The sequence below is a fragment of the Euprymna scolopes genome, chromosome 11 (assembly GCF_053919585.1).
Source record: "Euprymna scolopes isolate OS-2025 chromosome 11, ASM5391958v1, whole genome shotgun sequence".
Classification (NCBI taxonomy): domain Eukaryota; kingdom Metazoa; phylum Mollusca; class Cephalopoda; order Sepiida; family Sepiolidae; genus Euprymna; species Euprymna scolopes.
In genome coordinates, this window is record NC_136492.1 from 37,856,427 (window position 1) to 38,375,415 (window position 518,989).

The following is a 518,989-nucleotide window of genomic DNA, read 5'->3' on the forward strand; positions in this document are numbered from 1 at the left end:
TGTATGAGAATTTATTCATATTTATGTATTATAATCCATGTATTTTTTAAATGGAAGGATTTTTCCAACACACATCGTGACCACGCGTGACTTTCAAGCAACTTGTAACGACACCGGAAGTGAAAAATTATCTCTTACTTATGTACGGAAGCCTATAAGTGTAAAAAAAAAAACACTAATTCAGAAACCTTAATAATCTCGATATTGGATTATATTCCTTCAAATTTTCCACTTTTAAAGGTTTTCGGGGGCGCTGAAAACGGAAATAACCATTTATATATACGGCAAACGAAACTAGTAGTTTCCAAGATAAAAAATTTTACAAATGGTCACAAAGTGGGGGGGTCACTTTTCTATAATGATGTGACGTCAAATGGGCACCCACTTTATGGCCACATTGCAATGAACAGAATTCTTTAAAGACTAGTAAATATGTCTGCTCAAAAGAATGCTTAGTGTGGGAGTAGCGGACTTCTAAAGGGAGATAACTTGTCCTTTTTTTATTTTTGCGCCTTTACGCTATCGTACATGAAAACTGGGATTTTTCATTTATGTATTTACACGGATTACGAAATGACGAAGATATGCAATGTTATTTTTTTTCTTTTAATATCTTAAAGAAATACCTGAATTTTTTATTTATTATACTATAAATCTGCATTATCGGGTTTCGTCTTTTCTTTTTTTATATCGAAAAAAAGGAAACCAGGAATTAAATATAAAAATATACACTGACCGACCATTAATAACTGGAAAATTCTAAACAAAAATTAAGCTTCCACGTAAAAAAAAAAAAAAAAAAAAAAAAAAAAAAACACGTGGTTATCGAAAAAAGAAGGATTTACATTTTGGACCTTACCGGTAAATTTACAGATAAGTGATATTTTTTTGTTGTTTTAAATTTGAGTATTTTATTTATTCATGTTTTATCTTCAATTTGTGATATATAAAAGGTGCCGACCAAAATTAATTATTAAAATTCTCATAGACATTTCAAAATGGGGGTGGTGAATTTATAAAACAACGTTTGTCTAAAATATTATATTTAGTTTATCGGAAAGAGCATAAAATTTTACATTCACCCTGAAAAAAACATAACAATTGAACGAATAGGAACATTTTGATAGATTTTTAAAGTTTAAAAATTGAAAAATATTCATCTCATAAAAATCAATTGATTTCACTACGTAACAAAATGGCTCCCCAGAGCGCACGCACGCACTTTGTAAACAATGTTTTTTAAACAATGAAAAATAATATTTCTATTATTTTTTAAACAACTTAAATAGTTTATTTTGGAAGCATATTCTATAAAGAAAATATATAACCCACTTTAGAAAGAGAAATTACGAGTTTTCTATATTTTATTCGCAGTTTTCTGTTAGGGGTGTCAAAAATTCCCCCAAAATTCTGATACTGCTAGGGCAGCACACTTATTGTATCTGTTTATAAAATAAATGCGGTTCATTTATTTACCTTTGTATAATTACCTTATTGTATTTGTTTATAAAATAAATGCGGTTCATTTATTTACCTTTGTATAATTACCTTATTGTATTTGTTTATAAAATAAATGCGGTTCATTTATTTACCTTTGTATAATTACCTTATTGTATTTGTTTATAAAATAAATGCGGTTCATTTATTTACCTTTGTATCATTACCTTATTGTATTTGTTTATAAAATAAATGCGGTTCATTTATTTACCTTTGTATCATTACCTTATTGTATTTGTTTATAAAATAAATGCGGTTCATTTATTTATCTTTGTATTTATTTACCTTATTGTATTTGTTTATAAAATAAATGCGGTTCATTTATTTACCTTTGTATAATTACCTTATTGTATTTGTTTATAAAATAAATGCGGTTCATTTATTTACCTTTGTATAATTACCTTATTGTATTTGTTTATAAAATAAATGCGGTTCATTTATTTACCTTTGTATCATTACCTGATTGTATTTGTTTATAAAATAAATGCGGTTCATTTATTTATCTTTGTATTTATTTACCTTATTGTATTTGTTTATAAAATAAATGCGGTTCATTTATTTACCTTTGTATCATTACCTTATTGTATTTGTTTATAAAATAAATGCGGTTCATTTATTTATCTTTGTATTCATTTACCTTATTGTATTTGTTTATAAAATAAATGCGGTTCATTTATTTACCTTTGTATAATTACCTTATTGTATTTGTTTATAAAATAAATGCGGTTCATTTATTTACCTTTGTATCATTACCTTATTGTATTTGTTTATAAAATAAATGCGGTTCATTTATTTATCTTTGTATTTATTTACCTTATTGTATTTGTTTATAAAATAAATGCGGTTCATTTATTTATCTTTGTGTAATTACCTTATTGTATTTGTTTATAAAATAAATGCGGTTCATTTATTTATCTTTGTATTTATTTACCTTATTGTATTTGTTTATAAAATAAATGCGGTTCATTTATTTACCTTTGTATCATTACCTTATTATATTTGTTTATAAAATAAATGCGGTTCATTTATTTATCTTTGTATTTATTTAACTTATTGTATTTGTTTATAAAATAAATGCGGTTCATTTATTTATCTTTGTATTTATTTACCTTATTGTATTTGTTTATAAAATAAATGCGGTTCATTTATTTATCTTTGTGTAATTACCTTATTGTATTTGTTTATAGAATAAATGCGGTTCATTTATTTACCTTTTTATCATTACCTTATTGTATTTGTTTATAAAATAAATGCGGTTCATTTATTTACCTTTGTATCATTACCTTATTGTATTTGTTTATAAAATAAATGCGGTTCATTTATTTACCTTTGTATCATTACCTTATTGTATTTGTTTATAAAATAAATGCGGTTCATTTATTTACCTTTGTATAATTACCTTATTGTATTTGTTTATAAAATAAATGCGGTTCATTTATTTACCTTTGTATCATTACCTTATTGTATTTGTTTATAAAATAAATGCGGTTCATTTATTTATCTTTGTATAATTACCTTATTGTATTTGTTTATAAAATAAATGCGGTTCATTTATTTACCTTTGTATAATCACCTTATTGTATTTGTTTATAAAATAAATGCGGTTCATTTATTTACCTTTGTATAATTACCTTATTGTATTTGTTTATAAAATAAATGCGGTTAATTTATTTATCTTTGTATAATTACCTTATTGTATTTGTTTATAAAATAAATGCGGTTCATTTATTTACCTTTGTATAATGACCTTATTGTATTTGTTTATAAAATAAATGCTGTTCATTTATTTACCTTTGTATAATTACCTTATTGTATTTGTTTATAAAATAAATGCGGTTCATTTATTTACCTTTGTATCATTACCTTATTGTATTTGTTTATAAAATAAATGCGGTTCATTTATTTACCTTTGTATAATTACCTTATTGTATTTGTGTATAAAATAAATGCGGTTCATTTATTTACCTTTGTATCATTACCTTATTGTATTTGTTTATAAAATAAATGCGGTTCATTTATTTACCTTTGTATAATTACCTTATTGTATTTGTTTATAAAATAAATGCGGTTCATTTATTTACCTTTGTATCATTACCTTATTGTATTTGTTTATAAAATAAATGCGGTTCATTTATTTACCTTTTTGTAATTACCTTATTGTATTTGTTTATAAAATAAATGCAGTTCATTTATTTACCTTTGTATCATTACCTTATTGTATTTGTTTATAAAATAAATGCGGTTCATTTATTTACCTTTGTATCATTACCTTATTGTACTTGTTTATAAAATAAATGCGGTTCATTTATTTACCTTTGTATAATCACCTTATTGTATTTGTTTATAAAATAAATGCGGTTCATTTATTTACCTTTGTATAATCACCTTATTGTATTTGTTTATAAAATAAATGCGGTTCATTTATTTACCTTTGTATAATCACCTTATTGTATTTGTTTATAAAATAAATGCGGTTCATTTATTTACCTTTGTATAATCACCTTATTGTATTTGTTTATAAAATAAATGCGGTTCATTTATTTACCTTTGTATAATCACCTTATTATATTTGTTTATAAAATAAATGCGGTTCATTTATTTACCTTCGTGTACTCACCTCATTGTTGTTGATTAAAAAATAAATGCGGTTCATTTATTTACCTTTGTATCATTACCTTATTGTATTTGTTTATAAAATAAATGCGGTTCATTTATTTACCTTTGTATAATCACCTTATTGTATTTGTTTATAAAATAAATGCGGTTCATTTATTTACCTTTGTATAATCACCTTATTGTATTTGTTTATAAAATAAATGCGGTTCATTTATTTACCTTTGTATCATTACCTTATTGTATTTGTTTATAAAATAAATGCGGTTCATTTATTTACCTTTGTATCATTACCTTATTGTATTTGTTTATAAAATAAATGCGGTTCATTTATTTACCTTTGTATAATCACCTTATTGTATTTGTTTATAAAATAAATGCGGTTCATTTATTTACCTTTGTATAATCACCTTATTGTATTTGTTTATAAAATAAATGCGGTTAATTTATTTACCTTTGTATAATCACCTTATTTTATTTGTTTATAAAATAAATGCGGTTCATTTATTTACCTTTGTATCATTACCTTATTGTATTTGTTTATAAAATAAATGCGGTTCATTTATTTACCTTTGTATAATCACCTTATTGTATTTGTTTATAAAATAAATGCGGTTCATTTATTTACCTTTGTATAATCACCTTATTGTATTTGTTTATAAAATAAATGCGGTTCATTTATTTACCTTTGTATCATTACCTTATTGTATTTGTTTATAAAATAAATGCGGTTCATTTATTTACCTTTGTGTCATGACCTTATTGTATTTGTTTATAAAATAAATGCGGTTCATTTATTTACCTTTGTATAATCACCTTATTGTATTTGTTTATAAAATAAATGCGGTTCATTTATTTACCTTTGTATAATCACCTTATTGTATTTGTTTATAAAATAAATGCGGTTCATTTATTTACCTTTGTATAATCACCTTATTGTATTTGTTTATAAAATAAATGCGGTTCATTTATTTACCTTTGTATAATCACCTTATTGTATTTGTTTATAAAATAAATGCGGTTCATTTATTTACCTTCGTGTACTCACCTCATTGTTGTTGATTAAAAAATAAATGCGGTTCATTTATTTATCTATGTGTAATTACGTTATTGTTGTTGATTAAAAAATAAATGCCGTTAACTTATTTACTTTTGTGTAATTTTTTTAGCACGGCCATCACCACATTATCAAGGCCAATAGGCCACTCAAGGATAAGTGTTGAAACCATATTAAACAAAGGTAAATAAACGCACCGCATTCATTTTGAAAACAGCTACTATAAGGTTATTACACAAAGGTAAATAAATGAACCGCATTTATTTTATAAACAACTACAATAAGGTAAGTACACAAAGGTCAATCAATGAACCGCATTTATTTTTTAAATCAACAATAAGGTGATTACACAAACTAAATAAATGAACAGCATTTATTGTTTAATTAACAACAATAAGGTGATTACACAGAGGTAAATAAATGAACCGCATTTATTTTATAAACAACCACAATAAGGTGATTACACAAAGGTAAATAAATGAACCGCATTTATTTTATAATCAACAACAATAAGGTAATTAGACAAAGGTAAATAAATGAACCGTATTTATTGTTTAATCAACAACAATAAGGTAATTAGACAAGGGTAAATAAATGAACCGCATCTATTTTATAAACAACAACAATAAGGTGATTACACAAAGGTAAATAAATGAATCGCATTTATTTTATAAACAACTACAAAAAGGTTATATGTTAGAACATGAGAATTAGCAGCGAACCGGATGTTAACGCATCTAACATGAGAGACAAAATGAAAAATCGTCTTTTGCACATGGCTCCATGCATCGCTTCCGCTTGGAAAGAAAAAAATAAGAAAACCACAAAATAATTATCGACCAATGGCAGAGCTCCGCGCCTAAAATAAACACCTCAAATATCACAGTCGCTGGGAGCCAGTCTGCCACTATAAAAATTCATACATACCTACAAACATTTTACGAATATTCATTCCTTGTCAATACATACATACCTACAAACATTTTACGAACATTTATCTCTTTTGTTAAATCCTTACTCAGGCCAGAAATTACACAAAGGTAAATAAATGAACCACAGTTATTTTATAATCAACAACAAGAAGGTAATTACACAAAGATAAATAAATGAACCGCATTTATTTTTTAAACACATTCAATAAGGTAATTTCAGAAAGGTAAATAAATGACCCACATTTATTTTATAAACAACAACAACAAGGTAATTATACAAAGGTAAATAAATGAACCGCATTTATCTTATAAATAAGCAACAATAAGGGAATTACACAAAGGTAAATTAATGAACGGCATTTATATTTAAATAAACAATGAGGTGATTAGACAAAGGTAAATAAATGAACCGTATTTCTTTTTAAATCAACAACAATAAGGTACTTACACAAATATAAACAACTACAATAAGGTAATTACACAAATGTAAATAAATGAACCGCATTTATTTTATAAACAACTACAATAAGGTGATTATGCAAAGGTAAATCTATGAACAGCATTTATTTATAAACGACTAAAATAAGGTGATTATACAAAGGTAAATTAATTTTGGAAATAATTATGTCCCTTTGAGACATCCATATTTGATAAATTGAAAATCCGAAGCCACACAGCTTTAACCTAATGGCAAAAACAAGTTGCGAAAATGCGATTTTCTGGGACCCTTGCTTTAAAAAATCCTTTTATTTAAAAAATACATGGAATATAAAATATAAATATTGACAATTCTTATAAATGAAGTTGCTTAGGTTTTTTATAGGTAAGTGATTTTTTGGCATTTACATATATTTTTTAGATTTGGTTTCAGTTAAAATTCGTTGATTTCGTGAAATCTTTTTGAAAGAAAACCAATGAAAAAAATAAATATTGTATTTTTTTCGATTAAACCTTTCATTATTTTAAAATTTGGTCTTTCCTCATTTTATTGAAAAAAAAAAATTAGGGTTTGAAATTACATTTTCATATTGATTATAAGCTTCGAAACAGAGAGAATCTATATAATCAAATATTTATTCACTGGTTTCCAATGGAGGCTTCTGACACTCCTAGTGTACCTATTCTGTATTTTCACCTTACAATTTAATAAAAACAGATATTGCAAAACTTTAATTAAACTTGAAAATACTATTTTAAAAAAATAGCGCTGATCAATAACAAGTGCACTAGCACCAAATAAAATTTCACTGTTTTTCGATATGAGAAAAAAAAAAAAAAAAAACTGACGACATTCCGTGACAGGTTTTTGTTTGTTTTTGTTTATCGCTACAAGTGCTATGTGAGAAATTCCATTTGCATCACCATGTTTCTTGTTTAAGCCGCCTACACAGTTATAGTAGACGGCCCGTGATTGGTTAGTTTGTATTAGTCAAGTTAATTACTTGGCACCCTTTTTTGTATCATGCTTTTTCATTTTCAGTCCACGTTAAACCACTCGGCAGGAAGGACTTACCAAAGGGCCGCTACAAGAAAGCTGTACAAAGAATGGAGCTGCCACAATTTCTCCATATCATCAAACTGTTGGTGAACAAAGGACTTACATCTCTACAAGCAGAGACACCTTTACATTGTGCCGAAAATATCCTAATTGCAGGATGGCATCCTTTAAACATTTTCTTCATGTTTATATCTACTAAATATTGGAACTTTTCTTAATTCAATCAGAGTCCCAAGGGACTCACTTTATGCCTAATTATAGGCACCAGCATTCTTGCCGAGAACACCATGAATTATCATAGATCCTTTCGAGGAAAAACGAACTAACACTTCTAATAGGAGTTTAACTACCGGCTCCCTGTTTAGGGAGGTAAAACTTGCCCACCGTTTTGCAATGGACTGTACCAGGACCAATAACTTTTCTTTGCTGTTATTGAATAAATTTTGAGTTTAAAGCTATGGCTTTTGTAATTTGTGGATTTATTTTGCCTCTACCAGGGAGTATTGAGTTTGTGAGAAATTTCTCACAGCTAATCTGGACTTGCACCAATTTTCCTGTTAATAATTACCTATAACTATAATCTCCGTCAAAAAAAAAAAAAAATAATAATCTAAAAAGCACAAAGTTCAAGCCAATAATAATAATAATAATAATAACTAGCAGGACCTGTGGAAATTCCACAGTGTACTCTTTCTTTTTAACTCTTTGTCAAGACAGTTTTTTTTTTCGAATCTGTAAAACAACCCCGTTATTATTTTTAACTGAGGATATCTAAATAATAATAACTATCGGGACCTGTGGAAATTCCACAGTGGACTCATTCATATGTAATATATTGATGTTGGCATTTTTGTGGATGTTCAGCGTAAATGGAGAGACCTTGATATTATTGTAGTTCTTTTGTTAAAACTGCTAAAGTATATATCTAAGCTAGCAGGGATGCCCGGCATAGCCTGGTCATAAATAAATTTAATTTATGCAAATTTCGCATATAATACTATAAGAGTCAATTTTCGATCCATTCTTATATATTATAAACTGGTGATTTCAAAAATAAAAATATATCTATATGGCTTGCGTGCATCAGCTTGAATCAAAACGGAAACCAAAACTTATGAAGAAAAAAAGAATGTATGTATATATAATTTGACTTCTTTCAGCTATAATCGAAACCGAAATCAAAACTGATGAAGAATTCTTGGTAAAATTATTTATTACAAGAAATGGAAAGGCATAACAATTAAACAACAGACACTCGGAAGAAAAAAATAAATGCGATATCATATTAATATATAGATTAAAATATTTTATGTACCAAAAACAGTTGTAATAAAAATAATTTATTTACAGAAAGGAGCTGTCATTCAATATATATATATATATATATATATATATATATATATATATATATGTATTTTTAGATTTAATGTTTTTATAAAATATTTTATGTACAGAACCAGTTTCATTTCGCTAATAATGTGTCGCTAAGTTCGAGGTTTCATATTTTGGCTTTTGATTACATGCAAATGTTGTTGTAGTAGCAATAATATTTTAATTAACAAAGGCATCAGCGTCACCCTCTCTCTCTCTCTCTCTCAAGAATCAAATGTAAAAAAATAAACAATGAAAAAAAATAAATAACGTCTCAATTTTTGGCCCCACTGGCCGAGAAATTTGTGTTATAGTTTTTTATTACGAATAACTTAAAATCAATTATTTCTTAACAACTTTTGAAAGATAAAACCCTAAATTTTATGGAATTAAAAACAAATATAGCTGTGAGAACATGCTAATTGAATAGAACCTAGAGCATTCGTAAATGTGTATTCCGAAATTAAATGTTTATTACAGAATTAAATCTCAACCAATTAAATTTGCCAGAAAGCGTGACACACAAAAGAACACACACGCTATCGTATCAATATATAGATAATAAAAACACGCCAAAATTCTTTCTTTTTTCAGATTATTAATCCGAGATAATAATAGTTCCCTCGAATATGTTGTGTACAACATCAGAGCCGATGCGTATTTTGCTTTAGGGACCTCACTAGCAGTGGCAGAAACCGACATTAAAAATTTCCAAGCTACTTGAAAAATGTAATTCAAACCCTAATTTTTTTTTCAATTAAAAGGAGCAAAGACCACATTTAAAAAAAAATAACAGGTTTAATAGCAAATCATGCAATATTTATTTTTTAAATCGGTTTCCTTTAAAAAAGATTTAAAGAAAATCAATGAATTTTAATTTTCTTCGATAAAATATATGTATATATAAAAATTCTAAAACAATCACTTATCTATAAAAAATACTATTCAATGGGTACTTCCATTCTTCATTGTTAAGAATTTATCCGTATTTATATTTTAAATTTCATGTATCTTTTAAATAAAAGAATTTTTTTAAACAACTATTTGAAAAGGCCGCCATTACGTAAGTATTTTTACAGTGTTAGCAAAATGCCGAAACAGTGTTTGTTCTTGTTTTGAACTACAGATGGACAGAAGGACTTAAAAACCACACGTTCGCGTTAGCCATTTAGCCTTGTGCGTGAAGAAATATGTGTCACCATAGTTAGAAAATAGTCACATTTTCTTATAAGTTTTTTTTTCTTTTTTTTCTCAAAGAAATACATGAGATTTAATATATTTTATTTCTTTATGGAGTGAATTTTTTTTTTAATATCTAAAAAGAAAAAATTGAATGAAATAGAAATAATTGTCGCAATTAAATAAAACTTTCTGTGCAATATAAGAAGATTATAAGGTTTCACTTTAAAAAAAAAATCAACGGAGTTTTTACAAAAGGTTTTAAACTTTGGACTTTACAGGTAAATTTGCAAATAACTGTATTTTTTGGTTGTTTTAAATTAGCTTATTTTATTTATTAATCATTTATCTTCAATTTGTGATATATAAATTTGAGGTGAGAAAATTAATTATTTTCATTTTAATAGAAAAATGGGGGGGGGGTGAATTTAAAAAAAAAATCCTTGTCTAGAATGTTATATTCGGTTTATTGGAAAGAGCATAAAAAGTTCACATTGAACCTGAAAATATCGTAAAAATTGAATCAATAGAAAAATTTTGATAGATATTTAAAGTGAAAAAACTGAAAAAAAATTACCTCGTAAAATTCAATTGATTTCATTATGTAAACAAAATGGCTGCATGAAGGCGCACAGGCACTTTATAAATACTGTTTTTTTTTTAAATAAAAAATAATATTTCTATTATTTTTTAAACGACTTTAATAGTTTATTTTGAAAGTATATTCCATAAAGAAAATAAACAACCCACTTTAAAAAGAGAAATTATGAGTTTTTTATTTGCAGTTTTTTGTTAGGGGTGTCAAAAATTCCACAATAATTCTGACAGTCCTAGGGCCTCATTCGTGTACATCAGCCCTAGTTTTGATATTTATCTTAAGTATTTATCTTAAGTAAAGGTCATTTATCACCCGACAAGGGTATTGAGACCATATGTCAAGGTCTGACCATCTTCCTTCGAAGAGTGTCAAATGGTATTAGTTATATGTTCATAAAAATACATACACACACACACACATATATATATATATATATATGTATATATATATATATATATATATATATATATATATATATATATATATATATATACTAGCATTTCCGCAAGGCGTTGCCGAGGTGTTTGGAGGTGTATGTTGAGCAAAAAAACAAAAAAACGGTCAATTCTTTTAACTTTGACCCCTAATATGACCCCTTAACATTTATTGTTTTGGGCTCAAATCAAGTTATTAAGTTAGATCGTGTCCAAGGAACCTATATCCAAAATTTCAAGTGTTTAGACACAAAATTGTCGGAGGAGTTTGGTAGAGTTCTCAAAGGTCAAATCGTTCAACAGTTAAATTCTGACCGAAAACCGATCACAAAGATTTCCCCAAATCTCAGTACTCTGTATATCCAATTTCCAGTCTGTAGACTTAAAATTGATAGAATTATTGCGTAGGGAAATGTATAGACACACACACAGACACGTTCACTTTTATAGATATATAGACAGATAGATTAAACATAATATATAAGTATGCATAAATATATATGGAAACAATTTTGGGTTTACTGTAAACTTTTAACGCAAATATTATGCAAGTACAAATTATGTAAAATATCTGCATGAATATAATTACACATAGTTAACTGAAGATGATCATTCCATAAGAAAACCAAAAAAACTAATAGGGAATTAATTAAAATGAATGTTTAAAAGAATATGCAAATTAGCTAGATCTTTTGCTAGTGAATTCAATTCCACAACCCATATATGAGAAAATTGTATTTTCTTTTTAAATAAATAGAAAAGCCCGGTCTCCTGTCTTTTCTGTTTATTGCTTTGGCTGTCCCCGACATCCAAAGACCAGCTACCGGCCCCTCTTGGGCTGGTTGAAGCTTTTGTTTTGTTGTTTTTTCGCCTCCTGTTGAGGCCATTAACTGCCTTCATTTTTCTATTTTTTCCAGGTTTGTCTCTCTCCCCGGGCTCGACTTGGGTGGCTGGCCGGTCTGCGTCTGAGGTGGTTCGGGGTCGCATCCAACATAGTCCTCGGCCGGGCCGGGTCGGCGGGTCTGGGCCAGGGGGGGGACGCAGAGGGGGAGGGTGGCTGGTCCGGGCTCCAGGGCACAAATGCCTAGCCCGGGGTCCAGTTCCCAGAGGGGGCTTCGGCCCAATCTGGGGGCCGGATCAGGCCCAGAAAAGGTTACACCACGCGGTCCGGGCTCCGCTTCTTTGCCTAGCCCGGGTTCTGGTGGGTGTGTCCCTGACACGCCCGCCGGTTCGGGCCCAGTCGATGGACGGAGATGTGCAGTTGGTGCTGTCCCCCGCACCGTCGCTGTGGAGGGGTCCGTCGCACTGGGCGGCGGCTCCTGGAGTAGTACCGACACTGCTGTCCCCAGCAGTGGTGGGCATGGGCCGGCTGCGAGAGGTGGTCCATCTCGGTGGGATCGGCAGAGGAGGGGGGCTTTGACTGTCGGCCCTCCCGCCCATGGGAGGGCGGAGCTCCTGGGGTCGGGATTAAGACCTTCCACCTCTGCTGATTTCTCCACATTGGGAGCCGCCGGGCTGGGTCGGGCGTTTGGAAGCGACGTGCCGGGCGACCGGGAGGAGGCCATGAACGTGCTCTCGCTTTTCGACTCCCAGCTGAGCGGGGCATTGGCCCGGGATCTTACCTGTAGCAGCGACGAGAGTGGCCAGGAGGAGAGTGCGGAGGGAGGACCGGGAGAGGCGGGGGCGTCCCGTCCCGGGAGGAGGAGGGGGGCTGTTCGAACGGAACAGGGAGGTGGGGCAGTTGGTGCCATACCGGTGCCAGTGCCGTCGTCCCCGGCGGAGGGCCCAGCAGATTGGCCCTCACTGCCGGGAGCCGGCGCGCGGGCAGCAATCTCTACGTGTTCAACAGTCCCGCCGGGGCGGAGAGCGCCGCCCCCTCCAGTTTCTCCGGCGATAGTGGCACCAGCGCCCTCGGCGGCGGGGAGGGTGTGGGGACCCCGGTCCCAGCTTGCTCCTGAGGAGTACCGTCAGCTGTTCGTCCCCAAATGTAAGGAGTGTACTGGCGGTAGTATCATCGAGCCCCTGCCGGGTGTCGTGGAGGGACTGGCAGCAGGAATCGTTTCGTTGGTCACCACTGACTGGAAGAGGAGGACTCTGGCGGGGGTCTCTAGAGACATCATGGCGGAGATGCTGGGGGATCTCCAAGTGCCTGCGACGTGCATTTGTCGTCGCAGTTGTGCCATGTGGGATCTGCTGCTGCCGACCGTCGATGACGCAATAAAGCTCTCCAAATGTGACTGGAAGTGGAGAGAGATCCGTTTTAAGCCAGTGTATCTGAGCAGGAGTCAAACAACGGTGAATATTTTAGGCGTCCCCTGGTTTCTGGACTCTGTGCAGATAGGCGCAATTATGAGCCAGTATGGGGACGTCGAAGCGGTCCTCCCGGCCCGTGGCCCCCGTAGCCTTATGGTAGGGGACTACACAGTAAAAATGCGCTGTGACCGGGAGGGCTTTCAGAGTATACCAGCCCTGCTCAGAAGTGATGTCTGGACCATGAGCGTCATCGTCGAGGGGCGGAGACCGCACTGTTGGCATTGCCAACAAGTAGGCCATATGGCAAGAGATTGCCCTAAGAGAGTCCCCCCAAAACCAGCTGCGGAACAACAGAAGGGTGTGGCACCAGCAGCCCCTGAGAAGCCAGCCGGAGGGGGCACAGAAACAACATCAGAAGGCTGGAGCACCGTGGTCAAGAAGAGAAATGGGAAGATCACGAAGACCCCCTCCACAAGAGAGCAGCCCCCTGAAGTACAAGGTCGGTCAGCTCCCACAGGGTCGTCCACGAGTTCTTCCACCAACGTTACCACCACCAAAGTCACCACCAAGGAAGTCGCCAGCGGCCAAAAGAGAAACCATCCGGTCTCCTCGTCCGACTCAGAAGGGGAGCAAGGAGAAACACCGGCTACTGTGGCAGAGGGCCAAGTGCCGAAAAAAGAAATAAAGAAAAAGGCTCGAAAGAATAAGGAGGCTGGGTCCCGTTCCCCGTCCCCTATGAACGTAGAGAATACTGTCTCTACGGTTCAGCCACCCAAAACCCCCACCCAAACCCCTTCGGCTGAACCAAAATCCCCATCCCTATTTGATACCCCTCCAACCGGTGCTCGGTCACTATCACGAGAAAGGCCAGAGATGCAAAACAACAACAACAGAAGAGCCAAATCTGCATCTCCGGTAAGGAGAGAAAAAACGAGAAAGCTCCCCTACCTTCCTGGAGACCGGATCTGCGATGTAGACCCCTTGCACGCTGACACATACATAACTCAGCGTCATAGGGGCCTAATAAAGCCGCTGAAGGAGATGAAGAACATTGATGGGAAAAAGGTTTCCAATCCCAAAAACTTTCCAGACGCCCCCTTAGTCATGACCTTTGTGCGTCAAACAAGAACTGGACGCACGAAGGCCATGTGGAACATGATCGAGGAAGCGAAGGGGGCGATTCCGAATTTAAAGTTGGTGGAAGAGGAGCACGACTCCCTCAAACAGCTGGCATCTAGGTGCGAAGGGAGGGTCCCTATTTACGTCCACCCTTGTTTTTATAGGGCCCTTAAATTAACCTTCCCGTTGGATGTCGGAGGTATTGCGCGGGACGGACGAGTAACGTCCAAGTTGCTTTCGGGCAACCTCGCCCAATCCTGTGGCACCCTTCTAGTCAAAGACTTTAGGCCGGTGGTTGTCGATGCTTAGGTATAATGGCCACGTCCTTAAGCCTGTGTAGTTTGAACGTAAGGGGCATGAGGTGCCGAAGCAAAGCCGCTAGGGTACTGAGGGACCTCATGTCCATGAATATAGATGTGGCTACGTTACAAGAGACTCACTTCAATTCCGTTGACGATCATCGGGTGCTGGAGGGGCATTATGATGTCTTTTCAACATACGGTGATAGTCAAAGTAGGGGGGTTTCTTTGTTAGTTAGGCGCACCCTTTCTGCAACGGTTAGCGTTGTTCACGCGGATACTGATGGTAGACTGATCGTGGCCGATGTTGCCGTGGCAAATAGAGCGTTTCGAGTCGTCGTGGTTTATGCGCCCAATTGCGTACGGGAGCGGGTTTCCTTTTTCCGGCGGTTGGAGGTGTTTCTCGGGGGTTCGGAACGGTTAGTCTTAGTGGGTGATTGGAATGCCATCCTTGATCCCAGGGTAGATAAGGTGGGCGGGACTAGAGGGACGGATGGGTGTGAAACCAGTCTGTCAGACCTGATGGCTAAATGCGATCTGGTAGACAGGTATCGGGTGGATCATCCGGCGCGGGAGATGTGGACGTGGCTCTCTAGCAGGCCTTCCGTTTCAAGTACTTACTTGGATCGGTTGTTAGTTAGAAGAGGCAACATAGAATACATATCTTGTCCCACGTTCCACTGGTTAGGCCACTCTGACCACAAACTACTTGTGGCCAGATTAGATCTAGATAGTAACCCCAAGTTAGCTGGGTACTGGAAGTTAAATACCTCCCTACTGGAGATAGATGACTTCCGGGAAAGGCTAACTAAACACATTCAGAAGGGATTAGTGGGGGCGGTTACCGGGAATAAGTGGTGGGTAAACGCCAAATCTAGCATTAGAGACTTCTCTGTCAAATATGGCCAACCCCTCGCGCTAGATAGGGCCAAGGCAGAGAAGCGTCTAGAGGATAGACTATCCCGGGCGGTGGCAGGGGGGGATTCCCTAGAAATAGGCCTAGCTAAGGCGGACCTGAGTCGTTTGGCTAGCGAACGATATCAGGGCCAGGTAGTTAGGGCTAGAATTAAAAAGATGCCCAACGAAGCTGTGAATGTGGATAGATCTGAACGTGTCCGTTCGCTCGGGCGCAAATCGGATAATTACATTTGTAAGATTCAGAGCCCGGAAGGGCACTCCTTAGTGTCGGCTCGGGGGATTTGCGAGCGGTTTCGGGTGCACTTTGAAGATCGTTTTGCACAGCTGTCCAGGCTCCGCGTCCAGGAGTTTGGTAACTATTTGGCTGGCTCGCCCCGCCTGGAGGCGGCCCGAGCGGCTAGTTGCGATGGTCGGGTTGCAGAGTGTGAGGTCGTAGCTGCTATGAAGCAGGTCGCCTATAATAGATCACCAGGACTCGATGGACTGCCCTACGAGCTATACTTGAGGATGTCGCACATGTTTGTCCCGATTCTGACGGGTGTGTTTAACCACTGGTTTGACACGGGATCTATCCCGAGTCAGGTTACCAAAGGCGTGGTCACACTTCTGAAGAAGAAGGACACACATGTTGGGGGGTTGGATGATTTTAGGCCCATCACGTTGTTGAACACGGATATTAAAATCCTGGCCCGAGTGCTGGCGAATCGTTTGCAGGTTGTTATCACTGACTTGATCGAACCGGATCAGACTTATGCTGTGAAGGGGAGATCAATTCAAAACAATTTGCATTTGATTCGTACAGTCCTAGAAAACCTAGAAGACGACACTGAAGCCGCGCTGATCAATTTAGATCAGTCCAAGGCGTTCGATAGGGTGGATCATCGTTTCCTGATGGCTGTTTTAGAGACCGCCGGCTTTGGGTCCGGCTTCTGAAGATGGATTTCCATTTTGTATGCTCGTCCGACAGCAGTTGTGCAGGTCAACGGGGTGCGGTCGGCGCCGTTCGCGGTTTCTCGGTCGGTGCGACAGGGATGTCCGTTGTCGCCCTTGCTGTATGTCCTCGCGCTGGAACCATTCCTTAGGAACGTGAGGACTAGGGTGGCTGGACCAGCCCTGCGCGCAATTGCTCTTCCTGGTGGTGCACGAGCCAGGGTTTCCGCGTTTGCCGATGATGTCACCGTATTTGTTTCGAGCGTGGTAGATATTATTACGGTGATTAAGGCTCTCAAGCGTTATGAAAAAGTTACAGGGGCTGTAGTCAATCTCAGCAAATCCGTTGGCCTGAGGTTGGCCGCTTGGCGGGGCTCGAATGCTTTGCCTGGCGCATTTGTCTGGACGGATGGCCCGGTCCGAATTCTGGGTGTTTGGTTTGGACCCGGTCTGTGTCTAGATAAGAACTGGTCGGAAGTACAGAGCAAGGTCGAAGCGTCTGTGAGGGTTTGGCTTCGAAGGGGATTGTCCCTTAAAGGCAGGGCGGAAGCATGCGCCACTTACGTGTTTCCGCTGATCCTTTACCGATTGGCTGTACTTCCTCTGCCTGCGGTCCGCATGGCGGCCTTAACGCGTGCGCTCTTCTCACTGTTGTGGAATGAGCGACGGCCGCTTGTCCGTAGACAGGTCTGTACTCAACGTCTTGAAGATGGGGGCCTGGGGATGCCTGACCTGGCAAGTCATAAAAACGCCGAAAGGTTGGCATTCCTGGGTAGAACTCTGATCGAGGAGTGTGATTGGGGTCCCGCGGTTGGTGAGGCTTTTCCCAACCTTATCCCCAATCACTTAATTGAATGCCAAAGAAGGCCGAGAGGGCAGTCAAGATTCCTCAACGAATGCCGAAATGCGCTTAGAGCGATGCCAGGGTCCTTAGACCTTGCACAGCCTAGAAGGGCATTATATCGGGGATTAGTGGTGGGGACCGCTTCGGACCCGCTTGGGGAGCGGCTGCAGCTGTCGGAGGGGGAGGTTCGCTCTCTGTGGAATTGGGCGCCAGGCCGGGGATATCTTAATAATTCCGAATTTTCCCTGACCTGGCGATTGGTTAGAAACGCTTTACCCCTCAATGACATATTGTTCAGAATTGGTAGTACGTTTAGTCCTTTTTGTCCACGGTGCGAGGAAGATAGCTTAGAAACTGTAGAACATGCTTTTTATATTTGTTCCAAGCTCCGTGAATTCTGGGAGTATGTCAGTGAGGTCACGGCTCGCATCGTCCCCGATCAGGTGACGATCCTGGATTTAGCATCCGTAGTCTATAACGTAGATCCCTTGTGGCCCAGGGAGGAACGAATGGTGTTCCTAGCGACCTTGGCCGTAGCTAGACTGGTAGTGTGGGTTTCACGCATAGAGATAGGGCGTGGGGGGGAGCCGCCTTCTCATCGGGATCTGATTTTGTATTTTAAACACCAACTTAAAATCAAAATCAGATGCGATAGAAGGAGGTTATCTCGCTCACAGTTTAGTAGGAGGTGGATTCACACCGCTAGTTTATGTGCGTTCGTACGAAACAGGCTTGAGTACGTGTTCCCTGCTTAGGCATGGCACACGCCGACCGGATAAGCAACCCCCAGACAAAACTAAGACAATCCCGTAGTGGATCAGTCCCTTAGCTAGTTGGTATAAATGAGCTCCATGTCCCCAGTCTTTATTTTAGGTGTTAGAATACCTCCAAAGAAGCCCAGTCCTGATTTATTTATTTTAGTCCAAACCTGTCCCAATGGTATTTTTCTTGGAGGTCACCGAATATCCCCTCCCCCCCCTTTATTTTGTCCGTAGTTGTGCCCATTCCCTCTTAGGAAGTGCTCCCTTGTTTTCGGCTGATACCGGAAAACAGGAAGCATTTCAAAATTAAATAGGTAAGGGTGTGTCCTTATTAACACATTCATCGCTTAACGTTTTATTTGGTTCATTTATTTTTCATTACTATTATTTTTCTTTATTTTGGGGTGTCTTAAGGCTCTCATTACCCCCACCCATCACCCGCATATATCATACGCATCACAATTTCACCCCTCATATATCATACGCATCACCCTCATTCTTTCATGGTAAAATAAATCATTGTTCAAAAAAAAAAAAAAAAAAAAAAAAAAAAAAAAAGGTCATTGTAAATATTGTTCATATCATCTGGGGTTTTAAGTAGATCCAACCCCTAGAGTGTATGTGGTATTGTGGTGACTGCAACTAGTTATAGGGAATAGACCAAGTGGACGACCCCCGACCCCCATTCTCCCCCCACACCCTTTTTGGCCTCATCCACATTTAAAAAGACTTGTTGCACATTTTATGTAATTTTAATTTTAAAATTCCGTGAAGTTTGTAATTTTTACTTTCTAAATAAATATTTAAATAAATAGAAAAGAGGGTTTTCCGTCTTTTCTATTTACCTTTGGCTGTCCCCGACATCCAAAGACCAGCTACCAGCCCCTCTTGGGCTGGTTAAAGCTTTTGTTTTATTGTTTTTTCGCCTCCTGTTGAGGCCATTAACTGTTGTTTCTATTTTTTCCAGGTTTGTCTCTCTCCCCGGGCTCGACTTAAATAGCTGGCCGGTCTGCGTCTGAGGTGGTTCGGAGTCACATCCAACATAATCCTCAGCCAGGCCAAATCGGCGGGTCTGAGCCAGGGAGAAGACGCAGAGGGGGAGGGTAGCTGGTCCGGGCTCCAGTGCAGAAATGCCTAGCCCGGGGTCCAGTTCCCAGAGGGGGCTTCGGCCCAATCTGGGGGCCGGATCAGGCCCAGAAAAGGTTCCACCACGCGGTCCGGGCTCCGCTTCTTTGCCTAGCCCGGGTTCTGGTGGGCGTGTCCCTGACACGCCCGCCGGTTCAGGCCCGGTAGATAGACGGAGAGGTGCAGTTGGTGCTGTCCCCCGCACCATCACTGTAGAGTAGTCCATCGCACTAGGCGGCGGCCCCTGGACCATTACTGACACTGCTGTCCCCGGCAGTGATAGGTTTAGGCCAGCTGGGAGAGGTGATCTAGCTCGGTGGGATCGGCAGAGGAAGAGGGCTTTAACTGTTAGCCCTCCCGCCCATAGGAGGACAGAACTCCTAGGGTCGGGATTAAGACCTTCCACCTCTGCCGATTTCTCCACATTGAGAACCACCGAACTGGATCAGGCGTCACAGGACGCGGTGCCAAGCGACCGGGAACAGGCCATGGATCTGTTAGTCATGATGGATTCGGACTTGAGCCGGAAACTCAAAGAAGACCTGTGCTGCAGTGACGGCGACAGTAGCAGCGAGGACGAGAACCAGTCCCAAAGAATCCACGTCGGAATTGGTAGTATGTCTCGCCCCAGGAAGATGGGGGCCGCTCAACCTGAACGAAAAAGTGGGGCCGTTGGTACCGCACCAAGTAGGAAGACAGCCCCTAAGCCCTCGACCCCAAAGGAAAACCCGGCAGATTGGCCATCACTGCCGGGGAGTTCACAGGCGCTGGACTCCTCATGTTCTACAATCCCACCAGGGCAGAGGACGCCGCCATCACCACCGGAGACGCCTGCAGAAACACAGATGCCCTCGGCAGCAGTAAAAATATGGGGTCCCCAAACTCAGTTAGCTCCAGAAGATTACCGTCGGTTATTTGATTCTACTTATAAGGAGTTGACCGACGGTAATGTGATAAAAGCCCTGCCGGGAGCCGTGGAGAGACTAGCGAAACGTATAATATCGCTAGTCACAATAGACTCCACTAAGAAGTCACTGACCGGAATTAATAAGGATCACATGGCGGAGATTCTCGGTCATCTTAAAATCCCGGCGACATATAATTGCCGCCGCAGTTACGCCATGTGGGACCTGCTGCTGCCAACCGACGATGACGCTTTGAAACTCTTCCATTCCGACTTGAAGTGGAAACATCTGCGCTTCAAGCCGGAGTACCTGAGCAAGACGCGTACAAATGTTTCGATATTAGGAGTGCCATGTTACATAGACTCAAAACAGTTGGGGGCTGTTATGAGTCAGTACGGTGACGTGGAATCTGTTCTCCCGGTCCGTGGTCCCCGTAACCTTATGGTAGGGGACTACTCTATTAAAATGCGCCTCGACCGGGAGGGCATTCAGAAGATTCCCCCCTTGCTCAGGTGCGACACCTGGTCCATGACCGTCATCGTCGAGGGGCGAAGGCCACATTGTTGGCATTGCCAACAGCAAGGCCATATGGTTAGGGATTGTCCCAAGCGGAACCCTCAACCAGTAGCAACCAAGCCAAAAAGTGTGGTACCAGCAGCCCCTGAGAAGCCAGCGGGAGGGGGCGCTCCAGCATCTACAACAACTGATGGCTGGAGTACAGTGGTGAAGAAGTCATCAAAAACAGCAAAGACCCCCTCCACAAGAGAGCAGCCCCCTGACGAACAAGGTCGGTCCGTTCCCACAAGGTCGCTATGTGAGAAACCTTCCACCAGTAAACCGGAAAAAGAAGGACTCAGCGGCCAGAAAAGGAAAAACCCGGTCTCATCATCAGACTCTGAAGGGGAGCAGGAGAATGCAGAGAAAGACGACAGCAGCAGTCAGGCTTATGTGGCAGAGTGCCAAAGCCAAAAGAAATCTAAAAGAAAACAAAAAGCGAAAAAGACCAAGGAGGCTGGGTCCTGTTCCCCATCCCCCATGAACGTAGAGAATACTGTCTCTACGGTTCAGCAACCCAAATCCCCAACCCCTTTGGCTGAACCAAAATCCCCACCCCTTTTTGATTCCCCCCCAGCAGTTGCGAGATCCTTGTCCCGGGAGAGGCCGGAGACACCCTGCAACAGAAGAGCTGCCTCTGCTTCTCCAATACGGAGAGAAAAATCAAGGAAGCTCCCCTTTCTTCCAGGAGACCGGATATGCGATGTAGACCCCCTTCACGCTGATACTTACATCACGCAGCGTCATAGGGGTCTACTTAAGCCGCTGAGAAACTTGGAAAAGATTGAGGGGAAAAAGACCAGCAACCCGAAGAACTTCCCAAACGCCCCCTTATTCATGACCTTTGTGCGCCACACAAAAGTTGGTCGCACGAAGGCCATGTGGAATATGATTGAGGAGGCGAAGGGGGCGTTCGAAAACATTAAACTGGTGGAAGAGGGGCACGACTCCCTCAATCAGCTGGCATCTAGATGCGAAGGACGGGTCCCTATATACGTCCACCCTTGTTTTTATAGGGCCCTGAAATTAACCTTCCCGTTGGATGTCGGAGGTATTGCGCGGGACGGACGAGTAACGTCCGAGTTGCTTTCGGGCAACCTCGCCCAATCTTGCGGCACCCTGGGAACTAAAGACTTTAGGCCGGTGGTTGACGATGAATAGGTACAATGGCCACGTCCTTAAGCCTAGCTAGCTTGAACGTAAGGGGCATGAGGTGCCGAAGCAAAGCCGCTAGGGTACTGAGGGAGCTCATGTCCATGAATATAGATGTGGCTACGTTACAAGAGACTCACTTCAATTCCGTTGACGATCATCGGGTGCTGGAGGGGCATTATGATGTCTTTTCAACATACGGTGATAGTCAAAGTAGGGGGGTTTCTTTGTTAGTTAGGCGCACCCTTTCTGCAACGGTTAGCGTTGTTCACGCGGATACTGATGGTAGACTGATCGTGGCCGATGTTGCCGTGGCAAATAGAGCGTTTCGAATCGTCGTGGTTTATGCGCCCAATTGCGTACGGGAGCGGGTTTCCTTTTTCCGGCGGTTGGAGGTGTTTCTCGGGGGTTCGGAACGGTTAGTTCTAGTGGGTGATTGGAATGCCATCCTTGATCCCAGGGTAGATAAGGTGGGCGGGACTAGAGGGACGGATGGGTGTGAAACCAGTCTGTTGGACCTGATGGCTAGATGCGATCTGGTAGACAGGTATCGGGTGGATCATCCAGGGCGGGAGATGTGGACGTGGCTCTCTAGCAGGCCTTCCGTTTCAAGTACTTACTTGGATCGGTTGTTAGTTAGAAGAGGCAACATAGAATACATATCTTGTCCCACGTTCCACTGGTTAGGCCACTCTGACCACAAACTACTTGTGGCCAGGCTAGACTTAGATAGGAACCCCAAGTTAGCTGGGTACTGGAAGTTAAATACCTCCTTACTGGAGATAGATGACTTCCGGGAAAGGCTAACTAAACACATTCAGAAGGGATTAGTGGGGGCGGTTACCGGGAATAAGTGGTGGGTAAACGCCAAATCTAGCATTAGAGACTTCTCTGTCAAATATGGCCAACGCCTCGCGCTAGATAGGGCCCAGGCAGAGAAGCGTCTAGAGGATAGACTATCCCGGGCGGTGGCAGGGGGGGATTCCCTAGAAATAGGCCTAGCTAAGGCGGACCTGAGTCGTTTGGCTAGCGAACGATATCAGGGCCAGGTAGTTAGGGCTAGAATTAAAAAGATGCCCAACGAAGCTGTGAATGTGGATAGATCGGAACGTGTCCGTTCGCTCGGGCGCAAATCGGATAATTACATTCGTAAGATTCAGAGCCCGGAAGGGCACTCCTTAGTGTCGGCTCGGGGGATTTGCGAGCGGTTTCGAGTGCACTTTGAAGATCGTTTTGCACAGCTGTCCAGGCTCCGCGTCCAGGAGTTTGGTAACTATTTAGCTGGCTCGCCCCGCCTGGAGGCGGCCCGAGCGGCTAGTTGCGATGGTCGGGTTGCAGAGTGTGAGGTCGTAGCTGCTATGAAGCAGGTCGCCTATAATAGATCACCAGGACTCGATGGACTGCCCTACGAGCTATACTTGAGGATGTCGCACATGTTTGTCCCGATTCTGACGGGTGTGTTTAACCACTGGTTTGACACGGGATCTATCCCGAGTCAGGTTACCAAAGGCGTGGTCACACTTCTGAAGAAGAAGGACACACATGTTGGGGGGTTGGATGATTTTAGGCCCATTACATTGTTGAACACGGATATTAAAATCCTGGCCCGAGTGCTGGCGAATCGCTTGCAGGTTGTTATCACTGACTTGATCGAACCGGATCAGACTTATGCTGTTAAGGGGAGATCAATTGAAAACAATTTGCATTTGATTCGTACAGTCCTAGAAAACCTAGAAGACGACACTGAAGCCGCGCTGATCAATTTAGATCAGTCCAAGGCGTTCGATAGGGTGGATCATCGTTTCCTGATGGCTGTTTTAGAGACCGCCGGCTTTGGGTCCGGCTTCTGCAGATGGATTTCCATTTTGTATGCTCGTCCGACGGCAGTTGTGCAGGTTAACGGGGTGCGGTCGGCGCCGTTCGCGGTTTCTCGGTCGGTGCGACAGGGGTGTCCGTTGTCGCCCTTGCTGTATGTCCTCGCGCTGGAACCATTCCTTAGGAACGTGAGGACTAGGGTGGCTGGACCGGCCCTGCGCGGAATTGCTCTTCCTGGTGGTGCGCGAGCCAGGGTTTCCGCATTTGCCGATGATGTCACCGTATTTGTTTCGAGCGTGGTAGATATTATTACGGTGATTAAGGCTCTCAAGCGTTATGAAAAAGTTACAGGGGCTGTAGTCAATCTCAGCAAATCCGTTGGCCTGAGGTTGGCCGCTTGGCGGGGCTCGAATGCTTTGCCTGGCGCATTTGTCTGGACGGATGGCCCGGTCCGAATTCTGGGTGTTTGGTTTGGACCCGGTCTGTGTCTAGATAAGAACTGGTCGGAAGTACAGAGCAAGGTCGAAGCGTCTGTGAGGGTTTGGCTTCGAAGGGGATTGTCCCTTAAAGGCAGGGCGGAAGCATGCGCCACTTACGTGTTTCCGCTGATCCTTTACCGATTGGCTGTACTTCCTCTGCCTGCGGTCCGAATGGCGGCCTTAACGCGTGCGCTCTTCTCACTGTTGTGGAATGAGCGACGGCCGCTTGTCCGTAGACAGGTCTGTACTCAACGTCTTGAAGATGGGGGCCTGGGGATGCCTGACCTGGCAAGTCATAAAAACGCCGAAAGGTTGGCATTCCTGGGTAGAACTCTGATCAAGGAGTGTGATTGGGGTCCCGCGGTTGGTGAGGCTTTTCCCAACCTTATCCCCAATCACTTAATTGAATGCCAAAGAAGGCCGAGAGGGCAGTCAAGATTCCTCAACGAATGCCGAAATGCGCTTAGAGCGATGCCAGGGTCCTTAGACCTTGCACAGCCTAGAAGGGCATTATATCGGGGATTAGTGGTGGGGACCGCTTCGGACCCGCTTGGGGAGCGGCTGCAGCTGTCGGAGGGGGAGGTTCGCTCTCTATGGAATTGGGCGCCAGGCCGGGGATACCTTAATAATTCCGAATTTTCCCTGACCTGGCGATTGGTTAGAAACGCTTTACCCCTCAATGACATACTGTTCAGAATTGGTAGTACGTTTAGTCCTTTTTGTCCACGGTGCGAGGAAGATAGCTTAGAAACTGTAGAACATGCTTTTTATACTTGTTCCAAGCTCCGTGAATTCTGGGAGTATGTCAGTGAGGTCACGGCTCGCATCGTCCCCGATCAGGTGACGCTCCTGGATTTAGCATCCGTAGTCTATAACGTAGATCCCTTGTGGCCTAGGGAGGAACGAATGGTGTTCCTAGCGACCTTGGCCGTAGCTAGACTAGTAGTGTGGGTTTCACGCATAGAGATAGGGCGTGCGGGGGAGCCACCTTCTCATCGGGATCTGATTTTGTATTTTAAACACCAACTTAAAATCAAAATCAGATGCGATAGAAGGAGGTTATCTCGCTCACAGTTTAGAAGGAGGTGGATTCACACCGCTAGTTTATGTGCGTTCGTGTGAAACAGGCTTGAGTACGTGTTCCCTGCTTAGGCATGGAACACGCCGACCGGATAAGCAACCCCCAGACAAAAATAAGACAATCCCGTAGTGGATCAGTCCCTTAGCTAGTTGGTATAAATGAGCTCCATGTCCCCAACCTTTATTTTAGGTGTTAGAATACCTCCAAAGAAGCCCAGTCCTGATTTATTTATTTTAGTCCAAACCTGTCCCAATGGTATTTTTCTTGGAGGTCACCGATTATCCCCATCCCCCCTCCTTTATTTTGTCCGTATTTGTGCCCATTCCCTCTTAGGAAGTGCTCCCTTGTTTTCGGCTGATACCGGAAAACAGGAAGCATTTCAAAATTAAATAGGTAAGGGTGTGTCCTGATTAATACATTCATCACTTAACGTTTTATTTGGTTCTTTTATTTTTCATTACTGTTATTTTTCTTTATTTTGGGGTGTTTTAAGGCTCTCATTACCCCCGCCCATCACCCGCATATATCATACGCATCACAATTTCACCCCTCATATATCATACGCATCACCCTCATTGTTTCATTATAAAATAAATCATTGTTAAAAAAAAAAAAAAAAAAAAAAAAGGTCATTGTAAATATTGTTCATATCATCTGGGGTTTTAAGTAGATCCAACCCCTAGAGTGTATGTGGTATTGTGGTGACTGCAACTAGTTATAGGGAATAGACCAAGTGGACGACCCCCGACCCCCATTCTCCCCCCACACCCTTTTGGCCTCATGCCACATTCGGAAAGAGTATCTTTTCATATTTTATATAATTTTAATCTTTAAATTTTGTAAAGTCTGAAATATTTCTTTTTTGAATAAATATTTAAATAAGTAGAAAAGAGAGTTCTCCTGTCTTTTCTATTTACCTTTGGCTGTCCCCGACATCCAAAGACCAGCTACCAGCCCCTCTTGGGCTGGTTAAAGCTTTGTTTTATTCTTTTGCTCGCCTCCTGTTGAGGCCATTAACTGTTGTTTCTATTTTTTCCAGGTTTGTCTCTCTCCCCGGGCTCGACTTAAATAGCTGGCCGGTCTGCGTCTGAGGTGGTTCGGAGTCACATCCAACATAATCCTCAGCCAGGCCAAATCGGCGGGTCTGAGCCAGGGAGAAGACGCAGAGGGGGAGGGTAGCTGGTCCGGGCTCCAGGGCACAAATGCCTAGCCCGGGGTCCAGTTCCCAGAGGGGGCTTCGGCCCAATCTGGGGGCCGGATCAGGCCCAGAAAAGGTTACACCACGCGGTCCGGGCTCCGCTTCTTTGCCTAGCCCGGGTTCTGGTGGGCGTGTCCCTGACACGCCCGCCGGTTCAGGCCCAGTCGATAGACGGAGAGGTGCAGTTGGTGCTGTCCCCCGCACCATCACTGTAGAGGGGTCCGTCGCACTAGGCGGCGGCTCCTGGAGTAGTACCGACACTGCTGTCCCCGGCAGTGGTAGGCATAGGCCAGCTACGAGAGGTGATCCATCTCGGTGGGATCAGCAGAGGAAGAGGGCTTTAACTGTCAGCCCTCCCGCCCATAGGAGGACAGAACTCCTAGGGTCGGGATTAAGACCTTCCACCTCTGCTGATTTCTCCACATTGAGAACCACCGGGCTGGATCAGGCGTTTAGAAGCGACGTGCCGGACGACCGGGAGGAGGCCATTAATATGCTCTCGCTTTTCGACTCCCAGCTGAACGGGACATTGGCCCAGGATCTTACCTGTAGCAGTGACGAGAGTGGCCAAGAAGGGAGTGCAGAAGGAAGACCAGGAGAAGCGAGAGCATCCCGTCCCAAGAAGAAGAAGGGGGCTGTTCGAACGGACCAAAAAAGTGGGGCAGTTGGTGCCATACCAGTACCAATACCATCGTCCCCGGCGGAAAGCCCGGCAGATTGGCCCTCACTGCCAGGAACCAGCACGCAGGCAACAATCTCTACGTGTTCAAAAATCCCGCCGGGGCAGAGAACGCCGCCCCCTCCAATTTCTCCAGCGATAGTAACACCAACGCCCTCGGCAGCAGAGAAGGTGTGGGGACCCCAGTCCCAGCTTACTCCTGAGGAATACCGTCAGCTGTTCATCTCCAAATATAAGGAGTATACTGACGGTAATATCATCAAACCCCTGCCAGGTGTCGTGGAAAGACTATCCACGAGAATAATTTCATTAGTCACCACTGACTGGAAGAAGAAAACTCTGGCAGGAGTCTCTAAAGACATCATGGCGGAGATGCTGGGGGATCTCCAAATACCTGCGACGTACATTTGTCGTCGCAGTTATGCCATGTGGGATCTGCTGCTGCCGACCGTCGATGACGCAATAAAACTCTCAAAATGTGACTGGAAGTGGAGAGAGATACGGTTCAAGCCAGTGTATCTGAGCAGGAGTCAAACAACAGTAAATATTTTAGGCGTCCCCTGGTTTCTGGACTCTGTGCAGATAGGCGCAATTATGAGCCAGTATGGGGACGTCGAAGCTGTCCTCCCGGCCCGTGGCCCCCGTAGCCTTATGGTAGGGGACTACACAGTAAAAATGCGCTGTGACCGGGAGGGCTTTCAGAGTATACCAGCCCTGCTCAGAAGTGACGTCTGGACCATGAGCGTCATCGTCGAGGGGCGAAGACCGCACTGTTGGCATTGCCAACAAGTAGGCCATATGGCAAGGGATTGCCCTAAGAGAGTCCCCCCCAAACCAGCTGCGGAACAACAGAAGGGTGTGGCACCAGCAGCCCCTGAGAAGCCAGCCGGAGGGGGCACAAAAACAACATCGGAAGGCTGGAGCACCGTGGTCAAGAAGAGAAATGGGAAGATCACGAAGACCCCCTCCACAAGAGAGCAGCCCCCTGAAGTACAAGGTCGGTCAGCTCCCACAGGGTCGTCCACGAGTTCTTCCACCAACGTCACCACCACCAAAGTCACCACCAAGGAAGTCGCCAGCGGCCAAAAGAGAAACCATCCGGTCTCCTCGTCCGACTCAGAAGGGGAGCAAGGAGAAACACCGGCTACTGTGGCAGAGGGCCAAGAGCCGAAAAAGGAAAGCAAGAAAAAGGCTCGAAAGAATAAGGAGGCTGGGTCCCGTTCCCCGTCCCCTATGAACGTAGAGAATACTGTCTCTACGGTTCAGCCACCCAAAACCCCCACCCAAACCCCTTCGGCTGAACCAAAATCCCCATCCCTATTTGATACCCCTCCAACCGGTGCTCGGTCACTATCGCGAGAAAGGCCAGAGATGCAAAATAACAACAGCAGAAGAGCCAAATCTGCATCTCCGGTAAGGAGAGAAAAAACGAAAAAGCTCCCCTACCTTCCTGGAGACCGGATCTGCGATGTAGACCCCTTGCACGCTGACACATACATAACTCAGCGTCATAGGGGCCTAATAAAGCCGCTGAGGGAGATGAAGAACATTGATGGGAAAAAGGTTTCCAATCCCAAAAACTTTCCAGACGCCCCCTTAGTCATGACCTTTGTGCGTCAAACAAGAACTGGACGCACGAAGGCCATGTGGAACATGATTGAGGAAGCGAAGGGGGCTATTCCGAACTTAAAGTTGGTGGAAGAGGAGCACGACTCCCTCAAACAGCTGGCATCTAGGTGCGAAGGGAGGGTCCCTATTTACGTCCACCCTTGTTTTTATAGGGCCCTTAAATTAACCTTCCCGTTGGATGTCGGAGGTATTGCGCGGGACGGACGAGTAACGTCCGAGTTGCTTTCGGGCAACCTCGCCCAATCCTGTGGCACCCTTCTAGTCAAAGACTTTAGGCCGGTGGTTGTCGATGCTTAGGTATAATGGCCACGTCATTAAGCCTGTGTAGTTTGAATGTAAGGGGCATGAGGTGCCGAAGCAAAGCCGCTAGGGTACTGAGGGACCTCATGTCCATGAATATAGATGTGGCTACGTTACAGGAGACTCACTACAATTCCGTTGACGATCATCGGGTGCTGGAGGGGCATTATGATGTCTTTTCAACATACGGTGATAGTCAAAGTAGGGGGGTTTCTTTGTTAGTTAGGCGCACCCTTTCTGCAACGGTTAGCGTTGTTCACGCGGATACTGATGGTAGACTGATCATGGCCGATGTTGCCGTGGCAAATAGAGCGTTTCGAATCGTCGTGGTTTATGCGCCCAATTGCGTACGGGAGCGGGTTTCCTTTTTCCGGCGGTTGGAGGTGTTTCTCGGGGGTTCGGAACGGTTAGTTCTAGTGGGTGATTGGAATGCCATCCTTGATCCCAGGGTAGATAAGGTGGGCGGGACTAGAGGGACGGATGGGTGTAAAACCAGTCTGTTGGACCTGATGGCTAGATGCGATCTGGTAGACAGGTATCGGGTGGATCATCCGGGGCGGGAGATGTGGACGTGGCTCTCTAGCAGGCCTTCCGTTTCAAGTACTTACTTGGATCGGTTGTTAGTTAGAAGAGGCAACATAGAATACATATCTTGTCCCACGTTCCACTGGTTAGGCCACTCTGACCACAAACTACTTGTCGCCAGATTAGATCTAGATAGTAACCCCAAGTTAGCTGGGTACTGGAAGTTAAATACCTCCCTACTGGAGATAGATGACTTCCGGGAAAGGCTAACTAAACACATTCAGAAGGGATTAGTGGGGGCGGTTACCGGGAATAAGTGGTGGGTAAACGCCAAATCTAGCATTAGAGACTTCTCTGTCAAATATGGCCAACGCCTCGCGCTAGATAGGGCCAAGGCAGAGAAGCGTCTAGAGGATAGACTATCCCGGGCGGTGGCAGGGGGGGATTCCCTAGAAATAGGCCTAGCTAAGGCGGACCTGAGTCGTTTGGCTAGCGAACGATATCAGGGCCAGGTAGTTAGGGCTAGAATTAAAAAGATGCCCAACGAAGCTGTGAATGTGGATAGATCGGAACGTGTCCGTTCGCTCGGGCGCAAATCGGATAATTACATTCGTAAGATTCAGAGCCCGGAAGGGCACTCCTTAGTGTCGGCTCGGGGGATTTGCGAGCGGTTTCGGGTGCACTTTGAAGATCGTTTTGCACAGCTGTCCAGGCTCCGCGTCCAGGAGTTTGGTAACTATTTGGCTGGCTCGCCCCGCCTGGAGGCGGCCCGAGCGGCTAGTTGCGATGGTCGGGTTGCAGAGTGTGAGGTCGTAGCTGCTATGAAGCAGGTCGCCTATAATAGATCACCAGGACTCGATGGACTGCCCTACGAGCTATACTTGAGGATGTCGCACATGTTTGTCCCGATTCTGACGGGTGTGTTTAACCACTGGTTTGACACGGGATCTATCCCGAGTCAGGTTACCAAAGGCGTGGTCACACTTCTGAAGAAGAAGGACACACATGTTGGGGGGTTGGATGACTTTAGGCCCATCACGTTGTTGAACACGGATATTAAAATCCTGGCCCGAGTGGTGGCGAATCGCTTGCAGGTTGTTATCACTGACTTGATCGAACCGGATCAGACTTACGCTGTGAAGGGGAGATCAATTCAAAACAATTTGCATTTGATTCGTACAGTCCTAGAAAACCTAGAAGACGACACTGAAGCCGCGCTGATCAATTTAGATCAGTCCAAGGCGTTCGATAGGGTGGATCATCGTTTCCTGATGGCTGTTTTAGAGACCGCCGGCTTTGGGTCCGGCTTCTGCAGATGGATTTCCATTTTGTATGCTCGTCCGACAGCAGTTGTGCAGGTCAACGGGGTGCGGTCGGCGCCGTTCGCGGTTTCTCGGTCGGTGCGACAGGGGTGTCCGTTGTCGCCCTTGCTGTATGTCCTCGCGCTGGAACCATTCCTTAGGAACGTGAGGACTAGGGTGGCTGGACCGGCCCTGCGCGCAATTGCTCTTCCTGGTGGTGCGCGAGCCAGGGTTTCCGCATTTGCCGATGATGTCACCGTATTTGTTTCGAGCGTGGTAGATATTATTACGGTGATTAAGGCTCTCAAGCGTTATGAAAAAGTTACAGGGGCTGTAGTCAATCTCAGCAAATCCGTTGGCCTGAGGTTGGCCGCTTGGCGGGGCTCGAATGCTTTGCCTGGCGCATTTGTCTGGACGGATGGCCCGGTCCGAATTCTGGGTGTTTGGTTTGGACCCGGTCTGTGTCTAGATAAGAACTGGTCGGAAGTACAGAGCAAGGTCGAAGCGTCTGTGAGGGTTTGGCTTCGAAGGGGATTGTCCCTTAAAGGCAGGGCGGAAGCATGCGCCACTTACGTGTTTCCGCTGATCCTTTACCGATTGGCTGTACTTCCTCTGCCTGCGGTCCGAATGGCGGCCTTAACGCGTGCGCTCTTCTCACTGTTGTGGAATGAGCGACGGCCGCTTGTCCGTAGACAGGTCTGTACTCAATGTCTTGAAGATGGGGGCCTGGGGATGCCTGACCTGGCAAGTCATAAAAACGCCGAAAGGTTGGCATTCCTGGGTAGAACTCTGATCGAGGAGTGTGATTGGGGTCCCGCGGTTGGTGAGGCTTTTCCCAACCTTATCCCCAATCACTTAATTGAATGCCAAAGAAGGCCGAGAGGGCAGTCAAGATTCCTCAACGAATGCCGAAATGCGCTTAGAGCGATGCCAGGGTCCTTAGACCTTGCACAGCCTAGAAGGGCATTATATCGGGGATTAGTGGTGGGGACCGCTTCGGACCCGCTTGGGGAGCGGCTGCAGCTGTCGGAGGGGGAGGTTCGCTCTCTATGGAATTGGGCGCCAGGCCGGGGATATCTTAATAATTCCGAATTTTCCCTGACCTGGCGATTGGTTAGAAACGCTTTACCTCTCAATGACATATTGTTCAGAATTGGTAGTACGTTTAGTCCTTTTTGTCCACGGTGCGAGGAAGATAGCTTAGAAACTGTAGAACATGCTTTTTATACTTGTTCCAAGCTCCGTGAATTCTGGGAGTATGTCAGTGAGGTCACGGCCCGCATCGTCCCCGATCAGGTGACGATCCTGGATTTAGCATCCGTAGTCTATAACGTAGATCCCTTGTGGCCTAGGGAGGAACGAATGGTGTTCCTTGCGACCTTGGCCGTAGCTAGACTGGTAGTGTGGGTTTCACGCATAGAGATAGGGCGTGGGGGGGAGCCGCCTTCTCATCGGGATCTGATTTTGTATTTTAAACACCAACTTAAAATCAAAATCAGATGCGATAGAAGGAGGTTATCTCGCTCACAGTTTAGTAGGAGGTGGATTCATACCGCTAGTTTATGTGCGTTCGTACGAAACAGGCTTGAGTACGTGTTCCCTGCTTAGGCATGGCACACGCCGACCGGATAAGCAACCCCCAGACAAAAATAAGACAATCCCGTAGTGGATCAGTCCCTTAGCTAGTTGGTATAAATGAGCTCCATGTCCCCAACCTTTATTTTAGGTGTTAGAATACCTCCAAAGAAGCCCAGTCCTGATTTATTTATTTTAGTCCAAACCTGTCCCAATGGTATTTTTCTTGGAGGTCACCGAATATCCCCTTCCCTCCCCCCTTTATTTTGTCCGTAGTTGTGCCCATTCCCTCTTAGGAAGTGCTCCCTTGTTTTCGGCTGATACCGGAAAACAGGAAGCATTTCAAAATTAAATAGGTAAGGGTGTGTCCTGATTAACACATTCATCGCTTAACGTTTTATTTGGTTCTTTTATTTTTCATTACTGTTATTTTTCTTTATTTTGGGGTGTTTTAAGGCTCTCATTACCCCCGCCCATCACCCGCATATATCATACGCATCACAATTTCACCCCTCATATATCATACGCATCACCCTCATTGTTTCATTATAAAATAAATCATTGTTAAAAAAAAAAAAAAAAAAAAAAAAAAAAAGGTCATTGTAAATATTGTTCATATCATCTGGGGTTTTAAGTAGATCCAACCCCTAGAGTGTATGTGGTATTGTGGTGACTGCAACTAGTTATAGGGAATAGACCAAGTGGACGACCCCCGACCCCCATTCTCCCCCCACACCCTTTTGGCCTCATGCCACATTCGGAAAGAGTATCTTTTCATATTTTATATAATTTTAATCTTTAAATTTTGTAAAGTCTGAAATATTTCTTTTTTGAATAAATATTTAAATAAGTAGAAAAGAGAGTTCTCCTGTCTTTTCTATTTACCTTTGGCTGTCCCCGACATCCAAAGACCAGCTACCAGCCCCTCTTGGGCTGGTTAAAGCTTTGTTTTATTCTTTTGCTCGCCTCCTGTTGAGGCCATTAACTGTTGTTTCTATTTTTTCCAGGTTTGTCTCTCTCCCCGGGCTCGACTTAAATAGCTGGCCGGTCTGCGTCTGAGGTGGTTCGGAGTCACATCCAACATAATCCTCAGCCAGGCCAAATCGGCGGGTCTGAGCCAGGGAGAAGACGCAGAGGGGGAGGGTAGCTGGTCCGGGCTCCAGGGCACAAATGCCTAGCCCGGGGTCCAGTTCCCAGAGGGGGCTTCGGCCCAATCTGGGGGCCGGATCAGGCCCAGAAAAGGTTACACCACGCGGTCCGGGCTCCGCTTCTTTGCCTAGCCCGGGTTCTGGTGGGCGTGTCCCTGACACGCCCGCCGGTTCAGGCCCAGTCGATAGACGGAGAGGTGCAGTTGGTGCTGTCCCCCGCACCATCACTGTAGAGGGGTACGTCGCACTAGGCGGCGGCTCCTGGAGTAGTACCGACACTGCTGTCCCCGGCAGTGGTAGGCATAGGCCAGCTACGAGAGGTGATCCATCTCGGTGGGATCAGCAGAGGAAGAGGGCTTTAACTGTCAGCCCTCCCGCCCATAGGAGGACAGAACTCCTAGGGTCGGGATTAAGACCTTCCACCTCTGCTGATTTCTCCACATTGAGAACCACCGGGCTGGATCAGGCGTTTAGAAGCGACGTGCCGGACGACCGGGAGGAGGCCATTAATATGCTCTCGCTTTTCGACTCCCAGCTGAACGGGACATTGGCCCAGGATCTTACCTGTAGCAGTGACGAAAGTGGCCAAGAAGGGAGTGCAGAAGGAAGACCAGGGGAAGCGAGAGCATCCCGTCCCAAGAAGAAGAAGGGGGCTGTTCGAACGGACCAAAAAAGTGGGGCAGTTGGTGCCATACCAGTACCAATACCATCGTCCCCGGCGGAAAGCCCGGCAGATTGGCCCTCACTGCCAGGAACCAGCACGCAGGCAACAATCTCTACGTGTTCAACAATCCCGCCGGGGCAGAGAACGCCGCCCCCTCCAATTTCTCCAGCGATAGTAACACCAACGCCCTCGGCAGCAGAGAAGGTGTGGGGACCCCAGTCCCAGCTTACTCCTGAGGAATACCGTCAGCTGTTCATCTCCAAATATAAGGAGTATACTGACGGTAATATCATCAAACCCCTGCCAGGTGTCGTGGAAAGACTATCCACGAGAATAATTTCATTAGTCACCACTGACTGGAAGAAGAAAACTCTGGCAGGAGTCTCTAAAGACATCATGGCGGAGATGCTGGGGGATCTCCAAATACCTGCGACGTACATTTGTCGTCGCAGTTATGCCATGTGGGATCTGCTGCTGCCGACCGTCGATGACGCAATAAAACTCTCAAAATGTGACTGGAAGTGGAGAGAGATACGGTTCAAGCCAGTGTATCTGAGCAGGAGTCAAACAACAGTAAATATTTTAGGCGTCCCCTGGTTTCTGGACTCTGTGCAGATAGGCGCAATTATGAGCCAGTATGGGGACGTCGAAGCTGTCCTCCCGGCCCGTGGCCCCCGTAGCCTTATGGTAGGGGACTACACAGTAAAAATGCGCTGTGACCGGGAGGGCTTTCAGAGTATACCAGCCCTGCTCAGAAGTGACGTCTGGACCATGAGCGTCATCGTCGAGGGGCGAAGACCGCACTGTTGGCATTGCCAACAAGTAGGCCATATGGCAAGGGATTGCCCTAAGAGAGTCCCCCCCAAACCAGCTGCGGAACAACAGAAGGGTGTGGCACCAGCAGCCCCTGAGAAGCCAGCCGGAGGGGGCACAGAAACAACATCGGAAGGCTGGAGCACCGTGGTCAAGAAGAGAAATGGGAAGATCACGAAGACCCCCTCCACAAGAGAGCAGCCCCCTGAAGTACAAGGTCGGTCAGCTCCCACAGGGTCGTCCACGAGTTCTTCCACCAACGTCACCACCACCAAAGTCACCACCAAGGAAGTCGCCAGCGGCCAAAAGAGAAACCATCCGGTCTCCTCGTCCGACTCAGAAGGGGAGCAAGGAGAAACACCGGCTACTGTGGCAGAGGGCCAAGAGCCGAAAAAGGAAAGCAAGAAAAAGGCTCGAAAGAATAAGGAGGCTGGGTCCCGTTCCCCGTCCCCTATGAACGTAGAGAATACTGTTTCTACGGTTCAGCCACCCAAAACCCCCACCCAAACCCCTTCGGCTGAACCAAAATCCCCATCCCTATTTGATACCCCTCCAACCGGTGCTCGGTCACTATCGCGAGAAAGGCCAGAGATGCAAAATAACAACAGCAGAAGAGCCAAATCTGCATCTCCGGTAAGGAGAGAAAAAACGAAAAAGCTCCCCTACCTTCCTGGAGACCGGATCTGCGATGTAGACCCCTTGCACGCTGACACATACATAACTCAGCGTCATAGGGGCCTAATAAAGCCGCTGAGGGAGATGAAGAACATTGATGGGAAAAAGGTTTCCAATCCCAAAAACTTTCCAGACGCCCCCTTAGTCATGACCTTTGTGCGTCAAACAAGAACTGGACGCACGAAGGCCATGTGGAACATGATTGAGGAAGCGAAGGGGGCTATTCCGAACTTAAAGTTGGTGGAAGAGGAGCACGACTCCCTCAAACAGCTGGCATCTAGGTGCGAAGGGAGGGTCCCTATTTACGTCCACCCTTGTTTTTATAGGGCCCTTAAATTAACCTTCCCGTTGGATGTCGGAGGTATTGCGCGGGACGGACGAGTAACGTCCGAGTTGCTTTCGGGCAACCTCGCCCAATCCTGTGGCACCCTTCTAGTCAAAGACTTTAGGCCGGTGGTTGTCGATGCTTAGGTATAATGGCCACGTCATTAAGCCTGTGTAGTTTGAACGTAAGGGGCATGAGGTGCCGAAGCAAAGCCGCTAGGGTACTGAGGGACCTCATGTCCATGAATATAGATGTGGCTACGTTACAGGAGACTCACTACAATTCCGTTGACGATCATCGGGTGCTGGAGGGGCATTATGATGTCTTTTCAACATACGGTGATAGTCAAAGTAGGGGGGTTTCTTTGTTAGTTAGGCGCACCCTTTCTGCAACGGTTAGCGTTGTTCACGCGGATACTGATGGTAGACTGATCATGGCCGATGTTGCCGTGGCAAATAGAGCGTTTCGAATCGTCGTGGTTTATGCGCCCAATTGCGTACGGGAGCGGGTTTCCTTTTTCCGGCGGTTGGAGGTGTTTCTCGGGGGTTCGGAACGGTTAGTTCTAGTGGGTGATTGGAATGCCATCCTTGATCCCAGGGTAGATAAGGTGGGCGGGACTAGAGGGACGGATGGGTGTGAAACCAGTCTGTTGGACCTGATGGCTAGATGCGATCTGGTAGACAGGTATCGGGTGGATCATCCGGGGCGGGAGATGTGGACGTGGCTCTCTAGCAGGCCTTCCGTTTCAAGTACTTACTTGGATCGGTTGTTAGTTAGAAGAGGCAACATAGAATACATATCTTGTCCCACGTTCCACTGGTTAGGCCACTCTGACCACAAACTACTTGTCGCCAGATTAGATCTAGATAGTAACCCCAAGTTAGCTGGGTACTGGAAGTTAAATACCTCCTTACTGGAGATAGATGACTTCCGGGAAAGGCTAACTAAACACATTCAGAAGGGATTAGTGGGGGCGGTTACCGGGAATAAGTGGTGGGTAAACGCCAAATCTAGCATTAGAGACTTCTCTGTCAAATATGGCCAACGCCTCGCGCTAGATAGGGCCAAGGCAGAGAAGCGTCTAGAGGATAGACTATCCCGGGCGGTGGCAGGGGGGAATTCCCTAGAAATAGGCCTAGCTAAGGCGGACCTGAGTCGTTTGGCTAGCGAACGATATCAGGGCCAGGTAGTTAGGGCTAGAATTAAAAAGATGCCCAACGAAGCTGTGAATGTGGATAGATCTGAACGTGTCCGTTCGCTCGGGCGCAAATCGGATAATTACATTCGTAAGATTCAGAGCCCGGAAGGGCACTCCTTAGTGTCGGCTCGGGGGATTTGCGAGCGGTTTCGGGTGCACTTTGAAGATCGTTTTGCACAGCTGTCCAGGCTCCGCGTCCAGGAGTTTGGTAACTATTTGGCTGGCTCGCCCCGCCTGGAGGCGGCCCGAGCGGCTAGTTGCGATGGTCGGGTTGCAGAGTGTGAGGTCGTAGCTGCTATGAAGCAGGTCGCCTATAATAGATCACCAGGACTCGATGGACTGCCCTACGAGCTATACTTGAGGATGTCGCACATGTTTGTCCCGATTCTGACGGGTGTGTTTAACCACTGGTTTGACACGGGATCTATCCCGAGTCAGGTTACCAAAGGCGTGGTCACACTTCTGAAGAAGAAGGACACACATGTTGGGGGGTTGGATGATTTTAGGCCCATCACGTTGTTGAACACGGATATTAAAATCCTGGCCCGAGTGCTGGCGAATCGTTTGCAGGTTGTTATCACTGACTTGATCAGACCGGATCAGACTTACGCTGTGAAGAGGAGATCAATTCAAAACAATTTGCATTTGATTCGTACAGTCCTAGAAAACCTAGAAGACGACACTGAAGCCGCGCTGATCAATTTAGATCAGTCCAAGGCGTTTGATAGGGTGGATCATCGTTTCCTGATGGCTGTTTTAGAGACCGCCGGCTTTGGGTCCGGCTTCTGCAGATGGATTTCCATTTTGTATGCTCGTCCGACGGCAGTTGTGCAGGTCAACGGGGTGCGGTCGGCGCCGTTCGCGGTTTCTCGGTCGGTGCGACAGGGGTGTCCGTTGTCGCCCTTGCTGTATGTCCTCGCGCTGGAACCATTCCTTAGGAACGTGAGGACTAGGGTGGCTGGACCGGCCCTGCGCGGAATTGCTCTTCCTGGTGGTGCGCGAGCCAGGGTTTCCGCGTTTGCCGATGATGTCACCGTATTTGTTTCGAGCGTGGTAGATATTATTACGGTGATTAAGGCTCTCAAGCGTTATGAAAAAGTTACAGGGGCTGTAGTCAATCTCAGCAAATCCGTTGGCCTGAGGTTGGCCGCTTGGAGGGGGTCGAATGCTTTGCCTGGCGCATTTGTCTGGACGGATGGCCCGGTCCAAATTCTGGGTGTTTGGTTTGGACCCGGTCTGTGTCTAGATAAGAACTGGTCGGAAGTACAGAGCAAGGTCGAAGCATCTGTGAGGGTTTGGCTTCGAAGGGGATTTTCCCTTAAAGGCAGGGCGGAAGCATGCGCCACTTACGTGTTTCCGCTGATCCTTTACCGATTGGCTGTACTTCCTCTGCCTGCGGTCTGAATGGCGGCCTTAACGCGTGCGCTCTTCTCACTGTTGTGGAATGAGCGACGGCCGCTTGTCCGTAGACAGGTCTGTACTCAACGTCTTGAAGATGGGGGCCTGGGGATGCCTGACCTGGCAAGTCATAAAAACGCCGAAAGGTTGGCATTCCTGGGTAGAACTCTGATCGAGGAGTGTGATTGGGGTCCCGCGGTTGGTGAGGCTTTTCCCAACCTTATCCCCAATCACTTAATTGAATGCCAAAGAAGGCCGAGAGGGCAGTCAAGATTCCTCAACGAATGCCGAAATGCGCTTAGAGCGATGCCAGGGTCCTTAGACCTTGCACAGCCTAGAAGGGCATTATATCGGGGATTAGTGGTGGGGAACGCTTCGGACCCGCTTGGGGAGCGGCTGCAGCTGTTGGAGGGGGAGGTTCGCTCTCTATGGAATTGGGCGCCAGGCCGGGGATATCTTAATAATTCCGAATTTTCCCTGACCTGGCGATTGGTTAGAAACGCTTTACCCCTCAATGACATATTGTTCAGAATTGGTAGTACGTTTAGCCATTTTTGTCCACGGTGCGAGGAAGATAGCTTAGAAACTGTAGAACATGCTTTTTATACTTGTTCCAAGCTCCGTGAATTCTGGGAGTATGTCAGTGAGGTCACGGCCCGCATCGTCCTCGATCAGGTGACGATCCTGGATTTAGCATCCGTAGTCTATAACGTAGATCCCTTGTGGCCTAGGGAGGAACGAATGGTGTTCCTAGCGACCTTGGCCGTAGCTAGACTGGTAGTGTGGGTTTCACGCATAGAGATAGGGCGTGGGGGGGAGCCGCCTTCTCATCGGGATCTGATTTTGTATTTTAAACACCAACTTAAAATCAAAATCAGATGCGATAGAAGGAGGTTATCTCGCTCACAGTTTAGTAGGAGGTGGATTCACACCGCTAGTTTATGTGCGTTCGTGCGAAACAGGCTTGAGTACGTGTTCCCTGCTTAGGCATGGCACACGCCGACCGGATAAGCAACCCCCAGACAAAAATAAGACAATCCCGTAGTGGATCAGTCCCTTAGCTAGTTGGTATAAATGAGCTCCATGTCCCCAACCTTTATTTTAGGTGTTAGAATACCTCCAAAGAAGCCCAGTCCTGATTTATTTATTTTAGTCCAAACCTGTCCCAATGGTATTTTTCTTGGAGGTCACCGAATATCCCCTCCCCCCCCCCTTTATTTTGTCCGTAGTTGTGCCCATTCCCTCTTAGGAAGTGCTCCCTTGTTTTCGGCTGATACCGGAAAACAGGAAGCATTTCAAAATTAAATAGGTAAGGGTGTGTCCTGATTAACACATTCATCGCTTAACGTTTTATTTGGTTCATTTATTTTCTATTACTGTTATTTTTCTTTATTTTGGGGTGTTTTAAGGCTCTCATTACCCCCGCCCATCACCCGCATATATCATACGCATCACAATTTCACCCCTCATATATCATACGCATCACCCTCATTGTTTCATTATAAAATAAATCATTGTTATAAAAAAAAAAAAAAAAAAAAAAAAGGTCATTGTAAATATTGTTCATATCATCTGGGGTTTTAAGTAGATCCAACCCCTAGAGTGTATGTGGTATTGTGGTGACTGCAACTAGTTATAGGAAATAGACCAAGTGGACGACCCCCGACCCCCATTCTCCCCCCACACCCTTTTGGCCTCATGCCACATTCGGAAAGAGTATCTTTTCATATTTTATATAATTTTAATCTTAAAATTTTGTAAAGTCTGAAATATTTCTTTTTTGAATAAATATTTAAATAAGTAGAAAAGAGAGTCTCCTGTCTTTTCTATTTACCTTTGGCTGTCCCCGACATCCAAAGACCAGCTACCAGCCCCTCTTGGGCTGGTTAAAGCTTTGTTTTTGCATTGTTTTTTCGCCTCCTATTGAGGCCATTAACTGTTGTTTCTATTTTTTCCAGGTTTGTCTCTCTCCCCGGGCTCGACTTAAATAGCTGGCCGGTCTGCGTCTGAGGTGGTTCGGAGTCACATCCAACATAATCCTCAGCCAGGCCAAATCGGCGGGTCTGAGCCAGGGAGAAGACGCAGAGGGGGAGGGTAGCTGGTCCGGGCTCCAGGGCACAAATGCCTAGCCCGGGGTCCAGTTCCCAGAGGGGGCTTCGGCCCAATCTGGGGGCCGGATCAGGCCCAGAAAAGGTTACACCACGCGGTCCAGGCTCCGCTTCTTTGCCTAGCCCGGGTTCTGGTGGGCGTGTCCCTGACACGCCCGCCGGTTCAGGCCCAGTCGATAGACGGAGAGGTGCGGTCGGTGCTGTCCCCCGCACCATCACTGTAGAGGGGTCCGTCGCACTAGGCGGCGGCTCCTGGACCATTACTGACACTGCTGTCCCCAGGCAGTGATAGGTTTAGGCCATCTGGGAGAGGTGATCCAGCTCGGTGGGATCGGCAGAGGAAGAGGGCTTTAACTATTAGCCCTCCCGCCCATAGGAGGACAGAACTCCTAGGGTCGGGATTAAGACCTTCCACCTCTGCCGATTTCTCCACATTGAGAACCACCGAACTGGATCAGGCGTCACAGGACGCGTGCCAAGCGACCGGGAACAGGCCATGGATCTGTTAGTCATGATGGATTCGGACTTGAGCCGGACACTCAAAGAAGACCTGTGCTGCAGTGACGGCGACAGTAGCAGCGAGGACGAGAACCAGTCCCAAAGAATCCACGACGGAATTGGTAGGATGTCTCGCCCCAGGAAGATGGGGGCCGCTCAACCTGAACGAAAAAGTGGGGCCGTTGGTACCGCACCAAGTAGGAAGATAGCCCCTAAGCCCTCGACCCCAAAGGAAAACCCGGCAGATTGGCCATCACTGCCGGGGAGTTCACAGGCGCTGGACTCCTCATGTTCTACAATTCCACCAGGGCAGAGGACGCCGCCATCACCACCGGAGACGCCTGCAGAAACACAGATGCCCTCGGCAGCAGCAAAAGTATGGGGTCCCCAAACTCAGTTAGCTCCAGAAGATTACCGTCGGTTATTTGATTCTACTTATAAGGAGTTGACCGACGGTAATGTGATAAAAGCCCTGCCGGGAGCCGTGGAGAGACTAGCGAAACGTATAATATCGCTAGTCACAATAGACTCCACTAAGAAGTCACTGACCGGAATTAATAAGGATCACATGGCGGAGATTCTCGGTCATCTTAAAATCCCGGCGACATATAATTGCCACCGCAGTTACGCCATGTGGGACCTGCTGCTGCCAACCGACGATGACGCTTTGAAACTCTTCCATTCCGACTTGAAGTGGAAACATCTGCGCTTCAAGCCGGAGTACCTGAGCAAGACGCGTACAAATGTTTCGATATTAGGAGTGCCATGTTACATAGACTCAAAACAGTTGGGGGCTGTTATGAGTCAGTACGGTGACGTGGAATCTGTTCTCCCGGTCCGTGGTCCCCGTAACCTTATGGTAGGGGACTACTCTATTAAAATGCGCCTCGACCGGGAGGGCATTCAGAAGATTCCCCCCTTGCTCAGGTGCGACACCTGGTCCATGACCGTCATCGTCGAGGGGCGAAGGCCACATTGTTGGCATTGCCAACAGCAAGGCCATATGGTTAGGGATTGTCCCAAGCGGAACCCTCAACCAGTAGCAACCAAGCCAAAAAGTGTGGTACCAGCAGCCCCTGAGAAGCCAGCGGGAGGGGGCGCTCCAGCATCTACAACAACTGATGGCTGGAGTACAGTGGTGAAGAAGTCATCAAAAACAGCAAAGACCCCCTCCACAAGAGAGCAGCCCCCTGACGAACAAGGTCGGTCCGTTCCCACAAGGTCGCTATGTGAGAAACCTTCCACCAGTAAACCGGAAAAAGAAGGACTCAGCGGCCAGAAAAGGAAAAACCCGGTCTCATCATCAGACTCTGAAGGGGAGCAGGAGAATGCAGAGAAAGACGACAGCAGCAGTCAGGCTTATGTGGCAGAGTGCCAAAGCCAAAAGAAATCTAAAAGAAAACAAAAAGCGAAAAAGACCAAGGAGGCTGGGTCCTGTTCCCCATCCCCCATGAACGTAGAGAATACTGTCTCTACGGTTCAGCAACCCAAATCCCCAACCCCTTTGGCTGAACCAAAATCCCCACCCCTTTTTGATTCCCCCCCAGCAGTTGCGAGATCCTTGTCCCGGGAGAGGCCGGAGACACCCTGCAACAGAAGAGCTGCCTCTGCTTCTCCAATACGGAGAGAAAAATCAAGGAAGCTCCCCTTTCTTCCAGGAGACCGGATATGCGATGTAGACCCCCTTCACGCTGATACTTACATCACGCAGCGTCATAGGGGTCTACTTAAGCCGCTGAGAAACTTGGAAAAGATTGAGGGGAAAAAGACCAGCCCCCCGAAGAACTTCCCAAACGCCCCCTTAGTCATGACCTTTGTGCGCCACACAAAAGTTGGTCGCACGAAGGCCATGTGGAATATGATTGAGGAGGCGAAGGGGGCGTTCGAAAACATTAAACTGGTGGAAGAGGGGCACGACTCCCTCAATCAGCTGGCATCTAGATGCGAAGGACGGGTCCCTATATACGTCCACCCTTGTTTTTATAGGGCCCTGAAATTAACCTTCCCGTTGGATGTCGGAGGTATTGCGCGGGACGGACGAGTAACGTCCGAGTTGCTTTCGGGCAACCTCGCCCAATCCTGTGGCACCCTTCTAGTCAAAGACTTTAGGCCGGTGGTTGTCGATGCTTAGGTATAATGGCCACGTCATTAAGCCTGTGTAGTTTGAACGTAAGGGGCATGAGGTGCCGAAGCAAAGCCGCTAGGGTACTGAGGGAGCTCATGTCCATGAATATAGATGTGGCTACGTTACAGGAGACTCACTACAATTCCGTTGACGATCATCGGGTGCTGGAGGGGCATTATGATGTCTTTTCAACATACGGTGATAGTCAAAGTAGGGGGGTTTCTTTGTTAGTTAGGCGCACCCTTTCTGCAACGGTTAGCGTTGTTCACGCGGATACTGATGGTAGACTGATCGTGGCCGATGTTGCCGTGGCAAATAGAGCGTTTCGAGTCGTCGTGGTTTATGCGCCCAATTGCGTACGGGCGCGGGTTTCCTTTTTCCGGCGGTTGGAGGTGTTTCTCGGGGGTTCGGACCGGTTAGTTCTAGTGGGTGATTGGAATGCCATCCTTGATCCCAGGGTAGATAAGGTGGGCGGGACTAGAGGGACGGATGGGTGTGAAACCAGTCTGTTGGACCTGATGGCTAGATGCGATCTGGTAGACAGGTATCGGGTGGATCATCCAGGGCGGGAGATGTGGACGTGGCTCTCTAGCAGGCCTTCCGTTTCAAGTACTTACTTGGATCGGTTGTTAGTTAGAAGAGGCAACATAGAGTACATATCTTGTCCCACGTTCCACTGGTTAGGCCACTCTGACCACAAACTACTTGTCGCCAGGCTAGACTTAGATAGGAACCCCAAGTTAGCTGGGTACTGGAAGTTAAATACCTCCTTACTGGAGATAGATGACTTCCGGGAAAGGCTAACTAAACACATTCAGAAGGGATTAGTGGGGGCGGTTACCAGGAATAAGTGGTGGGTAAACGCCAAATCTAGCATTAGAGACTTCTCTGTCAAATATGGCCAACGCCTCGCGCTAGATAGGGCCAAGGCAGAGAAGCGTCTAGAGGATAGACTATCCCGGGCGGTGGAAGGGGAGGATTCCCTATAAACAGGCCTAGCTAAGGCGGACCTGAGTCGTTTGGCTAGCGAACGATATCAGGGCCAGGTAGTTAGGGCTAGAATTAAAAAGATGCCCAACGAAGCTGTGAATGTGGATAGATCGGAACGTGTCCGTTCGCTCGGGCGCAAATTGGATAATTACATTCGTAAGATTCAGAGCCCGGAAGGGCACTCCTTAGTGTCGGCTCGGGGGATTTGCGAGCGGTTTCGAGTGCACTTTGAAGATCGTTTTGCACAGCTGTCCAGGCTCCGCGTCCAGGAGTTTGGTAACTATTTAGCTGGCTCGCCCCGCCTGGAGGCGGCCCGAGCGGCTAGTTGCGATGGTCGGGTTGCAGGGTGTGAAGTCGTAGCTGCTATGAAGCAGGTCGCCTATAATAGATCACCAGGACTCGATGGACTGCCCTACGAGCTATACTTGAGGATGTCGCACATGTTTGTCCCGATTCTGACGGGTGTGTTTAACCACTGGTTTGACACGGGATCTATCCCGAGTCAGGTTACCAAAGGCGTGGTCACACTTCTGAAGAAGAAGGACACACATGTTGGGGGGTTGGATGATTTTAGGCCCATTATATTGTTGAACACGGATATTAAAATCCTGGCCCGAGTGCTGGCGAATCGCTTGCAGGTTGTTATCACTGACTTGATCGAACCGGATCAGACTTACGCTGTGAAGGGGAGATAAATTCAAAACAATTTGCATTTGATTCGTACAGTCCTAGAAAACCTAGAAGACGACACTGAAGCCGCGCTGATCAATTTAGATCAGTCCAAGGCGTTCGATAGGGTGGATCATCGTTTCCTGATGGCTGTTTTAGAGACCGCCGGCTTTGGGTCCGGCTTCTGCAGATGGATTTCCATTTTGTATGCTCGTCCGACGGCAGTTGTGCAGGTTAACGGGGTGCGGTCGGCGCCGTTCGCGGTTTCTCGGTCGGTGCGACAGGGGTGTCCGTTGTCGCCCTTGCTGTATGTCCTCGCGCTGGAACCATTCCTTAGGAACGTGAGGACTAGGGTGGCTGGACCGGCCCTGCGCGGAATTGCTCTTCCTGGTGGTGCGCGAGCCAGGGTTTCCGCGTTTGCCGATGATGTCACCGTATTTGTTTCGAGCGTGGTAGATATTATTACGGTGATTAAGGCTCTCAAGCATTATGAAAAAGTTACAGGGGCTGTAGTCAATCTCAGCAAATCCGTTGGCCTGAGGTTGGCCGCTTGGCGGGGCTCGAATGCTTTGCCTGGCGCATTTGTCTGGACGGATGGCCCGGTCCGAATTCTGGGTGTTTGGTTTGGACCCGGTCTGTGTCTAGATAAGAACTGGTCGGAAGTACAGAGCAAGGTCGAAGCGTCTGTGAGGGTCTGGCTTCGAAGGGGATTGTCCCTTAAAGGCAGGGCGGAAGCATGCGCCACTTACGTGTTTCCGCTGATCCTTTACCGATTGGCTGTACTTCCTCTGCCTGCGGTTCGAATGGCGGCCTTAACGCGTGCACTCTTCTCACTGTTGTGGAATGAGCGACGGCCGCTTGTCCGTAGACAGGTCTGTACTCAACGTCTTGAAGATGGGGGCCTGGGGATGCCTGACCTGGCAAGTCATAAAAACGCCGAAAGGTTGGCATTCCTGTGTAGAACTCTGATCGAGGAGTGTGATTGGGGTCCCGCGGTTGGTGAGGCTTTTCCCAACCTTATCCCCAATCACTTAATTGAATGCCAAAGAAGGCCGAGAGGGCAGTCAAGATTCCTCAACGAATGCCGAAATGCGCTTAGAGCGATGCCAGGGTCCTTAGACCTTGCACAGCCTAGAAGGGCATTATATCGGGGATTAGTGGTGGGGACCGCTTCGGACCCGCTTGGGGAGCGGCTGCAGCTGTCGGAGGGGGAGGTTCGCTCTCTATGGAATTGGGCGCCAGGCCGGGGATACCTTAATAATTCCGAATTTTCCCTGACCTTGATTGGTTAGAAACGCTTTACCCCTCAATGACATACTGTGCAGAATTGGTAGTACGTTTAGTCCTTTTTGTCCACGGTGCGAGGAAGATAGCTTAGAAACTGTAGAACATGCTTTTTATACTTGTTCCAAGCTCCGTGAATTCTGGGAGTATGTCAGTGAGGTCACGGCTCGCATCGTCCCCGATCAGGTGACGATCCTGGATTTAGCATCCGTAGTCTATAACGTAGATCCCTTGTGGCCTAGGGAGGAACGAATGGTGTTCCTAGCGACCTTGGCCGTAGCTAGACTAGTAGTGTGGGTTTCACGCATAGAGATAGGGCGTGGGGGGGGAGCCAGCTTCTCATCGGGATCTGATTTTGTATTTTAAACACCAACTTAAAATCAAAATCAGATGCGATAGAAGGAGGTTATCTCGCTCACAGTTTAGTAGGAGGTGGATTCACACCGCTAGTTTATGTGCGTTCGTGCGAAACAGGCTTGAGTACGTGTTCCCTGCTTAGGCATGGCACACGCCGACCGGATAAGCAATTCCAAGACAAAACTAAGACCATCCCGTAGTGGATCAGTCCCTTAGCTTGTTGATATAAATGAGGTCCATGTCCCCAATCTTTATTTTAGGTGTTAGAATACTTCCAAAGAAGCCCAGTCCTGATTTATTTATTTTAGTCCAAACCTGTCCCAATGGTATTTTTCTTGGAGGTCACCGATTATCCCCATCCCCCCCCCCTTTATTTTGTCCGTATCTGTGCCCATTCCCTCTTAGGAAGTGCTCCCTTGTTTTCGGCTGATACCGGAAAACAGGAAGCATTTCAAAATTAAATAGGTAAGGGTGTGTCCTGATTAATACATTCATCACTTAACGTTTTATTTGGTTCTTTTATTTTTCATTACTGTTATTTTTCTTTATTTTGGGGTGTTTTAAGGCTCTCATTACCCCCGCCCATCACCCGCATATATCATACGCATCACAATTTCACCCCTCATATATCATACGCATCACCCTCATTGTTTCATTGTAAAATAAATCATTGTTTTAAAAAAAAAAAAAAAAAAAAAAAAGTCATTGTATATATTGTTCATATCATCTGGGGTTTTAAGTAGATCCAACCCCTTGAGTGTCTGTGGTATTGTGGTGACTGCAACTAGTTATAGGGAATAGACCAAGTGGACGACCCTCGACCCCCATTCTTCCCCCCCCCACACCCTTTTGGCCTCATGCCACATTTGGAAAGTTTTATTTCCACATTTTATTCTATTTTTCTTGTAAAAATTTTGTAAAGTTTGGAATATTCTTTTTGAATAAATACTTAAATAAATAGAAAAGCCCGGTCTCCTGTCTTTTCTGTTTATTGCTTTGGCTGTCCCCGACATCCAAAGACCAGCTACCAGCCCCTCTTGGGCTGGTTAAAGCTTTGTTTTATTGTTTTTTCGCCTCCTGTTGAGGCCATTAACTGTTCCTTTTTCGATCTTTTTTCAGGTTTGTCTCTCTCCCCGGGCTCGACTTAAATAGCTGGCCGGTCTGCGTCTGAGGTGGTTCGGAGTCACATCCAACATAATCCTCAGCCAGGCCAAATCGGCGGGTCTGAGCCAGGGAGAAGACGCAGAGGGGGAGGGTAGCTGGTCCGGGCTCCAGGGCACAAATGCCTAGCCCGGGGTCCAGTTCCCAGAGGGGGCTTCGGCCCAATCTGGGGGCCGGATCAGGCCCAGAAAAGGTTACACCACGCGGTCCGGGCTCCGCTTCTTTGCTTAGCCCGGGTTCTGGTGGGCGTGTCCCTGACACGCCCGCCGGTTCAGGCCCAGTCGATAGACGGAGAGGTGCAGTTGGTGCTGTCCCCCGCACCATCACTGTAGAGGGGTACGTCGCACTAGGCGGTGGCTCCTGGAGTAGTACCGACACTGCTGTCCCCGGCAGTGGTAGGCATAGGCCAGCTGCGAGAGGTGATCCATCTCGGTGGGATCAGCAGAGGAAGAGGGCTTTAACTGTCAGCCCTCCCGCCCATAGGAGGACAGAACTCCTAGGGTCGGGATTAAGACCTTCCACCTCTGCTGATTTCTCCACATTGAGAACCACCGGGCTGGGTCAGGCGTTTGGAAGTGACGTGCCGGACGACCGGGAGGAGGCCATTAATATGCTCTCGCTTTTCGACTCCCAGTTGAACGGGACAGTGGGCCAGGATCTCCAGTGTAGCAGCGACGAGAGCGGCCAAGAAGGGAGTGCAGAAGGAAGACCAGGACAAGCGAGAGCATCCTGTCCCAAGAAGAAGAAGGGGGCTGTTCGAACGGACCAAAAAAGTGAGGCAGTTGGTGCCATACCAGTACCAATACCATCGTCCCCGGCAGAAAGCCCAGCAGATTGGCCCTCACTGCCAGGAACCAGCACGCAGGCAACAATCTCTACGTGTTCAACAATCCCGCCGGGACAGAGAACGCCGCCCCCTCCAATTTCTCCAGCGATAGTAACACCAACGCCCTCGGCAGCAGAGAAGGTGTGGGGACCCCAGTCCCAGCTTACTCCTGAAGAATACCGTCAGCTGTTCATCTCCAAATATAAGGAGTATACTGACGGTAATATCATTAAACCCCTGCCAGGTGTCGTGGAAAGACTATCCACGAGAATAATTTCATTAGTCACCACTGACTGGAAGAAGAAAACTCTGGCAGGGGTCTCTAAAGACATCATGGCGGAGATGCTGGGGGATCTCCAAATACCTGCGACGTACATTTGTCGTCGCAGTTATGCCATGTGGGATCTGCTGCTGCCGACCGTCGATGACGCAATAAAACTCTCAAAATGTGACTGGAAGTGGAGAGAGATACGGTTCAAGCCAGTGTATCTGAGCAGGAGTCAAACTACAGTAAACATTTTAGGCGTCCCCTGGTTTCTGGACTCTGTGCAGATAGGCGCAATTATGAGCCAGTATGGGGACGTCGAAGCTGTCCTCCCGGCCCGTGGCCCCCGTAGCCTTATGGTAGGGGACTACACAGTAAAAATGCGCTGTGACCGGGAGGGCTTTCAGAGTATACCAGCCCTGCTCAGAAGTGACGTCTGGACCATGAGCGTCATCGTCGAGGGGCGAAGACCGCACTGTTGGCATTGCCAACAAGTAGGCAATATGGCAAGGGATTGCCCTAAGAGAGTTCCCCCCAAACCAGCTGCGGGACAACAGAAGGGTGTGGCACCAGCAGCCCCTGAGAAGCCAGCCGGAGGGGGCACAGAAACAACATCGGAAGGCTGGAGCACCGTGGTCAAGAAGAGAAATGGGAAGATCACGAAGACCCCCTCCACAAGAGAGCAGCCCCCTGAAGTACAAGGTCGGTCAGCTCCCACAGGGTTGTCCACGAGTTCTTCCACAAACGTCACCACCACCAAAGTCACCACCAAGGAAGTCGCCAGCGGCCAAAAGAGAAACCATCCGGTCTCCTCGTCCGACTCAGAAGGGGAGCAAGGAGAAACACCGGCTACTGTGGCAGAGGGCCAAGAGCCGAAAAAGGAAAGCAAGAAAAAGGCTCGAAAGAATAAGGAGGCTGGGTCCCGTTCCCCATCCCCTATGAACGTAGAGAATACTGTCTCTACGGTTCAGCCACCCAAAACCCCCACCCAAACCCCTTCGGCTGAACCAAAATCCCCATCCCTATTTGATACCCCTCCAACCGGTGCTCGGTCACTATCGCGAGAAAGGCCAGAGATGCAAAATAACAACGGCAGAAGAGCCAAATCTGCATCTCCGGTAAGGAGAGAAAAAACGAAAAAGCTCCCCTACCTTCCTGGAGACCGGATCTGCGATGTAGACCCCTTGCACGCTGACACATATATAACTCAGCGACATAGGGGCCTAATAAAGCCGCTGAGGGAGATGAAGAACATTGATGGGAAAAAGGTTTCCAATCCCAAAAACTTTCCAGACGCCCCCTTAGTCATGACCTTTGTGCGTCAAACAAGAACTGGACGCACGAAAGCCATGTGGAACATGATTGAGGAAGCGAAGGGGGCTATTCCGAACTTAAAGTTGGTGGAAGAGGAGCACGACTCCCTCAAACAGCTGGCATCTAGGTGCGAAGGGAGGGTCCCTATTTACGTCCACCCTTGTTTTTATAGGGCCCTTAAATTAACCTTCCCGTTGGATGTCGGAGGTATTGCGCGGGACGGACGAGTAACGTCCGAGTTGCTTTCGGGCAACCTCGCCCAATCCTGTGGCACCCTTCTAGTCAAAGACTTTAGGCCGGTGGTTGTCGATGCTTAGGTATAATGGCCACGTCCTTAAGCCTGTGTAGTTTGAACGTAAGGGGCATGAGGTGCCGAAGCAAAGCAGCTAGGGTACTGAGGGACCTCATGTCCATGAATATAGATGTGGCTACGTTACAAGAGACTCACTTCAATTCCGTTGACGATCATCGGGTGCTGGAGGGGCATTATGATGTCTTTTCAACATACGGTGATAGTCAAAGTAGGGGGGTTTCTTTGTTAGTTAGGCGTACCCTTTCTGCAACGGTTAGCGTTGTTCACGCGGATACTGATGGTAGACTGATCGTGGCCGATGTTGCCGTGGCAAATAAAGCGTTTCGAGTCGTCGTGGTTTATGCGCCCAATTGCGTACGGGAGCGGGTTTCCTTTTTCCGGCGGTTGGAGGTGTTTCTCGGGGGTTCGGAACGGTTAGTTCTAGTGGGTGATTGGAATGCCATCCTTGATCCCAGGGTAGATAAGGTGGGCGGGACTAGAGGGACGGATGGGTGTGAAACCAGTCTGTTGGACCTGATGGCTAATTGCGATCTGGTAGACAGGTATCGGGTGGATCATCCGGGGCGGGAGATGTGGACGTGGCTCTCTAGCAGGCCTTCCGTTTCAAGTACTTACTTGGATCGGTTGTTAGTTAGAAGAGGCAACATAGAATACATATCTTGTCCCACGTTCCACTGGTTAGGCCAGTCTGACCACAAACTACTTGTGGCCAGATTAGATCTAGATAGTAACCCCAAGTTAGCTGGGTACTGGAAGTTAAATACCTCCCTACTGGAGATAGATGACTTCCGGGAAAGGCTAACTAAACACATTCAGAAGGGATTAGTTGGGGCGATTACCGGGAATAAGTGGTGGGTAAACGCCAAATCTAGCATTAGAGACTTCTCTGTCAAATATGGCCAACGCCTCGCGCTAGATGGGGCCAAGGCAGAGAAGCGTCTAGAGGATAGACTATCCCGGGCGGTGGCAGGGGGGGATTCCCTATAAATAGGCCTAGCTAAGGCGGACCTGAGTCGTTTGGCTAGCGAACGATATCAGGGCCAGGTAGTTAGGGCTAGAATTAAAAAGATGCCCAACGAAGCTGTGAATGTGGATAGATCTGAACGTGTCCGTTTGCTCGGGCGCAAATCGGATAATTACATTCGTAAGATTCAGAGCCCGGAAGGGCACTCCTTAGTGTCGGCTCGGGGGATTTGCGAGCGGTTTCGGGTGCACTTTGAAGATCGTTTTGCACAGCTGTCCAGGCTCCGCGTCCAGGAGTTTGGTAACTATTTGGCTGGCTCGCCCCGCCTGGAGGCGGCCCGAGCGGCTAGTTGCGATGGTCGGGTTGCAGAGTGTGAGGTCGTAGCTGCTATGAAGCAGGTCGCCTATAATAGATCACCAGGACTCGATGGACTGCCCTACGAGCTATACTTGAGGATGTCGCACATGTTTGTCCCGATTCTGACGGGTGTGTTTAACCACTGGTTTGACACGGGATCTATCCCGAGTCAGGTTACCAAAGGCATGGTCACACTTCTGAAGAAGAAGGACACACATGTTGGGGGGTTGGATGACTTTAGGCCCATCACGTTGTTGAACACGGATATTAAAATCCTGGCCCGAGTGCTGGCGAATCGTTTGCAGGTTGTTATCACTGACTTGATCGAACCGGATCAGACTTATGCTGTGAAGGGGAGATCAATTCAAAACAATTTGCATTTGATTCGTACAGTCCTAGAAAACCTAGAAGACGACACTGAAGCCGCGCTGATCAATTTAGATCAGTCCAAGGCGTTCGATAGGGTGGATCATCGTTTCCTGATGGCTGTTTTAGAGACCGCCGGCTTTGTGTCCGGCTTCTGCAGATGGATTTCCATTTTGTATGCTCGTCCGACGGCAGTTGTGCAGGTCAACGGGGTGCGGTCGGCGCCGTTCGCGGTTTCTCGGTCGGTGCGACAGGGGTGTCCGTTGTCGCCCTTGCTGTATGTCCTCGCGCTGGAACCATTCCTTAGGAACGTGAGGACTAGGGTTGCTGGACCGGCCCTGCGCGCAATTGCTCTTCCTGGTGGTGCGCGAGCCAGGGTTTCCGCGTTTGCCGATGATGTCACCGTATTTGTTTCGAGCGTGGTAGATATTATTACGGTGATTAAGGCTCTCAAGCGTTATGAAAAAGTTACAGGGGCTGTAGTCAATCTCAGCAAATCCGTTGGCCTGAGGTTGGCCGCTTGGCGGGGCTCGAATGCTTTGCCTGGCACATTTGTCTGGACGGATGGCCCGGTCCGAATTCTGGGTGTTTGGTTTGGACCCGGTCTGTGTCTAGATAAGAACTGGTCGGAAGTACAGAGCAAGGTCGAAGCGTCTGTGAGGGTTTGGCTTCGAAGGGGATTGTCCCTTAAAGGCAGGGCGGAAGCATGCGCCACATACGTGTTTCCGCTGATCCTTTACCGATTGGCTGTACTTCCTCTGCCTGCGGTCCGAATGGCGGCCTTAACGTGTGCGCTCTTCTCACTGTTGTGGAATGAGCGACGGCCGCTTGTCCGTAGACAGGTCTGTACTCAACGTCTTGAAGATGGGGGCCTGGGGATGCCTGACCTGGCAAGTCATAAAAACGCCGAAAGGTTGGCATTCCTGGGTAGAACTCTGATCGAAGAGTGTGATTGGGGTCCCGCGGTTGGTGAGGCTTTTCCCAACCTTATCCCCAATCACTTAATTGAATGCCAAAGAAGGCCGAGAGGGCAGTCAAGATTCCTCAACGAATGCCGAAATGCGCTTAGAGCGATGCCAGGGTCCTTAGACCTTGCACAGCCTAGAAGGGCATTATATCGGGATTAGTGCTGGGGACCGCTTCGGACCCGCTTGGGGAGCGGCTGCAGCTGTCGGAGGGGGAGGTTCGCTCTCTATGGAATTGGGCGCCAGGCCGGGGATATCTTAATAATTCCGAATTTTCCCTGACCTGGCGATTGGTTAGAAACGCTTTACCCCTCAATGACATATTGTTCAGAATTGGTAGTACGTTTAGTCCTTTTTGTCCACGGTGCGAGGAAGATAGCTTAGAAACTGTAGAACATGCTTTTTATACTTGTTCCAAGCTCCGTGAATTCTGGGAGTATGTCAGTGAGGTCACGGCCCGCATCGTCCCCGATCAGGTGACGATCCTGGATTTAGCATCCGTAGTCTATAACGTAGATCCCTTGTGGCCTAGGGAGGAACGAATGGTGTTCCTAGCGACCTTGGCCGTAGCTAGACTGGTAGTGTGGGTTTCACGCATAGAGATAGGGCGTGGGGGGGAGCCGCCTTCTCATCGGGATCTGATTTTGTATTTTAAACACCAACTTAAAATCAAAATCAGATGCGATAGAAGGAGGTTATCTCGCTCACAGTTTAGTAGGAGGTGGATTCACACCGCTAGTTTATGTGCGTTCGTACGAAACAGGCTTGAGTACGTGTTCCCTGCTTAGGCATGGCACACGCCGACCGGATAAGCAACCCCCAGACAAAAATAAGACAATCCCGTAGTGGATCAGTCCCTTAGCTAGTTGGTATAAATGAGCTCCATGTCCCCAACCTTTATTTTAGGTGTTAGAATACCTCCAAAGAAGCCCAGTCCTGATTTATTTATTTTAGTCCAAACCTGTCCCAATGGTATTTTTCTTGGAGGTCACCGAATATCCCCTTCCCCCCCCTTTATTTTGTCCGTAGTTGTGCCCATTCCCTCTTAGGAAGTGCTCCCTTGTTTTCGGCTGATACCGGAAAACAGGAAGCATTTCAAAATTAAATAGGTAAGGGTGTGTCCTGATTAACACATTCATCGCTTAACGTTTTATTTGGTTCATTTATTTTCTATTACTGTTATTTTTCTTTATTTTGGGGTGTTTTAAGGCTCTCATTACCCCCGCCCATCACCCGCATATATCATACGCATCACAATTTCACCCCTCATATATCATACGCATCACCCTCATTGTTTCATTATAAAATAAATCATTGTTATAAAAAAAAAAAAATAAATAAAAAAAAAAAAAAAGGTCATTGTAAATATTGTTCATATCATCTGGGGTTTTAAGTAGATCCAACCCCTAGAGTGTATGTGGTATTGTGGTGACTGCAACTAGTTATAGGGAATAGACCAAGTGGACGACCCCCGACCCCCATTCTCCCCCCCACACCCTTTTGGCCTCATGCCACATTTAAAAAGACTCATTACATATTTTATATTATTTTAATTCTAAAATTCTGTAAAGTTTGTGATTTTTCTTTCTAAATAAATATTTAAATAAACAGAAAAGCCCGGTCTCCTGTCTTTTCTGTTTATTGCTTTGGCTGTCCCCGACATCCAAAGACCAGCTACCAGCCCCTCTTGGGCTGGTTAAAGCTTTGTTTTATTGTTTTTTCGCCTCCTGTTGAGGCCATTAACTGTTTTTTGCCTTTCTATTTCTTTCAGGTTTGTCTCTCTCCCCGGGCTCGACTTAAATAGCTGGCCGGTCTGCGTCTGAGGTGGTTCGGAGTCACATCCAACATAATCCTCAGTCAGGCCAAATCGGCGGGTCTGAGCCAGGGAGAAGACGCAGAGGGGGAGGGTAGCTGGTCCGGGCTCCAGTGCAGAAATGCCTAGCCCGGGGTCCAGTTCCCAGAGGGGGCTTCGGCCCAATCTGGGGGCCGGATCAGGCCCAGAAAAGGTTACACCACGCGGTCCGGGCTCCGCTTCTTTGCCTAGCCCGAGTTCTGGTGGGCGTGTCCCTGACACGCCCGCCGGTTCAGGCCCAGTCGATAGACGGAGAGGTGCAGTTGGTGCTGTCCCCCGCACCATCACTGTAGAGGGGTCCGTCGCACTAGGCGGCGGCTCCTGGAGTAGTCTAGTTGCGATGGTCGGGTTGCAGAGTGTGAGGTCGTAGCTGCTATGAAGCAGGTCGCCTATAATAGATCACCAGGACTCGATGGACTGCCCTACGAGCTATACTTGAGGATGTCGCACATGTTTGTCCCGATTCTGACGGGTGTGTTTAACCACTGGTTTGACGCGGGATCTATCCCGAGGCAGGTTACCAAAGGCGTGGTCACACTTATGAAGAAGAAGGACACACATGTTGGGGGGTTTGATGATTTTAGGCCCATCACGTTGTTGAACACGGATATTAAAATCCTGGCCCGAGTGCTGGCGAATCGTTTGCAGGTTGTTATCACTGACTTGATCGAACCGGATCAGACTTACGCTGTGAAGGGGAGATCAATTCAAAACAATTTGCATTTGATTCGTACAGTCCTAGAAAACCTAGAAGACGACACTGAAGCCGCGCTGATCAATTTAGATCAGTCCAAGGCGTTCGATAGGGTGGATCATCGTTTCCTGATGGCTGTTTTATTTCCTGACCAATCAGAGAGTTTTCCGGGCTGTCGGAAATTCGGTGTCTGGGAGCCGATGAGAATCTTTAAAAGACCTCTGTATTTTTCAAAAAAGAGCAGTTAACAAAAATTCATAGATAGTGTTGGAGGATATATATCGCTGCTGTCTGCAACTCTAACGCGACAACACTTTGAACGTAGCAGTCAGTCAGCTGATCAAACAATGTGGGCGAACACACAGACACAGTAACTAACTTTTGCATTCCCCCTTTTATTATCGTATGCTCACTTGAAATTAAGTTTATGAAAATAATTATTTTAAAACTTCTAACATTTTTCAATGAACCTTCCAGAGTGATTAATTAACTCTACTCAAAAACTTTCAGTGAAAATTATTTTATATAGTTGAGTGAGGAAGTTTTCTTTACGATTTACAGACCCGTCACGGCTCTTGAATTATCAACTCAAACTTCCTCGAAATCTCAAACTAATCTCCCCCTTTTGTTCACTCATAAATGAACTATTATTTTCGATGAAAATATTTCCTAAAAAGTAACAAATCTTTTTTCTTTTATAAATTGAGAGTTAACCGTGTTTGTTTTGTTGATATATTTTCTACGAAAGAACCTCGTAAATTCGACTCTCTGTCTTGCTCTCTTTACTTCTTTTCCCCACAATAATAATAAATAATAAACAAATATAAAAAATCTGGAAAAGGCCAAAAGGGCTGGAGCGAACAAGCTATTGCCACATATGGTGCAAGGTCTATTATAGACGTTTTCGAAACCCCTTATTATCTTGTAGTAATTGTTTTTGCTTAAAAGGAAATATTTTTTAAAAAACCGATCTGTCGCCTGACTTTGAACAAGCACCATCGAAGTTATGCATAGGCAAGAAACATACATTAATCCTAACCTTATATTGTTTGAGAGGTTTAATTTTTGTAAAAAAATTAAAATGAAGGAAATTTAAATTATTAAAAGAAAGAAAACGAATAGACTGATATGCCTGCCTTGTTTCGTTTGTGTAGTACCTATTTACTATGCCTCCCCACGGGACAGAGTTAGACACCAGGGTCGTTTGTGTAGTAGCAATATTCAATATAATGCAATACATCTCTCTAAGCTTTGTTTTATTATTATTGTTATTTTACTTTTTAATCATAAAAACAACAAATAAGGTTACGGTAAAGTTGCTGTATCATTACGCAGAAGGAACTATATCAGTGTCGTCATTGGCGTGTCCTATCTGTCCCGCAGAAACCGGAAGTAAAAAAAAATTATAAAAAAAAAACGCCAAGCTCGCTCGTTGTTTAAGTGTGTTTGCATTTAAAAAAAAAAAAAAAAAAAAAAAACAGCACGATTCGTTCATTGTTTTTGTTTACGTTTCCATGTCAGTTATTTATTCCTGTTTTTTTTTTTTGAGCCAGTCATTATGAATATTATTAGTTGGGAAATAAAATGAAACATTTTTTGTTGAATAGGTACTCATTCAGAGAGTGATCCGACGGATCCGTGCTGAAATAACGTTATTATTTAAAAAGCCATTCTTAACATGGGGAGGGGAGTGTGTTTTGTACCTATTCTATACTTTAACTTTACAATTGAATAAAAAAAAATAAAACTTTAATTAAACGTGGAAATACGATTTAAAAAATAGTGCGGATCCCAGCAGTGAGTGATCCGCCGGATCACTCTCTGCATTAGCACCTAAATAAGATGCGTGTGTGTGTGTTTTGTTGTTTGTTGTGTTGTTTCTCTGAATCTCAAATCTATTCAAATCTATTCTCATTCAGTGGAAAAGAAATACTCCTTTAAGGGAACAATTTAAATCTTAGACGAGATGGATATCTCCAGATTAAAAACCAACATTGTGTCAAAATTAGCTCGCATGTGAAATCGAGTAAATAGAAAATACAATTTCATTATTGATAATGTAATTTATCAAATTTCCTATCTTCGTATTGCGACCTGAAATAAACTTCCTCATGCTTCGATTAAATAAATTAAAACGATTAACGTTTAGATTCATGTTTTTTTGTTGCTTGTTTTGGCTTTTTTTTACGTTATCTTCTATTATGAAGTTATAGTTTTAAATAAGTATAGATACAAATACGCGAAAGTATGTAAATATTTTGGTAGAATTCCTTTTTTTAGCCAAAGGATAAAAAATACGAAAATCGATACGATGACTAAAAAAAAATGGTGCTCGTGATAGAGTACTACTTTTACCGAAACCGATTCGATTAAAGTAAAATGAACATTTTTACCAGAAAACATAATTTATTTTTAAAAAAAAAAAAAAAGATAGAGAGGAAAACTGATCTTACTTTGGTCGGCATTTTAATAATTTCAATCTTTTAAATCCACTTCATGAAATGAAGTTCAGTTAATATGATCACAGCTTTGTTTCGTTTCTTTGTGTTGTTGCGTTTTTTTTTGGGGGGGGGGTAGTTTCTATTTCCTTTAATTAAAATTGGTTGAAGATTTTTTTTACCAGTTTTTCATTTATTCAAATAATTTATTTGAAATTTCACTCTTTGTCGTATTCAAGTGAAATTGCATTTATCTGCAACTGTAACAAGTTGATTTTATAGCTGTGAATTCGCTCCTGCAAGAGGAGGGGAGGGAGACAGACACTCAATGGGTGCATAATTTTCCGTTATTGGTCCCACCGACATTTCTCCTTAGAAGTCGTCTACGGTGACCGGTAATCGAATCAAATTTAGGAAAACTCGCCCCTTATTGAATAATTATCGATTGAAAACACATTTTATGACCGTTCTTGAAGAAGATATTGTCTTTAAGAGAGAATACACATCCCATAATATTTTTAAAACAATATTTTTACTTGTTTACTGTTGTTTTAAAAAAAGAAGTTAATTTTTCTAAGTTTTCGTTTTCTATCTAGTGAGAAAACTTAAAAATTTTAGCATTTTTAAGCTGTAGTGGAATAATATGAATATATAAATCGCTTAAATAATTAAATAATTCGTGCAAAAGAGGAACAAGAAATTTATTTTAAAGACAAAAAAAAAACAAATTTACACAAAATAAATTTAATAATGCATACTTGTCCATATGCGATTTTCAAAAAAACTTCTTTTTAACACACAAAAGGAAAAAAATATATTACTCACAGTTTGAGTTTTCACGCTTTTTTTATAATAAGCAGACGACATTTTCTTTTTTTAACAGCATAAGACTTTCTGTGCTTTTAAAGCAAATAAGCTCTACAATAATGCAAGAAACAATTTCTTTCATGGAGAGTTCTTTTTTCATTTTTTTTTTTTTAAATTTGTAGAAAAGTCTATAGAAAAAAGTTCATTGGTTTCTTTTTCTTTTATTCTTCTTCTTTTGAAATCTTGCCAGACAGCGGCAATTTTATGAAAAAACAAATTCAGAAGCGTCTTTTTCTCGGGAAAAATTTGGTTATGAATCTGAAAAGGAAATAGCTGAAAAAAAGAGCCTAAATAGGAGAATGTAGCTTAATATTCTTTTTTATTATATTTAAAAATTAAAATTCTTTCGAACTCAAGAAAACCTCCGTAACTTTCTTTTTTAGAGAATATTCTGAAACAATTGTTATAAAACAGGAATACAAATCTCAGGCGATTTACGCGCAATTCCGCAGGCATTGGCAAAATAACATTTATATTTTTCGGCCAATGACAATGCCTCCTGCCTAAATTAAACACAGGCTTTCTCGAGCCACTTTTTCATCGCGCCTCGATATAAAAAAGGGGCAGCATGTTCAAATCGGCAGTTAGACAGACCGACCAGTCAAACACATTACACTTCGCGTTCGTTGCTGCCTCCACCGTCTTAGTCACCGACGCTGTCATCTTCGCCTCGAACGCTGTCAACATCAGCACCTTCCTCTTTTCCGACGTCGTCTTCACCGTCGCCACGACTGCTACTTCACGAATCAAACATCAACCACCTCTCTTCTCATCAACGTCGCCACGGCCGATACCTTATCGTCGTCCCAGTCAACTTCGAGTAAATACTAACGATCCTTTCTTTTTTTTTTTTTTTTTCTTCTAACATCTCGTTTGTCGAGAATAAATATATGCATATATATGTATATACACAATCTCCGTGTTCACGTTTTTCTTGCTACCATACGCTTGTCTTAATTATAACATTGGTGTCAGAGCGTGCAGCAAGGAAAATATGAACAAATATTTAGACTTCACACGAGCTGAACTTTTTACCCTTATCCGGGAACAGAAAGCACTGATGTTCAACATAAAAACCAGAGACACACAATCATCGGAACATACCCTCCGCGAGTTACAGGAGGACATCGACGAAATGTTGTCGGCTATGAGGCTATCAACCTCAATAACACCCCACACAAACCGATCGGAAGGCGACTACAGTCTGGTTATACGGCAGCAGATGATACGGGACATTATGAGGCAGCAAAAGTCCTTCCGACCGGGTAACGATGTCAACCAGTTTATCACAGCGCTGTCCAAGGCTTACGCCATCCACGTCGCACCGGAATTAGACAACTACCCCAGTCTAGAGGGCGAGTTTGTCAAATCTGCGAAGGATCTCCTCGACCAGGGAATCTTTCAACAAATGGCCGATTCGAAGGTTGACACATCCACGTTCAACGCGTTGAAAGACTACCTACAGGCAGCACACGGCAGCCAGATGACGAATTTTCAACACCTTAGCCGTGCCTGGGACTTGGAGCGACTGGATGGCGAGAGACTACCGGACTTCGCATCTCGCCTAGAAAGCACCCTCAGAGATGCGGCCGTCCACATTAAAAACAAGTTTTAAAAAAATAAAAACACCGAACTAACAGTGGACGGCCTTGTTTCCATCATAGGCGCGATGCTGATGCGCGAGAAGGTGAAGGCTTGGAACCCAAGTCTTTACCCCCACTTGGTCAAAACTATGGACTCCCACTACAACGCGATCGGTATAGCTTGCGAGGCCCAAAGGTACCTCAATCGCGGTATAAAATCTGATCTCACACACGCGACTGCCCAGGAATCATTTTACACTCAAAGACCATGGCAGTCAAATCGGGAGAATGCGCCACCCAAGTCGAACCTATCACCCCGATCTAGTAGGCAGCCACACCCTCAACAAACCGGCCCAACCAACCAACAACAAAGACAGGACCGCCCTCAATACCACAAGAAGTGCCAGTATAGACCGCCACTGTGTCAGAATTACCTCGGAGGTCGACCCTGCTTCCGTGGGCGTAACTGCCCATTTCGTCACCCACCTCATACCTAAGCTCAAGCCCACGTCGCCACGACAGATGACGACCCATCAGCCGATAGACCCACATCGCCGCAACAATCCACAAACCTCCAGGATTTTCACTTCGGGCAGGACGAGATGTGATGGCTCGTTCACCCTACCCCCACATCAACCATCACATGTTCAATCATCAAGGACCTGACCACCAGTCACCACTCGTCCAGTCTGTTTTCAGAATCGAAGATATTTATTTCTCTGCCATCACGATGCTAGACTCGGGATGCTCTACATGCATCATCCCTTTATGTCAGCTTCCGAAAGAAGCTAAGAAACACATTGCCCACACTGACGTTCGAGTGAAAGGCATCAACGGCAGCATCACCACCTTTGGCGAATTAACCAGTGACGTCACTATTGGCCGTTTTGACTCCCCCACTTTTAGAGGGGTGAACGTACTCGTAACAACCCAAAACACTCCAATTCTGATCGGCCAAAATATCCTGCGCCATAACACGCTCAACTCATACGTAATTGACAACCAGAAGTCTACCGTAGAATTCAGACGTATACTTCCCTCGGGACACCTAACACACTCAGCGCCCATCACACCGCCGGCTTCGTTAACCCACATTTCGGCATTTGAACCCCAAACCGCTGTCTTCCGAAGTCACTTAACTACGAAACTCCAGCCCAACAACCGGACACTAGAGGAAAAACTTACCTGGCTGAAGCAAAACACTGGACTGTCATTACCAAGCCACCCTCGTCATGACGAATTGGGGGCTACAGCTGACCTACTCATTAGATATGCAAACATCATTGGTACAAATAACAGCGAAAAGAGGACATTCATCCGACCCGTCCGCATACCAACCAACGGTCAGTCCCGCAGTCAAAAGCAACACCCGATCGCCCAGGCCTTAGAAGCGGATGTCGACGCGGAAATCAATCGCATGGCAAATGAAGGCGTCATTGAAAAATGCACCGACCCCAAAGGCTTCAATAGCCCAGTGTTCGCCGTGCGCAAGAAAAACGGTTCGGTCCGCGTAGTAGCCAATTTCAAAAGGACACTGAACAAAGTCTTGGTCGATCTAGACCCGAATACATTCAAGCTATCCGAGAAATGAAGCCCCCAACATCAAAGAAGGAGTTACAAAGCCTCATCGGCCGACTGGTATGGATTAGACAGTTCCTTGAGACGCGCCTGCAGGAACAAATCAGGTCGGGCACATTCTCAAAACTCATATCTCCCATACATGATCTCAACAAGATCAATAAACCCTTCATATGGACAGAGAGCGCCGACAAAGCCTTCAAAAAAATTAAAGAACGACTCTCTTCACCACCCATCATTTCATTTCCGGATTTTTCCAAGCTGTTTACACTCACCACCGACGCTAGCGACGTGGCATGTGGTGCGATACTAATGCAAGAGACTGACAACGGGAAGAAAAATATCGTTGCTGTTGCCTCCCATACTTTTTACTCCACAGAACAGAACTGGTCCACGACGGAACGGGAGGCCTACGCTGTCAAGTGGGCGATAACCAAATTCGATTATTTCCTCCGAAGCCGCCCTTTTGTTCTCTTCACCGACCATCGATCATTAACATATTTGGATCAACGAGAATTCAATAACGCCAAAATACGAACATTTGGGCCGACATGCTCAGCAGAGGTAATGGACAATGAAAAATCAAAACTCCACACGACCCGACCCCAGCAGGCCAGACTTTCGAGCTAAGTGGATCAACCTTACGCATATACATCCCATCTTGGTGCCTCAACGACTCACACAGTCTACAACTCATTCCCAATAAAACCAACACAAAGTCAAGTATCTGCAGAATGTCTTCTTGATTCCTCCTCTTCTCTTTTCTCTCTCCCAACAATCGAGCACAGCATATAATAACAAAACTCTAAAGCACGTCTGACAGCACTGACTTCTGCCAACAGTCTGCCCCTCCTCTTAACAACACAGGCTTTTTATATCGCAAAATCGTTCACCTCTATTTGCATATTCTTCTAACTCACATGATCACTACTCTATAAATAAGAGTCTTGACCGTTTCTTTTCTTTCTTTTTATTTATTTTCGGTGACCGACCCGCACGTGGTCTATCCAGGTAAGTCACGCATTTCTCCACACCCAAGACACACACAACACGGGACGCCCACACCCAAGAACATATCAGCAATGCATTCTTCGCATACCACTCATCTCCCATCCCTACGGAGAAAATCTGCAACCACCTAGGCGTTGCAAACGAACAACAGAAGGATGAAACCTTAGCAAAGATCATCAGTGCCCTCCAGTCAACCAACCCCAGAGAACCACCTTTTGATCCTAGCGATCACCGAGCTACGCACTTCAAACATCACTTCCAACAATTTTTTCTGGAACTGGGTACCGCCGTGCTGATGATGAAGGACAGCAATAACTCCCCCAAACTGGTTGTGCCATATAAACTTCGTCCCAGATACTTCTTCCAGGCCCACGAGGGCAGCAACCACTCAGGTATCACTCGCATGCGAGAACTCTTGTCCGGCTACTGGTGGGAGTTCAAGAACCGTGACATTAAGGCCTATGTCGACTCTTGCGAAACTTGCGCAAAATGCAAAGGGAACTATGGTAAATGCACCCACTGGCCGATGGGTCACTGCAAACGTGGAAAAAGGCCTTTCGAGCTGGTCTTTATCGACTTTGTAACAATGCCAAATTCGAAAGGAAAACGGTACATACTGACGATTTTGGACAGCTTTAGTCGGTATTTCACGGCGATACCATGTGCAAGGGACCGTGCCATTGACGCGGCCCGCGGGCTGTTTCAGTTTTTTCTTCGGCACAGGGAAATTCCAAGAATAGTTTCCTCTGATTGGGGCACACACTTCACGGGAGAAGTCTATAGACAATTCTGTGACCAGCTGTCCATCACACAGGAGCTCCACTGCCCCTGGCGTCCACAAAGCTCGGAGAACATTGAGCGGCAACATCGGACAATGAAAAATGCCCTATACATGCTATGCGAGGAGAGGAATTGTGAATGGACTGATGTCCTCGAATCGGTAGTCTCATCCATGAACGCCACGACTAATAGCGCTACCGGTGTCTCCCCTCATTATGCAATCACCGGTCGTCACCCCAACATTGGTTTGCCTACGCTTCATAATAAACAAATTAAAAGCGACGACCCGGGAGCATATGGCATGCAAATCAACACTTTGCTAAAACAGGTCCACCACCATGTCACCCTGGCCAACGACGAGGCCGATCACAAACTTGAGAAAGGCACCCATCACCTTACCTGTCGAGACCCGATACAAGTAGGTGATAAAGTTTTACTCAATCGGCCACAATCAGCAACTGCACAGTCATCTCACCTACCATGGGTAGGTGACTTCACAATCATAAAAACAAATGACATGATGTCTCAGGTGCAAAATGAAAAGGGCGATACAGCCTGGATCCACCGCGCACATATCAGACGCTTGGCCCCTCGCCCACCGCATTTGTGCAAAACAAACCCCCTGCCCCCAACTTGCAACACCAACCAGCTTTGCGCCACACAACATTTTCCAAATAACCCCCTACAAAATCAAAACATGAATCCCTCAACATCATCACAACACGACAATAACACTATCCCGACCCTACCCCTGGTGAGAACAACAAGAGGGAACCTCCCCACCCGCTTCAGGGACTTTGTCATGATATAAACACTACACTACTAAACACACCCACAAATTGTAAATCTGTCTGAGATCTGGGGGAGCTTTGTTAGAAAACAGAAATACAAATCTCAGGCGATTTACGCGCAATTCCGCAGGCATTGGCAAACTAACATTTATATTTTTCGGCCAATGACAATGCCTCCCGCCTAAATTAAACACAGGCTTTCTCAAGCCACTTTTTCATCGCGCCTCGATATAAAAAAAGGGCAGCATGTTCAAATCGGCAGTTAGACAGACCGACCAGTCACAAACATCACGCTTCGCGTTCGTTGTTGCCTCCGCCGTCTTCGTCACCGACGCCGTCATCTTCACCTCGAACGCTGTCAACATCAGCACCTTCCTCTTCTCCGACGCCGTCTTAATCGTCGTCTTCACCGTTGCCACGACTGCTACTTCACCGACGCACCAGTCAACATCAGCACCTTCCTCTTCTCCGACGCCGTCTTAATCGTCGTCTTCACCGTCGCCACAACTGCTACTTCACCGACGCAACCGCCAAAACATCAACCACCTCTCTTCTCACCAACGTCGCCACGGCCGATACCTTATCGTCGTCCCAGTCAACTTCGAGTAAATACTAACGATCATTTCTTCTTTTTTTCTAACATCTCGTTTGTCGAGAATAAATATATGCATATATATGTATATACAGAATCTCCGTGTTCACGCTTTACTTGCTACCATATGCTTGTCTAAATTACAACATATTTCTATTCCAATTATCTTTAATATTTCTATTCCAATTATCTTTAATATTTCTATTTCAATTATCTTTAATATTTCATTCTAATCATCTTTAATATTTCTATTCCAATTATCTTTAATATTTCATTCCAATTATCTTTTATATTTCTATTCCAATTATCTTTAATATTTCTATTCCAATTAACTTCTCACCAACGTCGTCACGGCCGATACCTTATCGTCGTCCCAGTCAACTTCGAGTAAATACTAACGATCATTTCTTCTTTTTTTCTAACATCTCGTTTGTCGAGAATAAATATATGCATATATATGTATATACACAATCTCCGTGTTCACGTTTTACTTGCTACCATATGCTTGTCTAAATTACAACATATTTCTATTCCAATTATCTTTAATATTTCTATTCCAATTATCTTTAATATTTCTATTTCAATTATCTTTAATATTTCATTCTAATCATCTTTAATATTTCTATTCCAATTATCTTTAATATTTCATTCCAATTATCTTTTATATTTCTATTCCAATTATCTTTAATATTTCTATTCCAATTATCTTTAATATTTCTGTTCCAATTATCTTTAATATTTCTATTTCAATTATCTTTAATATTTCTATTCCAATTATCTTTAATATTTCATTCCAATTATCTTTAATATTTCTATTCCAATTATCTTTAATATTTCTATTTCAATTACCTTTAATATTTCTAGTCCAATTATCTTTTATATTTCATTCCAATTATCTTTAATATTTTTATTCCAATTATCTTTAATATTTCTATTTCAATTATCTTTAATATTTCTATTTCAATTATCTTTAATATTTCTATTCCAATTTTCTTTAACATTTCTATTCCAATTATCTTTAATATTTCTATTCCAATTATCTTTTATATTTCATTCCAATTATCTTTAATATTTCTATTTCAATTATCTTTAATATTTCTATTCCAATTATCTTTAATATTTCATTCCAATTATCTTTAATATTTCTATTCCAATTATCTTTAATATTTCTATTTCAATTACCTTTAATATTTCTATTCCAATTATCTTTTATATTTCATTCCAATTATCTTTTATATTCCTATTTCAATTTTCTTTTATATTTCTATTCCAATTATCATTTATATTTCATTCCAATTATCTTTGATATTACTATTCAAATTATCTTTAATATTTCTATTCCAATTATCTTTAATATTTCATTCCAATTATCTTAAATATTTCATTCCAATTATCTTTTATATTTCTATTCCAATTATCTGTAATATTTCTATTCCAATTATCTTTAATATTTCATTCTAATTATTTTTAATATTTCTATTCCAATTATCTTTAATATTTCTATTCCAATTATCATTAATATTTCTTTCCAATTATCTTTAATATTTCATTCCAATTATCTTTTATATTTCTATTCACATTATCTTCAATATTTCTATTAAAATTATCTTTAATATTTCTATTCCAATTATTTTTAATATTTCTATTTCAATTATCTTTAATATTTCTATTCCAATTATCTTTTATATTTCTATTCCAATTATCTTTAATATTTCATTCAAATTGTCTTTAATATTTCTATTCCAATTATCTTTTATATTTCTATTTCAATTATTTTTAATATTTCTATTTCAATTATCTTTAATATTTCTCATCCAATTTTCTTTTATATTTCTATTCCAATTATCTTTAATATTTTTATTCAAATTATCTTTAATATTTCTATTCCAATTATCTTTTATATCTCTATTCCAATTATCTTTAATATTTCATTCAAATTGTCTTTAATATTTCTATTCCAATTATCTTTTATATTTCTATTTCAATTATTGTTTATATTTCTATTCCAATTATCTTTAATATTTCTGTTCCAATTATCTTTAATATTTCTATTCCAATTATCTTTAATATTTCTATTCCAATTATCTTTAATATTTCATTCCAATTATCTTTACTATTTAATTCCAATTATTTTTAATATTTCTATTTCAATTACCTTTAATATTTCTCATCCAATTGTCTTTTATATTTCTATTCCAATTATCGGTAATATTTCTATTCAAATTATCTTTAATATTAATATTCAAATTATCTTTTATATTTCTATTCCAATTATCTTTAATATTTCATTCAAATTATCTTTAATATTTCATTCCAATTATCTTTAATATTTCTATTCCAATTATCTTTAATATTTCTATTTCAATTATTTTTGATATTTCTATTCCGATTATCTTTAATATTTCTATTCCAATTATCTTTAATATTTCTATTCCAATTATCTTTAATATTTCTATTCCAATTATCTTTGATATTTCTATTCCAATTATCTTTAATATTTCTATTCCAATTATCTTTAATATTTCTATTCCAATTATCTTTTATATTTCTATTCCAATTATCTTTAATATTTCTATTCAAATTATCTTTAATATTTCTATTAAAATTATCTTTAATATATCTCATCCAATTTTCTTTTATATTCTATTCAAATTATCTTTAATATTTCTATTCAAATTATCTTTTATATTTCTATTCCAATTATCTTTTATATTTCTATTCCAATTATCTTTAATATTTCATTCAAATTGTCTTTAATATTTCTATTCCAATTATCTTTTATATTTCTATTTCTATTATTTTTTATATTTCTATTCCAATTAACTTTAATATTTCTATTCCAATTATCTTTACTATTTCTATTCCAATTATCTTTAATATTTCTATTCCAATTATCTTTAATATTTCATTCCAATTATCTTTAATATTTCTATTCCAATTATCTTTAATATTTCTATTCCAGTTATCTTTAATATTTCATTCCAATTATCTTTACTATTTCATTCCAATTATTTTTAATATTTCTATTTCAATTATCTTTAATATTTCTATTGCAATTATCTTTAATATTTCTATTCCAATTATCTTTACTATTTCTATTCCAATTATCTTTAATATTTCTATTCCAATTATCTTTAATATTTCTATTCCAATTATCTTTTATATTTCTATTCCAATTATCTTTAATATTTCATTCAAATTATCTTTAATATCTCTATTCCAATTATCTTTTATATTTTTATTTCAATTATTTTTTATATTTCTATTCCAATTATCTTTAATATTTCTAATCCAATTATCTTTAATATTTCTATTCCAATTTTATTTAATATTTCTATTCCAATTATCTGTAATATTTCATTCCAATTATCTATAATATTTCTATTTAAATTATCTTTAATATTTCTATTCCAATTATCTTTAATATTTCTATTCCAATTATCTTTAATATTTCTATTCCAATTATCTTCAATATTTCTATTCCAATTATCTTTAATATTTCTATTCAAATTATCTTAAATATTTCATTCCAATTATCTTTTATATTTCTATTCCAATTATCTTTAATATTTCTGTTTCAATTATCTTTAATATTTCATTCCAGTTATCTTTAATATTTCTATTCCAATTATCTTTAATATTTCATTCCAATTATCTTTAATATTTCTATTCAAATTATCTTTAATATTTCATTCCAATTATCTTTAATAGTTCTATTCCAATTATTTTTAATATTTCTATTCCAATTATCTTTAATATTTCTATTCCAATTATCTTTAATATTTCTATTCCAATTATCTTTTATATTTCTATTCCAATTACCTTTAATATTTCTATTCAAATTATCTGTAATATTTCTATTAAAATTATCTTTAATATTTCTATTCCAATTATTTTTAATATTTCTATTTAAATTATCTTTAATATTTCTATTCCAGGTATCTTTTATATTTCTATTCCAATGATCTTTAATATTTCTATTCCAATTATCTTTAATATTTCTATTCCAATTATCTTTAATATTTCTATTCCAATTATCTTTAATATTTCATTCAAATTGTCTTTAATATTTCTATTCCAATTATCTTTTATATTTCTATTTCAATTATTTTTTATATTTCTATTCCAATTATCTTTAATATTTCTATTCCAATTTTCTTTAATATTTCTATTCCAATTATCTTTAATATTTCTATTCCAATTATCTTTAATATTTCATTCCAATTATCATTAATATTTCTATTCCAATTATCTTTAATATTTCTATTCCAATTATCTTTAATATTTCTATTCCAATTATCTTTAATAGTTTATTCCAATTATCTTTACGAGTTCATTCCAATTATTTTTAATATTTCTATTTCAATTATCTTTAATATTTCTCATCCAATTTTCTTTTATATTTCTATTCCAATTATCTGTAATATTTCTATTCACATTATCTTTAATATTTCTATTCAAATTAACTTGTATATTTCTATTCCAATTATCTTTAATATTTCTATTGCAATTATCTTAAATATTTCTATTCCAATTATCTTTTATATTTCTATTTCAATTATTTTTTATATTTCTATTCCAATTATCTTTAATATTTCTATTCCAATTATCTTTAATATTTCTATTCCAATTATCTTTAATATTTCATTCCAATTATCTGTAATATTTCTATTCGAATTATCTTTGATATTTCTATTCCAATTATCTTTAATATTTCATTTCAATTATCTTTACCATTTCATTCCAATTATCTTAAATATTTCTATTCCAATTATCTTTAATATTTCTATTCCAATTATATTTAATATTTCAGTCCAATTATCTTTAATATTTCTATTCCAATTATCTTTAATATTTCTATTCCAATTATCTTTAATATTCTATTCCAATTATCTTTAATATTTCTATTCCAATTATCTTTAATATTTAATTCCAATTATCTTAAATATTTCATTCCAATTATCTTTTATATTTCTATTCCAATTATCTGTAATATTTCTATTCCAATTATCTTTAATATTTCATTCCAATTATTTTTAATATTTCTATTCCAATTATCTTTAATATTTCTATTCCAATTATCATTAATATTTCTTTCCAAGTATCTTTAATATTTCATTCCAATTATCTTTTATATTTCTATTCACATTATCTTCAATATTTCTATTAAAATTATCTTTAATATTTCTATTCCAATTATCTTTAATATTTCTATTCCAATTATCTTTAATATTTCTATTCCAATTATCTTTAATATTTCATTCCAATTATCTTTAATATTTCTATTCGAATTATCTTTAATATTTCTATTCCAATTATCTTTAATATTTCATTCCAATTATCTTTACTATTTCATTCCAATTATTTTTAATATTTCTATTTCAATTATCTTTAATATTTCTCATCCAATTGTCTCTTATATTTCTATTCCAATTATCTTTAATATTTCTATTCCAATTATCTTTAATAATTATATTCAAATTATCTTTTATATTTCTATTCCAATTTTCTTTAATATTTCATTCAAATTATCTTTAATATTTCTATTCCAATTATCTTTTATATTTCTATTTCAATTATTTTTTATATTTCTATTCCAATTATCTTTAATATTTCTATTCCAATTATCTTTAATATTTCTATTCCAATTATCTTTAATATTTCATTCCAATTATCTTTACTATTTCATTCAAATTATCTTAAATATTTCTATTCCAATTATCTTTAATATTTCTATTCCAATTATCTTTAATATTTCATTCCAATTATCTTTAATATTTCTATTCCAATTATCTTTTATATTTCTATTCCAATTATCTTTAATATTTCTATTCCAATTATCTTTAATATTTCTATTCCAATTATCTTTAATATTTCATTCCAATTATCTTTAATATTTCTATTCCAATTATCTTTAATATTTCTATTCCAATTATCTTTAATATTTCTATTCCAATTATCTTTAATATTCTATTCCAATTATCTTTAATATTTCTATTCCAATTATCTTTTATATTTCTATTCCAATTATCTGTAATATTTCTATTTCAATTATCTTTAATATTTCATTCCAATTATTTTAATATTTCATTACAAATTATCTTAAATATTTCAAATCCAATTATCTTTTATATTTCTATTCCAATTATCTTTAATATTTCTCATCCAATTGTCTTTTATATTTCTATTCCAACTATCTGTAATATTTCTATTCAAATTAACTTTAATATTAATATTCAAATTATCTTTTATATTTCTATTCCAATTATCTTTAATATTTCATTCAAATTATCTTTAATATTTCTATTCCAATTATCTTTTATATTTCTGTTTCAATTATTTTTTATATTTCTATTCCAATTATCATTAATATTTCTATTCCAATTATCTTTAATATTTCTATTCCAATTATCTTTAATATTTCTATTCCAATTATCTTTAATATTTCATTCCAATTATCTTTAATATTTCTATTCGAATTATCTTTAATATTTCTATTCCAATTATCTTTAATATTTCATTCCAATAATCTTTACTATTTCATTCCAATTATCTTAAATATTTCTATTCCAATTATCTTTAATATTTCTATTCCAATTATCTTTAATATTTCATTCCAATTATCTTTAATATTTCTATTCCAATTATCTTTAATATTTCTATTCCAATTATCTTTAATATTTCTATTCCAATTATCTTTAATATTTCATTCCAATTATCTTTAAAATTTCTATTCCAATTATCTTTAATATTTCTATTCCAATTATCTTTAATATTTCATTCCAATTATCTTTACTATTTCATTCCAATTTTTTTTAATATTTCTATGTCAATTATCTTTAATATTTCTCATCCAATTGTCTTTTATATTTCTATTCCAATTATCTGTAATATTTCTATTCAAATTATCTTTAATATTAATATTCAAATTATCTTTTATATGTCTATTCCAATTATCTTTAATATTTCATTCAAATTATCTTTAATATTTCTATTCCAATTATCTTTTATATTTCTATTTCAATTATTTTTTATATTTCTATTCCAATTATCTTTAATATTTCTATTCCAATTATCTTTAATATTTCTATTCCAATTATCTTTAATATTTCTATTCCAATTATCTTTAATATTTCATTCCAATTATCTTTAATATTTCTATCCGAATTATCTTTAATATTTCTATTCCAATTATCCTTAATATTTCATTCCAATTATCTTTACTATTTCATTCCAATTATCTTAAATATTTCTATTCCAATTATCTTTAATATTTCTATTCCAATTATCTTTAATATTTCATTCCAATTATCTTTAATATTTCTATTCCAATTATCTTTAATATTTCTATTCCAATTATCTTTAATATTTCTATTCCAATTATCTTTAATATTCTATTCCAATTATCTTTAATATTTCTATTCCAATTATCTTTTATATTTCTATTCCAATTATCTGTAATATTTCTATTTCAATTATCTTTAATATTTCATTCCAATTATTTTAATATTTCATTACAAATTATCTTAAATATTTCAAATCCAATTATCTTTTATATTTCTATTCCAATTATCTTAAATATTTCTATTCCAATTATCTTTAATATTTCTATTCCAATTATCTTTTATATTTCTATTCCAATTACCTTTAATATTTCTATTCCAATTATCTTTACTATTTCTATTCCAATTATCTGTAATATTTCTATTCCAATTTTCTTTAATATTTCATTCCAATTATTTTTAATATTTCTATTCCAATTATCTTTAATATTTCTATTCCAATTATCATTAATATTTCTTTCCAATTATCTTTAATATTTCATTCCAATTATCTTTTATATTTCTATTCTCATTATCTTCAATATTTCTATTAAAATTATCTTTAATATTTCTATTCCAATTATTTTTAATATTTCTCTTTCCATTATCTTTAATATTTCTATTCCAATTATCTTTCATATCTCTATTCCAATTATCTTTAATATTTCATTCAAATTGTCTTTAATATTTCTATTCCAATTATCTTTTATATTTCTATTTCAATTATTGTTTATATTTCTATTCCAGTTATCTTCAATATTTCTATTCCAATTATCTTTAATATTTCTATTCCAATTATCTTTAATATTTCTATTCCAATTATCTTTAATATTTCATTCCAATTATCTTTAAAATTTCTATTCCAATTATCTTTGATATTTCTATTCCAATTATCTTTAATATTTCATTCCAATTATCTTTACTATTTCATTCCAATTATTTTTAATATTTCTATTTCAATTATCTTTAATATTTCTCATCCAATTGTCTTTTATATTTCTATTCCAACTATCTGTAATATTTCTATTCAAATTAACTTTAATATTAATATTCAAATTATCTTTTATATTTCTATTCCAATTATCTTTAATATTTCATTCAAATTATCTTTAATATTTCTATTCCAATTATCTTTTATATTTCTATTTACAATTTTTTTTATATTTCTATTCCAATTATCATTAATATTTCTATTCCAATTATCTTTAATATTTCTATTCCAATTATCTTTAATATTTCTATTCCAATTATCTTTAATATTTCATTCCAATTATCTTTAATATTTCTATTCGAATTATCTGTAATATTTCTATTCCAATTATCTTTAATATTTCATTCCAATTATCTTTACTATTTCATTCCAATTATTTTTAATATTTCTATTTCAATTATCTTTAATATTTCTCATCCAATTGTCTCTTATATTTCTATTCCAATTATCTGTAATATTTCTATTCCAATTATCTTTAATAATTATATTCAAATTATCTTTTATATTTCTATTCCAATTTTCTTTACCATTTCATTCAAATTATCTTTAATATTTCTATTCCAATTATCTTTTATATTTCTATTTCAATTATTTTTTATATTTTTATTCCAATTATCTTTAATATTTCTATTCCAATTATCTTTAATATTTCTATTCCAATTATCTTTAATATTTCTATTCCAATTATCTTTAATATTTCATTCCAATTAACTTTAATATTTCTATTCGAATTATCTTTAATATTTCTATTCCAATTATCTTTAATATTTCATTCCAATTATCTTTACTATTTCATTCCAATTATCTTAAATATTTCTATTCCAATTATCTTTAATATTTCTATTCCAATTATCTTTAATATTTCATTCCAATTATCTTTAATATTTCTATTCCAATTATCTTTAATATTTCTATTCCAATTATCTTTAATATTTCTATTCCAATTATCTTTAATATTTCTATTCAAATTATCTTTAATATTTCTATTCCAATTATCTGTAATAGTTCTATTCCAATTATCTTTCATATTTCTATTCCAATTATCTTTTATATTTCTATTCCAATTATCTTTAATATTTCTATTCCAATTATCTTTTATATTTCTTTTCCAATTATCTTTAATATTTCTATTCCAATTATCTTTTATATTTCTTTTCCAATTATCTTTAATATTTCTTTTCCAATTATCTTTAATATTTCTTTTCCAATTATCTTTTATATTTCTTTTCCAATTATCTTTAATATTTCTATTCCAATTACCTTTTATATTTCTTTTCCAATTATCTTTAATATTTCTATTCCAATTATCTTTAATATTTCTATTCCAATTATCTTTTATATTTCTTTTCCAATTATCTTTTATATTTCTATTCCAATTATCTTTTATATTTCTTTTCCAATTATCTTTTATATTTCTTTTCCAATTATCTTTAATATTTCTATTCCAATTATCTTTAATATTTCTATTCCAATTATCTTTAATATTTCTTTTCCAATTATCTTTAATATTTCTTTTCCAATTATCTTTAATATTTCTTTTCCAATTACCTTTAATATTTCATTCCAATTATCTTTAATATTTCTTTTCCAATTATCTTTAATATTTCTTTTCCAATTATCTTTAATATTTCTATTCCAATTATCTTTTATATTTCTTTTCCAATTATCTTTGATATTTCTATTCCAATTATCTTTAATATTTCATTCCAATTATCTTTAATATTTCTATTCAAATTATCTTTAATATTTCTATTCCAATTATCTTTCATATTTCTATTCCAATTATCTTTACTATTTCTATTCCAATTATCTTTAATATGTCTTTTCAAATTATCTGTTATATTTCTATTCCAATTATCTTTAGTATTTCTATTCCAATTATCTTTAATATTTCTATTCCAATTATCTTTAATATTTCTATTCCAATTATCTTTAATATTTCTATTCCAATTATCTGTAATATTTCATTCCAATTATCTTTTATATTTCTATTCCAATTATCTTTTATATTTCTTTTCCAATTATCTTTTATATTTCTTTTCCAATTATCTTTTATATTTCTTTTCCAATTATCTTTTATATTTCTATTCCAATTATCTTTTATATTTCTATTCCAGTTCTCTTTAATATTTCTATTCCAATTATCGTTTATATTTCTTTTCCAATTATCTTTTATATTTCTATTCCAATTATCTTTTATATTTCTATTCCAATTATCTTTTATATTTCTTTTCCAATTATCTTTTATATTTCTTTTCCAATTATCTTTAATATTTCTATACCAATTATCTTTAATATTTCATTCCAATTATCTTTAATATTTCTATTCCAATTATCTTTAATATTTCTATTCCAATTATCTTTTATATTTCTTTTCCAATTATCTTTTATATTTCTTTTCCAATTATCTTTAATATTTCTTTTCCAATTATCTTTAATATTTCTATTCCAATTATCTTTAATATTTCTATTCCTATTATCTTTAATATTTCTTTTCCAATTATCTTTAATATTTCTATTCCAATTATCTTTTATATTTCTTTTCCAATTATCTTTTATATTTCTTTTCCAATTATCTTTAATATTTCTATTCCAATTATCTTTAATATTTCTTTTCCAATTATCTTTAATATTTCTATTCCAATTATCTTTAATATTTCTATTCCAATTATCTTTAATATTTCTTTGCCAATTATCTTTAATATTTCTATTCCAATTATCTTTAATATTTCATTCCAATTATCTTTAATATTTCTATTCCAATTATCTTTAATATTTCTTTTCCAATTATCTTTAATATTTCTATTCCAATTATCTTTTATATTTCTTTTCCAATTATCTTTTATATTTCTTTTCCAATTATCTTTAATATTTCTATTCCAATTATCTTTAATATTTCATTCCAATTATCTTTAATATTTCTATTCCAATTATCTTTAATATTTCTATTCCAATTATCTTTTATATTTCTTTTCCAATTATCTTTTATATTTCTTTTCCAATTATCTTTAATATTTCTTTTCCAATTATCTTTAATATTTCTATTCCAATTATCTTTAATATTTCTATTCCAATTATCTTTAATATTTCTTTTCCAATTATCTTTAATATTTCTATTCCAATTATCTTTTATATTTCTTTTCCAATTATCTTTTATATTTCTTTTCCAATTATCTTTAATATTTCTATTCCAATTATCTTTAATATTTCATTCCAATTATCTTTAATATTTCTATTCAAATTATCTTTAATATTTCTATTCCAATTATCTGTAATAGTTCTATTACAATTATCTTTTATATTTCTATTCCAATTATCTTTTATATTTCTATTCCAATTATCTTTAATATTTCTATTCCAATTATCTTTAATATTTCTATTCCAATTATCTTTTATATTTCTTTTCCAATTATCTTTAATATTTCTATTCCAATTATCTTTTATATTTCTTTTCCAATTATTTTTAATATTTCTTTTCCAATTATCTTTAATATTTCTTTTCCAATTATCTTTTATATTTCTTTTCCAATTATCTTTAATATTTCTATTCCAATTACCTTTTATATTTCTTTTCCAATTATCTTTAATATTTCTATTCCAATTATCTTTAATATTTCTATTCCAATTATCTTTAATATTTCTTTTCCAATTATCTTTAATATTTCTATTCCAATTATCTTTTATATTTCTTTTCCAATTATCTTTAATATTTCTTTTCCAATTATCTTTAATATTTCTATTCCAATTATCTTTAATATTTCATTCCAATTATCTTTAATATTTCTATTCCAATTATCTTTAATATTTCATTCCAATTATCTTTAATATTTCTATTCCAATTATCTTTAATATTTCTATTCCAATTATCTTTTATATTTCTTTTCCAATTATCTTTTATATTTCTTTTCCAATTATCTTTAATATTTCTATTCCAATTATCTTTAATATTTCATTCAAATTATCTTTAATATTTCCATTCAAATAATCTTTAATATTTCTATTCCAATTATCTGTAATATTTCTATTCCAATTATCTTTAATATTTCTATTCCAATCATCTTTTATATTTCTTTTCCAATTATCTTTAATATTTAATTCCAATTATCTTTAATATTTCTATTCCAATTATCTTTAATATTTCATTCCAATTATCTTTAATATTTCTATTCAAATTATCTTTAATATTTCTATTCCAATTATCTTTCATATTTCTATTCCAATTATCTTTACTATTTCTATTCCAATTATCTTTAATATGTCTTTTCAAATTATCTGTTATATTTCTATTCCAATTATCTTTAATATTTCTATTCCAATTATCTTTAATATTTCTATTCCAATTATCTTTAATATTTCTATTCCAATTATCTTTTATATGTCTTTTCCAATTATCTTTAATATTTCTATTCCAATTATCTTTAATATTTCTATTCCAATTATCTTTAATATTTCTATTCCAATTATCTTTAATATTTCTTTTCCAATTATCTTTAATATTTCTATTCCAATTATCTTTAATATTTCATTCCAATTATCTTTAATATTTCATTCCAATTATCTTTAATATTTAATTCCAATTATCTTTAATATATCATTCCAATTATCTTTAATATATCATTCCAATTATCTTTAATATTTCATTCCAATTATCTTTAATATTTCTATTCCAATTACCTTTAATATTTCTATTCCATTTATCTTTAATATTTCTATTCCAATTATCTTTACTATTTCTATTCCAATTATCTCTTATATTTCTATTCCAATTATCTTTAATATATCATTCCAATTATCTTTAATATTTAATTCCAATTATCTTTAATATATCATTCCAATTATCTTTAATATTTCATTCCAATTATCTTTAATATTTCTATTCCAATTATCTTTAATATTTAATTCCAATTATCTTTACTATTTCTATTCCAATTATGTTTAATATTTCTATTCCAATTTTCTTTAATATTTCTTTCCAATTATCTTTAATATTTTATTCCAATTATCTTTAATATTTCATTCCAATTATCTTTAATATTTCATTCCAATTATCTTTAATAAGTCATTCCAATTATCTTTAATATTTCATTCCAATTATCTTTAATATTTCTATTCCAATTATCTTTAATATTGCATTCTAATTATCTTTAATATTTCTATTCCAATTATCTTTAATATTTCTATTCCAATTATCTTTACTATTTCTATTCCAATTATCTCTAATATTTCATTCCAATTTACTTTAATATTTAATTCCAATTATCTTTACTATTTCTGTGCCGATTATCTTTAATATTTCTATTCCAATTATCTTTTATATTTCTTTTCCAATTATCTTTAATATTTCTATTCCAATTATCTTTAATATTTCTATTCCAATTATCTTTAATATTTCTATTCCAATTATCTTTAATATTTCTATTCCAATTATCTTTGATATTTCATTCCAATTATATTTTATATTTCTTTTCCAATTATCTTTAATATTTCTATGCCAATTGTCTTTAATATTTCTATTCAAATTATCTTTTATATTTCTATTCCAATTATCCTTAATATTTCATTCCAATTATCTTTTATATTTCTTTTCCAATTATCATTAATATTTCTATTCCAATTATCTTTAATATTTCTATTCCAATTATCTTTTATATTTTTTCCAATTATCTTGAATAGTTCTATTCCAATTATCTTTAATATTTCATTCCAATTATCTTTAACATTTCTATTCCAATTATCTTTTATATTTCTTTTCCAATTATCTTTAATATTTCTATTCCAATTATCTTTAATATTTCATTCCAATTATCTTTAATAGTTCTATTCCAATTATCTTTTATATTTCATTCCAATTATCTTTAATATTTCATTCCAATTATCTTTAATATTTCTATTCCAATTATCTTTAATATTTCTATTCCAATTATCTTTAATATTTCTATTCCCATTATCTTTTATATTTCTTTTCCAATTATCTTTAATATTTAATTCCAATTATCTTTAATATTTCTATTCCAATTATCTTTAATATTTCATTCCAATTATCTTTAATATTTCTATTCCAATTATCTTTAATATTTCATTCCAATTATCTTTAATATTTCTATTCAAATTATCTTTAATATTTCTATTCCAATTATCTTTAATATTTCATTCCAATTATCTTTTATATGTCTATTCCAATTATCTTTTATATTTCTATTCCAATTATCTTTATTATTTCTATTCCAATTATCTTTAATATTTCTATTCCAATTATCTTTAATATTTCTATTCCAATTATCTTTAATATTTCTTTTCAAATTATCTGTTATATTTCTATTCCAATTATCTTTAATATTTCTATTCCAATTATCTTTAATATTTCTATTCCAATTATCTTTAATATTTCTATTCCAATTATCTTTTATATTTCTTTTCCAATTATCTTTAATATTTCTATTCCAATTATCTTTAATATTTCTATTCCAATTATCTTTAATATTTCTTTTCCAATTATCTTTAATATTTCTATTCCAATTATCTTTAATATTTCTATTCCAATTATCTTTAATATTTCTATTCCAATTATCTTTAATATTTTTATTCCAATTATCTTTTATATTTCTTTTCCAATTGTCTTTAATATTTCTATTTCAATTATCTTTGATATTTCTTTTCCAATTATCTTTAATATTTCTATTCCAATTATGTTTAATATTTCATTTCAATTATAGTTTTGAAAAAGCGTCAACCAGAACTTTCCCCCATATCAACAAAGCTGTTTAAGTGTTGCCATAAGGGGAAGTGCTGTCTAACATCCTGGAAAACCTCATCAGTATGCCCTGTATTTAAGAATTCAGGTGATAAGTCATCTCCCTCTCAGTACAGACCAATAAGTCTCCTGTGTGTCATGAGTAAGTTGCTGGAATCCATGTTAAATAGAGAAGTAGTCAACCACCTCAGCAAAAATAATCTTCTTAGTGACATGCAATACGGTTTTTTTCTGCCAGATCTAAAGCAGATGTGCTAACGGTTATATCTCAAAGGATTAGTGAATCTCTCGACAAAGGCTTCCTTTCTAGGGCAATTGCTCTTTACATATCAAAGGCCTTTGATAAGAATAGCATAAGGGCCTTCTTCACAAGATTTCCAGCTATGGTATAACTGGAAATGTGTTCTCAATTATTAAATCATTTCTCTCTGATAGGCTCATAAGAGTAGTGGTTGATGGGCAGAAATCCGAGGCCCACTATGTTAATGCTGGACTCCCTCAGGGGTCCATCTTGAGCCCAACTCTTTTGCTGATCTACATCAATGATCTCCCAAAACACATACTTAAATCATTCGTTGGCATCTATGCTGATGACACGACCATTTATGGCAACACACCAAAGGGCGTAAATGACAAAGTTCTCTCTGATTCTCTCTCCTCTGATCTTGAGCGTATGGTACAGTGGGAGAAGAGGTGGCTGGTTACTTTTAATGCATCCAAAACCAAGCTCCTATCTTTACATCATCAATACTTTGATCCCATCTGGTATCAATCGAAATGAATGGCTCTCGTGTAGGGGCGGCTCCATGTTTTGACAAGCTTCTGGGTTTGACCTTTACTCCTGATCTGAAATGGAACACATAAATCAAGTCTGTTGCCAAGGCCGCTGGGAAAACTGTGGGATCCTTCTACCGTTCAGAAGATATCTCACTACTGATGCAATTTTCTATCTGTACGAAAGCCAAGTACGTCCAAGGATGAAATACTGCTGCCACATCTGGGCTAAAAACAGCCTATCCTTCCTTGAGAGAGTACAAAATTGATTTGTCACAGTGGGGGATGCTCTTTTCTCTTCCCTGCACAGAAGAGACATTACGAGCCTGCCTCTGCTTTATCATTATTTTCATGGTAAGTGCTCGTCTGAGCTACAATCTCTGCCCCCCCCTCGCCAATCTTTCACGATAAACACCCGTCTAGATGAAACTACTGTCAGTAATTTTCCCCACTCTTTATCTGTGCCTAAATCAAAACGTAGATTCCATGAACAAAGCTTCTTTCTTAGAAAAGCACGCCTGTGGAACTCTCTTCCATTATCCTGTTTCCCACCTGACTACAACTTGGATGTCTTCAAGTCCAACATAAACAAATTACTAATGACCTTCCCCCTTAAGTAAGACACTTTATCAAATCTCCAATACTAATGATTACTATGATACTATCTCATTGATTACTGTACACGCAATAACCCTTATCCCCGAGTGGCTTCCGGGCCTTGATAAGTGGTCACTACCTTGTAAAAAAAAAAAAATAATAATAATAGATATAACGTTTCCAACGATTTTAAACTGGTAATATTATTTTAGTAGCGTTTTCTTTGAAGTTTGTATATATCAACATTTTCAACCATTCATTTAACATCCCAATGACGATGATACTTACATTTAACATCCCAACGACGATGATACTTACAAGCTTTAAAGGCGGACGATTAAAAGGTAGATATATTTTTATTAGAAATATTAAAGATATCGCCTCTTAACCTTACTTTTCCACCAGATTTTATTTTATTTTATCTAACTTTGTTTATCAACATCAAAATAAGTAACTATTTTTACTTTATCCTGCCTTGACAGAGTTCAAAATAGATATCGTAGCCTAGTAAGGGGTGTCCTTTTCTCTGCCCTGCAACCTATTTCTCACAGAAGAGACATTGCGAGCTTGTCTCTGCTTTATTGTTATTTTCATGGTAAGTGCTCGTCTGAGCTCCAATCTATGGTCCTCCCTCACCAAACATTCACGAGAAACACTCGTCTAGCTGAAAGCACTAGCAATAATTTACCCTGCTCTTTATCTATGCCTAAATCTAAATGTAGATTCCAAGAACAAAGCTTCTTTCTTAGAACTGCACGCTTGTGGAATTTTCTTCCGTTTTCCTGCTTGCCAGCTAACTACAATATGGTCGTCTTTAAGTCTAGCTTAAACAAGTTCTTGATGAGCAGTTCATCTTAAGTAATCCAATTTACTAAATTTACACTACTAACGATTACTATGATATTGTCCCATTGACTATTGTACACTCTTTAACATTTATCCTCGAGTGGCCTTTGGGCCTTGATAAGTAGTGACTCCTTTGAAAAATAATAAAGAAGAAATTATTTCAATCTCAATTTCAAGATAAAAGGTAAAAATCACACTTTTGGTGATAACTTTGATTCTGTTCATCATAAAAACTCTGGATCATGCATCTTATATAACTTTGACCTTTGCCCTCAACATTGAAAAGTTCGGTTGGTCAATCGAAATTTTGACAGAATTTTAACTTCAGCTTTTTCCAAATTTGTCGTAACCATTGTGAAAACTGTCAGCTTCATCAGATCAATAGTTTTAATTATCAAAGTTTCTCTGAAAATATTTCATACAACATGGAGAAGTATGCCCCCCCCCCAAAAAAAAAAACGTTGACACGTTGAGATATGCAGCCTTACAGCTAACGCATATTCTTGTTTACTTACATATTGGATGTTCTTTGTGCAATATTGTACCGACCCAAGTAGCAGATGTTTCAGAGGAAACGAAAATCGATCTCTGAAATTGAGCATGACGTGAAAAAAGAGAAAACACGGAATTGTTTGCCAACTGAAAAGAAACTGTGGGCGTATATTGTTTATGTCTTTAACATGACTATGCTAATACACACGGTCTCCTGGCAAGATAAAACAAGTTTCACTGCTCTCGTTTCTACTATGTATTCTATTTCTATCATGTCAGCAAATCAAACATCACAAAACTACAAAAAAAATTATTAACTGATAGAAGAAAAATAAAAAAAGATGCATTTATTCCTTCATGCACAAAAGGGGCACACCCCACTTTTCTTCTATTTTTCATTTGATGTAATTCACTAAAGATGGCTTTTCCACCATTACAGTTAACATAGATTCTAGTCAACAGTTCCATGTGACATATTCTAATATTCATCAACTCATTAATTGTTTTTAATTGATGGAGCATCACTATCTCAGAATCCCTATTACATAAACTTATGTACGGTAATTGGCCTCACAACTATTTAGGCACAAAGACAATATAACGATGGGAAAGATGACAAGGCCAGCAATTTAGTTGAAGATGTCGCGGATCATTTTTGCACTGTTTGTTTACATTAGAACATAGATTCAAATAAACTTTTTTTTCCAAAAAGCGTGGTGTTACGCTACATCCCAAAAACCTTGATTCTTAAAACATACACGGTTCAACTTCCTCACACCCAGAAAACATCAACATCTAAATGTTGCCCAAAAAATTATTTCAATACAAGCCACAAAGTCTTTAAATATTTCTGATTGAGCCAAATTCAATCATTAATTCATTATAGTCGTTTGTTTGGTGACATCGTCACTGTAATGTGCTTCCTGCTAAATAGATACAGCAAACTTCAATCAGAAAAATCGCCTCAGCCAGGGGAGTAAGAGGACTTTCACCCCTGACTGTACAGTCAGTCGTCAAGCTTTGGGAGAAGAGGAGGACATCAGCAGCAGCCAATCAAATTGCCTTTTTCAGAGCAGCTCTAAAACTATTAAAATGCGATTTAATCTTTCACAGCTTGCCACTTCATTCACCTTACTCCAGCTAACCCGTCTCTAGTTCTTGCTCCAACTCCTGCAGTTCCTGCTCCAACTCCAACTCGCTCCACTCCTACAGCTTCCAGCACCTCACGCTCCAAGAACTTTCAGTTGCTCCGTCCAGCAGTACCCCTACCTGCACCACCCTCACAGCGGTTCCTGCCCTAGCTCTTTCCAGCAGTTCCTGACTGAAGCCTCTGGCTCCCTGGTCTAGTGCCTGTTGATACCTGTCGCTCTGTTTCAGTGCGCATCAATGTCTAGAGAGATATATTAAACATTTTTTAATATAGGTTTTTTATTTATTTATATAACTTTCTAATAAACAAACGAAACATTGTAAAGATCGTGTCCTTCTTTGGCAAACACAAAATTCCTTTTCTTTTTTAGTTGTAAGCCATTTTAGTTTTAGAAGAGAATAGAAATGTTGTTCCAAACAAACTTTTAATTAAAAAAGCTTGCAGACGAAGATGAAGAATAGAGTTTCTGGTGGGTAGCCAATCTAGAAAATTCCTGAGACAAATAGCAATTCCTTCCCGTATGAAAAATGTGCAATAATAATTCTTAAGAAATTTTGTATATTTTATGGAGTGATTCCGGTATTTGGTTGAAAGATGTTCCATCCGATTGGTCAGTTCTTATCACCCCTGCTTATGAATAGAACCTTCCAATTTTTTGTAATCATACTCTCATTATATAAAAGATATTGCACTTCGCTCCTTTTTGATATGATGGGAAAGTCCTTTCTAATTTAATTTTGAGAGTTATTTTTTAAGATTTCCAACGAGAATAATTAGAGGTATTCTTTTGGGGAATTGAATTGATTTTAAGGAAAATTATTTTTTCCCTCGGTCTGGAAAGATTTCTATCATGAAATTGAACAGATGTTGGTTGAATTTAGTTGAGAATAATTAGGAATGTTTATTTCAGCGATTAATTGACTCTTGAGAAGAAAATAGAATTTTACCTCAGTCGGGAAGGATTTCTTATTCGGGAAATAAGAGTTAACAGGCTGCTATTGAGTGGGACTTCAGTTGAGAATAATTGAAGGCATTAATTTCAGCGATTAATTGACTTTTGAGAGGAAAATAGAATTTTACCTCAGTCAGAAAGGATTTCTTATTCGAGAAATAAGAGTCAAGAGGTCGCTAATTGAGTGGGATTAATTGAAAATAATTATCAGTATCACTGAGCGAGGTAATAAATTAATTGTACTGCACCCAAATTTAACTTGAAAGCGATTTATATTTTTTTTAGATGGACTTTTCATTGCAAGTAAATTGTGCGTGTGGTGTTCGCACCTGGAGATATTAGTCAAGAACAGAATTTCTTGCAAGATATTGGGGCGTTAACTGAGTGGACGTAACTGCTTGGCTTGCAAGGCCATTCAACATTATGCATGTTAGCATTAATTAATTTGGGGGTGACGTGTTAAGAAAAGTAAACAGGGTTGACATGTTAAGAAAAGTAAACAGGGTGCCGTTGTAATGATTGTTGGGTGGCTCTCAGTTTTGGATCCAGCTGGGAGTGACCTGACCTCAATGGTGATACCTCTGTCCCTCAAAGGCCCTGTGGTCATTCATGGGTGTGGTGTACAAGAATGGGGGGGGTAAGCGCACTATGAATGATATGTATGCTGCTGGTGATGATAGTATGTGTTATTGCCTGCAATCATATGGTGTGTAAAAAGAATGAACATGATGAGGAAATGAGGCGACAAGCATCTTGAGACTGGTTGCATGGATAGCAAGAGAAACTCTGGTCCAACCTGCCTATAATTCCGGAGGAGAATGCAGATTCCTGGCGCCAACATAAGAGAGATCAATGTGCATGGCGAACCATTCCCAACACCAAGATCCAGAAGCACTAAAAGATAACTTGAATATATCTATCTATATTTTTCTTCTCTTTCTTTTCTTTCTGTTTTATTGGAGTTCTTGCAGGACGCTGAGCTGTGAATTGCCAAAGGAAATCCCAATGATAACTTACAAAGTTCTGAACTGTGATTGCCAAGTGAAATCTCAACTGCGGCTGGTTAAGGTGAGAGAAATCCTCCCTGGCTCAATAAAAAGCAGGTGCTTAAGTACCCTGATTAGGGTTGTATACCTTCTATTGAGAGACTGTGCTGTTAATAACAAAAAAAAAAAAAATCTTATAAATTGTGACTGAAACTCTGAAAAAGAAATGATGAGAGAAGTGAAATAATTCTTGTAAACCCTTGATGAAAAAAAATCCGAGTAACTATTTTGAAAAAAAAAATTTTTTTTTAAATAGGAGAGATAACTCTTCTGAGTTTTGAAAAAAAGACAACAAACAAATACTTTCATAATGCATGATGAAAAGAAAAAGAGACTTAATAACTCTGAACGAGACCGTGGACTTCTAAATTTTATCACTTTTAATGAATTTTTGATTTTCTTTAATGCTTTGTAATGACTTTCTTATGAACTTTTGTAGGGAAAAAAAGGGGGAGAACCCTCGTTGGAGGGTGGCTATCAGACTATGTATATGCTATCTTTTCTTGACAGGTAAACCAACGATGAAGAGTGGGCATAAGAAACCTGGTGGCGAGTTGTAAGAAGGGCGGAGCGGTGTGTTGGGCTTAGACCTATTGGTTCCATAGGAGGCAATATGTCGGGGGGGGGGCGGATGTGACGTGATTGTATGAGGGAGCAATGTTGCACCCCATTGGAGAGGTTGAGACCCCCACCCCCAAACCCTGAGGGAGGTCGGGTAAATATGCTAAGATTGTCTGTTGAACGTTAATTGAATCCTGAACAGCAGCAGGTGACCTATCAAAAGTGATGAGCATTGTACTTGAAAAACAACAGATATAAATTTTATTATTTAAAAAGGCCAATGACAAGAACCTCAGAATATTGTAGAAATGAGATTTGTAATTGTTGGCCTGGAGAACACCTGTTCAGACTATGGCTTTCTGAATGACAGGGTTTGACCCCTGAGGTCGTGTGAAAAGAGTTCATTTTTTTGTCCCAGGTTTTGAAAATTGTGGACGAATTGTGGAAATGCACACATGCAAAATGGCTAGGGATTCTCCTCTTGACATGTTGAATTTTGGTTGGTCAGTTGCTGACCGGAGCATGGGAGGCTGTCATAAAGAAAGACAGACTCAGATATATCTATTCTACTTGGTTAATTCAAGTTAAATATACAAAATATGATATAAACTTAAATACAATTGTTCAGTTGTTGATTTTTAACAAACACTATTGAGCCCCAATTATATTTAATTACTCTCAGTTTTTTGCAGTGGTGATGGACAGGAAGAGAGGGGTGGCGACGACTCTCTGATTAGGATTAGAATCGCTCAGAACTCAGCTCCAACTCTTCCCAACTGACGATTTTGGTGTGTGGACCCGTTTATGTATGGAAGATTCAGGGTAGGGTAGGTTGCTCCCTAGACCAATCGCCAATAAGTACGTCATTCCAGAGGAATTCCCGATGCCCTGCATGCACCTGCAAATTTGCAAACGCTCTCAGTTGTTGTTCTCACATTCCGAAGAGGTCAACTCCATGACCCCTCGTCTGCCATTATGCTCAGAGGCCAGACGTTCCTGAGTTCATCGGAAATGAAATTATATTTTGTTATGTTTCTCAAAATGACATCCAATTTCACTTTTACCAAACAATCAGATTTATATGTCGGTTTCATAAATAATAAAACTCATAACTTAAATCTTCCTTTCAGCAGGGTCGACTGCTGCTGCCTGGGCATACAATACTTAATAAATAGCACAAGCATAGTTGACCAGCATTCTCCAGAGTTTCGTGAGTCTCAACCTCCCCCAAATGGGGAGCCCTATCACTTCTTGGGATAGTTATGTCATAGGACAATGCTCCCCAAAAGGTCGACTCTCCAAAAAGGGAAGCTATTCTTGAAAAAAACATCACCAAGGAGAGTCCCCCCCCCCCTTCAAAAAAAAAAAGAGGAAAACTCCCATGATAGGACACAATATGAACTCTGGGGAGGCAGGAAACGTCACCAAAAAACAGACTGGGGCGACCTCCATTAAAGAACCCAAAAAACGATCTAACCCCCACAAAGACCCAACACCAGCACCAACAAGAAGGGAAGACCGTAGAAAAGCAACTATCCCCTCAAGAGTACAGAGACTTGTACTTGACCAAGTACAGGCAATACGTAAATAGAGGAGGCAGAAATAAAGTCAGTACCAGGCGCCCGGGAGGCGATCGAGGGCAGAGTTCTGTTCCTCGTCACCTCCGACATACCAGAAAACCACCTTCTGGGGATGAAAAAGGAAGATATGGCGGGGCTTCTCCACAAATTGAACATTCCAGCACTATACGTGTACCAGAGGAGCTTTGCCATGTGGGACATCCTCCTACCCACCAAGGAGGATGTGGAGAGACACTCCCTCAAAGAAATGAAGCATGAGAGAGTAATATTAATGCCGGAATACCAGGGCAAAAGAAGGACTCGGATGCAGATATTTAATGTACCAACCCATATACCTGCAGAACTCTTGAGATCCCTCTTCAGCCAGTTCAGAGAGGTAGAACAGGTGGCCTTGGTATGGTCAAAAACTGGCATAAACCTGGGCTGCTACACAGTGACAATGAGGTTGAAGAGAGAGGGATTCCTGGTGATACTAGTGGAGGGCTGTCGTCCGCGCTGTTGGTTCTGCCAAAAGCAGGGTCACATGGCCAAGAGCTACCCAAAAAGGACAACCCCTACTCAGGTGACACCAAAGGCGGTCCCAACCTCTGAGACAACACCAGTGTCAAAACAGGCTGTCATAACTCCTGCAACCACAGCACCAATCCCAGAACCGAAAAAACCCAGAACCACGCCAGAGGCCAAGGGAGAGGAATGGAGTATGGTAACGGGACGGAAATGGAAGCCCACAATCCTATCTGCCACCATCCCACCACCAACCCAACAATCGAGGCAGCAACAACAACAGAAACCTCCACAAAAGCAGCCTCCAAAACAGCTGCAGCAACAGCCTCAGCAACAGGTGCAGCAGCAGCAAAACCAGCCGCCAAACCAGCCGCAGCAACAACATCAGTTGTCCACAGCCAAGGCCACGAAAACAACTGCCACAACAAAAACAGCTGCAGTCAAAGCAGCAGGAGCAGCAGCAACAGCAACAGCCAGAACAGCAGCAGCAACAAAAACGGCTGCAGCAGCCAGAGCAGCAACAGTATCAACAACAGAAACAGCAACTAGAGGAGCAGCAACAACGAACGGTCCCCACACTAATTGAGACAGGGACCAAGTGGAGAAAAAACTGCTCCTCTGAGGTTGAATCCACTAGTGAGAACGAGAGGAATTCAACCTCACCACTCCCCGGTTCATTCGAAAGAATGAAAAAAGAAAAAGAAAAGGGGAAGAAAAGGTGGCTCCCACTCCCTTTGAGCATACACCATCCCTAACAACAAAACAACTCACTACCTCCTCCCCCCTCCAAACCAGACACTGCACCAACACCAGAGACCACACCAACATCAACTCCAGACACCATATAAACATCTGTCCCCACACAAATGAAAACTGAGCCACCACCCCAGAAAGAAAAGAATGAACCCAGGAGGAGGAGAGACCCTTCAGCTTCTCCCGCTCATGCACTTACCCTAATAGGGACCCTCCTCCTGGAAACGAAGGAGGAACTGTGTTTTGTAGACCTCCTGTCTGTGGCAAAGGATTTACCACACCAGCAAGAGAAAAAATTTAAAACCTCTGCTGGATCACAAACAGGTAGGGGCAAAAGACGTTCTCTAATTTCCCGGACTGCCAACAACTTTCGTCAGAAGCCTGCATAACCAACTTGTGGACAATGCTGGAGACCGCTGAAGGGGCTGTTGCGGGAATTAAACTTATTAGAAAAAATGGCCCTTCCTTGGACGAACTGTTAAAACAATGCAAGGGAAGGTGTCCCAGTGTTGGTTCATCCGTCACTCCATAGGGCCCTTAAATTGACTTTTCCTTTGGACGTCGGCAGCATTGTGAGAGAAGGTCAGGACATGAAAAACCTGACCACCTTGAGCATTGCATACAACATCAGCACCCTTTCCCCAGCTGACTTCGGAGCTGAGTGTGACACACCTTAAGGTAGGTACCCTGGCTTTGAATTTGGCTAGTCTGAATGCGAGGGGTTTGAGATCATCAGGCCGGGCAGCTCACCTCTAGCATGACTTCTTGTCCATGGGAGTGGATGTGGCTGCGATTCAGGAAACGCATTTCGTTTCTTCTGTGGACTGTCAGGTGCTGGCCCGAGATTTTGAGGTTTTCTCAGTATATGGCAGAACTGGGTATGGACCCGAATAATTTAGACAAAATGGCTTTTTCACTGAGTCGTTCCCGACAAATATGTGTTTGGTGGTGTGAAGATCTTTTGGGGCATAGCATTGTCTGTCTGTCCTCCTGGTGGGTGTGAAATTTAGACACATTTTGTTTTTCAACTTTGTTACGAACGTGGTTGTAGGTGAGATCTCCATGTGTTGATCAAAATATTGACCCGGTAGAGTCAAAGTGAAACCGAAAACTACCTCCGCCGGTGTGCTTTGTAAGTTTTCTTTTACAGAGTTCCGATTAATAGAATCAAAGATATATTGTCTGCCCAGTCTGTGCTGGGAGGTTTTTAATGGTCTGTGAAAGCGTTCAACCAAGACATTCGAGGATTGGTGATATGCCATAGTCTTGATGTGGTTCGCTCCCAGTGATTGATTGAATTCCGCAGTGTCCATTGGAACTGCGAACCTCTGTCTGTCATAATAACTGTGGGTACTCTGAAAATGGCTATCCAGTCTTGAAGTATGGCTCTGGCTATTGTTGAAACTGAAGTATCCTTAACAGCTATCTGCTGAATCTATATATATATATATATTAAGTAATGTGATTTATAATTTAAAAATTAAAAAAAAAAAAAAAAATTTTAATTTAAAAATCAAATTTTAATTAAATTAAAAATCAGTTTCATAAGAAGGAACAACAACATAGTCAATTATCTGTACGATCGTTTCGGAAATCCGTGCTTTTTATTTGTGGTATACATGAAGTCACGTAGAACAATTATACATAGTTTTTTTGGTAAGCACGGTCTCCTCATCAGCAAATTTAGGAGGATTTCTATTGAATTGAAAAGACACCAAAAATAAACCTAGCATTAAAAGTAAGGCAGATGAATCTGAAAAATTGAAGTAAAAGGTTTGGATTTAAAATTTATAAGAAAATTAGTATAGGTTAGAGATAGAAATGAGTAGAAAAAATATATATTTTTTTTGAATTTACATAATAAATTTGATTTAAAAATATATAGATATAGTTACCTTTTAGTTTTTCTTTTTTTGAAATCAGGAACTGTATTTAAAGTAGTCATTTAGATGTTTGCTATAGCTTTTTATTTTATTGAATGATGAATTTTAAAAGGGCGACGCTCGTGCAGTAAATTGTTTCCGTTAGCGTATTTTGATTTAAAGACGCTACAGTTAATATCTATAGAGAGAGAATATTTATTTTGCAAGTTTTTAAGGGGAGATAATTGTCATGTGTTATTGGCTTTATTTATTATTTGATTTACGAGTCTAAGGGCGGTAATTGGTCTAACTTAATTTATTAAAAAAAAAAAAAAAAAAAAAAAAAGTAATCTATTTTTACTAATGAGTAATTTTTAATGATTTAAGGTGGTTTATATTTATTAAATTTAAACCAACGTTTATGATTACATGATAGAAGCTCGTGTCTTGAATTTACTAGTTTGGTTGTGCTTTTTATATCTTCATATTTTAAAATTTTTAGGGTTTCTTTTGTACATAATGTACAAAATTTATCTCCTGGTTTATATGATTTGCAAGTCTCAATTATTTGCCATTTTAAGTTGAAAGAAATATTGCTATTTTTTAGTTGCCAAATATAGTTGGATAGAGTAGTTTGGTTTGATAGAGAGTTATTTTTAAAAGAATGTTTGTGCGTTGAAATTCTATGTTTTATTGGGCCAGATGTGGAACCAATATATATTACCTCTTGATTATTATGATTATTTTCCGTTAGGTCTATTGTTGGATTATAATGTGGTGGGTTGGTTAGTAATTGATCGGTAGATTGATTTAAGTTGGTGTTATTATTTAATCTGGTAGTTGAGTTATGGCTGTTGATAGGTTCTTGTATATTTGGAGTTTTTGATACTGTGCAGCTATAGATAACATTTTTAATTTTACATGAGCCTTGTAGGGGACATTTATTTTTTCTTCTACAGTTACAGTCCGATGTATTTTGTATAGTTGTATTTTGTAGTTTATTAATTTTATTATTATTAGAGCTAATTATTTTCTGATGAAGGTTAGGCATAGTAGAGTAAGAGACTTTAATTGTGTTCTTATTGAAAATCTTATTATATCTATGGGGGGCTTTAAAGTTCTTATCTAATATTTTAAAAAATTCTCTAGCTATGTTTGTTTCTAGGTTTTTGGAATACGGGGGGTTGAACCATAGGATCTGATTGTGTCTATTCTTACGTTTGCGGGTTTTAGTTTGTTGTTTATTTATATTATTATCTAATATTTGTAGTTTGGTTTTATCTTTTTTTGTCTCCTGGTTATTTTTCTTAACTCGTATACGGGAAGACATTGCCATATTATATGTTATTACGCTCTTAATAGGTTTATTTTTAATGCAGTTTATGTTTCTATCATTTTCATTTATGAATTTAATTTGTGAATTATATCCAGAGTTTTTAAGGGCTTCATTATAGTATTTTTCATTTTTGGTAAATATTGATTTAGTAGAAGACAGTCTAGAAATTCTTAGAGCGATATTGGGAACTATTGATTTTAATATTGATTTAGGGTGGTTTGATTGATTGTGGACATATAGAAGTGATTGGTTAGGTTTATGGTATGGTTCAAAGGTAGAATTTTCAAGATTTAAGGTTATGTCTAAGAAATTAACAATTTTTTTATTAGGGTCGATTTTTATACTAAGTCCATAATTTTTAAATAATTTATGTAGAGCTTTAATTGCTTTTTCATAATTTTTATTAGTAGAATTCGTTATGAAAAGTGCATCATCTCTATATAGCCCTCCTTCAAGTTTGAATTGTTTATTTTAAACCAAACTACAAATATTAGATAATAATATAAATAAACAACAAACTAAAACCCGCAAACGTAAGAATAGACACAATCAGATCCTATGGTTCAACCCCCCGTATTCCAAAAACCTAGAAACAAACATAGCTAGAGAATTTTTTAAAATATTAGATAAGAACTTTAAAGCCCCCCATAGATATAATAAGATTTTCAATAAGAACACAATTAAAGTCTCTTACTCTACTATGCCTAACCTTCATCAGAAAATAATTAGCTCTAATAATAATAAAATTAATAAACTACAAAATACAACTATACAAAATACATCGGACTGTAACTGTAGAAGAAAAAATAAATGTCCCCTACAAGGCTCATGTAAAATTAAAAATGTTATCTATAGCTGCACAGTATCAAAAACTCCAAATATACAAGAACCTATCAACAGCCATAACTCAACTACCAGATTAAATAATAACACCAACTTAAATCAATCTACCGATCAATTACTAACCAACCCACCACATTATAATCCAACAATAGACCTAACGGAAAATAATCATAATAATCAAGAGGTAATATATATTGGTTCCACATCTGGCCCAATAAAACATAGAATTTCAACGCACAAACATTCTTTTAAAAATAACTCTCTATCAAACCAAACTACTCTATCCAACTATATTTGGCAACTAAAAAATAGCAATATTTCTTTCAACTTAAAATGGCAAATAATTGAGACTTGCAAATCATATAAACCAGGAGATAAATTTTGTACATTATGTACAAAAGAAACCCTAAAAATTTTAAAATATGAAGATATAAAAAGCACAACCAAACTAGTAAATTCAAGACACGAGCTTCTATCATGTAATCATAAACGTTGGTTTAAATTTAATAAATATAAACCACCTTAAATCATTAAAAATTACTCATTAGTAAAAATAGATTACTTTTTTTTTTTTTTTTTAATAAATTAAGTTAGACCAATTACCGCCCTTAGACTCGTAAATCAAATAATAAATAAAGCCAATAACACATGACAATTATCTCCCCTTAAAAACTTGCAAAATAAATATTCTCTCTCTATAGATATTAACTGTAGCGTCTTTAAATCAAAATACGCTAACGGAAACAATTTACTGCACGAGCGTCGCCCTTTTAAAATTCATCATTCAATAAAATAAAAAGCTATAGCAAACATCTAAATGACTACTTTAAATACAGTTCCTGATTTCAAAAAAAGAAAAACTAAAAGGTAACTATATCTATATATTTTTAAATCAAATTTATTATGTAAATTCAAAAAAAATATATATTTTTTCTACTCATTTCTATCTCTAACCTATACTAATTTTCTTATAAATTTTAAATCCAAACCTTTTACTTCAATTTTTCAGATTCATCTGCCTTACTTTTAATGCTAGGTTTATTTTTGGTGTCTTTTCAATTCAATAGAAATCCTCCTAAATTTGCTGATGAGGAGACCGTGCTTACCAAAAAAACTATGTATAATTGTTCTACATGACTTCATGTATACCACAAATAAAAAGCACGGATTTCCGAAACGATCGTACAGATAATTGACTTTGTTGTTGTTCCTTCTTATGAAACTGATTTTTAATTTAATTAAAATTTGATTTTTTAATTTAAAAAAATTTTTTTTTTTTTTTAATTTTTAAATTATAAATCACATTACTTAATATTGAATTAGCTCTAGGACATTTAACTATCGAGCTTATTATATATCTAAATTACAACGAGCATTTCCTGTATTTTAATTAAACTAGTAATTTCACTATTACATTAAAATACACTTAGCTCTTTAGACTATTATTCTAATCTCCTTTATATATATATATAGTCAAGATGTGGGTTGGTAAAGGTCCTACCAAATTGATGTGGATGTTAGTGAATCTAGCTTCTGGTGTGCTAAAGGAACTCAGTGGTGATTTTGTGTGTCTGTGAATTTTGTGCTTTTGACAAGGTATACATGTCTTAATCCAATTTCGAATATCTGTGTTCATATTTGGCCACACAAGATGTTGCGTAAGTAGCTTTAGAGTAGCTCTTTTTCCTGGGCGAGATAAATTGTGAAGATATTGGAAAACTTGTTGTCTGAGGCTAGGTGGTATGTATGGTCATGGTTGTTTGTTTGCTGTGTCGCAATAAACAATCGCTGTACTGAAGGGTACGGGCATTTTTTCGAGTTGTAATGATGTGTTTTCCTGAACATCTTTAAACGTTGTGTCTGATTCCTCTTCACGTGCTATCAATTCCATGCTTAGTGAGCTGGAATTTAGAGAAATGATCATGGCTCTGGATAAGACGTCTGCTACAATGTTCTCCTGGCTCTTCATGTATCCTATATCCGTGGAGTACTGTGCAATGTAATCGAGGTCTGATCTCTCATGGACCATATTTGTCTACATGTGTGTGTAGCACATAAGTTAACGGTTTGTGATCTTTGTAGATCATGAAATTCCTGCCTTCCAAAATGTGTTTGAAATGTTTAATCGCCAGCTAAATTGCCAATAATTCCCCCGAAAATGTGCTTTATTTTCTTTGCGTTTTGTTTAGATTAGCTGAAAAAAATAATATAGGGGTCATCCCCTCATCGGTCAGCTGGTGTATGACTGCCCCTACGGCTATGTCTGATGCATCCATTGTAAGTGTGAGTCTGGTATCTTCCTTGTCATTTATGTAAGTCAGCATTATGAAATTTGCTAGGGCTTTTTTAATTAATTCTCTTAACTCAGGGCTTTCTTCACTTGAGTAAAAGCTGCTAAGGCTGGTTCATCTAATGTTAACTGTCCGCAACAGCAATGTTAGTGGCGTGAGAATTTCAGAGCAGTTGGGTAAGAATCACCTGTAGTAGTTGATTATCCCTATAAATTGACAAATTTCTCGAACAAATGTGGGAGGTGGAAAATTAGCAATGCCACTCACTTTTTCAGGTAATGGTGATATTTCGCCCTTGTCGACTGTGTGTCCGAGGAAGTTGACTTTTGATTGGCTGAAGATGCATTTTTCAACGTTTACTTTTAGGCCGTAGTGAGATAATCTCTGGAAAGCTTGATCCAGGTGCTGTTTATGTTCGTCAAGGTTTTTATTAGGACGTCATCCACATATGCAAATATGAATGGTAATCCTCTGAAAACCTCGTCTATTAAACGTTGGAAAGTTTGACTAGCGTTTCAATGTCCGAAGGGTATGTGAGTGAATTTGTAAGGTCCAAATGGTGTGGTCAAGGCTGTTTTATGAATATCCTCCTCTGCTATAGGGACTTGGTGTATGCCCTCACTAGAGCCAATTACAAAAACATTGTCGCGTTCTGTAATCCAATTGCAAAATTGTGGATGTGAGGGTATCTCTCCGGTGCAATTTATGCATTCAGTCTTCTGAAATCGCTGCATGGGCGCCAAGATGTACTGTCCAATTTTTGCACCATGTATAAGGGAGAGGACCATACGCTTTTTGAGGGTTGGATAATTCCCTGTTGTAGCATGTGCTGAAATTCTTCTTTCACTATTCTGTATTTATCCGGTTTTAAATGTCTGGGGGTGGCATGGACTGGTTGTCCGGTCATTTTAATGTAGTGTTTAGCACTATGCTTGATCGTGTCCATGTCCCTGAATGGTTGAGACTGCTGCGGATATTTTTGGAGTAATCGACGGATAGATGGGTCCTCAGGTAGGACTGAGCTGATACCTGTTAACTGGTATCGAGTGGAGACTCCTCTGACCACCAATTTCATTTGGTTATCTGTTAATGTATGGTTGGTCATGTCCACAGACAAGTTGAATTTCGCCAGGAAATCCGCTCCTATTATGGGCGTCGTTACGTCGGCTATGGTAAAAATCCACATGAAAGTTCGCCTCAAGCTGATGTTGATGGTTAGTGATTTATTCCCGAATGTGGATATCTTGGTACTATTAGCTGCTTGCAAATGATACGATTGGCTGCTTGCAAATGATACGATTGGGTCGTAATCTTCTGACTAGTCAGCGGTGGGATTACGCTTATTTCGACGCCAGTATCTATTAGAAAATTATATCCATGGGTGATGTCACAGATATAGAAGAGATGACCTTTTACAGCGGGTCCGGCTGGCATCCTCATTTACCTGTTTCATTCTGTTACTGAAGGAACAAGGGTGGGTACAGCGTCGCGCATTACTGCGGAATTTACTACGGTAGAAACAGTGTCCACCTGCTCTGTTGTGTTCCACGCTTCGACTTTAGCTGGTACTTCTTCGTCTATAGGGCGACCTGTTGTGATGTGAGCGCTGGCGATCTGCCTTCAGTAAATCCTATAATTGTTTGACAGCTTCTTGACCGTGGATTTTAGCTCGGCTAGCTCTTCGTGTCTTCGTTGCATAGGCTGTTGCTGTAGCGAGTTTACTCAGCGTGTCCGGAGGTTCTTGTGAATCCGGTCTGCTATTTCTACCAGTTTGTCAGGCTCTGTTCCTTCTGCTATTGATGCGAGGATTTGGACTGATGATGCTGGTAGTTTATCCAACTACAAACTCCTTATGATGTTCTCAGACATCTTGTTATCTCCCAAAAGGGTGCGCATGTGACATAACAACTGCGATGGAGTGCGGTCTCCAAGTTCGACCTGCGAAAATAGGTTGCGTAGCATCGACTCGTTCAATAAGCAAGTTCGTTTTAGACTTGCTTCCTTCAACTGATTGTTAGAGTTTTCTTCTGGTATAGTTTCGAGTAAATCTATTACCTCCTCCACAATGTCGGTAGGTAATTTCTCGACCAGGTAAGTGTATTGTGTTCTTTGTAACATTATCCGCTTCACATCGAATAACGCTTGGATTTGGATGAACCAGGATTTGATGTTGACTCGATTGAATACCGAGATGTTTAACGATAGGGTGGCTGGAGATATTTCTGAATGTGACAAATCCATGCTCTTGTTTCATTTTGATTTAGTCCCGAAAATGATTTGGAAGCATTTAAATTGCCGGTCTCTGGTATAGGCAATGAGGCGGTGTATACAGATGTCTGCGAACCCGATTTAAATGGGAAAATAGCGTTGTAGAGAAAGTGGCTACTAAGAATCAAGATGGCACCCGCATGCATTTATGTGGAAAAAAGTCACGTGGAATCTCGGGGAATCTCGGAGAATCTCGTACCTTGATTCCAGAAATAACGAGAAGAGGAAAGCGGGAAGCGAGACGAGTTTGAGTCACGAAAACGAATGGACGTGTGTAAAAGAAGAGGTAGAAGAAAAGAGTGTGGTGAACAAAACAAACGACTCAGTTGAAAGTAGAGTCGTAACGAACACAAGCGTGATGTGGAACTGTGGGGTTGTAGAAGGAAGTGCATATTTTATTTCACGGTCGGGTGTCACTAATTTGTAGGGGTGCAGAGGTTTAAGCGAAATTAAATCTCTTTGCCCCAAACAAAATTATAAAAAAGAGAATAAAATAAAACAACACCTCCTTCTGATTTAAAATGCACCGCATTTATTTTGTAACAAAAAACAACAAGATGAATAAACAAAGGTCTGATCGGTGAAAGTTCTTTCGAAGTCATTATGATTAAAATGTTAGATGAAAGTCCTTTGTGGAATCAAGGAGTTTACAAGTCCTGTGTGAAAATAATGAAAGAAAGTGTGCAGTCACTCAAACACACACACACACACACACACACACACTCGCAAATAAACAAACCTTTATTCATTTCAATTTCCCCGTGCATTTTGCACAAAAATAAGTTCTTCCAGCAACGGCACAATTTCAAATGCGCCCACACACTTTTCTCACAGCAACAAAAGTAAAATGAACATATTTCTGGCGGACGTAGTTGATGACAACATCACGTGACACAAGCAACCAATGAGAAAATTCAGAAGATTGTCTTTTTAACACTTTTCCCAAAACCAAAATATCAATCTTGTTTTTGGAGCCGGCCCAAACACGCATCAAGCAGTTTTCTAAAGTTCAGTTTCAGTTCATTCGTTCATTCAGTCATTTCAGTCTTCTTCCTTTCTTCTCGCTTCGACGACACATGAGAACATGCCTCTCATTTTCATAATATCATCGCTGCCAAAGCCGTCAACACCATGATTACACATGCCACGCGAACATTCAAAAATCACTTATGCACACAAGCCTCTATTCCGATCATTTTCTAATTAATAACAACGAATTACTTTCCTCATGGGACTTGCGCAAGCCTTTTCTAGTCTCACACAAAAACACGTGTTCACATCTCAAGCTAAATTACTTGTCATATACATACGCGCACACAAACGTCCACACATGTACATATATTCACATTCGCGTACATGCATGCACACGTTAACGTGCACACGTATGCACACATGGGCAACATCACTTCCCCTTTCAAAGGAAATCCACACATGCGCAAAAGATCACCGGAAACAACTATAAAAGCAAGAGCAATAAGCAGCTTCTTTCTTTTCGGACCAACTTCCGAGCTGAACGGTTCGACGAACCAGCCGCCTCCCGAAAGGGAGGCGCGCGTCCATGCATCTCACGCCACTTGCTACTATGTGGGGCAAAAAGCTAACAGACCGTACGTACACTTTATACGCTTTCTCTCTCCATGAACTGGATTGACATTCTCACTCTTTCTCTCTCTATATGTATACAACTTGTCCCTGAAAATACCTTCACATAGCTGACTTGCTAACATGGCGCGCAGTTTAACTGATGTCAACCCTCTATCCTTTTCTTTGTCTTCACGCTGGACTATCATTCCCTTTTTACACTACATTACTCACTTCTCTTCCCACGCGCGAACAAACGATAGTGACCCGAACGTGAGATGAACACACATTTCCTTTTTCCTTCTATACTACCAGTCCCGCAAAAACGATGGTTACACCCGTGCGGACATGAACGCATGTTATATCTAAAACATTCATTCTTTCAACAGTAAATAAACGACACGTTTATCTTATCCAGCAATTGAGTTTTTTTTTCCTTCATTCCATTCGTTTCATTATTTTCTTTTGTAGCGAGTTAGGGTATTTATATCCTGGCCCGCGACAGACTTTAAAAAAAGAACCCCAAAACTTCAGTTTCCATTTGGTCAAATAACACGACAAATAAATAACAAATAAGAATTTTTGGTAAATGTTACCTTACACTACAACAGAGCGTTTGCATGAACCCCTGGATCTTGGGAATATTTTGCGCCATTTAACCGCCTTCGGTAGTGTTTTTCTTACATTCACGTGCAAATGGGCATAGTTAAGTGTCTTATCACATCATGGAAGAATCTTTAAGCAGCCATTTGAAATAACAAAAATTTGCAAAAAAAAAAAATATATATATATATATATATATATATAAATAAAAATTACAATAAGTTTACCAAGGTAATCAAAATGGTAAACTTAAAATATATTATAAATATTAAAGAGTTAATATTTACAAGTAAAATAAACTCAGCCAGATGTAAAAGCTCAATAAAACCGAAAAGGAAATAGAGCTTATAATATGAATATTATATGAATATAAAGAGCTTAATAAATCTTATAAAATAGTCCCCCGCAACCTTTTGGATTCTATTAATTCTGAAGCTAAATCTTTACTGACTTCTATGAACATTCATAACTCCACTGAAATACTTTCTCCTGGTACCCCTAGATTCACCCTCAAAGACCATAAACCTAATTTTTATGATAACCCCTCCATTAGATTGATCTGCCCATCTAGCTTTGACTTGGGTGCGGTAAGCAAAAACATCTTAGATAGAATTATCCCCTCTATTAAAGAAAAAGTTAGCTTCCCCCTTTGGCAAAATTCGAATTCTGTAATTAATTGGTTTGTTTCCCTTAAAAATAAACACCTCCTTAACTTCATAACCTTTGACATCAACAATTATTATCAATCAATTTCACCGATCCTCTTAAATAAGGCCCTAATCTTTGCTAAAAGAAATTCTGACTTAACTCATTTGGAAATTAAATTAATTCTCCTAGCCAGAAATCCCTTATACAATTTAACAATAAGTTTGGGACTAGAAAAGATACCCCTAATAATTAATAAAACATATACATATATAGGTGCTACTTCAACTTTAATAAAGAAAAGAATTTCAAACCACACTTCTTCTTTCAATAACCAAAATTCAAATAATAACCAGGGAACTTCTCTAACTACACTGGTTAAAAAGCTTAACTCTGCCAATACCCACTTTTCAATTAAATGGACCATCCTAAAAAAAGTTAAGTCTTACACTCCAGGATCTAAGTCTTGTCACCTCTGTACATCTGAAGCTATAACTATTATAACCTCCCCTCAAAGTAGTAATATAATAAACTCTAAACACGAACTGATCTCCTATTGCAAACATATGTCCAAGTTTAAATATGGTAAATTTGAAATCACATAGCTATTAATTTAACCCTTCAAATATATATCTTTTCCCATAATTTTTTTTTTTTTATAATCTTACCTTCTAAGCTTTTTATATTTTTAATTTTATTTGTTTTTCTTTATTTCTTTGACCGGTTTTCCATCTGCTGTCTCCGTTTTATGGTATAAGTATACCTATTAATTAAATATATACATCAACCTACTCATTTTTATTCTATGTATTTGTTTACTTATATTTCACTATATGCATTTACATACACATTTATTTGCCTTATTCCGGAGTTTGTAGATACCGGCCTTTCCCTCCCCTTATTTTGTATGTAAGTATGTATGTTTTTGTTTAACTTGTATATGTTTTTGGATATGTGTATATATTTATGCATGCGTGTGTGTTTGTATATATATGTATATGTGTGTTATTGTATATGTATACATATTTATATGCGTGTGTGTATGTATATACATGTATGTGTGCATTTGTGTGTCTGTATGTATATATATATATATATGTGTGTGTATATATATAATTTTCTATTTTTTATTTTTTTTTATTTTTTATTTACTTTCACTTTTTTTTATTTTATATATATATATATATATAACAGACGCCCCATTTCTTAAACTTGGCCATTTATTTGTTTTTCTGATTAGTTTTCTTAATTTAATTCTGGGACTTTCACGTGCATATCTAAGCTGACCTAATTATTAACGCTAACTTTTGCGCTTTTTGTCTGGGTCAGTTTGACCTTGCTTTTCAAATTTAAGCTTTCACCGCTTTTTGTTTGTTTTTTTTTTGTTTTTTTTTAAACCTTAATTTTTTTGATTCATCCAGCCTTGACAGACGTATTTTAAATTTTTATCTCCAGTGCTTTTCTTTTAATTATTTGGAATTCATTCCATTTGCGCTTTTTTTCCAAGGAACTCTGCCTTTTGGATTATTTTGGACCATTTGGAATTTACCCATTGGATTGAAATTTTAAATTCGACCGTTTTGGATTTACCATTTTTGGATTTTTACCCTTCACCGGACTATCCATTCATGTGAAATCTTTTTATCATTTTTTTTTTGCCTCCTGTTCCCCTTACCTCACCCTTTTTTTAACCAAGTAAGATCTGTGACTTACTTGTAGTTTCATTAAATACTTTTATATGCAAAATCCGATCCTGCATTTTGCTAATTCCTGCCCTCTGATGAGAAGGAGAGTATTTCTTCGAAACTCTGCGGATTAAGGACTATCCACTTGTGCTTCCTTTTTTAAAATTAAATATGTTTTTAACTCTTTTTCAAGATGTCTTTTAACATGTTTTATTAATCATTTGTTCATATATATATATATATATATATATATGTGTGTGTATTTTTTTTGTTTTTTTTTGTCTTACATAGTTTTTAATGCTTTTTAATTGATCTAAAAAATAAAGCTTTCACAAAAACATTTTATGTCTTTTTTTCTTTTTTTGTGGGGGTAGAACTTGTGTAGTTTAACAGGTGCTTCTGCAGTTTAATTAATCGTTTTTCCGTAAGTAACGCGCCGACATTTTCCGAGTAGAATACCGTTTAACATATCTCAAAAATTCTGTTTACATTGGGGAGGGTGCGTGGGGGTAGCAGAGGTGGTGCTGGGGCGACCGGCTGAACTCTCCTCACCCACCCCAATTTACTGAATTTTTTTCTGAACACAAAATATTTAAAAACGAAAACATTTATTGTATCAAAATGTATCAATATATAATTGTAAAAACATTTAAAAGTCTGCGTAAGAAAATATAATTTTAATAAAACAATTTCGTAATGAAAGCTACATTGGATTTTTATAAAATAAAAAAAATATTTAGTTACGCATGGAAAAAATAAAAGAATTAACAATTTTATTTTAGTGAGAAGGATAACGAAAGATTTTTTTAAGAAATAGTAATTCGTTCTTACTAAAATAGGGGCAATACATCTTTTATGGTAATGATAAATATAAAGTTCGTTTCATTTTGTTTTCGAGTTTTCGATTCGATCTTTAAGTTTGATGGGCGGGGACAATTTTTTTAAGAGTGATTTAGTCAGGGTATTTTGACATCGACATATGCAGACTAAAGTATCATATTAACAAAAAATTTTGAGAGAAAAAAAAAAATTTAATGACTTTTAAGAAGAGGGTCTCCGGGTCTACTTTCTTGTTATAACGCTCTTAGAGAAATAGACCATAAGTCAGGTAGCAATGAAGTAGAGCGTCGCTATGCTTCATTGCTACCTGACTTACGGTCTATTTTTTTACCGACGTGTTACATCTTTAGAACCCCCTTTCTTAAAAGTTATTAAATTTTTTTTCTTATTTTTGGTACTTTTACAGTTTAATAAAGACATTAAAAAAATGAAAATATCGAAAAAAGGCTATATTGCACGTATTCATTATGGAACAAAGTTCTTCGAAAAAAATTTCACTTAATTTCATCAAGTAGTTTTTTGGTTTTTTTTACAGCGAAAGCACAATTTGTTATGATACCGAGCAAAAAGGTTCGATTTTTAGGAAGAAAACCTAGAATTAAAGATGGGGAGGGAGTATCGGTAGGAGTATTAGAAGCTGCCATTGAAAACTTGAATAAATACCTGATTATATAGACTCTGTTTCGAAGCTTATAATCAATATAAAAAGTGTAATTTCAAACCGTAATTTTTTTTCAATAAAATGAGGAAAGACCAAATTTTAAAATAATGAAAGGTTTAATCGAAAAAATACAATATATTTTTTTCATCGGTTTTATTAAAAAAAAGATTTCACGAAATTCAACAAATTTTAACTGATACCAAAATCTATTAAATATATATAAATGCCAAAAAATCACTTACCTGTAAAAAAAACTAAGCAATGGCTACGTCAATTCTTCATTTATAAGAATTGTCCATATTTATATTTTATATTCCCTGTATTTTTTTAAATAAAAGGATTTTTTAAAGTGAGGGTCGCAGAAAATCGCATTTTCGTAACTTATTTTGCGTCATTAGCTTAAAACGCTACTGCTGCTAATTTGCAACTTATCGAATACGGATACTGGAAGTTGTTTAAACTGAAATGGCATAACTACGCCATTATTACGTGTTTGACGAGACAGTCATTACAATATCAAACAGCACTTTTGCTTCACACGTTGGGAGATGACGCATTGAAAATTTACTACGGATTTCAATTTCTAACACCTGAGGATGAAAGAACACCTACCGAAATTATTCAGGCATTCGATAAATACGCTATAGGGGAAACGAATGAAACCTACGAGCGTTACGTATTTCATTCTAGAAAGCAAGGAGGATCAGAAACTGTGGAATCCTTTATTACGGCACTTCGGACGTTAGTAAAAATGTGCAATTTTTGTGACAATTGCGTTTCATCAGTACTCAGAGATCAGGTAGTGCTGGAATTACACAACCTCCAGACACAAACTGAATTATTGAAAATAAGACAGACTTACAAAAATGTATTGACATTTGTAAGCTGTCTGAAAATGCCACGGTCCAGTCCAGAATCCTAAGGCCTGAAGGAGTGAATAAGGTTGATTTTAAACTGAGGAGAAAGACATCGGCACAAACTGACAGAGATTGCTGGGCGTGTGCACTGCGGCATGGACCGAGAAAAGAGGTATGTCCTGCATTTGGCAAGACCTGTTATCAATGTAATGGGAAAAACCACTTTGCCACGAAATGCAAAATGTCAAGGAAAAAGAAGGTGCAGGCTGTCAAAACCCAATATGAGGACCAGGAAAACGACAGTAGTAGTTCAGACTATGAACAGGTAGACAACATAACGATTAAGGAAAAGGTGAATGCTGTGAGTCAAGAGGTGATAAAGGCGGAAATTTGCTTTTCAGCTCGATAGTGGAGCGTCCGTGAACATATTGAATGTGAAACACGTGATTGGAAAAACACTGGAACATTCAAATAAGAATCTTGTCATGTGGAATGGAGCAGAAGTGAAGCCGTTAGGAGAGTGTCGAGTTAAAATGATAAACCCCAAAACTGGACAGAAATATGCAGTCAAGTTTGTCATTGTGAAAGAGGATTTCCATCCTTTACTGGGAGCAAATGCAATCCAGAAAATGGAACTCGTCACAATCAATAACGACAAATTTAAAATGGTTGCCAAAGTTTCCCAAATGAATGAATCCAGCACCCAGTACTCGGACAGCATTATCAATGACTTAAGAGATGTATTCAAGGAAGAATTGGGTCAATTACCAGGAGAGGTACATTTGCAGGTGGATCCAGAAGTAACACCAAATGTTGCAGTAACACAGAGAATACCAGTGGCAAGCTAAAAGTCGAGTTGGAAAAACTGGTTAAGAAGAATGTTATTGAACCAGTGAGCGACCCAACACCATGGGTAAGTGCGTTAGCACTGGTAACTAAGAAAAATGGAAGCCTGCGGATATGTATAGTCCCAAGACCACTGAATAAGGCTCTGAAGAGGGAACATTTTCAGTTACCTACACTGGACGATTTACTACCAGAACTGGCTGACAGCAAGGTATTTTCTACCCTGGATCTACGAGATGGATTCTGGCATGTAAAATTAGACAAAGTCAGCAGTCACTTAACAACATTTGCTACACCATACGGTAGGTTCCAGTGGAAGGTTTTACCTTTTGGTATTTCTCCAGCTCCAGAGATATTTCAAAAGACCCTTTTTAACAATGTGTCCGATTTGGAGGGGGTGGTTAACAAAGCAGATGATCTTCTGGTGATTGGGAAGGGTAAAACGGTGGAAGAAGCAACAATTGATCATGACCTAAAACTCAGGAAACTGTTGCAGAGATGTCGTGATCGCGGGATGCGATTGAATGCTGGAAAATTGAACTTACGACAAACGTCTATATCTTTCCTGGGACACATAATAACCAGTGATGGTTTACTTCCTGATCCTGGGAAGGTAAGAGCCATAAAAGAGATGCCGTGTCCAATAGATGTGAAAGGAGTGCAACGATTGGTTGGATTCGTGAATTACCTGGCAAAATTTCTACCACACATATCTGATGTGATAGCCCCAATTCGAAATTTAGTGAAGGCAGATGTGCCATGGACATGGTCCCAAATCCATGAAGAGGCTTTTGGGAAAATTAAAGAGTTAGTGAGTGAGGCACCAGTGTTGAGGTACTATGACCCCAACAAATCTTTGGTCATCCAATGCGATGCAAGTGAGAAGGGCATGGGGGCTACACTACTACAAGAAAGTCAACCCCTAGCCTATACCAGCCGTGCACTGACCGACACAGAAACTCGGTATGCACAGATTGAAAAGGAACTACTAGCAGTAGTCTACGCATGTGAACGGTTTCATCAATATACGTTTGGTTGACAGATGACAGTGCTAACCGATCATAAACCACTGGAGGCGATTATGAAAAAAGAATTGGTGAAATGCCCAAAACGACTTCAAAACATGCTGATGGAGGGAGGATTTACTCAAGCCAGAATTGCCCAAAAGTCTGAGAAAATCAGTGAAGCAAGACCGCAGGAGGCAAGAACATTCTTTCAACCACAAAGTAAAACCACTTAAACCATTGTATCCTGGAGATGTAGTACGGATGAAACCACACATAAATGGTCAAAAAGAGTGGAGGAAAGCTGTTGTATGGAGGAGACTGAATGAGCGATCATACCATGTAAAAGTGGGTGGGGACTTATATCGACGGAATAGAGTAGATTTGAAGAAAACTGCAGAGACACCAGCCATATGAAGTGCAGAGCGAGTTACCCAAGAATACAGGGCAGAGTACAGAAGAGATATGTAACCCAGAACCACCTCAATATGAAGGTGAAATAAGAGAAAACCTCAACCTGACCCCATCCCCAACAAAACCAAGTCCGGAAACGTTGCGGACAACACGGTCAGGAAGAATAATAAGAGATCCTGTGAGATTCAAGGATTTCACAACATAAGTGAAAGGGCAGAATAATCCCTGTTAGATAGGAGGGTAGTCAGCCCAAGGAATGCCTAGATCACTGTGTTTTGTAGACTGTTTTAATTCTTACCAGACTTTTTGTTGTGTTTTTTTTTTTTTTTTTTTTTTTGTCTTTATCTTCTGTTTTTATTATTGAGAAAAGGGAAGATGTTGCATGAGGGACTGAACAAGAGTTTTCACCGGCTGGAGTTACGCCCCCTTACCGGTGTACTCATGTTTGGGAGATGTAAATAAAGACGCCATTTTTATAGAAGCTGATCTGTCGTTATGTCGGCAATCTCCAAAAATACCGTTAAGGCTTACAACATCGCCGCCAGAAGAGTCACGTGATCCGGTTGATCCAAAACATGAATCGCCGTATTACGAAACCGGAAAGCGCAAATTTAAAGCAAACTTTGACAAACAAGCATAATAATTAAGTACAAAAACAGTTTTTCAATATCATAATAATAAATAATTTATTTAGAACGGTCATTTAATTTTTTGTTGAGAAACAATCACAGTTTGTTTGTTTTTTAAAACAGTGTTTATAAAAAATATTTTATTCAGAGTTTTTCATAAAAATGGTATTTAAAACAAGGTGTTCATTTTTTTTTAAGATGTAATGTTATAAAAATATGATGTAAAAAAAAACAGTTTATATTTTTAATTTTCATTTTATAAATTTAGACAGAATAGATGGAGGCGGTGCAACAAATTAGCTCACAAAATTTATTTGGGCCGACTCTTTCACGCCACATAAATTCATTTAAATATGAAGTGAAGAGAGCCCTTGATGTACCGAATTGACGACGAACTTTTTTCTTCGCTCGCATCCACGTATTTTCAATAAGTTGAGTATTTATAGTCGCGTCATTAGGCTCCACAAAATTTCTTTCGTGGACAACAACATCGTGGCTGTAAATACCAAAGTCAATGTCTGCTACGGTTGCATAAGCGCTCCACCCATCGCTTATTATACGAGTCCCGGGTAAGATCCATTGGTGAATTATAGGGACCAGAGTTTCACGTTTTCTGTCTGGAACCTCGATCAAAAGGCAATTCTTAGAGCCTCGTTCGATGGCGCCGAACACCCAATGGCTACGTCGGACAGTTCCTCTGTGATATTTCCGAGGGTAAAAATGGCTTGCATCAATTTCAACCTCTTTTGGGGTCCAGGTCTCATCTACACCCCCCAATTGAATTGGGTTTTGTTCAATGTACTGAGTGCACACTTCTCTCAAAAAGTTGCACCAGTCGCTCACTGTGTTGGCACTCACCTCACTGTCTGTTGCCATAGTTTTTTGTGGAAAATCCATGCTCCACATATACATAATTATTACAATGGTTCTTAGATTGAGGTTGCTTCTGTGAAAAAAAGAGTTCGTTCTAATTGTATTACGATATCCATCGTTTCGGCAACGCCATCTCCAACCATCCTTGGATTCGGAATATCGAGCCAACACGCATGGTGACCCACAAATTTGACAATTGCATGAATTGGCTATCAGACGTCTCTGTGCAAGCCATGTCAATATGTGCACGTCATCTGGCATTGCTAACATTAGCCGAGACAATGTCATAGTTTCGCCAAGTATAGCATTATTGTCATGAACACGAGGAACGAGGAACAAGGGTGATACGTTAAGGGCCATTGATATTTTTGTAATTCTCTGAGGTAGGTAGCAGTTCCAATTTCAGGAATCGTCGTGGTTCAATTCCAGGAATTGTCATGGTTCAATTGCGTTCCGTCGACCATGACCACTTGTTTGTTCTGAATAAAATACTTTTTATAAACACTGTTTTAACTATGTTTTTAGTTAATATTGTTTCTCAAAGTTTGCCTATTTTTATAACAACATTATATCAACAAAAAATTAAATACAAACAAATTGTGATTGTTTGTCAAAGTTTGCCTTCAAGGCTGCATTTTCCATTTGCACGATTCATGTTTTGGATCAACCGGATCACGTGACTCTTCTGGCGGCTATGTTGTAAGCCCTAACGGTATTTTTGGAGATTACCGTTATGTCTTATTCAATCTATTGACATCCTCGATAATGACACAAAGCGTATTGTGGTTATATGAGAAAATAAAGCTGTGTACGCATTATAAATGTTTCTTTTCAGGGGTCATTTCAAGTTAAAAGTTTATTTACTGCACCTATCTGAACTAGAGGAAATCATGATTAAAATGTGTATGTCTCGTGTAAATAACTAACGATGAATATGTACCATGGCCGACGTTCAGAACACATTCTGGAGAACAGACGGGTGATAAAAAGTCAGATCGTGCCTGCCGGAAAACGAAATGAGACCAAATTGACAACTCGGAAATTCTAAAAAAAACAATTTAAACAAATTTTATTTTCTACTTATGTATAATAAATGCAACAACAACAGCAGCAACAACAACAAAAGACAACATGGAAAATAATTATAATTGTTAATTAATTTTTTTGCAAATGTTTTTCTTAATTTTTTTTTTTTCACAAGTTTTTAAAATTATTTTGGTAAATGTTACCTTACGCTACAACAGAACACTAGGGTCTGCCAAACGATTGTGAAAAATGGACCGCATGTTTCCGTGACGTCAGATTTGTGTTAACTATACGAACTATGGAAAAGCAGAAGAAACGTAATGATTTTTTAAAACCTTTGTTTATGTCCTTCAAACTGCAATTAATAATCAATCTTTTTTATAATTTTGTTAGGTTTTAAGATTTACACAGTTTAACGATTAATAATATTATAAATATTTGTATATTAAATATGAAATACGACGGTTTTACTGAATGTTCATTTGATTGCCTATGGGGTTCCATATTTTGTTCAGTAAAAAGAGACATACAAAATATGAGGGGAGGCCTACAAAATGCTTAATATTTGTGCAATAATATTTTCAAATTGGTTTTAATCTGACGATAAAATAGCTGACAAGAGTCAACTTACTATTTAAAAAAAAAATTTAAACACAATTAATTAAAAATCTATGTTGTAACGGAACATTTTGAAATAATGGAATTTTAATCGTTGTAATCTTTTAAAAATGAATTAATTTTTAGGAAATTTCTTTTTCTTGGCAATTCAACTGATTATAGTATATATTAATTCGAAAAAACGCTATTTAAAAAACAATATAAAATTTATATCATTTTTTAATTGCAACTTCAAGGTAATTTTTGTTCAATATGTGTATTTAAATTTTTTAAAAATAAATATGTTTTGCTTATTTGAACTCTTATGTTTCATAATAAATAGAAATGTCGATAGATTTAAATATATTTTTTTGAAATTTCAAAAAAATAAATAGGGAGGGGGGACACGCACTAAAAAAAAAAATGCTAAGATGCTGTCGATTTCGACGAAGAGTTTTTTTCCGGAGGGGGTTTGTACTATGTACGACCTTGGTTCTCGGTCCAATTGTGTGACAACTGCAGGAGACCACTCACCTGCTTCTTTATTTAACACACGTACAGGTTGTCCGATGGGCAGTCTGGGCAGCTCTTTTGTATGTTGATCATGGTACATCTTCTGTTTTTCTTGCTTCTGATACAGTCATTCCATTATTTTCTTCTTGTTAGCGTTTTGGTTGGTGCATTTAACTGGGATGTTCCCTGTTAACTTCACCTGGTGAGGGAAGGGTATGATCTAAAGGAGTCAAACGCAAGCATAATAGTACCATATCCAAGTCATGACCGCTTGAGGCAGCTTTTTTGAATGCAGATTTCACTCCCTGGATACAGCGTTCAGCAAAGCCATTTGACTGCGGAAACTTAGGTGAGGATGTGTGGTGTTCAAAACCCCATTCTTTTGCGAATTGCTTGAAATGTATCGAGCTGAAGTGTGGGCCATTGTCACTTATCACTCTCTCTGGAATTCCTTGTTCTCCAAATATTTGCTTTGTCAGTTTAATAACTTCCTGACTGGAGAACTCCTTCAACACTCGCACAAATGGCAACTTGGAATAATAGTCCGCAATGAGCATAAAGTTGAGACCTTCAGTGTGAAATAAGTCAGTAGCCACTATCTGCCATGGCCTCACCGGGATCTCATGGGGCATCAGGGGTTCAGCACTCTGCATTTTTTGGTGCTGCTGGCAAATGGTACATTGTTGTACTATGTTGTCGATATTTTTGTTAATGTTGTGCCAAAAAACGCAACTTTTGGCTCGGAGTTTACATTTCTCCGTCCCTTGGTGCCCATAATGTATTTTCTGTAATACCTCTTGTTGCATCGATTTAGGTATTATTATTCTTTTCAATGGACAGTTCATCTCGATAGGGCCAATAAGGTTTCATATTCTTGCCCATTTCTTCACACTCGTCGGGCCAACCTCTCAGAATATGTCGCACATAAACCAAGCTGCTGACCTATGGTGTAGGCTCGGTTACTTTCCGTATGATGCCTTGTTTTGTCATATTTTCCAATTCGGTCTGGATTTCCTCCCTCATATGTATAGGACATTTTCTTTGTGCATGTATGACAGGGGTGTTGTCTGGTTTCAGGACAATGTGATATTCACCCTCAAAAATGCCGATATTGTCACAACGGTGTGAGTACATATTTACCAGATCCTGTGTTAAACGTACTGAGACTGGTGTTTCCTGGATTGCACAGTGTAACGTTACCAGTCTCAGGTCTCTGATTGAAGGTAGTCCTATGATGGTAGGCCCTTCTGTTGTCACTACAAAGAATTTGGTGGTCTTCCATATTCCTTTGTGTGAAAAAGCTATTTTAACGGATCCATGTTGGGTAATATGAGAACCATTATAGGCTGTTAGAACAGTTGGTTCATCCTTTGTTGCACCAGGGAGTAGCTGTCCTGTTGCATTTATTAGGTGTGGGAACATCTTCCGGAAGGTACGTAATGGAAGTATGTTGCCTTCGGATCCTGTGTCAACCTTAGCTTTCAGAAAATGGGTGACTGGGAGGTTGGGAAGCTTGATTACAAGGTCTGTGAAAACCTCTGTCCGACTGTCGCCTTGTTCTTGAATAGAGTCGAAAGACATTTGTTCAAACTTGTTATAAATCCCTTCATCGTCCCTCTGAGAGGTATTTACCAAGTGCATACGGTTGCCGTGTTTCCAGTGTTTGTACTGGTCCCTTTGTGCTTCTCCGTGTCCTGGTTTATTACCTCCATCTTTCCATGCTGTGCATGTCGGAAAACGTCCTGCTGTGTTTTTATTTTTGCTTGCGCAGACCTTAGCCCAATAATTTTGTTGTCCACATGCGGAACATGTGGTACCCCATGCTGGACATTTTTGCCTCGGATGGGAGCCTTCGCATCTGTTACACTGTTTGTACTTGATTGCATCATGCTTATTCTGCCAACTGTTTCATGTGGGTCATGGAAACTTTATGTGTCCTACCGCAGTTTATAGCTTCCGGCAGTATAAATTGTTCGCCTTTCACTAGAAGCTGCTTTTGGAGTTCTGGGTGCTTTGTTCCTGATATAACCTGCTCAATGAGGCGTTCCTCCATTTCCTGGATATCCCGGAACTTGCATTTCAATGCCTGCGATTTACACCGGGCCAGAAAATCATCGAAATTCTCTGATTCCTTTTGATTATACTGGCGCAGGTAAAAACGAGCGATTCGGAAGTTTATTTGCGGCTGCAGTCTTTCCTCGAATTTTTCCCAAATTATTTTTGGATTATTCCTGTCGGACTTGTTTTTGAATGACCAAGTGTTGTATCTTTTAAGGCCTTCTTCTCCAGACAGTAGCAGGATGTAGTCGACCTGTTTTTCCAACGAAATATTTTTAACTGAGAAGTAAAGATTATAACGTTGCTTAAATAATCGAAATGCTTCAGTTAGGTCTGTGGACGACGGTTCGTTTGTAGCCATTGTATTTATTTATTTCGTTTAGTTCCAGACGATATAAATTCAGTCTTCCGTTTATTTATTTTCTTTTTTTTTCAATAAACTGACAGAACAAATGCCCATGTACATGTGTTTTCCGTGGAAAACTTAAACGTCTGAGAACTTATACATATACTTTCTAATATATGCATATTTTTTTTAATGACAGTAATGTATATGTATATATATATATATATATATATATATATATATATATATATATATATATATTTATTTTCGTTGCATTTGAAACATGAAACACGAAAAACAATGCTTACTCACAGTTTGAAGCTTGGCGCCAAGTATTAATTTTTCCCATGCGGTCTGAACGTGGCCAATTTTATTCATTTATTTATTTTTTTTATATTTCTTTTACTGTCGTGTATATAATAGGGACGACCTGTTCGTAAGGTTTCCCAAATCGGAAACACCACCGCTTGCCACCATGAAACATTATGTAAAAGAATACCAAAACATGAGATTCATTTATGAGAAGCAGAATACGGTCTCCATTTTTTATTGAACTCCAGTTCCGTGTCAAATGGAAGTGAAGGTATATCCGAGACTTTTTTACTGAAGAGTTCTTTAAGGGGAGGTAATGGTTCATACTATCACAATTTCCTCCGTGCAGACAGCAAATGAAATTCCACAAACAAAGCCATACCTTTAAAACTCAAACCTTATTCACAATGGATCAGAAATGAAAAATCTTTGGTCACAGTAAGTCCTTTGATAAAACAGTGGCTGAATTTGCTATCCATATGCATCGAGCCTTTAGTTTGATTCCTCTGTGGGAATGTTAGTTCGGGTTTCCTTTTAGAAGGATCCTTGTTGTACATGGTGAACATGGTGTGAATGTTGGTGCCCATTACAGCATATTTTGGGACCTCGTGATCTCTGGAAGAAATAGGAATAAATTCCTATAATCAAATATATCATGCTGAACACTGTAGAATATCCTTATTGCGTAGAATAACTACAACTGGTGGTGACAAGATTATCCACATAAAAATTGTTGGAAATAGCATGCGATGCTGCATCCTTTGCATATTTTTCCGCATGGAATTTCAAAATGAAGTTCAGAATGAAGGGGCCAGCATTGAACCCAAATATATTTGTTTTGTACCTTTAAGTACATAATTTTTCACCTTTTTTAAGGAAAAAAACAAAATCTGTCTTTATCCTCTTCTGACTTAAGGTGAATTTGTAAAAAGGCCTTTTTTATATCACTAAGGACATATTTATTTTTCCTGAATCCCAGCAATAAATCCAATAAATTAGCAGATATTTTCACGCCCATGTAGGCAGCGTTATTAATTGACATCCCCTCTCAACGTTTTAGGGAGCAGTTGAATATGGGACGAATTTTAGTTGTCACTTCAATACCCTCCTTAATAACGGATCTATGCAGAACCCAAATATAATCTTCATAATTCCCAGGTGGGACAAAAAACTGCTCCACTATTCCACATTCCTTATAATCCTCAAACACTTGGCGGTACTCATTATACATTCCCTTCCTTCTTAAGGACTCTGCCACTCTGTCCATTACCTTTAAGGAAGTCACAAAGTTACTGTTTACTAGTGGGATCCTGTCATGATACCACAGTAAGTCTATGTGATATTTTCCCTTCTCCTATATGATAGAGTTTTTGAACTTTTCTATTTTTTTCTTGTCCACAGCCAACAACTTAGCATCTTCTTTAATACCTAATGAATCGAGACTGAGCAACGTCTCAACCCCACGCTCGACCATGGACTCGGAAAAGAAAGGCTTCAAACCGTCCTTATAAGAGAGTGTCGGATTTAGGACAGACTCAATCAAATAACTGTTGGATTGAGGAAGTGATTTTACTATATAATTGAAGGGAAGCGATTCTACCTCATTCAAATCTTTTTTTTAAAAAATGTTGGCACAGATACAAGATAAAGTGCCCCCCCCCCTTCGCGTGAGGAAGAAGACACCATCTTAGCTTTCATCTTGGGTGAAGAAGGCACCATTTTTGTTGCGCAAATTTCCTGCCGAACATCGAGTAGAGCGGCTAATAGGTTTTCCATTACTTCAAATACATGCAACATAATATTATTTAGTGAAGGGTATCTTTCCCCACTTCTATTCATCAACTTTCTTCTAAGGTGCCAAAAAAATCAGTCCCATAGGACTTGTCAAGCTCAGTCAAATTTTTCTTAATTTTTTCGAGAAACGACTTCAAATTTTTAAAATCTGTTATAACCGACGGAGGAGGAATAATTTCCTCGAAAACCTGATTTTTAATCAAATCAGGGTTCAAATATTTTTCCCTTAACAATTTTAGAGCTATATCATAATTATCTGCGGTTATATCTAGACTGGAGATTATGTCAAACGCATCACCATCTAGTTTCGATTTCAACACTAATAATCTGTCAGCTTTATTTAAACTGTCAGTGCAAAATTCGAATTTGTTCAGAATGTTTCGTCGGGTCCCTGTAATCTTTATGCTACCACGTGGTGACCGCTGCTACTACATTTAAGAGAACCGGAAACGCGTCCGTTCACATCAAATACTTTATTTAGACACCCCCTGATATTAACCAAGGGCAAGTAACTCTTTATTATCACACATCTCCGTTTGTCGAGATCCTTTTTTTTTTTTCTTCTTTATTTACAAACAGTTTTAACCTTTATTTACAAACGGTAACATTTATTATCTTTGCAAACAAAGTCTTTCAAGTAGTTCGGTTTTTTTGATAATCGTCCTCTGCTTGATACAGTTGTCTCCTGTTTTTGCTTAACTTCGCTTCTTCTGGAGGAGTTGTCTACGTTTTCCAAAATAGGTAGTAAATGTTCTCTGTTCCTTTTTAGACTTACTCCAGAGTTCAACTTTACTGTATATGTCCTATTTTTCTTATTTGTTGCTGTGACTATACCAGTATTCCTCCACATTTTCTCTTCATCCGTTTTCTCTCGGATTCTGTCTCCCACTCTTAGTGGTTTCAAGTCTTTACTTCCATGTCTTTTATCGTAATTTATTTTACTTTTTGTTTTGTAAACCCCATCTCTCTCTTTTACTTTTCGTAAATTTGGCCATTTGGGTTTTAATTTATTTGGATGACTGGGTAAAGTTGTTTTAATTTTTCTACCCATCAAGAGTTCTGCTGGGCTAACTCCCGTAGCAGTTATTGGTGTACTACGGTAAGCCATTAATGCAAGAAATATGTCTGGCTGTCGTAATATTCTTTTCGCAATTTTCACTGCGCTTTCGGCAGCTCCATTCGCCTGAGGGAAATGCGGACTCACTGTGGTGTGTGTGAATCCATATTGTTTTGCAAATTCTTTGAAATATGTGCTTGTGAACTGTCCTCCATTATCACTTACGATCTCCTCAGGTATTCCTCATCGAGCAAATATTTCTCGTAATTTCCCAATTATCGTTTTGCTGGTTAGTGGATTTAATCTCGCAATTTCCAAGTAACGGGAGAAATAGTCTGTTACGACTAAGTAATATTCTCCCTCCAATTTTAGGATGTCTGTCCCCAATTTCTGCCACGGCCTATCTGGCAAAGTAGTTGGTTTCAATGTTTCATTGGGATTTGCAGCACGATGACTATTGCAAAAATCACATCGTCTAATGAGATCTTCTATTTCTTGTGATATTCTCGGCCACCATACTGACATTTTGGCTCGTTCTCGGCATTTGTTTAACCCCAGATGTCCTGTATGTATTGCTTGTAATATTTCTGCTCTGAGATTTTGTGGAACCACTATTCGATCTTGATAAAATAAAATTTCCTGATGAACTGATAGATCATTCCTAAAGTTAAAGTAAGGTTTAACTCCCTTGTTTAATCTATCCTCCTTGCTCGGCCAACCATTTGATGTTAAATGGATGATCTCCTGTAGTTTTGAATCCTTAGATGTAGCATTCCTAATTTCTTTTAATTTTCTATCAGTAGCTGATCTGGTCTTTATGATAGTGTCTATATACATTTCTACATCTTTCTCCGTGGTGCTTTCTGCTTTTTTGGTTGGACTTCTAGACAGTGCATCTGATACCAGCAAAAGTTTCCCAGGAACATACTCTGCTATAGGATTGTATCTCCTAAGTCTCATCAACAATCTTTGACATCTCAAAGGAGTGTTATTCAGATCCTGAGTATTTATCAATGGTACCAAAGGTTTATGATCTGTTAGAAGACAAAACTGATCTAGTCCCGCGATGTATCTGTCAAATTTCTCACAGGCCCATACGCTCGCTAAACATTCTTTTTCAATTTGAGCATAGTTTTGTTCTGTTTGTGTCAGCGTACGAGAGGCATAAGCTATGACTCTCAATATTTTATTTTCTTCTTGGAAAATGGCAGTGCCAAGTCCATAGCTGCTCGCATCCGCACTAATTGTGATGGGCTTTTTTGGATCATAATAAGTCAATATCGGTGCCTGTGTCAATAGTTCTTTAACGCTTTGGAATGACTTTTCTTGAGGTTCATTCCAAGCCCAAACCGTATCTTTTTTCAATAATTCCAGCATTGGTTGTAATGCCGCTGCTAAGTTAGGCACGAATTTCCCTAGATACTGACTCATTCCCAAAAATCTTCTGAGCTCTGTGACTGATGTAGGGGCAGACAACTTTTTTATCGCTTCTAACCGTTCTTCAGTGGGTTGTATCCCCTTACCTGATATGCTGTGTCCGAAGTATTTTATAATACTTTTCCTGAATTCGCACTTCTCTTTGTTTAATTTTATTCCTGCTTGCTCTGTCGTATGTTTTTCCATTTGTAGGTTGTAAGCCTTCTATCATGTTCCTCCATCGTTTTCCCATGAATTAATTTGTCATCTATTATGACGTGAACACGACCTTCCACATTTTCTAGAAGCTTGGACATTTTCCGTTGAAAAATTTCCAGTGCTGATGATATTCCAAAGGGCAATCTTTTAAAACAATATCTCTCGAATGGGGTTATGAAAGTCGTAAGCAACTGACTCTCTTTTGCCAATGGAATTTGGTGAAACCCACTGGCTGTGTCCAGTTTCGAAAATATCACTGAGCCATTCAATTTGGGTGATATATCCTCCAGATTCGGCAGCATATAATATTCGCGTTTTACTGCTGAATTTAATTTTTTTAGATCGACACACAACCGTACTTCTCCGTTTTGTTTTCTCACCGGAAGGATTGGACTGCACCAATCCGTTGGTTGTGTGACTTTCTCGATCACACCATCGTCCTCTAAACGTCGAAGTTCCTTCTTTACTTTTGGCATAATGGGAAATGCTATCCGTCAGGGTACAATACGGTTTCACACCGTCTTTTAACGCTATTTTCACTGGGTCTGTTTTCATGACTCCAGTTACCTCCCCTTTGTTTACATTAGACACGAATTTAACCAAATTCATTCGATACGCTGTTTCTCTCGATAGCAAGTTGTCTGTACTGCTATCAATAACATGTATTTCGAATGAGTATCTGCTATCCTTATGTCTCGTATCAACCATAAACTTCCCTATACAGTTCAATATACCTCCGGGGCTTTTGTATATGCCATATGCTGGTTTCAAAACAGGGTTTTTTCTCAAGCTACGAAACGTTTCGTAACTGATAACATTTATGTCCGCTCCGCTCCGGTGTCGATTTTAAAAATTAAATTATTTTCGCATTCCTTTAACTGCACATGCCATGGGTCTATTGCATTTTCTCTGAATTCTTTTCTTTTATAAATAGCCCCAAGAAAGTATTCCTCTGTCGTATGTTTTTCCACTTGTCTGACATTATGGGCTTTGAATCTGCAACATATCGCGAAGTGATTTATTTTGTCCCAGTTTCGACATCGTTTTCCGTTCGCTGGACAATAATCTTGCCGTTTGTGTTTTTTGTTACATTTTCCACATCTCTGTTGCTGCGTTTCTTTTTGTGGATAATTTTGTTTCCATTCGTTTTGTTTTACTGCGTCAACCGATTTTTCCTTCATTTCAGCCATTTGCTGTCTCACTTGTTCGTAGCTGCGTGCGTGCTATTTCTATAGCCTTTTCCAAGCTTAGGTCGTCTCTAAGTTGTAGTTTTTCGGATAGCTCTCCACTTCTTAATCCGATGACCAGCCTGTCTCTTATTTGGTCATTTTTGTGTGGAAAATCACAGTTTTCCAATAGTTCATGAAGTTCCCGAATAAATTGTTCTATCGATTCGCCTTCCCTTTGTGTTCTGAGGTGAAATTTTGCGCGCTTGTGCATAATATTTTTTTTCGGCATGAAGTGGCCTTCAAATTTGTTCAGTATCATGTCGAAACTCTTTTCATCTTCCTTTTTCTTGAAAGAGAACGACTTATATATCTGTTTGGCGTCCGGTCCCATACAATACACAAGCGTGCTAATTTATGTATCGGGCGACTCTTCATATAATTTTGTCGCACTCCGAAAACGTTGAAATCGCTCTCGCCATGTCCTCCACTGGTTCGGTTGTGTAAAGTTAAAACGCTCTGGGGGCTGAAGTCTAAACATATTTATTTTTGAAATAGTTGACGTTAATCCTTATTTTTTTTTTTTTCTCGTTATAAGGTTTCCTTACCCAAAGAAAAAAAATTTATCCCAATCCGACACCATGTTTCGTCAGGTCCCTGTAATCTCTATGCTACCACGTAGTGACCGATGCTACTACATTTAAGAGGAGGAAGGAAAGAACCAGAAACGCGTCCGTTCACATCAAATACTTTATTTAGACTCCCCCTGATATTAACCAAGGGCAGGTAACTCTTTATTATTACACACAGAAATGTTCTGAATGAAAATTTATCATCTGTGGGCATGCCAGAAAATTTCGGGCCATCCAATTGCATTTTGACAGGCATAACCGTCGAAGCTTGCATAACTTGAGGCGTATTTAATTTCAATTTTAATGAAAGCAATTTTTCTTCTATTTCTGAAAAAAATCTCACTGAAACCTCGCAAGCTGAAATTTCTCCTCTTCTGGAGTTTTGAGTAGAATCTGGTCTATCAATTCATCTAGGTCACTTAACCATTCTCTAATTACCGTTTCTCGGGAGTTGAAAAATTCTGGCGAAGGGTCATTAATTTCCCACCATTTCACCTTACTAATGATGCGAAACCTTTTAGACATTAGCTCTTTTAGGGCCATCTTTCATGCCTCAAACACAGTTAATAAAATAACAGATGTAATTATCTGCAATATTAATGTAGCGAAACTGCCAATATTATGGCAAACGTACTTATGTATAAAACAGGAGGGGGGGTTAAACCCTTTTCTTCCCACTAATTTTATTATTAAAATAATAGATATAGTTATCTGCAATACTAAGATGGCGAAATCGCCAATATTCAAAATGGAATCATTTAATCATAAATAAACACGCTGATGAACATGGCTGCCAGTGATTAAAAAGCCCAATTTAGGTTAAGCTCTATGAATAGTCGAGTTATATAATTATAACCAAATTCGAAATTCCCGAGCTACTAATGATGCCTAACACTTAGGGGCGGGGGGATTAACCATTCTCAATTTTCCTACAACATTTATTTCTCTTCCCATGCGCGAACAAATAATAGTGACCAGAACTTAAGATGAAAACACATTTCCTTTTCTTGCTACAACACCAGTCCTGCAACGAACATTGGTTACATGCGCGCGGACATGTTATAACTAAAACGTTCATTTCTTTCAACAGCAAATAAACGACGTTTATCTTATCCATTAATTGAGTCTTTGTTTCCTTCAATTCCCATTCATTTCATTATTCTTTTGTAACGGGATTGGGGTATTTATATATCCTAGTCCCCTACAATATGGGGTTTATTTGCTGTTGAAAGAAATGAACGTTTTAGTTATAACATGTCCGCGCGCATGTAACCAATGTTCGTTGCAGGACTGGTGTTGTAGCAAGAAAAGGAAATGTGTTTTAATCTCAAGTTCTGGTCACTATTATTTGTTCGCGCGTGGGAAGAGAAATAAATGTTGTAGGAAAATTGAGAATGGTAGTCCAGCGTGTGTATGCATTGATAAGGAATGAACTTTTGTAGGGTAGTATAATTAAACAAAGTGTACTTATCTTTTCAGATGACGGGGTGGTAAGTGGGTGGCCGGTCGTGCTACTTCGGTGATATGTGTCCAGGCTTTTAACTTGAGAGCGGCGACTACATTTATCAACAACTAGCAGCGTGGCGTCTTCGCCTCCTGTGTTTTTCTTCTTCTTTTTCTTCTTTGGTTTGTGTGAAATAGGCATTGTTAGAATTGAAGGCGTCTTGGCTCATAATGTGAGAGCGGAGTTGGCTTCAGTTCACTGGTGCCTTATTTCTTCTTCTTCTTCTTCATCTCTTTAGGTCGGGTGGGAGAATCTCCACGTGCGTTCACTGACGCAGCTGGGAGAATCTCTTTTTTCTTTTCTTTTTCTTCTTCATTTCTTTAGGGCGGGTGGAAGAATGTCCGTGCGTTCACTGACGCAGCTGGGCGAATCTCTTTTTCCTTTTCCTTTTCTTCTTCATTTCTTTAGGTCGGGTGGAAGAATGTCCGTACGTTGACTGACACAGCTGGGCGAATCTCTTTTTTCTCTTCTTTTTCTTTCTGGTCCCCTCCTTTTATAGTCGTAAACCGGCTCCCAGCGGCTGTGATATTTTAGGCCTTTATTTTCGGCGGGGAGCTCTACCATTGGTTGATAATTCTTTTATGGTTTCTTATTTTTCTTTTTCCAAACGGAAGCGATGCGTGGAGCCATGTGCAAACGACGATTTTTTATTTTGTCTCTTATGCTGGAGACGTTAGCATCCAGTTGGCATGTTCCCACAGATCCTAAATTCGAAAAAATGCAATAACGCTAGCAACCTACGACCTAATATCAAGGGGGAATTAAATTATTATCTAACTTTACTTTAAACATGAGAAGAAATTCAAACTTCTTAACTTATTTATTATTTTTAGGAGTGCAACATATCGCCAACCGAAACTTATTACTGTCTTATAGGTTTTGAGACATAAATTACTTTAACAAAACAATTACATTTCAGATTTACCGAAACAGAAAAAATATTTATCATTAATCTGTTCAAATTAAGAAAAAAAATAAAATTCTGCTCGTCTTAAATCAAGAATTTACAAATATATTTATCTTACATTAAATAATGATTCTAGATGTCTTGCATTAAATAATTATTCTAGATGTTTTGCATTAAAAATAAGAAATTTTTGCAAAAAAAACCCGGAAATCTTAACCTATTGTTTGCAACATAACGAGAATAGTTTTTTTTTTTGCGATAAAACTAAGAATTCTGCTTGTTTTTGCAATAAAAATGAGAGTAAGAAATTTCTTTCCCACACACCCAATTTCCTCCCTGCAGATAGCAAATGAAATTCCACAAACAAAGCCATACCTTTAAAACGCGGGCAACACAACTCATAGCTTCACTATATCTCACTCCCTATCACAAATTGTTACGTTTCCAACCCGTTTCCCTGACCAGGAAGAACAACACGCATCACTTCTAGATCTGTTTTTGACCACAGTTCCCGATGACTGCATAACGAAGGCCCACAGCCCACTCGGGAACGCTGATCATGCAGTGATAATGGTTGAAATCGCCCTAAACTCTAGAGGCAAAACTGAAGAGCCAGTGCTCAAAACGAGATATTATAAAAAGGCTGACTGGGAAGCCATCAGGAAACTAATTAGAGATGCCCCATGGAAAAATATTTTCTCTCTCCCTGCTGAACAATGTGCAAACGAGACCACTGACTGGTTCAAAACTGCAATCGAAGCGCATGTTCCCATGCGGAAATTTTATAGTAAGCCCCACTCTCCCCAATGGTTTACGTCGACTTATGCAACTGCCATTGCTCAAAAGCAGCATGCATACCGTAGGTTTAACCGACATAAGTCCAGTTCAAACAGACTGAAGGATATAGCAGCTAGAAATAACGTTAAGAAAGAAATAGCGACAGCTAAGAGAGAATTTACGGAAACTACTAAAAAGCGCATCGAAGCACAAAAACTAGGAACTCGAGACTTCTGGAAAATCTACAACAGTGTAGTAAATAATGGGCAATCAACAATTCCCCCACTAACCAACAATCACGAGGTTGTCTCCTCAGCAACCGACAAGGCTAACATGCTTGCCAGTCGGTTTGCCTCCAACTCCACACTGGACCCTTCCAACCACCCCCTACCTGACTTTCCTATGTGGACAGACGCCATGCTAGACGATCTGAAAACCACCCCTGCTCAGGTGCATGCTATCATAAAAAACCTTGACACTTCAAAAGCATGTGGACCCGATCTTATCCCAGCTGTGCTATTAAAAAAGTGCTCAGCCAAAGTAGCTCCAGTTCTCTCCAAACTCTACAACAAATGCCTTAATGAAGCTTGCTTTCCGGGCTGTTGGAAAACTGCTTCTGTTGTACCAGTATTCAAGAATTCTGGCGAAAGGATAGACCCATCAAATTATCGCCCCATTAGCCTCCTCCCACTTTTTGCCAAAATATTTGAGACCATAATTAACCATGCTTTAGTCCATCATTTTACAGATGCTAAACTACTCACTGACAAACAATATGGATTTAGACAAGCCCGTTCCACAACAGACATCCTAACTGTGATCTCTGAACGTATATACCATTCACTGGACAAAGCGGGGGAGGGCAGAGCGGTAGCTCTAGATATATCTAAGGCTTTTGACAGGGTATGGCATGAGGGTCTCCTCAGGAAAATCAGATTATACGGTATCACTGGTAGAATACTTAACATAATTAAATCCTTCTTAGATAAGAGAAAAATCCAGGTTGTCCTCGACGGTCGTACATCTAAACAATATGATATAAATGCGGGGGTGCCCCAGGGTTCTATCTTTGGACCTCTATTGTTCCTGATATTCATAAATGACCTCCCCGACAAAATTGCCTCTGAGATGGGTATATATGCTGATGACACTACACTCTATGGCAGGCACGACAGGAAGACGAATGAACACATTTCTAAAGAAATGGCAGAAACACTAGAGGAAGACCTCCAATCTGTAGTGGAATGGGGACAAAAGTGGTTGGTCGCGTTCAATGCTGCCAAGACTAAACTAGTTTCATTCAATAATTACAAGAAACCATCTCTACCACCCATAGCAATGGCCAACGACTCTTTATCTGAGAGTCCATCTTTCAAACTCCTTGGCCTAACGTTCACAGGAAACATGAGTTACATTGAAGGCATTGCCAGGGCCGCTGCAAGAAAGGTGGGCTCTCTCTACCATGCTAGAAAACTACTAACACCCGAAAGTATCCTGTACCTCTATAAGGCCACCATTCGCCCATGTATGGAGTATTGCTGCCACATCTGGGCTGGTGCATCTGCTACTAGTCTCTCGCTCCTTGACAAGGTTCAAAAGAGAGTCGCAAACCTGATAGGCCCTGAACTGGCATCTAAGCTTCAGCCTCTGTCCCATCGATGAAATGTTGCATCCCTCTGTCTTTTCTATAAGTATTTTAGTGGTGAATGCTCTGACGAACTGCAATCACTTGTGCCCCCACGACGTGAGCACCCTCGACAAACCCGACAGGCTGCAAAATCCCACCCCCACACTGTAGAGATCCCTAGATGTAAAAGATCTTTTTACTCCAATAGTTTCTTCCCCAGAACCGCTAGACTCTGGAATTCCATTCCAGGTCCCTGCTTCCCCAACAGCACTGGCGTGCAGAAGTTCAAGTGTAACGTGAACCGACATCTTGCTGCCCAAATCCCTACATAGTACCCCAGTAGTTGTTGCCCCTGATAGTAGCCCCCTACACCAAAGTGGCAATTTGCCTTGTTTGGGGTGAAAATGTAATAAAAAAAAAAAAAAAAAAAAAAAACCTCAAATTTTGTTCACAACGTATCAGAAATGAAAGTTCTTTTGTCACGGTAAGTCCTTTACAAAAACAGTGGCTGAATTTGCTATCCATATGCATGGAGCCTTTAGTTTGATTCCTCTGTGGGAATGTTAGTTCGGGTTTCCTTTTAGAAGGATCCATGTTGTACATGATGAATATGGTGTGAATGTTGGCACCCAATACGGCAGATTTTGGGACCTCGTGGTCTCTGGAAGAAATAGGAATAAATTCCTATAATCAAATATATCATGCCAAACACTGTGGAATATCCTCATTGGGTAGAATAAGTTCAGCAATTATCTTGTCTCCGTATTTAGAGAAATGTCCTTCGTTCATCCACTGTTTGGTGTCCAAGAAGGTATTCTTGGACACCAAACAGTGGATGAACGAAGGACATTTCTAGCACTCTAGACAGAGGGCCGCTGTTGTGAGTTTGCTGTTTCCCGTGTTTATTCTCAGACTGAAAAAATAATGCATGAATACAAATTGGCGCCAAGACAAGATTTGGCGCATTCAAATCAAACCAATGACAGACTGGCTTACAAAGCATGTAGGCGGCCAAAAACAATATGGAAAATTTCTCACAATCAACCAAAATAACAACTTGCTTAAATTATTTATTTTAAAAACATTAACCATTAAAGTTTTTCATTTTAGAATTTCCAAGTTGTCAATTTGGTTTCATTTCATTTTCCAGTACGCTTGATCTGACTTTTTGATCACCCGTCTGGTCTCCAGAACGTCTTCTGAACGTCAGCCATGTTACATATTCATTGTTAGTCATTTACACATACAATACATTACACATTTTTATCATGATTTTCTGTAGTTCATATGGGTGCAGTAATAGGTGTATCAGAATTTTTGTGGAATTTTTGACACCACTAACACAAAACTGCGACTCTTTTAAAAGTAGGTTGTTTATTTTCTTTATGGAATATACTTCCAAAATAAACTATTAAAGTTGTTTAAAAAATAATAGAAATATTTTTTTTTTTAAACAGTGTTTTCAAAGTGCCTGCACGCGCATGCGTTCATGCAGCCATTTTTTCTACGTCATGAAATGAATTGAATTTTATGAGTTAATTTTTTTTCAATTTTTAAACTTTAAAAATCTGTCAAAATTTTTCTATTGGTTAAATTTTTACGATATTTTCAGGTTCAATGTGAAATTTTATGTTCTTTCCAATAAACTGATTATAATATTTCAGACAAACTTTTTTTTTTAAATTTACCCCACCCCCATTTTGAAATGTCTATTAAAAATTAAATAATTTACGCACCAAAGTTCTTATATATCAAAAATTGAAGATAAAAGATCAATAAATAAAATATTCTAATTTAAAACAAAAAAAAGAAGTGTTTTTTAAATTTACCTGTAAAGTCCAAAGTGTAAAACCTTTTTTTTTTTAAAACCACATTGATTCTTTTTTAAGTGAAAGCTCATGTGATGCTTACATAGTCAAGTAAATATCGAATACTGACGACAATTTTTTTCTATTTCATTCAATGTTTTCTGTTTTTAGATATTTAAAAAAAAAATTCACTTGATGAAGTAGAAATAAAATATATTATTTAAAAACTCATGTATTTCATTAAGAGAATAAAAAATAAATCGGCAAAATGGGTTTGTTTTTAAACGGCAAAAACTATTAAGTGAATGTGTTCAGTTTTCATGTACGGTGGCCACAAAATACTAATTTTGGTTTACAGTATGCATTAGAAAGAGAGATTAATTGTGCCGCTTAGCACCACCAAAGATTCAACGCGAAAAAAAGCAGATATTTGTCTCCCTTTATTTTAACTGTGAAACACATATGATCATGCGTTCTTTTGAATACTTACTTAAAAAAGTATTTTATTTAAAAAGGACATGGAATAGAAAATATAAATATGGATAAATTTTTAACAATGAAGAATTGAAGTACTCATTGAATAGTATTTTTTATAGGTAAGTGATTTTTTGGAATTTATATATATTTTTGGTGCTAATGTATATTGGTTTAGATTGGAGGAGATGATATATCAAAATGTGTCATGTGTTATCTAGTGGATGTAAGATATTGTTCTTTTAACAGACAGATAATATAAACGTATAAATCGTATGCATGTTATTTAGCCAGGAGGACATGATATTGACGTGTAAACTGAGTCATGTTGTATCAGACTTATCACACGGGATATTTTTACAGTTCATATGCAAGAAGAATAATATATGCTTTATACCTTTTTTCTTGAAGAGTTCTTCTGTATCTTTCAGCTGCTCTGTGACGAACCAAGAAATGATCAGCACCATCCAATTGAGACATCTGTTCTTATTTGTGAAACCATTAAAAAAACTCTTTATATTTTTATAATATAAATTTATTACAGTTGTCTCAAATCGTTTTCACAGGATCTGCAGTTCGTCTACATTTTCTGTTCTTACAGCTCGCTCCCTAGCTATCTGTCCACCCCAATCTAGACGTCTGTCTGCTCTGGTGGTCAATCCTCAATTCTCTCAATTTCTCCAAAACTAACTACATCACATGTTCTCTTACGTCACCTAATTACGTGTCTCAGACCAACCTAATGTCCACAAATAGTTATTTGTTTATTTAAAACCCTAAAATAATGTTTACATATATTTTCTATTTTCACATTCTTTTTGCGATTCACACGTCAATCATTTCTTCCCCAATTTAATTGTTTATTCTTCTAATCAATACTGATCCAGCGACCATCTGTTGCTCAAATCAATTAATAAGAATACAATAACAATAATAATAATGTTTTGACCATTGACCCCGCTTACTACAGTTAACAGATACTACGCTATGATCACAGCCTAAAGGGTCATAACATTACACTAATGCACTTACTGATCCATGCTATTTTTTAAATCGTATTTCCAAGTTTGATTAAAGTTTTATGATATGTTTTTTATTCAATTGTAAAGTACAGAATAGGTACAAAACACCCTCCCCTCCCCATGTTAAGGATGGCTTTTTAAATAATAACGTTATTATTTCAGCACGGATCAGTAAGTGCATGAGTACCATATTTTTTATAATCGAAGTAAGTAAAATTTCGTTGATTTTATTTAAATCTTTTTAAAGAAAACCGATTTAAAAAAAACAAATATTGCATAATTTGCTATTAAACCTGTTATTTTTGAAAATTTGGTCTTTGCTCCTTTAATTGAAAAAAAATTACAGTTTGAATTACATTTTTCAAGTAGTTATAAACTTCAAAAGATAGTGAGTTGAATTATTAAAGTTCTTATCACGTCATTTTCAATGGCCGCTTCTGATACACCTAGTGCAGTAAATAAACTTTTAACTTGAAATGACCCCTAATGTACTAATATATAACATAAGACTCAGAAAAGAAACATTTATAATGCGTACACACAACTTTATTTTCTCATATAACCACAATACGCTTTGAAGGGATATTACCAAAATATGTAATTAATATAAAAAAATATTTTAATATCGGAAGTTGTTTTAGAAAAACTAAAAGTTTTTGGTACTCTTACATAATTAGACCCAAATTCCCGTCAAGCATAGATCGGGCGAGACCGGCAATCATCGGTGTCAGCAGCCGCGAGTGTTGTTCAAATGTTGAAATGCTAACTCGACTTTTTATTTTATTTATTTTAATTTTTTTTTCTATTATGTTTTTAGTAATTTTTAATGTGATATTAAGGGGTCGGGAGTGAATTTTTATTTTCTGATTAGTTACTTATTTATTATTTATTTACTATTATTTTTAATTGAATTTTTGGGAGTTTGATTAGCCAAAGAAAAAGCAATATCTAAATGGGAGCAGATGACATTCAAATTGGAAGAAAGCAACTAAACCAACAACAAAAAAAGAAAAGCTGATAAAAAAATATATTTTCCAACTCACCAAACAGAAAAATGACAGGCAAGAAAATAAATCTATACATGTTAGAAAAAGAAATGAAAACATCGATGCACATATTGTCAGGAGAAGAAATTGCTGTCCTCAAAAATGAGGTGCAAAAACATAAATGTTTACTTTAAAAAAGATTGTGTGTAAAGGATGGTTTCTCCTGAAGATGTACAAATGGACAGTGCCACCATCAGAACTTGACTGAACAACATATCTTGAAAAGAAAAAAAAAAAAGTCAGTTTCATTTAAGAAAAAACACAAAAAAACAACTTCATACCCGATGTATAATTTGGATTTTTTTAAAATAATAAACGCGGTTTTTCCTATATATTTTATCATAACAGACGCAGACTAATGAAAATGAAAATGAAAAAAAAAAAAAAAAAAACGGAAAAAAGGCAAATAATCAAAAATAACAACAAAAAAAAAACTACCTTGAAAAATAAAAATTAATTTATTTCATTTTAGTATTTAATTTTGGTGCAAGTCCACAAATGGTCCACAAGTAATCTTTTTTTACAATAAAAATCTGGAAAAAATCTTTATAATGTACGTACTTGTCACTGCATGAAGATGTCATATTCCAAAAATCATGTAAATCGATCAAGTAGTTTTTTTTATTTAAGAAAATCAAATATTATCGGACGTTTTATCAAAGCTTTAGCCAGATGCCGTCTTGTTTGAGAGATAACGCCACTGACGACCCCTGGCGGAAATATGGGTCAACAAGGGCAGTACATGCAGACCATCGAATATTTTATCAATAAAGTACTTTTTATTTTTATTAAATTTTTTTTGGAAGAAAATCAAATGTTACGCGTCTTACTCGTTACGCTGTTTCGCTTCCTTCCACATCCTATCGACGTCGTTCGTTGTTGCCTTCGTCGTAGGGTCTACAAAGTGAATACTATGATTCACAGTGAGGTGTTGGAACCCTTCTCCTCCAACTTTGTTATAGGCCTTCCAACAGTCGTTTCCGACTGTTGTACCCGGCAGAATATATATTTTTATTATTGGGAGGGTTTCGGCGTTTCAATTTGGGACGGTGAACAAAAACCCTCCTTATCGGTGATATCATAGCCACCGAAGTCCCAGAGCGGTTCGAGGATTCTCCCAACGTTATGTTTCTTCTGGTTGAATAAGGATTCGTCGGTACTTCGTTAAATGCACAGGTACCTTTGTCTATTTCTACAGTGTGCCCTGGGCCTCCTATCTGCTGGGGATTCCTCAAGAAATACTCCTGACAAATTTCCCTCAGAAAGTTCTTCCAATCCGTGTACGTGTGTTTGGATATAACACCGCATTCTCTCTTAATATTTTTTAGTGTCGCCATTTCGAAAGCCCATAAATAGATGATTTTCACTATAGTTGCAATATCCAAATTGGAACGTGCAAAAACAATCCTGTGCGAAATGACACCCACTGTTTACACTGACGACTGGTACACCGGCAGGAGATGCCATCCTTTACGCGGTACTTGTGCATTTAACGAACCAGATGAAACTCAGCATTTGCTCGGCTTTGTCTGGCGCATAACGTCAACAGCCGGATATAACCGAGCGTTGGCGATAAAATAAAAACAACGCTACAACAAAATAACTGTACAATGAAATTGTAAAATGTAGAAACATAAAAAAATTAAATAAGTAAAAAGCAAAAACCTACCGTTCATTTATGTTTTTTTTTATTGTTTGAAACTGTTTTCTGTTTTCAAAATAAATACATATAAAACAAGTTTTTTTTTTTGTTAAATAATAGGAAACTTTTTTGTCTGAACTGTTTTTTGTTTTTTAAATTTTTAACGTAAAAAAACATTGTCTATGTCTTAAACACGTAAAAGTTAATATTTTTTTTTTTTTTTGCAACTCTTTATGTCAAATAAATGTAAAAAGCCTAAAAAAGGACAATAAAAAGCATGGGGGGGGGCAGGAACAAGGATTATTTGTACATTTTTTTTCGCCAGAAACAAGGACTTTTTTTTATTCATTAGTGGAAGGAGGGTTTCGGCATTCCTATTTGGTAGAGTGACCAAGAAACCCTCCTTTTCGGCGGGGGTCGTATCCACCGAAGACCCAGACCACCGGTGTCAGAAGTTAAAAACGGACTCGTCGATTTCTACCATATGGCCTGGGCCTCCAATCTGCCGGGGATTCCTAAGAAAATAGTCCCTGTATATATCACGCGGGAAAATTTTCCAATCCACAATTGTGTGACGAGAACGTAACCCACATTCGCGATGGAGATTTTTTGTAGATGCCATCTCGAATGCCCATAAGTATATTATTTTTATTATACATGCGATGGTTAGTCGGGATTTTGAGAATAAGGTCCCAATACTAATGGAGGTCCATCGACGACATGTTACACTTCTACACCTCCAACCATAACCGTCGGAAAGGCTTGTTCTCTTTGCAAGTACACAATCCTGGTCAAAATGTAAATACCTTTTCTCTTCTGCCAACAATTTTCGTTGCTGGCAAAAGTTTAGTGCAGCCTCTGGGGTCTGGAGCTGGTCTGCAAGGTTTGTAATATTCATTATTATTTCGTCAGTTATCTTTTTAAAACAAAATTTTTTTTAACTCTCTTCAAATAAGCGTTTCTTAAGTTGTGACACTCTTCCAATTGATAGCGAAATTCTCGTCTGCTTAATCGACAATGCTCGGTTATATCCGGCTGTTGACGTCATGCGTCGGACAAAGCCGAGCAAATGCTAAGTTACGTCTGGTTCATTAAATGCACAAGTACCCTTTACGCAATTTCTTTTTTTAGTAAACATTTATGATTACATTCGTTGCATTTTATTCTTTGAGAAAGCAATTTCTTTTCCTGACAAAAGGAAATTGTCTGCATCGGCGTTTCCATTTGTTTTTCAATCATGCACAGATTTATTTCCATGGCTATCATTTTTTTTTTTTTCAGTAGTTACTGAAACAAAATGTAGTAGGCAAAACAAACAAAAAAAATACAACTAAAAACTGATGGGACAAAAAACTCACTTCTCGCAGACACGTGGGTCGTAACAAGCACAATCTACTCGCCAGAATCACCTGCACACAATCTGCAGAACGCCCCCTCTCCTTTCCAGTGTCCTGCCTTTATAGCGTCCGGGAACGACATATTTGCACAATCGCGCGAGAGCAGACGTGATTCAACGATAATTACATTGGGTAAATGCTAATAAAAGCCCATGGACGCCATCTTGAAACTCTCTCTTTCGCTCAGCCCAAAACAGACGTATCCAAGGTAAGCTCTCTATTTCTCATTTTGGTTACTGCTAATTCTGCTACAGTTACTTTCTTCCAATTCGATTGTCGTCTGCTTACAGTTACAAACTAAAGTTGGTTTAGCGTTTCAACATTTGAACAAGCTTGGTGGATGCCGATGATTACCGGTCTCGCCCAATCTGGGCTTGTCGGGAAATCAGGAGGATCCGGGTCAAATTATGCAAGAGTACCAAATAAAAGGCCAAAATGCTTAAACAAACAAACAAAAAAAATAAATAAATAAAAAAATAATTTAAAAACAGCTAAATTCACGAAATTTAGCCTAAAAACGCCGAGTGGTTCCAAAATGGGGTTAACTTTTACGGACAGGGTCCCGACGTCCTGCCTTATTTTGAGTTCGAGGAAAACCCGTCTGGCGTAAGCGGTGTCGAAGCAGAAAATTACCCTAACCCTCAAGTGCAGTGGATGGTGTGTAAGCAGAGATTGAAAACAATGTATGGTGCACCATCCTCAACTTTACCATCGCATTTGGACGAGTTTATGTAGCGACAACAATATGGTCGCACGGAGAGCAATGCTTTGACAAATATTGTGAAACAAATCACAGAATTTTACAGGGTTAACTAACCTGTGTACTTCTTATAAAGACTTTAATCATGTGAACTGTTTTCTTTTTTTTTTTTTAATTCTAATTAATTTGAACTGTTTATTTTTTATAAATTCTAATTCAACATTTGAAAATGTTGAATTATCAAAAATTCTAATTATTTGAACTGTTTTTTGAAATTCTAATTATGTGAATTGTTTATTTTTTTTTTAATTCTAAGTATTTGAACTGTTGAATTATCAAAAATTCTAATTATTTGTGGAATTTATGAGGGAGTAAAACATAATTAAGAAAACAGCTAAATTTGAACTGTTTATTTATTTATTTATTTTTTTAATTCTAATTTCAAATAATTACTGTTAAAATAAAAAATTCTAATTATTTGAACTGTTTTCTTTTTTAAGTTAACAACTCGGCACTTTATTGAAGGGGGTAATTTTTCGCCTTCACACCGCTACGTCAGATGGCTTCTTCCCGAACGAGACGGGACGTCGGGACCCTATCCGTAAAAGTTAACCCAAAATGGGTTTGTATTAGAAACATACATAGTTTTTTTTTCTGCCTTAATTCGTACTAATTGAAGAAATGCATTGATGCAGTTATCAAAACTTCTTAAATAATAATAATATGGCAAAATCCATTAAAAAAAAGAAAAACACCTGGATGGAGGGATGGCTGAATTTAGGAAAACTCGTCCCGGGAAAACTCGTCTCGGGAAAACTCGTCTCCGGAAAACTCGTCTCCGGAAAACTCGTCTCGGGAAAACTCGTCCCATTTCGCTAGATAGGAAAACTGGTCCCTTATTGAATAAATATCGATTGAAAACACAGATATTGTTTTTTAAAATAGACTATAGCCCCCCCCCCAATATTTTTAAAAAAATATTTTTATTTGTTTAATGTTTTTTGGGTTTTTTTTTTTTTAAATAAAATCGATTGTCCGTTTTCTACCTAACTGGCTAAGTTCTTTGTGGTTTCACTTATTTTAAAGCGTTTATTATGTTCATACAAAGTTAATTACAATTTTTTGGGTTCTTATTTTAACGATTTAACTTTTACAGGGTTAACTAACCTGTGTAAAAGTTAACCCCATTTGGTATTAACTTTGTATGAACATAATAAACGCTTTAAAATAAGTGAAACCACTAAGAACTTAGCCAGTAAGGTAGAAAATGGACACTTAGAAAATCAATTTTATTTAAAAAAAAAAAAAAAATTAAACAAGTAAAAATATTTTTTTTAAATATTATGGGGGGACTATAGTCTATTCTAAAAAACAATATCTCCTTCAAGAACGATCATAAAATGTGTTTTCAATCGATATTTATTCAATACGGGACGAGTTTTCCTACCTAGCGAAAGGGGACGAGTTTTCCCGAGACGGGTTTTCCCGGGACGAGTTTTCCCGGGACGAGTTTTCCGAGCACCGGGATGGCTAGAAAGATGAAGAAATAACAGAGCATGTCGCGTTCAACCTTATAGCCGGGTCGGTGCCTATTTAGCAATGGGGGTGGGGACTCGTAACGTGTACGTTGGCCACGAGGATGTATATTATACAGACTTTTCTGTATTTTCCTCACTTTTAATTGCCATCATAAGTGCCAATCTGGATAAGCGACGTATTTTTAATTTCGTGGACACATTCGTGATCACTTAAGGCAAATTACTTCGTCTGAAGTAAAATGGAATACAAAAAGCGAGTCCTAATTTTCTTTTTATATCCGGTCTCGTCAAGAAGATCGTAAAATGTCACCGGACACTTCCGGAATCGTCTTCCACGTTTTTGTTTTATTTTCGATTAGTCTTCTATAAGTAGCTTACTTTCATTTTAGAACATTTTACTGTTGTCAAGTTTTTCAAAAGAAATATATATATATTTCCGCATATTTTCTCATCTCCGGTAAGAATGTTTTATTTATTTGTACGAGTTATTTTGTTTTTAATTTATTTGACCCATTATTATTATCATTATTTTTTGCGAACTTGAAGATTTTATGTGTTTAAAAACTTTTTTATTATTATTATATCTAAAAAGACTGAGCGGGCACAAAACAATAATGAATGCATTATTATTATTATTATTATTATTGTTGTGCCTACTCCGTCTTCAATTAGACATTGTAAAGTAAATATTTAGATTTTTGCAATTCATGGTGGGCTATGTTTTTAAAAAGAATATATATATATATATATATATATATATATATATTTACAATAAAATTGTCTGAAATTTAAACCCCGTTCAGCTTAACTTTCTTACTAAATTATTGAATACGGTGTCATCTGGTCATTGAATTATTGAGTATATGTTTCTGAACCGAACCAAACTTTTGTTGCTGTTAACCTAAAACTTAGATTATCGATAAAATAAATAAAAACGGTTCAGTTCAAATTCTGGTAACCGTCCATGTCGGAATACCCTGACCAAAATCATGGCTAAAAAAAAAAAAAAATCGTCCGCGTCCATCAAACTTAAAAATCGAATCGGAAACTCGAAAACAAAATGAAACGAACTTTATTTTTATTATTCCCAGAGGCGCTTATACAGTTTAGTCAAGACATTAAAAAATGAAAATATCGAAAAAAAAAAAAGCTTAAATTGTATGTATGCATTATAGAACGAAGTTCTCCGAAAAAAAATTTCACTTAATTTTATCAAGTAGTTTTTTTTTTTTTTACAGCGTTTTTATGAGAGCTCGTTGAAGGCGGCCATCTTGGATTTAAAAAAAAAATTGTTTGAATTTTAGAAATGACAAAGGGAGATAACCATCTCTAATACTAGCTTTTCTTCCTAAAAATCGAACATTTTGCTCGGTATTATAACAAATTGTTTTTTCGCTGTAAAAAAAAAAAAAAATACTTGATGAAATTAAGTGAATTTTTTTTCAGAGAACTTCGTCTCATAACGGATACATACAATTTAAAATTTCTTCGATATTTTCATTTTTTAATGTCTTGACTAAACTGTACAAGTACCTTAATTTTCTTTAAAATTACTTTTATAGGTTTTCGACTATGCTGAATACGAAAATTACTTTAACATTTTGCAGAGATAAGTAGTTATCGAGATATGAAGACCTTATTATGCACTGTAATTCTTTGGCGGCCATGTTTATACGCGCGGTAAGCAAATCTATAGCAGTGTCAGAAATCGCCACTAAAAATACGTAATAAAAACTTGAATAATTCGAAGTTTATAACTACTTGAAAAATGTAATTCAAACCTTTTTTTTTTTTTTTCAATTAAAGGAGCAAAGACCAAATTTAAAAAAAGAATAACTGGTTTAATAGCAAATTATGCAATATTTGTTTTTTAAATTCTGTTTTCTTTAAAAAAGATTTCAATAAAATCAACAAATTTTAACTTACTTCGAATATAATATATATATATAAATTCCAAAAAATCACTTACCTATAAAAAATACTAATCAATGATACTAATTCTTCATTGTTAAGAATTTATCCATATTTATATTTTATATTCCATGTCCTTTTTAAATACAATACTTTTTTAAGCAAGGATTCTAAAACCGCGACATCAGATGTTTTTCAAATAAAGTTGAAAAAAAGAGGGACAAGTGTCTGCTTTTCTTCGAGTTGACATCTTCAGTGGCTTTAAGCGCCGGAATTAATGTCTCTTTCTATTGCGTGCTGCAAACGAAAGTTAGTAAATATGGGCCACCGTAGGTGAAAAATGATCCCATTTCACTTAAAAAAAACCCACTCTACTGTCAGAAATTTATCTTGTTTCCAGATAAATTCGACGCAAAAGTAACTAGCCTGAAAAAAAATAAAAGCATGAAATAAAAAGGGGGGGGTAAAGAATAAAATATAAAGGTCTTGTTTCAAAACGAAGAAGAGATCTTATTTACAATAAAATTATATGAAATTATATAAAAATGCAAATTTTTCCCTTTGCAGGCATTAAATTCAAAGAACGCCAAGATAACATATAATGAAAAAGATAACACTGGTTCTTATATTAAAATGTCGTATCCATGAACAAACACAATAATAAGATTCAAAATAGTAGTCCCTAATCACACTCTCATATGTAATAAATTTTAAGAGCGTACTTACAAATTGAAAGCCAGTCAGGCACATGCTTTTTTCTTTTTTTCTCGGTTTAAAGTCCTTTTAAATCATTATACTCCTTCCAATTATGTGCAAACTGTAGCCATGTAATATAAGGTCTTTTAAAATATTACACTCCTTCCAAATACGTGCAAACCATAGCCACATATTATAATGTCTTCATAAGTTCACCTCGTCGCGTGTCTGGGGTATTCTTGCCGGGTCTTTTTCTTTGAAGGAGGCTTGTCAAAATTCCATTTTCAGCGCCGGACAATGAAACGAAGTCCAATATCCTCGTCGCCGGACTTTCAAAAGAGGGCGAATCTCGCGCTGGGCTTGTGACGTCATTGAGGAGCTAGCATTTCCCTTTTCTTCAAATTAAAGGGAGTTTCGTACAAACCCAAAATGTACAAAACTAAGAATAAAAAAAGATACGAAATACAAAAAATGAAATATGAGAACCAGATAAAAATAATAAATGTAAATAGGGGGGATGTACTATTATTGGTACAAAAATATTCCAACACTACCGATTTTTGATTTTTTTTTTTTTTTATATTCTCTGAATAATAAATCTAATAAAATAATAAATTTGATAAAAACATGAAACAGATTGTAGAATTATCTTTTGTTTTTTACGGTAAGGTTGTATAAAAATGTAGCAAAATATGATTTTAAAAAAAAACCTGGAACATTTATAGAGGTTTAAGAATAATTTTTTTCTTATTTTTGTATAGAAAGATTGTATAAAAATGTAGCAAAATATAATTTTGGTTTGCACGCACAGGGGTTTCTACAAGAAAAAGGAAGAGTTATGGACCCCCTGTTCTTTGGCTGACAAGTGACACCTGTCGGCGGTTCTTGAAACTAAAATACACACATTAGCCTCATGTCACTGGCATGCAGAAGTGCCCAAGATTTTTTTTCCGAACACAAAATATTTGAAAACCAAAACATTTATTGTATCAAAATGTCTCAATGGCTGACATACACGAGTGCTACCCCATTAGCAAAATACGCATCGGCTCTGATGTTGAACGTTGTTCGATTGAGGGAGAAATCATTATAGAAATGAAATCGTCTCGTTGATGAGGCCATGTATTAGTAATACACACGGACGAAAAAACGCTTTGGATAATCACAGATTTCAAGGTAGTTCTACTAAAATAGCCATATTTTTTAAACCAAAGCACTTCAAGTCTTCAAATTACTACTGTTTTGTTCGGAAATGAATATACTTTCAAATGAATTAATAAATATGAATGTACATTATATATTTTAAGAGTTTTAAGCAAATAAAGTGATAAAAATCTGAACGTCATAAAATGGCGTTTTCGGTAAGGTTTTGTAATGACCCCCCCCTGTTTTCTAAAGGTCCGTACCGTGATTGTATGAAGAATTTCGTCATGAAATTTGGGAACCAATTAGAAGAGGTGTTAATCTTAATACTGTCAAGTGTCCGAAATATTTTTGACCATTTCTTTTTTTGTCATGTTAAAAATAAGACTTTAATATGACGAGTATCGAACATTTTGAAAAAAAAATTCTTCGGACACCCAGTAGTAAGTAAATCAATCTTTTTACTATCTTTATCAATTAAAAGTATTATTTTATGTTGAGTAGGACCGCGGTAATTGATAATTTAAAAGGACCTACCCGAAAAAAAAATTGTTTCTATTTCTCGAATTTGGTCAAATGAAGTTAGTATTACTAGAAGCAGCAGCAGCTCCAGCCTGTAGAATCAGCGATAGTACAGTGTAAACAACACGCGTGCTTTAATTTTTATTCAAGAACGAATTAAGAAAAACATGAAAATATGAATATAAATGTTCTTATATGTTTTAATTAGAGCTATTTTGTTATCAGAATAACATTAGTTTAGAACTATTCGGTTTTCAGAATGTATAATAACAACAATCCCAACCAATTCGGCATTATGAATCTGTTGCAATTTCTCACATTTCTCGTCAAATTTAAAAACATGGTTAAAAAAACAAAATAAACTTTTGTAGATATATAGCTTGCATGCACTTTTATTCTTTAAATTAGTTTTGAACAGCGAATTAAAACAATGTTCTACTGCGAACAGCCACAAATGTTTTTTCTTCAAAATCAAAATAAGTATCAAAATCTCGTTTATAGATTCGAAAAAGTTGTCAAAAAACAAATATATAACAAATAAATGTTATCAAAGGCAAGATAAGTTACTTTTCTACCTAACTGGATAATTTTCTAGTGTTTTTATTTAATGTAACATGTTTATTCAGCTCGAAAAACGTACAGTGTTTACCGATGTATTGGAAAATTAAAAATGGCGCCCGGCCCGACTCTCTTTGACACGGTAAGTTTGAGAAAAGGAGTTAAAAATAAAAAAAAACTATACAAAATACTGTTAAAAACTCACCGAATATATGTCAGCCTATGTCACGGTAACATATATTGAGCGAGTTTCTAGCAGTATTTTGTCTACTTTTTTATTTTTAACTCTTTTCCCCAAGCTTACCGTTTCAAGAGAGTCGGGCGCCATTTTAAATTTTCCAAAACATCGGTAAACACCGTTTTCAAGCTGAATAAACATGTTACATTAAATAAAAACACTAAAAAATTATCCAGTTAGGTAGAAAAGTAACTTGCTTTTGATAACATTTATTTGTTATATATTTGTTTTTTTGACAACTTTTTCGAATCTATATGTATAGTAATACAAACCCTCAAAATCTATATCAATATTCTTGAAATTTTAAAAGCAGTTAGAAATTATTTTTGTCTGTTTGTCCTAATTCTTGTAAAGTTTCACATCCTTATTTACATAAGTTTACATATTTAATAGTAATGTGATATTCCAAATTTAATCCATAACATTTTCAAAAGCCAATAATTATGAACCGCTAACAGTAAATATGAGTGATGAACGCTCTCTTTGAAAAAAAGCTCTCTTAACTTCACCTTTAATCCAAATTATGTGTGGCAAGTCTCCTCCTAAAACACTCTTTAACCCTAACAATAACACTAAGTTCGAGTGGCAAGCCCCCCCAACAAAATACCTCTGTAAGCCACATACAAGCATCTAAAACAAACAAACAATAGATCCTTCCTTAAAGAAAAATACACATAAAAATTAATTGGTTAACTGTCCTAAAATGCTAGAATGGCCAGGAAATGGTGAATTATTTTACATTAAATTTTTGTGAAACTAACTGCTCCCCCCTCTAATATTGTTTTTGTTAGCTTTGTCTCTGTCAAGTTTTCAGTATGTTCACACATAATTTTCCTTAGCCCTACAATTAATTCAAAGTCCGAATGGCAACCCTCCCCATATTCTCATTGCATAGAAACCCTCTTAAAACTACACATAATCATCTTAAAAAAAAAAAAAAAAAAAAAAGCATGCATATTTTCCCATAGAAAAAAAACAGTTAACTGCCCTAAAATGCTAGAATGACCTGTAATAGGAAATTATTTTACATTCAATTCTAAAATAATTTGTTTATCTTTCATTAAAGTTTTTCATGGCATTTTATACATAATTTCCTAAAAAGGTAGAATCACATTTTGGAGGGGTGGTCAGAAGGAGTTGAGTGGGGTTAAACAGAAGGTGTTAATCTACAATAATACCAAAGAAATATTGCAATATATTCATTTTTAAATGGTCTTATGTTGAGATTTAAGTTTTTTGTACATAAAGCACATTACAATTCAACTTTGAGTTCTCCAACTTCTTTTCTGTTTATGGATACATGGCATTTTTAAGGAATTGCTGCATATTTATGCACATTTACTGCAAATTATTTGGAAACCATAAACTTTGGGAGATTTTCAGTTGCATATTCTGATTCCTTGTACAAAAATACACTTATATGGTAAATTTCATTTCTTAGTCTTGTGTTTTAACAAAGATATGACATTTTTACTGAAAAAGTAGTGTAAAAAATGTGACGAAACGCATATGGTCTTAGAGGGAAAAATATCCAAACGTGTGAGGCACAAAAATAGCCATAACTTCCTTAATTTTAATCAGACTTTAAAAATTTAAAAAGATTCTTTCTTAGCTCATCAAGCTCTTTCTATGCATACCAATATTGAAATATTTCAAGCTATTTCAATTTTTTCATGTGTATTGCTACATGTAGGCTTACAATAGGTATAACAGACGAAAATTTTAAATTAATGCTAGTTGTATTTTGATTACATATTCTGAATTTACATGAATTATGGAATCTAACACTTTATTTTATCAAAATATCTCAAACCATTGAATTTTAACAGATTTTTGTTTAATTTTTTTTGTAATTTATTTGGTCATTTTGAATCGTAACAGAATGCCATATTTGGAGTCCTATATTTGGTAAAATAATGAAATATAGCAGCTAAAAATCAACAGCCTTATTCAATGTGCAATCAGAATAATGTATGATGCAAATGCTGATGGTACAACTTCATATTTCTTCAATAATCCCTACCTGAAACATGCAAATCATCTTGAACAAATCTGACCAGATAATATGAAAATGGCCCAAAGCTCATATGTTGAACTCCCATAAAACCAAGAACAATAGTCATATCAGCCCGATATTTCAAATACCACATTAAGATTATACCATGAGGAAGCCTATTTTTTTATTTGGAAGTAATAGAATGAATACTTTGTCAACTATGTGTAGCAGAATTAGCAATAACCGAAATGACGGGAAATAGAGAGCTTACCTCGGATACGTCTGTTGTGTTTCAGGCTGAGCGGAAGAGAGAGTTCTAAGATGGCATCCACGGGTATTTATTAGCGTTGACCCCCATACAATTCTCGTAGAATCATGTCTACTCTCGCGCGATTATGCAAATGGATAATTCCCGGCCGCTATAAAGGCAAGACGCTGGAAAGCAGTAAGGTGTGTCCGGCAGATTGTGTGTAGGTGGTTCTGGCGATTGGATTGTTCTTTGTGCCGAACCACGTCTCTGCGAGAAGCAAGTTTTTTTTTTGTTTGTTTTTTTCTGCTTCTTTTTTCTCTACAGCTATTACAGCCAAGAAATCTCTCTCTTCTAGAGGTGGGCGATACTATTTCCTATCCTGTGTTCCTGATTTCTTTTTTTCCTACTACATTTTTCTTCACTATGACACTTTGAGTTTTGAAAAAAGTGCATTTTCATGCATTTCGCCAAGTTTAATCAGCATCTTCAGAAAGACTATCTGTGAAATGTGAAGAAACATCCAGTCAGTTCCAAGTCTTCATAGTGAGTCAGTGTGTGGATTTATTTGTAATTTAGTTGAAAATTAGGGTTAGAAAAGAGAGGGACAAAATCATTATTAGGAAAGCAAAGTCCATAGAGTCCTTATGGGTGTTATAAAAATAATTTTAATTTATTCATTTTGAGATAGGATTCTTTTCTTTTCATGGCTCTGATCTTTCTGGGGGAAATTTCATTTTTCAATTTCTGATATTTCTCATTGATATTTTTGAGATTTTCTTTCGTCTGCTTGATAATACAGTCTTTTTTTACTATTGTCTTCTTTGCACTGTTTATTGCATGCCAAATCCCCTCCATTTGTACATTTTTCCCCCCTGCATATTTCCTCCATTATTTTCAGTTTTTCTTGCAAAGTCAGACACATGTTCTTTGCATCCGTAAGTTGTTTTATGATTGTCCTGTTCTCAGTTTCTTGCTGTTTTAAATATATTTCTATTTCATTTGAATGTTCTTGATTTGCATCATGGCAGTGATTTTATTTTTAGGTTTCTCAAAAAAAGGATTCTGTAGGAAAGTTTCTAACTTTAGTTTTCTTTTTTTTTCCTTCCTCAACCTATTATCCACATGATCCTTTTTATTAGAATGACCATTGAACAAACTGAACAATTGAGTTTGACTGAACAATTGAGTTTGACTGAACAACTTGTAAAGTTCAAGTGACATGCCATTTTCACTTCAGCAGCATGGGTTCCAAAACAACACTGCATGTTAATCCTATTTTCTGACAACTTCCACCTGAAAAGATAAATGCAATTTTTACTGCATATTCAATCATACATTTTTGGAGGAACTTCAAATATCCTTGTCAAATCTATAGTACTTACCTATGAAATCTATATTGACATTGGTGTAGAATGCGGGACGATCTGCTGTTGAGCAAGCCTGAACTGGCACTAAAGTTCTCTAGACTAAGGTTTTTCACTTATCAGTAAGATAAACTGGTAACAATTTTTGAAGCCAGGTGATAGAGGTAACCCATGATTCCTCATATTTTTTCTTCAGGAAATAAACTTGAAGAATAACTTTATTGGAACATTCCACTTTAGGTAATGACATCCTTCTCCCACGTCCTTTTGCCATGAAACATTGTTGTAAATGGGTTTGTACATCAACTTCTCGAAAAACAAAATTAAAAGAAATCCATTATTTTTCACATTCTGTGAAGGTAATACTTGGATAACTGCTCCATCAATTATGCCCTATATTTTCTTATCAGTTTCAATATTTTTATAGTAGGGAGAAATGATCATATGTATACATGCGCCTAATTTACAGAAAAATATCATTCATTTAGTACTGCCTTCTGATGTCAGAATGAGCATGTTATGTTATTTAATAGAAAAACAAACAAACAAAGCAATGTTGGTTCAGAGTTTTATACCCACTGTGCCCCGGAAAATAGCATGGAGGGGGGAGGTCTTCGGTTAAACTTCATATCGTAAATCCTGATACCCTACATCACTACAGAACATTATGCTGCTTATGTTATAAATTGCGACTGTATTCAGGTGCTAGCCTAAATAATATTAAAAAATAGTGTATTTTTCAAGATATTTTACTTCAACTTGAATAAAAATGCCCCATTATTGTGTAAATATTTTCATTACAAAATAATTTTTGAAAAATAATAAAAATAAAAAGGTTGGAAAAGCGGAATATCCGTAGTAGGTGAAGAAAATGTTAGTATAGTTATTCATAACAGAAATACCGTTTTCGAAAAGAGACAAAATTGAGTTAATCAACGACTGTAAATAAACAGTACAGTAACATGTGAATTCGCCATAACTGACTTGCGAAAAAAATTTTAATTTAACAAGATATACGTGGCAAATATGACATATAATCTTATATAAAATTAATATTAATGTCTTATCGTTATATTAAATTAATTTTAGATGAATACTGCTCCGAGAGAGTACTTTTTTAGGCAACATTTCAACGTAAACAATGACGGCATGCGATGAATAAAACTATTCACGAACGATCACATATCTTTTTCGAATGACCAATTTAAAATATTCAAAACATTTAAAATATATATCTTATATAGAATATGTTAAAATATTCAAACATTTAAAATATATATCTTATATAGAATATGTTAAAATATTCAAAACATTTAAAATATATATCTTATATAGAATATGTTAAAATATTCAAAACATTTAAAATATATATCTTATATAGAATATGTTAAAATATTCAAAACATTTAAAATATATATCTTATATAGAATATGTTAAAATATTCAAAACATTTAAAATATATATCTTATATAGAATATGTTAAAATAAATCCTGATTTCTTGATATATTTTGTCATGCTGACGGAATATTAGTTGGGTGTGCTGGGATAAAAAAAATTCAGTTATCAATGGTTGAAGCGTCGATTTTAAATGCACGTGGTAGCTATAATTAAAGTCATTCTCATCGTAAACGCATTGTAGTTTCAAATTATATTTTATTTTAGTTTTATAGATTATTGAATGATCTTATATATATATATATATATATATATATTTATTATTTTTAAAAACAGTAATCTACGTACACGCGTGTTTCAAGGTCGTTACCTCTCGTCAGCGTAGTTCAACTGTTTCTAGGGATCGAACCACAGTCCAGTGCCTTAACCGTTAGGCCATAATCCCTAGATTAATTATACTGTTTATTTTTATCGCTTATAAATTTAGATTTTGTTATTGTTGTTTTTTTTTTTTTTCAAGCGATACATACGGTTAATATTGGCTCCGCCTCGGAGCTCATTTTTTTATTTACTTAGAAAGTCGCCCTTTTTAATTTGGACATATATAACATTTTTATTTATTTATTATTTTTAAAAACAGTAATCTACGTACACGCGTGTTTCAAGGTCGTTACCTCTCGTCAGCGTAGTTCAACTGTTTCTAGGGATCGAACCTCAGACCATGTTTACCACAGTCCGGTGCCTTAACCGTTAGGCCATAATCCCTAGATTAATTATACTGTTTATTTTTATCGCTTATAAATTTAGATTAAAAAAAAAAATTTTTTTAAATAAAAAAAACAATAACAAAATCTACAGATCATGGCAGGCGGTTTTTGATGGGACTACGCTATTTAAATAATATAATCTATTTTCTTTAATGTCGAATACAGTTCCATTCGGGTATACCAGTTTTGATTTATTGGGGCTAAACTTTATATTTGCACCTTGTTTTGTGGCAGCTTGTACAGAAAATATATTTTGTTTAAATTTTGGGATTAGAAGAGCGTTTTCTAGAATACAGAAACACAGTTCACCTTTATTGTTCTTTAGCGAGATTTTCGCATTGCCTCTTTTCAAAACGATATCATTGACTCGACTCCCGTCAGCTAGTTCTACAAAATAATTTTGTGGCTTAGTTGGGATCAAAATTGATAAAATCAGATTCCTTTGTAATCACATGTGCCGTGGCCCCACAATCGACAAGAAAATTATTATTGCTTGTTGACGCATCAAATGTACACAAAAATAAAAATGTATGTTCGCTAACAGAGCTCTCTACATTTTTAATGTAGTCGCCATTTTGAGTCCTGTATCTACATTGGAAACTCTTGTGATTAGGTCGTCCACAATTATAACAAATAATTTTTGTACTTTTCTTAGGAAAAAACCTGCTTTTGGCAAAGTTGCGTTTTTTATTTCTGGCATGGGTATAATTCGTTTTTGGTGTTTTTATGTGTGTATTTTTAAATTTCATGATATTTGTGGATTCTTTTTTTTCTGTGATCATTTTTTCAGTTTCTTTGTAACTTCTGAGTGCTACGTTGAACTGGCTAAAAGTCATGGGTTTTTCTTTCTGGGTTATCACGGTGGTAAATGGCTTGAAATCACTCAGTAATCCCTTAAGGACCATGGAAATTAACAAACTGTCACTTATAACTTCACCAGACATTTTTAAAGAATTTGCAGTTGTCTCGGCTCTTCTATATTTTTATAAAGTAATAGGGTTCGTGTGTTTCTGTCTGTGTGTACAGCTCTCCATCATCAACGAAATATAAAGGAAGTAAGAGGGTAGATCTCTCCTGGTAGAGAAACATTAGAACCCATTTTAGGATGTTTCTGTTATAGGAGACATAAGAATCAATGCCTAATTTCTTTATATACTAGTCTACAAACCACCCCCATATCGAATGACTTATGCTCATTTGCATATCACATTATATTAAATCTCTTTAACTAATTACCTCGACCTTATTACATATTGGAAATATTCTAATCATTTCAACTGTACTATTTACAAAATCTATTTAACATTTAATTATTTAATATATTTTCATTTAATTTTATATTCGATTTATTTCACTTTACGTATATTATCAAAACAATTCATTGGCGAGCAAAGCTTTATGTTTTGGGATTGTATTGAAAATGTAATGGAAATTTCAATTTCGTTTCGTTTTAATCTTTTATATTTTACTTGCCAATATAATTGAAAGAATACAATTCAACTATCGTAATTTTATATAAATAAACAAAAACAAATATTTTAAAATAAAACTTTATTAAAAAAGAAATAATTTTATTTTTAAATGAAAAAAATCAATTTAGTAAAATAATTGTATTAAACACCCCCAGCCTTGTCAGCAAACCTGTAAACCTATAAAAGTTAACATTTCGAATGTAAACAGTGATTTTTCGATTTTGTTAGCGCTTGCCGCAATTAAACACAATTAAAACGGAACTAACTTTATTTCCATTCTATTTTTTAAACAACCCCCAAAACATAACGCTCTCTTCCAGTTATAGCCAATTTTTTTTTAATTAAATAAAACAGGTCAAAATAAACAGATAAGCGCATTTTCTTTTACATTTTTCTTACAACCAACGTTGTCATTTTAACCAACTGCAGGATACCGTTACTTTTGTGGGGTTGTTTTGAAAATGGCACGGAGATTATAATTTCGTTCCAATTTAATCTTTCTGGTCGAGCCTATTTCGAAAGCCTGTCTTATCATAGATTTGAACTACAAATAATTTATTACATTTTGATTATTACTATCTTAAGACTTAAAGCTTATATTTATTTCATTTTTCTATTTATATATTGAATTAGTTATTTCCAGTCTTATTTAAACTTAGTGCTTTCTTTAAACCGGATGAACCTTTTATAAAAATATGAGTTTAACGTAAAGAACACGAACAAGGTTTTATTCAACTGAATTTCTTCCAGTTTACTAACAAAATATATAAATTTAAAAGAGATATAAATAATAAAATAAAAAGGTTATGTAATTTAAAAGAAATACACGTACTCACAAAAGCAGAACTTTTTTTTACACATTTTTTTCTTTAAAACCATAACAATGAGACTAACAATTACCTAGATCTTAGTAATTATTTGTTTTAATAGAACTGTTTTAATTGTACTGTTTACTTAGTTAACCTAAGTTGGTATTACATTTATTTTACATTTACTTTTTTTTTTAATTATTACTTTTAGACTGTGACGTTTACACCCGGAAGTAATGAGTCACACGTAGGTCGCTTTTATTCATTCCTTTTGGTCAAGATCAAAGTGTAGTATCTGTTCTTCAGATGCTGCACTTCATTTTCTTGTTCTCTTTCGGTGGAGGAGAAATCCTTCACGACTGAGACAATTTTTATTTTTGTACCTTTTCTCCACGTTAAAAAACGACCCTGGTGTCTAACTCTGTCCCGTGGGGAGGCATAGTAAATAGGTACAATATAATTGTTTATAATTGTACTATTCAGAAATATTATTTATAGTTCGTCCATTTCAGTTAGTATACATTTCCTTTACGCTTAATTAATTTACAATCATTAATATCGTTAAACAATTCCGTTTAAAACCGAAATTATGCCACCCAAACGAAGTAGAAACGAAAGTGAGGAAGAAAGAATGGAAAGATTGGAAGCTAATAGACTAAGAGTTGCTGCAATTCGCTCCAATGAAAACAATTCAGATAGAGAAAGACGTCTAGAACTTAACAGGATACGTCAAAGAGAAAGGAGAGCAAGACTGTCAGATTTGGAAAGAGAAACCCAACGTGAAGCTGACAGAACTAGACATGCTGTAAGGCGGTTAAATTCATCACAAGATGAAATTCAAGAAAGGCAAAGATATGCACTGGAAAGAGAAGCAATATTACGATCGAATGAATTATATGAGGTAAGTAGACGTACACAAGGTCAGTTGAGAGTGGCTCAACGACATCAGAATGAATCGGAAACCCAACGAAGCTTTCGCCTATACCAAGGGCAACAACGAGAGACTGCATGGAGAGAGAGTATGACTTTGCCCCAGCAATTGACAGAAAACGAGGCAGCTAGACAACGAATGACTGCTTTGAGACACCATGAAATAGAACACTGCAATAGAAAAGGATTGCTCTACAACAAAAATGACTCTCTCACTACAGCTGATATAGGAAAAATGGACAAAGTATGTCAACATTGCTCAGCTGTAAAATTTAAAGGAGAAACCCCTGGTTGTTGTTGTTCTTCTGGCAAAGTTGTGCTTGATAGCTTTCCACCACTGCCTCAGTTGCTTCAAGATTTGCTCTCCGGCAATGGTCCCATCTCTAAAGATTTTCTGCAAAATCTACGCAGTTATAACAATTGTTTTGCAATGACATCATTTGGTCACAAAATTGCGGCAGTACATGGGTGGAATCCTTCTTTTAGAATTCGAGGCCAGGTTTGCCACCAGATTGGGAGTCTTTTACCACCTGAAGATGAAACAGCAAAGTTTATTCAAGTCTACTTCTTGGATAGTCTGGAAGAGGAACTACATAATCGGGGACATGACAGTAGACTCAATAGAGACATTCTCCAAAGTCTGACTGAATTTTTACATGAGAACAACAGCTTTATTTGTCAGCTGAAAACAACAAAGGAGAGGATTGAAGAAGAACACTTGGTAGAACATAAAGTTGTCATAAGGGAAGACCGAAGGCCGCAAGAAGAGCATCCACGGCGATTCAATGCTCCAACAACAACGTATGAGATTGGAATATTAATGGAGAATGAACCAACAGCTAACCGGGATATTGTCTTGCGTTTTAGAAATGATACATTAAAATGGATCTCCGAACTACATCCCCTCTACGATACTTTAATGTACCCGTTAATGTACCCCTATGGTTCTCCATCTTACAACATCTACATGAAGGCATCCAATGGGCGAAAAGTTACCCAACAGCAATTTTATTCGTACCATTTAATGACTCGGCCTGGAAACTATTTTCTCTGGTACCGAAGGCTATTTCAACAATGGCTGGTGGATGTGTACTGCAAGATTGAAACAGAACGTTTACAGTTCCTGAGGCGTGAGCAACAGACCCTGAGAGCTGACAATTATAGCAACTTGAGAGATTCAATTCTTAGGGAGGATGGGAATCCAGAACAGTTTGGTCAACGAGTTGTACTTCCGGCAACTTATACAGGAGGCCCTCGATACATGTTTGAGCGTCAAAGTGATGCCATGGCATATGTTCGGCGAATGGGCCGAGCCGACCTCTTCATCATGTTCACAACAAATCCAAAGTGGACAGAAATTACAGAAAATTGTCTTCAAGGGCAAGACCCTCAGGATCGTCCAGATATTATTGCCAGGGTTTTCAGGCAGAAGCTAAAAAAGTTACTTGAATTTATTAAAAAGGGAGGATTTGGCAGGTTGAGGGCTTTCCTGTACAGTATTGAATATCAAAAAAGAGGACTGCCGCATGCACACATCCTCACCTGGCAGGCCCCAGAGGACAAACTTCTACCAGAAAAAATGGATCTCTGCATATCTGCAGAGATCCCTGACAAAGAGGAAGATCCTGATCTTCATGCTAAAGTGATGGCACATATGGTGCATGGACCTTGTGGACCATTTAATCCAAATTGTCCATGTATGATTGACAACAAATGTTCCAAAAAATACCCAAAAGAATTTCTTCAGTGTACCAAGCAAGGCCAAGACTCTTACCCCAAGTACAGGCGAAGAAAACCGGAAGATGGAGGCCAGACTGGTACAATAAGGATGAAGAGAAATGGTCGGTATGTTAATCAAGAAATAACAAACCAGTGGATTGTTCCGTACAACAAGGTCCTCCTTCAGCAGTTCAACGCTCACATTAACGTAGAAATTTGCAGCTCGATCCAAAGCATCAAATATGTCCTCAAATACGTGAATAAAGGATGTGATCAAGCAGTGTTTGAACTACAAAGAACTGATGGAGCAGCTAACCAACAAGGCCAAGTACAAAGTCACATTGTGGATGAGATCCAGCAGTTCCAGAATGCAAGGTATGTCGGCAGTTCAGAGGCAGCCTGGAGGATATTGGAACATCCCATCCATGAACATTTCCCCCCAATTGTACAACTTTCTGTTCATCTTGAAAATGGGCAGCGTGTCATGTTCTCAGCTGATACTGCTCTGGAACGAGCCCAAGGTCCACCGCCTGCCACAACTTTAACAGCATTTTTTCAACTCTGCCATGAGGATGACTTTGCAAGGGGTCTCAAATACGTAGAAGTCCCTGAGTTTTACACTTGGAACAAATCGACAAAGAAATGGATGAGAAGAATGCGTGGGGTACAAGTTGAAGGTACTGAAAATGATGATGTATGGAAGGCACCATGCATTGGGAGAATCTACACGATTAGTCCAAAAGCAGGGGAGTGTTATTTCTTACGCCTGTTGCTCAATGAGGTTGCTGGTCCAACTTCATTTCAAAATTTGCGAGCATACAATGGTCAGGTGTTTGAAACATACAGAGCAGCGTGCCTTGCTCGAGGCCTTCTAGAAAATGACCATCACTTGCATCAAGCAGTAGGAGAGGCAAGTGCCACTCAATCACCTTCAAATTTGCGAAGCCTATTTGTGATAATTTTAACAGCCTGTGAGCCAAGAAATCCTCTTGAGATCTGGATGGCTTTTCGTGATGTAATATCTGAAGACACTCTTCACAGATACAGGCAAGAAGTTAACAATCCAGAAGCAGATTTTAATGAGGACATCTACAATAAAACTCTTTGTCTAATTGAAGAAAAAGTTCTCCTTATGTGCGGTCAACCATTGGCAAGCTATGGATTACCTGCACCAATGCAAGGGAGAGATGAAAGACTCGCGAGAGAGTATCAACGTGAAGTTACTTATAATCTTGAAGAACTTCCCTACAAGCAGAAAATATACAAGAAAAACTGACCGATTCTCAAAGAGAAGTTTACAATTCATTCATGGCAATGTTGGAAGCACAAGGTGAAATGAACAAAAACATGATGTTTCTTGATGCTCCAGGTGGTACGGGCAAGACTTTTGTAATCAATTTGATCCTTGCAAAGATTAGATCCATGAGAAAGATTGTGCTTGCAACAGCATTCAGTGGCATTGCTGCTACTCTACTACAAGGTGGCCGCACTCTTCACAGCACTTTTAAAGTACCCTTGGATACTCATCGAATGGATCAGCCAGTTTGCAAAATTACTGGTAACTCAGCCTTGGCAAATGTAATTAGAGACACCTCTGCAATCATTGTAGACGAAGCCCCAATGACGCACAAGAGTGCTTATGAAGCAATTGACCGAACACTGCAAGACATCACAGGAAACAAGAATCCCATGGGTGGCATTCCAACCTTATTTTGCGGTGATTTCCGTCAAATCCTCCCAGTGGTTAAAAATGGCACAAGGGCTAACATTGTCAATGCAAGTTTGAAACAATCCTATCTCTGGAGGCACGTTATAGTGAAGAGACTGACTACTAATATGAGAGCCTATATCTCTGATAACACAGCTGCAGCAGACTTCTCAAAATTGCTTCTCCAAATCGGTAATGGTCAGTTTCCTATCACTTCTTCACCTGACACAATTAAGATTCCAACTGCGCTTGGTAAATGTGTCGGTAATCAGAAGCAACTGAAAGACAAAGTGTACCCAGACCTGCAAAACAATGGAAAATCACCGGATTGGCTTGCTGAGAGGGCTATTATTTCGCCATTAAACAGCAATGTGAATCATTTGAACAATTCAATAATGGATGAATTTCCAGGAGACACAAAGCAATACAAGTCAGTTGATTCAGCTACTAATGAATATGAAGCTGTTCACTACCCTGTGGAGTTTTTAAACTCTTTGGAGATATCTGGAATGCCTCCACACATTTTAAATCTCAAAATTGGATCGCCAATCATGATTCTTCGATCCTTGGAACCGCCAAAAATAACAAACGGAACCAGATGTGTTATCACCAGATTGCACACCAATGTACTTGAGGCCACCATTTCCTGTGGTCCCTACAAAGGCGAAACCGTTCTACTGCCAAGGATCCCCTTAGTTCCATCGGACTCAGTACTTCCATTTAAATTCCGGAGACTCCAATTTCCTGTGAAGGTGTGTTTTGCAATGAGCATAAACAAAAGTCAAGGTCAGACATTTAACACCATTGGCGTAGACTTGACATCAGACTGCTTCAGTCACGGTATGTTCTACGTCTCCATCAGCCGGACAGGAAGTTCAGAAAAACTCTACATTCTGGCTCCAAATCAAAGCAGCAGAAATGTAGTTTACCCTGAGGCTCTTTAGTGAAAAGTTCGAGAAATGGATATGAGGAAAAACTGACATGATCTGATTGTGGTAAGTTTTTAGTATTGAATGTGCAAGATAAAATTTAAGCAAGAGTTGAAAATGACTTCAATGAAAAATTTACTATGTAACATCAAGTAACCTTCCTTTTTGGATGAAAATGTTTTGTGAAGTTCCTGATTGAATTTCAGTCACTACAAGAGGTAGTTAAAATGTTAATCACCTTATGCAATCACCTTATGCAATCGTTGCTCTTACAACATCAACTTACTGGAAAGGTGCCCACAGATTTTGGTACCCGAGTGCGCAACAAAGCTCCGTGCGAAGCACGGGTATCTTTGCTAGTATAATATAATCAGTAATAGTTTTGGCTTCCATTCGTTTTAGAGAGGTCAGTTCAGTGTACAAAGAAATAATTTTGGGTTTTCCTTTCGATAAATAATGCTCTCTCAATATGTTTAATGCTTTGCAGCCGTCGTCCAGGGTTTCTCTCATTACCAGTGATAGACTTTGGTCATCTAAACACTGTATTAATTCCGCAAAGACAGTTGCGTTCTTTTCAATGAAGTCGGGGTTATTTCTGTTTTCAGGTTGTGTTTGTAGTACTTTGTGTAGCTTTTGGATTCGTAGATATCCCAGAAATTTAACTTGCCACAATTCGAATTTTGATTTGGATCCATCGAAATAAAGACGCACGCTGGGCGCATAACCTCTAGAAGTGTAAGCCATTTTAAGTTTCAGAACAGTTTCAGATGGTTCGCTGTTACACACAAGTCCTGGGAGGTGACTTGTTTGTAGTAGACAGTTTCACAGAACAAAATATTCTTACGGTGTCAAAACCCGGGAAAAGAACATATGAAATTGCTCCAGAAAAGGTTTAATATTTATGAAGCAATTCTGGTTTCTGATTGGTTGGTAGCAGAACGTGAATTAATTTGATTTGTCAGTTCTTAGCAGCATCGTTTATAAATAGAATCGTCCGACTGTGTGGGATCATACCCCATTAGAATCCAGAATATTGCAAAAATATGCTGTAGATCTGGCAGAACAGAAGCCATATTGCATGTCACTAAGAAGGTTATTTTTGCTGAGGTGGTTGACTACTTCTCTATTTAATATGGATTCCAGCAACTTACTCAGTACACATAGGAGATTTATTGTTTTACACTGAGAGGGAGACTACTTATCACCTGAATTCTTAAATACAGGGTATACTGATGAGGTTTTCCAGGATGTTGGAAAACACTTCTCCTTAAGGCAACGCTTAAACAGTTTTGTAAGTATGGGAGCAAGTTCTGGTTGAAGCTTTTTCAGCACTATAATTGGAATGCCGTCAGGGCCAGTTGCTTTACTGGAATCAAGGTTCTTGATTAGCTTGGCGACCTCACGCACAGATATTTTGCATGTTGCATAGTCTGTTGTCTAAATGTTAAAAATAAATTAAAATATTTAATTTTTCTTTTCATCACAAGTTAAAATATTCAAATGTTGAGAAAATAAATTTCTTTATCAACCATATGGAAAACTAAGCTGGCCTTTTCGTTTTTTTTTGTTTTTTTTAACGCTAAGTCATCAACGTGGATTACTGCTGCTGGAAAAATGAATGCTGTCCGAAAGATTTCTACTCCAAAATTTGTATATATATGTGTGTCCATTAAAACAGTTTTCAAAAAAACTACTTGATATATTTTTATGATACATACATGAAAAAAATAAAGGTTTTTTACACTAACCTGTGCATGTTTGAAATCTTTTCAATGAAAATTGTTTATGCTATAATGCCTGAACGGTACGGTCCAAACCAAATGATTAATTTGCTTAGGACAAAAACTAAGATTAAGAAAATACTTTATTCTGGTTGGTTGCCAAATTTGAGTATTTTCTCACTTCACAGAACTTTGGAGATCAATGAGATTTTGCAAAAGTAATGCACGTGACACTAAGGTGTAACACACATGACAAAAAGATACCTTAATTCTCAGGGGTTCAAGGAATAAAAACTTACTAAAAGACTATTGTAATAATTAGAAGACACCATAAAAATTTAGAAAAACACATTTTTATAAAAAAATAAAGGCACAATTCACAGAGTTTATACATTGTTTAACAATGTTTAAAATATCCTTCCCGTCTGAATGTAATGCACATGACGCTAGAAACAAGACTATTATAAACAAGGCCGATAGTCATTAGTTACATGCTCTCGTGCAATGAATGAATGCGTGAATGTAGGATTGACATGAAATTCTTAAAGATAAAATAAATGACCGAAAAATGGGCTGAAATGACTTAAATAAATAAAAAGTAAATGACTTAGAATGACTTTAATGAACTTAAGAATGACTTGAATGCTTAAAAAATAACTAGAATCCTTCAAAAACAACTTGAATGATCTGGGGAATGACTTGAATGGCTTTGAGACTGACTGGTTGTAAAATGGGTGATCATTTTACATTAAATTAATACAGAAAAGTGATCCCCCACTTTCTATCACAAAGTTACAAACATAAGTACAGCATGTAGTAAGAACAGTATTACACTTTGAGATATTAAATCCTTTATTCATGTTAAAAATACAGTGAAAATCAACAATGAACAAAAAACTTAGGCACATGGCCAACTCAAAAGGAGGATTGTGGGGATCGTTGGTCATCCTTGTCACTCCAGAACTAAACAAAATCAAAAGTTTCTCCCAGCTAGTATCTTCTTTCACTATAATACCGCATTCACCCTTTCGTACTGGGGGATGTCCTACTTAACTCCCAATTTTTAAAACATTTTTTATTGACGTGTAAAAAACAAAAAAGATAATAATTCAACAAAAGGTGATTAGTAGGACCCTCCCAACCCCGTCTAGTTGATTGCCCGTTCCACTAGGTTTGTAAAAGGAACCTCGCTTCTGTGGGTCAGTCTCTAAGTGGGGATGCCCTCTAGATGGGGGTGAATGGAGAAAAGAAAATTTTGTGGGTAAGGGATGGGGGTTAGTTTGTATTTCTTTCTCTCCAGGATGGGTGAAATTTAGAGGAAGGGGTGAAAACAAAAATTGCAAGTAGGAGGGGTTGGGTATCTTGGAGGCTTCCTAATCGGAGAGGGATGGAACACACACTCAGCTAGCTGAGAGGCTACTTGTTTAATTTTACTTTACAGAACTGCGCATTCCACACCTAGGCGGGGAACACGTATTCAAATTTGGCTCCTCTTCGTACACACAGACTTGCTACATGTATCCATCTTCTGTCAAATGCAGCGCGGTGCAGCCTTCTTCTATCACATCTGATCTTCGCTTGTAGTTGGTGTTTAAAGAAAGCGATCAGATCCTGATCAGAAAGAGACAACACTCCTCGGCAACCTTGCAGACGCGACGTCCAAATCACCATTCTCACCATGGCCAGGATCGTAACGTAGACCATTTGTCTTTCCCGGTCCTACGGCAGCCTCACATTGTCCACGACATTGGATACGGTAATTGGGCAAGGATGCTCAGGATCGATGCGAGCCGTCACCTCGCTGACATAGGACCAGTACTGGTGGAGTTCGCGGCAATCAAAGAAAGCGTGATTAGTCGCTTCTACGGCCGTTGTCCCACAACTGGGACAATCAGGCGACTCCAAAAACCCGGAACTGCATTGTACGTTGTTGAGTGGAAGTGCATTTCGGGCCAATTGCCAGGTTAGAGAGAACTCCGAATTGTTCAGATGACTCGAACCTGGTGGCCAGCTCCACGCGCAGCGGATCTCACTCTGCTGCCAACCCAAACGCGTGCATAGCAGGTCGGCAGCGGCCCCCTTCACTAGATCCCTGTGGAGTTCCCTACAGGTAGCAGTCACAGGGTCGTTTTAGTACAGCTTGGCACTCTTTCATGTAGGCAGATTCTCCCCGCGGCCTGTGACGGCTCTCGATAGAAGGGTCGAGAACGAGGTCGGGGAAGGCGGCAGTAACCACAGGGTGCCACGGTTGGTCATCTTGCTCAGGAAGGCCAGCGTCTCGATGACACTTCAAGTGCGGCATTCCTAAACTTCCCTCACACGGACGTTGAATACAGACTTGTCTGCTCTCCCAGTGTCTTCCTCTGTCCCAAAGAAGCAAGGACAAGAGTTTGACGAGAGCTGTTAGGTGTTGTGCAGGCAGGGCAAGTACGGCCAGTCGGTAAAGGATGAGAGGAAAGACGTAAGTGGCGCACGCCTAAGCTCTACCCTTTAAGGAAAGTTTCCTAGGAAGCCACGAATTGACTGCAGCCTCCACCTTTGACCGTACCTCCAACCAATTTTTGTCAAGCTGGAGACTCGGTCGAACCACACTCCGAGGATCCGAACCGGGTCATCTGTTCAGCTGAAGGGCGCCGGGAGGTTGGCGTTGCCACTCCAGGCGCCCAACCGCAGTCCTACCGACTTGCTGCGGTTTATCTTGGTCCCTGTAATCCTTTCATACAGAGCAAGCCCCTCCAGCACGATCCCGATGTCTCTGAAGCTCGACACAAAGACCATGACATCATCGGCGGATACCTTGGTGGCTGAGCCACCGGGTATTGTAATTCTGCGCAGGGCCGAATTTGCCTCCCCACATCTCAGTTTGCGGATCAGTGGCTCCAAAGCCAGCACATAGAGCTGCTTCAGCACAGTAAAAACCTCCCGCTCCGTCACCCGGCCTTCGCAACTAGCCATCTTGAGGCGGGGAGAGTCAGCCAAATAGTCGCTAAACTCAAGGACCGGAAGATCAGGTTGCTGTGTAAAACGCTCCTCGAAATGTTCTCGAAACCCCTCGCAGATCTCCAGAGTCGATTCCAGGGTGCGTCCATCCGGATGTCTTACCTTTGCAATGTACTTGTCCGAGCCACATCTAGAAATTTCAAGACACATGTCAGTGTTGGAGTTGACTGCTTCATTGCCTATCTTTCTAAGCCTAACTCTGACTACTTTACCTTCATAACACTCGCTATTCTCACGCAGAAGGTCCTGCTTAGCTAGTTCCTGACTGACCCTATCACCCTCCCCCGTAGCTCGGGCTAGTTTCTGCTCCAGCTTCTTCTTCTTCCTTGGTCTTATCTAGTGCAAGGCGCTGGGCATACTTAACGGAGAAGGTTCTGATTTTGGCTTTTAGACCTACCCACCACTTACTCCCGGTAACCGCCCCCACTAGTGCTTTTTGAATTAATTCTATTAACTTCTCTTGGAAGTCTTGTATCTCCAGAAGGGAGGTGTTTAACTTCCAGTGAGCCACATACTTAGGCCTATTTTCTAGCTTCAGCCAGGCCATAACTAGTTTATGGTCCGTCTGGCCTAGCCAAGTGAACGTGGGGCAAGATTAGAAGTCTACTTCGCCTTTCCTAACTAACATCCTGTCCAAGTAAGTGTTTGGATAGGAGGAAACGCTATTGGTCCACACCCACATCTCCCGCCCCGGATGCTCGATCGAAACCTGTCGACCAGACCGCATCTAGCCATCAGATCAGCCAGGCTGGACTCACACCTTTCCGATCCTCTAGCATTGCCTCCTACCTTATCTATCTCAGGGTCTAAGATGGCATTCCAATCCCCCATTAGCACTACCCGCTTCCGACAATCTACAAACACGTCAAGCTGACTGAAGAATGAGATGCTCTCATGAGCGGTGCTTGGCGCATGAACTGCAATCACCCGAAAAACCGAATCTTTTACGACAACATCGGCCACAACCAGCCTGCCCACCGCATCCCTATGAACAACGTCTATCGTCGCCAACAGAGTACGTTTAACCAGCACGGAAACTTCCTTCCTCCACGGGCTGCCATATGCTGAGAAAACCTCAAAATCTCGGGTCAGCACCTGACAGTCCACAGAGGAAACGAAATGCGTCTCCTGAATCGCAGCCACATCCACTCCCAGGGGCAAGAGGTTGTGCTGGAGGCAAGCCGCCCGGCCCGATGATCTTAAACGCCTCGCATTCAAACTAGCCAAATTCAAAGCCATGGTATCTACCTTAGGGTGTGTCACACTCAGCTCCGAAGTCAGCTGGAGAGAGGACGCCGACGTTGCCATGCTCAAGATGGTCAGGTTTTTCATATCCTGACCTTCTCTTGCAATGCCGCCGACATCCAAAGGATAAATTAATTTCATGGCCCTGTAGAGTGATGGATGGACCAACACTGGGACCCTTCCCTTGCATTGTTTTGATAGTTCGTCAAGAGAAGGGTCATTTTTTTTTAACCAGTCGATAATTTCTTCAATAAGGGACCAGTTTTCTTACCTAGCAAAAAGGGACGAGTTTTCCGAGTATGAGTATTCCAGGGACGAGTTTTCCTAAATTCATTTTTTATAAATGATTTTATAAAGAATTCTTGGTAAATTCTTAATAAGTTTTTGTTTCGATTTCCATTATAGTTGATGGAACTCCAGTGATCCATTTCTTTTTTATTTTTTTTTTTTAAATAAATAATTTTATCAAGAATTCTTCATAAATTTTGGTTTTGGTTTCGATTACAGCTGAAGGAACTCAAGCTGATGCACCAAAGTCATATGGATATATATTTTTTTTATTTTTGGAATCGCAACTGATATATAAAAATCGATAGAACATTAACTCTGTAATAAAATCTGTAGGAATTAAAATATCATATTTAAGCGTACTTAACAACCTGGCTATGCCGGGTGTTGTTGCTAGCTTAGATAAATACTCTTGCAGTTACAATAATATCAGAGCATCTCTATTTGCACCAACATCAAATACCAACATCAAAATATTACATATGAATGAATCCCTTGTGGAATTTCCACAGATCTCGCTAGTTATTATTTGCATCTCGTTTTTATTTTTGGTTTGTTTTTTTTTACAGCAAAGCAAATCAATTTAATAACCCACCAAATTCATATAATTAAAATGAAATTTAAATATTCATAGAAGGAAGACATAATAGTTAACAAAGACCAACGCCCTCTCTGTGTTAAAAATGGTTTTCTAAATAGATTTTTATTTAGAAATTCATTCGTAACAATGGGGGGGGGTTAATATTTTGTTCTTACATCATTTTCTCATTTTACCTACCAATAGTCGACTATTTTCAACTGCTTATGAAACTTTCAAGTAGCATGTTGTACTCTAACGACAAACTGATATATATTTGCTTTGTTTAAAATCAAAATAAACTTTTTGTTGTCTTTCAATTTGCAATACATTACAAGGAAAGCATTTGAGAAAAAATATACCCGGAAATTACTCAGAGATTTATGTAATAACACTGGTTTACAAAGAAATTTAGGCAAGCAAAAAAATACCCACTTTTACCTAATTTGGGGTGCCGAATTCAAATTTGAAATCCGTTTTTTCTCATCACCTCTAGTTTTTTAGATATTCATAGTTAATTTTAATATTGTGAGACTTCTGGCTTATTTTTTAGTTATTATGCACTAAATGTAAGTGATAGTATTACATTATATATATGTATATATATACATATATATATATATATATATATATATAATGTGTGTGTGTGTAATCAAGATGTATTTTGACAGTTGAGGCTGCAGATCTCAATCCACACTCAGTAGTGCTTTGGAAGTCATTGGAAGATTTTGCAGTGCTGGAAGTTTGGTGTCCCTAAACTATTGTGTTACACATATTTTGGGTTGGTCAAATGCACATTTTATTGCCTTGCATATGATTTAGTTTTACTTTGTTATATTTTCAGATTCTCCAACAGTTTCAAGCACGTTAAAACGTTGAGGATGCCTTAACAAGACCAATTCTTTCTGTTATGTGTATGGGGACTTCACAACAGTTGCACAGTGTCGAACCATTACTTCTCTCCTCAGAATCGCCTACTTTTACTATTTTGACTATAAAATTGGCTCCCAGGTCTTAGTGCTGCTAAGCTCAAAGAGGGCATCTTTGTCAGACTTCGGATCCAAGAAGTGCTGATTTTGAGGAGCTTCTTAACTTAAAGGAACTGAGAACATGGAAGCATTCAAGTTGGTCTGTAGTGGACTCCTTGGTAACACACGTGTACTAGATTACCAAGCCTGTGTTGAGAAGTTGCTAAAGTCTTGTGAGGATATGAAGTGCCTAATGTTACTCAAAATTCATTTTCGCCATTCCTACTTCAATTTTTTCCTGCCAAACCTTGGAGCAGTGAGTGATGAGCATGGAGAAAGATTCCATCAAGACATTACGAATATGGAGAGCAACTATCAAGGCAAATGGAACCCCGGCATGATGGGAGACTTCTGTTGGATACTCTTGCGTGACATTCCAAAGGCAAAATACACCAGATCTTCTAAGAAAACACACATTTGACTGTCTGTGGTTCTTTGAATTGTGTAATTGTGCCATCCAAGTATATGGCTTCAGTGTTCTTTATCCTGATTTATCTGTTATAAGCTGCTGCAACTCTTGAAATAGTCACATATATTCTATGTTTATACTAAAATCAAACTATTTAAAAGCCAGAAGACTAGAATTGATAGAGAAAAACATATTTACAAATTTGAATTCAGCCCAAATTAACAAAAGACAACTATCCCCATTCTTGCCTAAGACCAAAAATTTATTTTTGTAAACCAGTGTAATTTGAAAATTTACGCAAAAAAAAAAACAAAAAACAAAAAAATCTCTAGTTAAATATTTATAAATATTAAAAGAATCAAAATCAGAATCCAATCCGAATCGGAAATTTAGAACGAAATCGGTAATTGGATCGGAATCGGGGGGAAAAATTTTGAAATCGTCCCACCACTAGACATTAGTAACATATCCAATATTATTAAAAATGATGAAGTGTTAGTTAATTGATTGATGTGTTTATAATGAAATAATCAGTCAAGACAATATATCATAGTTATTATTTTAGTAAGGGGTTTGGGGCGAGTATGTGGGTTAAAAATATGAAAAATGATTGTCCAAATTAGTAACATATCACAGAATTATGAAAAATGATGAAATGTAAGTTACCTGATTGATGAGTTTGTAATGAAAAAATCAGGCCAGACAATATATATTATTATTTTAATAAGGGGGGGGTGATAATTAGCATTACAAGCATATGCTGTATTTTCATGGACATCGGCAATATTACATACAAGTCATATCTTTTTTATTTGTTTTTAAAAGAATTACATCGATGGAAAGAGAATAAAATAAGCATTCCAATGATGTTAATTTATTTTTCTTTTATGTGTTCAATATTTTTATGCTCCAAGTTAAAAATGAAAAATTGGTAAAAAAATGACAACACAAAGGGAAACACTTTTTTCAATGTTTTCAGTGTATACGTTACGTTTGGAGACACATGCGCGGGGTTAAATTTGATTGGATATGGCTGAAATTTTACAGGCTATATAAACAAAGTCCATCTCTACTGGTGTTTGATTTTGATTTTTACGACGATAGGAAGCAAAGTTATGTGACTGAGCAAAGTTGACAAAGAATATTTCAAAATCGATGCGATAAATCTGCATATATCATCCATTTTCATTCAGATTATATTTTCAGAATTATTTTCATGTATAATGTGTAAATATTTGATAATTATTAATTGCATGGAATTTTATTTCAAATGTCATCTTTTCTAGAAATCAAATCCGCTTACGGAAAAACGGTCGCTAAGCGTGTCATGCACTGAGCTGACTAAAGTATTCTCTTAAAAATAGAAAACTGTGTTTCTGCTTTCGTCTTACTAGACTAGTCATTTTTTATTCTGAGTTTGTCAATTTAAAAAAATTATTTTCAAGTTTTTCAAATTTGATTTCCAAACAATAATATTTTGTTGTTTTTAACGCTTTTAGTACACATGTATGAGGAAGGAAGGGTGTTTTTTGTTAACTATTCTGTACTTTTATCTAACAATTAAATAAAAAAAGATATTGTGAAACTTTATTTATTTTTAATTCATTGTCAAGACTATTTTTCTTAACTGAGGATATCTAAATAATAATAATAATATGAACAATTAGGCCGTTCGATAAAGAATTTCATTGTGATGCATTTTGTAAATTTTTACCTTGTTTCCACCTTAATATTTTTCTTTAAAATGACTACCTTTAAAGGTTTTTGAGTATACTGAAAACGAATATCACATTGAAATTTTCCGCAAAATAAGTAGCTTTCCGGATATTAAGCAATGTCATTTCTTACGTTGTTGCTGGTGGCCATCTTGGTATGCGTGTTTGTGCATAGTATTTTGAGGTTGCACGTATCAAGATGGCCACCAGCGATAACATAGGAAATGACATTGCTTAATATCCTTATTTACTTGCAGAAATTTAAATGCGATATTCGTTTTCAGCATACCTTAAAACCTATAGAAGTAATTTTAAATGTTAAGGTGGAAACAAGGTAAAAAATTACCATTTTTGTTTCTTTGTTTACATAGTTGAATTTTCAGTGAAACAACAGAATAGAAATGACAAAAAATACCATCAACTGGTGAATATATAGTTGTTGCTTATCAGGATTCCTGGTATCCTGGTACTGTGAAAGTTACATCGAGGATTCATGTAGAGTACGATTTAGGGTTGCATCTCAGAAAATAGGGGTATATTTTGGGCCAGATAGAGAGGATTAACAAAATTAACAATTGGACTGGTCCCAAAATGCATAAATTCTGGTCGACTATGGGAATTTTCATCTTTTTACAGAAATCCAAAATCTATATGAAAATTTTTCTTTTATTTATTTCTGAGATTAATTCATATCTACTCAATTTCTTTTTCTTTGAAGGGAGTAGTAAACACCGGCCATGAATGTTCTTTAGGCATTCAATGGCTACACCCAAAATTAAGCTCTCCTTTGGTGAGGAGGTAGGAAAATGCCTATTCTCAATAAAGCTATATTTAAATACTACTAATACTTTGTTTTGTTCATGAATAGACACCCACTGTATGATACCATGTGCCAGTTAAAAAAAAATTGAAATTTGTACATCTGAATTTATAATTCATGGCTTATGGTAAAGAGATACATCAGATTTGACTGCATAATCAGAAAGAGCACACAATTTTACATAAGAGTGCCAAGTTTCATGAGAATAGCTTGAAAAATAAATAAATGGTGGTGAAATTACCGAATTTCTTGAATGTCTACGGAAAAATGTCCATGGAAAAGCCTAAATTTTTGCACTTAAAATTCTCATAACTTTTGAACTACTAATGGTATTTGCATAATTCAAACGGTTTTAAGCATCTTTTACATAGCTCTTTTCATGCAAGTTGATAAAATAACAATTATCTAAAAAGAAAAAAATCAACTTGTAATGCTATTATAATGTGGGTCTAAATTATGAAAAATGATTGTCGAAACTAATAACATATCCAAGAATTATGAAAACTGATGAAATGTGAGTTAATTGATTGATATGTTTGTAATGAAATAATCAGCCCAGACAATATACTAAAGTTTTAATTTTTGTAAGGAGGGGACGCGGTAATGATTATTAAAAATGAATGTCGAAATTAGTAACATCCAAATGAAAAATGATGAAATGCTAGTATGAAATAATCAGCCCAGGCAATATATCAAAAATATTATTTTAGTAAGGGGGAGGGGTGACACCGTTTTAACAAAAGGCCTAGAATAATATGATGGTGTTTCATTCATGCTGTATGCCCACAGAATGCGCAGCAGCAATATCTTATATATGAAAAATGCTGCAGTGGAATTTCAACAAGTCCCACTAGTATATATTATTTATATATATGTATATATTATATATATATATATAATCTATCTATATATTATTTATCCATATATTATATATACATATTATTTTTTTTATATATATATTATATGTAAATATTATGAATATATTATATACTAGCTGGGCTACCCGACGTTGCTCGGGACTATATAAACAATGAGACAATTGAAGTTGATTTTGAATATACTTGTTATTCTTTGGAGAGAGGATTTTTTAATGTGTATGTATCATTTACTATTTCGAGCAAAAGAATTTTACCTACCCTAGGACGGCTATTACACATATGAAATAATTGTACCTTCCCTAGGACAGATAATTTCAGAATGTATTTGAAATAATTTTACCTTTTTGGGGCGGGTAATTTACAACACATATTCAAAATATGTTTACCTACCTTCAGACGGGTAATTTATATACATATATGAAACAATTTTACATACTGTAGTGGACTGGTGGATATATTATATATCTCCCCCAGTCGTACAAAATAGGAAAAATGAATTGTTTTGAGGAAGAAACGAACAACGTGTTAAATTGAATTAAATGAACTAGAATTTATTTCATGAAGAAACAAATGAAAGAAAAGGGTACAGCACATGTTTAGTTTGGTGTGCGTCTCTCGCTGTTAACTGGTGAGAAAGAAAGTCTATTGTTGTAGAGAGAGAAAGAAAGAGAGAGAAAGTCAAACCAGGAGATAGAAAGTGTGTAAGGTGTACGTACTGTCTGTTGGCTCTTGCCCCACACATAGTAGCAGGTGACGTGAGGCGCATGTGCCCCGAAAGGGAGCGGTTGTTCCGTCGACCGCTCAGCTCGGGAGCCAAATCGAAAAGAAGGAAACAGCTCAGGTCTCTTGCTTTTGTAGTTTTTTCCGGTTGTCTTTTGCGCATGTGTGGATTTCCTTTAAAGGGAAGTGACATTGCCCATGAGTGCGCATGTGTGCGCGCATGTGTGCGCGTATGTGTGCGTGTATGCACATGAATGTGAGTGTATGTACATGAACGTGAATATATGTACGTGTGTGTACGTGCACACATGTTTGTGTGCGCGTATGTGTATGACAAGGAAAGTGGCTTCAGATGTGAACACGTGTTTTGTATGAGATTAGAACAGGCACGCACAATACTCTCAACTGGCATTGTACCACATATATGAAATAATTTCTCTTTCCACCAAGGCTTCCATGATTTTAAGAAAATTGAAATCATTTTTAGAAGATGGATCATTAGGATTTCCAAATAAATACATATATGTTGGTTAATGAATTCACAAGCCTTGCTTCATCATAAATTTCAACATTACTGCGTTTCTTTCCTTCCTCACTAACGGCACTATTATTTTAAGAAAAATTGTCATTTTTGGAAGATGGGTTAGCACGATTTTAAAATTAATGCATAAAAACATTAACAAAGACATTAGACAACCCTTGGTTTCATTATCAAATTCTACATTACTCTGTTTCAGTTTCCCCACAACCGACAATCAAAATGTTTTGGAAAAAAGATGTAATTTTCAGATGATGAAAGTAAAAATAAAATAGATAAACCCCATAATTTATTATACCATACCTGTCCACACTGAAACACTTATCACAATATTCTGTGGATCTATATTAAAAAACCTTGTTAAACTTTGTGACATATTTACATTCTGTGGAGGTCAGGCGCGAACAAACACCCCATAATTTTATATACCATATTTCTTCAAACTGAAACATAATTATCAAAGTATACTTACGCAGATAGATATGAAAAGTCTTTATTAAAGTTTGTGTCTATTTTCATTCTATGGAGGCCAGCGACACCACTCCTGGTGAAGGACGGGAAAACCTTGCTGAAAATCTCAGATGAAATTATGCATCGGTAGCATGAACACTTTCATGATCTTTTTCATAACCCATCCAATGTTGATGTTGCTTCAATAGAAAGTATCCCTCAATGTTCCTTTTGTCCGAAACTTGACGTTGAACCGACTTTTGTGGAAACAGTTGACTGCATAAAAAAGATAAACTAGAACAAAGCCCCTGGGCTGGATGGCATCCTTGTTGAGCTGCTGATACATGGTGGTGTCAATGTACATTGTGTGGTCCACTCTTTGATACTGTCAGTATGGCAGGATGACCCAGTTGCCCAAGATTGGGTAGATGCCATCTTGGTTATGTTGTACAAAGGAAAGGGTACAAGGTCTGATTGTGGAAATTATCGAGGTATCTCGCTGCTGAGTGCGGTTGGAAAGGTATTTGCACGACTCTTGTTAAACCAATTGGAAAAGTATGTATGTCCTAATATCCTTCCGGAATCCTAGTCTGGTTTTAGAGGTGGGCGAGGAACTGTGGATATGGTGTTTTCTGCTAGACAGCTCTTGGAAAAATGTATTGAACAGCGTATGCCTCTTTGCCAGGTGTTTGTGGACTTAACCAAGGCGTTTGACACAGTCAACCGTGAGACTCTCTGGAAAGTGCTGGAAAAATTTGGCTGTGCACCTGCTTTTACAGACAAGTTCAAGCAACTTCAATAGTCAGCTTTCGGAAGAATTCCCCATTGATAATGGTGTGAAGCAGAGTAATATACTGCACCAACATTGTTTTCGCTCTATCTGACTGCTGTGCTCTGGTATGGTTTCCACGATTGTTATATGGGTGTTTATATTAGATTCCGAACGACTGGAAAGGTGTTCAATCTCAGAAGATTCCAAGCCAAAACACTTGTTAGTGATGGACTTGTTAGGGAACTGTTGTATGCTGATGATGCTGACCTGGTAACACACTCCCCAGTAGATATGCAACTAGTGATGGATCTCTTTACAAATGCTTGTACTGCTTCGGACTGACAGTTAGCATTAAGAAAACTAAAGTCATGTACACTCCCACTCCCGATGATCTGTATGTGGAACCTGATATCTTCGCCTGTGGAAAGCGCCTTGAAGTCATAAAAAATGTTGTTTACCTTGGGAGTGCCTTATCAAATGATGGCACTCTTAATGCGGAAATAAGACAGAGAATCAGCAAGGCATCTGATGCTTTTGGAAGGTTACAAGATAGTCTAGTCTCATGGTGATCTAACTCTGACAACTAAAATTTCAGTATATCAAGCATGTGTAGTACCATCCCTACTCTACGCATCTGAAACTTGGACCTTGCTCGAGAGGTTCCATCAGCACTGCCTGAGACACATTCTTGGTTTAATGTGGTATAGCTTTGTCCCTGATACATATGTCTTAAAAAAGGCCAAAACAACCAGTATTGCTACCATTGTTATTAAGAACCAGTTGCGTTGTGCGGGTCATCTCATCCAGCTTGAAGACTATCGTCTCCCAAAACAATTGTTCTATGGTGAGCTCTTTCTTGGAAAAAGACCCCAGCACAAGCCAAAAAAACGTTTTCGTGATAACATCAAGGAGAGTCTGGTGAGCTTTCATATTCTGGTGACAGTTGGGAGTCCCTAGCATATGATCGCAAGAAGTGGAGGACATTGATATATAGGGGCGCAGAACACTTTGAAGCAGCCAAAATAGACCGAGCGAAGCTTAAGAGAGCATGTAGGAAATGCCAAACCTTGCCGCCCAACCATGGAGATCTCTGGATCTGTAAGATGTGTGATCGTATGACGAGATCCCTGGCGACACCAGATGATCATGCTTTTCAAATAAAGGATGGGAGAGGATGAGGCATGGGGGGGGGGACATACTGACACTTGTTCAAGGAAAAACAGATGTTTATGAGAGAAGAAATAGGAATATTTTGATGGGAAATAAATAAATAAATATGATAATGAGATTCTCGAGTTGGCAGAAAAAGCAATACAGGGTCGCCAGCCGAAAATGTTTGACCATTCACTCATGGAGATAAATAGTTGTCGCTTATCACATCAGGGCCGGGGTGGGGTCTTTAAGAGAAAGACAAACGAGAATTTGTTCCGATATAATAGCTTTTAGAAATCTGTTAACAACGAAGAGGTTGTTTTTAAAACCCCGTTGAGTGACATGGTCGACCTGGAGGTGACTAATTACATGATAAGTAACACCTCAGTGCAATAAGGGTTAAAAATTGGTATAGATAAAAGCCGAGAGAAGGAGTAGAAATTAGGGAAACAGAGAGAGAGAGGGAGAGGAAAAAGGAAAAGGGAGTACAAATTAATACGATAAAAGAAGAGAGGGAAAGGAAAGAAAGAAAGAATAACTCCAAAAAGATGGAAGGAGGAACAACTGATTTGATAAAACCAAGACACTTGGCTAATTGGTGTCTGTTTTTCGCTGATCCCTTCCCGTGGACTGACGGTAGATGAAGAACGGAGAACTTGGTAAAAGAAACAAAACTGCCAGCCCCCTAAGTTGCATGACTAGGCCAGTGTGTAACTATTGTATTGTAAAGTCAAAGACAATAATCAATTAAGAAAAACCAATTAAGTTTTGACTTTCTTTTCTTTGATTGGAACGCCGTTGTGAATGCAATATATTTCTCCAATAGCCCAGGTGACGGTTGGAAGCTGATTTGAAAGCAGAACCGGAAGGAGACCGACGACGACCCGAAGACGAATTCGACCACTAGACAAAACCGCGGGTAACGCCACAGGTATCGGCTACAGGTGCATTTCAATCACGAGCCTATGCACCTGAGCTGAGCTGCACTGGAGGGGTTACAATCGGGCTCTGTTGTCTAAGGCTGGTTTTGTTAATCACATGAAAGCTCATGATAATACAGGTTCCGCTGCTGTTAGTTTCATACAAATCAGTGAACGTTTTCAGTGTCATGTCTGCTTGAGGGTGTGCAAGTCTCTGGCAGGGCTAAAAAGTCATCCTCGGGCACATGGACTTTTAGTGACTGAGAGAGTGGCTCTCGTCTGACAAAATGTTGCAATCATCATCATATATCATAAATATATATATATATATATATATATATATATATATATATATATATAAGTATTATTTATATTATATCTATTATAGCTTTATATGTATATTATACATATGTATCATATATTACATAAATATATATATATATATATATTACATATATTAATATTTTAGATATATTGGATATATATATTATATATCTATATGAGATATATGTATATATTATATAATGACATGTATATTATATAATTATATTATTTGTGTGTCTGTGCGTGTACATTTCCCTATGCAATAACTCTGTCAATTTTAACTCTACGGACTCAAAATTTGATATACAGGGTACTGAGATTTGGAAAAACCGATGTGATTGGTTTTCGGCCAGAAATTTGGCGATTAAGGGAGCAAAGTTCAACGATTTGACCTTTTAGAACTCTACCAAACTCCTCCGACAATTTTGGGTCTAAACACTTGAAATTTTAGATATAGGTTCCTTGGACATGGATCTAACTTAATAGCTTGATTTGAGCCCCAAACAATAAATGTTAAGGGGTCATAATAGGGGTCAAAGTTAAAAAAATTTTGACCTGCGGCCTCTACCAAATTACTCGGACACTTTCTGGTCTAAACGTTTGAAATCTTACATAAAGGGTATTCAGAGATAGGGCAAGCTTTTTCATCGTTTTTAGTTACCAATATATAAATGTATGTGTGTATGTATGTTTGCATGTCTGCCCAATGCTTTTGACAGAGTCGATGATTTTCTCAAGATCAGTATCGTTTTGAAGTTCGACCTTTCAGACAACAAATATCGAAAAATTGGCTAAAAACATTAATATTTTCACCTTAAACTGGGCACTTTTTGACAGGGGGGGGGTCGCTTTTTCCGCCGATATTTTTGAAAGTCATCGTCTCCTTTCGATTGTCTAGCCTTAATTTTAAAAAATGTCATTTCCGGTTTGACGGTGGTCATAACAGCATAGACGTCAGGTTTTTTCCCGTTCTTTGCCTCCTTTGCGGTACAGGTTTTAGCCTGCCTTCCTACTACCACTTTTTAAAATTTTCCATCACAGTCACATGCAGCTAAAAATGGTTTTTGGTTTAAAATGTACCCAGTTTAATTTTTAAAAGATAATTTAACAATGCTGAAGTTTATCCAACCGAAAGAAGATAAAGCAAAGAACATATGAAAGTTTGAAAGAAGATATAGAAAATAAACAACTGACATTATTTTTTAAATTGTAAATTTTCATTTCTTTTATTGACGCACTAAAAATATTATTTTAAACAATAACTTTTAAATAAACAAAAACAAACTCATCTTAGAATTTTGATATATCCATAGTGAAACAAGTTGTTTGTTTATGTTTCGCTCATGCGTGCTGACAGTTGATTTTAGTGATGATACTTCTTACTTTGGATTAAGTTGTAAATCTCGATGTGTAGGTACAGTCACGTTTATTAGTGGCGCTCCTTGATTTATGAGTAGTAACATGACACCAACAGATTATTAAAGAGGAGACGTTTCTGTACAAAGCGGTGCCAGTTTCGGAATTTTTTCAACTGAATTTCTTTCATATTTCTTTCACTGAAGGTTTCAAGTTGAATTTTTTTTTTTTTTTTTGTGAAAAACAACTTAAAACCCTTTTTTAAGCTCACCATATTGATAAGTGACCTTTTTTTCTTTAAAATGTTATTATTTTTGAATACATAGACTCACAATATCGCACGCACCAAATTTGAAAACCACCAACAATTTTTGTGTAAAAAATAAAGCAACGTTCACTTATTTATCTTCAAAGTGCACTTTTATAAATTTTACAAAGTAAGGTATAAAAATTTAATTTAAATTGAATCAAAAAAATTACCTTGGATTTATTTTATGTACTGTACATTTTGCTGCAATTAAAAACCTTATCTTTCATCTAGCAATGAATGATATAGATATAAAATTTTCAATGATTTTTTTTTAAAAAAGTGCAACAGAATGTACATTACATAAAATAAATCCAAGGTAATTTTTTGATTCAATTTGAATTAAATTTTTATACCTTACTTTGTAAAATTTATAAAAGTGCACTTTGAAGATAAATAAATTTCAAATTGAATCTTGTACCTTTATTTTTAAAGCCTATAGTGAAAACATTTAGTTTAACAGTTTTCATGTCTTGGATGAAATGCTTTTCTAACTTGTAATATTATTATTTCATCATGGAACAAAAAATACATAAGTACCCGACAGTTAAAAACTTACTCTTGCATTATTTTTTTTATAATTATTTGTTAAACAACGTGTATAGTTTAAATGAAAATATAATAACATAGTTACATTTTCAATAACGGGATTAAATTTAACCCATTTAAAGTTTATTAGGCAGAGTAAATTAAACCAAACTTTAGTGCTTAATAGTTTTTTCAGGTTAAAATTGAGTTTCACAATATTTTTAAATTATTTTTTTAGAATTCTGTTTTTTTGTTCTTGTAATTCAAATTATATTTCTCTTTTCTCTTCCACCTTATTCCCAAAGAAGAGACGTTGTGAGCCTGTCTCTGCTTTATTGTTAATTCCATGCAAGTGCCTGTCTAAGCTCCAATCTATGGTCCCCATCGCCAATCTTTCACGAAAAACGCCCATCTAGCTAAAACCACTGTTAATAATTTTCCCCACTCTTTATCTGTGCCTAAACTGAAACGTAGATTCCATGAACAAAGTTTCTTTCTCAGAACTGCACGCCTGTCGAACTTTCTTGCGTAAGTTTGTTTTCCAGCTGACTACAATTTGGTCGTCTTCAACGTAAACAAATTCTCGATGAACCGTCCCATTAACGATTACTAAGAAATTATCTCATTGACTACTATACACTCATCCTTATCCTCGAGTGGCCTCTGGGCCTTGATAAGTGATGACCCCTTAGGTGTATCAGAATTTTTGGGGAATTTTTGACACCGCTGACACAAAACTGCGAATAAAATATATAAAAACTCATAATTTCTCTTTTTAAAGTTGCTTTTCTTTATGGAATATACTTTCAAAATAAACTATTAAAGTTGTTTAAAAAATAATAAAGGTAACTTTGCTTGGGGGTTTCGTCAAAATGTCCGCTAACATGTCATTTGTAGGACAATAGATAATTTTTATGTCGCCGTTGTTTAGGGCGTTCCTGATGAAGTGGTATTTTATGTCTATATGCTTGCACCTCTGTCGGTGCACAGGATCCCTGGAAAGTGCTATTGCACTCTGGTTATCTTTGAATATCTTCATCGGTCTATAATTTTTGCATAGGTCCACTTCTGTGAGTAGTTGTAGGAAGTATATACTTTCTTGAGTAGTCTTCGCTAATGCCACATACTCGGCTTCGCATGTGGATAATGCTAACGTAGGTTGTCTTTTTGATTTCTATGAAATGGATGGGCCGTTTTTTGACAAACTGAAGCAGTACCCAGACCTACTGCATCTGTCACATTGATCTGGCGCCCAGTCGGCATCACTGCACACAATTAGCTGGAGTCCGTCGTTTGTTTTTGTATAGCTTAATTGATATCGCACAGTACTCCTTATGTATCTCAGTACATGCTTGGCTGCATGCATGTTCGCACGGTTTGGATAAATACTGGGATAATTTTCCGACAATATAACTTATATCTGGTCGTGTACAGATCATCAAATAAATTAAGCTACCGATGACTTCACAGTATTTTCTATGGTAGATCGTGTCGTTGGAGCTATTGTCGGTTAAATCCAACTTCTGCTCACGTGTTGTCCTGGGCTTACAGTCGGGCATGTTGAACCCTTCCAATATTTTTGTCGCATACCGTTCCTGGCTCATTAATATATATTTTTCGGTTATGTTGAAATCTATTCCTAGGAAATGCCAGAGTTTTCTGAGGTCTTTCATCTCAAATTTGGACATCAGCATCTGCTTGGTAGTGAATCATTATTATTAGTTGCAATAATTAAATCATCAACCCATGAGATGACAATGACTCGTTCTTTACTGCTGTGTCGTATGTAGATGCAATGATCTACTTTATTCTGAGTGAAGCCATTTTTGGTGAGCCGATTATGTAGGGTTTGGTTCCAGTTTCTGCCCGATTGTTTTAGGCCGTATAGGGATTTGTTTAATATACAGACTGGTTTCTCGCCTGTTTTCCATTTTACTTCAAATCTTTCTGGTTGCTCCATGTAAATTTCATGGTCGATAGAGACATGGAGATATGCTGTTTTTGCATCCATTTGATGTATAATGAGATCGTATTGGTTAGCCATTTGCATTAATATGCGGATTGATGTGATGTTGGCTGTTGATGAGAAAGTCTCTGTATAGTCTACTCCTTCGGTTTGATTATACCCCTTTGGGACAAATCTTGCTTTGTATTTTTGAGTTCTGTCAGGGTTTTCTTTAATTTTGTATACCCATCTGCCACTAATTGTTGTTTTACATTTAGGTAAAGATATTAGTTCATACACGTCATTTTCTTTTAGGGAATTGATTTCCTCCTGCATTGCTTTGATCCAGTGTTGTGCCGCTGGGGAGGTTGTAGCTTAGGTGCGTGGTACATCATGTGCAGCTTTGTAGCAGTAATCGACGTTGATTAGTATGTGACTGCTCTCGTCTTGAACTGTTGTTACATAGTCTTCTAAGTAGCTGGGTATCTTGTGTTTCCACTCAGGGTATCTCCGTGTATGGATATCCTCTTCCATGGCGTTGAGTGGTTCATCAACACTAGATTGTTTTGGGTTTTCTGTCAAATGTCTCTCGGGGAAAGTCTCCATCGTTATCATTTGGTGGGGAGGTTTGAGTTTGTTGTTCACTAGTGCTGTTGATAAATTTTACTTGTCTGTGTTTATACACTTTTCTGTTTTCTGGGTAGTAGATTAGGTATGCTGGGCTGTTTCTGTCATATCCGATAAATATTCCTTTCTCGCATTTGGGTCAAGTTTTCCTCCTTTTGTGTTAGAGTAGGCATAGCACACCGAGCTGAAAACGTGCATTTTTGAGAGGTCGGGTTTTCTGCCAGTTATCTCATAATGAGTTTGTTTTAAGCGGTTGTTGAAGCATCTGTTTCATATAACTGCAAATATCATAACAGCGTAAGTCTATAAAGTTTGGGACAAGGCGCTTTCTACGATCATGCATCTTGCCATTTCAAACAATGTTTGCCAATTTCTTTCAGCCGTTCTGTTCTGATGAGGTGAGTACGGCGCCAAAATTTCATGTTTTATTTTATTTTTGCGGAGTAGCTTCTGGAAGTCATTTGATTTGAACTCCGAGCCATTGTCCGATCTTAATATTTTTATTTTGCCGTGGGGGAAATGTCCGTGATGAATTCTTAATAGAATATACGAATACAGCGCCGGAAAAATCATCGGTGAACGAGACAGCATAGCGGTTTCCGCTTAAATCTGCTGGGTCTATTGGGCCAGCTAAGTTTGAATGTACTAAGTGTAATATACTGGTTGCCCGTTCATCAGTTTTTTTATTTCTGCTTTGGGGGAATTTCCCTTGAACGCAGATGTCATAGGTTCTGTTGCTGGAGTTTTTAGTTTTTATTTTCATTCCGTTGACGTTGACGGGTAGTTTTGCTACGTCTTCGTAGTTACAGTGGTCGAGTATTCTGTGCCACGTGTGGACGTCGTAGCATTGATGGCAGCTGTTTTCATCACTTTCATCCTCTACAGTCATTAGATAATATAATCTTTTGTGTACGTATATTTTAAATTTGGTTCCATTTTTGTGCATTAGTTCGTCTTCATTTTCTTTGAAGATGACTATTGCTCCATTTTAAGTGGCGATTTTCACAGAGGAAATATCTTGCGGATAGGTGGGTATCAGTAATGCAATTTTCTGGGTTACTGTGACACTGTCTCCATTTTGGTCTAGTAAACGTATTTCGGCATCTCCTCTTTTTAATGCTATACCGCTGGTTTTCGTTCCGTCCACTAATTCCATGTAATGGTTCTCTGGTTGGAATGTAGCATCGAAGTTTTTGAATTTCTTTCCTCTCTAATAATGCAGGAAGTTGCTCCCGCCTCAACTAGTAAGCCCATGGGTGATATCGCCTCTTGTCTGTAGTAGTCTTCCATTTTGAACGCGAATGTGTTTTCTTCGGTGTCCGCTACCTTTTCCATAGTATCCCTGCGTTTATAGCGGCAGGACTTTCTCTTATGAGTAGTGCTTTTACAGTAGTTACACCACTGTTTTCGCCTGTTGTTGTTGGAACACTCTTTGTATATATGTCCCTTCTCACTGCATGTAAAATACAAAGTGTCTCACTCGTTGTTTCGCTTGTCACAACTATCGTTTCTCAGAGTGTTTCTTAAAAAAGATGTCAGTTTCATGACGTTGTCACTGCTAGACTGATCTCTGTGCCTTAGCGTTTCTTCAAAGCTGTGAAGCTCGGTTTTAAATATAGAGAACATCAGTTCTTTGTTGCTGTGGGTTACATAGATAGAAAAAGGGTCGAACTGGCTCGGTAATCCCTTTAATATCATTGCGATGATTAAGGCATCATCTACTGTTTGTCCAGCATTTCTGAGAGCTGTTAAAACGGTTCCTGTTCTTATAATGTAGTCCGTAACGCTTTCATCAGTTTGCTTTTTAAGGGATGTCAGTTGGGTATATAAAGAAATAACTCTCGGTTTTCCTTTTCCTGCGTAGTGTTCGTGTTATATTCCTAGGGCTTGTCTTCCATTATCGGCGGCTTCTCTCATTATCAGAGATAGGCTTTTATCATCCAGGAACTGTACAAGCTCCACATAGGCTTCTTCGTTTCTCTCATTATCGTGTCCGTCTCTAACAGGATTTATGCCTAAAATGGTGTCTTTCAGGCCGAGCATGCATAGATGGCCTAAGAACTTAATTTCCCAAATTTCATATTTGGTTGTGTCCCCGTCAAATAGTAACCTGCTCTATCGGTTTCCATTATCACTCCTGAGCCCATAACCTGTTGAGTGGTGCATTTTAGGTGGAATTGAGATAGAAAATGGGTTAAGATTCAAAGAAGGAAGTATAGACACGTGTGGATGGATAGAGAGAAGAATATTATATATTTTATTGGGGCAAAAAAGGGATTGTGGGATTTTTACAATAAAGGGAAGACAATCACAGGAAGAGTTCCAGCGTAAAGAAATCATTTCGGGGCCATGTTACCACCGAGCAATGCCAATTAACGGGTCCTGCTAGTGTGTGTGTGTGTGTGTGTGTGTGTATATATATATATGTGTGTGTGTTTGTGTGTGTGTGTTTTTGCTATAGGAGATAAATTCTGTGCAATTTCTTCTACAATTTTTTATACAATTATACAAGGTTTTATAAGTTTGGAGTGGATTACTCAGACTTAGGGTTAGTGATAGGATAGGTAATTTTTTTTAACCTTTCAACATGAAAAATCTTCCATTCACCTAAAAACAAAGACACACACACTATATATATATAATGTAAAATTGTTTATGGAAAATATTTTACATTAAATTTGACATATGGGACAGGAAATTCATCTTTTGTTTCAGTTTTTTTTTAATGTTTTTTGTGCCATTAATCATTCACATTCCAAATTTTGTCAAGAAAATCTTCATAGAGAATGATTCCAAGCAAATCTCCCATTCTTGGGTTTAATAACTGAAGAGTCATTAACAGGCAGGAACAGACAAGCATAAATCTTGCATATTAGTATCTTTTATATTTTGTTAACTAGTTAAAATGTTCATGACGTTGATTGTTAACTATTTTTTCTTTTTTCTTTTCTTTTGGCACCAAGAAGGATTCACAGAGGCAAGAAAGTCAACCTGACACAGAATGAATGATTGGAGACCTTTTGTTTATGGAGGTCTTGCATCTATCACAGCTGAATGTGGTTAGTTTCTTTATCTTTTTCAATATAAATTCATGTTTCTTTCTTATGATCCGATTACTTCAAATCAAGATTTTATTTTCATTATGACAAAATCCTTTTAAGGTAGGAATATAAATCTTTGCAAAATATGATGTATCACTCAATGTAATCAAGGCATGTGTAGAGGAATTTGGGTAAGGAGCACCGGTTTGTGTAGACACCGAGTGAGTTGTTTCTCTTTGGAAGAAAAAAAGGATAGAGATGCTTTTGGCCTAAACAGAAATGTAAGGGTTTACCCATTGTCCCACTACAATACAAGGCACTGTTAATCACTTCTGAGTGAGTACCTGTATTGTAATGTTATATGACTTTTCATGTTTGTCAACGAGCAATAAAAATGCGTATTGATGTACTCGTGAATTATCTGAGTTTATTAAACATTTATGTCTGTAAACTTTTCTAGTTTCGGTGATTTGACTGACCATCACTTCCCTAACGTTTACCACATTGGTGACTCCAACTTGCAATTTAGAACACACGTAGCAGTAATTTGCATATTTTATAGGGAAAACGTGTAAATTTAAAATTTATCCCTTCGTTTAAAAATATTCCGAATTTTGCAGTCAAAGTAATTAGAACTAATTGTAAAATAAAGTAGAAACAAGTAAATTTATAAAAAAATAAAAAATCATAATATATTTCCGTAGATATAATTTGATAAAAATAAATAAAAGCTGGTTATGTTTTTGTGGCAGATTTTATTTTAGGAATGTAACATTTTCTATATTTTTTTCTCAACGAAATGTCTTTTCAATATGGCTGCTCGCTTCTTTCCAAAATCACGTTTAGCGCCTGCCTCGTGATTGGTTGGAGAACAGCTACGTCACTCGCTGTCTGCTTTTTTTCTCATGTATCAATAACGACTACTACTATAGTGTGCTATATCGTCCGACCACTGCTCGTTATAAAAAAAATAAAATAATAATAATAAAAAATAATCATAAAGAATTGTGAAATGGCGTCGTTTACATTGTCTAAATCCGATGGATGTACGAAATGACCCGGCCTTGTTTTTCGCACAGTTAGATCTATATTTTAGACAGAAAGTGATATCCGGGCAAATAGATAAGTTTTGTCAGGTAGCAGCTATCTTACCTCAAGATGTTATCGCTGAGGTGAGAGAATTAATAATATCCCCTCCCAAGGATAAACCATATGACATCTTCGAGAAAGAGTTACAACAGCTGTGACAGTTTCCATGCACAGGCGGATTTCACAGTTGTTGGAGCAGGAGAGTCTGGGGGATAGCACGCCATCACAGTTTTTCAAATGCCTGCAGAAGTTGGCACAGGAGGCAATAGATAAAAACATTGTCAAGCATATCTTCCTTCAGCGCATACCACCAGAATATAAGGTGGCAATTGCTGCATAGGATGAGTCCATGCCAGTCGAACGGTTGGCTGAAATAGCCAACCACATAGCTGACATAATGTCTACACAGTCGTCAACGGTGGCTGGTGTTGAGTGTCAGAGAAGGACGAGCTGCTATCAAAATTAATGGAGGGGCAGAAGAGATTGGAAGCTCACATGAATAAAATGATGGAAGACATTGCAAGGTTTACCTTAATAGACGTGGTGGGGCTCACAGCGACTCCAGAGAACGGGGGCAGGATAGGACAATATGTTGGAAGCACCAAAAGTTTGAGAGCAAAGCAAATTCATGTATCCCACCTTGTAGCTATAAGAGTCTGGGAAATGCCTAAACCAACAGAAGACTGTGGCATCAACTGTTGGTGCATCTCGCTCTGGCCGCCTATTGTATGTGGTAGGTAAAAACTCTGGAACATCCTTTTTAGTGGACAACGGGGCACAGGTGTCTCTCATTTCCGCAACTGCAGCTAACAAGAAATCTCCTCCCTGTAAGTTTGCACTACGAGCTGTAAATAGTTCATTAATACACTCATATGAGGAGAGGTGTATGGACCTCAATTTGGGCTTGCATAGAGCATTTACTCACATTTTTATAGTGGTTGATATAGACAGTGCTATCTTAGGTACTGAATTCTTGCAAGCATTGTGTTTAAGAGATCCAGAAACACATCTTACAACATGTGGTGTAGTCAGGGCTGGTACTCCATTATGTCCAGCAGTGATGCATGCGAACCAGGACAATGATTTTCTGAGTCTCTTGAAGGAATACCCTTCAATTTCTGCACCCTCCTTTCATAAGGAAGTTTTGTCACACTCCATCACACATTATATCGGAACAAAAGGTCCGCCAGTTTATCACAAAGCTAGTTGTTTAGCACTGGAAAAGATAGCACCTGCTGGGAATGAATTTCAGCAAATGATGAAGTTAGGCATAGTTCGCCCTTCAAAGAGCGAATGGGCTTCTCTGCTTCATCTAGTCAGCAAAGGCTCTAATACATGGTATGCATATGGGGACTACAGAGCACTGAATGCTGTTACCAAACCGGATATTACACATACCCAGTACCACACATCCAGGACATAACAGCAGTGGCCCAAAATAATTGTTTTTTTACAAAATTAGACTTAATCTGAGCATATCACCAAATACTGGTGGAGCCCGAACACATTCCCAAAACTGCTATCATTACACCATTCGGAATGTTCGAGTTTTTGTTGCTTTTTGGCTGCGAACTGCAACGCGCGGTTCATAGACCAGGTATTGTCGGATTTGCCATTCATCTGTGCATATATAGACGATGTACTCATAGCTAGCAAAAATAGACAGGTGCACATCGATCACATGCGCCAAGTATTTGAACAGCTGAAGCAAAACTGTGTTTTTGGTCAATCTGAAGTCACATTTTTGGGACACCATATCTCAGAGGAGGGAATTTCCCCATCGCCAGAAACAGTCAAGTCCATTCAGGATTTTCCTATTCCTGTTACTGTGAAACACCTGTGCCAATTCATTGGCTTAGTAAACTTTTACCGTAGGTTCCTTCCCGACTGTGCACAAGTACTTTTGCCATTGACAAACTTGTTTACAAATGTGAAAAACTGTGATATTGCACTTTCAGAGCATACAATAGGAGTGTTCAACAAGATAAAGTCTATGTTGCAGGAGACCATCAAATTGTCTCACATTCAACCCAATCATGAACTGTGCCTTGCAATAGATGCGTCTGCAATTGGTATTGGAGCAGTTCTACAAGAAAAATGTGATATGAATTGGAAATCCATTTCCTTCTTCTCCAGGAAATTAACAGAAACAGAAAAAAGCTACAGTATATTTTCCAAAGCTGCATTCTCCGCAATACGCCATTTCCGGCAACTCCTGGAAGGTCAGCAGTTCCATATCCTCACAGACCACAAACCTCTGTTAGACGATTCGCACTCTTCCTCAGACAAATATTCTCCCAGAGATTTGCCAGATGGATTATATCCTCCAATTTACATCGGCTATTTGGCATGTCAATGGAGCAGACAACATCCCAGCTGACACTTTATCGCGAGGAATCAATTCTTTTCTGTTGGAACCTTCCATTGATATCGACACCTTGTCTAACGAACAACAGAAGGATGAACACTTACAAAACCTCATGCAAAACAATACATGCATCTGGTGACGATTACCACCCTGCCAGCAACAAAAAGGTTGTGTGTGACACAAGCACGAACAAATTGCGTCCATACATCCCAGCTTCTTTATGCAAAAACATATTCAGTGCAGTGCATGGCCTATCGCATCCGGGAGCTAATCCATCCGTAAGGCTACTAACGGACTGATATGTCTGGCCACAGATCAAAGCAGATGTAAGAGCATGGGCGAAAACGTGTGTGCAGTGCCAAAAAGCCAAGGTTGGTTGACATACTCAAACTCCTCTAGGTACTTTTCCAGTTCCAGATGAGAGATTCAAGCGCACATTGACATCACCGGACCATTTCCTACATGTGAAGGTCAGTGCTATCTGCTGACATGTATCGACAGATTCTCGCGATGGTTCTAAGCTCTACCTATCCAGACATAATGGTGTACATTCCTTGCCGGCTGGGTGGAAAGATTCGGTGTCCCTGAAAACATAACAGCAGACAGAGGCCGACAGTTTGAGGTCGACTATTGAAACTTTTGGGTACCAGACACATCCACACTACGGTTTATCACCAAACGGCATGGTCGAGCGATTACATTGCAGCTTAAAAGCCTCTTTATGGGTGCAACTTACTAACAATGCAAAGTGGTTAGAACACCTTTCACTAATACTATTATGGCTGCACACCACAGTAAAGAGAGATATGGAGTGCTTAGCAGCAGAAGCCTTGTATGGAACCACATTGCGGTTACCATTACAATATTTTTTTTTGAAGCTTCAAAGAAGGTTTGGGATGTGACTGTTTGTCGACCAACAGCAAACCTGGCCAAGATGGTGTATTCTTCATCAGGAGTAAACAAAAACACAGACACATATGTACCTAAGAGGTTAGAAACTTGCACTCATGTCTTTATCTGTGATATGGCCAGGGTACATTCTCTGCAACCACCATATTGTGGTCCTTATAAAGTCATCGAGAGACACGGGGAAATTCTTCAATGTTCTTAATAAGAACAAAGAGCAGAGGGTTTCGGTCGACAGATTAACACCTGCAGCATTAGAAAAATATTTAGAAATGACACCCCCAAATGCTGTGCCTACAGATATGACACTTGAGAAGGTTGCCTCCCAGCAAAAGACACATTTAGGTAGACATGTCAGATGGCCTGCCCATTTCAAGGACTTTGTTTTGCGTGAATAGAATAATAATAAATGCTCATTTTTTTTTTCAGGTACTCTGTATTTTGCGGGGGAGTATTGTAGGGGAATTTGGGTAAGGAACACCAGTTTGTGAGCACCGGGTGAGTTGTTTCCCTTTGGAAGAAAAAGGGACAGAGATGCTTTTAGCCTAAACAAATGTAAGGGTTTACCCAGGTGTGAACATTGTCCCACTACGATACAAGTCACCGTCAACCCTTCTGAGTGAGTACCTGTATTATAATGTTATGACTTTTCATGTTTGTCAACGAGCAATAAAAATGCGTATTGATGTACTCGTGAATTATCTGAGTTTATTAAGCATTTATGTCTGTAAACTTTTCTAGTTTCAGTGATTTGACTCCCCATCAATTCCCTAACGTTTACAACACATGTATCAAAATTTGAACTCAATCAAATTATTACAAATTATAGTTATTTTAATGAAACTATTGTTGCAATTTTTCAAAATAATGGAAAAATCTGAATTTTGTGTGTTGATAAAATATTTTTTCTGATGAGGAAAAAATGGCTTGATAAATGTTATTAGAAATATTAGTTAGAAGGTGGTATGCTAACTTTCAACATAATTGTATAGACACTGCTTAATGCCCAAATTGAGCATTTTTTACCAGAAAATATTTAACAAAATGTGTACAAACTTATTTTAGCTGATTATAAATATAAGTTGTGTTATATAGCAAACGCAGTATATTCACCACTTTGCATGAACATGTAGCAGAGGAGAGATCGAGTGAGAGCAAATTTACATATAAATCGACTCCCGCAAAGAGCATAAACCGGTTGATGTCTAAAAGGCAAACAACACATGCTGAGTATCTATGAACAGACTTCGATAAAGTGGTGACCCCTTCTTCAACAAACACATTATCCATGTACAAAAAAAACACAATTCGGCCTAACATCAGTTGTAACATCCTACTGGAATTACAAAAGAGCAACTGGCTTTAAAAAAAAAAAAAAAAAAAGATTCTTTTATCTCTACCGCTATTTGCAGAAGATGCGAAATTATGGTTTGCACAAGTGGATGTTTTTTTTTTTTTTTTAATTCACAATGTCCCCCCACATAATCAGCTATGCATTTTGTGTTGTGGTATTCCAGCACCATCAGCTAAAACAGTTCAGGAAAACACCTCCAGGAAAAACAAAAGAAAATTCTTGCTTCCGTAAAAGTATACAAACGAAATTTCTTGCTTTTGTAAAAGTATACAAACAAAATTTCTCGCTTATATAAAAGTATACAAACGAAATTTTATGTTTTTATAAAAGTATACAAAGGAATTTTCTAGTTTTATAAACGAAATTTCTCATCAAATACAAAACTTATTTAACGAAGAGCAAAAATTCATCCAACACAGACATCTCGTTGTATGTCTCACAGCTTCAGACATATTTTTCAAGACTAGCTCCCCTGTGTCCTCATCCATAAATGATTTCAGTACGTCCCGAGAGATATAGATAAATGGACTCGTGTATTCATTCGAAATGACGCGGTCCGTGAACCTTTGAGCCCTCCCTATCTAGGGCCATTCAAAGTTTTTGGAAAAAAAAAAAGATTTCAAACTGAATATAAATGGTCGCACCGAGATGGTGTCTTTGGACAGATTAAAGAAAGCCCATATTGAGTGCGAAACCACTGTGTTGGATGTGCCTGACACAGACATTTTTAACTCTTTACAGTCACCGATAAAAACAACTGAACAAACAACTAACAACCATGGCAGAAATAATATTGGAATTCTCACCAAAACCCAAGCAACAAACCTGGACGCTTATGGATATTTGTCAAGCACATAAAATCCACGGTCATCAATAAAAATCACAATGGAAGAAGTCACAGTTTAAAAAGAGTTAGCTGCGACACGCACATTGAAAAACTCGACGACTGGACATTCATTGATTCAACCAATGCATAGGGAACCCAATCAATATGAACGACACACATCGACATCGGTACAGACTCGCTTGTACTTGGCACTGCAGACTCACTTGCAAGCCTTTGTGTAACTGACTTCAACCACAGCATACCGTCAATCTTGACAAATATCTTCACAACACATATGATACAATTAACAAGTGCAGACTCACTCACACTCATCATTCTATGATCACCTTCTGCTACAGACACATTAGTGTCAAACGATGGTGATACTCCCACCACCGTTCTTAGTGAGGGAACCCTGTAGCAGAGCAGAGATTTTGCGAGATTGAGCGAGAGATAGGCTAATTTACATATAAATCAACTCGCACAAAGAGCAAAGAGCATAAACCGATTGATGTCTAAAAGGCAAACAACACATGCTATCTGAGTATCCACCACGATGAACGGACCTGGCTAAAAACATTTGTTAATGAGAAAGCTATGTTCAGAGTAGGTGCTACATTTATCCACAGTTGATGAAAAACAACATTGCATGCAAGGTGTTCTGTTCATTGATTCTTTTGAAAAAGTAACAACCATTGATAGCAAATATTATATGGCATTATTGGTGCCTTTTGAAGAAAGAAATTGTCAAGAAACATCCACAAATAAAGAAAAAGAGAAAAGTTGATGACAGTAGTAACAAAACTACATTGAATTGCTTTTCTACCTACCTTTTAATTCAGATATTGTCCCCAGCAAATACTGGTTGTTTTCAAACCTGAAAAGAATACTCCAATTTGGTTCCAATAAATTGGAAATTGAGATGTATTTTGATAAGTGTTCTACAAGAAAGTATTCAATCGTCAAAGAAGCTTTGCAATCAATGTATTTTATCCTAGGAAATTCTATGTTGATGAATAAAGTTGACTTTTCCTTAAAATTTGTTGATTTATTTGTTAGGCCCAGCCCTTATTAAATGATGTGTTTGATTTGCAAAACATAATTGAAACACCAAATTTATCTGCTAGTTCAATTATGACTGTTCAAAGTTTGTTGTAAATGCGTTGGCTTGTGTACAAAAGCCAATTTTCAGTTTACAATTAAAACTTGCCAACTTCAATCAAGTGTAAAATCTTTACAAATGTATTGTCATCTTGTGGTAAATAAAAACAGATAATGGAAGCAATAATGATTAGATCACACCAGTCTAAAAATGGAATCTCTAGCACATTAGTTAGACTTTTCTTTTAAAAGTAAATTGGTAAAAACTGACAATTTAATAAGGCAAAAATTAATAAAACTAGTCAAAATTATGTTACTAAAATTGCTGTAAAAAAGTGGGAAAAGTTAAAAGCTTTGCCTTTGTAATATCTAAACTTTTGTCATTATATTTTAACATGAGTGAATTTATTGAGCTTTTAATTTGAAAAACAAGGAGTCAACAACCGTTATAAATTTGTTCTCTATATAATTAAAATGAACTCATTTTTTCCGTGTGAGTTTAACCTTAATAGGATTAAAAATCATGACATTACATTCAAATGTAATGTCCTCACACTTCAGCACAGGATTTGAGGTGTGCTATAGGCCTACTACCCTTACAGTTCTTTGATATTCGTACATTTCTATACATTTCCAGTGAGAGTTCACTGCCACAATCGGTTAGAATCAATGGATTCGATTCATACTCTGCACGCGACCACTTAACACCGCTGCGGATACGTCCACAGGGGAATATATGCGGAACACCGGTTTGAGTTCTTAGTTGCTTTAAAAATATGGATTGACATTTTTCCATCGGGTGAAACGCGACTTTACATTCCAGTTATACTGGGGGTTACTTGTGCCATTTTATAAATTTCTTCTTTTTCACTTTTTTTTCCTCCCTTTATATTTTTTCTCTTTTTGTAGGTAGATGGGGGGTTGCGATTCGAAGGATTAATTAAACGAAACGAACTAACATTGGATTCCAGTTTTTACGAGAAACTTTAGCAGTCAGCCGCCAGCGTTCTTCAAATCTTGCACCGATTTGTCGCTTTAATATTTTATTTACTGCTGACTTCCTATTTTCGGATTAGTTACTTATTCATTATTTATTTCTATACATTGCATTTCTGAGAGTTTCATTAGCACAATTACTACTACGCTATCGATACTGGAATCAGACGACATTCAAATTGGTTAACAGCGACCAACATTAAAAAAAAAATAAAAAACACGGTCAGTTTTCTGGTTTTATTTATTCATGTTTTTTTTCTTTTTCATTGAAACAAAGAAAAATATATAGATAAAATCTAATAAACATATTTTCATTATACACGGTAAGTTTTATTTTTTTGAATTTGGTTTTTCCATTTAAAAAAAAACAAAAAAATTAGATTTAAATAAACATATTTGCATTTTACGCGGTAACTTTTGGGGTTTTTTCCTTTGGTATTCTTTCACGTTCGTTTTGTTTTTATTCCTTTCAATTTTACGCGTCATATATTATCTAAACCAGGGAGGGGGGCATCTATAAATAGAAAAGCTAAAATGTGTGTGTGTGTGTGTGTGTGTGGGTGTTCCTTCATCCTAAACTCGGCCTCCTCCTGCTACTACGACAATGACATGTTTGACCTAGAAAACGTTGACGTTAATTTCAACCACCTGCAAGTGTTTTTAAAGGGTTAATTTTATCCGTTCTCAATTGTGTCTCTTTGCCGTAGAGGTAATGTGTCAGGCATTTTTTTCCGCTTTAGCCTCGATGCTTCGGGTTCGAACTTGTCTTCCTACCTAAACCTTTTTTCCTCTTTTACACCTTTTTTTTCCTTTTTTTTTTGTTTTTAACATTTGTTCGCAGTTTTGCTTTGTTTTGGTTTTTCTAATTTTTTACAACATCGTGTTTTTTTTATAATATTAAAACAGGGTCCCCTCCCCCCTCGTACATACACATCTCCAAACACCCAAGCAACGCCGGGTACCCCCCGCTAGTTCAAAATAAATCGTAAATTATATCTTATTTTGTTTCAAGCAAATACTTATTAAAAAAAATTTGAAATGAGTAAAAATATTTTATTTCAACTTGTCCTCCTGCAGTTCTTCTCCTAAGTGATTTGCAATCAGAACTATTATTTTTTTTTATGCTTCGATTATAATAAATACATCTTGGGAATTCTAAATTCTACCATTATTTAAAATGGATGTTAGATTAAAATCCTTATATATATATGTATATATATACTAGCTATACCTGGCCACGTGTTGCTGTGGCTCAGTTTGTTAAAATGGAACACATTCCTCATAAAAAATTGCATTTTGTATTGTTATTTTATTATTTTTGCAATTTTTTTTTATCAATAAAAGTTGGGGTTTTTTCCCCAAGCAAAGGTGAATTTTTTACCATAAATTGTTAGGTGAAAGTTTTTTTTTTTTTTTTAAAGAAAGTTGGCAGTAAACATTTCTTTTTGAAAACAGAATTTTTATTATAAAAAGAAAAGATGAATGTTTTATATGAACACTGTAAATAGTTAGGTGAAAGTAGAAATAAGTTAGATTTTTTTTTTTTCAAGAGAATGTACAAATTTTTTTTTGTCAATAGATGTTAAGAAAATAAACGGAAAAAATACTCCCATCATTAATTAATTTTGCAAAAAAATAAATAAAATGTTGGTTTAGTGTTTCAACATTTGAACAACGCTCAGCTGAATCCGGTGATTGCCGGTCGAACCCTAAACTAATTGGAATCTGGTGTGGGGAGGGGGGTTTAAATTCTGCATGAGTACCATTCTTTTTAATTTTGTCCTTTGTTCAATTTTTTGTGTGGGCTTTTAGCGCTAGCAAACTAACAAATTTAACCAAAATGCAAAAAATTCAACAATTAAATAATTTTAATAAGTGCCCAGCTCCTAATACAAATCCTAGTAAATCAATCGCCCTTATTGGAAACACTGAAAGAAAGGACGAAACCAAATTATTGCCAGTATGTTTGGGAGAGGTTCTATAGGTGTATCAGAAAGTGGCCATTAAAAATGATGATCAGAACCTTAATAATTCAACTTACTATTTTTTTAAGCTTATAACTACTTGGAAATACAATTCAAACCTTAATTTTTTTTTCAATTAAAGGAGCAAAGACCAAATTTTTAAAAAATAACAGGTTTACTAGCAAATTATGCAATATTTGTTTCTTTAAAGTGGTTTTCTTTTTAAAAAAATATAAAGAAAATCAATATATTTTGACTTCCTTATAAATATATGTATATATATATGCCAAAAAAATCACTTACCTAAAAAAAATATTTAATGGGTAGTTCCATTCGTCATTGTTAAGAATTTATCCATATTTATATTTTAAATTCCATGAATTTTTTGAATATAAGGATTTTTTAAAGCGAGGGTCCTAGAAAATCGTATTTTTGTAACATGTTTTGCGCGAAGTGTTAAATAGCTGCTGCTGCTAAAATGAAATTTATGAAGTATGGTTTCGTCCAAGGGCATAAATAATATCTCTTTTTTATTGTGTGTGTTAACCAAAATTAGTATTTTTACGGAGGCGTAGTTAAAAAAGAAATGCACATTCACTCATAAGTTTTTCCCCTAGAACAAAAAATCCGCTTCATCGATTTTTTAAAAAATTCTTTTAATGAAATACACAAATTTTTGATTGATATATTTTAATACTTCTTCATCAACTAATTTTATTTTTTTTAATATCTAAAAAAAGAAAACATTCAATGAGATAGAAAAATTTGCCGTCAGCGTCTGGTATTTACTTGACAATGTAAGCATAACATGAGCTTTCATTTAAAAAAAAAATCAAAGTGTTTTTTTTTAAAAAAAAAAAGGTTTTACACTTTGGGCTTTACAGGTAAATTTCCCAAAAACTATTCTTTTTTTTGTTTTAAATTGGAATATTTTCTTTTATCTTCAATTGGTGATATATAAAACTTTGACACATAAATTATTAAAATTTTAATAAACATTTCAAAATGGGGGTGTGAATTTGAAAAAAAAAAAAACGTTTGTGTAAAATATTATATTTGGTTTATTCGAAAGAGCATAAAATTTCACATTGACCCTGAAAATATCGGAAAAATTGAACCAATAGAAAAATTTGGATAGATTTTTAAAGTTTAAAAATTGAAAAATATTTAACTCATAAAATTCTATTGATTTTATTATGTAAATAAATGGCTACATGAAGGCACGCCGGATTTTGTAAACATTTTGTAAACATTGTTTTTTAAAAAATAAAAAATAATATTTATTATTTTTTAAACAACTTTAATAGTTTATTTTAAAAGTATATTCCATATAGAAAATAAACAACTCACTTTAAAAAGAGAAATTACAGTTTTTTTTATATTTTATTCGCAGTTTTCTGTTAGGGGTGTCAAAAATTCCTCCAAATTTCTGATACATCTAGAGTTTCTATTCTTTTTTTTTTTCTTTTTAATTTTGGTAAATTTATTCTTTCCCTTTCTGGAAGCAATCGTTCGCCCATATAATGATGTCTCACCAAGATTTGGATAGCAAGTGCGTGGCGTCTCCAATTTCGGCAATAAAGTGTAGAAACACCCCAGATTTTTATGGGTCGCTATTTTTGCCATAAATTGTTAGGTGAAAGGTTTTTTTGTTTTTTTTTCAGGAAAACTTGCACTTTTTTTTTTTTTTTTTTTAAAGAAAGTTGGTAGTAAACGTTTCTTTTGGAAAACAGAATTTTGTACTCCTTGGGCGTTGAGTTCCATGGCGACCAGCATAAAAAAACACGCATCGCTCCCTTTCTGACTCAAGCGCACATAACACTTTTTTTTATTTTCTGACGTTGTCGTAGTAACTAAACGATTATTTGTCACATTTATTTTGAAAAAAGTTTTATTCTTTATGAATATTAAAAGAAAAATTACTAAACATTTATTAATAATGCCTCACTTTTGCATACATTTGTTTTTAAATTTCTTTTTAAATGACGACTTTTATCGACTTTTTTTTAATAGCATTTGCGGATGGGTATGCTGACATTTGTTTTTTTTATTTCTTTTTAAATGACTTTTATTTTAATAGCGTTTGCGGAAAACGAAAAAAAATAACTAAGCCATACTGACAATTTCTCGGTATCTTGACTTTGATAAAATTTATTTGTTAAAATATTTGTAAAAGTGAGAATTATCAGTAAATGGTTTAGTTATTTTTTTTGTTTTCGTTTTTTACCCATCCGCAAATGCTATTAAAAAAAAGAAAGTCGATAAAAAGTCATTTAAAAAGAAATTAAAACAAATGTCAGCATACCCATCCGCAAATGCTATTAAAAAAAAGTCGTCATTTAAGAAATTTAAAAACAAATGTCTTTAAAAGTGAGGCATTATTAATAAATGTTTAGTAATTTTTCTTTTAATATTCATAAAGAGTAAAAATGGAATGGAAATTTAAATTTCGCTCCGTTTTAATCTTTTTTTTTAATTGTGCTTCTCCCAAACAAATATAATCAAGAAAATAACATTCAACAATTGTACTTTATATATATAAAACATGAAATATTAAAGAATATATATATATTAACGAAAGAGAAATAATTCCATTTTTAAATGAAAAAACTCAATGTCAATATAAAAGTTCCGTTTAGTGATGAGAAAAAACTCAATGTCAATATAAAAGTTCCGTTTAGTGATGTCACGTGATGACACGCGGTGTGAAATAATTGTCCCCAAATAAAAAAAATGGCCCATCCGTACAAAGAAAACCAAATATTTATTATAGAAAAATTATGTATAATGTTATAATTACAAAGAGATATATAGAAACACGCATGCGTACCGTAAACATATTATACCAAAATGTGGAAGCCATCCGTCCAGTGGTTATTTAGACTATTAATTACGAACAAACCAAGAGTTACATTTTTATATATATATTTTTTATATATATATATATATATATATATATATATATATATATATATATATATATATATATAAAAATAATCTATAAGTTAAAGGTCTAGAATTTATAGCCAACTTAATATTTGACACTGTTGTTAAAAGTTCAAAATAGCTAAGTCTAGATCTTCCTATGACCTTGAATAGACAACCCTTAAGAACTCTTATCAATCTCTTCCAAGCCGAACCAACCCACGCAGAATATAAAGGGATTTTGATATGTCGGATATCTAATTTCTCTAGTTCTTCCTGAAACGTCTTTGACTGTAGAGAACTTTCAAGAATACAACCTGCCTTTTTAAAGGTTTTAGCGTTATCACTGTATAAAAATTGAGGTATAGAATACATGTTGCAAAATCTCTGAAAGGCCAGCATAAAATTTTGGGTGGACATATTGGGTAACAGTTCGAAATGGACTGCCCTTATGTTAAGACAAGTAAATATTAAAACAAACATTTTTACTGTACTTCCACCCACTTTATTCTTTACCCACAAATGACCTGTGTAGTCGATTCCCACATGATTGAAAGGTTTCACTAAATTGACATGATGCCTAGGCATATCCACAACTTTAGGATATTTATAAGCCAAAGCATTATACTTTTTGCAGGTTGAACAATTATTTATTTCTGCCTTTACAACAGACAAACCTTGGGGAATCAACACACCTTGCTCTTGCAAATAATTTAATGTGGTACCTATTCCCATGTGTTGCACCTTAGCATGTCAATAGTTAATGAATAAGGACGTAAATTTATTCCTTTTAGGCAATAATACAGGGTTATATACTTCATAGTTGAAATATAGGCATTTGCTTATCCTCCCTTGAGATCTCAAAATTCCATCAGAGTCTATGAATAAATTTAAATTTGAAACCAAAGTGGGGACATTTTTATTACTTTTGTCCTGTGATTTCAAAAAGTCAATCTCCTTGAAGAACTGCTCATTCTGTATTAACCTTATCCAGTACATTTTTGCTTTCTTCAATGGATTAACACCATTTTTTTTCTTACAAAACGGTTTGAACAATAAACTTGTTATTCTCAATAATTTATTATAATCAGAATATTTTTCAATGTCAAAAATGGCAGTTTTTGTTTTAATTATTTGATTACAATTAACATTTACTGTTCCTTTATGGTCAGGTGAAATACTCATTAAAGGGTATTTAGGTCAATTTTTAAATTTGTTGGTAAGCCAACTTGGTCCTTCCAACCATAATTTTCTATTTCTTAAATATTTATCGTAAGATATTCCCCTAGTTAACATATCAGCCGGATTTTGATCTGTACGAACATAGTGAAACATTATTGGTAGTTTAAATTCATCCTCAAGAGCTTTTATTAATCCATTTACTTTGAATATTCTATTTTTAACAAATTTAGATTTTACTTTACTTTCTTTTGTGATTAGCCAATTTAAAACCACTTGAGCATCCACGCATATATTAATAAATTGAAACTGAATATCTTCATAAGTTTCAATTAATGTTGGAAGACATTTTAATGCCAGTATTACTCCCATTAGTTCCAAAGTAGGGACACTAAGTTCATTACCTTTCCTTAACGGGGACAATTTAGATTTAGCAAATAAAAACAAACTTGTTTTTTCGTTTGAGCAGCCATATATTACGAACCCATAAGCTTCTGTTGAACTATCACAGAATAAGGTTCATTATCATTAATTGCAGCTCTTGGAAAAGACAACTCTGGCAACATTTCGAAATCTCTAGTTATTATTTTCATTTCATCACTTATTTCTTTAGGCACCTTTTCATCCTAATTTATATTTAATTTCCAAATTTTTCTCATTAATACCCTGCCTCTTATGCTTACAGGCAAGGTAAAATTTAGGGGGTCATACACTTTGGAAATCTGTGAAAGTACTAGACGCTTTGTGTAAGCTTCCTTTAACGTAAAAGGTGCTAAGCTTAAACTATCCTTCTCAGTGTTGTATCTATATCCCAACACTTTTTCATCCTGACAGCCATGTTCTACCAATCTACCTTCAGCCTTCATTAGGTTTCTTAATTCATCAGAATTGGAATTCCAAGATCGTAAGGTGAAGCCTCCTTCCTGCATTCTAACAAAACATTTTTTTTTATACAAATCTTGCATTTCATTTATATTGTTGCCAGTTACCAAGTTGTCCCCATAAAAGTTATTGCCCAATATTTTGCTGCATTTATCCTGAGGGTAAGACTTAACATGATGGTTCATTACATAATGGAGTATAAAAGGCGATGATGTATAGCCAAATACTATCGTTTTATATCTATAACAAATAAGTTTGTTTTCTCTTCTCCAAAAAAAAACAAAACCTATTTTTGTCGTATTCACTACTTAGTTTTATCATTAAGAAGGCCTGTTTAATATCTCCTAACATCACATATTTGTTGCTTCTGAAGTAAAGCAACAACTTCAATAAAGAACCCATTAAATCTATACCTGTATAGGCTGCTTCATTAATTGAAGGTAATTCCTTGTTTGTCTTTAATGAACAATTAAAGACGGGCCTTATTTTCGTTGTCACTTGTTCCGCAGTTTTTAAAACGGGTCTGTGGGGAATCCACGTATATTTATAGTAATTTGAAGGATTAACTTCTATTTGTTCGATGATTCCATCTTCTAGTTGTTTGCTGAAGATTGCATCGTATTTTTTAGTTAATCCTCTTTTATTTAAAAAGTTCATTGTTCGGTCTAACACCTTGAGAGCTATGAAATGGTTTGATGGAACTTTTTCGATCCTATCAGGATACCAGAGCAATTCTATATAATAATGCCCATCGATCTGTTTTATTCCTTCCCTAAATTTACTTATTTGCTTGTTGTCAAAGGAAATAGATTCTTGATCATTGGGCCTTATTCCCATAGATTCAAGACTAAAGAGATTTTCTAAGCCGTTGTCTACTTCACTGTCGGATAAAATATTCTCTAAGGGATTGAAATACGATTTAAGGGGATCCATTATTAGGTTAATTACTGTTTTATTATTTTTTTTTATTGGTTTTAATTGAGTGTTAAGCAAGTCATTTCTCTCGACTGAACTGATAAAATTGAAAATGTTTCCAATAGGAGCTACCCTATCATCTATGATAAAGTTATAACCACCCCCTATCTTTTTTATGGAAAAGGAAAGATATGTCTATCCCCATGAGCATATCTATTTCAATAGTGTCGTGTTCTTTATTTAAGTAAAAGGACTCATCAAGCAGATTTACACCCTGTAATTTTAATTTATTAATTACATCTTTCATTCCGTACATCGTGTAATTTATATTCATGCTTTCGTCTACCAATAGCGGAACAAAAAACATTCTATTCTTTAATTTTACCCCAGTAGACATTTGTTTAAATTTCTTAACTTGCCGTCCTAAATAACTATGTATCTCATGCTCTGATGAGAACAACTCATTATAATTTGGGGATAATGCTAGAGCAGCTTCTTTTGTTATAAAAGATCTTTAAGCACCTAACTTGTCTTTGTTTATGACCACATTTTAAATTTAGGGTCATAGTAGGTAACATATTACAAGTGTCCGTATTTTTCAAGGCATAACACAAGTTTGTTTGAACAGCCTTTTGAGTAGGACACAAAGAAGTTACATGTTCTTTTTTTTTACATGTGAGACACGGAAACTTTAAGAACCCCTTTTTTCCATAGCATTCTGATTCATTGTGACCTGAACCAGCACATCTGGTGCACAAGGACAGTTCTAAGATTCTTGCTAGTTTAGCCTCATAATTAGGATAAGTTTCACACTTTCCGAAGTAGTGTCCTTCCGAGGAACATAGCTTACACACGGATTTTTTTATAGCTTGTACTTTGAAATTTTGTACCGTTGGTACTTTATCTTTTGGGTTTATTTTAAAACTACGTTTAAAGTCATAACTACTGAATTTTTTTTTATCCTTAGCAATATTTTTTGCAGTTAAAGTCCGAGTTAGAGTTTTTAAAATATCCCTATAGTTATCAAATATTTGCTTTAAGTTGGGATAATTATTATTAACTTTATTAATTAATTCTTTAACAACTACTTTGGGAAGTTTAGTCATAATAATGTGACTAATTAGAATATTTCCAGAAAAACCCTCTTCCAAAAAATCAATTTCATATTGTTTTAGCTCATATAAGTAGGCCCTTATTTCTGATATATATAATATTTAACATTCAAATATTCTGGACTATATTCCTCATCAGGTTTAGCTTTTAATATGTTTTTTAATGTTTCGTCGATAATATATACTTTATCTAAAATCTCTTCTTTCAATAAATCTAAAGCAATTTTATAATTCGTATCGGTTATTGACAAATGTCTTATTTGTTTTAAGGCATAATCCTTCAAGTAACCGACCAAATAAGACAGTTTAGCTGAGTCTGACAATTTCCTTCTAGAATCAATCACATTGTTAAATTGAATTAAAAAATTGTGAAAGGCAAACTTATCCTTTTCATTTCCCGAAAAAGTGCTGCAATTCAAAGAAGGAGGTTTTCCCTCACTTAAAGTTTCTTCAATAGACAACGTTGAAGGAGTCTTGTCATCTTTACTGGTTATATAGTCCTCGTATTTGTCTGTACTCACTAAGATAAAAACATTATATTCGGCTTGACTATCTAATTCATTATTCAAGGCTTCTTCGTCTTTAATACTATAATCAACCCTTTGTGAAAAGGTATTAATTACCTCATTCCAATAATTGATTTTGGACACTTCATCATCAATGGCTTTTAACTGTTTTTTACACAGGGAAGTATTCAGGGTAGAATTGTCATACATGGTCTCCAGGCTATTAAAGTACATTGTTACTTTTCTTTTATGTGTAGCCCGGTTTCGTTTAAAAGACAGTAATTTTTCTCATATCATTTCAATATTCATATCCTCGGGTTTTTCTTCTTCCAGAAGGTTTTTAAGAGTTCCCTCCATGGTGACGTCTTCCTTAATAGCCATTTATTTTAGTAGGTATGAATAAGTACCGAAATTTGAATACAAGTGCAATAAAATAATTTTGTTTTTAATCCACGCGGGTAGAGTTTTGTCAAAACACTTTTTTTTTCTTTTTTTTTTTTTACAAGTGCAATGAAATAACTTTGTTTTTAATCCACGCGGGTAGAGTTTTTGTACGTTTTGAGCGTCCCAAATTCACGTTTTATAAAACTCGAGTAAGTATGTTCCATAAAAGTTTTTTGAATATGTCATAGTATACCGTTAGTTTGGATCCAGAATAATAATTTCTCTCTTGTGGAGTATCCATCCTTGAGGTAACTTGAGGTAACATCACTTGGAGAAGGTTCATTCCTCGTTGGTTATCCATATTAAATGTTATGGACGCGAATACCACAATGTTAACTGTTTTGGAAATATGTTAGAAATTTTTTTTTATTTCTAACGCGCCTCTCTTTTCTTGGTTCCTTGTTATCCGAACAACTTGGTTAATTTTGAGAAAGAATAACACAATAAAATTCTTGTATTTAAAATAACGTATATTTACAAGTAAAGGTTAAAGTTTCCAAAACAGTTGTTCTGGAGGAGTTTCTGTTTGTTGCAGAAAAAGAGAGTTATTTCTGAGAAGTGCTCGCTGTTAATCTTTTTTTTTCTTTTTTATTGTTGCAAGCAACTCCAAGTAATAGTGGGTAATTTGCATAAGTGGCTTTATGCAAATTACCTTACAAAGTTTGAGTACAAATAATTCTAACAATACTTCATAATTTTTCTTGGACTTTTAATATAGAAGAAAATTATGATGGAAATTAATTTGGGAAGTTTTGATATTAGATCAATTGATTTGTTTTGAAAATGTTGAAGTGATAAAGGTAGGATACTCCAACAATTTACACATTGGGAAATGTATTTAAGTCTGGGTAGATTATACCTACGTGTTCACTGTAGGCATGAGACGTGACCACATGCACCTACTTCCGATGCGCAGATTGCATTGTCTCGGTGTTCGATTTGGATGGAGAGGGCAGAGCAGTGCTCCATTTCATTACTTTGTAAGAATGTAAGCCGAACACGGAAATTGCAAAAAGTTCCACCTTTTCGTCTTTCATACAACATAACACTTGCACAATTTTTCATCTTTCATACAATTCAACACTTGCTCATTTTATCCCCTCTCATATATATATATATATATATATATATGTATATATATATATATATATATATATATATATATATATAATCAAAAAGAAACCTATATGTATGTATTGCAATTGTTTTCTTCATATGATTGGTTAGATTGTCCAGACTAAAATTATTCTGTTAAAAAAAATAAGGACAAAGACAATCAGAATGAAAAAGAAAAAGGATTATGTGTTACTAGCATTACCTGGTGGAAGCATGCCCTCCCCCTTGTAAAAAATGAAACTACAGTTGTTGTTGGTGGTCAAGCCCCAACATCCTAATATTAAGAACAACTTTCAGAATAGACACCCCATGTCAATGTATTTATGTATTAATTTGAAAACCCTGCTGAGACATCTTCAAAAAATGACATAATTTTTCTTAAAAGCACACAATATTCTAGTGAAAAATACAATAAATTTATACCTTAAAATATTGCAGCATTAAGAATTGATCATATAATGTTATAAATTGAATTTAAAAAAAAAACTTAATGCTGCAATATTTTAAGTTATAAATTTATTATATTTTTTACCAGAATATCTTGTCCTTTTCTTTTCTAGTTTTAACAAGTCCTTTACTTTTCCATGTTTAAGCTTAACCATATTACTTTTCATGCTCGCATTTTTTTATCATAATCTATGATTTTTCCAGGCTTCCAATAAATTCACTTGTTTTTTGTTTAATTTCAGTCTTATTTTTTTTTTTTTTGCACCCATAAACACATATATAATAACAATGTATGCCACTTATCTGCTTTAAATAAAATACCCCAATTATCTTCCTTTCATGTTTTCCTTATCTCTGTTTCACTTGGTGCTTCTCTTTTCGAAACAGCAGTGAATTAGTAGCAACAGTAGTCGCTGGAGCGACGTGGTTGCTGTGGAAACCTGTCATAAAAAGCGTCACTCACCTACTTACATAGTTTTCCAATTTTGAACACCAGAAAATTCATAACTTTTGTTTTACTGAACGAAAATTAAAAAAATTTTTTTACAATATAGCTAAGAAGGTGATCTATAAAATGTAATAATTGTTTGAAATTTTGTTGAAAAATGAGTGAGGGTGAAGCTTTAAAGCAGTTCTAAGTAACTAAAACTGCCACTTAACCTCATGATTGAATCATAAGGGCAAAATAAATGTACTTTAAAATATCTATTTACTTATTTATTTATTCAGTTATCAGCATTGTTAGGTTTGACAGCTGGAGACTATGGATAACTGAAAAGAATCAGGAGGATATTGAAAGTAACTTATTTTGGCAGTTATGCATTTGTTGCCACAAGAATCACGTTTTTTTTTTTTATTTTTGTTTCAGCAATTGTTTTTTTTGTTTTGTTTTTTTGACAATATGAGACCACTCCTTTCGGCGTCATCAAATATTTTTCTAAATTGGAGGTATTCATTTTTTTGTTTACACAGTTTTCAGAAAAGGACTGCTTCAATGTGTGCTGCTTAGTGATTTTGTGCTGTTCAGTGAATTTAATGATTTTCCTATTTTTGCTTCAAAAAGTTTGTCTGCTACTTTGCAGTGTATTGAGTGACTGATCGACGTCTTCTTACGTCAGATCGTAATCAAACCTGAGTGCATGATATCATGTTCCAAGCAAAGCCAATTGGATGCTGAGTTACATCTAGTTTAAATTATGCACAAATAGCACATTTAAATTACTTACAATTTACATGGCATTAAAATAACTTATGAATAAAAACCACATATGAGGGTCACAAAAAAAAAGTTGTTTTTTCGAAGTACATTCTTGATTTTAAAAAGGTATATCATTTTAAAAATAGAAGTACCAACGATTTTATTAATATAATATCGTATCATAGGAACAGAGGTGGCCCATGTATAGAACTGTGGAACTGCAGCACTACCAAGTTATTTCTGCTCAATCGATATTTATGAAATATGTTCCTCTTTTTATTTTATTTTCTTTCCTTTTATGTGTACATTTTAAAATCCATCAGTTTAATGATGGTAGCCATCCTCAAATTTATGCAAACATATTTTTTTAAAAACTTGCATGGAACTGTTACATCTATTTAGTGTGTTCTTGTGTGCATGTGAGAATTAGACAGCGCCACAAAGGATGGTGGACAGCTGTCACTCTTCACAGCGATTGGTCTCCCTCTGATCCTGATCGAATGTAGTCTTTGCTTTGGACTCTGTGTATGCTATTATTTTGTTTACTATGTTCTTGAAATGACGGTGATATAAAGTATAGAATTCAGGGTCATATTCTGCTAAAAATGTCCACTGAGAAAATCAAGATGAAAACTGAGAACCTTGTGATTTAGTTTTTGCTACCATTTAAATAGTATTACTAATTGACGAAAGACTACTAAGATGTATACTGAATAAATACTATGTAAAGGCCTTGCAAAAAGAAAATTTTTTTTTGAAAACTTTTTACTTAATGACAACATGGATCCAAACAAAGACAAATTTGAACTACTACAGTACGGTAATAAAGACCTTCTACGGGGAAAAATCTGGGTACTGGTGTGGCCAACAAGAAATAACATCAAAGGAAGTAGTGAAGGATCTAGGGATTTCTACGAGCAACATATTGACGACACTACAGCGATGTAACAGTTCCATGCAAGACAACTAACAGGATGGATACTGAGAACTTTCAGGAGTATTATGAACAGAAAGTGCATGGACTAGTGGACTGGACCTCTGTGTGGGTACAGTGGACAGCCTGGGTACAGTGGAGCTCCAGCTCAGCTGTCAATAAACGACAGAATAACACAAACTACAAACTACTTTACAAAAAAAAAAAAAGGGTCTTTATTTACAAATAGTTTTATTTACAATTATGTTTGTATAACAAAATATCCTTGTAAATAAAACTGTTTTTTGTAATACATATTTTAACTTTATCATTTAATTTTTTTGTTTTTTTACATAGGGGTCACCACTTATCAAGACCGGAGGCCACTCAAGGATAAGTGTTATTAAGTGTATAGTAGTCAATGGGATAATATCATAGTAATCGTTAATAGTGGAAATTTGGTGAATTGAATTACTTAAGGGGATGGCTCATCAAGAATTTGTTACCGTTGGACTTGAAGACAACCAAATCAGTCAGATGGAAAACAGGCAAACGGAAGAGAGTTCCACAGGCGTGCAGTTCTGAAAAAAGTAGCTTTGTTCATGGAATCTACGTTTTGGTTTAGGCACAGATAGAGTGGGGAAAATTATTTAGTGGTTTCAGCTAGACAGGTGTTTTTCGTAAAAGTTTGGCAAGGGGGGACCATAGATTGGAGCTCAGATGAGCACTTGCCATAGAAATAATTAAGCAGAGACAGGCTCGCAACGTCTCTTTTGTGAGAAAGAGGTTGCAGGGAAGAGAAAAGGGCATCCCCCACTAAGACTTGGACGTACTTGGCTTTTATACAGATAGAGAATTGCATTAGTAGTAAGGTATCTTCTGGAGTGGTAGAAGGATCCCACCATTTTCCCAGCGTCCTTGGCAACAGACCTGATGTACGTGTTCCATTTCAGATCAGGAGTAAAGGTCAAACCCAAAAGCTTATCAAAACATGGAGGCTCTCCAAGACGAGAGCCATCCATTTAAATTGATGCCAGATGGGGATCAGAGCGTTTATGATGTAAAGATAGAAGCTTGGTTTTGGATGCATTAAAAGTAACCAACCACCTCTTCCCCCACCATACCACGTACTCAAGATCAGAAGAGAGAGAATTAGAGAGAACCTTGTCATTTACGGCCTTTGATGTGTTGCCATAGATGGTCATGTCATCAGCATAGATGTCAACGAATGATTATAGTATGTATTTTGGGAGATCATTGATGAGTTGGGCCCAGGATGGAACCCTGAGGGACTCCAGCATTAATACTGTGGGCCTCTGATTTGTGCCCATCAACCACTACTCTTATGAACCTATCAGAGAGAAATGATTTAATGATTGAGAAAACATTACCAGTGATACCATAGTTGGAAATCTTGTGAAGTAGGCCCTTATGCCATACTCTATCAAAGGCCTTCGATATGTCAAGAGCAATTGCCCTAGAAAGGTAGCCTTTGTCAAGAGATTCACTAATCCTATGGGATATAACCCCCATTATATATAATAACATCTGCTGTAGATCTTGCGGAGCGGAAACCATATTGCATGTCACTAAGAAGGTTGTTTCTGCTGAGGTGGTTGACTACTTCTTTATTTAATATGAATTCCAACAACTTACTCATGATACACAGGAGACTTATTAGTCTGTACTGAGAGGGAGATGACTTTTCACCTAAATTCTTAAATACAGGGCATACTGATGAGGTATTCCAGGGTGTTGGAAAGCACTTCTCCTTGAGGCAACGTTTAAACAGTTTTTTAAGTATGGGGGCAAGTTCTGGTTGGAGCTTCTTCAGCACTATAACTGGAATGCCGTTCTGGTTGGAGCTTCTTCAGCACTATAACTGGAATCAAGGTTCTTGATTAGCTTGGCAACCTCATCCACAGATATTTCTATGTTGCATAGTGTGTTGTCTGTTATAGAAGTTGATGCCTTCGTCGCATAGGGTAGAATTAGCTGCAAAGTTCTTGGCAAATAGTTTGGCCTTGTCTGATGCTGACGAGATGACCTCAGGTCCATTGATGATGGTTGGGATAGAACGCACACTTCTGGTGAAAACCAAGCCGCTGCTCAGCTACTTTGGATCTAACGGACTGAGTATATAGCTCTCTTGCATTTTTTATTACTCTTTTACAGTGGTTGCTGGCAATCCTGAAAGCAGCTTTAGTCTCAGTACATCTATTATGTTGGTAACTATGGAAAAAGTGATTTCTGTGTGCGATGGCAGCAGCACATTCTGAGGAGAACCATGGCTGGCTGTTAGGTTTTTGTTGGAATTTTTTAGATGGTATGAATCGATCTATGCCTACAATTAACCATTCTGTCAGGTCTGATACTATAGAGGACACATCCTTTTTAAACATGGAATGGAGAGGTAGATTGGATATGAATGTACGGAAGCTATCCCAGTCAGCCATACAGTATCAATATACAGTATGGTGGAGAGGTACCTCTGAAGACTTATTACATTTCATTTTTATCTTAACTGATACAACGGAGTAGTTGGAGGATCCAAGAGGAAATAGAACGGAACATAAACATAGTTCAGGGGAAGTTGTAGGAAAAGGTCTAGAAGGCTTGCATACTGACTGGTAATATCGGGCACACGGGTGGGTTTGTGAACAATCTGAGTGAGGTCATAGGCAGTGGCAAAATCATGACAGAACCTCCCCTCGTCATCAGTCTTATTTGAGTGGGTCAGCCATTCCACATTATGGACATTGAAGTCACCGCAAATGTGAATGTTAGCCGAAGGATGGCAGACAGTATGTGGTCAATTTTCGCACATATACTCTTAAAGATAGTAACCCCACTGTTGTGGGGGGCGATAGAGGGTAAATATAAATGCAGTGCTGTAAGCTAGTGCAACCCGGAAGTACATATAAGGTAAATTAGGGTCTTCTCTGGAGATATCCCTACCACATGGAAAGTCATCTTTAATGTAGGCACATATTCCATGCCCATGGCGATCTTGATTTAGATGTTAAGTTAGAGTATCCTTTAATTATGAATTCATCTAGGGAAGTGATTGGCCCTATGCCAGTTTCACTTAGAAAGAATATGTCCAGTTTCATATCCTGTAATTGGGTTTCAACCTCTCGAAGGTTGAAACCTAGACCCTTGATGTTGGAGAAGGAGACCTGGTAGTAGGGGTTTACGTTGGAGGATGGGGTTCTAGGTTTATTCGTGTTTTGTTTTTGGAGATTTGTCATGTTGAGATTTTGGGATTTGTGGAACAGGTCGATAGACTTGATTAGAGCAGGACCAGAGAGGGAAAGTAAGAGAAAAAAGACAAGATTTTTTTTTTTTTTTTTTTTTGTAGCACATGATAAGGTAAAGTCGTAACAATTACTCACTAGTATGGCATCGAGAGGCCCTACTAGAAACTACTGTATAGTCCAGAATCCATTCACCAAATGGCAATACAGCAGCCCCGGTACTTTGCACCTGCTGATAGGACAGCCTCCTTAGTGGTTAATCCAAGGTTCGGGTCCCTGACTATCAGGCGGATAATGTCAGCCCAGATGAAACGTTTATCTCCAGCACCCTTACTAGTGATATGACCACAAGGATAGACATAGAAACAGAAATTTTCCGACATCTCAGACTACTGTTCACAAAGTACTACTGACCTGGAAAGCAGCTTTTTCTTCACCCTTTGTCAGAAAAATCACTCATTGGAAATGAGAACTGAAGAACAAAAAAGGAGAAGCAAGAGTTACTGGAGCTGCCGATAACACATCCACATATATTATCTACTCTCCATTTAAAAAAAAAAAAAGGTGAGAAGGACTTATTAATATCTACTTTTATAAGTCCGTTGACCCATTCCCAGTTTAGGACAGTACTTGAAGATAGTCTCCCCCTCCCATGTTAATGCATGGATACTTTTTGCCTTTATCTACCTCGAGCTAGAATGGTCGATCATTCCAGCTACACCCCATAATAAATATGCTATAATGGAACTTTTATCAAATTGGAAAGTCTGATTAAGAAGTAATACCTTTAGGGTTACGTATTAAGTTTAGATTAGCTCGAAGTAATGCATACTTTAGAGAGAGAAAAAAAAAAGCCGCATGTTTTTGAGTTCAGATAATATGCAGTTATAATTTGGGAAATGTTCAATTTCACAGGAGACTTTCTTTTTTTATATATTTGGATTGAACTTGTTAGCAGACAGAGACAAAATTTTTGTTAAATTAAAACTAAAATAGAATTCCTCCTAGATTGAAGAAACTCAACTTTTTGCGAGCTACATTAAAATCTAACTATATTATGTCCGGAAATAAATATCTGATATTATCCCCTCCTCTTCACTTTTTAAAAATAAAGTATTCTCGATAATAAAAACCGACCTGGTGTCTTACTTTACTGTTATTTTTTTGTTTGTTTGCTTACAGGAAAAACGTAAACCTTTTTTCTTATTTTGTAAAGTTTACAAAATTAAAATAATAATTTTAATTAAAAAGAGTATTGCATATTATCCATTTCTGTATGCTAACAAGTTTAAAAGCAAAGTTAAAAAAAATATGTCTTGTAATTTTTCATTTGGACAAATACTTTTTGCATGCTTATTTTAAGGCGCGCAGAAATTACAATCGACTTTTATTTATATTTTTTGTGCACATTAGTTTTCTTTCTTATTTTTCAAAAATGTCCTATTTTTTTGCATTGTTTTCATTAACAAAAAAACAAAAAAAAAACTCTTTAAACGGGTACATATTGCATGTATGTTTGTTTTTAAGTATATTTATTTATATGTATGCGTTTTTCTTTCTTTCTTTTTTTTACAAAACTGCATAATCAAATTTAAGAAATGGCTTCTTTTTCACATACCCACCCCTTTTTAAGGTTAAAATACCTTCCATTTCTTTTATTTCTCTTCCCTGTACACATATATCTGTTTTGACATTTGAACACAATTAAAAATGGCGTCTTTTTACATGCTAAAATTTTAAGATCCAAATGATTTCTAATTTTTGTTATGTATAATTGAATATAAAAATATATATATATATATTTATTTTTGAGCAGAACAAACACAAGGGACTTCCCCATTATAAAAAATAGGGTGAATGTTGCAATATTTTTGATTCATAATGGGGTATGATCCCACACAGTCGGCCGATTCTATTTATAAACGATGCTGCTAGAAACTGACAAATCGAATTAATTCACGTTTTGCTACCAACTAATCAGAAACCAGAATTACTCCATAAATATTAAACCTGTTCTGTAGCAATTTTGCATGTTTTTTCCGTCTTGACACGGTAAGAATCTTTTGCTCTGTGGAACTGTCTACTGCAAACAAGTCACCTCTCAGGACTTGTGTGTAACAATGAACCATTGGAAACTGTTCTGTCGACTGCAAACCAGTCACCTCTCAAGACTTGTTTAGAACAGCAAACCATCGGAAACTGTTCTGAAACTAAACATGGCTTACACTTCTAGAATATGCATTTAAAAAAAACATAGTTTTATGAAGCAGCATCCCCACTAATCTTAGCCACAAGCTGCCACTGATTAGAAATTTTGCACATTAAAAATTTTAAAATATCAATTGTTGTTTGGTTGGCTTTTCATATCCATATTTCAAAAAAAAAAAAAGAAAAAAGTCCATCTGTTTATTTTACTGTAAAATGTTCATTCAAATATTTTTCAAAATTAAAGTTAGATATTAATATAAAAAATGTTTTAAAAGGCAAGCAAAGGGAAGGGAGAGGGCTCTACAATTTTTTCATCCTTTTCTTCCACTTGCATGCTGAAATTTGTTTACATTGAACTTGAAACATAAGTTATTTAAAATAAGTTTGATTTTAGCAAAAGTGAAAGTTTCAGAAACTTTGATGTTAAAACACTAAAATTCTGAGACTATTAATAAGTAGTTGAGGTATTTTTGCATGCCTTATAATTTTTTTAAGGAAATTTTTCAATTGTTTGAAAAAGCAGTATACAACTGGTAGTTTAAAGTGTTCTTATTGTACAATTTTAAGAATATTAAGATTGGTTGCTTTAATTTGGAAAAATAAGGTAATGTGTAAAATTGACTTTTTGAAAAAAAATAAATAGCATGTTCGAAGTAAATACAGGGTAAATACACAATAAATATGTCGCCCAAAAGAAAATAACACTACAGTTTAAAACTTTTATTGAAAAAAATCAATTCAGATAACTTACTGACATGTATTCAATGTAGCTGCCTTCAGCCTCAATCACTGCTTCAATACAGGTTCAGTGAGAGAATGGTACAAAGTCATAGCACTCCTTCTGAAGCCAAGCCTGGATCTCTTTGGACTTGTGGGCCGGCGCTAAGTCCTGCTGCCACTTGATTGCCACTGTCTGCCAGTGCCCACCTGATTGCACGATCGTCCCCCTCTTCAGCACATTCAGCTACACTTTGGTAGTGACTTTCAATCCGACTTTGAAGATCTGAGGTGACATGATGTGACCCTCACTTGAAACCACCCCAATGACCATAACCATAGTAGGAAACTTCATTGAACTGTACCCTCATGTGTTGAAGCATCTGAATTTGCATTTTTAGGGTGCTGGCAATGGTCCTGTTGTCATAACTTGGATCGATAGAGCATGAGTTGTAAAGCGGCGCATCTCCAATCTCACTTGAACATTGTGTCACTTTCAGACATGATAGAAGGTTCCTATCACTTTTGGGATTCGTACACAATTGGCCAACTAGTACATGGTCTGCAACAAAAAAGGAAACCTGTTTTCATCAAGCAGAAATCGAATCATGTGGTCTTTTCTAAGGCGGCAATTTTATCGTTCCACCTTTTTATCATGTGACAGAAACAGTTTTTCTTGGAGAAAAGCTACTGGAATAAGAATGACGTAGCATTAGTCAAATTAGCTGGAACAAATGAAGCAGGAAATAATCGGACAATTTTGAAGAGCACGTTCCCAACAGTATTTGAAGAAGAGATTGAGACTAGCAACATTATCTGAACCTTATCAAGAAATGGAAAAGAAGATGCTTGATTCAATAGTACTCCATATAAGGTTTCATTTGTAGACTAATGTGTGAAAAATTGTTTGGAATGATAAACCAACTTTATGAGAAGCAGAAAGAGCAATGGATCTAATATATAAACTCAAAGATTTAATGAGAAAACAAAAGAACAAGAAGTTTCAGAGTTATCCATGAAAATCTCAGAAACAAAAAAGTCCTGTCTACAATTGAAAGCCACAAACTAAGTCTTAACAGGATTAAACAAGCCATTTCTTTTCTTATATTGATGTTGCATAACTTTGCCCTTTCTGCTTTTTCTTTTTCTCTATCTTTACATTTGCAAGTTTTAATTCTATCATAGGTACATTTCCAATTGACACAACCAAAACCCGACTACAGATCCAGGGGCAAGTCATTGATGCTAGACTTAGAGAATGCAAATACAGAGGAATGTTTCATGCATTTGTTAGGATCTTCCGCGAGGAAGGATTCTGTGCTCTATACTCGGGGTAAGTTTCTGTTATTTTGTTTCCACTGCTGAATAAAAGTGGAGAGAAAGAGGAGAATGACCTTCATGTTCACACCATCTGCTCTACAATAATGTACTCAATCACTGACAGATGACTAAAAAATAAAATTATTTAAACGAATCATTTCATTTTTTTTTTCATGCCTGTGAACAAGAATTAATGTTTTGTTTGTTTTTGTCTAACCATTAGTGTTACTAGAGATTACTCCTATCAGTATCTTGACACTAGTTTGTACATCTCAAAAGAAAAAGATTAACAAGATGTTTGAATGGCATGGCCTGCCAACTACAGTAGCAGTTCCTATTTAACAGCATTGTGGAGGCGTTTGAAGTTATGAGGACTAGAGAATGGCTGCAGTACACAAAACCTCACAAACCTGAAAGTGGAAGCTGCATAAATCCTGTTTAATCCATAGGGCTAGAATGTTCTCATTCCATCAATAGAAGTATTGAAACTTATTGTGTGAGACTTGAACATCCGTTGGACCATGGGTGCATGTAAGAATAAAAATTCTAAGATGAGAACACATAATCCGAACAATCTAAATAATATAAATTATTAATTCTTGTTTCAAAAATTCTAGAGCGTAAAATATTTCTTTAAAAACATTCTGATATAAAGTATGTGTTATGTAATTAATGATTTTCTACACAAACTTATACAAAAGATGCAATCATATTTATGTCTGCATGTTCTGTATTTCTACTGCCAGGTTCAATGAGTGCACTCTAATGTCCTACAGGTATCCAAAACCAAAATTTTATTTTCATTATATCTAAAAAAAATTAATGTGGTCATATAGATTTTTGTAAACCATAAACAAAAGTACCAAATTTATTTTGGTAGCTCAATTAGCAATCGAGTTATGATTGTTCAAAGTTTGTCGGAAAGTTGAAAATTTGCTATCATGGTTTAGAAGCCAAATTTCATAGCATAATGTAGAATCCTTATAAATGTAATGTCATCTTGTGGTAAATGAAAATCAATACTAATGAAAGCAATAATTATTAGTTGAGGCAACGGGAGAAAAAAGTGCAAATATGACACGGAAATGCAACTTAAACTGTTCATATCAATTTCATTTCAATAATTATAAATTAATAAAACCACTCAATTGTGGACCATGTAAAAGCAATCGAACACACAATTTGGTAACAAGGGCAAAAAAGGGTTTAAAAAAATGAATCAAAAGTATATGTTACTGAAATTGCTGTAAAAATGTAACCATTGAAGGTAGAAGCTTAAAAATTGACTAATTTTTCGGTGAGGAATTTCAAAAATATTTGTCTTGTTTCTAATAACAAAACTTTTTGCCACAGAAATATTTTTACTTTGGGGAATTTAAACTTGCACAAAAAAGGGCTGACAACAATAAGATTTAGAAATTTGTTATACAAAAAGTCACAAGTCAGTTTTTTCAAACATTGAAAAACTTTCAACTTAAAAAGACAAGTAAGATATTTTAAAGGCAGAGGTCTTTCCTTACTCTCACAGAATTCTTTCATAGGCTTCTGCTATGCTAGATATTTCAAGAACACTCCAAATCCTACCATCACTTGAAACTGGCATTATCTCAAAACCTCATCTATAAACAAATGCTGACTCTACCTGTGCAATGAGAAAAATCCAGGTTGTCCTCGACAGTCGTACATCTAAACAATATGATATAAATGTGGGAGGGCCTCAAGGGTCTATCCTTGGACCGCTATTGTTCCTAATATTCATAAATTACCTCCCCGAGAAAATTGTTTCTGAGATGGGTATGTATGCTGATGACACCACACTCTATAACTGGCAGGACAGGAAAACAAATGAACATATATCTAAAGAAATGGCAAAAACACTAGAGGATGACCTCCAATCTGTAGTGAAATGGAGACAAAAATGGATGGTTAATGCTGCCAAGACTAAACTGGGTTCCTTCAATAATTACAAGAAGCCTTCTCTGCCACCACTAGCAATGGCCAGTGACTCTTTATCTGAGAGTACATCTTTTAAACTCCTTGGCCTAATGTTCACAGGAAACATGAGTTGGAACAATTACATTGAAAGCATTGCCAGGGCCGTTGTGAAGAAGGTAGGCTCTCTCTACCATGCTAAAAAGCTACTAACACCCGAAAGTATCCTATACCTCTATAAGGCCACATTCACCCATGTATGGAGTATTGCTGTCACATTTGGGCTGGTGAATCTGCTACTAGTCTCTCGCTCTTAGACAAGGTTCAAAAGAGAGTCACCAATCTGATAGGCCATGAACTGGCATCTAAGCTTCAACCTCTGTCCCATCGATGAAATGTAGCATCCCTCTGCCTGTTCTACTGAACATTCAGATAACTCTTGCAGTTGTGATGAAGAACCATCTCAGGATATCTTCAGTTATGAGCATCAAGGACAATGATTGCTGTCTACTATGACACTACCTTTTACATTGGCCAAGTCATTGAAGTTATATCTGCATCCAGCACTGTAATAAAATTTTTATTGCAAACCAAAGGTAGAAAAGATTTTTTTTTATAGTCATTTTTTTTTTTTTTATTTCTTTTTATTACATTTTCACCCCAAACAAGGCACTTTGGTGTAGGGGGGCTACTATCAGGGGCAACAACTACTGGGGTACTATGTAGGGATTTGGGCAGCAAGATGTCAGTTCACGTTACACTTGAACTTCTGCATGTCAGTACAGTTGGTACAGTTGGGGAAGCAGGGACCTGGAATGGAATTCCAGAGTCTAGCGGTTCTGGGGAAGAAACTACTGGAGTAGAAAGATCTTTTACATCTAGGTATCTCTACTGTGTGGGGGTTGGATTTAGCTGCCTGTCGGGTTTGTCGAAGGTGTCTACGTCATGGGGGCACAAGTGTCTGCAGTTAACCAGAGCATTCACCATTAAAATACTTGTAGAACAGGCAGAGGGATGCTACATTTCATCGATGGGACAGAGGTTGAAGCTTAGATGCCAGTTCATGGCCTATCAGATTGGTGACTCTCTTTTGAACCTTTTCTAGGAGCGAGAGACTAGTAGCAGATTCACCAGCCCAAATGTGACAGCAATACTCCATACATGGGCGAATGTGGCCTTATAGAGGTATAGGATACTTTCGGGTGTTAGTAGCTTTTTAGCATGGTAGAGAGAGCCTACCTTCTTCACAACGGCCCTGGCAATGCTTTCGATGTAATTGTTCCAACTCATGTTTCCTGTGAACATTAGGCCAAGGAGTTTGAAAGATGTACTCTTAGATAAAGATTAATCGGCTAATTAATAGGTTTTCTAATACCGATTTATCAGCAAATTTTGTTGTCATAAATGATACTAATATTAATTATACTGTAAACAAAGACAAGTTGATAAGTATTAGAAAACCTATTAATTAGCCGATTAATCGGTAATCAGCTGATTATTAAAAAATCAGTAATCAGCCAATTTGATAATCTGTACATCCCTACTTTCAAGTTGACTTCAAAGATCTGAAGTGGCGTGATGTGGCCCTCACTTGAAACCACACCAAAGACCATAACCATGGAAATTTTATTTTCATCACCATGGGCCTCAAGTGTTGAACAGTCCAGATTTGCATTTTGAGGGTGCTAGCAATATTTCTGTTATCATAACTTGGATTGGTAGAGAGCATGAGTTGTATAGTGGCACATCTCCAATCTCGTTGGGTGAACATTGTGTCACTTTCAGGCATAGCCAGTGAAAATTTATTGAAGACATGCATCATCTACAGCATATTATCAAATAACCAGCATGACGCGTTGTTAACATGTAGATTTTTACAAGTACAATTTGAGGCAAATAAATGTAAACATATGGAAAATTTCCCTCCTTTCTCATCCTATTGAATTAACATCATTATTTTTTTACTTTAAATTATTGTCAAAGAAAATTATTACTTCATCTTTCAGTTTTCATGGTGAGGAATTGTACATCAAATTCTGATGTGTGAAGCGAAAATAAGACATTCTTCATCAGTCATACTCTTGTTCCTCATTTTTGGGCTCTTGCTACCATTATGTATATATTTTTATTTTTCTGATTTAGATAATGTATATTTTATTGAGATAAAATACTAATTAGACAGCAGACATAATTTAAATATGTAAAAAATTAACTAAATACTGACAACAACCTTCAATCATTATGGCAACCATTCAGCTGCTTGCAAGTTATTTTGAATCATCACACCAAAGTGGCAAATCAACAAAATCTTTTTCAATCACTTATATGTTAAACCATCTTAGAAAGGTTCATTCAAAAGAAGCAAAAGTTGCAGATGAGAAAAGGAAGCACAATGAATATTCAGGGATAGACATTCCAAGAACAAAACACCAAACTACTATGGAATTAATATTGGTCCAAAAGAAAGTTTGGGCTATTAATGATCACAGGTCACAAGAGATCCATTATCTGATAAGAGAAATGCTGTTGATCATTAACTATATTCTGTAACATTTGACATCGGATTTAAATAGGCTTATTGCAAAACTTTGATCAAATTTCAGCATTCCATTAAAAAAAGTACTTCACTACAAAATAATTTTCGATATATTTAAAAAAGTAAAACAAAAATTCAATTGTCTCTTGCTGAAATTAACAGCATTTCATAAACTACAGAAATTTGGACAGCTACAACAGATAGAGCAAATATGGTTGCTGGTGTCAGGGTATGTGATTTAGAATAACTTTCCTACATTGTAATTCAGTCTGTGAAAACAACCATTACATCTAACAGAAATACAGTCTCTCACTCGAATCGCTTTCTATTAGCGATTAGCACATTAACTGAAATACAGGATCAGCTTAATTATGAAAAACGAATTCATTCAAGATGTAACCACAAGGTAGAATTCAACATATTATATGCTAAAAATAAATTAAGAACAATGAAAAGTTCTTGTAATGTGTGCTGTTGATAAGATTACTACCTTAACAACTTACCAATGGTAACTTGTTCGAAAATATATCCAGTTTCAGAGTCCATTAGAAGAAATCACCAAAGAAATAAGTCACAGAACATCAACCATATCAATAACACATACAAATTTAGTTCTGGGGTTATTTCTGTCAAAAACTGTCCAATCTCCTAATATTTCTGACTTTAGTGGAATCCTTCTTGCCATTGTTGAACAACTCAGGTTATCAATGGAGACAAGATTTTCATCCGATCTAAAAACTTGTCTACTTTCCTAGATCCATGATTCAAATATTAATTTTAAAAGATTGGCATAAAAAACATGTAGAATTGGATTCTACATGTACTTTCCACTGATCATAATGAAACAGAATCAACAAGATACCCTGCTAAGAGTGAAGAAGAACAGGTGTAAATGACAATATGGCAACTTTGAAAGCAACTGACAAAAAACGAGTAAAAATGTCATAAAAGATGTTTTCATCACTCTGAATATAAGATAATAAGAAGTAAAAGTACAATTATTTTTAATTCAATTTCGGTCTTCATTTTTGAGGTGTGAAAAGTGAACATTGCATCATTCTGTGGTGTAAATGAAGAAAAAAGAAACAAGAACGACCGACCGCGTTTTTGTGTGGCTTACCTCGTGTTCATAATGAAGAAGAAAGAAACAAAAATGGCTGCCCTGTTTCTTTATATGCCTACAGGGTGACCATGAGGTATGCAAATGAGATGCTCCTGATTGGAGATAAAAGAGGAGTGATTTGGGGAAGGAAGGCATTCTGAAGTTAGATTGCGAGCAGAGAAGTTGTATTTGTAGAAGAGAAAAGTCGGATTCGGGGAGAGAAAAGCTAAAGTTGCAGAAGTTCGTTTTGGAGTGGAGAGAAGACGCGTCAAGTGGTAACCAGAAAGTGAAAGTTCGGACAGCAGTGTCACGCAAACGACAAGCTATTTCGGCTCATCAAGCAAATTAACATGGTTGAGTGGAGACTGAGCACTCAGATGTTGAGACCCTTTACTGGGGAGGGTGACCTGATTAAGTGGCTGGAGAAATTAAAAATGGTGGCGAAGCTGCAAAAGATAGAAGATGTGGTCACCCTACTGCCGCTATACTTAGAGGGGGAAGCCCTCACGATTTACCAGCAGATGCGAGATGAAGACAAGGAAGACCTTGCCTTAGTGGAGCAAAGGCTGAAATTGGCCTTCGCTGAGGGCCCATTTGAAGCACTTGGCAAGCTGTCAAGTTTGAGGTGGACCGGCGAGTCCGTTGACGTCTTTGCGGCAGAGATCAGGAGACTGGCAGGGTTGGCTGGTTACGTGGGGAGGAGCCTGGAGATGACGGTAAAGCTGTACCTAGTGAACGGCTTCCCAGAGGACATCTCTGCGAACATGCAGAGAATCACGGGGATCCATTCTATGGAAGTGGACGATCTCTTGGTCCACGCCAGAGTCCTAGTGAAAAATGTTAAAAGCCCAATCGTGGCTGCAGCTGTGAGTGGAAATATGTGCATGAGGCCTCACTTTAATGAGAGGCAGCCGGCGAGGCGACAGGAGGGGAGACCTGCCATCAAGTGTTTCCGGTGCCAGGGTCCTCATCTGATCAAGGACTGCAAAGGGCCGAGACCAGGGATCACGTGCTACCGATGTGGACAAGTGGGGCATATTAGCCGCTATTGTGTTGCTGCACGGGACCAGGGAAACGAGTGAAGGGGAGCTATTGCACCAGTGGTTACCCCTTCTGTGTGGAAATGGCGCATGATGGAACATTGCCTCGGTTACCGGTGGTAGTCAATGGGAAGAGAGCCATAGCCCTTGTCGACACAGGCTGCACTACAACGTTGTTAGCGAGGAATGTCGCGAGGTCATGGAGCGGAACCAGGATTATTAGGACCGTGGATGGCAGGGATGTGAAATGCTTAGGAGAGACGACAGCGGAAGTAATGGTGCAAGGGGTGCCCATTGGACTGCAAGCCCTAGTGTTGAATCATCTGGTCGGTGGTGTCAACGTGATTATAGGTATGAGTGCAATTAACCGACTGGGGGGCGCTACGTTAAGAGGGGGCCAAGTGACGTTTGGACGTCTCGGCGCAGTGGGGATGGCAGGAGTGGAAGGTGATAGAACCGTCAGAACCCCAAAACCGGAGGTTTGCTGCATTGAGGACAAAGATTTCCTGGCGAAGTTTGATGGCGTGAGGTGGACGGTGGAATGGAAATGGATCTCCGGGCCCCCAGAACTACAGAATAAGGTGGGCTGCTATGAAAACACCCTGCGAGGAGAAATAAGAAAAGGATTCGAGGAAGAAGTGGAGAGGTGGATAAAAGAAGGAATTCTGAAACCGTGGACAGGGGAAGAAAAAGGAGTGTTGCCACTACTGGCGGTTGTTCAGCCTACCAAAAACAAGATTAGGCCCGTGCTGGATTTTAGGGAATTGAACAGACACGTAGCCTGCCACACTGGAACGGGGATCGATGTATGTGAGGAGGTCATGAGGAAATGGAGAAGAATGGGGCGGGCCACTAAGATTGTCGATCTGAAATCGGCATATCTGCAGATCCATGTAGATGAAAAACTCTGGCAGTACCAACTGGTCCGGTACAAGGGGCGGGTGTATTGTCTGACGAGGTTAGGCTTTGGGCTAAGTTCAGCCCCCAAAATTATGACTGCCGTGCTGAAAACAGTGCTGAGTAAAGACTGTACAGTGGAGGAGGCCACTAGTTCGTACATTGACGACATCCTGGTGGAGGAGGCGGAGGTGACAGCAGAGAAAGTAAGAAGCCATGTCAAGAAGTATGGGTTAACTGCAAAACCGGCGGAGGCCCTAGATGGAGGAGCGGTGCTGGGGTTGAAACTAAGGCGAGATGGAAAAGAAAGCCTTGTCTTCGAACGAGGGAATGCAATACCCGAAGTCGGATCTGAGCTGACGAGGCGAGAACTCTTCTCAGTCTGCGGGAGGCTGGTCGGGCACTATCCTATCGCTGGCTGGCTCAGGATAGCATGCAGCTTCATTAAACAACAAACAGGCACTGATGGCTGGGAGGGCCGTGTGACGAAGGAGGTCATGAACATGCTGCAAGAAGTCATTGCGAGAGTGAGGAATGAGGACCCAGTGAAAGGGAAATGGTATGTCAGTGGCGAAGACGCGGGTGTGGTTTGGTGCGATGCCAATAACCTGGCGTTGGGCATCGTACTAGAGATAGGAGGTGTAACTGTGGAGGATGTGGCGTGGCTAAGAAAAAACAACGACTTCTCCCATATCAACGTAGCAGAACTAGATGCCGCTATAAAAGGAATCAATCTGGCCCTGAAATGGGGATTGAAAATAATTGAAGTCAAAACCGATTCGACAACGGTAGCGTCGTGGATTCGATCGGCAGTAACTGGCGATAAGAGAGTTAAGACCAGGGGTGCTGCGGAAATGCTGATCAAGCGCAGACTCGGAGCGCTCACCGACCTGATAGCGGAATTCCAGTTGAGAGTATCTGTTGTGTTGGTCCCGTCAGAAAAAAACAAGGCGGATTCGATGACACGCGTGAAGAAGGCCTGGCTGCAGGAGGGAAAGGAGGTCTCCTCGGTATGCTGTGCAGGGGAAGAAGTCAAAGAGTCACACGAAATGCACCACTTTGGTCGAGAACGAACGTTATTCCTAGCCAGAGAGGTTTACCCGGAGACCACCGAGGAGGAGGTTAGGGAGGTGGTGGAAAACTGTCGAGAGTGCCAATCAATTGACCCTGGACCGTCCAGACATGAAGCAGGAGAGCTACACGTTGCAGAGGACTGGAAGCGATTGGCCATTGATGTGACACACTATCGCCACAAATTGTATCTGTCGATGGTCGACTGTGGACCGGGAAGGTTTGCCATCTGGAGAGAGATCAGAGCAGAAGCTGCATGGGCGATCGGAGGGGTCATCGAGGAGATATTTTTGGAGAGAGGGCCGGTTGAGGAACTCTTAATGGACAATGGCCCCGCTTTCCGATCAGAAGCCTTTAAAGGGGTGTGCGATAAGTAGGGAGTAAGGCAATTTTTCAGAGCAGCGTATCGGCTGAGTGGCAACGGAATAGTGGAGAGGAATCATCGCACCATTAAAGCCGCTGCGGAAAAAAGCAACGTATCACCCATAGAGGCGGTGTTTTGGTATAACATCTCGCCGAAGACCAAACAAGATGAGACAACTGTGCCTCATAGGGCCGTTTTCACATATAAGTGGCGGCATCCGTGCAACAAAACAGCAGGAATTGAGAGTGAAGAAGCCACTATCAAAGTAGGTGAAGAGGTGTGGGTGAAACCCCCCAATGCACAGTGTACCACTCGTTGGAAAAGAGGGGTTGTAACAGGATTGCAGTCGAAGAACAATGTGATGGTGAATGGCGTTCCCCGGCATATCTTAGACCTGCGTCGCGTGACATTGCCGGTATGCAGTGAGGGCAGTGAAGAAGAGGAAATCGAGGGCCACCGAGAAGCAAATGATGCTGCTCGACCTGACTTAGGCCCGCGTTGTAGTGAACCTGAAAACGTTAACCCCCAAGAAGTTGTCCCCCAGAGGCCTCGACGTGAGAGGAGGCGGCCTGCTTGGATGGAGGATTACGAAGTATCCTATTGATCTCGAAGATCAGGGGGGCGTGTGGTGTAAATGAAGAAAAAAGAAACAAGAACAACCGACCGCGTTTTTGTGTGGCTTACCTTGTGTTCATAATGAAGAAGAAAGAAACAAAAATGGCTGCCCTGTTTCTTTATATGCCTACAGGGTGACCACGAGGTATGCAAATGAGATGCTCCTGATTGGAAATAAAAGAGGAGTGATTTGGGGAAGGAAGGCATTCTGAAGTTAGATTGCGAGCAGAGAAGTTGTATTTGTAGAAGAGAAAAGTCGGATTCGGGGAGAGAAAAGCTAAAGTTGCAGAAGTTCATTTTGGAGTGGAGAGAAGACGCGTCAAGTGGTGACCAGAAAGTGAAAGTTCGGACAGCAGTGTCACGCAAACGACACATTCATAAGAACAAAATTGAACTGATGGACCATTTTTAAAGTATCATCGCATAAAACTGAATTAAAAGACAGTAAATATGGGCATTTAATATACATAATGGTTATTATGCCTATTTTTTTAAAAACAATTCCAACTGCAACTTACTTCATTATGTCAATATACATATACTAATTAAAATCACACATCACAAAAACTGTTAAAATATAGATCTGGAATATTGGATGCCTAATCAATACATATTGTAGAATGCTATACCATGTACTTCTTAAATAGTATCCTCAAAAAAATGTAAATTTTATGTAGTGTTTTCACTTTTTTATCATGCCGATGTAATTAAGTAAACTATTTAACATCAATTTAATTTTAATAAAAGAGAGTTGCTTGTTATCAAGTTCTTTATAGAATTAGTATTTCTTTGCGATTCTGTTGAATTCTTTGCTTGGTACTGATCACATTCCCTCATTTGAGGTGGTTCCCTCAACCCCTTCCCCAGTCAAACACATATAGAGAAAAAACTTCAGTTGTCCTTCAATGCTTGTGGCACAAATCACTTGTTTTCCATTGTTTATTAAATTGTTAAATGAAAGTACAAACTACTTAGAAAAACACCCTCTCCTCCACATGTTAAGAAATGGGTTTCGAAAAAGTTCTCTGCATAAGTACTGTTGATTTTTTTTATTTATTTTTTTTTATTTTATTTTTGTATTTAGCTTTGTTCAAGTAAATGCTGTGATTGTTTAAAATGATTTATTTCTGGTTAGTGTGGACCATTCTGCTTTACGTTGAATGCCCAGAAAAAGCCTCATGATTAATGCTTATCAGTTTTAAAATAAGCAAATGAACTTAGCTGTTTTTCAGAATAACAGAATATTTTTAACTGGTAAACATTAATCAGAAATGACTTTTTCATGGAATATATGTGAAGCAGAATGATTTGCACAAACCAAAATTTTTTAATAAGAGATTTGTTTGTTTTTTTCATATAAGAATTTAAGATGCTATAAGATTTCTACCTTAACAACTTACCAATGGGGACTTGTTCGAAAATATATTAAGTTTCTTAATTTGAAGAAATCACCAAAGAAGCAAGTCACAGAACTTTCATCATATTGATGATAATACCTACAATTTTAGCTTTGAGGTTATTTCTTTTCAAAAGCTGTCCAATCTAATTCTGATATTTCTGATTTTGGTGAAATCCTTACCATTGTTAAACAATTCAGTGAATCAGTGGAAACAAGATTTTCATCCCATCTAAATGATAAAAACTTGTATGTCTACTTTCCTAGATCAAAGATTCAAATTTTAAAAAAAAAAAATGACATGGAAAACAGTATTAAGAATCAGATTCTACATCTTCTACTTTCTACTGATCATAATGAAGCAGAATCAGCAAGATACACTTTGTGAAGCTCTGTCAAGAAGATCACAGTGAAAGTAAAACTATTTCTTTCAAGCCTGTTTGATGAATAATCAAATAAGCCTACAGTAACAAATGAATGATCAAATCCTACAGTAACAAATGAAAACTTAGAGCAGGTAGAAGCTGAGGTAAACCTGGAGACTGCAACAGAAATGCAAGAATTACCATCTAAACTCAAAAGGAGTAAATCCCTTATGGTTAAATGCACAAAAAAAAAAAGAAAATGTAAATATATATATATATATATATATATATATATATATATATATATATATATATATATATATATAGATGTATTTTATTTATTTATCTTTGTTCTCTTATTGCAGTCTTGCTAAAAATTGAAACACCTTAAGATTACTTATTATGTCTTATTACTCGTGTTTAAAACTTTTTTGTTAAATACGCCTGGTATTACCCTAAACCAGCCTTTAAATAAGACGCCCCCAATCTAAAAACATAAGCTGTTCACAAGTTGCATTATTGAAACCTAATAAGGTGAATCTCGAAGGTTCTATTGTGAGGTACCTAAAGCAAAAAAAAAAAACTTCCCGGATTAATATGGGAGGGGAGACTATCTTCAAATTCTATTCTACACTGGGAATGGGCAAAGGACTTATACAAAGTAGATATAAATAAGTCCCTCTTACCATTTTTTTTTTTTAATGGAGAGTAGATGATGCAGTGGATGTGTTATTGGCAGCTCCAGTAACTATCGCTTCTCCTTTTTTGTCTGTCAGTCCTCATTTCTAATGGGTAATGTTTCTGACAAAGGGTGAATAAAAAGCTGCTTCCCAGGTTGGTAGTACTTCGTGAATAGTAAGTAGTCTGAGATGTCGGAAATTTTCTGTCTCTATGTCTATCCTTGTGGCCATGTCACTAGTAAGGGTGCTGGAGGTAAACGTTTTCATCTGGGCTGACATTAACCGCCTAATAGTCAGGGACCCGAACCTTGGAATAACCACTAAGGAGGCTGTCCTAGCAGCAGGTTCAAAGTACTGGGGCTGCTGTATTGCCATTAGGTGAATGGATTCTGGACCATGCAATAGTCTCTGGTGGGACCTCTCGATGCCATACTAGTGGGTAATTGTTATGGCTTTACCTTATGTGCTACAAAAAAAAAAAAAAAAAGATTTTCCCGTCTTTCCCCTCTTACTTTCCCTCTCTATTCTGGCTGATCTGTTCCACAAATCCCAAAATCCTCAATATGAAATATCTCAAAAAAGAAAACACGAATAAACCTAGAACCCCATCCTCCAACGTAGAGGTTGAAACCCAATTACAGGAGACAAAACCTGACATATTCTTTCTAAGCAAAACTGGAATAGATGAGTTCATAATTAAAGGATACTCTAACTTAACATCTAAATCTGACCCCCAAGATCGCCACGGGCATGGAATATGTGCCTACATTAAAGATGGCTTTCCATGTGGCAGGGATATCTCCAGTGAAGACCCTAATCTACTATATATGTGCTTCCGGGTTGCACTTGCTTACACCACCGCATTTATATTTACCCTCTATCGCCCCCACAACAGCGGAGTTACTGTCTTTAAGAGTATATCAGAGGAAATTGATCACATCCTGTCTCCTCATCCCTCTGCTAACATTCACATTTGCGGTGACTTCAATGTCCATAATGTGGAATGGCTGACCCACTCAAATAAGAGTGATGATGAGGGGAGGTTTTGTCATGATTTTACCATTGCCTATGATCTCACTTAGATTGTTTGTGAGCCCACCCATGTGCCCGATACTACCGGTCAGTACGCAAGCCTTCTAGACCTTTTTCTATCCACTTCCCCTGAGCTATGCTCATGTTCCGTTCTATCTCCTCTGGGATCCTCCGACCACTGCGTCGTATCAGTTAAGATAAAAATGATATATAATAAATCTACAGACGTACCTCTCCACCATACTGTATACCAATACTCTATGGCGGACTGGGATAGCTTCCGTACATTCATATCTGATCTACCTCTCCATTCCATGTTTAAAAAGGATGTGTCCTCTATAGTATCAGACCTGACCGAATGGGTACTTGTAGGCATAGACCAATTCATACCATCCAAAAAATTCCAACAAAAACCTAACAGCCAGCCATGGTTATCCCCTGAATGTGCTGCTGCCATCGCACACAGAAATCACTTTTTCCGTAGCTACCAATGTAATAGATGCACTGAAACTAAAGCTGCTTTCAGGACCGCCAGCAACCACTGTAAAAGAGTAATAAAAAATGCAAGAGAACTATATACTCAATCCATTAAATCCAAAGTAGCTGAGCAGCGGCTTGGTTCCCACCAGTTCTGGCAAATAGCAAACAGGATCCTGAACAGAAATGTGCGTTCTATCCCAACCATTATCAATGAACCAGAGGTCATCTCGACAGCATCAGACAAGGCCAAACTATTTGCAAAGAACTTTGCAGCTAATTCTACCCTGTGCGACGAAGGCCATCAACTCCCCGTATTCCCTTCTATAAAAGGCGCTATGCAATATAGAAATATCTGTGCGTGAGGTCGCCAAGCTAATCAAGAACCTTGACTCCAGTAAAGCAACTGGTTCTGACGGTATTCCAATTATAGTGTTAAAAAAAATTACAACCAGAACTTGCCCCCATACTTACAAAACTGTTTAAGCGTTGCCTCAAGGAGAAGTGCTTTCCAACACCCTGAAAAACCTCATCAGTATGCCCTGTATTTAAGAATTCAGGTGATAAGTCATCCCCCTCTCAGTACAGACTAATAAGTCTCCTGTGTGTCATGAGTAAGTTGCTGGAATCCACAATAAATAGAGAAGTAATCAACCACCTCAGCAGAAATAACCTTCTTAGCAACATGCAATATGGTTTGCGTTCTGCTAGATCTACAGCAGATGTGCTAACAGTTATATCTCATAGGATTAGCGAATCTCTCGACAAAGACTTAATTTCTAGGGCAATTGCTCTCGACATATGAAAGGCCTTCAATAAGGTTTGGCATAAAGGCCTACTACACAAGATTTCCAACTACAGTATAACTGGAAATGTTTTCTCGATCATTAAATCATTTCTCTCTGATAGGCTCATAAGAGTAGTGGTTGATGGGCAGAAATCAGAGACCCACAGTATTAATGCTGGTGTCCCTCAGGTGTCCATACTGGGCCCAACTCTCTTCCTGATCTACATCAATGATCTCCCAAAACACATACTAAAATCTTTCGTTGACATCTATGCTGATGACACGACCATCTATGGCAACACATCAAAGGCCGTAAATGATGATGTTCTCTCTGATTCTCTCTCTTCTGATCTTGAGCGCGTGGTACAGTGGGGAAAGAGGTGGCTGGTTACCTTTAATGCATCTAAGACCAAGCTCCTATCTCTACATCATAAACGCTCTGATCCCCATCTGGCATCAATTGAAATGGATGGCTCTCGTCTAGTGGAGGCCCCATGTTTTAATAAGCTTCTGGGTTTGAGCTTTACTCCTGATCTTAAATGGAACACATACATCAAGTCTGTGGCCAAACTCGCTGGGAAAATGGTGGGATCCTTCTACCTCTCCAGAAGATATGTCACTAATGATGCAATTCTCTATCTATATAAGAGCCAAGTACGTCCAAAGATGGAGTACTGCTGCCACATCTGGGCAGGAGTTGCTAAAAACAGCCTATCCTGCCTTGACAGAGTACAAAATAGACTTCGTGGCTTGGTGGGGATGCCTTTTTCTCTTCCCTGCAACCTCTTTCCCACAGAAGAGATTTAGCGAGCCTGTCTTTTTCTATCATTATTTCCATGGCAAGTGCTCGTCTGAGCTCCATTCTCTGGTCCCCCCTTGCCAATCTTTTTAAAAAAACACCCGACTATCTGAAACCACAGTCAATAATTTTCTTCACTCCTTATCTGTGCCTAAATCAAAACATAGATTCTACGAACAAAGCTTCTTTCTTAGAACTGCTCGCCTGTGGAACTCTGTTCTGCTTGCCTGTTTCCCTCCCGACTTCAACCTGGATGTCTTCAAGTCCAACACAAACAAATTCCTGATAAACCGCCCCCCCCCAAGTAATCACACCTTATTAATTCTCCAATACTATTGCTACACTATCCCATTGAGTACTGTACACACAATAACCCTTATCCCCGAGTGGCCATTGGGCCTTGATAAGTGGTGAACTCTATGTAAAAAAAAAAAAAGAACTTGCCATTACGTAGCTTTACAACTACTCACAAGATAAGATGATCTATTTCAGTGGGGGGGAAAAAGACGTAGGAGGTCTTACCACTGCTTCAAAATATTTAAGTACACCACCTTCATCTGTGGAGAGTGAGAGGCTCTTTAGTACAAGTGGTGTGTATGAACCTATGAGGAACAAGCTGTTTCCTAAGAATGGAGAAACTCTAATGTTTCTACATTACAGTTTAAAAGTATTCAACTTTAAATACTGAGGAGACTATGAGAGCAGAGAAGGCAAGTAGCAAGAACAGAAGAGGAAGTGGAGCAGCAGCAGCAGAACTTCAGCTTCTAGGTATTCATTTAAAGAATTACAATTTGTACTTTCGAGTTGGTTTGTAATTTCTTTTTATTTATTATTTAAGTTAGTGTTGGGACGATTCCTAAGTTTTTTTTCCGATTCCTATGGAATTGTTGTTTTGAAACATACCATTATATAATCGAAAGTTTTTGTGTAGCGAAAAAAGCTAAAAAGTGGAAATACAATTAAGGGAATTTCGAAAACGATTTGATTTTTATTCGTAAAATTTCTTTCATTGAAGATAAAAGTCAAAACAAATATTTTAATCATGAATTAAACATGCACCATGAAATTAATAACAATCAATTTCAGGAGTTATTTTATACATTAAAAAATATAAAGAAAAATTAAGTCATGATTAATTCAACAAAAATACAATAACATCAAATTTCAAGGGAAATAACATGTTTTGTTTATCTTTTGATATTCATTTTTTTTGTTTCATTTTCTCTTTATCTTCGATAACTCTTTAAAATTTAACATTTTTTTTTTTTTTTTGCAGCTTCAATAGCTAACTGATCAACTTTTTCATGACTGTAGATAGTTAAGCTGTTTTATACATAAATAAACTGCGCTCACAAATAAAAACAATGTTACCTCGTGGCCCCTAAAGTTTCAGTACAACAGTGCAAACAGATAACTAATCATGGGCCTCAAAGTTTCGAAACAGACAGTGCCTATGTATGTGACGGAATAAGAAAACTCATTAAGATAAATAAAGATTATCTTTAAAGTAGTTAATAAAATGCTTGTACATCATATTAAATATGTTATGAATAGTTCTATGACGTTTTGGTACTTCTACACTTTATCACCGAAACTGGAAATGCCATTTTATTTCACGCACCTGTCATTGAAATCCAAGGGAGAAATCGGTATTTTAAACTATGATGAAGCATGAAATAAATAACAAAATTAAACTAGATAATGATTTTTACGTTTCATTTAAATTATTTTGTTGACCCTTCAAAGTTGCTTTAATTAAAAAAATGTTTCATTAAAATTATTTATTTGTTCGAAAAAAAAAAAAAACCCAAAAAACAACAAAAAAAAACAAACTGTTTTATAAAAATCCAATGCTGCTTTACAAAATTGTTTTATCAAAATTATATTTTCTTACACAAACTTTTCAATTAATGTTTTTACAATTATATTTTGATAAATTTTTATACAGTAAATGTTTTGGCTTTCAAATGGTGCCATTTGAAAGCCAAAACATTTACCCAGTTTAGACAATTATGAATATGTCCTTTTCATTTTCGGTTTTTTAATAAAAAATATATATGTTTCATGAAAAACTTTCCCGTTTTCATTAATTAAATCGAAACATTTCCAATTAAATAATTACAGATATATGTTCGCTTTTACTTTCTTTATTTACTTTTTTTCATAGTTCTTTCCGGAAGTAATTAATATCTAGTTTAATTTTTTGTTATTTTTTTCTAACTTCGGTCATAGTTTAAAATACTGATTTCTTCCTTGGATTTCAACAACAGGTGCGTGAAATAACATGGCGTCTCCAGCTTCGGCGATAAAGTATAGAAATACTGACGTTTTTATCATAAATTTTTGACAGTATTAATTCAAACAATCAGTTCAATTAAAACTATAAGAGAATCGTAATGAAAGAATCGTAAATCTAAGGTATTTTTTAACAATATGATTCCGATTTCCCTCCCAAATACATGATTCTTACGATTAATGATTCCGATTCTGATTAATTGTCCCACCACTAATTTAATTATATTCATTTAAGAATTGGAAATTGTACTTTGCATTTTGTAATTTTAGTTAATAAAGACAAAAAGCCATAATAGTGACCAGACATTTAATTAAATGTTACGTTAAATTAGTCGTTACTATCTTAATGTGTCAAAGCATCTGATGGCAGTGATGAAATGATTTAAATTTAATAGGAAAGAGAAAAGTAAGTAATGAGCCGATTAATCGGCAAAGTAGCCAATTAGGCCAATTACTGATTATCTGCTGATTAATCGGTACAACACATCCAGGTACACCAAAGTGTACCTGGATGTGTTGAAGAGTGTGATGATCCCCTGGTGCAATCAGGTGGCTGCTCGCAGACCCTGGATGTGGCAGCAGGACTCTGCGCTGGCCCACAAGTCCAAAGAGACTCAGGCTTGGCTTCAGAAGGAGTGCTGCGACTTTGTACACTTTTCTCACTGCCCTCCTCCTTCCTCGACCTGAACTCGCTGAACTACTTCGTTTGGTCACACGTCGAGAATATCACCAACATGACCTTCCACAACATCAAATTGCCTGATTGCCCCCATCCACTGAATATTCACCAAGCTCCCACTGGCAATTGTGGAAAAGGCATGCTACCAGTTCCAGTTCACCAATGGCAAAAAGGGATATCCTCTCCAGATGATTCATAGTAGCCTTCATCGTAGGGTCTACAAAACTAAGACTTTGGGTCACCATTAGGTGTTGGAAAATTTCTGATCCTAATTTCCAACAGTTTGATATGACTGTTGTCCCTTGCGGCAGAATGTACTTCTTTATTAGGGGAATGTACTTCTTTATTAGGTTTCAGCATTACGATTTGGTACTGTCACCAGGAAACTCTCCTTTTCAGTGGGATTATATCCTCCGAAGACCAAGAGCAGTTCTAGGATCATCCCAATTAATTGTCGTCTGCTGAGATTTTTATTGACTAAACACACGGCACCTTTTTAATTCAATCGATTTTTTTTTATTGGCTGAGCATTTTTTGCCATATTCCAGCAGTCTACATAAGTGGCCAGGATATACCAGGGCAACATTCAAGGAAAAATAGATCAATAAATGCAGAAGTACCTAAACTTTGCTATTTTTTTTTATTCTATCATTTTTCTTGTTTGACAATATGTTGCTTGAAGAGAGGGAGGTTTGCAATTGATTTTTAACAGTCCTGTAGATTGACTTTTAATGGTTCCGTTTTAAAAATGGACTCTTTCTACAATTATACTTGGAGAAAATACGAATCGAATCCACTTAAAAAATTCCTGATTTTTTTTTTTTTTTGTACAACAATGAAATATTAAATAAGTAACTATACATGTCAGTGCATATAGTTGCACTGACATGTATAGTTACTTATTTAATATTTTAGTACTGGTATAAATAGAAATAGATTTTAAGTACAAGTGATACCAAATCTACATGGTTAGTAAATTAATATTTGAAATGTACATATTTAGTAGTCATCCAATTCAATAAATATTTTGATAAAAAAAACTTTTTTATTATAGATATATATTTTGAAGTCATAAACTCACATTTCTCTAATTAATTTACACCATTTTGAGTAAGGTATGCATCCAGCTATTTTTCTTTGAGTTATGGATCAAATAACGTTCTCAATAGGAGCAACTAGGTGAAAAAAAAAACCTCAGGAACTTGAGTCTTCTTGTTCATTGGTGTTCTGGCATTTATTTGCACGACTTATTTGTTGTTATGTCCAACAGTTTTTGTGCGTCATGTACAATGTGAGATGTCAAATTCATTCAGTGGAACAATTTCATGTACTTGTTAGCATTAGCTTGTGCCATACTAAAAGAAACAAACAAAAAGGACAAGAATTGGCATCCATTGTGAAATGCATATATATTTGAAAAAAAGTTTTAAAATTATTATACTTGGCCATTTCTTTTATAAATGGAAGAGACTGTCCAAAGAAAGTACTAAATCTACTTATAAAAGTAAAAATCAGACAATTGTGCTATTCAAATGTACATGTTGTGATAGTATGAACCATTACCTCCCCTTAAAGAACTCTTCAGTAAAGAAGTCTTGGATGTACCTTCACTTCCGTTTGACACGGAACTGGAGTTCAATAAAAAATGGAGACCGTATTCCGCTTCTCATAAATGAATCTCATGTTTTGGTATTCTTTTACATAATGTTTCAAGGTGGCAAGCGGTGGTGTTTCCCATTTGGGAAACCTTACGAACAGGTCATCCCTATTATATACACACGACAGTAAAATAAATATAGAAAAAAAAAATAAATAAATGAATTAAATTGGCCACGTTCAGACCGCATGGGAAAAATTAATACTTGGTGCCAAGCTTCAAACTGTGAGTAAGCATTGCTTTTCGTGTTTCAAATGCAACGAAAATAAATAAATACATATATATATATATATATACATTACTCTCATAAAAAAAAAAATATATATATACATATATTAGAAAGTATATGTATAAGTTCTCAGACGTTTAAGTTTTCCACGGAAAACACATGTACATGGACATTTGTTCTGTCAGTTTATTGAAAAAAAAAGAAAATAAATAAACGGAAGACTGAATTTATATCGTCTGGAACTAAACGAAATAAATAAATACAATGGCTACAAATGAAGCGTCGATGAATTGGTCATCCACAGACCTAACCAAAGCATTTCGATTATTTAAGCAACGTTGTAATCTTTACTTCTCAGTTAAAAATATTTTGTTGGAAAAACAGGTCGACTACATCCTGCTACTGTCCGGAGAAGAAGGCCTTAAAAGATACAACACTTGGTCATTCAAAAACGAGGCCGACAGGAATAATCCAGAAATAATTTGGGAAAAATTTGAGGAAAGACTGCAGCCGCAATTAAACTTCCGAATCGCTCGTTTTTACCTGCGCCAGTATAATCAAAAGGTAATCAGAGAATTTCGATGACTTTCTGGCCCGGTGTAAATCGCAGGCATTGAAATGCAAGTTCCAGGATATCCAGGAGATGGAGGAATGCCTCATCGAGCAGTTTATATCAGGAACAAAGCACCCAGAACTCCAAAAGCAGCTTCTAGCGAAAGGCGAACAATTGACAGTGCCGGAAGCTATAAACTGTGGTAGGACACATGAAGTTTCCATAACCCACATGAAACAGTTGGCAGAATAAGCATGAAATAGATGCAATCAAGTACAAACAGTGTAACAGATGCGGAGGCTCCCATCCGAGGCAAAAATGTCCAGCATGGGGTACCACATGTTCCGCGTGTGGACAACAAAATCATTGGGCTAAGGTCTGCACAAGCAAAAATAAAAATGCAACACGGCAACTGTATTCACTCGGTAAATACCTCTCAGAGGGACAATGAAGGGATTTATAACAAGTTTGAACAAATGTCTTTCGACTCTATTCAAGAACAAGGCGACAGTCGGACAGAGGTTTTCACAAACCTTGTAATCAAGCTTCCCAACCTCCCAGTCACCCATTTTCTGAAAGCTAAGGTTGACACAGGATCCGAAGGCAACATACTTCCATTACGTACCTTTCGGAAGATGTTCCCACACCTAATAAGTGCAGCAGGACAGCTACTCCCCGGTGCAACAAAGAATGAACCAACTGTTCTAACAGCCTATAATGGTTCTCATATTACCCAACATGGATCCGTTAAAATAGCTTGTTCACACAAAGAAAGAAGTAGAATACCAGTGGACAGAAAGTCACCAGAGATTCCTCCAGCAAATCAAGGATCTAATTTGCAAAGACATGTTGCTATCATACTTCGACCCTTCCAAGCAAACTGTTATCCAAGTCGATGGATCAAGTAAAGGACTCGGCGCCGCCCTCCTGCAAGGAGGTAAACCCATAGCTTTTGCATCCAAGTCCTTAACAGAAACTGAACAACGCTATGCCAACATAGTGCGGTAGCTCCTTGCAGTTGTTTTCGGCTGCGAACGATTTCGGACTTATATCTATGGAAGTGCGTTCCAGGTGGAAAGTGATCATAAACCCTTAGAAATGATCAACTTAAAAAATTTGGTTGCAGCTCCACCTCGCCTCCAACGCATGCTACTACAATTGTATATCGCCCTGGAAAAGATATGGCACTAATAGATGGATTCTTAAGGTTACCAAATAAAAAAGCTAAAGAAGCTATTGACTTGGATCTGAGGGTGGATTTTGTTCAATTTTCAACCAAAAAGCTAGCTCAGCTAAACCAAGCAACAAGTGAAGATGCCACACTATGTGAATTGAGGGACATTATTCTGAGAGGTTGGCCCGACACTCTCAGAGAAATGGGCAAGAATATGAAACCTTATTGACCCTATCGAGATGAACTGTCCATTGAAAATGGCATATTATTGAAAGCAAACAGAATAATAATACCTAAATCGATGCAACAAGAGGTATTACAGAAAATACATTATGGGCACCAAGGGATGGAGAAATGTAAACTCCGAGCCAAAAGTTGCGTTTTTTGGCACAACATTAACAAAGACATCGACAACATAGTACAATAATGTACCATTTGCCAGCAGCACCAAAAAATGCAGAGTGCTGAATCCCTGATGCCCCATGAGATCCCGGTTAGGCCATGGCAGATAGTGGCTACCGACTTATTTCACATTGAAGGTCTCAACTTTATGCTCATTGCGGACTATTATTTCAAGTTCCCATTTGTGCGAGTGTTGAAGGAGTTCTCCAATCAAGTTATTAAACTGACAAAGCAAATATTTGGAGAACAAGGAATTCCAGAGAGAGTGATAAGTGACAATGGCCCACACTTCAGCTCGATACATTTCAAGCAATTCGCAAAAGAATGGAGTGTGAACACCACACATCCTCACCTAAGTTTCTGCAGTCAAATGGCTTTGCTGAACGCTGTATCCAGGGCGTGAAATCTGCATTCGAAAAAGCTGCCTCAAGCGGTCATGACTTGGATATGGTACTATTATGCTTGCGTTCGACTCCTTTAGATCATACCCTTCTCTCACCAGGTGAGCTTATATACCAAAGGAAGTTAGCAGGGAACATCCCAGTTAAATGCACCAACCAAAACGCTAACAAGGAGAAAATAATGGAATGACTGTATCAGAAGCAAGAAAAACAGAAGATGTACCATGATCAACATACAAAAGAGCTGCCCAGACTGCCCATCGGACAACCTGTACGTGTGTTAAATAAAGAAGCAGGTGAGTGGTCTCCTGCAGTTGTCACACAATTGGACCGAGAACCAAGGTCGTACATAGTACAGACCCCCTCCGGAAAAACTCTTCGTCAAAATCGACAGCATCTTAGAGTAATCCCCTCCAGAAGCATAGCACATCCAGAGATGCACTCCACTGAAATTCCTCAGAAACCTACCAGGGACGGTTCATCGAGTGTAGAGACGGACAGTACACAATGTCAACAGGCACCTTTCAAACGTACACCCCATGGAGTGCCAGACACGTGCAACTATAGCAACCATACGACAGTTCAAACCACCAGATCTGGACGTGTCGTCAGACCCCCCCCCCCAAAAGATTCAGAGATGAGACAGTTACTAACTGACTTTTTATTTTATTTTTTATCTCATCATTGTAAATAAATTCCTTTCTTTTCTCTTTCCATTTCATTCCATTCATAGTTGAATCCAACAAACTTTTCAGATCCAATGACAGGTATCTGCTTAAGAAAAGTAACATAGTGTTGCATAGCACTATCACACTCCTCTTCTTTTAATTTCTTGTTGTGCACAAGAATGTTTAATACACTTTTAAATTGTATTCTACACTCTACCTTTGGTACTTATCAGTTTTGTGTTGAGAAAAGACAGCTGACTGACAAAGGAATAGGGCAATGGACATTTATGTAGGATTTTCTTCACTACACTGTCCAAAAAATTTAATAGTCGACATTCTGAAGGCAAATATCTGTCTCACAGACACCACATTATTTGTAGCTTCCTTGATGCTCTTTTCTGTAAGGAACCCAAGTTCCACCTCCGTGTAATTGAGCCTCAAACTCTTTCTTTTTCCAACCTCCATGGATTGTAACCCAAATCTTCACTTTTTAAATAGTTTTGTTTTGTATCAGTTAAACAACTGTTTGGTTCATATTGTATAAAAGATGTTTACTAACAAAAGTTTTGGAAAACGTACAATAAATAAAAAAGATGAGATTTGCTTCAAAATATTAAAATGCACAAGGGTTAAAATTGAATATTCTTTATCTAAAAATGAAACAATTAAGGGCCAAATGAAGTTTAAAAATAAAAATTGTTCAGCAAGAAGTTTTTGCACTTGTGCATGTTAACATTCTTCTGTCTTCTCTGACAGAACTCTCTTAAGTTGTAAACACAGAATTTGTTTAGAAATGTTATGCTGCACAAGTGTAAAAATTAAATACCCCCCCTCAAATATAAATATAAAATTTGTTTGTAATGTTAAACTGCACAAGTGGCAAAATTAAATACCCCACCAAAATAAACAACTAAAAATATTACAATATAAGTCTTTGTTTGGAATAACAACTGCATAAGTGTCAAAATTCATTCCCCCCACCCACTCCCAAGAAAAATCCACAAGATTCTGAGATACAAAAAAAAACTTTAAGGAACATGGAACCTGCAAATTTCAACACGAGGTTTCCCTTCCAACAAGATGTCACCATCGCCATATTATTTCAGCTCTGCTCGTAAAAACTGAACTTTTGAGATCGAAGAAAGAGTATTAAAAACTACTTAAAAACAAAAACAAAAAAATAAGCCAGGTATAAAAGTAACTTTTATTGGCTGCAGTAATATTTATTTGTTGTATATTTGAATTTTTTACCCCTTTTTCCTTTTATTAGTTTCTCTGCTAAATTCCCTTGTGTTCATTTTACATTAAAATTTTGAATTTCCGGTAAGTTATGTCTCTTTATCACAAAATGACTTTGTTATTATTAGGTTGACAAGAAGATCCTTGCGGAAGTTTTAATTTTAATTTAAAATGATCTATTTTCAAATAAGTTTTCATTATAATATATTTACTTTATATTTCATTTTAAAGAGCGTGTTTTGCTTTATCTAATCGTTTAAATTACAATCGTTTTAAAACAGTTATGTCTGAACGTTTAATACAAGATGGAAAAAAGCAAATTCACACTTATTTTCTTATTTCAATTCAAGCTAGGCTAAAAAGCTGCTGAAACAGCTTATGATATCAATAAAGCATTTGAAGCAGAAACCACTGCTGAACACATAGCATAATGGTGATTTAAGAAATTTTATGGCAGCAACAAGAGTCTTGAAGATGATGAGCATAGTGGTCAGTCATTGGATGTTGAAAATGATCAATTAAGAGCCTTAGTCGAAGCAAATCCACGCATGCAAATCCATTCAAGAACTTGCTTCTGAATAATGTAAATAATTATTTCCAACCACTTGAGATATTGAAAAGACAAAAAAACTTGATAAATGCATTATTCATGAATTGAATGATAACCAAAACAAATACCATTATGAATTGTCATCTTCCCTTCTTTTACGCAACAAGAATTACCGTTTCTCAACCGGGTTGTGACATGTGATGAAAAATGTTCAGATGCCAACAAAGCTCCATGACACTTCTGAAGTCAGAGTTGCACCAAAAGAAGGTCATACTGACCAGTCTCATCAACTACAGTTTTTTGAATGTAGGCGAAACTATTAAGGCAGAGAAGTACTGTCTGCAAATGGATCAGAAAATTCAACAACACCCAACATTAGTCAACAGAAAAGGTCCAATTCTCCTCCACAACAATGCTCAACCGCATGTTGCTAAAGCAACTCTGCAGAAGTTGAACAAATTGGGCTACGAAACTCTGCCTCACCTAATGTACTCTTCAAACCTCTCATCTGCTAACTACCGCTTTTTCAAGCATTTTAACAATTTTCTGCATTTTCCAAAAAAAACCTAAGCGATATCAAAAACACCACCAGAACGCAAGATTTTTACATTACTGGCATAAATACATTTGTTTTACATTGGCAAAAGTGTGTTGATTCTCATGGTGCTTATTTTAATCAATAAATTTTTGTTTGAGCCGAGATATGTTCATTTGAATTTTAAAAAAATTCTTGTCAACCTGATATATTGATGTTAACATGTTTTGTTGAAGGTGTTGATTGAATGGACACATTTTTTAAAATGCAAATATTTTTAAATATCCATCTTTGTTGTTGATCATTTACAAGAATGTCTTGGATAGTTGGTTCTTCTATAAAATGAATTTGTCTGGTCATCTGAATGTAATAGACAAACATATCTCGCTGTTGGGATTTTTGCATTAAGTATTGCAATTGGATGCTAAACTGAAATTCTTGGACTTGAGTTTTATTTTTATCATGTTAATATTATTTGGAGAAGATAAATTAAAATTTCTTCAAATATAATAACTGCAAAACTTGCTTTCTATTCTTTTATATTTAACAATTTTCAAATTACTTTAAAATTTTCAGTCTTGGTCCAGCTCTTCTGAGACAAGCCACATATGGAACCATCAAAATTGGTGTTTACCAATCTATGAAAAAAATGTTTGCGTCCAACCCGATGGGTAAGTAATTCAAACATTAAGTCAGAGTGCCCAATCTTGTGACATGTGGAAGTTTATATAAAATAAATTGGATTTCTTTGGTTAATTAATTTTTTGGTTAATTAAGCAAATTAGGCTTCTCACTACAAAAACAAATATCGTTTCCTTTTTAGAAAAATATCACCCACACCCCAAATAGAAATACCAGCTTTTCTGGTTATAAAAGATGAAGGATAAAACTTCTTGGCCTAACTCTATGCACTCCAAATATCAGCCTCTCCTTCATCATAAATATTAGTGTTTCCTTTGAGATAAACTTTCAAAAAAATAATCTTAACACTTTCACTCCCAAAACCACTGACTTCTCTCAAACTTTATGCAAGGATAAACCTCTTCTTTAAAATTGCCCGTCCTGACCTTTCTCAGAGAGAACAAAAGCAGTCATTACAGAAAATCCCATATATAGTTTACCAAGTGTCACATGGCCAGTTTTTCCAATATATATTTGAATCTTGGAAAAGGAATTTGTAAAAAGTTAATTTTTTTTCCAACAATACTTGTTCTGCTACAGACTTTTTACTTTTCAAAAAAGTAAATTGTTTATCAAATCTACTGGACATCATCATTTCAGACATTGTCCTTCCGGCAGGACCACAAATTTGTTAACTACAACACAGCACTCCCCCCCCCCCAAAAAAAAATCCCCTGAAAACAGGCACACTTGACAGCGACTTTGTGATATCTTAGAATGGGATTCTAATAACTGAGCCATTCTTCTACTATTATCCTTACTTCTACTAGACAAGAGATTGGAGAGGCCCGATTCAATTAATTAGCTAGTCATTAATTAGCTAGTCATGGCATGCCCTGGTAGATAAGGTAAGTTTATCAATCATGTTCTTCTAAAATCAAAATCTTATTTCTCCTTTTTGTTTTCCTCAAATATCAAGGAGTAATGTTTTTATAGAGTAATGTATTCTGGGAGTAGTCACTGGTGGAGTGCTGGCTTAGGATGCTGTTTTTCTTTTTTTGATTAATCATAATACTTTTTGTAAGAATAATGTTTTCTAAAAGTAATGCAATATATTCTAGGAAGATAGAATAAATATCTTACATATAGAATTATATTTGACAACATTATTCAACATTAACCCATACATGGTTGGTAAAACAAATCATTCTAGACACGTTGCATATCTTCTAACCAAAAAACTGGAATCAAGAGTTGAGAAATATTTATGCATACATTGTCCTTCTTCCAATAGATTCACATACGAATGTTCAAACTCTGCCAGCAGTGGTCATAAACACAACCAAACTTTTCCATTTTCTCCACACTTGAAAGGATATTCATTTTCCAATCAACTCATATTCTCAAAAAAAAAAATTTTCATGTTTTCTTTGATTCTCAAACACTTTGCTTCATCCATATCAAGACATTTTATTTCTCATATTCAATAAGCTTCCAGACTTTTTTCATATGGACAATTTTATTGATAGTATACACATGAAACTCTAGTCCCCTTCAAAGTAATCTCCTCCGGCTGCAATATGCACTTGTATTGTTCCAGCAACTTCTGGAAGGCCCCATGGAAGTCCTCTTGTGTGAACGTCTCATTAATCCCCATCACAGCCTCATTCATTTCCATAATTGTCTCCTCAAAGATTTTCCTTGAGCTTAGGAAATAACCAAAAAGTCACAGGGAGCAAAGTCTGGACTATAGGAAGGGTGAGGAACTGTCTTGATGCCCATCTTGCTAAAATATTCTGTGACACGGATAGAGTTGTGGACTGGTGCATTGTCCTGTTAGAAATGCCATTGACACGATATGAAGAATGCTGGCCTCTTTCGCTGGAATATTTTCCTTTTTTCAACATAATATTCCTTGTTGAACGTCTTTTTAATAGGAACCCCAATGCATGTAAATTATGCCCATGCGATCAAAAAAAGGATCAGAATAAGTTTCTGGGTAGATTTGCTCTCGGACCTGAGAGAGCTAACATACTTTCACTGGGAACTGTCTCTTCATCTCTGGGTCATAGCAGAAGATCCAGCTTTCATCGCTGGTCACTAGAGCATCAAGAATTGTGGAATCTGAATTGATCAGCTTGACCATCTCCTATCATGACAACATATTTCTTTCTGATCTTTTACAGAATCTAATGCAATAAAAAATACTTTGAAATAGTTTATATCATAACAACTAACATAAATATGTAGTAAAGTCACAGAGATTCGACAGAAACACTCAGTAGTAGATCTAGTTTCTTGTCTAGGGCAATGAATGCCATTTTCTCCACCCCGACACATCCCACTCCTCAAAACTGGGCACTTGGGAGTGCTTGAGTACCACATATGCCTGTACAATTAGATTAGGTTAACCTTCTTCTGATGGGTTGGGGGTACCGGATTGACAGTTCCTGACTGCTGTTTCCGACTGGTAGTACAGGAGCCCTAACTCTTTGGTAGCGCTTAGAGCGGCTGCTCCATCAACAGTTGTATAATATCGGGATGTTTGTAGTGCCATGTCGCGCATGGAAAGGGACCCTGCACTCATCCCTGGTGGGCTTTCCTGAGGCCACAGTCCTAGTTGAAGAAAGGTCAGCTGATGGTCTACTTGTGATACATGTCTGATACTCTGCATAACCTCTTGTTCAGCTTCCCCTTACCTAACTGAAACTCTGTAAAAACATAATGACAGTACAATCAAAAAATAAGCTTAAACCAGGCTTAGGATCAAACAAATCCAACTTTCCTCCTCCCTTGAGGCTTGCATTCACGAACATTCATGGGCTTAGAACTAATTTAGCTGATGTTGAAGCATTTCTCCTAACAAATACCCCGGATATCTTAGCACTAAGTGAGACTAACCTACACTCCTCCATCCCTTCTAACTATTTTAACATGCCTGGATATCTCCCACTCTGCTGTAAGGAATCTCACAGACATATGCATGAACTTGGAGTCTACATTCGTAACACCCTCCCCCTGACTAAAGAAACAAACCTAGAATCCATTGATCAAGCCTTTATGTGCTTTAGACTAAACATGCAACATAACATTAGCTACTTTTATTTTCTCTACCGCTCATTCTCGACGCAGGACTGTACCATAATAAACAAAGTCTCTGACAGCATAGACATAGCACTCTCCCTCGACACTAGCGCACAAGTACATGTATTTGGTGACTTTAATGTCCACCACAAAAACTGGCTTGGATTCTCTACTTACACAGATGCAGCGGGCAGCACAACACATAGCTTCTCTATATCTCACTTCCTATCACAAATGGATACGTTTCCAACCCGTTTCCCTGACCAGCAAGAACAACACGCATCACTTCTAGATCTGTTTCTGACCACAGTTCCCGATGATTGTATAACGAATGCTGACAACCCACTCATGAACGCTGATCATGCAGTGATAATGGTCAAAATCACCCTAAACTCTAGACCCAAAACTGAAGAGCCAGTGCTCAAAACCACGAGATATTAAAAAAAGGCTGACTGGGAAGCCATCAGAGATCTTATCAGAGATGCCCCATGGGGAAATATTTTTTCTCTTCCTGCTGAACAGTGCGCAAATGAAACCACTGAATGGTTCAAAATGGCAATTAAAGCACATGTTCCCATGCTGAAATTTTATAGCAAGCCCCACTCTCCCCAATGGTTTACTTCTACTTGCGCAACTGCCATTGCTCAAAGGCAGCATGCATACCGCAGATTTAACCGACATGTCCAATTCAAACAGACAGAAGTATATAGAAGCTAGAAATAACGTTAAGAAAGAAATAGCATGAGCTAAGAAAGAATTTACTGAAACCACTAAAAAACACATCGAAGCACAAAAATTAGGAACTCGTGACTTCTGGAAAATCTACAACAGTTTAGTAAATAATGGGCAATCAACAAATTCCCCACTAACCAACAATCATGAGGTTGTTTGCTCAGCAACCGAGAAGGCTAACATGCTTGCCAGTCAGTTTGCCGCAAACTCCACACTGGACCCTCCAACCATCCCCTACCTGACTTTCCTTTGCGGACAGATGCCACGCTAGACAATCTGAAAATCACTCCTTCTCAGGTGCATGCTACCATAAAAACTTTGACACTTCAAAAGCATGTGGACCTGATTTCATCCAAGCTGTGCTATTAAAAAAGTGCTCAGCCGAAGTAGCTATTGTTTCTAATATTTATAAATGACCTCCCCGAGAAAATTGCCTCTGAGATGGGTATATATGCTGATGACACCACACTCTATAACAGGCACGACAGGAAAACAAATGAAATATATCTAAAGAAATGGCAGAAACACTAGAGGATGACCTCCAATCTGTAGTGGAATGGGGACAAAAATGGATGGTCACATTCAATGCCGCCAAGACTAAACTGGTTTCCTTCAATAATTACAAGAAACCTTCTCTGCCACCAATAGCAATGGCCAGTGACTCTTTATCTGAGAGTACGTCTTTCAAACTCCCTGGCCTAACGTTCACAGGAAAAATGAGTTGGAGCAATTACATTGAAAGCATTGCCAGGGCCGTTGTGAAGAAGGTAGGCTCTCTCTACCGTGCTAGAAAACTACTAACACCCGAAAGTATCCTGTACCTCTATAAGGCCACCATTCGCCCATGTATGGAGTATTGCTGTCACATTTGGGCTGATGAATCTGCTACTAGTCTCTCGCTCCTAGACAAGGTTCAAAAGAGAGTCGCCAATCTGATAGGCCCTGAACTGGCATCTAAGCTTCAGCCTCTGTCCCATCGACGAAATGTAGCATCCCTCTGCCTGTTCTACAAGTATTTTAATGGTGAATGCTCTGAAAAACTACAGACACTTGTGCCTCCATGACGTACACACCTTCAACAAACTCGACAGGCAGCTAAATCCCACCCCCACACAGTAGAGATACCTAGGTGTAAAAGATCTTTCTACTCCAGTAGTTTCTTCCCCAGAACCACTAGACTCTGGAATTCCATTCCAGGTCCCTGCTTCCCCAACTGTACTGACATGCAGAAGTTCAAGTGTAACGTGAACTGACATCTTGCTGCCCAAATCCCTACATAGTACCCCAGTAGCAGTTGTCCCTGATAGTAGCCCCCTACACCAAAACGGCAATTTGCCTTGTTTGGGGTGAAAATGTAAAAAAAAAAAAAGTGGAAATATATGTGAAATTAGAAAAAGAAAATAAATTATTTCTACTCACACATACCTACATATTGGATCAAAAAATAAAATATTTACAGAACTTTTATGCAAATTCATCAAGTAGTTTCTATTTTTTTTTTATTTGGTAAGAAAAACATTTTTATTTTGTTTGAACACGATTCCACTTTGCCATGAAAATATTAATAAAAATTGTTTTTCACAAATTGGGACGTTAAAGTTGTACAATGTTTTCTTAATTATCTTTGGTGTTATTTATTTATGCATATTCATTTTGTTTGTTTTAATTCTTTAAAATATATTTATGTAGAAATTAAAGGAGATAAACTGTTTTTCATAGGTTTGAATCTGTTTTAGTATTAAAAAAATATATTACATATACTGCTGTGGTTCCCACTAACAACTGTGATTTAATTTTTGGCAGGTAAGGGTGGGGGTCCTTTACCATATCTGTTCTAGCTTTCTGATATGCTACCACCGGGCAACGTCATTACATGGATCCTGCTAGTTCATAATATTTATTATTTAAATGTATTATTTAAAGGCCTGTAACTTCACTGTGGCCAAGGCGACTAAAGTGTTTCCTTTTTCTTCACCTCCTTTTCATCTTAACGTTACACGTTCGAACCTGGGTACTTAGGGTAATTTTTTTTTGTCACTCAAAAGGGTACTCAGTGCTATTTTTCAATTTTTTTAAGGAATTGTTTGTTTTTTTTACATTTTTTCTGAGGGATCGCATGGGTATATTAAATGTTTTATTTCTATTTTTAAACCCAAATAGGTTACAAAGCAAAATATAATTGTAATTTGCTTTTATGCATATATTGAAAAATACTTGTGTGCATTTTAAATACTTTTAAAAAATTAATATGCAAATAAGTCACAAACCTAATTAAGTTACTGTGAACAATATTTCTTTCAAAAATAAATAAAATTTGTGTTTCTGTTGTCTAAAATTAAAATGTAAAAAGGTGTACATTGTTTCAAATTATAAACTGTTCTATTTATATTTAAAATATAAACAAAATTCTGTATATATCATTTAAATTAAATAATTCTTTATTATTTAAAGAAGACATTCTGTTTATAGTGTTTCTTTTTTTTTTCAATACTGTTTACATGTATACATGGTAACATACAGGTGACTACAGAAATTTAGTTCGTTTTAAGTGATACAGGGTTCAAGAGTATTTTGCCACATAAACTCCAGTCTTGCCAACATAAGTACCATACCTTGAACCATACCCTGCCTGCTAGATTAGCATGCACTGGCCTACCGAATTATCAAAGTTACATTTTGGCCAAATTTTTTTTACAACCAAACCCCCACTCACAAAATGTGGTGTCTATTCTGAAAGCCATTGTTAACATAGAGAGATTGGGGGTGTCCATTCTGAAAGCTGTTCTTAACATAAGGAGGTTGGTGATTCTGCTACAACAACAACAGCTGTACTTTAATTTTTTACGCTGGTTGGGACAGAGAGGGACAAGGTAGGAGTGGGAGGGCCATGCTACCACCAGGCAATGGGTCCTGCTAGTAAAAAATATTTAGGAAATTAAAAACAAATTTAATAAATAAACACTATTTAATGTTTAATAATAGTGTTTTTGTGTAATATATAATTATGTAATGAAAACATGATTAAATGAACACCATTTGATGTTTTATAAAAGTGATTTTGTGTAATATATCAAATATATCATTATAAAATGAAAACAAAATTTAATAAATACACACCATTTGGTGTTTCACTTGATTATTTTGTATAATCTTCTCTTCTTCTTTATCTCTTCTCTTCTCTATCTCTTCTCTTCTCTATCTCTTCTTCTATCTATCTTCTATCTATCTATCATCTTCTATCTAAATAAAACGAAGTCATTTTCCCCTCTGAGTTTGACCTTCATAGGATTAAAACTCAAGACATTTCATGCAAATGTAATATGCACAAACTGCAGCACATTATCTAAGGTGTGCTATAGGCCTATTACCTCTACACTTGCTCGATAATCGTACATTCCTATATTATTTCTGGTGAGAGTTCACTGCCAAAACCGGTAAGAATCAATGGAAGTTGTAAAATCTTTTCTCTCCATTTAATTCCTCCTCTCCCTGATCTCCCATTTACACCGCCGCTTCGTCATTTACGAGGAACTAATACAAACGCACACCGGTTAGGGGTTTTGTAGTTACAAAAACTGAAATGCTTCCTACTACAGGAAATGCACGATGCATAATTATACATTGCTTATTTACAATTTATTTCAAAACATTATTGCACTACGATAAAAAAAAAAAAAAGTTTCTCTCCTTTTCTTTTTCTTTCATTAACGTATAATATATCATTTCCTTTACATTCCGTTTCATCGCTGCTTTTTTCTTCTGTTTACTTTTTTCCAATTACTGTTTTACATATTAATTTTCCGGTTAACGCATTACAAAATGTAAGATACCAATTTTTCAATTACAGCGATTACAAACAAATCAATCTCGATTAGTAACAAATCAATTTAGGTGTGCTTTTTCATTGCAGTTGTAAACATCGTTACCATATAACTCATACCAAAATGAATTTCATTACTGACGCTATTTTTAACACAAATAAAGTGTTTTCTTTTTGGTAATATTTACTGCATTAGATTATGAGTTGACTTTACTAATTATCTTTGAATTATTCAAAGAATATTACGATTTATCTCAAAATGGATTTGTACATTGCATTTACTTAACTTCAAAAATTAACTGAATTGGTAACCTCGCACAGAAATAAATTCTCATCACTTTCTTTCCCTCACGTGTACAAACACTTTCTTCCCTGGGGGAAATTACGTTTGGTCCTTAATCTTCAAATCCCTATTTCAGTCACCTAAATTAATTAGTGTGAAAGGAGCTTAGGAATTTCGGCATAGAATGATATGCCGGTACATTATTACATTACAGCAAAACCATCATTCACATTCCACAAGTCAATTTTGATAGGTTTCTGGGTATGCTGACACCTTTACGGGTTGTCTATTCCGACAGCTTTTCTACACAGGGGGAGGTTTGGGGTGTCTATTCCGAGACCAGTTTAATTGGAAATGTTTCGCTTTAATTAATGAGAACGGGAAAGTTTTACATGGAACATTTTTGGTTATTAAAAACAATCACATGACATATTCATCAGGGTTTAATATGGGCGAGCGCCATTTAATAACCAAACCAAACCCAAAACATTTATTGTATAAAAATTTATCAAATTATAATTGGACAAACATTCAGTGAAAAATTTGCGTAAAAAAATTAGACTTTTAATACAACAATTTTGTAATGAAAGCAACATCGGATTTTTATAAAATAGTTTCTTTTTTTCAAAGAAATATTACAAAAAGGTTTTGGAAATTAAAGCAGCTATATAATTGGAAAAAGAATCATTGAAAAGTTTGCGTAAAACATTTAAAAGTTTAATAAAACAATTTGATAATGAAAGCAACATTGGATTTGTATAAAATAGTTTTCTTTTTTTTTTATTCCAACAAATAAATAATTGAAAACGTTATTTTGAATTAAAGCAATTTCGAAAGGTCAACAACAAATTATTTTAAATGATTGTTTTTTTTTTCTTTTTTTAATGGAGAAGTGGGTTGTTTTCTTATTTATTAATTTTTGTTTTAACGGCAATCGTTCTACACTTTAAATTTTGTGTTAATAAAAAAAAATTACAACGGAGCGAAATTTAAGTTTCACTTCCATTTTTACAACAACCGAACAAATAAGGGGGATTGATTTACTAGGATTTTTATTAGAAGCTGAGCACTTATTAAAATTATTTAGTGTTGAATTTTTTGCATTTTCGTTACATTTGCTACTTTGCAATCGCTGGTAGCCCACTTCAAAAATTGAATACAAGACGAAATTAAACAGAATGGTACTCATGTAGAATTTGCCCCCCCCTCCCGATTCCATTTCATTCCACCGGATTGAACCGAGCGTTGTTTAAATGTTGAAACGCTAAATCAACATTTTATTTATTTTTGTTGCATAATTAATTAATTAATGATGGGAGTATTTTTTCTGTTTATTTTCTAAACATCTGTTGACATAAAATTAATTTGTACATTCTCTTAAAAAAAAAACAACCTTTCTCTACTTTCACCTAACTATTTACAGTGTTCATATAAAGCATTCATCTTTTCTTTTTATAATAAAAATTCCGTTTGCAAAAAGAAATATTACTGCCAATTTTCTTTAAAAAAAAAATGCATGTTTTCCTGCAAAAAACAATTCATGGTAAAAAAGGAATCTTTTTTTGAGGAAAAAAATTGCAGAAAATATTAAAAGTAAATAAAAAATACAAAATGCAATTTTTCTTCAGGAATGTGTTCCATTTTAACAAACTGAGCCACAGCAACGCGTGGCTGGGTACAGCTAGTTCATAATATTTTAAGTTGATACAAAATTTAATAAAAATTTCATGTTTCATAATAGTATACTTGTGTAATCAATAACATTTATGAAATGCAAACAATATTTAATAAATACACACCATTTGACGCTTCATAATAGCATTTTTGTGTAATATATAATAATGAAATGGAAACAAAATATAATAAATACACACCATTTGTTATTTTATCATAGTATTTTTGTGTTTTTTTTTACATGGAGGTCACCACTTATCAAGGCCCAGAAGCCACTCGGGGATAAGGGTTATTGTGTAAGTCATAATATTTATGAAATGAAAACAAAGTTTAATAAACACATACCATTTGATGTTTTATAATAGTATTTTGTGTAATTCATAATATTTATGAAATGAACACAAAAGCGAGTATATACATGCTATTTATTATTTTGTAATGATAGCTCTCTGTATTTTTTGTATTTATTAGTAATTTATTCTCAATTTGAGTGTTATCTGCACAACTGTTCTGGTTGATTTAACCTAATTAAGGCGCATGAACAGCGCCTGAGGTTCAGCATGTCATCTTTTGAATTGATTCCTAGTAAATATATATAATCACCCAATCATAGGCCAATTTCTATCATACATTAAAACTTGACTTATTTTGTTAAATTCACTCCCCCTCCTCTTTAGGAATCACTTATTCAATTTTTTCCTCACCACCCCCTCTTTCTCAGACTTTTTTTTTTAGAAATGCCTATTATACTCTTCGATGATCCTAAATAATCCTTCTATTTTTTTTTTTTTTTTTAGAGTTGCCCCCCCCCTTATTGTCTGTTTTTTTCTATATAAATAACTTCGATTTTTTTTTCTTTCCTTTTTTATCCATTCATCTTTTTTATTCCTTTTTTCCTCTTTTCTTCTTCCAAATCCCCTCTTTTTCTTTCTTTCCCCCATTTTATCTAATATCAGTCAAATTAAAATTCAATTAAAAAATTTCAGTGATTATGCAGTTTAGCAAAGGTATTTAAAAAAACGAAGATAAAGAAAAATCTCTATTATGACTATTGCCTGTTATGGAATGAAGTTCCCATAAAAGAAAAATCACTTAATCTGATCAATCAAGAAAAAATTTAAATTTTAGTCAGATCCCTCGCAATGCAAACATCTTGGCAAATTTAGCTACGAGGAGCGGACACCAAGGGAGATTGTTCCATATTATTCTTAAAGTTTGCCAAAAGGCACAGTTTTTAATGATTTTAGGTATTCATTTTTTCTTTCTGGGTTCGATTTTCGATTGCCCTCTCTCCCGCCTCTCCCCTCCAAAAAAAAAAAAAAAATTAAATTATAAATGAGAGCAAATATAGGCAAATTTGAATCCCCCCAAGGAATAAAAATGACGCCAACCCCCATCTTTAGAAGGAAAAAAAAAGCTTTCTTTGCATGGACAAAACTCTCCTTTTAAAAAAATTTTTTTTATTACATATATATATATATATAGAATTGATATGTAGTTTGCTTGAAGCATTGTGTGGGATAGGTATGTAGTAGAGATTTAGAAAGCTATCACAATGCGAGGAATGAGATATAGTCGGTGTTGGTGAGAGAAGACGAAAACAAGTGGCGATTTACAAATCAATAAGTACACACATATATGTCTATATATACATATATTTATTCAGTTGTATTAAATACAAATTTGTTGTTATGTCTGTGACAATATCCATAATATATTTCGGGAAAAAATTCCCCTTTTCAAATGGTGGACGTGACAGATCGATCCAAAACATGCTAGATGATGGAGCGGAAAATGAATTGAATGGCTGTGGAGCCTCAGAGCAAATGTAAGGAGGGGATTTATATGTATGGCGTGTTTTAGGTAATTAACATATTTTTGTTCCTTTAAATTTTTTTGTATGTATGTATATATATATGTCAGGTCATGTCATATGCTACTGGTACCATGTAACCCAGTACTACCTGCCTCAGGGTCGGGTCACCGACGACTAAACTGGTTCCCCCACCAGACTTGTTTGGTGAGGAGGACGGCTAGTCTCCCTGAAGGATTAAAAACAAGACCTTCCAAAGGGCGAATGAACTCTTTTTCTGGGTCAACGGCCAACTAGCACCGTGTATATTTGTGTGTGTGTGTGTGTGTGTGTGTATATGTGTATTGGGGTAGAGTAAGCCGTGGTGAAGGCAACCTTTCTAGGAGAAGCAAATCTCTGATTTAAAAAACCATAAAGCGGAAGACCAGTACCCGCATTAAGCTGGTCTGCAGTTTAATTTGCTGCTGGCTATCTTGCTCTTGCTTGTTGCTGGATCTCAACATTTTGAACCGAGAGAGAGACTTAGCTGTCGTACAAAGCTCTGTAACATTATATTTGTATAGATACTCCCTCAGACATTTGGGCTCATGGATTTTAAATGTCTGAGGGAGTGGCACTCGTCTGACAAGACATTGCAATGATCATTCATATATCTATATATATAAAAATGTAAATGTTGGTTCGTTCGGAGTTAATTGTCTAAAAAACCACTGGACGGATGGCTTCCACGTTTTGGTATAATATGTTTACTATATCCATGTGTGTTTTTATATATTCCTTTTTAATTATAACATTATACTTAATTTTTCTATGATAAATAGGTGGATTTCTTTTTACCGAGAGGCGATTTTTTTTTTATTTAGGGATAATTATTTATTACCGCTTCCTGTCATGTGACCAGTGTTACAATTTAGCGGTTTTCCTGCTAGATCTGGAGATTTCGTTTACAATCTAGCGGGAAATTCTAGAAAATCTGGAGGTATTTGGCACCCAGAGACACCCGCATTAGATTGCTTGAAAATACTTTAAAACATAAAATAAACTCATTCATGTAAGTAAAAAAAAAGTAGCATTTATTGCCTTTGGTAACAATTATTTATTGATTATTTGTTTTGTTTTTCACCTTTTTTTCGACTAACCATTCTTAAATCTCACTATAAAATCGATTTTTCCAAGTACATTTTAGGTGGGGGGGAGGGGACATTCCAATCTCCCCAAAGGGGTTTGTATTACTGTACACGGGTTTGTATTACTGTACACATAGATTCGAAAAAGTTGTCAAAAAACAAATATATAACAAATAAATGTTATCAAAGGCAAGATAAGTTACTTTTCTGCCAAACTGGCTAGCGATTTTCTGGACATTTCTTTCTCCTGATCTCGCGGGTTTTTTTTTTAAATCTCAGTTGACAACATTGCATCACTAAAAAGACACCACAGGCTTAATGTAAACAGAATGTGTTTACAATATGGTAAATTTTCAATGGGTTTATTGATAATGTAACCATGTGATTGAACTTTAATTTAAATTAACCACACGTGGTCGAAAAATGAATGCCGACGCTCAAAGTGTATACACATTTTGATTCCTCTCTTTACTTAAAAATTCACCAAACATCAGGAAATTAACGAATTTTAATGAAAATTGCAGTATTTTTCAAATAATGATCGCAGAATATAATGGACTAATTATTTTTACTTAACTCTTGGTGAAAATGTTTTATTTTGTTTAAACAAAAAATACCTTTACTAAAGTTATGGTTTTCAGTAGTAAATAAAAAACGCAAGAATTTATTTTTGCTTTTTTTAAAGCATCGTAATTTGTAACAATAAAAAATAATTTTTACAGTAACATTACGAAAAAAGCCCCTAAAGTCCGTATTAATGTATTCGATATAACTCGAAGAAAAATGAATTATCGGATACTATTCAGGAAATTAAAGATTCAATTAGATTCCTATTTCAGTCACCTAAATTATTTAAGGTGAAATGAGTTTAGGAATTTATAGCCAAACCTAAATATTTTTTTTTTTGGTAAATATCCAGATACGCTACTACAGAACACCGACCACTCTAATTTGTTTGGGGGAGGGGGGGTGGATGTGATGTTGGGGCGCGCGCGCGCGCCAACATCACATCCGCTCCCCCGCTCGCGCCCCCAATGTACAAAGTAAAATCTTCGGAAAATGTTAAATGGTGTTCTAATTGGTAAATGTCGGTGCGTTACTTAAAGAAAATTTGAAAATTCGATGTTCCAGGTAAAAAAAAAACCCAGATAAATTACCCCCCTCCCCCTACTCCAACTTGGTGTGCTTTCCTTTTCTTATTTTATTTTTTTTTCAGCTAATTTTAAATTTTCCACCCAAAATGTGCTATAATGTATTTTTGAAAATTAGAAAATTCTATGTCCTGGAAAAAAAAATCCCCTCCCCCCAACATAGTTTGCTTGGTGAAGCCGTCATTTATGCTACAGCGTGCATGCGCATAGCATAAACGGATGCTGCAAAATGGTGGAAAGAAGTTTGTGGGTTCAGGGGTAAATACCATGCAAACGGTAAATTTACCCCAAGTTTGACTATCAGATTCGTTGTCAGCGACTTCAATTACCTATAAAAAAAACAAATTAGAGTGGTCGGTGTTCTGTAGTAGCGTATCTGGATATTTACCTTTCTTTTTTTTTTCTTGCTTAAAAAAAATAGCATTAATACAGTAAGTTAGGTAAACTGACTTTTTCGTTTAAAAATGGAATTATTTCCCTTTCGCTATTAACTTTTTTTAAAATTTTTTTTTTTAATAAATATTTTGTGGGGCTTGTATTACTGTACACATAGATTCGAAAAAGTTGTCCAAAAAGAAATATATAACAAATAAATGTTATCAAAGGCAAGATAAGTTACTTTTCTACCAAACTGGATATATTTTTCGTGTTTTTATTCAATATAACATGTTTATTCAGCTCGAAAACCATACAGTGTTTACCGATGTATTGGAACATTCAAGATGGCGTCTGATTCTCTCTTTAACACGGTAAGTGTGGGAAAAGATGTTATAAATAAAAAACCGGATAAAATACTATTAAAAACTCGCTCAATATATGTTACCGTGACATAGGTTGACATATATTCGGCGGGTTTTTAATAGTATTTTGTATATTTTTTTATTATAACACCTTTTTCCATACTTATGGTATTAAAGAGGGTGTGAGACGCCATCTTGAATTTTCGAATACATCGGTAAACACTGTATGTTTTTTGAGCTGAATAAATATGTTACATTGAATAAAAACACAAAAAATATATCCAGTTTGGCAGAAAAGTAACTTATCTTGCCTTTGATAACATTTATTTGTTATATATTTGTTTTTTGACAACTTTTTCGAATCTATGTGTACAGTAATACAAACACCCATTTTGTGTTTTATATACATAAAGTACAATTGTTGAATGTTACTGTTTTGATTATATTCGTTTGGGGGGGGCACAATTAAAAAATTAAGAAAGATTAAAATGAAGCGAAATTTGAGTTTCCATTCCATTTTTTACAACAACCGTAAAACAGTGCATACTCAGCAAGTTTTATCGTAATTTATAAGCATATTGAAACACTAAATCAACATTTTATTTATTTTTTGCATAATTAATGATGGAAGTATTTTTCTGTTTATTTTCTTAACATTTGTTAAAAAAAAATAAATAATTTGTACATTCTCTTGAAAAAAAGAATCAAACTTTTCTCTACTTTCACATGTGTTCCATTTTAACAAACTGAACCACAGCAACGCGTGGCTGGGTACAGCTAGTATATATATATGTCAACCTATGTCACGGTAACATATATTGAGCGAGTTTTTAATAGTATTTTATCCGGTTTTTTATTTATAACATCTTTTCCCACACTTACCGTGTTAAAGAGAGAATCAGACGCCATCTTGAATGTTCCAATACATCGGTAAACACTGTATGGTTTTCGAGCTGAATAAACATGTTACATTGAATAAAAACACGAAAAATATATCCAGTTTGGTAGAAAAGTAACTTATCTTGCCTTTGATAACATTTATTTGTTATATATTTCTTTTTGGACAACTTTTTCGAATCTATGTGTACAGTAATACAAACCCCACAAAATATTTATTAAAAAAAAAAATAAAAAAAAAAAAATAAGTTAATAGCGAAAGGGAAATAATTCCATTTTTAAACGAAAAAGTCAGTTTACCTAACTTACTGTATTAATGCTATTTTTTTTAAGCAAGAAAAAAAAAAAAAAGGTAAATATCCAGATACGCTACTACAGAACACCGACCACTCTAATTTGTTTTTTTATAGGTAATTGAGGTCACTGACAACGAATCTGATAGTCAAACTTGGGGCAAATTTACCGTTTGCATGGTATTTACCCCTGAACCCACGAACTTCTTTCCACCATTTTGCAGCATCCGTTTATGCTATGCGCATGCACGCTGTAGCATAAATGACGGCTTCACCAAGCAAACTATGTTGGGGGGAGGGGATTTTTTTTTCCAGGACATAGAATTTTCTAATTTTCAAAAATACATTATAGCACATTTTGGGTGGAAAATTTAAAATTAGCTGAAAAAGAAATAAAATAAGAAAAGGAAAGCACACCAAGTTGGAGTAGGGGGAGGGGGGTAATTTATCTGGGTTTTTTTTTTACCTGGAACATCGAATTTTCAAATTTTCTTTAAGTAACGCACCGACATTTACCAATTAGAACACCATTTAACATTTTCCGAAGATTTTACTTTGTACATTGGGGGTGCGAGCGGGGGAGCGGATGTGATGTTGGCGCGCGCGCGCCCCAACATCACATCCACCCCCCTCCCCCAAACAAATTAGAGTGGTCGGTGTTCTGTAGTAGCGTATCTGGATATTTACCAAAAAAAAAAAATATTTAGGTTTGGCTATAAATTCCTAAACTCATTTCACCTTAAATAATTTAGGTGACTGAAATAGGAATCTAATTGAATCTTTAATTTCCTGAATAGTATCCGATAATTCATTTTTCTTCGAGTTATATCGAATACATTAATACGGACTTTAGGGGCTTTTTTCGTAATGTTACTGTAAAAATTATTTTTTATTGTTACAAATTACGATGCTTTAAAAAAAGCAAAAATAAATTCTTGCGTTTTTTATTTACTACTGAAAACCATAACTTTAGTAAAGGTATTTTTTGTTTAAACAAAATAAAACATTTTCACCAAGAGTTAAGTAAAAATAATTAGTTCATTATATTCTGCGATCATTATTTGAAAAATACTGCAATTTTCATTAAAATTCGTTAATTTCCTGATGTTTGGTGAATTTTTAAGTAAAGGGAGGAATCAAAATGTGTATACACTTTGAGCGTCGGCATTCATTTTTCGACCACGTGTGGTTAATTTAAATTAAAGTTCAATCACATGGTTACATTATCAATAAACCCATTGAAAATTTACCATATTGTAAACACATTCTGTTTACATTAAGCCTGTGGTGTCTTTTTAGTGATGCAATGTTGTCAACTGAGATTTAAAAAAAAACCCGCGAGATAAGGAGAAAGAAATGTCCAGAAAATCGCTAGCCAGTTTGGCAGAAAAGTAACTTATCTTGCCTTTGATAACATTTATTTGTTGTATATTTGTTTTTTGACAACTTTTTCGAATCTATGTGTGCAGTAATACAAACCCGTGTACAGTAATATACAAACCCCTTCGGGGAGATTGGAATGCCCCCCCCCCACCTAAAATGTACTTGGAAAAATCGATTTTATAGTGAGATTTAAGAATGGTTAGTCGAAAAAAAGGTGAAAAACAAAACAAATAATCAATAAATAATTGTTACCAAAGGCAATAAATGCTACTTTTTTTTTACTTACATGAATGAGTTTATTTTATGTTTTAAAGTATTTTCAAGCAATCTAATGCGGGTGTCTCTGGGTGCCAAATACCTCCAGATTTTCTAGAATTTCCCGCTAGATTGTAAACGAAATCTCCAGATCTAGCAGGAAAACCGCTAAATTGTAACACTGGTCACATGACAGGAAGCGGTAATAAATAATTATCCCTAAATAAAAAAAAATCGCCTCTCGGTAAAAAGAAATCCACCTATTTATCATAGAAAAATTAAGTATAATGTTATAATTAAAAAGGAATATATAAAAACACACATGGATATAGTAAACATATTATACCAAAACGTGGAAGCCATCCGTCCAGTGGTTTTTTAGACAATTAACTCCGAACGAACCAACATTTACATTTTTATATATATATAGATATATATATATTTTTTTTTTTTGTTTATAACTTGTTGCTTTTGCATGAGCTTTTTTTATTTTGTATATTCTATGTCTATTTCGTTGTCTTTATTTTCTGCTACTATGTATTATTCATTTATTTGCTTAAATTATTTATGTCCTTGCTTGTTCAGTGGAATGACCTGGTGTATCTAGGTCACACAAGTCACTAGCAGGCTTGCAAGGGTTAACTTTAGAAGGAGAGAAGTAGAAGGAGGATGTGAAAAAGAAGGGGAGGGTGTGTGTGAGATGGAGTGCTCTTAGCTGACTGTTGGAGTGTTTAGGTTAGGGAGTGTGGTTATCAGGAATAGGAAGATAGGGAGAAGTGGGGCACTGGATTGACATTCCTTTTGGAAATTGTTATTTTATTTATTTTAATAAGACTATAAGTGGTTGTAGATGTAACATTTTTTTCTATTTAATTCTTTATTATTATTTATTTATTTATTTTTGTTTAACGATTAGGACTTGTAAGTTAACGATATTTGTATATATTGAGTATTTTAAGTTAAAGGGCTATCATAATTTAATTTATTTTTTTATTTAATTTAAGTAAGTTTACTTATCCTTCTGCCACGAGAGGCTCTTTAGGTGCTAGCTTGGTGTGCTTGGCATGTTTTGAATTGAACTGTCATGTCCACCATTTGAAAAGGGGAATTTTTTCCCCAAAATATATTATGGATATTGTCACCGACATAACAAATCTAAATCTCTAATATATATTAAAATTATTTTTTGATATTGGAAACAAAAAGGAAAAAGGAATACCTAAAATTATTCAAAACTGTGTGTCTTAGCAAACTTTCATAATTAAATGGAGTTATCTCCTCTGGAGCCTCGCCTCCCCACTGCTTTGCCAAGATACCTGCATTGCAAAAGGATCTGGCTAAAATTTAATTTTCTCTATAAAAAACAAAAAATACTTGATAAAATTAAGTGATTTTTCTTTTATGAGGACTTCATGCTATAACGGGCATGTGGAAATTTTTATTTATCTTCATTTCTGCTTTGCTAAACTGCATTAGTACCAACTTTTTTTTAAAACACTACATCTTGTAAAAATAAATTGATAACATAACATACACCATTAAACATATTGAAATCAACAATTCTATTCCCGTAAATGTTACATTTCTAAGAACTTACAGTTGGTTGATGGATTTAAATAAAAGTTTAATCATAAGAAATAATACCCTTTAGTGTTTTCTTTATGATTTGTGTAAATTTACTTTAAACTAGATGCACAAATTTCAAAATATTACAATGCAGAACTAACCCCCTCATTTTTTTTATTGCCAAAAGAACATGGCCACTTTGTAAAAGGTTAAAGATTGACTAAGGTTAAAGATTACAGTGACTGAACCGTTGTAAAGATGACACTGAAGATGCGAATAATTGTCTGATTAATACAAACATTCTTCATCAAAAAAATTAGGATTAGTAATTCTCTGTATATCACAAAATTTATGGAAACAACACAAAAATTAATACATACCATCTGTTATAATAATAATGTTGTATAATTTATATTTATGAAATGAACACAAAATTTAATAAATACATAGTTTCTGTTATTTTATAATAATAATATTGCATAATTTATATTTATGAAATGAACACAAAATTTAATAAATACATAGTTTCTGTTATTTTATAATAATAATATTGCATAATTTATATTTATGAAATGAACACAAAATTTAATAAATACATAGTTTCTGTTATTTTATAATAATAATATTGCATAATTTATATTTATGAAATGAACACAAAATTTAATAAATACATAGTTTCTGTTATTTTATAATAATAATATTGCATAATTTATATTTATGAAATGAACACAAAATTTAATAAATACATACTATCTGTTATTTTATAATAATAATATTGCATAATTTATATTTATGAAATGAACACAACATATAATAAATACATACTGTTATTTTATAATAATAATATTGCATAATTTATATTTATGAAATGAACACAAAATTTAATAAATACATAGTTTCTGTTATTTTATAATAATAATATTGCATAATTTATATTTATGAAATGAACACAAAATTTAATAAATACATAGTTTCTGTTATTTTATAATAATAATATTGCATAATTTATATTTATGAAATGAACACAAAATTTAATAAATACATAGTTTCTGTTATTTTATAATAATAATATTGCATAATTTATATTTATGAAATGAACACAAAATTTAATAAATACATACTATCTGTTATTTTATAATAATAATATTGCATAATTTATATTTATGAAATGAACACAACATATAATAAATACATACTGTTATTTTATAATAATAATATTGCATAATTTATATTTATGAAATGAATAAAAAATATAATAAATACGTAGTTTCTATAAATACATGCTATCTGTTATTTTATAATAATAATATTTTATAATTTATATTCAGGAAATGAACAAAAAATATAACAAATACATAATATCTTATTTTATAATTATCATATTGTATAATTTATATTTATGAAATGAACACAACATATAAATACATACTATCTGTTGTTTTATAATAATATTGTGTATTATTATATTAATTGGAATTCTTATTGGGATTAGTAATTTGTATTATCCATACAATTTTTTTATTGGGGACTATTATCCTTATCTTCTAGATGTTGTTTCACATTGTTTCATCCAACTATTCCTTGCCTTCATTAGGTGGTTTACCGTGAAAGGATAGGAACACCGAATCTCCTAAATTCATCCTCAGCAATTATTGCCTTCCGTAGTTGTTGTCGTCTCACCATGTTTTTGGCCAAGTAAGCCTCTGGCCGGCTTTGGGTAGGATTGAAACTGCTATATTCAGACAATGCTCACCTGGAACCATAGATATTCATCATCTCTATCCACTGTACCACAGGCCCCAAAAGGCGATCACAGTTGGAATTTTGATCTTATAAATTCATGTTTCTTTGTTATCTGATGTTATATGATCATGTCTGTACCAGATGGTATATTATTTATTTGGAATTCTTTTGGAGATGAGTAATTTGTATTATTTATTTATTTATTTGCGGACTATTATCCTCATCTTCCAGATGTTGTTTCATAACATTTTGGCCAACTATTCCTCTGGCCTTCGTCAGGTGGTTTACTGCAGCAACAAGTATGGAAGTATGGAAGTATTGATGGATAAATAATACAAATTACTCATCTTAAAAAGAATTCTAAACGTGGATTTTCAAGTCCAAAAAATCCAACCTTGGCCATCCTTTGAGGCCCGTGGTGCAGTGGATAGAGACGTTGAATCTCTACGGTTCCAGGTGAGATTTATCTAAAGATAGTGGTTTCAATTTTACCCAAAGTTGTTGGCCAAAAATGTGATGGGACAACAACTATGGAAGGCAGTAATTGTTAAGGATGCAGTTAAGAGATTCAGCATTGCTATCCCGTCACAGTGAACCACCTGACAAAGGCCAGAGGAATAGTTGGCCAAAACATTGTAAAATAACAGCTAAGAGATGAGGATAAAAGTCTGCATTAAGTAAATGTATAATAAAAATCTGTAAAACGAGTACAAAAATTAATAAAAACCATGTGTCCTTTCCTAAAAGTAATATTGTCTAATTAAAATTTGTGAAAAGAACACAAAAATTAATACATACTATCTGTAAATTATAATAGTAATTCTGTATAATTCATATTCATGAAATAAACACAAACATTAATAAACGCATACCATCTGTTATTTTAGATTAGTAAAAGTGTGTAATTAAATTTAAGAAAAGAAAACAAAAAGTTGATGAATACATACAATCAGTTATTTTAGAATAGTAATATAGTGTAATTAAAATTTCTGAAATGAACACAAAATAGATAAATACATTCCATTTGATATTTTATAATAGTAATACTGTCAAACTCAGATTTTTTAAATGAACACAAAAATAAATACATAGTTATTTATAATGGTTATTCTGTATAATTCATATTTCTGAAAAGCACACAAAAAAATATATGCATACCATTTGTTATTTTATAATAGTAATTATAATTTATATTTATGAAATGAACACAAAAATTGATAAATACTTACTCTATTGTTTTATAATAGTAATACTGTGTAATTAAAATTTATGAAATAAACAAAAATAATTGATAAATACATACCATCTGTTATTTTATAATAGTAATACTGTGTAATTAAGATTTATGAGAACATAACAATAAATAAATTCCATCTGTTTTTTTATAATAGTAATACTGTAAAATTTATATTTTTGAAATGAAGACTAAAATTAATAAATACATGCCATCTTTATTTAAAATAGTTATTCTGTGTAAGTCAAATATATAGAAAAGCACACAAAAATTAATAAATACATACCATTTGTTATTTTATAATAGTAATTCTGTATAATCTATATTAATGAAAAGACAAAAATATATAAATAAATACCATCTATTTTTTATAATAGTAATACTGTGCAATTAAAATTTATGAAATTAACACAAAAATGAACAAACGCATAGAATCCGTTTTTTCGTAATAGTCATTTTGTATAATTCATGTTTATGAAATAAACACATACCATCTGTTATTTTTTTAAAGTAATACTGTCTTATTAAAAATTGTGAAAAGAACACAGAAATTAATAAATACATACCATCTGTTGTTTTAGAATAGTAATATTTGTTAATTAACATTTATGAAATTAACACAAAAAATATAAATACATACTGTTATAGTAGTAATACTATGTAATAAAAATTAATGAAATGAACACATAAACTAATATATACATACTATTTGTTTATAATAACACTGTGTAATTGAAGTTTATGAAATGAATACAAAAGGTAATTAATACATACCATCTGTTAGTTTAGTTATACAGTGTAATTAAAAGTTATGAGAAGAACCAAAAATTTAATGAATATATACCATCTATCAATTTATAACAGTGATAATGTGTAATTAAAATTCAAAATTCAAAAAAAAAATAAATGCATACCATCCCTTATTTCCTTATAGTAATAATGTGTAATTAAAATTTATCAAATTAACACCAAATAAATGCTTTTTTTTTTTTTTTTTTTTTTTTTTTTTTTTACACAGTGATCACCACTTATCAAGGCCCGGAAGCCACTCAGGGATAAGGGTTATTGCAAGTACATTACGTTAGTGTGGAGATTTGATGGAGTGTTTACTTAAGGGGGCGGTTCATTAGGAATTTGTTAACATTAGACTTGAAGACATCCAAGTTGTAGTCTGGAGGGAAGCAGGCAGACGGAACAGAGTTCCACAGGCGTGCAGTTTTAAGAAAGAAGCTTTGTTCATGGAATCCACGTTTTGATTTAGGCACAGATATAGAGTGGGGGAAATTTTTCACAGTGGATTCAGCTAGACGGGTGTTTTTCGTGAAAGATTGGCGAGGGGGTACCAGGGATTGGAGTTCAGACGAGCACCTGCCATGAAAATAACGATAAAACAAGGATAGGCTCGCAACGTCTCTTCTGTGGGAGAGGGGTTGCAGGGTAGAGAAAAGGGCATCCCCCACTAAACCACGAAGTCTATTTTGTACTCTGTCAAGGCATGATAGGCTGTTTTTGGCAGCTCCTGCCCAGATATGGCAACAGTATTCCATCCTTGGACGTACTTGGCTTTTATATAGATAGAGAATTGCATCAGTAGTGAGATATCTTCTGGAGCGGTAGAAGGATCCCACCATCTTTCCAGCGACCTTGGCAACAGACTTGATGTACGTGTTCCATTTCAGATCAGTAGTAAAGGTCAAACCCAGAAGCTTGTCAAAACACGGGGCCTCACCCAGACGAGAGCCATCCATCACAATTGATGCCAGCTGGGGATCAGAGCGTTGATGATGTAAGGATAGGAGTTTGGTTTTGGATGCATTAAAGGTAACTAGCCACATCTTCCCCCACTGAACCACGCGCTCGAGATCAGAGGAGAGAGAATCAGAGAACTTTGTCATTTACAGCCTTTGATGTGTTGCCGTAGATGGTCGTGTCATCAGCATAGATGTCAACGAATGATTTAAGTATGTGTTTAGGGAGGTCATTGATGTAGATCAGGAAGAGAGTTGGGCCCAGGATTGACCCCTGAGGGACTCCAGCATTTATATTGCAGGCCTCCGATTTTTGTCCATCTACCACTACTCTTATGAGCCTATCGGAGAGAAATGATTTAATGATTGAGAAAACATTTCCAGTTATACCGTAGCTGGAAATCTTGTGAAGTAGACCCTTATGCCATACCTTGTCGAAGGCCTTTGATATGTCAAGAGCAATTGCCCTAGAAAGGAAGCCTTTGTCAAGAGATTCTTTTTTTTTTTTTTTTTTTTTTTTACACAGTGATCACCACTTATCAAGGCCCAGAAGCCACTCAGGGATAAGGGTTATTGTAAGTACATCACGTTAGTGAGGAGATTTTATGAAGTGTTTAATTAGGGGGGCGGTTCATTAGGAATTTGTTAACATTAGACTTGAAGACATCCAAGTTGTAGTCCGGAGGGAAGCAGGCAGACGGAACAGAGTTCCACAGGCGTGCAGTTCTAAGAAAGAAGCTTTGCTCATGAAATCCGCGTTTTGATTTAGGCATAGATATAGAGTGGGGGAAATTTTTCACAGTGGATTCAGCTAGACGCGTGTTTTTCGTGAAAGATTGGCGAGGGGGGACCAGGGATTGGAGTTCAGACGAGCACCTGCCATGAAAATAACGATAAAACAAGGATAGGCTCGCAACGTCTCTTCTGTGGGAGAGGGGTTGCAGGGTAGAGAAAAGGGCATCCCCCACTAAACCACGAAGTCTATTTTGTACTCTGTCAAAATATTCACTAATCCTGTGGGATATAACCGTCAGCACATCTGCGGTAGATCTTGCAGAGCGGAAACCATATTGTGTGTCACTAAGAAGGTTATTCCTGCTGAGGTGGTTGACTATTTCTCTATTTAATATTGATTCCAGCAACTTATTCATAACACAGAGGAGACTTATTGGTCTGTACTGAGAGGGAGATGACTTATCACCTGAATTCTTAAATACAGGGCAAACTGATGAGGTCTTCCAGGGGGTCGGAAAGCACTTCTCCTTAAGGCAGCGCTTAAATAGTTTCGTAAGTATGGGAGCAAGTTCTGGTTGAAGTTTTTTTAACACTATAATTGGGATGCCATCAGGGCCAGTTGCTTTACTGGAATCTAGGTTCTTGATTAGCTTGGCGACCTCATGCACGGATATTTGTATGTTACCTAGCTTGTTCTGTGTTATAGGAGGAAATATGGGGAGTTGATGGCCTTCGTCGCATAGGGTAGAATTAGCTGCAAAGTTCTTTGCAAATAGTTTGGCCTTGTCTGACGCTGACGAGATGACCTCTGGTCCATTGATAATGGTTGGGATAGAACGCACACTTCTGTTCAGGATCCTATTTGTTATTTGCCAAAACTGGTGGGAACCAAGCCGCTGATCAGCTACCTTGGATTTAACAGACTGAGCATATAGCTCTCTTGCATTTTTTATTACTATTATTTGTTATATAGTAGTACTGTGTAATAAAAATTTATGAAAAGAACACAAAATTTAAAAATACATACCATATTTTATTTTATAATAATAATAATATTTATGAAATAAACACAAAAATTAGTAAATACGTACCATCTGTTATTTAATTATAGCAATATTGTGTAATTAAAATACATGAAATGAACAAAAAAATGATTAAATACACACTGTCTGTTTTTTTGTAAAAGTAATACTGTAAAATTATGAAAAACAAAAAAATTAATAAATACATGCAATTCGTTGTTTTATAATAGTACTGCTGTTTAAAAATTTATAAAATGAAGACAAAAATAAAAAAATCTATACTATTTGTAATTTTATAATAATAACACTGTGTAATTAAAATTCATGAAATTAATAAAATAATTAATAAATATGTACCATCTGTTATTTTATAATAGTAATACCGTCTATTTAATTTATAAAAGGAACACAATTATGTATAATCTGGTATTTTATATTAGTAGTACTGCGTAATTTAAATTATGAAATGAACACAAATTAACAAATACATTGCATCTGTTATTTTATAATAGTAATCCCGTTTAATTTTATTTTTTAAATGAACAAAAAATAATTAAATATATACCATCTGTTATTTAGAATAGTTATTCTGTATAAGTCATATTTATTAAACGCACACATAAATTAATAAATACATACCATTTATTATTTTATAATACTAATTCTGTATAATTTATATTCATGGAATGAACACAAAAATTGATAAATACTTAATATGTATTATTTTATAATAGTATTACTGTGTAATAAAAATTTATAAAATAAAAACTAAAATTGATTTATACATACCATTTGTTATTTTATAATAATAATAATAATACTGTGTAATTAACATTTATAATATAAACACAAAAATTGATAAATACATACCATCTCATAATAGTAATACTGTGGAATTAAAATTTATGAAAAGAACATAAAATTAATAAATACATGCCATATATTATTTTATGATAGAAATACTGTGTAATAAAAATATATAGGAAGAGCACAAAAATTAATAAATGGATACCATCTGTTATTTTATCTAATTAAAATTTTAGAAATGAACACAAAAATTTTTAAATGCATACTAACTGTTATTTTGTAATAGTAATACTATATAATTCATATTTATAAAATGAACACAAACATTTATAAATGCATATCTGTTATTTTTAGAATAGTTATTCTATCTAATTTTTTTACCAACTTTACACAAAATTTAAAAAATACATAGAATCCGTTTTTATGATAGTAATTCTTTATAATTCATAATTAGGAAATAAACAAAAAATTAATGCAAACTATCTGTTATTTTAGAATAGTACTACTGTGTAATTAAAATTAAATGAACAAAAAAGTAATAAATACATACTATCTGTTATTTATAGTAGTTATTCAGTATAAGTCATATATCTAAAAAGAACATTGAAATTAATAAATACATATCATCTGTTATTTATAGTAGTAATATTGTGTAATTTAAATTTATGAAATGAACACAAAAATTAAAACTACACAATACTCATTTTTATAATTGTAATTCTGTCTAATAAAATTTTTGGAAATAAACACAAAAATTAATAAATACATATTATCTGGTATTTTTTAACAGTAATTTTGTATAATTTATATTTAAGAAATTTAATAATTTGCAATCCACATGTTTTTTTTTATAATATTAATACTCTCTAATTAAAATTGATTAAAAAAACACAAAAATTCATGAATACATACCCTCTGTTATTTTATAATAGTAATTATGTATAATTACTATTTATAAAACGAACACAAAAATTAATAAATACATACCAGCTCTCATTTTTTTAAAATAGTTATTTTTTGTAATTAAAAATTCATGAAATGAACACAAAAGTACATACCATCTGTTATGTTATACTTGTGATACTGCGTTATTAAAATTTACGAAATGAACCCAAAATAAATTTATAAATACCATCTGTTATTCTATAATAGTAAGATTGTGTAATTCTAATTCATGTAAAAAAACACAAAAAATAATAAATACATACTATTAATAGTAATACTGTGTAAATAAAGTTCTAAAATAAGTAAAAAAATAAATAAGTATATACCATCTATTATTTTACAATAGTAATACTGTGTAATGAATATTCATGTAATTAACACAAAAAGTAAATGGATACCATTATTTCATAGTAGTAATTTTAGACGATTTATTTTTATGAAATGAACATGAAAATTAATAAATGCCTACCATCTGTTATTTTCTAATAGTAATGTTATGCAATAAAAATGTGTGAAATAAACACAAAAATTTATAAATACATACGATCAATTATTTTATAATAATATTAGTGTAATTAAAATTCATGAAAAGACCACCAAAATTAATAAATACATATGATCTGTGATTTTATAATAGTAATACTGTCTTTCTAATTAAAATTCATGAAATGGACACAAAGATTGATAAATGCATACTTTCTTATTATTTTATAATAGTAAGACCGTGTTATAAAATTTTATGAAAAGAACACAAATAATTTATGACATGAACACAAAAATTTATAAAAACCTACTATCTCTAATTTTATATTGTATAATTAAAATTTACGAAAACATAAAAATTGATTAATATATACCATCTGTTATTTTTTAATAGTAATACTGTGTAATCAAAATTTATCAAAAGAACACAAAAATTTAATAAATACATACCATTTGTTCAGTTATAATATTTATACTGTGGAAAAATCTTTGACATGAACGTAAACATAATTAAATACATACCATCTGTTATTTTATAATAGTCATTCTGTATAAATATTAAGTATAAAATGAACACAAAATTAATAAATAAATAATTGCAATACTGTGTAATTAAAATTTAGGAAATGAACACAAAAATTAATTAATACATACCATCTGTTATTTTATAAAAGTAGTACTGTATAATAAAAATTTATTGCATGAACACAAAAATTAATACATTTAGTCTGTCAGTGTAAAATATCGTAAAACAATCTTGTAATAAACAAATAAGATTTATTCAGAAGTTGCAAGAGGTTATTTTTTGCAAATATTGTGTTAAGTCCATACCTAAAAAGATATTTACTAAAGTGATCTACTAAATCTTGTCAGCACAAAAAATGTTATTAAAATTAACTTAGTCACAGTTGTGATTATTTTTAGCAAATTCTTAAAGACTTAGACATTTTTTTTCAACCCAGTGGGCCTTTTTTTTAATATCTTTGTAAAATAAATAAACAAGTTTATTTCTTTATTATTGAAATAAAAAAAAAACGAATTTAATCACTCACAACTTTCAGCCGAGAGTTTTTTTGCTTTTTTCAAATTAAATTTTACAGGTGACTTTTTTTTTTTAATTTTAATTTTGTAACAGATAGCAATGTAACACTAGAAAATCTTTTTAAAAAGTAGAATAAATCCCTGAAGACTGAAGCAATGTTTCCAATCCTGTGGGCTTTTTTTTGGGGGGGGGGACTAGTTTTCCTCACATTTAAAACTTTAGTGTCTAACTGCTCTCGCAGGGAAGCAAGTAAATAATTATCATTTTTAAAAAGTTATTTTAATTTTTTTAATAATATTGCATTAAGTTCCGTTTTATGGTAACACGACTGATTGGTTTAAAAAATAAATAAATAAAAGGTTAACGTGCGCTGCTTGTTCAACCTGCAAAGGGTGTTTATTCTGAAAGTCATGAGATGGTTGAAAATAAGAAAATACCTTTCGGAATTACCACCTCCAACCTCTTCATGTTAAGAACGGCTATCAAAATAAAGACCCCTAACTTTCTCATGTTAAGAACGAAATAAACACCCTTTGCAGGTTGGACAAACAGCACACATTGGTCAGGAAAAAAAAAAGAGCAAAGGAAATAATTTTTTAAAAGTTTTCTTAAACATTTCTTTTAATTTATATTACTGACTACTGCTAGGTGCTAGTTTTTTTGTTTTTTTTTTTTGTTTTTTTTTTTTAATTAAACTGGAGTAAAAAGATTCGGATCAAGTAAAGATTAGATATCCCGTAGCAGACGACAAAGATAGGTGAACAATTTAAGGGACACCGGTTGTTTGACCTTGACATTGCCGTTGGTTGTTTGTAAACACATCAAATAGCAGACATATCTGAATGTTTGCGAGCAAGATCCTTTAAAAATATATTTACAAAACTTTTAAAACCCAGCACGACTAAATGTCCAATTCATTTGCTGCTGATTCAAGCTACCTTACACATTGTTTTTCTAAGACAAACAGCAGGAAAAGTCTGCCGTATAATGATCAGGAATAATTTAGTCGTACATATTTAGTAAAACCGCAAAAGTTAATAAATACATACCATCTGTTATTTTATAATAGTCATTCTGTATAATTATTGAAATGAACACAAAAATTAATATGTACCTTTTGTTATTTTATAATAGTCATTCTGTATAAATATACAGTATAAAATAAACACAAAAATTAATAAATACATACCATCTGTTATTTATAATAGTAATACTGTGAAATTGAAATTTACGAAATGAACACAAAAATTAATAAATACATACCATCTATTATTTCATAATATGACTATTGCACAATTAACTAATATATTTGTAAAAGTGATTCTATATAATTCATATTTATGAATTGCACACCTAAATTATTAAATACATACCATCTGTAATTTTATAATAGTAATATTGTGCAATTAAAATTCATGAAATGGGCATAAAACTTACTATATGCATACCATCTGTTATTTATAATAGTAATTCTTTATAATTCATATTTATGAAATGAACACAGAAATAAATACATACCATCTGTTATTTAGAATAGTAGTATTGTGTAGTTAAAATTTGTGACAAGAACACAAAAATCAATAAATATATGAATCTGTTATTTAAGATAGTAATATTGTATAGTTCATATTGATAACATATTTATAATATATTTATAGTTGTATAGTTCATATTGATAACACCTAAATTACCAAATACATACAATCTGTTATTTTGTATTGGCAATACTGTAAAAAGAGAATTTATGAAATGAATATAAAAATTAATACATTCCATTTGTTATTCTACATTAGTAATACTGTGTAATTAAAATTTATAAAATAAATACAAAACTTAATAAAAAAAAAATACGATCTGTTATTTTATAACAGTAATACTGTGTAATTAAATTTTATGAAATGAACACAAAAATGAATGACTACAAACAATCTGTTATTTTATAATAGTAATACTGAGTAATTAATACTCATGAAATGAACACAAAAATGAATAAATACATAGAATCGGTTTTTTTTAATAGTAATACTGTGTAATTAAAAGTTATGAAATAAACAGAAAATGAATAAATACATACAATCTGTTGTTTTATAATAGTAATACTGTGTAATTTATATTCATGAAATGAACACAAAATAAATAAATAGATACAATCTCTAATCGTATATCAGTAATAGTGTGTACTTAAAATTCATGAAATGAACAAAAAATTAATCAGTGCATATAATCTGTTATTTTATAATAGTACTACTGTGTACTTAAAGTTTATGAAATGAACACAAAATGAATAAATAGATACAGTCTGTTATTTTATAATAGTAATACTGTGTACAAAGATTTATAAAATGAAAACAAAATGAATACATGCATACAATCCGTTATTGTATAATAGTAATATTGTATAATTAAAATTCATGAAATGGACACAAAATGAATAAATACATACAATCTGTTATTTTATAATAGTAATACTGTGTAATAAAAATTCATAAAATGAAAAGAGAAATGAATAAATCCAAACAATCTGTTATTGTATAATAGTAATAATGTGTCATTTATATTCATGAAATGAACACCAAATGAATAAATACATAGAATCTTGTATTTTATAATAGTAATACTTTTTAATGAAAATCAACGAAATGAACACAAAATGAATAAATACATGCAATCTATTATTGTATAATAGAAATACTGTGTAATTAAAATTAATGGAATGAACAGAAAAATTAATAAATATATACAATCTGTTATTTTACAATAGTAATACTCTGTAATTAAAATGTATGAAATGAACACAAAATGAATAAATAAATGCAATCTGTTACTTATAATAGTAATACTGTGTAATTAAATTTTATGAAAGGAACACAAAAATAAATAAATATATACAATCTGTTATTTTATAATAGGAATACAGTGTAATTAAAATTAATGAAATGAACACAAAATGAATAAATACATACAATCTGTTATTTTATAATAGTAATACTGTGTAATTTATTTTTATGAAATGAAGACAAAATTAATAAATACATACAATCTGTTATTTTATAATTGTAATACTATGTAATTAAAATGTATTAAATTAACGCAATGAATATATACATACAATCTATAATTTTATAATATTAATACTGTGTAATTAAAATTTATGAAAGAACACAAAATTAATAAATACGATCAATTATTTTATAATAGTAATACTGCATAATTAATGAAGTGAACATAAAATGAATAAGATACATACAATCTGTTATTTTATAATAGTAATACTCTGTTTTTAAAATGTATGAAATGAACACAAAATGAATAACTACATACAGTCTGTTAAGTTATAATAGTAATATTGTGTAATTAAACGTTATGAAATGAATACAAATTTAATATATATATACAATCTGTTATTTTATAATAGTAATACTGTGTAATTAAAATTTATGAAATGAACACAAAATTAATAAATGCATACAATCTCTTATTTTATAATAGTAATAATGTGTAAATATAATTTATGATATGAATATGAACACAAAAGTGGATAAATACATGCCATCTATTTTATAATAGTAATACTGCGTAATTTCTATACATGCAATTAACACAAAAATGAATAAATACATACAATCTGTTATTTTACAATAGTAATACTGTGTAATTAAAATATATGAAATGACCACAAATATGAATAAATACGTACAATCTGTTATGTTATAGTAATACTATGCAATTACAATTTATGAAAGGAACACAAATAAATAAATACATACGTCTCTTAATTTATAATAATAACACTGTGTAATTTATAATAATGAAATTAACACAAAAATGAATAAATACATACAATCTGTTATTTGATGATAATAAGAATACTGTGTAATTAAGTGTATGAAATGAACACAAAAGTAATAAATACATACAATCTGTTATTTTATGCTAGTAATAGTGTATAATAAAAATTCATAAAATGAACACAAAATGACTAAATACATACAATCTATTATTTTATAATAGTAATACTGCGTAATAAAAATTTGTAAAATGAAAAGAGAAATGAATAAATCCAAACAATCTGTTATTGTATAATAGTAATACCGTGTAATTAAAATTCATGAAATGAACAGAAAAATGAATAAATACATACCATCTGTTATTTTATAATAGTAATACACTGTAATTAAAATGTATTAAATGAACACAAAATGAATAAATACATGCAATCTGTTATTTATAATAGTAATACTGTGTAATTAAATTTTATGAAAGGAACACAAAAATTAATAAATATATACAATATCTTATTTTATACTACTGCTGAGTAATTAAAATTTATGAAATGGACAAAAAATGAATACATGCATACAATCTGTTATTTTATAATAGTAATACTGTGTAATTTATTTTTATGAAATGAACTCAAAATAAATAAATACATACACTCTATTATTTTATAATACTTATACTGTGTAATTAAAATTTGTGAATGAACACAAAATAAATAAATACATACAATCTATTATTTTATAATAGTAATAATCTGTAATTAAAGGGAATAAATATATACAATATGTTATTTTATAATAGTAATACTGTGTAATTTATATTCATGAAATGAACACAAAAAGAAAAAATACATACAATCTGTTATTTTATAATAGTAAAACTGTGTACTTTATATTTATAAAATAAACACTAAATTAATAAATACATGCATACAATCTGTTATTGTAAAATAGTAATACTGTGTAATTAAAATTCATGAAATGAACACAGAAATGAATAAATGCATACAATCTGTTATTTTACAATAGTAATACTGTGTAATTTATATTTATGATGTGAACACAAAACGAATAAATACATACAATCTTTTATTTTAATAGTAATAATGTGTAATTAAAATTTGTGAAATGAACAGAAAAATGAATGAATACATACAATCTGTTATTTTATAATAGTAATACTGTGTAATTTATATTTGATATGAACACAAAATTAATAAATACATACAATCTGTTATTTTATAATAGTAGGACTGTGTAATTTATATTTATGAAATAACCACAAAATGAATAAATACATACAATCTGTTTTTTTATAATAGTAATACTGTGTAATTAAAATTTATGAAATGAACACAAAATTAATAAATGCATACAATCTCTTATTTTATAATAGTAATACTGTAATTAATACTTATGAAATGAACAAAAAATGAATAATTACATACGATCTGTTATTTTATTATAGTGTAATAATGTGTAATTATAATTTATGATATAAACACAAAAATTAATTAATACTTATAATCTGGTATTTTATAATAGTAATACTGTGTAATTAAAATTCATGATATGAACACAAAATGAATAAATATATACAATCTGTTATTTTATAATAGTAATGCTCTGTAATTTATATTCATGAAATGAACACAAAAATTAATAAATGCATGCTCTTTAGTATTTTATTACAGTAATTCTCTATATACACATTTTCTTTAGGAGACATGCTTCCCAACACTCTGGAAAACCTCATCACTCTGTCCTGTATTTAAAAATTCAGGTGGTTGGTCATCTTCCACTCAGTACAAACCAATCAGTTACCTGTGTGTCATGAGTAGGTCTATGATGAAAGAATATTCATTTTATTATTTTGACTTTCGTGTATATATTAGTTAATATCTTATATGGTTTTAAATAGTGATGTGAGTCTCGATTGATTAACTCTGTGTCAGGTATATACTCGAGAGTCAAAACAATGATATTTTATGTCATAAACGTAGTCATGAGTAAGATATTGGAATCTGTTAGTTAGAGAAGTAGTTAACCACCTCAGCAAAAATTACCTACTCAGTGACATGCAATATGCCAGATCTACAGCTGTTCTAGCAGTAATATCTAACACGATTAGTGAATCTCTCGATGGGAACCTCATTTCTAATGCAATTGCTCTTGATATATTAAAAGCCTTTTTTAGGGTGTGGCATAAAAGTTTACTACACAAGATTGCCAGCTACAAAATAATCAAAAATGTCTTAATTATTAAATCATTTCTCTCTGATAGGTTTATAAGACTAGTGGTAGATGGGCAAAAATCAGGAGTTCACAGTATTAATGCTAACATCCCTCAGGCTCCATCCTTGGCCAAACTCTTTTTCTGATCTTCAGCAACGATCTCCCAAATTACATTCTTAGATCATTGGTAGATATTTATGTTGACGCACTACCATCTATGGAAACACTTCAAAGGCCAAAAATAACCAAGATCTCTCTGATGCTCTCTCTGTTGATCTTGGGCACATAGTGCAATGAGGAAAAAAGTGACTGGTTAATTTTAATGCATCTAAAACCAAGCTTCTCTCTTTCCATCATCAACACTCTGGCCCCGATAGAAATGAATGCCTCTTGTTTTGAGTATGCTCCATGTTTTGACAAGGTTCTTGGTCTGACTTTTACTCCTGATCTGAAATGAAGCACATACATCAAATTCATTGTGAAAATCACTGGAAAAATGATTGGATTATGCTACCGCTCCAGCAGATATCTCACTACGAATGTAATCCTCTACCTATATAAGAGCAGAGTACATACTAGGATGGAGTCCTGTTGCCACATCTGAACAGGAGCTGCTTGGAGCACCCTATCCTGCCTTAAGAGAGTTCAAAACCGACTTTGTAACTTTATAGGTGTTACCCATTTCTCTTGCCTGCAACCTCTTTCCCACAGAAAAGATGTTGTAAGCCTGTCTGTTCTATCATTATTTCCATGGCAAGTACTCATCTGAACTTCAGTCTATGCCCCACCCCTGCCAATCTTTCACAAAAAACACTTGTCTCTCCAAAACTACCCTCAATACTTACCCCACTCTTTATCAGTGCCTATACCTAAATGTGGATTCCATGAAGAAAGCTTCTTTTCTAGAACTGCCTGCCTGTGGAACTCTGTTTCACTGGTCTGCTTTCCAGCTGACTATGCCATCTTCAAGTCCAACATAAACAAGTTCTTCTTAAACCGTTCTCTTAAATAATCTAGTTGTACCAAATCTCCACTACTAACAATTACTAGCTTTTTGTCGCAACGACTACTGTACACACATTAATCCTTATCCTTGAGTGACCTCTGGACATTGATAAGTAGTGATCCCTTTGTAAAAAAAATCATAAAATTTATAAAATGAAAACAAAAATTAATATATATATATATATATATATCATTCATCATTTTGAAATAGTAATACTGTGTAATTTATAATATTTTTGAAATAAACATCAAATACATACAGAGTAGAATGATAAATTTGAAAAAAACAAAAAAACAAAAGCACTACAGCTTTATTTTAAAACTTATCTTTAAAAAATCAATTCAGGTAACTTGAATATGTAGTAGAGCTTACATCTATTCAATGTAGCCGCCTTCAGCCTCAGTCACCGCCTCGATACAGGTCTGGAACTGGATCTGGGACCATGCCTGGTGGGAGTTTGGCGAATTCTTGGCAGATGGCAGCAATCAGGCTGGCTTTGGTGCTATGGGAGGTAATGTCGGTGATGTTCTTGGCATATGACCAAACAATGTAGTCCAGCGGGTTCAGGTCGGAGGAGAAGGGGGCCAGTGAGAGAAGGGTACAAAGTCGTAGCACTCCTTCTGAAACCAAGCCTGAGTCTCTTTAGATTTGTGGGCTGGCACCGAGTCCTGCTGCCACACCTAGGGTCCGCCAGCAGCCACCTGATTGCACCAGGGGATCACCACACTCTTCCTCACATCCAGGTACACTTAGGCATTAACTTTCAAGCCGACTTCGAAGATGTGAGGTGGCATGATATGACCCTCACTTGAAACCACACCAAAGACCATAACCGTGGATCATCCGATGCATTAAGCTGTGCCCTCAAGTGTTGAACCGTCTGGATTTGCTTTTTGAGAATGCTGATAATGGTTCTGTTGTCATAACTTCGATCGGTAGAGAGCATGAGTTGTACAGCGGCGTATTTCTGATCTCGCTCGTTGAACATTGTGTCACTTTCAGACATGATAGAAGGCTCCTATCACTCTTAGGATTTGTACACAACTGGCCAACCAGTAGATAGTGTGCAACAAAAAAAAGAAAACTGGTTTTCATCAAACGGAAATGGAATCATATTGTCTTTTCTAGGGTGACAATTTTATTGTTCCACCCTGTACCTTGCATTCCCTTTAATAACTAATCAACCAGTTGGCAATTGTAAAACTACTAATAAGAGTAATAATATCTATACCTTGTAATTTTTTTATTTTTTTTAATAGGAACCCCAGCCCTCTCAAAAATAAATGATGAATAAAAAAACAAAATTGACCGTGCAGGAGTAATATTTGTAAAGAAAAAAATACATTCCCTGCATCATTAATGATTCATGTCCAGTAATAATACTGCTACTAATAATAACAAGAAATGTAACCATCTGGCTGGCAATATCATTGCTACTACTACTACTACTACTAGCTCATATTCCCATTTTGTTCAAGTTGAAATGAATGTCTCTTGCCTTGAAGAAGTATCCTGCTTCGACAAACTCCTAGGACTGACCTTTAATCTTGACCTGAAACGGATCTGCAGCAGAGAAGAGATCTCCCTGCAGGATCGAGTTAAGCTAAAATTTACATATAAATCGACTCAAGCAAAGAGCATAAAACCAGTTGACATCTAAAAGGCAAACGACACATGTTATCTGAGTATCCACCACGATGAAAGGACCTTGTTAAAGTGGTGACCCCTTCTTTGACACACATATTATCCGTGTACAAAAAAAAACAATTCGACCTAACATCGGTTTAAGCAACCTACTGGAATTACAAAAGAACAACTTACTCAAAAAAAAAGTTCTTTTTTACTTCGGACAAACAGATTATTCGTTGTTATAAGTCTTAACTTAAACTGCATTGAATATTTTGTTTTAGTTTTGATAACATTTTTTTCCTTCAATTAAACAATTGCTACAAAGTAGTACTACATACTAACAAAAGAATTTTTGTCCTCTTGTGGTAGGTTGTTGAAACTTTATTACTTTATTCAAAGAAAGTTTTGAAGAACGTTTGAAAATTTCCTTTTATTTTGATACACTCGCGCACACACACTAAAAAAGACGATTTTTCATTTTAGTATTTATTAATTGTGATTTTATATTTGGAAAAAAAATACGTTTTTGTGTACAAATTTCTCTTGGACAGCTAGTCCATAAAATTTTCTTTTGTTCATTTAGTCCATTCGTTGATTTTTTTTTTTCAAGCAGTGGAAAAAAAACGAGCATTAAACCGATTGACGTCTAAAAGGCAAACGACACATGCTGTCTGAGTATTCACCGCGATGAACGGACCTCACCAAAATCACTGAAAAAATGGTGGGGTCGTTTTACCGTTTTAGAAAGTATCTCACTCCAGACACAATCCTCTGCGCATACAAGAGTCAAATATATCCTAAGATGAAGTATTATTGCCACATCTGAGGTGGATCTCCTAAGAGTACTCTTTCCTTCCTTAACAACGTTTAAAATTGTCTTTAAAATTTGATAACCAATGATTTTTTTACCGCCCAACTTCCTGTTTCTCACAGAAAAAAACATTGCGTTTGTCTTTGCTCTATTGTTACTATTATGATAGGTGTTCGACTAAGCTCCAATCTATGGTCCCTCCCTATACAATATTTGTAATAAATACATGCCTAATTGCAACTACCGTCAACAACTTCCCACACTCTATCTGTGCATAAAAGTTAACGAAAATTCCATGAAGAGTTTCTTTCCTAGAACTGTCAATCTGTGAAAGGCAATAATGCAAGTCTGCTTACCCGCTGACTATAACATGGTTGTCTTCTAATCCAATGTGAATAAATTCTAGTTGAGCCATCCTCTTAGATAATCTGGCCCTACCTAACTACTATTACCTTGTTATCTCACCATCTACTTAACATTTAATCCTTATCCTAGAGTGGCCTCTGGGCCTTCATAATTAGTGGCCTCCCTAGTAGAAAAGAAAAAAATAGTAGAAACAATAACCTTTTTTATTCTATCTTTTCTAAAAAATGAAGGACAAATTACAAAATATTATCTTTGTAGGGGAAATTGTGGAAACCAAGAAAAGGGCTTATTGTTAAAACGTCCGTGCATCATGTGGAATAAAACATTGGGGATGGGGGTCAAGATAGCAGCACCCACAACTTTTATGACTAGTGATCTCGAAAAGTGACACAAAATCTTTCTGTTTGTGTGCAGATTAAGTGAGCCTTGATTGCATAAATTTAGGTTGCATGGAGAATGCAACAGACTTGTCGTAGAATCCTGCCTGTTTTTTTTTTCTTCTTACTTTTTGTGTTGCAATTATATTCTGTAATTTGTTTTTATTCTTTTCTATATAGAGGATGCTGTAAAGAAAGGAAAGTAAAAAAATGCTGCTGCAAATAAATGACACAATAAAAGAATTGTGTCAATATTTCAAATTATAAAAAAAAAACGGGCAAAAGCGTGTCTACCCATGTTAATGGCCGAACTGCAAAGATGCTCATTGCTAAAGAAATATATTTTATATTTTTTATATTAAAAAAGATAAATATGATTAAGTGTTAGATGCTGTCATGTTTCAATTTCAATGTCTTTCTGTTTATAGTTATTTGAGAATAGAAAAATGTGATACTGAAATTGTGTAAACTCAAATGAAGCAATAATTAAAGGAAAAACATTTCAATAAGTGAGTGTAGCAAGCAGGACTCGAAAGAAAGGCAGTGTTGAATTTTATGTGCAGAAACATGTGAAAGGAAGTAAGGAAATGCCTCAGAAATAATATAACAAAGTGAAAATAATGAAAGCGACCAGTAATAAACAATCTGGTAATTCTGGTCATTTGTATTTTGCTCAAATTAGATTCCCAACAATTCGCCTCAAACTCCACCTTAGAACCAACAAACAACTCCCTCCCAAATTTCCCTATGCGAACTGAAGCCACATTAGATGATGTAAGAATCACCCCTTCTCATGTCCACGATATCATAAAATACTTAGACACTTCAAAGATGTGTGGGTCTTATTTCATCTCTGCATTACTAATTAAGAAATGTTTAACTGAGCTAGCCCCCCTACTTTCCAAGCTCTGCAATAAATGCCTTGCTGAATCTTGCTTCCCTAATAGCTGGAAGATGGCCTCTGTGATACCAGTGTACAAGAATTCTGGTGAAAGAACAGACCCTCTCAATTATCGCCCCATTAGTCTCTTCCCACTCTTTGCTAAAATTTTTGAGACCTTAATTAATCAAGCACTAGTTCACCACCTCGCAAAAGCAAATCTTCTCTCTGACAAACAGTATGGATTCAGGCAATGTCGTTCTACATATACTGGATAAGGCAGGTGAAGCCCTTGATATATCCAAGGCCTTTGACAAAGTCTGGCATAAAAGGCTGCTAATGAAAATTAAATCGTACAGTATAACTGGACGTATAATAAATATAATTAGATCCTTCTTAGACAATAGAAGCATACAGGTTGTCATTGACAAATGTAAATCCAAGCAGCATAACATTAATGCGGGAGTGCCTCAGGGGTCGATCCTTGAACCATTCTTATTCCTGATATTCATAAACGACTTCCCTGATAATATTGTGTCCGAGATGGGTATATTTGCTGATGATACAATGCTCTATAACATGCATGAGGGAAGAACAGATGTACATAAATCTAAGACAATGGTAGAAACATTAGAAAATGATCTCCAGACCATAGTTGAATGGGGCCACAAATGGATGGTAACATTTAATGCTAGTAAAACTAAGCTGCTCTCCTTTAACAATTACAAGACACCTCTCCAACCCCCTATATCCATGACAAATAGCACCCTACCTGAGAATTCTACCTTCAAACTCCTCGGCCTAACATTTGCAAGCAATATGAACTGGAACAAATACATAGAAGACATTGCAAAGGTTGCTGCCAAGAAGGTGGGTTCCCTTTATTGAGCTAGAAGACTACTCACGCGTGAGAGTATCCTATACCTTTACAAGGCCACCATTGGCCCATGCATGGAGTATTGTTGCGACATCTGGGCTGGTGCATCTACCACTAGACTCTCCCTTTTAGATAAAGTCCAAAAAAGAATTGTCAATCTAATCGGTCCCACTTTATCAACTAAGCCCCAGCCCCAGTCTCATCACTGTAATATTGCATCACTGTGCCTGTTTTACAAATATTTTAATGGAATGTGTTCTGATGAACCCGTTTCACTTGTACGACGTACATATCCCGACAAACCTGCTTAGCAATAAAATCTTACCCCTTCACTGTTGAGGTCCCTAAATGCCAGAAAGCTTTCTATTCTAATAGTTTCTTTCCTCAAACAGCTAGATTTTGGAATTCCATTTGTGCTGCCTGCTTCCCTGGCTGTACTGATATGCAGAAGTTTAAATGTAACATAAGCAAATATCTTGCTAATCTTTCCTAGACATGGCCCCAAATAGTAGCCCCTTACGTCCAAGTGGCAATATGCTTTGTAAAAGGTGAACAGGAGTAAAAAAAAAAAAAAAATGTAAAAGTCTATGGAATAACCAATCAAAACACTTTAAAAGCAGAAAGAGTAGATATAAGGGAACTACCCAGGTTGTAAAAGTAGGTAATAGTAAAACTGAAAAATATGCAATAATAATATCGATAGTAGCATTACAAGCTTATGCTGTATTTTCGTGGACATTAATGTTACATACCCAATGTGCTTCAACAAGTCATATCTTTTTTATTTGTGAGTCAATTTTTAAAAAAATTATATTGATAGAAAGAGAAGAGAATAAGCATTCCAATTATGTTAATTTATTTTTTTCATGTGTTCAATATTTTTATGCTCCAAGTTAAAAACGTTACGTTTGGATACACGTATGTGGGGTCAAATTTGATTGGATACAGCTGAAATTTTACAGGCTATATAAGCATAGAAGTCCATCTCCACTGGACTTTGATTTATATTTTTACGACCACAGGAAGCAAAGTTTACGAAGAATATTTCAAAATTGATAAGATAAATCGGTATATATCATCCATTTTCATATAGATAATAGTTTTAGAATTATTTTCATGTATTATGGGAAAATTTCTTTAAAATGTTATCTTTTATAGAAATTACAGAATATAGAATTTAACGAGAAAACGGCTCGCTATGCGCTAATGACCAGCGCTGAGCTGCCTACAGTCAGCGTATTAACGACTTTCGTTTGTATTCTCTTAAAAATAGAAAACTGTTTTTTCAAAACGAAAGCAGAAAAAACAGTTTCATTTTTTATTCGGAGTTTGTCAATTTAAAAAAATTATTTTCAAGTTTTTCAAATTTGATTTCCAAACAATACCGAGCCAAAACTATTTTGTTGTTTCTAACGCTTTTAGTACAATGTACTAAAAGCGTTAGAAAAACAGCAAAATGTACATGCGTTTCTGTACTTAGAGTAGAATTGTATTTTTAGTGGTCAAAACAAAAAATAACAAATAAAAGGTACTTGTGCACTTATGCTACCATGCTGAAATGGTAACATTATTATATAGAAACCCATTCTTAGCATGGGGAGGGAAGGGTGTTTAGTTAACTATTCTGTATTTTCACCTGACAATTAAATAAAAAAAAGATATAGTAAAACTTGAATTTAATTTGAAAATACTATTTGAAATCTCGACAATGACTTAAAAATATACAAAATACTGTTAGAAACCCAACCAATAAATGTCCTCGTGACATTTATTGGGTGGGTTTCTAATAGTATTTTGTATGATTTCTTTTTCATTTTTAACTCATTTTCAATACCATTTTTTCGAATTTTTTTAACTGAGGATAGGCGGTTCGATAAAGAATTTTATTGCGATGCATTTTGTAAATTTTTACCTTGTTTCTACCATAAGATTTTTCTTTGAAGTGACTACCTCTTAGGGTTTTCGGGTATGCTGAAAACGAATATCGCATTTAAATTTTCCGCAAATAAGTAGCTTTCCGGATATTAAGCAATGTCATTTCTTATGTTATTGCTGGTGGCTATCTTGTTTGCGCATAGTTTCTCGGGGTTGCGTTTGCGCGCTCCAAGATGGCCACCAGTGATAATATAAGAAATTAAATTGCTTAATATTAAAAAAAAACTACTTATTTGCAGAAAATTTAAAATGCTATATGTCTGAGATTAATTCATATCTACTCAATGTTTTTTTTTTTCTTTGAGGGAGTAGTAAATACCGGCCATGAATGCTCTTTAGGCATTCAATGGCTACACCCAAGATTAAGCTCTCCTTTGGTGAGGAGGCAGGAAAATGCCTGCTCTGAATAAAGCTATATTTAAATACTACTATAATACTTAATTTTGTTCATGAATAGACACCCAGTGTATGATACCATACGCCAGTTTTTTTACAAATTTAAATGTGTACATCTGAATTTATAATTCATGATGGTAAAGAGATACATCAGATTTGACTGCATAATCAGAAAGCACACAATTTTACATAAGACTGCCAAGTTTCATGAGAATAGCTTGAAAAATAAATTAATAGTGGCGAAATTACAAACTTTCTTGAAATGTTGAGGTCCATAATTTAGCCTACTTTTTCTAAAGAAAAATGTCCACAGAAAAGCCTAAATTTTTGCACTTAAAATTCTCATAACTTTTGAACTACTGATGGTATTTGCATAATTCAAACGGTTTTAAGCATCTTTTACATAGCTCTTTTCATGCAAGTTGATAACAATTATCTAAAAAGAAAAAATCAACTTGCAATGGTACTGATAGCAAGGAATAATATTTTTTTTATTATTATTCACTCTCAAACAAGAAGTTTATAGCAAGATGTTTGTTAACATTAAAACTTTTTCATGCTGGTACAATTAACAGAGCAAGAAGGGAATTCCAAATGCAAACAGCTATTAGAGTAAAACATTTTATAGCATTTAGGAATCTGTATATTGAAGACGTGCGATTTTGCTGCTGATTGGAGGAATGTACAATCAAAGGGAATGCAAATGCAGTAAGTTCATCTGTGCTTGTTTCACAAATACTTCTATGCAATGTTTGCAAAACAAGCATAAGATGCAACATTGCAATTATGAAACAGAGACTGCGAAAAGATCTGTGATTTCTCTTTTTAATGAGAAATTAGTGAGGGAGTGGTTTGTAGAGTTTATGCGAATAACTATCAAGCAGTTCAGCCTTATCCATTATAAGGGACATCATCAGGTGATAGGATAGTGAGGGAATTTATTATTTCCCATTATTCACCACACTCTTACAGATTTTCCAGAAATAACAAGTTCTTAATTTCTGCATGTGTTTACTCTTCTTCTCAGTATACCTACTTTAAGCTGCACTATTGCACTCTTTATGCCAGTTCAGTAAGTTGTAATTGAATTGATAGAATGCTTACTGCCTATGCATAATAACAGCTACACAGGGAAAAGATAGCAGCCATAAAGGGAACAGTATCTATTCTTAAAAGAGCCCTCGGATATGAATTTAAATCATAACAGAATCAAGTGTTAGCTCCAGGAGGGAGCCCCTTAATTTCTTAAAACTTACTGAAGTAAAATAAGTAAAAAAAAAGGAAACGTGAAAAATTGGAGAAAGTGGAGCTTACTACAGTGTAACCCGGATAAAAGATTTCAGCACCATACAGATTTCTTATATTAGGGTCACACTGTATAGAGTTTCCATATCAGGGCAAACGCTTCTCTGACTGCTATGATGCATTCAGTTATCTCTTTCACACATTGTTAAGCAGAGAAAGAAAAGTTTTACTTCAAAGTAATGAAATCTTTAAAGGGATCAGCACAGTAATATTTAATTATAAATGGTGCTCTAATTTTGATTCAGAGGATTATAGTGATATTATTACAAGGTAATCCGCATTTATGAGTGGGCTATGGACATCTACTATAATTCTCACGATCTTGGAGACTGATTGGGAAAATGAATGATAGCTTGTGAAAGGGAATGTGCAATCAAAGAGGTTGCGCTTGTACCTAAGTGGATCTGTGTACTTTAAGAAACCAAGTCAATCTCTGTGGTTGGCATTAAAGTCCATAAATACATGTATTTGAGTGCTCAGATCTAATGAAAGTATTGCATTTATAATATTGAAAACTAAGTCAAGTCGGATACATTTTCTTAAGTTAAGGAAGAATGAGAGAAAATCTTGCATAAGTTTATGAGTTATTCCAGCAAAGTGGTAAGTGTTCTGAATGATTAGAGGAGATGGGGTAGTTTAGATTGCTTTAGTACTAAGATATCTGTGGAGGCTGTTCTTTGGATATTGGGATGAGACGATTATATATTATTTGAGGGGGGAGTCTGTTGTGATTGTTTTATTTTTTGTAATTTAAAGCAAATGGCCTGAATTGTGATCTCAGCAAAATTTTATAACGCTGGTTTTATACAGTTATAATGGTCAATGAAAATAAAATTTTGACATTAAATATAGCTAAATTCAATCATTTACTTTTTAGATGGATTAAATATTGCTAAATGCAATCATTTACTTTTTCAGATGGATTAAATATTGACATTAAATATGGCTAAAAGTAATTTACTTTTAAAATAAGATTCAATATTGACATTAAATATGGCTAAAAGTAATTTACTTTTCAAGTAAGATTCAATATTGACATTAAATATTGCTAAAAGTAATCATTTACATTTTAGATGGATTAAATATGGACATTAAATATTGCTAAATGCAATCATTTACTTTTTAGATGGATTAAATTTTGACCTTAAATATTGCTAAAAGTACTCATTTATTTTTTAAGTGGAATTAAATATTGGCATTAAATATTGCTAAATGCAATCATTTACTTTTTAGTTGATTTAAATATTGACATTAAAAATTGCTAAATGCAATCATTTACATTTTAGATGGATTAAGTATTGATATGAAATATTGCTGAATGCAATCATTTACTTTTTAAGATGGATTAAATTTTGACATTAAATATTGCTAAAATTAATCATTTATTTTTTAAGTGGAATTAAATATTGACATTAAGTATTGCTAAATCCAATCATTTACATTTTAGATGGATTAAGTATTGCTAAATGCAATCATAAATTAAATATGCTAACTGAAATCATTTACTTTTTCAATGTATTAAATTTTGTACATTAAATATTGCTGAATGTAATCATTTACTTTTTAAGCGGGATTAAATATTGACATTAAATACTGCTAAATGCAATCATTTACTTTTTAGATGGATTTAATTTTGAGATTAAATATTGCTAAATGCAATCATTTACTTTTTAGTGGATTTAAATATTGACATTACATATTGCTAAATGCAATCATTTACATTTTAGATGGATTAAGTATTGACATTAACTATTGCTGAATGCAATCATTTATTTTTTAAGATGGATTAAATTTTGACATTAAATATTGCTAAAAGTAATCATTTACATTTTAAGTGGGATAAAATATTGACATTAAATATTGCTAAATGCAATCAGTTACTTTTTAGATGGATTAAATTTTGACATTAAATAATGCTAAATGCAGTCATTGACATTTTAGATGGATTAAATTTTGAGATTAAATATTGCTAAAAGTAATCATTTACATTTTAAGTGGGATTAAATAGTGACATCAAATATTGCTAAATGCAATCATTTTTTTTTTTTTTTTTTAGATGAATTAAGTTTTGACATTGAATATTGCTAAATGTAATTATTTACTTTTAAAGAAAGATTCAATATTGACATTAAATATTGCTAAATGCAATCATTTTATTTTTAGCTGGATTTTGACATTTCATATTGCTAAAAGTAATCATTTACGTTTTAGATGGATAAAATATTGACATTAAATATTGCTAAATGCAATCATTTACTTTTTAAATGGATTAAATTTTGACCTTAAATATTGCTAAATGCAATCATTTACATTTTAGATGGATTAAGTATTGACATTACAGATTACTAAATGCAATCGTTTACTTTTTAGATGGATTGAATTTTGGCGTTAAATATTGCTAAAAGTAATCATTTTCTTTGTAAGTGGGATTAAATTTTGACATTAAATATTGCTAAATGCAATAATTTACTTTTTAATGTGATTTAAATATTGACATTAAGTAATGCTAAAAGCAATCTATTACATTTTAAGATTGTTAAATGCAATCATTTCCTTAGCAGTACATATGGATGAGAAAACACTTTGGATAATCATAGACTTTTAGGACTGTGTGGTATAAATAATTGTATTTTAAAAAGTAAAGCCTTTTAAATCCTCTGAATACTAATATTTTGTCTGGAAAATAATATGATACGAGGGGCGTGCAATAAGTAATGCGCCATAGCAGTAGAGCAACGAAACTTGGCACAGTTATTAGTCTTTTTCTACATAGGAACCACCCAGAGTTATGCATTTGTCCCATCGTTTGATGCAGCTCTGGAGACCGTTTTTGTAGAACACCCCAGGTTGGTTCTCCAACCACGACGTGACTTCAGAAATCAAGGCTGCATCATCTGGGAAACGCTTTCCTTTCAAAAACAACTGGCTGGGAAAAGTCAGAGGGTGCAAGGTCAGGAGAGTAGGGAGGATGGGGAAGGATTTCATAACCACAAGCCCATGTTTCTGATCTGGCGACATGCGAGTTATGGACCGGAGCATTGTCCTGCAGGAGGAAGGTACCTTTGCTGATCTTGCCGCGCCTTTTGATTTTGATAGCGTCCCTTAATTTCCTCAAAAGTGAAGCATAATAGGCTCCTGTAATTGTGGTACCCTTTGCCAGGAAATCTGTCATCACTACTCTGTCCTGGTGCCAGAAGACTGTGAGCATGACCTTGGCAGCGGAGGGCTGCACCCTTGCCTTCTTTGGAGGTGGTGAGTCCAAGTGCTTCCACTGGATTGACTGGACTTCTCTCTGGATTATAGTGATGGACCCAGGTTTCATCCTGTGTAATCAGGCTTTTAAAAAACTTTGACTCCTCTTCTTCAAATTCATCCTCGAGTACTCGGCGCGTTCTCGCTTTTGGAATGGTGTGAGCAACCTGGGAATCCATCTGGCAGACACCTTATGCATATGCAAATGGTTATGAATGATAGTTTCCACAGACCCTGTACTAATCTTGACATCTTGGGCTATTTAGCGAATAGTAATGTGCCGATCTTCCAAAATGGCAGCCTCAACTTGACGGACAGATGCCTCATCAATGGCAGAAGGGGGGGTGACCAGGTCTGGGGGCTGTTTTCACAGACTTCCGGCCATGTTTGAATTTACGATGCTAGCGTTTTACAAGTTCATATGATGGGGCATTATCACCATAAGTTTCTTTCATTTCAGCAAAAGTCTCCTGTGGTGTGCGTCCTTTCAAATACAAAAACTGGATCACTGCTCGACATTCAACAGGCTCCATTTCACACTTGATTCAGTTCAAACACCTGTAAAACAGAAACCACAATTAGTTCAGAGCTGTAATTTGCCACATAACCCGTAGAGATATAAATCATTGCACATGCATTTTAGCTAGATCAGACAACTGGAAGTGGGTCAGGGGCATTACTTATTGCACTCCCCTCGTACTGTTGTTAAATTAGCCAAATCTCAATTCTTGGATTTTACATAATGCTGCTAAAATTTCTTAGTTCACCAATTATTAAACGGCATATCAGGACCTCTTCTTTCTCAACTAACCACTGTTTTTTGATCCATGTTAATGAATCTGCTTTGTTTTTCTCTGAAGGCACAAACACTGCCTTTATCTGCAGTTCAAATTCAGACACTAACCTTCCAAACATCCCTAATCTCCATTTTAAAATCATTTCTCCAGCACCCTTTGTTTGTATTCTTCCACTCTCTCCCACTGTAGCATTTACCCAACTTAGTACCGTGGCTGAATCAGTTCTTATTTCCATTTCTTTCAGGCCCCAATTTTATAGTTAAATTGATTCCTTTCAAAATGGTGTCTAATTCAGGCACGTTAATATGATTGTAATCGGTAGCTTTCCTCAACCATGCTGAATCTTCTGTCACCAAACCGTCAATCTCTATGACTACACCGGTTGCAATATTGCTTGCATCACACCACAGCACTCATATTTTTGTTTCGGATATGTGCCAAGCTTCAGTAACAGGGCCATTTTTTCCTACATCATCAGAATGTCCTGCATTATTTTGACAGTTTCGTTATCAACTCTCCCAATCTACTCCACTTACTCTTCTTTTAACATAACTACATGCTGATCGAAGCCATCCAGTAACTGGATAATGTCCCAACAATTTGCCATAGATAGAAAATAGCTTCTATCTATTAATTTCTCCTATCTTGGGGATCCCATTGCTTTGTCTGAATATCAGCTCTCCCATTCCTCTTTTCTTTAGCTTAAGGCCCAATGCTTCTCCTCCATCCAGAAATTCTAGTGCTTTTACCATCAGCCCAAATTCTTTCAAATGTTCCACAGCCTCTTTTGTTGATATTTTCTTTACATCCACCATTATGTTATCGATGTACAAATCAGAGACTTTCTTTGTTTTGCTTCTTTTCTTCAATACCGTTTTTAAGACAGCTGCCATAATCTTTGGTACAACATTCAGTCCGAATCCGAGCTGTGTTAAGCAGCAAGTTTGCCCCTAATAGCAGACCAACTGATACTGTTATAGTTCCTTAGCCACATGTAGCTGTAAGTAGGCAGACTTAAGATCCACAATTGCAGTCCCCCCCATCAATCATCTCCACTTTCTCATCTTTTCATCACACACATCTATTTTATATCGCTCCCTGTATGACATGCCACAAAACAGTTCAATTCACGGAAATCTAACACTGGCCTAACCTTCCCTTTTGTGGTCTGGAACACTGCCATTAATGATAACACACCCTTTCTGGCTCCTTTCCTTGGTAAGTGAATACCTTCTGCTATCCACCTTTCAACCTTTTTCTCAAACTCTGAGGTCTTTTCACTTTCCAAGGAGTTTTTATAATATGTCACTTTATTCCATAACACTGAGGGCTCTCCCTCTCATTTCCATTTCACTGTCAATTTTTCGCCATCAAAATTGGCCTCAAAGTTTTTATCCTCAATTTTACATACATCTGGCCGATGGGCAGCTACAGCACAATGTACGTTTCCAAACCTTACTTCAGCCTTTTTCATAGTCACGCTTCCCATCTCATTGATGACATCCATAATGATGTGACTTATTACTATCACCTCCACTTTTACATGTACTCCATGGACCTTGAATCTCCACTTTCCAAGCTCCTCTGCATGTTATGGTCCTTCCATCAACTGCTGACACAAGAGCTCCCCCTTTCCCATTTCTGAGAGCAATATCTGGCAGATCTTTCCACAATTGTATCACCTCACTCTAAGTCTTTCTTTACAATCTCTCATAAAATGCAGTCCTCAACATCAGAAACACTGAATGCATTTCTGCGTATTGCTTTGTGCACTCGCACTTGTTGCCACTATTCCAGTCTCTCAAATTCTTTTGCTAACTAAAAGCTGAGCAGTTGGTATCAGTTTGCTGACGTCCATTCTCTCTACATGGGGTAACTGTTGCAAAGCCACAGATACATCATCCGCAAATCCTGTGATAAAAGCAAGTTTGGCTGTATGACATGCCCATCTCTAGGTATCCTGCTAGTCCAGCTAATCTTTTAATTGTATTGGCATATAAATCAACCAACTCTCCTGTCGACTTGAACCGTTTTAGCCTTTCATATGTTTCAAATGGTGAATGCCATCACTAATCGCATTTCCATTTGGTTTGCATCCAGTTGATCTTCTGCACTCATCTCAAGATAGAGAGCCAGCATATCTCCATGTAGAAAGAGGGAAATGAAACTTGCCAGATCTTGCACATTTTGCAGCTCAGCCACCAATGGCACTTTTTTGATCCATGCAATGACGTTTCCTTCTCCACTAAATGGTGGTATCACATCCTTTCCCAATCTGATTCCATGACCCCTTTGTGCCAAAATAGCTTGTGGTGACATTAGTCAAGTCTCAATTGTTAGATTTGATACACTGCTGCCAAAATCCCTTAGTCCAAAAATTCAACTCTCTGCTATTACTCGAAACTTCAAAAGCACTTTTACTGATTGAACTCACTTCTTCAAAATCCAACTCCAAAATGAACATCCTCTCTGAAAAATCAGGCCTCTTTTATGTCCAACCAGGAGCATCTCATTTGCATATCATTGCAGGCATATAAAGAGATGACAACCATTTTTATTTCTTTTTTCTTCATTCATTTTTGGTCCACTCAGATTTGTACAAGTTGCACAAAGCAGATTTGTAACAACTTTTTAAACATTTCAGACCACAACTTCCAAATAAATTAATAAAAATATACATTATATATCTTAAGAGTGTTAAACAAATAAATTGTTAACAAACGGCATAAAATGGCATTTTCGGAATCTTTTAATTGTATTGGCATATACATCGACTCTCTTGTCCACTTGAACTGTTTTAGTGTTTCATACGCTTCAAATGGTAAATGCCATCACTAATCGCATTTCTATTTGGTTTGCATCCAATTGATCTTCTACATTTATCTCAAGGTAGAGAGCCAGCATATCTCCAGAGGGAAATAAAACTTGCCAGATCTTGCACATTTTGCAACTCAGTCACCAATGGCACTTTTTTGATCTATGCGATGACGTTTCCTTTTCCACTAAAAGGTGGTATCACATCCTTTCCCAATCTTAGTCCTGATTCCATGATCCCTGATTTGTCAATGCTTACACATATTTCTCTTATGAATTTTGTCATGAAATTTGGAAATTAACAAGAAGAAATGTTACTTTTGATAGTTTGGGGTGTCTGAAATACTTTTGACGACTCGTTTTTTTTGGGGGGGGGGGTTTTCTGTATAAAAAAAACAAAAAAAAACTTCAAAATGACAAGTATTGAAAAAATATTTTCTGGACACCCGTCTTTTTATCATTTTTACATAAAAGTATAATTGTATGCTATTTTCTCTTGTAACTAGAAATTTAAAATAACACCATAAAAATACAAAAAACCTGCAAAAGTCCAACACTTTGCAGAAAATAAAATTGGTCGCTCTGATTGTCTAAAAACAAAACAATAGGAGGCTTGATGTAATTGACAAGGGCCATTCATTTCAATTGATGCCAGATCAGGATCAGAGCGTTGATGATGTAAAGATAAAAGCTTGGTTTTAGATGCATTAAAAGTAACAAGCCACCTCTTTCCCCATTGTACCACTTGCTCAAGATCAGAGTAGAGAGAATTGGAGAGAACTTGGTCGTTTACGATCTTAAATATGCTACCATAGATCGTAGTGTCATCAGCATATATGTCTATGAATGGTGTAAGGATGTGATGTGGAAGATCATTAATGTAGATCAGGAAGAGAGTTGGGCTCAGGATGGACCCTGAGGGACTCCAGCATTAATACTATGAGCTTCTGATTTTTGCTCATCAACTACTACTCTTATGAAACTATCAGAGAGAAATGATTTAATAATTGAGAAGAAATTTTCAGCTATACCATAGCTGGAGATCTTGTGGAGTAAACCTTTAGGCCTTTAATATGTCAAAAGCAAGTGTCCTAGAAAGGTTGCCTCTGTCGAGAGATTCACTAATCCTATGAGATATAACTGTAAGCACATCTGCTGTAGATCTAGCAGAATGGAAATCATATTGTGTGTCACTAAGAAGGTTTTTTTTTTCTGAGCTGGTTGATTACTTCTCTATTTAACACAGATTCCAGCAACTTACTCATGACGCACAGGAGACTTATTGGCCTGTACTGAGAGGGGGATGAGCGATCACCTGAATTCTTAAATACAGGGCATACTGATGAGATTTTCCAGGGTAATGGAAGCAATTCTCCTTAAGACAACGTTTAAACAGTTTTGTAAGTATGGGCGCTAGTTCTGGTTGAAGTTTTTGGAGTAATTGGAATACCGTCCGGGCCGGTTGCTTTACTGGAATCAAGATTTTTGATTAACTTTGCAACATCACATACAGGTATTTGTATATCACATAGCATGTTTTCTGATACAGGAAGAAATACTGGGGGTTGGCGGCCTTGGTTGCAAAGGGTAGAATTAGCTGCAAAGTTCTTGGTAAAGAGTTTGGCTTTGTCTGATGCTGATGAGATTACCTCAGGTCCATTGATGATAGTTGTGATAGAGCACACGCTTCTGTTCAGGATACTGTTTGCTATTTGCCAAAACTGATGGGAACCAAATCGCTGTTCAGCTACTTTGGACTTGATGGACTGAGCAACTCTCTTTATTATTTTCTTACAATGGTTGCTGGCAGTCCTGAAAGCGGCTTTAGTCTCAATACATCTATTACGTTGGAAGCAATGGAAAAAGTGATTTCTGTGCGCAATGGCAGCAGTGCATTCTGGAGAGAACCATGGCTGGTTGTTAGGTTTTAGCTGGAACTTTTTCGAGGGTATGAAACGGTCTATACCTACAATTAACCATTCTGTCAGGTCTGATACTATAGAGGACACGTCCTGTTTTAACATGGAACGCAGAGATAGATCTGATATAAATGTACGGAAGCTTTCCCAGTCAGCCATAGTGTATCAATATACTGTATGCTGGAGAGATACGTCTGAGGACTTATTACATTTCATTTTTATCTTAATTGATACAACTGAGTGGTCAGAAGATCCAAGAGGAGACAGAACGGAACCTGAACATAGTTCAGGGCAGGTTGTGAGAAAAAGGTCTCGGAGACTCGCATACTGATCATCAGTGTCGGGCACACAGGTGGGTTTGTGAACAATCTGAGTGAGGTCATAAGCAATGGAGAAATTATACCAGAACCTCCCCTCATCATCGGTCTTGTTTGAGTGGGTTACCCATTCCACATTGTGAACATTGAAGTCTCCACATACGTGAATGTTAACTGAAGGATAAGCAGATAGGATGTGGTCAATTTTCTCAGATATGCTTTTAAAGATAGTAACTCCACTGTTGTGGGGGCGATAGAGAGTAAATATAAATGCAGTAGTGTGAGCAAGTGCAACCCGGAAGCACATATAGGGTAAGTTAGGATCTTCTCTGGAGATGTCCCTACCACATGGAAAGCCATCTTTAATATAGACACATATTCCATGCCCATGGCGATCTTAGGGGAAGTTAAGTTATAGTATCCTTTAATTACAAATTCATCTAGAGAAATAATTATTAATTGTGCAGAAATTTCTTTAAAATGTTATCTTTTATAGAAATTCAAATCCACTTAAAGGGAAAACAGCTCCCTATGCACTAATGCGCTGACCAGCGCTCAGCTTCCATTAATCAGTTTTGTTTGTATTCTCTTAAAAATAAAAAAACTTTTTTCTGCTTTCAAAAATAAAGCAGAATTTTCAGTTTCATTTTTTATTCTGAGTTTGTCAATTATTTTCAAGTTTTTCAAATTTGATTTCCAAACAATACTATTTTGTGCGTCTTTAATGCTTTTAGTATAAGGTACTAAAAACAACAAAATGTATTAAGTACTTGAATTTTTGTTATCATGCTATTTATAACTTCTTATGTGTACTTAAGGTAGAATTGTAATTTTTTAGTTGTCCAAAAAAAAAAATGTATAACAAATAAAAGGTACTTGTGCACTTATGCTACCATGCTGAAATAATAATGTTATTATTTAGAAACCCATTCTTAACATGGGAAAGGAAGGGTGTTAACTATTCCGTACTTTCACCTAACAATTAAATAAAAAAGATATTGTGAAACTTGAATTTATTTTTAACTCTTTGTCAAGACAGTTTTTTTTCGAATCTGTAAAACAAACCCGTTTTTATTTTTAACTGAGGATATCTAAATAATAATAGCTATCGGGACCTGTGAAAATTCCACAGTGGACTCATTCATATGTAATATATTGATGTTGGCATTTTTGTGGATGTTCAGCGTAAATGGAGACACCCTGATATTATTGTAGTTCTTTTGTTAAAACTGCTAAAGTATATATCTCAGCTATCAGGGGCGCCCAGCATAGCCTGGTTGTAAAATATGCTTAAATATGATATTTTAATTTATACAGATTTCGTATATATTACTATAAGAGTCAATTTTCGATCCATTCTTATATATTATAAACCTGTGATTTCAAAAATAAAAATATATCCATATGGCTTGTGTGCATCAGCTTGAATCGAAACCGAAATCAAAACTTATGAAGAAAAAAAGAATATTATGTCATGTTTATTTTTTTCTTATGAGTGTCTTTCGTTTAATTGTTATGCCTTTCCATTTATTGTAATAAATAATTTTACCAAGGATTCTTCATCAGTTTTGATTTCGGTTTCAATTATAGCTGAAAGAACTCAAAGTATACAATTAAACGATAGACACTCATAAGAAAAAAAATAAATGTGATACAGAAAATAACACACATGCTATCGTATTAATATATAGATTAAAATATTTTATGTACCAAAAACAGTTTTTCATGAAACTGTTTTAGTTAAAACAATGTTGTAATAACAATTTATTTACAAAAAGGAACTGTCATTTAATATATATATATATATATATATATATATATATATATATATATATATATATATATATATATAAAATGAAAATTACAATTGAATTTACCAAAATGATCCAAGATGGTAAAATTAAAGTAAATTATAAATATTAAAGAATTAATATTTATAAACTTATCTCAGCCAGATATAAAAGCTCGATAATACCAAATAGGAAATAGAGCTTATAATATGAGCAAACAGTTAATGAAATATGTTAAAAAACACTTTGAAATGAGTTAAAAACATATTTAATTTGAAAAGGAAACACTAGATAAATGGATAGTCCTTAATCCGCGGAGTTTCAAAGAAATACTCTCCTTCTCATCAGAGGGTAGGAATTAGCAAAATGCAGGATCGGATTTTGCATGCAGAAGTATTTGATGAAACAATAAATAAGTCAAAGATCTTACTTGAAAACAAAATAAGTTAAGCATCGTCGAAACTCCGCAGATTAAGGACTATCCATTTATCTAGTGTTTCCTTTTCAAATTAAATATGTTTTTAATTCATTTCAAAGTGTTTTTTAACATATTTCATTAACTGTTTGCTCATATATAACTACTTCATTTACTCACATAAAATTAATATACGAAAGTATAGATTTATGCGTAAACTTTAAGTATTTACTTCAAAAGTGCTCAATACGTAGGTAGAGCTAGTTAGTAATTTATAAAATATATATGGCGATTAAGCTACACTGGATATTCGGCGTTTCATCCACTCTAGGATTCGTCAGCCGCCTGACGAATCCTAGAGTGGATGAAACGCCGAATATTCAGTGTAGCTTAATCGCCATATATATATATATATATATATATATATATATATATATAGATTTAATGTTTTTATAAAAATATGTTATGTACAAAACCAGTTTCATTCCACTAATAACGTGTCACTAAGTTCGAGGTTTCATATCTTGGCTTTTGTTTACATGAAAATGTTATAGTAGTAGCAATAATATTTTAATTAACGAAGACATCAGCGTGTCTCTCTCTCTCTCTTTCTCTCTCTCTCTCTCTCTCTATGTAAAAAAATAAACAATGAAAAAAAAACAAATAACTGCTCAATTTTTGTCCCCGCCGGCCGAGAGATTTATGTTATAGTTTTTTATTACGGAATAACTTAAAATCAATTATTTCTTAACAACTTTTGAAAGATGAAACCCTAAATTTTGTAGAATTAAAAATAAATATAGCAGTGAGAACACACTAATTGGATATCACCTAGAGTGTTTGTAAATGTGTATTCCGAAATTAAATGTCTACTCCAGAATTAAATTTCAACCAATGAAATTTGCCGGAAAGTGTGACACACAAAAGAACACACACGCTATCGTATTAATATATAGATAATAATAATAATAATAATTGGGTGGTTCGATAAAGAATTTCATTGTGATGCATTTTGTAAATTTTTACGTTTTTTCCACCTTAACATTTTTCTTTAAGATGACTACCTTTTCAGGTATGCTGAAAACGAATCTCGCATTAAAATTTTCCGTAAATAAGTAGCTTTCCAGATATTAAGCAATGTCATTTCTTAAGTTATTGCTAGTGGCCATTTTGGTACACGCATTTGCGCATAGTTTCTTGGGGTTGCGTTTGCGCGCTCACACATATCAAGATGGCCACCAGCGATAACGTAAGAAATTACATTGCTTAACATCCGGAAAACTACTTATTTGCAGAAAATTTAAATGCGATATTCGTTTTCAGTATACCCTAAAACCTATACAAGTAATCATTTTAAATGTCAAGGTGGAAACAAGGTAAAAAATTGCAGTTTTATTTCTTTGTTTACATAGTTGAATTTTCAGTAAAACAACAAGAGAAATTACAAAAATTACCATCAACTGGTGAATATATAGTTGTTGCTTATCAGGATTCCTGGTATTGTGAAAGTTACATCGAGGATTCATGTAGAGTACGATTTATGGTTGCATCTCAGAAAATAGGTGTATATTTTGGGCTAGATAGAGAGGATTTACAAAATTGAAAATTGGACTGGTCCCAAAATTTTGATCGACTATGGGAATTTCCATCTTTTACAGAAATCCAAAATCTATATGTAAAATTGTCTTTGATTTATTTCTGAGATTAATTCATATCTACTCAGTTTTTTTTTTCTTGGAGGGGAATAGTAAATACCGGCCATGAATGCTCTTTAGGCATTCAATGGCTACACCCAGATTAAGCTCTCTTTTGGTGAGGAGGCAGAAAAATGCCTGCTCTAAATAAAGCTATATTTAAATACCACTATAATAGTTTTGTTCATGAATAGACACCCACTGTATGATACCATGCGCCAGTTTAAAAAAATTGAAATTTGTACATCTGAATTTATAATTCATGGCTTATGGTAAAGAGATACATCAGATTTAACTGCATAATCAGAAAGAACACACAATTTTACATAAGACTGCCAAGTTTCATGAGAATAGCTTGAAAAATAAATTAATAGTGGCGAAATTACAAACTTTCTTGAAATGTTGAGGTCCGTAATTTAGCCCACTTTTTCTAAAGAAAAATGTCCACAGAAAAGCCTAAATTTTGGCACTTAAAATTCTCATAACTTTTGAACTACTGATGGTATTTGCATAATTCAAACAGTTTTTAGTATCTTTTACATAGCTCTTTTCGTGCAAATTGATAAAATAACAATTACCTAAAAGGAAAAAATCAACTTGTAATGCTACTTTCCACTGTGCTGCATGCTTGTGTCTTCCACCACAGAACCATTGCTTTCCACAATCACACCAGATACACCAGTTACCTTTCACTGGGCTATTCTCTAACAAATGTCTTCAATTATACCTACTAAAAGAGGGTCTCGAAGTTCGTTCATCCAGTTGTCCATGTTTGCCCTTTGTTTTACAAACGCTCTGGTGACACGTAACCAGCCACACAGCGAGAAATGGCCAGTCAGTTTCCCACACACTGAATATACAGTTCAATGGGTAAGTCTTCGGGAACTACTGGAAGGTCACTTCCACACTGCTATAACAATTTTCCCTGCTCTTCCTGAACACGTAATCCCAACACACATGAGCCCAGTGTCAGCTGTTCTGGGGGTTTGCTTGCAAGACCAAACTTCTCAAAATGTTCCTTGACACGGATTGCAGAACACACACTCTTATTCATAAAAATGTTGTCAATATAAGAAGACGTAGCTGCATTTATGATCTCATCCTGGCTGAGAATGACCTGCATTATTTTAGCGAAATTTGCAATAACTGAAATGGGGGGGAAATAAAGAGCTTACCTTGGTTGTTGTGTTGCGGGCCGAGCAGAAGAGAGTTCCAAGATGGCGTTCATGGGTTTTTATTGGCGTTGACCCCATGCAATTCACGTGTGCTCTCACACAATTATGCAAATATATAATTCCCGGCCACTATAAAGCAGTCAGGCAGTGTTTTGCAGATTGTGCGTAGGAGGTTCTGGCGGTTGGATTGTTCTTTGTGACGAACCACGAATCTGCGAGAAGCAAGTTTTTTTCTGCTTTTTCTATCTCCTCCTTCTTCTTTCTCTACGGTCATTACAGCCAAGAATCCCTCTCTTCTAGAGGTGCCAACAGGATTTATTGATACAAAGTTCGAGTAAAGGAGATCAATCTGGCAACTGCATCCCCAGGTCCCAAGAACAGCTCTTATCAGGTTAGAGATCGCGTGTGGGTTAAAAGACCGCAAAATCAATGTACCACGAGGTTTGGCAAGGGAGAGGTGACTATGGTAATCAGCTCTCAATCGATTTTGGTGGACGGTGTGGCTCGCCACATGAAGGATCTGCGCCCTCGCCATTATGTTGTTACATCGGAGGAAAAGGAAGACTCAGACAGTACAATGTCTTCTGAAAGGACAGAGAGTATGATGCAGGACGACAGAGAGGATTTTGAGCCATATAATGCACATACAGAAGAATCAAGTTGGTTGGTTGGTTGTTTTTGTTTTACAGCATATCAACTATTTTCGGGTTATTTAATGCCAAATCCAAAGATTTTGAAGAAAAAATTTTTTAATAGAATATATTTGTTGTTTTCACGTCGGTTTCTATTTAACCCATAGTTGGGAGCAATGGTAATTAAAGGGTGGCTCCACACTCCCCAAAGCCCACAAGCTGGGGCCTCACCACTGGATATAGTTTAAGGTCATATCCAGGACCCCCATTGAGGGACTTTTACCCTCTGCAGGGGGGCAGTCGGCATATTCTAATGCCCCACCGACAGGGCCTAGAAGAATCAGGAGAAGGACCACCCCTCTTGCCTTTACGAAGGAGTACCCGACAAAGACGGATACTGCTCCCTGCCCTGATTGTGGAACACCGCCTATGGAACAACAAGAGGTGATTGTGGAACACCGCCTATGGAACAACAAGAGGGGATAATGGAACAGACTGGTGGCAATGACGGTGGTAATGAGGAAGATGGCAATGAGGAAGTGCTGCCCCCGATTCTTCAAAGAAGTACTCAACAAAGACGACTGTCCCCCTGCCCTGTTTGTGATCATGAGATCAGGGGGGAGTGTAGCGGAATTGGTAATAACCGAAATGGGGGGAAATAAAGAGCTTACCTCGGATATGTTTGTTGTTGTGTTGCTGGCCGAGCGGAAGAGAGTTCCAAGATGGCGTCCATGGGTTTTTATTAGCGTTGACCCCATGCAGTTCTTGCAGAATCGTGTGTGTTCTCACGCGATTATGCAAATATATAATTCCCGGCCGTTATAAAGGCAGGACACTGGGAAGCAGTCAGGCAGTGTTTTGCAGAGTGTGCGTAGGTGGTTCTAGTGGTTGGATTGTTCTTTGTGACGAACCATGAATCTGCAAGGAGCAAGTTTTCTTCTGCTTTTTTAAAAAATGTTTTACTGCCGCCTCCTTCTTCTTTTTCTATGGTCATTACAGCCAAGAAATCCCTCTCTTCTTGCAGAGCGAAACTATTTCCTGTCTTTGTTCCTACTACATTTTGCTACAATTATCAAAGCGGTAACATTGAGCCCAAATCTGAGGTAGGTAAGACAATATCATTGTCCCTTGACCTCCACTGTTTGGAATGGTGAAAGAGATTTGTCAACATGTACTTGCAAATAGGCATAGGTCTCGCACTTCAATATTTGGTCCTTGCTGTCGTCATTCCCTCAATTTTTGCAAGCAAACATCTGCATTGGCCTTATACACGTCCATGTATTCATTTAGCTCCCGATAATCCATAACTGGTCGAACTTTCTGTTTTTTCTCCTACACGACAGCCATAAGGGGGCTTAGACCTGGGGGGGAGGGCAAATTCGTCCTCTGGATATGGCAGCAGCCAGCCATTATCGATCCACATCTACAGTTTATGATCATATTACTTACTAATTTGTTCTGAGACTGGATACTCTGAAAATCTATTTTTCAATGTAATTGGAAGTTGATCACCAGACCATTTCCACGATGCAGTCCACTTCCCAGTGTTATTTTCATACTCTGTGAAGAAATCAGGCTTGGTAATTGTGATGCAGCAAAATTGGTTTTGCTGAAATATGGAAAAGTTACCTTACCAGTACTAGACACAGCTATTCCTCTATTGTGTTCATCCGAAGCAGCAAATCAACTAAGACTTCTATGCTCAGCTTTGCACTAATGTTAACCACAGCAGCTTTTTTTTCTGTTTTTTTTTTTACATAGGAATTACCACTTATCAAGGCCCAGAGACCACTCAAGGATAAAGATTAACAGTGTACCGTAGTCAATTGGACAATATAGTAATCGTTAGTAATGGAAATTTGGTAAATTTGTTAACTTAAATGGAATGGCTCATCAAGAACTTGTTTACGTTGGACTTGAAGACAACCATATTGTAGTCAACTGGAAAGCAGGAAAACAGAAGACAATTCCACAGGCGTGCAGTTATAAGAAAGAAGCTTTGTTCATGGAATCTACGTTTAGGTTTAGGCACAGATAAAGAGTGGAGGGAATTCTTGATAGTGTTTTCAGCTAGACGAGTGTTTCTTGTGAAAGTTTAGCGAGGGGGTACCATAGATTGAAGCTCAGTCCAGCACTTGCCATGAAAATAACGATAAAGCAGAGACAAACTCGCAACATCTCTTCGGTGAGAGATTGCAGGGAAGAGAAAAGGGCATCTCCTACGAGGCTACGAAGCACAGTTAAGTGTGCTTCATCTGCTGTAAGCATAGAGGCCACTTTCTTTGTCCATTCCTTATAACATAACTTGCAGACTAGTGACTGCTTGTATCCAGTATCCACTAGAGCTGTACATGGTATTCCATTGATGTAAACAGTTACAACGGCAATGCACCATTTACAATAGTTTGAGGGATAAGATTGGCACTGAATTCCCCCCCCCCTCCACTGTTCGTTTCTTGGAAAAAATCGAGTAATGCGCCCATGCCGCTGACATCGATAGCATGTGATATTTCTTAGGGGCTTGACACTAGCACCTCTGACTGTTTCACTATCCAGTAGACAATCACTTGCACTATGATTGTGTCCATTACAATTATAACACTGCCATCTCCTTACGTGTGCTTTGTGCCGACTATGTAGTTACTGCAGCCTGCAGTTCTTTAAAATGGCATGAATGTGCGCCAGTATGTTTGACAGATCTAGGTTATCCATCTAGGAGGATGCTCATAATAGTTCTTCCGCATGTTCAGGCAATTCAGCAATGAATGCACATTGCAAGAACTGATCTGATATACTGCTAAACAGGACCACAAGTCTGCATAATTCTGCTAAAAATACATCAACTGTTGCACTTGGTTGAAAGCAGCATGCTGCAACCTGCTTCCATACGGTGAAGGGATCCAAAGCAAAGGCTGTGTACAATAAATCCTGAACAACTCCGTCAATTAAAACCCCAACACCTCCGTTGATTCGAAACAACATGATCCCAAACACTATCGATTCAAACCCGAACACCTCCAACGATCTGGCACAACACAATCCCAAACAACAGTGTTGATCCAAACCCAAACACCTCCGACGATTCGACACAAAACAATACTAGAGTAACTTTGGATGTTACTCGCCAAATGACTGTTAATAGCTCTTTTTTAATAGCCTTTGGACCAGTGGCGGCTCGTGCCTGAAATTGGGGGGGGGGGGGGCTTCAAAAATTTTACGTATTTTTTTAATATCGTGTAAAGGAATTCGAATATATAAATAAATATTTAATCAAATAATAAACAAGCATTCAAATAAATATTCAATTATATAACAAAGACAAATAATCAATCAGAAATGGATAATACGCAAAAACTTTTTTATTAAAAGGATTTTTTTAATTATGTACACTTTACAGAATAAAAATAATATATTTATTCCTTTTAAACTTTTCAGATTAAATAAAAGTTTGCGTTTTTTTATTTTTCAAATAAACGAAAAACATTTTTAAAAATAACTTATTTTTTATAAAAACAAAAAAGAAAAACTTTGAAATTTTCCTGCCTCCCTACGAGGGTTAATTTAGGAGTTTACTATTTGAAAATAGCGTTTTATTTAATAGTTTTATTTACAAAATTTATTTTTAAAGATGTATTTATAACAAAACGTATTTGTAAATAAAATGGAAAATAAAAGTTTACATTTTTATATAGTGAGCAAACAAACAAAAATATTTAAAGATACAAAATTTTATTTACAAATCTTTTAACAACTTGCTTTTTATATAAAAAGAACAAACTTGACTATTTACTGACCTTCCGATGCCGGTAAAGATCGACATAAAGTTGAGATTCATTATAAGAAAATAGGATGTCATATATAAGCATTATAAAACATCGAATTTTAATGTAGCTTTCTTCCCAAAAAAACAAAAAAATTAAAATTGTCTCAGTCCAGAAGGATTTCTAATTACTTTTTTTAATGCGTATTATCTGACCCATCTACTAACAAATTCAATGTAAAGTTTAAAAATGCATAATTATAAAAAACTGTTTTGTTTTTTTACTTACAAACACATTTTAATTAAAAAATCTTGTGTAAAAAATCCATTTTTCAAAGTGTAAAACTTCTAACATTGTCCTTGTCGGAGGCAAATAAATGCTAATTTTTTTATATCTAAAACATACACGTTAAAAAGATTTCTAACTAAAATGTATTTTCAACATAAACTGTTTCTTCGCGTTTTTGGTTCTAGAAAAAAATGTAAACAGTTTTTTTTTTTGTAAAGTTTAGTTGTTGCAAAATAAATAGCATTTAAAGAAACAAACAAAAAGGCAGGTAGATGGAAAAGTAACTTTATTTTTATGGTAAGATTTATTTATTGTATATTTGGTTTTTACCCTTGGGCGCGTGTTAGCTTCTTCACTGCTAAATTCCCGAATACTTTTAATAAATAAAAATAAACAGTTTCTGCATATTATATATTTCCGTCTGCTACCGACTTAAATCGCAATGCTAAAAGTGTGCGTATTAAAAAAAAAAAAATAGCACAATATTTTATTTACAAAAACACGTTATGTGCAGATTTTAATAATAATTTTTAAAAATATAAGTAAACCTACTTTTTTTTTTTTCAATAACAATGTTATCATATCTATACAGGCGCACACTCTCAGCAAACAACGAATTTCACGACACGGAACTGCGCTGATCGACAGTTCTTCAAAGAGGCTTTCATCGGCTGCCTAAAGCGTCTAATCCGCACATGCGTACAAGAGAATTTCATTAAGAAAGTGTAACTGTGGATTTCACAGCGCCAAGCAAGTTTTATTTTTGTTATTATATGCATTTGGAGATACCGACATTAAAGTTAATGATTTTATAATGTACACATAGAAAAAAAAAAAATAAATAAATAAAATAATAATAATAAACAAACGTATTATTTTTAATTTTATCATTAATATTGTGTAGAAATAACTTGGGGGTGCTGCAGTCCCACAGCCCCATGCACGAGCCGCCACTGCTTTGGACAAACTAATTTTTGCCGTAGATACACCCAACTTGGACATTGGCATACAATTCTGAGCGCTTCCATTCCATTCACGTTGACACACCGGTTCCCGTAAGATCACTGAAGTTAAGCAACGTTGAGCTTGGTCATTACTAAAATGGGTGACCAATTTGGGAAGTCCAGGTACTGTATGTAGGAGGACGTCGACACCTCCCTGCAAAAAGTTGCAAAAATCTAACATCATCATCTCCCGGCGACTGGGGACCGCTTGTGAATTTCATACTCCCATGAAACTTCCTCCTTTGGAGGGAGCTGGTTAAACCCTGAATAGGGTTGGTGCTGACTGCACGCACGCTTCCATGCATGCTCATCATATGATTAAATATTGCTAAAAGCAATTGTTTACTTTTTAGGTGGATTGCATAATGTCAGTAAATATTGCTAAAAGCAATCATTTACTGTAGAGTTGAATGCAATAATCAAAGAGTAAAGCCCCCCGTGTGTGTGTACTGTGCGGTCATACAACTTACCTTCGGATGAGATCTGAGAGAAAGAGAAATTAAAGATGGCAGCCATGGATTTATAAGGTGTAGTCTCATGGAATCTCACGAGATCTCATCTTCCACTGCACATGTATGCAAATGGAATGGGGTCAGTTTTCTGATAAAATGTCTGTTGGTAGAGGCAGTGGGGAGAGATGTGCTGGAAGTTGAGAGAGAACGTTGTCAGTGACGAATTGTAGCTGGACTTTTGCGTATTGTATTTGGTTTATTTTGTTTTGTTGTTTACCAGCCCATTTAACGTCAAGATATTTCGGCATAATGGGGGACAAATTCGATCTTAAATTAATACCGGCATTCAACGGCTCGACTCCGGTACTTGACTGGGTGGAGAAGGTGGAACTACATTGCCTGTTGTCTAGTGTGAAGAATATTGAACATGTGGTTCCTCTACATCTGTCCAGCGAGGCTTTCGCAGTATATCAACGGCTTAGTCCTGAGGAAAAACAGGATTATGAAAGGATCAAGGCAGCATTATATACGGCGTTCGCTATCGACCCCACCACTGCTTGGGAGCAATTTGAGGCAAGAACCTTGCATCCCAGTGAAACTGTTGACATTTATTTGGCCGAGCTGACGAAATCGACAGTGTTATTTGGTGGGCTGCCTGAGCGAGCCTTGGCATGCAAATTTTTGGCAGGGCTCCTGCGGGCTAGCTCAAACATAGCTTCATTGTCCCTTAACGACCTGGTAGATGAGGCCAGGACCGTGATGAATATTTATGAGATGGGAGAACCGGTAGTCGCTGCTGCACAGCACACATTAAATGAGGATAGACCGTCACAGGGGCCCGTCCTGCGAGGTGAAGTCATGTGTTATAGGTGCAATGACCAGGGCCACATTGCGAGGAACTGTCAGTGGCAACTGACAGCTATTCGCTGCTACCGATGTAATAAGACTGGTCATATGGCCCAGGATTGTTCGGGAAATGGGGTCGGGAACAAGGTGCCAGTGTACTGGTCATTTCAAATTGCAATCTTGCTCATAGGCTCACTCGGGTGCCACAGAGATGGTATGACACCATGAAGCAGAAAGCCGAGCCAGTACCATTATGTGCCACTTCTATTGAGGTGGCGGATGAAATCAGGAAGATACACCACCTCAGTGGACACCCCGGAGTGAGACAGACATGTTATTTTGTGCAGTTGTCCAATCCGTCTGTGTCCAAAAGTGCAGTGAAAGCGGTAGTCAAGGAATGCCAAACATACCTGTCAATCGACCCCGCCCCGGCCAGATGGCAGAAAGGTAAGCTGGGAGTAAGCGCGACTTGGGTATAGACATAACCCACTACGGCAGCCAGCACTTCCTCATCCTGATCGATTGTGGATCGACAATCTGGCGCCCGTTAATAAGACAGGATTCCTCTAGTGTCATCCATGAATTGTAGTCCATATTTTATGAAAGGAGGCCGCCTGAAGAGATCCTCACAGACAATGACACGGCCTTCTGCAGTGGGGAGTTCAGACGTTTCGTAGACGAGTGGGGGATCTAGCTCAGACACAGATGTGCATATGTACATCTTCATACATAGAAGTCCAGCTTGATGGTATGACTGTACGCCCTAACACTGATGCTAATGGTTCCAACACATCTTCTGAGAGCTCTAGTGAGGATGAAATAGTCCAGCCAATCCTCCTTCATAGGAGTGCCAGCAACAAACGACCAGGGGGCAGTGTAGAGTTGAATGTAATAATCAAAGACGAAAGCGCCTCCGTGTGTGTGTGTCGTGCGGTCATACAACTTACCTTTGGATGAGATCTGAGAGAAAGAGAAATTAAAGATGGCAGCCATGGATATATAAGGTGTAGTTTCATGGAATCTCACGAGATCTCATCTTCCACTGCACATGTATGCAAATGGAATGGGGTCAGTTTTCTGATGAAATGTCTGTTGGCAGAGGTAGTTGACAAAGACGTGCTGGAATTTAAGAGAGAAAGTTGTCAGTGACGAATTGTAGCTGGACTTTTGCGTATTGTATTTGGTTTATTTTGTTTTGCTGTTTACCAGCCCATTTACGTCATTTATTTTTATGTGTGTTAAATAATGACATTAACTATCCATTTTTACATGGGTTAAATAATGTCAGTAAATATTACTTTTTGTAGGGTTAAATAATATTTTTAAATATTGCTAAAAGCAATCATTTCATTTTTACATAATCATTCTAATTTGAATTACGTATTATCTTAATTTTGATTTATTATTTACAAAAAAAATAAAAGCAAATTTACTGAATGAATGTATATATGTATTCAGATGAAACTGTGTTAACCAATGTGTTCAGCGGTGTGATTGCCGGGATTGTGTCCAGTTCCATCGCCAACCCAACTGATGTACTAAAGGTAAGACAAACGATTACCCTAACCCTAACTCATTCTTCTAACATGAAAATAAAATCAACACAGTATGTGTAGATTTTATTTCAGATGAATAAATAGTTAGATTTCTGTTTACTTTCTCTTAGATTTGACTCCTTACATAATGGAGTTGTCATGTCTCCAAACAGCACTTACACTATTATTTAAAGGGAATATGCTCATAAATGACACTTATCCTTATACTGTCATCCAATAGAATTATTATCACCGTTGCTTTTACATAGTGTTCATACATTTTAATTTGAAACCTTCAAAATAACAACCAAAAAAGATATGGGACTTCTTCTTTAAAAATAAAGCATCTCTGTAGATCTTACGAAAAGACTTTATTTAATGTCAATGCTAAAAGTAGAATTAGAAGAAAATCAAATTAAATCAAACATAATCTGTACCCTTTTGTGTGTGTCTCTCCCTATACTCTTTTGTGTGTCTCTCTCCCTGTATTCTTTTGTGTGTCTCTCTCCCTGTATTCTTTTGTGTGTCTCTCTCCCTGTACTCTTTTGCGTCTCTCTCCCCCTGTACCAGGGTTGCGGTTGCGGAGTCAGAAGGAGTCAAAGGTTTTAACTGGAGTCGGAGTCGGATTTCTAAGAATACTAGGAATTCGAGTTGGAGTCGGAATTTTTTTATCCGACTCCGACTCCTTAAGTCCAATAAATTTATTTTTTTACCTGGTTTTCCTGTTTGGTTTTACCAGTTTTTTTGTGTTTTTTTTTTTTTTACATTTTCACATCAAACAAGGCACATTGCCATTTTGATGTAGGGGTCTACTATCGAGGACCTAAGTTGCAGGGATACTATGTAGGGAGTTTAGCAGCAAGATATCTGTTCACATTACACTTGAACTTCTGCATGTTAGTACAGTTGGAGAAGCAGGAACCTGGAAGAGAATTCCAAAGTCTAACAGTTCTGGGGAAAAAGCTATTAGAGTAGAAGGCTTTCTTACATCTAGGGATCTTTAATGTGTAGGGGTGGGACTTCACTGCTTGTTGGGTTTGTCGGGAGTATTTTTATCAAGGTGGTACAAGAGCTTGTAGTTCGTTGGAGCATCCACCATTAAAATACTTGTAAAACAAGCAGAGGGATGCAACATTTTATCTATGCGACAGGGGCTGAAGCTTAGATGACAACAGTTCAGGACCTATCAGGTTGGTTACTATCTTTTGAACTCTGTCTAGGAGCAAGAGACTAGTAGCAGATGCACCAGCCCAAATTTGACAGCAATACTTCATACATGGGAAAATGGTGGCTTTGTAGAGATACAGGATACTTTCAAGTGTAAGTAACTTTCTAGCACGGTAGAACGAGCCCACCTTCTTTGCAGCAGCCTTGGCAATTAGAGATTAGCCTGGACGCGAGTATTACAAGCTAGCTATGGCTCTCTTCTAACTCACATTTATTTCCACGTGTGGTATCGAAATGAACATTGTATCGAAATAAACATTCTTTATCATGCGAAACAACATACACCGACACACACACCTACTTTTTCTTACCACAAGACACTAACCCTTTGCCCTGTCTCTACTATCAGACGCATGTTCCTACATACATCAACACTCTGAATTCTTTGTCCTTTCTTTCTCTTTTAACCGGCTTCCTTCTACTGACGAGTACTACCTATAAACATGTGTAAACGGAACTGAACTGTTCTCTTCTTCAACCAGCCGGCATGATATTAATTCTATCTTTAAACACATTGAACACTTTTCTCTCTCTTTCAACAAACTCTTTTCACAACTACTACAAGCGAGCACAAATCTGTGCCTAATACGTTTCTCTCATCTACTAACGCTACTAACAAAAATGACAAATAAAGTTGTTTATTAACATAGAATGAAACTCCATTTATATACAGGGTTCCTTTCCATGCACGATATGGCACTACAAACATCCCAATATTATGCAACTGATGATAGAACAGCCGTTCTAAGCGCTACCAAAGAGTCAGGGTTCCTGTACTGTCAGTTGAAACTAGCAACTGTCAAACCATTACTCTCAAACCTGTCCGACAGGAGTGGCACAGTCCAATCATGTTAGCAAATGTGCTGTAGGTGTTAATTTTCATGTCAAGATAATCATTAGTACTTTATCCCATCTGAGTGAAAGAAAGATGTATTTGCTAATTAACATAGATCACTTATAATCTGGGAACAAACTGTGGCTATTAGTTATCTATTTTATAGATATTCTATAGAGTATAAATATAGGTTAAGCTAATGCATCCCTTAGCAATAGAAATCTATAGATGTTTAGTATTTATCGATTTTTAAAAAGTTTACTAAAGGTTAGGACCGGAAGCTAACCCCTCCTCCCAAGGTACGTGCAAAGTATGTGATTTTATATCAGCTTGGGGAGAAGAGCAATTGGTTTTTTGTCAAGTTAGAACAGGAGAGATGATATAATTACAAGAATACAGCATTAATATACAATATAGATGTACAGGGATTTGGGGAGGATTTAAGAGTATAAGGATTTTTAATGTTTATCATGCAAAACAGATAGGAAGGCGTCTTGGAGGCAGAATTTGTTTGAGTCACCAGCTCCAGGAAGGTTGTCGACCATGACTGAGGAGGCCTCCCTCTCCCAATTTTATTATCAGAGTTTTCTTTCTCTTAGATGGATGATCTGACAAGATCTACAGGTCCATCACACCAAGAGGAGTAACCATGCGCCTGGTTTCTACACCAGGTATTTCTGCACCCCCCGCATGGATGAAGATATTGAGTATCTTACTTTAAAGTTTTTCTCTATCCTACATGCAGGATTAGAGATAGATTCCCCTCTAACATTTACAAGAAATTATATCTTTCAAATACTGTGAGAGAATCAGTCTGCTCTAGCAAGCAAAGAAAGAAGAAATTGTATCTTTCAAGTACTGTGAGAAAACCAATCTGCTCTACAAACTAATTGGTTTTAAAATGAATGAATAATAATTATTTGAATATGTAAGAGAATATAAAGCAAAGAAAACAAAAGAAATGGTGGGACTAGATCTACATAAAGAGGTTCCACATAACATGGATATAGATGTACTTAACTTGGTGTTCTTTAAGCGACCCATGTTGGTCTAGCTAAAAGACCAGTATCTCCACGTGGAATGAATTGGGGTGCAAAGATTAGTGTTTATTTGAGAGCAGTAAGAGGGAGGGATGGAGGATCTGCTTTAAGAGCCAAATGTGTGCTTTGATTTTAATACTTCCTTCTTTTATTTAATTGAAACGGTATAATTTTCGAAAAACATACAAACTCATTTACCAAAGGGACGAATGCTAGAAAAAAGATGTGTATTTCCAATTTTTCTTTTGTGTCTATTTATATATTGCTAACTATTACTAATATATTACAAACAAATGACATGCAAGAAAAATCTGGGAAAATAGTTTCAAGTGGGTAGATAGCACAGAATATAGAAATGGAATAAAATAATACAATAAAATATTTCTTTTAGTAATATCTATTTAAAAGGCAGATTAAGGGATGGTTAAAATTTTAAATAGATTTAAAACTTTTTTTTTAATGCAAGTCGCTCTTACAAAATTTCATTATTGTATTTTATTGTATAACATGGGGGAGTAGACTCGCCAGTTAAAATGGATTCAGATAAGAATGGGAGTTTGGAAATGGGGTTAAAAATACTCTATAAATACATTTAAAAACACAAACTAATTTTATAGACTAAGTTAAGATAACAAAGGGATAAAAAAATTTACAATTAAATTTTATTATGCTATCGGTTCAAAAGAGACCACAATATTTCAGGCCATGGCATTTCGAAGCCAAACACTTCTCATCAGAAGAGTGGAGTAAAGACATATTATACAGAGAAGAATTTTTTTTTAAAGATAATATTGCCTTTCTGAAAAGAGGATCAAAGAAAAAAAAACATGAAGCTGTGTTGAGACTAAAGCCAATTAATAAATAAAGATTCCAGGACTTCCAACAATCACTGTAAAAGAGTAATAAAGAATGTGAGAGAGTTGTATGCTCAGTCCAAGTCGAAAGTAACTGAGCAGCGGCTTGGTTACCACCACTTTTGGTAAATAGCAAACAGGATCCTGAACAGAATCATGTGCTCTATCCCAACCATCATCAATGGACCTGTGGTAACCTCATCAGTATCAGACAAAGCCAAAGTCTTTACCAAGAACTTTGCAACTAATTATACTCAATGCGACCAAGGCCATATTTCCTCTTTTATTAGAAAACACACTATGCGGCATACAAATATCTGTGTGTGATATTGCAAAGCTAATCAAAATACTTGATGGCATTCCAATTATAGTGCTGAAAAAGCTTCAACCAGAACTAGTTCCCATAATTACAAAGCTATTTAAGCATTGTCTTAAAGAGAATTGCTTCCCGGCACCTTCAAAACCTCATTAGTATGACCTGTATTTAAGAATTCAGGTGATCCATCATTTTCCTCTCATGACAGACCAATAAGTCAATTGGTGGAATCCATGTTAAATGCAAAGGTAGTCAACCACCTCAGTAAAAATAACCTTCTTAGTGGAATGTAATATGGTTTTGGTTCTGCTATATCTACAGCAGATGTGCTAACGGTTATATCTCATAGAATTAGTAAATCTCTCTATGGAGGCTTCCATTCTAGGGCAATTGCTCTTGACATATCAAAGACCTTTGATAGGATATGGCATAAAGACCTACTTCACAAAATCTCCAGTTATGGTATAGCTGGAAATGTGTTCTCAATTATTAAATAATTTCTCTCTGATAGATTCATAAGAGTAGTGGTTGATGGAAAGAAATCAGAAGCTCACAGTATTAATGCTGGAGTCCCTCAGTGGCCCATCCTGGGCGCAACTCTCTTCCTGATCTGCACATTACATCAATGATCTTCCAAATCACATCGTAAGATCATTCATGTACATGTATGCTGATGATACTACCATCTATGGCAGCACATCAAAGGCTTTAAATGACTAACTTCTTTCTGATTCTCTCCTCTCTTAAGCATGTGGTACAATAGAGAAAGAAGTGGCTAGTTAATTTTAATGCATCTAAAACCAAGCTTTATATCTTTAACGCTCTCCTCCCCTATCTGGCATCAATTGAAATGAATGGCTCTTGTTTTGGGGAGGCTCCATGTTTTGGAAAACTTCTGGGCTTGACGTTTACTCGTGATCTGAGATGGAACATGTACATTAAATCCGTTGCCAAGACTGCTGAAAAAATAGTGGGATCCTTCTAGCGCTCCAGTAGATATCTCACTGCTGATAGAATTCTCTATTTAAGTAAGAGCCAGGTACATCGAAAGATGGAGTACTGTTGCGACGTCTGGGTAGGAGCTGCTAGAAAACTCTTATCCTGCCACGACAAAGTTCAAAATAGACTTTGTAACCTAGTGGGGGTGCCCTTTTCTCTTCTCTGCAACCTCTTTCCCGCAGAAGAGACATTGCGAGCCTGTCTCTCTGCTTTATCGTTATTTTCATGGCAGGTGCTCGTCTGAGCTCCAATCTATGGTCCCCTCTCACCAAACTTTCATGATAAACACTCGTCTAACTGAAGCTACTATCAATAATTTCCCTCACTCTTTATCTGTGCCTAACCTAAACGTAGATTCCATGAACAAAGCTTCTTTCTTAGAACTGTACACCTGTAAAACTTTCTTCCATTTGGCTGCTTTCCAGCCAACTACAATTTGGTCATATTCAAGTACAACATAAACAAATTCTTGAGTCATCCCTCTTAAGTAATCCAATTTGCCAAATTTCCACTACTAACGATTACTACGATATTGTCCCATTGACTTCTGTACACTCATTAACACTTATCCTCGAGTGGCATTTGGGCCTTGATAAGTGATGTAAAAAAAAAAAAATGAAAAAGCTATAAAGGGCTATAGTGCCATGTGTTGCTTCTTATTGATTTATGCCTGTTATTTTCTTTAGGGAGAATAAGATTGTAATTCTGGATCGATCGCTGACTAATCCAATTGCCAAATTCCATTTGATTCAGGAACTGGATAACTTTCAAATTACAATCTGATTGTTATCCAATGTAATCCACAGTGATCCCATTCAAAGACAGAACTTTCATTGATCCTGTGTGACGTCACAACCAAAATGAAAACAGCTGTCTAGAAAATTAGGTTTGCTTGCATGCCACTTGTGCTCACTAGACTTGTTTGGGCAGGTCTTTGAGAGATTGAGGGTAACTAATTGACAGTTTGTCTGGCTGCTGTTTCTTACTGACAGTACAGGGGCCCTAACTCTTTTGTAATGCTTAGACCAGCTGCTCTATCATTAGTTGTAGTGCCATGTCCGGCATGGAAAGGGACCCTGCTGCTATATCTGGTGGGCTTTCACTAGACCACACCTTCTAGACAGGACTCTGCTAATGGACCACTGTGTGTATACTTGGCATCAAAACAGGCCCATTTTTCTCAACATTCTTCTCCTAAACTTACATTAAACAAAAACGTAATTAAATGACAACCCAAACAAATATCACAATAAATCCAGACAACCACCCAAACAAAACCAATTTGCCTCTGCCCTTGAGGCTCACTTTCACAAATATCCATAGGCTTAGAGGTAATATAGATGATGTAGACTTTTACCTTCAAGTAAACTCCCATGATATCTTAGCATTAAGTGAAGCAAACTTACACTCTAACTACTTTAACATGACAGGATATTTCCTTCTTTGCTGAAGCACTCAGATAGATATATGCATGGGCTTAAAGTCTATATTCGTAGCACCTTCGCTTAAACTAGAGAGAAAAATCTTGAATCGGATGACCAGTCGAATTCGAATTGTGGCAAGTTAAATTTCTAGGATATCTATGAATCCAAAAGCTATACAAAGTACTTCAAACACAACCTGAAAACAGAAACGACTTCATTGAAAGAACGCAACTGTCTTTGCGGAATTAATACAGTGTTTAGATGACCAAAGTCTATCACTGGTAATGAGAGAAACCCTGGACGATGGCTGCAAAGCAGTAAACATATTGAGAGAGCATTATTTATTGAAAGGAAACCCCAAGATTATTTCTTTATACACTGAACTGACCTCTCTAAAACGAATGGAAGCCAAAACTATTACTAATTATATTATAAGAGTCGAAACGACTGCAAATTCTTTAAAAATGTCTGGTGAAGTTATAAGTGACAGTCTGTTAATTTCCATGGTTCTTAAGGGATTACCGAGTGATTTCAAGCCATTTACCACCGTGATAACCCAGTAAGAAAAAACCCCATGACTTTTAACCAATTCAAGGTAGCACTCAGAAGTTATGAAGAAACTGAAAAAATGATCACAGAAAAAAACGAATCCACAAACATCATGACATTTAAAAATACACACATAAAAACACCAAAATTAAATTATACCCATGCCAGGAATAAAAACCACAACTTTGCCAAAAACAATTTTTCTCCTAAGAAAAGTACAAAAATTATTTGCTATAATTGTGGACGACCTAATCACAAGAGTTTCCAATGTAGATACAGGACTCAAAATGGCGACTCCATTAAAAATGTAGAGAGCTCTGTTAGCGAACATACATTTTTATTTTCGTGTACGTTTAATGCTTCAACAAACAATAATAATTTTCTTGTTGATTGTGGGGCCTCGGCACATGTGATTACAAAGGAATCTGATTTTATCAATTTTGACCCCAACTTCAAGCCACAAATATACCGAACACAAAGACAATAAACTACTGATTTTGGTTTTGTGGGTCGATGATATTTTAATCACATCAAATTATGACATAATGTTAACCGATATTAAGAACAAATTAAGTAAAAGATTCAAAATGACCGATCTTGGCAAAATATCCTGGTTTATGGGGATAGAATTTACTCAAAGCAAAGGACTTATTACGATGACTCAATCAAGATACATCAACAAAATACTATTAAAATTTGCAATGGGAGAGTGCAAGAAACGCTCTACACCGGTCGAAAATGATATTAATAAAAATATACATACAGAATCTGACATAATTAATGACACACAATACCGCAAAATTATAGGTAGTCTTATATATTTAATGACTGCAACCAGGCCCGACATATACTATACAGTAACAAAACTGTCACAAAAATTTTCACGACTGACAATGAAGGATTTAAACAGAGCAAAACAAGTCCTGCGTTATTTAAAAGGAACTAAAGAACAGAAGTTAGTATTTAGAAACTCAAGAAATCCCCTAAAATTAGAAGGTTTTTCGGATTCAGACTGGGCAAACGACAAAGATCGCAAGAGTGTATCTGGATATTGTTTCAGACTCTCAGAAAATGGGCCTATTATTTCATGGAAATCTAAAAAGGAACAGATTGTATCTCTCTCTACGTGTGAAGCAGAATTTATCGCGGTCACACACACGACTCAGGAAGCACTCTACCTTAAAAATATTCTAAAGACTATTTAAGAGCCAAAATTAACTAAAAGCCCCGTAGTAATTAATTGTGATAATCAAACCAGTATAGTCTTAGCACAGAACAGGATAATCAACCAAAAGCATATAGATATAAAATACTATTTCATAAAAAACGAGGTGAAAAAGGAATCCATTATTTTGAATTACATATCATCAGAACAAAATATCGCTGATGTATTCACGAAACCCACAACAAGAATAAAGTTACAGCGTTTTTTCACAAAACTTGTTAGGGAATTTGACTGAATAATTTTTTTTTTTTTCACGGCCCTGTATGTATATAGATTTCTATATATAAAAAAAAAAAAAAAATAGTCCTGGACAAGACGTTAAACTGTATCCATTTTATTTGTATTAACACTTTAACCTACTAATGCGTAACTAATACTTTTGCTGAAATAAAAAAATAAACATTTTCTTTTTAAAAAAGTCACTTAAAAAAAAAAAAAACTCTTTGTAATTTTCCTTTTCGACAAAATACTTTTTGCATGCTTATTTTAAGGCACGCAGAAATTACAATTGACTTTTATTTTTGTGTGCACATTAGTTTTCTTTCTTATTTTTCAAAAATGTCCTATCTTTTTTTGCATTGTTTTCATTAACAAAAAAAAAAAACCTCTTTAAACGGGTACATATTGCATATATGTTTATTTTTATGTATATTTATTTATATGTATGCGTTTTTCTTTTCTTTTCTTTTCTTTTTTTTTACAAAACTGCATAATCAAATTTAAGAAATGGCTTCTTTTTAACATACCCACCCCTTTTTAAGGTTAAAATACCTTCCATTTCTTTTATTTTTCTTCTCTGTACACATATATATCTGTTTTGACATTTAAAATGGCGTCTTTTTACATGCTAAAATTTTAAGATCCAAATGATTTCTAATTTTTGTTATATATAATTGAATATAAAATAAAATATTTATTTTTGAGCAGAACGAACACAAGGGACTTCCCCATTATAAAAAATAGGGAGGATGTTGCAATATTTTGGATGAAGAATGGGGTATAATCCCACACAGTCGGCCGATTCTATTTATAAACGATGCTGCTAGGAACTGACAAATCAAATTAATTCACATTCTGCTACCAACCAATCAGAAACCAGAATTGCTTCATAAATATTAAACCTTTTCTGGAGCAATTTCACATGTTTTTTTCCATCTTGACACGGTAAGAATATTCTGCTCTGTGGAACCGTCTACTGCAAACAAGTCACCTCTCAGGACTTGTGTGTAACAACGAACCATCGGAAACTGTTCTGTCTATTGCAAACCAGTCACCTCTCAAGACTTGTTTAGAACAACGAACCATCTGAAACGTTTCTGAAACTAAACATGGCTTACACTTCTAGAGTATAGATGCAGCACTCTCCTCGGATAGTAACGCCCAAATACATGTGTTTGGTCACTTTAATGTCAACCATAAAATTGGTTTGGTTTCTCATGTTACACAGATGCAGTTGGACGCTCTACTTATAGCTTCTCTGTAGCCCACTCCTTCACACAGGCAGTAATGTTTCCAATTGGTCTACCAGATCGTGAACCGTACCAGGTTTCACTTCTAGACCTATTCCTCACCACAGTACCTGAGGATTGTGTGACTAATGCCCACAGTCCACTTGGAAATGCAGACCACCTAGTGGTATCAGTTGACATCACATTTAGATCCCAACCTCATGTGAGTAATCATTGCTCAAAACAAGGTACTACAACAGGGCTGACTGGGAAACCATTAGAGAGCACGTCCAAGATGCCCACTGGACCGGTATCTTCTCTCTTCCTGCTGAACAGTGTGCCAATGAGACAACTGAATGGTACAAAGTGGGTATTGAAGCACATTCCCACACAGAAGTATTATAGCAATCCCCACTCACCCCCGTGGTTCATTACAAATTGTACAGCTGCTATTGCATAAAGGCAGCATGCATTCCGTCAATTTGTACGTCATAAGTCAAATACAAATAGGCAAAAATTCCTTGCTACGTGACCTAGCTTGCTGCACTGGTAGCAACGAATGCGTCTTGGCGTTTCCTGAGCAGACGTGTCCTTTACACTGCTTTGGTTTCAGCAGTCCCTAGAAAAGTTGTTTGGCCTGCCACATTTATAACAGTTTACGCCATCTTCTAATGGAGTAGATGCTTCTGCAGCTGCTAGCACCGGCTTCACATCTTTTTCTTTTAAAATATTGTGGGATCTAGCCAACAATTCCTAAAGCCTAATCTCGCTAAGCCTTGACAATGCTCATAGTAGTCGGCTGGTGTCGTCTGGGAGTCCTGTGAGAAAGGCACAACTTAATATGTGTTCAGTCACTCAACCAAACGGTGCAACTAATGTCTTTAAATCCACCAGGTAGACATCCACCGTCTCATCCAACCCAAGCCACCATTTGAACTGTCTCCAGGCAATAGAAGGGTCCGTAGCAAAGGCCGTGTATAGTGCCTCCTTAACCTCCTCCAGAGTTGGTTCATCCCCGAGCTGTTAATAAATGGAGTATGCCCCCTTGGTCAGCCTCAATGGGAGGACAAGCGTGGGATCCTTTATTTTGCAAAGCCGCGGACAAGCTCAGCTTTTTCCCACCACTCAACTACCGAGGGTCCGTCGGAGGAGCCATTGAACTCTGGTATCAATCTCAGATCAAATTTGTCCATTGCAAAAAATGCACTGAAATAACTTGCAGTCGATCAACAGGCAAAAATCACTGCTCATACAAATTCTCCCAACTGATTTTGCCACTTCTCAAACGTCAAAGATTTTTCGATCCTTTTCCACCGACAAGTGACCTGTTTTTATAATGCACGCACACATGATCTTGCGAGACTTCATTCACTACAAAACGTTACGGCTGCCATGATTGACTCTTTCTTTATTTCTCAATGCGTGCGACTCACAGGACAGACAGACATGAGGACGTTTGTACAGTAAGCCATTTTCCCCACATACTGCATATATTTTAACATTCATCTGTGAACACATTTACCATGTACTGGATAAAGCAGGTGAAGCCACAGATGTAGCCCTTGATATATTTAAGGCCTTTGACAAAGTCTGGTACAAAGGGCTGCTAATGAAAATTAAATTGTATGGTATATATGAACGTATACTAAATATAATTAGATCCATCTTAGACCATAGAAGCATACAGGTTGTTATTGTTGGATGTATATCCAAGCAGCATAACATTAATGTGGAAGTGCCTCAGGGGTCAATCCTTGTCCCATTATTATTCCTGATATTCATAAACTACCTCCCTGATAATAATGTGCCCGAGATGAGTATATTTGCTAATGATACAATGCTCTATAACATGAATGAGGGAAGAACGGATGTACATAAATCTAAGACAATGGCAGAATCGTTAGAAAATAACCTCCAGAGCATTATGGAATGGGGTTGCAAATAGATAGTAACACGTAGTGCTAGTAAAACTAAGCTGCTCATCTTTAACAATTACAAGACACCTCTCCAGCCCCTATATCCATGACAAATAGCACCCTACCTGAGAATTCTACTTTCAAACTCCTCAGCCTAGCATTTGCGGGCAATATGAACTGGAACAAATACATAGAGGGCATTGCAAAGGTTGCTGGGTTCCCTTTATCGAGCTAGAAGACTATTCACACCTGAGAGTATCCTGTAAATTCACAAGGCCACCATTGGCCCATGCCTGGAGTATTGTTGCCACATCTGGGCTGGTGCATCTACCACTAGCCCCTCCCTTTTGGATAAAGTCCAAAAAAGAGTTGTCAATCTAATCGGTCCCATTTTATTAACTAAACTTCAGCCCTTGTCCTATTGCCGCAATGTTGCATCTCTGTACCTGTTTTAAAAATATGTTAATGCAATGTGTTCTGGTGAACTCGTTGCGCTTGTACCCTCTCGCTGTACATATCCTCGACAAACCCGCTTAGCAATAAGATCTCACCCCTTCACTGGCCCTGTCGGTGGGGCATTAGAATACGCTGACTGCCCCCTTGCAGAGGGTAAAAGTCCCTCAATGGGGGTCCTGGATATGACCTTAAACTATATCCGATGGTGAGGCCCCAGCTTGCGGGCTCTGGGGAGTGTGGAGACACCCTTCAATTGCCATTGCTCCCAGGTCCACTCTGACCCGGAGTGGTAGTACCTGTTAGGGTCCCAACTATGGGTTAAATAGAAACTGACTTGCAAAAAACAAATATATTCTATTAAAAAGATTTTTTCAAAATCACCGGATTCGGCATTAAATAATCTGAAAAGGGTTGATATGCCATAAAACAAAAACAACCAACCAACCAGCCAATCACCCCTTCACTGGTGAGGTGCTTAAATGCCAGAAAGCTTTCTATTCTAATAGTCTCTTCCCTCGAACAGCTAGACTTTGGAATTCCCTTCCTGCTGCTTGCTTTCCTGGTCGTACTGATATGCAGAAATTTAAATGCAACATAAACCGACATCTTGTTAATCTTTCCTAGACATGGTCGCAAATATTAGCCTTTTACATCCAAGTGGTGATATGCCTTGTTAACATGAGTAAAAACAAAGTTGGTTGAATGTATATGTGAGTATATTTATGAGATTATCATACAAGTGAATGATATACATGAAAAATGATATACATGAAAAGTAATTATAAAATGCATACTGAATTGGTGTGGGAGGCTAGTATATGGATCTGCTGAATAGATTTCTACATAGGGGTCAAGGAGACCGGAGTCCGAGTAGAAGATATCAAAGGAGTTGAAGTCTGAGTTGGCATCCTAGGAATTCTAGGAGTCGGAGTCAAACTTTTACCATTCGACTCTGCGACCCTGCCCCGTACTCTTTTGTGTGTCTCTCTCCCTGTACTCGTTTTTGTCTCTCTCCCTGTATTCTTTTTTTTTTTCCTCTCTTCCTGTTCTATTTTTTCCTCTCTCCCTGTAAATTTTATTTCTATCTCTTCCTGTACTCTTTTTTCTCTTTCCCGGTATTTATATTTGTCTCTGTCTATGTATGTTATTTTTCTCTCTCTGCATACTCTTTTTTTCTATCTCCCTTTACTCTGTCCCTGCCAATACTCTTTTCTCTCGCCCTTATTTGACTCTTTATTCACTTACTCCCTTTACTTTTTACCCTCTCCCTATATTCTTTACTCTTTCTATCCCTTTACTCATGACTCTCTTTCTTCACTCTTTACCCCTTCATATACTATTTACTCTTCTCTCTCTGTTTACCGTTCTATTTAAACTTTTATTCTCTCTTTCTATTCTTTACACTTCTTCTCCCTATACTCTTTACTCTCTCTCTCTTTTTCTCTCCTTTTATCTTTTTCTCTCTCTTTTCTCTCTTTTGAATCTTTACTCTTTTACTCTCTCCCTATACGCTTTACTCTTTTTCTTTTTACTCTCTCACCATTTACTCTTTACTTACGCTCTCTCTCCTTTTACTTTTTTTTATTTCTCTCTGTCTCTTTACTTTTCACTCTCTCTCTCCCTTTACTCTTTACTCTCTCTTTTCCTTTATTTTTTACTCAATCTCTCTCCATTTACTCATTCCATTTGTTCTCCCTTTACCCTTTACTCTCTCCCTTTTTTTACTCTTATTCTCTCTTTCCCTTTGCACATTGTTACGCCGTAACCCCGCCCTACTAGGGATGGTAGAGATGGGTGGCGTAACGAGATATAAATAAAGAAATTTCACAAGTTCCTTAGCAATGCATTATTGCATTGGTATGGGAAGGGAAATCCGTCTCGAAGACAACAATAAAATGAAATGTACTGGACAATGAAATCACATAGGAATAACGAGGACAAATACCAATAAAAAATTAGCAAACGTTTATTTATGTAAAAATAAAATAAAATTCAAGAAAAGAAAAAATATATAACTAAGTGAAATAGTCTCATGTCATTCAAATTTTACAGGGGGAAAAATATATAACCAACATGTAACAGTCCATATTCATATCAAAGAAAAAGTTTGTCTGCTCTTTTTGAGATGGATTATAAGTTATATGAGCGAGATGCAAGAGAGAGATGAAAAGTTTTGAATGGATAACTTTGGATTTTCTTTTAAAATGTGTCCTTTTGTTTTTAGATTTCTTTCCTTTGGTTTATATTCAATCGCCTTCATTGTTTACAATTGTTATGTATGCGTTGTTTGCTCCGAATCCTCGTTTCTGAAGCTCATATGAAGCTTCATTAGTATTTCGACATTCTTTAGATTTTTCACTCAGCTATATCATGGTTGGGTTTATTTTTGTCTTGCTTGTCTTGATGGTTTGTATTTCCCACCATTCAATGTCGTAATCAATTGCATGCACACGTACATGACAATTCCTCTCGCTTTGCCCATTGTTTCCATGCCTCCTCATGTTTTCATTAAGCGCACACACGCAAGTGTTGGTCGCCCCATGTTAGCTATTGTAGCTTTCGCCGCCATTGTCTTCACTTTTCACTATCTCCACTTCGCTGCATTCGCCACCCCCAACCTCCACTCCTTAGGGCAAAGCTCCCACTGCTATTCATGACTCTTGTCAGTCCTCTCTCTCTCTCTATACGGTTTGTTTCTCTCTCTCTCTCTCTCTCTCTCTCTCTCTCTCTATATATATATATATATATATATATATATATATATATATATATATATATATATATATATATATATATATATATACACGGTTTATCTCTCTCTAGTTTATCTTTCTCTATCCTTTGCTCCGGTTTATAGATTCTCTCTATCTTTTCTCTCCCCTCTCTCTCTCTTGTCTATGAGCTTTCTTTTCTCTTTCCTCTTCTGCCCTTCATTCATAGGATCTCCTTCTCTCCCTTCTCCTCCTGTCCACAGGTCTCTTCCTCTTTTTCTTCCTATTTTGCTTGCATAATGAAATGGAAAAATAATAAAATAAAAGATAGGGCAAATTGAAGTGATTAAAAGTTTTTCGGTGAATTGTTAAGAACGTCCCGTCATCAAAACAATCTGTACTGTTAAGAAAATGGAATCATTATTTAGAATATGTTTTAAACTACATTTTTAAATAAAATGAGTGCGGATAATGAATTAATAAAATATTAACTGTAAAGGCACAATTATGTTTTTTAAATAATAGCGACCAAAGTTTGCCTTTTAATTTCAGGAACTTTTTTGTAGTGGAAACATTTTAGATTTCAAACACGCTCGTTATTGATATTGAAAATTAACATTTGTTTATTATTTAATTTGAAAACATTATGATTTAGGCTTAATTATTTCGAAAGGAAAAACGAAAAAGACTTGTTTAAAATATGTATTATTATATTTCTAGTGTCTGCAGTGAATTTAAACATATTTGTTTTATCTTTTTTAATTTATTTTTCTATTAGGTTGGTGCAAAAATAATGAACATCAAAAACATTATTTTTGCACCAACCCTTCACATCAAATTCTATTTGAAATTTTTATTCCAGTTTTATATTAAAAAAAAAAAAAAAGTCCATTATTCTACACATTCTTTACGAAACATAACCACATAAATTTTCAAGTTTTTCTACTTAATAAAAAATACTTTGCAGAAAATTAGTGTCAAATTTTAATTTCTTTTATTTTTAGGGAGTAATTTTTTTTAAGCTGTGTTTTTCTTCTAAAATTATAGTTTAAAAATCAGATAACCCACAAAGATTATATAAGGAAACTCCTTTAAAGGTTTTTTATTATTTGTGCATCTACGTTATTGTGATAAAATAACTTTATTTAGAAAGCCATTCTTAATATGGGAAGGAGGTTGTATTGTAACTATTCTGTAATAAACAAAAATATCATAAAAATTAAATTTAACTTGAAAATACTATTAAAAATAGGATAGTAACATAGATGCACAAGCACTGGTTTTTCAAACTCTAAACACTAAACACTCGTTTAAAATGGCACAGCTACAGCAAGAATAAATCTCTGTATGTATTCATGTTATCGAAGGAGGAGCTAAAATCTGCTAAAAATGTCTAAACTAAATACTACTATGCCTCTGATTTGGTTTGGTCCTCTCTCTTCAATACATCTAATTCAACTCTACAAAGTTTTTCATTATTTCTTATAACTAGCACTTATTATTTTACGTACGAAGCTGGAACATAGCCTAAAACAGTTTCCTTCAGTTATAATCCATTTATTTATTTTACTTTTCAGATTAGAATGTCAGTAAAAGCACAGCGTTCAGTTTTAACCTGTGGTTCACAAAATTTGATGGTCCACCTTGTCATTTTGATGAAACAGCACCCCAACTTCATGACAAGTCATTTAGTTTAGTTATTTCCTCGAAAACACTTATCCCACTTAAAAAATAGTGAGATTTCTAAATTAATTGCCAAGGAAATAATTAGTATTCGGCAAGCAGTTAATCCACAAATACCCTTGTTAAGGTAACATTATATAGGACAGAAGGTCAATATATTTTGCTATAAGAGGGCCAAACAGATTGACAGGAAATCTCTTGCAGCAATCAAAGTGAAAATAATGAAGGAACAGCTACACAGACTGTTTGATATATCTTCTTGTAGCTGTAAACTTTCTGCCTTGAGATGTGATGACTTTGCAGTAAAGTGCAAGACAAAAAATTGTCAAACAAGGCGCATAATCTGCACTTGTTCTCCTAACAAGGAGGTAAAATTAATTCTATAGATTCACCTGCAATTATGTCTTTTTTTGTGAAAAATAAAATAATATATTGGTATTTATTATGTAATCTGGCTCTATTATTAAACATGCAAATTTTCCAATTTTCAGGTTCCACTATTATTCCACATTTACAGCAATTTTTAAATTAATTGATGGAACAACAAAAATCCTAACAACATTTACTGGTCCTTTGGGGGAACTTTGTATCAATAATTATCAAGATTTGCCTCAAGTAGAATTCTAAAAAATTAGTGTCCCTCCCGATCATCATTATCTGACAGCAGAAGAAACAAATAATTTAAGTGTGAAGACCAGAGGCTACTTTTTGAGTATGCTGTTGGCATTTCTTGTGCAGAAGTTAACTTAGAAAATTGGGCCCTTGAATCAAGGAAGATGGCTAACATAAGCCACAAGATGAATGTGTTTATGGACCAGAGGTGTCTATCCTCAAACACTATGATAAATTAAACATTCTGGTCAAATTTATCATCCAAGTGTATGCAGTTAGTTGGTTTGAGATCAAAACCGACAATATTTTTTTTAACCAACAACAGTATATTTTAATATGATTCATAGAACAAAACAGTTAACTGAAATCCAAATTACTGTTTTTAACAGTTCAAAATATAGTGCTTTTGCACTACTTCCAGAAAATATAATATCGATGATAAACTCAGATGTGAGGATGTGAGAGAAGAGGGCATTCAAACGATTTTTTCCATTAGGTAAATAAATATTTATTCATTAAATTTTATTAGTTTTCTTAATTTACCCAAACAATAGTTAGTTTTTTATTCATATTAAATCGCAAAAATATAAAAAATAAGTTTTTCAAAGAATTGTTTTGTTTTTTTGTGTTGTTTTTCCAGACATAGTGAACAACTAAAAAAAAAAATGAAAAATATTACTGCTATCAATTTTGCAGCCACACACTGGTCAAATTTGATTGATTTTTCTCAAAAAGTTGTATATGGGCAAGACGTAGACACATTATTACAAAGTCATCGTGCCAGCAAATTAGGCCTTCATTTTCCTCAAAAGGAAATTATACAGAATAATTTAGTTCTATTGTAAGTTTATATTATTGCCTCTAATAAAAAATTAAAATAAATGGTTCTGTAACTTGTATCAAGTTGTTATATTGTGTAATACATCTACACATATCTTTTTGAATTGTGAAATTGAAAAGACTTAGTTGCTAATTAGCTTTTTTGACAATTTTTGTTTAATTTATGCAGTAAAAGTTGAGATATTTTGCTAGTTCTGATTCATAATTAAAATTATAATTCATGTATTTATTTTTCTTTCAATGTATTTCATATAAATATATCCATTTTAATTGAATATTTTATAAAAATAGTGAAATTTCAAAGTCAGTGTTGTGAAAAATAAATGAAAATGAAGGATTTTTCAGCATTTTTCTACACGATTTTTAAAATCAAATGCTCAGTTTTCTGTTCAAGATGGGAATCTAATTCTTGGTACATCATTAAATCATTCGTTGACATCTATGCATGCTGATGACACGACCATCTATGGCAACACATCAAATGCCGTAAATGACAAAGTTTTCTCTGATTCTCTCTCCTCTGATCTCAAGCACATGGTTCAGTGAGGGAAGACGTGGCTGGTTACCTTTAATGCATCTAAAACCAAACTCCTATCTTTACATCATCAACGCTCTGATCCCCATCTGGCATCAATTGAAATGGATGGCTCTCGTCTAGGAGAAGCCCCATATTTTGACAAGCTTCTGGGTTTGTCCTTTACTCCTGATATGAAATGGAACATGTACATCAAGTCTGTTGCCAAGGTCACTAGAAACATAGTGGGATCCTTCTACCGCTCCAGAAGATCTCACTACTGATGCAATTCTCTATCTATATAAAAGCCAAGTACGTCCAAGGATGGAATACTGCTGCCATATCTGGGCAGGAGCTGCTAAAAACAGCCTATCCTGCCTTGACAGAGTACAAAATAGACTTCGTGGCTTAGTGGAGGATGCCCTTTTCTCTTCCCTGCAACCTCTCTCCCACAGAACAGACGTTGCGAGCCTATCTTTATTTTATTGTTATTTCCATGGCAGGTGCTCGTCTGAACTCCAATCTCTGGTCCCCCCTCGCCAATCTTTCACGAAAAACACCCGTCTAGCTGAATCCACTGTCAAAAATTTTCCCCACTCTTTATCTGTGCCTAAATCTAAATGTAGATTCCATGAACAAAGCTTCTTTCTTAGAACTGCACGCCTGTGGAACTCTGTTCCGTCTACCTGCTTCCCACCTGACTACAATCTGGATGTCTTCAAGTCCAACGTAAACAAATCCTGATGAACCGCCCCTTTAAGTAAACACTTCATTAAATCTCCACACTAATGTACTGTACTTGCAATAACCCTACTCCTTGAGTGGCTTCCATGTAAAAAAAGAAAAATAACCCTTCTCCTTGAGTAACCACCGTGTAAAAAAAAAAAAAGTTCTTATCACATCAAATCCCAACTATCATCACCAGTGCCATGTTGATTTTCTGAAAAAAGTTGCAAATCGACCTACCCTATTGATTCATCTGGCACTATGTAAGCCAGACATTTCTAGCGTCAAGCAGAGAGCACATACCTAGTTAACCGCTCGCAGTAAACACCAGGACTCTTTCACCTTAATGTAAACAGGACCAGAACATTGACAACATATGGATTCGAAAAAAGGACCCACAAGAATCTCCTTTGGATAAACGAATAACTTCAACTAACTTGTATTTTTATACCTTCTTTGAAAAAGTAAAGATTGGCTCCACAAAGTTTTTTCAACAACAAAAAACGACCTCACCTCGGAAAAGTTTATTTTTCAAATAGCTGTGAGTAGAAAGAAATCTACTATGCTGTTTAGTGGTAAAGAATTGACCTAATTTATTTATAACTGTTGGTTTATGCAAGTCATGCAAAGTTTTCAAATTTGAAAGAAGACATTTTTATTGCCCTAGAATATTTTTCTTTATGCAAAATTCTTTATTTTTGGACTATTCGTTGAAAGTGGACATTTTTGGTTTTAAATGCAACAACGGAAAAAAAAAAAGAAACTAGTTTTTTTTTGTGGGTGGGCCAATTTTCGCTTGTGCAAATATCTTAATTTTCCCTCTTTGCAAGAAGCCATTTTCGTTTTACAGTATATATTTGAAAAAAAATATTTTTACTGTGACCTAAAAAATTTTCTGTTGATAGTCTGCATGATTTTCTCTGTAAAACAATAAGAAAAGAAAAAAATGTATATATATATTTGTAAGTAAATGAAGATGTAAAACAAAACCTCTTTCCAAGGATTTATTGAACAAAATTCACAGCTACTAAAGCAAGAGAGAAAGAACTCAGTCTTTTAAAGAAAAAGGAACACGTGCAAAATCACGTGACAAGAAACTGAATTTGCATATCTTTTTTTCTTTTTTTTTTTTTTTAATAGTAAAGACAAAACAATTTAAATGAAAATATTTTAAACAGTAAGAACAAAATAATTTAAATGAAAATATAACACAACTCTACAAATGATCAAAACTGCATTCACTCCATTACGAGAATTCAGGACAACAACATGAATACTCAACTGGATTTTTGCTACGAGAAGGATTTCAATTCGTTTTATTATTCCAAATTTTCCATATTCTTTTTTTCAAGAGAGTTAAATTCTCAATTGTCTTTGCATTTTTGAACATTTTTTCTGTTAAAACCATGTGCGTGGGATTTCTTCATGAATATTAATTTGGCATATCTTTTCTGTAAAGTCACGGTTTTTCTGTTTAGCATTTCTTAGATCCAGATTAGTCTTGTGAGTCTATTTTTCAAAATAGAAGAGCTTTTTAAGTTGAAATGATATGTTTACAGCAGATTCAGACTTTAGAATTACAGAAACAAAGAGAAGAGGAAGAAAGGAAGAAAAGAGAAAAAGAAGAGGAAAGAAGGCAATTCAGCAAAAATATACTAGAAATGCAGATACAGGCCAAGAAAAAATTGGAATTACTCACTAAAGTAATAACGAAGAAATACAGCAACGAGTTAGACCAGAATGTTTTTTCCTCAAACTGCGATCTGGTCTGCATTAGAAACATTTCGCTACATTCCTGAAGATTTGACTTTTGAAGCCTATTTCTGCAGATTTGTTGACGTATTCAGGATTGATTGCAAGTCATGGAGCGAGCATAGGAAGGTTTGTCTTTTATTACAAAAATTAGGAGCTGTGGAACATAATAAGTTTGTTGACTACATCATCCATAAACAGATGAGCGAATTGTCCTTTGACGAAGCAGTGAAATCTTTGATGGAATTATACTGTTCAAAAATCAGCTTATTTCATAAAAGATAGAGATGCATCACCTGACACACAAAGAAGACCAAGATGACACCACATTTATTTCAGTCGTAAATAGACACTGTGACAACTTCTAACTATCATCGATGGCTGACAACTTTAAGGTCCTCATTTTCATTTAAGGCTTAGTGTCGACCAAGGACGCTGAACTCAGACGCTCAGCACTAAACAAATTGGAAAAGGAACCAAACATAACTCTTCAACAAATGGCTGAGGAATGCCAAAGAATCATCTCGGAGAAGCAAGACTCCAAAATTATAGAAGAGGCAGGTGTAGCATACATTAGAAAGGTACGAAGTAACAAAAAATCTTACTCTCCAAACAGTCAAACAAAAGTCAAACATAACCCTTTGGAAAAATCCCCAAAGAAGCCTAAGTTACCAAAATATCCATGCTAAGGATTTGTAGAAATGAATGGAAATGTGATCCATGCAGACGCAACGGAAACAAAGCCTCACATTGCAGAGCAAAAGAACCCTGCAGAAGCTATGTAAAAACAATGAAGACTGAAGCAGAGGACGAAAATTTATGGAAGTACGTGATGGTAAAAATTGGGGAGAAGAATGTTAGACTTCAACTTTACAGTGGTTCAGATTCATCTATCAGAAACCACTATACTTGATGCAAAATTGGAAAACTGAAGATGATGAGAACCAAGACAGTTGCTCGTTCAATAACTGGAGAAAGAATGATTTGAAGGTGAGGTTACCATTAACATTACGTTGAAGGGCAAAACATTGAATCTCAAGATGTTTGTATTAAATATACACTAATAACCTTTTTGGGACAGACTAGGTTAAAAAATTTTAACTCTGGGACTTGCCCATTAGCGATTTTTGTCAAAAAGTGAACGACCTTACAGCTGAAGCTGAAAAACTAAAAGACCTGAATGATTCTGACAAACTAGGCAGCTGTACAAAAATGGAGGCAAAATTCAAGTTAAAAGACAATGTCACCCAAGTCTTCAAAAAGAAACTCAGCATACTGTTTTCCTCTATACAAAAGATTGACATAGAACTGGACAGACTCATCAAAGCTAGAATTTTTACCCAGTCGACTAAAACAAGTGGGCTGCCCCCACTGTGTATGTAAAGAGAAAATTGAAGGATATCAGACTCTGCGCAAACTTTTTGACCAGGCTGAATGCAGCACTTAAGGACCATCATTACCCACTATCCAACCCTAAGGAAGTTTTTATGAAACTAAATGGAAGGAAAATATTCTCAAAAATGGAACTGAGCAAAGCATACCTACAGATTCTCATTGAGGAAGAAAGCTCAAAACTTTTGTGCATTACCACTCACAAGGGACTTTTTAAGTTTGATAGATTTGCTTTTAGGATCAAAGTCGCACCAGCTATTTTTCAACAGAAAATTGACACGATGTTGAGCAGCCCTGATTTTTCTATTGGATACCTGGACAATAGTCTAATAAAAAGTGAATCTATAGAGCAACATAGAAAACACGTTTTTCAGGTGTTTGAAAAGATAAATTAGTATGGCTTCACAACTTAAAGACATCAAATGTGAATTTTTCCTCAACCAAATAAAATACCTAGAGCAGATAATAGATAGGAATGGTAGACTGCCTCATCCAGAAAGGTCCATAGCAATAAAACATATCTGAGCCTCTCGGAAAAAAGCCTTTCTTCAAAAAGCAAACATCCATACCCATACATTTTAGACTAGGGGGGCGGCGAGTGTTTGTAGGTGTGTGTGGTTGTTAATGAAAAGCTAAGAATAAGCGAAGTAAAAAAAGAAAACATAAAAACGAACGTTAAAACTTAAGCAGGGGAGGGGGGTAATCAAAACATTGAAAAAAAAAAAACTAGCATAAGGCAAACGAACGATGTTAAATGTAAAAATCAAAAAAGAAAACAGAAAAACGAACGTTAAAACTAAAAACCAAAAAAAAAAAAAAAACATTTGAAAAATGGCTTAAATAAACCTGTTTCGATATTAAAATTTAAAAAATTGGTGGGTACCTGGGTGTTTTTGGGTGTGTGGTCCAGGGTGGGGGTGTTAATGAAAACCTAAGAATAAGCGAAGTAAAAAAAAAACAGAAAAACGAACGTTATGTGAAAAATGGCTTAAATAACACTGGTTCAATATTTAAATTTAAAAATTCGAAAGAAAAAAGACATCTCACACCACAATTCGAACCCAAAACGTTTAGATAATGAACCAATGCTCTAACCAACTGAGCTAACACGACGTACATGAAATTCTCTCAGTTCTTCAACTATTTAAACTAAATCAGGTCATGACGTCATCTGACGCATGCGTAGAACCGGTCGTAGTCATGAGAGGACGGTTTTTGCTGACACCCCCTTCCCTGTAGAAAATTGTCGATTTCGGAGTGAAAAAATTAATGTTTTTGGCCAATTTTTCGATATTTTTCAGGCGAAGGATGGAGCTTCAATATTATACCAAGTTTGTTCATTTTTGTTCTGTCTGTCGAAAGTTTTTAGCAGACACACAAACACACATACAAACATACATACACACATTTTCGCTTTTATATATATAGACTAGCGGGGGGGGATACCCGGCGTTGCCCGGGTGTTTGTATTTGTGTGTATGGGGGGGGATAAGTAATAACCCTGAAACGATGTTAAAAAAATCGGAAAAACCAAAACAAAAAAAAAAAAAAACAGCGAAAAAAAAAACGCTGTGTGTATAGGGGGGGGGGAAGTAAACTAAAGAATAAGCGAAGTAAAAAAAATAAAGAAACGTTGCCCGCGTGTCTAAAGATGTAAAAGAAAAAAAGTAGTGTTGGTCGTGAGGCTGGATTGAACCCGGGAGCCTTGACGCGGAGGTGAAACAAACTCCAACCACTTAACTGTGTGGGCCAAGATTAAGAGGAATGGATTAAAATAAGGCTTATAAAGCGAGTGAAAGAGGTTTGATTGACAGATAGCCACTAAATGAGGTCATCGCAGGAGTGTTACGAGATGACATAGCAGTATTTTATTTTTTTTTGTTTTACTTCACATTAGCATTTATTAAATTACGTATTTCGTTTCCTGTCTAGACATCTCTCTCTATCTGTCTGTCTGTCTGTCTGTTTCTCTCTCTCTCTCTCTCTCTCTCACTTCGTCTTCCTTACTCTAAAGACTGTTACTAAAAAAGAAAATGGCGTCTGGCTGTTTTTTTTTGTAAAAACTTCGATCGTTAATATTTTTTGTAAGCATATATTTTTTTACTTCACATTTTTGGCTTGTTATTTTTCGTTTAACTATCGTATCTAACTATTTTTAATGTGCTAATAACTTTGGTAATGTTGTTATAGCGTAGAAGTTCATAGTTTAGCTTGTGTGAGGGTTAAATTTTTTTTTACCGATAACATGTTTTTTAAATTCAGACTGCCATTAGAGCTTGCTGACGTTAAGATCATGTGACATGATTCAGCGGGTTTTAAATACAAGTTGACCCAAAATAAATGGCCCCGTGTATACTTTATGTAGAAGAGTTGGCGCCCGTATTTTTGGGGGCAGTTATAAATCGATTTAAAAATATGTAATGTTTAACATTAAAATGTACTGCAGAAAATCAATCAGTTGATGCACTTCTGATGGTCCTTTTGGGCTAATTTTTCGATATTTGTCGTCCGGAGGGTGGGGCTTTAATATGACACCAAGTTTGTGAATTTTTGTTCATCGATCAAAAGTTTTTAGCAGACACACAAACATACATACATACATACATTTTCGCTTTTATATATATAGACTAGCAGGGCTACCCGGCGTTGCTCGGGACCGTATAATAAACAATGAAAAAACAAAAGCAGATATTGAACATATGTTTTATTCTTAGGGGTGAGGAATCTTTCATCTCTTTGTATTATTTGTTTTATCTACCCTAGGACTGGTATTGTTCATGTTTTATCCCTAGCATAGGTAATTTACAGCATGTATATGAAATTGTTTTACCTTAGGGAGAAGAGAACAGGTAATATACAACATAATGTGTCTATATTACATCCCTGGCAACGCCTAGAAACCAGCTAGAACATGTATTTCAGTCAATCTATATTACATCCTGGGCTATGCCGGGAAACCAGCTAATCTCTATTTAGTGACTTGACCACCAAAATACCTCCCTAAGTGTGTCCTTTCTTTTGAACTTATTAGATATAGGTATCTAGAAATGTGTGTGCACTTTTCAACTCTCATCCTCGAGTGGCCTATGGGCCTTGATAAGTGGTAATATATATTTTATACAATATATATATATATATATATATATATAACAAAATAGGTTGGAGTCGCTGAATAACTCATCCTCCCGTTAAAGCGGTTCCATCCTCTTTCCCGAATTTGACTACTGTGCACTTTTCAACTCTCTTCCTCGAGTGGCCTATGGGCCTTGATAAGTGGTAATATATATTTTATACAAAATATATATATATATATATATATATATATATATATATATATATAACAAAATAGGTTGGAGTCGCTGAATAACTCATCCTCCCGTTAAAGCGGTTCCATCCTCTTTCCCGAATTTGACTACTGTGCACTTTTCAACTCTTATCCTCGAGTGTCCTATTGGCTTTGATAAGTGGTAATATATATTTAAAAAAAAAAAAATATATATATATATATATAACAAAATAGGTTGGAGGCGCTGAATAACTCATCCTCCCGTTAAAGCGGTTCCATCCTCTTTCCCGAATTTGACTACTGTGCACTTTTCAACTCTCATCCTCGAGTGGCCTATGGGCCTTGATAAGTGGTAATATATATTTTTTACAATATATATATATATATATAACAAAATAGGTTGGAGTCACTGAATAACTCATCCTCCCGTTAAAGCGGTTCCATCCTCTTTCCCGAATTTGACTACTGTGCACTTTTCAACTCTCATCCTCGAGTGGCCTATTGGCCTTGATAAGTGGTAATATATTTTTTAAAAAAAAAATATATATATATATAACAAAATAGGTTGGAGGCGCTGAATAACTCATCCTCCCGTTAAAGCGGTTCCATCCTCTTTCCCGAATTTGACTACTGTGCACGTTTCAACTCTTATCCTCGAGTGGCCTATGGGCCTTGATAAGTGATAATATATATGTTTTACAAACTATATATATATATAACAAAATAGGTTGGACTTGCTGAATAACTCATCCTCCCGTTAAAGCGGTTCCATCTTCTTTCCCGAGTTTGACTACTGTGCACTTTTCAACTCTCATCCTCGAGTGGCCTATTGGCCTTGATAAGTGGTAATATATTTTTTTTACAAAATATATATATATATATATATATAACAAAATAGGTTGGAGTCGCTGAATAACTCATCCTCCCGTTAAAGCGGTTCCATCCTCTTTCCCGAATTTGACTTCTGTGCACTTTTCAACTCTTATCGTTGAGTGGCCTATGGGCCTTGATAAGTGGTAATATATATTTTGTAAAATATATATATATATATATAACAAAATAGGTTGGAGTCGCTGAATAACTCATCCTCCCGTTAAAGCGGTTCCATCCTCTTTCTTGAATTTGACTACTGTGCACTTTTCAACTCTCATCCTCGAGTGGCCTATTGGCCTTGATCAGTGGTAATATAGGGAGAAGCGAAAGAGGGTGAGAGAGAGAGAAGAGAAAGATGGTGAGAGAGATAAGAGAAAGAGGTAGAGAGAGAGAAGACAAAGAGGGTTCGAGAGAGAAGAGAAAGAGGGTGAGAGAGAGAAGAGAAAGAGGGTAGAGAGAAGAGGGTGAGAGAGAGAGAAAGAGGGTATGGGAGAGAGAGAAAAAAGAAGAGAAAGAGGGTGAGAGAGAGAAGAGAAAGAGGGTGAGAGAGAGAAGAGAAAGAGGGTAGAGAGAAGAGGGTGAGAGAGAGAGAAAGAGGGTATGGGAGAGAGAGAAGAGAGAGAAAAAAGAAGAGAAAGAGGGTGAGAGAGAGAAGAGAAAGACGGTGAGAGAGAGAGAGAAGAGAAAGAGGGTGAAAGAGAGAAGAGAAGAGAAAGAGGGTGAGAGAGAAGAGAAAGAGGGTGAGAGAGAGAGGAGAAAGGGGGTGAGAGAGAGAGAAGAGAAAGAGGGTGAGAGAGAGAGAAGAGTGTGAGAGAGAGAAGAGAAAGAGGGTGAGAGAGAGAAGAGAAAGAGGGTGAGAGAGAGAAGAGAAAGAGGGTGAGAGAGAGAGAGAGAAGAAAAAGAGGGTGAGAGAGAGAGAAGAGAAAGAGGGATGGAGAGAGAGAGAAGAGAAAGAGCGATGGAGAGAGAAGAGAAGGAGGGATTGAGAGAGAGAAGAGGAAGAGGGATTGAGAGAGAGAGAGAGAAGAAAAAGAGGGACGGAGAGAGAGAGAGAAGAGAAGGAGGGATGGAAAATTAATTTTTTTTTTGGTTTTCAAGCGGCCTCTTCCCCCCTCCCCCCACAGTTTAACAGAGGTAGGAGATCACGTGGTAATAATACAAAAAAGGTAATGGCTGTTTGGTTTTTAGCTTAAATATAACGATGTTTATTTTTTTATCGATGAATATTTTTAAGCTGAATTTTTTTATCCCTTTACATTTTTTCTTGACATTTTTCGTTAAAACTGCCGTATAATTACTATTTTTAAACAGTTAATCACGTTGGAAACATTGTCATGAAGTGTAATATTATATATAATGAAGGAGAAGAATATTTGCAAAACTATCGGTAAGAAATGTTGTTATTTACAAACGTCGCCATTACTGGATGTTGACGTCATGTCACGTGACATGACTAAGCGTTTTTTTTTACGTATAAATATCATTAGATCATTCAAGAAATATGTAATATTAACGTTGAAATGACAGGTTTTTTGGGCCCCCCCCCCGTGCAGAAAACTGATCAGTTGACCCACTTCTAGTGGTCCGTTTGACGTGAAATTTCGATATTTGTCATCCGGGTGGTGGGGGTTCAATATGATACCAAATTTGTCAAGTTTTGTTCCGTCTTTCAAAAGTTTTAGCGTTACATACCAACATACATACATACATACAGATTTATTTTTGTCTTTTATATATATACTAGCAGGGCTACCCGGCGTTGCTCGGGACCGTATAAACAATGAAAAAACAAAAGCAGATATTGAACATATGTTTTATTCTTAGGGGAGAGGAATCTTTCATCTCAAGTTTTAGCGTTACAAACAAACATTTGTCTTTTATATATATAGATAATGACAGGTTTTTTGGGGGCCCCCCTCGAAGATAACTGATCATTTGACCCACTTCTAGTGGTCCGTTTGACGTGAAATTTCGATATTTGTCATCCGGGTGATCAAGGTTCAATATGATATCAAATTTGTCAAGTTTGGTTCCGTCTTTCAAAAGTTTTAGCGTTACAAACAAACATACATACATACACACAGACGTTTGAGATTTATATATATAGAAGACTAGCAGGGCTACCCGGCGTTGCTCGGGACCATATGAACAATGAAAAAACAAAAGCAGATATTGAACATATGTTTTATTCTTAGGGGAGAGGAATCTTTCATCTCTATGTATTATTTGTTTTATCCCTAGCATAGGTAATTTACAGCATGTATATTAAATTGTTTTACCTTAGGGAGAAGAGAACAGGTAATATACAACATAATGTGTCTATATTACATCCCTGGCAACGCCTAGAAACCAGCTAGAATATGTATTTCAGTCAATCTTTATTACATCCTGGGCTATGCCGGGAAACCAGCTAATCTCTATTTAGTGACTTGACCACCAAAATACCTCCCTAAGTGTGTCCTTTCTTTTGAACTTATTAGATATAGGTATCTAGAAATGTGTGTGAAATTTTGTTGAATGCATTGTTCACTATGATTTTCTTATTGTTCTACACAATATCAACTGTAGCGAAATAAAACAGTAAACTTAGTGTAGTGTTAGAATAAAGAGCAAAGGAAAAAATTAGAATCATATTCTGTAATTGCAAATCTAAATTTGCTAGCGTGTACCAGTATTTGCCAGGTTGTGGAAATTTGGAATTTATAACATATGTAGTGGCCTTTTCCTAGATACCTATTGCTAAAAATTATACTTTCATTTTGTTAGAAAAATCTCTCTTCGGATGCCCTGCATCATCCAAAATAAAAACAAATATTTTTATAATTGTTTCAGTACATTGCTACACAATGTGAAATTTGTTGACGTTTGTAAAAAGAAATCATGAATGTGCTTATATTCCAAAAAAGAAAATATTAGTGCACAGTATTGAAAGTGTTTGAGATTCAAAAGTCTGTAACATTTCTACTAACTTCATAAGATGTCATGTGAGAAACTGAATTGAATATCAAGACATTATCTGAAGCGTTTTTATTTTGGTGTAATATATGTTTACAGTGAACCTTAACTTTTAATAAACAGCTTGGTATGCAATGACATAGGCTAAGAATCTTAGATAAAATATATATAAATTGGAAAAATGTGTGAACAAATGAAAAAAAAAAATGATCCGCTCCACTTGATGACATCAAGCACAGTAATATTTTAGTGAAGAAAATATGAAATTGATGTTCAGTGATTAGTTTGGATGAATGAGAAAATGTAATTGTTTGATGCATAAAAAATAACTCATTTGCTGTATTTGATATTAAGCAGTAAAATATAGTGATTTGAATATTAAGGAAAACATCAAATCAGATTATGTAAAAAAAAAAGATGAAATTAGAAAATGTATATTTTCTGTTTATGAGTTTTGCCAATCAAAATTTTGTGGCAGAAATTGGGTGATTACCATGCAATTTTATTTTGGTAAAGTTCTTAAATTATTTGAATGTTTATTATAATTTCTTATTAGTGACTTGTTATCATCCAAATCCGCCCAAAAGAGTGTCCTTTCTTTTATTAGGTATCAGAATAGGTATCCAGATTTCTACTTCTATACAAATGTGATATTTCAGATCTGTAGATAAAAAATTTGTTGAATATATAGGTTGAGAATTGTTCTCTCTCATTCTCTCTCTCACACACACATACACATTCTCACTTTTATAGATATAAGAGATAGATTATGCTCGATATATTTCCATATGTCTGAATACCCTATATACAAATTTTCTAATCTGTAGATAAAAAATTTGTTGAGTATATAGGTTGAGAATTGTTCTCTCTCTCTCTCACACACACACATTTTCACTTTTGTAGATATAATAGATAGATTATGCTAGATATATTTCCATATGTCTGAATACCCTTTATAACAAATTTAAAATCTGTAGATAAAAAATTTGTTGAATATATATGTTAAGAATTGTTCTCTCTCTCTCTCTCTCCCGCTACCTCACACACACACACACACACACAAACATTCTGACTTTTATAGATATAATAGATAGATTATGCTAGATATATTCCATATGTCTGAATACTCTATATACAAATTTTCTAATCTGTAGATAAAAAATTTGTTGAATATTTTCAATCCTTATCCTCGAGTGGCGTCTGGGCCTGGGTAATGCGTATTTAGCAAAATATTAATATATATATAACAAATTTACTGAATTTCCATTACTAACGATTACTGTATTGTCCAATTGACTACTGCACTTTTCAACCCTTATCCTCGAGTGGCCTCTGGGCCTTGAGAAGTAGTAATTACTAACGATTACTATATTGTCCAATTGACTACTGCACTTTTTAACCCTTATCCTCGGGTGGCCTCTGGGCCTTATTGTCCAATTGACTACTGTGGACTTTTTAACTCTTATCCTCGAGTGGCCTCTGTGGAAATGACTAAGTAACAAAAAAATAGGTATATAACAAATTTCCCGAATTTCCATAACTAATGATTACTATATTGTCCTATTGACTACTGTGCACTTTTCAATCCTTATCCTCGAGTGGCCTCTGGGCCTTGATAAGTGGTAATGCGTATTTAACAAAATATAAATATATATATAACAAATTTCCCGCATTTCCATTACTAACGATTACTATATTGTCCAATTGACTACTGCACTTTTCAACCCTTATCCTCGAGTGGCCTCTGGGCCTTGATAAGTGGTAATATCCTTGAGTGGCCTCTTAGCCTTGATAAGTGGTAATGCCTAAGTAACTAAAAAATAGTTATATAACAAATCTCCCGAATTTCCATTAGTAACGATTACTACTGTGCACTTTTCAATCCTTATCCTCGAAGGGCCTGTGGGCCTTGATAAATGGTAATGCGTATGTAACAAAATATACATATATATATAACAAATTTACTGAATTTCCATTACTAACGATTACTGTATTGTCCAATTGACTACTGCACTTTTAAACGCTTATCCTCGAGTGGCCTCTGGGCCTTGATAGTGGTAATACCATCGAGTGGCCTTTGGGCCTTAATAAGTGGTAATGCCTAAGTAATAAAAAAATAGGGATATTACAAATATCCTGCATTTCCATTACAACCGATTACTACTGTGCACTTTTCAATCCTTATGCTAGAGTGGCCTGTGGGCTATGATAAGTGGTAATGCGTATGTAACAAAATATTAATATATATATAACAAATTTACTGAATTTCAATTACTAACGATTACTATATTGTCCAATTGACTACTGCACTTTAAAACGCTCATCCTCGAGTGGCCTCTGGGCCTTGATAAGGGGTAATACCATCGAGTGGCCTCTGGGCCTTCATAAGTGGTAATGCCGAAGTAACAAAAAAATAGGTATATTACAAATATCCCGCATTTCCATTACAACCGATTACTACTGTGTACTTTTCAATCCTTATCCTCGAGTGACCTGTGGGCTTTGATAAGTGGTAATGCGTATGTTAAATATTAATATATATATAACAAATTTACTGAATTTCCATTACTAACGATTACTATATTTTGTCCAATTGACTACTGCACTTTTCAACCCTTATCCTCTAGTGGCATCTGGGCCTTGATAAGTGATAATGCCTATATAACAAAATATAAATATATATATAACACATTTCCCGACTTTCCATTACTAACGATTACTATGTTGTCCAATTGACTACTACAATTTTCGACCCTTATCCTCGGGTGGCCTTTGGGCCTTATTGTCCAATTGACTACTGTGCACATTTTAACTCTTATCCTCGAGTTGTATCTGGGCCTTGATAAGTGGAAATGCCTAAGTAACAAAAAAAAAAGTATATAACAAATTTCCCGAATTTGATTACTGTGCACTTTTCATCTCTTATCTTCGAGTGGCCTCTGGGCCTTGATAAGTGGTAATATATATTTTTTAATATATATAAATATATATATATATATATAACAAAATAGATTGGAGTCGCTGAATAACTCATCCTCCCGTTAAAGCGGTTCCATCCTCTTTCCCGAATTTGATTACTATGCACTTTTCAACTCTCATCCTCGAGTTGCCTATGGGCCTTGATAAGTTGTAATATATATTTTTTAATAAATATAGATATATATATATATAACAAAATAGGTTGGAGTCACTGAATAATTCATCCTCCTCTTAAAGCGGTTCCATCCTCTTTCCCGAATTTGACTACTGTGCACTTTTCAACTCTCATCCTCGAGTGGCCTATTGGCCTTGATAAGTGAATAATATATAGTTTGTACAAAATATATATATATAACAAAATAGGTTGGAGTCGCTGAATAACTCATCCTCCCGTTAAAGCGGTTCAATCCTCTTTCCCGAATTTGACTACTGTGCACTTTCAAACTCTCATCCCCGAGTGGCCTATGGGCCTTGATAAGTGGTAATATATAGTTTGTACAAAAAATTTATATATATGTATATATTTAACAAAATAGGTTGGAGTCGCTGAATCACTCATCCTCCCGTTAAAGCAGTTCAATCCTCTTTCCCAAATTTGACTACTGTGCACTTTTCAACTCTCATCCTCGAGTGGCCTATGGGCCTTGATGTGGTAATATATAGTTTTTACAAAATATATATATATATATATATATATATATATAACAAAAAAGGTTGGAGTTGCTGAACCCCTCATCCTCCCGTTAAAGCGGTTCCATCCTCTTTCCCGAATTTGACTACTGTCCACTTTTCAACTCTCATCCTCGGGTAGCCTATGGGCCTTGATAAGTGGTAATATATATTTTTAATAAATATAGATATAAATATATATATAACAAAATAGGTTGGAGTCGCTGAAGAAGTCATCCTCCCGTTAAAGCGGTTCCATCCTCTTTCCCGAATTTGACTACTGTGAACTTTTTAACTCTCATCCTCGAGTGGCCTATGGGCCTTGATAAGTAGTAATATATATTTTTTTATAAAATATATATATATATATAACAAAACAGGCTTGAGTCGTTGAATAATTCATCCTCCAGTTAAAGCGGTTCAATCCTCTTTCCCAAATTTGACTACTGTGCACTTTTCAACTCTCATCCTCGAGTTGCCTATGGGCCTATAAGTGGTAATATAGAGTTTGTACAAAATATATATATATATATATATATATATATATATATATATATATATATAACAAAATAGGTTGGAGTGGCTGAATAACTCATGCTTCCGTTAAAGCGGTTCCATCCTCTTTCCCGAATTTGACTACTGTCCACTTTTTAACTCTCATCCTCGAGTGGCCTATGGGCCTTGATAAGTTGTAATATATATTTTTTAATAAATATAGATATAAATATATATATAACAAAATAGGTTGGAGTCGCTGAATAACTCATCCTCCCGTTAAAGCGGTTCCATCCTCTTTCCCGAATTTGACTACTGTGCACTTTTCAACTCTCATCCTCGAGTGGCCTATGGGCCTTGATAAGTGGTAATATATAGTTGTTACAAAATATATATATATATATATATATATATATATATATATATATATATAAGAAAATAGGTTGGAGTTGCTGAATAACTCATCCTCCCGTTAAAGCAGTTCCATCCTCTTTCCCGAATTTGACTACTGTCCACTTTTCAACTCTCATCCTCGAGTAGCCTATTGGCCTTGAATAGTCGTAATATATATTTTTTAATAAATATAGATATAAATATATATATAACAAAATAGGTTGGAGTTGCTGAAGAAGTCATCCTCCCGTTAACTGGTGCTACCAGATCAGGCTGCATATTGGCTTCCTGAGACGAAATGCACCTACATCGATTTCTGTTTTTGTTTTCTATTCTCTTTTGTAAAACTTAATTATGTTCTACAAAAACAAAATAAAAACAACAGCCCCCTCCCCTTCCCCCCCTCCTTTTTTCCTTCCCTACTTCCCGGTTGACCCTGTCGGCAGGGCACTGGAATACGCCGACTGTCCCCCTGCAGAGGGTAAAAGTCCCTCAACGGGGCTACCTGTTGGCCGTGGGTGGCAACCCGTGATGCCTAGGAAAAGGATCCTGGTGGCTGAGCAACCGATGCCTAGGGAAAATAAAGGTATCTGTAGCAACACTCTACTTTGGCCTTGTACTAGGCTAGACGGGAGGTTGGAGAGGCCCGATCCAATCAATCGGCTAGTCATGTCAAGCCCTAACACTTACACTGAAAACGTCAATTATAACATCTAAAAAAAAAAAAAAAAAAAAAAACTTAATCCAAAGATAATACATTTCATTACTACAAACATAGACAAACCAGTTAAGTGTTAGAAGGCGATGGCAAGGGCCAATCAATTGATGAGACAAAAACCACACAACTGCTCCCTAACTAACGTTTCTATCAAACTGGGAAAGAAGAAACTAAAGGAGGAAACAGGAAATGATGGAATAAACTCAATCAGTTGAGTATATCTCTTTTGTATCCCTGGGATGAAAGGGCGAATGGGTTTCCCCCCTAACATCTCCCAATTTCGGGCTCCGAGGAGGGTGGGGAGCAAGAGAGATGAAAATCTAAACAAACTTCTATGGATATAATAAACCCAAACAAAAAACCCAGAAATCAAAAAAATACTACAAAATCGAAAAGAACCCACTTTGACGTAACCAGCTCAGACAGTGAACAAGAATATAACTATGAAATAATTGATAAAGAAAAATATCCAAGATTCATAGTAATCGAAACCTTAGAAGGAAAAAAGATCAGCGATCTATCTCCATTCTTAATTGAAAAAATTCTGTCTCAAAACAGCAACCCAAAAACAGCAAAAAAAAATGAAAAATGGCAATCTACTTGTCACCGTCGACAACTATAAAGACGCAAAAAACATCTTAGAGATGGAGAAATTCCATATCTATAAATGCAAAAGTTATGCTCATGAAAGACTAAACACATCAAAAGGTGTTATAAAAAGCCATGAATTAACCTTGGCTACAGCAGAAGAAACAGAAAATGCCCTAAGAAAACAGGGAGTAATCGATCACGTCCGAATAAACATAAAAGGGAATGGTCAAACCATACCTACAAAAACCTACGTACTAACTTTCAATACACCAAAAATTCCCAAAGAAATAAAAATCGGATACACAATAGAAAAAGTAGAACAATATATACCAGCCCCTCTGAGATGTTATAAGTGTCATAAATACGGACATAGCAGAGAAGCATGCAAAGGACAGAAAGTATGTGGAAAATGTGGCTTAAAAGAACCTAACCATACTGAAAATGAATGCCCAAACGAAACGAAATGCCCAAATTGCCAAGAAAAACACCCAGCATACTCTAAAATATGCAAAATCTACACAAAAGAAAAAGAAATAGCCGAAATAAAATACAAACAAAATGTGCCCTTTCCTGAAGCAAGGAAAATAGCAAGCTCTCGAGAAAAAATAAACACTTACGCAGATATTACAAAAACTTCAAACCAAACAAATCAAACCCAAAACCAAGACCTACTTAAACTAATCTCCGAACTCAAAAATCTAATTGAAACTTTAAAAACTAACCAAAACGAAAACAAGAAACAAATACCAGTATCTTCGAAAACTCAGCCAAATGATCTAAAACAAGTCCCAAAGAGCAAAAAAGAACCCGAACAGCAAAAACCACAAATAAACCGTGAAAGATCCAAATCACGTACAAGGACAAAAGCAGAAGATAAAAACACAATATCTGGAAAGATGGAAACAGAACGGGAAAACACAAATCCTCTTTCCAAAAACCAAAGCAAACAAAAAACAGAGACAATATTAATCGAAAATGAAAACAAATTTGAATTGATTGAAATCGAGAGTCAGAGGAAAAAATCTAGCTCCAAAAACAGAACTGACCAGGAAGAGAAAATGGAGACTGAGGAACCAAGCAGTTCAAGTAAACACAAAACAAAAACCACTCAAAACACAACAAATCAATAGAATAATAGATATAAAAACCTAAACAAAAACCAAACAGAAAAAAAATGCAAAAAAATAAATAAACGAACTTACCTATGGAAATGAATAAAAACATCATACAGTGGAACTGCAGAGGCATAAAACCAAACTACGAAGAAATCAAACATATAATAGCACAACATGACCCCAGCATAATCGGCCTACAGGAAACTCTTCTAAAAGAAACGGACACCATCAACTTCAAAGGATACCACATCTACAATCAAACAAACAGATCACAAGCAGATAACCGACCCACAGGTGGCACTTCAATTATAATAAAAAAACAGATACCACATATAAAATTACAACTCCAAACAAACCTACAAACAATAGCAATTAAAGTTACACTTCACCTATAACTATTTGTTCAATATACATTCCACCTAAACATAAACTAAACAAAACCGAAATTGAAGATCTCATAACACAACTCCCCATACCTTTTATACTAATGGGGGACTTCAACGCCCATAACAAAATGTGGGGAAGTGAGAATATTAACCAAAATGGGAAAATCATTGAATCATTACTGGAATCACCCGAAGTAACTATATAATTTATGACAAAACACACACATACCTTCACCCAGGCACAGGAACGCTATCAGCTATCGACCTAACACTATGCTCCCCCACAATATTTATGGACTTCCAATGGGGGGTACATAACGACCAGTGCGGCAGCGATCACTTCCCAATTTTTCTCAAAACCCAAGAACCTACAACAGAAGAATCAAAACCAAAATGGCAAATTTATAAAGCTAACTGGACTGAATTTAGCAAACTTTGCTCAAATCTGATTAATCAAGAAATAGTTAACAAACCAGATCCTATGTTAGCTTTCACCAATACACTAAACGAAATAGCAATCAAGACAATCCCAAAATCTTCCACCAAACCACACCCAAAATCAACGCCATGGTTCACAATAGAATGTAAGCAAGCAATAACCAACAGGAAAAAAATGCTAAAACACTTCAAACAACATCCTACAAAACCCAACCTTCAAAAATACCTACAAGCATGAGCAAAAGCACGCTATATTATAAAAAAAAGCAAAAAAGAAACCTGGCAAAACTACATTTCCAAATTGAACAACAACACGCCATCAAAAAAAACATGGGAAATAATAAGAAAAATAACTGGAAAAAAACTTGGAACACCAATAAATAATATAAGTACACCAAATGGTAGACAAACTATAGACAAAAAAGAAATAGCAAACATAATCGCAAATGAATTCAGCCAAAACTCATCATCCAACCACTACTCCCCCAAATTCCAAAAATACAAAAATAACGCAGAAAAAGAAAAACTCAATTTCACATCCAATAACAAAGAATACTATAACACCTCTTTCACTATAACAGAACTAAAAAATGCAATTCATAAAAGTAAAGATACAGCTACCGGTCCAGACGACATCCACTACCAATTTCTAAAACACATGCCAGACACATCTCTCAACATTCTCTTACAGATAATTAACAAAATATGGTGGACTAACAATTTTCCAAAACACTGGCTCGACTCCAATATCATCCCAATTCCTAAAGCAGGAAAAGATCACTCCAACCCTACCAATTATCGTCCTATCGCCTTAACAAGCTGTATATGCAAAACAACAGAAAGGATGGTCAATACAAGACTAATGTGGCATTTAGAAAAATATAACCTCATTTCTACACACCAAAGCGGATTTAGACAAAATCAAGGTACTAATGACCAACTTATTCGGCTAGAAACATATATTCGTAACGGTCTAATAAGAAACCACCACGTGGTCTCAATCTTTTTTGATATCGAAAAGGCGTATGACACCATGTGGAGATATGGAATCTTGAAAGATATTCATAATATGGGAATCAGAGGAAACCTAGCAAAATTTATCCAAGAATTCCTATCCCACAGAACATTTAAAGTATGCTTAGGAAATACAACATCAGATCAACACACACAAGAAACAGGGGTACCACAGGGTAGCGTACTATCTGCCACCCTTTTTCTAATTAAAATCAACGGTATAATCGAAAATGTTAACATGGGGTTCGAAAAAACACTATTTGTTGACGACTTTTCAATAACTTGCTCATCACCAAATATGCCAACTATTGAAAGACAAATGCAATATTGCTTTAACAAAATAGACCTTTGGGTTAACCAAAATGGATTTAAAATGTCCAAAAGCAAAACCACATGTATCCACTTTTGTAGGAAACGAAAATACCACCTTGACCCACAGCTCAAACTAAATGGACAACTAATACCAGTAGTACAACACACCAAATTTCTAGGGATCATTTTAGACAACAAACTAAACTTCAAGGAGCACATTAACAAATTAAAACAAAAATGCTTAAAAGCAATAAATATCTTAAAAATAGTATCAAAACTAGATTGGGGAGCAGATCAAGCTACAATGCTCAAAATATATCGCTCACATATCAGATCCAAACTGGATTATGGTTGTGCCATATACAGCTCTACTTACAAATCCTACAAAAACAAACTACTAACAATACAAAATCAAAGTTTAAGACTCAGCCTGGGAGCCTACCGAACTTCTCCAATGGAAAGCCTTCACGTAGAAGCCCAAGAACTACCCCTGCACTTAAGATGGAAAAAACTAGCGTTACAATACGCAACAAAACTACAAACCAACCCCGAAAACCCAACATACAAAACTACCTTCAACTTACAATGTACGAACTCTTATTCAAGGAAACCAAAAAGTATACCCTCCTTTGGACACAGAATTAAAGAAATAATACATCAAATCAATGAAAACCCCGACAATATAATTACTCAGAAAACAAACGACAGACCCCCATGGACATTACACAAACCAGAAACCGACATAACACTTACCACTTACAAGAAAAACATTACAAATAATATAACAAATAGAAGCAACTTTGGAGAACTAAGAGAAAAATATGCAGAATACATAGAAATATACACCGATGGGTCTAAAACTATAAACGGAACAAGCGCAGCATGCACAAAAACAATATCAAACACGACTGCCCAACGAGGATTCAATATATACAGCCGAACTGCAGGCCATCAAAATAGCTCTCAAACACATCAAAGACATCAACGAACAAAAAGTCATAATATATACAGACTCGCTATCCTGTATCATGGCCCTTGAAGTAAAATCTAAACACCCTTTTATCACAGAAATTATGCAAGAATACAATGAAATAACCGAAAAAAAACAATAAAAAAATTATAATAGCCTGGATACCAAGTCATGTCGGCATTCCAGGAAATGAAAAAGCAGAAAAACTGGCTAAAGAAGCCACAAACCACCAAATGGAAAAAATTAAAATACCACACACAGACCTAAAAAGAAAAATCAACGAATATATAGAAAACATGTGGCAAGAGGAATGGAACAAATGCACTGCAAACAAACTACATGAACATCAACCAATAATTAAAAACGAAAAACAAAAAATTTTTAAAGGAAGAAGAGAAGAAATTGTACTAAACCGAATAAGAATCGGACATACAAAATTAACTCATTCCTACCTAATCAAAGCGGAGGAAACACCAAATTGCACACTCTGCAACCAACAACTAACAATTAAACATCTACTGACAGAATGTAGAAAACAGAAACACACTCGGAAGAAATATTTTAAAACAACAAACATTAGAAAAGTGTTCCAAGAAGTGGAACCCCAACAAATCATAAACTATTTAAAAGAAACAAATATATTCAAACTCCTATAAAGTAAACAAGTAAAATTCAGTTTAGAAAAACAAATCTCTTACAAATAAAACAATTTTTCGGAAAACCTACAACATCTTGCTTCAAAAGATAAACTTTTTCAAGAAACTTAAAAAAATTTTACAAGAAACTGAAAATATATTATACCAACAAAACTTTTTTGGCATTAAATGACTCTTAGAGGTTGAAATGCCGTTAAACAAATACACTCACTCACTCACTCCTCCATTTAAAGCGGTTCCATCCTCTTTCCCGAATTTGACTACTGTGCACATTTCAACTCTCATCCTCGAGTAGCCTATGGGCCTTGATAAGTGGTAATATATATTTTTTAATATATATAAATATATATATATATATATAACAAAATAGGTTGGAGTCGCTGAATAACTCATCCTCCCGTTAAAGCGGTTCCATCCTCTTTCCCAAATTTGACTACTGTGCACTTTTAAACTCTCATCCTCGAGTGTCCTATGGGCTTGGTAAGTGGTAATATATAGTTTGTAAAAAAAAACTATATATATATACATATATATATATATATATATATATAACAAAATAGGTTGGAGTCGCTGAATAACTCATCTTCCTGTTAAAGCGGTTCCATCCTCTTTACCGAATTTGACTACTGTGTACTTTTCAACTCTCATCCTCGTGTGGCCTATGGGCCTTGATAAGTGGTAATATATATTTTTTAATAAATATAGATGTATATATATATATAACAAAATAGGTTGGAGTCACTGAATAACTCATCCTCCCGTTAAAGCGGTTCCATCCTCTTTCCCGAATTTGACAACTGTGCACTTTTCAACTCTTATCCTCGAGTGGCCTATGGGCCTTGATAAGTAGTAATATGTTGTTTTAAAAAAATATATACACAGATATATATATATAACAAAATAGGTTGGAGCCGCTGAATAACTCATCCTCCCGTTAAAGCGGTTCCATCCTCTTTCCCGAATTTGACTGCTGTGCACTTTTCAACTCTCGTCCTCGAGTGGCCCATAGGCCTTGATAAGTGGTAATATATATTTTTTAATAAATATCGATAAATATATGTATATATATATATATATATATATATATATAACAAAACAGGTGTGGGTCGCTGAATAACTCATCCTCCCGTTAAAGCGGTTTCATCCTCTTTCCCGAATTTGACTACTGTGCACTTTTCAACTATTATCCTCGAGTGGCCTATGGGCCTTGATAAGTGGTAATATATATTTTTTAATAAATATAGATATAAATGTATATATACAAAAATAGATTGGAGTCGCTAAATAACTCATCCTCCTGTTAAAGCGGTTCCATCCTCTTTCCCGAATTTGACTACTGTGAACTTTTCAACTCTAATCCTCGAGTGGCCTATGGGCCTTGATAAGTTGTAATATATAGTTTTTACAAAATATATATATATATATATGTATATATATAACAAAATAGGTTGGAGTCGCTGAATAATTCATCCTCCCGTTAAAGCGGTTCCATCCTCTTTCCCGAATTTGACTACCGTCCACTTTTCAACTCTCATCCTCGAGTAGCCTATGGGCCTTGATAAGTGGTAATATATATTTTTTAATAAATATATATATATTTATATATATAAAAATAGGTTGAAGTCGCTGAATAACTCATCCTCCCGTTAAAGCGGTTCCATCCTCTTTCCCGAATTTGACTACTGTGCACTTTTCAACTCTCATCCTCGAGTGGCCTATGGGCCTTGATAAGTGGTAATATATATATTTTATAAATATATATATGTATATATATATATATATATACATATATATATATATATATAACAAAATAGGTTGGAGTCGCTGAATAACTCATCCTCCCGTTAAAGCGGTTCCATCCTCTTTACCGAATTTGACTACTGTGCACTTTTCAACTCTTATCCTCGAGTGGCCTATGGGCCTCGATAAGTGGTAATTTATTTTTTCTATAAATATAGATATATATATATATATAACAAAATAGGTTGGAGTCGCTGAATAACTCATCCTCCTGTTAAAGCGGTTCCATCCTCTTTCCCGAATTTGACTACTGTGTACTTTTCAACTCTTATTCTCCAGTGGCCTATGGGCCTTGATAAGTGGTAATATATATTTTATGCAAAATATATATATATATATACCAAAATAGGTTGGAGTCGCTGAATAACTCATCCTCCCGTTAAAGCGGTTCCATCCTCTTTCCCAAATTTGACTACTGTGCACTTTTCAACTCTCATCCTCGAGTGTCCTATGGGCTTTGATAAGTGGTAATATATATTTTTTACAAAATATATATATATATATACTAAAATAGGTTGGAGTCGCTGAATAACTCATCCTCCTGTTAAAGCGGTTCCATCCTCTTTCCCGAATTTGACTACTGTGGACTTTTCAACTCTCATCCTCGAGTGGCCTATGGGCCTTGATAAGTGGTGATATATATTTTTTTATAAATATATGTATATATATATATATATATATAACAAAATAGGTTGGAGTCGCTGAATAACTCATCCTCCCGTTAAAGCGGTTCAATTCTCTTTCCCGTATTTGACTACTGTGCACTTTTAAACTCTCATCCTCGAGTGGCCTATGGGCCTTGATAAGTGGTAATATATATTTTTTAATAAATATAGATATATATATATATAACAAAATAGGTTGGAGTCGCTGAATAACTCATCCTCCCGTTAAAGCGGTTCCATCCTCTTTCCCGAATTTGACTACTGTTCACTTTTCAACCCTTATCCTCGAGTAGCCTATGGGCCTTGATAAGTAGTAATATATTGTTTTTAAAAAATATATACATATATATATATAACAAAACGAAAGAGGTCGAGAGAGAGAGAGAGAGAGAGAGAGAAGAGGGTGAGAGAGAGCAGAGAAAGAGGGTGAGAGAGAGAGAAGAGGTAGAGAGAGAGAGAAGAGGGTGAGAGAGAAAGAGAGAGAGAAGAGGGTGAGAGAGAGAAGAGGGTGAGAGAGAGAAAAGAGAAAGAGGTAGAGAGAGAGAAGAGGGTGAGAGAGAGAAGAGGGTGAGAGAGAGAGATAAGAGAAAGAGGTAGAGAGAAAGAGAGATGAGGGTGAGAGAGAGAAGAGGGTGAGAGAGAAGAGAAAGAGGTAGTGAGAGAGAGAGAGAGGGAGAGAGAGAGAAGTGGGTGAGAGAGAGATAAGAGAAAGAGGTAGAGAGAGAGAGAAGAGGGTGAGAGAGAGAGAGAAGAGGGTGAGAGAGAGAAGAGAAAGAGGTAGAGAGAGAGAGAAGAGGGTGAGAGAGAGAGAGAAGAGGGTGAGAGAGAGAGAGAGAGTAGAGAAAGAGAGAGAGAGAAGAGAAAGAGAGTGAGAGAGAGAGAAGAGAAAGACGGCAAGGGAGAGAGAGAGAAAGAGGTTGAGAGAGAGAGAGTGAGAGAAGAGGGTAAATGTGCATCTTTTTTTTATAGTAGGTAATGCTTGGGAGACTGTGCAAGAGGCCTCCTCCCACCTCCCTCCTACAAAAGCGGTTCCATTCATAAGAAAACAAACTCGTATAAAAGTAATTTTCGTGTATTCAAGCGGCCTCAAACTGATACCCACCCCTCCCCCTCACAGTTTAACATAGGTAGGAGGTAAAAACAAAAATGGCTAAAGCCTTGTTTACATGGTAAACTATAGCAAAGAGCAAACTCATCTTTGCCGGTAAAAAACTGCAAGCAAAAATAATAACATTTTCCCCACGTCAATTTTCGTGTAATTTTGAGATTCTGCTTTTTGGAGTGCGATAAATCCGTTGGTAATAACGGTTCGAGTCGAAAACTAATATTTAACTGTGTTATAGTATCAATTACTCCTCGAAGGCAGCTTTAATGTACCTCAGCCGCAGCCGACATTTTACTGAGCTGACGTCACGTCACGTGACATGTAATGAATAACGTTAAAATGACAGGTTTTTTGGGGGACCCCTCCTGGGAGAAAAATGATCAGTTCACCCCCTTCTAGTTGTCCGTTTGACGTGAAATTTCGATATTTGTCATCCGGGTGATCAAGGTTCAATATGATACCTAATTTGTCAACTTTGGTTGTGTCTGTCAAAAGTTTTAGCGTTACAAACAAACATACATACATACATACATACATACATACATACACACAGATTTTTGGCTTTTATATATATAGAAGAAGATAAATATATATATAGAAGATTAAAAAAGATTAGTTTTTCTTTCTTTATTAGTTTGTCTCACTTTACGATTGCGTCTCTCTCTTTACTAGTTTGTGTTTCTCTTGATTCGTTTCTATTTTACTTTATTTGTTTCTCTCTCTCTCACACTTTACTCTTTTATTCTCTCTATCTTTCTCTACTCTTTTTATTGGTCTGTCTTTCTCTGTGTATGAGTATGTAGGAAATATCAGCAGGAACTCTAGGATAGCTAGGTGGCAAAGATATTAGCAGCAGTAGCTGAAAAAAAAGCACATATGCAAATTAGGAAGTGTGTGCGAGCTTGCGCCACAAGACTGTCAAATATTGTATCTAGTGTATTAAAGCGCAAAAGAGTCCGCCTCTGATTGTAGATTTCCACAAAAGCCCAAATTTCTTGCAATATTATGAAATAAAATGTCCAAGGCAACCATTGTCCATAATACATGTAGATTTTACCAGGCTGATCATTGGCCTTAGTTTTCTAGTGGTTGTGGATGCCAATAATTCAAATCGTTCTAACATTAAGGTTTTTTTGCAAGAAATGTTCATTAGACTAGCTTAACTAAATGAATGTCTCATGAAAAGGGCATAAAGTTAAAGATTACTGATTTTTATGAACATATGGACACTTGTGGTTATTTTTTGAGGGGAAAGAATGTAAGCAGAATGTGCGCGTGTGTGTGTGTTCATCATATAAAAAAACAGTAGTTCGAAATAACATTTTTGAAAAGAAGAAATAATCCTCATTCGATGTGGTAACTTTCCATGATGAGAATTAAGGTCCATATTTCGCAGCATTCTCGGCAAAGCTGTTTTATGTCTGACTGGGTGGAGTCCAGCATATGTGCTGATTTTGAAGTCAGAAGTTAACCATGATACATTGAAACGCACGCACACACACAGCTCAAAATCAAGAGATTTTATTATCGCATATCAAGTTAAAATTTCCATAATCTCAATCGTAACTTGATAAATTAATGTTAAACGTTCAACTGAATTTTTGTATCATTTTTTACTAGTTATTTCACAAGCAACACTCATTTTAAACTCGTAACGCACACTCTCTCTCTCTCTCTCTCTCTCTCTCTCTCTCTCTCTCTCTCTCTCTACTCTTTTCTTTCTCTTTCACTCCCTCTGCCCTTTTATCTCCCTTTCCCTCTTCTTTTTACTTCCCCTCTCTCTCTACTCTTTTCTCTTTCTCTAATCTCTCTCCTCTCTCTCTCTCTCTCTCTCTCTCTGACCTTTTCTCTCTCTCTCTCTCTGACCTTTTCTCTCTTTCTCTCTTTGCCCTTTTCTCTTATTCACTCTGCTCTTCTCTCTCTCTCTCTCTCTCTCTTCCCATTTTCTCTCTCTGGCCTTCTCGCTCTCTCTCTCTCTCTCTCTCTCTCTCTCTCTCTCTCTCTACTCTTTTCTCCTCTCTCTCTCTCTCTCTGCTATTTTCTTTCCTCTATTCCTCTTCTCTTCCTCTTTCTTTGCTTGTTTCTCTCTCTTTTTCTTTTTTTTAAGTAAATATTAACAATGTTTTCCTAGATTGGAACATTCAAATGATGTAATCACCTAAAAAAGTAGAATTTCATTTCTATTTTATTAAATTATTTAACCCGAAAAATCCTTTTACAAAATTGTGTTAATTTTTCATATTTTAAGAATTTTGTCTGTTTTATTTTGAAAAATATTTCTTTGAATGGAGTTTCCATCTCATATTTAATCCTTTGAATCATCTATGATATATATTAATCAGTGATATCAACCAAGTAAATAATATGATGCATTCATGAATACATTTACAATCCATATGATTCAATTTGTCAGTTTGAAAATCTTTTAAATTTATACATCTTAATGGCTTAAAAGATAAAATCTAACTTTGTAATCAGGAAGAACATATTTTTTTACTTAAGAATATGTAGCAGAAACAAATAGAACTCTTTTTCTTGTGCGTCAGTGCTTCCTCTGACTGTGCGATATGGCATGTACTGACGAATCAGAGGCATAGCGCAGGGATCTTCCTTACCCCCCTAAGGAACTCTAACTGCTTCCATTCCGAACGAGAAAAACTCCTTCCTTATCCAGCCAGACGGCCAAAGAGAGAGCAGACCTGTTTCCTCACTCTCTCTCTCTCTGCCTACACCGGTATCGACGATTCCCACTTGGGAATAACTACCGGACAAAGGCAGACAAGTTTTATCCGTGTTATATCTCTTTGCCATCTTACTCTGACTCGCTTCAATGAACCTTTTCCTTGTTAAGTTTTACGAAGTTGTTTGTTTGTTTATTCAGTAGCTTGTGTTGAATTATTTATTTTATTAGGGAGTGCCCAAAAAGCACTAACTCAACTTCCTAAAATGGTGACCCGGATGTGATACACAAGTTTACTGAATGGCGAGCCTGACTTCTTCCCCATTTTAGAAAGAAAACGGCGGCGAACAGAAATTCCTGTGAAATACTTTTCTCAAGAAAAGTAATACTATACGGACAAACTTCACACCTCTGAGAAGGATATATATATAAAAAAAAAAAAAAAATTTGTCACGGAAACATTTTTTTTCGTCACCGTATAAAAAAAAACAACAACTTTTCTCAAGGAAAGTGTAAAGCGATACCGAGGCATATTTAAAAAAAAAAAAAAAAAAAAAAAACGAAAATAGAAGATATTAATTCCTGCACCAGACTCTTTTGACCCGCATGGTGGATATCCTAGGAAAAAGAATGCGAGAGACACGGATAGCAGTTCATCGTAAATGACTTTGGAAAAAAAAAAAAAAAAAAAAAAGTGACTAAAAGTTTTTTTCCCCTCTTCTTTGGGGAAAACGACGCCAGAACGCACACACATGCGAACAGGAGACAAGTAATTCAAGAGACAGTTAATTCTGCGAAACAAAAGAGAGAACTTTTACTAAAAAAAACAAAAAAAAAAACTTGCTTTCACATATCGGCTAAAACGTAAGTACCCGTTTAAAGAATTCATTTACCTCGAGGTTATAGGTTACACACACAGGCACACACACAAAAAACAACACCCACACACACATATTGTACATTTTTTTTTTACCACTGCTCTTTTGAATCATTTTTATAATTCACTTTCTTGTAAAATTCTTCTTTTTTTTCTCTTTTTAGCCTGTTAAATATTTTTCTTATTTTTGCCTCTGTCTAAATATTTTCCCTGAATATTTCCTCTTTTCCTCATGTTGTCCTTTGATAATGTCCTTCTAGTATTCAGATAGTTTATTTAATTATTTTTTTTTTTGTCTATTTTCCTCTTAAAATGACAACATTGCCTGCCTTTGCCGATGACGTTCGAGTTTGGTTTGCCCAACTCGAATCATATTTTGCTGCGAACAACGTTTCGGAGCAAACACAATTACATATTTTATTTAGTGCTTTCCCCACGTCTTTGACTCCTGTTGTCAAGGTCTTAATAACTGACACCCCTCTTAACGCTACATATGACAGCATAAAGTGGGACATCAGTCTCGGTGGAAAAACGTTTTGAAACGTTGGTCCATGATGAACATTTAGAGACCGCAGGCCAACAGAGTTACTCCGCAGAATGAGGAAGCTGGCAGAAGATGTCCCCCCTGACAATACCCTAATTAAGCAGCTTTTCTTTTCAAGGCTGCCGGCACAAGTAAAGGCAATACTAGCGCCTATGATGGAGAAGCATTCTGTCGACGTAGTAGCAGCATCGGCGGATAAAGTAATGGACTATGTGAGAGGGCCTACCACCGCGGCGATCACTCAGCAACAGGCTGAAGTACCCGCAGGCCCTGCAGCGGATAGAAATTTAACTCAAGAAGCAACATCGGTGCCTATACTTACAGCTATCAAACTCCTCATCAGAGAGGTAAGTAAGCTGAGCATAGGCAGGTCATATTCGCCCCAACGCTCACCTTCCCCACACCACCGTCGCCGTTCAAACATGCCAGGACTATGTTTTTACCATAGTCGTTATGGCGCTGAGGCACGAAAATTCAAAATGCCCTGTTCTTTTCCGAACCAGGGAAACTAGATAGTGGAAAGACGAATACGGCAAGCTTTCCACAAAATTCTAACAACCGTGCCTATTTCGTTATGGACTCTCGATCCCAAGCATGTTGTTTGGTTGATACGGGTGCAGCTTGCAGTATCTGGCCACTGAAACTCATTAAAGAGAAGCCACCAGTGTCGCTTATCACACTGCAAGTGGTAAATTCTTCTCCCATTTCCACGTACGGTCAAATTTCACGTTCTCTGGACTTGGAATTACGGAGAGACTTTACGTGGGTTTTTACCATAGCGGATTTACCTTACCCCATCCTAGGCACGGACTTCCTGCATCATTTTAATTTAATGGTAGACATGCGCAGACGCCGGCTGATAGACGCTAGTACGGGACTTTCCGTCCCTGGAATAATGCCAAATGTCCCATCTTTCAGCCCGGTATTTTTCATTGCCACTTCAAATGATCCTTACCACGAGTTGCTACACTCCTACCCGGAATTAACAAACCTAAATTTTGTGGTGAGCAAACCCACGCACACCACAAAACACCACATTGAGACCACAGGTGCTCCTGTGTTCTCACGCCCACATCGCCTCCCTGCTGATAAACTTAAAGCAGCGAAGGCTGAATTCTGGCATATGCTACAGTTGGGAATAATATGCCCCTCGTCCAGTCCATGGGCTTCCCCTTTGCATATGGTCCCAAAACGTGACGGAGATTGGCGTCCAAATGGGGACTACCAATGACTCAATGCCATGACGGTACCTGATCGTTACCCAATCCCACATATACAGGATTTTGCTTCCTCGTTGCATGGTTGTAAGACCTTTTCCAGACCTAGTTAAGGCAACCATCAAATCCCAGTAAATCCGGCAGACATACCAAAGACGGCAGTAATTACTCCATTCGGGGCGTTTGAATTTTTAACTGTGCCTTTCGGTTTACGTAATGCCGTTAGTACTTTTCAGCGCTTCATGGATGAAGTAGTGCGTGATTTGAACTTCGTCTATAACTATATAAACGACATTCTTGTGGCAAGACCTGAGGAACATGTCACCCACCTCCGCCTACTGTTCAACGGTTTCAGCAATACCAGGTGAGGATTAACCCTGGTAAATGCATTTTTGGTGCTTCGTCACTAGTTTTCCTGGGCCACATTATCAGCCCAGACGGTATATCTCTGTTACCGGAAAAGGTGAAGGCTCTGCAAGACCTTCAACCTCCTACTTCACTTCACCAACTAAGGCACTTCCTCGGTCTGTTGAACTACTACAGACGCTTTATCCCACACTGTGCAGATCTTCTAGCTCCTCTTTCCGACCTGTTACGTAACAGGAAGAAGAAAAATGAGCAAATCTCATTTAATGAGGTCCAGCTCAAAGGTTTCAATGAAGTGAAAACAAAACTAGTGACAACATCTCTACTTGCACATCCTGTACCCGATGTCCAGTTTTCACTGGTTGTTGACGCATCAGGCACAGCTGTAGGTACAGTGTTGCAACAGCAGCACCAACAACAGTTACAACCTCTCGCATACTTTTCGCAACAACTGAAACCAGCAGAACAACGTTACAGCATGTTTGGCCATGAACTGCTGGCAATGTACCTCGCAGTGAAACACTTCCAACATTCACTCGAGGGTCGTCAATTTGTGATCTACACTGATCACCATCCGCTTACATATGCACTTAGTTTTAAGCTGGACAAATATTCTCCCCGCGAAACACGCCACTTGGATTTTCTTTCACAATTTACCAGCGATATCCGACATATCTCGGGTGAGCAGAACGCAGCGGCAGATGCCTTGTTTTGCCTTCCCATTAATTCTCTGTTCTACCATCGGATATCGATTTACAGCAGATGGTCTTAGACTAGCCTGGATCCATCGTCACCTGAATTTGCAACTTGCAAATATCCGAGTTATATCTTTTTGGCATCTTACCCTGACTTGCTTCAATGAACCTTTTCCTTGTTAAGTTTTACAAAGTTGTTTGTTCGTTTATTCAGTAGTTTGTGTTGAATTATTTATTTTATTAAGGAGTGCCCAAAAAGCACTAGCTCAACTCCCTAAAAATATCTCAACAACAATAAATAATGGAGAAATTACCAAATTTCTTGAAATATAAAAAAGGAAAAACACATTTCAGCATTTTAAATTCTTATAACTTTTGAACTACTCATGGTATTTGCAAAATTTGAACAGTTTGAAACTTGTTTTACAAAGTTCTTTTCATCAAAATTAACAACAACTAAAATGAAAAACATAAACTAACATTTCACTTTTGCCTATTGATAGTTAATTCAACCAATTGAATAGTTATGTTTATTACATGTAATCCAAATTACATGTATAAAAACTGTTTCAAATATTTTAACTTAATCGATTCAAGTGAAGATAAAGATTTAAGGGTCAAGTTGCAGCTTTTAAAGCACAATGATTGGAATATTGTTGAGGCCAGTTGCTTTGTTAGAATCGAGATTCTTGATGAGTCTGGCAACCTCTCAAACAGATATATGGATGTCACAGAGCATGAATAAGGCTTTCAAACACACACTCAGGTATATATAATTTGAGAGAGTGCAAATGACATTTGTTTGCAATGTTACTGCATAGGAAAAATAACCTGACACTAATTTGATTTTTTTTTTTAAATATTTATTCATCAAATTTGAGTCAATTTGTTTTCATGACCTGTTCTGGCGATTTTACTCAAGAAATATGCTTTTGGTTTTGATAATTTTTTAGATGGCTTCAGAACTAGCCACATGCCTTAATCGTTGTCTTGACCCTGTAGTTTGTCTTTTGTGTTGCAATTTGGTAGTTCATTCCATTGTGCCTGATACAGTTGAAGGAAGTCCGGAGAGTAGGTAGACTAGATGTTGCATGAAATCTTATTTGTCCTTCCAACAGAGATTGCAAGGAAACTATTCTTCCACAAATATGGAGGTTCAAAATTGTCTATAATCAGTTAATTTGCTAAAAAATGATAAGACTGACAATGAAATTAGATATAAATATTCATAAAATTTACACAGTAAAATTGTGTCCTATATATATATATATATATATATATATATATATATATATATATATATATATCACATTATTAAAAAAAAACAACTTCTTTTTTAATTGATCAGGTGCGAATGCAAGCCCGTTCAACTGTTGGTCGGACGTCAATGTTCAAATCTTTCATCCAAATTTATAAAAATGAAGGAATACCTGGACTTTGGAGAGTAAGTATTTTTGTTATCAATTATAACTTTGGGTGGAATTGTGTCTGAGACAGGAATATTCTCATTATGCAGGCAAAATGAACACCCACATATCCAAGACAATGGCTGAATCCTTAAAAAATTACCTTCAGTCTGTAGTGAAATAGGAACGTAAATGAATGATAACATTTAATGCTACTAAGACAAAGCTGCTTTTCTTTAACAATTATAAGAAATAAATACATAGAATATATGCTATCATGCTAGAAAACTTCTCACACCAGTCAGTATTCTATATCTCTATAAAATCACCATTCACCGCTGCATGCGGCATTGTTGTCACATCTGAGTCGGTGCACCAATCACTTAAACAAAGTCCAAGACCCTTTTATCTAATAGATCACACACTATCTATGAAGATCCAGACTCTGTCCCATAGCTACAATATTGCTTCCCTGTTCTTATTTTACAAGTACATTAATGGAATATGTTCGGATGAACTTGCGAACATAAATACTTCCTACCAAACCAACAATCAGCAAAATCCCATCCTCCACTTGTCTCCAGATTCTAGAAGGCATTCTATTCAATTTCTTTTTTTTTATACTGCTAGCTTTTGTAATTCCCTCCCTGTTTTCATGGCTATATCAACATATAGAAATTTAGATGTAATTTGAACAAACATCTCGCTATGCAACACAGCTTAGGATGCCCCTGTCCGGTTGGCTCCAAAATCACAGTAGCCCCTCATACTTCAGTGGGAGTTTGTGCCTTGTTTGGTGGGAATTAAAGTGTAAAAGAAAATTAAAATGTCCTTTAAAATTTTCAAATCAAAAGAGGAAATAAGATCCATATTATTTTTAATGTTTCTCTTCAGATTATTATTATCCTCAAACTTAAAATTTATACATTTCAACTTCATTTTATTCTTTATTTATCTACAATTTTTTCCTTCTATTCTATTGTTGCTGTTCAGTTGTGAATATTTTTTACTTAAATCTGATAAGTGTAAAATTTAATTTTAAACTCATGCATTTTTTTTTTTTTTTTTGCAAATAAAAAAAATTACATAACTGGTATTTTGAATCGCATGTTTTTGTTTTCTTTACATGAAAGAAAAAGAAATTGTTTGATTTCTGTTGAACTTGAATTAAATCTTTACTTTCCTGTCAGGAATTATCAAAAAATTTCTAAAATCTGTTTTTTTTTTGTTTTTGTTTTTTTTGTAATTTTTATAATGCCTTTACTTTTGAACAGACAATATGATTAGGAAGACTTTGATCTTTGATATGATGCTGTCATTTAATATGATGCTGTCATTTCTTCTGAGACTAGTATTCTCTCCAAACAAATTATTTAAGTTAAAAGCAAACATTTTGGAAGAAACCTTTATTTAGAAATAACACACATGGAAAAAAGTTGTCTGTTATGAAAATGATGCGATAATGAAATAAGGGTGCTTTTTGAGAATTTGTCATTGTGCTGAGGTAGATAACTCCATTTTACTAAGCAATTTGTTCATATTTTCACATAAGAATTGGGGACACTAAAATCAACGCAACTTAAACGAATTGTAAGAAAAAGTAAGATGCAACTATTTTTTTTTTAAAACAAAAATTGAAAACATTACAAAAGAAAATAAATTTTTATTTAAGAAAACTGCAATGCAACTTTTTTCAACGACTTTTTTAAAATTAAAAATGTGTTATGTGTTAGTCTAACGGTTAGAAAGGTGCAACAAATAAAAAGAAAGTCTAACAAAACACAAAAACATTTATTTTTACATGGAAAAACATACAAATACAAGAAAATATACTTTACACTATTGTTACATTTTCATTCAGAAATCTGTATAAATATGGGTACCAGCGGAAATGCAACACTCTATTCTATTGAAAACCTATGGGGAAAAATCTCTGTGATACCAAGCTGTGTATGAGCTAATGATCCTTATATTCCTTGAGTGGTGATTGGAAGTATTAGTGACTGGTTAGTAAGAAGCATACATATCAACAGCAGAGGAAAATGAAAGAACACAAATCCAAAGTCAAAATTATATTTTTATTTTGTTTTTATAAAAAAAATTAACAAACTAACAAAGAAGAAAAGAAATAAAGAGAAATGAGTCACTCAAAGTTATAGGATGCAATGTCGAGACACAAGGTTCTCATGGCTGCGAAAAGAAATACGAGTCGCCATGTGAGCTAATGTGTGTCACCTTTAAAATCATTCAAAGTTCAAATTATAATTTGAGAAGAAAAGAATAGTCTAACAAATTTTTCAAACAACTGATAAAAGTATCGTGATTAAACCAAGAATAAAGATAATTTCTTCACAAACCTATTTTCCCTCAAGATAGATGAAATCCTCAGATGTTTGATTCTGACATACATAACTTCCTTGAATGTGTTGGATGCACTGTGCTCGAGCAATATGGTCTTATGCCTTCCTTGGATATGTCAGATTCACGATGTTCGAATATATTGAATCCACTGTTTTTGATGGATAATCTTATGTTGCATTCTGCCCTCATGGAGAGGCACGCACACCACGACGAATGTGTATCTGTATTCCATCCTTATCATTCTGAAATAAGATAGTTTCTGATTTTGAGTTAGTGTCTACTCTCCATAAAAGCCAAGTACGTCCAAGGATGGAATACTGTTGCCACATCTGGACAGGAGCTGCTAGAAGCAGCTTATCCTGCCTTGACAAAAATAGTTCAAAATAGATTTCGTAGCCTAGTGGGTAATGCTCTTTTCTCTCTCCTGCAACCTCTCTCTCACAGAAGAGACTTGCAAGACTGTCTCTGCTTTATCATTATTTTCATGGCAAATGTTCATCTGAACACCAATCTATGGTCTCTCATCACCAAACTTTCATGAAAAACACCCGTCTAGCTGAAACCACTGTCATAATTTCCTCCACTATTTATCTGTGCCTAAACCAAAACGTAGATTCCATGAACAAAGCTTCTTTCTTAGGACTGCACGCCTGTGGAACTCTCTTCTATTTTCCTGCTTTCCAACTGACTGCAATATAATTGTCTTCAAGTCCAATGTTAACAAGTTCTTGATGAGTCGTCCCCTTAACTAATCTAATTTACCAAATTTCCACTACTAACGATTACTATGATATTGTCCCATTGACTACTGTACACTCATTAACCTTTATCCTCGAGTGGCCTCCAGATCTTGATAAGTAGTGACTCTTTCGTAAAAAAAAAAAAATCTCTTATAACAAAATGATTCGTTTCACATCATATTGAGACAATTAGAAAAGTCGGTTGCTTTTCTTTTGCTTCTCTTTCAAGAGTGATTTTATAAAAAATAAAAATTCCAATTTGTCGCAACAAACCGAAAACGGCTCGTGACATGACCAAAGGTACAAAGCTTTGTGATTACTGTGGCACCACAGGCCATGGGCGAACCAGACAGGCACACATGCAGAAATGCCCAGCATATAATTACACATGTACCAAATGTGGAATACTCCACTACTTTGAGGGTGTATGCCGACAGATACGTCAAAAGTCACCCTCCGCTGGAACAGCGCCGACCCTAGATGATGCCACTGCCATCTTTAACACCTTGTGCCCAATCACCAATATCCCTTCTGCGGTAATCGATGCCATAAATCTCAACCACCATATATACAATGAGTTTTGCAATGGATGGGAGCGGCGGCCTTCTGACCCTCAGCCTTGCATTGACGTGACAGTTAGCGCAACCCCGTCTGATGCACATGCCCTCGGACTCCTGACACTGGAAACCATCCCTTCATGCACCACCTCCTTCAAAGCCTTGGCTAACACCAGCTGCGAGTCCTGCTTGGGCGGCACAACGCTTCTCTTGAAACTGGAAAAGAGACACATCTGCATCCATATGAAGATGACTACTGCCAATAATCGTGAGATTGACATCACAGGCGCCACGGTTCTAAGAATCTCTGGGACATCCCCATCCGGAAAAGCCATGGAAACGAGACAGATCGTCTACTTCTTCAATTCAACGGACAAACTGTTCTTGTCGAAGGAAGCATGCGTTGCCCTTCAGCTTCCCCACGATTGGTGGGATATCTGAAACCAACAATTTGAATGTCGTCACAGACACGACACAGATGTGTAATTGTCCCCATCGTCAATAACCCTCCGCTTGCCCGACATAACTCCCATACCCACCTACAGAGGAAAACCGTGAGAAGCTGGAAAATGGCTCCTAGAGTACTAAAAGTCCAGCACCTTCAATGTTTGCGACCACCAACCACTACCGAAAATGGCTGGTCCCCCTATGCGCCTCATGGTTGACCCCAATGCTCAGCCTGTCGCCTGTCACCTGCCACACACCCATACCCATACCTATGCACTGGCAAGATGAGGTGAAAGCTAGCCTGAACCAGGACGTTTGTCTCGGGGTGATAGAGCCTGTTCCAATCGACTCACCGGTCACCTGGTGCCACAAAATGGTGATCTGCCCAAAGAAGTCCGGCCAGCAAACCTCAACAGACAGTTGACCTACAACCTTTTAACCATCACGCGACCAGAGAGACCCACCATACCCAGTCACCCTTCCACCAAGCCAGGATCATACCTCCACACACTCGCAAAACAATATCCTCCGACGCTTGGAATAGCTATCATAGAGTTGCTATCCACGAGGACAATCGCCACCTTACCACGTTCCTTATGCCTTGGGGTCGTTACCGCTACCGCATCGCACCGTAGGGCTACATCGCGTCTGGGGATGGCTACAGTCGTCGCTTTCGACCTGATCATCGCAGTGGACCACAAGCCCCTCCTGAAGATATTCACCGACCGCTCTCTCAACGAGATCCCAAACCCAAGACACTTTGGATTTACGCGTCTGCTCCCAGGCAGCTATCCCCAATGTCAAAGTGATCAAATCAATCATGTGGGATGATCGTGTCACCAGATCCAGTGATGCATCCATGATCAGTTTAACGGAAGCCATCCACCAGGGCTTCCCTGATCACCCAACAGATCTCCCTGATGACATCCGACCCTACCATCAATTCCGAGAATACCTCTCCAAGTTCGATGGGGTATGCCTTTACAAGGACCAAATCATCATCCCGCCAACTCTCTGCGACCAGGTGCTCCAGACGTTGCACTCTTCTCACCAGGGTGTAACCACCATGTGCTCGCGTGTGGAGTCATCATTCTTCTGGCCAGGAATGACCCCCGCTATCACCGAAATGCACTCTCGCTGCTCTCCATGCAATTGGATGTCTCCATCGAACCCAAGCCAACCACCAACTCCTCCAGCTCTACCTGAATACCCATTCCAGTGTATCGCCGCAGACTACTTCAAATTACATGGAAAACACTACCTTGTCATCGTTGACAGGTACAGCAACTAGCTGATAGTTGAACAGACGGTTAATGGTTCCAAGGAACTCATTTCAGCACTACATCGCATCTTTGTTACATATGGTATCAGTGATGAAATAACATCAGATGGAGGACCTAAGTTCACTGCTCACGACACACGTGATTTCCTTTACAATTGGGGCGTTCGCCACCGGATTTCATCTGTCGCATTCCTGTACAGCAACTGCCGCGCAGAAATAGGAGTGAAGAGTGTCAAACAACTTCTCACGGACAGCACTGACATTGACGGTTCCCTCAACACAGACGCATTCCAGCGAGCTATGCGCCAATACCGCAACACTCCAGACCGTGATATCTTGCTCTCTCTGGCTGTGTGTATTTGGAAGGCCAATCCAGGATTTCATACCCATACACCCCAGAAAGTACCAACCACACAGTACCTGGCATGAAACTCTGCCACCAAGAGAGGAAGCCCTCCGCAACCGCCACATGCGCATTTCCGAGTGGCTCACAGAACACACTTGTCCCCTGCCACTGCTAGTCATTGGTGACTGTGTGAGGATTCAGAACCAAACGGGACCTAGCACCAAGAAATGGGACAAAACTGGCATTGTCATGGAGGTCCGACAATTCGACCAATATATTGTTCGCATCAATGGTTCTGGCTGCGTTACGCTGCAAAACTGGAAATTCCTGCGGAAATACATGCCAGTGATTGAATGCTCCCTACTCCTGAGGCTACCCGGACCAACGCCTGCGTTCCACAGCCCCAGGTGTGCAGCCGAACAGCCACAGCCAAACCAACCAACACCACTCACTAACACACTTTCCGAGCCTCCCGAGCAAAAGGAACACCCAGCAGATACCACTGCCATGCCTCCCAACCCTGACCCAGCATTTGTTTAGCCAGCCCCCGTGACTACGGAGAAACCAGCAGTTGATCACAAACAGAAGATCCCTATGGCCCTTCGGGGTCTGATGCCACACAACGCCCCCGGCCTACAGGAGCGCCTGGTGTCTCTGCCTGACCCAGACACCGAACAGGAGCCAGTGGACGCGTTGCCTCTACGTCGGTCAAGCCGCCTCTCGAGTAATCTGAAAACAGATTTTAAATCGTTAAATCTACTTTATGTACCAAGACATTTTATTAAGTTCTCATGCCCAGATGGACCATTCGCATTGAGCTTAACTGATTACCTGGAAATCTTACAACACTCATACTCGTCTTTATGTCTTAAAGACTGGAGGGGCCCCCATACATGATGTTGTTCTTCTATTTTATGTATTTCCAGGTGCTGTAATCATTGGTCCAATAAAGAACATTGACTAAAGAGTTGAAGCTCATTTACTTTATTTCTATTTGCCATTGATTCGCCAGTCGACCAACGCTGATACAATTTTTTCCTGTCAAAAGTGATCTTTAATTTCTTTAATCTTTCGCATGTGGCATCCACACCTACGCATCCAAAACAAAAAGGTTGATTGGATGATGGGTTGTTGCCAGACTGAGATTCTAAAAATACTTTGAACTTGTGCACCACAAGTCTAGACACTGATAATGACTTGGTGATACCCACAACAGAAATATTAAACTATTTATACTGCTACTAACTTTTAGGTAGACAAGGGAGATAGAAACTACAAGTCCGAAATCTGATATTTTTGGAAACGCAAAAGTTTCACAAGATTATTAAAAATTGTTTTGGTCAGTGAATAAAGTTTTTAAAAAAATCTTATTTACCAAACATTCCAGATTCTTCTATGTCACAGTTGGTAGACTTTTTAAGGTGTTCCTTTTAGCTAGATATTCATCCTGAAATAACCAGAGTTAAAGAAATTTTGTTCAGTCTGTATCTGGTTGACAGCATTTTAGCAACTGCTGCTGCTTTAAAGCAGCCTACTTATATAGGTTTTAATAATATCTAATTTGCACATTTCTTGATCTTCCTGAGATGTTCTAGATTATTCTTTATTCTATGATTATTTCTTGAATGAAACTTTATTTTAATAAATATGACTTCCCAGAATAGTTTATAACTTAAGATTATTTTAATACACTTTATAAGAAAATATGCCCTCTCATAGGAAATATTTTTTTTAAATGTAATCATGTAAATTTTATTTTGGAAAATAAACATTCAAAAAAAGAAGGATAATGCAACAATAATTGCAGAGGGATTGTAATTTTTTATTAAGCAAGACAATAATAAAAAAGGATGAAAACATTTAAAAAAGAAAGCTGTAACAACAGTTTATAAAATTAATAACATGAAAATATAGTCCTTACAAAATAGAAGGAAAATGCAATGATAGTTGCACAGCAATTGTAATTTTTATCAAACAAAACTATGTTTTCTTTTGTACATTAAGAATTAAAATTGAAGATTACGGTTTTAAAAACCTTAATATTTAAAAAAAAAAAAAATTCTAAGGAGAAAGATAATCAAAAATTAGTTGCAGCTACCTTTTCTTTTAAACCATAGCATTGATATTTTAATAAAAAAAAATAGTCAAAAAAAAGAGGGCAAAGTATGTTTTACTATAGATAACAATAATAGTAAAAAAATAAATATATAACAAATAAATATAAGCAAAGGCAAGATAAGTTACTCTTTTACCTACCTGGATAAATTTTTTAGTGTTTAAACTTTAAAAAAAATTTATCAAGTTTGAACCACACATAGTGCTGAACACTTAAATTAAAATGAAAGTAAAGATGGCAAAATGATGCTCTCACCCTTGGAGTCTCAAGAATTGCTAAAAAAAATTCAAAAATAAAATATCCACCCAATAAATGTCAGATATTTATTTAGTGGATTTTTTCATTATCTTTATTTGTTTTCTAGTTTTGAGCGATTATCAGGATGCCAAAGGCGAGAGCATTATGGCACCATCTATGTTTCTGTTTTAACTTAAGTGTTTAGCACTACTTGCATTTTAAACTTTAACACTCTTTAAATTCAGTTAAAACACCAAAAACTTATCCAGATAGGTAGAAGAGTAACTTATCTTGTCTTTGGTAACATTTCTTATATATTTGTTTCTTGACAACTATTTCATTCTGTTCTCTGCTGTTAAGCATACCCAATTGCAATTCTTTTTCTTTTGTAATGTTTTCATTTTTTTGTTTTTTTAAAAAAAAAGTAGTCTCATCTTTCTTTTTTTATAATTCCTAAAAGTTGCATTGCTTTTAGCATTCTAAATTCTTGTATGGAAAAATGAACAAATCTCTTAATAAAATAGGAACTTGCGCAATGATGAATTCTCAAAAGCTGCCAAAATAAGTATCAGCACCCAGATGCAAAGTTCAGAAAGATTTTATAAAATTTTAACTATATTTAGAAATAGATTTAACAATTTCATGGATTATCTGATAAGAGATTAAGAATGCAAACATTACTTCCCATCAATGCAATTGTTAAATGACTTCTTTAGAATTTACATCTCAAGGATTAGGTTCTTCAGATAAATGTTTCAAAGAAATAGCCAGCAACTATACTTGACCATTTATGCAACTGGTGAGCATATTTTTTTCCTACTGCTACTTGAAACAGCATTTACCTGGAGTGCATCAAGCTGGCTTCATCCATCTTTGCCACTACATCTCTCACAAAGGCTGATCAATCCTGATCATTTTAAGTCAATAATCGGATGATTTCTACTTGCTGTTCTAATAGATTTGAGTAGGTTCAGGTCAGTTTTAATTGTCACCAGCTAGGTCTCCCCCGCCCCCATATTGTTTTTTTTTCAATCCTGTAAGGGAGCTGGGGCAATTGCTTCATAGATGAATTCTCCTGGTTGACTGCAAAAGGCATGATCCAGCCAACAGGAGTGTCTCATAAGGATAACTTGTCATAAGGAGTTAATTTTGTATGAAGAATATACTTGTTTTTATCAGAAATATGGGCAGTGGTAAGCAAAAGTTTTCAATCACCTGTCTTCTGTTCTCATTGGAACTCTCATTCTCACTGCTATTGAGGAGTACTTTACAGATCCATTTATGCTCTTTTTCTCGGGTCCTGAACAGATCCGGCAATTGAGTCGGTAAAAGACTTTCAAAGTCAATTCACACTTTGATGTCAGCTTCACACTGACAATAGCATAAAGATATTTGAAAATTTCAGCGTCTTCAAGAACATCCCTATTGAGGATGATGGGTGTTTTGTCTTTTGGAGTGAAACCAGCTGAGTACTTTTGTATTTTAGACATTTATTTTCAGCCTGATCTATGAATAGACTGAAATTCATTAACAGCTGACTGAACATCAGCAAATGTTTCACCGAGTATCATCTGTGTAATCTAAGTCCTTAAGAGCATTTGAAGTTTCTAAGCCAATGGCATGATTGAAAAGTATTGGCAAAAGAACACATCCTTATTTCAAAGTGTTTTAAACTTCACCATATATGCTTTGTGGGATTGTAGTGAGCAGTTTTAAGAAGTCTGAGAAATTAAAATGGAATACTATCTGCTTGCATAACCTTCCAGAGGTGTTGAATGCAGCAATAAAATAAATGAAACATGACTCTTATGCTAGAAGCATCAGCAAGGTTTAAGGATGAAGATTTGATGGCATTCATGGCCTGGATGAAAATCTCATTGGTTTGGCCTTATTCTTGAATCCCATTCTGATTTGAAACATCTTAGAAAAATCAAAGCAAATATTTTAGTAGACATATCAATAAAGCTGATACCACTGTAGTTGCTGTGGCAATGCTTATCACCTTTCTTAAAAAATGATACCATTTTTTTTTTCAAGTGGGCATCTATTAATTTTAAGTGACTTAGTAGTGCTGACATAGTGTTAACAGTTTGGTTGTCTTGGCTATGATATAAAAAGGCATCCTGGAGTGTGGAGTCAACCCTTAATTGCTATTTTTACCTGATATCTGTTGGGGTACAAACTATAAAGTATTGATTAAATTCCTTGAAGGTTACAAACAAGATCAGGATTTGAAAAGCCAACATACTCTGGTTTACAAACCTCCTGAGTAGCTCCGTCTGCATTCCCTGATAGGGTGTCTCCAGCAATTAGTAATTAATTAACTCAAAGAGAACTTAAAGTCTGGGAAGCTACTCAGTCATACCTTGAGACATAACAACGCCATGGCTCAGATTTCGGCAGACTGATTTTCAAGGAAAAATCCTTGATTAGTATGAAAATCAGCAGCTGGTTAAATAAAATTTGTTACTAAACTGCCTTGGGTGATATGCTCACCTCAACCTCACTCTGGAATCCATCTTTCCCAGCCCTTTCTATTTTTTCCCTATCTTATATGCAAACCCTATCAACTACTTGAGCCTTCTTCTCCACTCAGTCTTCTTGAGTATGAAATAAGGCAGTATGCAGCGATGCAACCTTAATTTGAGAGCTTTCGAACATGTGGAGTTAGCAATATTTTTAGATCCACCTTGACCTGGTGTGATAGTACCTATTTGAGTTCCGTCTATATATTTTAACATGATTATCTTGTTTAATTGTTTACAAAATATATGCTAACAAAAAATAATCTACAAACCAATCATATATAAACATTTTGGAGCATAAAAACACTTCACAATGCTGTAGTCAAATAACCAGAATCTGTGAATGAAGCTGAATCAATTGGTCAATACATTTACATTTCAGTATGAAATAATTGTTTGGAAATATTAAAGTAAGAAAAAAAGCAGTATATAAGAACAGTATGTGCAAGAATAAAAAAATGCAAAATACACAATCTACAAATACAAGGTAATATTTACAAATTACTACATGAATAGAAATATACAGAAATCTATATGATAAAAATGTGTTTATATAGTATAAATAAAATAAAGTATAGTTTGAATGAAAATGGAAAAGATGGGCTTTATTACCAGAATAAATGAGGTTGACAGTTGGGACTTCTTGCAGAGATAGAGAATATTTATTTTCTAGTTTTCAACGTGGTCATGAAAAAAAATAAGTAGAAATGCAGAAAGAGAAAGAATCATAGAATTTAGTTTTATCATGGACGTTTTGGTTTGCAAATACTACTTTTAAGAAGAGAGGCAACTTATTAAGTATGAATCTGAAAAGGTATTTTATCTGTTAGTAAAGAAAAATGGCAGAAAGTTCTTGCGTGATGTTAAAGTAATACTTTCTGAAAAAAGCTTATGAAATAAAAAGAAAGTTTATCCCCACGCATGAAGAACACATAAAAACGAGTTTAGAGACCAAATTTATAAAGAGTTGGTTATCAGATCCACTTTTGAAAGAAAAATAGAAGAAATTAAGAGATACTCTGTAGGACCAGACTTGTGGGTGGATGAAAGGGCCTCCAAGAGATAGGGTGACATGATGGTGCAATAAGGAAGCTGAGGAATGTATCAAAGAAAAACTGAAACAATATAATGAAAAATAGGTCAGTGAATAAGGATATAGTGGCAAAGAAGACAGCAAGAGAGCAATGTACAAAGGGAGAAGTTAAAAAGGTTTGCAGATATATTCCTATGGGATGACCAGAATAATGAAGTATTTAGAATAGTAAAGGCAAATATGAATATTGTTGGAAAAAAGTGAAATCCAAATGGCAAGTGGTGTTAGTAACATTATGTATAAACAGGGCAAGACTCTTAAGATGTGTTGGAAATGTTATGATAGAATACTGAGTAGCAGAATCAGTATCTGGTTTAGTTATGAGAATTGAAAAAGAAATGCTATGGTAAGAAAAACTGTGTGTGACACAAGCATGGAGATAGTCACTTGACAAATTAGTTCATGAAAAAGGGCTTGTTTGAAAGCCTAGTAACTTAGTGAATTGTTACAAGAGCAAAAACTGAGTTGCAAATAGGAGCAATTGTACAGTTTTGAAAGTATTGATTAGCAAATAAGAAGTTGTATTTTGCATTTGTCGATTTGGAAAACGCTTTTGACTGAGTGCTGAGATATATTAGATGCAAGCGAATGATTATTAAATGATGTTCAAGTAATCTAAAGGAATACTCAAAATGAATAGCTTTAATGTTACTCTGAAAGTTCATCAGGGACTAGATTTATTGACCAGTAATCAGATTCTAATTGTTTATCTTTTTTCTTTTTTTTTTTTTTTTGCTGTTTACTATCTAATTAGATACCCTTGTGTTTAATGCTACCCATGTGTCTAATGTTTCCCTTGCGTCTAATGTTTCCCATGTGTCTAATGTTACCCACGTCTAATGTTTCCCTTGCGTCTAATGTTTCCCATGTGTCTAATGTTTCCCTTGCGTCTAATGTTACCTTACATCTAACGTTTCCCCTACATCTAATGTTTCCCTTGCGTCTAATGTTTCCCTTGCGTCTAATGTTTCCCTGTGTTTAATGTTTCCCTTGCGTCTAATGTTTCCCTTGCGTCTAATGTTTCCCCTGCATCTAATGTTTCCCCTGCGTCTAATGTTTCCCGGTGTTTAATGTTTCCCTTGCTTCTAATGTTTCCCTTGCGTCTAATGTTTCCCTTGCGTCTAATGTTTGCTTGGCGTCTAATGTTTCCCTTGCGTCTAATCTTTTTCTTTTTTTTTTTTTTTTTTTTTTTTTTTTTTTTTACACAGTGATCACCACTTATCAAGGCCTGGAAGTCACTCAGGGATAAGGGTTATTGCAAGTACATTACGTTAGTGTGGAGATTTGATGAAGTGTTTACTTAAGGGGGCAGTTCATTAGGAATTTGGTTACATTGGACTTGAAGACATCCAAGTTTTAGTCCGGTGGGAAGCAGGCAAATGGAACAGAGTTCCACAGGCGTGCAGTTCTAAGAAAGAAGCTTTGTTCATGGAATCCGCGTTTTGATTTAGGCACAGATATAGAGTGGGGGAAATTTTTCACAGTGGATTCAGCTAGACTGGTGTTTTTCGTGAAAGATTGGCGAGGGGGGGACCAGAGATTTGAGTTCAGACGAGCACCTGCCATGGAAATAACGATAAAACAAGGATAGGCTCGCAACATCTCTTCTGTGGGAGAGAGGTTGCAGGGTAGAGAAAAGGGCATCCCCCACCAAGCCACGAAGTCTATTTTGTACTCTGTCAAGGCAGGATAGGCTGTTTTTAGCAGCTCCTGCTTAGATGTGGCAGCAGTACTCCATCCTTGGACGTACTTGGCTTTTATATAGATAGAGAATTGCATCAATAGTGAGATATCTTCTGGAGCGGTAGAAGGATCCCACCATCTTTCCAGCGACCTTGGCAACAGACTTGATGTACGTGTTCCATTTCAGATCAGGAGTAAAGGTCAAACCCAGAAGCTTGTCAAAACACGGGGCCTCACCTAGACGAGAGCCATCCATCACAATTGATGCCAGATGGGGATCAGAGCGTTGATGATGTAAGAATAGGAGTTTGGTTTTGGATGCATTAAAGGTAACCATCACATCTTCCCCCACTGAACCACGCCCTCGAGATCAGAGGAGAGAGAATCAGAGAGAACTTTGTCATTTACAGCCTTTGATGTGTTGCCGTAGATGGTCGTGTCATCAGCATAGATGTCAACGAATGATTTAAGTATGTGTTTAGGGAGGTCATTGATGTAGATCAGGAAGAGACTTAGGCCCAGGATGGACCCCTGAGGGACTCCAGCATTTATATTGCAGGCCTCCGATTTTTGTCCATCTACCACTACTCTTATGAGCCTATCTGAGAGAAATGATTTAATGATTGAGAAAACATTTCCAGTTATACCGTAGCTGGAAATCTTGTGAAGTAGACCCTTAAGCCATACCTTGTCGAAGGCCTTTGATATGTCAAGAGCAATTGCCCTAGAAAGGAAGCCTTTGTCAAGAGATTCACTAATTCTGTGGGATATAACCGTCAGCACATCTGCGATAGATCTTGCAGAGCGGAAACCATATTGTGTGTCACTAAGAAGGTTATTCCTGCTGAGGTGGTTGACTATTTCTCTATTTAATATGGATTCCAGCAACTTAATCATAACACACAGGAGACTTATTGGTCTGTACTGAGAGGGAGATGACTTATCACCTGAATTCTTAAATACAGGGCAAACTGATGAGGTCTTCCAGGGAGTCGGAAAGCACTTCTCCTTAAGGCAGCGGTTAAATAGTTTCGTAAGTATTGGAGCAAGTTCTGGTTGAAGCTTTTTTAACACTATAATTGGGATGCCATCAGGGCCAGTTGCTTTACTGGAATCTAGGTTCTTGATTAGCTTGGCGACCTCATGCACGGATATTTGTATGTTACCTAGCTTGTTCTGTGTTATAGGAGGAAATATGGGGAGTTGATGGCCTTTGTCGCATAGGGTAGAATTAGCTGCAAAGTTCTTTGCAAATAGTTTGGCCTTGTCTGACGCTGACGAGATGACCTCTGGTCCATTGATAATGGTTGGGATAGAACACACACTTCTGTTCAGGATCCCATTTGTTATTTGCCAAAACTGGTGGGAACCAAGCCGCTGATCAGCTACCTTGGATTTAACAGACTGGGCATATAGCTCTCTTGCATTTTTTATTACTCTTTTACAGTGGTTGCTGGCAGTCCTGAAAGCAGCTTTAGTGTCAGTGCATCTATTACGTTGGTAGTTATGGAAAAAGTGATTTCTGTACGCGATAGCAGCAGCACATTCTGGGGAGAACCATGGCTGGCTGTTAGGTTTTTGTTGTAATATTTTAGATGGTATGAATTGGTCTATGCCTACAATTAACCATTCGGTCAGATCTGATACTATAGAGGACACTTCCTTTTTAAACATGGAGTGCAGAGGTAAATCAGATATGAATGTACGGAAGCTATGCCAGTCAGCCATAGAGTATCCGTATACAGTACGGTGGAGGGGTACGTCTGGGGGCTTCTTACATTTCATTTTTATCTTAACTGATACGACGGAGTGGTCGGAGGATCCTAGAGGAGAATGAACGGAACATGAACATAGCTCAGGGGAAGTTGAGAGAAAAAGGTCTAGGAGGCTTGCATATTGACCGGGTGTATCGGGCACACGGGTGGGTTCGCGAACAATCTGAGTGAGGTCATAAGCAATGGCAAAATCATAACAAAACCTCCCCTCATCATCTGTCTTATTTGAATGGGTCAACCATTCCACGGTATGGACGTTGAAGTCACCACAGATGTGGATGTTTGCCGAGGGATGTGAAGACAGTATGTGGTCTATTTTCTCAGATATGCTCTTAAAGATAGTAACTCCGCGGTTGTGGGGCCTATAGAGGGCAAATATAAATGTAGTGGTGTTAGCAAGTGCAACCCTGAAGCACATATAGGGTAAATTAGGATCTTCTCTAGAGATATCCCTGCCATACGGGAAGCCATCCTTAATGTAGGCACATATTCCATGCCCATGGCGATCTTGGGGGTCAGATTTAGCTGTTAAATTATGAACTCATCTAGGGAAGTGGTCAGTCCTATTCCAGTTTCACTTAGAAATAATATGTCCGGTTTCATCTCGTGTAATTGGGTTTCAACCTCTGGAAGGTTGGAACGTAGACCCCTGATGTTGGAGAAGGAGACCTGGTAGTAGGGGTCTACGTTGGACGATGGGGTTCTAGGTTTAATCGAGTTTTTATTCTGGAGATATTTCATGTTGAGGTTTTGGGATTTGTGGAATAGGTCAGCATACTTGGTTAGAGCAGTACGGAGAGAAAAAGACAGCAAAATTTTTTTTTTTTTTTTGTAGCACATGAAAAGGTAAAGCCGTAACAATTACCCACTAGTATGGCATCGAGAGGCCCCACCAGAGAATACTGCATGGTCCAGATCCACTCACCAAATGGCAGTACAGCAGTCCCAGTACTTTGCGCCTGCTGATAGGACAGCCTCCTTAGTGGTTAATCCAAGGTTCGGGTCCCTGACTATCAGGCGGATAACGTCAGCCCAGACAAAACGTTTACCTCCAGCACCCTTACTAGTGACATGGCCACAAGGACAGACAGAGACAGAAAAATTTCCGACATCTCAGACTACTGTTCATCAAGTACTACCAACCTTTAAGCAGCTTTTTCTTCACCCTTTGTCAGAAAAATCACTCATTGAATGAGGACTGAATGACAAAATAGGACAAGCGAGAGTTACTGGAGCTGCCGATAACACATCCACTGTATTATCTATTCTCTATTTAAAAAAAAAAAAAGAAGGGGGGGGGAATGGGTACAAGTGACTTATTTATATCTAAGTTAATGCTAAGTTAATAATTCAGGACACTTTTGATGATAATCTCCCCTCCCATATTAATGGGTGGAAGATTGTCGTTATCTATCGAGTTTGAATCATTAGAGTTTCACCTAATAATTAATTAAAATCCAATTATTAACTATTATAAATTTGTAAAGTCGGCTTAATATTAATTTACATTCGAGTTTAGATAATTATTCAGGTTTTACTTTAGGAGGTTCGTTTTCATGGGTAACATTTCTTTGCACTGTATAATATTTCGAATGTACTTGAACATAAGGCTAACTATATTAGATGGTTTGATTGATGTTTCCTTTGCGTCTAATGGTTCCTTTGCGTCTAATGTTTCCCTTGGGTCTAATGTTTCCCTTGCGTCTAATGTTTCCATTGCGTCTAATGTTTCCATTGCATCTAATGTTTCCCTTGCGTCTAATGTTTCCCTTGCGTCTAATGTTACCCTTGCGTCTAATGTTACCCTTGCGTCTAATGTTACCCTTGCATCTAATGTTACCCTTGCATCTTATGTTACCCTTGCATCTTACGTTTCCCTAGTATCTAATTTTCCCCCTGCATGTAATGTTTGTGATGTGTCTTATGTTTCCCTTGCATCTAATGTTTCCCTTGCATCTAATGTTTCCCTTGCGTCTAATGTTTCCCTTGCGTCTAATATTACCCTTTCATTTAATGTTACCGTTGCGTCTAATGTTTCCCTGTGTTTAATGTTTCCCTTGCATCTAATGTTTCCCCTTGCATCTAATGTTTCCCTTCCGTCTAATGTTTCCCTTGCGTTGAATGTTTCCCTTGCGTCTAACGTTACCCTCACGTCTAATGTTTCCCTAGCATCTAATGTTTCATCTGCGTCTAATGTTTCTCTGTCTTTAATATTTCTCTTGCGTGTAATGTTTTCTTTGCGTCTAATGTTTCCCCTGCGTTTCATGTTTCCCTTGCGTCTAATGTTTCCCTGTGTGTAATGTTTCCCTTGCGTCTAATGTTACCCTTGCGTCTTATATTTCCCTTGTGTCTAATGTTTCCCTGTGTGTAATGTTTTCCTTGCCTCTAATGTTTCCCTTGCATCTAATGTTTCCCTGTGTGTAATGTTTCCCTTTCGACTAATGTTTCTCCTGCGTCTAATGTTTCCCCTGCGTCTAATGTTCCCCTTGCGTCTTATGTTTCTAATTATTCCCTTGCGTCTAATGTTTCCTTTGAGCCTAATGTTTTCCTTGCTTTGAATGTTTCCCTTGTGTTTAATGTTTCCCTTGCGTCTAATGTTTCTGTTGCATCCAATGCTTCATTTGCGTCTAATGTTTCATTTGCATCTAATGTTTTCTTTAAGTTTAATTTATCTGTTCCGTCTAATGTTTCCTTTCCATCTAATGTTGAACCCTTGCATCTAATGTTCCCTTGCGTGTAATGTTTCCATTGCATCTAACATTTCCCCTGCGTCTAATGTTTCCCCTGCTTCTAATGTTTCCCCTGCGTCTAATGTTTCCTTTGCGTCTAATGTTTCCTTTGAGTCTAATGTTTCCCTTGCGTCTAATGTTTCCCTGTGTCTAATGTTTCCCTTGCGTCTAATGTTTTCCCTGCGTCTAATGTTTCCCCTGCGTCTAATGTTTCCTTTGCGTCTAATGTTTCCTTTGCGTCTAATGTCTCCCTTGCGTTTAATGTTTTCCTTGCGGCTAATGTTTCCCCTGCGTCTAATGTTTCCCCTGCGTCTAATGTTTCCTTTGCGTCTAATGTTTTCCCTGCGTCTAATGTTTCCTCTGCGTCTAATGTTTCCTTTGCGTCATGTTTCCCTTGCGTCTAATGTTTCCTCTGCGTCTAATGTTTCCTTTGCGTCTAATGTTTCCTTTGCGTCTAATGTTTCCTTTGCGTTTAATGTTTTCCTTGCGTCAAATGTTTCCCTGTGTGTAATGTTTCCCTTGCGTCTAATGTTTTCCCTGCGTCTAATGTTTCCCCTGCGTCTAATGTTTCCCCTGCGTGTAATGTTTCCTTTCCGTCTAATGTTTCCCTTGCGTCTAATGTTTCCCTTGCGTCTAATGTTTCCCTGTGTGTAATGTTTCCCTTGCGTCTAATGTTTTCCCTGCGGCTAATGTTTCCCCTGCGTCTAATGTTTCCCCTGCGTCCAGTGTTTTCCTTGCGTCTAATGTTTCCCTGTGTTTAATGTTTCATTTGCGCCTAATGTTTTCCTTGCGTCTAATATTACCCTTGCGTCTAATGTTACCCTTGCATCTATGTTTCCCTTGCATCTAATGTTTCCCTTGTGTCTAATGTTTCACTTGTGTCTATAGTTTCCTTTCCGTCTAATGTTTCCCTTGCGTTTTATGTTTCCCTTGCGTTTTATGTTTCCCTTGCGTTTTATGTTTCCCTTGCGTCTAATGTTTTCCCTGCATCTAATGTTTCCGCTGCATCTAATGTTCTCATTGCTACCAATGTTTCGCTTGCTACCAATGTTACAATTACGTCTAATGTTTCTCTGTGGTCTAATGTTTTTTTGCGTCTAATGTTTCATTTACGTCTAATGTTTCATTTTCGTCTAATGTTTCATTTGCATCTAATGTTTCATTTGCGTCTAATGTTTTCTTTGCATCTAATGTTTCCCTTGCGTCTAATGTTTCCATTGTGTCAAATGTTTCCATTGCGTCTAATGTTTCCCTTTTGTCTAATGTTTCCCTTTCGTCTAATGTTTCCCTGTGTGTAATGTTTCCCTTGCGTCTAATGTTTTCCCTGCGGCTAATGTTTCCCTTGCGTCTAATGTTTTCCCTTGCATCTAATGTTTCCCCTAAGTCCAGTGTTTTCCTTACATCTAATGTTTCCCTGTGTTTAATGTTTCCCTAGCATCTAATGTTTCTCTTGCGTCTAATGTTTCCTTTGCGTTTTATGTTTCCCTTGCGTTTTATGTTTCCCTTGCGTCTAATGTTTCCCCTGCATCTAATGGTTTCGCCGCATCTAATGTTTCCGCTTAATCTTATGTTTCTGTTGCTACCAATTTTTCGCTTGCAACCAATGTTGCAATTACGTCTAATGTTTCCTTTGCGTCAAATGTTTTATTTGCGTCAAATGTTTTATTTGCGTCAAATGTTTTATTTGCGTCAAATGTTTCACTTGCGTCTGATGTTTCGTTTGCATCTAATGTTTCATTTGCGTCTGATATTTTCTTTGCGTTTAATGTTTCCCTGTGTTTAATGGTTCCCTTGCATCTTATTTTTCGGCTGCGTCTAATGTTTCCCTTGCGTCTAATGTTTCCCTTGCGTCTAATGTTTCCCTTGCGTCTAATGTTTCCCTTGCATCTAATGTTTCCCTTGCGTCTAATGTTACCCTTGCATCTTATGTTTCCCCTGCGTCTAATTTTTCCCTTTGTTTAATGTTTCCCTTGCATCTAATGTTTCCCTTGCATCAAACATTTCCCCTGCATCTAATGTTTCCCTTGCGCCTAATGTTACCCTTGCATCTTATGTTTACCCTGCGTCTAATTTTTCCCTTTGTTTAATGTTTCCCTTGCATCTAACATTTCCCCTGCATCTAATGTTACCCCTGCGTCTGATGTTTCCCTTGCATCTAATGTTTCTTTAGCGTCTAATGTTTCCCCTGCGTCTAATGTTTCCCTGCGTCTAATGTTTCCCTTGCGTCTAATGTTTCCCTGTGTTTAATGTTCCCTTGCCTCTAATGTTTCCCTTATGTCTAATGTTACCCTTGTGTCTAATGTTACCCTTGCATCTAACATTTCCCCTGCGTCTGATGTTTCCTTTGCATCTAATTTTTCCTTGTAGTCTAATGTTTCCCTTGCGTCTAATGTTACCCTCGTGTCTAATGTTTCCCTTGCATCTTATGTTTCCCCTGCATCTAATTTTTCCCGGTGTTTAATGTTACCATTGCATCTAACATTTTCCTGCGTCTAATGTTTCCTCTGCGTCTAATGTTTCCTTTGTATATAATGTTTACTTTGCATCTAATGTTTCCTTTGCTACTAATGTTTTCCTTGCGTCTAATGTTTCCCCTGCGTCTAATGTTTCCCCGTGTTTAATGTTTCCCTTGGGTCTAATGTTTCCCCTCGTCTAATGTTTCCCTGTGTTTAATGTTTCCCTTGCGTCTAATGTTTCCTTTGCGTCTAATGCTACCCTTGTGTCTAATGTTACCCTTGCATCTATCATTTTCCCTGCAGCTAATGTTTCCCATGCGTCTAATGTTTCCATTCCATCTAATGTTTCCCTTGTTCTGAATGTTTCCCTGGCGTTTTATGTTTTCCTTGCATCTAATTTTTTCCTTGCGTCTAATGTTTTCTTTCAGTCTAATGTTTCCCTTGTTCTGAATGTTTCCCTGGCGTTTATGTTTTCTTTGCGTCTAATGTTTCCCTTGCGTCTAATGCTTCCCTTGCGTCTTATGGTTCCCCTGCATCTAATGTTTCCCTTGCTACCAATGTTTACCTTGCTACCAATGTTTCCATTGCATCTAATTTTCCCTTGCATCTAATGTTTCGCTTGTGTCTAATATTTTCCTTGCGTCTAATGTTTTCTTTGGGTCTAATGTTTAATTTGCATCTTATGTTCACTTGCGTCTAATGTTTCCCTTGCATCTAATGGTACCCTTGCATCTAATGTTACCCTTGAATATAATGTTTCCCTGCGTCGAATGTTTCCATTCCATTTAATGTTTCCTTTGTGGTTAATGTTTCCCTTGCGTCTAATGTTTCCCTGGCATCTAATGTTTCCCTTGCGTCTAATGTTTCCCTATGTTTAAGGTTTCCCTTGCATTTAATGTTTCCATTGCATCTAATGTTTCCCTTGCGTCTAATGTTTCTCTGTGTTTAATGTTTCCCTTGCATCTAATGTTTCCCTTGCGTCTTATGTTTCCCCTGCATCTAATGTTTCCTCTGCTACCAATGTTTCCCTTGCTACCAATGTTTCCATTGCTACCAATGTTTCCATTGCATCTAATGTTTCCCTTGCGTCAAATGTTTCCCTTGTGTCTAATATTTTCCTTGCATCTAATGTTTTCTTTGGGTCTAATGTTTCATTTGCATCTTATGTTCACTTGCGTCTAATGTAACCCTTGAATCTAATGTTTCCCTGCGTCGAATGTTTCCCTTCCATTTAATGTTTTCTTTGTGGTTAATGTTTCCCTTGCATCTAATGTTTCCCCTGCATTTAATGTTTCCCTTACGTCTCATGTATCCCTTGCGTCTAATGTTTCCCCTGCATTTAATGTTTCCATTGCATCTAATTTTTCCCATGTGTCTAATGTTTCCCATGTGTTTAATGTTTCCATTGAATCTAATGTTTCTCTTGCGTCTAATGTTTCCCTTGCGTTTAATGTTACCCTTGCATCTAACGTTTCCCTTGCGTCTAATGTTTTTCCTGTGTCTAATGTTTCTCTTGCGTCTAATGTTTCCCTGTGTTTAATGATTCCATTGCGTGTAATGTTTCCCCTGCGTCTAATGTTTCCCTTGCGTCTAATGTTTCCCTTGCATCTAATGTTTCCCTTGCGTCTAATATTTTCTTTGCGTCTAATGTGTCCCCTGCGTCTAAGTTTTCCCTTGCGTCTAAGTTTTCCCTTGCGTATAATGTGTCCCTGTGTGTAATGTTTTGCTGGCGTCTAATGTTTCCCTTGCGTATAATGTTTGCTATGCATCTAAATTTTCCTTTACGTCTAATGTTTCCATTGCGTCTAATGTTTACCTTGTGTCTAATGTTTCCTCTGCGTCTAATATGTTCCCTTGCGTCTAATTTTTTATGTGCGTCTAATGTTTTATTTGCGTCTAATGTTTCGTTTGCATCTAATGTTTCATTTGCGTCTAATGTTTCATTTGCGTTTATTGTTTCCCTTGATTCTAATGTTTCCCTTGCGTCTAATATTTCCCTTGCGTCTAATGTTTCCTTTGGGTCTAATGTTTCATTTACATCTCATGTTGACCTGCGTCTAATGTTTCTCCTTGCATCTAATTGTACCCTTGCATCTAATGTTACCCTTGAATCTAATGTTTCCCTGCGTCGAATGTTTCCCTTCCATTTAATGTTTCCTTTGTGTTTAATGTTTCCCTTGCGTCTAATGTTTCCCTGGCATCTAATGTTTCCTCTGCATTTAATGTTTCCCTTACGTCTCATGTGTCTCTTGCGTCTAATGTTTCACCTGCATTTAATGTTTCCCATGTGTCTAATGTTTCCATTGAATCTTATGTTTGTCTTGTGTCTAATGTTTTCCTTGCGTCTAATGTTTTCCCTGCGGCTGATGTTTCCCTTGCGTCTAATGTTTCCCTTGCATCTAATCTTTCCCTTGTGTCTTATGTTTCCCCTGCGTCTAATCTTTCCTTGGCATCTAATGTTTCCCTTGCATCTAATGTTTCCCCTGCATCTAATGTTTCTGCTGCGTCCAATGTTTTCCTAGCGTCAAATGTTTCCTTTGCGTCTTATGTTTCCCTGTGTTTAATGTTTCCCTTGCATCTAATGTAATTCACCTGCATCTAATCTAATCACTTCCATCTAATCTAATTCACCTGCGTCTTATGTTTCCTTTGTATCTTATACTACCCTTGCGTCTAATGTTTCCTCTGCGTCTAATGTTTCCCTTGCATCTAATATTACCCTTGCGTCTAATGTTACCCTTGCAGCTAATGTTTTCCTTGCATCTAATTTTTCGTTTGCATCTAATGTTTCCTGTGCATCTTATGTTTCCTTTGCGTCTAATGTTTCCCCTGTGTCTAATGTTTCCCTTGCGTCTACTGTTTCCCTGTGTCTAATGTTTCCCTTGCGTATAATGTTTCCCTGTGTCTAATGTTTCCCTTGCGTCTAATGTTTCCCTTGCGTCTAATGTTTCCCTGTGTCTAATGTTTCCCTTGCGTCTAATGTTTCCCTGTGTCTAATGTTTCCCTTGCATCTAATGTTTCCGTGTGTCTAATGTTTCCCTTGCGTCTAATGTTTCCCTTGCGTCTAATGTTTTCCTTGCGTCTAATGTTTCCCTTGCGTCTAATGTTTCCCTGTGTCTAATGTTTCCCTTGCGTCTAATGTTTCCCTTGCGTCCAATGTTTCCCTTGCGTCTAATGTTTCCTTGCGTCTAATGTTTCCCTGTGTCTAATGTTTCCCTTGCGTCTAATGTTTTCCTTGCGTCTAATGTTTCCCTTGCGTCAATGTTTCCCTTGCGTCTAATGTTTCCCATGCGTCTAATGTTTCCCTGTGTCTAATGTTTCCCTGTGTCTAATGTTTCCCTTGCGTCTAATGTTTCCCTTGCGTCTAATGTTTCCCTTGCGTCTAATGTTTCCCTGTGTCTAATGTTTTCCTTGCGTCTAATGTTTTCATGTGTCTAATGTTTCCCTTGCATCTAATGTTTCTCTGTGTCTTATGTTTCCCTTGCGTCTAATGTTTCCCTGTGTCTTATGTTTTCCTTGCGTCTAATGGTTCCCTGTGTCTAATGTTTCCCTTGCGTCTAATGTTTCCCTTTGCGTCTAATGTTTCCCTTGCGTCTAATGTTTCCCTGTGTCTAATGTTTCCCTGTGTCTAATGTTTCCCTTGCATCTAATGTTTCCCTTGCGTCTAATGTTTCCCTGTGTCTAATGTTTCCCTTGCGTCTAATGTTTCCCTGTGTCTAATGTTTCCCTTGCGTTTAATGTTTCCCTGTGTCTAATGTTTTCCTTGCGTCTAATGTTTCCCTGTGTCTAATTTTTCCCTTTGCGTCTAATGTTTCCCTGTGTCTAATGTTTTCCTGTGTCTAATGTTTCCCTGTGTCTAATGTTTCCCTGTGTCTAATGTTTCCCTTGCATCTAATGTTTCCCTTGCATCTAATGTTTCCCTGTGTCTAATGTTTCCCTTGCGTCTAATGTTTCCCTTGCGTCTAATGTTTCCCTGTGTCTAATGTTTTCCTTGCGTCTAATGTTTTCATGTGTCTAATGTTTCCCTTGCATCTAATGTTTCCCTGTGTCTAATGTTTCCCTTGCGTCTAATGTTTACCTGTGTCTTATGTTTTCCTTGCGTCTAATGTTTCCCTGTGTCTAATGTTTCCCTTCCGTCTAATGTTTCCCTTGCGTCTAATGTTTCCCTTGCGTCTAATGTTTCCCTTGCGTCTAATGTTTCCCTGTGTCTAATGTTTCCCTTGCGTCTAATGTTTCCCTGTGTCTAATGTTTCCCTTGCATCTAATCTTTCCCTGTGTCCAATGTTTCCCTGTGTCTAATGTTTCCCTGTGTCTAATGTTTCCATTGCGTCTAATGTTTCCCTTGCGTCTAATGTTTCCCTGTGTCTAATGTTTCCTTTGTGTCTAATGTTTCCCTGTGTCTAATGTTTCCCTTGCGTCTAATGTTTCCCTTGCGTCTAATGTTTCCCTTGCGTCTAATGTTTCCCTGAGTCTAATGTTTCCCTTGCGTCTAATGTTTCCCTGTGTCTAATGTTTCCCTTGCGTCTAATGTTTCCCTGTGTCTAATGTTTCCCTTGCGTCTAATGTTTCCCTGTGTCTAATGGTTCCCTTGCGTCTAATGTTTCCCTTTGTCTAATTTTTCCCTTGCGTGTAATGTTTCCCCGTGTCTAAAGTTTCCCTGTGTCTAATGTTTCCCTTGCGTCTAATGTTTCCCTTGCGTCTAATGTTTCCCTTGCGTCTAATGTTTCCCTTGCGTCTAATGTTTCCCTTGCGTCTAATGTTTCCCTGTGTCTAATGTTTCCCTTGCGTCTAATGTTTCCCTGTGTCTAATGTTTCCCTTGCATCTAATGTTTCCCTTGAGTCTAATGTTTCCCTTGCATCTAATCTTTCCCTTGTGTCTTATGTTTCCCCTGCGTCTAATCTTTCCTTGGCATCTAATGTTTCCCTTGCATCTAATGTTTCCCCTGCGTCTAATGTTTCTGCTGAGTCCAATGTTTTCCTAGCGTCAAATGTTTCCTTTGCGTCTTATGTTTCCGTGTTTAATGTTTCCCTTGCATCTAATGTAATTCACCTGCATCTAATCTAATCACTTCCATCTAATCTAATTCACCTGCGTCTTATGTTTCCTTTGTATCTTATACTACCCTTGCGTCTAATGTTTCCTCTGCGTCTAATGTTTCCCTTGCATCTAATATTACCCTTGCAGCTAATGTTTTCCTTGCATCTAATTTTTCGTTTGCATCTAATGTTTCCTGTGCATCTTATGTTTCCTTTGCGTCTAATGTTTCCCCTGTGTCTAATGTTTCCCTTGCGTCTACTGTTTCCCTGTGTCTAATGTTTCCCTTGCGTATAATGTTTCCCTGTGTCTAATGTTTCTCTTGCGTCTAATGTTTCCCTTGCGTCTAATGTTTCCCTGTGTTTAATGTTTCCCTTGCGTCTAATGTTTCCCTGTGTCTAATGTTTCCCTTGCATCTAATGTTTCCCTGTGTCTAATGTTTCCCTTGCGTCTAATGTTTCCCTTGCGTCTAATGTTTTCCCTGCGTCTAATGTTTCCCTTGCGTCTAATGTTTCCCTGTGTCTAATGTTTCCCTTGCGTCTAATGTTTCCCTTGCGTCCAATGTTTCCCTTGCGTCTAATGTTTCCTTGCGTCTAATGTTTCCCTGTGTCTAATGTTTCCCTTGCGTCTAATGCTTTCCTTGCGTCTAATGTTTCCCTTGCGTCAATGTTTCCCTTGCGTCTAATGTTTCCCATGCGTCTAATGTTTCCCTGTGTCTAATGTTTCCCTTGCGTCTAATGTTTCCCTTGCGTCTAATGTTTCCCTTGCGTCTAATGTTTCCCTTGCGTCTAATGTTTCCCTGTGTCTAATGTTTTCCTTGCGTCTAATGTTTTCATGTGTCTAATGTTTCCCTTGCATCTAATGTTTCCCTGTGTCTAATGTTTCCCTTGCGTCTAATGTTTCCCTGTGTCTTATGTTTTCCTTGCGTCTAATGGTTCCCTGTGTCTAATGTTTCCCTTGCGTCTAATGTTTCCCTTGCGTCTAATGTTTCCCTTGCGTCTAATGTTTCCCTTGCGTCTAATGTTTCCCTGTGTCTAATGTTTCCCTGTGTCTAATGTTTCCCTTGCATCTAATGTTTCCCTTGCGTCTAATGTTTCCCTTGCGTCTAATGTTTCCCTGTGTCTAATGTTTCCCTTGCGTCTAATGTTTCCCTGTGTCTAATGTTTCCCTTGCGTTTAATGTTTCCCTGTGTCTAATTTTTTCCTTGCGTCTAATGTTTCCCTGTGTCTAATGTTTCCCTTTGCGTCTAATGTTTCCCTGTGTCTAATGTTTTCCTGTGTCTAATGTTTCCCTGTGTCTAATGTTTCCCTGTGTCTAATGTTTCCCTTGCATCTAATGTTTCCCTTGCATCTAATGTTTTCCTGTGTCTAATGTTTCCCTTGCGTCTAATGTTTCCCTTGCGTCTAATGTTTCCCTGTGTCTAATGTTTCCCTTGCGTCTAATGTTTCCCTTGCGTCTAATGTTTCCCTTGCGTCTAATGTTTCCCTGAGTCTAATGTTTCCCTTGCGTCTAATGTTTCCCTGTGTCTAATGTTTTCCTTGCGTCTAATGTTTTCATGTGTCTAATGTTTCCCTTGCATCTAATGTTTCCCTTGCGTCTAATGTTTACCTGTGTCTTATGTTTTCCTTGCGTCTAATGTTTCCCTTGCGTCTAATGTTTCCCTGTGTCTAATGTTTCCCTTGCGTCTAATGTTTCCCTTGCGTCTAATGTTTCCCTTGCGTCTAATGTTTCCCTGTGTCTAATGTTTTCCTTGCGTCTAATGTTTCCCTGTGTCTAATGTTTCCCTTGCATCTAATCTTTCCCTGTGTCCAATGTTTCCCTGTGTCTAATGTTTCCCTGTGTCTAATGTTTCCATTGCGTCTAATGTTTCCCTTGCGTCTAATGTTTCCCTGTGTCTAATGTTTCCTTTGTGTCTAATGTTTCCCTGTGTCTAATGTTTCCCTTGCGTTTAATGTTTCCCTTGCGTCTAATGTTTCCCTTGCATCTAATGTTTCCCTGAGTCTAATGTTTCCCTTGCGTCTAATGTTTCCCTGTGTCTAATGTTTCCCTTGCGTCTAATGTTTCCCTGTGTCTAATGTTTCCCTTGCGTCTAATGTTTCCCTGTGTCTAATGTTTCCCTTGCGTCTAATGTTTCCCTGTGTCTAATTTTTCCCTTGCGTCTAATGTTTCCCCGTGTCTAAAGTTTCCCTGTGTCTAATGTTTCCCTTGCGTCTAATGTTTCCCTTGCGTCTAATGTTTCCCTAGCGTCTAATGTTTCCCTTGCGTCTAATGTTTCCCTGTGTCTAATGTTTCCCTTGCGTCTAATGTTTCCCTGTGTCTAATGTTTCCCTTGCATCTAATGTTTCCCTTGCGTCTAATGTTACCCTTGGATCTAATCTTTCCCTTGTGTCTTATGTTTCCCCTGCGTCTAATCTTTCCTTGGCATCTAATGTTTCCCTTGCATCTAATGTTTCCCCTGCGTCTAATGTTTCTGCTGCGTCCAATGTTTTCCTAGCGTCAAATGTTTCCTTTGCGTCTTATGTTTCCCTGTGTTTAATGTTTCCCTTGCATCTAATGTAATTCACCTGCATCTAATCTAATCACTTCCATCTAATCTAATTCACCTGCGTCTTATGTTTCCTTTGTATCTTATACTACCCTTGCGTCTAATGTTTCCTCTGCGTCTAATGTTTCCCTTGCATCTAATATTACCCTTGCGTCTAATGTTACCCTTGCAGCTAATGTTTTCCTTGCATCTAATTTTTCGTTTGCATCTAATGTTTCCTGTGCATCTTATGTTTCCTTTGCGTCTAATGTTTCCCCTGTGTCTAATGTTTCCCTTGCGTCTACTGTTTCCCTGTGTCTAATGTTTCCCTTGCGTATAATGTTTCCCTGTGTCTAATGTTTCCCTTGCGTCTAATGTTTCCCTTGCGTCTAATGTTTCCCTGTGTCTAATGTTTCCCTTGCGTCTAATGTTTCCCTGTGTCTAATGTTTCCCTTGCATCTAATGTTTCCCTGTGTCTAATGTTTCCCTTGCGTCTAATGTTTCCCTTGCGTCTAATGTTTTCCTTGCGTCTAATGTTTCCCTTGCGTCTAATGTTTCCCTGTGTCTAATGTTTCACTTGCGTCTAATGTTTCCCTTGCGTCCAATGTTTCCCTTGCGTCTAATGTTTCCTTGCGTCTAATGTTTCCCTGTGTCTAATGTTTTCCTTGCGTCTAATGTTTCCCTTGCGTCAATGTTTCCCTTGCGTCTAATGTTTCCCTTGCGTCTAATGTTTCCCTTGCGTCTAATGTTTCCCTGAGTCTAATGTTTCCCTTGCGTCTAATGTTTCCCTGTGTCTAATGTTTCCCTTGCGTCTTATGTTTCCCTGTGTCTAATGTTTCCCTTGCGTCTAATGTTTCCCTGTGTCTAATGTTTCCCTTGCGTCTAATGTTTCCCTGTGTCTAATTTTTCCCTTTGCGTCTAATGTTTCCCCGTGTCTAATGTTTCCCTGGGTCTAATGTTTCCCTGTGTCTAATGTTTCCCTTCCGTCTAATGTTTCCCTTGCGTCTAAAGTTTCCCTTGCGTCTAATGTTTCCCTTGCGTCTAATGTTTCCCTTGCGTCTAATGTTTCCCTGTGTCTAATGTTTCCCTTGCGTCTAATGTTTCCCTGTGTCTAATGTTTCCCTTGCATCTAATGTTTCCCTTGCGTCTAATGGTTCCCTTGCGTCTAATGTTTCCCTTGCGTCTAATGTTTCCCTTGCGTCTAATGTTTCCCTTGCGTCTAATGTTTCCCTTGCGTCTAATGTTTCCCTGTGTCTAATGTTTTCGTTGCGTCTAATGTTTCCGTGTGTCTAATGTTTCCCTTGCGTCTAATGTTTCCCTGTGTCTAATGTTTTCCTTGCGTCTAATGTTTCCCTTGCGTCTAATGTTTCCCTTGCGTCTAATGTTTCCCTTGCGTCTAATGTTTCCCTGTGTCTAATGTTTCCCTTGCGTCTAATGTTTCCCTTGCGTCTAATGTTTCCCTTGCGTCTAATGTTTCCCTTGCGTCTAATGTTTCCCTTTGTCTAATTTTTCCCTTGCGTCTAATGTTTCCCTGTGTCTAATGTTTTCCTGTGTCTAATGTTTCCCTGTGTCTAATGTTTCCCTGTGTCTAATGTTTCCCTTGCGTCTAATGTTTCCCTTGCATCTAATGTTTCCCTGTGTCTAATGTTTCCCTTGCGTCTAATGTTTCCCTGTGTCTAATGTTTTCATGTGTCTAATGTTTCCCTTGCATCTAATGTTTCCCTGTGTCTAATGTTTCCCTTGCGTCTAATGTTTACCTGTGTCTTATGTTTTCCTTGCGTCTAATGTTTCCCTGTGTCTAATGTTTCCCTTGCGTCTAATGTTTCCCTTGCGTCTAATGTTTCCCTTGCGTCTAATGTTTCCCTGTGTCTAATGTTTCCCTTGCGTCTAATGTTTCCCTGTGTCTAATGTTTTCCTTGCGTCTAATGTTTTCATGTGTCTTATGTTTTCCTTGCGTCTAATTTTTCGCTGTGTCTAATGTTTCCCTTGCGTCTAATGTTTCCCTTGCATCTAATGTTTCCCTGTGTCTAATGTTTCCCTTGCGTCTAATGTTTCCCTGTGTCTTATGTTTTCCTTGCGTCTAATGTTTCCCTGTGTCTAATGTTTCCCTTGCGTCTAATGTTTCCCTTGCGTCTAATGTTTCCCTTGCGTCTAATGTTTCCCTTGCGTCTAATGTTTCCCTTGCGTCTAATGTTTCCCTGTGTCTAATGTTTCCCTTGCGTCTAATGTTTCCCTTGCATCTAATGTTTCCCTTGCATCTAATGTTTCCCTTGCGTCTAATGGTTCCCTTGCGTCTAATGTTTCCCTTGCGTCAAATGTTTCCCTTGCGTCTAATGTTTCCCTGTGTCTAATGTTTTCGTTGCGTCTAATGTTTCCGTGTGTCTAATGTTTCCCTTGCGTCTAATGTTTCACTGTGTCTAATGTTTTCCCTGCGTCTAATGTTTCCCTTGCGTCTAATGTTTCCCTTGCGTCTAATGTTTCCCTGTGTCTAATGTTTCCCTTGCGTCTAATGTTTCCCTTGCGTCTAATGTTTTCCTTGCGTCTAATGTTTTCCTTGCGTCTAATGTTTCCGTTGCGTCTAATGCTTCCCTGTGTCTAATGTTTCCCTTGCGTCTAATTTTTTCCTGTGTCTAATGTTTCCATTGCGTCTAATGTTTCCCTTGCGTCTAATTTTTCCCTGTGTCTAATGTTTCCCTTGCGTCTAATGTTTCCCTGTAACTAATGTTTCCCTTGCGTCTAATGTTTCCCTTGCGTCTAATGTTTCTCTGTGTCTAATGTTTCCCTGTGTCAAATGTTTCCATTGCGTCTAATGTTTCCCTTGCGTCTAATGTTTCCCTTGCGTCTAATGTTTCCCTTGCGTCTAATGTTTCCCTGTGACTAATGTTTCCCTTGCGTCTAATGTTTCCCTGTGTCTAATGTTTCCCTGTGTCTAATGTTTCCCTGTGTCTAATGTTTCCCTGTGTCTAATGTTTCCCTGTGACTAATGTTTCCCGTGCGTCTAATGGTTCCTTGTGTCTAATGTTTCCCTGTGACTAATGTTTCCCTTGCGTCTAATGTTTCCCTTGCGTCTAATGTTTCCCTGTGTCTAATGTTTTCGTTGCGTCTAATGTTTCCGTGTGTCTAATGTTTCCCTTGCGTCTAATGTTTCCCTGTGTCTAATGTTTTCCTTGCGTCTAATGTTTCCCTTGCGTCTAATGTTTCCCTTGCGTCTAATGTTTCCCTTGCGTCTAATGTTTCCCTGTGTCTAATGTTTCCCTTGCGTCTAATGTTTCCCTTGCGTCTTATGTTTCCCTTGCGTCTAATGTTTCCCTTTGTCTAATTTTTCCCTTGCGTCTAATGTTTCCCTGTGTCTAATGTTTTCCTGTGTCTAATGTTTCCCTGTGTCTAATGTTTCCCTGTGTCTAATGTTTCCCTTGCGTCTAATGTTTCCCTTGCATCTAATGTTTCCCTGTGTCTAATGTTTCCCTTGCGTCTAATGTTTCCCTTGCGTCTAATGTTTCCCTTGCGTCTAATGTTTCCCTGTGTCTAATGTTTTCATGTGTCTAATGTTTCCCTTGCATCTAATGTTTCCCTGTGTCTAATGTTTCCCTTGCGTCTAATGTTTACCTGTGTCTTATGTTTTCCTTGCGTCTAATGTTTCCCTGTGTCTAATGTTTCCCTTGCGTCTAATGTTTCCCTTGCGTCTAATGTTTCCCTTGCGTCTAATGTTTCCCTGTGTCTAATGTTTCCCTTGCGTCTAATGTTTCCCTGTGTCTAATGTTTTCCTTGCGTCTAATGTTATCATGTGTCTTATGTTTTCCTTCCGTCTAATTTTTCCCTGTGTCTAATGTTTCCCTTGCGTCTAATGTTTCCCTTGCATCTAATGTTTCCCTGTGTCTAATGTTTCCCTTGCGTCTAATGTTTCCCTGTGTCTTATGTTTTCCTTGCGTCTAATGTTTCCCTGTGTCTAATGTTTCCCTTGCGTCTAATGTTTCCCTTGCGTCTAATGTTTCCCTTGCGTCTAATGTTTCCCTTGCGTCTAATGTTTCCCTTGCGTCTAATGTTTCCCTGTGTCTAATGTTTCCCTTGCGTCTAATGTTTCCCTTGCATCTAATGTTTCCCTTGCATCTAATGTTTCCCTTGCGTCTAATGGTTCCCTTGCGTCTAATGTTTCCCTTGCGTCAAATGTTTCCCTTGCGTCTAATGTTTCCCTGTGTCTAATGTTTTCGTTGCGTCTAATGTTTCCGTGTGTCTAATGTTTCCCTTGCGTCTAATGTTTCACTGTGTCTAATGTTTTCCCTGCGTCTAATGTTTCCCTTGCGTCTAATGTTTCCCTTGCGTCTAATGTTTCCCTGTGTCTAATGTTTCCCTTGCGTCTAATGTTTCCCTTGCGTCTAATGTTTTCCTTGCGTCTAATGTTTCCCTTGCGTCTAATGCTTCCCTGTGTCTAATGTTTCCCTTGCGTCTAATTTTTTCCTGTGTCTAATGTTTCCATTGCGTCTAATGTTTCCCTTGCGTCTAATTTTTCCCTGTGTCTAATGTTTCCCTTGCGTCTAATGTTTCCCTGTAACTAATGTTTCCCTTGCGTCTAATGTTTCCCTTGCGTCTAATGTTTCTCTGTGTCTAATGTTTCCCTGTGTCTAATGTTTCCATTGCGTCTAATGTTTCCCTTGCGTCTAATGTTTCCCTTGCGTCTAATGTTTCCCTTGCGTCTAATGTTTCCCTGTGACTAATGTTTCCCTTGCGTCTAATGTTTCCCTGTGTCTAATGTTTCCCTGTGTCTAATGTTTCCCTGTGTCTAATGTTTCCCTGTGACTAATGTTTCCCGTGCGTCTAATGTTTCCCTGTGTCTAATGTTTCCCTGTGACTAATGTTTCCCTTGCGTCTAATGTTTCCCTGTGTCTAATGTTTCCCTTGCGTCTAATGTTTCCCTGTGACTAATGTTTCCCTTGCGTCTAATGTTTCCCTGTGTCTAATGTTTCCCTGTGTCTAATGTTTCCCTGCGTCTAATGTTTTCCTGTGACTAATGTTTCCCTTGCACCTAATGTTTCCCTGTGTCTAATGTTTCCCTGTGACTAATGTTTCCCTTGCGTCTAATGTTTACCTGTGTCTAATGTTTCCCTTGCGTCTAATGTTTCCCTGTGACTAATGTTTCCCTTGCGTCTAATGTTTCCCTGTGACTAATGTTGCCCTGTGACTAATGGTTCCCTTGCGTCTAATGTTTCCCTTGCGTCTAATGTTTCCCTGTGACTAATGTTTCCCTTGCGTCTAATGTTTCCCTTGCGTCTAATGTTTCCCTGTGACTAATGTTTCCCTTGCGTCTAATGTTTCCCTGTGTCTAATGTTTCCCTTGCGTCTAATGTTTCCCTGTGACTAATGTTTCCCTTGCGTCTAATGTTTCCCTTGCGTCTAATGTTTCCCTTGCGTCTAATGTTTCCCTTGCGTCTAAAGTTTCCCTTGCGTCTAATGTTTCCCTTGCGTCTAATGTTTCCCTGTGACTAATGTTTCCCTTGCGTCTAATGTTTCCCTTGCGTCTAATGTTTCCCTGTGACTAATGTTTACCAAGCGTCTAATGTTTCCCTTGCGTCTAATGTTTCTCTGTGACTAATGTTTCCCTTGCGTCTAATGTTTCTCTTGCGTCTAATGTTTCCCTGTGACTAATGTTTCCCTTGCGTCTAATGTTTCATTTGCGTCTAATGTTTCCCTGTGACTAATGTTTCCCTTGCGTCTAATGTTTCCCTTGCGTCTAATGTTTCCTTGTGACTAATGTTTCCCTTGCGTCTAATGTTTCCCTGTGTCTAATGTTTCCCTGTGTCTAATGTTTCCCTATGACTAATGTTTCCGTTGCGTCTAATGTTTCCCTGTGACTAATGTTTCCCTTGCGTCTAATGTTTCCCTTGCGTCTAATGTTTCCCTTGCATCTAATGTTTCCCTTGCGTCTAATGTTTCCCTGCGTCTAATGTTTCCCTGTGACTAATGTTTCCCTTGCGTCTAATGTTTCCCTTGCGTCTAATATTTCCCTGTGACTAATGTTTCCCTTGCGTCTAATGTTTCCCTGTGACTAATGTTTCCCTTGCGTCTAATGTTTCCCTGTGTCTAATGTTTCCCTGTGTCTAATGTTTCCCTGTGACTAATGTTTCCCTTGCGTCTAATGTTTCCCTGTGACTAATGTTTCCCTTGCGTCTAATGTTTCCCCTGCGTCTAATGTTTCCCTTGCGTCTAATCTTTCCCTTGCGTCTAAGGTTTCCCTGTGTCTAATGTTTCCCTGTGTCTAATGTTTCCCTGTGTCTAATGTTTCCCTGTGACTAATGTTTCCCTTGCGTCTAATGTTTCCCATGCGTCTAATGTTTCCCTTGCGTCTAATGTTTCCCTGTGTCTAATGTTTCCCTTGCGTCTAATGTTTCCCTGTGACTAATGTTTCCCTTGCGTCTAATGTTTCCCTGTGACTAATGTTTCCCTTGCGTCTAATGTTTCCCTTGCGTCTAATGTTTCCCTTGCGTCTAATGTTTCCCTTGCGTCTAATGTTTCCCTGTGTCTAATGTTTCCCTGTGTCTAATGTTTCCGTGTGACTAATGTTTCCCTTGCGTCTAATGTTTCCCTTGCGTCTAATGTTTCCCTGTGTCTAATGTTTCCCTGTGTCTAATGTTTCCCTGTGACTAATGTTTCCCTGTGACTAATGTTTCCCTTGCGTCTAATGTTTCCCTTGCATCTAATGTTTCCCTGTGACTAATGTTTCCCTTGCGTCTAATGTTTCCCTTGCGTCTAATGTTTCCCTGTGACTAATGTTTACCTTGCGTCTAATGTTTCCCTGTGACTAATGTTTCCCTTGCGTCCAATGTTTCCCTGTGACTAATATTTCCCTGTGACTAATGTTTCCCTTGCGTCTAATGTTTCCGTTGCGTCTAATGTTTCCCTTGCGTCTAATGTTTCCCTGTGTCTAATGTTTCCCTGTGTCTAATGTTTCCCTGTGACTAATGTTTCCCTTGCGTCTAATTTTTCCCTTGCGTCTAATGTTTCCCTGTGTCTAATGTTTCCCTGTGTCTAATGTTTCCCTGTGACTAATGTTTCCCTTGCGTCTAATGTTTCCCTTGCGTCTAATGTTTCCCTTGCGTCTAATGTTTCCCTCTGTCTAATGTTTCCCTGTGTCTAATGTTTTCCTTGCGTCTAATATTTCCCTTGCGTCTAATGTTTCCCTTGCGTCTAATGTTTCCCTTGCGTCTAATGTTTCCCTGTGTCTAATGTTTCCCTGTGACTAATGTTTCCCTGTGACTAATGTTTCCCTTGCGGCTAATGTTTACCTTGCGTCTAATGTTTCCCTTGCGTCTAATGTTTCCCTGTGACTAATGTTTCCCTTGCGTCTAATGTTTCCCTTGCCTCTAATGTTTCCCTGTGACTAATGGTTCCCTTGCGTCTAATGTTTCCCTGTGTCTAATGTTTCCCTGTGTCCAAATTATCCCTGTGACTAATGTTTCCCTTGCGTCTAATGTTCCCTGTGACTAATGTTTCCCTTGCGTCTAATGTTTCCCTGTGACTAATGTTTCCCTTGCATCTAATGTTTCCCTGTGACTAATGTTTCCCTTGCGTCTAATGTTTCCCTTGCGTCTAATGTTTCCCTTGCGTCTAATGTTTCCCTGTGTCTAAGGTTTCCCTGTGTCTAATGTTTCCCTTGCGTCTAATGTTTCCCTGTGTCTAATGTTTCCCTTGCGTCTAATGTTTCCCTTGCGTCTAATGTTTCCCTGTGTCTAATGTTTCGCTTGCGTCTAATGTTTCCCTGTGTCTAATGCTTCCCTTGCGTCTAATGTTTCCCTGTGTCTAATGTTTCCCTTGCGTCTAATGTTTCCCTGTGTCTAATGTTTCCCTTGCGTCTAATGTTTCCCTGTGTCTAATGTTTCCCTTGCGTCTAATGTTTCCCTGTGTCTGATTTTTCCCTGTGTCTAATGTTTCGCTTGCATCTAATTTTTCCCTTGCGTCTAATGTTTCCCTTGCGTCTAATGTTTCCCTGTGTCTAATGTTTCGCTTGTGTCTAATGTTTCCCTGTGTCTAATGTTTCCCTTGCGTCTAATGTTTCCCTTGCGTCTAACGTTTCCCTGTGTCTAATGTTTCCCTTGCGTCTAATGTTTCCCTGTGTCTAATGTTTCCCTTGCGTCTAATGTTTCCCTGTGTCTAATGTTTCCCTTGCGTCTAATGTTTCCCTTGCGTCTAATGTTTCCCTGTGTCTAATGTTTCGCTTGCGTCTAATGTTTCCCTGTGTCTAATGTTTCCCTTGCGTCTAATGTTTCCCTGTGTCTAATGTTTCCCTTGCGTCTAATGTTTCCTTGTGTCTAATGTTTCCCTTGCGTCTAATGTTTCCCTGTGTCTAATTTTTCCCTGTGTCTAATTTTTCCCTGTGTCTAATGTTTCGCTTGCCTCTAATGTTTCCCTTGCGTCTAATGTTTCCCTGTGTCTAATGTTTCGCTTGCGTCTAATGTTTCCCTGTGTCTAATGTTTCCCTTGCGTCTAATGTTTCCCTGTGTCTAATGTTTCCCTGTGTCTAATGTTTCCCTTGCGTCTAATGTTTCCCTGTGTCTAATGTTTCGCTTGCGTCTAATGTTTCCCTTGCGTCTAATGTTTCCCTGTGTCTAATGTTTCCCATTCGTCTAATGTTTCCCTGTGTCTAATGTTTCGCTTGCGTCTAATGTTTCCCTGTGTCTAATGTTTCCCTTGCGTCTAATGTTTCCCTTGCGTCTAATGTTTCCCTGTGTCTAATGTTTCCCTTGCGTCTAATGTTTCCCTTGCGTCTAATGTTTCCCTGTGTCTAATGTTTCCCATTCGTCTAATGTTTCCCTGTGTCTAATGTTTCGCTTGCGTCTAATGTTTCCCTGTGTCTAATGTTTCCCTTGCGTCTAATGTTTCCCTTGCGTCTAATGTTTCCCTGTGTCTAATGTTTCCCTGTGTCTAATGTTTCGCTTGCGTCTAATGTTTCCCTGTGTCTAATGTTTCCCTTGCGTCTAATGTTTCCCTTGCGTCTAATGTTTACCTTGCGTCTAATGTTTCCCTTGCGTCTAATGTTTCCCTTGCGTCTAATGTTTCCCTTGCGTCTAATGTTTCCCTGTGTCTAATGTTTCCCTTGCGTCTAATGTTTCCCTTGCGTCTAATGTTTCCCTGTGTCTAATTTTTCCCTGTGTCTAATGTTTCGCTTGCGTCTAATGTTTCCCTGTGTCTAATGTTTCCCTTGCGTCTAATGTTTCCCTTGCGTCTAATGTTTCCCTGTGTCTAATGTTTCCCTTGCTTCTAATGTTTCCCCGTGTCTAATTTTTCCCTTGCGTCTAATGTTTCCCTTGCGTCTAATGTTTCCCTTGCATCTAATGTTTCCCTGTGTCTAATGTTTCCCTTGCGTCTAATGTTTCCCTGTGTCTAATGTTTCCCTTGCGTCTAATGTTTCCCTTGCGTCTAATGTTTCCCTGTGTCTAATGTAACCCTTGCGTCTAATGTTTCCCTGTGTCTAATGTTGCCCTTGCGTCTAATGTTTCCCTTGCGTCTAATGTTTCCCTGTGTCTAATGTTTCCCATTCGTCTAATGTTTCCCTGTGTCTAATGTTTCGCTTGCGTCTAATGTTTCCCTGTGTCTAATGTTTCCCTTGCGTATAATGTTTCCCTTGCGTCTAATGTTTCCCTGTGTCTAATGTTTCCCTGTGTCTAATGTTTCGCTTGCGTCTAATGTTTCCCTGTGTCTAATGTTTCCCTTGCGTCTAATGTTTCCCTTGCGTCTAATGTTTCCCTTGCGTCTAATGTTTCCCTTGCGTCTAATGTTTCCCTTGCGTCTAATTTTTCCCTGTGTCTAATGTTTCCCTTGCGTCTAATGTTTCCCTTGCGTCTAATGTTTCCCTGTGTCTAATTTTTTTCCTGTGTCTAATGTTTCGCTTGCGTCTAATGTTTCCCTGTGTCTAATGTTTCCCTTGCGTCTAATGTTTCCCTTGCGTCTAATGTTTCCCTGTGTCTAATGTTTCCCTTGCTTCTAATGTTTCCCTGTGTCTAATTTTTCCCTTGCTTCTAATGTTTCCCTTGCGTCTAATGTTTCCCTTGCATCTAATGTTTCCCTGTGTCTAATGTTTCCCTTGCGTCTAATGTTTCCCTGTGTCTAATGTTTCCCTTGCGTCTAATGTTTCCCTTGCGTCTAATGTTTCCCTGTGTCTAATGTTTCCCTTGCGTCTAATGTTTCCCTGTGTCTAATGTTTCCCTGTGTCTAATGTTTCCCTTGCGTCTAATGTTTCCCTGCGTCTAATGTTTCCCTTGCGTCTAATGTTTTCCTAGCGGTTTATGTTTCCCTTGTGTCTAATGTTTCCCTGTGTCTAATGTTTCCCTTGCGTCTAATGTTTCCCTTGCGTCTAATGTTTCCCTGTGTGTAATGTTTCCCTTGCGTCTAATGTTTCCCTGTGTCTAATGTTTCCCTTGCGTCTAATGTTTTCCTGTGTCTAATGTTTCCCTTGCGTCTAATGTTTCCCTTGCGTCTAATGTTTCCCTTGCGTCTAATGTTTCCCTGTGTCTAATGTTTCCCTTGCGTCTAATGTTTCCCTTGCGTCTAATGTTTCCCTGTGTCTAATGTTCCCCTGTGTCTAATGTTTCCCTGTGTCTAATGTTTCCCTTGCGTCTAATGTTTCCCTGTGTCTTATGTTTCCCTTGCGTCTAATGTTTCCCTGTGTCTAATGTTTCCCTTGCGTCTAATGTTTCCCTTGCGTCTAATGTTTCCCTTGCGTCTAATGTTTCCCTGTGTCTAATGTTTCCCTTGCCTCTAATGTTTCCCTTGCGTCTAATGTTTCCCTTATGTCTAATGTTTCCCTTGCATCTAATGTTTCCCTTGCGTCTAATGTTTCCCCGTGTCTAATGTTTCCCTGTGTCTAATGTTTCCCTTGCGTCTAATGTTTCCCAGCGTCTAATGTTTCCCTGTGTCTAATGTTTCCCTTGCGTGTAATGTTTCCCTGTGTCTAATGTTTCCCTTGTGTCTAATGTTTCCCTTGCGTCTAATGTTTCCCTTGCGTCTAATGTTTCCCTTGCGTCTAATGTTTTCCTGTGTCTAATGTTTCCCTGTGTCTAATGTTTCCCTTGCGTCTAATGTTTCCCTGTGTCTAATGTTTCCCTTGCGTCTAATGTTTCCCTGTGTCTAATGTTTCCCTTGCGTCTAATATTTCCCTGTGGCTAATGTTTCCCTTGCGTCTAGTGTTTCCCTGTGTCTAATGTTTCCCTGTGTCTAATGTTTCCCTTCCCTCTAATGTTTCCCTTGCGTCTAATGTTTCCCTAGCGTCTAATGTTTCTCTGTGTTTAATTTTTCCCTTGCGTCTAATGTTTTCCTTGTGTCTAATGTTTCTCTTGCATCTAATGTTTTCCCTCCGTCTAATGTTTCCTTGCTACCAATGTTTCCCTTGCGTCTAATGTTTCCTTTGCGTCTAATGTTTCATTTGCGTCTAATATTTTCTTTGCGTCTAATGTTTCCCTTGCGTCTAATGTTTCCCCTGGGTCTAATGTTTCCCTCGCGTCTAATTTGCCCTTGCGTCTTATGTTTCCTTTGCGTCCAATGTTTCCCCTGTGTCTAATGTTTCCCTTGCATCTAATTTGCCCTTGAGTCTAATGTTTCCTTTTCGTCCAATGTTTCCCCTGTGTCTAATGTTTCCTTTGCATCTAATGTTTCCCCTGCGTTTAATGTTTCTTTTGCATCCAATTTTTTTAGGGTTCAAATTATTTTTTCATTTTCCAAAATGCAAAAGGTTTTTTGTAATCATTAGAACAGATGACAATTAAGAAGAAAGGGTAGAGGAAGTAGATTGTATTCAATCTACGCTAAAATGGAGATTAAGTGGTTGGTTTGAAATTTGTCTCTGCATTAATTCAAGCAGTCCGTAAATAGATCCTTGTGTATATTGCACTGTATTTTATTCCTTTGCTTAGCTTCTTTCCATATTCTCTGTACATAATTAGTATTCATATTTGAATCAGCGCAGTTTGATTGGCATCTTCTGGCAGTTTATGATGTAAACTGTTGGAAGATGCAATGAAATGTCGGCTTCAGCATGGATCACAAACTTCATCAGTATCTTTTATTTAACAATAAAAAAGTTTAGAAAAAGTGAAATTGGAGATAGTGCAATTTTATTGCAAACTTATTGCATGCCATTTCAGGGGTATCTATTGTCTCTTGAGGCTGAAAGAATCAATTAATATCTTTCAAAAAGTCTTTTTTTCCCCCCCTCAGGGTGTTATTCCAACAGCACAAAGAGCAGCTGTTGTTGCCGGAGTTGAATTACCTGTCTATGACATCACAAAGAAACATATCATCAAAGCCGATTTAATGGGAGATTATGCAGCCACTCATTTTTTGTAAGCATCACTTTTACCTCTTTTTTTTTTCTTCTGTTACCAAGTAAATGGTAGCATTTGTGCAGTAGTCATTGCTGCTTGTATTTAAGTTCTCTTGTTGTCTCTAATACACTTGGAAAATGTATGCATTCAGTTCTTCTCCTTACAAGTTATGTTTTATCTATTTCTAAGCACTTTTAAAACATTACAGTTTGAGGGAAATGGTTCTTACTAGTCTTCTTAAATATTTACATCCGCATCATATTTTTTCTGTATCTCTTTATATAACCATGCCTGTAATGTAAGTATCAATTGTGTTACAAGAAGCTCACACTTTATTATTCATTTATTTTTTCATAATTTAAATGAACATACTTGTTTTTCTTAGTAATGATGTTTCAGTTTGGGATCAGAGATTTCTAGTGATATCAATCATTATTGCTAGATGATCAGCATTCTCGACTATGGGCATTTGTCACATAAGCCATGAGTAGTCTTGTCAAGAATAAATCAAGAAAAGCTGATTGATCCTCAAAATTTGGGAGGCAAGTAGGGAAAGAGAGAATGTGTAATCTAAAAAATATGCATGTTGTTATCAACTGGGTTTGTGTAACTTCAGAAACCAAAGCAAATTTTTGTGCTGACAGGATGGAATTCTTTTATTTTTAATGGAATTCTGCTTTAAAAAAAGTAGGAATTCTGTTTAAATTTTTTTTAAGAAATGTGATTTCTGTCTAGATTTGATTATGTTTCCCTTTCATCTTTCTTTCTCTTTTTTAACTTGTTTTATTTAATCACTTTCCTAGAAATATAAATTTTGCTTAATTTAAAAAAAATTCATGATGGTAGAAAACTTGATTCACCAAAAAATTACTCTCTAATCTCTCTGCCTCCTAAAATATACACTTGGGATTTTGTTTATGCTAATGGCAACGTTTTTTGTTTTTGATTGTTTATTTCTTGGACCAACATATTCATATTTTAAGCTCTTATGTCTCCTACCGATGATTATTACATTAGAAACCCTGATTTTATATATATATATATATAAACCTGCTTTTCTATATATAACTATATAAATATAATCTTTTATATACAATGATATAAATATAATCTTAAGCTTAAGCAGTGATAAAAATATAAGTTAAAGCTTTATACAATGATATAAAAAAAAACTTTGAAAGCTTTTATATAAAATCATATAATATAATTTTAAGCTTTATACAATGATATTAATAAAATTTTAAGCTAGCGAGGGTGCTCGAGTGTTTGGAGGTGTTAAAAAAAAGTGGTAGTAGGCAGGCAGGCAGGCTCGAACCCATACCGAGAAGGAGGAAAAAAGAGTTGGTAATTAACTTTTGCCCAGGTGAGAAGACGAAATAAAAAAAAAAATAGAGAGAGGTGGAATCGAACTCAGAAATGTAGGGTGATTAGTTTTTCTCGCTAACCCGATTACACCATAGCGGATCGCGAAATGAATGAGTTTGTAATTAAGTTAAGAATCACACACAAGCAGAAATGAATGTTGCTTTTTAAATCTGGCCGGAGGCCAGTTAAACTTCCTGCTTTCTTCCATCTTATTTGTTTCCCCACAATGTTGTAAAAAAACAGCTCCTCTCAAAAAGGGGGAACTCAGGCAGTATCCAAATAAATAGCAATTGTCTGATATGAAGGGTTTCCCCCCACAATTGACTTCAAAACGGCCAGGAGGCGCTTGTGTTTGCTTTGCACTTGAGTTTGCTTTAATTAGTTTCGCTTTATTTATCCGAGAAAGACAAACACTTGAAACGAGGGAATTTTTTAAAACTCAATGAAAAAAATAGATAGACAATGTCCGTTTGCAAATCTGAGATATTATGATATAGAAAGTATGAGGAAACTTTTCTCGGAATCCAACTGACGCGAGAACCTCGCTGAAAAAGCCTTTTGTGGACATACTCAAATGCTCGGAGCCATTTTGCCTTTTATATAATAGACTAGCCTGGGTGCCCGGCATTGCCAGGGTGTTTGGGGGTCTGTGTTGAGCAAAAAAAAAAAAAAAAAGGTTGTAGTAGGCAGACAGGCTCAAACTCATACCACGAATGAGGAAAAGAATGTTGCACCCATTGCCAAACCAGAAGTGGCAAAGGTTTAAATTAAGGTTAGTCAATCAAAAAGAGGGGATGACTTTCAAAAATATTGGCGAAAAAAGTGACCCCCTCCCTAGAGAAAGTACCCAGTTGAGGGTGAAGGAATTAATGTTTTTAGCCAATTTTTCAATATATATCGTCTGAAGGGTCGAGCTTCAAAATGATACTGAGCTCATAAAAATCTGTCACCTTTGTCAAAAGTTTTAGGCAGACATACAAACATACAATGTTTTGGTAGATAAGTATTAGGATCGAACCCAAACATACATGATGGTTGCAACGTCTTGTCAGATGAGTGCCACTCACTGAAAGTCCATGTGTCCGAAGATGACTTTTTAATCCTGCCAGCAACGTGCACACCCTCAAGCAGACATGACACTGAAGACGGTCATTGGTATATATATATATATATATATATATATACACATACATACATACATACGTATACAATGCATACGTACACATATATACACATAGAAATCAGACGAAAACAAAATCCAACAGAACAGCATTTAAACACCTGGACCTTTTTTTTTTTTTAAATAAAATTTTTGTTTATAAGACTCACATTTCCGGTGCAGACAATGATGATGACAAATTTCACACATTATTTTACAAATAAATAGACATAGAAATCAAACAAAAACAAAATCCAACAGATCATTATAAGACTCACACTTCTGCTGATAAATTTTACACAAACATACGTACATACATTTAAACAGACAGGTGAGATTGATATTATAGATGATATAATATAATTTTAAGCTTTTATATACAACAAGCAAGGAGTACCCGGCGTTGCCCGAGTGTTTGGAGGTGTGTGTGAAAACTCCTTGGAGGGGGGGGGGGTTAAAATAATAAAAAATGTTTTGGTAGATAAGTATTAGGATCGAACCCGAACTGTTGAGGCAAAGTTGGAAATTAAAGTGTGAAAAATAAAAGAGTGCGACGGTTTTAACCATTGGGCCACTGCGAGATGCTAACGGAAACACGTTTGAATTAATTTAATTACTTGGATTTGGCAGGTGCACGTTTTAATGACTTAATGAGGTCAAGTTTGACTGCGGGATAGTATTTCATTTACTGCGGGAATGCTTTTTTTATTTTTATTTTCCCAAGATGTTGGGGGGGGGGGACCAGCTCCCCTTGTCCAAATTGAACAGCAATTGTTTGATATATGGAAAATATTTCCACATTGATCAAAGCTGATTGCTTTTGGACATTTCCGCCGATAGATGGAAAATACCGCCAGAATTAGTGTCACTTTCATTATAGGAAAAAGACTAATCCACATGCGGCGAGCGACAAATGTTGAATATTTATCTTCCCAAAGATGAGCAAATTAAATAGGCGAGCTTCATTGTTAACTCTGAGATATTACAATTTATATGTGATATAAAAAGTTTTAAAAAGTTGTGAACCGACCGACCGCTTCTCTGAAAAAAGCCTTTTGTAGACATACAGAAAAAGCGAACACACATACATACATTTTCGCTTTTATATTTATAGATGATATAATATAATTTTAACTTTTTTATACAATGATGTGAATATATTTTAAAGCTTCATAAAATAATATAAATATAACTTTATACAATTTTAAGCTTTTGTATACAATGATAGAAATATAATATTAAGCTTTTATATAGAACGATATAAATATCATTTTAAGGTTAAAGATATATATTTAATTTAAGCTTTTATTTACAAAGATATAAATATAATTTTAAACTTTATACAAAGATATTAATACAATTTGAAGCGTTGCTCAGGTGTGTGGAGGTGTAATAAGGACCCCTCCCCCGGAGGGGGCGGGATTAAAAGCTATTTAAAAAAAAGTGGTCTAGTAGCAGGGTTCCTCGGCAATGTTTTGGTCTAGTAAGGAACCGGGGGGGGGGTTAAAAAATTAATTAAAGTGAAACAGCAGTAGGCAATTTGGGTGGAGAGAGAAAAAAAATGTGTTAGTAGGCAGACAGGCTCGAACCCGGAATGTGAAGGAGGAGAAAAAAAAAACAGGACATCTTTGCCGATGTCTCCACAGTCCAACCGGAAGTTTGGAACGTTGAAATTAAGTGAAGTCAATCCAACTGATATGATGACTTGCGAAAATAGCGATTCAAAAAACCGGCCACTCCCTGCAGAAAATTGCCCAGTTTAGGGTAAAGGAATTAATGTTTTGGGCCAATTTTTTGATACTTGTTGTCTGAAGGGTTGAGCTTTAAAACGTACCGATCCCATGAGGATCTGTTGTTGCAGGGCCAGTCGTCCGAGGACAATTAACCCAACAACTAACAAGGTAGACACAGGCAAAAGGTAAACAGCAAAAAGGCAAAGAAGAATGACAGACATGGGTTGTTTGGTTAAAGGCGAGGGTTCGCCTTTTATTTTTTTAAAGCAGGCAAAGAAAAGAAATAACTGTTGGATTTGGATGCTGGTCGCCTGGAAGGTCAGGATACAGGTACTCTAGGCGTAGTGTGGTTCAGGGTTGCTCGCTGGGTCTGGAACGATGTGCGACACTGGAAATGGAGGATCAGTGTTAAGGAACAGATGACACTGAGAACAGAGGGATCAGTGTTTAGGCATGGACAACACTGAGGACGGAGGGATCAGTGTTTAGGAACGGACGACACTAAAAACGGAGGGATCAGTGTTTAGGAGCGGATGACACTGAGAATGGAGGTATCAGTGTTTAGGCACGGACAACACTGAGAACGGAGGGATCAGTGTTTTGGAACGGATGACACTGAGAACGGACTAACGTTGACACCCACAGTCTCGCAACAAATGGAAACAAAGATAAAAATATGGAGAGTTGACAACCAATACAAAGATGACTGCAGGCAGATGGATAACTTCAATACAAAATTTATATTTTAAAAGATTGTAGATGAATGAAAAGAGAAGATAAGAAAGTTTCTTCTTAATTGAAAGTCTCTACCTACGACTGAAGTGATTGAACAAAAAGATGTAGAAAAGTGAAAGTTCTTGGTTAAAAATAACCAGTCTTTTTACAACGAATTAAACAATATAAAAAGTCCACCACTTAATTAGCGGAAAGATAGAAAAGGGTAAAAATAAAAAGTCCATTAGGGTAGCAAGCCCGTATCCATGTGGTGGAATTAATTGACGGACGCACGTGTGTTTAACGTCCAAACGCGGACGGGTCGATATTGATGTTTACGCCATGGTGCTTAAAGGTCAACTGCCATTTAAGCGCAAAAATGCCCTTTTTATACCTCTCCGACTGGCTCCAGAGAATATTAGCTTCTGCTGATATTTTGGTGTTTTGGAAATTTGTAAAAGAAATTATATTCTAAATTTTCTCATTGGCTGGTTGTGTCATGTGATGGTGCTTCCAATTACATCCGCCAAAAATATGTTCTTTTTACTATTGTTATTTTGAGCAAAGTGTGTGGGCGTATTTGAATTTGAGCTGTTGCTGAGAGAATATGTTTTTTCTCAAAATGTGCGGGAGAAAAATGGAATGAATAATGTTTCATTATTTGCGCGCGTGTGTGCGTGAGTGAGTGTACAAATACTGCCCCAGATTGAAAAAAGATATAAAACTTTTTTTTTCTATGTCAAAATATGTTGAAGCTTCCTGTAGGCAAGGAAGGGTGTAAGAAAATAGCCGACATGGCAAAAACATAAGCTACGATGTGAGCGCACCACGACACTGTCACCTCTGTCAAAAGTTTTTGTGAGACATACACACACACTTTGTCTTCTATATATAGAAAAGACAAAATGTCTGCGCGCGTTTTTGTATGTCTAGCAAAGGCTTTTTCACCAGGGTTCTGGGGGGAGGGGGTTACTATGTTTTAGAACTTTTTATATACTCCCTAGATCATAATATCTATGATTTGCGAAGGGGGGGTATCTAGATTTATTTACATCAACTTTTATAAAATTCACGCTATTCCTTCCTCTCACATGTTTGTTCATTTTTTTCATATAAAAGCGAAACTGAATTGAAAGCGAAGGCAACTTCTTGACCTTTCGTGCTGGGACATCCAGAAAGCAATCAGCTTTAATTAATCTGGGGAAACCCCTCATATCAGACAATTGCTATTCATTTGGACACTCATTTTGTGGAGAGTTGGTTTTCCGTGGGGGAAACAAACAAATGAAAGCTGAACTGACTTCCAACCAACGTTTGTTTCTGCAAGTGAACTTTTTGATTGGCATTGCTAAATTTCAAGTCTTTTCACTTCCTATGGCTTTGTAGCATTGCGGTAAAAGTTAACGTTTTCTTTCACTTTCTTTTCCATCTTTGGGTTCGAAATACTTGTTTTTCTTTTCTTTTTACACCTACAAACACCCGGACACATAGTGGGGATACCCGATGTTGCCTGAATGTGGAGAGGTGGGGGGGATAACAGTAGGAAGTCCGGGTGGAGAGAAGTGTTAAACAAAAAAGTGGTAGTAGGTGGGTATCAAATGGTGCTAGCGCTGTTGGGAGGGGTAAAAAAAAAAAATGGTAGTAGCAGGGGGGGGGTAGGTGGCAATCAAAACAACAGTAGGCAGCCAGGGTGGAAAGAGGTGTTAAAAAAGTGGTAGTAGGCAGGCAGGCTCGAACCCATACCACGAAGGAGGAAAAAAAAACATGAAAAAAAAGAGAATAGTGAATTAAATGAGTTTGTAATTAACTTTTGCCTGGGTGGAGGATATTAGCACAATGACGAAATAAAAAAATTTTTTTTTAAAAATAGCGAGAGAGGTGGGATCGAACTTGAAGACGTAGTCTTCCTCGCTAACCATTAGACCAAAGATGATAGTGAATTAAATGAGTTAGAATTAAAGAGTTGCCACGCATGCGTAGAAAAGAACATTGCTCTTAAACCTGCCTGGGGGCCAGTAAAGCTTCCCGCTTTCTGTTTTATTTGTTTCCCCAAAAAAGCAAATTAGACACAAGGTCGTTTTAGTGTTGGGGAAAATCAGAGAGTACTCTGGCAGTATCCAAATAAATAGTAATTTTCTCAGTATGAAGGGTTTCTCTAACAATTTGCAGAAGAGATACTACTCGTCCCAAAGGCCAGGTGTTTGTGCTCAAATAGTTTTGTTTTATTTATACAAAAAAGCCAAACAAACAGCCGATACAATGGCACGATGGAAATTTTGTTTAACTCGATCCAAAAAAATAGATACAATGTCCATTTGTGAATGCAAGATATTACAATCTGGGAAGTATGCGAAAACTTCTCGCAGAATCTAACCGACGCGAGAAGCCCGATGCGAAAAGCCTTTTGTGGACATATACAAACGCTTGCGCCCATTTTGTCCTTTATATAATAGACTAACCTGGGTGCCTGGCATTGCCCAGATGTTTGGAGGTGTGCGTTGAGCAAAAAAAAAAAAGTGGCAGGCTCAAACCCATGACGCGAAGGCGGAAAAAGTGAAAGAAAATCTGACGTCTTACTTCTACTCCATGATGCGACTGGAAGTCTAAAGCGTTCAAATTTAATGTAGTCAATCAAAACCAAAAGATCGCTTGCAGAAATGGGTGTTGCTTTTAAACCTCCCATGAAAGCCAATTAGACACAAGGTCATTTTTAATGTGGGGGGAGAACTAACTCCCCCAAAAAAGGTGACACAATGGCAGTATCCAAATAATAATAGTAATTGTCGAAGTCTGAAGGGTTTTCCCTACTTTGACCAAGGACCAATTACAGAATGGATACTACTGTACCCAGAGACCAGGCAGTTGCATTCCAATAGTTTTGCTTTATTTATACGAAAAAGCCAAACAAAAAAAAACGAGATGATAGCACAGTGAGAAATTTTGTTTAACTCGATCAAAAAAAAGATAGAGACGATGTCCATTTGCGAATCGGAGATATTACGATTTGGGAAGTATGCTAAAACTTTTCACGAAATCTAACAGTCATGAGAAACCCGATGAATGAAGCCTTTCATGTACATATAGAAACGCTCGCACCAATTTTCCCCTTTATAAAATAGACTAGCAGGGCTACCCGGCGTTGCTCGGGACCGTATAAACAATGAGAAAATTGAAGTTGATTTTGAACATATTTGTTATTCTTCGGATAGAGGAATTTTTAATGTCTATGTATCATTAGCTTTTTCGAGCAAAAGAATATTTTACCTACCCTAGGACGGGTATTACACGTATCAAATAATTGTACCTCATCTAGGATAAGTAATTTATACCATATATATGAAATAATATTTCCTTTGCGGGGATGGGTAATATACAACACATATTAGAAATAATTTTACCTACCCTCGGACGGGTAATTAAAAAACATACATGAAACAATTTCACATACTATCGACAGGTATTGTACAACATGTTAAATAATTTCTCTTACCACCAAGGCTACCATAATTTTAAGAAAACTGAAACAATTTTTAGAAAGTAGATCATTATACTTTCCAAATTAGTACATAAATACATCATCTTGGTTAAGAATTAGGCAACTATTGCTTCATCATAAATTTCAATATTACTGGGTTTTTTCCTTCGTAGTGACGGCACTAAAATTGTAAGAAAAATTTACATTTTTTTAACAATGTCTCAGTAGGATTTTCAAATTAATGCATAAAACATTGACACAGTTAGTGATTAGACAACCCTTGCTTGGTTATCAAATTCCACATTACTGTGTTTCATTTTAATTCCCCACTACCGATACCAATTTTATTTTGAAAAATACTTAATTTTCTGAAGATTACTCAGTAGGTTTTACAAACAAATACACAAATGTGTTAAGTTTAGTGATTAGACAACCCTTCCTTCACTAAAAAATTCCACGTTACTGTGTTCTATTCCTTCCGACTACCAATGCCATATTTTTAAGTGAAATGATATCATTTCTGGAACATAACTGAGCAGGTTTTCCAACTAAGTATAGAAAAAAAAATTTTTTTAATATGGATCACCCCCTACAGAAACAGGCCTAGTAAACTTTCATAAAAAACCAACAATATATATAGTAAACTTTCATAAAAAAACTAACAATATATATAGTAAACTTTCATAAAAAACCAACAATATATATGAATTAATCTAATTTTGAGATTGTAAACTCTTTTTAGCCATATCCGGAATAAACTTCAGTACATAATACTTTTATATGAATTCCTTAAGCCCCTTCCTCCTTAATGAAGATTATATAAAAAACATAACCTCCCAATTCTAACAATGGCTTCCTGAATAATAATGGTTTTATTTCAGAATTTGGAATCAGCAGTTTAGCTATGTGTGATGTTTGGAATATGACATCTTGTCTCAATATAATATACGATAAATATATAATATGCATTTTTTTTTACTTGGTCTTTTGACTAAGAATCCATACAGTGAATGAGGTATTATGGTAAATGCTGCCAGTCAAGAGTAAGACTCCAAAGTCTCCATCACTCACATCGCTTACTCTAGTCACAAAGACCCTGTACCCTTCCCCTCCCCAATTTCTTATAGGGCCTTGTGCCTAATTTTGTTGTTAAAGAATCTTTTTTTTGTACTTGATTGTATTTTCAGAATTTTTTGGAAACAATAAAATATATAAATAAGATCAAAGTGTAGTATCTGTTCTTAGAATTCAAGCGGTCTCATCTTTCGGCCCCCTCTCCTCCTAAGAAAATAAGGGGGAGGTATTCAATGTATTTCCACCTATGTCAGATAATCTGCTAGTACATAATACTTTTATATGAATTCCTTAAGCCCCTTCCTCCTTAACTGAAGATTATATAAAAAAACATAACCTCCCAATACTAAGAATGGCTTTCTGAATAATAATGTTTTTATTTCAGAATTTAGAATCAGCAGTTTAGCTATGTGTGATGTTTGGAATATGACATCTTGTCTCAATATAATATACGATAAATATATAATATGCATTTTTTTTTACTTGGTATTTTGGCTAAGATCAAAGTGTAGTATCTGTTCTTAGAATTCAAGCTGTTTCATCTTTCACTCCCTTCCCACTAAGAAATTAAATTTAGAAAACGGAGGCTACCTTTCTAGGGCAATTGCTCTTGACATATCAAAGGCCTTCGATAGAGTATGGCATAAAGGTTTACTTCACAAGATCTCCAGCTATGGTATAGCTGGAAATGTCTTCTCAATTATTAAATCATTTCTCTCTGATAGGTTCATAAGAGTAGTGGCTGATGGGCAGAAGATCTTAGTATTAATGCTGGAGTCCCTCGGGGGTCCATTCTGGGCCCAACTCTCTTCCTGATCTATATTAATGATCTTCCAAATCACATCCTTACATCATTCGTAGACATCTATGCTGATGACACTACTATCTATGGTAGCACATCTAAGACCGTAAACGACCAAGTTCTCTCTGATTCTTTCTCTTCTGATCTTGAGCAAGTGGTACAATGGGGAAAGGGGTGCTTGTTACTTTTAATGCATCTAAAACCAAGCTTTTATCTTAACATCATCAATGCTCTGATCCCCATCTGGCATCAATTGAAATGAATGGCTCTTGTCTTGGGGAGGCCTCATGTTTTGACAAGCTTCTGGGCTTGACCTTTACTCCAGATCTGAAATGGAACACATCCATCCAATCCGTTGCCAGGGGCCACTGGAAAAATGGTGGGATCCTTCTATTGATCCAGTAGATATCTCACCACTGATGCAATTCTCTACCTATATAAGAGCCAGGTACGTCCAAGGATGGAGTACTGTTGTTACATTTGGACAGGGGCTGCAAGAAAGGACTAATCCTGTCTAAATAGAGTTCAAAATAGACTTTGTAGCCTCCTAGGGGTGCCCTTTTCTCTTCACTGCAATCTCTTTCTCACAGAAGAAATGTTGTGAGCCTGTCTCTGCTTTATCATTATTTTCATGGCAATTGCTCGTGTGAGCTCCCATCTATGCCCCAGCCCCCTGGTCTGACTTTCAAAAGAAACACTCCTCTTGCAGAAAACACCAACAATAATATCCACCACTCTTTATCTATTCCTAAACATAATTGCATAAAATCACTTCAATGCACTAATTGAAATGCCCATGACTTAAATGTAATAATTGCATAAAATAACTTCAATGCACTAATTACAATGAATATCACTTGAAAATAATAATTGCAAACAATCACTTCAATGCACTAATTGAAACGCCAATGACTTAAATGTAATAATTGCATAAAATAACTTCAATGCACTAATTACAATGAATATCACTTGAAAATAATAATTGCAAACAATCACTTCAATGCACTAATTGCAATGGACATCACTTAAAATGTAATACTTACTAACAATCACTTCAATACACTAATTGCAATGAAAATCACTTGAAAGTAATAATTGCAAACAATCACTTCAATGCACTAATTGCAATGAAAATAACTTGAAAGTAATAATTGCAAACAATCACTTAAATGCACTAATTGCAATAAAAATCACTTGAAAGTAATAATTGCAAACAATCACTGCAATGCACTAATTGCAATAAAAATCACTTGAACGTAATAATTGCAAACAATCACTTCAATGCACTAATTGCAATGAAAATCACTTGAAAGTAATAATTGCAAACAATCACTTCAATGCACTAATTGCAATAAAAATCACTTGAAAGTAATAATTGCAAACAATCACTTAAATGCACTAATTGCAATAAAAATCACTTGAACGTAATAATTGCAAACAATCACTTAAATGCACTAATTGCAATGAAAATAACTTGAAAGTAATAATTGCAAACAATCACTGCAATGCACTAATTGCAATAAAAATCACTTGAAAGTAATAATTGCAAACAATCACTTAAATGCACTAATTGCAATAAAAATCACTTGAACATAATAATTGCAAACAATCACTGCAATGCACTAATTGCAATAAAAATCACTTGAACGTAATAATTGCAAACAATCACTTCAATGCACTAATTGCAATGAAAATCACTTGAAAGTAATAATTTCAAACAATCACTTCAATGCACTAATTGCAATGAAAATAACTTGAAAGTAATAATTTCAAACAATCACTTCAATGCACTAATTGCAATGAAAATAACTTGAAAGTAATAATTTCAAACAATCACTTCAATGCACTAATTGCAATGAAAATAACTTGAAAGTAATAATTTCAAACAATCACTTCAATGCACTAATTGCAATGAAAATAACTTGAAAGTGATAATTGCAAACAATCACTTCAATGCACTAATTGCAATGAAAATAACTTGAAAGTGATAATTGCAAACAATCACTTCAATGCACTAATTGCAATGAAAATCACTTGAAAGTGATAATTTTAAACAATCACTTCAATGCACTAATTGCAATGAAAATAACTTGAAAGTAATAATTTCAAACAATCACTTCAATGCACTAATTGCAATGAAAATAACTTGAAAGTGATAATTTTAAACAATCACTTCAATGCACTAATTGCAATGAAAATAACTTGAAAGTGATAATTTCAAACAATCACTTCAATGCACTAATTGCAATGAAAATAACTTGAAAGTAATAATTTCAAACAATCACTTCAATGCACTAATTGCAATGAAAATCACTTGAAAGTGATAATTTCAAACAATCACTTCAATGCACGAATTGCAATGAAAATAACTTGAAAGTAATAATTTCAAACAATCACTTCAATGCACTAATTGCAATGAAAATAACTTGAAAGTGATAATTTTAAACAATCACTTCAATGCACTAATTGCAATGAAAATAACTTGAAAGTGATAATTTCAAACAATCACTTCAATGCACTAATTTCAATGAAAATAACTTGAAAGTAATAATTTCAAACAATCACTTCAATGCACTAATTGCAATGAAAATAACTTGAAAGTGATAATTGCAAACAATCACTTCAATGCACTAATTGCAATGAAAATCACTTGAAAGTGATAATTGCAAACAATCACTTCAATGCACTAATTGCAATGAAAATCACTTGAAAGTGATAATTTCAAACAATCACTTCAATGCACTAATTGCAATGAAAATCACTTGAAAGTAATAATTTCAAACAATCACTTCAATGCACTAATTGCAATGAAAATAACTTGAAAGTGATAATTTTAAACAATCACTTCAATGCACTAATTGCAATGAAAATAACTTGAAAGTGATAATTTCAAACAATCACTTCAATGCACTAATTGCAATGAAAATAACTTGAAAGTAATAATTTCAAACAATCACTTCAATGCACTAATTGCAATGAAAATAACTTGAAAGTGATAATTGCAAACAATCACTTCAATGCACTAATTGCAATGAAAATAACTTGAAAGTGATAATTGCAAACAATCACTTCAATGGACTAATTGCAATGAAAATAACTTGAAAGTGATAATTGCAAACAATCACTTCAATGCACTAATTGCAATGAAAATCACTTGAAAGTAATAATTGCAAACAATAACTGCAATGCACTAATTGCAATGAAAATAACTTGAAAGTAATAATTTCAAACAATCACTTCAATGCACTAATTGCAATGAAAATAACTTGAAAGTGATAATTGCAAACAATCACTTCAATGCACTAATTGCAATGAAAATCACTTGAAAGTAATAATTGCAAACAATCACTTCAATGCACTAATTGCAATAAAAATCACTTGAAAGTAATAATTGCAAACAATCACGTCAATGCACTAATTGCAATGAAAATCACTTGAAAGTAATAATTACAAACAATCACTTCAATGCACTAATTACAATGAAAATCACTTGAAAGTAATAATTGCAAACAATCACGTCAATGCACTAATTGCAATGGAAATCACTTGAAAGTAATAATTGCAAACAATCACTATAATGCATTAATTGCAATGACAATCACTTGAAAGTAATAATTGCAAAAAATCACTTCAATGCACTAATTGCAATGAAAATCACTTGAAAGTAATAATTGCAAACAATCACTGCAATGCACTATTTGCAATGAAAATCACTTGAAAGTAATAATTTCAAACAATCACTTCAATGCACTAATTGCAATGAAAATCACTTGAAATAATAATTGCAAACAATCACTTAAATGAACTAATTGCAATGAAAATCACTTGAAAGTAATAATTTCAAACAATCACTCCAATGCCCTAATTGCAATGAAAATAACTTGACAGTAATAATTACAAACAATCACTTCAATGCACTAATTGCAATGAAAATCACTTTAAAGTAATAATTTCAAACAATCACTTCAATGCACGAATTGCAATGAAAATCACTTGAAAGTAATAATTGCAAACAATCACTGCAATGCACTAATTGCAATGAAAATCACTTGAAAGTAATAATTGCAAACAATCACTTCAATGCACTAATTGCAATGAAAATCACTTTAAAGTAATAATTTCAAACAATCACTTCAATGCACGAATTGCAATGAAAATCACTTGAAAGTAATAATTTCAAACAATCACTCCAATGCCCTAATTGCAATGAAAATAACTTGACAGTAATAATTACAAACAATCACTTCAATGCACTAATTGCAATGAAAATCACTTTAAAGTAATAATTTCAAACAATCACTTCAATGCACGAATTGCAATGAAAATCACTTGAAAGTAATAATTGCAAACAATCACTGCAATGCACTAATTGCAATGAAAATCACTTGAAAGTAATAATTGCAAACAATCACTTCAATGCACTAATTGCAATGAAAATCACTTGAAAGCCATGATTGCAAACAATCACTTCAATGCACTAATTGCAATGAAAATCACTTAACATGTAATACTAGCAAACAATCATTTCAATGCACTAATTGCAATGGAAATCACTTGAAATAATAATTGCAAACAATCACTATAATGCATTAATTGCAATGAAAATCACTTGAAAGTAATAATTGCAAACAATCACTATAATGCATTAATTGCAATGAAAATCACTTTAAAGTAATAATTGCAAACAATCACGTCAATGCATTAATTACTATGAAAATCACTTAAAAGTAATCATTGCAAAAAATCACTTTAATGCACTAATTGCAATGAAAATCACTAAACATGTAATACTAGCAAACAATCATTTTAATGCACTAATTGCAATGGAAATCACTTGAAAGTAATAATTGCAAACAATCACTATAATGCATTAATTGCAATGACAATCACTTGAAAGTAATAATTGCAAAAAATCACTTCAATGCACTAATTGCAATGAAAATCACTTGAAAGTAATAATTGCAAACAATCACTGCAATGCACTATTTGCAATGAAAATCACTTGAAAGTAATAATTTCAAACAATCACTTCAATGCACTAATTGCAATGAAAATCACTTGAAATAATAATTGCAAACAATCACTTAAATGAACTAATTGCAATGAAAATCACTTGAAAGTAATAATTTCAAACAATCACTCCAATGCCCTAATTGCAATGAAAATAACTTGACAGTAATAATTACAAACAATCACTTCAATGCACTAATTGCAATGAAAATCACTTTAAAGTAATAATTTTAAACAATCACTTCAATGCACGAATTGCAATGAAAATCACTTGAAAGTAATAATTGCAAACAATCACTGCAATGCACTAATTGCAATGAAAATCACTTGAAAGTAATAATTGCAAACAATCACTTCAATGCACTAATTGCAATGAAAATCACTTTAAAGTAATAATTTCAAACAATCACTTCAATGCACGAATTGCAATGAAAATCACTTGAAAGTAATAATTTCAAACAATCACTCCAATGCCCTAATTGCAATGAAAATAACTTGACAGTAATAATTACAAACAATCACTTCAATGCACTAATTGCAATGAAAATCACTTTAAAGTAATAATTTCAAACAATCACTTCAATGCACGAATTGCAATGAAAATCACTTGAAAGTAATAATTGCAAACAATCACTGCAATGCACTAATTGCAATGAAAATCACTTGAAAGTAATAATTGCAAACAATCACTTCAATGCACTAATTGCAATGAAAATCACTTGAAAGCCATGATTGCAAACAATCACTTCAATGCACTAATTGCAATGAAAATCACTTAACATGTAATACTAGCAAACAATCATTTCAATGCACTAATTGCAATGGAAATCACTTGAAATAATAATTGCAAACAATCACTATAATGCATTAATTGCAATGAAAATCACTTGAAAGTAATAATTGCAAACAATCACTTCAATGCACTAATTGCAATGAAAATAACTTGAAAATAATAATTGCAAACAATCACTGCAATGCACTAATTGCAATGAAAATCACTTGAAAGTAATAATTGCAAACAATCACTTCAATGCACTAATTGCAATGAAAATCACTTGAAAATAATAATTTCAAACAATCACTTCAATGCACTAATTGCAATGAAAATCACTTGAAATAATAATTGCAAACAATCACTTAAATGAACTAACAATGAAAATCACTTGAAAGTAATAATTGAAAACAATCACTTCAATGCACTAATTGCAATGAAAATCACTTGAAAATAATAATTGCAAACAATCACTTCAATGCACTAATTGCAATGAAAATCACTTAAAATGTAATACTTACTAACAATCACTTCAATGCACTAAGCAACAATGAAAATCACTTGAACGTAATAATTGCAAACAATCACTGCAATGCACTAATTGCAATAAACATCAGTTGAACGTAGTAATTGCAAACAATCACTTCAATGCACTAATTGCAATGAAAATCACTTGAAAGTAATAATTGCAAACAATCATATCAATGCACTAATTGCAATGAAAATCACTTGAAAGTAATAATTGAAAACAATCACTTCAATGCACTAATTGCAATGAAAATCACTTGAAAGTAATAATTGCAAACAATCACTTAAATGCACTAATTGCAATGAAAATCACTTGGAGTAATAATTTCAAATCACTGCAATGCACTAATTGCAATGAAAATCACTTGAAAGTAATAATTTCAAATCACTGCAATGCACTAATTGCAATGAAAATCACTTGAAAGTAATAATTTCAAACAATCACTTCCATGCACTAATTGCAATGAAAATCACTTGGAGTAATGATTGCAAGCAATCACTGCAATGCACTAATTGCAATGAAAATCACTTTAAAATAATAATTGCAAACAATCACTGCAATGCACTAATTGCAATGAAAATCACTTGAAAGTAATAATTGCAAACAGTCCCTTCAGTGCACTAATTGCAATGAAAATCACTTGAAAGTAATAATTGCAAACAATCACTTCAATTCACTAATTGCAACGAAAATCACTTGAACGTAACCATTGCAAACAATCACTTCAATGCACTAATTGCAATAAAAATCACTTGAAAGTAATAATTGCAAACAATCACTTAAATGAACTAATTGCAATGAAAATCACTTGAAAGTAATAATTGCAAACAATCACTTCAATGCACTAATTGCAATGAAAATCACTTGAAAGTAATAATTACAAACAATCACTTCAATGCACTAATTGCAAAGAAAATCCCTTGAAAGTAATAATTGCAAACAATCACTTCACTGCACTAATTGCAATGAAAATAACTTGAAAATAATAAGTGCAAACAATCACGTCAATGCACTAATTGCAATGACAATCACTTGAAAGTAATAATTGTAAACAATCGCTTCAATGCACTAATTGCAATGAATATCACTTGAAAGTAATAATTAGAAACAATCACTTCAATGCATTAATTACAATGAAAATCACTTAAAAGTAATCATTGCAAACAATCACTTCAATGCACTAATTGCAATGAAAATCACTTGAAAATTATAATTTCAAGCAATCACTTCAATGCACTAATTGCAATCAAAATCACTTTACATGTAATACTAGGAAGCAATCATTTTAATGCACTAATTGCAATGGAAATAACTTGAAAGTAATAATTGCAAACAATCATTTCAATGCACTAATTGCAATCAAAATCACTTGAAAGTAATAATTGCAAACAATCACTTTAATGTAATGTCATGTTTAATGTAATGTTGCAATGACAATCACTTGAATGTCATGTTTAATGTAATGTTGCAATGACAATCACTTGAAAGTAATAATTGCAAACAATCACTTCAATGCACTAATTGCAATGAAAATCACTTGAAAATAATAATTGCAAACAATCACGTCAATGCACTAATTGCAATGAAAATCACTTGAAAATAATAATTTCAAACAATCACTTCAATGCACTAATTGCAATGAATATAACTTGAGAGTAATAATTGAAAACAATCACTATAATGCACTAATTGCAATGAAAATCACTGGAAAGTAATAATTGCAAACAATCACTTCAATGCACTAATTGCAAACAATCACTTCAATGCACTAATTGCAATGAAAATCACTTTAAAGTAATAATTTCAAACAATCACTTCAATGCACGAATTGCAATGAAAATCACTTGAAAGTAATAATTGCAAACAATCACTTCAATGCACTAATTACAATGAAAATCACTTAAAAGTAATAATTACAAACAATCACTTAAATGCACTGATTGCAATGAAAATCACTTGAAAGCCATGATTGCAAACAATCACTGCAATGCACTAATTGCAATGAAAATCACTTAACATGTAATACTTGCAAACAATCATTTTAATGCACTAATTGCAATGGAAATCATTTGAAAGTAATAATTGCAAACAATCATTTCAATGCACTAATTGCAATGAAAATAACTTGAAAATAATAATTGCAAACAATCACTGCTATGCACTAATTGCAATAAAAATCACTTAAAAGTAATAATTACAAACAATCACTTAAATGCACTGATTGCAATGAAAATCACTTGAAAGCCATGATTGCAAACAATCACTGCAATGCACTAATTGCAATGAAAATAACTTGAAAGTAATAATAGCAAACAATCACTTAAATGAACTAATTGCAATGAAAATCACTTGAAAGTAATAATTGCAAACAATCACTTCAATGCACTAATTGCAATGAAAATCACTTGAAAGTAATAATTGCAAACAATCACTTCAATGCACTAATTGCAATGAAAATCACTTGAAAGTAATAATTGCAAACAATCATTGCAATTCACTAATTGCAATGAAAATCACTTGAAAGTAATAATTGCAAACAATCACTGCAATGCACTAATTGCAATGAAAATCACTTGCAAGTAATAATTGCAAACAATCACTTCAATGCACTAATTGCAATGAAAATCACTTGAAAGTAATAATTGCAAACAATCATTGCAATTCACTAATTGCAATGAAAATCACTTGAAAGCCATGATTGCAAACAATCACTGCAATGCACTAATTGCAATGAAAATCACTTAACATGTAATACTAGCAAACAATCATTTTAATGCACTAATTGCAATGGAAATCACTTGAAAGTAATAATTGCAAACAATCGTTTCAATGCACTAATTGCAATGAAAATAACTTGAAAGTAATAATTGCAAACAATCACTTCAATGCACTAATTGCAATGAAAATCACTTGAAAGTAATAATTTTAAACAATCACTTCAATGCACTAATTGCAATGAAAATCACTGGAAATGATAATTGCAAACAATCACTGCAATGCACTAATTGCAATGAAAATCACTTAACATGTAATACTAGCAAACAATCATTTTAATGCACTAATTGCAATGAAAATCACTTGAAAGTAATAATTGCAAACAATCACTTCAATGCATTAATTACAATGAAAATCACTTAAAAGTAATCATTGCAAACAATCACTTCAATGCACTAATTGCAATGAAAATCACTTGAAAGCCATGATTGCAAACAATCACTGCAATGCACTAATTGCAATGAAAATCACTTAACATGTAATACTAGCAAACAATCATTTTAATGCACTAATTGCAATGGAAATCACTTGAAAGTAATAATTGCAAACAATCGTTTCAATGCACTAATTGCAATGAAAATAACTTGAAAGTAATAATTGCAAACAATCACTTCAATGCACTAATTGCAATGAAAATCACTTGAAAGTAATAATTTTAAACAATCACTTCAATGCACTAATTGCAATGAAAATCACTGGAAATGATAATTGCAAACAATCACTTTAATGCATTAATTGCAATGAAAATCACTTGAAAATAATAATTGCAAACAATCACTTCAATGCACTAATTGCAATGAAAATCACTGGAAATGATAATTGCAAACAATCACTTCAATGCATTAATTACAATGAAAATCACTTAAAAGTAATCATTGCAAACAATCACTTCAATGCACTAATTGCAATGAAAATCACTTGAAAGCCATGATTGCAAACAATCACTGCAATGCACTAATTGCAATGAAAATCACTTAACATGTAATACTAGCAAACAATCATTTTAATGCACTAATTGCAATGGAAATCACTTGAAAGTAATAATTGCAAACAATCGTTTCAATGCACTAATTGCAATGAAAATAACTTGAAAGTAATAATTGCAAACAATCACTTCAATGCACTAATTGCAATGAAAATCACTTGAAAGTAATAATTTTAAACAATCACTTCAATGCACTAATTGCAATGAAAATCACTGGAAATGATAATTGCAAACAATCACTTTAATGCATTAATTGCAATGAAAATCACTTGAAAGTAATAATTTCAAACAATCACTTCAATGCACTAATTGCAATGAAAATCACTTGAAAATAATAATTGCAAACAATCACTATAATGCACTAATTGCAATGAAAATCACAGGAAAGTAATAATTTCAAACAATCACTGCAATGCACTAATTGCAATGAAAATCACTTGCAAGTAATAATTTCAAACAATTACTTCAATGCACTAATTGCAATGAAAATCACTTGAAAATAATAATTGCAAACAATCACTATAATGCACTAATTGCAATGAAAATCACTTGAAAGTAATAATTTCAAACAATCACTTCAATGCACTAATTGCAATTAAAATCACTTGAGAATAATAATTGCAAACAATCACTTCAATGCACTAATTGCAATGAAAATCACTTGAAATAATAATTGCAAACAATCACTTAAATGAACTAATTGCAATGAAAATCACTTGAAAGTAATAATTGCAAACAATCACTTAAATGCACTAATTGCAATTAAAATCACTTGAAAATAATAATTGCAAACAATCACTTCAATGCACTAATTGCAATGAAAATCACTTGAAATAATAATTGCAAACAATCACTCCAATGCCCTAATTGCAATGAAAATCACTTGAAAGTAATAATTAGAAACAATCACTTCAATGCACTAATTGCAATGAAAATCACTTGAAAATAATAATTGCAAACAATCACTTCAATGGACTAATTGCAATGAAAATCACTTGAAAGTAATAAATGCAAACAATTACTTCAATGGACTAATTGCAATGAAAATCACTTGAAAATAATAATTGCAAACAATCACTTCAATGCACTAATTGCAATGAAAATCACTTGAAAGTAATAATTGCAAACAATCACTACAATTCACTAATTAAAATGAAAATCACTTAAATGCACTAATTGCAAAGAATATCACTCAAATGGTGTAATTGCAAAAAATCACTTCAATGCATTAATTGCAATGAAAATAAGTCCAATGCAAATTAACTCATGTAAATGTTATAATAATAATAAATAACTCCAATGCGATGAAAATCATGTAAATGTAATAATTGCAATAAATCCCTTTAATGCATCAATTGTAGTGAAAATCACTTAAATGTAATAATCGTACAAAATCACTTAAATGTAATAATTGCAAAAAATCACTTACATTTAATAATTGCTTAATAATTAGTTTAAGATTGAATCCAATAATACAAATATATAAACATATACACATAATTAAAATTTATAATGATCGGTTAATTAGTTTAGGGGTGAATATAAGACATAGAAATATATAAATATATACACATAATTAATATTCTTAATGATCGGTTAATTAGTTTAAGAGTAGATTTAATACAAATGCTATTACTTGATCTATTTACGTGATTTTTGGAATGTAACAAATAAGCTGATATATCATATATTTTGAATGTGACATTTTCGTTACATAAATCAAAACATTCTTCTGTATTTTTTTTAATAGAGGTTTCTCATGTATTTATTACATAATGCTTAAAAATCAAGAATATTGAAATGAAAAAAAAAAAAAGGAACTGATGGAGATCTAAACCACAACACTTGTGCTAGTAATCGGTCACATTACCCGTTGCACCAAAGGGACAACAGCTTCAATAGCATTGTGAAATATCTTAATACATATATTTTTTTTTTTTACTCAATGTACGCATGCGCAGAATGACGTCATTGTACTATGCTCGTCAAGGTATTATTACTTTCAAGTTGTAACCCTTTTTTGGAGCCCTTAGCAATTATTTTTATCGATTAAATGCCCCTAATAAAATTCTGTACCTAAAATGCAATCTTTTGAGCTATTGTACGTTTTTCAAGAATCATCCATCTAGGAGGAGATACAATTTGAAAAACAGAGACAGACACACACACACACACACACACACAGTGAGTTTTATATATTAGATTTAATACATTATATTTATATAAGAAATAAGGTGTTTCTTCACACATGAAAAACAAACAAACTCTTACCCGTGACGTACAGAAAAGTTAGCACACGAGAGTAGTTTTATTTTTATATTAGAAATAATGAACTTGTGCAGTATTCTATCAAAAAAATAAGGTACTTGTACAATATAATACCCATATGAAAAAACAAAAAAAATCTTACCTGTGACGTGCTAAAACTTTGTTTATCATCATTATTTGTCATATTCTAAAAATTAAGTACAAGTATCAAATAATTTTTTATGTTTATTTGTCATATTCAAAAATTCATGTAAATTGATGGGGGAAGTAGTGTCTGTTTTGTTGTTACAAAGCAGTCTCAAAAATGGCTGAAGCAGTTTACAGTCTGAAAATTACTTCATCCCTAAAATGGCTGAAGTAGTTTACAGTTTCAAAATTACTTTATTTCATATATATTTTTAAGAGGAAATGGTGGTATATGGAATCAGTCCTGGAAATGGCTGAAGCAGATTATGATCTCAAAATTAATTTTTTTTTTTTTTTTTTTTTTTTAATTATTATTATTATTATTATTATTATTATTATAATAATAATAATAATAATAATAATAATAATAATAATAATAATATTATAATTATAATAATAATAATAATAATAATTTAAGAGTTAGGTGAGTATATGGAGTCAGTCCTGGAAATGACTGAAGCAGTTTACTATTTGAAAATTTCTTTATTTTCATATGTATTTTTAAGATCTTTTCTATTTAATTTCTCTCTATCTTATATTGAAATTGAAAAAGTACTCAATATCCTTAGTATAGCAAATGCGTTAAAACAGAACTTCATGTGGACCCGGGAAACGCCAGCTATCCCTGCTAGTATTTTAATAAATTGCTAAGATCTCCAATAAATTCATAAAAAATATTATCAAGAAAACAGTTTAAAAGATCCTCTTCCACGAAGTAGACCCTAACAACCTCCTACAGCAAAGATATACAATAAAATATAAACAGAAAAAAAAAACACCTTTATAACACAAAGCATGAACTAACACCTATCAAATTTACAATAATCCCATTAGGATCTCAAAAAAAGTACTAATCAAGCAATAAAATTAAACACTCTCTTCAGCATTAAATAAGCCAAAAGAGTTGATATGCTGGTAAAATAAACCATCAAATCAATCAATCAATCTCCCCTCTCATTTTTGTTAGCTAATTTTATTTAGTTTTCTTAATAAAATATTATTGATTTTTCATTTGTCTTTGTCTTATTTCAATGCATTCTACCATCGTACATACTTGACAGGTGTTTTGAGGATAGGTGTCCTAAATCCCTTTCTATTCTTTTTTTTTTTTTTTTTTTGCTGTTCCCAGCAGATTTTAAGGTGTAACAATGTGTTAGCATAAAAATGAGACAGCCAAAGAATTTATCTATATAGTCATAGTAGGCCAAAAAAAAAAAAAAAGAATATGAAATTTATATCAATTTCTTAAACTTTAATTGTAGACATTTTTTAGAATCAAAATTGAAAGATTATAGACATAAGGTATCATTATATATATATTGATTTTAATTTTCTGTAAAAGATATAATTGGGCTATTTTTTGTAAGGAGATATAAGAGTGATGCAAAACTGCTCTGTTTGGAATACATTCTGGGATAAGTATTCTTCCAATATACATATATGCTAATACATATGCAATATATATAAAAAAATATATATAAATATAATTTGGCAAGTCAAAGTGTTGAAAAGAAGTAAAAAGGGAATGAATGCCTATAGAAAAGTCTGGGATACAAAAATAATAAATTCTCAGCAATACATATATATTGCTGAGAATTATTTATTTTTGTATCCCAGATTGTCAAGAAAGTTTTTGCGATTTTTAACTTTTAAATTCATATGAACATATCTCCGCTCAAACAAAAATTTATTGATCAAAATAAGCACCATCAGAATCAACACTTTTGCCAATGCAAAACAAATGTATTTATGCCAGTGACATGAAAATCTTGCATTCTGGTAACGGTGAAGTCGTTGAATGGGTTTTTGATATGGCTTGGGTTCTTGAAGTATTTCTCATGCAAAAAATTCTCAAGATGCTTGAAAAAGTGGTAGTTGGTATGTGAGAGGTCTGGAAAATATGGCGTATGAGTTTTGTAGCCCAATTCATTCAACTTCAGCAAAGTGCATTCAGGCATTGTCATCGAGGAGAATTGGCCCATTTCTATTGACTGGATGTTGTTGTCGAAGTTTCTGATGCATTTCATGCATTTGTTGACAGTAATTTTCCACCGCTGTAATGGTTTTTACAGCATTCAAAAAACTGTAATGGATGAAGCCAGTTGCAGATCACCAAACAGTAAACATGACCTTCTTTTAGTGCAACTCTTGCTTCAGGAAATGTTCTGGAGCTTTGTCAGATCTAATCACCGAGCTGATTATTGCCAGTTTTCGTAAAGAACCCACTTTTCATTGCAAGTTACAACTCCGTCTACAACCCAGTCATTCTTTTTGCATAAAAGAAGGGAAGATGAGACTTCATAATGGCGTTTCTTTTGGTTGTAGTTCAATTTATCAAGTTTTTTGTCCTTCCAATCTCTCAAGTAGTTGGAAATCGTTGTTAGATTTAATTCAAAAGCAAATTCTCAAACAGTTGTGCAGCGATTAGCTTTGATTGAAGCACTTAATTGACCGTTGTCAACATCCGATGGCCAACCACGGTGCTCATCATCTTCAAGACACTTGTCGCCGCCACGAAATCACCATTGTGTTGTGTATTCAGTAGTGGTTCCTGGGCCAAACGCTCAATTGACATTGCAAGCTGTTTCGGCAACTTTAAATTGTGTGAATCTGCTTTTTATCCATCTTGTATTCAATGTTCTGAAAAGAAGACATAATTGTTTTAAAACGATTGTAAATTAAACGATTAGATAGAGCAACAAACGTTCTTAAAATGATATATAAAGCAAAGGTATTATAATGAAAACTTATTTGAAAATACATCATTTGAAATCAAAATCAAAACTTCCACTAGAACCTTCTTGTCAACCTATTACTTTGTCATATCCTTATGACAGTTACAGCAATGGTGTCATCATCAAACATGCTAACAGTCTACTACTATATGTTGTGCGTTGGTGCCAAGCAAATGTTTGGGTTTTAATGATCTAACAGAGCTACGTATTTGTTTTTAGTGACAATGTCATTTTTATTCTCCATAAATTGATAAATTCTTTTTTCTTTGATGACATATTTTGACATTCAGATTTTTGTTAAAAAAAAAAAAAAAAGCTTTAATAAAAACAAAGATTTATTGTTTAAATGGTCTTAATACTACATTGTTGCATTTCCCCCAACTGCCCCTTTTGTGTCACTACCATCACCCGATATGATACTCAATTCTGTAAACAATGCATTCAACCTATTAACAATTGTTTATGCTGAAAAAATAGAAAAAAAACGTTTTCTTTCATTTTTTAAATGTTTTCTTCTTACAGCGCCAGTTTTGCAGCAGGTTTTGCTGGTGCTGTAGCTTCTACTCCCATTGATGTTGTGAAGGTCGGTGTAGTTTAATTTTTCTCTAAATATAGGGAATAATTACTATGTGATAAAGGGAACTTATACTTTGCATATTATTCTAAAAGTAATTGCTTGCCTTCTGAGTTGTACATTCATGGAGCAGTAGAAACCTAATTAATACAAAATTTTGATTAAAAAATTATATACACAGATTCTGAAAACTAATTAATACAAAAATTTGATTAATCATTTATATATGCAGGTTCTGAAACCTAATTAATACAAAAATTTGATTAAAAAATTGTATATGCAGGTTCTGAAACCTAATTAATACAAAAATTTGATTAAAAAATTGTATATGCAGATTCTGAAACCAACAAGAGTGATTTAAAATTGTATATACAGATTCTTAAACCTAATTAATAAAAAAAAATTTGATTAAAAAATTGTATGCAGATTCTGAAAACATAAAAATGTTTGCAATTAGAAATGTTCCAATGCTTACAAAGATTACAAAATTTGACTACAAAATAATATGTACAGATTCTGAAACCTAATTAATACAAAAATTTGATTGTACCATTGTATATGCCGATTCTGAAACCTAATTAATACAAAGATTTGACTAAAAAATTGTATATGCCGATTCTGAAACCTAATTTATACAAAAATTTGATGAAAAAATTTTATATGCAGATTCTGAAACCTAATTTATACAAAAATTTGATGAAAAAATTATATATGCATATTCTGAAACCTAATTAATACAAGAATTTGAGTAAAAAGTTGTATTTGCAGATTCTGAAAAATAATACAAACATTTGACTAAAAATTTCATATGCATATTCTGAAACCTAATTAATACAAGAATTTGATGAAAAGCTGTATTAGCAGATTCTGAAACCTAATACAAAAATTATATATGCAGATTCTGAAACCTAATTAATATAAAAATTTGACTAAAAAATTTTATATGCAGATTCTGAAACCTAATAAACATTTTGACTAAAATATTGAATATGCAGATTCTGAAACCTAATTAATACCATAATTTGATTAAAAAATTGTATATGCCGATTCTGTACCCTAATTAATACAAAAATTGGATTAAAAAATTGTATATGCAGATTCTGAGACTTAATTAATACAAAAATTTGATTAAAAAATTGTATATGCCGATTCTGAAACCTTATTAATATAAAAATTTGACTAAAAAATTATGTATGCAGATTCTTAAACCTCATTAATACAAAAATTTGACTAAAAAATTGTATATGCAGATTCTGAAACCTAATACAAAAATTTGAGTAAAAAATTGTATATGCAGATTCTGAAACCTAATTAATACAAATATTTGACTAAAGAATTATATATGCATGTTCTGAAACCTAATTAATACTAGAATTTGAGTAAAAAGTTGCATTTACAGATTCTGAAACCTAATACAAAAATTTGACTGAAAAATTATATATGGATATTCTAAAACCTAATACAAAAGTTTTATTAAAAAATTATATATGCAGATTCTGGCACCTAATACAAAAATTTGACTAAAAAATTGTATATGTATATTCTGAAACCTAATTAATAAAAGAATTTGAGTAAAAAGTTGTATTTGCAGATTCTGAAACATAATACAAAAATTTGACAAAAAACTTATATATGCAGATTCTGAACCCTAATTAATACAAAGTTTGACTAAAAAATTGTATATGCAGATCCTGAAACCTAATTAATACAAAAATTTGATTAAAAAATTGTATATGCCAATTCTGAAACCTTATTAATATAAAAATTTGATTGGAAAATTGTATATGCCGATTCGGAAACCTAATTTATACACAAATTTGATTAAAAAATTATATATGCATATTCTGAAAGCTAATTAATACAGGAATTTGAGTAAAAAGTTGCATTTGCAGATTCTGAAACCTAATACAAAAATTTGATTAAAAAATTGTATATGCAGATACTGAAACCTAATTAATACAAAAATGTTATTAAAAAATTGTATATGCATATTCTGAAACCTAATACAAACATTTGACAAACAATTGTATATGCATATTCTGAAACCTAATACAAAAGTTTTATTAAAAAATTATATATGCAGATTCTGCAACCTAATACAAAAATTTGACTAAAAACTTATATATGCATATTCTGAAACCTAATTAATACAAGAATTTGAGGAAAAGTTGTATTTGCAGATTCTGAAACCTAATACAGAAATTTGACTAAAAAATTATGTGCAGATTCTAAAACCTAATACACAAATTTTATTAAAAAATTAAATATGCAGATTCTGAAACCTAATGCAAAAAATTTTATTAAAAATTTGTATATGCAGATTCTGAGACTTAATTAATAATAAAATTTGATTAAAAAATTGAATATGCCGATTCTGAAGCCTAATTAATATAAACATTTGACAAAAAGAATTGTATATGCAGATTCTGAAACCTAATTAATACAAAAATTTGATTAAAAAATTATATATGCAGATTCTGAAAACTAATTAATACAAGAATTTGAGTAAAAAGTTGTATTTGCAGATTCTGAAACCAAATACACAAATTTGACTAAAAAATTATATATGCTTATTCTGAAACCTAATTAATACAAAAATTTGACTAAAAAATTATATATGCATATTCTCAAACCTAATAGAAAAATTTGACTAACAAATTGTATATGCAGATTCTAAAACCTAATTAATACAAAAATTTGACTAAAAAATTATATACGCAGATTCTTAAACCTCATAAATACAACAATTTGACTAAAAAATTGTATATGCAGATTCTGAAACCTAATAAATATAAAAATGTGATTAACAAATTATATATGAAGATTCTGAAAACTAATTAATACAAAAATTTGACTAAAAAATTATATACGCAGATTCTTAAACCTCATAAATACAAAAATTTGACTAAAAAATTGTATATGCAGATTCTGAAACCTAATAAATATAAAAATGTGATTAACAAATTATATATGAAGATTCTGAAAACTAATTAATAAATAAAATTTGACTAAAAAATTATATACGCAGATTCTTAAACCTCATAAATACAAAAATTTGACTAAAAAATTGTATATGCAGATTCTGAAACCTAATAAATATAAAAATGTGATTAACAAATTATATATGAAGATTCTGAAAACTAATTAATACAAAAATTTGACTAAAAAATTATATACGCAGATTCTTAAACCTCATAAATACAAAAATTTGACTAAAAAATTGTATATGCAGATTCTGAAACCTAATAAATATAAAAATGTGATTAACAAATTATATATGAAGATTCTGAAAACTAATTAATACAAAAATTTGACTAAAAAATTATATACGCAGATTCTTAAACCTCATAAATACAAAAATTTGACTAAAAAATTGTATATGCAGATTCTGAAACCTAATAAATATAAAAATGTGATTAACAAATTATATATGAAGATTCTGAAAACTAATTTATACAAATATTTAATCAAAAAATTGTATATGCAGATTCTGAAACCTAATACAAAAATTTGACTAAAAAATTATATATGCAGATTCTCAAACCTAATTAATCCAAAAATTCGATAAAAAACTTATATATGCAGATTCTGAAACCTAATACAACAATTTGAGGAAAAAATTGTATATGCAAATTCTGAAACCTAATACAAAAAGTTGACTAAAAAATTATATATGCAGATTCTGAAACCTAATTAATACAAAAATTTGACTAAAAAATTATATATGCAGATTCTGAAACCTAATTAATACAAAAATTTGACTAAAAAATTGTATATGCAGATTCTGAAACCTAATTAATACAAAGATTTGACTAAAGAATTATATATGCATATTCTGAAACCTAATTAATAAAAGTATTTGAGTAAATAGTTGTATTTGCAGATTCTGAAACCTAATACAAAAATTTGACTAAAACATTATATATGCACATTCTGAAACCTAATACAAAAATTTGATTAAAAAATTATATATGCAGATTCTGAAACCTAATAAAAAAGTTGGACTAAAAACTTGTATATGCATATTCTGAAACCTAATTAATAAAAGAATTTGAGTAAAAAGTTGTATTTGCAGATTCTGAAACCTAATAAAAAAATTTTACTAAAAAATTATATATGCAGATTCTGAAACCTAATTAATACAACAATTTTTACTAAAAAATTGTATATGCAGATTCTGAAACATAATACAAAAATTTGACTAAAAAATTGTATATGCAGATTCTGAAACCTAATTAATACAAACATTTGATTAAAAAATTGTATATGCCGATTCTGAAACCTAATAAATACAAAAATTTGACTAAAAATTGTATATGCAGATTCTGCAACCTAATTAATAAACAATTTAATTGAAAAATTGTATATGCAGATTGTGAAACCTTAAGACAAATATTTGATGAAAAAATTGTATATGCATATTCTGAAACCTTGTTAATACAAAAATTTGATTAAAAACTGTATATGCCGATTCTTAAACCTTATTAATACAAGAATTTTACTAAAAAATTATATATGCAGATTCTGAAACCTTATTAATACAAAAATGTGACTAAAAAATTGTATATGCGGATTCTGAGACTTAATTAATACAAAAATTTGATTCAAAAATTGAATATGCAGATTCTGAGACTTAATTAATACAAATATTTGACTAAGAAATTGTATATGCAGATTCTGAAACCTAATTAATACAAATATTTGATTAAAAAATTATATATGCAGATTGTGAAACCGGATTAATACCAAAATTAGACTAAAAAAGTGTATATGCAGATTCTGAAACCTTATTAATAAATAAAATTTGACTAAAAAATTGTATATGCAGATTCTGAAACCTAATTAATACAAAAATTTGATTAAATAATTGTATGTTCCGATTCTGAAACCTAATTAATACAAAAATTTGACGAAAAAATTATATATGCAGATTCTGAAACCTAATACAACAATTTGAGAAAAAACTTGTATATTCAGATTCTGAAACCTAATTAATTAAAAATGTAATTGAAAAATTATATATTCGGATTTTGAAACCTAATTAATACACAAATTTGATTAAAAAATTGTATGTACCGATTCTGAAACCTAATTAATACAAAAATTTGATTAAAAATTGTATATGCCGATTCTGAATCCTAATTAATACAAGAATTTTACTAAAAAATTGTATATGCAGATTCTGAAACCTAATTAATACAAGAATTTGATTAAAAAATTGTATATTCTCATTCTGAAACCTAATTAATACAAAAATTTGATAAAAAAATTGTATGTACTGATTCTGAAACCTAATTAATACAAATATTTGAATAAAAAATTGTATATACCGATTCTGAAACATAATTAATACAAAAATTTGATTAAAAATGTTTATATGCAGATTCTTAAACTTAATTAAAACAAATATTCGATTAAAAAATTGTATATGTTGATTCTGAAACCTAATTAATACAAAATTTTATTAAAAAGTTTTATATGCCGATTCTGAAACCGAATTAATATAAACATGTTACAAGAAAAATTGTATATGCAGATTCTGAAACCTAATTAATACAAAAATTTGACTAAAAAATTATATATGCAGATTCTCAAATCAAATTAATACAAAAATTTTATTAAAAATTTGTATATGAAGATTCAGAAACTTAATTAATACAAAAATTAATTAAACAATTGTATATGCCCATTCTGAAACCTAATTAATACAAAATTTGACTAAAAAATTGTATATGCAGGTTCTGAGACCTAATTGATACAAAAATTTGATTAAAAATTGTATATGCAGGTTCTGAAACCTAATTAATACAAAAATTTGACTAAAAAATTGTATATGCAGATTCTGAAACTTAATTAATACAAAAATATTATTAAAAAATTGTATATGCCGATTCTGAAACCTAATTAATACAAAAATTTTACTAAAAAATTGTATATGCAGATTCTGAAACCTAATTAATACAAGAATGTTACTAAAAATTGTATATGCCGATTCTGAAACCTAATTAATACAAAAATTTGACTAAAAAATTGTATATGCAGATTCTGAAACCTAATTAATACAAAAATTTGATTAAAAAATTGTATATGCAGATTCTGAAACCTAATTAATACAAAAATGTTACTAAAAATTGTATATGCCGATTCTGAAACCAAATTAATACAAAAATTTGACTAAAAAATTGTATATGCAGGTTCTGAGACCTAATTAATACAAAAATTTGATTAAAAAAATTGTATATGCAGGTTCTGAAACCTAATTAATACAAAAATTTGATTAAAAAATTGTATATGCAGATTCTGAAACTTAATTAATACAAAAATATTATTAAAAAATTGTATATGAAGATTCAGAAACTTAATTAATACAAAAATTAATTAAACAATTGTATATGCCCATTCTGAAACCTAATTAATACAAAATTTGACTAAAAAATTGTATATGCAGGTTCTGAAACCTAATTGATACAAAAATTTGATTAAAAATTGTATATGCAGGTTCTGAAACCTAATTAATACAAAAATTTGACTAAAAAATTGTATATGCAGATTCTGAAACTTAATTAATACAAAAATATTATTAAAAAATTGTATATGCCGATTCTGAAACCTAATTAATACAAAAATTTTACTAAAAAATTGTATATGCAGATTCTGAAACCTAATTAATACAAGAATGTTACTAAAAATTGTATATGCCGATTCTGAAACCTAATTAATACAAAAATTTGACTAAAAAATTGTATATGCAGATTCTGAAACCTAATTAATACAAAAATTTGATTAAAAAATTGTATATGCAGATTCTGAAACCTAATTAATACAAAAATGTTACTAAAAATTGTATATGCCGATTCTGAAACCAAATTAATACAAAAATTTGACTAAAAAATTGTATATGCAGGTTCTGAGACCTAATTAATACAAAAATTTGATTAAAAAAATTGTATATGCAGGTTCTGAAACCTAATTAATACAAAAATTTGATTAAAAAATTGTATATGCATATTCTGAAACCTAATTAATACAGAAATATGACTAAAAAATTGTATATGCAGATTCTGTAACCTAATTAATACAAAAATTTGATTAAGAAATTGTATGCAGATTCTTAAACCTACAAGAGTGTGATTTAAAAATTGTATATACAGATTCTTAAACCTAATTAATAAAAAAAATTTGATTAAAAAATTGTATGCAGATTCTGAAAACATAAAAATGTTTGCAATTAGAATGTTCCAATGCTTACAAAGTAAATAATTTTTATAAAGAAAAAGGGGAAAAATGTCATAGTAAAATTGGGATGCCTTCACTTGGGACATTTACTGCTCTATTCCAATGCACTGTCAACATAACTATTGGTAACCAATTCACAAATAAATGTAAAGTAAATGTTGACATCACTGTTTTCTTCTTTCCCAGTATCAGTTATTAGGTGAATCTAGAGTTAAACCGTTTTAATTATACCCAAGATAGATTTGTTTATAATCATATATCTATACTTAAGATTTGTATAATCATATATCTATACTTAAGGTTGAAAAGTACCTTTTCAGTACCAGGTAGCTTGTGTCTGTACTGGGTGTCTCTCTAGTTTTTTCTTTTTTTTTTTTTTTTTTTACAAAGGAATCACCACTTACTAAGGCCCAGAGGCCACTCAAGGATGAGGGTTAAAGAGTGTACAGTAGTCAAAAGGATAATATCATAGTAATCGTTAGAAGTGTAAATTTGGTAAATTAGATTACTTAAGGGGAACGGCTCATCAAGAACTTGTTTACGTTGGACTTGAAGATGATCATATTGTAGTCAGTTGGAAAGCAGGCAAATGGAAGAGAGTTCCAAAGGTGTGCGATTCTTAGAAAGAAGCTTTGTTTATGGAATCTACGTCTAGGTTTAGGTACAGATAAAGAGTAGGGGAAATTATTGATAGTGTTCTCAGCTAGACAACCATAGATTGGTGCTCAGATGAGCACTTACCATGAAAATAGCAATAAAACAGAGACAGGCTCGCAATGTCTCTTCTGTGAGAAATAGGTTGCAGGAAAGAGAAAAGGACATCCCCCACTAAGAAGTCTATTCTGAACTATGTCAAGGCAGGATAATGTCTTTCTAGCAGCTACTGCCCAGATGTGGACATACCTGGCTCTTCTATAGGTAGAGAATTGCATCAGCAGTGAGATATCTACTGGATCGATAGAAGGATCCCACCATTTTTCCAGCAACCTTGGCAATGGATTTGATGTACATGTTCCATTTCAGATCAGGAGTAAAGGTCAAGCCCAGAAGCTTATCAAAACATGAAGCCTCCCAAAGACAAGCAGCCATTCATTTCATTTGATGCCAGATGGGGATCAGAACGTTGATGATGTAAAGATAGAAGCTTGGTTTTAGATGCATTAAAAGTAACAAGCCACTCATTTCTCCACATGTTCAAGATCAGAGAGAATTTGGTTTTTTACGCCTTTTGATGTGCTGCCATAGATGATAGTGTCATCAGCATAAATGTCTACGAATAATCTAAGGATGTGATTTGGAAGATCATTAATGTAGATCAGAAAGAGAGTTGGACCCAGGATGGACCCTGAGGGACTCCAGCATTAATACTATGAGCTTCTGATTTCTGCCCATCAACCACTATTCTTATGAACCTATCAGAGAGAAATATTTTAATAAGTGTAAAGACATTTCCAGCTATACCATAGCTGGAGATCTTGTGAAGTAGACCTTTATGCCATACCCTATCAAAGGCCTTTGATATGTCAAGAGCAATTGCCCTAGAAAGAAAGCCTCCGGCAAGAAATTCACTAATCCTATGAGAAATAACCATAAGCATATCTGCTGTAGATCTAGCAGAACAGAAATCATATTGCATGTCACTAGGAAGGTTATTTTTGCTGAGGTGGTTGACTACTTCTCTATTTAACACTGTTGTATCAATTAAGATAAGAATGAAATGTAATAAGTCCCCAGACGTACCTCTCCATCGTACAGTATATCGATACACTAAGGCTGACTGGGATAGCTTCCATACATTTATATCTGATCTACCTCTGTGTTCCATGTTTAAAAAGGATGTGTCCTCTATAGTATAGGACCTGACCGAATGGTTAATTGTAGGTATAGACCGTTTCATACCCTCAAAAAAGTTCCAGCAAAAACCTAACAGCCAGCCATGGGTCTCTCCAGAATGTACTGCTGCCATTGCGCACAGAAATCACTTTTTCCACTGCTTCCAACGTAATAGATGTATGGAAACTAAAGACGCTTTCAGGACTGCCAGCAACTATTGTAAGAAAGTAATAAAGAACGCAAGAGAGTTGTATGCTCAATCTGTTAAGTCAAAAGTAGCTGAGCAGTGGCTTGGTTCCCATCAGTTTTGGCAAATAGCAAAGAGAATCCTCAACAGAAGCGTGTGCTCTATCCCAACTATCATCAATGGACCTGAGGTAATCTCATCAGCATCAGACAAAGCCAAACTCTTTGCCAAGAACTTTGCAGCTAATTCTACCCTTTGCGACCAAGGTCGCCAACCCCCAATATTTCCTCCTGTATCAGAAAACACGCTATGTGATATACGTATATCTGTACGTGATGTTGCCAAGCTAATCAAAAACCTTGATTCCAGTAAAGCAACTGGCCCTGACGGTATTACAATTATAGTACTCAAAAAACTTCAACCTGAACTAGCGCCCATACTTACAAGACTGTTTAAACGTTGTCGTAATGAGATTAGTTTCCCATCACCCTGGAAAATCTCATCAGTATGCCCTGTATTTAAGAATTCAGGTGATCGCTCATCCCCCTCTCAGTACAGGCCAATAAGTCTTCTGTGCGTCATGAGTAAGTTGCTGGAATCTGTGTTAAATACAGAAGTAATCAAACATCTCAACAAAAATAACCTTCTTAGTGACACTCAATATGGTTTCCGTTCTGCTAGATCTACAGCAGATGTGCTTATAGTTATATCTCATAGGATTAGCAAATCTCTCGATGGAGGCTACCTTTCTAGGGCAATTGCTCTTGACATATCTAAGGCCTTTGATAGGGTATGGCATAAAGGTTTACTTCATAAGATCTCTAGCTATGGTATAGCTGGAAATGTCTTCTGAATTATTAAATCATTTCTTTCTGATAGGTTCATAAGAGTAGTAGTTGAGGGGCAAGAATCAGAAGCTCACAGTATTAATGCTGGTGTCCCTCAGGGGTCCATCCTGGGCCCAACTCTTTTCCTGATCTACATTAATGATCTTCCAAATCACATCCTTACATCATTTGTAGACATTTATGCTGACGACACTACCATTTATGGTAGCACATCTAAGACAGTAAACGACCAAGTTCTCTCCGATTCTCTCTCCTCTGATCTTGAGCACGTACTACAATGGGGAAAGGAGTGGCTGGTTACTTTTAATGCATCTAAAACCAAGCTTCTCTCCTTACATCATCAACATTCTGATCCACATCTGGCATCAATTGAAATGAATGGCTCTCGTCTTCAGGAGGCCTCAAGTTTTGACAAGCTCCTGGGCTTGACCTTTACTCCTGATCTTAAATGGAACACGTACATCAAATCTGTTGCCAAGGCCGCTGGAAAAATGATGGGATCTTTCTATCGATCCAGTAGATATCTCACTGCTGATGCAATACTCTATCTATATAAGAGCCAGGTACGTCCAAGGATGGAATATTGTTGCCACATCTGGACAGGAGCTGCTAGAAAGGACTTGTCCTGCCTTGATAGAGTTCAAAATAGACTTTGTAGCCTCATAGATGTCCTTTTCTCTTCCCTGCAACCTCTATCTCACAGAAGAGATGTTGCGAGTTTGTCTCTGATGTATCGTTATTTTCATGGAAAGTGTTTGATAGAGCTTAAGTCTATGATCTACCCTTGCCAAACTTTCACAAGAAACACTCGTCTAGCTGAAAACATTATCAATAATTCCCCCCCACTCTTTATCTGTGCCTAAACCTAAACATAGATTCCACGAACAAAGCTTCTTTCTTAGAACTGCACGCCTGTGGAATTGTCTTCCGTTTTCCTGCTTTCCGGCTGACTACAATATTGTTTTGTTCAAGTCAAACGTAAATAAGTTCTTGATGAGCCGTTCCATATAAGTTATCAAATTTACTGAATTTTCATTACTAATGATTACTATATTGTTCAATTTCTACTGTACACTCTTTAACTCTTATCCTTGAGTGGCCTCTTGGCCTTGATAATGTGGTGATTCCTGTGTAAAAAAAAAAAAAAAAAGATTCAAGTAACTTACTCATGACGCACAGAAGACTTATTGGTCTGCACTGAGAGGGAGATGACCGATCACTTGAATTCTTAAATACAGGGCATATTGGTGAGATTTTCCAGGGTATTGGTAAGCAATTGTTCTTAAGACAATGCTTAAACAGCTTTGTAAGTATGGGGGCAAGTTTTGGTTGAAGTTTTTTCAACACTATAATAGGAATGCCGTCAGAGCCGGTTGTTTTACTGAAATCAAGGTTTTTGGTTAGCTTGGAAACATCATGCACAGATATTTGTATGTCACATAGTGTGTTTTCTGATACAGGAGGAAATACAGGGAGTTGGCGACCTTGGTCGTATAGGGTAGAATTAGTTGTAAAGTTCTTGGCAAAGAGTTTGGCTTTGTCTGATGCTGACGAGATTATCTCAGGTCAATTGATGATAGTTGGGTTAGGGCACATGCTTTTGTTCAGGATCCTGTTTGCTATTTGCCAAAACTGGTGGGAACCAAGCCACTGCTCAGCAACTTTGGACTTGAAGGACTGAGCATATAGCTCTCTTGCATTATTCATTACTCTTTTACAGTGGTTGCTAACATCTGTTACTTTAGAAGCAATAGAAATAGTGATTTCTGTGCGCAATGGCAACAGCACATTCCGGAGAGACCCATAGCTGGCTGTTAGGTTTTTGCTGGAATTTTTTTGAGAGTATGAAATGGTCTATACCTACAATTAACCATTCCATCAGGTCTGATACTATAGAGGACACATCTTTTTTAAATATGGAACGCAGTTATTCCAGTAGAGTATAGAGTATCAATATACTGTATGATGTAGAGGTACGTCTGAGTATTTATTACATTTTGTTTTTATTTTACAACAGTGGTCTGAAGATCCCAGTGAAGACATAACGGAAGATGAACATAGCAAGGTGTGAGAAAAAGATCTAGGAAACTTGCATACGACCATCAGTATCAGACACATGGGTGGGTTTGCGAACAATCTGAGTGAGGTCATAAGTAATGGAGAAATCATGACAGAACCTCCCCTCATCATCTGGCTTGTTTGAGTGGGTTAACCATTCCACATTGGGAACATTGAAGTCTCCACAGATGTGAATGTTAGCTGAAGGATTAACCACATCCTATCTGGATGTGGTTAATTTTCTCAGATATACTCTTAAAGATAGTAACTCCACTGTTGTGAGGGCAGTAGAGGGCAAATGTAAACGCAGTGGTGTGAGCAAGTGCAACCTAGAAGTATATATAGGGTAATTTAGGATCTTTTCTGGATTAAGATACTAAATAATATTTTCTCACGTTTTTTGTTCACTGATTCGTCATTTTTTAAATTCAATGCTTATTGAATTTTACACATCTAACCTTTTTATGGTATTTTGGTCTGGAAAGTAGATTAAATATGCTGGACTGCTTTTATCGTAACCTACGAAAATACCTTTTTTGCTTTTAATATTTAGTTTACGAGTAGTGTCTATAAATGCAAAGGAATATGAACCAAATATATGCATTCAATTCAATTTTGGTTTTACACCGCAAAACACTTCATGCCACGTTTTGCCCAATCTTCTATTGAACAATCTATTTCTGATATATGCTGCAGCCATTAAAGCATACGTCCATAAACTATGTGCTGATGTGATTCGATAAGTAGACATCTTGCCATCTCGAAAGGGTCAGCCATGCTCTTTCAGTGGTGCCATTTTGAAATGACGAATACTGCTGATTTCTCGTGTTTAATACAATGGTTAATAGAAGTTCAAGTCTTTACTAGTAAATTTAGTCCCATTGTCTTAGCGAATACATTTTACTGAGCCGTACAGAGTGATATCAGCTAAATATTTCTTAGTGTCGAGGATAGTGTCGGACTTGTTTTTTAGAAAATAAACCATAATTTAACCTGAATAATTGTCAACAAAATTTAATGCATACCTTCAATTATTCTTTCCCATCGGGCTTATCAAGTCTGCCAAATCACAGTGCACAAGTGAGAGAACTTTTGTGGCCTTTTTGTCTGGAATTTTGCTTATATATTTTGCCATTATTCCCTGTGCACAAACATCACAATTTGGAGATTGTCTGAAGGTATTATTTTCATGCCTTCGACTACATTTGGTAATTCTTTAATATCAACTGTATTGCAGTGTCCCAGAATTTTATGCCAGATTTCCAAGTCGTAACAGGCAGTTTTTGAGGGAACCATACTTTTTAAATAATATAGTCAGCCATTTTCTTTAATGACAAATACAGTTCCATTAGGGTATATCAATTTTGACTTGTTTGGGTCAAACTTTATATTCGCGCCTTATTTAATGGCAGCCTGCACGGAAAATATGTCTTGCTTAAATGTAGGTATGAAAAGAGCATTTTTAAGAATACAGTTACAAGTTTTGCCTTTATTATTTTTAGTGATATTTTAGCATCACCTCTTTTCAAGACTATATCATGTATTTGACTACCGTCAGCAAGCTTGACAAAATGACTCCGTGGATTAAAGTTTGCATCAAAATTTTTTTAAAAAATCAGATTCCTTGGTGATAATGTGTGCTGTATTGCCACAGTCTACAAAAAGATTTTTACCATTTATTGTATTGTCAAAGTTACATGTGAATAGAAATGTATGTTCTTCATCAAAGTTCTCAACGTTTTTTATGGAGTCCATTTTCGAGGCCGACAGCGAACTGATTGAATCCAAAATTCAACATTTTTTATAACTTTTGAAGCTTCTGATTGGTTGATTATTATAACTGGTTATAAAAACGATCGTCAAAATCATTGGAGTCATACCCTTATTATAATCAAAAATGTTCCTACCACATGGAAAGCAATCTTTAATGTAGGCACATATTCCATGCCCATGGCGATCTTAGGGGTAAGATTTGGAGCTTAAGTTAGAGTATCCTTTAATTCCGAACTCTTCTAGGGAAATAGTCTGTCCAGTGCCAGTTTTGCTTAGGAATAATATGTCTGGTTTAGTTTCCTGTAATTGTGTTTCAACCTCTGGAAGGTTGGAACGTAGACCACTTAAGTTAGAGAAAGAGACATGGTAGTGGGGGGGGGGTCTATGTTGGAAGGTGAAGATCTGGATTTAATCATGTGTTTTTTGTGGAAACTTTTCATGATGGTTTTTTGGGATTTGTGGAATAAGTTGACAGACTTGCTTAGAGCAAGGCCGAGAGGGAAAGTAAGAGTGAAAAAGAAACGAAGAAATATATATATATAATACAATACAATAAGATATATTGTAGTACATAACAATTACCCAGTAGTAAGGCATCTAGAAGCTCTACCAGAAGCTACTGCATGGTCCAGAATCATTCACCAAATGGCAATACAGCAGCTTTAGTACTTTGTATGTGCTGATAGAACAGTCTCCTTAGTGGTTAATCCAAGGTTTGGATCACATCAGCCTAGATAAAACATTTACCTCCAGCACTCTTACAAGACATAGAAATAGAAAGTTTTCGACATTTTTGGTGATTGTTCCCACAAAAACCTAGAATACAGCTTTTTCTTCTCCCTTTGTCAGAAAAATCACTCCTTAAAATGAGGACTGAGGGATATATAAAGAGAAGTGAGAGTAATGAGATCTGCTGATAATGCATCCACAATGCATTGTCTACTCTCCATTAAAAAGAAAAGAATTATGTATTAAGTATTGTACTTAACATAAGTCTAATTGACATGTTTACGGGAAAGTATGGTGAGGTGATAGATTCCCATATCACTAACTGAAAATAAATAGAATTGTCAAATCTGTTTATTTAAAATCAATTTGGTAGATAATGATTACATGCATGGATGAAGAAAATCTGTAACTAAATAAAACAAGCACATAAAAAATATATAAATTTAAAAACTGCAATAAATATAAATAATATTAACATTTACCTATAATAAAACAGAGAATATATATCACAATTAAACAACTTATCTGCTAACAGCTTCCATTTTGAATCTTCTATTCAAGTGTAACTGTGTCTTTGACATTGATATTGTAGTTATGTTAAATCACATTAAGGATGGCTATGGTAATGCACTAGAAAGGCATGAACCCTTACTTTAAGTAGTTTGTATTCTAAGAATCATAAGAAATTGTTTCAGAATTGAATAACCCACATAAATAATTGATATGTAATGAAACATACTAAATCTTACACTACCGCCTCCACCTTTTTATTTTCTCTGAAATTGTAGACACGCCTAATGAATCAACGTGTTCTAAAAGTGATAGGAGAAGAAGGAACTGCAATTTACTCTTCTTCCCTTGATTGTCTCATGCAGGTAAAAATTCATTTCACTCTTTTCATTTTTGCCTTGTATTTATTTTTTTCCTTCATTATCTCTTTTTTTCTTATTAGCAATTTTAGTGATACTTTTTCAGTTCCAATTTTAAACAAAAGTAAACAAGAATTTTAACAATCTTTAAAATTTGATACATTTTCTGAAATTTTTTTCACAATCTTTAAAATCTTACACATTTTCTGCAAGCACTTTATATATTTTAAGAGTTTTAACCAAATAAAGTGCTAAAAAGTTAACATAAAACAGCGTCTTCGGTTAGATTTTGTAATGATTCCCTCTCCCCTGATTTATAAATGGTTGTACCGCATTTCTCTTAAGAATTTCGTCATGAAATTTGGAAATTAACTAGAAGAAATATCACTTTTAATAGATTCGGTTGTCCGAAATTCTTTTGACAGCTCATTTGTTTGTTGTGTTAAAAAAAGATTTCAACATGATAAGTTTGGAAAATTTTGAAAAGAAAATTTCTTTGGACACCGTTAAAATTCAATCTTTTTATTACATTTATCCGTTAAAAATAAAAATTTAACCAGCTTTCTCTTGTGGTGCCAAGCAATTTAAAATCATGATATCTGGAAAAAATCGTTCTATTTTTAAAAAGTGTCTGAAAACGATCTGTAGAAGCAGCAGCTACTCTCACTGATATTAATTACTTTACTGTAAACAAACTTTTTTTGTTGTTTTTTATTCTAGAACAAATTAAAAATTTAAAAAAATGAAAATATGAATATAAAAAAATGTTCTTACATATTTAGTTGGAGCTCATATTATCAGAACATAATTAGTTTAACTAGAGCTATTTGGTCATCAGAATATATAATTTTAAAGCAATCCAGCATTATTTTTGGTCAAATTTAAAAAATATAGTTGAAAAACAAATATGTAGCGTGTGCACTTTTATCCATTACATTAGTTTCTAACAGTGAATTAAACAGTGTTTTGTTTAAAATAAAAAAAAATGAAAATGTGAAATATAAATTTTTGCTTCACATGTGCGAGCAGTACCCCCCTCCCTCCACTCCCAATATATTTTTTTCGTCTTTTCTTTTTACAATATTTTTCAGCAGATTATAATCGAATGGACACTAATCTACCCAATTATATATAAAATACAAAATCAATATTTAAATATTTGTAGGAGGTGTTCAGTTTCTAGTTAAGTTCCTATTTACTTGCCTCCCCATGAGGACTATTAGACAGCTTCCCAAAAAGGGTCAATCAATAGAAACAAACATAAAAATTGTCTCAGTGATGAAGGATTTCTCCTTCACTGACAAAGGAGAGAAAAGGAAAAGTGTAGCATCAAAATAATTTTGGCCAGGTAAAGAAATAAAAAAAACGTCTTAAGCTGGAAAGTTTAATAAGATAATGTGTCACTCGGACAAGAAATGTAATTGAAAATAAAAACCAAATTTATCCAAAAAATTGTGAATGATTTGTTAGCTTTAGCAAAAAATGTTTTTTTATATTTAAATAAGTGGGCAAAAATACTTAATAAGTTTTCCAAACGTCACGTTTTCTGTTAGTGACATTACTTGTTTTAAATGAAATTTATTTTTGTCTGTTTGTCGTAATTGTTGTTAAGTTTCACACCCCTTGAGAATTACGACAAACAAGCAAAAATAAATTTCATATTTAAAAGTAATTTGATGTCCAAAATTTAAGGCATAATCATGACCCGCTAAACATAAATATGGGGGTCAAATGCTTTCATAAAAAAAATATTCCCTTAATCCTACCTCTTACCCTAGGTACGAATGGCAAGCCTCCTCCTCCTCTTAAAACCTTCTTTAGCCCTAACAATAGCGCTAAGTCCAAGTGGCAAGCGCCTCACCCAACAAAATTCCTTGGTAAGCTACATATAAGTGTCTAAAAAAAATCCTTCCTTACAGAAAAGTGCACCATTTATCACCCATAAAAAAATAAATTGGTCAACTGTCCTAAAACGCTAGAATGGTCTCGAAATGGTGAATTATTTTACATTAAATTTATGTGAAACTAACCCCACTGTAAATTCTAAAATTATTTTTGTTTTGTTTCTATCAAGTCTTCAGAGTGTTCACACATAATTTTCCTTAGCTCTATCATTAACCCAAAGTCAGAGTGGCAACCTCCCCATCTCTCATAATTGCACAAAGACCCTCTTAAAACCACACATAATCGTCTTTAGAAAAAAAAAGTTGCACAAGATTTATCTCCAATAGGAAAAAAAATGCCCTAAAACGCTAGAATTGCTCAAAATGGGGAATCATTTTACATTACATTCTAAAATAATACTTGTTTATCTTTCATTAAAGTTTTTTAAGTTATTTACAAAGGTAAAATCGCATATTTTGGAGAGGTGGTCAGATGGGGTGGTGGGTTAACAGAAGGTATTAATCTACAATAATACCAAAGAAATATTGCAATATATTCATTTTTAAACAGTTCTAGATGTCGATTTCAGTTATTTGTACATATAATGCATTACAATTCAGCTTTGAGTTCTTTAACTTCTTTTAGCATTTTTAAGGAATTGCAGCATATTTATGTGCATTTATTGCAGATTTTTTGGAAACCATTAATATTTGGAGATTTTCAGTAGCATATTCTTATTCCTAGCACAAAAATACACTTATATAGTAAATTTTATTGCTTAATCTTGTGTTTTAACAAAGATATGACATTTTTACTGAAAAAGTAGTGTAAAAAATGTGACAAAACGCATTTGGTCTTAAAGAGGGAAAAATATCCAAACGTGTGAGGCACAAAAAAAGTCATAACTTCCTTAATTTTAATCAGATTTAAAAAATTTAAAAAGATTCTTTCTTAGCTCATCAAGCTCTTTCTATAGATACCAATATTGAAATATTTTAAGCTATGTCAATTTTTTAGTATGTATTGCTATTTTCTTAAAGTTTTTTAACAATCTTTAAAATATTATACATTTTCTGAAAGTTTTTTTTTAACAATTTTACACCTTTCCTAAAAACTTTTTAACAATCTTTAAAATTTTAAGCATTTTCTGACAGTTTTTTTACAATCTTTAAAATCTTACATATTTTCTAAAAGATTTCTTTTATAATCTTTAAAATCTTTTTAAAAAATTATTAACAATCTTAAAAATCTTTCACATTTTCTGAAAGATTTTTTTAACAATATTTACAATCTTACACATGTTTTGAAAGTTTTTTAAAACAATCTTTAAAATCTTACACATTTTCTCAAAGAATTTTTTTTAATCTCAAAGAATGTTTCATTAAAATCTGAAATGTTTTTTTAAGAATCTTAAAAATCTAACACATTTCTTTAAAAACATGTTTTTTTAAGAATCTTTATAATCTCACATAATTTCTGAAAGGTGTTTTAATGATCTTGAAAATCTTTCACATTTTTTTAAAGGTTTTTTTACAATCCTTCAAATCTCACACATTTTCTGAAAGTTTTTTTTACCATCTTTAAAATCTTACACATTTTCTAAAACGTTTTTTTAACCATACTAAAAATCTTACACATCTTCTATTTTTATTACAATCTTTAAAATCTTACACATTTCCTGAAAGTGTTTTGTTTACAATCTTTTAACTCTTTTACAATTTCTGAAATCTTTAAAATTTTACACATTTTCTAAAAGATTTGTTTTAGAATCTTTCAAATCTTACACATTTTTTCAAAAATTGTTTTTTTAAATATCTTTAAAATCTTGCATATTTCCTTTATATTTTTGTAAACAATCTTTAAAATCTTACACATATTCTAAAAGATTTTGTCACAATCTTTTAAATCTTATGCATTTTCTTTAAAAATGTTTCATAAACAATCTTGAAAATGGCACAAATTTTCTGAAAGTTTTTTAACAATCTTAAAAATCTTACACATTTTCTAAATGTTTTTTTTTTTTGTAATCTTTAAAATCTTTCACATATTTTAAAATGTTTTTAAAATAACCTTAAAAATTTTATACATTTTTTCAATAAATGTTTTTTTAACAATCTTTAAAATATTACACATTTTCTGAAATGTTATTATCAATCTTTTAAATCTTACACATTTTCTTATTTTTTTTCAATCTTAAATTCTTACACATTTTTAGGAAAGTTTTTACAATCTTGAATAGTCTTAAATAGTTTTTACAATCTTAAATAGTTTATTTTTACATATTCTAACAACTTTTAGTCTAAAAATTCTTACACTATATTTAAAAGGTTATTTTTAACAATCTGTATAATCTTACACATTTTCTAAAAGATTTTTTAACAATCTTAAAAATTTTGCATATTATTGAAAGTTTTTTTTGGGGACAAGTTGTTTTGAAGAATCTTTCACAAGAATCTTACACAAGTTCTAAAAGTTTATTTTCACGATCTTGAAAATCTCATATTTTTTAAGTTTTTCTAACAATATTAAAATCTTACAAATTTTCTGAACCTTTCTTTAACAATATTACACATTTTCTAAAAAAATTCTAACAATCTTGTAAATCTTACACATTTTCTAAAAGATTTTTTAACAATCTTGTAAATCTTACACATTTTCTTAAATGTTTTTATCAACTTTAAAATCTTATACATTGTCTCAAAACAAAATTTTTTTTAATCTTTAAAATTTTACACATTTTCTGAAAAGTTTTTTACAATATTATATATCTTACATATTTTCTGAAAAGTTTTTTACAATATTATATATCTTACATATTTTCTGAAAAGTTTTTTACAATACTATATATCTTACATATTTTCTGAAAAGATTTTTACAATACTATATATCTTACATATTTTCTGAAAAGTTTTTTACAATACTATATATCTTACATATTTTCTGAAAAGTTTTTTACAATACTATATATCTTACATATTTTCTGAAAAGATTTTTACAATATTATATATCTTACATATTTTCTGAAAAGTTTTTTAGAATATTATAAATCTTACATATTTTTTGAAAAGTGTTTTACAATATTATATATCTTACATATTTTCTGAAAAGTTTTCTATATATCTTACATATTTTCTGAAAAGTTTTTTACAATATTATATATCTTACATATTTTATGAAAAGTTTTTTACAATATTATATATCTTACATATCTTCTGAAAAGATGTTTACAATATTATATATTTTACATATTTTCTGAAAAGTTATTTTACAATATTATATATCTTACATATTTTCTGAAAAGTTTTATACAATATTATATATCTTACATATTTTCTGAAAAGTTTTTTACAATATTATATATCTTACATATTTTCTGAAAAGTATTTTACAATATTATATATCTTACATATTTTCTGAAAAGATTTTTACAATATCATATATCTTACATATTTTCTGAAAAGTTTCTTACAATATTATATATCTTACATAATTTCGGAAAAGCTTGTTACAATATTATGTATCTTACATATTTTCTGAAAAGTGTTTTACAATTTTATATATCTTACATATTTTCTGAAAAGTTTTTTACAATATTATATATCTTACATATTTTCAGAAAAGTTTTTTACAATATATAAAAGCAAAAAATATGCGTGAGTTTGTATGTCCGCTAAAAACTTTCAACAGATACCAAAAAAATTCACAAATTTGGTATCATATTTAATCCGACCCTCCGGATGACAAATATCAAATTTTTGGTCCAAACGATTCACTCTAAGTGGGTCAGCTGAACATGTTTCTGCAGGGCGGGGGGGTAAAAAGTGACATTTTTTTTGAGTTTCCTCTGTATTTATGTAGTAATAAATATCTAACGATATTTATAAGTATTTGAAAAATCATCTCACGTGATCTGACGTCAGCAAGCTGTAATGGCTTCCCGTATACAAAAACAATGCACATAATAAGAGATGCTTATCTGTAAGAATGCGAGTATCATACAAATTAAAATATTAACTTACACGTTATGAAAACGTTACCAAAGTTATTAGCAGGTTAAAAAATAGTTAGATACAATAGTTAAATGAAGCATTACAAGCAAAACTGTCTAGAACAAAAAAAAATTTACGCTGAAAAAAACAATTAGCTATGAGACGAAACAATAGCTAAGTTTACAAAATTTTAACATACGGCCATTTTCTTTTTGGTATTCTTCTTTGTTTATGGGAAAGAGAGAGAGAGACACACACACACACACAAACGCAGAGACAGGAAACGAGAATCGTTTTACTATGTTTTAAAATGTAAACAATGCATTTCTAAATCTAAAACATTACATATAGCCGAGTAGAAAGGGAAAGGTGGGAGACATAATATTAGTTAATCAGCGTTTGTTTCACTACATCCTTATACTTACACATTTTAATATTATACGAAATGTGACTGCATTGATTTGATAACATCCCAGGCATAAATCCTACTTATTTTCGAGTAACGTTTGTTTCTCTACAGCTTGAGATCCCAGGTATAACCCCCCCCCCCCGTTATTTTCTTAGTGAGAGGGGGGGCTAAAAATGAGACCGCTTGAATTCTAAGAACAGATACTACACTTTGATCTTATATATATATTAGCAAGGGGTACCCGGCGTCGCCTGGGTGTTTGTAGGTATGTGTGTTTTGGGGTAAATGAAAAGAAAAATCGTTGGTTGTTTTGAAAAAAAACGAAGCCTTGACGCGCAGTTGGAAAATAGTAAAGTCTGAAAAAAAAAACGTGCAACCTGGCAGGTGCCCGTTTTTGACGAGTCAATGACGTGAACTTTGAGTGTGAGTCTGTTGGCTTCTTTTTTTATACGAAAAAGATTAATGCACATGCGGCGATCGTAAGCAATAGCTATTCAGCAGTTAACATTTTCTGCGGTACAGTTTTTAATTGAGGTCAATAAACCGGTTTGATTGTTTTTAACTAACTTTGGGGAAAACCAGCTCCCTGTTTATTAGAGGGAGTGTCTCGTCTCAAAATGAAAGCAACCATCTGATATGACGAAGCCGACATTGACCAAACGTTACATAGCTTTCTAGAGACCACTGGCTGTGGGCCAGTAATTCGAATCGAGTGAGGCGACCACTGTTGTTAAATCGTAGATATTATCATTTAGATGTGATATAAAAAGTTTTAAAAATGAGCGATGGCCTTGAGAATCCACCGAAAAAAAGCCTTTTGAAGACATACACAAAAAGCGAACATACATACATACACACATTTTCGCTTTTCTTTATTTCCAAGTTAAACAATAATAAAATTGAATAAAAAAGTAAAATCATTCACAACAAAATTAGACACAAGGCCCTATAAGAAATTAGGGAGGGGGTGGGTACAGGGTCTCTGTGACTATTTAACAAATGAGACAATGATGACTTTGGAGTCTTACTCTTGACTGGCAACATTTACCACAATACCTCATTCACTCTGTGGATCCTAAACTAACTAATAAATCCCCAGCGTTGAGAGTAAAAAACCTATTTACAAGTTGTAAAACATTATCTGTATGTTTGCGTATGCATTTTTTTTTCCAAATTTTAATGTGTATGTGTGTGTGTGTGTGCATGTGTAAGATATAAAAAGTTTTTGAATTAAGAGTAAAAATGTTCGTAGAGTGGGGAAAAAAACTAATCAAAAAAGTTCATTTCAAAAATAAAAAATAATTTCTACTGGGTTGTTAGTAAGGACCCCCCCCCCCCGTGCTAATCTAAGTGACTAGACCCCACACTGTTTTCCGGGGAACTGAAAACAAGCAGGGAGATACCTATTGGGGATTGGGGAAAAAAACCTTAATGGATGTGGGAGAAAATAAAGCAACGGATGGAGGGAGTTGGAAGGTGACCTCTGAGTGGGGGATGGGGGTGACCGGGGATATCAAAAACAAAAATGGGTGTAAAGGGGATGGGCAGACTCAGAGGTTCTCTAACACCCAAAAATAAAAACAGGAGCAGGATCTCGTTTATACCACCAGTCAAGAGTCTTTTTACTGAACTTATGCTAAACTAAGCTGGATGGGTTCCAAAGGACCCAGCACCGCCCGTGCCATGCTTAAGGAGGGAACTCGACGGATGCACAAACTAGTGTTGTGCACCAACCTCTTATTAAACCTCCTCCAATCGCATCTGATCTTTACTTTAAGCAGATGTTTAAAGTAAACAATCAGATCCCGATCTGGAACAGATGTCCCTTCGTGGACCAACTTGGAGCGCGTGATCCAAATCACCATACGCGCTACTGCTAGGATTGCCAGGAAAACCATTCTTTCCTCCCTGGGGAACGGCGGCTCCATGTTGTAGACAAAATATCCTGCGTCAAGATCAAGCGGCCACTCACCATCGATGCGAGCCGTTACCTCTCCGACATACTCCAATAGGGCCTGGATTCGGCTACAACGAAAAAATGCATGCTCAACTGATTCAAGCTTGTGTTCGTCTCAGTGCGGACACCAGGCCCTAAAATCATCAAAATTTTCCACCCCACCATGCCATTGACCTTTCGTCAGCAATGTGATCACTCCCTTTGTACATGCTGAATTCGTCGAAGAGGGGCAGTGCTTTTCAGACCAGTCGCCAGGTCAGGGAAAATTCCAAGTTAGTCAGAAAATTCTGTCCTGGCGCCCAACTCCACTGAGAGCAGATAACCTCCATCGACCATCCCATCTGCCTACTAAGAGGATCCTTCGCGGTGCCCTCCACTAACTCTCGATAAAGTGTCTTCCTAGGCTGATCGAGGACACTGGTCCCTGGCAAAGCTCTAAGTGTGGTACGGCATTCGGCAAAGAACTTGGACTCCCCCTTCATTTTACGACGACCTTCTACCGAGGTGTCGGGTTTGAGATTGGGAAACGAGTTCTCAACCGCAAGGACTCAAGGAGCGTTCTCCTCTAGGAAAGCCAATCTCTCTGCGTTTTTATGACACAAGAGACTGGGCTGACCCAGGCATCCCTCGCTCGGTCTCTGGACACAGACCTTTTTGCACACATAATGCTTACCCTCGTCCCACAGAAGTGAGTCGAGGTGCTTTTGTAAGCAGGTTAGGCGTTATGCAGGGAGAGGAAGTACAGACAACTGGTAAAGGATGAGCGGGAAGACGTATGTAGCACACGCCTCTGCCCGACTCTTCAAGGACAATTTCCTTCGAATCCAAGTCTTGACCTATGATTTAACCTACGATTTAACCTTGCCATATACTTCCGACCAATTCTTCTCCAGCTGAAGCCCCGATCCAAACCAGACACCGAGAATACGGACCGGCCCATCGGTCCATCTGAAGATGCCTGGAAGCGAGTTTATTCCGGTCCAAGCTCCCAACCGCAGGCCGACAGACTTGCTGCAGTTGAAGACGGCCCCTGTGACTTTGTATTGAGCCAGCGCCTCGACCACCACTTGAATGTCTGTGGGGTGACGTCATCGGCGAACGCAGAAACCCTGGCTCGTGTGCCTCCAGGTAAAGCAATTCTGCGCAGGACTGGTGTAGCCGCCTCGTCCCTTAACTTGCGAAAGAGGGGTTCCAACACCAGGACGTACAAGAGAGGCGACAGTGGACAACCCTGATGCACCGACCAAGCGACGGTGAATGACTCCGACAGCTTAACGTTGATCTGCACCGCTACCGTCGGCCTATCATACAGGACAAAGATCCATTTGCGGAAGTCCAGATTAAATCTGGCGGCCTCTAGCACAGATCCCAGGAACCAATGGTTGACCCTATCAAACGCCTTGGACTGATCCAAACTGATCAGCACGACTTCAGCGTTGTCTTCTATTCCCTCTATGATCAAGCGGATCAAATGAAGATTGTCTTGAATCAATCTCCCCTTCACAGTATAGCTCTGGTCCGGTTCAATCAAGTCAGTGGTGACAACCTGCAAGCGATTCGCAAGAATCTTTGCCAATATCTTTAACTCTGTGTTTAGCAGAGACAAGGGCCTAAAATCATCAAAATTTTCCACCCCACCATGCCATTGACCTTTCGTCAGCAATGTGATCACTCCCTTGGTCACCTATCCAGATGGAACCCTGAGCAAAGCATGGTTAAACACATCCTTCAGAATAGGGACCCACAAGTAGAACTCATAGGGTAAACCATCAAGCTCTGGGGATTTGTTGCATCCGACCTACTTCAACGCAGTAATGACCTTATGTTCCGTAGCAAGACCATCGACATCCTCCTTATTTTCTTAGTGGGAGGGGGGGGCGTGAAAGATGAAACTACTTGAAGTCTAAGAACAGAGACTACACTTTGATCTTAGCCAAAAGACCAAGTAAAAAAAAGGGTATTTATTTGCTCCCCCACCGAGAAAATTAGGCACAAGGCCGATTTTTAATGTGAGGAGTGAAGGGGAAATGGAGACCAACTCCCTGGGGAGTAGGGGAGCTGGATAGTGACAATTGGTATGAAGGGTTACCCCTACATTGACCAAGGTCTTATATGTGGGGTTGCCCCACATATGGTCTTTGCTTGCAGTATCTGCCAGGTCAGATACTACACTTTGATCTTGGCCAAAAGCCCAAGAAAAAAAAGATGCGCATTATATATTTATCGTCTAATAAATTAAGACAAGATGCCATATTCCAAACATCACACATCGCTAAACTGCTGATTACAAATTCTGAAATAAAAACATTATTATTCAGAAAGCCATTCTTGTTTTTTATATAATCGTCAGTTAAGGAGGAAGGGATTTAAGGAATTTATATCAAAGTATTATGTACTAGCAGATTACCCAAGGTAGGTAGAAATACATTAAATGTTTCCTAGCAGAATACCCAGCGTTGCCTGGGATCGGATAAGATTGATTGATATATGTACTAGCCTTATACTCGGCGTCGCCCGGGATTGTATTACATAGCTGGATATATGTACTAGCGGAATACCCAGCGTAGCCCAGGATGGAAAAAATTGGTGTACATGTACTAGCAAAATACCCAGCCTCGCCCAGGATTGTATGACATAGCACTAGCATGACATGTACTAGCAGATTACCCCGCATGGCCTGGGATTGGATAAAATTCACTGAATTTTTCCTAGCAGAACACTTGGCAACGCCTGGCATCGGAAAAAATTGGTTGATATATGTACTAGCCAAATACTCAGCGTCACCCGGGATTAGATTACATAGGTGGATATATATATTAGCAAAATACCCGGCATAGCTCAGGATTGGATGAAGTAGGTGTATATGTACTAGAAGAACAGCCGGAGTCGCCCAGATTTGTATTACATAGGTGAAGTATAGGTCCGATTCGACAATTTTGAAGGTGCTTGTGTAGTATAGGTCCGATTGAACGATTTTGAAGGTGCTTGTGCAGTATAGATCCGATTTGAAAAATATTGAAGGTGCTTGTGCAGTATAGGTCCGATTTGACAGTTTTGAAGGTGCTTATGCAGTATAGGTTCTATTTTAAAAATTTTGAAGGTGCTTGTGCAGTATAGGTCTGATTTGACAATTTTGCTTAAGCAGTATAGGTCCTATTTTGAAGGTGCTTGTGCAGTATAGATCCGATTTGAACAATTATGAAGGTTCTTGTACAGTATAGGTCCGATTTGACAATTTTGGAGGTGCTTGTGCAGTATAGGCTCGATTTGACAATTTTGAAGGTGCTTGTGCAGTATAGGTCCCATATAATAATTTTAAGGTGCTTGTGCAGTATGGGTCTGATTTGAAAAAATTGAAGGTGCCTGAGCTTTATAGGTCCGATTTTAAAAAATTTGAAGTTGCATTGCAGTATAGGGCCGATTTGACAATTTTGAAAGTGCTTAAGCAGTATAGGTCCGATTTGACAATTTTGAAGGTCCTTGTGCAGTATAGGTCCGATTTGACAATTTTGAAGGTCCTTGTGCAGTATAGGTCCGATTTGACAATTTTTAAGGTGCTTAAGCAGTATAGGTCCGATTTGACAATTTTGAAGGTCCTTGTGCAGTATAGGTCCGAGTTGACAATTTTGAAAGTGCTTGTGCAGTATAGGTCCGTTTTGAAAAATTGTGAAGGTTCTTGTGCATTATAGGTCTGATTTGTCAATTTCGAAGGTGCTTATGCAGTATAGGTCTGATTTGACAGTTTTGAAGGTGCTTATGCAGTATAGGTTCTATTTTAAAAATTTTGAAGGTCCTTGTGCAGTATAGGTCCGATTTAAAAGATTTTGAAGCTGCTTGTGCAGTATAGGTCTGATTTGACAATTTTGAAGGTACTTAAGCAGTTAGGCCCTATTTTGAAGGTGCTTGTGCAGTATAGATCCGATTTGAACAATTGTGAAGGTTCTTGTACAGTATAGGTCCGATTTGACAATTTTGGAGGTGCTTGTGCAGTATAGGTCCGATTTGAAAAATTATGGAGGTTCTTGTGCAGTATCGGTCTGATTTGGCAATTTTGAAGGTGATATTGCAATATAGGTCTGACTTGACAATTTTGAATGTGCTTGTGCACTACAAGTTCGATTTGACAATTTTGAAGGTGTTTGTTCACTGCAGTCTAAATCCCAATAAATAATCTTTAAGATGCTTTTACAGTATATGTATCCATATATTTTTTTATTAGACACTGTGCATGTTTTACAGCTAGACATGCAAGGCATGACCTCCCCCTTATTTTCGAGTGACATTTGTTTCTCTATAGCTTGACATGCTAGGCATGATCCCCTCCTTATTTTCGAGTGACGTTTGTTTCTCTAAAGATAGACATGCCAGGCATGACCTCCTCCATATTTTTTAGTAATGTTTGTTTCTTTAAAGCTAGACATGACCTCCTCCTTATACAATCATTGTTATAATATGTGAGTGACCTCCCTTGGATGTAGCTTCGTTGTCGAATACCATTAGAATAATATACAATCATTGTTATAATATGAAAGTGACCTTCCTTTGATGTAGCTTCATTGTCGAATACAATCAGAATAAAATACAATCATTGTTATAATATGCGAGTGACCTCTCTTGGATGTAGCTTGCTCATTATTAGATGAGTGACTACTTGGGAATACAAAATTGTGTATATAGATAACTAAAGTTAAGCAACAATGAGCTTGGTCATTATTAGATGATTGATTACTTCGGAACACCAAATGCTTTATGTAGATCACCAAAGTTAAGCAACATGGGGCCTGGTCATTAGCAGATGAGTAACAACTTTGGAACACTAAATGCTTTATGTAAATTACCAAAGTAAAGCAACATGGAGCCCGGTCATTAGTTGATGGATAACTACTTTGGGACACCAAATGCTTTTTGTAGATCACTAAAGTTAAGCAACAATTAGCTTTGTCATTATCAGATGGGTGACTACTTGGAACACCAAATGCTTCATGTAGATCACCAAAGTTAAACAACATGGAGCCTGGCCATTATCAGATGGGTAACTACTTGGGAACATTAAATGCTTTATATAGATCACTAAAGTTAAGCAACATTGTCTTGGTCATTCTCAGATGAGTGACTACTTGGGAACACCAAATGCTTTATGTAGATCACCAAAGTTAAGCAACATTGAGCCTGGTCATTATGAGATGGGTAATTATTTGGGAACATTAAATGCTTCATGTAGATCACCAAAATTAAACAACATTGTCTCGGTCATTCTCAGATGATTGACTACTTGGGAACACCAAATGCTTTATGTAGATCACCAAAGTTAAGCAATATTGAGCCTGTTGTTAATGTAAAAATCATGAAATGCGACCTATTTGATTAGTATGTTTGAAATAAAATAAACAGCCCAAACAATGTGTCAAAGTTATTATTTTAGTAAGAGGGGGGCAATAATGTGGGTTAAATCATGAGAAATGATTGTCGAAATTAGTAACATATTCAAGAATTTTGAAAAATTATGAAATGTAAGTTATATGATTGGTACTTGGGAATACAAAATGCTTTATGTAGCTTACCAAAGTTAAGCAACAATGAGACTGGCCATTATCAGATGGGTGACTACTTGGGAATACAAAATGCTTTATGTAGAAAACCAAAGTTAAGCAACAATGAGCTTGGTGATTATCAGATAGGTAATTACTTTGGAATACAAAATACTTTTGTAGATAACCAAAATTAAGCAACAATGAACTGAGTCATTATTAGATGGGCGATTAAGTAGGAATACATAATTCTTTTTTGAAGATAAGAAAAGTTATGGGCTTGGTGATTATTAGACGGGTAACTACATTTTTTTCTTTTTTTTTTTACATGGAGTTCACCACTTATCAAGGCCCAAGGGCCACTCGGGGATAAGGGTTATTGTGTGTACAGTAATCAATGGGATAGTGTAGTAATAGTATTGGATAATTGATAAAGTGTCATTACTTAAGGGGGCGGTTCATCAGGAATTTGTTTGTGTTGGACTTGAAGACATCCAGGTTGAAGTCGGGAGGGAAACAGGCAAGCGGAACAGAGTTCAACAGGCGTGCAGTTCTAAGAAAGAAGCTTTGTTCATGGAATCTAAGTTTTGATTTAGGCACAGATAAAGAGTGGGGAAAATTATTGACGGTGGTTTCAGCTAGTCCGGTGTTTTTTGAAAAAGATTGGTGAGGGGGGACCAGAGAATGGAGCTCAGACAAGCACTTGCCATGGAAATAACGATAGAACAAAGATAGGCTCGCTACGTCTCTTCTGTGGGAAAGAGGTTACAGGGAAGAGAAGAGGGCATTCCCCACCAAGCCACAAAGTATTTTGTACTCTGTCAAGGCAGGATAGGCTGTTTTTAGCAGCTCCTGCCCAGATGTGGCAGCAGTACTCCATCCTTGGACATACTTGGCTTTTATATAGATAGAGAATTGCATCATTAGTGAGATATCTTCTGGAGCGGTAGAAGGGTCCCACCAATTTCCCAGCGACCTTGGCCACAGTCTTGATATATGTGTTCCATTTCAGATCAGGAGTAAAGGTCAAACCCAGAAGCTTATCAAAATATGGGGCCTCCCCTAGACGAGAGCCATTCATTTCAATTGATGCCAGATGGAGATCAGAGCGTTTATGATGTAGAGATAGGAGCTTGGTCTTAAATGCATTAAAGGTAACTAGCCACCTCTTCCCCCACTGTACCACATGCTCAAGATCAGAGGAGAGAGAATCAGAAAGAACTTTGTTGGAATTTTTTGGATGGTATGAATTGGTCTATGCCTACAATTAACCATTCGGTCAGGCCTGATACTATAGAGGACACATCCTTTTTAAACATGAAATGGAGAGGTAGATCAGATATGAATGTATGGAAGCTATCCAAGTCCGCCATAGAGTATTGGTATACAGTATGGTGGAGAGGTACGTCTGTAGATTTATTATATTTCATTTTTATTTTAAGTGGTCGGAAGATCCCAGAGGAGATAGAACGGAACATGAGCATAGCTCAGGGGAAGTGGATAGAAAAAGGTCTAGGCAATGGCAAAATCATGACAGAACCTCCCCTCATCATCAGTCTTATTTGAGTGGGTCAGCCATTCCATATTATGGACATTGAAGTCACCGCAAATGTGAATGTTAGCCGAGGGATGAGCAGACAGGATGTGATCAATTTTCTCTGATATACTCTTAAAGACAGTAACTCCGCTGCGATAGAGGGCAAATATAAATGCAGTGGTGTAAGCAAGTGCAACCCGGAAGCACATATAAGGTAGATTAGGATCTTCTCTGGAGATATCCCTGCCACACGAGAAGCCATCTTTAATGTAGGCACATATTCCATGCCCGTGGCGATCTTGGGGGTCAGATTTAGATGTTAAGTTAGAGTATCCTTTAATTATGAACTCATCTAGGGATTACCAAATGCTTATTTAGATCATCAAAGTCAAACAACAATTAGCTTTGTTATTATCGGATGCGTAACTACTTGGGAATACAAAATGCTTTATATCGATCACCAAAGTTTGTTATGGTCATTCTAAAACGGGTGACTTCTTGGGAATACAAATTTCTGTACGTAGCTTACTAAAGTTAAGCAACAATGAACCTGGCCATTATCAGATGGGTGACTACTTTGGAATACAAAATGCTTTATGTAGATCACAAAAGTTAAGCAACAATGAGCTTGGTCATTTAAGATGGGTGACTACTTGGGAATACAAAATTATGTAGATCACTAAAAGTAAGCTACAATGAGCTTTGTCATTATCAGAAGGATGACTACTAGGGAATACAAAATTCTTTAAGTAGATAACAAAAGTTAAGCAACAATTAGCTTGGTCAATATTTGATGGGTGACAATTGGTATGCAAAATTCTTTATGTAGATCATCAATGTTAAGCAACAATGAGCTTGCTCATTATTAGATGGGTGACTATTTGGGAATACAAAATGATGTAGATAACCAATGTTAAGCAACAATGCACTTGGTCATTATCAGATGGGTAACTACTTCAGAATACAGAATGTTTTATGTAGATCACCAATATTAAGCAACAATAAGCTTGGTCATTATCAGATGGGTGACTACTAGGGAATACAAAATTATTTATGTAGATTACCAAAGTTAAGCAACAATGAGTGTGGTCATTATCAGATGGGTGACTACTTGGAAATACACTATGCTAATGCAAAATGCTTTATGTAGAAAACCAAAGTTAAGCAACAATGAACTGCTCATTATCAGATGGGTGACTAATTAGGAATACATTATGCTTTATGTAGATAACGAAAGTTAAGCAACAATGGGCTTGGTGATTATTAAATGGGTAACTACTTGGGATTACAAAATGCTCTTATAGATAACCAAAGTTAAGCCACAATTAGCTTGGTTATTATAGTTTGGGTAACTATTTGGGGATAAAAAGTGCTTTATATAGATCACCAAAGTTAAGCAACATTGTCTTGATCATCCTCAAATGAGTGACTACTTGGGAATACAAAATGCTTTATGTAGCTTAGCAAAGTTAAGCAACAATGAGCCTGGCCAGATCACTAAAGTTAAGCAACAATGTGTTACGTCATTATTAGATGTGTGACTACTTGGGAATACAAAATGCTTTATGTAGATCACCAAAGTTAAGCAACAATGAACTTGGTCATTACCAGATGGGTAACTACTTGGGAATATTTCATGTATATTTTTAACAGTGTGGTGAGGCATATGAAGACAGTCCTGGAAATCGCAGAAACCGTTTACGAGTGAACATGACTATTGATTGGTGTGTTTGTAATGTAAAAATGATGAAATGCGAGCTATTTGATTAGTGTTTTTGCAATGAAATAAACAGCCTAATGAATGTGTCCAAGTTATTTTTTTTAGTGAGAGGGGAGCAAATATGTGGGTTAAATCATGAGAAATGATTGTCGAAATTAGTAACATATTCAAGAATAATGAAAAATAATGAAATGTGAGTTATATGATTGGTGTTTTTAATGAAATAAACAGTCCAGATAATGTCTCAAAGTTATTATTTTAGTAATAGGGGGTGATAATGTGGGTTAAATCATAAAAATTATGGTAGAAATTACTAACATATCCAAGAATTATGCAAAATAATGAAATGTGGGTTACTTTATTGGTGAGTGTGTAATGAAATAAACAGCCCATACAATGTATGAAATTTTTTCTTTTAGTAAGAGCAGGGTGATAATGTGGGTTAAATCATGAAATATTCAACGAGATAGACACAAATATATACTAGCAGAATACCCGGAGTAACACAGGATTGAATGAGATACATGCAAATGTATGCTAGCAGAATACACGGGCACCTGGGATTGAATGAGATAGATGCAAATATATACTAGCAGAATCACTGGCGTTGCCTGGGATTGAATGAGATTGATTGAAATATATACTAGCAGAATTCCTTGCATTACCCAGGATTTAAGGAGATTGATGGAGATATATACTAGCAGAATACCCGGCGTTGCCCTGGATTGAATAATGTAGGTTAGAATATATACTAGTAAAATATCTGGCATTGCTTGGGATTGAATGAGATACGTGGAAATATATATTAGCAAAATACCCTGCATTGCTCTGGATTGAATGAGGTAGGTGGAAATATATAGAAGCAGAATATCATGTATAGCCCGAAATTTTATGAGGCAGGTTCAAATAAATACTAACAGAATACCTAGCATCGCCTGGGATTGAATAAGATACATACAAATACAGAATAGACCAATACTTGGCGTCACTCAGGATTGTATAAGATGGCTGCACATAATCACTAGCAGAATACCCGGCATAGCTCAAGATTGAATAAGATAGGTGAGAAAATATACTAGCAATATTCCTGGCGTTGCCCGGGATTGAAGGATATTTATGTAAATATCTATTAGCAGAATTCCTGGCATTGCCCCGTATTGAATGAGAATAATCACCGTCACTCTGGATTAAATGAGGGTGGTAAAAGATAAAGTTTGTACCAGAAATGGCTTAAACAATTTTCTATCTCAAAATTACTTTATTTGTGAAATCGATTACGAATATGGCTAAAACAGTTTACGATCTCCAAATTAGATTAATACATATATATTGTTGGTTTACTATGAAAGTTTACTAGGCCAGTTTCTATAGGGGCGGGAGGTGATCTATATTTATTTGAATATTTTATGTTATCATCCGGGCATGATGTGAGGGTGATCTATATTTATTTGAATATTTTATGTTATCATCCGGGCATGATGTGAAGGTTAGAGAGATGGGTAGAAAGACGCATGATTATGTTAATTTAAAGTTCTCTTTTGAGAGTTGGGTTAATTTTAAGTTCTCTTTTGGAGGTTGGGTTGGAGAGAGTAATGTCCGTTTTGGGGTCAAAAAGTATGTGAATTTGTTTCATATATGTATTTAAATTACCCGTCTTAGTGTAGGTAAAATTATTTTAAATATGTGCTGTATATTTACCATCCTTGCAAAGGTAAAATTATTTCATATACATGCTATAAATTATCTACCCTAGATAAGATACAATTATTTCATACGTCTAATACCCGTCCTAGCTAGGTAAAATATCCTTTTGCTCGAAATAGCAAATGATACATAGACATTAAAAATTCCTCACTCCAAAGAATAACAAATATATTGAAAATTAAATTCAATTTTCTCATTGTTTATACGGTCCCGAGCAATGCTGGATAGCCCCGCTAGTCAATATATAAAAGCGAAAATGTGAGTATGTTTGTATGTCTGCTAAAAACTTTCGACAGACACAAAAAAAATTCACAAATTTGATATCATTGGCTTAGATCAAAGTGTAGTATTCGGACGACAAATATCAAATTTTTGGCCCAAACCATAAGTTGATCAGCTGAGCGTTTTTCTGCAGGGGGAGGGGACCAAAAAAGTGACATTTTAACGTTAAACATTACGTAATTCTTATCATTTTAAATCGATTCTAATGATATAAGTATTTAAAAAAACGCTGAGTCATGTCACGTGATCTTGACGTCAGCACGCTTTAATGGCAACGTTTGGATTTTTTAATAAGAGACTCTTTATGGTCAGTATCATACACATTAAAAGATTAACTGTCAGTATCGTACAAATTAAGATATTAACTTACACATTATGAAAATGTTTCCAACGTGATTATCGGGTTAAAAATAGTAAATATATGAGAGTATAACGAAAAATGGCAAGCAAAAATGATAAAGGAAAAAAAAATTAAGCTTAAAAATATTTAGAGATCAGACCAATTATGGCTATGTTTTCAAAACAAAAACCAAACCGCCATTTTCTTTTTAGTATTAGTAAAACTACGACCTAATTCTGTTTAGAATGAGCAAGGCGAAAGATGAAACCGCTTGAATTCTAAGAACAGATACTACACTTTGAGATATTAAATCTTTTATTCATGTTAAAAAAATACAGAAAAAAAAAATCAACGATGAACAAAAAACTTAGGCACATGGCCAACTCAAAAGGGGGGATTTTGGGGGTCGTTGGTCATCCTTGTCACTCCAGAACTAAACAAAGTCAAAAGTTTCTCCCAGCTAGTATCTTCTTTCACCATAATACCGCATTCACCCTTTCATATTGGGGGACGTCCTAGTAACTCCCAATTTTTAAAACATTTTTTATTGACGTGTAAAAACAAAAAAGATAACAATAAAATGGTAACAATAATTCATTTGTGTCGAGGGCGGGGGAAGAAAAAAACAAAAGGTGATTAGTAGGACCCTCCCAACCCCGTCTAGTTGATAGACTGCCCGTTCCACTAGGTTTGTAAAAGGAACCTCGCTTCTGCGGGTCAGTCTCTAGGTGGGGATGCCCTCTAGATGGGGGTGAATGGAGAAAAGAAAATTTTTGTGGGTAAGGGATGGAGGTTAGTTTGTATTTCTTTTTCTCCAAGATATGTAAAATTTAGAGGAAGGGCTGAAAACAAAAATTGCAGGTAAGAGGGGATGGGGATCTTGGAGGCTTCCTAATCGGGGAGGGATGGAACACACACTCAGCTAGCTGAGAGACTACTTATTTAATTTAACTTTACAGAACTGCGCGTTCCACACCTAGGCGGGGAACACGTATTCAAATTTGGCTCCTCTTCGTACACACAGACTTGCCACATGTATCCATCTTCTGTCAAATGCCGCGCGATGCAGCCTTCTTCTATCACATCTGATCTTCACCCGTAGTTGGTGTTTAAAGAACGCGATCAGATCTTGATCAGAAAAAGACAACACCCCCCCGGCAACCTTGCAGACGCGACGTCCAAATCACCATTCTCGCCACGGCCAGGATCGTAACGTAGACCATTTGTCTTTCCCTGTCCCACGGCAGCCTCACGTTGTCCACAACATTGGATACAGTAATTGGGCGAGGATGCTCAGGATCGATGCGAGCCGTCACTCTGCTGACATACGACCAGTACTGGCGGAGTTCGCGGCAATCGAAGAAAGCGTGATCCGTAGTTTCTACGGCCGTTGTCCCACAACGGGGACAATCAGGCGACTCCAAAAACCCGGAACTGCATTGTATGTTGTTGAGTGGAAGTGCATTTCGGGCCAATCGCCAGGTCAGAGAGAACTCCGAATTGTTCAGATGACTCGAACCTGGCGCCCAGCTCCACGCGGAGCGGATCTCACTCTGCTGCCACCCCAGACGCGCGCATAGCGGGTCGTCAGCGGCCCCCTTCACTAGATCCCTGTGGAGTTCCCTATGGGTAGCAGTCACAAGGTCACTGGACCTTGGTAGTCGTTTTAGTGCAGCTCGGCATTCTTTCATGTAGGCAGATTCTCCCCGCGGCCTGCGACAGCTCTCGATGGAAGGGTCGAGAACGAGGTCAGGGAAGGCGGCAGTAACCGCGGGGTGCCACGGTTGGTCATCCTGCATATAGTGGCTCAGGAAGGCCAGCCTCTCAGCATCTCGATGACACTTCAAGTCCGGCATTCCCAAGCCTCCCTCACACAGACGTTGAATACAGACCTGTCTGCTCACCCAGTGTCTTCCTCTGTCCCAAAGGAGCGAGGACAAGAGTTCGACAAGAGCTTTTAGGTGTTGTGCAGGCAGGGGAAGTACGGCCAGTCGGTAAAGGATGAGAGGAAAGACGTAAGTGGCGCACGCCTCAGCTCTACCCTTTAAGGAAAGTTTCCTAGGAAGCCACGAATTGACTGCAGCCTCCACCTTTGATCGTACCTCCAACCAATTCTTGTCAAGCTGGAGACCCGGTCCGAACCACACGCCGAGGATCCGGACCGGGCCATCTGTCCAGCTGAAGGGCGCCGGGAGGTTTGCGTTGCCACTCCATGCGCCCAACCGCAGTCCTACCGACTTGTTGCGGTTTATCTTGGCCCCCGTGATTCTTTCGTACTGTGTGAGTGCCTCCGACACGACCTCAATGTCTCTGAAGCCCGACACGAAGACCGTGACATCATCGGCAAACGCGGATACCTTGGCAGCTGAGCCGCCAGGCAGAGCCATTCCGCACAGGGCCGAATTTGCCTCCCCATGTCTCAGCTTGCGGAGAAGAGGCTCCAAAGCCAGGACATAAAGCAGGGGTGACAGCGGACAACCCTGACGAACCGACCGAGAGATAACAAAGGGTTTCGAGCGCTTTCTGTTGACCTGCACGACAGCCATGGGCTGTCGATACATTATGGAGATCCACTTGCAAAAGTCCGGTTTAAAACCGGCGGCCTCTAAGACAGATGCCAGGAAACGATGGTCGACCCTATCGAAAGCTTTGGACTGATCTAAGTTGATCAGCGCGGCTTCCGTGTCGTCATCTATTCCCCCCTCTAGGATCGTGCGGATCAGGTGCAAGTTGTTCTGAATCGATCTCCCCTTCACAGCGTAGTTCTGTTCCGGTTCAACCAACTCGTCGATAACAACCTGCAGCCGATTCGACAGGACCTTGGCCAAAATCTTCAACTCTGTGTTTAGCAGAGTTATGGGCCTATAGTCGTCTAATTCTTCCCCTCCATGCCCATCACCTTTCTTCAGCAATGTGATCACTCCCTTGGTCACCTGCCCTGGGATGGATCCCTGAGCAAACCAATGGTTGAACATATCCGTCAGAAGAGGCAGAAACATGGGCGACAGCCTCAAGTTCAGTTCGTATGGCAGACCATCAAGTCCTGGCGATTTGTCACAGCTGACCTGCTTCAGCGCAGTAAAGACCTCCCGCTCCGTCACCCGGCCCTCGCAACTAGCCGCTCTAGCCGCCTCGAGGCGGGGAGAGTCGGCCAAATAGTCGCTAAACTCAAGGACCGGAAGATCGGGCTGCTGCGTAAAACGCTCCTCGAAACCCCTCGCAGATCTCCCGAGTCGATTCCAGGGTGTGTCCATTCGGATGTTTGATTTTCGCAATGTATTTGTCCGAGCCACGCCTAGAAACCTCACGGCGCACGTCTGCATCAGAATTGACTGCTTCGTTGCCTATCTTTCTAAGCCTAGCTCTAACTACTTGACCTTCGTAACGCTCGCTAGTCTCGCGTAGAAGGTCCTGCTTAGCTAGTTCCTGACTAACCCTATCACCCTCCCCCGTAGCCTGGGCTAGTTTCTGTTCTAGCTTCTTCTTCATCTTGGCCTTATCTAGTGCGAGGCGCTGGGCATACTTGACGGAGAAGCTCCTGATCTTGGCTTTGAGACCTAACCACCACTTACTCCCGGTAACCGCCCCCACTAGTGCCTTTTTAATCAATTCTCTTAACTGATCTTGGAAGTCTTGTATCTCCAGAAGGGAGGTGTTTAACTTCCAGTACCCCGCTAACTTAGGCCTATTTCCTAGCTTCAGCCGGGCCAGAACTAATTTATGGTCCGTCTGGCCTAGCCAAGTGAACGTGGGACAAGATAAGAAGTCTACTTCGCCTCTCCTAACTAACATCCTGTCCAAATAGGTATTTGGATAGGAGGAAACGCTATTGGTCCACGTCCACATCTCCCGCCCCGGATGCTCGAACCGAAACCTGTCCACTAGACCGCATCTAGCCATCAGATCAGCCAGGCTGGATTCGCACCTCTCCGATCCTCTAGCTCCGCCTCCTACCTCTAAGATGGCATTCCAATCCCCCATTAGCACTACCCGCTTCCGACAATCTACAAACGCGTCAAGCTGACTGAAGAATGAGACCCTCTCACGAGCGGTGCTGGGCGCATGAACCGCAATCACCCGAAACACAGAATCTTTTACAGCAACATCGGCCACAACCAGCCTACCCACCGCATCTCTATGGACAACGTCGACCGTCGACGACAGGGTACGTTTAACCAGCACGGAAACTTCCTTCCCCCGCGGGCTGCCATATGCTGAGAAAACCTCAAAGTCTCGGGCCAGCACCTGACAGTCCACAGAGGAAACGAAATGCGTCTCCTGAATCGCAGCAACATCCACTCCCAGGGACAAGAGGTCGTGCCGGAGGCGAGCCGCCCGGCCCGATGATCTCAAGCCCCTCGCATTCAGACTAGCCAAATTCAAAGCCATGGTACCTACCTTAAGGTGTGTTACACTCAGCTCCGAAGTCAGCCGGGGAAAGGACACCGACGTTGTGTGCAATGCTCAAGGTCGTCAGGTTTTTCATGTCCTGACCTTCTCTCACAATGCCGCCGACATCCAAAGGGTAAGTCAATTTAAGGGCCCTATAGAGTGACGGATGGACCAACACTGGGACCCTTCCCTTGCATTGTTTTGCGAGTTCCTCAAGGGAAGGGTCATTTTTCCTAATCAGTTCAATTCCCGGACCAGCCCCTTCAGCGGCTTCCAGCATTGTCCACACGTTGGTTTTGCAGACCTCAGGAAGCCTGACGAAAGTTGTTAGCCGTGGGGTGTCCGGGAAATTAGAGGGGACATTAACGTCTTTTCCCCCTATCTGTTGGCAGTCCAGTAGAGGTTTTAAATTTTTTCTCTGCTGGTGTGGTAAGCCCATTGCCACAGACAGGGGGTCTACAAAACAAAGTTCCTCTCTCGTTTCGAGGGCGAGAGTCCCTGTTGGAGTGAGTCCGTAAGTGGGAGAATCTGAAGGGTCTCTCCCCCTCCCGGGTTCATTCTTTTCTTTTTGGGATGGCGGCTCAATTTGCATTGGTGTGGGGACGAGTGTCTGTGTGGTGTCTGGTGTTGGTGCGGTGTCTGGTGTTGGTGTGGTGTCTGGTGTTTGTGTTGGTGCGGTGTCTGGTGTTGGTGTTAGTGCAGTGTCTGGTGTTGGTGCAGTGTCTGGTGTTGGTGCGGTGTCTGATGTTGGTGTTGGTGTTGGTGCGGTGTCTAGTGTTGGTGCAGTATGTGGTATGGGGGTGGAAGTGGGTTGTGTTGTTGTTAGAGGTGGTGTATGCTCACAGGGAGTGGGGGCTGCCTTTTCTTCCCCTTTCCTTTTCTTTTTTATTCTTTTGAATGAACCGGGGAGTGGTGAGGTTGAGTTCCTCTCCCTCTCACTAGCAGATTCATCCTCAGAGGAGCAGTGTTTTCTTCGCTTGATCCCCGTCTCAATTGGTGTGGGGACCGTTGGTTGTTGCTGCTCCTCTAATTGTTGTTTCTCCGGTTGATGCTGTTGCTTTTCTGGTTGCTGCAGCCGTTTTTGTTGCTGCTGCTGTTGCTGCTGTTTTTGTTGTTGCCGCTGTTTTCGTGGCATTGGTTGTGGAATTGGCCACGGCAGCTGATGTTGTTGCTGCGGCTGGTTCAACGGCTGGTTTGGCTGCTGCTGCTGTGTCTGCTGCCATGGCTGTTGCTGCGGCTGTTGTGGAGGCTGCTGTTGTTGTTGCTGCCTCGGTTGTTGGGTTGGTTGTGGGACGGTGGCAGATGGGATTGTGGGCTTCCGTTTCCGCCTCATTACCGTGATCCATTCCTCCCCTTTGGCCTCCTGCACAGTTTTGGGTTTCCTCGGTGCTGGGGTTGGTGCTCCGGTTGCAGGAGTTGTGACAGCCTGTTTGGACACTGGTGCTGTCTCAGAGGTTGGGACCGCCTTTAGTGTCACTTGAGTAGGAGTTGACCTTTGAGGGCAGCTCTTGGCCATGTGACCCTGTTTTTGGCAGAACCAGCAGTGCGGACGACGCCCCTCCACTACTACTGTCATAGTTGCCTCCTTAAATGTCAGCTGTGCTGGTATCGCCTGGAAGCCTTCTTTCTTTAGCCTCATGGCCACAGTGTAGCTGCCCAAGTGCATGCCGGTTTTCGACCGCACTGGGGTTATTTTTTCCACCTCGCCGAACTGTGTGAAGAAGGATCCCAGGATTTCTGCTGATATTTGCATAGGTACATTGAATACCTGCACCCGGGTCCTTGTCCTACCCTGGTATTCGGGCTTTAGTTTTATTCTCCCATACTTAATTTCCTGTAGGGAGAGTCTCTCCGCATCTTCCTTGGTGGGTAGGAGGATGTCCCACATGGCGTAGCTCCTCTGGTACAGGTATAATACCGGGATGTTTAGCTTGTGTAGGAGTCCTGCCATGTCTTCCTTTTTCATCCCTAGGAGGCGGTTTTCCGGCATATCCGAGATGATGAGGGAGAGCACTCTGTCTTCGATTGCCTCCCAAGCGCCTGGCACTGGTTTAATTTCTGCCCCCTCTATGTATTGTCTGTACTTGGTCAAGTACAAGTCTCTATACTCTTGAGGGGACAGTTGCTTCTCTACAGTCTTCTCCCATGCCGACCCTCTTGTTGGTGTTGGATCTTTGGTGAGGTTGGACTGTTTTTGCTGTTCCTTGGCGGAAGGGTTGCTATTTTGAGGGGCATTTCCCTTTCCGCTTTCCTTTGGGACCGACTCTCCCTGCTCTATACTTCTTCCAGGAAATACTTCCCTTTTTGGGGAGTCGGCCTCCTGGGGAGCATTGTCCTCTTTATTGTCCTTGGGAGCTTTTGCCCCTTTTGTTTTGGGGAGGTCTAGGCTGTATGCCCCCTCGTTTTCTTGATTTGCTCCCCTTTTGGGGCAGTAGCCCTCCTGGGGAGCACTGTCTCTCTTATCGTCCTTTGGGGCTACTGCCTCTTGCTTTTTGCTGTCAGAGCGGGATGCCCTGTCCAACATTGTTTTTTCTCCCCTTTGTGGGGAGTCGCCCTCTTGGGGAGCACTGTCTCCCTTATCGTCCTTTGGGGCTACTGCCTCTTGATTTTTGTTGTCGGAACGGGATGCCCCGTCCAACATTGTTTTTTCTCCCCTTTGTGGGGAGTCGCCCTCTTGGGGAGCTGCTGGTGAGTTTTCTCCCTTCTGGGGGCGTCCTTTGGTTTAGTGTCCGGGCGGTATGCCCCGTTGCTTTTTGCTTCCCCTGTTGGGGAGCCGTCCTCTTGGGGAGCAGTTTTTCTTGTGGTAGCCTCCTGGCTGGGGGTATCTATATTGGTGGTCCCCGGGCTGGGGGTGTCCATTTTTGAAAAAAAAGCTCTCTCTTCCCTGTATAATTCACCAAAATGAGTGACGTGGAGTCGGCGTCCAAAGTGGGAGCCGACTTTGGTGCCAAAAAGAAGTGGCGCCAAAGGCGGCAAGAAGGGAGATAGAACTGAGAGAGGGAGTGGGAAGTTAGTGGAGGGAAGAGAGAAAGTGTTTCCGACCCTCCCCTGCGGGAAGGTCGTAAATTATCAGCTCGGATCCCCCCGTGAGGGGGGAGAGCAGAGAAAGACAGACCAAGTGGGGGTGCGGACAGAACGAGCTCGTCAGGTGTTCCGAGCACGAGAATGTGTCGCCAGAACAACACTGCCTATCGCTGTGTATGTATCAGAGAACAGATACTACACTTTGATCTAAGCCAAAAGACCTAGTAACCATCTTATACAGCTTAAATTCCTACCGACAATTATCTTCTATAAAGATGCATAATTTATATTTATCAAATACTAAATTGAGACAAGATGTCATATTCCAAAAATCACATCTAAACTAAAAACATTATTATTTAGGAGGGCATCCTTATTTTCGAGTGACGTTTGTTTCTCTGAAGCATGACATGCAAAGCATGACCTCCTCCTTATTTTCTTAATGGGAGGGGGGGAGAAAGATGAAACCAATTGAATGCTAAGAACAGATACTACACTTTGATCTTAGCTAAAAGACCAAGTAAAAAAAAATGCATATTATATATTTATCGTATACTAACTTGAGACAAGATGTCATATTCCAAACATCACAAATCACTAAACTGCTGATTCCAAATTCTGAATAAAAACATTATTATTCAGAAAGCCATTCTTAGTATTGGGAGGTCTTGTTTTTTATATAATCTTCAGTTCAGGAGGAAGGGGTTTAAGGAATTCATACTAAAGTATTATGTACTAGCAGATTACCCAACGTAGATGGAAATACATGGAATGTTTCCTAGTAGAACACTCGGCATCACCTAAGATCAGAAAATATTGGTTGATATATGTACTAGCATATTACCCGGCGTCACCCGGGATTGTATTACATAGGTTGATATATGTACTAGCAGAATACTTGGTGTAGCCTGGGATTGGATAAAATAGGTGCATATGTACTAGCAAAATACCCAGCCTCGCCCGGGATTGTATGATATAGTACTAGCATGACATATGTACTAGCAGATTATGTGGCATGGTCCGGGATTGGATACAATTCAAGGAATGTTTTCTCACAGAACACTCCGCATCGCCTGGGATCAGAAAAAATTGGTTGATATATGTACTAGCCAAATACCCAGCGTCACCCGGGATTGTATTACATAGGTGGATATATGTACTAGCAGAATACCCAGCATAGCCTGGGATTCGATAAAATAGGTATATATGTACTAGCAGAATACCCAGCATTGCCCGGGATTGTATGACATAGCCCTAGCATGACATATGTACTAGGAGATTACGCGGCATGGCCTGGGATTGGATACAATTCATGGAATGTTTCCTAGCAGAACACTCGGCGGCGCCTGGGATCAGAAAAAATTGATTGATATATGTACTAGTCAAATACCCGGCGTCACCCGGGTTGTATTACATAGGTGGATATATGTACTAGCAGAATACCCAGCGTAGCCTGGGATTCGATAAAATAGGTGTACATGTATTAGCAGAATACCCAGTGTCGCCCGGGATTGTATGACATAGGTGGATATATGTACTAGCAGATTACGCGGCATGGCCCAGGATTGGATACAATTCATGGAATGTTTCCTAGCAGAACACTCGGCGTCGCCTGGGATCGGAAAAAATTGATTGATATATGTACTAGCCAAATATCCGACGTCGCCCGAGATTGGATTACATAGGTGTATATATGTACTAGCAGAATACTCGGCGTAGCCCGGGATTGGATAAAATAGGTGGATATTTACTAGCAGAATATTCAGCATTGCCCGGGATTGTATGAGATTGGTTGATATATGTACTAGCAGACTACCCGGCATGGCCCGGGATTTGATAAAATGTGAAATTGTTTAATATATCTATTTAAATGACCCGTCTTAGTGTAGGTAAAATTATTTTAAATATGTGTTGTATATTACCCGTCCTTGCAAAGGTAAAATTATTTCATATACATGCTGTAAATTATCTACCCTAGGTAAGATACAATTATTTCATACGTCTAATACCCGTCCTAGGTAGGTAAATATTCTTTTGCTCGAAATAGTAAATGATACGTAGACATTAAAAATTCCTCTCTCCTAATAATAACAAATATATTAAAAATCAAATTCAATTTTCTCATTGTTTATACGGTCCCGAGCAACGCTGGATAGCCCCGCTAGTCTTACATATTTTCTGAAAAGTTTTTTGTTACACATGAAAAAATTGAAACAGCTGGAAATATTTCAATATTGATATCTAAAGAAAGAGCTTGATGAGCTAAGAAAGAATCTTTTTAAATTTTTTAAATCCAATTAAAATTAAGAAAATTATGATTATTTTTGTGCCTCACACATTTGGATATTTTTTTCCTCTTTAAGACCTTGCAACATTCCACTTTGGCCTTGTACTGGGCTAGACGGGCGGTTGGACAGGCCCGATCCAATCAATCGGCTGGTCACGTCAAGCTCTAAACCTGACTATAATAACAAGAAAATCCACTCGCACTCCCCACCTTTTTGCAATAAACAGATTTAGAAAGCGGTGGCTCATGGGTCAATCAACTCGCTGGACAAATGGACTTATCATGGCTGAAAAACAAATATTCTTACTAAAAAGAGGCTTTTGAAAAAAAAATATTTTTTAGTAAAAATGGACGAACTACAGGTGCTTAGGTCCACCAACGAGATGAGTATACCTCCCGTGTATCCCTGTTGCTGTTGGGGTGAATGCCCCCCCCCAACACCTCCAATATAGGGCTCTGGGGTGGGTGGGGAGTACAAGAAAAGAAAAATTACGAACTACAAAAATGGCCCACTATAAGCCTCAAAAAAGAAGTCATTCAGAAGTTTCTGATCTGAATAGCTCAGACTCAGAAACTAAAATAAACAAACAAACCTTCCCGAGATTTTTTGTAATAGAAACAATTGAAGGAGAACAAATAACAAAAATGTCTCCTTTCAAAATAGAAAGAATACTATCAAAAGGAATCAAACCAAGAACTCTAAAAAAAAAACAAAAAAAAAATGGCACACTGTTAATCGAAATAACAAACCAGAAACAAGCAACTGAAATTTACAAATGGAAACTTTTCGATGATCGAAAAATAAAAACCTACCCCCACAGAACATTGAACACTAGCAAAGGTGTAATCAGGTGTCCCGAACTAGCCCTGTACCCCTTAGAAGAAGCAAAAAATAATCTTAAAAATCCAAACGTCATTGATATCAAAAGAATTCAGATAAAAACAAGATCTAGCGAAATCATTGACACAAACACTTACATATTAACATTTGATACTCCTCAAATACCTAACAACATAAAAATAGGATATGAAAAAATAAACACTGGAATTTACATACCAAGACCATTCAGGTATCACAATTGTCAATGATACGGGCACCATAAAGATCGATGTACACGACCACCAACTTGCATGAGATGCAGAGACAAAGAAACACATACTGATTGCCAAAACGCACCAAAATGCGTCAATTGCCATCAAAATCATAGTGCAAACTCAAAGGAATGCGAAAAATGGAAAAAAGAAAAAGAAACTCTCAGAATAAAATACACCAAAAACATAAGTTTCCAAGAACTAGCAGAAAACACAAAATACTCTGAGATAACAAAAAGAAATACACAGCCTAACCTTGAACCAAATAATACAACAAAAACAAATCCCTCAAACACCCAAATTGAAATATTCATGAAATTACTCAACGAAATGAGAGAACTAATAGAAGACTTCAAAAAAATCATGAAACAAACCATCACAGAAAGTAAAGATTTTTTAAAGAATATAACCAAAATAAAACAAAGTCCCCAAACTAAAACTCTACCACAAAAACCTATTAAACTCCAAACAACAGCATGGATAGAAACAACCCCTACGACAGAAAAAATAAAAAATAAACAGACCCCAAAAGAACCCCCCAAGACCGCTACCAATAAAAGCAAAATAAACAGATCCCGCTCAACCTCTTGATCAGGACCCCACCACCCATACGACCCCATTCGCGATCTGAAACCCGAAACACCCAAGCAAACATTGAAACTATGGACGTAGACATAAACACCAACAGTCCAAAACCAGAAAAAGACAAACCATGGCTCATAAAATAATTCAATGGGACATAAGAAGAACAAAACCCAACTTTGAAGAAATATTACTCCTTATAAAAACTTTTTGCCCTGCTATAATTGCCCTACAAGAAACCCACCTAAAAGAAGATAATACAATTAATATAAAACACTATTGCTCATATAACTACATAAACAAGAATTCAAACATAGCTACAGGAGGATCATCACTACTTATAAATAAAAACATCCCACACAGTGAAATAAACCTAAAAACAAACATGCAAGCTGTTGCAATAACCGCAACATTCCATAAAACAATAACATTCTGTTCACTATACATCCCACCAAGTGAAAGAATAAAAGAAGCTGAACTAAATGCCCTAATCCAACAACTACCAAAACCATTCATACTAATGGGGGATCTAAACGGCCACAACGAGAAAACAAAAAATGACAAACGTGGTAAAATAATCGAAACGCTACTTAACCAAAATCAATTATGCCTACTCAACACCAAAGGAAATACATATCTACACCCAGCAACAGGCACTCTCTCAGCGATTGATTTAGCAATTTGCGACCCAACTCTATTTATGGACTTCAACTGGAAAACACATGATGATACATGTGGAAGCGACCACTACCCAATTATACTAGAAAACAAAAACCCCAGAACCAGACGACAAACCCTCTCGTTGGAATTTAAAAAAGGCAAACTGGGAAAAATTCCAAAACTTCTGCAAATCTAGACTGATACCGGAAGCAAACACCCAGACTGAGGATCACATAATATATTTCAACAATACACTCCTTTCCATTGCAAAAGAAAACATACCAAAAAGTTCTCACCCTACAAAAGTCAACAAACATGGTATAACAAAGAATGCCAGGAAGCAGTGAGAATGCGACGTGCCAAACTAAGAAAATTTAAAAAGAATCCAACTAAGGAAAACCTAGATCAATTTAAAAACAGCAGAGCAAAATCATCAAAGAAGCAAATAGGAACACCTGGAAAAACTTTGTATCAAAAATAAATGAGAACACCAAAATCAAAAAAGTATGGGAGATGGTAAGAAAAATATCTGGGAAAAACAATAAAGACCCAATCAAACACCTTACTTGCAATAACATAAAAATTACTAACAAAGAAAATATTGCAAACAAACTAGCTGAACAATTCTCCATAAACTCCTCATCAAAAAACCAATCAAAGAAATTCCAAACCCTAAAACAGAATGAAGAAAAGAAATGAATTAACTTCAAATCAAAAAACGAATAACATTACAACCAACCATTCAACAGAACAACTAAAAGAGGCAATCCAAAAATCTCATGGTACAGCAGTAGGCCCTGACGAAATTCATTATCAATTTCTAAAAAACCTACCAGAACCATCTCTCAACTACCTTCTACAAATATACAATGATATATGGATGAACAATAACATCCCCAAAAACTGGAAAGAAGCCATAGTAATTCCAATACCTAAACCAAAAAGAGACCATTCAGATCCAACAAATTACCGACCCATTGCCCTCACCAACTGCATATGCAAGACCTTCGAAAGGATGGTCAATGAATGACTAACATGGTATCTTGAAAGCAAAAACCTGATAACAGAATATCAATCAAGCTTCAGGAAAAATAGAAGCCCCATCGACCACCCAATCAGATTAGAAACATTCATCAGAAAAGCTTTTTTCAGAAAAGAACACCTAATAACAATCTTTTTCGACCTAGAAAAAGCATATGACACTACTTGGAAATATGGCATTAAAAAAGACAGTTCTAAGTAAGACTAGGCAACACACTCTCAGCACAAAAAGAACAAGAAATGGCGTTACCTCAGGGTAGCATCTTATCCGTCACCCTTTTCAACATAAAAATAAATAAAATCATTGAAAACATAAACCCTGGTACTAACTGTTCCCTATACGTGGACGACTTACTCATCTGCTACCGATCAAAATACATAACCAGAGCTGAACGAAAACTGCAACTTTGTCTAAATAAAATAAACGAATGGGCCACAGAAAATGGTTTTAAATTCTCAAAAGAAAAAACAAAATGTGTCCATGTCTGTAAATTCAAAAGAACTCACCATGATCCCATCCTAAAACGGAATAACAATATCATCCCTGTCGTTGAACAACACAAGTACCTGGGCTTAATATACGACAGGAAACTGACCTTCATACCTCACATAAAAAATCTAAATATAAAATGTCACAAGGCCATTAAACTGATCAAAGTCCTAGCCTACACTGATTGGGGCGCTGACAAAACCACACTACTCAAACTATACCGTTCCTTAATAAGATCCAAGGTGGATTATGGATGCTTCATATATGGGGCAACCAGAGAATCATATATAAAAGAACTAAACAAGGCTTAAGACTGGCTCTCGGAGCCTTCACCACTTCACCAGTGGAAAGCCTATACACCGAGTCTAACGAACCTCCACTGACATTTAAATGGAAAAAACTAGCCCTTCAATACTGCTTAAAACTCTCATCATGCCCATCAAACCCTGCAAACAATTGTGTTTTCCACCCACAACACACAAACTTCTTCAATGGGAGAGAAAATATTATTAAACCATACAGCCTACATATAAAATACCTTCTTACAGAAGCCCAAATAGATACCACAGAAATCCAAGTTTCCCTCAAACCAAAATCTCCACCTTGGCTAATTAAACAGCCATCGGTAAATTTAAACCTCAAGAATGTAACAAAATCTTCTAAATCCAACACACATCCCCTAACTTATACAAATAACTTCAATAATATATTAGAACAATATCAAAACTGGACACACATCTACACAGAGTGCAGCCATATCTAACAGCTATAAAAACGTCTCCCAGACAACTGCTCAATTTTTAGTGCTGAATCAACAGCTATAGACCTAGCTTTAGACATCATCCAAAAAACCAAGTCAAACAAATACTTAATATTATCTGATTCACTTTCAGTCTTAACGTCATTATATAACAAAAACTTGAACAACCTCTTAATCATAAACCTCCTGGAAAGAATCACCTCCCTTTCCAAAAACACTGACATCGTATTCTGCTGGATTCCCAGCCACATAGGACTCAAAAGCAACGAAAAAGCTGATACAGCAGCAAAAAAAAATCTTCAAAAATGAATATCAGCAATACAAAAGTACCTCACATTGATTACAAACCACTAATCAACAAATACATCACTTCCAAGTGGCAGGAGTCATGGAATGCCTGAAAGAATAACAAGCTCCAGCAGGTAAAGCCCAACCTTGGGAAAAGAACGGAGGACGGGACCTCTAGCTGGGAGAAGACAAGAAGAGAAGAAACAGTAATGACAAGACTTCAAATAGGACAAACCAGGATCACTCACTCGTACCTGTTAAAAGGCGAAGAGGCCCCATTCTGTTTGTCATGTCATGAGCTTTACACGGTGAAACATATCCTGATAGATTGCGTGGATCTCCAGCAGATATGAATGAGGTACTATCGTGAAGATAGTCTAAAAGATCTTTTTTACGGAGTGGACCCTGGCAATATCCTGAAATTCCTAAGAGAAACAAGATTATATAGCAAAATCTGAAACCCTAATAAACAACAAATAAACATAACCAAATAACCACTTCAGAAAAACCTAAAACACAAATAACAAACAAATACAACCAAACAACCTTTCCAGCAAAAGCAAATTACCTAATAAACAACAAACAAACATAACAAAATAACCTCCTCAGCATTAAATGACCCACAAAGGTTGATATGCTAGTTAAATAACCCATCCATCCATCCATCCTCTTTAAGACCATATGCGTTTTGTCACATTTTGTATATTACTTTTTCAGTAAAAATGTTATATCTTTGTTAAAACACAAGATTAAGCAATGAAATTTACCATACAAGTGTATTTTTGTGCAAGGAATTAAAATATGCTACTGAAATTCTCCAGAAATTAATGGTTTCCAAATAATCTGCAGTAAATGCACATAATTATGCTGCAATTCCTTAAAAATGCCAAGTATCCATTTTTAGGGCAGTTAATCGGTTTTTTTTCTATTATGTAGGAGATAAATCCTGTGCGGCTTTTTTTTTTCTTTTTGTTTTTCTAAAGACGATTATGTGTGGTTATAAGAGGGTGGCAATTATGAGAGGGTGGGAAGGTTGCCACTCTTTTCTTTAAGGAAGGATCTGTTTGTTTTTTTTTAAACACTTATATGTAGCTTAACAAGGAACTTTGTTTGGTGAGGAGCTTACAACTTGCACTTAGCGTTATTGTTAAGACTAAAGAAGATTTTAGGAGGAGGAGACTTGCCACTCATACCTAGAGTTAGAGGTAAGATTAAGGGAGTTTTTGTTTTTAAGAGGGCGTTTGACACCCATATTTATGGTTAGTGGGTCATAATTATTGGCTTTTGAAAATGTTATGCCTTAGATTATGCACATACTTTTTAAATATGTAAGCTTACGTAAATGAGGGGTGTAAAACTTAACAAGAATTACGACAAACAGACAAAAATAAATTTCATTTAAAACAAGTGGCATCACTAACAAAAAATATGATGTTTGGAAAACTTAAGTATTTTTGCCCACTTATTTAAATATCAAAAAACACTTTTTGCTAAAGCTAGCAAATCATTCACAAATTTTGGATAAATTTGGTTTTTATTTTCAATTCCATTTCTTGTCTGAGTGACACATTATTTCATTAAACTTTCCAGTTTAAGACGGGTTTTTTCTCTCTACCTGGTCAAGATCACAGTGTAGTATTCTGATGCTACACTTCGCCTTTTCTGTCCTCTGTCGGTGAAGGAGAAATTCTTCGATTGAGACAATTTTTATGTTTGTTTCTATCCAGTTGACCCTTTTTGGGAAGCTGGATTTTCTTCCCATTAAAAACTGATCTTGTGTCTAACTGTCCTTTTGGAGAGGCAAGTAAATAGGAACTTAACTAGAAACTGAGCACCTCCTAGAAATATTTAAATATTGATTTTGCATTTTTTTTTAATATATATATATATATATATAACTTGGTAGATTAGTGTCCATTCGATTATAATTCGCTGAAAAAAATTGTAAAAAAGACAAAAAATATATATATATATATATATATATATTGGGGGTGGAGCTCACACATGTGAAGCAAAAAACTCATTCACATTTTCATTTTTTTTTAAACAAAACACCGTTTAATTCATCTAAAAAAAAAAAAAACTAATGTAATGTATAAAAGTGCACACATATTACATATTTACAAAGCTTATTTTCTTGTCTTTTTAACTATCATTTTAAAATTTAACCAAAAATAATGACAGATTGGTCGGGATTGCTTTAATTATATATATTCTGATAACCGAATAGCTCTAATTAAGCTAAGTAAAATATGTAAGAACATTTTTTTTATAGTCATATTTTCATTTTTTAAATTTTTAATTCGTTCTGGAATAAAAAAACAAAACAAAAAAAAAACGTTTGTTTACAGTAATACCTAAAACCTGATAGTATTGCTGCCGCTTCTACAGATCGTTTTTGTATATTTTTTTTTAAATAGAACGATTTTTTCCCCAGGTATCATGATTTTCAATTGCTTGGTACCACAAGAGAAAGCAGGTTAAAATTTTATTTTTAACGCATAAATATAGTAAAAAGAGACCAAGTAAAGATTAGATACCTTGGTAGCAGAAGACAAAGATAGGCGCACATTTCAAGTGACACCGGTTGTTCAACCTTGACATTGCCGTTGGTTGTTTGTAAACACGTCAAATAGCAGACATGTCCGAATGTTTGTGAAAACTTTTTACGATTTAAAAGAAAAAATATATTTACAAAACATTTTCTTTAATATTAAATATTTACAAAACTTTTAAGGATTAAAAAAAAAATTTTCTATTTACACAAAACTTTTTGTATAAGTAACAAAACGAACGTAAATTTAACAAAATATATTAAAATAAATGGGTGTCGTTCTTAGTGCATTTTTTAATATATTTACAGAACTTGTTGCAGACCAGGATATAATAATCCTAACTTGCTACAAAAGAAAATAATGAAATGAATGGAAAGAAGGAAACAAAACTCAATTGCTGAATAAAATAAACATGTCGTTTATTTTCTGTCAAAAATAAAGGGTTTAGGTGGAACACGTGTTCATTCAGTGGTTGACGACTACATGCGTGGAAAAAAAGGAATGAAGTAGAGGAACGAGAAATGACAGTCCAGCATGTAGAAAAAGAAAGAGAGGGGGTTGACCTCAGTAGAGCCGTGCGTACATGGTAGTACTCGTCCACATGGAAAAGTCTTCAAGCCAAGAGCTGTGGACGCGAACTTGTCTGGTTGATGAACCAAAGCAAAAGAGCATGTTGAATGGTGTTGTTGACTTTTATATCGGGGTCAGTGTTCTGACTGCGCATGTCTGGATTTCCTTTCAGGGGAAGTGACGTTTCCCATGTGTGCGTACATATATTTTTTAAAATCTCGATTGTTTCTACTTGTAATTTTATAATGCATAAAAATTGTCTCGGTCTAGAAGGATTTCCCCTTTCACTGACCACCTACATACATCGCACTTTAAATAAATATTGAATTGTATTAAAAACACACAAAGAAAGATAAACACACACACACACACACACACACACACACACACACACACACACTGTGCATAAAAATTAATCTTGGTCGCAAAAATCCAAACAAGTCAGTTATTTTATATTTGTTTCTGCCATTAATAAGTTTGGTTATGATAATTTCATTTAATTTTTTTTTTTAATTGTGTATTTTTTAATTGACATCATCTGAAATTCTCAGTTATAACGTCGGTTTATTTATTTATTTGGTATTATTTTACGACCTGCCCCAGCGTAGTATAAACACCCCCAACCACCCCATGTTAAGAACGGCTTTCGGAATAAACACCTCTCCACATTAAGAGCAGCTTTTGAGGTTGGTGGTGTTATTCCGAAAGCCGTTCTTAACATAGGGAGGTTGGACTGTTTATAATATGCTGGGGCTGGGGCATGTCGTAAAAATTTACCATTTATTTATATTATTATTATTATTGTTATTAATAGTTTTATTAAAAAGTTCTGTAAATATATAAAAAGAACTCGCCCAGAAAGACACTCATTTATTTAAATATATTTTGTTTAAATACTTTCGTTTTATTACTTCGTTAAGAAGTTTTTGCGTAGATAGAAAAGTTTTGTTTTTTTTTATCCTTAAAAGTTTTGTAAATATTTAATATTAAAGAAAATATTTTGTAAATATATATTTTTTCTTTTAAATCTTAAAATGTTTTGTAAATATATTTTTAAAAAATCTTGCTCGCGAACATTCGGACATGTTTGCTATTTGACGTGTTTACAAACAACCAACGGCAATGTCAAGGGTCGAACAACTGGTGTCACTTGAAATGTGCGCCTATCTAATCTTTACTTGATCCGTAAAAAGATTGATTTATTTAACAGTGGGTGTCTGAAGAAATATTTTTTCCAAATTTTCCATACTCGTCATGTTGAAGTCTTTTTTAACACAACAAAAAAATGAGTTGCCAAAAGAATTTCGGACACCTAAATCTATTAAAGTGATATTTCTTCTAGTTAATTTCCAGATTTCATGATAAAATTCTTAAGAGAAACGCTGCACGACCATTTACAAATGAGGGGGCGGGGGTCATTACAAAATCTTACCAAAAATGCTGTTTTATGATCTTAACATTTTTATCACTTTATTTGCTTAAAACTCTTAAAATATATAAATGTACATTATTATTTATTAATTCATTTGAAAGTATATTCATTTTCAAACAAAACAGTGGTATTTTGAGGGCTTAAAATGCTTTTGTTTTTAAAATATGACAATTTTAGCAGAACCTTCTTGAAATCTGTAATTATCCAAAATGTTTTATCGTCCGTGTGCATTGCTAATTTTTACGATCTTTTAAATCTTACACATTTTTTAAAAGTTTTTTTTAACAATATTTATAATCTTGCACATTTTCTAAATTTCTTTTTTACAATTTTTAAAATCTTACACATTTTCTGAAATTTTTTTTACAATCTTTAAAATGTTACACATTTTCTGACAAATTTTTTTCACAATCTTTTAAATTTTTTTAAAAGAGCTTTTTTTTAACAATCTTTTAAATTTTACACATTTTCTCAAAAAATGTTTTTTTAACAATCTTTAAAATTTTACGTATTTTCTGAAAGTTTTTACACATTTTCTGAAAGTTTTTGTTTATTTTTGTTTCTAATGAAATGCTTTTAAATATTTTCTTTTATAATTACAACAATTTTTGTTCTTTGTTTTTTTTTTTTAGACAGTGAAATCTGAAGGTTTTCTCGCCCTTTACAAAGGTTTCATTCCAACATGGGTGAGACTTGGTCCGTGGAATATCATTGTATCTTTTTATTGATTTTGAAAATCTTCAAATGGAACTCTATCAGTTTTTAGTAAGCAAACTGTTGCAAATTAATTTAAGATATTTTGTTGAATTTTGGATAAGTAAAGGAATATTTTGTTATAAATTGACTTTTAATGTTAGGAAGGAGGCGTTCACAACACTATGAAAAGTTTTCAAATTAATATATGAAGAGAAACAATGTTGGTAATGACATCACTGATAAAAAACAAGTTTTTGTTACTTTACTTCCCAAATATAATAATGTCAGTAAGGAGTCCTTCACAGAACTGTTAAAAGTGCCATTAAAATTAAAGAGAAATTAGTAATGACAATTTTATTGCTCTCAGACAATGTTAATATAACAGCAATTACTGTTACCACTACCCCCCCCACCCTCACCCCACTTACTAAATATGCTTCTGTAAGGAGATCTATACGGCATTGCCAAAAGTAAAGATAAAATAAAAGTATCAAGAGAAATAATGGTGATAAGATTATTGATTCTGGACAATGTTGATTAGAATAAATGATCCTGGTAAATTTCTAATCTTTTTCCACCTTTCCATTCCATTTCAATATATTAAAAAGATATGTAATGTTGATAAAGACAATAGTTTGAAGAAAGTTTGTATATATCAATCAATATATACTACTATAATACTGTATATTTTATCCAGAACAACACTGAGTAAAAAAGGTTCTTGAACAATTCCTAATTTCTCCCCTTTCATTTCCACATATTAAGAAAATATGTAATATGATAAAGGCAATAAACAGCAGAGATTATATATTAGTTACAAATGAAATACTGTAATCTTATAATTTTTCATTCCAGATAATGTTGAATAGAATAAATAGTTCTGGTAAATTCCTTAATTCTTTATTCATACCCTCTGCATGTCAACATACAAAGAAGATATATAATGTTGATAAAGTCAATAGTCCAAAGAGAGTTAATATCTATCAGTTATCAAAAGTAATAGTCTAATTGTACAATTTTTGATCCGGACACCACCAAGTAGAACAAATGGGTCTGGTAAATTCCTAATTTCCCCTCTACTGGTCTAATGTAATGTTGGTAAACAAAATCGTTTGAAGTTAATATACCAGGTGCCTTCAATAAATTTTCAGATATATATATGTATGCATATGTGTATATGTATGCATATGTATATATGAGGTGCCTTCAATATGTTTCCAGACATTTTCGTATGGTAACTTTTATTGATAATACACACATGAAACTCTAATCCCCTTTGAAGTAATCTCCTCTGGCTGCAATGCGTTTGTTGTACCATTCAAACAATTTCTGGAAGGCCTCATGGAAGTTCTCTTGTCTGAGCATGTTAATGACCATCGTCACAGCCTCTTTCATCTCCTTAATCGTCTCATAACGACAGCCTCTAAGATTTTTCTTGAGTTGGGGAATAATCAAAAGTCAGAGAGCATGGTCTCATCAAGACAGTTCCTCACCCTCCCTATAGGGAGGGTCAGGAACTGTCTTGATGCCCATCTTTGTTAAATAGTCTGTGACAAGGATGGAGTTGTGGATTGGTGCATTGTCCTAGTTGAAATGCCACTGACTCGATTTGAAGAGTGCTAGTGTCTTCGGGCAGTATCTCTTCCTGAACTCCCTAGTATTCCTTGTTGGCTGTTTGTCCAGTGGGAATCAACTGCATGTAGAGTATGTCCGTACTGTCAATCAGTTACCAAATGTAATACTGTAATATTACAAAAGACAACAGTTCTTTCTCGTAGACATTGCTGTGTTTAAACACACATTTGCTCTATATAGGATATTGAACAATTTTGGATTACTATATGCCATTTTGCATATGTAATATAGTAATATTGTTCTGAGTAGATTTTCTTGTGTAAAATTATATAACATAAGGCACTATTTAAATATACCTGCTATATCTGGGATATTAAGCACTTTTACTTGACTAACTTACCAGATATGATACTACATTATCATTATGGCTTCCAAACATCACTATGTACTTTGTCTAGTATATAGAAGAGCAAAAAACAAAGTTCTTTTCCCCAAGCAACACTGCATTTAAACACACCTACTCTACTAAAGATTAATATATGTAATACCTCCCATATGTAATACTGTAATCATACTATTATGACTCTTGGGCAATTCTGAGTATATTTTTTGTCTAAAATAGTAAAATAAAATAAAACAGTATTTTTTTTATTTTAATGTATATCATCTGCCACCTGCTCTATTTCGAATTTTTAGTTTATTTGTATTATTTACAATGGATAAACATGCTTTTAGTTTTATGTATGTAAGTGCTGGTTGGCACATTAATTAAATGAGAATGGTTCTACGATACAGTATGAATCAAAGAATGTATTTTAATTAAGAGTTCTTCCATGTATAATGAGAACATAAGGACTAAGAGGGAAACGGAAATTAACACCTCCTACTCAGGTGTTGAAATTGCGAGAATGACTAATATAATGTTGAATTCAAACAACATTAATATTATTTCTGCAAGTACATACCAATAAATGACTGAAACCCATGCAATGCGGAATTCTGAACCATACCGGTTAATGAAAAAAGTTTAATTTTGCTTTATATTAGAAGAAAAACAATCTCAAAATCAGAGCAAAACCAAGTTAAAGCAGCAGATCTTGGACAAAGAAAAGGATTCTTTCAAATAGAGCTATATCATTAAATTGTACTTAGCTTGATATTTTACTGCAATTTCACAGTATTACCAATTATCAGAAATGTTATCGAAATCATCAGAAGTGTATTTGACTGGTCTTTAACGCATCGCATTATATAGTCTGATGATTCACATTATTTGGATTATTCACACTACTGCTCTCATCTTTAGTTTCATTATTTATACAATATTTTGGTTGATGTAACCTCCGACCTTCTTCAGGTATATCTTGTTGAACTTGGGAATCTTTCTGTTGAACTTGGATGCACATAAAATAGCAAAATTTTGTCCTTAAGGATCTGTAGCATAGTAGATAATGTACTTGGTAAAATTCAGTTATGGCTGACAGAATAAGAGCATGCTAGCCTGTGCATTAAATAAAGAGTTGTGTTGGAAATTCTGGGCAGATTCCCAAGTTCAACAGAACAGTTTCTGAGTTCAACAAGGTACACCTGAAGAAGGTCAGAGGTTATAATATTGTTTTTCCATATTTGATTTCGAAAATATGTGAATGTTAACAAGGAAAAGAAAGTCAAACGATCCAAAAAGGTTTTTGTCTCATTTTCTTGCAAAGAAAAGTAGACTGAAATAAAGTGTATTGTGTTTTTATGTTTAATGTGAAAGCACAATTCAAAACTGAAACAATTTTGATACAATAAAATTTCTATTTTGTTGTAGGAAGTGATTTTTTATTTTGCCATATTTTTTTAAACAAATTTGTCTTTTACCTAGTGATGAAATATGTTTCTTCACGTCTCAAGTTGTTATAAGAAAAGGTACTCCCTACAAATACAATGCAATAGATCGTTTTTTGCGAATAAATTCGCATTTATTCTCACAAATGTTTTATAATGAAGCATAAATTTTCAATCAGGTTCAAGTCTGGGTTCTGAGTGGTCAATTTGTTCCCAAGTGCAATATCTTGCTGAAGTAATAGATTCCTTCACAAGTCTTTATTTCGCAAATTTAACTAGGGAATTTGTTTTCTAGCAATACTAGCAATAGTTACAAGAGTTTAGTTGTAGACCTTTAGACATCCAAAATGATCCAATTAATATATAATTAACAATTCTGGATCAGAACATTATTCCTCCATCTCCCTATTGATTTAATCGCAAGATTTCTCTTCAGATCATCAGTGTTGGTCAGGCTTCATCTGTCCAGTCTGAAAATAAGTTTTCATCTAATTGTTTACTGATTAAAATCTTTGTTTGAATGGATTAAACTAAAATATGATAAGTTGAATTGCAAGCTGTTCATTTCAACTTACCAACATATTTCTATTACTTTTGTGCATTAGCAAATTCATTCATACCTTGAAGTGGTTTAATTTTAAATCTTTCTTATCTATCTGTCAGTAGCTCAAACAAAATGGAATGTGGCCAGAGTGCTAAATATTTTGGTTTCAATTTTAGCTGAAGGCACCTTTTTATTATTTTTTTTTAAATCAATACTATGTATTAGGTACAATATAATATCAAATAAAGATTTACTCTGTAATAATAAATACAAAATCTGCATGCAATTAAAATACACTTCACTAATCTAATAAACATGTTAAACGTTAAATTAAATCTAGAGATTATCATTATACAAACACTTTTTAAGATTAAAATCCATGATGCCATTAAAATAATAATTCTTACCTGCACTTTGGTTCACAGTGTGTGTGTATGTATATATATAATATATATATACTGTGTCAATCGCTTTATTGCAGATTAGTAAAATATCAATATTTCATTAAATATACATCACAACAAAATGAAAATCATATCATCAAACGACTGCTTTAAGGTTAGTTATTTCCCAAAATTTTATTCAATTCATGCGTTATTCATGAAGTTATGACATTTTATTCTTTATCCAAGAATTTCCACTGTCCATCGCTTTATTGCAGGTCACTTAAAATGTTGTTTTAGGGTAAAAATACAATGTCTTGCGAACTTTACTTTTTATTATATTTTTCAGTCAAAGAATAATAAACAAAAACATATCCTTGGTATGGGCCTCATAAATTAATTATTTATCAACATATCCACCATTTTTTTTAAATAACTTAAAAAAACATTTTGTTCCCCCAAAGAAGTCAATTCTTTGATTTTAAAAGGAGTTATGGCTCTAGCAACATCAACTATGTTCCTCCACAAGGCATCCTTTAAAGTAAATTACTCTCCTCCCTCATAAACTCCTCTTTTTAATACTGGCCAGAGATATTCAATGGTCTGGAGAACTCTGTGGTCAGGTCATGAGAGTTTCCCAACGAATTCCATAGATTTAAGGAAGGATGCAGTCGCCCCAAGCAGAATGGGATGGTACATTGTCATGTGTAAAAATCACCTGAAAGTGATGTGACAATGGTTGGTCATGTTGACAAATGATTATCCCTAAAAGGCAGTGTGTGCGTTGCTGGTAAGCATTACACCCACTGGCACTCAGAATGGTCCAACCAACTTATCCCCAATGATTCCTGGCCAAAACATATGTCTCCACCTCCTTATTGGCGATGAACTCTGTAATAGGTCGGAGTTCCATTTGGGTTTCAAATTTTGGTTCATTTATCTGGGCCGTCAAGAGTAGCATGGGCCTCATCTCTAAATAGAATCTGTTGGAAATCAATGTTCATGTAATTCTGTGTCCAAGCCATTTGCTTTTCCCTATGTTGTTTTCTCAATGGAGGCATTGGAAGAGGTTTGATGGTCCTTGCAATCTCATTTAACACATTGTATCGGGCATGCCTGGATCTTGGAGCAATTCCAGCTTTTGCAAAAATGAAAGCACTCATGCTGTTTGTGTTTCGGTTGATTTCCCTACGAATTTTCCGAATATCATGATTATAAAGGTTTCTCCTAATGCCCTTATTTTTCTGGATTTTGTATTCAGGTTGTTCAAGAATACAGCCAAGGTTTTTGGATCCCATTCTAACTCCGTGGCTAAATTTTTGATGGACAATCCTTCTGCAAGTCCAGCAAATATCCTTTGCTTTTCGATAATCTTTATTGGCCTGATTTTTTAGCATTGTAAGAGATCTACAATAAAGCGATGGACGGTAAAATTTCTTTGATAATAAATAAAATGCCGTAACTTCATGAATATAGGATGAATTTGAATAAAATTTGGGGAAATAACTAAACTTAAAGAAACCCTATAATGGTACAATTTTCATTTTATTGTGACGTATTGATATTTATTTAAATATTGATATTTTACTAATCTGAAATAAAGTGATTGACACAGTTTATATATATATATATATATATATATATATATATATATATATATATATATATATATATATATATATATATATACTCCTATTTTCTATCTTTTCTATTTATTTAAAAAGAAAATACAATTTTCTTATATATGGGTTGTGGGATTGCATTCACTAGCAAAAAATCTAGCTAATTTGCATATTCTTTTAAACATTCATTTTAATTAATTCCCTATTAGTTTTTTTCGGGTTTTTTTTATGAGATGATCATCTTTAGTTAACTATTATGTGTAATTATATTCATGCAGATATTCTACTTGATTTATACTTGCATAATATTTGTGTAAAAAGTTTATAGTAAACACAAAATTGTTTCCATATATATTTATGTATACATATATATTTTTGTTTAATCTATCTATATATATATATATATATATATATATATATATATATATATATATATATATATAAAAGTGAACGTGTCTATGTGTGTACATTTCCCTACGTAATAACTTTGTCAATTTTAAGTCTACAAACTCGAAATTTGATATACAGAGTACTGAGATTTGGGGAAATCTGTGTACTTCGTTTTCGGCCAGAAATTTGGCTATTAAGGGGGCAAAGTTCAACGATTTGATCTTTGAGAACTCTACCAAACTCCTCCAAAAATTTTGGATCCAAACACTTGAAATTTTAGATATAGGTTCCTTGGACATGGATAATAATTTGATTTTAATAACTTGATTTGAGCCCAAAACAATAAATGTTATGGGGTTGACCTCTGCGGTCTCTACCAAATTACTCAGACAATTTCTGGTCTAAACATTTGAAATTTTACATAAAGGGTATTCAGAGATAGGGCAAACTTTTTAATCAGTTTGGGTCGAAAATTTTTAGTCACCAATATATAAATGTGTGCATGTTTGCATGTGTACCTAAAACTATCGACAGAGGCGACAGATTTTCACAAGATCAGTATCGTTTTGAAGTTTGGCCTATCAGACGACAAATATCGAAAAATTGGCTAAAAACATTAATATCTTCACCTTCAACTTGGAACTTTTCTACGGGGAGGGGGGTCGCTTTTTTCACCGATATTTTTGAAAGTCATCCTCTCCTTTCTATTGTCTAGCCTTAATTAAAACCAACATCACTTCCAGTTTTGCGGTGTTTGTAACACCACAAATGTCAGTTTTTTTTCCCCCCCATTCTTTTTGTCCTTCGCGGTATGGGTTTGAGCCTGCCTTTCTACTACCACTTTTTTTTTTTTGTTTAACACACACATCCAAACACCCGGGCAACGCCGGGCTGAAATGCTAGTATATATATATATATATATATATATATATATCTTATAATATAAAGCTGTGTGTGTGTGTGTGTCTGGTCACGAATAGGTTGACTATTTTAAAAAACTGGTTACATATAATGATAGAAGATGTATCGAGACACAGGAATGGATATGTTTGATCCTGCAGAATGGTGGTTCATTAAAATTGTGGGGTCTGCGTTCGTGCCTGGTCCACAAAGTATGAAAATAAAAAATTTAAAAAAACTTTTACAAGTGTTTTTGATATAAATGTACATAAGAATACTTTGATAAGTATGTTTTAACTTAAATAGGGATGGTATAATAAAATTGTGGGGTCTGCGTTCGCGCTTGGCTTCCATAGAATGGAAATAGGCACAAACTTGAATAAAGACTTTTCATATCTATCTGCGTAAGTATACTTTGATAATTATGTTTCAGTTTGAAGAAATATGGTATAATAAAATTATGAGGTGTTCGTTCGCGCCTGACCTCCATAGAATGGAAATATGTCACAAAGTTTAACAAGGTTTTTTTTAATATAGATCCACAGAATATTGTGGTAAGTGTTTCAGTGTGAACAGGTATGGTATAATAAATTATGGGGTTTATCTATTTTATTTTTACTTTCATCATATTTTGCTATGGTTTTGATACCCCCAAATTCGAAGCTATCTCTTTACAATCCTTCCTTTTCATAACCTATCATACTTTAATAAATCAGAGTCCATTTTCTGTAGGCTGTTTTTGAACCCAGTCAACGACGGGTACTTTTGCTAATATATATATATATATATATATATATATATATATATATATAATATACTAGCAGACCGTCCAACATTGTCTGGTTGTAAAATACGCTTAAATCTGATATTTTGATTAATGCATGTTTTGTATTTATTATTATATTATCTTGAACCCAATATATAGTAATCTATCTATATATCTATAAAAGTGAACGTGTCTGTGTATCTGTCTGTTTGTGTACATTTCCCTACGCAATAACTCTATCAATTTAAAGTCTACAGACTCGAAATTTAATATACAGGGTACTGAGATTTGGGAAAATCTTTGTAATTGGTTTTCGGACAGAAATTTAGCTGTTAAGGGGTCCAAGTTCAACGATTTGACCTTTTAAAACTCTACTAAACTCCTCCGCAAATTTTGGGTTTAAACACTTGAAATTTTAGATATAGGTTCTTTGGACATGGATCTAATTTAATAACTTGTTTTGAGCCCAAAACAATAAATGTTATGGGGTCATAATAGGGGTCAAAGTTTTTTAAAAAATTGACCTCTGCGGTCTCTACCAAATTACTCAGACAATTTCTGGTTTAAACATTTGAAATTTTACATAAAGGGTATTCAGAGATAGGGCAAGCTTTTTAATCGGTTTGGGTCGAAAATTTGAGCTACAAATATATAAATGTATGTATGTTTGCATATCTGCCTAAAGCTTTCGACAGAGGTGACAGATTTTCACAAGATCAGTATCATTTTGGAGCTCGCCCCTTAAGATGACAAATACCAAAAAATTGGCTAAAAACATTCATTTCTTCACCCTCAACTGAGCACTTTTCTACAGAGAGGAGTCGCTTTTTTCGCCGATATTTTCAAAAGTCATCCCCTCTTTTCGATTGTAAACCTACATCACTTTCGGTTTGGCGGTAGTCGTAACAGCAAAGACGTCGCATTTTTTTCACATTCTTTTTTTTTTTTTGCTCAATACACACTTTCAAACAACTGGACAATGCCGGGCACCCATGCTAGTGATTTAAAAAGTTAAAAAAATAAATAAATAAATAAAAGACTCATTCGCCACCACCGAGAATCGAAACCAAAACATTTAGCTTACAATTTACTTTTTCCTTTGACGCTAATGCCTGAGATATGAAGACATGTTTGCTGCAAGGCTTAAAATTAAAACATACACCAATAGCTATTACGTTACGCATACATATTCGTAATGCTGTTGTTCGACCTTCACCTGGAAAATTCCAGTTTTTTAATTTTCACATTTTTGCACCGATTTTCCCTGGCTAAAACACAAACATATATTAAGTTTCATGTTTGTAGACCAAAAACTGACAGAGGAGTTTGGTAGGCAAAATTTTTTAAACCAATATATATGAGCATACATAAATATATATAGAAAGAGGTTTGTGTTTACTATAACCTTTTTCCGCAAATATTATGCAAGTATAAATCAAGTAAAATATCTGTATGAATATAATTACACGTAATAATTAACTAAAGGTGATCATCCCATAAGAAAACTGAAAAAACTAATAGGGATTTAATTAAAAGGAATGTTTAAAAATATATGCAAATTAGCTAGATCTTTGGCTAGTGAATGAAATTCCATGACTCATATAATAATGTATTTTCTTTTTAAATAAACAGAAAAAAGGTTCACCTTGTTTCTCCTTGGCCTTCAGGTCTAGATCTTTTTCTGTTATCAAAGTGTAGTATCTGTTCCAGCAGATACTGCAAGCTATGACTAGCTAGGACTAGCTATGACTAGCAAAGACCAGATGTGGGGGCAACCCCACATGCCTGACCATTAACCAGCTCCCATTTCCCACCTCTCGGGAGCTGGTCCCCTTTTTCCCTTCCCCCTCCCTTCACTCCTCACATTAAAAATCGGCCTTGTGCCTAATTTGCTCGGTGGGGGAGCAAATAAATACCATCTGTTCCAGCAGATGCTGCAATCAAAGACCATATGTGGATGAAACCCCACATATCAAACCATTGCTCTTGAGCAATCAATTTTCGTCAATGTAGGGTAAACCCTTCATACCAATTGTCACTATCCAGCTCCTTCTCAGAGGAACTGGTCCCCCTCCCCTCACTCTCCACATTAAAAAGCAGACTTGTGCCTAATTTGCTCAGTTGGGAAGCAAATAAATAACTAAATAAATAGAAAAAAGGGTTTTTAATATGAATATCAATACACAAAAAAAAACAGATTTATTGGAGTATATATATATATATATATATATATATATACACACACACATACTGTGAACCAAAGTGCAGGTAAGAATTATTATTTTAATGGCAATTATATCATGGGTTTTAATCTTAAACGTGTTTATACACACGGAACATTCCAAAAGTAATGTCTCCTATTTTTTATTCAACCCAAATTGATGAGAAAGGATTACATATTGTATTTTTATGATGAATGAACTTATGCATATATGAACATATTTGCAACAGAGAGATGAAACATTCAGGCCATGAGACTTAAAAGTTTCATCTCTGTTGCAGATATTGATGGTGCAGATATTGATGGTCTCTGTCATGGATGTGTGTCAGAAGCAGAGATGTGCTATTGAAGTCATCCATGCAGAAAAAATTGAACTAATCAACATTCACCAGGGCCTGTTGAACTTTTATGAAGTTGATGCAGTTTATGTCAGCATAGTTAGATGATTTCTTTGATTTCAGGGTAGTGCCAGAGATGTAACAAAGCACACTCTGGACTTTTACGATCAAGGCATCAAAACAAGCTGACAAAAATGCATTAAAAATGGTGGTGACTATGTAGAAAAATAAATTCTGGAGCACTAAAGTCATTCGCTTTAATGGTACCACACTCGTCTTCATAGCTCTTCAATGTTTTAGTTTTTGAGTTAAAAAATAGGAGGCCTTACTTATGGAATGATCCTCATATATATACTGCAACACATACATATCTACATACAATATCTCACATAATATGAATGTACAGATGAAACTCTGTTCTACATTTCATTAGATAAATTTTATCGTTTTAACATTTATTCCTAAATGAATCAAGATTGTTAAACCTATTTTTAATTTGATTCAGTATTTTCTTCCAAAATCATCTTGAATTTGGAGAGTATGCTAAAAAAGCGGTAAGATTTTTCTTCCTGACTCTTCACAGATAATGGTTTGGCTATATTAAGATGACACTGTATAACATATTCTACTTATGTAATGGGGGTAGAATAAGTTGGTAGACAAAATAACTTTTTCATTGTTATGTTTTTGGTTTTCCTTAATTCTCACCAGTTCTTCTTGACATTTGAAAAACTCAAGAAATTTTATTAATCTCATCCCATCCACAACACCACGTGCTGCAATCTAACTAATTGACTACTATCACCACAGCTGCCCTCCAACTTAGTAACTGATGCAACTTTTCCCTCATCTCCAATTGTAAATGGAATGGTGCAAGCGATCAACAAGAGACTTGTAATTTCACTCTCCTCTTATAAACACTTTGCTGCATTTTTTTTTTTTTATTCTGTCATTGAAATTCTCTATTCCAAGAAGAAATGGAATTTTGTTATTCTCTCATCATAATCTTCATTAGCCTCAACATTGTCTTTTGTTTCTGACTTATCACACAAAACCTGGAATACAGAGATAACTTTTTATTTATTTTTATTTCACTTTTAAAAAGAAATAAACTACAGGGGACAGCTACCTGTTTCTTGTACAGTAATCATTCCAAGAAAAAGAAATGCAATATTCTTTTTGAAATAGTTTCACTTATCTTCCAATAATTATAATTTTGATGAATTTTCATATTGTTGTTTTAGTTTTTATTTATTCCTAATAAGATGCTTTTTTCATGATGGATTATTAATAAAAGTGTCGGCCACAAGGTCGTTTCTGTTTTCGCATCCCCCAACCCTTTTCATTTTTAATTGATTTTCAATGTTGAAATAACAAGATCTAAATTTTTAAATAATGGATTTAAAAAAAGATTTTAAATAATGAATTTCCAAAAAAATTTGAAATAATGGATTTAAAAAATTGTTTTTAAGCATATAAGCACAAAATAAAATTCTTTTTGGTACAGAAAGTTGAAGAACCTGGATACCGGTGGTGTCTGACCCTCTCTTTGTGAATGGTGAGGGGGTAATGTATTTTTGTCACAATCTTGCTGATACTTCGATTAGTCTTGCAAATGTCTTTTTCTTATTATATTCTCTCTGTCTCTCGTTTTCAAGTTAGATATGTTTATGTATTTGTAAAAACAGGATTTACTCCTAAACTAACCAACTTATCCTATCATGAATTTTGAAACACAGTTGCTAAGCATAAGGGGTGTTAATGTTGGCTATACTTAGTTTTATGCCAAAAAAAAAAAAAGGAAGTAAATAGAAAAAAAAACCTGGACTGGATTCTTGGCAACATTCTCTGCTTTTACACGTTCTCGAGAACTCAACTGGACTCAACTCGTCCTCAACCTCTTCACTGCCGGCCTTATATTGTTTCATTCATGCAAATTAAGATGCGATCGAACCTGTTGATTTGTTGCCTTTATGTGTCCCGTCGGTCGGGTTTCAAGTTCGCACATGCCACCCTTAGCAGTCCGCCTCCATGACTACAGTCACACCAAAATTCTCCCTACTCTCATGATCACAAACTGGGTAGGGAAGTAGTATCTGTCTTTGTCGGATACTCCTTAGCAAAAGTGAGGCTACTCGGCTAAACACAGCTAGCCCTCCATACTCGGCTAGACACAGCTAGCCCACCATACTTGGCTAGACACAGCTAGCCCACACCCAGACACATAGAAATTGATTTTTAAATGTCTCATTTAAAAACAACTTCACATACAAGTCAACTGAATCACATTGTAAGTTCTTTTAACAACAACGACTTTTTTTTTTTCAAAAACAAAACCAAAAAAAAATCCGACTTGTACTCTCAGCAAAATAACTCTTTCGTTTAAAAACGACACCCTTTTTTTTAAGCACAACACGATTTCATTTTAAATTTCGCATTGAAAAATAACTTTTAAATACATACAAGTCATCCAAATTACATTTTAAGTTCTTTTAACAGCGACGACTTTTTTCAAACACAATAAAATCCGACTCGAATTGTGCTTTCATAAAATAATTTTCATTTAAAAACGACACATTTTTTTCTTTTCAAAACAACAGGACTTCATTTTAAATTCCTCGGTGAAAAATGAATTTAATACATACAAGTCATCCAAATCGCATTTTAAGTTCTTTTAATAGCGACTTTTTTTTTTTTCCATAAACAAAATAAAATCCGACTCAAATTGTACTTTCATAAAATGAATCTATCGTCTAAAAAGATCTGTTTTTTTTCTTTTCAGCACAACAGGATTTCAGTTTAAATTCCGCATTGAAAAATGACCCGCATTAAGTTCTTTTAACAGCGACTTTTTTTTCTTTTTCAAAAACAAAATCCGACTCGGATTGTACTTCCAATCAGGATTGTGGAGTTGGCTGGTAAAAGTCTGACTCTGACTCCTAGAATTACTAGGATGCCGACTCCGACTCCTTTAATATCTTCAACTCCGACTCCAACTCCCGACTCCTTGACCCTATGTGAAAATCTATTTTGCAGATCCATATACCAGCCTTCCACATCTAGTCAGCATGCATTTTATAATTACTTTTCATGTATATCATTTTCGACGTTTAACATTCACTTGCACGATAAATATACTCACATATAAACTCAACCAGCTTTATAGAATAAGTTTAGATAACAAAGGGATAAAAAGTTTACAATTAAATTTTATTATGCTATCAGTTCAAAATAGAATACAATATTTAGGGATAAGGAAACCTCTTTAGGCCATGGCATTTCGAAGCCAAACGCTTCTCATCAGAAGAGGGGGATAAAGACATTATACAGAGAATAATATTTTAAAAGATAATATTGCCTTTATGGAATGAGGATCAAAGGTAAAACTGGAAAAAGCCATAAAAGGCTATAGTGGCATAGATTGCTTATTATTGAAATATCATATACATATATATATATATATATATATATATATATATATATATATATATATATATATATATATACATACATATACATACATATATATATACATACATATACATACATACATATATATACACATATACATATATATATACACATATACATATATATATACACATATACATATATATATACATATATATACATATGGTGATTGTCACTTCTTGACAGAAGAAGACCATCTTTCCCTTGCTTTATTGTTGATTACTCAATTATTTTCATGTATTTTTGAAAATATATATATATATATATATATATATATATATATATTTTTATAATTATGTACACATCTTTACACTTATACACACACACATATATACATGTGGAGATGTGATCAAGAATGCATCAATTCCTATTTTCTGTGCGAACGAAGGTGGCTCTTCAGACCAGCCCTGCTTTTACACAGTCTGTTGCAAAGGTCACACGTAAACTGAGATTGAGGGATGCCAACCGGTGCTGCTCTACTGTGGACGCTCATATGACACTTTAGGCCTCCACTCGATTTACAGACACACATATACATATATATATATATATATAGCTACTTCATTTACTCACACAAATTTAATATACGAAAGTATAGATTTATGCGTAAATTTTAAGTATTTACTTCAAAAGTGCTTAATACGTAGGTAGAGCTAGTTAGTAATTTATAAAATATATATGGCGATTAAGCTACACTGAATATTCTGCGTTTCATCCACTGTAGGATTCGTCAGGCTTATGCGCATAAGCCTGACGAATCCTACAGTGGATGAAACGCAGAATATTCAGTGTAGCTTAATCGCCATATATATTTTATAAATTACTATATATATATATATATATATAAAATACACAATGGTATTATTTATGCTCATGATCATTTACCAGCCTATTAGCATATTCAAATCTGTCATAGCAGAGTTGCACTTCAAACTATATATTTTCTTTTTCCTTTGTACCCTCTCCTCTCCCGAAAAACTCATCTGTTATTTCATTTGTCCATTCTCATAAATCTTCTATCACAATATTAGGAAAAAAAAGTCAATCTATAAAAATGTCTTATTTGTAAACATAAAAAATAGGCTTTATTTATAATCATAGAATTGAAAGTTGCAAATAAGAATTTAATAATTTACTCTCAAAAACAAGATGGCTTCAGTGAGCTTCTCTTTCATTGCAGCCCTTTGGTCTGTCCTGATTAGCCTTAGCGCTGAAAACAAACGTTCAACACTCACTTGTGTTGGAGGAAGTGCTGCTGCCAACGTTGCAGATTCTTTCACTATCACAGGGTACTGCTTTATAGCTTCATGAACTTAGACTTTCTATCTAGTTGTTCTACTTGCTGTAATGAAGCATGAAAGTCTAGCTTGAAACTTGCTAAGGCTTTATTCACTGAAGATAGCGTTTTAGCTATTTCCTGTAGCTTACGCCGCTCTGACCTTGCTTTATGATCTTCTTGATCCAAAAGCTTTTCAAAATCCTCTTCATTGCAGGTTCCCTCTGAGTCTGTGGTTGAAATAGTGTCTGGAAAACCATTTTTAAAAAATTTTTTTTTTTACTTAAGGAGTCGGAGTCGGATAAAAAATTTCGACTCTAACTCCAATTCCTAGTACTTTTAGAAATCCGACTCCGACTTCAGCTAAAACCTCCGACTCCAACTCCGACTCCGCAACCCTGCTTCCAATAAATCTTTCATTTAAAAACGACACAAGCATAAGGTTTCATTTTAAATTCCACATTGAAAAATGACTTTTTAATACATACAAGTCGTCCGAATCGCATTTTAACAGGTTCATTTGATGACAACAGTTACAGAAAATCCAACGGATCCCACTGGGAATAGCAAACAAACAAAAAGACAAAAAATGTCTTACTCATATCATCATATCTTCAACCTTCACAGTTTGACACGACTCATTCAATTCTCTCTTTGACAACACTTTTCAATTTTCAATGTGACTTAATTTTCCAGGTTTAACGCAAAACATTTCAAATTTCCCATTTCATCTCGGCCGCATATTTAAAACCGAAATAGCTTCTAATCAAAAAAAAATACCTGGGCTGGATTCTTGGCAACATTCTCCACTCTAACACGTTAAGTCTGGTTCTCGATAACTCAACTCGTCTCGATCTCTTCACTGCCGGCCTTTTATTGTCTCATTTGTGCAAATTAAGACGCGATTGAACCTACTGATTTGTCACTTTTCTGTGCCCCATCGGTTGGGTTTCGAGTTCGCACATGCCACCCTTAGCAGTCCGCCTCCATGGCTGCAGTCACACCAAAATTTTCCCTACAAACGCCCTTCATGAAAATTCACATACCTCCAATTTTTGTAAAATGTTTATAATTAATATTTTTTTAATTTCAGTTTCTTTGGAGTACTTAAGATAAGGATTTTTAGGCACATAATGTTGGAGATGTAAGTTCGTTTAGTGAAATTTCACTATTTTTATCCAGAAAAAAAAAGATTTCTGCCTAAATCGCTAGAGGATGAATGTGAGTTTTCCATTTTTTAGTTGAAATCAGATGGAAAAACTGATTTTTGCCAAATTGCTACAGGCTTACCTCATTTTCATTGGGTGTTTTTATTTCTCTTGCTTTATCTTGTTTTTTGCTTTTCATTTTTCCCCTTTTCTCTTCCTCTCTTCATTTTGTCTTGCCTTCCTTATAACAGTTTTTTCTGAAAATGAAAATGTTAATTTTGCCGTGAAGACAAACAATTCATAAAGGTCTAGGCAAGTTAGATGCCTTCTTGTTTCCTTCCTAATATATGCACTTTCAGTGTCTTTCTTTTTATTTTGTTTTTATGATTGATTGGAATTGCTAAGGAAAACCAAGTTGCAAAAATTAAATTGAAAAATTAACCTGTCAGTTTAATCTGATGTTTAACTTATTTATAAATTTGCCTGTTTTGTTTGTTTTTTTTTTAATTTTGTTTTTTGCTTTTTTTTTTATTTTTACCAAGTTTCAGTAGTTTTCAAATTATTTTAAACTAGCAGGACTTGCAGAAACTTGATGGAATGAGAAAGATATTTAATCAACAAATATTCTTTAATAACGCTGATAATTTTTTTGAATAGGGCAAAAAACAATAGCTGGGGGGGGCAGCAAAATCAATTACATGCAGTAAATATGAGTTTATTAACATTTCAATGAAAATAGTTTCCATTCTATTTTAAATATAGAACTGACACAAATGAGATAAATTAATAAATAATAATAAATACTTAACAAAGTAATATTGTGCTACATAGTTCAATACAAATAAAGTACATTGTAAGAGACAATCTTTTATTTACTCCTTTAGTCCAACATATCTTGGCAGACAATGTTCTTTTTCTTTTTTTTTTTCGTTGTTTCTTCCACATATTCCCTTTTTTATGTAGCTTTTCACAGACTTCTTCCTTCAGTGGAGAATTGCTGCACATTGAAATTACTATGAGTTCCTTTCTCACACTATTAAAAACAATGATCAGATATTTGTATTTCATGATATTCGAAACTACTACATTCAAAGAGAGGCCATTCTCATGTTTTTGTTTAGGGTTTCCAAATTAGCCTTTTTAAAGCTATAGTTGCAAATTTTGCCTTTTTTGAAGTCTTCGAAAATTATATTTGGCCTTTTTCAAAGCATATGGATCAATAAGAGAAACAAACAGAATATTATATGTTTCCGTACTTTCATCAAACTCACACTTTACCTTGTGTCCTTGTGTCTGTTGACCTAGAAAATGGGTAAACATTCTCGTCTAATAATATTTGAAAATTAAATACTTCACACTTACATAAAATTTGAACCATAGTCAATTCAGCAAGTTCCCCTGAATTTCAAATCCTCTCCTATTTCTAGGTCATCCTAGGGTTTTAGGGCCATCAACCAGGGTTCGTTTTTCTTTCCCCCCCCCCCTCCACCCCAGAAAGGTTTCTGGTTTTAAACGATTGCATGTGATTTCATAATATTGGGAGAGGAGGGGGGGGGCTCGAATTTGGAGTTAGTGGTAGGATGAAGGAAAAGTATTTTTCTTTTAATTTTATTGAGGGGTGGGCTTACCATTCAGACCTAGTGGTAGGAGAAGTATATATTTTTCTTTTTTGTTTTTCCTATTAATCCAAAAAATCAGAATGTCCCAAAAATCAGGAATCATTTTCTATAAGATTTCCTGTTGTGAAGCACGTTGGGAATTTGAGCCTCTGTCATGCCTTTCTTTCTCTCTCAATAACATATATGTACAATGCATAGAATATTGAAATATTAAAAATGTTCCAGTATATATTTTGATGATGCTCAATAGTTTGTTAGTCTTTTAACCATCAGATTGGCCATACCGCATTGTTACTGTCTTTTCCACATTAGATTAACACAGCACATTGTTATTGCCTTTTCACCATGAGATTGGCATAAAGCATTGTTACTGTCTTTTCCACATCAGATTGGAATAGAGCATTATTAATGTCCTTTCCACATCAGATTGGTATGACGCATTCTTATTGTGTATGCCACATCGGATTAGCATAGTGCATTGTTACTGTCTTTTCCACGTCAGATTGGCATAGAGCATTGTCACTGTCTTTTCCACAACAGATTGGCATAGTGCATTGTCACTGTCTTTTAAACATCAAATTGGCATAGTGCATTGTCACTGTCTTTTCCACATCAGATTGGCATTGCACATTGTCACTGTCTTTTAAACATAAAATTGGTATAGCGCATTGTCACTGTTTTTTCCACATCAGATTAGCATAGCGCATTGTCTTTTCCACATCAGATTGGCATCAGGGTTGCCAGCTTGGCTTTTTTTTTCAATTCTGATAATTTTATATAAATATTTATTAAATATAGATTATTAAAGAAAAAGTTACAATAAAGTATTTGTTGTATATGTTGTAAGATACGAAACGACGGCTTAAATTAAATACATGAGATATTTCTTCCATTACATCCGGTCACGTGTCATATCTCAGTCCTGGTCGGCCATTTTGGGTACTCTCGTCTAGGTCGACTATCAACATTTATTGTCGTCCTGTCAAATTTTGCAAAAATTAACTATTAAATTAAAAGCGAAATATTTTTTTGGCGCGAGAGATGTCATGTGCTAACAATCTCTCGTTAACTCATTTTTAATTTTTACTTCAAAATTCTAAAATCAATCATTAAGTAATCACTAAATAAATTTATTAATCAATTTTATTGAAAACTCCGCTATCGTTTATCAAGAATCTTTTTAATTTCATTTTTTGTTGGTTGTTTTTCGGAGGGAGATATAGTTTTAACCCCCCTCTCTAAATTATATTTTAAAAAATACAACTTTTTCGAATCTATGTGTACAGTAATACAAACTCTGATAGAATTATAATTTTAAATAACGCATGAGTGTATTTGGTATACGAGAAAACGAAAACATAACAACTATTAATTAAATAATTAAAAAAACAAAACAAAAAAGTAACGCTCCCAGTTTTTAATTTTTTTGTTTTGTTTTTGACTCAAAAAACATCGTTAAAATAAGAACCAAAAAAATTGTAATAACATGAACATAATAAACGCTTTAAAATAAGTGAAACCACTAAGAACTTAGCCAGTTGGGTAGAAAACGGACAATCGATTTTATTTAAAAAAAAAAAAAACATTAAACAAATAAAAATAAGTATTTTAAAAAGCAATATCTCCTTCAAGAACGATCATAAAATGTGTTTTCCATCGATATTTATTCAATAAGGGACCAGTTTTCCTACCTAGCGAAAGGGGACGAGTTTTCCGGAGACGAGTTTTCCCGGGACGAGTTTTCCTAAATTCATTTCGACTTGCTGGCACAAAACGAATGCGTTACTGGCCTTTGTTCTGCATGATTGATTCCGCCGGTGCCCGGAAAACTCGTCCCGGGAAAACTCGTCTCCGGAAAACTCGTCTCGGGAAAACTCGTCCCCTTTCGCTAGGTAGGAAAACTGGTCCCTTATTGAATAAATATCGATTGATAACACATTTTATGATCGTTCTTGAAGGAGAAATTGTTTTTTTTAAATAGACTATAGCCCCCCCCCCATAATATTAAAAAAAAAATTTTTTTACTTGTTTGATGTTTTTTTTTTTTTTTTTTAAATAAAATCGATTTTCTAAGTGTCCGTTTTCTACCTAACTGGCTAAGTTCTTAGTGGTTTCACTTATTTTAAAGCGTTTATTATGTGAACATAATAAACGAGACCGCATATTTTTTTATATAAATATAAAAAGAATTTACTTATTTACTGTTGTTGGTAAAATCGATTTGGGTTTGTATTACATAGATTCGAAAAAATTGTCAAAAAACAAATATATAAAAGATAAATGTTATCAAAGGCAAGATAAGTTACTTTCCTACCAAACTGGATATATTTTTCGTGTTTTTATTCAATGTAACATGTTTATTCAGCTCGAAAAACATACAGTGTTTACCGATGTATTGGACAATTCAAAATAGCGGCCGACTCTCTCTTAAACACAGTAAGTTCGGGAATAGGTGTTAAACTAGACAAAATACTATTAAAAAAAACACCGAATATATGTCAACCTATGTCACGGTAATATATATTGAGCGAATTTCTAACAGTATTTTGTCTAGTTTATTATTTTTCGAATCTATGTGTACAGTAATACAAACCAAAATTTTAATATTTTTTGAAATATAATAAAAATAAAAAAGATTCTTGATAAACGATAGCGGAGTTTTCAATAAAATTGATTAATAAATTTATTTAGTGATTACTTTTTCTCTGAATGATTGATTTTAGAATTTTGAAGTAAAAATTAAAAAAATTAAAAATGAGTTAACAAAAAAATATTTCGCTTTTGATTTATTAGTTAATTTTTGCAAAATTTGACAGGACGACAATAAATGTTGATAATTGATAGAATTATAATTTTAAATAACGCATGAGTGCATTGCATTTGGTATGAGAGAAAACGAAAACATAACAACAAAAAACTATCATAATTAAAAAACCAAAACAAAAAAGTAACGCTCCCAATTTTTAATTTTTTTGTTTTGTTTTTTTATTATTGTTTTTATGACTCCAAAAAACATCGTTCAAATAAGAACTAAAAAATTTAATTAACTTTGTATGAACATAATAAACGCTTTAAAATAAGTTAAACCACTAAGAACTTAGCCAGTTAGGTAGAAAAAACAAACAAAAAAAAACATTAAACAAATAAAAATATTTTTTAAAAATATTATGGGGGGGGGGCTATAGTCTATTTTAAAAAGCAATATCTCCTTCAAGAACGATCATAAAATGTGTTTTCAATCGATATTTATTCAATACGGGACCAGTTTTCCTACCTAGCGAAAGGGGACGAGTTTTCCGGAGACGAGTTTTCCTAAATTCGTTATATTAAACTGTCTGTCTGTCTGTCTGTCTGTCTCTCTCTATCTCTCTCTCTCTCTCTCTCTCTCTCTCTCTCTCTCTCTCTCTCTCTCTCTCTCTCTCTCGTCTATACTGCAAAATGACCAACATATATATTTGGCTCTCTTTATTGTTGTTAAAAGTTTATCATGTCCCGTGAAGGTAAAAAAAATAAAATAAAAAGTTTGTAGTTAACGTTCGAATTTGAATATTAGCCATTTTGAATGGGTTCTTCTTTGTGGTGTTATATTTTTCATGGGATGGGCATTGTTTTTTCTTTTTTTTCTAACTTGTGTCCTAAACCCTCACATATCTTGACCAATCCCCCCTCTACTTTCACTAGATGACCACCACAAGCCATAGTTCATGAAAGGGCAAGCGGGAAGAGGGTTGGTGGTCGTTTAGCTGAAAGGAAGAAGTACAAGTTGTAGTTGACGTTAAATAAAACATTAAAAGGAAGATAGATTTTTAGCTTTACTTACTGATATTTTATTTATCTAGAAAGAAAAATCGAAATAAAATGAGATTTTTCTTTCTGAAATTTTGATGAATTTTATATCGTTGGAATTTAAATGAAGAAGAGTCTACTCCCCCCCTCCCCCGTCTTCACTGGTCATTGTGTTTGCTCTTTCTGTTCAGGGGTAGGGAGAGATTCAATTAATCATGAGCATGTTGGAAAACTTTTCCCCCGGGGGGGGGGGGAATAGATTACTTATATATGTTACTAACTGTACCCGTGACCTGTTGGGTCACAACCGCTGCCACTATTTATTTTACTAAGATTTCAGTGGAAAATTCAGAAATTGTAACATAGCTGTTAAAACATTCTTTTTTTTTTTTTAAACTATATTTTCACCACAAACAAGGCACATTGCCACTTTGATGTAGGGGTCTACTATTCAGAAATTGTAACATAGCTGTTAAAACATTCTTCTTGCATAACTAAAAATAATCAGTCTATTTACTTCTATATTATTAATATTAATAATTATTATTACTACTACTACTACTATTACTATTAGAAAAATTGGGTTTGTATTACTGTACACATAGACTAGAAAAGGTTGTCTAAAAACAAATATATAACAAATAAATGTTATCAAAGGCAAGATAAGTTATTTTTCTACCTAACTGGATAATTTTTTTAGTGTTTTTATTTAATATTCATGTTTATTCAGCCCGAAAAGCATACAGTGTTTTTAGATGTATTGGAAAATTTTAAATGGCGCCGAACTCTCTGTTGAATACTGAAAGTTTTGAGAAAATGACTTAAAATTAAAAACTATACAAAATACTGTTAAAACTCACCGAATATGTCAGTCTATGTCACCGTAATATATATTGAGTGAGTTTCTAACGTTATTTTGCATATTTTTTTTTATTTTTCACTCATTTTCCCAAACTCGCCGTGTTCAGCAGGGTGCCCGGAAAACGCGTCCTGGGAAAACTCGTCCTGGGAAAACTCGTCTCCGGAAAACTCGTCTCCAGAAAACTCGTCTCCGGAAAACTTGTCCCTTTTCGCTAGGTAGAAAAACTGGTCCCTTATTGAATAAATATCGATTGAAAACACATTTTATGATCGTTCTTGAAGGAGATATTGTTTTTGTTTTTTTTAAATAGACTATAGCCCCCCATAATATTTTTAAAATCGAGTTTTCCGGGGTCGAGTTTTCCGGAGACGAGTTTTCCCAGGACGAGTTTTCCCAGGACGAGTTTTCCTAAATTCGATTCCGCCAGTAGCGGAATCAATCATGCTCTGTCAAAAATTTGCATGCCAACATCGTTAATTTCGTCAGCCAGCCGTCAGGTTAGGGTTAAATTAAATAAAAATATAGCCCGACCAAATAAAGGCCGACCAAATAAAGCCTGCATATTAAGATTAATATGCAGGTCGGGCTTTATTTGGTACTCAGTTTGGCTGGTTCCCGTTTTTCAGACCAATTGTCCAATCCTTCTGAAAGACACGCACACATTGGAGGAGCAGGTCAAAGCTAAGGGGTTTCTCGGTGAATTATCAAACTAGATTTCTGTGCTATTAGCTTGCTTGAAACCAAAGTAATCTAAGAATTATTTTATTTTAAAGAAGAAATGAATTGCTGGTCTCGTGGTCCGACGTTTTGTTTATCAAGAATCTTTTTAATTTTATTTTTTGTTGGTTGTTTTTCGGAGGGTGAAATTTATTTTTAAAAATATTAAAATTTATTATTTTCTTTTTAAAACCAAATCTCCCTCATCTTTTATGGCTTTTTTGGCGATTATCAAGACGCCTATTTGGCGATTATCAAGACACTATTCTCGTTCTCACGTAACACTCGACATGTTTTTGTTGGTGCCGGGAAAACTCGTCCCGGGAAAACTCGTCTCGGGAAAACTCGTCTCCGGAAAACTCGTCTCGGGAAAACTCGTCCCCTTTCGCTAGGTAGGAAAACTGGTCCCTTATTGAATAAATATCGATCGAAAACACATTTTATGATCGTTCTTGAAGGAGATATTGTTTTTTTATATATATTCTTGAAGGAGATATTGTTTTTTTATATATATTCTTGAATATATATTGATTCTTTTTTTATAGCCATTTTTTAAAAATATTTTTACTTGTTTAATGTTTTTTTGTGTTTTTAATAAAAGCGTTTATTATGTTCATAAACGAGACCGCATATTTTTTTATATTAATATAAAAAGAATTTACTTATATACTGTTGGTATTGGGTAAAATCGATTTTTATACCTCGCCGACTATGTTGTTTATTTAATTTATTTGGAATCGTTTATTTGGTAAAGAAAAAAAAACAGAAAACAAACAAAAACATGTCGGTCGAGTGTTACGGGAGAACGAGAAATAATGCCCGATAATTTAGAGAGGGGGGGTTAAAACTATATCTCCCTCCGAAAAACAACCAACAAAAAATGAAATTAAAAAGATTCTTGATAAACGATAGCGGAGTTTTCAATAAAATTGATTAATAAATTTATTCTTAGGGGGTCTAAATCGCTAAAAAATAGAAAATTAAAGAAATTACTGAGGGAGAAAATAATAATTTAAAATAATTTAATTTAAAAAGAAAATAATAAATTTTAATATTTTTTAAAATATAATTTAGAGAGAGAGGGGGGGCATAAAACCTATATCTCCCTTCGAAAAGCAACCAAAAAAAAAATGAAATTAAAAAGATTCTTGATAAACGATCGCGGAGTTTTCAATAAAATTGATTAATAAATTTATTTAGTGATTACTTTCTCTCTTATATGATTGATTTTAGAATTTTGAAGTAAAAATTAAAAATGAGTTAACGAGAGATTGTTAGCACATGGCATCTCTCGCGCCAAAAAAATATTTCGCTTTTAATTTATTAGTTAATTTTTGCAAAATTTGACAGGACGACAATAAATGTTGATAATTGATAAAATCATAATTTTAAATAACGCATGAGTGCATTTGGTATGAGAGAAAACAAAAACATAACAACAAAAAACTATCATATAATTATGATAGTTTTTTGTTATGTTTTTGTTTTCTCTCATCCCAAAAAAACAAAACCAAAAGCGTAACGAAGAATCGCTCCCTGTTTTTTTAATTTTTAGGTTCTGATTTTTGTTTTTGTTTTTATGACTCCAAAAAACATCGTTAAAATAAGAACAAAAAAAAATTGTAATTAACTTTGTATGATATGTTCATACATAAACGCTTTAAAATAAGTTAAACCACTAAGAACTTAGCCAGTTAGGTAGAAAACGGACACTTAGAAAATCGATTTTATTTAAAAAAAAAAAAAAAAAAAAAAAAACATGTAAAAATATTTTTTTAAAAATATTATGGGGGGGGGGGCTATAGTAAATTTTAAAAAACAATATCTCCTTCAAGAACGATCATAAAATTTGTTTTCAATCGATATTTATTCAATACGGGACCAGTTTTCCTACCTAGCGAAAGGGGACGAGTTTTCCGGAGACGAGTTTTCCGGAGACGAGTTTTCCTAAATTCAGTCGAAATTGGTGCAGCAGGGTTCCAAGAAAAGCGTACCTGACAATGTGGCCATTTCAGAGGTTTCTGAAAAGAGACAATAAAAGCGTACGTGTGACCCGACCCTGAGATGAGTGGGCCATCTGAAACTGAACGTGTGGCTCGCTGAGTTTGATGAATGGCGTTTTGAAACACAATGGTGTTTCAAAACGGACACAAACGCCGTGCAGGGAGACAAACTGAACGTGCTGCGACCTGATAACGCTCAATGCAGTGGGACTCCAGTCAGAAAAATTACGCATGCACTTGCGGCTCCTTTGGCATATCGATTCCGTTCTTTCTACAGTTGATTCCTTTTTCTCGGGTGGATTCCTTTTTCGTTTGCAGGCGCCGTTCCTGATGAGACGCCATCTTTAAGCATGCAATTGTTTTGATGCTGCGACGCCTTCTCTAAGCTTGTAAGACTACTGCACTTGCGTTGTCTGTCAGCACTTTGGGCGCACTTCTTTCACAGAACACGGATGACTGCTGCAAGAGTCCTGGACCCCGAGGAGTCTCCAGACCGTGAAACCTTTACGCCCACAACCGATGAGGGTTGCCAACTCTTGGCAGGCCTCGCAACTTTCCATTTCTCTCCGAATATCTTTTCCGCTGTCGATGAATGTCCATGATGCGCGCTGCACATGTGTTTTGCAGATTATCAGAATCTTTCCGCCAGAAGTGACGTACGTAGATCTGTGTCTTTCCGCCAGAAGTGTCGTACGTAGATCTGTGTCCACGTAGATCTGTGTCCACGTCCGTCTTCGTATGAGTGCATGCCGAGTCTTGCCATCGAAGCGAAGCGCCAAGTTAACGCCAATGTGGCATCAAGTTCAGCCTCGACTGTGAACTCATTCCCGCTGGCGGTCACTTTCTCTGGTCACAGTCAGCATGTTGTCACATCAGTAATGCGCTTCGTTCCTGTTTGCCGAAATGTTTCTGTTATGATGTTATGGCGACAATACCTTGGCGTTGATTGTTGATGCGTTCACGGCAGTTGCTGTCATTTGTGCCAGCAAGTGTCTCTAGTGAATTTAGATTCAAAGCAAATTCGAATCAAACAGACTTTTGCACTCCAAATAATGAAAATAATGTTGCATGCTCACCGGGCAAGGAGACAAACTTATGCGATGGTATCAATCCAGTCAGAAAAATTACGCATACACTGACAGGCTAAACACTCAGGTAGCCAACGAGATTAGAGACCATAAAAAAGCTGTCTGTGAACTGGTCACTTAAAATTGCGCCCATACGACATAATGAAGCATGAGGTAGCGGATGAAATTAGATGGACACCCCGTTGCGAGACGGACATGTTATTTTGTGCGATTGCCCAATCTGTCAGTGCCAGCCCGACAAAATTTGCAATCTGGCGCCTGTTAATTTTCTCCATATTTTATGAGATCCTCACAGCAGTGGGGAGTTCAGACGTTTTTCAGCAACTCCAAACGAAGGTCTTCTACAACAAACCGACAACAAACGGCCGCGTTTAGGGAGTCAGGGGGAGTCAAAGTGGAAAACGCCCTCGTGTGTCTTACTTATGACCGGAGAGAAAGCTTGCATATATATAATGGGGTCAGTTTTCTGATAAAATGCGAGAACATGTAAGGAGAGAAAGTTGTCTGTAACGTCATTGTATCGTCAGGAACCCTAGATTCATTTCTTAAATAAAATAATTCAAGTACCGGATAGTACAAAACCGAATCTCAGTAAAGTTTACTTTCTGTGTCGGATCTTTTCTTGTGAGTGTGAGAAAAACTCTTCCTTTTTTTCCCAAACAGAGCGGACGTGTTGCCTACATCGGTATCGACGGTCCCCTTGCCTTCATCTTCCCTTGAAGTCGTTTGTTCGTTTTGTTCAGAAGTTTTGTTCGTTGTGTTGAAATAGCATAAGTTCCTGAGAATACTGAGAAGCATAAATTTCTTTGTCTAAAAAGAACGCGAGACACATGTCATAGCAGTTCGTCGAAAACCAAAGTAACTTGGGGAAAACGACGCCGCGAAACAAAAAAGAGAACTTGCTTTCACGTAAAAAAAAAACTTGCTTTTCACGTATCTGCCAAAACGTAAGTACCCGTTTCATGAAAAAAAAAAAACCACACTTTTTTTTTTTTTCTGGTAAAATTTTTTCTTCCAGCAAAATTAAATATTTCCCAGTTTTGTCTTGGCCGCTAGCTTTCGCAACATAAAAGTGGTAAAAAGTTTTAGCAAGCGTCGTATGGAAATGTAAAAATCGAACAAGGGAGACGACCTGGCCCTCCAAATAATGAAACAGAGAGAAACATACCTTGATCCTGTGACAAGGAACCCCGAGTTTTTAAGGGCGAAGAAAACCGCTAACAAATTGCTATTTTTTGATTTTTGTCAGTAGTGTCTGTTATTTGGTAGTATATGCTGCACTTCTAGTTCTCTTTCGGTGGAGGAGACAGTTTTTATTTTTGTACCTTTTCGCACATAAGCCAATAACAAGCACTTCCTCGTCTATTGTGCACCAAACAAGGTTTGCAATCACAGAGTTGTAGAAGAGAAAAACCATAACATAAGCAGCCATAACCTATGGCAGCCATCTATTTGTGTACCATAACATATGGCAGCCATCTATTTGTGGACCAACAGGGTTTGAAATCTAACGGACGCCAGATTGCCAACCTTGAAACATTGTAAGCCTTCAGCAGTTTCAGACACAGATATAGTGCCATTGAGGCGTAAAGAGCTAGAAAACAATGCACGATCATGGAATTGACTGTGTGATCCGCAAGAAACCAGAGGCAAGGATATCCAGCTTTCCGGTTGGAAGATCGCGATTTTACAAATGAACTCCAACGATGAGAGGCCGAAGGATAGAACGCTAATGTTTGTAAAACAAACATTAGCGTTCTATCCTTCGTTCTATCATTTCATAGGAATGTCCGCGTCCACCATGAGTGTAGAGTGAAACAAAGTGTGTGATCTGAGAAAAAAAGACTTCCATTGCACAGAATGACGGAGAAAGCGTGGTATTTGGTATAGTTTGTTTTGCAGAAACGGGACTTTTAATTCATTTCTTCAAGTTCTGTTTACCGGATTTACCTCCTTTAATTATTTTAATATGCAGACGTTTAAGTGCTCATTAGCTGTGATTAGCATGTTCAACTGCAGGTCCGGGGTTGATGTATCTTCCTAATTTTATCTGCTACCTGGCTCTTGGCTTGGCTTTCTTCTTGTTGCAATTTTAAGTGGTCACTTAACGAAGAGCTTTTTCAACCATAGACTACTACTTTAATTTCACTTTTTCTCAGATCACATTCAACTCTTTCCTCGTTACGTCGCTTTTTTGGCTGGCAAACTTCACTGAGATAAATTTTTAAACGTTAAAGTGACTCATTGCGATTGCGGGAAATTCGTTTCCATTGAAATGCAAGTTACAGAAGACAGAAATTTCTTTACTTTACGTCAACACGTTTTTGATTCTTTCAAATTATCATTCGATTCGATTGATGACGGCAAAACTAACAAACCAAATACAATTCGTCACTGACAACGACCTCATTCCATTCCATTCCGTCACTGACAACTTTCTTACACTGACCCCATTCCATAAATGAAGATGAGATATCTTTTTTAGCTGGCAAACTATCAGCTAAACCCGTACTTTTCCTGCATGAACTCGTTTGAGTGTTGCGATAGATGCCGTGCACATTTATAAAAGACCAAATTCAGATCCGCGGGAACTTCGAAGACGACAATACTAGAATTCGTCACTGACAACTTCCATCATGTAACTTCCAACACACACACAGAACAGACGTGAACGAAAGAGAAAGTGCTGAAAGTTGAGAGGCAAAGTTGTCTGACATTCTAGTTGTAAATTCATAGTTGCCAAAACCAAACTCAGCCAACAGACACAGAGACGAGGGGGAATTTGCTGGACTACATTGGAGCTGATGATGAAATAAATAAAAAACGACGCACTGCGCATGTCAGATTATTTTTAAATTCGCTTAGAAATTGTGATTTTTTTTAATTCTTATAAAATAAAAGTGTAATTACACTTTTACTTTATAAGAATTGGAGTAAACAATGATTCTTATAAAGTAAAAGTGTAATCATATTTATATTGGAGTGTTTACTTTTTTTATTATTTTTTTTTATCATTAGTTGCGATGCCTGACTGACTGACATTTTTGCTCGGATCAGCCCGTCAGGGCCTCTAACACTAAACTAAAAAAGCGTTAAGACAGAACAAAACGTCGGAGGACGAGACCAGCAATTTATTTCTTCTTTAAAATAAAATATCTTCAATTACTTTGGTTTCAAGCAAGCTGATAGCATAGTCTAATAATTCATTGAGAAACCGCTCAGCGGTCATCCGTGCTGAAAGACAACGCAAGTGCAGCCATCCGATGATAGCGTCTCTTAAGGAACATCGCCTGCAAACGTCCGAGAGATGTGCGTTTCCGTGAATGGCGTCGTGTCGTTGACAGGAACCAGCCAAACTGACAAAAGGAGTACCAAATAAAGGCTACATATTAATTGGATGGCTGACCAATGTTATCTTAAAAACTTGCTATTTTTTGATTTTTTTTATTACAATAACAATTTAGAAGTATTATGCACTTTTATTTCTTGTTCTCTTTCGGTGGAGGAGACAGTTTTTATTTTTGTATCTTTACGCGCAAAGGAGCCAACACATAAGCCACTAACAAGCACTTCCTCGTCTATTGTTTGTCAACAAGGTTTGATTATCACAGAGTTGTTATCCTCATAATATGTAAGCCACATATTATGAGGAGAAAAATGTAGTTTATTGATTCCGCTAAATGGCGGTCGCTCATTATGCAGATGCTGATGTTTGTGCCAGCAAGTCCTTATTATTTTCCAAGAAAAGCGTACCTTCAGACAAATGTCTGGCACTCCAAAGAATCAGTGGCCATTTTAGACGTTTCTGGCACTCCAAAGAGACAATAAAAGCGTACGTGTGACCCTAAGACGAGTGGGCCATCTGAAACTGAACGTGTGGCTGGCTGAGTTTGCTGAATGGCGTTTGTGTCGGTTGATGAAACACCATTGAATAAAATAACCTCGCCGTGCAGGGAGACAAACTGAACGTGAACTCTGATAATTGGTTGGGACCGGCGAGTCTTGCAACCTCAATGAAGTAGGACTCAAATCAGTAAAATTACGCATACACAGATTCACTATGCGTGACAGGCACCACTGACGCTGATGGAGAGCTCCAATCCCCCAAACGACTGCCAAATTTAGGAAAGCAGGAGTGAGTCGTTATGTCATAAAAACTTACTAAGAAAGCCATGGTCGTTACTGCCATCTTTCACCGAGTTTGTTTCGTTCTCTTTTCTTCTTCTCGTCATAACGTGCGCCGTTCGATGAAGTCAAAGTGATCGATCGCCCACATCAAAGTGATTATCTCATTGTCGTTCGTCAACCTGGACACATCACATTGGTCACTGTGCCCCGCTTATACTTGTCAGTACATTGGCTTCACATATCGATTCCATCTAGATGGATTCCTTTTTCTCGGACGTTTTCAGGCGCCGTTCCTGCTATTGCGATTGGCAGGCCTATCAACTATCTACACATTGTCCGCTTTTATATACTGTCGATGAATGTCCATGACACGCCTTTTACACACTGTCCATGCACATGTGTTTTGCAGATTATCAAAATCTTTCCGCTGTTGAGCGCAGATTTGATCAACACTCCGTCCACGTACTCTGTGATGGTGTCTTCGAATTAACATCTCACTAACGTCGGGTCGTCGTTGATATGTGCATGTCGAGTCTTAGCCATCGTTAACGCCCTTCAATGTGGCCTCAGGTATGGACGCATTAATGCGCTTTGTTTGTTTTGACATGCCGAAATGTTTCTGTTTGTTTGTTTTTGCTGTTTATGACATGCCGAAATGTTTCTGGCTCGTAACGGGGCACACTGCTCGTACGTGGAGAAAGTAGAATTACAATACCTGTTGTTTAGTGAAGTGCACAACAGGATTATAAAGTGACGGTGTGAAACTGTCGACGTTTATTTGACCAAATTAACGATGTTCCAAATGCGGACTAGCTAAAGTTTACCGTCCAGGCCAGGACCGTCATGCACAGCAAGCATTAAATGCGTCCGTCCTGTTATATGTTAGGTGCGAGGAACTAAAAACTGGAAATTCAACTTTGATAAGCGCTGAAGAAACCGCTCCAGCTGCTCACATAACACAGACGGGGGCGATAACGTGTGCTCCTTTGACGTGTGCAGCCAGAGTTTGACCAAGCCAAACTGCGAAATATGCAGGAGGATTGCTTTGAATCAAGGATTTCTGGTTGATTCCACAAACTAATGGCAACAAATGCGTTGTCAGCACAACAAATGGACTATTGTTGATGCGTTCATGTCAGATGCTGATATTGGTTGGCACCAATATGTCTATAGAATTTAAGAAAAGCATACCTGTAAATCCGAATAAAACAGGGTTGCCATTTCAGATTGCTCAACATGGCAAGTCAAACAAATGTTGACATCGCCGTGCAGGGAGACAAACAATGCGAGCTCTCTTTTTAATTACTTTAAAACACAGACTTGTCGACTTCATAGAGAAAAACATGAAAAGAAAATAAACTTGGAATATAAGGAAAATAAACAACTCACTTTTAAAAGAGAAATTAGGAGTTTTTTTTATATTTTATTCGCAGTTTTCCTACACCATTTCTTTCATTTGTTTCTTCACAAAATAAATCCTGGTTTTTCGCTGTTTTTGTCTGTTTTGTCGTGTTTCTGTCTGTTTTTTTTTCGTTGTTTTGGGCTGAGAGGTGTCAAACCGAGAGCTGATCCTAAAAGATCTTTCCCGTGGTCTTTTGCGCGTTTCCGGTGGTCTTTTGCGCTTTGTGTGTACGCTAGCGTATATATGGACTTCGATATATGGATATATTCGACAACTTGAAATAATGTGAACGTGTTTTTGTGTGAACAGAAACTAGAAAAACCGACGAGAATTATCGAACCTCACTCAAAAAACGAGATACAGAATAAATTTTGACGTATTTTTAATTGTTCTTTAACGAATAACAAATGAAACGCACTTGATAATTACGCTCTTCCGCCGATGTGGAGATTGAACTTACATTTCCCGGTTTTAAAAACATGTTCAAAGGAGAAAACCCGGCAAGATTAAAAGAGAAAATACCTTATTTTACGTGTCGGGAAATTTTGGGACCGCCTACAAAGAAAACTCAGCAAGAATACCCCGGATATGCGACGTGGCCATACTTCTGAAATCCATCTGCACGCAAATGTAGGAGAGAAAATTCTAACGTGCCTTATTTGTGAGTACGCTCCTAAAATTTAATAGATTATTTTGAATACAGATTCGTTCTTGGATGTTGTATCCAAGAACGAATATTATGAGAACCAATGTTATGTGAAAAATTTGACACTAATTTTATTGTGAATAATATCTCTTCTTCTTTTCAAAGCAAGACCTTTATATTTTATTCTCTACCATTTAATTTCATGCTGTCATTTTTTTTTTCAGAAAACTTGCGGTGCAATTTGCAGATTTTCCACCAGAAAAAGGGCAGCGGTTACAAGTATATTCGCACAACATTGACCTAAGGGAAACGAAAGCAATTAGACAACACACATTATTAGAAATAATATATATGATTACATGACAAACTTTTAATACTTTTAATTCTGCGACTGAGGTATGAAAATCGATAAATAATAATTAACTTCTCCGTGGCTTACTCACCTTTCGTTTTGATAATTATATTATATCAGACCAAGAATGCATTTGTCGCTTTGAACTTATGGGACAAAACATCTAAGCAAAAATATTTCATACATTCCTTTTTTTCGTTCGACCAAATGACAATTCTTCGTTCACCAAATGACAATTCTTCGTTATTTTATTGTTTTGAAATTTCAGACAATTCATTTTTTTCCCTCTTTGTCAAATTCCCAGTAGCTCATAGTTTTGCCAATTGCGGGTGTATTCGGTCCATTGAGATCAAACGCCTGTGTATTTTGGCTAACATATTTTATGCATTCTTTTTCGCTTTTGAAGTCTAGAATGTAATTCAACTTTTCGCTGTAAAGGCACTCTTGCCGCCGCAATTTTAACAAATTAGCTCAGAATTTATTCACAAATAATAATTTTTATTCCTTTAACCCGATATCGTCCGGGAACGAACGTCACATCAACTTCTTTACTAATAATTGCGTTTTTCTGGGGGTATTTTTGAAACAGGTCGCCAGAGCAGAACAGGGAAAGTAAGACAAGACAGGAAAAATTTGTTTTTGTAGCAATGTAGCCTTATATATATATATATACGAGAATAATAAAATAATGAAATTGTTATAAGAGAAAAAGATAAGTAAATTCAAAAATATTAAATTTACAACAGAAGAAAATAAAAAATAATATAGCATAAAAAGCGGAATATGAAATTCTACTGTTTGTCAAACACACACGCACAGTCACGTCAGCCTAGATGAAAATTTCCAACCTCAGGCTACATTTCACAAAGTACTGCCGACCTGGAAAGCAGCTTTTTCTTCAGCCTTAAGGAGAAATTAGAGTAAGGGGAGCTCCCGATATTTCATCCACAATGCGTTGTCTACTCTCCATTAAAGAAATCTTCCCTTCCACCGACGCTGTCACTGACAATCCGAAAGCAAGAATTCGAAAGCCATATCCAAGAAGAAAAAAGTTAAACCTTTAAACGAAAATTCTGTAACGCATTCCATTTTTTACTGTATTTTGTTTTAGTTTCTCACCGACTTTAGTTTCTCACCGACATTGTTTGTCAAAGATGACAAGTGCTTTCGTTACTGATGAAGGCTAAATCCCAAAATTATTGAGCTGAGAGAATTGGAAAACACGACAAAAAACTATCGATGCAGCGCATTTGTCCTTTATGGAAAAAGAGAAAAGGAAGTTCAGAGACATTCTGCACAGAGTTTTAGACATAATACTTTTTCTTTAGAAAATTCGCGAGAATGAGGATTCATTAAACGAAGGTAACTTCTTCAATTGTTATCTTACTTTGCTAAAGGAGCCTACTGCTGACATACATGTCGCATGAAACACAAAACGTGTTTATTTGCCAAAAGTGGCAAAACGTGATTGTTGCACGGATTATGCTCAAAAACTCAAAAACTCAAAAAAGAAAAAGGTTAAAATGAAAGAAGTTTTATAAAAAAACAACCTAAAACATTGATAGGGAGACAACTATTTCTTTTTCTGGGGACCTTCTTTTTTCGCTCCGGTCTAATTTCTAACCATTTAATTGCCTGAGCAGCACTCTGACCTGCCAGGCCAAAACTTTGTCTATGTTCGCTGCTCTCCCATTGGATCGAGCAGAGTTCTCTTTCTCGCTTCCGTTAGTGGGTAGGATTACGTGGGGTAGGGCAGGTGTTAATTGTTTTTGCTCCCCTCTGTGTCTATCCCCTCTCTCTGTTAATTGCGACGCGTCTTTCTTAACTGCACGGGGATTCGAGCTGCTAACCTGACATAGGGGAAGTCAAAAACACTAATCTCTTCCGAGCCTGCTCACCCTCATTCTCCTGGGTTTTCTTTTCTCCCCTCCATTCTCCTGGGTTTTCTTTTCTTTGGTCCGCGTCCCGCAGACGACTCTCCATGTGATGCCAATGCATCTCCTGGCAAGACGGCGCCAAAAGACAATGTAGGGCCTCAGCTCGCGGCGACCTTGTAAACAGATGAACGACCCGTAGAATACCATCTGCAACTACTCCCCACGAGGGCGATCCGGTGGAAAATGCAAGGAGTATGCAGAAGGACCAGTTGGACTCCTGGACACCAATCCTACGGGAAGTAAGGCGGGAAATCAATCCATCGCTCCCCAAAAGGGCAACACCCCAGTTGCCGCAGAGGATATGGAAAAAGGATCCGACGACAAAACTGAGGAGCTACACTGCAATCACTTTTTGATAAAGAGACCAGCGTTCCACCGTCCAGAAGAGGGCAAGAACGAGAAAAAGGAAGCCCGGGAAGGTGACAAGAAGCCAACCAGTGGCCACAAAACCACACTGGTGGGAACGGCTCCCCGGACCACAGCACCTGCTATGCCAACGCCAGCAGCTGGGAATATAACTACCCAACATACGGCCGTAAGAAAAAAAGAAAGAGGAATGACCCGGAAAGCAGAATCAGGAATGACCCGGAAAGCAAAAGCCAGAAAGCAATATCCAACGCGGATTGGCCAACTCCCACAACGGCAGTTTACAGAGAGGTGCCAGCTACGGCCCCCCGTCTACTAGGATGGTGGATCAGCATGGGGCTCCAAAGAGCAGCAGAGCAAGGAAGCTGTCCCACGTACAAGGGGAATGACATCCAGGACAGGTTTAGGGTCCTGATGTCAAGACGAGGAGCCTCACGGCTGTCAACAATGATAAACATGCTGCGGGAGCAGAACATCTTGGCCAACTGCAGAAGAAGCTACGCGCATTGGGATGTTCTGCTTCCCACCCCCGAACATGCGATCAAGCTGTCCAGGACCAGAGCAGAAACATAAAGCCCATTTACATGAACAGAAGGAGGGCAAATGTTTTGAACTAAGCCCAAAAACTGGGGGCCATCCTCAGTCAATACGAGGACGTGGAGGAAGTCACGCCAGTCATGACTATAAATAAAATCCAGATGGTCTTTGACAAAGCGGGATTCTACGGCATTCCGGCCACTTTGAAATTCGGGGAGTGGACGCTCTCCCGAATAGTGGAAGCCCCATTGCTGGCATCGCCAGCTACAAGGCCACGTGGCCAAAGACTGCCCGAAACTGGAACCCAGTCAAAAATACACCACGCCCGCGCCAACCACAGAAGGTCGACGGTCACGAAAAAAGCCAGAGACCAAGCAGAAAACAAGCTCTTGCTTGAAAAATATCGACAAGAGTCAGAGGAATAACCAAGCAACAGCAACAGCAACACTGGCTGATCATCCCACCACCCCAGCATCCCACACCCCAGCAGCCCGAACAACTCTCCCACTCCTTCCCCAAGGCCCCCCAAAACAAAATCACCCCATCAAGAGACTGTGAAAGCTACGCCACCCCCCTCCACCCGCCCTTAACCTAAAGAGCCCCCTCCCCCAACAACCGCGGTTCGCAATGAGTGAACGAAAAAACTCCCGTTCCTGTCAGGAGTTAGGATCTGCGAACTAGATCCACACCTAACAATACCGGACCTTAAAAGACAACATGCCTATGTCTGCGGGGACAGCGTCGCAGACCTGACCAAATTCAATGACGCTCCCTTCGTTAGAGTCAACAAGGACGGGCAGCTTCATTGAACAATTTTTTCTACAAATGTGAGGGCAGAGTCCCCCCCTCTTTCTACAGAGGCCTGGGTCTCTTGTGTCATAGAAACATCAAGATTGGCTTTCCTGAAGAAGACGCTCTTTATGTCCCGGTGGTTGAAAACTCGTCTCCCAATCTCAAACCCAACCCCTCGGGGGTGAGTCAAAGTTCTTCTCCGAATGCCGCTCTTAGAGCCAGCCAAGAAAAAAACTATATCGGGAGCTAGTGGAGCAACAAAACAACCCACTTCCACCAACACTAGACTCAACACTAGACTAAGGATCCACTTTGTAGGCGGATGGGATGGTCGATGTAGGTTGTCCGCTCCCATTGGAGTTGGGCACCGGGACGGCAGATTCTTAACAACTCAGAATTTTCCCTCACCTGGCGACTGGGGCTTCTGTCTGCGCTGTGACGAACGCGAGCCTGAACCGATCCGGCACGCGTTTTTTAGTTGCAGCCGGATCCAGCCCTTATTGAGTCGAGAGGGTCCGCTCGATCTCGACGAAGGTTATTTTGTGTACAACATGGAGCTGGCGATCCTGGCAGTAGCGCGCATGGTGATTTATAGCACGTTGGTCCGCGTTGGTCCGGATCGGTTTCTGATCGTTTACTTTAAACATTTGCTTAACAGCACAAGAAAAAGGCAACCTTCTCCAATCGCATCGATGCGATTGAAGAAGGTTGCCCTAGAGTGGAATTTGACAAGAGGAGCATCCGTCGAGGAGCAAAGTTTCAATACGTGTTCCCTCCATGGCACGGGCGGTTCGGAACCCATCCCGCTACGAAAAACTGGTGGTATAAATGAGATCCTGTTCCTGATTTTATTTTGTGGTACTAGAGAGTCTGCCCATCCCTTTTGTGCCACATCCTTGCTTTTTGGGTAGCGTTCTGTGCAAGTGGCCTGAACAGTAAATCAAGAGTATAAGAGTATACAGACTTGTACTTGACCAAATACAGACAATACAAACCAAATACAGGGCGCAGAAATTAAACTAGTGCCAGGCGCTTGGGAGGCAATCGAAGAGTCCTATCTCGGATATGCCTAGACATGGCGGGGCTCCTATACCAGCTAAACATACTACGCAATGTGGGACATGCTGAGAGACTCTCCCTACAGGAAATTAAGTATGGGAGAATAAAACTAAAGCCTGAATACAGGGCAGGACAAGGACCTGGGTGCAGGTATCAGCAAAAAAAATATTCTTTACACAGATCGGTGAGGTGGAAAAATAACCCCAGTGCGTTCGAAAACCGGCATGCACTGTTAACCATGAAGCTAAAGAAAGAAGACTTCCAGGCGATACCAGCACAGCTGACATTTAAGGAGGTGGAGCAGTGGTGGAGGGGCGTCGTCCGCACTGCTGGTTCTGCCAAAAGCAGGGTCACATGGCCAAAAGCTACCCTCAAAGGTCAACTCCTACTCGAGTGACACTAAAGGCGGTCCCAACCTTTGAGACAGCACCAGTGTCCAAACAGGCTGTCACCGGAGCACCAACCCCAGCACCGAGGAAACCCAAAATTACGCAGGAGGCCAAGGGATAACGGTAATGAGGCGGAAACGGAAGCCCACAATCCCATCTGCCACCGTCCCATCAGCCAACCAGCAAGAACAACAACAGCCTCCACAACAGCCGCAGCAGCAGCCAAACCAGCCGTTGAACCAGCCGCAGCAACAACATCAGCTGCCGCGGCCAATTCCATAACTAATGCCACGAAAACAGCGGCAACAACAAAACCAGCAGCATCAACCAGAGAAACAGCAATTACAGGAGCAGCAACAACCAATTGAGACAGTGACCAAGCGAAGAATACACTGCTCCTCTGAGGATGAATCTGCTAGCGAGAGGGAGAGGAACCCAACCTCACCACTGTTCATTCAAAAGAATAAAAACTGGTGGTATAAATGAGAAAAAAAAAAGAAAAGGCAGCTCCCACTCCCTGTGAGCATATACCACCTCTAACAACAAAACAACCCACTTCCACCAACACTAGACTCAACACTAGACTAACATTAGACTCAACACCAACACTAACACCAACACTAACACCAACACCAGACACCGCACCAACACCAGACACCGCACCAACACCAACACTCGTCCCCACACCAATGCAAATTGAGCCGCCCCCCCAGAAAGAAAAGAATGAACCCTTCAGATTCTGACTCCACTCCACTGACTCGAAACGAGAGAGGAACTTAGTTTCTGTCCACACCGGCAGAGAAAAAATTTATAAACCTCTGCTGGACTGCCAACAGATCCCTATCTGTTGGCAGTCCAGCAGAGGTTTTTAAATTTCCCGGACGCCCCACGGCTAACAACTTTCGTCAGGCTTCCTGTGAGGAACCAACGTGTGGACTGCTGGAAGCCGCTGAAGGGGCTGGTCCGGGAATTGAACTGATTAGGAAAAATGATCCTTCCCTTGAGGAACTCGCAAAACAATGCAAAGGAAGGGTCCTAGTCCATCCGTCACTCTATAGGGCCCTTAAATTGACTTACCCTTTGGATGTCGGCGGCATTGTGAGGACATGAAAAACAACGTCGTAGCTTTCATGGCTTTGAATTTGGCTAGTCTGAATGCGAGGGGCTTGAGATCATCGGGCCGGGCGGCTCGCCTCCGGGAGTGGATGTTGCTGCAAATCAGGAAACGCATTTCGCATTTGAGGTTTTCCCTTCTGCTAGTTAAACGTACTATTTCCGCGACGGTCGACGTTGTCCATAGGGATGGGGAGGGCAGGCTGGTCGCGGCAGATGTTGCCGTAAAAGATTCTGTGTTTCGGGTGATTGCGGTTCATGCCGACGCTTGTAGCTTGACGCGTTTGGAGATTGTCGGAAGCGGGGGATTGGAATGCCATCTTAGACCCCGACATAGATAAGGTTTCGGCAGGTTTCGGGTTGAGCGGGAACTGGGGACGTGGACCAATAGCGTTTCCTCATATCCAAATACCTATTTGGTAGTTAGGAGAGGCGAAGTAGACTTCTTATCTTGTCCCACGGCTAGGCCAGACGGACCATATGGCCTAAGTTAGCGGGGTACTGGAAGTTAAACACCTCCTTTCTGGAGATACAGGATCAGTTATGAGAATTGATTAAAAAGGCACTAGTGGGTGTAGTTAGGTCTCAAAGCCCAGATCATAAGCTTCTCCGTCAAGTATGCCCAGCGCGTCGCACTAGATAAGGCCAAGACGAAGAAGCAGCTAGAGTAGAAACTAGCCCAGGCTAGGGTTAGTCAGGAACTAGCTAAGCAGGACCTTCTACGCGAGACTAGCGAGCGTTACGAAGGCCAAGTAGTTAGAGCTAGGCAACGAAGCAGTCAATTCTGATGCAGACATCCGGATGGACGCACCCTGGAATCGACTCCGGAGATCTGCGCGGGGTTTCGAGAACATTTCGAGGAGCAGCCCGATCTTTTGGTCCTTGAGTTTAGCGACTATTTGGCCGACATCGAGGCGGCTAGAGCGGCAAGTTGCGAGGGCCGGGTGACGGAGCGGGAGGTCTTTACTGCGCTGAAGCAGGTCAGCTGTGACAAATCGCCAGGACTTGATGGTCTGTTGACGAACTGTTTGCTCCATCGATCCATTGTTGAAAAAAGGTGACCGGCATGGAGAGGAAGAGTTAGAGCTAAACACAGAGTTGAAGATTTTTCCCAAGGTCCTATCGAATCGGCTGCAGGTTGTTATCGACAAGTTAGTTGAACTACGCTGTGAAGTTGATATCGATTGAAAACAACTTGCACCTGATCCGCACGATCCTAGAGGATGACGACACGGAACCGCGCTGATAAACTTAGAGCAGTCCAAAGCTTTCGATAGGGTCGACCATCATTTCCTGCCATCTGTCTTAGAGGCCACCGGTTTTGAACCGGATTTTGCGGGGGACAAGGCAAAAGTAGTGTATCTGTTCCGGCAGATGCTGCAAGCAAAGACTAGCAAACCCTACATATCTGAACTTGGTCAATATAGGGATCACCTTACAGACCACAGTTACTACCCAGCTCCCTTTTCCTACCTCTCGGAAGCTGGACCCCCCTTTCTCTATACACTAAAAAACGGCCTTGTACCTAATTTGCTCAGTGGGGAAGCAAATAAATACAAATAGTGCCCCGGCTCCGTGGCACGGTGGACAAGATCAAAGTGTAGTATCTCTTCCGGTAGATGCTGCAAGCAAAGACTAGCTATGACTAGCAAAGACCATATGTGGGGGTAACCACACAAATCCGAACTTGGTCAATGTAGGGATCACCCTACAGGCCACAGTTACTATCCAGCTCCCATTTCCCACCTCTCGGGAGCTGGATCTCCCTTTCCTTCCCCCCCTCTCCATATTAAAAAACGGCCTTGTGCCTAATTTGCTCAGTGGGGAACCAAATAAATCCACACAGGCCCAGAGTCAGTGGTCTATTCCGGCTAAGTAACGTTTGGTCAATGTCGACTTCGTCATATCAGACGGTAGCTTTCATTTCGAGACGAGGGAGCGGGTTTTTAAAAACAAACAAACCGATTTTTTGACCTCATTAAAAACTGTCCTGCTTACTGCTTAATAGCTATTGATGTCACGTCAATCAAAAAGTGCACCTGTTTTTTTTTCAAAAACTATTTTCCAACTGCGCGTTTTTTTTTCACGGGAACCTGTTTTTTTTCACACACACGCGAAGATTAAAACATCAGTGGTTAAAAAGAAATCGAAAACGAAGTAAAACAAATAAATGAAAACGAAGTAAAACAAAAATGGTGTCTTTTTATGAAACCTTTTAATTTTTTTTTTTTTTGATTTATTGATGTTTGGGGGCCAATGCTGTTTTTTTATTGTTATGAATTTTTTCTTGTTAATAATTTTTTTGCCGATGATCATGTTTAGGTTTTGTTTGTATTTTTTAGGGTTGTTGGCACATTTTTTTTGCTGCAAGAAGTGGAGGGAAGCTGAGCTACCTGAAAACGCAGGCGAAAGGATCTTTGAATCATGGAGTCTGTCAAGTAGCTATTTAATAGTTCCCACATTTGATTTTGTTTCTTTGCTTTGCTTCCCCCCACATTCTTTCGACATTGTTTGTTGTCGCAATTTAAGAAAAAATATGTGAAATCATCCAGAAACTTCTTTTTTTGTGTCAAACTTTATATACATCACCCGAGGCGGTCTGCTCAAATCTCATCCCATTGACCACTCTATGATAAAGGGAGGCCTTACCCCCCCCCCAGGTAAAAAAAATTTTGTGAAATATCAAACCATTTTTCTGCTTGATTAATTAAACTGCAGAAGCTACGCAAGTTCTATAATTATTAAACAAAAAAAAAAAAAGAACGAAAGCGTAAAAGTATGTTTTTTTAAAAACCGCTCGTGAAAACTTACTGACAGCATTATTAGAGTCTTAAATTATGGGATAAAAAACTGAACGAACAATGACAAATTGTAAAACAATGCCAGTGATGAATAAATAAATTGTTGAAGAAGAAAAGGGGCGTTAGAAACGCAGTCAAAGGAAAAAAAAAAGTCAGAAAAAATGGTTTGAAAACAAAAAGACACGTAATAACCGATGTGCCTTTATCAACTCACAAAACAAACCAAAAATGGGTGGAAAAACAAAATTATGAAGAAAAGAATAGAAAAAAAAACAATCTATCTTTTTGGTTTATGTAACCGCATTTCCGGCCACTTATCTGCCCGGAAATGCGGTTACATAAGCTTAGCTAATCAAATTCAAGTTAGCAGATGCTAAAAAATTCAATCAATTTTTAATTTTCAATTATCTGTTTTTCACAATTATCTGTTTTTCACAATTATCTGTTTTTCACTTTAATAAAGTTCTTTTTGGAAAGATGCGACAACAAACAATGTCGAAAGAATGTGGGGGGAAGCAAAGCAAAGAAACAAAATCAAATGTGGGAACTATTAAATAGCTACTTGACAGACTCCATGATTCAAAGATCCTTTCGCCTGCGTTTTCAGGTAGCTCAGCTTCCCTCCACTTCGTCGGTCGTGATAATTTTTGTGACAGTTTTGTTACTGTCGGGCCTGGTTGCAGTCATTAAATATACTACCGATAATTTCGCGATATTGTGTGTCATATTATTTCAGATTCTGTGTGTATGTTTTTATTAATATCATTTTCGACCGGTGTAGAGCGTTTCTTGCACTCTCCTATTCCAAATTTTAATAGTATTTTGTCGATGTATCTCGATTGAGTCATACTTGTATCCCCAGAATTCTATCCCCAGAAACCAGGATATTTTGCTAAGATCGGTCATTTTGAATCTTTTACTTAATTTGTTCTTAACATAACAAAATCAGTAGTTTATCGTCTTTGTGTTGGGTATATAAACACAGCGCATTGTCTAAATTGTTGTTTAATAATATAATCATGAAAATGTTCCAACACTGAGCATTCTGCTTAAGACCCCACACGCTATTTTTATTTTTCATTATAAATTTCACAGTCTATTGGGGCATTTTTGAAAAATAAGCATTTTTTACGTCCATGGATGGATGTTTAGGTTATATTGTAATGCGACTTCCAGTAAAATTCTGATTGTTGTTAGGTTTGTGGTCGGTGAAAACGTAGAAAAGTACCGTAAATCTGAGAGCACCCCTTAGCAAGAAATCTTGCTTTGTACTTTGTACGCCTGATGCTGCATTCTTTTTTTTCTGGTAAAAATAACAGGGAGAGGCACTACTTTCGGTTAAGGCATCTATTTCTTCTTTCGTTGAAGCTTTTTGGCGCATTTTCCAATAGCAATAGTCGATTTGATAATCGGGTCGTCTTTTGGGATTTCTTTCGACTTTCGACTCCGTCATTTTTATTGTTTTCGTTTTATTGTTTTAATGTTTTGATTCAATGAGTAGGCATCTTGCCATTTCAAAGTCTGTCCGCCACGCACGTTCAGCAGTCCCGTTTTGGTGTGGCGATCTAGGAGCTGATGTTTCATGCCTGATATGATGGTTAATTAGTAAAAGTTCAAAGTCTGTTGTCAGAGCGAATACTCTTGATTTCAGCGTAGGGGGCCATGGATTTGTTTTTTAAAAAGATTTGTTCTTTAAAAAGTAAACCATCGAATGGTCATCTATGAAATTCAACACGTAGATATGTTTTCTGGACCGTTCAAGTCACAATGCACCATTGATAGGATATTTTTGGCCTTTTTGTCTGGTATCTTGTTTTGATAGTTTGTCATTTTCCCTTGCGTACAGACGTCGCAGTTGAAGGTTTTTGATGCATTCCATCAACTACAGTCAGCAACTTTTTGATATCAGGAATATTGCAGTGTCCAAGAATTTTATGCCATGGCAGGCGGTTTTTTGATGGGACTACGCTATTTAAATAATATAGTCTTCGATTTTCTTTAATGTCGAATTACAGTTACAGGGTATACTAGTTTTGATTTATTGGGGCTAAAATTTATATTTGCACCTTGTACAGAAAATATATTTTGTTTCAATTTTCGGATTAGAAGAGCGTTTTCTAGAAACACAGTTCTTTAGCGAGATTTTCGCATTGCCTCTTTTCAACTAGTTAGGATCAAAATTGATAAAATCAGATTCCGTTGACGTGCCGTGGCCCAACAATCGACAAGAATATTAATTCTGATGTATCAAATGTACACGAAAATAAAAATGTATGTTCGCTAACAGAGCTCTCTATATTTTTAATTTACCTATTTACTATGCCTCCCCACGGGTTAGACACCAGGGTCGTTTTTTAATGTGGAGAAAAGGTACGAAAATAAAAATTGTCTCAGTCGTGAAGGATTTCTCCTCCACCGAAAGAGAACAAGAAATAGAAGTGCAGCATCTGAAGAACAGAGTCGCCATTTTGAGTCCTGTATCTACATTGGAAACTCTTGTGATTACACAATTATAGCAAATAATTTTTGTAATTTTTCTTAGGAAAAAACTTGCTTTTGGCAAAGTTGCGTTTTTTTTATTCCTGTTTAATTTTTTTTTATTCCTGTTTAATGCTTCGCAGCCGTCGTCCAGGGATTCTCTCATTACCAGTGTAAACACTGTATTAATTCCGCCAGTCGGGGTCGTTTCTGTTTTCAGGTTCTGTTTGTACAGCTTTTGGATTCGAAAATTAAACTTGCTACAAATCGAATTTTGATCCATCGAAATAAAGACGCACACTGGGCCCATAACGTCTAGAGGTGTAAGCCATTTTGAGTTTCAGATGGTTACACACAAGTCCTGGGAGGTGACGTGTTTGTAGTAGAACAAAATATTCTTACAGTGTCGAAACCCGGGAAAAGAACATATGAAATTGCTCCAGAAAAGGTTTATGAAGCAATTGGTTGTGAATTAATTTGATTTGTCAAATTCGTCGTGAGCAGCATCGTTTATAATTGTCCGACTTTATGGAGACAGGGTAGTACCTGTCAAAGATTCGTCACTTGACACTCAGCCCAACAGGTGAGAAGTTGGACTGAGGTACACCGCCTGGTGTACCTCAGTACCTCCCAGGCCTTGCCACCGGGCTTTCCAGTGGGGCAAGTTTATTGTTTGCTGCCTGTCATGTCAAGGATTCGTCATTTGACACTCATCCCAACAGGTGAGTGGCCGGGAACCCCTGACTGGGGAATGCCGACGGGGTTACTCAGACAATTTTAAAAATTGCAGAAGTGCCCCTAAAGTACCCACTTTCCAGGGCTTGTGCCAAATATTGCCGATGTGGGCGGCAATTAAATATATACTCCATTATAAGTCCAAAATATTGCAACAGTAAGGTTTCTTATAAATCACTAAAGTTTTATTTTTATGAATTACTAAAGTTTTATTTTTATAAATTACTAAAGTAATTCGTAATACGAATTACTAAAGTTTTTTTTTTACTAAAGTTTTTTTTTATGGATTACTAAAGTTTTATTTTTATGAATCACTAAAATTTTATTTTTACGAATTACTAAAATTTTATTTTCATAAATTACTAAAATTTTATTTTATAAATCACTAAAAGTGATTTATTTTGATGAATTTCTAAAGTTTTTAAGTTTTATTTTCACGAATTACTAAAGTTTAATTTTTATCAATTACTAAGTTTTATTTCTTAAATCACTAAAGTAAAGTTTCATTTTTATGTAATTTGTAAGTTTTTATTTAATAAGATAGGTATTGTATAAGGTTTGGACTATGGCTTGCCATGACCAACCGATTGGACAGAACAGGCTTTTCTGACCTTGTTTAAAGGCGAAAGGGGGGGCTGTAGGATTATATCTTCTTTGTACCAACCTCCAGA

At 36.3% G+C, this 518,989-nt stretch overlaps 4 protein-coding genes across 7 annotated transcripts in view; 1 reads left to right on the plus strand and 3 right to left on the minus strand.

Moving 5' to 3' along the window:
- LOC145287836 (galactoside alpha-(1,2)-fucosyltransferase 1-like) overlaps positions 1 to 59,346 on the minus strand; it is a 308,705-nt gene extending 249,359 nt beyond the window's left edge. Inside the window, exon 1 of one of the 2 annotated variants that reach the window (XM_080135707.1) lies at positions 59,215 to 59,346. The gene's annotated coding sequence lies outside the window, so the exon portion shown is untranslated. Of the gene's footprint in view, positions 1 to 58,404; positions 58,578 to 59,214 lie in introns of those variants that run through there. The other variant, XM_080135706.1, reaches the window with a different exon arrangement.
- A 37,599-nt stretch (positions 59,347 to 96,945) lies between these two features.
- LOC145288124 (uncharacterized) lies at positions 96,946 to 97,347 on the minus strand. Its single transcript, XM_080136191.1, has one exon. It carries the CDS (start codon positions 97,345 to 97,347, stop codon positions 96,946 to 96,948), a length of 402 nt encoding a protein of 133 aa, XP_079992317.1.
- Positions 97,348 to 98,081: 734 nt separating this feature from the next.
- On the minus strand, positions 98,082 to 98,483 carry LOC145288125 (uncharacterized). The gene has a single exon (XM_080136192.1). It carries the CDS (start codon positions 98,481 to 98,483, stop codon positions 98,082 to 98,084), a length of 402 nt encoding a protein of 133 aa, XP_079992318.1.
- A 36,237-nt stretch (positions 98,484 to 134,720) lies between these two features.
- On the plus strand, positions 134,721 to 484,843 carry LOC145287837 (kidney mitochondrial carrier protein 1-like). Of its 3 annotated transcripts, none has more exons than XM_080135708.1 (11): positions 134,721 to 135,183; positions 177,418 to 177,513; positions 207,104 to 207,251; positions 233,290 to 233,384; positions 300,122 to 300,207; positions 351,865 to 351,960; positions 392,030 to 392,154; positions 418,241 to 418,301; positions 433,745 to 433,831; positions 472,981 to 473,061; positions 484,325 to 484,843. In XM_080135708.1, exons 2-11 carry the CDS (start codon positions 177,456 to 177,458, stop codon positions 484,361 to 484,363), a joined length of 876 nt encoding a protein of 291 aa, XP_079991834.1. In that variant the 5' UTR covers positions 134,721 to 135,183; positions 177,418 to 177,455; the 3' UTR covers positions 484,364 to 484,843. The 3 variants fall into 3 exon arrangements, with proteins under 3 accessions (XP_079991834.1, XP_079991835.1, XP_079991836.1); XM_080135709.1 differs by having other exon boundaries at positions 134,729 to 135,183; positions 177,421 to 177,513; XM_080135710.1 differs by lacking the exon at positions 351,865 to 351,960 and having other exon boundaries at positions 135,042 to 135,183.
- Positions 484,844 to 518,989: the final 34,146 nt, after the last annotated feature.

Coding starts and splice junctions, on each gene's coding strand:
- LOC145287837 (XM_080135708.1), top strand. CDS start 177,456: ATGAATGATTGGAGACCTTTTGTTTATGGAGGTCTTGCATCTATCACA. Junction 177,514..207,103: donor ATCTATCACAGCTGAATGTG/GTTAGTTTCTTT, acceptor ATTCTATCATAG/GTACATTTCCAATTGACACA. Junction 351,961..392,029: donor GAATACCTGGACTTTGGAGA/GTAAGTATTTTT, acceptor TCCCCCCCTCAG/GGTGTTATTCCAACAGCACA.
- LOC145288124 (XM_080136191.1), bottom strand. CDS start 97,347: ATGACCAACCATACATTAACAGATAACCAAATGAAATTGGTGGTCAGA.
- LOC145288125 (XM_080136192.1), bottom strand. CDS start 98,483: ATGGATTTGTCACATTCAGAAATATCTCCAGCCACCCTATCGTTAAAC.